Here is a 576,716-nt window from a genome sequence, read left to right as displayed (position 1 = left end):
TTAGTGAGATTACTACAGGAGAAAAAATCTTAATCTACATCTAGAAGGCAATATAAAGTTACTGTGTACAGGTAGGCGGGTTTTTAAATTAAAAGCATGTGTGTTTATCCAGATTTAAAGGATCATGCCAACTCTTACCATGCTTTAGCCTATTAACTATATATGTTTTACATGACTGCTAACATTTTACCAAAATTAAGATTGAATTCAATCATTAGACTCAGTTTGTTCTTGTATAAAACTTCTTTCTTAATGTTTTTTTTCTATTAACTCCTTTTCCATTGAGGCATGTTGTATCCCCTGCACAGGTGTTTCAGTGTTATCCAGCTCTGCTCTGATTGGTCCAGCCTGAGGGCAGATTGACTCTTAATCAGGCCATCAATGAGCTTGTTCTGCTCTGTGATGGTTGTTTGCCAGATCAAACCTAAAAATACAAAACAAACCTGGATGACTGAGAAAGGTGATGAAAATCTGGTTGCTTCTTGGATGAAAAATACAGCCATGTGTGAAAACTATGAGATTGGCGTGTCCATCATAACAGCAACAGGGTTAATGCAGATTTGAAATTGATGAACTTTACATAAAAAGCTTGATCAAATAATTCATTTTCAGGCCTGTCAAATTGTGGACAGTGGTCTGTCCTCTACTGCTAGACACACACACACATAACCACTGTTATGAGAGCAGCAGTGCTCTGATGCTCAGGCTCTTTGACCTATCTCAAGTGGATGCTGTGTCAGTCCTGGGAACCCTAAACAAAGATAAAGCTGCCGTTCCTCATGACTGGAGAACTGCTGTAGCACTAGAGACTGCTGGGACAGGGAGAGGGGCCATCAGATAGACAAGAAGTGGAGGGGGGGGCTACACAAAGCACGGGATATGAGGTAAAGGCAGGCTGCGGCTCAGTATCTCTGCACGAGGATTAACTGATATCGTAGGGCAATAAAACCTCCTTCACTCCAGCTCGCTCTGGTCCCAGATAGTTCAGGGACAGTACAAATGTGCTCTATCTGGATGTTATTTCCAACAGATAACTTTTTATAGCCAGACTGTAGTATGCTCAGGTGTGTATTTCAACAGTCAGTTGATGTACAGTACAAGCCCCACACTACTTCCTTAACACAGAGAAAGTCCTCTTCCTGGAAATGGACTCCTGACGATTAGAATGAATCAACTGGAAATTTTTGGTTTTGAGTCAAGTCAAGTATTTTCTTCACTTGTCTGAGTGCCTGTCTCAGTCACACAATAAAATATCTTTACCATTGCTCAATTAGTAAACACAGTGCTGCTGAAATCTGATAATATATTCGAGATAACTTTAATTAGATGTCTTAATATTCCATTACTCACTCTAGTACTACCTCTACCTTTAGTATCCAGGTGTGAACATAATCTTAGAACATTACCATTAAAATAAAACAATTTGATTTGGACATTTAATCTACAATGCCACATATTCAGTTCTGTGGAGAAAAAAATCTAAATATTCCAGTTGTGTGATTTTCCTCCATTCCAAATAAAATCTATTTTATACACTACACAAAAAAGTACATATAATGTACACTTGGGTTCACTCTGTCAGTGAATACAGTAAATAACATCCTGGCAGTGGATACATGTATATCTATATTTAAAAATTGTGAATACATTAATTTAAAACGTTTCTCGGACTAAGCTCATATTAAAAATCCATTATAGTGACACTATAATTATATTTAACTATGTATACATGACAATACATATATACAACATAAACAGGAACTATAGTTCATTAGTTCATTGTAGAACATTTTTGCTCTCCATGTGTGCTGATATATATTTGTATTTAGTGTTGTTTATAGTATATACAATAGTATATACATTTCTTAATTTGTACACATTTTTGCGATATGTAGCTTTACTTTTCTGTATACATGAGTTATACACAATGAAAAACATCCTAATTATTAGTAGAAAAGGAGCAAAGAACTATCCAAATGTATAAATAATAAGCTATGTGTATACTTTGTGGATCTGGTTAAATAAATATTAGGAGTATTGATACAGTTCTGGCTTTTATTGAACTGCTAAGTAAACTGAAACTTTATTTGTTTTACCCCATAGATAGACTAGCCAGTGTGTTTTATGAATGGATGTTATTTGGAAGATCCCCCCCTCTATGACAGATGACAGTGCTCTGGTTTGTGTCCCGTGACAGTCGCCATGGTGACGCTGCTGTGTTTGGACCAAATACATTACCCACCTACCACCCATTTTCTTCCATCTTTAGCAGCATTCACACAGACGACTAGAAGCCACAAATCTTCACAGGGGCGAGCCTCGACCCACAAGTAACTGCGGCTACGAATAACCTATGATAGCCTGCACGCATATCATCAAAAAACAGTCAGCAATGTAACCACATCCAGATGAACCGAGCCACTTGTCTCTCTCACCCTCGGCGGTGTAGTGCTGCTCTTTTCCTCTGAGTCTGCTGTGCATGTGGTCATGTTTTGCACCTTCTCAGCAGCTGAGGAAATAAGAGAGTTCTCTTTTGCCAGATGATCGACTGCTGTATCTTCTGCAGGAAATAAATTACATGATCATTTGACATGTAGCCAGAGAAAGCAGTTGAATGTGATGCTTCTCAGATGTGAGACAACCGGCCCATTATTGATGACAGAGAAACTCAAATCTAATATGATACTGGCAATGCATATACCAAATCCCAAGATTATCATTTATAAGAAAGTTAAACAATACCATTATACAGTATACATCAGTGAATGTTGAATAAATATCACATCATCTGTTCAGTTTAATTTGGTAAAAATTTTAACACAAGGTCCTGATATGAACAAACTTTACTTAAAATACAGTGTATTAATTTACTGAGTGATTATCAGATGTCAAAGGTAAAATACAAAATATAAAGCTGAGTGTTCATTATAAAATCTACTAAGTCATGTAACCTTACACATGAATCATAAAGCTTAACTAATACATAAGATTCTTCCTAGACACTCTTGTTTAACACCCTCTTCAATTCTAATATTTAAGAGATAGTTTAAGACAGTTCTCCAGTCCAGACAGTAAGTATTTCAACAGTTGCACATTTTGTTCTTCAGGCTCTGTGATTCATCACATTTAGTCTGATTACTTGTTGTGGGGTCTTCAGCAGGTGGAATGCAGCCCAACTGGACTGAGATCAGGTCAAGATAATTCCTCTTTTTCACCCTGAAAAGCTCTTTGGCTGCTACGGCCATATGTTTAGGATTGTTGTCCTACTGAATGATAAAATGTCCTCCAATGCGTTTTGATGCATTTGGCTGAATCTGAGCACACACAGAGTGCTCTGGAACATGCATTGGTTCATGAGCTGCATCTTTTTTTTTCCCTCCACACTTTCCTTTCTGTCATTTTTGATAGAGGCTGGTTTTTGTTTCACCATTCTATAGAACTTTGTTCTTGTGGTGAATCCTCCGAGGTTATAGCCATTGAGTTTTCTCATGATTGTCGGTAAGAAAATATGTGCGCCTGCATCCTGGAGAGCTTTCTTGACTTGCTGTGCAGTCACAAGAGTTTTTCTTTTAGCCATTTATCTGGTCATCAATAAAACTTGTGCTCCTCAGTCTACCAGGCCATTTGCTAATTCCTAGTTTTCCTGTGAGCACCTGCTTTCTTTAGGATGTACCCAACTGCTTATGATCTTCTATGCTAAGTGACCTACAATTGGTGGTGCTGAGTAAAAGGTGGAACACAGGCAGTCCTGAAAACTTCTGGAACACCTGATGATACACTCGCAGTAATACTTTTCCACCAGACGAGTGCAGCATTGTACCTTTTCCAGATTAAGTTTACATGACGATTTCAAAATTGTAACTATAATTGATGGATAGTATAAAATCTTTGACCTATATTTCACAGAACCAGTGGTTTTGACATTAACTTAAAGGAAAGTAACATTTTTACTGAGGAGATGAGTAATGACTGGCTGAACATCTTGGAGCCTGTAGTGAACTCAGTTTTGTGGAGCACAAACTGCAATCCAGACTTCATGCCAGCAGGAATAAACAGCATATAAACAAACATGAAGGCCTTAGACAGCACATTAAGTCACATTCAAAATTACTATTGCAACAAAATGTACAAAAGAATATCTGATAATATGTAGCTGGAGGTTGTCTGCTGGATCAACAGGTAACTGACTGCAAATGAAGACGTGACACAGAGTACTAAGTTATTAACATTTGTATTTTGCATCAGTTAATAGTGTGTATAGACATATTTCAGTACTCAAATTCATTTAAGCAGATTATTCTGATGAACACACTTAAAAGAAAAAATCCAGTTCATTGGATCACTCATCTTCTTACTCTGTGACAAATATAGAGTTCAGTAAGCAATGAAGGGGAAGAAGATGAGGTGCATCTCTAGAAATGCATTCTTCAGCTTTTCTTCTCCATCAGTCCACAATCATATGAGGCACCGTGAAAACTCTTGAGGTGGACTGGGACCCAACTGGTACTCATCATTTGGCCCGTCGTGGTGTCCTCGATCTCCAGTCTCTCACAGAATCATCCCTCTGCTATCGCTCCCCCTCACAGTCTCTTCTTCATCTTGCCTTTCTTCTGCCCGCCCCGTCCAAACCCTGACTTCTTAACTTCTCCGAGCCACTGTCTGTTCTTGGTGCGGAGCTTCTTCAGCCCTCCGCTCTGCAGGAACTGGTGCTTCTGCTTTTTCTTGCGCTGCTTCAGGATCTGCTCCCTCGTCTTCAGCTCTGAGTGCACTCTGCGGCCACCGGGCGTCTGCTTTAGCGGTCTCGTGGGGCTCTGGAAGTTAGGACCGCGACGGCCACGGCCGCGACCTGACAGACAGATGACACAGAGAGGAGGATTGCAAAAATAAAATATTTGGTGCTACATGTAGAACTGAAAAATAGAATTCACAGAAAAGATTTCTAATGTAGAAAGGGACTTTCTGCTCGGAAATTAAAGCCCATGTGTGTATGTTAGCTTAGCTTAGCACAAATACCAGAAACAACAAACAAGATACAAGATGCTAATTAATGAGCTTTAGAGCTAGTAGATGGATTTTGTTAACATTGGACAGGGCTAGGCATTTCCCCATGTTTCCAGGCCTTGTGCTAAGATAAGCTAACTGGCAGCTGGCCGTGGTCTTATATTTAACAGACCAACATGAGTGTGGTATCAATACTCTCATCTCTCAACTCTCAAAACAGCCTATCAGCTGTGATTTATGAGTTCTGAAGTGTTGAAGTTGTAACTGAAGCTTCTCTTCTACCTCCTCCAGGCCTCCTCCCTCCTCCTCCTGTTTCTCCATCTGAGCCAGACCCTCCGTCATCCACCCTGTATTTTTTCTTCCACTCCTCGTAACTGTCATGCCGTTAAGGTCAGACAAACTGTCAACAACACAGCTAAATATTGTCAAGAGTGGGAGAGAGTAGCAGTCGTAACAGTAAATAAGCACACAAAGAGACATTTTGTTGGAAGGATACAAGTTCTTCTTGTTCTTCTTGTTACTGATGACCTGGCCGCCATCTATTCTGATCTTCTTCTTCTGGTCTTCCTTTCCTGTGTCCCTCACGAAGCGCTTTCTCTTGCGGTCCCTGAAAACGATAGCGAGACAATAAATTATGGTATGGAATGGTAAAATTAGGAGCATGATATATCAGAAGGAGGAAGAGCCACATTTAGAATGGGTGAATTAATTGAAATTTTTCACCATTTCATTATTTTTTTGTGCTGGTTTAACTGGTCTCCTTCATCTCCCATAAGGTCCAGGACAGCTGAGGAGGCCTGCTGCTCAAAAGCAGTGCCCTCTCCGCCAAGACTTAATCTAGCATCAGATACAACATGGGTCACAGGTTAGAACACACATATATTAAATCATGTCAGAATTTACACACAATAATAAAAAGAGTACGTTTCCTGCCTCACCCTTTCTCAGAGTTGAAGTCTTTGGGTCTGTAGGGGATGTAATACTCCTCATCTTTACCAGTCTGTTTGCTTTTCTTGTTCTTTGGCCGTTCTCCCTCATCTTCCCGCGGGCCTCTTCTCTTTCCACCTACCACTGCAGAGAACACCCCCTGGTGGAAAAATGAAGAATTACACTTACACCCCAAAAAAAGGTTATCTAGGCTGGCACGGAGATGCTGCACCGTCTTATTACAGTTTCTTACCTTCAGAGTGTCTTCCTCGTTGCCTGTGCTATGTGTGAAATCATCATTGTCGCTGTCTGCATCAGCAGTGGTGGGGTTGACGGGCCGATGCAGGTGGCTCTCTGCAGCCAGGTCCTCTCTCCGTTTGCTGAATTTGTCCACCAGCCGTGTGTCCTTGGAGCGCTTGGTCCGCATCACCTCGCTGGCCTGTGTCTTACTGTTGGAGTTGATTTCAAAGATAGTCTAGAAGAATATGGAGGAAGACTTTTTATGGTTTTATCACAGGTTAGTCGGAACTGCAGCACTCAATCATTACCTACTGTAACTCACCGATTTGGATTTGTAGCCCTTGATGGCATCAACTATTTGAAGGCGCTCCAGTTCCATTTTCTCCAAACCTGACCCTGAAACAAGATCAAATAAATTTTGTCATCAGCTACTGTCTGAGCATCTTCATCACTGTTCTCTTTATCATTCATCCTCCTCCAAACTGACCTAGTAATGGATGGACAGCCATGTTGGACAGATCTGTGTTTTTGACCCGCCTGATGGACTCCGGCGAGGGGTTTGGTCTGGACTTGAGGTACTGCTTGTAGGCGTTCTCTGACACACGACGATGGTTCTGCAGGTCCAGCGAGTTTTCATGAGCGGTGATGAGATGAGAGCCTTCGTCATCGAGGATACTTTGAGGGACCCGACCGAACACACCATCTGAATCTGAAAAAAACAAGACAAGAGACTTTTACGATTCTACTTGCAGCCACAGATGTGTAGTGCGTCAATCCAAGAGTTAATTTCTAACTGGCAGGCTTTCTGCGAAGCCTACCTTGTGTGTGTTCAGGTGTGGCAAGCTGAACAGGCCTTCCAAGGAAGAGGTGAAGGTCATAGACAAAAGGCATCTCATCTGGACAGACCAAGCTGTAGGCCGTGCCACTGCGCCCCGCACGTCCCACACGGCCTGATGGGTAAAGACAGGTGAACAATTATAATGTATCATATCAGCCTAATCATTTCTATCACTAAATTATCTTCAAGTAGGGACAAATCAGGATGTGAACACTGGGTATAAGCCACTCACCAACTCTGTGCAAGAAGAGCTTGGCCTTAGAGGGGAAGTTGTAGTTGATGACGTTGTCCAGCAGGGGGATGTCTATACCACGAGCAGCAACATCTGTCACAAGTAGCACCATGGCTTTCCGATGCACAAACTTCCCTATGTTGATCTTTCTGGCAGTCTGATCGAGGGCGCTGTAGATGTAGGCACACTCCAAACCTTCTGAAGAAAGCAACTAGAGAGATGAAAAAGTTTTTTTATTTAAAAATTCTGAGGATGACTATCACAACTGGATTTATTGACAATAGGTGAGGGTTCCCAGAGGGGAAATACACACAAAGAGAGATGCAACTGTGTATCTCACCTCCTTCAGGTACTCTACATGGTGTTTGGTGGCTGCAAAGACCACCGTCTGCTCCTGAGGCTTCACGATATTCCTTAGGAGATGAAGCAGCATTGCCGGCTTGTCGTCCACACGCAGATGGAAAAATGACAGCTGATGAAAGACAAGAGAAATTCAAACATTTTGGAAGGGTTGAACAGATACAAAGTGAGAATTAACATCTCAGCTTTAGATGCACATTAACAGAGTTATTTCTGGGTATAAAACATGCAGAGGGTTTTGTTTACTTTTATCTCACTCATCACATACAAAAAGAGATTACACCTGAAGGCATCACCATAGGTCTAGAGAGTCAGTCCCCTGCCAAATCAGCTGCTTTGAAATATGCTAACAAATAAATGCCCATGGAGACATCTCGAATGGAAGTTGCTCACAGCACAATTGTATAATGTACATTTGACATTTATCATAATGAGACTATTTCATACGTTTTTTTAAAAATAAATAGATAAAAGCATACTTTCCCTCTCATTAAACTTAGTGTCTATAGGTAGAACAATCCACAATGATGATGAGCACTTTATTGCCAGTTCTGTCATGTTTAATAAGCCAAGTCCTGTCTTTACCTTAATCTGATCACTGAGCTTAGAATCCACATCCAAACGAATCAGCACTGGTTCTGTCAGTCCTGGAAAAAAGGTTAATTTAGTTAGCCTGGGCCTTGGGCATCAATATGAAGATGAACCAAACAAAAACCTCTTCAATCATGATGGAAGCATGTAAAACAGAACTGACGATAAATAGGATGAAATATATCAAGTTGATCTTACCGGCTCTGGCGAACTCCACCAGCAGTTTGGGCAGAGTGGCAGAGAACAGCAGAGTCTGTCTGGTGTCTGGAAGCCTCCGGATGATCTCCTGAAGCTGCTCAGCGAAACCCATTTCAAACAACCTGAGTGGAGGGAGAAACACGGACACATTGACACATACATGCAAGTGAATTTGAGCGGTGTTATGGAAATATGACAAATTTTAAACGCACAGGTTCCATTTCTCACCTGTCAGCCTCGTCAAACACCACATACTCCACGCTCTGCAGCTTCAGGTTCATCTCCTTGATGACGTGCATGAGACGACCGGGGGTACCGATGATTCTGGGGGGGACAGAGATCAGGGTTTCAGGATACTACGTGGAGGAGAGACAATGCTCAGAGCACTGTGACAAAACACTCACATGTCAGGGTTTTCATGAAGAGCAGCAAACTGATCATCCATTCTGGAAAAGAGCAGAGGCATTTACTGTTGAGTTATTCCCGATACAAAGGAAAAATGTACAACAAGGACAATGAGGAGTTTTATACCTATCTCCACCAAGGATCAAGGCAGTCTTGAGGCCGGTGAATCTTCCCAACTGTAACACCACAACAAAGACAGAGCATATTAATTCAACTATAAAGATTTAACAAGCACAATAAGCACTCATCAGGCTGCCCACTCTGACCTCCTTTGTGAACTTCATGGTCTGCAGGGCTAACTCTCTGGTGGGGGTCAGGATGAGGGCCCTGGCTCCTGTTTGGGCTTGAGGGGCCTTCAGCTTCTCGAACATAGGAACCAGGAAGGCAGCTGTCTTACCACTGCCAGTCCTGGCCATGGCTACTATATCCTTGCCATCCAAAATCACTGGGATAGTCTGCAGTGGAGGAGACAAGGATTGAGCATGAAATATTGTCCATCTAGTAGTGCAAATGTTTGATTATAAAATCCTGAAGTGGCACTGACGTACCTTTCTTTGGATTGGAGTTGGGACTTTATAACCCTTCTTCATGACCCCTTTGTATACAGGGTAACTGAGACCTAAAAACATACATAATGTAGTCATATAATGATGCTCCTGGGGAAATAGTATATCAGGCTTTACTTATTCAAGTAGATTTTCCAATACTGTGAGTGAACATGCATGAGTGAACATGCAGCCCTATCTGTACACTCTTCACCAGCTCTTACCCATGGACTGAAAACCTCCAGATTTCTTTTTCTTCTTGTTTTGGGCTCTGACCAGCTCCCTGGTGTCGGGCTCCACATCGGACAGGCACTCTGATGAGGCAGGGAACCGCGGCAGTTTCCTCCCGGGCTGTGAGACCAATGAGAAAAAACAACCACAACTTGTAAACAAGTGCCACACAGCACCTTAAAAAATTCATGTAGAATCTTCATCGCTACTGAAGTTTAAAAATCAGGTTCCTTTTGGTAAGGAAGAGGGTTGAATATTTGCTGGATGAAAATGTTAAGCAGTGTGCAAGATTTTGAGAATTACTTGGGGAATATATGTATTTTCTCCAGGGAAAAAAAAAAGGTTAAACAAGGTGGTGAGCCACCTTCATCTTGATGTATCTGGTCTCATGATCAATTTAATTGGTAGATGATGGCTAAAGAAGGAGTAACACTCATTGTACAATGTACTCTTTTTTAATGAAAGTATATCCATTACTGTTATGTTAGTCAAGGAGATCTTTGCCCGTTACTTTCCCAATAAATTGTGTGACCAATAAAATGTCAGATATTAGTGAAAACTTTTCAACAGCGTATTTGGCATATACTGTAGATTATAAGATGACATATTCAGGTTATTATTAATACAATTATTACGGATTGCTGATTATTCTCAAATATCCCAATTGTTTCAATTCTAAATTACTAACAGATTGAAGTAAATTTTAAACTCAAAATAATATACAAGACATGTGAGATGGAGGTATGGATGTATATGGACACAGCATCACAACATCTGTCATTAAGAAACTCATAATGTTCAGTTTTAGGTGACACTGTCAGAATTGTGTAAATTCAATAATAATTTTATTATTGAGGTTATAGGTAAAAGAGGTGTTGTACTGGACTCCACTGTATTAAGAATGTTTCTAATTTTCTATCCATCCTGTTTAATACATGAAGCAGGCAAAGTATTGGAAACATCGATAATAAGAACAACTGTGGAAGTAGAGCAGCTTATAACCCTTTATAATAGTCATGTTCCACTTGTAAAGATTGTATAAATATGTTCAGGGGGCATCCGGATTTGAACCGGAGACCTCTTGATCTGCAGTCAAATGCTCTACCACTGAGCTATACCCCCACATGCACTCCCAGGGTTAAAAAGTGGGTCTGTAACATAGCGGATACAACCACAAGCCTACAAACAGATTCGCTAAACGCTAATAAATCAAATATGATAATAAGGACAAGCAGCTGGCTGAGTTAGTTGTTTTAAAGAGTTGTTCCTTACAGAATCATCGTCTTTAATTTCAGCAGCCAGTTCAAAGTCTCCGCTGTCAGAGTCAGCCTCCGGCTCTCTGTTGGCCGTGTGTCTCTTCTTCTTCGTCAGTTTCTTCTTTCTCTGGGCCATGCTGAAGCTTAAAGGCTCTTTTAAGCTGCGCTACGATTAACTTTACTGAGCAGACGATTAAATAAAACGGCTCGTGAAATATCAACACACAACAACACGGTGGGCAGACATGTTGGACACACGTGTGAGCTTCTTCTTGCTCGTCTTCTGCTTCCGTTCTGTGTTGCTGCTGGTCGGTCGCTTAAAGCTCAACGTCGCCATCTACTGCTACGGAGCGGGAGTAAGACCAATTTATAGGTTGTTAAATGTCTATTATCTTAAACTCCTTACAACCCAGTTTCTGATGTAACAATATCTCATTTACTGACAGAGGATTTACTGATGATGAACTGTACATCAAAGCCATTAATGCAGCAGCTAAATCCAACCATGTCACAGAATTACACGGCTCTCGCCTCTTCCACCCCCTTCACAACCTAATCATTAATCCAGTCAGAGAAGACTCATATTTTGTTGGAAATCTATATACCTTGGTGAACAGGAAGCAGAGCAGGACTATTCTGAATCTTGATCAGCAGATTTCAGGCACTTGGTTCATCTTTAAAAATCTGCACATAAGGTCTCATGTTCTTTTTTCTACTTTGTCAAACTACCTAACTTCAGTTGATAGTAATAAATCCTCACCCTGTTGTTTTCTGTACTGTGTTAGCATTTCTGTGGGTACATTTGAAAAGCTGGCGCAGATGTCGCATAGCTAAATCTAAATGAGTCTTAATTACTCCCCAATTTCCGCAGCAGTGTCTCTGATGCCGAGATGTCACACAGCCACACAGGTCCAGTGCTCATTTAATCACAGCAGGTGCTTTATTTCTCTTCACCAGGGAACATAAATTCAAAACTTTTGTTCTGTGCCATGATCATTTTCTCTTTGTCTCCTTTGAACCACGCATCAGACTGAACTCTTTGAAACTGCGCACCTGCAGAAAACAGGGACAAGTCAAGTCATCTGCAAGCAAACAACATAATAAGGATTATTTGTTTTACCTATTAAATGAACTGAGCTACTTGAATTTTCTTTCTTTATTAACGTTTATCAATGTTTATTCATAATTTCCATTTCTGTGGCGCAATATGTGGCAATAGGACAGAAGGACTGCATGTTCATATCCAGACCTGACAGTTCTAGTAGTCAGTCCTGCTCATACAAAGGCTTATAGGTTGCACATTTTGCAGAAATAATCTCAGTTATCTGTCTACCTTGGCTTCTGGAAACCCTTGAGGTGTTAAATATATTCCTTAGGCACGTAGTAATAAGAAAGGTAAGAGCATTGCCCCATATGCCTTTACTTCAGTGACTATATTGTGATGACTATATATTTATATAACTCGAAACTCATGAGGCCAAGGAAGGTAATCAGTGCTTTTCTTTCCATTGCATAACTTCTCGTGAAGTGAGTGCATAGGACATTTTGGCAGGCAAAGCCTACCCATCCATGCAACAACTGTCACACTTATGCTGCTGGAATCCCAAAATATGCTACAAGATTTCTTCCCCTCCAAAAAAAAAGGAAAATAAAAAAAACTGATTTTAGTCCACTGCACAAACATAAGCTCAGAGACAGAATCTCTAAGTTTCAGCAGGCAATGTGAACTGTGCTAAATTTAGGAATCTGTCCTGAAATGCCATATTTATTACACATGCACTTAACTATCACAAGTAATTGTTTAAAATAGTGTTAGTATTTAACACAAAGTCATTTTTTGTCATTCTTTGTAAAATAATATCATGCTGTCGCCGATGACATAACAAAACAGAGCTTTCCATCCATTCATAAATATCGCTCTCCAAAAGCTTATATGGAATATCCTCACAGCCTTGAATTAAAATTAGTCTTACACAACCAGTTGAATCTGTAAGGGGATCAAATATGAGTTTTTGAATTCTCATTGAGATTTGGCCAAAAACGGTTTAGGATAAGTACTTTTGTCAAACGTTATCCCTGAAAGTCTCCAGTAATCCATGCTTTTACTTCTGCACATCGATTGTTGGGTAAATGTAATGGTCAACAACACAGCGTACACATGGTTTCATTGAAATGTGAGGGCAGCTGCTCCTCAAGAAAACAGCTGCCAGGACATCAAAAACCCTACTGAAGTCTGAGCATGTTTTTCATTAGGAGCCAGTACTGGGAAAAGATCTCAGTCATGTTTTTATATAAACATATTTTCTGTTTTGAGCTCATGGAAATGCAGTTATTTTATTATTTGTAACAGCAATGAAAACCAGTATATAAAAGTGTGAAAAGGTGGGTAATAATGATAATAATGTACGTTGTCTATTGGTCAGTATGTCTGCCGCTTACAAGACTTTTTGTATTTGGTCACAACTTTCAGTTGGTTCTAACCAGCCACAGTTTAATTTTTTAAATCACCCAGTGGAAATGTGTCCTTTGGATGATAACACTGACACTAATATGGCAGCCAAAACGTGCACAGCGCATGTTTGAAGTCAGTGGGCTGATGTACAGTAAATAAGTCAACACCATGGCAACAGCATGGAGCTAATGCCATTCATATTCCCTCACAAAGCCTGGCTGCTGGTGGCCAGGAGCCAAATCTGTTCAGGGAGCTGAGAGAGATGCAGGGGTTTTACACACAGGCGGTAGGTGCAGCGAGCCACCTATAGGATCTGCTTTTGTTCTTAAAGGTGATTTAAGTGATAAAGCCTGGGGGGATTAAGATATGGAGCTTGGCAGGAGGGTTGCGGTGGTTTCGAATTGGCATCCAAATAAACAGGGTGCTGGCATCAGTGCGCATCAGGTCAGCCTCCAAAGCTCCTGGCAGTGTCTTAACTCTCAATTTCCCCCACTACAGTACTGTGTGTCAAGCCCCCATGTTGATTTGAAAACATGCTCCTGAATCACAGCATTCATCTCCACATGCTGTGGTTCAGCCAATAAGTATTCTGACATTATGTATTATTCATGAGGCAGAGCTTTTAATGTTTCTGTCAATGTGTATCCTGACTACATATGAAAGAAAATAAAGCACCGTGTTTTGATTTTCCTGTTGGGACCTGTTGGCTAAATAATACCCCACCTCTTACAAATCTCCTGAGAGCCCTGTCATTGATTTCACAAACGATAAGATCTATGAATGACAAATATAAATAGATTTATGTGAACTGAATGTAGGCTCTGCTAAGCTGCATCCTGAGCTATATTGAACTTAAAACATTTCATGTTGCAACTTGTGTTGGTAAAGACATGGTTTTAGTTAGCACACAAATGCGCTGGTTCTCCTCACAGTCAGAGACTAAATGGACACTAACTGAAAGTCATTAGAGAAACAGATGTCAGCATGTCTCAGGTTTGAGTTTTATAAAGATTTTGTGTGTGTGTGTAGCAGATGCTGCCTCTAAGCCTCAGAGATTGAAGGGAATGTTTAAATTAAGAGATTATTGAGCTGATGGTTTGTAAAGCTAAGCCTTTAAATGGGGGGGTAGCAGTTAAATATTCTTCCACCCTATCTGTGTCGATTTAATTATTTATCAACCACTCTTTAAAAGGCTGGCCGTGGGTTCAGTGGACCTTTTAAAAATAGTCCAAACATCCAATTAGTGCTGCCAGTGATGTGCTGCAGCATATCAGGCAGGCATGTCCCTCCAGCGAGCCTTCAAATGCTGGTTTGATTTTCCATGCCAGATGCTGTACATCCAAGGGGCAAATTAATCTGGGAGATCTGATAACAGCTCCTCAAAAATTTTGAAATAGCCGCATGTGAGAGGAACTATCAGCATTGGAGTTGCATCTCATGAAATGATTACATCCTAATTGTGAAATGTGAGATTTACTGTGAATGTTGAAACTGAAAACTGCTGTTCTTGTGCTATAAAACACATTCCAACACAATTCATCCATCCACAGTCTAAACTAAGGTATGTGTATTGACTTAAAAATATAAGACACATCAATTTCTTTTTTGCCAAGTTGTGCATAGGACCTTCTAATTAGTTCTTACCAATAAATCCTGCAGAAGATGCTTCTGGATCAGCAACCAGTGTGCATCATGCAGCCGCAAATAACCTGGTGAGGAAGACAGTACGTGGGTCTTGGGGCGGTTGCAGAGAGGGTCACAGCCTGGTATTGGTGCTCTCTGGGCTGGCGTGGCACTGTGAATGAGATAGTGCCACCCCTAGTGACAGCAGCAGATGGTGAGAGGGCCCCGGGCTTTGCCCCTCAGGCTCCTGGGCACAGAGACAGAGCAGCCATGCACAAAATACCCGGCCACTGATTGGACTATGCCTCTTAAGATGCCATGGGCTGATAAGACGTTGAGAGGAGCAGCGCTTACATGCTTGAGAAGACTTATAATTATGTTAACCCGGTAGTTACTTTGGACCCCTCCATTCGTTCATCATGGTGGACATTGCAAGCTTATTAGGTCAGTAAATGGTAAATCTCACCAGGGCAGTGGCTGGATTGCTTTAAAAAAAAGAAAAAATTTAAAACAAGCAGGAGGTGTCTACAAGACTAATTTTGTGGCTCATCATATCAGAGGATCATCATATGCACAAAGCATACTGGAATAATCTGTGCTCTTATATCGCAAAAATGATTGTACACATGCAAGGAAGCAAGCCAGCATTTAAAAATATTTTTAATCAATACAAAGCAAGATAATATGTGTAGGTGGTGTATTTTAAATAAAGTCCCAAGTAATTTTTTAAAAGTAAATATACTCTTTCCTCAAATATAAAGAGTGTAATTTTGTGAATTAAAGTACACAAACCTGACTGCATGTGATTCATATAAAAATGCTGGGAGCCATAATTTAAAGGGTAATAAAGCAAAATTCTGAAGTGCTTACATTTCCACAACTGAAGCTAAGCCTTTTGCTGAGACGTCTCCTTTGCTGTATAAGGAGAATCCGGCTTTGCACTCCCTTCAGTGTAAAAACTGCAGAGGCACATACATTCGGTCAAACTTTCAATTACTTGATATTCTGGGTGCTAAAAGGCAGTTTCCCTTCAAGGCTTCAGCAGTTAATCTTGCAGCTTGTGCCAGCATTAAGGCGATAATCATGGGACATGTGACAAAAGCACAAAAACTGCCCCTTAAGGGAAGAAGGAAAAGAGACCCCTGAGGATTTCTCCAACCAGCCAAATTAGTGGTGGGTAATATATATCAAAGTCTCAAACCTTGTTGCTCTACATGTAGTCTCCAGACTTTTGATTTAACTGCACTACAGCCTGCAGAATATCTCTCCATGATGTTGTAGAGTATTGTGGTCAAACACTGCTGGATTACTGCTCATTAACACTGCAGAGAACCCGCTGGGCTGTGGTTAATGCACGAGACTTAATGGCCATTTTCAGTTTCATCTCCTCTATACTTTTAGGCGAGGGTTATATGCAGTGACAGATGCCCTGATTTAAAGCCCACAGAGCAGAATTAACTTTTCATGTATTTCCTCCTCACATCCTTGTTTTTCTTTTTGGTCGTTGCTTGCACGGCCTCGGGCTCGCTTCTTCTACTGGTGTCTTAATTGCAATTTCATCAAGAATTTAAAGCCGTGTAACCCTCCCCATTCTTGTCACTGTCACTCCAAACTAGCCACCGCGGGGGGACTTCAAGAGTATTTAAGCAGCTATTGTGTGTCATAAGATAAGTCCAGGAGCAGCTCGGGGAAGACTTACTTTCATCATTGTAGTACCGCCGGACTTCCTCTTCCTCTCCCCACCCCCAACCCCCACCTCAACACTTTGAATTCACCCCTTCTCTCACTCTCTCTTTCATGGCTTTATCACTCAAAGGCTCAAGCAGCTCAGCAGAATATAAATGAATAAGGGATGTAAGATGTGAAGAGAGGGAAAAGGTCGAGACAAAAATTGCATGTGCGCATCAGTGCCGGGACTGTTACAGGGACTGCTCTTTCATGCTTCGCACCACTTAGCTCGGTCGTGTTGATGCAATGTGAAAAATTCACATTACAGATTCATCACCGGGGTCCATGACAAATGGAAATCTCTAGATGTTGTTTTGTTTGTGGGAAGTGTGTGTGAGAAGGCACTTGCAATGCAATGTTACTTTTCAAATTAGCATAACACACTGTTTTCCAGTGGAGAGTTAGATGAGATGATTGATGCCACTCTCATATCTGTATGGTAAATAAGAGGCTGTGGCTAGCAGATGATTATCTTACTTGAATTTTGTTGCTGCTGAACAGAGCCACCTGTTTGTTTCCCTCCGAGCACCAATCTCAACCATCTCCTGGCTGTAGCCTAATGGACAGACATGAGAGTGGTATTAATCTTCTCATTCAACTCTTGGCGAGGAAGCAAACAAGCCAATTGCCCAAAATGTCAAACTATTCCTTTAAGCTTGCAGTTTACTCACACACATACATACACAGGAACACTGATTAAAGCGCACCTCTTCCTGCACACACCACACACACATACACACACACACAACTGTCCACATGACCCTCTCCACCTACCATATGCTTCACACAGATAGTACACACTGCTGGCATTTCTTTTCTCTCGCCCTGTTTTTCTCTCACACACAAGCAGTGACTCATGAATAAAAGCACAGAGAGGAGACAGAACTCACACACAGCTGCACACACTTACAAATAAAAAGAGGCACATGTAAGCGTGTGTGCAGGGGACGTAACAAAAAAGATGAACTGCGGGACACGGTTAGGCATCACTTGCTTTGTAAATGGGCGTTAATGAATAAATAGCTTATCCGCATCCCACCGTAATCAAAACATATGTGGAAAAATCTGCACTTGCCCCCTGTAAATATGTCTTAATATGAATGACAGTGATCATTGGCAGCCATCTATCAGGCCGGACCATATGTTGCTTTGGGTGGGGAGGGAATGAGGGCTTACTGCAAAGCCTGCCTTATCCTCTGGCATTACAGTCTCTAAGAAAGGATTTACGCTTTAATTCTTGATTAGATAGAATTTTCTCCCCAGTGTGCGAGCGCAGTGATACACCGAGCACAGATAACCTGCCCTGTTGGGGAAGAGTGTGTGTGTGTTTGTGTGTCCCTTGGCATTGCTCCCTCTCTGAGACACACACATGCACACACTCACATACACACACCAACACACCCACCCCACCCCAACCCCCAGTGTGCCATCACATTTAGTGCCCGGGCTTTTAACACATTGTGATAGGGCTATTATTAGAAGCAATGGATTATCAATCAGGAATTAATCCTGATTGATGTATTTGCCCCAACTGAAAAAAAGACTATACTCATTGCTACACTGTTTGTTTTCATCTGTGTAATGAGAGAAAGTGGTTCTGTCCTTTCTCTCTCTCTCTCTCTCTCTTTCTCTTTCTCTCTTTCTCTTTCTCTCTCTCTCTCCAGGAGGTGACATGAGAGATCTTTTTTTTTTCTTTCTGTGATCAAACCACTACTTCCACCAGCTTCTCCTTCTCAGGACGTGAGGAGACCGCTGAGGAAGACATTCATTTATTTAGTTCCTTCACTCATTTATCTTGCCCCCCCCCCCCCGCCTTGTCTCTTTGCCTGACTGGCTGGCTGCTGAGCTGACTGACTGTGTGGATGGTTGGCTCCCTCTCTCCCTGGACTCTCGCTAGGCAGTTCACTCACACACTGCGCGAGCTTCACTGAGGCTGGGGTGGAGAGACACACTCGGGCTTGCGCAGGCTTTGGAAAGTGGGATCTCTGCTGGGTTTCTCTCCCTGTCTGTTTTGGTGGACTATTAGATGAGAGCAGAGGAAAGCTTTAGCTCTGTCTCCTCCAGCACTGACCACTGACCACCACTACTGTGCTGCATCCATGACTTTACATACCTGGCTGGTGTATGGGCTTGGATTTATCTTGGTTTGGGCACTCTGCTTGGCACAGGGTAAGTGGGATGTGTTGTGGTAGTAAAATATATGGAGAATTTTGTAGTGCACAGAGGCATATGAACAGGCTGTGCATGTGTTTGTGTGTGTGCACATGCATGTGCATGTGTAGATTTGTATGTGACAGACAAGAAAAAGTGCACTGAGCACTAATGGCATCACAAGTACAATAGTCTTTGCCTTTTGCAGGCAAAGTAATCAATAATAAATGTACACTCATATGTATTATATACACTGCAGTGTATAATCACAATAAAAGATAATAAAGTATTGTAAAAAATCAACATTACAAAATGTTAAATAACACAGCAGTAGTGTTGTAAATGTTCCAGACCAAAAGCAACAGAACAGATAACATTAATATAATGAACAACTGTGCTGAAATGTGACTCCAATAAATATGCCATTGTTCTGCATGTAATTGACCTGGGAGTTCAAATCTATGTCTCCAAACAATAGATAATATCCATAGGTGGCAAACTAAATTTCCCTATAGAGCAATAACGATTGACCTGACTCGGCTTGGCTGCAACCTTTGTTTCACTGGGGGCCAAACATGAGGAAAACTGGGGCAATGTTGTGTGCTGAGACGTTGCTTTGCTTGATTCGCATCTCAGTGTTTGGTCTGAGTCAGATCACCTCTGATCTCCAACTCCAAACAAAGAGGGTAAAGCGAGGCTCCGGGGCAGATTAATGATACGGCCCATATCAATAGGGCAAAATCCACAAAAGGGCAGTAGATGAGGCAACAAATAGCTGGCCATAAACATATGGCAGTGCATTATAAACAGTAGCAGATTTCCAGATTAATGTCATTTCTGTTAAACATTGTTATATTTCTGAAATATCATGATAAGGATAAAACATATTATAGTCATGTGATGTAATCTATCTGTGTGTAATCCAACAACTGTGATCTAAAATATACAATATTCGACAGGAATCTGAAAAAGGGTGATGGTGACAGTGTTATGGGTTTGTCAAAAAAAAATCACCAGAGGACACTGAGCTCAACACTGTGATTACATAATATTTATTAGCTATTAAGTATTATATAATTATTGATTATAGTAATCATATTGCATTCAGTTTTAAGTGCTACTGAAAAGCATAACAACCTATAATGAGAAAGGCCAGCAATATAGCTTTTACTAAATTAAATAAAAATGTTACAATGATAATTTTTATTTTTTTTAAACGTTCCTCAAAAAAAATCTATAATGCATAATGTAGTATTATGACTAGAATTGTGTTGAAATGCAGATGAATTAAACATGAGCTTACTTGAGCAATACTTGATACTAAATACTGAATTAGATTTAGGTCACAGTATATTTTGATATATTCAGAGCTAATCAACATTTGCAATGCATAAGAGGAGAGGATCTGCTGTACACTCATAATAAATTGCATTGTGCCATGGGAGCTGAATGTCTTTCCAATATGTCCTCATTATGTTGACAAATGCTCATACCGGGCAGCTTTTCAATGTTTCATGAGTGCGGTGTGTAACAGCATGGCATCACAGTGAATTGTTAAATCAGGTTGTTCGCCCGATGTAAATGACCATTCCGCTACTTTTCATTTCCACTACCATTACCAACCTCTAATGAAATACTACAGTATTTATGAGTGCTTTCATTGCATAGTGTATCACCAACAGGGGGACCATGGGGGGGGACTGTGACACATCCCCTAAAGGCTGGCATGTGCTCTCTGTCCCCTGTGAGGCTTTACATTGATTCCAGCAGATTTCTAAAGTGATTTTTGTAAGAGCATTTGCCCGGGATTAGTTTGCTCCTGAAAGCTCCATCAGAGCTTTTGGTGGGCTATTTAACAGAGCAGTGGCGGCGAGAGGCTCGCGTCCGCTCTCTGCCCTCGCACTGAGTCCACAGGGCTGCACAGATAAAGAGAGAGGATTGGTTTCAGCCAAAGCTGATCTTCTATCTTGTGTGTGTGGGATTTTGGAGGTCAGGCACAGGTGTGTGAGGGGTCTGAATTTACAGACAATCCCTTTAAGCTCCAGTGGATTTGTTCTGTTTAGGCTTAGCCTTACTTTCTTGAGAGACTTAGACATTTGGAAAGTGAGAGAGTGGCATGGGAGAAGAGGGAGCTAAAGATGAAAGAAGTCTTTGGAGTATTTTATTTCTGTAAAGATATGCTTTAAAATCCCATTGTGTTGTGATCCAGTGTGTGCCAACTCTTTCAGCAGCACAGGGACCAAACCTATTTTGGCAAATGATCATGTTAACTGCATCTATCTTTTTTTTTTTTTAGACAGCAGTGAGGGAAAAGTAAACAGCATTATCTGGCTGCATGTTGATTTAGTCCCTCTCGAGTCCTACCCTGGGCTGTAGCTTCTACCACTTATAGGGTGCTGAGTGGTAGAGACATGGCTTTGAGATCACAAGCTGGAGCTGGCAGGCAGACAGCTTGGGGTGTACTACTGAAGGTGAGTCACCCTTAAGCACAAGCTTGAGAAGAGATGAGGAAGAGAAGAGAAGCTAAAAATCAAACTCCAAAACAATGTTCTTCTTTGGATCTGTGAAATGTTAAGAGAGAGTCTTTGAGATGTACCTCTCTTGAAATACCATGCAAGATACTGCCTTCATTTGAAGCCACTATCTTGCTTTAATATTAGCTCATTTTCACCATTTAAGTGCTGCATAGCTAACTATGAAGTTGCATTTTAAATATAATGCTCAACTTCATTCAAATTTGAATCAGAGTCAGTGCAACTGCTTCTGATGTAGATTTTAGACATATCAAAAAGTCAAGTGGCTGTTTGGCTGCAGTTCAGTACTTGTAAAACTCTGTAGTAACAATATCACCATTACCAACACCATCACTACAAAGGGTAGTTTTAGGCTGGATATGTACCAGCAGCAAGAGTTTTTAAAAAGTCTGGCAGATTGACACTTTGTGATATTTCAAACCAACACAGCACCACCACCACCACACACAGGAATTAACACAAATCCAAAAAGGCCAAATTATGTGCAGCCAAAAATTCAGATGCAACAGTCCAAAAAAAAAGAGGGTGCAGAGGGAAAATAGTCTTGAAAACGAAAAACAGCAAATTAGTTGCTGTAGTATACAGTATAGTGGTATTTTTTGCTAAAGATAAGGTTGAAAACAAAGGCAACCTGCATTAATAAAGCAATTATGAATTGAAACTGAGATATGATACAGAAAGGGTTTATATGTGCTGGTCATTAGCATGCGACCTAATACAGCCTACACTCAACAATATTTATTATAATAAGCTCCTAGTGGTCACCATAGGTTCTGTCTGGGTCTCATGCCTGCAGTGGCAGGTACGGTATATGTGCTGATAAGGCTCACACCTGATGTTGCTGTGTTTCTCATTTAAGCATCATGCATCTCTTGGCATTATCAGTGATTCTGCAGAGTTGATCTGCATATGTTACTCCTTCCAGAGCCCAAAAGTAGCAGGGGACATAAACAGACACACCACATTAAATTGGACCCTAACAAGTAATACTGTTCTGTTCTGTTCTGTTCTGTTCTGTTCTGTTGTGTGTGTACCCCTGCAGTCCAGGGGCTGCAGTGCTATGGCTGCAACATCATCCAGGGCCAGAGGTACGTTGATGTGGGCTGCTCCAACCCTGAGGTCATCACCTGCACCCACTCACACAAGGGCTTCAAACACCGATTCTGCATTAAGACAGAGAGCAGTGAGTTAACCTTTATGCACAATAATTAATGACTAATGAACTGAAGTCCTCTTCTCTTCTCTTCTCTTCTCTTCTCTTCCTCTTCTCTTCTCTTCTCTTCTCTTCTCTTCTCTTCAACCCCCCTAACTCCCTGAGCTTATGCATCTTTGTATGATACTTATTTGGAGAATATTTATGGGGTAGCAGATTAATAAATGATGAATTCACTCTGGCATGCCACTGGACACTGGCATAATCATTTTTAATCATACTTTCATGTAAATGTTCTTTGTCCGCTAATGTGAATATTCTGTTTCCCCCGTGCACTGAGGATAGTTACATAACCCTACTTTGGTGTGCTTTGCTGAGTAAATTATAAGTCACTCATTGTTTGATGTTAAGTCAAATGGAGGATGTGGACATCCACGACAGGATGGTGATGTCCAGATGAGTAGTTCTGCTGATAACCACGGAAGCGTGGACAATCCAGCTGTTCCTTTGCTCGACGTCTCAGGGATCTGCTCGTGTTGAAAGGGCTGATGAAGCACCTTTTTTCACTTGCAGAGAAACAGCAAGCTCAGACAAGGACTGACAACAGCCCATCTGACACAGTATAACAAGCACTTTGTCAAAAATCTTGAAGCAGTGTCTTGGTAGTAATCTGCGGTCAGTCAGCTTGTTAATCTTCATGTGACCCTGCAAAACCTAAATCAAACAGATGCTGGTGAAGTTCCATAAGAGTCTTAGAGTTCTAGTCTCCTTTGTCCTCAGATACAAAACATCTGTCCTTAACTCAGAACCACTCCCGTGTCCATCTCTCCTGAACAATGTCCACTTTATAATTTATAAGATAATAAGATAAAAGATAATCTTTTAATAATCCTTTATTAGTCCCACAATGGGGAAATTTACATAACAAGATAAGAAGACTAAGAATCATCATATCATCATCATAATCTAAATAAAGAAGCTGGACTCATGTTTTCATGTTGGCCCTCCTGGCACTCAGCTTGAGGACCTAATCACTCTTTGTGAGACCTTATCAGTCTTTTCAGCTTGGATTTGAAACAACAACCAGTTTCTCTGTGTCTGTGGATGTCAGGTTGAAATGTTGTCAGGTGCAAGGAGGTGATTAGTGACGACTGTGTCGACTGTTGCTGTTCTCAGATTCAAATTATGCACTTTCATTTTCTTAGTTCTTAGTTGTCGGGATGCAGTACACTCAAAACATCACACAAACTGCATTACAGTAATTACTGGACACCAGTTATCAGTCCAATGCTTTTCTTTAAGACTACATGACAACCACAAGTGAGAGAGAAACTCCACTGGATTTGCAGCTCTAACATAAGTGTGGATTTAGGTTTAGGTTTGACATGCTTCACTGAAATGCTAAAATATCTTTGTAATTTTTTTCTGCAGTATTTTCTCTGTTAAATAAGTATACTACAGATTTTAAATAGACTTTACAAGATTTTCAGAATTTTGAGGTAATGTTTTTACAATATTTTCTTGTCTCCATTTAAGAGAACAAAAAGCACTATTTGTCAAAGGCTTGGTCTCTCAGCTGTATAGACATATCCAGTGGAGTGTGCCTTTAAGATCTCTAAATGGCTTCCTCATTACACACTTGCAGTATTTGGTGCTTACTTGTGCTTTTTTTCTTGCTGAGCCAAACACCAGCTCGTCACTCTTCTCTCTGACTGACTGTCTCCCCCCTTTCTGTCCCGTCCAGCGGCCCTGGGTATTGTCCTGACCAGTGGTTGTGCCACATCCAGACACTGCCAACAACAAGAGCTGCCAGGGGTGCGCATCCACTGCTGTGACTCAGACCTATGTAACAGCGCCCCCTCCTGGCACCCGAGCACACTCCACTATATCTGCGCACTGTTCAGCCTCTTGCTGCTGAGGATGTGGTTGTGATGTAGAGTCGGTTTCGGAGTGGAACGTAACACCACTTCAGTGGACTATGGGAGAAACATTTTGTATGAGAAATCTCATCTGTTCTCTTAGCTGCTCCTGTTTAGAGCCAAATGAGAGTTTTACTCAGTATGGTGTTACTGGTGAGCACCTTGAAATAGTAGCTTTTGTCACATTGTTAGCTTGGACTTATAATCAGAGAAATGGCAAAACAATCCTGTGAATATGTTTGATCAAAAATAATGACAAAGCAGCTTGCAGCCATCAGTGAATTCATTGTGCACATCCACTTACTCAAATGTAGCTTGAAGTACATGGGGTATTATGGGGCATTTTGTTGCCATGAAAGGAAAATCTTCAATAGAGTCATATGTTCGTTCATAAAAAGCTCTCAGAAAAGCCAAGACACACAGACTTCATTTTTATAAAGGCTTAGATCCACTTGTACTGTAAGACACAAATCCCTTTTCACTGTCAAGGAGTTCATTATCTTTCCCAACATCAAGTGTTTGAGTGCGCTATGTTCTTTTAAAGTCACAGGCTATTTACTTTGCTAAATGAAAAGATATTTTTTTAGTTTGCCATCCAGTTCTCCAGGCTGAGCTTGGGAAAGCACACTGCATGTGGTTCTATGTATAATTGTACGAAATATTGTACAGTGAAAGCATGTAATGTTGTGAACTGCTGTATTAAAATATTTCATATTTTTCAAAAGAAAAATGCTTTGAACTCTTGTAATTTCTTCTTTCTTCCAAGAAACACCATGAATGTCACATACCACACATGATCAGAGAAAACTAAATATACTTGTGATTCACGTAATTTCATTTGAGTTAATTCAACTGTGTTAAATAGTAGGAGTTTTTTCATGCACATATGAAAATATGTAAAGCTGACATGGAATGAATTGAAAAATAACATTTTTAAAATTATTATTTTTTACACTAAATTGAATAAAACAGACCTACAACATTCACAGTAGGCTGATATATCATGGTCATATAAGATAGCAGCAGACATTTGAAATGTTAAAAAGGCTATTGCACAGAGGCTCTTTACTAATTTAGTACCATTTGCTAAGTACCATGTACTTACACTATTTGTTCTGTATATAACAAATCCTCATATAGAAAACATACTGTATATTATACCCATACCTGTCACACTGTGTACCTACATCCACTTATGCCTCTGAACACGTCATCAGTGATGTTCCTTGAATCATCAAGTGTTTTGGTTCTTTCAACATCACACACCCTCCTCCAGGTGACCCAGCTGGGACTGATCAGACCCCAGATGGAGTCCACATGGCTCTCCTCTTTTTGATCAAGGCCATCTTGAAGCTCTCTCTGATCACACCGATGGTACTGTGGTGGTACTCTCCTCCCCCTCCCTCCCCCTCAATGCCCAAGTTTCTGAATGCTCAAGCCAAAGAATGGGATGCAAATCTCAAGCATCCAACTTCCACTTGGAAACACCTTCGTTCTCCATCCGGCCTGCAGAGAGGTGCTGACCAGTCCTGTGTACTTGGAGAGCTTCCCTTCAAAGGCGTATTTCAAGTGATCTCCTGATGAGACTGGGAAGACTACAAAAACCTACAAAAAGGTTTTCAGAAACAGCTAAAGATGTTATTGCTGAAGACAGGACTGCAATATAAATAAGAAAATATAATTAGCTAAATTGGTTTCCCGTGTCAACTCATTGAAATTATTTTATTGATGGTTAATATATATATATATATATAAATATATATATATATATATATTATATATATATATATATATATATATATATTTGATGCAGTTTTGTTGAATGTGAAGGTGATGGTGTAACAGTATTGCATGTAGTCTGACAAAGGTCTTTCAAGGTATGTATAAGTAGCCTAGGGTGCTCAGTCAGGTCAAACAGGCACCCCTTAACACTTAGTCTTGTATCTCATGATTTCCCCTATGTGATGATTTCATTATCTGACATGACACTTAATCAGTATTAAATACTATATAGCAGTACAGTATGCATGAATACACCTGCGCAGGTGAGGTTGCCTTCCTTGAAAGGGTGCACACCGCAAACCGCCGCATACGATGCTCTTTGTCCCAGAAGCCCATTGTACACGGTGGAGGAAACCCTGTGCCGCGACCAGCCATCTTGGATAGACTGATCATACTTGAGCCAGGATAACCTGCAAACCTCCTCTGAGCAGCTCAAGAACTCACAGCTCAAAAGACTTCATTTTCTGGTAAGGACAGAAAATGGACAATACTTAAACGCACTCATACACACAGGTACATAGTGTGTAATAAACGTTGGGACATTGATATTTTAAGTGTGAAACAGCTGAAACAGTTTAGCCAGCCTGGGTTTGTCAGGAGTCAGCTAATTGGAAAGCTAACAAAGCTAGCCAACAGATGGCTAATACTAGGTTGGTATTTATCGTTAGCTTGTAAGAACAGGGGATATTACTTGTTGAAGTGTTATAGATTAGTATTGTTGGCGAAAAGGGGACTTCTTCAGCAATGACTAAACATAGGTTGACAAGCTAACGAAGCTACGTTTCTACCATAATCCAACCATCGCAGCTAGCTGGCGAACTAGCATGCTATCGCTAGCTGTCGTTAGTTTGGTATATGGTGTTTTTTGTAAAATTATGCCGAAGCGAAATTGGTTTTCTTACCTGGTTAAACTAATCACACGACATTTAATCGATTGGCTGTATGCTGACAGTGGTATCCGACTTACGTGTTGCGATTTATGTGATTTGTTGTCAAGATACAACCATTGCTGTCAGCAAGCAGGTAAGCAGCTAACGCAAACTTAGCTGTCAAAACAGCTAATATAGGGCCGTGGTATTTATCAGGCACGATCATCTTGCTGATCAGCCAAGTAAATGTCAGGTTCTATTTCCTTCCCTGCTTAGTCACGTTACTAGCCTTTTGTATGCTAACTCAACAGCAGAAAATTAACCAAACCGACGCTGTCATTATGCCGGTTGTTAAGATAAGCTAGCCACCGTCGTCGGGCAGCAGGCGTGACGTTACAGTGTCAAATTAAAGAGTTAACGTGAGACACTCCAGTACGGTTTGTTTGGATTTTGGTACGTGTGCTGACCGCCTCTTTTAATTCTGCTTTCTTGTTTGCAAGTGCTGTTAATATCATGATCATCTGTAGTGCAGCGCTGAACATAACGTCCACTGCTAATTTCTTAGCCAACAGTATGTTAGCCTCCTCTTTAGCTCTATTTTTTTCCTAACAGCAGATGTGTACAATTTCAGAACGTGATTTGGCTACCAAGTAGACCATTGATGTCTGAAGGTGTTCCACATTTGGACAGTTCTACAATTATCCACCATAAAATGCTGCATCATTTGTGTTCCTTGTGCCAGTACTCTGTGTATTTGCAGGCTTGATCTGAAGCACACCAACGTTACTTGTTGTTCTTTTGTACTGATTTCCATCATATAAATGTTGTAAATCACCATAAATCCAATTTGTACGCACTGTGATGCTGTGCTCTGGCTTGCCTGTTAGCGGTAGTGATGATCTCATTATATTGTTTTTAGGGCTTGAAAGGAGTCACATGATTTGAATAGTGGGCCTGAACATCATGGAGGCACTGTGACTATATATGTGTCATGGTTTTCGGAGAGCCCAGATTTGAGATACACATAAGTCATGCATCCTCCCCTCTACAGGAAGTAACTGTTGAGCAGAGGAAAGGCTTTGACAGCGTGTCTCTGGAGAAAGATTCAGTTAGATGAGGAGTAAGTAAGGGAGAAGTGCTGATGCTGCAGTCTGGTCACATGGGCTTGACTTGCCTTCTCCTTGATAGATACTCATTGGGTTTATTTCTACGTAATGAGCACAAAAAGAGGTTGAGTTTCACAACTGAATCACATTTTGTGTCTGACTGTGAATACTTTCTGTAACAGCTTACCCTCTGAATTACTTAAAACTGTCACACTTGGGATAGAGATGCCACATGATGGTCATGTGACAGGAGGCAGTGTAGAAAAAAGCCCTGAAAAGTTATTTCAGGATTTTGAAGGACATTGATGGTATAATTGCAAATGATTTGTTTATAGACTGTGTTTCACTTTGGGCACCTGATCAGTGCATGGGACCTTTTCAGTGGAATTTCAGGGACTTCCTTCAGTCATATCAATCAGACCAAGTGGAACGAGAATGAATGCATTGGGCGATAGGAAAAATAAAATGTATACCACTGTCATCCTCGAAATCAACACAAGTAGCTTTGTAGTGTAAACAAGCTTGTGATAGCAAGTTTGCTGTCGTCATTATTACTTTGTACAGGCTGCTTTTAGCTAGTTTGTGTTAGCCTGAGTACTTTCCAAATGTCAGGTCAAGTTGCAGTTTATGGAGGACTGCAAGTGTGAGCCAAGTCTTTTCTGAGGCCACCAACAAAAACACAGTTACAGCCTGCTCTGGTAGCCCCGCAAGTCATTTACATAGTTTCAAGACATTCAGCAGCTTCTGCTGTTTTAAGTCATATTTGTGCCCAGAAATTTGAAATTTTTAAACATACTTTGAACTCTTTAATTTTATCATCTGATTTATTTTTATTTAATCTATTTTAGCACATAAGTAGGCTCTTTTGTCATGATATTTAAGGCATCAGATTTTCAGTGTTTTCTTCAGAGGGTTGTAGCTGGAGTCAGTGTGAGTGTAGGCATGTGCCACCATGAGGGTACCTGACCCAAGGTTTCTATTAATGTAAAGGTTTAGATGACATCGACCTGAATTAACCTCAGCTACGTAGCCTTGCAGGCCCCCTTCGTTTCCTGTCTAATGAATTAGTATCTATTATCCTCTTTATTTCACTCCCTATTTCCTTGTGCTGCTTGAAGTCTACTCATTTTATCAGTTGGTTTCATCCTTTTTTCTAAAGTTTTTTTTTTTCTTTTTACCAGTTTGCTCTATTTCTTTTGGGTCTCTCTTAGTTTCTCTTATCACACGACATCCACATTTATTCTGGCTGTGTCAGCATTAATCTGGCTGTCAAGCATGGTCATTGAACTGCAGATGCAGAAGTATGAGTATAACACTAGCACTGGGCTCTGATGTCGCACGGTGATTTTAGTTTCCAGGAACTGCTTTAACTGTAGCACAGTTTTCACAGAGCTTCAGATCAGAGAAGAGCACTGGTTTAAGGCAGACTATCTTTTCCAGGTACATAGAAACCATCAGGCTGCTGAATGGTTATGCTTCTGATTGTTATGCCTGAATTATTTACTTCTCTACAGCGATTACCCTGTAGAGCAGCACCTCGATACAGAATTTTGAAGCAGCATTTACGCAGCACAACTAAATAGCCCTGATGTCAGGAAATGTAAATCATAAGGAAAAATGGCAGCTTTCTCAAGTAGCTTCATTGATGTCATACATGGAGCAGGTCATTTATTTATGAACAAATCTGAGCAAGTTCTCCCCTGGCTGTTTAGCCAGTAAATTTGTATGAATCAGCACTCTTGTGATTTACTAGTAGTGGTGATGTGTGGTAAATTCCACGGCTTTTCCTTTGCGTATGTGTTGTGAGTTGAGTGTGAGCAATGGAGCATCAGTGGATATCAGATAGGTGTCAGTACTATTTTTAGCTCTGAGCCTATGATGCTGGAGGTGTTCTTGTGTATATGTAAGTGCCACGCTGTTTGCGCGTGGACAGGCTGTGTCCAGTGCCATCAGAATTAGCCAGAGTCACCGTATTGCGGTGGAGACAGCAGGGTGACGTGGTTAGTGCTGTTGAGTCCACCTCACTTGTCTACATGCCTACCTCTGGTTGTTGTAACTAGGATACCGCTAATAGTTCTTCATTAGCGTCAAAAGTGAGGATATAGCAGGCAAATACACTGCAGACAGTATATTTACTGAACGTGTGTCACATTATTAATGGACCTGGATTTTTTTATTTTTTTAAATTCAGATGCAGACCAATGGTGGTTTGGTTTTTAGATTATTATGAGCTGAAGAAAAACAAACCCTGTAATTAAGACGTAGTTAGACAGACATTATAAGCAGTATTGTTGGAAATTGTCACAGCATGTAAAAGGTGGCGTGAGCTTTGGACTCATAATCATAATCATTGAATGTGTAGCCAGCTGTGGCTTTAATGATAGCTCATACATTGTGGCTCTGCATCCCCTGAGTCAGTTTGGGCTAGGTGTAGGGGTGGACGCTTCAGAGTGTCAAATCAAGTGATGTTGGATAGAAATGTACATTTTGGAGTATTGTTTCTGTCGTGCTACAGCAGTTAACTAATGGATGGTATTCCTCAAATTGAGAAGTGTAATATCAACATAGAATTTGTCACTACAAAGAGACAAGTGTGATCACTTAGAACAAATCTGTGCATATGTTTATGTTTGCTGATGAGTATGATAAGTTTGTAGGTGTCAGATTGACAGTGTTAAGGATATGTTCACATTTTGGAGACTTACTGTCAGCCAGGTTGTCACTCGTCACCAAACTCTTAAAACTATATGACTAAGCCTGTTGTTTTCTGCATTTATTTATGCCAGCAGAAATTTTGGATCTAGAGGAAGTGTAGTCATAGCACCTCATAGTTTCCTAAGAAGCTGAAAAAGTATTTGTCTTCAGTTTCATTTTTGGTTATTTGTACAGTCTCGGCTGTTGCAGTATAGGACTTCAGGAGGAATGATCTTGATGATCTGTTGATGAACCCTGCATTTATAGTCAGGTCATTTATGATTGCAAACTATAATGTGGTAGTTACTTAAATGATGTAACTGGATTGTTTGCATAATGCATGTGATTTGATACGTTCATTCACAAGCCTATGGACATGTACTGTTTTTATTGCTGTACTTTCGTGTTCAGTGATCTGGCCCTCTCTGTCCTCACATTGTTATGGTCCCTATGGTCTGATAGGATTACGGCTTCAGAGACTAACAGTGACCCTTACATGACCAGTTTAAAAACAAGTGTGTACTTGTGTTTTTATTTGTTTATTATCTGTATCCTCTAGTATATGTTTTTGTCTTGATAAGACATTTGTCGCTATGCATAAGATTTTGTGTACTTTATTCATGCAGAGAAAACTTTAATTAGGAGGAAGTAGCCCAGCATGCAGAATAAATGTGGTCAGCAATGAGTTCTAGTGCTACTCACTGATTGCAAGAAAAAGAATAAACTTTTTTTAAAAGCATTGTAATTCACATTAAATTATTGCGCTCACTTGCATTACTTTAAAGTTGAAAAACTGCAGATTGTCTTCCCTGACAGTTTAAATGCCTAAACTTTGCTCAACTTTTCTCTTTTACAGAGCCACAATGGCCACTGCACCGTACAACTACTCCTACATTTTCAAATACATCATTATCGGTAAGTGATTAATGCCAGCCTCTGTAGCAACCTTGATGAACTTGTGGGAGCCAGAGACAGCCAGAGACCATCCAAAGACAGACAGTCCAAAGAATGATCACCTGAATCTTATTGTTTTTTATATACGGTATGCATTAGTCAAAGAAATCCTATGACTCTTAGTCCACTGATATTTTGTAATACATAATCTCATATAATCTCATTATATATATTTTAGCTCCCTGTTTTCAAAATCAACTGCTAATACTTTAATGCCGTACTAAACAATGAACAGTTTAGCAGACATTGCTAATGTGTAATGAATTTTTAATGCCTCACGCCTTTTAGAATTATGCTTCACTTTTGCCAAAATGTTTCTTAACGATAGGCCCTGTAGTAAATGCGTAGCTGCTATTACTTGTGCATACATTTACACATATACATGTACATACGCCTACATCTCTGGGCTATTTATCATCCTCCTCAGTCTAATCTGTTACACCCCTGTCTCAAAGGTTAAGCGGATGTGTGTAAGAGCAGCCCAGAGGGATGGCTCGCTACTTTACTTTATGCTGATGCCCCCCCCCCCCAGAACAGAGAAGGAAACTTTAACTGTTTGTTTGGAACAGTGAAAGTTTTTAAGATCTCATGATTGTGTATGTCAGAGCTGCATACAATTTTCTAAGCTTCTTTTGATTGTTTTGATGAGTAAAATAAACAGTGAATGCCTCTACCTTGTTGCTATATGGTGTTTCTCAGCAATTTCTTGTGCGAAACACTGAAAACACCTAATGTCACATCCAAAATATTTGCTCATTTTAAATATCAAGATATTCAGTCAAAAATACTTTGTCAGTATTACCCAGCCCTAAAACAGATGAATTTGATTGATTTCATTTGCTCGCAGCATTGTTTTTGTTAAGCTGCAAATGAAGGATTCATCTCAGATCATAGATGATTGCTCAAACAGAACCAAGGCACACAACAAACATACTGCTGGTGTCAAAATGCTTATAAACATATCATAGTCTTTTCTGTCAGCCTCCCACTGCTCCACATTAAATTTTAAACATTGTCTCCGACTGTCACAGAGGGGCTGCTCCATCATGCATGGGGGCAACACTGCAGGCTTGAATAGAGAATTGTTCTTCTGTTATTTCCTTGGTTGACCTGAGTTTCTCTCCCTCTCTCTCTCTTCACAGGGGACATGGGGGTAGGGAAGTCATGTTTGCTTCACCAGTTCACAGAAAAGAAATGTAAGTGCTGCCCTGATTTTGACTCCTTTTCATCTTTGTGTGTGTGTTTGTGCCTCAGTGTATGCAAGGTTGCCAGGTTCAACTGCGGTGCCTAAATCACTTTAGATTTCTTTGTATGCCAGCGGAAGTCAGTGCATAGAAGTCAAGTGTGAGCTCAGCAGTGAGACTCTTCTTCTGTGCGTGAGTCAGCTGCAGCCTCCCATCACCATTCAGCTCTGTTTTGTTCGGCGCTACTATTAACAAGCCAGATGCTGTGTTCCTCATTGAGTCGCCCGTGATCACATCCTGCATGCATGCGCGCATGCACACACAAACACAAACACACACAAACGGGTTTAGAAAAGGTTTTCAGTGTCAGTTTAAAGGCATTTGCTGCTTTCTGGGCATTGATACTTTCTATTTACTGTGAGTATAATGACTGATTAATTATTGATGCACCTGCTGCTGGCCTACAATGGAGATGAGGTGTGTGTGTGTGTGTGAGTGAGAGAGTGAGAGAGAGACTAACTTGACTTGATTTTCTGTTAAAATCTCTGGTAATTATAACAAAAAATGGTAACAATACTAAAAGAATTTAAATTGAAATATAAGGTGATTACAAAAGATTGCCACAGAAATAGATGGAACATTTTCGACATAATGAAATTTGAGCAAAGATGGATGAACATTGAGGGTGTGCAAAAGAAGTAACAGTAAATCACAACTGACGCAAGAATTGAATTCACAGTAGTCTCACTTCTGCCCCACAGTCATGGCAGACTGCCCCCATACGATTGGTGTGGAGTTTGGTACAAGAATCATCGAGGTGAGCGGGCAGAAGATCAAGCTGCAGATCTGGGACACAGCGGGACAAGAGCGCTTTAGGGCTGTCACCCGCTCCTACTACCGCGGAGCCGCAGGAGCGCTCATGGTCTACGACATCACCAGGTACAGGATGCTTGCTTTGCGTTAATGTGTATGGGAGATACACATTTACTACACAACCTCCACTTCACACCAAAGCTTTCACACAAAGAGTATGCAATAACTAACTCTACTTTAAAAAAAAAAAACACGTATGTAAGAGGAAGCTGACTGCAGCTCACCCCCACAGACTCACTCCTGAACAAACACGAACAGGTTTACAGCTTGTGTCCAACCTTCTTGCCCAGACTGTTAGATGGTATCAGTGGTATGACAAATAAACACATCCCAATCATGTGGAATGTCTGTCCACACCCCACCCAAATCCAGTAAGGGTCCCTAGGGTCCCAGAAACAGCACTTAGCTGGAAAAATTCATATGAATTGCTTACATTTCTGTTAATTTGGCTGCCCACATTTGTGCTAATGGACAAAAAATGGGAGACAAAGATGAATGTTGGTTGTGTCATGCGTGTTTGCTTTGAACACATATCTGATAATATCTTATCCATATCCTGTAATTAAAGGGTGGGTTTTTTTGGTATTATGTAGATCAAGTTTTAAATGGTCCAGTCCACTTTTGTGGGTACACCGTGTCCAGTAACACTTTAGAATAGATAGAATTCATTTGCACATCTGGACCAGATCCTCTGTTACTTTTTATGGTGGTTGTCGTTAGGATCTAACTGTAATGTTGAAAATGGTGCATTCATTGGAAAATAGAAATTAAAGTTGGGGCTGTAACTTGCAACAAAAAACAGAAATGACCTGTTACAGTGTTGTCAGTTAGACAGAGGAAGCTGTAATGATGTTGTCCCACTCTCGTTGTTAAACTGTCCCTGTTCTGCGGCAGCTGCCGACTCTTTTCTGACCCCTCCTTGGGGATGGCACGATGTTAAGTCTTTGCTTGTCGCCATAGTAACCTCTGTCACTCTGTTGATGTCACGCAGGAGAAGCACGTACAACCACCTCAGCAGCTGGCTGACTGACGCTAGAAACCTCACCAACCCCAATACTGTAAGAACACACATTAACATCTTTATATTTTTCACTCTGGAATTATTCTGATATACCCTCTGCTCTCTGTATATTGTCTTCTGCTGTACAGTTTTCTTTTCTCCTGCATCATCCTTCTTATTTCTTTCAAGTACACCACTTCTGCTGCTTTATTTCCTCTCCCCCTGTGTTGTTCTCCCTCTCCTCTGAGGCTGTTTGAGGCCCTGTCCATTTCTTAAATTGGATTTCTTTGTAAATATGATTAGCTCTAAATCATACCATTCTCGTTTACTGAGCACTGTGTTCCTTCAGAGAAGTGGGTTTCTGCAACATGTCGCTTCCATTTCAAATTAAAAAAAAAAAAAAAAAAATCTTAGAGTTAAAACAACATGTTTATTTCTATATCACTATTTGTTATGAAAATGAATAAGTTTCTTGTGGAACTATATTTTCTTTTGCTCATTTTATGGACGCATAAACCCACAAGGCAAACTGTACAGTGTTATGAATATTGTTTTAATGATGAGTTTTTATTTCAATCTCTCTGTTATCTGCTCTCTACAATTTCGGAGTAGTGTTTATGTAAACATTTTCTTCCAGTGACGGTAAAACCAACCGCTAAAGCTTTTCTCTTGATCATTGCTGTTTTTGCTGAAGTATCTTATAGCGACCACGTGGTGGCACTGCTGCAGGCCAGTCATGGCTTGAGCCGTAGTTGTCAACATTTGCAAGTGATTTTTATTTTTGCTGCTTTTGCCTGAGATGGGAACATAATGAGCATTTTATGTGACTCTCTGACTGACACAGTAGTTGTCAACTGAATGAAAAGTGTTATGCAAGACTGTTGTTATGTAGCAAAAGCTTCTAAAAACCTGTTAGAAATGTAAACATCAGTCTCAAGTCAGCAGTATTTGAGTGATTTTAGGTTGAGCATTCAGCAGTTCCAGTGGAGAGGAGTCTGTCGCTCTGCTGTAAGAAAGCCCATTACATTACACCAGTATATTACAGGTCTAATTACATCACAGTTGCTAGGGGCACTGGATACTGTGCTCGTGTGGGGGAGTCAGTTCCTCAGTGTATCTCTCTATCGATTTCTTAACAGACAAGTCAATGGTGTAATAGTTGATTTAGGTCTTCCTATGCTGTCTTTGGCTCTCTTATTTCTAGTAGGTTTATAAAGCAGATTTCTCCCTGTAGAGGCCACACTGTCTCACTCTTCCTCTTCCTGTGTCTCTCCTCTCAGGTGATCATTCTCATAGGAAACAAAGCAGACCTGGAGGCCCAGAGGGACGTCACGTACGAGGAGGCGAAGCAGTTTGCCGAGGAGAACGGTGAGACACAGACCCGTGCTTGTTGGGGAGACAGGAAGGAAAGAGGGTTTTACATGGAGGAAATGCTTTCTTTTTACGTTTCACCACGCTGTTCATCTGTCTTCCTTCAACTCTTGAAGATGTTAATAATCATCCAAAAGTCGCTGACTGTTCCATCCTCAGTTTCAACAAAACACCAATCACAGGAATACCAACAAAATGTCCAAATATTTAGAATTAAAATGAGATTTAGGCTCTGTGTTTTTTTTGGAGTGTTTATAATGAAAGCCCTTGTAGCTGATTTCAACAGACAAAAGTGAAGATTAACATTGTTTTATATTTATATTGCTGAGACAGAAACTAGGAGAGGGTGACTTGGGGAAAGATTAAGTGAGCAGATGTTAATTGAAAGATGGGGTAAATGAGGGTTTGGTATTTGAGGTATGTGAGTTTGGAACAATGTTTTACTGACTCCGTCATCGTGTCTGTTTTATGTTTCTCAGGTCTGTTGTTTCTCGAAGCTAGTGCAAAAACGTAAGTCTGTGTCAGTCACTGCAGAACATGAAACATCCCTTTGCTGAATTTCTTAAGCTCCCATTTACCTGCTTTCTCACGTTTGTGTTTATGTTCTGTTCTCAGAGGTGAAAACGTTGAGGACGCCTTCCTGGAAGCTGCTAAGAAGATCTACCAGAACATCCAAGATGGTAGCCTGGACCTGAACGCCGCCGAGTCGGGGGTCCAGCACAAGCCCTCAGCCCCCCAGGGCGGCCGGCTAACCAGCGAACCACAGCCCCAGAGGGAAGGCTGCGGCTGCTAATGACCAAGCAAACACCCCCCCCCTCCACCCTCCCTTTCTCTGTCTGTCTCTCTCTCTCCCTCCATCTGTCCTGCCTGCCCTCCCTCAACCAGCACCCCCCACCCCCTCCACCCCTCCACCTTTCCATCCATTCCTTCACCTCCGTACGTTCATTCACCCTCACTGCACCAGGAGTTGCATGAGAGCAGGGCTGCGGAGGGAAGGAACCGGGGGACGGATATTGACTTGGGCCAGACTGAGCTGGGCTGTGTGTGGGCTACATCTCTCCCCTCCTCCTCTTCCTCCTCTTCCTCCTCTCTGCCCGTCTGTCTCCCTCTGTCACTGTCTCACTCCTCCTCTTTAAATTCTGTCAAGTGTGTCGTCGTCCCATAACGCTCCTCTCTCACTCCCCTCCGCTCCTCTTGCACCATTCAGTCTAGTCCCTTCTCCCCCGTATAGTATTGTAGACACCATCAACGCATCACACGGGTTACTGACACTTTAGATAGATGTAATGTTCATATGATAATGATAAACCGAGACTGTTTTTTATGTTTGGTTTTATAGCTATATATGACATGTAAACACTGCATTAAGTTTCATCCACCACTGATTGATTCTGTATGAATCAGATCTAAATTATATTCCCAGTCTCCTTACGCCTCTCCTGCATGGTTTTACCAATCCAGCATTTTATCGGGACAGGCAGGTGCGATATCTCATTTCATTCTCGTGGGATCGGGCAGCGAAGGCAACAAAGTAGTAATAACACGCAGTCACACAGGTAGAAGCTCTCAAGTGCGTTGTCAGAGAATGTGTAGCCGAGTGAGCTTTTCCAGCAGGATTTCAACCTCCTGCTCCACGGCTTTTAATTCTGCTCGGCGTTAAAGCGAACTCTTTCGCCCCAGATGTTCTCAGGAGAGAGATAGGAAAACATTTAGGAAACCAGCAATCACCCACAAATTCCTTGTGGGTGATTTCCTCAGTTGCTCCTGTGAGATATCATAGGAAAGAATATTGGGTGTTTTCCAGTTTGTCTGTGTGTGTTTGTGAGTGTCTGTGTGTTAAGAAGTTGGATGGGGGTTTCTGTTTGACACTTTAAACAAAAACAAGAAAAAAAAATCTACAAAAAAACAAACATGGCTTTTCTGTTTTTGATGGAAAGATTCATTCACATCAGTTTATTTGCACCAGCTCTCCTTCTCCTCACCCGTCTTGACCCCCAGAACTCCCCCCCACCTCCCCCTCCGGGTCATATCAACAGATTCTGTCTTTACCAGCATTTTCTTTGTCATTGTTTGTTGCCTTATTATAATTAATATGTTATTACTCTTTAATCTTTATAGTTTTGCTGCACTTGCTCTTCACACTGCAGTTGGACTCACCCCCTGACTCAATAAATCAACTCTTTTTAGAATAATTATTGCATTTTACTGGAGAATAACGTAAAACTCGCGAGTGGTGGCTCACATGGTCAGAAAATCAAATAGTCGAGCATCAGCAGCATGGTCTGAAGCCCACACCTTGACTATTCAGATGTGAAAACTAACACTTCTTTATTTCAAGTGTAGCTGCACTGAAGAGCTGATCTGTTCATTTGGACAGTTGTTACTCTTATATAATACATCAAGCAGCATGCCCCCACCCAAAAAACAAGATGAAATCCAATTATGTTTTTTTAGTACAATTTTTCTGTATCATAGTGATTCCCTGATTGGACAGCTGTATATATTGCTTCCTAACTATTGGTGATGACCTTGCTACTTGGGATTTAGAAGTTTATTTGCTGGCTCTGCCAAGATCTGTACAGTTGATGTGCTAGTGGGTTGCCTGTAATTCATGCTTGGGAAATTCTGTAACATAGTTTCTATTAATAAATGTATGTAAAGGACAGACACCTAAACACACCCCCCCCAACCACCCCCTCTGCACACTACTAAACCGATTGGTTGAGGGGAGAGGAAGTGGATTGAGATGATGTGCAAACTAGTATTTATGTCTGCAAAGTTTTGATTCCTCTCATTTCTGTATGGAGTGGAGTATGGGGCACTTTTATGTTTATATTCTCTTTTTTTTTTTTTTTTTTCCCCCCTCCCACCCACCCCATCATTAGCTCCTCCGCGTGGGAAGGGCCTGCATCGCTGTCTTAACTTTTTTTGGGGAGTGGGGATTGGTTTGTTATTGTGGGAAGTTGGTGGGCTGGGTCTTCCTTTTTCCTGTGTCCCACCTCTTTGCAGTCTGAGTGACCACTTCCTGCTTTTGTCTGTCCACAAGTAAAAAAAAAAAACAAAAAAAACGTACATATGTATAAATTTTTAAGGAGCTGTGCTAACATTTAAATGCGTTCTTGCGTGTATATGATTTTAAAATGTTGACATTTTGATTTTAATGACAAAATACTCTAGACAGAAAAAATAAATTATTCATAACCTGTTGCTGTGAGTCTGTTGTGTTTTTTTTGTTTGTTTGTTGATGTCTGGGCTGGAAATGTGGGGAAAAAAAAGACATATGTAGGATCAAGTAGAAAAAGGCACCAAAGTCAGTAATGTATTTCAAGTAGCACGACTGCTTTGTATTTTATTGCAACAAAAATTGCACCAAGGCTAGAGGGAGAAACAAATAGGAAAAAGAAAACTTATTTACAAAGGAAAGCAAAGTTTTGTCTACAAAAATTGGTGAGGAGGCTTAGTCACAAAGAGTAGTGGTATGGTTGGTAAAGGGAAAAAAAAAAGCCAACACTGACAGTACCACATTGAAGTCAAGGCAGCTTGCGGTTGACTTGTGTCCTCAGGCATCGCAGTCAGACAGGGCACATAGGGTGAGACAACTACAGCACAAATACTGAAAAATGTCCAAGAGACGCAGACAAGAATAAAGGAACGTATGATGTTACAGTGGAATTCCATGGGTCCTTTTAGTCTATAATGGTCAGCTTCTCACTTATACATTATTTTGTAAGACAGCAAGTGACAGATCCATAAACATTTCAGTCCAGTGTTTCCCCCAGGATATATATAATATATATTTTTTGCTGGGGTGGAAAGGCCTCTGAAACAGCATTTAGACCATGTGACATAAACTCTCCATCAAAACTAATTCTCTCTCAGGCAAAGAGGCCCTTCAGTGGTCAGAGAAACACTGTTTCAGTCCATGATCCCTCTTTACAGACCAAACAGCATGCTGCTGCAAGGCCAAGCTGCTACTGATGGCTTTGTGACTGGCATCTAGAGAAAGTTGAATTAAACTTATTAAAAAAAAGGTCCAGTCTAAGAACAACATAAAACAACAGTCAGATCCACTGAGTTGCAGATCACCCTGGTCCCTCTCCAGTACAGACTGGAGACAAAGGTTTTTTTTTTTGGTATGGCAAACATTTAAATCCAATAAACAAATCAACACAGCTATTCTTGGCCACTTGGCGCAATTCAGCCAAAGCCACATTTCTGCACTTGTTAAGTGAGAAGTCTTAAACAGCTCTGCCAATAGTGTTTAAGGCACTATTTGTTACCAAAGTGTGCAGTGAAGCAAAAAAGGAGGGGGGTGGGGGGTGGGGTAGCCAGAGGCTCACTCTCCCTCATTTATTTGCTCCCATTATTATTTTATGGCACATGGTTGCAAATACTGCAAAAAGCATTCATACGGTAACAAACATCAACACGTTTTCATCACTCGGCACACAACCAATCACTGATGACGCAGTACAAAGCGATAGAAGATGTTGGGATGCGTAGCACAGAGTCATCAGGTTATAAACACTGTGATTCCAGAAACTCCCTAATTCTTACAGGTGTAAAATGGAAACTACGACATCAGTTGTTTAAAGTGTTAGAAGGCATCCAAGATGAAGAACAAGATGAGGTTAAGTGTTTTGTTTTTGCTCATTGTCATTGGCACCAATGAAAAAAAATCAAACACACAAACAGTGATGGAAACAAATATCACAGGCCTTTTTTTCTACTAGTGTCATTGATAAAGGGGGGAAAATACAACTCGAATACATAAGACATGATCATTTCAAGAATGATTGGTGAAAAGTCACGTTAATCAAATATTGGCCCCTAGCCTCTCATTAAGGCCAAAAGACACTGTTCATTCATAGTTAAGGCTTTTCAATATTGCAAACTCTGTCAGACAACGTCTACAGACAGATTCCTTTGATTCCATCCACAATAACCACAGGCTTTAGTGTTTCAGAGTGTACTGTAGTGTGAACCTACACTCTGCTGCTGCTCTTCAGCAAGCTTTACCCTCAGCTCTCCAACATGAGCTTGGCGTGAACCACAGTTCATGCCTGTGCTCAGAAAAAAAGGGGTAGTGTAAGATACAGTATCAGTTTTCTGTCTTGGTGTTATAGACTTTTATGGCGCTACCTTTGAACAATGTCACTTATTTCTTTGACGGAGGACAGCAGCTTGCTGAAGTCCTGCTGTGCGTTGGCGCCCCCTGTGGCGGTGGGGCAGATCTGCAGCTCGCGCAGGCTGTTCTCAAGCTTGTTGATGGCCTCGCGGAAGGCGAACTTGTTCCTCATCTGCTGGATAGAGTCGACGAAGCTCATGCAGTATTTCGACAGGTTCTTGCCGGCCTCCAGCACGGCGCTGTGGCTGCCCGTCTGCTCCGAGTTGCGGCAAATGGCTGCGCGGAGCAGCTCGGTGCCCTCTAGCACCATCTCGCGCGTCACGGCCGAGTTGGGGGTGCGCTCGGAGCCCTGGCGGGGTGCAGTCTTGCGGAGGGAGCGCCGGGTGTTCACTAGGGGGATGAAAGCGGTGGGCGAGCTCTGTTCGCCAGGGGAGGTGAGGGAGGAAGAGAAGCCCCCTAGGCTCTGGCTGGAGAGGGAGGTGGTCACTGAAGTGGAGGAGGTGGAGGTCTTCAACGGTTGAGGTTTGGAGGTGGAGCCCAGGGGCAGCTTCTTGGAGCCCTCACTGAGTGGTGAGCGGGCTTGGTCACTGGCAGTGGTTGTGTGGTGGGGCTCTGAGACGGAGGGGAGGCCCTTAGCTTTGACGTCTGAGGTGGCGGATGACAGGGAGGGGTTTTCTTGAGTGGGGCTACGGGAGATCTTGCCCGTTTTGGCATTGGTGGGTGGTGGAGGTGGGGCTGGCTTGGGTTTCTGTAACTTTCCTCTTTCCCTGACAGATGAGGAGTCCACAGGGTGCTTGTGTCTGCGGGCTCTGCACTCTTCTCCAGCCGCTCCCAAAGCGGGGAACACGTTGGGTTTGAGGAGCTCAGCGTGGAGAGCGCTGGTTTTGGAGTTCTCTAGCCCTGGCACACCTGGTCTCCTGACCGCCTTGGGTGTCAAAGCCTGGGGACTGGAACCGGGGCTGGGATCAGTGTCTTTGCCTAGGAGGGCAGAGGAAACATCTGATGAGGTGTTCAGACGTGGCGGGGGAGTCAGGGTGCCCATCCGAGGGGCGCTCTCCCCCCCTTTCTGCTCACTGGTTCTCTTGCGTGGCAGAGCTGGCTTGCCGCCGAAGGTACCTGAGTCAAAGTGGCGCTGGCCCAAGTCTCGCGGCAGTGTCACAGACTTCCACTCGTTGCCATCTGAGCCAGTGGGCATGCTGGAGGACCAGAGAAAACGCTTCGAGTTGGACATGGATTCCTCCTCGCTGGGCGGTGTGGTAGCTGCCTTGCCTCCTGGGCCAGGCACTGCAGGAGCTCCCTTCTTCCTGGGGAACAGCGGTCCTGGGTAGGTAGGAGCCCCATTGGTGATGCCTCCTCCGCCATTATTGTTAGTACCCAGGAACTTGGAGTCAAGACCATGTGTGGTGTCATTAATGGCCAAAGATGCGCCGTTATTGAAGCTGTCACTGTCTCGAGGATCCGGAGTCACGACCCTTCTGTCAGGGTGGACGTCCATCTCTCTGAAGGACGAGCTGCGTTTGGGTGGAGCTGGTGCATTCTTTTTCTTTTTCTTGATGAGGCTGAGAAAACCACGTGCCTTGTCCTTGTCTTTGGGTAGCAGGCGGTCATCCTCGTTCAGGTTGCTGTCCAGAAGGGGCCGCTCTTTCCTGGGGAGCATGGGCGACGACACAGCTGCCTCTGGCTCCGTTGGGTCTGAGGAGGAGTACAGAAGAACCAGGGAACCATCAGTGATTAAGAAAAGTGAAATACTTCAAATGGTTTGAACAAAAACAATGGAAACTATTGTTGAAGAAAGGTGAGTGAATGTTTAAAAGGAGACTGAGCTGGCATGCAGTTGTTCCCAGAGCCAAAGAAAGTTGAGGGAGTGAACTCCACAAGCCTTAGCGTGTTCTGTGGTTACAGCCAAAGATCTCAGACTGCTTTTGATCTTACAGGGTTTAAAAAGGCCTTAACTCAAAGGGAAGCTAAAGGAAGTAAGTCATAAGGCAGCATTAAGGTGGTAACTTTAGCAAAGAACTATCTGCATAAACTGAAAAGCATTTCATTTTGCTCTTAACTTTTTATAGTACAGAGTTTAAAGTCTCTACAGTACATTTTATCAAGTGTTTTTTATTTGAGTAACAATTATCCCCATGCATTCACTGTTCATTTCACATATTCTTTTTCAGTTTAATAACAACTGTGAGGGACAACTTTACAACAAGGGCAGGAGGCACAGTGGGTGTGAGCGCGTCTCACCTGGACTATCTCCATCCCTGTTGTCCATGTTTTTGCGGAGGGTTCTGGTCTTGGTGGGCAGCTCTGGAGCCTGCTGGATGGAGCCTAAAGTCGCCTTCTTCCCTTTCTTGCCCAGCTCCTTTTCCACCTCTAAAAATACCCATACAGTTAGTTAACCAGTTACCAAACATCACCAACAAGAAAAGGTGCCTTTAACAAAAAAGAAAACAGAACTGACCGTCAGAGATGCTGGACTCCTGGAACATGGTTTCGAAGGCTTGGTGTGTTTCAGCAAAAGAGGGGCGTTCTGAAGGGTTCCACCTCCAACCTGACAGGATGGCAAAAAAACAAGAATTACAAAATTGCCTCCAAGTGCCTTTAACCACATTCTGGATAGATTTTTGGTACTCACAGGCCCTCATGAGCTCATAGACTTTCTCGGGGCAGCCCTCCGGTCGGTCCATGCGGTAGTCTTTCTCTAGCAGCTCGTAGACCTGGGACAGGTCAATGCCGGGGTAAGGAGACATGCCGTAGGTAGCGATTTCCCACAGCAGCACACCAAATGCTGAAGATGTAGGCACAAATTAGAAAGATGCCCAGAAGTAAATGACTGGAATGTAAAGTCATGGTAGGAATATTATAATGAGTAAAACCTTTTCCCTTTGTTGAATAAGAAATCAGCACTGGCTAAACAAGATCAGACTTACCCCAGACGTCAGATTTAATAGAGAACTTGTTGTAGGCCAGACTCTCTGGAGCGGTCCACTTGATGGGGAACTTGGCTCCGGCGTGAGCTGTGTAGGTGTCTCCTGTCATTAGCCTGCTCAGACCAAAGTCTGCAACCTTCACCAGGTGGTTCTCCCCCACCAGACAGTTACGGGCAGCCAAGTCCCTGCAGGAGCGATTACAGAGAGGAGAATGAGACATGAACAGGAGGCAAAAGAGGAATCCTGACTTCCTACAACCAAAAATAGACAGTAAAATAGTCCAAAAAATGCATTAGCTGATTTGAACACACATCCATTTGTAAGAAAAAAAAGAACATTAGAAGAATGATGAAGAGAAAGTAAGAAAAAAATATCTGTAGTGTGTCTTGTTACAACATTCACTGTTGAATTGGATTTCTACAGATGTTTTGTGTGGAGCGGAGTCACAAGCTGAGTCTTGTCAGGTTTAAAAATTAAAATGCAGTTTGGCAAATATGAAAGACATAAATCATCTCGTTGCTTCTAAAGGACCTTGTTAAACGTGCCAGAACAAACTAGCAACATTACAACATCGACTTCTCTGTGATACAAGCCTGTCCTCCTGTGAGAACAGATGGGAGAGTGAGAGGAAAGTTGCTCAGAAGAATGTGTTTTCTCTGGTATTCACGCAGCTCTGGCTGAGAGCTCAGTGGAGATCTGTAGTCAGGCTGCTGACACCAACAACTACTTAAGACTAAAATGAATTCTAGGTGAGGGCTCGGATTTAGTCCAAAACAGGATTTATTTTTTACACCCACCTGTGTATAAAGTTTTTTTTCTCCAGGTACTCCATGGCAGAGGAGATCTGCGTGGCCATGTGAAGCAGCACCACGGCGTTGACCTCTTCTCTGTTGCACTCTCTCAGGTAGTCTAGTAGGTTACCGTGGGTCATGAACTCTGTGATGATGTAGAACGGTGGCTCCCGTGTGCACACACCTGCCGAGGAAAGCAAGCCATCAATATTATCCGGAAATATTTTCTGTACTTTAGTTTGCTGCTTTTTTTTATCGTCCTATTCCTGTGAGACAGATTTTAGTGCATTCACACAGCACAAAGCGAGGGCTTTTTAATTTTACATACCTAACAGTTGTACCAGGTTGGGGTGTTTGATCTCTTTCATAACAGCAGCCTCCTTGAGAAACTCCTCCACCTCCATTGTATCCTCCTGGACAGAGTTGTTGGCAAAAAAGTGAGCCAAAGCCATAGGCTGGTTGCAGTTACATTCATATAACACCAGATGGTAGCATTATTCAGCCAAATTCAAGATTTGTAGCTGATACAATGTTGATTTGTGACAAGGGTGGGTGTCAAAATGTCACTGAAATTAATCCTCTCTGCATAAAGTCAACTGGGCGTGCAGGAATACATCCAAGCTTTTTTCTCGCACAGGCTTTTTTTCAACCCGCCTTCTTACCTTTAGTGTTTTGACCGCCACGGTGAGGTTGTACTTCTTCCAAACACCCTCATACACCTCCCCGTACTGGCCCCCTCCCAGCTTGTGCTTCATGGTAATGTCAGTGCGCTCCATCTCCCACTTGTCGTAGTTGGGGGAGACTCCGTAGATGGTGGGCTTGTTGCGCTTCGGCGCCGGGTAGTGCAGCGTGGTGATGAGGCCGTCGGCCACCGTGGAGTGGTGGTGCACTAGCTCCGCCAGTGTGTTGAAACGGCTTTCTGACGAGACGTACAGCTGGAGGGAAAAAAATATATATATATTTGAGTGGAACTACAGGAGGAGTCAGAATGTATAACAACTGTGATAATACAAATTTCTGAAATTCATTAAAATATCATAATATATATATTGATAATATATATCAACTCAACTACCATCTATACTTAATTTCCCAAATAAGACACAGGTTTACAGTAACCTTTCATTACATTATATCTGCTTGTGTTAATATGCGTTTAAATGATCATGGTCATAAAGAGAGGTCTCAGGCAACTCAAAAAAACTCACAAGGCATTTGTCAAGAAGCTGGTGGAGAGGCGGATATTGGTCAGGGCTCAGTGGACACAGTCTTTTTCATTGTCCAAGTCTTACATAACCTTAAAAATGATTTGCTCTACAATCTGCACTTTGCATTGCTTTACTTATGAACAGGCTCTTTGCGCAAGCCAAAGGCATGTGGAGGGAAAAGTGAAAAAGAACAACCTTGACTGTAGTGAAAAGACCTTTGAGATCTAAAGAGGATTTAATGGTCACTTGTCTGCAATCCTGGCTTAAACCAGGACCGTTTACTAAGAAAAAAAAGCAGTTTTCTTACAAACAAACTATAGTTATTCAGAGCAGTGTTAATCACAGAGTCAGCCTGAAACAAAGCTGCAGCTTGGGGGAGTGCTGAGGTAATCTCAAATTATTGGAGAAGTCTATCATACCAGACTCTTGAGTTGTAGCTCAGTGGGAGAATGGAAAACAATATGAGATGGGGAACTGAGTGTGTGTGCGCGCTGTCGCTCTCTGTATCTGTGTTCGTCCATTTGTTCTGTGTGTGTGTGTGTGCATACTTGGCTGCAACTGTCTGCACTAATGCATGTCTTAGCATGGGCGTCAGTGTCTGGCCGGCCTCACGTCTGCTGGCCATTATGAGCAGCACAGTGGTGGTTAGAGGCATTCTTGTCATAGCTGGAGTTCCTCGAGCTAGCTCACCTCGCTTCATCACAGACAGGAGGGTGACCCAGCCAAAATGGCAGCGGCTTCTTGACTGACATAGCAATTTGGGGGAATCCCGCACCAAGAAATTCAGCTATATGTACAGTGGTATTTTGGGGACAATAAAATAAAAATCGAATTGCAAGTTCTGTTAGTTCTGTGTTAGAAGCTTATGAATGATAGAAATCTGTGCCCTAGAATCCAACACTGCACTAAGCTGTTCTTGCAAGTACCTATGCCACTTTCTGAGTGTGTGATATACTCATCTCTTGCTATTCTCAAGTGTTGCACCAACTGAAAGGTTGATTATTGTACCTGACAAATTACTTTAAACCAATCAACTACAGCAGGTACAGAACAATGTGGAAGATTTTGCCATGCGCTGTAAGTAACTTCCTGCCTTTAGTCTAGCCATTAGTTTCATTTAGACCCCAACACATGTAAAGCAGCGCATCTGCAAGTCTTGAATTTTTTTACATTAGTTAGCAAGCATGTGTATTTTTGTTTCTGGTTGCACATTAACACATTTATAAACTACAAGTGAGACTGTTGCAGTAGATTTCACATGCAGAAGGCTGCTAGCCACAGGAGCTACTTATCAAACTCATGGTGGATAAGTGTCAATTTTAGAAAAACTAAAAGGAACTTGAATTATTGGTTCATTTATCTGTTAATTTTCTGCCACTTAGCTGCGTCTCGGTCATATTAAATGGTTAATTATATTACTAGGATTTATTGTCATATACCGTTGGAAAGTACTGATGAAAATGTGATATAAATGCCAAATAAATTCATGTACTAAAATAACTGTGGGGCCTTATTGTCCCTACAGGTTTTCAGCCATTCTTGGACTGGTATGACCATGGCAGCCATATAAATACCATACAAACTGTCGTAAGATAATATGCGTGATGGGATTATTTTGACAAAAACTCACCACTATTGTTTCAGCTGTCTTTACCATTTCATTGGTAGAAACCTTTGTATGTGTCTGCGTTTCCACTGATGCCTACCTTGCCGTCAGATGCAGTGTTAATCCTGTAATGGTAGACTCTCCCCTCGTACCGCAGAGAGATGGACCTCTGGCCGGGGCTGCTCTCGCTCTCGCGGACCAGAAAGCTTCCGTTGATGCCCGAGCTGAGCAGGTACTCTGCAGCGTTGCGTGACACAGGTCCATGGTACCAGCTGTGCTTCTCCAGGCTGTTGACCGGTGTGATGTAGTTGGACGGCACCCAACCCTGGCCATTCTTGGTCTGTGCCTCGCACCACTCGCCGTTGTGGTTGTAACCCAGCACACGCAGCTTCTCTCCTGGTCAACATGTGAGATTGAAATGAAAAAAATATCCAGGCTAATTGTGGCTGAGGTACCTCGTTGGCTGCATACACATACTTTAATATTATTTTAATGGTCAGAGAACATTCCTGTGATTTTGAAAAGAATATTTCCACAGCTGGGACTGTTGTAAAGCTTCCATATTCTTTGAATTGAGTAACAGGCTACCATAACATGGACACTGTGCGAGAGCTGAACTCAGCATGTTTTGAGTCAGACATGAAGGAATCCACTGTATCTAATGTCATCTTTCCTTAGGTCAGGAACTCAGGGGCTTTCTTTTTCCACTGGGCATTTAGTGACTAAACTCGGGAAATTTATTTCTTTACTTCAGACTGGAAAGAAGAAAAAAAATAGATTTAAATGATACATGTTAAATTATAAAAGTAGCCAATTTTGTTGGCCAAACGTGAAATTTAAATAGTTGCATATTCCAAATTATTTGGCAATATTGACCAAAAGTAAAATTAACCTTTTTCGTGCAATGGATCATCTTAGATTGAAACTGAAAATTAATGTTGCATGGGACATTTTCCTGTTTATTCCGGTGCATATGTTCTCTCCTTCCTTCCTCTGTTTGTCTGTGTGATCCATCTGTGGTATTGTTTTACAGTTGGTTCAATGGGAAAAAAAAAAAAAAAACACACGGGTGAGACCATCGTCAGGAAGTGGGAGTCAGACGGGGATGAAGACAGAGAGGGAAAGATACGGGATAATGGGAAGAAAATAAACAGATTCCCAGGATGATTCATAACCTTATCAAGATTTAACGGTTCTCTAGAAGTGCAGGTCATTTTCTGTGTCATTTCTAACATCCACCAATATAAACAGCTGTCAAAAATGTAAAAATGAATTGGGATTACTGCCATATTGATTCAACCATCCCCCAAAACCCTGTTGCAAAATGGTTTGAATGACTGCATTATTTTCCCTCTTTTCCTCACCTTTGGTAATGCTGAGTGTGTTGTCACCACTGGCCACAAAATCATAGAGTGCCACAAACAGGTTGGGGTCATTCTCGCTGGGTCCAGCCAACAGGTTCTCTTTGGAGTTCCAACGGGCTGCCTCTGTCAGACCCTGACCCTCAAAGTCTGGTCTTTGGAGAGCTTCTGTGAAAATATACAAATAAAAGGAGAATCAGAAAATCAGAACACATGTAGGTGACTAAAATATGAGGGAAAACATCAAACAATGCATTTCTGAAAGGGAGACTGAGGGAGTTCTGTAGGCGTTTGTTTGGTATGCGGCGGCTTTGTGAAGCAGTTTTTTCCCATAGAGCTGATGGATGATTCAGCAACAATGTCAACTCTCAGCCTCTCCATTTATCATTTCAACTCTTCCTTCAACTGCGCCTTGCCCCGACAAGCAGGTCATCAGCTGTGATCCCACCGTGGGATTAGAGCAATAAACGTGATCATGTGACCTGCCGTGTCCCTGCTGTCCCTGCAACTTTTCATTTCCTGGATTATCCCCTGCTTAGTTTTCATTTTCTTAAATACCTAGACAACTACCACACATCAGACCATGAGAATGTGTCTCAGCAAGAATCCTCACTGTAACTGTAAAATGGATGGGCTTGCACCCACAGGTAATGACCTCAGAATGCTTTAACTTACAGTTATGTTAATTACAGTTAAACTGAAGGCTAAATTATAAAATGTGAGTAATGGAAAGAATGAGGATAAAATCTGAAGATAGTGTTTAAGGCGAACAGAGAAAAGGAGAGAGTGAAGTGAAAAGAGAACTTTTAACAGTTCAGTTTGGCCTAAACATGAGCTTGACTGTGTGGCTTGCTCAGCTTTTGTCACACATTTCATCCCCCCAGGTGTAAGAAAATAGCAAAAGAGTCAAAAAAAAAAGAAAAAAAAAAGTGATGAAGCAATCTTCCAACTCTCCACAATTATAGTATGACTGGAACAGTTAGGGGCTAGCTACTAGCACAAGACAAACTTGAGTATTATTCTCCAGACTTAGCAATGCATATGCTTTGCATTGTGTCAAAATTACAGTATAGTGTATGTATTAGTGTATGTAATAGTTTTGGGAAATGAGGAAATGCCTGGTTTGAAAGTTGCTTTAACAGCAAAGCACAGTGCGACAGACAAATAACAATGGGACATCCTGTGACCTGTGGAGTCTGGGGATTTGGTAACACTGGACAATAAATACTGACTGATTCCCATCAACAACTGTAAAGGTATTGAGGAAAAACTAAATTCAACTCAACCAGGAACAACAGTCTGAGGGAAGATTTTAGCTTTAGACAAAGGTACTGTGATTTATACAGTAGGAGTCTGTGGCATGTCCTAAAGGCTAAGTAAGATAAAAAGAAGCAGCCGATAATGTGTTTGATTATTGCCAACTGGGAATTACAGTGGAAAGTTTTGTTATCAAGGGACGCCACATAAACAAGACTGGCTGTGATCTTTGTAGGTGTATGTGCATAATTTTAAAGTCCAAAAAAGTCCCCAGTAACACTGAAGACCCCAGTGAGAGATGGTTTCAATCCCAGCACCGTCCTGCAGTCATAAACCTTGAGTTTCAGCTTTCACCAAAGGTATTTAAACCGGAACACATATTTGGACCTAAGAAGTCCCAGTGATGTGTTGAGTTTCACAGACCATTATATTAACAATATTTTTCTCAGGATAGCTCAGTAGCACACAGACGCAGACCTCTGCCAACATTTCTGAAATGCAGGTCACAGTCTGATAAAACCTAAAACCAGCTGTTTTTAATGTATGCATCATATCATCTCAGTGTACCTCAGGCAGGAAAACTCACCTACATGCAAGCCAGATGTACAAGTTATCCATTGTATCATCTCTGTCAACAGAAAACTGTATATCTCTAAGTTCTGATGCTTTGGTGTTTTCTTCTACCGCTTAAACTCATAAAACCCTTCCAAAACATACTGGATTCACTTGATTATGTCTAAAACACAACACTGTCAAGGCTGCTTTTCTGAAAAGGTTATATTTTGGATTTCAAAGCTTTTCAACCCACATTATGTAAGCGGATGATAGTTGAGACAAATTCCACAGATCTACAATGTGATCATCAATGTGAAATCTCCTGATGTATCTTTGCAGACATATTTGCTTGTGGAAGAAGTTTTATGGTGTGTCTAAAGGAGGCTGAAGTGTAAAAGCAGCCAGAAATATCAGGAACCTTAACTTGGGGAAAAGGACAGTATGTACTGAGTGATAAAGGCACAGCTGGACTTGGTGGAAACAGCGCAGAGAATTTACAGCAGAGTCACATGCACCCTCTCATGATAATTTTGACTGTTGTCGAATACAGAGCAGCAAGCGACTGCCAATAACTTCAGTCTAACCCCAAGCTTTAAATGTGTTTGAGTCCACCCCAGTCGGAGGAGCTTTAGCGTTCCAGCCACACATTACAAAAACTAGTATAACCCTGAGGAAGTAAAGAGAACATATGTGGCCAAGAGCCAGTCACATGACATTGTTGACAACTTGCAGGCATCACTGTGCTGGGAGGCTGGTGAAAGACTTTCGCACAGCCTCTCCTGCCAAGCTAGGCTCGCCAGCCTTAACACAGTCAGACAATCAAAGCCAAATGTGGTGCTTCTTTTAGGTCACAAACCTGCCATTTTGCCTGCGAGAACATGCCAGATTTGATTTTGTCTGGAGCATACTGCCCAACTCAGACTCTCATATTTATGTGGGTTCCATGGTTAAGAAACAGAAAAACCAAAAGGCCCTTTAGCAAAGCACCACTCTGAAGCACAACACGCCAGTTTTCATTAAGCATTAGATCTAAGCCTGAGAATACAGTCATGCAACAAGATCACCATTATGATATATGTTCAACATCTGAAAGACCTGAAAACGATCACTCAGTTCACTGGCATCTTGAAAATGTGTGACAAGGTTTTGTGTCATCTTGTTTTGCTAAATTAGCCAGTTTCACAAAAAAAGAAACTTGCCTTTAACTTGTTTGGATCCTGTCTTGGAGTCACAGTTTAGATTTATTAAAAATATGATGGTAAAATCCATGGTTCAATACAAATACTGGTGAGAAACTCATTGTACCTTATGCTAAAAAAAAAAAAATCTTAAGTATCTCTTTAAACACAGTTTCAACAAAGTTAGTACTGGCTTACACTGGATAAGGGCTTAGGATATGTTGTCACTCGCATTTGTGAATCAATGGCGAATAAAAAAATTATAATAATAACAGCCAGATTTCCACTTTATTTTATCCCTTGGTTACATAAACAAGAGAAGTGTGTTCCCAATAAATACTGTAGATGTGCAAAAAATTACAAATCAACAAGTCGAACACACAGCTGTGTTTTGTCAGATTTGGGCTGAAGCTGAGAAAAGAGATTGAGCAAGATATAAAAGAAAACCGATAAGCAGGAACCAGAGAGCGAGCAAGACGATAGACCATATGTCCAGAGTTTGGCCCGGTCATAAAGTGTGTGGGAAGCGCATGTGAGCAGCCCATGCCACACATGTCCACTTTACGGGCCACAAATACCACAGCTCTTTGTGAGAGGGTGACAGCACACTGACACATGGGCCAAAAAACACACACTCAGAGGGAGGAGAAGAGAAAAGTCGTATGAAAAAGGAGACTTGGGAGGTAAGAATGAGAAAGACCCTTTATCAGACTGCAGCTCTCCTGAGTTGCGCGGTGGGAGAAATTACACCATGTCCTGGCTGCGTTATTGAGATGACACTCGAAATGATTAAATATGTGTGGAACGTGTAAAGAACTCATAGCTATGACGGCACAGAAACTCACACACTGACGCAAGACAGAAATTTCTTCAAAAACCAGACTATTACTAAATTACTATTACTAAAAAAAATATACAAATTTAAAACTTCAGGTCTGGTTTCACTTGCTCCTGACTTTTGAGGGCCCTGCTAGTTTTGATTCCAGTCATCTTAAAATGAGCTGATTTACACTTTGGACGAAAAGGCAAAGGCAGTTAACTACCTGGCACAACAGAAACCAGCTGCAGCCTGGGACCAAAACCGTGAATCTATATAGCAGTGTGGTCCACCTCCATGAAGTCGGCCCTTGTCCCAAACTGCATATTTCTGAGGGCTGAGAAATGGAAAACCTCGCGCTTACATATTTCTCTTGCATCACCTGTCATCACCTGAGCGGGAGGTAGTAGAGAACAAGGCATGCTGATTCAGATCATGTGATATGGGGGAGATATTATGTGATGTAGGATGTTCAGACCAGAGCAGTGCAAACAAGGCAACTACCATCATATAGAATAACTTTCAGGCATCATTAAATAAAACTCAAATAGCATTTTCCTGCTATTATGCTGAGAGATCTTTATTCTAAAATCTTACTACTTGGAGCCAGTGGCGAATAAGGCCTCCAGCTCTGTTGAAGTATGTCAGGACAGAAAGTTAAATGTGGAGTGGATCATCATCTCAGCATGAGATTTGCTGTGCCTTCTACCATATGGTCTGAAAATTAGAGACTCTTTATCACTGTCATCCACTTCAGTGGAGAGCGTACCAGGACTATTAACTCTATTAAATCATTTCGTTGGCACACATAAGACTTGACTGAGTCTTCCATTACAATTCAATTGCCATGCTGATTATGTACAGACTCAGCGTGCCCTAGATTTCTTCAAATTCCCCTCGTGTTTTGGACATCATGGGCAAATCAATTACCTCCTTTATCTGTGACCAGGACAGTCTAATTAGAGGCAATGGAAAATAAGCTCTCATAGTCCAAAGAAATGTGGAATAAGTACATCTACACTATCTGTGTATCTAAATTCTTTATGGAAGCAGTACACAACAGCCAAGCACTAGAACATGGCAGAGGACTGAAAAGGCGAGCGCAGACTGAGATTAGATCCCCTCTCCTCATAAACAAGAGTTAAGTGGGACACAGCCAGGAGTCAGATTTCCTTGTATTCTCTTCTCCGTCTCTTTTTCCACTTCTTTCCTCTGCAGCTAGCCAGTGTGTCTGGCCTCCCTCACCCTCCCCTGTGCTTGCTCTCCACTTTCTCCTCCCCATTCTTCAGTTTCCACAGTCCAGAAATCATTGTTCAGACTTACTTTACTTGATACTTCATATTTTATCCTTCTCCCTTCTCCTAAGCCCCTGCTCCCCACCCCAACCCCCCGACATCTCTACTTTGATTTTTGTTTACATTTCCTCAATGTTAACTTTAAAATCACAGCCCAAGCTAAGAGGCAACCCCATAACGGTCGCTAAATATTCTTACCTTCCAAGTAACAGCTGGAGGAGGACGAGAGGCCTTTCTTAGATTTACACCCCACCAATTTCAGGCATATCTCCAACATTTTCATTTGTTTTCTTTCCTTTCCCGCTTGAAAGTTTTGTTGCTTGTTCAAATCAGACGTCCCTCGAACGTTTCCCCTCTACATGTGTCCAACAGAAGTAAAATTCAAACACAGGGAAAAAACTGAAAGGAAAGAAGAAACAGCACCGAGCCAAAATAGGTGATGAAATATACTAGCTTTCTTTTCCTCAGTCCTTCCAGCAGCTGTAAATCCTCTTTTTCTCCTTGCTCCTTTCTGAAACAAAAAAGCGGAGTCCGCTGTCCGGCAAAGTCTACCAACTTTCTCTTCTGAGCGTCTCCATGTTTTTTTTCCCCCCTCTTTGGCTTTTGGGCTTTTGGTTAGCTCCACTTTTGTAAGACACAACAACTATCCAAAAAGCGTGGGTTTGGTCCAAAAGCTTGCTAGGCTTACAGATGTGTCAGTTGAGTGGGCAGTAGGGCAGTCTGAGCGGTGCCATTCCTCTCTCCTGTCCCCTGTGTGAGTGTGTATCTGAGGCACAGGGACTACTCATGCTACAGCTGCCAACAAAGGGCCTCTTTCAGGCTCAGCCTGCTGCACTCGGTGACATCAGCTGAGCCGTCCCACCTCCAGCAGCAAACACACAATGAGAGGGAGAGAGGGCTACCACACACACATACACGGCCATTCACCGAGAGGAATACAAACAACAGCACACCAGCACCCAAACTTCAACCCAACATATGAGATAGAAGATCCAGAGGTCTCATTTAAAACTTTGACTGAAGTTTAGATTCTGTATGGACCTTAAATAGTTTTCCTCTCTTTCTGTTGAAGTCATGAGATGATTACAAGAAGCTCCTCCTCCAACTTGTTAACCCCCCTTCCCCCTCTCACACTGTCTCTCTGCCTCTCTCTCTTCCTCTCAGCCATGCTTTTTCCCTCTCTCCAGTCTGAAATGTTTACAGGTTAAAGAATCGCTTCTGGAAACAGGCCTGTGTTGTTAAAGACATAGCTGAAACTCCCAATCATTGGCAGCTAACAGGGAGCAAAGTATAACCTTTACCAGTCTCCTCTGGACTTCACACAAGGCTCATTTGCCACGAGCTATTCCAAATGGGAATGAAGTAAGCAATGTGTTTAAATGCATCAAAATGAGAGTATTTTATTTTCTGATCGTTACAGAAACATGTCTGACCATGTGATTTTAGACAGCAGCAGTGGTTTGGCCATATCTGGAGGGAACAAATAATCCTTGGCAGGAGGAAAGCACTCTTGCGACACATTATAACTTTATATCTCTCTCTTTTCTATCTTTTCTTAGCTGTCTCTAAGTGTAGTAATATACTTTTTCAGTTTAGTCATATCTCTGTACTAAATCTACTGAAAGTAAAACCAATAAAAAATTTGTAACTATAAATGTGATTGTAAATGTCTCTCTATCTAAATAAACAATGAAAAATCTAAGCAAAATCCAGGCATTAGAAAACCTATTTTTTTTCAAATACTGGCACTTAATTCTGAAATCCTTTCCTCTTTTGCTCCAGCAGACTTTTGTGAATATTTCTGCTCAACATTAAATTCTGCTAGAATGTTTTTTCTCCCATTCTTTATTACAGACCACCACAATTGTGTATTTCTTTAACTTAATTAAATTATAGTAGGCCATCTACTGGGGGCGAAGAAAACTTCATGAACACCCATATAACCTAATGCAATTCAAAACATCACCCACCAAACAAATAACTGTATTTGTGAACCTCATGCTTTTGTTGTCAGAGATTATTCCACTCTTCAACAATTTAAAAGATGGTGTAGTTTATTCTTTATTGCAGGATACTGTTATGCCTTTCTGTTATTTTGTCCACTCATGTTAGATGGGCTGAAAGGATTATTGATCGTCATTACACTCAAGACTGAAACCACAAAGGAAACAAAAGCAGCTGTAATCTGCTGACTCTGTCTGGCAAATATTTTTTCCTTTTAAATGACAAACATCCTCGTCTGTGTGTACATGTTTGACTTCAGAGATAAGAGGTCCAGTCAAGTGGGCAATTACCCACTGGCAGGAGGCTAGCCTGATGACACCATGCAAACAGCATGGGTGCCAAGCCAGTTTACTGGTTGACCAGGTCACTGGAATTTCCAATCAGAGGGCAACAGCACTGACTAAAATATGCCCATACAGAGAAGTATATGAGGCACAAAGGCTTGTAAGCCCTTTAGTTTTGGCAAAATGAAGTCTTTATCTATGATGGCAGTTGACTGGCAGAAACTTAATGTCAACCAAAAGCCCTAGTGTACAATATAAATAAATTCTGAAAGTGAAAACATTTTCTCCATTCCATTTCAATGAAGGTAAAGTAAATATTATAAACACCCTCAGTAAAAGAATATACAAGCTCTAAAATGAGCATAGAGTTGAATCAACACCTCGACTGGACATTCGAACATGTAGGAAAGATTTACTGAAGGTCTGGTGCGTTATACTGCAGTAGTTTTAGCTGACTATACTGACAGTCAGAAATCTTTGTTGGTTTGAAAACAAAATAGGATACAAGACAAGTAGGGAGACAAACCTCTCAAATCTAAGTACATCTTAAGGTTGGACCATCACTGGACTGGATTTCAAACTGCACCAACATTTTTAAACAACTTCATCTGGTACTAAAAACTGTTAAGTCTCGACAAATGATTCATTGCTATGCGTACAACAAGGAGAACTCTGACAAGAACAAAGGGAAAAGAGAAGAAGAATAAATAAATCCAAAAGATAAGGCAATGCTTGTCTGAGCAATGGGCTGGTTACAAAACATTTTGTTATGCATGGTATTATTGCCTGAGTATATGCGCAAGTCTGAAAATGACTGAACTTGTAAATTTAATTAAGAGATCTTATGATGTATAGATTACATGTTATTTATTCAAGAGCAAAATATGAGAATGCACAGGCATTTTTAAACATTCATGCTTAAAAACACACTGTAAAATGCAGCGAATTCAAGGATTGATTGATGAAGGAAGAGAGCTCATTAAACTGACACTCAGGCAGATCTCTAGAGTATGCTAGCCTGAAGCATTATGCGCAGCTACAACAGTGACATTTGGAAAAGTCCTACTCCATGTGAGTCTGGAAAAGGTGCTCTCTAAATCAGACCTTGTCAATATGCAACCCACCTCTGCAGCAAGAGGCTAGATGGTATGATGTATAAAAGGAGCGAGAACACGGGGAGCAACTCATACACAAATTCTCCTCAAAAATTCTTTACACAACAACTTTTGGCAAGCTGCTTCATTCCTGCTTGACTGCCTAACTTTAATACCTCATAGTTGTGAAAAACTGAGACAAGACAATTGATTCAAGGCGACAGGTTTGGAGGTCACTACAGATGGTGTATAATGGATCACTTAGCCTGGTCAGATTGAGCCAGATCATTCCAAATAGTGATGGCCAGAGATGTGCGTCAGGTTTACTGACTCAAAGCTGGTGCAGTCAAGACAAAGATTTTTATTTGAACTGGGAAAAATCCAAACAACTCCAACTCACCAGTGACTCTAGGAGTCAGAGGAAAACAAATACATCAATATTATGGGTCAGACACGGACTGACCTAACACTACACATCCACATTTACTTGTCCTGAAACCTCAACCTATTATATGCTAGTTTGGTGTGGGCATTCTTCAACATGGCTCAGTCTCAGTGGCTTCCTAAGTAATGACCTCAGTACCCTGAACATCCAGTCACATGGCACCAAGGCCGCCCTACATCATCGCTGCAGTGCTGGTATGGCAAACATTTGTGTTCCTCTCATGCGCCACCCCAAACACCAATTAAGAAGAAATGCAGGCTTCCTCGAACTCTGAGAAAGGCCCATTAACTTACCGCAGTCGCAAAGTGTTGGGGAGATGAGAGGATGAAGGGAAGAGGAGAGGGGCTATAAAAAATGGAGGAGGAAAAGAGGAAAAAAGGTTGCAGATGGAGAAACATGAAGCACATTGTTTGGAAGTGAGCTCATAGGAGAATCACTCGCTCGCGTTTTAAAATCCGGGCCTAGTATGTTAACAGTTAGCTGACGTACACCCACCCACGGGATGATTTTTGGCCCTTTTCCTCTCATATACCCACCCCACCCCCTCCTGCTTTCCTGATTCCGTTCTCCAAACCTTTGAGCAGAGAACAGGTTGTATCCCCAGCTCTAAATTGTGGCAGCAACTGTGTTACAATTCAACCTATACTGCTGCAACAGATAATTCTGACACAAATCCATATATCATACCTCATATCCTAACTATCAATTATGAATTGGCATTACTTTTACACTTAATACTTTTTACCACTGTGCACTGAGCAAGAATGCACCTCAATAATTCATACCATTACATGATTAACTGCTACTGACATCTGCTATGAACATTTTGACTTGTGGCAAGGCAGTGAAGGCAGAAGTAGGCCATTAACTTGTATGATAAATTAATACTTGGTCATGCTGAAGTGCAAATAATAGAGAAATGAAGGAGATGGTAAGAGGATATTGTCATTGAGTGTGTCTGAGGACTGCTTGATTTCTGTGCTACTCACTCTACGCATGAAGACACACACACAAACATAATCACACTGTCTAACAATGTTAGAAATGTGAGCCAGCCAACACTTGGCATAAATCCTGTCAATCTCAGTAATGAAACAAGAGTTATTACACTTTTAAATCAAGTAAACTTTCTAATTACAGAGGAGGAAAAGGGTGGGAGACGGGGAGAGAGACAAAGTTGTGTAGGTTCCTAATTGAGATTCTGCACTGCACATGGTTCATTCTCTGATTGCCGTGCCTTAACTCTGTAGTCATAGCAGTCTGCGACAGCCAAGTGTACTTAAATATCAGACACTCAAGAACCAGGTACCATGTATGTTGGGTGTATGGATGTGTGCGTGTGCATGTGGCTGTTTACTCAGGGCCCTCTGGAGAATGCAGCCAGAGTGTCTGAGGCGTGCAGACCAGCAGATGAGGTTAAGGGGTTTAGGGTTCCACATAATTCTCCACTCAGTGTTGTCCACAGGGAGAAGAGACACTTAAGAACAAAACAGTGGCTGATCTGGTGCAAGGTTAAAGACTCTTAACTGTGGGGGTTAGTTACCAATGTGGACAACAGCAAAACAGAACATTCAGAGGTACATAGATAAATTTGCAAATAGATTAAAAATATTTTCCAAAGCTTCTGATGTGCAGTAATCAGTAAATACACACAGAGAACATCCATTATGTTGACTGTCTGTGCTTTTTAGAAGCCATTTTCCCGCTGTATTTTACATGGAAATAGTGAAACTGACACAGAGGTCATTAAACACATTTTGCGATGAAATCCATTTCATATGCATGCGCTTGTGTATTTGCTCACACACAATCGCTCGCTCTCTCTCTCTCTCCGTTTCTAGCCAAATCCCCCTCATTTGAGGTGACCCGTTAACAGTCCACCGTCAGCTCAGTTTTACAACAATATTCAACGCAGACAGGCTCGGCAGAACTGCTGGCACGCAGAGCTGAGACAGAGGGAGTTAAACCCAGCCGACCTATTGGAACGGGACTGGAGGAACCATTTTACCACGATGACAGACACAAAATAGGGCAACACAAACCAGGTGACTAAGCAGAACCTTTGCTCATTTCTCCACATGATAGACCGCTGTAGGCCCAGACAGAACTATGTAGCGCCAAAAATATGCAAACCTGCAGAGAATTGAAATGTATGGATGTTAGCCCAGAGTTACAATTTCATACTTTGAGCAAACAGACAGGCGGGTCAGACGCACGCAGCTATTCATCACTTGTCAGGGATGAAATGCTGCGCTAATCATCTGTGTTAAAAAGGTCTAAGAAAATTAAGAGGGCAAAGGAGAGGGCAGACAAATGAGCACTACTCAGAGATAGCAACCCGTGTGTATGGAGAAGAGAAGGTGCTAATCCTGTCATTTTCAGAATTTAGCTAAACTACTCAATTTGACCCAGAGTGCTGGCATAAGAGCACAACTTTTTATATTCCATTGTTTTATGAGTGTGCAGACTAGGAGAGCCAAACTCTTTCAGGAGTGAAAGGGAAAGAAGCAAAGAAAAGTATGCGTGTATATGTATGACTGGGAGGTTTGCAATTCTACAGTAACTGAAAGAGAAAGCTAGAACTAAAGCTTCTACTATTACCTTAGGTCTACTTTATTATTATTAATTCAACAGCATAAAAAGACAAAACTGTGATAAGCACAGACAGAGTAAACAGGGCAGAAATGCCAGTAAATGCATCGTCTGCTTTTACAAACTATCAGCTTTAAGTGTCTGAGACGTTATCTAGATGCTGGGAGAAAGACCCCATTTGTCTGTATGCCCATTGGGGTAAAAACAGAAACAGATACACTGAGGAGCAACTCTGGCTATGAGGCTCTCAAGCTGCAGCAGTGGAGCTGCTCGGGCTCTTCTTTGTGTCTAAGTGGATCCAGATGCAGCAAGCATAGCAGGCACCCTCTTATAGCGCTATGAAGAGGAGCTTAACACAACACAAAGGGACAGGACAGCATACCAGCACTGTATGGACTGGACTGGTGGGGGGGAGACAAAAACAAACCAGACAATAATGTAAAAGGCCAGACGAAGCCTAGGTGGACAGGATTTTGCTTATTCCTGTTAAATAAAAATTACATTTTTATAAAGAGGGAAAGCGTAAAAGAAAATAGTCCAAGAGCAGCAGGGGCAAGTAAAAGGAACATCAACTAAATACCCCCATGTCAAATCATGCCCTCTCTGACTTTTATCCTATAATCCGCAAGGGGACAGAGGCTTTCTGAACAAAGGCTGAAATTGTTACAAAAAGACAGAGCTGGCATCCTAGGTAACAGGTTGTCCATAGAGAAAGCAACAGCTGTGTCTGGAGCTAAGGCTGCCTGCTCAGGCATGGAGTGGGGAACAGGGGGTGTTTTTTTTTTCTTGTCCGTGCATGTGTGTGTATATGTGTGTGTGTGTGTGCATGCATGTGGACCTGGGTGGCAAAGAGCTCCCACGCTGCATTCCTAACCCAACTTGGAGGTTCCCGGCATGCATGTGAACGCTGTATGTAGTGTATGTTTATGCATGTGTACAATGGTGGGATAACCAGCAACAGCAAGAGAAGGAAGTGGTTATGCTGGTGGCCTCTTACTGCTTGGACTCTGACATTGACAATTACATGAAACATAACAAATACCTGCCCTGTGACAGGAAAGAATAGGAGGATGCCCACATAGTTTACATTAAAACGAAGTGATGACATTTTGAGCGATGTATCAGTATAGAAAATCGAAATCACAAACTGATACACAAGCTTTGAAACTGGGCGATCACAAGCCCAGATTTCATAACATATACAGTTGCAGATGGTGAAATGATTCTGAGTAACAAAAACCAGGGTGAGAGTCAATGACTCAACAGGACTGTTTGTCCTAAACAGTCATGCTTACACTTTCAATTGTTCTGAGCAAAACACTGTGTACCTTATGTATATGGAAAAAGCTTTGGTTTAAGCTTTGGTTTGTGCCTTTGTGATTTTTTTTCTTCCTTTGTTTGCAGCTGAGATTTTTCCCTTCAAATTAACTTCATTATGAGGCGCTGATCATTTCTCAGTTTTAGCAGTTTAATTGTTTTTTGGGAAGACACAATATGTACTGCAGCTTAAGAGCAAAAACATACCAATGTACTGTCAAATTCCATAATCTGAATGCTGATATGCTGTTGTTGCTGCCTGTTGTGTATGTTGTTTATTTTAAACCATGACCTTTTTGAGTCTGCTGATTTTCATTAATTTAGCCTCTTGCTTGTTTTTGCTATTGTTCCCCATGCCTATAAAAATGTTCTATGCGATGTAAAATCCACTTATTAAAAACTTAGAGTGAGAGCAAGACAAAGAGACAGGCAGAGACAATGACAAAGAGAAAGACAAAAAGAGGAAGGGAGGAAAAGAAAAGAAAGGAGGTAGAGAGGGAGGGGGATTGCACCAGTTATTTGAGAGGAATGCACAAGAGGTCACATTCTTCACTCCACTGCTGTGGCTTGCCCTATGTTCAACTCTCTCTCTTTTTTTTTCTCTGTGCAAAATAGGCAATATTACTCAATACACTTCTAGTGCAACAGATGACATACAAACATATGAGGTTCACTAGAAAGTATGAAGAGGCCTTAGGACAAGAATCTGGTAATGATACAGTCATACTGATCACATAACATAACACTACAACAGGCCTTTCTCACAGACGGCATTTTGACACCTAACAGTAGAAAGAGCACAAGTGTAAATAATATTTTGCACTAGTTGAACTACATGTAATGACCTCGATCCTGGTATTGTACACTCTGGCTCACTATCATGGTGCAGAGGGACACTTTAATATAACAGAACCATTCTTAATACTTTTAGTAACACCATGCTTCTCTTACTAAGACATGATAAAATGACTGTGGTGAACAGGGTTTACAGCAGGAAAGAAAATCATTGCATATCAATACTGCCATTAGAAAAGGACATCTTGTGTGCAGAGCATCTGCCCATCCCTGTCTTATCCTAAAATGTCCTCAGACCTAACAATTAACCTAACTAATATCACAAAGACACATTAGCTCAGGTCTAAAACCATGATAACTGTGCCTCCCCGGTGTAAACTACTCCTGTGCAGATAGGATTATAAATGGACAGATGGATCGGATTCAGATCATACGTTTTCCAAACACTGATTTCTTCAAATTCTTCACAACAAATACAGCTTGAAATGACATAAGGTCTGTATTTGTAGGAAATGTGGTTACACATTTATTTGTCAAGGACAGCTTTGATTTCATCATTCAGACTTTTTGCCCACTTCCTGTACCATTTCAGCTCTAGACATGATCAAATACTGTACACATTTGTCATCCTTTTCAGACTGCCATTAGTGTCTTGTATTCAGGTCTTTGTGGACCTTGATTAAGAGAGTTAAAAAGAGGGAACTTGTGAGGCACAGACTACCTTGACTACCTTGATTTATAAACACAGCTGTTTTGGCTAGTCATCAGCTAGCGTGGTAATAAAGCGGACTCTTTTCCAGGTGGTCAAGACAAGATGAGAGGGGAAAACACTCTCAGCGACTCACACTAATCAGCGAGGTGTCATCCGGCAGGGGACAAATGTGTCTCACACTCACATTCACAATCTCGCACACAAACAAACACAGACACAAACCCACATGCTTTTTGACACTGTATTAAGGCATTAACACAAAATTTTGCAGGTTAACTTGTCAAAATCGCAAAAGGCCATCCGGTCGCTATCAAGATTAAGTAGTTCACAGATTAGATAAGAGAAAAGTCCTTTCAGTGGAGAGTTGCACAGGGTGTGCATGTGTGCGTGTATCCATTAGTGTGGACACATAGCCAGGCATGGTGAGGGACAAGCCACCAGGGGCCTAACAGCTGGCCTGAATGAGCATTACTATGAGGCGCCTGCTGCGTGGGTATGTACGTGGGTGTGCATGCACGTACACACACAACTACACACACACACACACGCACATACACACACAGAGACCCCCTCCTCTCATCTTCAGGACCCACAGGGATCATGGGAGGAGATTTGGTGTCTAGACTGTATAGATTCCTCAAGTTCCAGCCAAGAAAGAGCCAGTTACAGGCTAAAAGAGAGATGGATTCACTTACTGCATACGCACTGAACACATGCTGCAGGACAGACAGACAAACACACACACACACACACACACACACACAGAGAAATCAAATGATGTCACTGAAAGGCTATATTAGAGGAGGGGTCAGACTGTCTACCCTCTGCTTCGAGTACAACTTCATCAAGTCAAAGTACATTAACCACCATCACTCAAATATTAAAGCCCTTTTATATGCACTTTCATAGATCATATCATCATAGATAGTGCATCAAGGAACATCAACCTACCACAGATTAATGAGCAAGATGTTCAGTTGACATCTGATACCTCTATTGTCATTACGAGTCTGGCTTCAAATTAAGATGTTATGTGGATATTCATGCAGATTTTCACACATTTATGAGCTAGGCTGCTGTTTATTCTAGTTTCACATATCACCATAACATCATTGCGTCAAGATCCGGAGAACATACACATTTTTCAAGAGAGATACACAGAAATAGAAGTGAAGTGTAGTTCTTACACTCAGTCCTGGCTTATCTCTGTCAAGTCATGTTCAAATATTTACTAGTTTTCCTTTAACATCCTCCATAGGCATGTGAAGCAAATGGTTTATTAATCTACCCATTGATGAGTGTGACTTTCTATTTGTCTTAACCAATATGTGTTTTCCTGTTTTCTGGTCTGTGGATGCTGCCCCAGCACCCCATGACCTTGAGCAGAAATCAGCAAATAAAGACAATGAATAGGTGGGGTGCCATCTTCCTTCATATCATAGTATGCCTTGAACATACTTGGAAGATTTGCCAGGCTAGCCTGCAGGCGTCAACCATGGAAAAAATGTGGGGTGAAGCTTATGAGTAAGAAGAAAAGCCCTGTTGTGCCCATACTGAAATCTATCCAAGCAAGAAGCAACATGCCAGAGGTTCCTACATTTACTGCAACCCACCTCGTCTGGCTGATGACCATAGGTTTACACTGTTCTCTTTTTGTTGTCAATAAGTAAAAAGCTGGCTGCAGTTAAAATTCGAGACGAGGACAATCAGTAGCCAATCACATGCCAAGACCGCCATCTGTTAAACTCTTACACTGTTTCCAGCTGTCATTGTTTTCCAGTAGTACAGTAGTTTCAGGGGGATTTACAACTAATAGGTTAAGCTTCATACAAAGGCATATTTTCATGAACAAAAATGACTGAATAAACAGAAAACTACAAACTACTCTCTTAAGACCTTTAACGATGTGTCAGAGTTCAGACCTTTGCTGTATAGTCTGCATTAGATGTTATACTTATGAAACTTACTAGGAATGCATATGCTTTGGGGTAATATAGTATAATTGCGTTAGAATGCAGCCCCTGTAAGTCAAATTTCTATTTGGTTGGGACACCAGCGATATGAAAGCCATGAGCAGAGCCTATGATGGAGTCTTCCACAAAACGGGAGTGGTGCAGTAAAAGATGCAGCTTATCTTTATTATATGTTAGATGTTTGATGTTTGCCCTGTGGTGCGCAGCTTTTAATCTAACCACTGATGTATTGAACAACAGGATGAGGAATTCCAACATGGTAGCCTTTTCATTCCAAAGAAAGATGCTCACCAGTACATAAAACAAAAACAAAAAAAAAGCTTCTACTGTTTACCGCCATGAGTACAATTCACACAGGCCCATGAGCCGTTCTCTTGCAGAATTATTCCGTACAAAACAACATAATGACATAACATATAACATTTTTAAATGAAAATGATATCTAGATCACAGCTGTACCATAATAAAAACACATTTACCCCATAAATAAATGCAACCACCAGGGGGCAAATTTTCCTTTACATGCCGTCCAGATGTAGGCACAGCAATTACTAACTTACCTACAAATCAGATGTTGCTATGAGCCTTAAAAAAACGTAGATCCGCTTTCCTTTAAACCCTACTACCTCCAGATTCCACTCAGCTTTTCTATTTCCGCTTAAGCAGAAAAACAAATGAAAGGCATCCTTCTTTCACTGGGCACAGCAGTTCCTCTTCCTGCAGCTAACCAAACTTGCCAGTGGTCACATATTGTTGTCGTACGTAGTTAACACAAAAATCAAGGGAGGAAGGAAGGAAGCACATATCTGAAGGAAGTGTAAAAAACTTTGCTTCACTGAGCGAAGTAAAGTTTATGCTAACACAAGTCACAAGTACGCCACTTTGGGTGTCATTTTTAAAATTTAGTTAAATTACTTTTGAACTTTCATATCCAAAATAGCACTGCACAGGCTGCAACCACACAGATATAGCAATAATTAATGGTTACTAAACTATAAAACAGATATAAATTTGTCATGGATATTAATGACAGTTGAACACACATTTTGTCAATCCAGGATGTACTGTTTTAACTACAAATAAACAGTATACACGAGACAAAGAAAATGTGCAAGTACATTCATCTGGTGTGCCCGGACCGGTTTCTTAATCAGGCCTGATAACCTACTGTAGCTTCTAATCTATTATCCATCGAGTTTCATGCTCAAGTTGAGAGCATACTCAGATATCTGAGCCACACACACAGAGAAAACAGGTGAAAATACAATGAGTGAGTACTGTTCCCAGATATTCTCAACCCTGCTCACTCCTTACAATCTGTGCTAGCCAGCCAGTGAGATCATACCTCCCCACTGTACAGTACACAGGGGTGCCAAGAGCAGAGACAGGTCTTTGCTTGCCCTTCGCTGCCTCTGTCTCTCTCCCAGGCAGCTGCATGCAGAGGTCTGAACCTGCCTGCTGAGAAGCAGCATGGCGCTGGCTTAGCAGAGTGTTAACTAGCTGGGGCTCACCAGGAAGAAAAAAAAAACATAGATGTAAAATCCTGTGTTGATGTTGCCCTTCTCTTGCTCTATGACTCACATCCCCTTTCATGGTCTAACCTGCTCATCACATGAGGAAAGGGGCAGAGAGAGAAAACAAATACAACCCATGTCACTGACCCTTTGCCAAATTCGATCCATTTACCGGCAAAGGCTTTCATTCTGTTTTTCTGACCTTCCCTGTCCTGTCCCCCCTCTGTGTTATGCAAGACTGAGACTCAGTGGAAAGTAGTCCTGCCAAGGCAATCACAACCTTACAGACACATTTGGTAAACTTATCAGTTTAGCTGGATGCATGGCATGCATCTGTTTCAATGGCAAGGGATCATTTTAGAAGGCTAAAACAGTTCAGCTTTGTCTCTCCACTGATCAAATGATTTTTTTTAACTGAAGCAATTTTAACTGAAATTGTGTTCTGCATTGATAAATATACCTTGTGTTACCACACCAATTCTTTCCAGTGATGTCCTGAAGCAGAAATGTTACAATCTAGTTTTTCATTTCCATTGTCCTAACCTCCAACTGAGTATTAATTACAATATTAAGTATCTGAGAGTTAACAGACAAAGTTTATAGTTATAAATGCATTAAAAACATTTATTAGCTAACTTTTTTACTGTAATTTATGGAACCATAGAGAACAATCGTCCCTGTACCTTGATTATAACATGCGTTGTGCTATTCTAGGCCATAAATTAAGAGACCACCACGAAGGCATTGTCATAAGCCAAAACTAGTAAATAACAAACCACTGACTATAAAAACAGAAGTGAAGTACATGATGATGTCATTGCTGGTTTCTAAAGGTTATGTTTAAAGCTACAAAAGTCTGCTTTCAGTGTGCTGCTGTGCTTTAAAAAATGTCATCTGAAGGGGGACTAGAAGGAACAAAAGGTTCTAACCAGGGAACAGACACACTGCTCAGTATGGTCACAGTCTAAATGATACACAAGCCTGGGAGGAACATCACCAGGTATGACATCTATCTCCAACCTGATACACTGGATATTGGGTCACTGTTTTGCAAAGTATGGGGAGGCTCTGTGCCAGCAGCATGCCAGCCTTACCCAGAGGGAATAGAGGCTCCCTGAGGAGAGCAAGGGGGATGGAGTGAGGATATTATGACTTTGTCTGAAATCATCTACTCATTTACTATTAAGCTCAGACTTCCTTTCATCTTGGAGCTGTCGTAACTTGCCCCTTTTCATCCACCTCATTTGAAAAATGACATACCAAAATTTAAAAAAAAAAAAACATACAAAGAGTCATCAGTGGTGATGTACTATAGTAAACAAGCTCAACAAATTCATATCATCATTAAATCTTCTTGGGACAGAGTGACCCCATGCTTAGGAAAATATCCTAGGTGTGCCGCTACCATCAGACACAAGGAAAGATTCCTTAAAGACAGGCAGAACATACAAAAACAGACATTTCATTAACTGCAACACTGCACAATGTAGTGTATGCATGAAGAGTAGTTACTGAACAATCCATCAGAGGGGGTGACTCGGTGGGAAGATTCAGTGCCCTAATATATCCAGGTTGGAGTGTGAAAATACATTATTCTTTTATATTTTGTTTAGATGTTACTGTGATGATTATTTCATTATGTTTTGCAACATAGCTATTTCTTGTGTGTTGTCTATAAAGAGTTGCCAGACAACAAGAAATCTGTTTTCAGTGCCCTGATCAAAATCCTGTGAGGTCAAAAATTGGTCTGCATTTTAACCAATAAACCCAACTAAATAAATATCTAATATTTATTTAATACATCTCCTTGCTCTCCCTAAGAGTGCTTGAAGAACTTTTTCTTCTCTTCCATGTGAACAGTTGGCCTCTTCTTTTGTCTTTGCATTGTGGGATTATTTGAATCAGCAGGGTATAATAATTGTCAGTAGACAATCAGACAACTCTACAAAATGCTGAACACTCTATATAATGGCCTGTACAGTCTATGGTGAATGATTGTGGACATAACCTCTATGTTATCTGCCAAGTCCAGGATCTCTTCCAGCAGTCTGCAGCACCACACTGCACACCATCCTGTACAAACACAGGAGGAGGCACTGTTGAGCTCTGCCACACACTATAGAAGGTCCTTTACAACATAGATGTGGAGGCGTTCTTCAGTGAATGTTTCTGGCTTCTTCTCCATCTGTTCTTAAGTCAAGGAAGGCTTTGTAAGAGTAGGCGTAAGGACTGGAAAAGACTTATCTTTTGCTCCGTGCCCTTTGCTGAAACCTGTCTCTGATCTTTCCTTGTCCAGACTGTCAGTCATATTGGCCCCATGGTCCAGAGCCTCACAGTCTCAAAGAAGCATCAAAGCTCAAAAATAAACTTAGGATGTTGCACTGGATTTATCAATAATGTTTTAATGTGGCGTTCAGAGCTCTAATGTATATTATGTGTCACTGTTGCTGCTGTTCATTTCTATGCGATAAACGTACAGCTAGGAAATCTCAGCCACAGGCTAATATGCATGAATTTATATCAACATCAGCAAATAACTCAAAGCACCTTGTATTAATAAAAGTCCCTTTACAATGTAAACTAATTTCCAGATAAAAACAGGAATTAAGCTACTTCTGTTAATTGCACTGTCAGAAAATATCTTTCATAAGCAGTTGGTAATTTCATTTACAGGAATTTAAGGTACTTTTAGATGGTATCAGACAGTAGAAACTCACTTTGTCAGGGTGTTCAAAATATTTCAAACAACATTACAGTGGATGTACCAGTAAGGAGCACGGCTACAAAGTTTGAATGAACCTCACTATTGCATCACATTGAGTGTAACTGTTGTTAATCAGTTTGCTACATCAAAGATGCCAAGTTAACCAATATATCACCACAGTAGTTACAGTTTATCTTACATTATATGCTTGATTAAAGACTTCCTTGCTAGCAAGATTAAGTCATGAGTTGTTGTGAAGTATTACAAAAGGACCCACACTGTATTAGTCAAGTGACAGACAACCAGTCATTACAAAGACCAAGCATGTGACCAATCAAAGCTACAGATTTAGCAAACCATCGCTAGGGTCACCCTATGTCAAGTTTACAGCAAATAATGGCTTTGTAAAATGCTTGCATTATTAACACGTGGCAGATTGAGTTATTAACTGTTAAAATGTAGTACTGCATGTTTTGAAGTTAACACTTTCTCTCCTCCAGTTTATGCAATCAGAATTGTGTTATTCAGCCAGCAAGCTGTATGCAACTACACTTGTGCTGTGTTGAGAGTCTGGAGACTATTATGATTTCTATGCATGCACATTGTAACAACATCCTTGTTTTTACCCAACTTTGAGCACAAGCGAATTTTCCCTATCAATTCAATGGTCAGCCCAGTCTACTCATCTTCATTATATGATTTACTGTTAAAAAGTGGTGAACAGATTTCAGGAAGAAGCCATAAAGGTGTTGTATTATTTGATCCTAGGCCAGCAGGGGCACCTGATGCTTGATGGTGATGTGCTAAAAAAGCGGTCAATGAAAAATAACCTTACAAAGGTCTTATTTGAAACACTTGTTCTTACCATGCACAGCAAAAACATTGCAGGGCTGGGTCCCATGGCGTGAGGACTCTCTCTTCGCACTCTTAATGAAGGCTGGCAGACTGGGTCTCCTCTGGTCCCCTACAAACTTCCCCGGCTGCTGCCCCATAAGGGCAGGGTGCCAGGCCGCAGCCGGGACTCTCCAAGCTGGACTCAGTTGCTCACCGTCCAATATTTGGCCCCCCAGGCAGGGAGGGGAGCCCCTTTCCCTGACTCAGTCTGTCCTCCCCTGGAGTATGTGTGATGCGGGTCACCTATGCAGATCCGTATTACTCCAGTACGTCTCTGTTTATCATGCATTAATGGAGATGGAGTGCTTCATAGGTCAAAGAAAGGCTTTTCACAGGAATCTAGGGGAAAAAAACAATTACGATTCACTGATGATTTCATCAAAAACAATGTGATACAAACAGAAGAACTGGATTTAAATAAACAATGCAAAAGTGATTCCATGGTACACAAACAACACGACAAATTAAGAGCTGAATTAAATAGGTGCTTGTTGAAATAAACACAAATAATTCAAGCAAATCTGTCAGGTAAGCTTCCATGCCAAATAACTCACTATATGCTAAACTTGCAAAAAACATGATCTTATTTGATTTTGAATTGTCCTACTTCAACTATGTTGACAGCACACCTGTATTATACACCAATACACGTGCCTCCCCTTGTTCACAACCCCATCTCTCTCTGTTACATCTATCTGGGATGCATACCCACTGATTGTCCTCTTTATAATACCAACCAAGCTCATCAATGACAAGCTAACGCTACTGAACCTCAGTATACTGCACGTTACACACACAACTATCAAGAAATATTATGCTGATGGGTAACAACAACAATGTGCTCGATGCCAAACCCATTTACATCGAGGACATACAAAAGAAGGTCACTGAGAGGCTGCAGAGCGTTGACTATTGTTATCCTTAACCCTGTTGTCCCTGGGCAGCTTATTTTATTTCAAAAGCAATGTTGCAAACATTCAATCATGAGTAATAAACACTTGAGAGGGAAAAGCAGCGTTTTAACCACTTCTCCAAAACTTGTACAGTAGTTACAAACTTGTGGAGTAAGGATGAGTGTGAACAGAAACTTACACGTCCAAGGGAACATTTATATTGTTGGTTAGCTGGCGACCTCAAGCTAGTGTTGAAGGTAGCCATGGAGGCTAACTACCGTTAGCTGGTGGTAAGCAGCGCCAGACCCTTAAATGCACATCGAGCAGTCAACAGTTGGCTCTCGCTGGGTCGCTGTGAACACGCTGGTGATAAAAGTCGGGCAGCTGCACTTTAATGCCTCACAAAAAGATTTTTGGCCACCGCAGTTTAATACTTCTGCAACTGGGCTTTCCAAAGCCACATAAATCAGTTTGTTTCAAACTTCCGTGTCCACTCTTCCCGTCTTGCGGAGCTTCTTCCCCTGTGGTACCCGGACCAGAGGCACTTTAATCAAGGAGGCGAAGAGAAATCGAGGAAACTCAGCCGGCGAGAGGCCGACGACTCTTCCTGCAAGTCCTTTCCTCTGTTTACAGTCGCCGAGCTCTTCGTTACCGACTCCTCCGTCCGCGTACTTATTCATCGCTCTCACGTGAAAATCTCAGCAATAAACTTTGGTCGAGTAGTAGTTGTGTGGCTGGGGCCGCCATACTTCATACGCAAGGTGGTTTACAGAAATATGTGGGTGGGGCGACGTGTGACGTCACGTGCGTGCGTGGGCTAGTACATGGGACCAGAGCTAAAGTTTTTATTGTGCTGGAAGAGCAAGAGGACAGAGCAGCAGTACTGCTACCCCAGAGACAGTACTCAAAGATTAGATTAGGGTACACTTACCAAAACCTGCCTTTTCTTTTCTCTTTAAGACAGAAATTTACTTCTATATTAGAGTGGATTTTGTTGAACAGTTTCTGTGCAACTTACAGGATAATGTGATCTTATAAAGGATTAAAAGCTTAAAATTTTGATTTCTGCTCTGTCAAAGACACTATATGTATTTGTAGTTTTTCCCCATAATTGTGTACACTGATACCAATACAAGCCTATAATTAAAAAACGATCAGTGCTCTGGTTGTTGGCTTAGTTTATCTAGTTTATGCACATAAATGTATGCCTCTGCTTAATTGTTATTGCTGATGGAAAACGTTTGCATAAAATATATTAACTAAAACCCCTTGTAAAGATTGAATTATTCTGATGTGCCTTTCCTTTCTGTTTTTTGCTATTCAACAAAACAGACCACACTGAGAAGTACTGAAAATTATAGAAAATTTATTGCAAACACTGTTTTTATATAACATCACACATTATAATAAGTGTTCCCCTATACCTCTATAAAACTTAAGAACAGCTGCTCAAGTGATTAGCAGTTTTGTTTCATATAAACAAATTAAAAAACACCAAGAACTGTTGAGCTGCCCATCAGGCTGGTAAAATAGGGTGGATTCTATGAAAAAAGGCCAGTTCAGTCTTCAGGTAGGTGGTCAGTCCTTGATATAGATGCTTGATGTGGTCTTGACTTTTTGACACAGTTAGGATTGGTGCCATCTAACCTTCCTGTTCCAACAGCTTCTGTTGCGTCAACATTACAATCTCCTCCATCACTTCTGGTTTCAAGATATCCTTGACCTGCAGAGAGCATAAAGTAGAGGATTGTAGATCAGCTGCACTGAAAGAAATCGGCAATGTAGACACCACAAAATCTTATGGATTCTGATAAACAATAGTTACGTACCAAGGGATTTATTAACAAAACACAAACACAAAAAAAACACTAAAAGCAAACAAGTAGAACGATGCATAATGCACATTTAGTCTCACATTTGTATTAACAGTAAATATATTTTTGTCTTACTAAGACAAACAAGGAACAAGAAACAAAGCAGTAATGTCTATTTCATCTTGCAGCTTAAGAGGGGGCTGCTCAGTAACAAATAAAACTCTGCAAATCAATCATTAATTGCTAACCAAAACTAAGTATAATCTATGTAGTGTGTACAAAGTAATTGTGTTGACAACAACATGGTAATAGCAATGAGCTGATACGTGGATTTATATTACATAAGTGCAACATTTATGAGAAGCATTAGCGATTAAGTCATCATTTCCCCACCCCAAAGAACAATTAAATCAGCCACGTCTGTTCCACAGTTAGAACAGCAGAGTCAAAGCTGAGAACTGCAATCAATTGTTTACCACAAGTGCTGCCCAGGAGCTGTGGTTTTCCAATGTGGCCACCAGATGGCACAATACAAAATAGAAAAGTCAACTTTTTTATCAGGGTATCTTTCCGTGGCTGTTGTTTTACATTTGTGAGACAGTGGGTGTAATTCAAAAGTGCTTCCTACCTGGTGCTGAAGTGAAGATTCATAGCAGTAGAGAACACTGGTGTCATACATAAGGACCTTGTGTGCAGCCAACGCTAGCAGGCAGTTTCTCAACCGTGAAATCACCTCTCGATCTGACAGGCTAACAGGCTGAAAGAACAGAGACGAGAGATGCATGAAAAATGATCAAAATGTAAAAACTGGATACAGTAAGTTCAAATTAACACAAACCAAATGATGCATCTTAGCAGTTTACTTGCATATAGTGCGGTAAAGGGATTCAAACAAGATAAGTTGGTGCATTATTAGCTTCATAGTTTATAGATAAAATGACTAGTGTTCTTAATAGCTTTTTGTGCATCCTGTACCCACCTCCAAACTGGTGTAAAAGCCCCCGGCCTCCTCCTCCTGTTGCCCCGGTGTAGGGTACAACCACACAAAGCCATTATTCCCGAGGATGATGGATGCACCACATGGCAGGTTGTGAAAATGTGTTTTCTGTCTCTTGATCAGTGAAGGAGAAAGCTGAACCAGCACTCCTTGACCCAACTAATGGTCAGAGAAAACAGAGACAGGATATTAGGTCAAATGAGGACTGTTGCAGGTCGCTGAGTGAATCATTTCTTGTTCTTGTTTATAATAGTATAGCTTTTTGTGTTTTTTATGTGTTCTCAATTATGTATTAGGTGATTACTGAACCAAAAACTGTACGTCTTGGGTGTATAACTTACTTTTCCATACTTTAAACTACGGGTGTGAAGTGATAGGGCTCCATCTGAGAAGACAGACTGCACCTCTGCCTAAAAGCACAGGACAATAGCAACAAAGACATTATGGATACAAAAAAATAGATGGATCAGCTAACTGAATATTGTGATACATTATTAGTTACACTGATGAGATCGCCCTCCTGAAGGTATTGTCTCATGGTGAGCTCATCTTCTGCTGATCTTCTCCTCTAAAAGAGAAAATGAAATAAAATGTCTGAACAATAAATAAAGTTGCCTTTTAATATTGTCCTTTCCCAAACCCATTCCCCTGTTTTCTAGCATCTCACCAGCTCTCCCCCAGGCAGATTGACAGACGACAACAAGAGGACAGAGTCCAGTCGCGAGTTGGTCTCCACCTTCCACCGTTTCTGCTGTACCTACAGATATCACAAAAAACAAACATATTAAAAAAAACAGAGTGTTACTGATAAAAATTACATGTCAGAAACGTCAGACATCACACAGCAGAGGAGACATGGAGGAAGGGCCATACCTCTGTAATTCTTCCAACCACCACGTCTCCAACCTCACCATTGAACCTGCAATTTAAGATTCAAAAACCAAGATTCTTTATTTGTCACATGCAATCTGTGACATAGCACAGGTGCAGTGCAGTGTTTTCCCTGATAGTCTTCAACTGTGCCAACTTAAAATACACCACAAAAACAATTACAATGAACCACTTCAAAAGCAGCAGTACATAAACCAATTAAAATCTGTGCACACATCAGTTCACTTCCTCTATGGCCAACTTGACTTTTTGTCCTCAGTTTAATCACTCACCTGGTCTTAAGTGGTCTGACGCAGATCAGCTTGTCTACTCTCTGGACCTCTCCAGCGACTGAGGCCGTCAGCTTGTCTTCATCAACATAGGTACCATGACCCCTGAGGATAAATGGTATGTGACAATGGCAATGAATAATACAGCCAGAGAAAAAGCTGTTTGCTTGTAAACAGCACAGCACCTAATTTAAAGAATTAAATTATTGTTTTGTTCTTATTAAATTCCCATATCACCATTTAACTTAGACCAGTTATTATATATCATATTATGTTTCATAAACTGATCACCAGCTAAACCAGTAAGGTAAAACAGCTTTTCTCTTTATGACATAAGGTAAAGATTTTTTTTAAGAGATCGAGCTGGTGAAGCCTGTAGGTATTAGCTACGTATAGATACTTTTCTAGACTTTTTCTTTACAATACCAGTGCCAGAGCCAGTACAGATATATCAGTAAGCTATGCAGTTTGCTTTCCCTCCATGACAATATCGTGTAGCAAACACAGACAACAGCAGGAAAGCTCACACCTCACCGGTACACCAACCGGTACCTACCTCATAAAGCCAGTGTCTGAAGTGATAACATCGCCGGGGACGACCAAGTCTTTACGGTCGAAAGCAGAAACTGACAATGGTTTTCGAATAGTTGGTAATCTCATGTCAGCAGCCATGCTTCTCAGTTTGGCTCGGCTTCCTCTTCTTCTTCTTCTTCCTCCCTCTGTGGCAGTTGGTGAATAACTGTAGCCTACGTGTTTTACCGCCACCTATTGAAACATGAGTCTGAATGTTTTTTCTTCTTGACGTTACCAAGACTTTCAACACTTCCTAATAAGTCCAGCACCATGTAAAAATGCTAAATTCACTAAAGCATTAAACAGTCAGACGCCAAGCTAAGAAAATTCATCTTCTTCTTCTCCTCCTCCCTCTTCTTCTTCTTCTTCGTGTACAGTATACACGTAACAATTCCCATTAGTGAATACCGTACATAAACTCTAATGTCAGCTCTTAGACTGCCTTTGATTTCTCATTAAACACAAACACCTCCTCTCCCTGACAGTGTAAACAAAAGCCTGTTGGATGCTTCATCATAGTCCTAATCCTAGTCTGCTTCTTATAATAATGATCACATATTCAAGATGTCTGCCATTTAATTTTAATCGCATTTCGTGTGGAACAATTAAAAAGTCTAGAAAATGCACAGTCGCATAGTTTGCTGTTTGTGAGTTTTATGTAATATGATGGTTAGAATGTGTTTTTCTTGCGCGTTTTGAAAACATTATATTTTTACACCACCAGATGTCAGCGTCGAGCCACGTTGGCCTCAGCGCAACCGTGGTTTCACATAACTGGGGTGATGACGTCGGATGTCAACACGACGCAAACTTCTACGCTGTAGCCAATCAGCATTGTGTCTCACAGACTCTTGTAAAGATGGCGACGGTGAGGCACAGAGGAGTGAAAACTGGACGCTTTGCCGTTATTAAACACCACTGGTCAAGACACCGTAAGGACTAATACGGCAGCGGGAGCGAAAGTCAATCGACCCATTTATCAGCCTTAGCACACCGATTGGTGCTGTGTGGTGTCGCCGCGGGCCTGGTCGCTTTTGTTTTCGGTTCCACTGCTGTTGTCTTGGACAGCTCAATAAGCTCCCAAGTTGGAAAGCCAGCGCTAGCCCGGGGCTAGCTGTGTAGCTCCGTTGCTTGGATCTTTCTGCACGGCATTCATGGATTTATAGCCTAACCAGGGTAAACGCTGGACTGCATATACCTATTCAAAGTTTTTTGTTTTCACGGAAAGATCCGTCCATGAGTCACTCGGATTAAAAAGACTTCAGGAGGAATAAGGGGCACCCGACGACCTGGCATTGCGACACTGTTTGCGGTGTCAAGGCGCAGAGAGTTTGCCGTCATGTATTTTCTAACCGGCTGGCCCCGGAGGCTGCTTTGTCCGCTGAAGAGCGAAGAGGAGCCCTTCCACATCCAGCCCAGCTCCCAGAGGTTTTACTTCGCCGTGTTGTCAGAGACACAGCTCAGCATCTGGTTTAGTCGGGTAAGTCAACCAGCTGCTGCGGCTTCGTCTTCCTCAGTCATGCTCGTGAACTCAGCTGTCCGGACAAAAACAACGCGTGCAGCGCTACTTTCATTTTAGCGAAGAAAGACGGGCATAGTTCATTTTTAACCCGCTCCCAAAACTACAACCGCCATCATTTTATTTTCAGACGCTTAACATTACTGCGTGGCAATCTGGCTGACTGCCCTTCATATTTATTAACAAGATAGTCAATAAACACGACGAGCAACATTTAGCGTCGCTAGTGAGTGATGTGTTGGCAAACGTTGCCACCTACACACCTATTCCATTGATGACAGGTGACACTTAGGCATCACAATAGGTTGAGTACATCCGTATACGTGTGCCTTTCACAAAGACATAGCAGAACAGCTTATCACTTCATTATATCTGAACGGCGTTCCTCACATTTACTCCCTCATTCATGACAAAAGGGTTGGTGGCTTTTCATCCTCGCGGCCACAGGAACTGAAGTTCACCTGATGAATGCTTTATGACAGGCAGAGAGCAGTTTACACTTCCCCACCAGGTCGCATTTCTTGGGTACATTCAGTACTTTTGGTGAATTTTTTCTGTTTCTGTATCACATTGTCTCAAAACGGCTCCTCAAGTTCCAAGTTTAGGTTATTATCAGCACGAGATTTCCACTGGTGTTTAAAACAAGTACTCCAAACAAAATGTCCTGTCAGGTAGCAGCTCTACATCAATGAAACATTTTTAAGGTTGCTAGAGTTAAATGATTAATGTAAACAGGCAAGTTCTTTTTTTTTCTTCTCCGCAGCAGCATTAACACACGCAGAAGGAGAGTTTCATAGTAACTCAAAACACAGTTGCTTTTCTCTGAAATGCGTCTGTGTAGTTGAAGGTCAGTGTTGTCTCGCTCTATCTTTCTGTCCTTTCAACAGCAGTGATTTTTATCTGAGCCTTTTACAGGAATTTTTGAGCTAAGGCCTTTAATAGTGGGATGTAAGTCAAGAATTAATTGATATGACTTTTTCACAAAAAAAGGATTCTGTGTTGAAACTAGTTACCAGACTAAATCATGAGCACTTTCAAGCACCATCACATCCCGAACAACTGGCTGAATTGATTCCATTACAATCTCTGCAGTTGCTGGTCGAGAGCCAAGGGACGTCCTGTGATAAGTCATGATGCCATAAACCTGTTGTTTGTACCATCCAACCAGAATCATTGTGTGACCAGTGATGTGACATTTAAGGTGCAATATGGGAGGTAACCCACAGGAATTAATGGCAGCACTGCACACCCATGGTTTGTCAAAGGGATGAATGCATTATTGCAATATTTTCCTTGAGAGTGATGCAGATATAAAAGAAAATAATCATGGGAGGAGATGTTGACATAAACTTGAAGAAGTAGCCTGTAGTGACTACAAACACAAACACTGTAAAAAGTGATGCTGAACAATTACAGAATGTGATATGTAAATTTTCACTTGTTTAAGCTCACACTAGGTTATGGACTGTCAACTAATGTGAGCTTTGATGCGGCGTGTGAGATGGTGGCAGCTACCACAGATGACTGTCTGTATTTACTTATTTTAACTTCCAAAGAATGTTGTCTGTTAGTGTGGCTGTCGTACCATTTGTTATCAGGGAACTCCTGCACAAAGTCATGTAACTGCTTAGCTCACAGCTTTGAGGAAATGCAGAATGGCTCATGAAATCTTTGCTTTATTTTCCACTCAGCACTGTTTCCAGTGCCAGCAAACACATCTGATGTAATAAGAAAATCCCATGGCATTTCAAACACAGCACTGTCCTGTGCATATTTCTGCATATTTCTTTCCTCATTTGTTTGAATGCATCAAATGTTGACATGCTGATATGGAATGGCCATTTTATTTGATAAGCTGCAGTTGAGTGCATTGTTTAATGCAACCTGCGCTCCACACTGTTTGTATATTGTTGGGTTGCAGCAACAATGGAACAGGGTCACTGTTGGTTTCCTGAGGCCTACACAGGATGTGACCATGTTTTGTTTCCCTCTCTTTTAAGAAGTTTGCCTGCCTGTGAGTATCAATAAGGCGTCCAGGAAAAGGGTCATGTCGGGAATGTCGATTGGAGCGGCTCCTTCCTCTTGACATGCACCTTTTCACATCTGTTGTATCCATTTTATCATTTCAGTTCACTCTCTACCCCAACTCCAGACACACACAGGGATGGCATAGAGGGGTTTGTTTAATCAATTTTCACAAGCTCTATATTTCCTAAATAAGTTTAGATACACTCTGAAAGCACACTTATATGGCGAACTTAACAAAGATATTAAATTGGGCATAGTGTAGGTAATGGGTTATTGCAGTATCATGAAATACAATTAATATTTTTCTCTACAGTGCTGTAGCTGAGCAAAGCGGTCAAAAAATCTATATCATAAAAGACTCATGACTTTGTAGACATATATAGATAGTATTCAGTGCTGCTTGTTTTCCTTCATAAAGACTTGGTCAGGCTATGTGGTAAATGAGGGTGGTTGTAAATCTGCCATTTCTCCTCCCAGCTTTCTTGCCCATGTTGTCCTCAGCAATCATTTTGCCACCAGGTCTATTCTCTTTAATCCCATCTATCCTCGACCTTGGCTGGTGAAGCGTGAGCCCGGCTAGTTCAGTCAAGGCATTATTACTAATCCATGTAGCACAGTAGCTTAGCCTTGTAGCTGTTCTGTTCTGTCACCCTGCCACAGCTGTATGGGAGGTGGGGTTACTGCTCAGCATGTCTAGGAATAGAGGGATAGAGTGTGTTGGTGTGGCTCTACCATAATGCAGTAGTTGCACCGTAGTTGGCTCTAGGTGTCTGTGATAATTATCAGCATCATCTGTGCATGTGCACATATGGTTGCATGTAGCAGTTTGTGTGTAATCCTTTACGCTCCCCTGGGATTTCTTCAGTTACACCAACTGACTGCATGTAATTGTGGTAGTGGTGCGTGGGAAATGGCAATGCAGCGGAAATATGGGCTCAAATCACTTCTACCCTACAAACCATTTCAGTTTTAGCTCATTTCAGTTAGAATAATGTATTTTGGTTCTTGATTCATGTTGTCATGCAAACCCGGGTCATTCAACATTATTGACGGATAATTTGACAGAATTCTGTCATTAAAAACTAACTGCGCTACATTCCAGCTCCACTGAGCTTCCACCAAACATGGAAAATATGTGTGATTATTCCTCTAACTTTAGTAATTCCCAGTGGGTTTCGCGATTATAAGTGAAGGGAGAGGTTTCTCTTTCTGTATTCCAATGAGCAAGCTTCATCACTGCAGGGATCACTGGCGTTATTAAGTTTTAATTCCAGGAAAGGGAGACTGTAGGGCAGAAATACTTAAAACCTGCTCTCTCATTACAGTGACTGGGTACAAGGTCTAATGTTGCATTACACAAGATAATTCACTGCTTGTGTTACCTGACTAAAGTTATGCAGTTAACAGTATCTTGGGTTTCTGTTTAATGTCAAGGACTATTACATGTCTCACTGAAAACAGAATTAGCTGTTAGGTTTTTTAAAAGATAGGAGGCCACCATATACTTATAATAATTTGGCTTTGAAATGATTATGCTGCAGTTTCTTACTTCCTACTTTTGTCTCTGGAAGGATAGAGGGTCAACTGAATAAAAAGAGATCACCAGAACAGTAGCACCACAAGCTAAACAACATGTTTGCCAGTCTCATTGGCAATGCTATGAGTCAGGTAACTGAAGTGATTTAGTATGAATTAAGCTGCAGTATTAAAATTGCATTGCGTGATAAAACTTTACAGCTTCATAACATGAATGAACTGTAAGTTATTTGCAGGGAGTTTCCACTGGTTGTTGAACAATGGCAGTGACTGAGTGAATTAGGCTTTGCCAGGTGTTGAGGTTTCTGGTGTTCATTACCACCGCACCTCTTCTACAGCTGTTCTAACACATTTTAACACCTGCTGATCTCGCAGTTTGCCAGTTAAAGTTTCACATTTATAAAGCATGCTTGCTGCTTCTTATTCTACTGCAGATAAAGATATTGTTTGTGGTGAACAAGAGCAGACAGTGTGAGACGTAGGCCTGGAAGAGTTTAAATTCAGCTGTTAGGGGATTGAATAAACTAGTAATGATGATTGTTCTGTGATCCAGACAAATATCTGCCTTAGTGATTCAGGAGTGGAGGCAAATTAAGGGCAGCAGCCTCAGGCAAAGTGTGTGTGTACGCCTGTTCATCTGTCTGTCTGTGTTGCGTGGTATAAACTGTAGCCTAAATATGCTTTTGAAAGATATTTTTCAGACTAAGTGAGCCTCACAGGGAAAAAACGAGCAGTTCAACGGCAGCCAGGTATCGAAACCACCCCACTATTTTAGGACAGAATTTTATCAGTGGCATTTCTTTGCCAGTGAACTAACATTTAAGCATTTAAATGAGCAGCAACAAACCCCCCATCAGCACTCTAGTGCTAAATATCACTGTCAATCATCACTGGAAATGTTACCATGCCTTCAAGAGCTACTCTTTAAAAAGTGATTCAGCTGAAAAGATGTTGGGTTAGAATTTCTGTTTAGATACTCCACACTCTCACAGCAGTCTTGTTATTAAAGGAACATTGCACCAAAACTGTAGTGTTGTTTTCTGTCTAAGAATAATTATTTTCATTTTATTTTATTGGTTTTTAGCTAAAATTACAGTGAAGGAAAGATAATAAATTAGCAAGAAAGATGTAGCCACAACTTTTAATGTAAATGATAAACTATAGCATTATGAAAATCATAATAAGATTTTGTTTTCAGTGCTGTTAGTTTGTGCAAGCGCTATGCCTTTTTTTTTTTTTTAGCTCTAATGTAAGCTTTAATAAAACTGAAAACTTCCATGCTTCATTTCTCATGTGATAATATACAATAAATTGCCATTGTTGTCATATAAGGCAGAGAGATGTCTGTCATCAGCAGGATGTTTAAAGTATTCATTTTCTTTCCCATATCCCTGTTCCCCTCCCACAGCCCAGTGTTTTGATAGTCAGCTATATCGAGTCTGCAAAGGCGGCGGCCCAGTTTGGCTTCTACCAGAAGGCAGAATGGAAACCAGACGACTCCATGATAGCTGTGGCGGTGAGTACACCACTCTACCATCCCATCTTATATTTGATCGATGTCATCCTCCGGGAGTCTGAATGAGTGTGGCTTATTGTATCATTGTTCACCCCACATCAACCTCTGACAATTTCCTCAAATGTTACATTAAATTAAGTTTTATCAAACACCCCACTTATTAATTTCCATGCTATTTAGGGTCGACTTCAGCAGCACATCACAATCATACAGTCAAAATCATCGGTTGATAAAATCATTACCTACTACAGGGAGTTTGTGTTCATATCTGGCTCAAGTGGAAAATGCTATTGTCTTTGTAATCCACACACAGTATGATGTTGTTAATGGAAAAAGGTTAAATGACCTACGCACGTCCATGCAGCCCTCAAACCAGTCTCTGCACTGAAATGAAAATTGAAATGAAAGCACCTGAATAATGAGCTGCCTTGTAGAACAGGTGTTGGGGCTTATCTAAGGGCTTTGACACTCCAAGCTAACAATCATGTGTCTCACCTCTTACTCACTTCTTCTCTCATTCTCCCCTTCCATCTGTTACCTGTTTGGTTTCCACTCTCTGTAATTGTAACCATCCCTCTTACCATTTTGTTACCTCTTTGATTCATTGCATGTATAGTTTCTGTCAGTGGGTGGAAGGTGCTTCAGCAATCAATCACTGACAACAGGATCTGAGCTCACAGGCGGCTTGCTTGTAGCTGCAGAATGAGCATGACAAATGCTAGGGGGAGAAAAATGAAAGTGTGGCTGCGCTTCTCTAAACAGTAGAGTTTGCCCTATTTTTTTTTTTTTTTTACCGCTATGCTGAGCTCCAGATACAAGGACGCTATTCCCGTGGAAGTGAGAGCAGAACTGAAACACAGTCCCTGAGCTCTCTACATTGTGTTACAGCCTCACTTTCAGTCACATACAGGTCACATTGTGCACAGTGGTGGTGCAGTATGCAAGTTAGCAGTTTTTAGCTGCTACAAAGTAACGGTGAAGATGTGGAAATGGAAATAAAAGAAAAATCGAAATGTATAATCTAGTCAGTTCCTATTCTTACTGTCACATGGACAACGTGAAGTAAATGTTGAACCATAGGTACACTGACTGGACATCTATTTAAGCAGGAACTCTTGACATACTGCCCTTTTTAATGTGTGTAAGAAAAGGAATGCGATACCTGAAGGTAGACAGGCTTCGGCATGCATCGCCATCACTTCAGGTGTGGATCCTGCAAAAGGCCACAAGTATCCTCAGGGTTACTACTGCCAGAGTCAGTGGCCACTTAGAAGTCAATTTAAGCTCTAAATGTGGTGATTTAGGCACAAACTGCAGTATCTGAGCATGCACACTTGCCTCTTAAAGTTACAGCCATTTAGAACCAAGAGTAACATCCTGAAATTGGCAAATGGCAGTAATTTGTCTGTAGTAGTTAAATCAGTAAGTCACTGAACAGACTGATGTGTCACATTTTGAGATAATAATATACAAATGCTTCAGTTACAGTTTGCTTCTGCTGATCTCAGTACTCTGTTTAACCGTGACTCAATCAACTCAAAGTGAAACAGTAGTTCTCTCTCTAAACAGGTTGCTGTTGTTGTTCTGCGGTTTATCGATTAATGTATTCACTGCACCATGAAAGTAGCCAGACAATCTCTTTTGTGTACAAATTGTTGATAAGGTGGGCTTCAGTCACCTTTGCCCATGAACCCTGACCTCGTTCTTAACAGGGTCAGGTCAGATTATAGCTGTCTAAAAGGATCTAGCTAGGTCAGCTCTTTTGGAAGATGAAAAGGGCCTCACTTTTTGTGTGTTTTGTCAATACAAATCTACCCGAACGCTGAACCTGTTTCGCCTGGGTTACACAGCCTGTTTTTTTTTTTTTTTTTTCCCAACCCCACCCCCCACCCGTTTAAATGATCATGAAAAATCTCCCCCACGATCTTCCTTCCCATCATTATAAACCCTGCCTTAGGAAAACTCTGCAGATGAACCCACAGCCAAAATAATATGCAAATCATCAGCCCACAAAGCTTAAAAGATGCGATTTAAAAAATTCATGCTCATTTCCATGGAGATGAAACGACTCTGTTCTCGCTAGCATGTCTCTGCATGTAAGCCCACACAGGCTTATTGATGTTTAGTTTAGCCAGATCTTTCCTCCGCTGTCACGCCTCCAGTTGGATCATCATATCTGTTGCAGTTCCGTTCCATTACCGTATCTATCTCCATGAAAATCTATAACATGAAACTTAGATAGTAATGGTTATGATCAGGCTTGTGCATGCAAAATAACAACTATTATCATTTTAAATCAGTGCAGGCAGAAAATCAACATACCTGTATAGCTTTGAAGAGTGAAGTCAAGAGTAAATTCTGTACTATTTCCACATAATCTTGGTGAGTAAATAGTGGTAATGTTCATAGAGAGACAGCAGGTTTTGATACCCACAGGCAGCAGAATGTCCCTTAAGGCAGCAGAGTACATCATGGCCGGATTTACTGAGATGCCATTATTTATTTTCAGGATGGCATGTTAATTATTTTCAGGGTGGAATGTAAATTACTCTTATCTCCTGTAATCCCTGTTAATGAGTCCTGTCTGACTTGAGCTAACGTCTTGATACATACTGGGGGTTCAGGGGAGGAACAGACGGATGCTGCATCTGCTGTGTCAAACATGTTGATGCAGACAAAGGAGCCTGAGCAGTGGCAGCAGAATCAGGCTGTTTATCTCAGGATCTTTCACGTAAATAAACAGACAGCTTACGAGGATAAGTGTGTAATCGAAAAATAATTCAGCGATGGTTGGCGTTGCTTGTGGTTGAATGCCTTTGTTTGACAGAGAATGTTTTTGTAATGATTATCATCTAGTTCTGGTGTTCACCCAAAACAAAAGCAGCACAGTGTTGACGTTATTCTCCAGTGTTACAGCCTTGATAAAGAATGTCTCAGAGCACTTTGACACGGACAGGCACCGATAATGAGAACCAGATGTGTAGTGATGTAATAGATCGAAAAGCTTCACACTCCACCTTTTGCAAAACTGGGGACTGCTGAACTTCATAACACTTCAGCCTCTGACATTTTCTGCTCTCGCTGCCATTACTCATGATTGTTAGCTGGGCACCCTGCAGCAGCTGAGATAACTGTGTGAAGGAAGTGTCTCGTTGAGTAATCTCACACAAGGCAAGTGCCCGAGTCAGCAGATGACTCAATCAGCTTCCAAAGGCCATGTGATCAGCATCGCACAGGACGCCCGCCAAGACTCAGAACAGAAGCAGACAGCATCAAAACAAACCGCACGCAGAGAATTGATTCATTAGAATCATTAGCGTCTACTGGAATAATCTACTGCTGTGTGTTTGCTTGCATCCAAGTTTTCAAGTAGGGGGCGGGCTGTGACTGTAAAAGTGTTTGCAGTTCAACATGAGAAAGTTTGTCAACTTAATTTTTTCTTTTGAATGCATTTCAACCAAACTGCATTTACAGTAGGTCTCCAAAGAGACCACAAGTTTAAATACAGCTCTACTAGGCAAGTGTTATCTGTGTCCATGTGATGTTAATTCTGCAATCGGGGGTCTGCACGAGGCTCTGTGCAGACGTTCAGGTGTCTACCAATTTGTTGTGTCTGGGCATACTTGTCCATGTAGGGTCAGCCCACCAACTGCGCATGCCTCCTCTAAGCGGACTAGAAAGAGTATAGTAGCGAACAACTACATCTTGCTGCTGTCCACAGCTGTCCACGTGCGCATCCACACACTAGTATAATTGAGGTTTTAGTCTCTACATTCCTGTAAAACCTGCTTGATCATGTATAAAAATAGAACTCAGGCAGTGTGTCCCAGAATAAGAAATGAGCCATGATCGATACCGCAACTAATCAGAGTCAGAGTTTCTTATACATGCACTTGGAGATTTAGCTCATGACTGTTAAGTCCATGCAGTTCAGTGAAACGTAGCTTAGTTCTGCTTCTTTTATTTCTCATCAACAACCTCAACCCAGATAATCTTTTCGTGAACGCTGCCAGAAAACAACAATACCATCAAGGACAGGGATGCAGTTTTAGAAGTCAGCGTGGCAGACGGCAGCATGTTTGTCCCCAAACACCATCACTTATCCTTGAGGCTGTTTTGTTGAAAAATACTGTGTGCAGGTGTTAAAGGGGCTACAACACATGTAGTCTTGTATGTGCATGAAGTAACTTTTTCCATTACAGTAGTATGAAATAGTAGTGTAAATATATTTCTTCCTCAGTCAGAAATGTTTTCAAGTTACAAATGCCCTAGAAATTAAGGCTGCTGCAAAAACAATGGACGGAAATTTTCAGCAGGCAACGCAGTTCCCAGAGGTCTCTAATGGTGTCGTGTAAATGCTTTGACTGCCGGTACATGTCAACAAAGAACTGGCAGATTGATTTAAAGTAGCGAGGAAATAGCATCATTCATTAGAAAATATTAACCTCTCAGCCTCTTAGTGTCTGTCTCTGCCTCTCTCTTTCAGTCCTCCCTCTCCCCAGCCCTCCCTCTGGCACAGATGCCAAAGTACACACGAGTGAATGCTGTGAATGTGTCTGGGAAAGCAGTAAGTCAGGCTCTGTCCCAAGCCCACCCAGCCAAACACAACAGGGAGCAGGTGCAGGAGTTACCAAAAATACCAGGGCATACTTGTTCACGCACTTTTCCGGGCACCACAAACGCAGACTTTGGTTCTGACTCTCGATCGGTGGTGGGGGCTAAAAGTTTATGTGGGGAGGAGTGGCTTCAGTCTGTGTTTGTGTGCGTGGGTGAAGTGTGTTCAAACAGTTCATCCGTGTGGCAAAAATGCATTGCAGGCTACATGTGAGCTGCAGCTCTGACTGTTCACTCGCTGTTCTTTCATGCTGTCATGATTATTGGTCCCTGACGATTATCAGCTCAATGATCAACTTCAATCATTTCATCTAACCAAATCTGATTTTCCCTTTTGGAGGATGTTCTCTTTTTGCGAGGTGTTTTTTTCCCCCTTCTTTGGGTTTATTTCTTCTGCCACTTGCACTTCCTTTCAAACAGGAAATGTTTTGGCCAAGAGGTTTGTTAATTTTGAAACAACGGTTTATGTGTTGAGTACCTACATTGGATTCAATCTCACAACGCTCAGAGGAAGTCTAGTTAATTTGAGATCTACTACTGACTAGAAACTGCTCTTCTTACTCCGGTGACGTAAAGTTTTTAAAATTTGTGTTGCATTTTGCCCGTAACTTCTCTTGAAGTATGAATAAAAGCAGCTAAAGCTGAAAACAGTGTTGTGTCGATACACTTTGCCGCTTACCCAACTATGACCCCAATGTTACCGCAACCCCACCCATTTATCTCTACTACGCCTTGCCATTGGTGGTGGGCAGTACCACAGAATTGGGTTTCAGTCCGTTACCATATATGTAACAGCTAATGTAACATCATGTGAAGGCGAGAGATATGTCATGATTTCTTAAGTGAAGCAGCAGAGATGCAAATAAGACCATAAGAAATACATGATAGGGTAAGTGTATACTTTAAGTAAAGGAGGTGTCATCAGATTTGTGGACTAGACAAGTCATCCTGTCACAAATGTCTGTTTTACACGTGCAATTGACTCCTGAAATTCTCTGGCAATTCCACATGTCAAAACAAACCTGAGTTGTTTTTCTGTCCGAGCACGCACAAGGTCATGATGACATATAAAATACATGTCTGAATGTTTGAAGTCTACTGTATACCCACAGGATACATGGTGACAAGAACCCATAACTTTTCTCACTCTCATTAGTATTGTAGTTTAATTATAGGGTGAGCAGACTTGTCGAAGCCGGGGACTGCACAACAATCAAGACGAACGTTGCCCAGGCAGTAGTCCCTACCAGCTGTTTCCCAGATGTTTGGCCACTCACCCACCCCGCAGACCTTGAGGCTAACGTAATCACCCTCTTTAACGATGGCTAGGACTATCTTTAGCTATGTGTGTGTGTGTGTGTGTGTGTTAGACAGAGAGTATTAGAGAAACAGTAAAAGCAACTGACAGAGTGAGAGGGACAGACTTTTTTGTGTGTGGCAGGAGTCAAGACAGGACGAAGTTCCTCAAACAGGGGAAATAGTTTTTAGCATTTAGCTCCTCTTGTGTGTGTTTTGGGATCTGTCCGAGGCCAAAATGTTCCCTTTCTGTTTTTAGACTCTCACTCAACTGTTCTCAGAAAAGTGTTTTCACAAAGACTTTTTTCTGGTGACAAAGACTTTGGTGCAATAGTAGGAGCATTCATTTTGTAGAGACTGCATCAGAGAAGTGTTTCATCTCTGGGAATTATTAAGGCTTTACTGTTCTCCTGTAGCTCTACTGGATTAGGTGTCCACTCCTTGATCATGCAAAGCTGGTATATTCTGTCGTCTTCAGGTCTAAACCAATTCTTATTTATGCATTACTCCTTTTGGCTTTGCACTTTCACTTCTCTGCTCCCAGTAACACACCAGTTTACCCAAGAGGGATGAACAAGATTTAGCCACCTAATGCACATAATTCCTCTCCTTGTTAGGAAAGAAGAGGCATCAGTTGAAAAGTAACAGCATACAACGGGGTGGTTTTTCAGTTGCTGTCTTACCCCAGTCCTGTAATTTAAAAAAAAAAAAAAGTAAATTAATGGCGATGAGATGGATCAGCTGTCTTCTCACTTTAAATAAAGCTGCAGTTACACATGCTGCAGTAACAGATACACATGACAACATCTGTGCTCTGCCACTGCATGCTCGCGCACTGTTTATACTTGTTTGCAGTCCAGGCCGGTAGCTACTGTCGCTCAGCAGAACACAAGTGATTTTTGTTCACTCAGGAATGTTGCATGCATTTCTGTCCAATGTGTTTTTCAATAACAGCCAGCGGTATCCATTGTGTGAGTGGTGACAGTTTTGTAAAAGTGCACTTAGCTTCAGGGACACAAGCCTGTGTGTGTGTGTGTGTGTGTGTGTGTGTGTGTGTGTGTGTCTGTGGACCTCTGGAGCCTGTTTAAACATGCAGAAGGAAGGCTTCAGTACACTATTACACTACGTATAGTTTTCTGCTGACTCGCCTCTTTCTCTGCAAAAACTTTCAAAGTCTGTCTTTCCACTTGCAAGCCCGAACTAGAGTAGTTTCCAGTCAGCTATTTCCTCTTCATTTCTATTTGTTTGTGTTTTACAGCAGTGTAAAATCAGTCCTTTGATGCCCCCCACCCCCACCTTGCAGCATCAAGTCATGATAGCTGGTTTAAATGGTGTCAACTGAAGAGGAGGAAGTCTTACTTGACAAGGACTAAAACCCTGTCTTGAGTCTTACAATTACAGCATCATCATCTACTTTGTACCTCTCATATTCTAATTACTCAGTGTGGATATGTGCCCACAAGTTATTAGTTATTATGAAAAAACACATTTTCATCTACTGCAGTAATCTGAAACCCACATGTACATTTGCTCTATGTCCTTTACCACATTTTAAGCGATTAAGTGAGTAAATCTGATAAAGGGAAGCAATGTTTATTGATTACATGACCTTTAAAGAATTAGGTTACCACAAATCACATGACGTTAATGTATGGTTCTAGCTGTTTTCTGATGTTTCCAGTACGAGGGAGAGAGACAGAGTGGCCTGTAATATGGTTTACTGGCCTTTGACAAATCGGTGAATTAGCCACTTGTTTTTTTGTTATATGAAGGAGAACCTGTGATTGGCATTGCAGTCCTGTATCTGCAGTAGAAACTGAGATGGTTTTGGCACTTGTAGACAAATCCAATTTTGCAGACTCACGAAAGACTCCTGAGTGTATTAGCGACCGGTCCAGGAGCTGCTGGGGGGGGGGGGCTTTTTGTATCTCAGTTGCCTGCATGTTGTTTGGAGCTTCAGCTGACAACGACCAATATCCTGGCTTTTCTTGCATCATTGATCTCTGCATGTGGGAACGCAGCAGGATCGCCCAAGAGTCCCGGAGACAGGGGATGCATCTCAAATGTGGCTTTCTCCTCTTTATCTCCTGTCCCTTTCATCCACAGTTTTACACTTATCTGACAAGACGAGTCGAAGTAAATCTAATCAAAGTCCCATGAAAAGATGAACGGGTGTGCGAAAGCTTTCATGTATATGGTGTGATCAAACTGCAGATGAAAGGCAGGAGATGTTGAGAGTGGGAGACACTACAGAAGTTTTTCCTAGGTTGCCAAATAGTTTTCCTACCCCTCCCCCTCCCATCTTTGATACTTCACTGAGATTCCCTGCCTCCTGTAATTGACATGCTTTTGAAGTGCAGTAGCTCGCTAGTCACACTCACATTTCCTCCCTGAGCCCACACGGCCCTTTCCTCTGGGAAGGAAGCCTTGTCGGGGTTTGTGAGTATATGGGTAGTTCAGTGGGGAGGCTCCTGTGATCTAAGACTTCACGTTGACCCAACTTCCAGTTCATGTCATTTTCCTCCAAACTTTTAACCGGATATATGCAAAATAGAGTATTTCAGCTGGCCTGTGCAGTTGCTTTAACAGCTTAACACCCCCCACCCCCCACGGTGATTATAATTGTTGGCAATCAAGCCGTGGAGAAAAAAAAGTATTTATATGTGAGAGCTGTTTATAAACGCTTCATTGTCTATTCTGTGCAGATCTGGAAACAGATGCAGCTTAAAAATGTCTAAACATTTCCTGTTGTTAAAAAAACAAATACAGAGCATTGTGCAGCCTTGGTGCAAGTATGTACTCCTTGAGTGCTTACTCGTATTCGTATGTGGACTATATGAGTAGATTAAGCTATAATAGCCAACTAGGTCAGTTTAATGAGACTGTGTCCTGTGTCATCATCTTGACTATATATAGTGCTAACTTGAAAACGATGAAGTAGTTACATGTGCAATCTCGGTGCACAGTGACTTTTCTCAGCAGACCAAAGTCAGTATAACAGTGACCTCTCCAAGTTCACTAATTTCACTTTGATTCATTTACATAGAAAATCAGTTGAGTTTGGGTAGTTTAATTTGAGTTTTTTGTAGGCCCTGATGGATGTGAAATCAAGCACAGACAGTTTATAATCAGCAGCACCTTGTTTGCGATATTATTGTTTGTCACACCAAACTACTTTGCACATGGTATATCAGTTCATTACCACTTGATAAACCACAACCCTGTGTTTTTCAGTATATTGCCCTTTGACTTTCCAAAACTACTAACTACTGCTACTACTAATACTACTTGACTTTCCTGAGTCAAGCAAAAGAACCAGTGTATCACAAGTGTTGACACAGAGAAGTGTAATGCAGGCAGCTAATGTGAGGTACACCATAAAATGTGTTTTTAAACCATGTTATGTGCCCGCTTAGGCAAACAACTAGCGGGTCTTTTCTTTACCAGCGTGAGAAATGGTGAGGGAGGTTGGGGGCTGTGAGTGTTTTATGATTCAAGTAAATAATGCCTTTCCAGGGTGGGGATTTTTATGCGCACATGTGCAGTTTGTCACCGCTGTCGTGTTTCGCAGTCAAGCAATAACATGGAAATCTTTTTCACTTGAGTGCCCCTACTGTAAAGTGTGGAAACTTCTTACAGTGTGAAGTTGATGTAAGGATTCAGCTCATCAAATCTGGGTCTGCGTGGCTGATGTTTGATTTATATGTTGACCCTGTCATGGCTCTTTGCCTCAACAAATATTTGAACAGTAACGTTTGCATAGAAGTTTTCTGTCGGAGACAAAGCTTTGAACATTTTGCCACAATTATTACACGATTCATGGAAATGACCACAATGCCAGTTAATGCTATTGTTTTGGTATTTTTTGTATTATCAGTCCTCAAATTAGCCAATAAAGGATCTTTTTGTAGATTTAAAGCTTTTCCTTCATATTTTGTCCTAAGAAGTAGAAGTATATAAAGCAAACTTTGTAGTTATTGGCTATTTCTTGTCTCTCTGAAGTCGTTTTTATGTCTGTTAAAGTGTTGTTGTTTAGCCGTTTTCTCCTTTGAGTCCATCAGCAGCTTTGTGGAGCTCCCAAGGCTGCTGATGGGTTTAGCAGGCCTCAGTCTGGCTCCATGTCCTGTCTCTGGCTGTGGGTTGCTCTTTTCAAGTCGAGCTTCATGTTGCTGCTGGCTTTATCCTCTCTCTCTGATTTGGGTATTTCTTATTGCTGTGGTGACGTTTTGGCCCGCTACCAACAGCGCTGTCACCACACTAGAAAAGTCAAGGGTTACTTCAGTGCGCCGCCACAAAATATGAGCAAAACAATGGAATAATAGTGAAACACAAGTGAATAAAACATTGTCAATAGCAGAATTATGGTTCGTGTGTTGAACTCACTCTGGTTCTGGGTGGTTCTGTTGCATGACAGAGGTCTTTTATTTGATTTTTTTATGCACAGGCGTTGCAAAACCATGCCACATTATCGCTGACAGTGGAGTCTAGATCAGGTTTCGTGTCATGTTTCAGTCTACAGGCTCAATTTCAGCAGTTTCCCTGGCAGCATTGTGTGCGTCTGCATATGTGTGCATAGTTGTGGAAAAAGCCCTATTGCAGCATTGTACTTTACTATTATTTTGACATCATAGATAGTGTGAGCGTCTCCACAGAATGGAGCCTGGAGCGTGTGCGTGTTTCAGCTGTTTTTAAATGCTGACAAATTTGTTTTTGAGCATCATTATCAGTAAAAGCAGCAGTTTAGACTTGCGCACACAGTTAGGGAGATGATACAGTACATAATAATAAGCTAAAACTGCATTTAAATAAGTCTATTTAATTTTAAATTCAGGTTTCAGAATTAATGAACAGGCAGCTCAGCCGGCTCGGGACAGCAGTGCAGGGAAATGTCAAGCAACATTCCCTGTGAATACAAATGTTTAATTTACTGTGGTCGGTTGTGTTGCAAATATTATCCTTTATTGCCCTCACTTAGGAGATATAGAAAACAATTTGAATGTGAATGTGACAATTTGAATGTGAAATACTATACTTTACTTTGGCAAGTAATATAATCAATGGACTCAGATGAACTTGGCCAAGACAAATACATTTACATCAACTAATACAGGTGTGGGATTTTGTTTTCTTGAAATAACCAGCATGATTGAAAGGTCTAGATCTAACAGGACACACTGTAATTGATAGGAGGCAGCCAAAGCTGGACCCAGCCGTCATCCAGTTACAGAGCGGCAGTTCTGCTATTTTCAGTCTGAATGCAGCCATAAACACACTCTCTGTCTCCCTCACTCCTCTGTGATGGTAACATTAGATTATGTTTTTATTTACTGATAAACTCTCTTTTCTCCCCCCCCAAGTCCTCTCATTACTTCTCTCCTTGACTGCCTGAAAAGGCATCGAATGACTTTGCAGTTCTGTGATGACATTCAAGTGATAAAATTTAATTTTACTTTTAAACTCTCATTCTCATCCCTATTCATTTTTACAGCTTCTCTGTGTCTGACATTTCTCTTTCCATCTCCCTTGTCTGATAGTAAAATAGCCGGAGAGAAAAATTCATGTGAATTTTTTATTTTATTTTATTTTTTTATAAATGAAAGTCCTTTTTCTCTGTTTGCAGACTGCCAAAGGCTACATCCTCCTGTTTGATGTGCTGGGTGGAGGGGATGACAAGTACCTCTATGAGCCTGTCTATCCAAAGTGAGTGCAGCACACATGCAAACTCTCTCTCTCTCTCACACACACACACACACACACCACAGTGATACACACCTGCTGCTTACTTAAAAAAAGAAAAAGGCCAAGCTGTAGCTTTCAAGGACGATACACCATCAGCAAATCATTCAGCCCTTAAAGAGCCATTAACCAACTGCTAATGACAGTTCTAATGGCATTGCTGGTTAGAGCCATAGGATTAATTCATATGCACACTAAGCCTCAACTGCTTTTTTTTTTGCCCTTTGGGTATTTTTTGCTTGCTGTGGTTTTTCTTTGGTGAAAATGTCAAGTTCCTCATAACACCCAGTGTGTGAAACCAGCAGAGTCTGGCAGCTGTCAGTCAGCGCAGCTGGAAAACAATGGAATACAAGAGCACTTTACTCCTCAATCCTCTGATGTAGTATTATGTGTGCTCACGACCAAATGGGTAATTTGCTGTAGTTAATAAAAGCAGGTAGTGAATGATTTAGAAGGTAAGTGCTGCAGCTATCACAGCATTATTAATGTGACAAATACACAACATGGCCAAAAGTATGTGGACAGTATCAGAAAGCCATTTATTTATGGACGTCACTTTGTATATGGATGCACAAATTAGGATGGACACTGTTATCTAAAATACAGTTGTACATTGTAGTTTCAGTTAAAGGAAAACTTGACAGGGTCCAAACCAAGAACAGTCTCTGCTCTGCTCTCTCCTTTTACTAAACCTTCAGTTCCTCTGCTTTGTATCATTCACGAATCCATGTCCTTGGCGTGTGTGTGGTGTTTGTATGCCTTTGTGTCTGCAGTGTGTGTGGATGTGTGTGTCTTCTACATTCCAAGACAACATACCAGCAGAGATCAGGCGAGTCGGGGCAAATCAAGTGATCTTTTTTCAGCCCCACGAGTTGAAAATTAGTTGCATTTTGGGGAATTTTCAGTCCTTTTCTTCACATCTGTAAAACTAATATGTGTATTTTTTTCATTAATGCCTTTGCACAGGGGAAGTCCTCGTGTGAAGGTGACCCCAGGTTATAAGGAGGAGCAATGTGCCCCCGCCTTGTCTTTAGAGATGAAGAAGCCTGTGGATCTGGAAGCCCCCATCACCAGGTAGATACTATCTTATCGTCCTTCTCTCTGGTTCAGTGTGTTTCTTCCTGTTGTGTCTGCCCCACACACCCTTATTCTTGGAAGCTGCACATTCACACAAACTGAAACCTCCAATCCTGTGTATCTTAATGCAAGTGCTTCCTGTAAACTAAGAGAGAGTGTTTGTTTTTGACCATCCCCCTCTGCATAGCTTAACAACTGTTTATATTTTCCCATACACACATTTTCCTCTAATTTCATATCATTATTAGGAAGTCCTCTGTTAAAGGCACTACAGAAGTCAAAATGTTTGGTTACCAGGGTAACGCCGGTTCTCTGAAAACTGGGTGAGGTGTGAGATACCGAGTGACGTTTGAAAGAGAACAAAATATTTTCTAGCGTGTGTTATTTTAGCTCAGGGTATTTTTATTTTGGGTATTTAAAGAAATTCCACCATTAGTTGTAGCTGCCAAAAGTGACCCCGCTCCTTTGTGCATCTGTGAAGGGCATTTGACTCAGAGCAACAGTTTGAAAAATTCTCTTCTGCCTCTCACGGAAAAGTCCTCATCGGCAGCGAGAGATGGCCGTCATTTGTAAACAGAGAGGCCCGCAGTGAACAGTGCATAAAGCTTCAGAAATGGAAGGGTGCTGAGAGAGAGAGAGAGAGGAGGAGGAGTGATGGACAGATGAGCAGAGGTGGGAGGACGGGTTTAGAGACTGACGAGAGGCAAGAATGACAGAAGAAACAATTTGTGCTACCTGCAGCATCAATAATTCAAATCAGCCTCAAACATGAATTTTGCACTCAGTATCAGTCAAAGTCATCAATTTAATGACACTGATGAGCAATCAATCTCATTAAATATAATGTAGTTATGACCACACTTGCTTGCTACAGCAAATGAAGTGTTTCTGTTTTGTCTTATACATTTCAGTCCCCTACGTAAAATTTCTAACCAAATCATCCAGTCTTCATATAGGCCTATAATAAGCTTAATGTGCACTGTGAAAAAACAACCAAGAGGTCCCTTGTTTATTGTTACCATAGAAGCTTGTGGTGCTTTAAATGAGGGTTTCTGAAACCTAGTCTGATGAAAGAGAAGAAATAACTGAGGCCAAGAAACAACACTCAAGTCTATTAGATAAGTTCAGTTCTTTTTTGTTCCAGTTCTTTTTTAGTTTCTGTCTTCTTGTTTCTCACCTCCGCTGTTATCACCCCCACATCCCACAACTTGATGTCTTTGTTTGCCGAGTGACAGGAACTGTCACTCCACCAGTTTTCCCGCGCAACTTTCTTTTTGTTCGCATTTTTGTTTATCTTGCGTTCTTATTGTCCGCGTCTCTCGTGCCCCCGTGTTCATCTGTCACATCTCCTCCACTGTCTGCACCAGACAAGAGATTACAGGGTAGTCATCTGAGCCAGAGCGCGCTTGTCGGCATTTCACAGGCACAGCTTGATTGTGCAGGAGATGAGTGGGTGTCTCCCGCTGTGAAACTACCGTACAAGTCCTTGCCTCCTCCACAGTAAAAGTCCACAGTGCTTCACACCCTTTGTCTCTATTTATCTCTCTGCTTTCTGACTCCTGCTTTCCTCTCTTGGTTGTCCCTTTGTGTCATCTTCAGTCCTAGGCCTCTCATGCTAAAGACAATGAAGCGCTACATTCACACACACACACACACAGTTCCCTAGTGTGTTAGGAGACTTGGCAGTGGCAGCTCTGTGGCCTCATCACAGCTGGCCAGGCTTCACTCAGAGGGCACAGCTGGATGACAACTAGTCCACTGTTTTCTGACACTTTGCTGTTTGTTATCTCACTCCCATCCATTCCTACCTACTGTCCCTGCCTTTTTTCTTTTACTACCTATTCTACTTTTTTTTCTCTGTTTTGAATCAAAATGCCCATCTGTGTGTTTCCTCTTCTTCCCTACCAGTCTGCAGTCCCTCCAGGAGGATTTACTGGTGTGCACCGCAGACGGCTACCTCCACGTGCTCCACTGGGACGGGCTTGGCAGCAACGGACGCAAGGCCATCTGCCTCACCACGATCCCCTTCTCGCTAGACCTGCAGTCTGCTCGAGGTTAGCGACAAGACCTAAACACAGGAGAAGACAGCAGACCTGGTTCTAGTTGCCAGCATGAACAGAAGCTGCAAACCACTTGCTCTTGTATTAATAACTGCAGCTCCTGATTCTGTATCTTTGTTGCATTGAATACTTCATATCTTCATATCTGTATTTGTGTGTGTGTGTGTGTGTGTGTGTGTGTGTGTGTGTGTGTGTGTGTGTGGGGTTATGTGTAGGTGGCCCCTCTCTGGACCTGGAAGGAGTGTATATCCGTTGTATGGAGTATTGCGTGACCCTGGACGGCTTCGCTGTGGTTCTGAGTGACGGACGCCTGGGCTTTATCACGCCGCTCAGCAACACTATCACTGCAGACGTAAGAACTCCCATAGACACATACACACACACACACACACACACACACACACACTCATACACTCCCTATTAATGTGAAAATGTCTTTATAAAACTTGCAGATAGCCTGCAGTCTGTACAGGTTATGTCTTCTCTGTGCAAATCAGCATATGACATGTTGAGCCCATGTTTCTGAGTAGGTCATGGAATCCATTACCTGCCATGTTCCAGGGTATTTGTGTATGAAAAACTCTATTTGGGCATCACTTAAGGAACAGATGTTAAAGCTAGTAGTAGAAGCAAAGTGAACATGCTGTGTTTAAGAGTGTTTAAACAAGTTTTAAGATCAGAGAGAGAGAGAGATGCTCTTTACGGTTCAATTAAGTTTGATTTAATGACAGCAGCAAATGGAGATATACACAGAGCCATTTACCAAAATCCAAACTGGTGATACAACCTGTTCAGGTCAACAGCTTTTCATATTTTAGAAATAGGGCAGCACAATATATTCTTTATTAATGTCATGATAATATGATTCAGCACATCGCCCGCAGCTATTACTTTATCTTGGCTTGATTTGCGCAGTGATGACTGTGTCTGTAGGATGTTTTTTTTTTTTTTTTTTTTAATTTTTTGGCTCAAAATGACACTCTTGAAATTGAAAAAGTGGGTGTCGAGGTCAGCATCGAGATATAAATGTGTTCAGACACAGATTTTTGATTAGAGTTGTGGCTAAGCAGTGTGCTGATAATATGTGCTTAGAGTTTCATTTAGACTGACTGTTGCTGGTCAACAACTGACACAATCAGTTAGTTGTTATTGATTAAGGTTTCATATATATATATATGTGTGTGTGTGTGTGTGTGTATGTATCTCCAGCAGCTGCAGGGCGTCTGGGCAGCAGACGTCACTGATGGCACCTGTGTGGCTGTCAACAACAAGTACAGACTGATGGCCTTCGGCTGCGCCAGGTACGCCTCCTCTGTTTGCATCTTTACGATACGGCATTGGGAAGTAAACTGGGGTGCGTTTGTTTGCGTCTACGTGTTACAGAGATCGATTATTGTCCGTGTGGTGTTTGTCCACTGTGAGAATCTGTCAGTTTGTGTTTGCAGAGGCTACCTAGTGTGTGCTCGTCAGAAACTCCTCATAGATTGTGCAATCTGCCAGCTTGGCAGGAATTTCTCTTCCTCATTGCTCCGTACTTCTCCTTCTTCATTTTTTGCTACAGTTCTTCTGTGTTTTGTGCCTTATTGGAACAACATGTGCACTCACACGGTGATAATTCAAGCAGTCCTTTGCAGACAGCAAGAGAATTGAAGCCTAGAATGTTGCAGTACAGGGAGAATACACAGCTCTTTGTGGTCAAGCTAAACATCTTTGTCTATTGAGTGCTGTGATCATTATTCCTACACCTTTGAAACCACACTTCCAGATAAAAATGCTGGTTCCTCTGATGTAGATAAGTGTGATTTTTAGTGATGAACACAAAAACAAATAAATTCCTTGACCTTATGTTGTGTTTTTTTTAGAGGTGTGTGCATGCTGGGAAACCACAGAAGTGTAGCTTTGAGATATTGCTCCGTATTACAGTCATAGGTCACTTGGACTGGCAGCAGCGTTGTGAGCCATAAGCCGGCAACAATTTATGGCTGTTAAAGTGTCGTTGTTCTCATTACAGCGGCTCAGTGCTGGTGTACATGATAGACACCACAACAGGATCCATGCAGCTGTCCCACAAACTGGAGCTCACCCCAAAACACTACCCAGGTATCACCCATCCCACTTCCCAGCTTCTTTGTTTTGTCTTTGCCCTCCTCACTTTTGTCTGTCTCCCTGTGTCATCCCCCTACGCAAATTCCTCTTTAAGATAACTTGCATTCCTTCAGCTGTCTCCCTCCTGGGTGTGCATGTCTGTGTTTCCCCTCAGTTCACATCTGTTTCAGCCGGGCTTCTATAATTGGGATTTAAAGCCATAGCTCCACCTAGTGGGTGAGCTGCCGTGTAGGACCATCAGTGAATCTTGTCTGTTTCCAGGATATCTGCAAGTCATGAAAAGCCTTGGGAAAGCACTGAATGTAGCTGTGGCTGTTAAATCTTTTTTTTTTTTTTCAAAGTTAAATAAACTTGAATAAATTAGTTTTAATTGGTTATTTCATCCATTCATTTTCTGCTGCTTATCGAGGTTGCAATGCTTTAATTAAGTGTTTTATTATGAAATGTTGTTTTAAACTGCTGAGAAATAATGACAAAAAATTAATGTAGTAATAAATAATACCAGGGTACATTGTCTCTGCTACTACTTTCCTAGTATTTATTAGCATTATCATGAAATGGGTACTAAAATCAATTATAAAAGTTCTTACATTCAACTTGGTGAACCATGCAAAAACCTTGGTCTTTCTGCTGTTTGACACTGAAGACTTAGCATTAAGACACACACAGCGTTCTCCTTCAGTGCTTAATAGCTCCATAGAGATGGTCTCCGGTTACAGTTTTTTTTCTGCTTATTTCATAGTCTAAATCAAATTCTGTGTGAATTAAATTATGTTTTATCAGAAAGTCATGCTCAATGAAGCCATGAATCATGCTCAGTTACTGCCATTCAGAGCTTCTGCTTCTGATAACATTTGACAACAAAAGACCAAACGTTAATGAGCTCAGTTGATCAATGAAAAATGACAATATATAAAAATAGTCCTGGTCACTAACTGGAACATGTTGGAGAAGACAATGAGACGTACAGGAGACAAGACAGTTCTTCAAATGCACCTTTTGCAAAATCATTCAATTAGTATTTTGAACAATGCAACAATAACTGAAGTGCTCTGATCTCTTACAACTGCTCTGAATCCTTTGCCTCTTCAGACATCTATAACAAGACGGGCCCAGTCAAGCTCATCTGCTGGTCACCTGACTACAGCGTTGCCATGGTTACATGGGAGTGTGGCGGCCTATCTCTGTGGAGTGTCTTTGGGGCTCACCTCATTTGCACTCTGGGAGAGGATTTCGCGTGGGTGGACACACATACTCACACACACACATTCGTGCACACCTTTTAGTGTAATTTCATATTCATCATTGTTTCTTGTTTTTGTTTCTTGTGATTTAAAAAAACATCAACATTTTTGTTTTTGAATTTTTGTTTCTTCCCCCTCAGGTATCGTTCTGATGGTACCAAGAAGGACCCCATTAAAATCAGCTCTATGGTTAGTGCAGTTTTAATACTGTCCCACTGTCTATGTTATAACAAAGTCTGTATTTGAAAAGCGTATTGAGGAGATTTAAAGCTGCAAATAATCATATATATAATGACAGCAAATCAGTTAAAACACAGGTGCTTGGGTTGTGGTTATGTTTTGTGGCTAGAATTCAGCCCCCACTCAATCCTGTTATTTACAAGCAAATTGCTGTTCATTGAAGTGGAACAGATGTAACACACAGGCTGAACACCATTAATTAATTGCATCTGCTCCAATTAGAATAATGAGTCTTTCTTAATTACGTGTTTTACTTTGTGCATATTAAAATGATTTCTCTACAAATTGTTGAGAAATGTTTTTGATTTGTTTTCACCAATTTGTAACGAAACTTGCACTCTTGCCATTTCCAGAGCTGGGGAGCAGAGGGGTACCACCTATGGGTGCTCCCTAACAAACAAGAGAGCAGGAGGCAGGAAGAGCAGCAGGAGGTGGAGATGGTAGAACCTCCTCAGTCCTTCCTGCAGGCCGGCATACTGCAGTTCCACTTCATCAAGAGTGCCCTCACAGTCAACCCCTGCACGGTGAGAGGAAGGATGGAAACATATTATCAGTTTTGTGTACACACACACACACACACACACACACACACACACACACACACACATTAAACATTAATGCTCTGTTTGCTGCTCTCTCATCTTTCCAGAGTAACCAGGAGCAGGTGTTACTCCACGGCGAAGACCGCCTCTATCTGACCTGCGGTGACCCCACGCAGGCCCACAGCACCTCCGACTCGCACCCGCACACACACTTACACCCACGAGACGGCAGCCCGCTGCATCACCCCCCCAACCCCGACTCCTCTCTCTCTCAGGGACTCAGCACTTTACTGGGACACAAGCACTGGCACGTGGTCCAGGTGAGGACGCACAGTCATCACACCGATGATATACAGTGATATAAAAAAAGCTGAATGTTTGGCACGTTTGCTTGGAAAAACAACTTATTAACCATTAACTAACCAATAATCCATTATCAAAATAGATACCAGTAAATGCAAAACAGCTCAATCAATTAATTGTCAAATTACTCGAGCTCTAAAGAAAAGCAACAAATACCTGTGAGCTTTATTCAACAAGTGCCTTGATCTTGCTTGTGTGATACTGTAATTCAGTAGATATGAAGTAAAGTTCATGCTCATGTATTCTTTTTTTTTCCCTCCAGATTCACAGCACATACCTAGAGAGCAACTGGCCTATACGGGTAAGTTTGGGAACGTGTGTTTGTGATTCAGCTTCCTGGAGCATCAGGTCAAGTGTCAGCAAAGTTGTTAGTCACAGAAACGTGCATTAAATCATCTTTGAAATTCTTTCCCTTGGATGCGGCACTGCTGAACTTTCTGGCTTTGACTTTGATGTTTTGTGAACATCTGGTACCACAAATGGGTTAAAACAAATGGTTAATTACAGTTACCATTTCACCCAGGCTACATGTGTGCTCAGACTCTAAGAACAGCAATATTTTTGAGTTTACAAAGCAGTAATGTTTACGAAGCAAACTAATTACGCTGTGATGTGAAGTGTGTGTACATAAGGAGAACTATGGTCATATAAGGTGTGCAAGCTAGAGAAAAAGATGTATGTAAAGTTATAGTCTTTTTGCTCTTGGAGAGCCTGAGGGACCAGGTGCTGTCACAAGCCTATAAACAAAATATGTCCGTACACCAATGGTCAAAACTTTCAACCCCTATGTTTAGTTTGCTTTGTGTATTTGTATTCTGTGTCAACACTTATACTTTTATTGTTTGCGTTTTGTGTGTGTGTGTGTGTGTGTGTGTGTGTGTGTGTTTGTTTGCGTGCATGTGTGTACAGTTTGCAGCCATAGACACAGCAGGCCAGTGCATGGCTGTAGCAGGGAGGCGGGGCTTTGCACACTACTCATTATTCACAAGGAAATGGAAGCTGTTTGGGAATATCACTCAGGTATGTGACACTGTAAGACTGGAGGAGGAAAATTCAAACGTAACCCTCTCTGAATAGCAATTACCAGTGAACGACTGATGCCTGGAACATCAGGATGAGAGTGATTATGTTAACGTGTGTGTGTGTGTGTATTCCTCTGTAGGAGCAGAACATGACGGTGACGGGAGGTCTGGCTTGGTGGAATGACTTTGTGGTGGTGGCCTGCTACAATTTTATAGACCAGCAAGAGCAGGTGAGACTGAAGCACCACTCACGTCACCATTGTTCCTCACACATCCCGATTATTTCTTGACTAGCCTCCTTACGATGTCTCCCTCTGTTGTCCCTAGTTGAGGCTCTATCAACGCTCATCCAACCTGGACAACGCCTTCGCCTCGGTCACTAAGCTGCACTCAGACACTCTGCTGCTTAATGTCTTCAGAGACATGGTCATCCTGTTTAGAGCTGACTGCTCCATCTGCCTATATAGCATAGAGAGGAGGAATGACAGGTGGGTCTTAACTTCAGAACTCCATAGCATTCAGTATTAAATATCTGACATTGATCTTTCCCCCCCAAGGATAATCTTATTTGTTTGTATTCTGCCAGGCATTTTTCCAGCCTTGTAACATTAGACATGATGCACCTGTTGTCTTCTACAATTTATCCACAGTAAAGGCAGATTTCCAAAGTTAGGATTGACCAAAATTCTTCACATCTAAGATCCCAAACTTTTGAGCTCTCAAAACAAAAAAAAAAGTGCTAGTACTATTTAGAGCTGACTCTTTTTTCTAAACTGGATGCTGTTCTGCACATTCAGCATAGTTTCTTCTTTTCACACACTCCAGCACCTGGGAAATCCCTGGCACCAGTAGTCATAATAGTGTTGGGTAACAGTGTTACTCAGTGATATTTTCCCTTGGGAAAAGAGGCTTTTAGTTAAAGCTACTGTCACATGACAGAATTGGGTCTCAGCTTTATGTCTGACACTGTTTGCAATGAGCAGTGTTTGCCCAGCCTCCCAACTTTAAAACATGGTCTCAACTCGAATTTAATTAGAGGATTTAAAGTAAAGTCATTTAAATCAGGAAAAAAGTTCTTTTTCCAGCATTTCAGAACATAGATGGTCAAAGAAAATGAGATTCTCTGTAGCAGTCAAATGCTCATGCGTTACTGTTTTTTACCTTTAAGTCATGTTTCTGACTCGCCGTGTGTGTACCTGTACTTGACGTTCCAGTCCAAACCCGTCAGCCAGCGTGGAGTTGCTGCAGGAGGTGTCAATGTCTCGCTACATCCCTCACCCGGGCCTCGTGGTCTCTGTCACGCTCACATCCGTGCGAACAGAGACTGGAATCACATTGAAAGCCCCGCAGCAGGTAACACAGGAGCAGTTACACACACTCACACACACCAAGTCTCTGTAGGTGCATGTCTATACATATTTTATGTGTTTGTGTCTGTTTGAGGCCTGCATGGCAGAAAGCATCATGTTGAATCTGGCTGGCCAGCTGATCATGCTGCAGAGGGACCGCTCTGGACCACAGGTACGAGAGAAGGAGACTCCTGTTAATAACAAGAAGCTGGTGAGTTTGAAACACACACACCTGTATTATGTAGTTTTTGTGTGTCATGCCCTCATCTCGCCACAGATTCCCCGTAACAGTTTTTCTTTCTCCCCTAGCTACCATTTTGTCCACCTGTGGTGCTGGCCCAGTGTGTGGAGAACGTGTGGACCACCTGTCGCTCCAACAGGAAGAAGCGCCACCTGCTGGAGGCCCTGTGGCTGTCGTGCGGGGAGGCGGGCATGAAAGTGTGGCTGCCGCTCTTCCCCCGAGACCACCGCAAGCCCCACTCCTTCCTCTCCAGACGCATCATGCTGCCCTTCCACATCAACATCTACCCTCTGGCCGTGCTGTTTGAGGATGCCCTGGTACTGGGAGCAACCAACGAGACCGTGCTCTACGACGGGCTGCAGGGATCCTCGGAGCCCCTGGAGGCGCTGTTCCCCTACTGCACCGTAGAGAGGACATCCCAGATCTACCTCCACCACATCCTGAGGCAGCTGCTGGTTCGCAACCTGGGTGAACAGGTACGTGGAGCCTCAAATACACACACTCATACACCAAAGTCCACTCTTTCCACTCCCTAACGTTCCCTCTTCCGCAGGCTCTGATGCTGGCTCAGTCATGTGCCTCCCTCCCCTACTTCCCCCATGTCATGGAGCTGATGGTGCACGTAGTTCTGGAGGAAGAGGCGACGTCGCGGGAGCCCATCCCCGACCCTCTGCTGCCCACCGTGGCCAAGTTCATCACGGAGTTCCCCCTCTTCCTTCAGACCATCGTCCACTGTGCCAGGAAGACAGAGTACGCCCTGTGGAACTACCTGTTTGCCGCTGTGGGAAACCCCAAAGATCTGTTTGAGGAGTGTCTCATGGCTCAAGACCTGGACACAGCAGCCTCTTATTTGATTATACTGCAGGTAGTGACTTTTGCTTTTCGCAACATGAGACTAAGTCCACAAAACCAAGTCTTACTTATAGTCCCATCACAAATACAACCTCACTAAAGTTGTTTACAGTGTCACGTTAACATAAAAAGCTCCAGTCTCCATCTTTCTCTGTTCCCTTCTCGTGTTCCCTCCCTGTATAGAACATGGAGGTTCCAGCAGTGAGCAGACAGCATGCCACTCTGCTCTTCAACACGGCGTTGGAGCAGGGCAAGTGGGACCTCTGCCGGCACATGATCCGATTCCTCAAAGCCATCGGCTCGGGGGAGATGGAGACTCCGCCCCCGACACCCACCACTCAGGTAGGGCAGTTCAAATCATGTCAATACAATGTTTTATTTTTTTCCCCTGACTATAGAACTCACTCATGATTGGAATTCTTTTCCAGAAATTTCAAGAAACTTCTGCTGTTGCAACTTAGGCCACGTTGACTTACAGGAAAATGAATCTGAAATTCCTATTTAAGAGAAAGAGCCTATTCTGCAATGTAGTTTTCAGCCTGAAGGCCTAAAATGGATTTTGACAAGTCTTGAGATAATGTGGTACAAAATTAATGTTTAATTTGTTTGTGTGAGACCGGTACAAATATATTCATTCATTATATTCACATTAGAACAACACTTGAGCACACAAGTGTTTTGACATTTACTAACAATTCAGCACAAACACATGACTCATGGAAACACAGCACAAGTGGCTGCCAACATATTTTGTTGTGAATAATAAGCTGTACTCGGTACTGAACTATAAACCTGAAATAATTGAACCTAATGATGTTTATCTGTGTGTTAGGAACCCAGCTCAACTGGGGGTTTTGAGTTCTTCAGAAATCGCAGCATTAGCTTGTCTCAGTCAGCAGACTCCATCGCTACAGGCAAGTTCAACCTGCAGAAGACCTTCAGTATGCCCGCTGGACCCTCTGCTAAAGGGTATGGACACACACACACACACACAATGGAAGATTTCGAGTGACTACTGTCCTCCTTTGCTCACCATGTTCTCACTGTAACCACATTTCGCTCTCTCTGTTTTTGATTCCCGACAGTCGGGATGTGGAGTGTGCGGAGAACATGTACATCGACATGATGCTCTGGCGCCACGCCCGCCACCTCCTGGAGCAGGTACGCCTCCGCGACCTGGGATGCTTCTCAGCACAGCTGGGCTTCGAGCTCATCGGCTGGCTGTGCCGCGAACGGAACCGCGTGGCCCGCGTCGACGACTTTGTCTCGGCGTTGAAGAGACTCCACAAGGATTTTCTCTGGCCGTTTCCCGTTATTCCCGTGGGAAGCCTCAGTTCCCCTCTGAAGAACGGACGGTGTCGCACAGGTGACATAGAGTTCCTGCTGCCCCAGTTCAAGCATTGGTTAAATTTTAAGTTACGTTTTAGAACACTTTCGACCAATATTTCATGTTTGTTTTTTTTTTTTTGTTTTTCATAGTGCTGAGCACGCGGCTGTTGAAGTCGCAGTCAGCTGACAGCCTCTTGAACAGCGACATGGACACAGCGCCTACTCAGGCAGCTTCCACCAACCACATCTGGCAGGACGGGCTGGGGCAGAGGGCCAAAGACATGGACACGGCCTCGTCTGCTCACTCCAACCAGCATTCACCACAGACACACGACGCCTTCCTGTCACTGCTCACCAACAAAGGTAAGCATACCTGAAGAGGTAAACTCTGCAATGGGACTCAATCATCTTAATTGTCTTGTGCCAGCTGTTTTTTTTGTTTGTTTGTTTGTTTGTTTTTTTAAGATTTTGTCTCACTTCTCGTCCCCCTAGTGGAGGAGTACAGCATCGGCTCGGCCACAGACCTGACAGAGACCAGCTCGGTGGTGGACGGGGACTGGACGATGGTCGACGAGAACTCCTCCACCCTGAGCCTGAGCCAGGCCGAGCTGGAGCACATCTCCATGGAGCTGGCCAACAAGGGCCCGCACAAGTCCCAGGTGCAGCTCAGGTGAGTCCACTGTGGTCTTGTTTTTTTTTTTTTTTTTTCATTTGATTTAATTCAACATGAAACCAAAGCCGGCAATTTGACGGCTGTGTCTCTTCTGCGTCTGTCCAGGTACCTCCTCCACGTGTTCATGGAGGCGGGCTGTCTGGAGTGGTGTGTAGTGATCGGTTTGATCTTGCGGGACGCAAACGTGATCAAGCAGGTGATTGGCTTCCTAGACAGCCCAGAGGTTCCACAAGAAACTGTGCAGAGTGTCCGGAACGGCTTGTTGGCTGTCGATACGTGGGCCTCCACTGACTGGTGGGTATAATGTGTGGCCTGTCCAGTTACAGCTTAAAAGTAAAGGTGGAGAATTTATCTAACAGTCATGTCATGCTGACTTTTTTTCTCTCTACCAACTCTCATCTTTATCCAGCCTGGGATACAAACCGTTTCTCAACCTGATCCAGCCGCAGCTGCAGCAGCTGATGGACTCAGCGTCGGAGCAGGTGCAGCCCGAAGCCTTCCAGCCCACCAGCCAGAGCTCCAAGCTCGGCGGCCCCGAAGGGCTGGGGGGCGCCGCCGTGCCCCGACCCGAAGACAGCAGGGGAGTGGCGGCCCCTCTTGGCCTGGCCCTGCCTTCCCTGGAACCCGCGGGAGGTTTTCCCCGGCCCCCCTCCGAGGACTGTCCCCCCGAACAGACTGAGGAGCAGGGAGAGGAGGAGGGAGCGTATGACTGCACCTTGTCCTGAAGCCAGGGGTGGGGGGGCGGGGACTCTTAACCTGTGAACTCTGGAGGGGAAAGAGAGGAGGAAGCGGCGACAAGCAGCGGCTGACTGGAAATAGACTTTATTTTTGTGTGTGCCTGAGCGTGCGTGTGTGCGTGTGTGTGTATGTGTGTGCACAGAAAGTACCTCTCCTGCAGGTTCTTACAGTCAGTATTATCAGCTCCTCAGATTTGCCCTTTGTGTCGACTAGAGCCCCTGTGGATACTGAGCTACCAAGAGAGCGACAGGCACAAAGACATCACAGCACAACCAGAGACAGAGTTCAGTCTAACAGGCCTCACTTTACCAAAACGTTAGAAAAAGGGGGTCGCCTGTGTCGGATTGTCGCGGTGTTCGGAAGCTGTATAGCAGCACAGGAAGGCTTTCCATTCCAATACAGATATTTTGAGTGTTCATTTTTCTTTGGCACTCATTCAAGTGCGATTGGAGACTTTAGATTGTTTTTTTCTTGTTTTTTTTTTCCCCCACAGTCCAGGTAAATAGCTCCATTGTTTCCTTTGATTAATGCGAGAACCAGTTCAAAGACAAAAGAACCTGAGCGTATTGGATCACAGCATCATGCTACATCGCTAAGTATCGTGTAGAACAATGCTCTCGTCATGAACCATTTACAAGATGCACTGAAGTGTGTCGGAGCCTACGGTTAAGCATGCAGTTCTGTTTGTGTGCACAAGAGGTGTTTCATACTTTCATACCTCATATGATTTTAAATATTTTGTGATACCTTTTTCAATAATGTAACAGTGTACAAGAGAACATTATTTTTCTACCAATTAACACCTTGTCCCTCCTGTAAGGAAAGAAAATGGTATGAATTCTGTGTAATTCTTGACCTTAAGATTTCTAAGAAAATGATCTCGTGAGAAGAATCCGCAGTTGCGAGCGCAGGGCTAGTTTCTTAACACTGATCCCCCTGAAGTCTAGGCCCCAAAGGTGTCTGCGCGTGGTCCAGGTTTTTAGACACAACAAGCAAAGCAGATCAGTGTTCCCGGGGTGAGCGGCAGTTTTAAAGCTGTGGAGGGATGAAGGAAAAAACAAAAAACAAACACATGCTAAAAAAACCAAACTAAACGATACTTTATCCAGCTTTTAAACACACATTCGGCTTCGAGAGATTCGAAATGTGTTTCCTGCCGAGGCAGATCGTTGATATTGTGTTATTTAAGCCATCCTGCTCTGTAGATTTCGTACCTATCCCTTGCTGCAGGAGCGCCACTCGTCAGTAGCGTTAACAGTGACGTGTCGGCATCACTCTGAAAGAGAGGATGAAATCTGTCAGTAGAGGAGCTGTTTAAATTTAAACCTTAAACATTTCGTCCAGTCCATCATACATATCACATCCCCTGGACCGTCTGAGACAATGATTATCCATTTTGCCGCATGCGTTTTGTATGTGTGTGTGTGCTTCTTTGCGTGGATTTCTGGATACATGTGTACCAAGTATTGATAACGCGTCAACATGTTTGGTGACCTTTATCACATGGTGTTGATTTTGTCGTATTAGTCATCATTATTACTATTATTTATTGGCATCATAGCTGAATGATCACCGCTTAAACTTGGAGACGTGCTCGGTGTGTTTTTATGACTGATAACAAACTTTCCCCCCCTTTTAGTTGTAATCAAAGTTGTGTATTGGCTCTCTACCATAAGCACTAAAAGGTTGTTCACTGATATGTCAGTATTATATTGTGCAATGTATTGAAATGTTACTCAGCTTTATTTTTTGTGTTCTTTTCTGTTTGTCCCCCCACCCCACCCCCCACATCTGTTTGCTTTTACTTTTCATGATAGACCAAATTATATTTTATAGATACTTTTTTTTTTTGGCTGTCTTGTCAGTGTGTACAAGATGAGTTGGGTGTGGTATCTGTTTAAATTTAGATTTTTAAATCGTTTTCTGAACTGCCTCTATTGTTTAGGACGCTCTCTATTTACAAAGGGCAAAACGACTTTGCGGCATGCAGTGCTGCTGTCGCCATTGTACTGTTGTCACTCGATGTAAAAAAAAAAAAAAAAAAAAAAAACCCTGTCGCACCCTCGTCTCCACTCTGAACAGGCCTACAGCCACACTACGCTGCTCCGCTGTAAGCTTTTACTTGACTTGAAAAAACGGTAACTTGATGAACCAAAGACTTTACGTCCAGAGGCCTTCTGTTTTGCTTCGATTGAGCGCTTGAGTCATTATGCAGAGGGAACAAAACCTCAAACACACACACACACACACACACCAACACACACACACCTATCATTAGAAACCTAACCATCAATGCTCAAAACTAATGCTGACAGCATATGAGACAATTTCCTACGGAAATGAATATTGCAGATCTTTTATGGTTTCCTTCTCCGCGGGCGAGGAGCGGTCAGTCAGGTCAGGTGTGTCTTGTGGTACTCGGGTGTCACGTTCACTCGGAGGTGGACGGCGCTCCCTCCCTCCTGTGTACAGTTTAAAAGTATTGCCTGTTTCCTGCCTCAGGGTAAAGTTTTTTATTTCTGGGTCGGGAGCAGCAGACATCCTCAATGCAGTGTAAAGATACTCTCTTGTACATTTGCCTTTTCTACTCATGTTTGGTTTTCTACTTCATTTTTTTTCCTTGTACATAAAGATCAATAAATTATTTTTAAAAATGGTTCTTTTGCCTCACTGAGAACAAATATAATCTGACCTGCTGTCTGTTTGTAGATACGTCCAATCAGGTGATAGGTGTTTTAAGCAGAGGGCAGTACAATAAGGGTTAATGTAATAAGCATTTTAATTGCTGTACAGGTGCTAATTTAAATTCAAGCTTTTTGCATAATGTAAAATCATCCCAACCATTCAGTAGATGGATACCCTGTTAACCAGATCAATCCCAATAATCCCAGTTACAACAGTCATATCGATCACATAATTCCTACTAACGGACAAATATGCATTTAAAAAAAGAAAAACAGCAGTTCAAAGAAGAAACTTTTTAACTGTTACAGTTATTTAAAGTATCACATCAATCACAATCAAATGAACAAAATGATCAGTCTCATTTAAAAAACTCATCTTAATTTAACTTTGAGAACAAAAGACAAACTTTTAGAGAAAAAGGCAAAGGTGAAAAGTCAACATGTTGGAAAGAAAACAGCTCAAGTAATGATAACAAACTGTTAACAAATTTAACTTAAAAACAAAAAAACATCCTTGAACAGGTTTTAAGACATTTTAACATGTTTGCCAGAATAAACTTAAGTTAACTGTTTAGTTCTCAAGCTGATATGAACATCTGTGTGAATGATTGTTAGATTTTTTTTTTTTTTTTTTTCAATCTCGACTGACTTAAACGTGATGAAGTTAAAGCTGCGTCCGAGTGTGAGTTTACACTGAACAACAAAAATGCACACTGTGCAGCGCTCAGTCAGCCTCTCAGTCTAAAATAGAGTTACATTAATACATTAGATTCTGGCACAAAAGGAACAATTTCAGTTAACTTGATACTAAAAGCAGAGCTCAGTGTTAAGCTTTAGTCTTTAATGGTGGGAGCACCGACGGTGCGGGATGAGCCGTTTCACAGCGTCAAACATCTTCCTGCTCCGTCCCACAGTTCCTCCTATGTTCTCAATGTTAGAACTACAACCAACAAACTGTTCTGCCACAACTTGAAATGGTCAGTAACTCTGTTTGCTTTTGAAGCCTCTAACAAAACTCAAACACACACCACTTAGCAACAGATTTTTTTTTTAGAAAAATATTCATTTACATTTGTTAATAAAGCTTTTTCTCCCATAGACTCTCTGCATATCAATGGAAATATTTTCTATATAACAGAATAGATCCATCTTCTGTCACTTAAAATCAGTTTTCTGATCCACTGCACTGTACAGCCAGACATGCGCACACACACACACATACACAATGAATGTAGTGTGGGTGTGTGTTCGCTGCATGTCCTTTTCATGGCTTACTCCAGCTGTAAAGACTTAACTCTAATATCAGCTTGTTGTTTTCAAGTGCCTCTTCGTTAGACGTCAAATCAAAGGACGAAGGATAAAAGACCAACTGTAAAAGTCTGATTCGTTTGAAAAACACATCAGTTCCTGCTCCATCATCCGCCCTGTCAGTTGATTAACTGTCACTTACTGACAGACCATGCAGCTTTAAAATAAAAATGCACTTTCAAACCTCAGAGAGCGAGCTGGATGATCTCGATCACAGTGCAGGACACACCTGGCCAGCCGTGCAGTGTGATTAGTCTGTTTGTGTTCCTGCTCCATTACAAACAGCTGTGGAGCAGCACATCTGGTACAGGGGGCAGAAATCATTAAAAATATTAAAGGACCATACTGGTGGGTTTTTTTTTTAACTTCACGTTTTAGCACATTTACAAGTTGGTTTCTGCTCATTTCCATAAGATATAAAAATCAAACTATGTAAAATGCTTGACTTTAGTAAAGTGAACAGCATGTCTGCTTTTATACAGAAGTGTTGTGTCAATGGTAGAAAAAATACAAAAAACACAATTGTGGTCCTTTAAAATGAACTTAAAAAAAACATCTTAATGAGAAGTAGAAAATCTCTATATCAAATCTCAACATTGTTGACTAACAGTTTCTGATTCATAACAGCAGATATCTGATATATTTGATATTTTGCTTTTTAAAGGACATGTGTTTACACTGCAGTCAGCTGATAAGATCATCTGGCTTTTGACCTCAACAGTCTCACCGTGTTGTCCACTCAGAGGCTTTTTGCTGAGTTTTCAATCATATGACATGACACTCCTCGGCAGATGGTGTTTGCCAAGTTGTCATGGGATTGTAGATGTTCTCCCTGAGCTCTTTAAGGAACGCTCATCTCCCATGTAAACAGCTAGAAGCATTAACTTTCATGCCTGAGTTTCAACTTGTAAGCCAACATGGAGAAGAAGTCTTAAAAGAGCCCAGAAAATGGAGGATGTGACTGAAAGCTCCAGCATTGCTACTGAGTGAACCTTGTGATGAGACTGTGTCCACAGCTGCTAAAAGAAAAAGCATGATAGGGCAGTCTGCTTTCAAATCTCCCAGCGCTATTGAAAGCTGTGATGGATTCTAGATTGAACCTTTCCGACAGACAAACAACTCACGTACATAAAAATGCTGTACGGTGCGGCACTTGATAGCTTTTTAAGACCACTGAGACGTTTTGTGTCCACAACAGTAAACATTTTGTGTCTTTGGAAGCAAAACTTTAAGGCCTCCATCATGTCAGCATTTCTTATTTTGTGTGACCGAAGCCAAACGGAACAGCATGGATCACAAGGACGCGTCACTGGGTGTAACAACAAAGTGGACAAAAGGCGATAACTGTTTCTCAGTTGATCTCCCCAAGTGCAAATAATCTCCCAAAGTTTTTACAACCTGATCCCACATTTGATTACATACAGAGGGAGCCAAAACGCCTGGACGAACAACAAGCAGCTTTGTTGCTTTCTTTGTGTGTTTTAACGGATTTCATCAGTGTGTAGGACTGAAGGCAGGGAGGCGACGGTCATCCTGATTCTCTGACCGAATTCATCCATCAAAAAACACTATAAATGAATCTATTAATCTCCGCTTTGTTTACATAAAACAGCCCATAGACAAACAATATTAATTCCTCTGTCTCTATAACATTAGTCAACCTCAGTTAGCCAAATGTTGTCTACATCTTTCCCATGTTAACATTCAAACCAGCCTTTACAAGAGCATTCATAACTGTTCATCATCTTCATGTCAGATACTAAGTTTTGATCATTATGGAGGTAGTGGTGACACTGACTGTAACATGTTCTATAGGGTCCACTATGTGAAGTGGACAAATTTAAAACAGGTCATACTAACAGGGCTGCAGCTGTGATACTTGGATTATGGACGATAAAGACACAACTCCACTTGAGATGAGAGGAAAAAAACCACAAAAATACAGTTAATACTATAAGCTGGCTCCAGAGGCACCAATGAATAAATTTCACACTCTTAGACACATTTCAGCACAACTGGGAGAAGAAAGAAATTAAATGAGTGGGTTGAAGAACTATGTGGATCCTGGCAGAGTCAGCCTCAGTCTAAAATCTCCTTATTACTTTTTCAGCAGCAACAGCAGAGTTTATTTATGGTAAGACGGATCATTATCTGTGTATAACTGGTTTTGATATAGCTTTATTTTACAGGTCTGTTATTTCCTAATAACTTCTAATAAAGGAAGTTTGATGAGAAAGTAGCAAAAAATACAGATCCTAGTTACCTAGATTCAAAATCTGCTTTCTTCAGGTGTCTTGTTTTGTCCAAGCAACAGTACAAAATCCCAAATATACTTCTTTTGCTATCATATATGACAAAGACAAGCAGTAAGTCCTCCAGTTTAAGAAACTAGATCCATCTTAGAACCATGTTTATGTTTTCTTGAAAAATGACTGAAACAATTATCAAGATAGCAGCAGATTACTTTTCCATCTTTTAACTGACTGAACCGTTGCGGCTCAACTTTCTTTAATTTCTAAAAGATATTCATTGGTGCTGCTGGAGACAGCTCGTAGCAAGCCTGAAAATAATTACAAATACTATTACAGTAACAGAAAATGTAAATAATCAACTCTTCCATGTGAGACGGAACAAACTGACACTGATGCAGTTAATGAGTGTGGAGTTATGTTGCTTGTTTCCCATCTGGTCACCTTTGAGGTTCAGGGAATCATTTCAAATCATGCGTCTGAGGTTCTGGTCTCATTGAGTCCAAAATCCAAATTACACGTTTGCCTGAACACACCAGTCCAAACCCTTTAAGACCTCATTAAGGATCTTAATGTCGCCCTCTGCACAAAATCTTCGGGAAAGCTACGCCTTTTAAAGGACACCTTGACATTTTGATTTCAGCCAGCTGTTTTCATTTAACAGGCACAGTCTTCTGCATTTGCACGCTGATAGTTAAAGCAGATTGACGGCATGCCCCACTGAAACACATACTGTAGGTGCAACTTGCTGCCAATCAGTGGTCATTAGTGAGGAGTGATAATGAGCAATTTCACAGTTTACATAGCTAATACGAAAACTATCTGCGCATAATACGACGAGTGCATGTTGATGAAAAGTGACTTTTCAAAGTGTCAAAGTTTCCAGTTAAAGTCAGAGGAGGGGTCAAACAAAAACAGGTATTTGTTTCCCTTTCCTAAACAGATCCATCAGTATGTCACTATACCTACAGTGCAGATAGTGGTAGTGGTGTTATTTTTGCAAAGGAAGCCAGAGACACATCTAGTCTGAGGATGGCCCGAGTGGTTTGCTGATAAAGAGAGAGCAGGGGAGGGGAGGTAGACATGCGACATTATTCATTTGGGAAGTGTTAGCGCGAGACAGGAAAACAGAGGGGAGGAAGTGAGCGAGAGGGAAAGTGAGGAGGTAAGTGATATGGAGTGAGCAAAGCAAAGGCACAACAGATTGAGTAGAAAAAGAAAATCTTAACCCCTTTGTTTCACTAACCCAGGAGTGAGCACGAGGCCCGTGGAGGTCCCCCGGGTGCTGGTCGGTGAGTTATTCAGTCTGTAAGCTTTCTGGTCAGCTTACCTGTGGCATGCCTCAACGCATCTTCCCGTTCGGTTAGCTACTAAGCCTACGGACACAGTGATGTGGGGTCTCACAGGCAGGCTGGGAGGGAGCGTGAGTGTGTCTGTGTCTGTGTGTGTGTGTGTGTGTGTGTGTGTGTGTGTGTGTGTGTGTGTGTGTGTTAAAGAGTGTGTATTTGCGTCAGAGTGAAAAGGTGGCAGGGCCTCGGTCCTCAGCATTGTTCCTTGATATCACTTTTCTCTTATCTGTCTCTTGGTGGTGATGGGGGGGGCCCTGCAGCCCTCAGCTCTCCTCGGCATCAGCCTCCGTGACGTGCATAGTCCTCAGTATCGGTACATGTCGTAGGTACTGACCCAAGACGAAGGGAAAGCCCACGTGGGAAACCTGTGGAGGATTTCCTCCAGCTGAGAAGTCCTCCGGTCTTCCCCAAAGAAATAGTGGGAGGAGATGGCGACGGAGATCATCCCCTCAGGGCCTGATGGGTCCGGGTCCCTGGGAGGCTGACAGAGAAAAAGAAAGAAAACCATGACTATCAGCATCGGTAAATATGTAAGAGGACCAAAACCTGACCCACAGTTTTTCAAGGCCCTTGGGGAAAAAAATCATGATTCTGCATGTTTTTTGGCTGATGCAATGGATTTGGGAGATTCAGGAGATTCTTTAAAGGGTCTTGGAGTTTATTTCATGCAGTCTTCAATGCAAAAAAAATTTAAATCTCCAAAACTGAAGATTAAAAGATTTCCACGTGACTGTAAACAGGCAAGTGTGCATTCAAATGCATGCAACTGTGTCCTCGCACGAGCCAATCTCCAGTAGACATCACGGACTGACGCCCTCAGGTGATGTTTGGCAGGGATTCAGAAATGTGAGGAACGAAAGGAATGATACTGAAAAAACTGCTGTTGCCTCTGTCTCAATACCAAGATGTCAGAGGTGCAGCAGTACCTGATGATCTATATAGTCCTGTGGCAAGAGTAAGAGTCTTAAAGAAATAGTTGGACTTTTTGGGAAGTACACATATTCACTTTACTGCCAATCTCACATCTGCATGCTGACTCTTTCCAGAGGTAAATAAATCTGCCTCCCAGTACAGCTTAAGGTCACTAATTAACATGTTAATAGAAAGTGTATTTCACAAAGTGTAGTACCATTTCAAATAACTACCTGTATTTCAAACCAGAAGGTCCATGTGGGGGCATCAAGGCCATGGGAATAGAAGACAAAATATTCTCCACTCAGGTCAAACTGAGGCGTCCCGTTGCCAAAGGACCAGGTGGAGAGGCTGGCTCCTCGGTGAGGCATCAGATACAGAGACATGTGGCTGGGGCCTGCGTGAGATGGGACATAAGTACAAATGCGTATACAAGTCAGCATGTACATAATATGCATACATACACATCCATATCAGGCGGTTGATGCTTAAAAAGAAAAACATGAAAATCAATGTCTTGAGTCAATGTTGGTCAAAGTGGCTGTACAGACATTGTTATGGACATGTGGGAATCCAAAAATAACTGATGTCTTAAACCCTCACATAGATTCAATGCAGTACAGTAATAAATGGCTTGATGAGAAACACACTTGTGTGTGTAGGCACCAGCAGGCGAGGTGAGACTTATTGTCTTGTAATAAGTCTTGATATTAAAGTCTCAAATCAAGGAAGGCAACATACTGTCAAGTCCTCCATACTGAATACTGGGTTTTAAATGTTTAATGTGTTTTTCACCCTATTTAATTCTGTTTCAAAATGGCAGCATCCTTTTCCTTTTCCAAACAAATTTGATGTGCCACGGGTCACATCTGCTTTGGACTGGAGTTTTTGTCAATCATATGGCTCAAGGCCAACTTAAGTTTCAAAGTCAAAGGTAGTTTGGAAGTCTGTTTAGATTTGGAGAGTCTAAAACCAGCAGCTCCTTGAAGGACAACTTCTGAATCTAATTTGGTTACATAAAGTGCTCCTGACCTTTTGCACTAAAAGTCATCTTGACTGTCCCCCAGCTGGTCTCCTCTTTGGACAGAAGGCTGAACTCCACAGGTGAGCTGGGAGACACCTCAGGGGCAGGAAGGTACCAGTTCTTCCTGAAAATACACCACAAGGAAGAAAACAAAAGAGTGAAAAGTTTGTACGTGAAGACACTTAAATGAAACGGATAAAAACACAGAGCATGGAAACAGCGTTGTCAGCTGTGCTACTGACTTGCTAAGGAACTTCACTGGCAAGAACCAGGGGTAACCACAGAAGGGTCGGTCCTCTCGGCAGCGGGTGCGAACGCTGTCGTTGAGCTCGGGGATGCTGGGTGTGATGTGCTGTATGGCTGTGTAGTCAAAACTATTAATCCACAGGCCCGAGTCCTGGCTCTCCACCTGGCCCTGGAGATTGTGGAAGGTCCTCGTCGTATGCTGCAGGGAGGAGGATGACTTAGTGAGAAACAGAATAAATGCATAGGTTTACGTGTACATGTTTGTGCTTCTATGTGCGTGTGTTGAACCTGCAGGAAGACTCGTTTAGGCCGAGGGCTGTCTGGATTGCCCGAATAAGGGAAGAAGACGCCGCATGACACCAACAGGAACATGATGATGAAGACTGAGCCCAGACCAGCCAGGATCCACTTAGTGCTCCGTACCAAGTAAATGAAATGCAGCTGAGACAGACAAGAAAGTACCATATGTTACTGGGGGAGCAATAGACACTGCAGTCCAAAAAATAAAACCAGTGATTTCAGGGTGATTGTCAAGGGAAAAACAAACAATCACAAAATGTGAGAATACTCACAAAAAAAGAGGAGAGGAAGATGGTCGCAAGGGTGACCAAGGAGGCCAGCACCACCTCAGGGGGTATCTCTGTGCCACTGCGACCCATGATGGGGGTGAAAATCTCAAACACCACCCAGATGAGGAACATGAAGTGGACATATGGCAACGCCAGGCCCAACAGGTAGAGCACGCTGTACTTCACTGATGCTCCTGTAGAAACAAAGAAAGGTTAGTGTTTGTCAGACAAAACCAAAGATGAGACCATCCTGCTGTAATCTTCTGGTTATAATCAAAAAATCTGTTTGACATTTTGGGAAATAAGAAAATAAGTGAGCTTGTTTCCTAAAATGTTGAACTAGTCCTTTAAATTAAAAACATTCTGATCAAGAACTAAAGCTGACTTGAGTGTTTACCTCTGTGTTTAAATTCCTTAGATAGCAGCAGTCTGGTAGCCAGGGGAAAGGCCACCATAAGCATGGGCACGTAGGCTGAACACAGGCCCTGCTGGGTGAGCCACACCAGGCTGCAGCCCCACAGGAGCAAGCTCACGTCAAAGAAGAGATCGCCCAGCTCCACCAGTCGGACACCCTGCGTGGAAAACACACACAAGATCAACATACAGTTTTGCTGTTTGTGCTTAATGTGTTTTGACTGGCTTAACCTGGGATCATTTAACAACAGACTTTAGTGGAATACTAATTCTTATTTCAGATCTAAGTTGCTTTGATGAGTGGGGAATCAGCAGATGTGCAGCATCAGCTGAAGAGAAATCTGTGTGTTGCTTTGCCAAAAAATGCTTTGTAGAGGAAAAGCATGTCAACAAGGTTCACTGACAGACTGGCAACTTTACTGACAGTGATTCTGATGATGCAAAGCAACATATTAATCATCTGTTTGTTATAATAGTGAGCTGTACTCAATTTTGTAGACTGATCCATGAGAAATCATGCTTCTTTGTGTTGATTTTGAATGTCAGTACAAAGAAAATGTTGCTAAAATATACTTTTGAACAATAGTTTCCATTAACATTTTCTTTTCTCAGCTTCTATAAAGACATAAAAAGAACGTCCAGATGTAGACAAAATAAAAAGACTATTGACCTGTGTGTGTTCTGACAAACTTAAGAAAGAAAGATCATATGCTACTTTTAACAAGTCAACTGAATATCATTAGACTAAAAGAGCTTGTTTTTATTCATATCATCGACTTTATCAGTATAGATCAGTTTAAACTATTTTAAAATTTGTTGACAGAGAAGAATGCTAAATGTGAAGTGTGTGTGGTGGAAAGTCTTACTCCTCACTCATCAGATAAGTGGCCTCTGAAAAGCATCACTGTAATAAAGGAATGACACAAAGACGTTTTATAAGCTACTCATATGAGGAGATCAGGACAAGTACGAGCTGTTTATTAGAAGACTGTACCCCATGTACATTCATCACAAATAATATTACTGACTTTTATTGGATTATCTCAGCAAATTAGAATGTAATGTAGTGATTTACTAACTGATGTGGATAAAAAGTAAACACACATACAGACTTGGTACTTTCCAGTTGCAACAATGGAAACTTTTCACCATGTTGTATCCTGAAACCAAAACCAGTGAAAAGTATTTGGGGAAAAAACCTCTGCTATGGCACAAAAATTCTGACCTTTCCTATGTAGTGTAGGTTGATTAAGAGGCTTGTTACAGTATTTTATTACAAAGCACAACATCCCAGCTGTACACAAGAGAGAGTATTGTTCATTTAAATGAACATCAGATTTCTGTTTCTCCAAGGCACTCACCCACCTCTTTTCTCACGTTGCCTTTTGGTTGAGCGATTTCTCAAAAAACAGCACCTATATGGAAACCCCCTATACACATATGCACACACACACACAGATTCCCAAAACAAATCCATACAGCAGTGTATGGTCTGACGTAACTGTCATACAAATAAATCTCCAGTGTCTGGCGCGGGAGCAAATTCTGGTCTTGAGACTACAACCACACAGAGATCATCGCTTGTGATGAAATGGTTAGAAATGCCAATTTCTAAAATCTTGTCTCTGCTCTGTTTAACAGAATGTGCGAGTCATATCTGGACCCCTTTCTCATGGAAAATATCATTTACAATGAGGCCAAAGATATAGTATATTTTGTTTCGTTGGAGATGAAGCCTTATGTGGTTTGGGACAAAGGTTGGTCTGTGTGCTTTCTGGAAAATGACCATGATAAGATGGAGCTCATAATGTGGTTATCTGCAGCTCCAGATGAAAAAACAACATTTTGTAATGTTTTCAACCTCAAACAAATGCTAATATTTAGTAAATGTAAACCATACAATATGTCTGTTGAACTGCAACTAGCTGCTCTTAAAATGTAAAGAAGAGTTTTCCAAAAAAAAAAAAAAAAAAAAAAAAAAAAAAAAAAAGGTACCAGTCTCTCCTGTACTACCAAAAACCACAGTGAGATAGGTCAATTGGGTCTCAGTGGTCAATGATTATTTGCTGAATGAGCATGCACATGTGACAGATGACCGCATGCCTGACACCGCTACAGTTTTATACTCTTGCATACACACAAGCATACACAAAGAGCTGCTGTTCTGTAATCACCCATGGAGGAAGAGAAACTGGCTGGCCTTCACTTCTCTGCACTTTAGACCCCATTTAATGCGAGCCGAGCGAGACATCATGAGATATTAGGCTCAGAGAAACAAGTTGACCTTGTTTTTTATCTCAAACAATATACAAAAAAGCAACCATCATATGAACAAAACAAACTCTGCACTAAAATGCAAACATGTTTCATGGAACAGTAAGTATTGTTCAAGATATTAATCTAAGTCAAGCTGGTCAACATTCTTTCAGCTTCAACACAGTGACTTTTTCTCAAACACTCACCTGTGGCCAAGACTTATGATTACACATGTTGTTTTCTCATTGCAGTACAGTTATCATGATACACCTCATATTCAGTTTTTCTGATTTGTGTATTAAACTAATTTGACTTTAGAGTGCAAAAATTTATAGGAAACTATCTAGTTAAAATTCTGCCATGAACACAAAGGTCTACCCTTAAAAGTTACTGTCCAAAGTTAAAAGAAAAACTCCATCACTCACCCCGTAGTAAAGGTTCTTGGCGAGGGTGTGGACGAGGATCATTTTGCCGGTGGCTGCAGCACCGTACAGGCAGATGGAGGCGTAGAAATGGTTGTACCAAAACATGGAGCGGCCCAGGAGAGTGACAAGCAGAGCCACGATCAGCACAGACAGCAGGGTGACAAACCAGCTCAGCACCGCTACACCTGTGGCACAAGCCAGACGACGAACGTAGCGACCGCCTGAGGGAGATGGAGATGAATGTTAAATGAAGACTTAACATGTAAGAACAGCTCATGACACTCCTGTACAGAAAACTGAAATGAGTTTAATTATTAGGGTTGGGCCCCACAAACTGGGATAGGCCACAAAGCACACAAATCCACCACAGGAAATGATGAGCATATATCCAGCAAAGGAAATGGTAGCCTTACCCCCATTGCCAGGCAGTGAAGCTTTCTTGGCCAGATAGAAGAAGGTGGCTGTGGCTACCATGTAGTTGAGGATGGTGCCAACGCGAGCGGGGTATGCCACCACCACCACCCCTAACAGGTCGAAAAATACCATGTTGCCATGACGATACTCGGAGGAGTCGGCCAGCTTCTCTGACATTACCAGGTACTTCAGGACTGCCAGGATGTTGTCGCCTGGACAGAGGAAGTGAGTTTAAGAGGTGAAGTGGATCAGAGCTGGCATGTAACACAGTACTGCTGTTGCATTTAGCTGCATTGATTTCAGCTTTGTAGTATAGGAGTGGATCAGCTGGTTAGCCAGAGGGTACAGAAAGAGTGATCCTGACAAGTAAACAGGTCTGGCTGAGAGACAGTAAGAATTCATGGAAATGGACAAAACAGGGAGTAAATACTGATTTTACTCTATTGTGGTTTTGGTTTCCGCAGTTTGCATTTCCACCCCCACAATCAGAGGAAGGAAATGGGCAATATGACAAAAAAGGATCATCCTTTATGGAGCTGACACATCATGTGCAGTAGACAGTTTATTGATGACTCAGTATAACTCGCTGACCAGCAGGACAGGCTACAGTAAGGTAGTGGCCTTCCCGAGCAGCCACCATGATGATAGTAACAAAACCATGTGCAAATGAACATCACATTGATAGTTAAGCAAACAAGATAGGGCACATACTTGTAAATGAGGGTCTGTTGCTGTGAGCCTTACAATCTCACCTTTAATTTGTAAATTACATAAAATCTTATCTTATTGATAAAAAAAATTATGGAAGATGTAGGGAAGACAAGTCAGGCCATAAATCATACTTGTTCTATCAAACAGAATCATGATCTTGCACATACGTCATATATTTACCATCATCTACAATCTTCTTTAAAGCACAACTATACTCTATAACTCACTTAATAGCATTTCCCATGACAGTATATGTAAGAGAAGATGCACAAGCTCACTTACACACACAATTATTCTATTATAAGTATGATGAGGTGTGTGGGTGAGAATGATAGCAGTAAAAAGAGATTACAGCGGTGTGAACATGATTCATGGTAAAATGGTAATATGTGTAAAAGAGCACAATGGTGAAAGAGTGTGTGAGAACGAGTCTGCTTTACAGCCTGAATGGCCTCTCATAGTTACGCAACAGTTGTACACCAGAGTATGGGACCCCATAGAGGACTTGCCGTGAAATTGGCTACAATCGTGATGTTGAATGTAGATGGGGAATCTGGCTAAATGAAAGATCAGCAAGAGGTCGCTGCATTGGTTACTGCAGCCTGAGGCCAAGTTTCTTTTATCTGTGCAGCTCTATGTGCCGTTGCCTCCATGTCTGCACAGTTAACAGCGCACATACACATACACACACACAAACACACAGGCGAGACAAAGCTCCATTGTTCTTCCGCCTGGTAGGCTCACTGGGGCCTTAAAGTGTAAACAACTGAGTGTACAACATCTACTTGTTCGTGAAGGGTCTGCTGCTCATGATTTACCCACAACTTTACTTTCTCAGTTTCACTATGACAAGATTCATTTTAAAAGGTCATGTGTAGTCATTTTAGTCACAGCAACATTTATAACATGGTTATACTGCCATGCTCTTTTTCAAATATCTGTATCATCGTTATAAAAAAGCCCAGGATATTTTCAGTTTTAAAAAGGTAAATCTACATTAGAACCATGCTAATCTTGCCCCTTGCCCCCACTTCATCTAAAGGCAGAGTTGTAAAGCAGGAGATTTTAAAGATGCAGGTTGTGTCAGAAACCTGCTGTGATCAACAGAGCAGAGCTACTGGTCTATCTTCCTCCTCCACCATCCATATACTGTGTCTACTCTCTAACTTACAAAACTGCCTCCTTCTTCACAGACTAAAAATACCTTCTACCTCCCTCTGAAACCTCACTTTCTCTCTCTAATAATTCATGCCTTTCACTGTGACTAGCTATGTACAGAAGAAGAGGAGGGAGATGTCCAGTAGCTGCTGAGGAAGATAGGATAGATGCCAGCTGTCCCAGGTTTTTAGTGCTGACTGACTGGATTCTCTGCTAAGTAAAGCAAAATAATTCTGCAACACTGGAGAACAAGGTAAATGGGGGCAAGTGCAATGGTAAAAGCGGCTTTGGCAGGTACATATGCATGTATGCATTTCTCAGTTCTCAGGGAAAATGAGATAAGCAGAGTGCTGACCAGTCTGAAAAGAACAAATGCACAGCATGTGTTTGTGCCTGTCCAAAAAAATGGTGTTGGCAGTTATTTCTGCCACACCAATCTTCTGCTGCAGTGAACATTCTCTCCTTAACAGACACACCCACCAGCTAACTATCTGCCAACTATGAATGCTAAATAATAGCACAACATAACATCTACTTCAAGTATGGATGCACACATGCTAATTTGCATACCAGCTCTCTGTATTGAGTCTGTCAGGATCCTGTCAGCAGTGTCATACTTGGTATGGTAGATGAAACCATTTTCAATGAAAGCCAGATCAATGCCTGTAAATGAAACACATACATACACATAAAGAGATTTTTAAAAAATAGAAAAAGTTGGGAGAAAGAGACAAAATAAAAGCATATTTGCTTTGTGGATCTATCAGCTACTGTATTCTTGTTTTGGACTTAGGACACAGAGAGGCTCTAAACTTTCATATTAGTTTTGATACTGTACTGTACTGTATCGTGGAGTCTTACCTGGGATGTTACCAAAGTCCCTATAGATACGGAAGTCAGTGTCAGAGGGGATGATACCACTCTGAAAGACCTCCTGGCCGACCACAGAGGCGAAGGGGTGTTTGGCTGCGTGGACGTAGGCCTGAACCAGCCATGGGTTCTCTGGACCTTTGAGGGGGAAAGGGAGGACAAGCTGCTTGGACATTTTATATATTGGACATCCTCACCTCTGCAGTCTTTATCACTTGCTGCTTGTTGTTTAGTGATGTAGATATTTAAGCTTATTTAATGTATTGCATGCATCAGTTGTGCAAAGTAAGCCCATCAGATAAGGGTGTCTAAAATATAGATGCAATGTTACAGGCATCTCGGGAAGCATAATCAGGCTGTTAGTAATCCATATAGATCCTGTCAGCCATCCAGAAAGTTAATGGTTGGAATAAGGGCTGCACTGTAGGTATATAATGCAACACTTGATACTCAGGACTGCAAAGGTGTTTCAGCTTCAAATAAGACACATCAGTAACAGAAAAAAACTCCACTGAATTTTTTTAAGCTTTCCTGATAACAGGAACACACACGCATATGCAAAACAAACAGGCAGAGAAAATAAGAGGGAACACGTGCTATCAAACAAACCAGACCAGTTCATCAAACACAAGTGGTGCATTACCTGTCTGGAAAACAACCTCCTTTCCCCCAACACCTGCAGCCTCCAAGTTAATGAAGGCTCGCACCTGCTTGGCCCACGGATGCTGAGTAATGAAACCATGACTGGCCTGAGGAATGGATAGAGAAAACAGAGAAACAAAAGAGAGAAAGTGAGAATATAAAAAAGAAAATAAGAAAGACAGAAATGGAAAGACAATTCAATGTGGCGTGGACAAGCTTGTCTAACACCCAAAGTGTAAGATATGTGTCCTTGTTGCTTCATTTTACCTGCAGGATATTTTCCTCTGCCCCATTAAAGAGGAAGATAACTCCATGGTGTAGAGGAGTGGACTGGTTGGCCAGAGAATGGAGGACTTCGAGCATCACTGCACAGCTCACTGCATCATCACTGGCACCTGAGACAAGCAAACCAGAGTATGTGTGTAAAGAATCTGCAAAATATGGGCAATATGAGCTCATAGTTGCTTTTCACATTTGTAATTGGGAAAACAGCTGGGCCTGGCATTTACATACAGCAACATGCAACTGTGCACCCACATCACCCTAACACAGTGGATCAATGTCAGATAAAAACACAGATGATAGAGCAGATAACTCTGAAGTATACCAGAATAACACAAATTCACGCTGAATGAAGGGAGTAGGCTCTGTGTGCAAACATGTGAAGAATGTGACGAGACCCAGCTCCCACTGCGTGTACAATGGTGAGAGTACAAAGGAAAAGGGGTTATAGCGGGCAAGAAGAAGAAAAGAGCATGTGAATAGGGCATGTGATGCGAAAAGATTAGACAGGTTTGTGGCAAGGCGCACAATTTACTGAGAAAAAAATGCAAAGAAAAAAAATGACCCTAAAGATCAGAGAGCCAAACTGAGACATCATGTGCTCCGGCTTTCTGGATTGCATGTGTTCATGAGGTGTGGGGTGGGTGCCCGTTCCCCTGTCTGCCTGAGCACCATTAATGCTGCTGTCGCTGCCACTTATGTCAGCGACATATTAATACTCGTCGCTAAAAATCTCTGTGAGAGTTCACAAGACGCCACGTACAAATCAAAAGCCTGAAAAGTACTTATAGGTACTTTGAATTGCATTATTTGTTTGTTGTGATGACCATGCTTGCCTGTACATATATTCAACCTATTTCCACAAAAATATGTGCAAAACAATGTACTGCTCCTTTATTCTTTCTTTTTTCCATTGTTATTTTTCATATGAACAGATGTTTAGAATTCCAAGAAATCAAAGGCCTGCAGGCAGCGGTGGATATGAAAATGTATGTGTATCTTCCCGGTCCACGCCTCTTGGATCAATTTCCTTTTGCCGGTGAAGCTGTGTGTGCATGTGTGTGTATATGTGTGCGTGTGTGTGTAGGAAACATGTCTCTCCAACAGGCTCTACAGTGTGGAGCTAAACAGCGAAAAATTCCTGAATTAAAGCAACAGCAACCAGCACTGTTTATACTGTGCAGTCTAGATATGATCCTCTGATTGCTTTAAGCTGCTTCCTGTTAATAGCACACTGTGGCTGTTTGTAGTAGTTTACAACAAGCATTTTCTGGGTAGGCTTTCTATGACAGCTTCAATTTCATTCTGCGCTGCCCTCATGACTACAGTTTCTAACAAGGCGCACAAATGAGGGTTTTATCATGATCACAAAACATCTGCACACTGGAAACCATCTGCATGGTCCAACAGCTGTAAGGTTTGTGAGGGTGTGATGGTTAGAAAATGCAAATAGCAATACAAATAAATAAAGAGAATGGCTGTAAAATGTTCTTCAAATCAGTCATAACCTCCCCCACTGCTCCACCATGAACATCTTTGTACCTGGGCTGTTGGCCACTGTGTCAAAGTGGCAGTTGGCAAGCATGAGATGCTGCGCACCACCTTTGGGCTCCAGCCTGACAGCGATGTTGGTGACACGGTCATAGAAGCTGGTGAAGCCTCCTAGAAAGTCAATGGAGAAGGAGCCGGTGGGGCGCTGCACGTCCACCGTGAGCTGATGGGGGCCCGCCGCAGTCTCGACCCGGATGTTCTCAATCTGCTCCAGCAAGTAGCCCACTGTCAGGACCTCATTCTCCGGACTGCCCACCGGCCGCGGGCCAACGCTGGTGATCTGTTCCAAGTGCCGTCTAGATCGTGATGTAAGGCAGGAGGGAAGGGAGAGGAAGAAAGCAGTGTTTTGTTGTGAAACTGTGGAGAGGCAGTAAACCAAGCCTACTCATTCCATCACAACATCACAGCATATCTCATCAGTTTCCTGCAGTTCAATGTTATTGTTTAAGACAATGAATCACTGTATGAGTTTCTCTACATATATACAGCATGTGTGGTCACAGTTCATTTATTTCCTTTTAAAAACACCTTGAGGTTTCAAAACTTAAACTAGAACAAATACATTTCCTGAAGATGTGGTTGAGCTTGCTAATGTAGTTACACACACACAGTTTGTACATGTGCACATACGTGTGTGTACTAAAAACATACAGATGCACCAGATACAGGAGAGGGCTACAACTGTTAGTACTTGCTCGCACTTAAATAATGACCTGAAGAGAAACCAGGTTTAAGTTAAAATATTTCCACACACTCACTTGTGTCAGTAACATGAAGCTTATTTCTAAGCAGATAATTTACCTATTACAGCTCAGATAAACAGTTATGCACCTCTCTTAATCTTGTCTAGTTAATTTCATCATTTAGAACTTAAACAGTCAGTTGATTAATCAATTACGTGACTGACATAATTAATGAGAAACACCTTCATTTTTCATGCAAAAATGCCAAAAATGTTACACCTCTCATTTCTGTGGCTTTTCTTTTTTTTCTGTAATTGGTAACTTAACATCTGTGGTTTGGACTGTTTGGCCAAATAAAACAAGCTATTTGAATATAAGAATGGGGGATGCATCATGTTTGTTGCGGGCCTGCACATATTAACAAAAGCTGAATACTGGAGGTCTTGGGGTTGAGGAGCATGTTAGTTAGGAAAATTGTTGACATCCCATATATCCAGTCAGATGATGATGGTCCACAAAAGACAGGCTCAGGGCTTATTTTTCATTCATTTCACAGGAATTAATTTTTAAAAACAAACTGGGCGTAAGCATCCTGAGTTACAACCGCAGCCCTGACTCAGTCAGGTGATATTGAGTCATGCTTCTGTATTACGTTTACCTTATCTTGCTTGTCACTGCATAGGCTCCCTTCAGAGAAGCAGAACAGGAAATAAAGCTAAGAAGCCCATATGGCAAAGAAAATAAGAGACAGATGCTTTTCCTTATCTTATCTTTAAAAAAAAAAAAAAGCAGCTGCTGATGGTGTTTGCTGCAGCTGTTCAAGAGAGCCCAATGCTGGCTCCACTGGCAACACCAGCAGAACTGCTGCTGTGCTAAATGATGCTCACAGCCACCAGCAAGTAAACTTTAGAGGTGGTGAGAGAGTAATAATATCCATCATTAAATTATTGTGGCTGAGGCCATGTGTTGTATTCCAGCTTTTACAAGCTTGGATTAAAAAAGCTAAAAAAAAAAAAAAAAATTCCTTTGCTTTTGCTCTAGACCCCAAATTCATGATGTCCACTGCTGCATGTATTTTTTAGTAGTGAAACAGTGTTACCAAATGACAATAAAGATGTCACCTTAGCTGCTACTTTCACTTCATCTTTACAGCATCTTTCAGGTCACAGTTTCACAGTCATAAATCAAATCTGGATTTGCAGGGCATGGATTCATGAAAGCCATGATTGTGACCAAAGAAGCCCAGAGCCTAATCACTTCAAATGCAGCATGCCTGACTCATTTATGGAGCGACCAGCCAAATGATGGCAAATCCCACTGCCCAGCACTTCCAAGAGCTCAACTATACCCCTGCTGACCTCAGATTCAGTGCTGTAATCCCTGCCTCTCCTTCTCACACAGGGACTGAAAGAAACAGTTGCACTGTGAAGCTATATCGTTGTTTTAGCTGAAATTTTTAAGCTTCTTTTAAAGAACAGGATGTTGTCGATGATGTTCTCTGTAGACAAACAGGCTGCATTTTATGTTTTTCACTCATGTTCATGCTTTATAAATAGAAAATAAATGATATATATCAATACATATTGTAGAATTATTTACATATGTATTTATTAATTTTAACCGTTTGCAGCTTTTTGTGAATAGTGTAGTTATGCTATAACAGTGTACAAGAGTTTTTTTTTTTTCCTTTTTACATATCTGTTCTCAGCAACCTTGACCTTGAACTTGCCCACTCTTTAAGAAACTGTAAATTAACTATTACACAAAATTGTTACAATAGAGCTGCACCTAATGATCGTTTTAATTATCAATTAATCTGTTGTTTACATTTTTAAACGCTTTAATCTATAAATGTTCATCATACGTTTCTTAAGCATATGGACGTCTTCCACGACACAAATGTATTTAAATCTCAATATCAAAGAAAATGCTCACCTATCATCTATTTATTTCTCTGCTTTTTATCTTGGGTCCTGTTCTTTTGATTTAAGTCTATTCTGTATTTCCTGCTTTAATGAATCATATAGGGCAGTTTAGGGCAACATCATTGACTGATCACTCCCAGAGGCTAATGTACCTCCTCTCCCCTGGGCCAAACGCTTCTAATCGTTACGCAACGTATAAACACCTGTGCGTCCTGCAGGTTACCTTGGAGTCAAAGGTGGAGGTGGAGGGGACACCCGGTAGTGGTTTCTAGGCGGGTCTGTTGCCAAACTAGAGGAAAGGTTAGCCGGGGCTCTGTCGCTGCGAGACTGTTAGCCAACATATAAAGCCAAAGAATTACACAAAACAGAGACTAAATCTCACCTGGCTCTCACTGCGCTGAACTCGCCGGTCGGCTTCCCAATGACGAGCTGCTGTAACGACAAATGAACCAGTCCCCACAGCACCAAAATAAATACAGACACCAGGGAAGCTGCCAGCCCTTCCCGCAGCAGGTACAGGCTCACTTCGGGCTTCCTCTTCGGGTCACCGCTGTAGCCGTTATTCCCGCACCGGTCTCCGGAACCGTCGTGATCTTGCGCTACATAATTCTGCGTCCCGAAGGCTTTTATTCGCCTGACAGTGGTGTCGCTCTCCATTTTTGAGCCAGCGGTACATCAGCTGCAAGCGTCGCTCTCAGGCGTCGCTTTCGTTTTTTTTCACCGTTGCTGGAAGACCGACGGATCGCGCAGAGGGACAAACTACTATAAGTGGGCGGGCGTACGGCAGAGCCGCTTGAAAAATGAAATATCACACCTACAGAGGAGGAGGGATGACGGCTGGCTTTGGACTCCAGTGCTCGAGAGTAAATTCTTCCCCGTTTATATATTTTCCCCTTATCCTTAACCTCACCCCCACCCCCACCTCAATCATTCAACCCCAAGACCCGACCATGGGCTGTATTTGGAGTCTCTTTACCCAGAGAGGACACTCGGTAATCACTCTCATGTGAGCACAATACAAATGATATGCAAAGAATGTTACTTTTATATCTGTAAGGTATATGTCGCTGCACACTTGCAGAAAGTTAGTTTAGCTTAGCACAAACACTGTAAGCAGGGGGAAACTGTTAGCCTGGCTCTGGCTCAACAGTAACAATCCACCTACGACACACTTCTAACCAAGAAATAGTCTGGCACATAATCCCCCTGAAACCACTTCCTGCCCCATTTACTCTTTTTCTTTTGTACGAATTAAACAAATAAGATATAAATTGTTGATCAGTGAGCTCTATATCTGGCCCGAGGTGGATGAGTGTATTTCCCAAAATGTGGTACTATCCCTTTAACATGAACTCAATGAACTCTGTGCAACGTAATGCAGTCCAACAGAAAACCCATGCATCACCATAATGAAAAGATACTTCATTACAAGTACAAATCCTGCATTAAGACTTCTACTTCCGGTATAAATTTGAAAGTATGTCAGCAAAATGCAATGAAAATATATTTAAAAAGATAGGGCAAGGCATAATAGTATTTAGGTTGTTTTGGTTTTTTTGCAACAAGAAGCCCTTATGCAGACTGAATATCTCATTTAAGTGTTATTACATTATATATTGCTAGGTCATTTTCCTAACAGATTACCATACAAGTAGCATTTTAATGTTACAGCTGGTCAAGTTGAAGCTCATTTAACAATTTAACCAACATGCAACATGAAAGATGTTGAAAGACTTTATATGTGGAGGCGTTTTTTTTCCTCACAGATTTTGTCCATCCATTTATGGTTTCTGGAATATGATCTCATCTGTAGTGTCTACAGTCTATGGTACAAAGTAGCACAAGGTGTTGCAGAAAGATTTATTTATGAAAGTATATAGTTCAAGTGCAAAATGCAAAATTTTCAGTGGGTAAACATTCAGGTTTTGGGACTCATCCTGCACAGTCATGTGAGCAATATGAGGTCGTAAGGTCAGTTATGTGATAACAGCTCACATGGACAGCTTTTATTTCCTTTTATAATATCATATGTTTATATCTGATTGTGTTAAGCTTGTTATCTTAACATTGCTACTCGAGAAAGCAAATAGTAGATTTACAAATAGAGATGTGTTTTTCCCTCTTAAATATTAAATGTCATCATACTAACCATAACATCTAACAGCTGTAACCACCAGTCGAATCATTTACGTGTACAAACAGCTGTAATGTATTTCATTTAGAAACACCACAATGTCAACCAGTTAGTTGTTTCCAAAAACTATATTATTTCACACTAGCTATGGCAATTTGCATTAAAAATGCTTTATCATTATCAGGATGTGATCTGTCTGTGTAAGGTTGTGGCCCATACTGCTGCTATGTCGCCATCAAGTGGACAATAAGTCACTGCACACTGAATCTTCTATCACCATCCTTCTTAAAGTCTTGCAGTAAAATAAATTGTTTGAATTAGCATGTTTGAAGCTCATCATACCTATTGGAGCCCCAAGTCACCTTTATTGTCTTCACCAATAAAGTGATGAATTTGGTTAGACCTCTACAAACAACGAATACAACTGTGAGCACAGAGTACAGTCTATGCTAAAAAGCAAACTTACAAGCAATATATTAAGGTGTTAAACCTGTAATTTAGGTGATACACACCAGGGGAGGAATAAGTATCCCCATCATTTATATAAGTAAAAATAGCAGTATCCAACTATAAATATTCTATTACAAGTATTTAAAATGTTACTTAATTAAAAGCAGCTGTGCTGCACTGTAAATACTACTTTATAAAAGTCCTGCCTTCAAAATGTTACTTGAGTAAAAGCACAGAGGTACCACCAACAGAGTGTACTCACAATATAAAAAATAGAGGAACTCAAAATGCAATGGCACCTGTCTGTGTTATATAATCATTGCATTATTTTTATTGCTGCAATAACATGCAAGCAGTACTCTGACGATGTAGTTGGTCAAGATGAAGGTGTGTGGAAATGTTTTATATACTGGGGGTAGTTTAAACTATAATATGGCATCGTGCCAATATCAAAAAGTACAGCATTGGAGTAAATATATTTACATAGCACCCAAACACACACACCAATTAACTGATTAACTTTATTACTGACAAAGTATCAACATGGGATTAAATCTGACAACAATGAGAGTTCTGTAATCATAAATAACTAGTAAGTCTTTTGTGTCTTTGTTATAAGTTTTCCTCTGTCCTTGGTACTTTTCCATTAGACGCCCCCTTGTAAACACTCAGTCGCTAGCCTAACAGCAGCTAACATAACGTAAGCTATTTGTTTTCTAGGCTCGCCGTTGACTTGCTAAAGGGAATAAATGACAAGGGCACCTAGTTTGTTTTGACATTAAAAATTAACTGTAACTTAAATATAATGACCATCTTTAAGTGACGGTACTCGAGATATTAGTCGACGTTTTTATTGCTTTTTGACTGTGGTCAGAGGTCAGGGCTAGTCAATTTCCCTGGGTGAAGTTACGGTCATGTTCTTTAGCATCTTTAGCATTCCTGGTTAGCGTTAGCTTGTTAGCATAAGCATGAAGCTACAGATTAGCTCATTTTGAGGCGTAGCTATAACGTTTTCCGCTTTCAAAATAAAACTCAGTTTTCACCATTAAAGGAGAAATGGGGACTTGTAGGGAAATCAAACAGAGGATGATTGTTTTGGATATACTCTGCGCAAGGGATTTGTTTTGCATGGGCAAGGAGCCTTGGACTCATGACCTCAGCTGTTTTAGTATCCCAGCTAAGGGCCCACTGTAGTGGTTTTTGGGAAAAAAAATATGTAAAACTCAGTATATTTCTCACATAGACATTTTGTTATGATAGGATGGTTCCATTGTTTTATAGCTAGGGGTGTTAATGTAGTCACACATGCTGAAAAAAAACTAATATGAAATTCCACTATGTATAAAAACTTTCAAATCTAGTTGACATTTATTTTGAAATGACAGAGGAAGCGTGTAAGTGTCACTGTAGGCAACTTAACTGCTTCCTTTTCTACCAGCTCCAAGTAGCCAACCGATCACTTCCCAGCCGAGCATAGCAGAGAGCAGTCAGCCCGTCGTGTCTCTACCCGAGGCCGGATGGTAAAATCCAACCTCCAGCGGATCCTAAACAGTCATTGCTTTGCTCGCGAGAAAGAAGGAAAACAGCAGTCTTTTACTACCATGGCGGATTTAAGTAGCGGTATCTGTGACATGATTGGGAAGTAAGTAAAATATGAAAAACATCTCACCTAGCTAACAGCTAACCGTGATGTGGGGGAGGGGTGGCTAAGCTAACCCAGCTAGCAGCCCCAGAAAAGCGGAAGTAAATCGCATTTAAAGGTCCACTTTATGTGTGATACATTGGATCACAGATCCACCAGCGTTACATATTGAGACGTCCGTGGGTTTAACGTTATTTCTTAAACTGTCACGTTAAAGGTGCGGACGTTGAGAAGTAACATGACCAGCGTTAAATTGGCTAATGATAGTTACGCACGTCGTCGAACTTGTTACGTCACTGTAGCTAACTCGAGCTAACTACCGCAGGTTAGCGTCAACGTTTCAGTTTAATTAAGGTTGATTAACCTAGTTTGTTAAGGGGATGCAAATAAATAGCTGGTTTAGTTTAATACGCAAGGCAGTGAAAAACATCAGCTGTCAGCAGAGGAGGGATTTATATTTGATTTTGTCTGATCTTCTCGCGTTCAGCTCCCATTTAAATACGAAAGAGATCTCCATATTCGAGAAAAATACTATTTATTGTTAGAAATTCGTAAAAACGTAGCCACAAATGTTTGGATTAGTTGTCTTAAAAAACAAAACCTGTAGTTCATCAGGAGATGACTTAACATTGACTTAGTTCAGTGCTTGTAACATTTGGTGACTCCAGGAAAGGTAAGAGGAAAAAACGACACGAGGTTAAAACACCTGTCCTTTAAGTCGCTAGGTGCGCACGTTTCTGGCCACGTAGGTCTCGTGAGCTGACAAATGGGTCAGGTTGTCTATTACGCAACTGGCAATTCATCGCAGCAGGCCTCGCGACCAGACGCTCTCTTTGTACACGGCGATGTAGTGGCACATGTAAACAGATTAAATTACATAGATCGTCAGAGGAAGAACAGACCGTTGAATTAATTATATTGTCATTGTTTTGATGTATATAGGCCTAGGTAGACGTCGCATAACAAAGGAAGGAAATAGGGGATGGTCTTGGGTGTTGAATGGATTCATAGAAGGCCTTCAAATCTTATTTGAGGGGTTAACCAGGGTAGCCTGTAGAGGCAGCGAGTCATGGAAAATATTTATTTTTAACCCAGCAGTTTCGGTCTTAATGCAAAGAAACATAACTATACCCTGAAGGGAAAGCCTTCGAAACCACAATACTTGGACAATATTAGCAATAGCTGAAGCAATTAATCCATTGATAAATTTGTTGATCGACAGAGAGTTAATCTCCCTAATTAAAGTCAATCAGAAACTCTTGATAATTACTTGGTTTAGTTCAAGGCTGCACCTATAATTGTTTTCATTGTTGTTGAATCTACCAATATTTTTTCAGGTGACTGTTTTTGTCTATAAAATATCATGAAATAGAGAGAAATGCCAGTCACAAGTTTAAGTGCTCAAGGTGATTTCTTCATATGTTTTGTTTTGCTTGACCAAAAGTAAAAAAAACCCAAAGGTGTTCAGTTTACTGAGATATAAAACAGAGAAAACCAGACAGTTTAAAACATCATCTGCTGCCGGAAATTATAATAGGCGTTTTTCACTACTTTCAGACATATGATAAACAAAACAAAGGATGGAAAATAATTAAATAAGCATACCTCTTACAATGTGTATTATAGTACAATAACAGCTTGGTAAATTTCAGCACAACAAATTTAGATTTTTGAAGAGTGGCTCTGAAGACAGCGCAGTGTACACTCGCAGGTTCTGCTAACCACACTGAAATTTGAGTTTAAGAATCTGAGTCTGGCTTTGTGCTTTGAGCAGCAAATACTTTAGGCTGGTTGCCTCCCACCGCATCCTGCTGCACTGGTGCACCACTCTTTTAAAAGTTCTGTTAACAGCTTTGTAAACACAGCGCCATTGTTTTGGAGAACATAAACTGTAAGCGGTCTGAACGAGCACCCAGGCCTGCTGGGGTAACACATGTTGTGGATCAAGCACTTAAAATGTTACTAGCTGGAGCATTTGTGAAGTTTACTGCTTGGAAAAAAATGATTTGATAAGCAGTAAAAAATAAATGTGAATTTTATCACAAACAAAGGGAATAAAAGTGAGTGTATTTCTTTAGTACAAATGCTTAGGCTTTTGCAGTGATGAGGTGTGAGTCAGTGGTAGCATGAGCTGTTCAGATCTAGTCTGAAAAGGTGTCACCACAGTTAACAGTTATTTGGATTTTGGGTACTATAATAATAATTCCGAGAATTAGACTGTGCTCCCTGATTTTGTTACAACCCCAGAATCCAAAGAAAAGTGGTTGTGCTTTTATGTTTGTGTGGATTAGGAGTTAGAGGCTGCAGTTAGTTTCCAGTGGTGCATGAGCATATTTTGACCAACTACACAGACAATTCAAGGTCAGAAATATAATCTTGGAAGAGTAAGAATATGTGCAGTGTGTTGCAGCGTGTGAAATTCCTACAGTTCTTTCTGGCACACAATGACAACATCCATATTTGTCTGTGGAAAGTCCCATGACATTTCTTTGAAACTGTAGTTATATAAAATATTATGTAAGATTTATGAAAATGCATTTTGACACTTGTACACATAGCGAGGTGTTCTGACTATGTCTATTCTCTGCCCCTCTCCCCTCCAGCCTGTCCCTGCACTGTAGTAGTACCCGCGGCCCGGGGCCTCTGTGGTGCTCCTGATGCCCCTCTCCCACCCCTGAAGATCCCAGGTGGGCGAGGGAATGGCACACGGGATCACACTCCTTCAGCTCGGCCGGTCTACTCAGTAAGTCCAGACACACACACACACACACACACACACACACACAGTTATTGCTGAAATGTAGTCAGAGGAGCTATAATGCAGATTTAGAAATGAGGCTAAACTGTCGCTTTCAGAGGAAGAGATGTGTTAAGAGTAGCAGCTCCTCCTGTTTCACTGCAGCCATTTCCTGTCATGTGATCATGTGTTTGTTTACACACCATGAGAAGTCACACCCCAGGGTTTTACTCAATTTAGTCACCCAAGCTAAGCCGTGAAACACAAACCAGTGTCTTTGTCCTGTAGATTTATTCACAGGCTCATTTGCTTTGCTGTTTCAAATTTCCAAGGCTCATGCATGCGTGTTATTATTTTGGCCACATTTCCATCTTAGGTGAATTGTAATCAGACACCAAAGAGAAATGTACAATCCACACAACAACATTTAACATCACCCGTTGCCCTTTTCCCGCATCGTTTGCATTTCTTTCCCAGGACCGAAAGTTGACTGTAACGGAGGAACCAGCAGGGAATGGTCGCCCTGGGATACTCCACTTCCAAAGTCGTCCCACTGTCACCAAGACGATACAGTGGGATGCTGTCCTAAGCAGCAGCGCACTCTATGTGGAGATACCTCTTGACCCTCTTCCTGAAGGCAGCAAGGAGAGGTGAGGACAAGAAAAAGATTTAGGTCTTTATAGTGCCACACTAGAGTTTCAGTTTGGCTCACTTTGAAACATACCAGGGGAAGCCAAAGGCTGTACAATAATCAAGTAAAAACATGTCTAATTGCTAAGCATAAACTAGAGATTTATCAGATTCTTGTTTGTGCCTTTATGTTTAAATTATCAATTTTCTAGTCTAAGCTGCCATCTCTTCTCCCTCCAGTTTTGCGGCTCTCCTGGAGTATGCTGAAGAACATCTGAAAGTCGTTAGCGTGTTTGTCTGCTTTTACAAGAACAGAGATGATCGTGGTAGGTGCAAACAGCCCTGTTTTCCCAGCACACCTTTCTGTCTGTCATAATGCAAAATTATTTTGGTTTCTTTGCCCAGCCTCGCTCTGCATCCTGACATCTTTTCTCCCTGCCTTATTCTTCCAGCTAAACTGGTGCGTACCTTCAGTTTCCTGGGCTTTGAGATTGTGAAACCGGGCCATGCCCTCGTCCCACCTCGACCCGACGTTTTCTTCATGGCCTACAATTTCGACAGGGACTCCTCGGACGAGGAGTAGCCCCACCGGACAGCCCCTCCACCCCATTCTCACTTCCCCTTTTCTTCCCATTGTGTGTTTGCCCACCCCATCCCAGCTTACCCACATACACCACCGTCTGTGTGAAACCGTCGTTAGCTCTCTGTATGCAAGTATTCACCCTCCCACCCCAACACTCTTTGTGTTCAAGGGAATATGTAAGTTGTGCATTTCCTGTTTCCATCATCTATCTTTGTGTTTTAATATACTGATTTCATTGAAGATTAATTGGTGTTGTCACCTAAAAAGGAGGGAACCATTGTTTTTTGAACTTATAATCATATTGCAGTTGTCATAGCTATAAGTTAAGTTCTTATACAGTATACATTTCTTGTCAGGTCTTTGTTTTGGTTATTTCCTTCAACGATAGAATAAGGTGGAGGATTCTTCATTTCTTGAATGTACAACAAAAGGTCATCAGGTTTACACTCGGGTACTCCAGCTTTCTTTTGATTGGCTAAATAATCACTTTAAAAATTTGTCCCATATCTTTGTTGTCTCTGGACTGAATTACAAATCCATTTCAGTGGGACCACTTTCATTTTGTAGCACTAACATCTTCTTAAAAGTATTAGGATTTTTGAAACGCTAATTTGAGCGACAGCCCCAATAATTGGTACTTCATAGCTGAATAGTGAATCCATTTAGACTAGAGGTGGAGTGTAAAGATGAATGCTGTTGCATGTGTCAGTTTCAGGTTCAAGATCCTACGATGAGTGTTTTGGTACAAAGCGAAAGGAAAGTGAATAATCCAAAGTGCTTTTGCTTCTTTTTGCCATGTATATCTGACAATATTGTAGTATTTTGTTTTTGGAGGTTGAAAAATATTGCTGTGATTGGATTTTATTTTTATTTTTATTTTTTTGGATTAGCATTCCTTTCAACTCTTTTTCATGATAGTAATGAGTTTGTTGTTCACCTGCATAGTGGTACCTGTTGTGCTTCTGTGATAATAAAACAAACAAAACAACTATCCGGTGTATGTACTCACTTAACCTCGTTTGCACATTTTAACTAAATTTATAAGCATCTTTGCTTCTTTTTCCCCTATATTCGTTTGAAATAAAATACGCTGACTGTAAATTACTTTGCTGCACAGGTATAAAGCCTGAGTTATCATGTTACTGCTCTAAGGGGGTGGATCCAGAACAAACATTCACCAACCCCATAACCACCTGTGTTGTGATTACATGTAAAGATACAAACACACCCACAGAGTACACCATAAAACACATTGAACAGTCCTTTGTAATAATAATAATAATGTAACTAGCACCCAGCATAATGTAATGTGTGTGGCTCAGTTAAGAAAATCAGGTCAGTTATAAAAGAGCAGCAGGGCATACATCCAAGCATGTTGTGTGTCTTCATACCACCAGGAGGCTCCACAGGACACTGAAGTACAACACATGATCATTGTAAAGCTGATTTTGAATCTGTAAGATGTGCAGCTATGCAAACAAATATGTTTTTCAACCCTATTTTGTAAGTTATATCCCTTGTGGCTCAATTGTTTTTTAAAATTCAAGACAAAAGGAAGAGAAGCCTTTTTCTCTGGAATCCAAATATTTAATAGGTACATATCAAGTATTATTATGACATGTATAAAATTTCAGATCACAATATGAAGCGATGAAACTCCTCAGACTGGCGTATGCTGCAAATGTTTGAGGTTGCCACATAAAAATGACTAATGATTAAAATAGAGGAGAAAGCAACTAAAATGGTAGAAAAATGGCGTACGGACATAGATAACAGTAAGCATTCTAGGAAAATTAAATGTGACTTTTCAAACTTTTTTCTTCAATAGAGTGCAATAGAAATTTAAAAAAAAAACAAAAAAACAACACAGCACTGAAGCCAAGCGTCCACAAGACGTCTAAAAATTGTTAGTACTGTAGGTTCACAGAGAGCAGGAGACAGCGGGAGGGGGGCGAAGGTCACAGCAGAGAAAGAAAGGAGGGGCTATTAGCTTTGCCAGTCAATGCAGGAAGAAAAATAATCTTTGAACAAGATTGAACAGTGGAAGTAATGCACATCACAGTTAGGCTTTGAAGACCATAGTAGCATTTGTACTTGCATGTTGTTGAGAAAAAGGAAATAAAAATCCTGAATGATTGAACAGAAACAAGGACATCACCACAAACAAACAGCCCGCCAATGAAAGGGGGAGGAAGTGTCAGTAACACCGCGGGGAGTGGTGGTGGTGGTGGATGTGATGGTGTTAGTGAACAAGAGGGCTACATTTTCCCATAAAAATCAGCCCGAGTGTTGAAACTATTTTGGATGCCGTATCTGAAACTTCAGCGCGCCGGGTGACCTCTGTCCAGATCTCAGGATCGGTGCAGAGGCTTCTGCTGCCGGCTATGTGCTCTCTACGGGATGAGTTTTTTTTTCTTTTTCTTTTTCTTTGTTTTAGTTCCTATCAGACCTGCCAACCCTGAACATTTTAAAGTACCATATCAGCACTGGAAAAGATGCAAATCTTTTAGCTGCTCAAGATAGAAGAAAACTTCAGGAAAACAGAGTGGAGCACAAGTATAACACGTGCCTCTGTATTCAGCAATGTATGGAAATGATCCTTCGAGTCACAAAATAATGTGAAAAGTACAAAGGGGAAGGTAAAAATGAAAAGTAGGAATATTATGTAAGGTCCTCTTTGTTGAGGACATATTCTTACATAGTGATTAAAAAAGGTAATCGTTTATATAAAGCTTCCAAGTGCATTTCAAAGATACGGAGGGGGCAGTTTTCACTTGTCGGGCTGAATCCACTAGACAATAACCTATAAGAGAGGGTAAACAATAAACACATAAAAACATGTCTTGCTCAGGATTCTGGCCCAAACAAAAGTAGTTTAAAAAGAGTCAAGAATTAGTCTCGAGCTCTGTTCAGACTTGCTGTGAGATAATTAAAGTTGTGTGTCTTTTGGTCTGCTGCGTCTGAGGAAAGCACACACCCAACAGACCACGGTATGTCAGTCATGATGATCTGGGAGACGTTTCTGATGTTTCTTATTTGTCTTTAGGTTACGCACTGAAGCCATACGGACACTGCTGCAGAAAACTGGTTGACTGATGATTGACATTTGTTTAAACATTCAACTATAATGTAGCCAGAAAACTCATGGAAACATCCTAAGTATCCCAGGCGTAGACCCTCTGCGGTGTAAGATCTTACTCCTTTATATGTCACACATGCTCTATCATATAAACATGTGCTGTATATCCAAATCATATCCAGTTGCTCACACTGATCATCTAACAGCCTATTCATTGGTGCATTAAATGATTAAACCAGGCTTACTATTTATTTCACTCCTCTTCTTTTCAGTGCTAAAATTTCTGACTATGGGGTGCTGTGTAGGACACAATTCAAACTTTAGCTTGCACATAAGCACAATTTTCTGTTATATATATATTATATATATATTCAATGTTTTACTGTATCCAAGTGTAATGAACCACACTACCAACTGAAACATTCAACTGTGCATTAATGAAACTGTGTCATTCTCATATGCACCAGTGAACTCTCACATAAGCACTGTTGAAAACCTCTCACAATGTTAACAAGCTCTCACTTGTGCCATGTACAGATATGTATCGCTTCATTTAAAAAAAAAAAAAAAAAACTAGAGTGAATACGATACCTGGTTTTCAGTACCAGCACTAAAACAGCACCATGAGAAGTCATCCCTACAAAGCAGTTGTAGGAAAGACAGTGCATTTCTGTTTAGCTTATATGCTGTATATTGGTGAGCAATGCACATACTGGCGGCATCATGTTCATTAGAAAACTCAGGGAAACAGAAATCAGTGGCCTTGTTTTCAGGTCCAACCATGACAATCTGAGACAAACCATTTTCTGGATGTAATTTGACCAAAAAATTAACTCACAACATCCTTGTTGCACAGTCAACCATCAGGTTACTGAAAAAAAACAAAGCAAATCAGATCGTGCTGAATATAAATACTCTGAGCTCTCCGGTGGACATTATACAGAGTCTTACAGGAAGAACAATGGCGGATAAGTATCTGCTGAGCACAATATATGCTAACCGTCCTTGTGTGAAGTCCTGCTTGATTGTGGTTGCTTGGTAACACCAGGGACGACCACAGTGTGCCCTCTCAGGCATCACTGAAATGAATGTGCGAGCGGCACACCTTGCGCTTTTCAGCCATTTCAGAGAACTAAATCTTTGTGTGATCTCATGTAAAGCTTTAATTTCCATTACATCATTAGGGTATTTCTCTGTTAGACAAAGAAAATACTCATCTAATGTGTAAAGAATTGTTTATAGTCAATATCATCTGACTGAGGAAGTGAAATCATGAGTGGGAGTATATGTGAAAACACATATTAATGTGAGAACTTCATTCACGGATAATTAAATGTCTTAACACTAATGTTTAATAAATTATTTCAACAGTGTTGGAGGTTTCAATAGTGCTTATGAGAGAGATTCAGTAGTACGTGATTGTTTATCTTATACAATTATTTTTAGCTACTTGGAAATGGAAACATTGCTAAAGAAAGATCATAATTTGGTACGATCTTGTTTGATACTTCACAAGCATAGTGTCTATTGGATCTTATGTTTAGCTGTGATTACTCAACAGTAATGACCTTTTAAAAAGCACATCTCTGAAGATTTTTTGCCCCTGATCTGTTTTACAGCCTCACGTCTTTGGTATGTTTATGAAATCCATGTCAATTTCTTTTTTTTTTCTTTCTTTCTTTTTTTTTTTGAGTCCACACAAAATCTAAGAAGAGAGAGTTACACCTGTTGATCATTGTTGCATTCACCAAGTAAAGTTGTGGCTCTTGCTGGAGCCAGAAATCCTCCAGCACTCCAAACAAACTGGACACAGCTGCCAATTTCTGTTCTCTGAACACGCTCTGAAAGTTACCCCCGGTGAGACGTTTTACTATTCATATTAGCTCAAGGCATGGCAATGGCGTTTTTCCAAGTGACACGAGTAGCGAGCGGGATGCTATCAAGTGCTCCCGATTAACCTACAAAATGAGTCTGCTGCGCGTATCAGTAATAAAGTGCTTCAAGGTCACAAAAGATTGTGTGCTTCATTTCATATACAAATACATGTCCATTCTTGACTTTTCAAATTTAACTTGGTTTAACAGGCCGACCCGTGGGTGTCTCTGCTCTGCTCGGCTCATTGTGACTGTCGTACAGGGGGGTGTTACCTCATCTGTGAGTCCTCAGTAACCTTGTGAAACCGCCACTCCCACTGTGCCTAAATCACTGTATTAACCTAGCACCTTTATTTGCCAGCAGAGCGAAAACACTCAGCTCAGCATTTTGGTGTAAAACTGCGTACATGGTACACAAAATGCGTACAGGTTGGCAGGTATCTAACGGCTGATTTCATGATATTGCTGGGGGAGGAATATGCACTCAAAACGATGTACTGTGTGTCGATTAATGGAGCCAGTGGACAACACAGTGGAGGGGAAAACTAATAAAATGAGCTATGATCTCGAGATGGCGAGTGGGTGCGAGAGTAGCGGCTCTTTTTGTGCGTTTTTGTGGCAGGAGTAGGGAGGTTAAAAAATGTCCTTGGTTGAATTTCAGGCTGGTGATGTTAATGGAGACAGTCCAAGTTCAACAGATGAGGTCAGTCCCTACTGAGGTTGTTTGTGTATGAATGATTGTATACATAAATGGCTGTATATGCAATATACATTTGCCCGTGGGTAAGTACAGTATGTGTGTGCAATGCATTTTAAAGTGGAGCTCTCGGTACTTGACGGTATACGCGGGTGCACAGAATGGATGCTTATGTGCGTGTATGTACGTATTCTACTTAGAAATGTGATTTCGACCTCATCGGCCCTTGCTGTAGCCGGGAAAGAACTGGTCGAGCAGCATCTGGAGCATCTTGTTTTGGGTCATGACGTAGTCCTTGCCCAGGTCGTGACGGCAGGCGGGGCAGGTGTACACCTTTGCTCGGAACGACCGCTGGAGACAAGTCTGCGAGAGAGAGAAAGAGAAATTCACACACGAAACGCGAAGAACGAGGGATTCTAAAGCTTACGGATACATCCGCTCTGTACGCACCTTGCAAACGTTGTGTGAGCAGATGGTGGTGATGGGTTGGAAGGCCAGCTCCTGGCAGCACACGCACATGAAGATCTGCTCCATCTTGCGCAGGAAATTCTTCATATGTGAACAAGGGAGAAACACATTCAAGGACAAATTTATCTCTACAGTCTTATCCTGTCAGAAGTGTGTCAGTGATACTGCCACTTTAACTAGCGCAAGCCTACATCCACCTCTGCCAAACCAAACTGTGACTGACTGGAAATCAGGAAATCAAGAGGAAGCTGACTCAGGCTAAGATTTGAAGAGGAAGGGGGATCGTTTTCATGGATCAGTGAAGTTCAGAGAATTCCACTGCTGTGTGAGATGCTTTGTGAACACAGTGTCGAGAAGATGCGTTAGCGCGTCAGGATTCGTACCGGTCCCTCTTTAAGGTGTTCCATGGCTTCATCCCAGAGCTTCTTGTTGGCTGTGTCCTCTCGGATCAACTGCCGCTGCTGCTCTGACAGCTGGAAGGTCTCCTCTATCTTCACCCGTTTAGAGGGAGGCTCTTCTGCTGGTGGCGTTTCTGGCGAGCACACAGAGATAGAGACTGAAAAAAAAAAAGCAGCTACAGCTGAAGTGTGAGAGATAATAACGTTTACAGTGGTGCGTGCCTGATGGGAGCAAAATCCTGGTGGAGTTTTTAGCTGATAAATATCAAATATTTAGAAACTATCTTAAAAGAAGTTTCACTGCTCACGCCGTTCTCACCTGTCCTCTTCTCACAACACCTTGTCTGACCTGCTTTGAGCTTCAACTGTGAAAGCACCCACCACTATCTCTGGTTGTCTTCTGCTCTCCATTACTTTGAGGCTCCTGCTCTTCTTCCATACTGGCCATCGGCTGCATGTCCTCCTCCTCCTCATCGTTTTCCTCTTTCTCCTTGATCTTGCGTTGTCTTCGTGGCCTCCCCCTCCCGGGATAGTGCTTGCTCCGGCCGCCGCGACCGGGTCTGGCGCAGGCCTCCTTCTTCGTCTTGTTAGCCATGGCCGCCAAATAGCCCGGCGGGTACTGCGGACACACGGGGGGAAAAAAAGGCATGAGAATCAAGCAGACTGCTCTCTTATTTCCATGGAGACAGATGTCCCCTGATGCAAGAATTACTGCATTAGGGGATATCTGTAGGTCACACACATGCAGGCACACAGGTGGGCTAACCTGAACAGCAAGGCCCAGTTTCTTGATCCTCTCCAGTCCTTCAGGTGTCCACGGTGCTGGTTCCAGATCGTCCCGTCTCAGCAGGTACCGCCACACCAGGTAACCACACTTTCCAATCTCTGGCCAGTACTTTACCACCTAAAATTCACAACACGCAACCAGAGCAGCATTAAATGCATCAAATTCAGAGCTGATTTTGAGTGTTGAGTGTTAGACTTATTCCAGCTACTCTCTAAAGTGGGTTTTGGGGAGCCCCAGATTAGTTACAGCTGTAGGATTCTGGGATTGATTGCCTCTCTCACACTGGCTTTTGACAGTCTTCACTTGATATAGGGAGATTCTGGTTTACAGCCTCCAGCGAAAATGTGTCCGTACCTTGTAAATACCATCGTAGCGGTTTCCCTCCTCAGGAGCGTATTTGCTGATACGTCGACCTTTGGAACTGCGCACGACCCTCACCGGCTTTCCTGCCCGCCAGTTCCTGGACTCTGCCCCATCTTTGTCATTCAGGGGTGCATCGCAATTTAAGGCCAATGCCCTGGAAGGAGTCAGGATACATGGGAAAGAGATTTGTGTTTACCAAGTCTGACTAAGGATTAGGGATGTTAATGAATAAGTTATCACTTGCTATTAAAAAGTTAATCCCTTAAGCTTATTTATTTGGAAAAACAAACAAAAAACCTGTAGTAAAATCTGTGAGCTTTACCTTTGCAAAACTACTTCTTCAGAGGAACCGCAATAAGATTCAATTAGAGCAGTGAGGCTTATTTGATTTCCTGTCCTGGGATATGATGGTTTAACTCAAATACCTTTCAGATAATGCATCACATGAGTATCTTAAAAAATAGTGAAGGTTTAACTATCTAAGCATGACTAAACACACAAAGAAATTCAGCCTCAACTGAGACAGAGTTCAGTAGAAGACATTGTATGTTTTCAAGACAATTCTATAGTCCTTTAAGTAACGAATCATACCCATAGGATCAAACGCATGTAGCAGAAAGGCCCTCTTCAAGTGTCCTACCTGTTCATGTGTGTCAGAGTCTGGTCAAAAGAGTGCTCTCCGATCCGTTTGTTTCCTGAGAGGTCACGACCCCCACTGCCCGTGTAGGTGAACTCGTCTCCCCGGTCCTTCAACAGATCACATAAAGTGGTAGCCAAGTGAACATCCGAATTCACGAGGCTGCGAGAGTAAAATATCCTTGAAAACAAAATACAAATGACCCACCACTTCATCCTCAAACCCCCCTGCCAACACCAGTGAGTAGGAGCCATCGTTACTGCGCCCGTGGATACCGCCCACATGTGGCCTGTGGACACCTGCCTCACTCACCTGCGGGGGGTAAAAGGATTTTAGATTATGCTGATAACATTTAACATATAGTCCACAATGATACTATATTGACAGTACATAAAGTATAGGATGGGAAACTACTTGATTTCTTGGTTTTATCTGTAAAGACAGCTAACCTGTACTCTGAATTTCCAGGTGGTTCCAACAGGAATACCAGGTATGGGTCCATAGTGGTTTGAAGGAACAATTGTGCATTCTTTAGTACGCCCCACACAAGCCATACCCTGCAATTACATCAAGACAGCAGACTCTAAGATATGTGCACAAAAATATCATTAAAGGTCCGCAGGCATGTAAATGCCTTTAGATCATAGCTATGTAGTGCTAACAGCAGGGTGATCATGTGTATGTCAAATCTTGCAAGGTATTAAAGTGGAATTTTGAGGACGAAGGATGTTTTACTCTCAGAAATGATAAGTGTTCCATTTTGGAGGCGTACAGGACATCAAAAGGGAGGATACAAAAAGCTTATAGCAGAGACAAGAATTTTATTTTAAGGGTTATACAATTGCGATAATGTGAAAGTCGAGTATAAATGCTGTGTGACTCACAGCACTTAAATGTGCCCAAACACACAAGCCAGGCTGTTTTCAATTAGTCCACAGAGAAAGGGAGCATTCTGGTAAAGAAAGGAGTTATTTTCCATTGGCAGTTCCAGGAAAGTGGCTAAGTCATGCCTAATGGCATTGTTCACATTACACCATGGAGCAGAGCATCAGGGAGACAGCCAGGCCAGGATGGAAACGAGCCACACAATATCTCAAAGTGTTGCCATGAGAAGACTCTGAGGAGATTTTGAGGAAAATATTTAACAGTATGCTTAAAACAGATGCTTTTTTAAACCAAATTTAAACACATGTCAGCTGTCTCATTTTCTGCCTCAGCAACTAGAATAAGGTAATTTTGCTTTTTGCCAACTAAAAGTAAAATGTCTGAGCGTACAAAATTTCTGACCCTGGAATCGTGAAAACGGAAATGAGGAGGTGTACAAAGTGTTCTTCGGTCACGTTATGATTATATGACAAGATAATAGTCAATAATACATTAATATCTAGGCATTTGCAACCGAATGTTATGACTCACGCCGACATCACTAAAATCCAGGAGCCTGATCTAAAGTTAAGTAAATATTGAGTAATGTTGACTGAATCAGAAACTTCTGATCTGATCACCTGATCTGAGAGAATGAGCTGCGGTGTGCCCTGGCTCTATGTGAAGGAATTTCAGAGTAGCACACACAAAACGTCTAACATGAAACAAACCATTTATCTCTGATCAAGCACCACACGAGACAGAGCAGGCGGCAACTTAGAGTAAATATTAAACACATTAATACTCAAGAACAAACCAGCTTGCAGGGGTGAACGTAATAAAATGCACGCGCCTGTATACAAACCTTGAAGAGGAAGTCTACAGCTGCTTCTTCTTTTTTTTGAAATTAAGTATTCTCAGTAATCTGGTTGTGATCTGATGTTTTTTTTTTTCAGTTCATTGCTCACTGCAGCAAGTGTCACAGCGTAAAGCCGACTGGTGAGAAATGAAAATAGTTTTTCTATCTCTTGCACTGAGCAGGCAACTTGAGCCTACATGTGCCCAGTATAAGAAATAGAGGCATTTTTCTATTATTTTGGCATTTCACCGATGGCAGACTTTTGGAAAACAATCTGGAAAAAGTTAATGTTGCTGAAAAGCTTTTGACACAAACTTCTTTCTCATATTTATCCACGTAGCCTTTGCTCCTTCTAAGAACCGCAGGCTTTCTCTCAGGGTTGCTGTTCTAATTTACTCTCAGTCTTACAGAGCAGCTGCCAGTCCACCTGGTGAGCAGGTGTGCCTTAGGCTGCCCCTGGGTCTCACCTTTCCCCAGTCCCTTTGACTCTCAGTTGTTGCCGAGGGCATCTTGGCTTTCTTCTTGCTGGCTTTGAGCTTCTCTCCCGCCTTCACCACCTCACTGGTGTCGTTTTTACAGGTGGGGCAGTACCTGGCAGAGTGAGAGGAAATGCTTTTTGTAGATGTAGGCAGGTGTGTGTGTGTGAGTGTGGTGACAACTAAGCCCTGGATAATGAGGTGAAGATGCTGTTTTAACATCTAAAAAACCAGCAGTTACCTATCTGTGTGGTTGCATTCAATACAATCGAAGATCTGTGCTTTTGATGTACGATGTGGAAATTCAACAAAAACAAATGGGCATATTACATCAGACCTCTCAAATGTTTCATTTGAAGGATATCAGCTTTTCCCATCAAACAAAAGATTCAAAGTCCCAAAGGCAAGATTGAGCAGATTAAAGAACTTATCTGTTCCTCAGTCTGTAAATAGGCTTCAGTGTACCTGTGTAGACACTGAATATAGAAGTGAGCAATTAAAGCGACTGCACTGCACCTACTTATTGGCGAGGTCTGATGTGTGTTTATCTTTCATTGTATTTTTTAAATCTGAATTTAAGGCATCTATGTATGAGCATGATTATTTTGGAAGCCAATCATTCTGCAATATGCAACTTACCAAAGTGTGACGTGGAGATTTAAAGCCTCCAGCGTACACACAATAGATATCTGGTAATGAACCTTTAACATGAAAAATATCATCATGTTCATTGATTATAGATTTTTCAATGAGGTAAGTGTGGATATAATGTTAAGAATTCTTAACAAGGTAACTTTTTTTTTTTTTTAGAAAAACCACCAATCTGTTATCTATGTAAAGCAACACATGATGCAGGAAACAGAAATGGAGGGTGTGGATCTTCCTCTCAGCAACTGTAGCAGCTGCCAAAAAAACCAATTACTTACACCCTCATTTCTGTTTGGCATAGACATTGAAAGCTGCTGCATTAGATAAACGCACACCTGTGACTGCATTATGTCATTATTTTATATTGACTTTAACCTCAATTACCACTTAATTACTGCTTAAATGCGCTCCAGCTCACACCAAACACCATTAATCAGCCTTTTCAAATGTACTGCGTATCACAGGATCTTGTGGCTAATTGCTCAGCTACGCTCTTCCCTCACCAGTCCTCGTCGTCTGGGATGGTGGCTAGCGGCGGGTTGAGGCAGTAGATGTGAAACGCCATGTTGCACTCATCACACAGCAGCTGCATGTGAGCGTCCTGCTTCCCGCCGCACACGCAGCAGGAGCAGAAGCGACACTCGGCGTCAGGGTCGGCCTTGCAGTGCTTGCACTCCGGCCCGCTCTTCCCTGGAGCCGAGAAGAATGAGGGAAACATTCATGCGCGTGTGAACAGAAAGCTGATGATGATATGGTATGGCCCTCTGATACATACGCTTAAACTGTCCATCTGCAGCTGAGAGTGCACGAGCCCCTGGTTTCTCCACCTGGTAGATTTCATCCAGAAACTGAACCTTGCAATCTCCGATCACATCTCCAGGACCCCTGGACCGAGGGCGAGAGACACAGACATAGGCAGGCAGAGAGACAAAGAGAGAGAGAGAGAGAGAGAGAGAGAGAAAGAGATGAAAGCACAGGAACAGAAAACCAAAGAGATGTAAAGATATGTTATTGAGAGTGTTACAGACGGATGTAAAGGAGACACACATCACACATTTTGGTAAGCAACAAAAACTACGACTGGCAAGGCAGATGTTTTAACAAAGAAAATAACAACAGCGTTCGTCCAACGCGTCACCCTCCCACCTAGGAGTAAGATCCTCACCCGAGGAGGATCTTGACTCGGAGCTCCTTGTTGGTGCGAGAGGTTTGGTTGAGGGCTTGAACCTCGGCGTCGAACCAGAAGCCCCTCTCATCTGGTGTCTCCATATTGTAGTTGACCATCACATGCATGCCCACCTGGAGCTGGTCCCACCGCAGCAGGGTCCTCGCACGCGGTCGCACATCCACCGGTCGCATCTCCACCACGCCGTTCTCTGGGTAGCTGGGGAGGAAAGAAACAGAGAAAGTGGGAATGGGGTGGGGTGTGGCGGGTTTAGGTGTGTGAAATATTTATGACTGCTGTCATCACCCTGGTTTTCACACAGCTGTCTTATCTACTGTGAATACAGTCCTCGAGAGAATAACTGTTACAGACACCTGCAGCATTTCTTGTCTGTAAAAAGATGGTTTTTGAATATTTCACCATGAGGTCCATAAAATAAATTTGCATCTCATGACAGCTACACTTCTCACCCAGCCAATGTGTTTTTTGGGAATTCAATAGTGCTCACTACGCATTAGCTACATGCACCATCAGATTGTTTGAGCTGCCTGTTTGAGCGCTTGACGTCAAATGTATCCTAATGAACAATGTAAAAATCCTCAGGAAAACCTTGCAAATTTAAAGCCAGTAAAAAGCAGCTATTCAGAACAACGGTGTTCTGTGAAAACAGATGTGAATAGAAGCTATTTAAACAGCTCAATGCATGAACCCACTGGCTGCTCTACCGCAACATAGATCTTCCTGTGCAGGAACGTGCAAGTCCATGCACGTCGACTGAAGTCCACACAGAGGGGAAAAACTCTGCAGTACAAGTGGATTTTATACAGAAAGCAAATTCAGATAATAAGACTCAGAAAGCAACTGAAACCTGTTGAAATTCTGTCCAGAAGCGTGTGATGGTGGGATGACTTGTTGCCCACATTAATTATCAGTTTATTCAAATGTGATTTCAGCCACATGATCTGTCTTCTTCTATCAAATTAAATATGATTATCATCAAAGCAGAGCACAAAATGATGTTGTTGTTTTTTTTCCCTAGCTTAATTTGCTACAATGTTTAAGCACAAGTCTATTTAAAAAGACAAGCCAGGCTTTTAGCTTGAAACTCCACTAGAAGAAGTGAAACAAGGCCAAACATTCTTTTACCAATAAAAATTTAAATTTAGATTGGACCAGTTTTACACATCAAGTCTTCAGGGCAAATTCCACAGATACAATGAGAATTTTTTTTAAATTCTACACAGAAAAACATACATGACTTTGCTCCATTTCCTAAACGTTTTGTAGATTTTCAAGGACTTGCCTCTATGTAGCATGAGACATTTGCACACAGCAGCTGTCTGACGGGGTTTTTGAAGCCAAGTATTATGATGGATTTTCACCGCCGTGGCCTCCTTCCAAAGTTAATTTAATACAGCAACCTTACAGCCATTGGCAAAACAATTTTCTTGCTGGTTTAGTAAAAGTCAGACCAGTATTTTCCAAGTTATCATGTACGTATAGACGGGAAATCAGTCCACAGCCCTCTCCAAATTCTTTTACTAAATTACACATTTTCACTGGACCCCCCGCCCCCCCGGAGTTGTTGTTTTATAAGGGAGCCAGACAGAGCGGAAAATGATCATCATCCTCCACAGTGGCAACGTTATATTAACTGTATAATGCTGTTCGTCAGACATTTAAGAAAGCAAGAAAATCCCAGTCTGGTTTGATCAAGCTTGAGTCATCTACATCCTGAGTGCAATTTCTGGGAACCGCTGCACCCTCTGCCCCAGTCAACAGTAGCACAGTTAGGTGACTAAAGATGACCAACAGCCAAGATAAACACAGAAGTACATGACAGAGTAAGGTTGAATAAACGTTCCATACAATCTAAAAATGTTCGTCCTTTCCCAAGTGTGAAATGGCTGGCAAACCTGGAGTGGATGTAAAGAGGTTAATTGCACAGGCTTCCTGCCCGCCAATCATAATTAAGCTGTGAGGATCAGGCCGGACTCAGAGATGAATTGACAGCTCGCCTGCTTGCCAATAGCTGGAATTATGCTTACGGATGAACAATGTGTTAGCACTGAAGTTTAACTGCACAACGGCCCGCAAGCCCAGGTCTCCTCACACAGTGAGAGGTGAAGGGGGAACTAGAGAATTGTGTGCATGAGCGAGCAGCATGTGTTTGCATTTTCTTTTGGGGGCTGAGCCTAAACCGGGTACTTTCTGCACGGTCTGCACTGACGCAGAAACAGTGACTGACTGCCTGTTGAGCTCGGGCTACAGTTGGCTAACGTTAACTGCAATGCCCGACATTTTAAGGTTTTATCCCATCAGAATATGCACCTATGCTTTGCCTTGTTCCTGACAAGACTGTGCTGCATATTTTAAGCTGTTGTAAATTAGCTGGAGAGGGCCCGCAGAGACAGACTGTTAAAGAGTTGTAGCACACAGCTAGCATACTCCCAGTAAGAAGAGGCCGGGGCACAGTGCAGGGATTTCCTTTTTTAGGCCCAAGGGATTACTGCGGTTTTTGGGTAGGGAAGGGTGGGAGGGGTGGGGGGTTTGAATACAAGCAATACAAACACATGCAGACACACACCAACATGCACATGTGTGTACACACACGCACACACAGTAGAGGAATATCAACCCTGGGAGCACAATGGGACTCAGCATGAACAGAAGGGGAACACGGAGCAACACAAGGGGAACAGAAGTACCAGAGTTTAAGACCACACAGGCTCGGACTGTCTGCGCTGCTACACACTTGTGAAGATCAAGCTACATATGCCCCAGTAAAAATAAATAATAGCATAAAATGACAATGTTATAAAACTATTGTAAGCTGGAACAAGTTAAAAGGCCTGACGTTATGTAAAAATGATGACTACATTTCATTTTGTCAGAGGGGACGTTTAAGGACAGACGCTACAGTGCAATGACTGCGAGAGTAAAGTATGATTTAATTCCATTCATAAACATGCAAAAGGCAAAGGAAATACATAATGGCTACACTACAATCACCCCAGTGTGGAAACATGACTGTCCACTGTATTGAGTCATTTCAACCTCTGCAATGTGAAATATGCGTTTTAAAACCCTTGCTACTTTTGTCTTCGTTATTTTACCCACACTGAACAATTACTAACTGATTCAAACTCCCAGTCAGATCTGGCCGGAGCACAGATGTCAACAAAATGCCTTCTGGTAACTATAATCTAATTTATAAAGACTAAAAAGAGAAAACATGTTCAACCGTTCAAACCTGAGATAATACAATGACCAGAAGAATAGAAAATGCTGTGGTCTGTGTTGAGTTGGATCATTTTGGCCCTGAAAACAACTGCCAAAGATTTTGGAAGTGATTCAACGAGAGACATCAGTACTTCATGCAACTGCCCATGGCCGATGGGTGGAGGCTACTCTCTATGGACGTTGCTTTCAAGTTCATTCCAAAAATGTGCTGTGTGGCGGCCACTCCATTTATCTTATTTGCCCTGAATGTCCCTTAAACCATTTATGAACAATTCTAAAATGTTAAGATATTAAAGCAACACTATGTAACATTTTGTTGTTACATAAAACAACATGATTTTTTAGTATATATTGTGATGAAGCTATGTACTGAGAAGGACATTTAAAGCAGATGTATACACCAGTACCTGTACCTGTAAACAGCTAATAATGCTCAATACATTGGCCTGAACACTGTATCAGTTTAGCTGTGGTGAAACACCTGAACACTTGTACAATGAAATGTTTTATCTGCTGTAAAATGTCTTGGCATCCAAACAAAATGATTTGCTTTCTATATTTTCTCATAAATTTCAACATTACATTCATAAACAAATGTGTTTTACTTGTTCTTAGATAATTCTCAAACATGTCCATCTCCTCCTTCAGGCTTGCTGCTACACATAAACATGTGCTGTTTCCTCTGGTAACAAATACACATTGTTTTCCACTGAAACTGTTTTTCCACCTGCAGATATCACACACCCTAAATAAACAAATCTGAGCTGCAAAGCCTGAAGGTCTGAAATCTAACATTTGCAGCATCAGTGCTAAATCTCCACACAGAGTTAACTTGACTATCCGCCTACGCTGTCACAGTGGCTAGACCCAAAGTCTCGTATTACAAAGTAAAGTGTAACTTTCCCTGGAGTTGTGGGAAGAAGGGAGAAAGACTCTCAGGCACCGAAGAGGTAAACAAGACACTGAAATCATGTCAACACTCCTATGAATGCATAGTGTACCTAAATGAAATTTAGAAACATATTTAATCAGCTGTGAAACTGAAACAACATGACTTATCGAAAGAAGAGCTCTCAGAGCCTCCTCTGTTATGAAACCATCATTAACGTTGTGTGTGCTCAGTTGAAGTCCCTGTAAAGAAGGAGAAATGGAACAGAGAAAATGAGAAATCCTCAATTTACTGATAAGCAGCTGAGTTAAAAATACTCTGACACTAAACAAGCTATCTGAATATAATTGCTTTCTCAGTAGCAAGGGAAAGTGACTGCAGTCTCTCTTAACCTCGGCTTTGTGCGTAATTGAGGCCAAAATGAGAAGCTTTAACTTTTTAAAAATGTGTATCTAAATTACTTTAATTTTAAGATGAGACAAAATTTAACTTCAGTCACAAGAAGCACACTAGAGAAAAACTTCAGGTATTATTAAAAGGCTAGTTTGCTGATGTTCAACCAGAATGTGATCTGCTGTGTGCACACACACATATATGTCTGTGTGTGTGTGTGTGTGTGTGTATGTACAGGGCCACCAACATCAGGGGAACACTGGTTTAGCTGCAGGAATAATTTGTTAAAAAGACATATTTATGAAACATTTATATGTCACATAAAAGCTGCTTTTTTAATCCTCCTAATTTTCCTTGACATAATGGTTGAAAATAATCTTATTTCTCTCCCTATAATGCAGAAAATGGTTCGGTCTGTCATGCTTTACATACAGTATATAATTTTTTTACAGAAGCACTAGCAAGCAATTTTAGTTGTATTTTTTAAAATATTTTTTAAATGTAATGGTTCCTCTGATTTGGTTATTAAGGATGTGAAAATTTCTAACTCTAACTCGACTAAATGGAATTCAGTGATAATTAATTTTACAATTTTCAACAGTGCGTTTCCTACTGTGACATGTAAAAAAAAACCCTATAAACTACACTGTCAAAAATTGTATTCCTTATAAATATGAGCCCAAATTTAGCATACTAAACTGTATATCTGCCAACATATATACACTCATACCAGTATAACTGTAATAAGTCACCTAGTGCTTTGCCTGGGAACAATCAATGACTGCTCTGTGCGGAAAAGGAGACAGAGAGTGGGCGAGTGAGAAAGAGAAACTAAACTGAACCCAAACTTCATTTCATCCTTATTTCATTGTCCTTTGGTAAATTAGAAACTGCAGCAGATAAAGCTGTCAGCGGCACTCAGGTGGCAGCCGTGCTCAGATAATGGCAAGCCAACTGCCACAGCTTTAGATCCTGGTGAGATCTCTTCCACTGCATATGTGGATCCTCGCTAATTAGAAGACGGAGCCCATTTAAGACACGCTTATGCTTCTCTTTTGAGCAAATCCTTCCCAAAACGCCAATTTCCCTTTAAATAGCTACATATCAAGAATGGTATAAAATAATAATAATAATAATAATAATAATCTGGGTTCACAGAGGACATTTTGACATTGTAGAAAAAGCCTGGGTGTTACTGAAACACTTGAATATAATGAAGCCATTGTTAGTCTTACAAGTCATGACACTGTGACAGTGAGCCAGCATGCACAACAACAGAGCCCTGAGACTGAAGCATTATTAATTATACTATTTACACCTGTCCACCCTGACATGTAAAATGCCTTTCACTGGGCAAAGATTTCGCTAGCAGGGGGTGAAAATGCTCCTCTTAGCCCCGCCAACATGTGGATTCTGAGAACTTGTCTGGGATTTGTCTGGGGCTAATCATGTTGTCTAGCAGTCGCACTGGAGTTGAGCGATAGGGACAAATGTTATGTTTTTTTGGAGACTTAATTAAGACCAAGTCTATTCCTCATCCTAGCACATCGTACAAAGGAAGAAATCATTTCATTTTAGCCAGATTATGTCACAGGAAACCGATTTTTTAATCAGTCTGTAACTCTGAAAGAAGATGTCAATATTCCATTTGCAAATAACAAGTATATAAGTCTACTCAAAGGCCACATGGGCATAAATTATATATGCCCATTTTATGTCTATATTTGTTACTCTCTCCACTGAGAATCTTAAACATATGCTGAGCTCAGCCAAGATTTAACCATGAAACCATATCTGAGTCTTGTTATGGAGCAATGCACACACATTGTACACACACACACACACACACACACGCCACCTCAGTTCCTGGGAGCAGCACAGAGGAGGTTCTCTCAACATATCGCTCCCTTTGATTTTGTGGCTCATTACATTCTGCAGAAATGCCATCCAGAGCGGCTTCATGCAAAAACATGGCGGTTCCTTTCGTAGGGCTAGTTTTCTCTGTCTCAACACTATGCAGGCAGGTGTTTACGGGGGCGCGGGGGGTGGGGTGGGGGGAAGTATGCGTGTGTGCGTGGGAAGGCAAAGCAATCTTACCCACCCTCCACTTTTCTCTGCCAAACAAAATGATGGGAGAAACCTGGAATGGCGTGCTCAGGACAGAGAGGGGGATAGTATGCATCTAGTGGAAGGCAAAAGAATAAATTAGACGAGTCGCCAATAAAACAAAAAGCTGAATATTTAGATCTTTGTAGTTTGTGACTGTTGCTTCTCAGCGGCACAAACGCTGGGCTTGTTTTCGTGGCTCAGTTGGTGAAGACACAAGTCACATATTACTGTGGCGTCCTGGGTTTAAAACTAGCGTGGGACCTTTGTTGTCATTCACGTCTCCCTCTTGACTGTCAGTTATCAAATAAAGCAAATGAGGAACATGAGGCAAAAACAATAATCTGAATAAACCAAAAAGAGGATAAAAAATTAAAACGATTAAATTTAAATAAGAAGTGGTGTGTGTTTTTGGATAGTCCCTGCAGGAACGCTCCTGTCCTGTTGCAAATGAAGAAACAACAAATAAAATCAGAATACCGGGGATTTGGAAGATTGAGTCAACGTCAACTGGGAATGATGGCTGCATAAAAGAAAACACACATTTACTGCTCAACAACCCTTGATTCAGTTTCTCTGGTGCAACATCCCATGACAGACACACACACACGCGCACACACACAACACGATAGACGCAGTGAGGAGGCTATGTCTCACCAGTGGCATGTTCACAGCAATTACAGACAAAGCTGAAGGAGGCAAGCAAAAGAAGTAATGCTCCTGAGAACTCGTGAGTTACCATGGAAACGTCGGCTTCTGAATGAATTTGCTGGAAACGGGGAGCGCGAGAGATAGAGTCCAAATTGTAGCATCCACTACACAAACCCCCTCTCTCCATACCCTGGACTGCCAGGAGAAAGCAGAGGCTGCTATTCCCAGTGCCTCACTGTTACTGATGCTTGCAACCACTAGTATGTATTTATGTTTGGTGGACATTTTTATCTAGAATGTCACACAACAGCAGCATGAGCGAATACATTTTTAACATGGGCACAACTAGCAAACCCTATTTTCTGTTGTGCCATAAGCCACGGTGTATGCAGTGAATAAGGCGCACAATCAAACTTTCCTATTTGAGGTGCAGCACTGTAAATTCCAATCCTGAACAGCAATTTACCATCTAGGATGACTTTAATTCATCTGAGCAAAACGCTGCCATAGTGACACTCATCTCCACTGTGCACTTTTATTGAAACCCAGTATAACTCGATTGTTGTCACTGCAACTGAGGCGAGTTCAGTCGCAGCAGAAACGTCCCCCAGCATAATGAGCCATCACTTACTCGTCGTATTTAATGTGGTAAATTACATCCTCTTCTCGCTCCTTGCTCTCCGTAGCTGCTGTAGAGTCTGTCTGAGAGGTGGAGGCTCCGTTACTCTCCGAGTTTAACACAACATTATTCCTGTTACTGTCTATGGTTTGGCCCTGGCCATGGGCCTGTCCCTGCTCGGCCTCCAGCTTTCCATTAGTCCTTTTTGGGGGCCGGCCCACCTTGCCCTTGGTGGGCGTTATCTGTCCTTTGGGAGCGCGTGTCACATTTTCGATGCAGGCCTCAAACCAGGCGCCAATGCTGACGTCTCTGCAGTCCACCAGCTCGTTAATCTGAGGAGACACAAAGACAAAAATAACACCTGGTCTCATCTGATCCCATCTGTCCGTTGTTTAAGGAAACACACCAGTGTCTTCATATGTTTTGGCCCGTTTGCTTCACAGTTTAGCTTGGCATGAAAATCAACTTTCAGAGACAAATAGAAAATCAATCAGAAGCATTCTGTTGCCTATATGTTTTGTCAAAGTTGTGTTATTTCTGCACGGTAAAGCTACTCTGAAAGCTTTTGTGTGTTGATTATATACTGTAGCATTTCACATTTCACAGGTGGATGTCTTATCTCGATCAAGGTGAAAGCCTCTGCAAATGTATTTGTCAGACTACATACAAGAACTATTACCAACAGTATCCTGGAAGAGAAACGTGCACGAGTAATGTGATGAGTTATATCTTATGCTTAATTAATTCTCTGCATGACATGTTTTAAATGAGTTTCATGATGTTAATCTTCAAATGCCCCTGTGCACAAATGTTTGAGATGTGCTCTTGAAATGAATTCCATCCATGGCACCGGTTGTGTCTGGTTGTGAATACTGAGTGTGTAGTGAATGCTTAAAGCCTGTAAAGGCATGTGACCTTCATATCCAGTGAAGTTGCACAGTTTCCAACTCATCTACTTAGTTACAGTATTGATCTTCCTGCACGCTGGATTGGACTTTTGGCAACAATAAGATCCCAGTCCCACACATATAATTCTCAGACATGTTGGTCAGCCAGCCGGCAAAGCTCAGTAGAACACAGTAGAGCGCGGTAGCACTCGCACATTTATTAGTTTTGACTGTAGTCTATTTATAATCTGTAAGTTGGTTAGAGACAGGGTTTTAAAGACCTGTTTCTTATGTGCGGTTTGGCATGTGCCCTCCTGACAAGATGAGCCACATGCTTGTGTGTGCATGTCATTAGCCCTTATAAATTAAAGCCATTCAGGGCACCAGATCTATAGACGGAGAACTTAAATTGTGAGAACAGAAGGGTAAATTTGGCACCAACACACGTACTCTCACACAAGGACACATAAATACGAGTAGGCTCCAGTTATTTTGGCTGGAACACAATATCTAAGCAGTGTGAGGCGCTACAGCAGAATAAAAGTGGAGAGGAATGGAGGACTGCTGATGAGTAGAAGAAAAAAAAAATCACCACATGCACGAAGGAAGCCAAAATCATATTCATGTTTGTGCTTTCTCTATTGGCACTGCAATGACAACAGCTGTATAGTATCAAATACAATTCTAGAGAGGCACATTACGGTTTTCAACATGAAATTCTGACATTACACAGACTTCATATTTACAAGGTGGTTTGGAGTTTTCAACAGCAGTCACGCATTAGATACATTTATTTGGTAATTTGAATAGACATCCCAACAAATAAGAGTGCCCTGCCCAAAAATATCTGGCAGTGACTTTGTTGTAGGCCATTAAATTTTCTGAGATGTAACTGAGAGTCTGAGCAAACAGTTTCATGCAAAATCTTGCAAATAGCTCCCATCCTCACCTTGTACACACCAATGCCTGGGTCGACTAGTGTGTTTCTGCTGGATGTGGGGGGCTGGGTGTCCCGTACCGGACTGGAGGACTTGAACCCATTTTTGGTACTGGTTGAGTTACTTGGTGGTGCTGGCGTCCGGCTTGGTTTCGTTAACGGTCCTGGTAGTGATGCTGCTGCTATCATTGTCTATATTGGTGTTGGTTTCCATAGCAGCGGGGGAGACGGGAGCTGGGGAGTTGTGGCTCTCAGACCTGGAGTCAGTGGGGGGAGCTGAACTACAGGAAACGCCCGAGGAGTCCTTGGTGGCGGGGCTGTCTGGAGGGTCGGTCTGAGAGCGAATCAGCAGCTGGATGATGTCGTTGAGACCCACGTTGTAGTCAAACAGTGTCTGTCCATCCTCCATCTAAAAAAATTACGTAAAAAATTAAAAAGGCCCTGAAGCATATGAACAGACACACATGTATGGATGCAAAAAGCTCTACTTATCAATTATTTTCATTATGTACTAATCAACGAGTTATTTGTTCATTTGTATATCAGTCATCTAGTCCACAAGATATAAAATATAATGACAAGAACCAAATATTGTCAAATTGGTAATTTACTAATAACATATAAAAACACATAAAACACATAAAACATGTGTATATATATATATATATATATATATATATATATATATATATATATACAGGTTAGAAGAAGCTAGTTTAGCAGTTTACAAAAATATAAAAAACCACAAAAATTGCTTTAATAAATAGTTAAATTTTTGCTCAAAGTTGCTTCAAAAATTTTCTGTCAGCTAGTCCTTACAGCAATGACCGCGTCTTATCTTACCAGACCCAAACACTGTGTATTTGAACAACAACACACATACAGATACAGATTTCCCTTCTTAAATTTTCTCCCAAATTCCTCTCCTAATAGATGTCCATGTGGTATGAAATGAACACCACTGCGCCACGGAGTGCCCTCGGACAATTACACGAGGCTGCTTGTCAAGGACAAACAAAGAACACGTTAGACAGAGACAACATTGAGCACAGTGAGATGAAAACAACTGTGTATTGTTTGTGCACTCAACAGAGAGGATGTTAAAAATACACACACACAGACACACAGACACACAGACACACACACACACACACACACACACACACACACACACACACACAGAGTACTTCAATAAATTTACATGCCTTTAAATACACAAGCGGTGGTTAAAGATGTTGCTTGGGGGTCCACAGCAACAACATCTGTTGTCTACTCTTAAATGAGCCAATGTTCAGCTGCTGATTAAACACACTGAACTACACACCAAGGTGAACTGTTCGGCTGATTTTGCCTTTTTTTCGAGCCAAGAAAAACATCACACCTATGGACTGGTATGCTGTTGGCACTACTGATTTACCGCGCCGTGATTTCCTTTACATATCCAAGCACAGCTCTCCACTCGCATATATCCCACACCGGTTTTCTACACAAAATAAAAAGAAAAATAAATAAAAGAAAATGAATGCATGAATTAAAGTGATAGGAGATGTAGCTGGGGGGAAAAGAAATGACTGGGTTGCTATGACAACCAAAAGAGAGCACCCCCCTCCTACCTACCCCCCCACCGCCCTCACCCCCATGAACCTGAATCATGTATACAATCTCTGTCGACTCCAACCCACAACTACCACCACCACCATCATCATCATCAGCGTGATCCTGTCAGGCAGCGCAGCGTATGGGCATCAGAAAATGGTTCTCTCTCTCTCTCTTTCTCTCTCTCTCTCAAAAAAAAAGAAAAGAAAACAAGCGCTTGAAAAACACGATAAGGGCCCATTAGAAAACCCATATCTACGCCTCTACCACAACCAGTCTTCTGTTAAGTATACAGTACAGCCACTGCCTCAGGAATGGAGCTTATGGCGGACACGCCAACTCATTACAGACATCAGCTATTCACTTCAGCCCTCAACCCCATAAGCCCATTGTGCTGGAGAAACGAGCATGGCCGCCACTCTCGCACATGCTCCCCTTCTCCTCTTCGTTATTTGAAAGCGAGGAGAGGAGAGCGGTTTGAGGCGTAGCAGGAAAGCAGTAGAGGGAGCAAGCGCAATTTCCCCATCTCTCCCTGTTTTTAATAGTCTCATGAAATTTAGATCAGAGGAGCAGTGGTGCAAACACAGCCATACAGTGATTGCTATACTCACCTGGCTGTCTGTCTGTCTTTCTGTGGTAGTCTATCTCAGCATTTCTTTGTCTATCTCCCTGCCTAAAGCTCAGTCGAATTAGTCTCAGTAATTGTCTATACGCCACTCTCTATCTGCCTCTTGCTACTTGATACTGCATTAACAAAAGAAGCGTCCTAAACAGACAATAATATTGCTGGCAGGACCCGCAGAAGGCAGCCACACGGTTGAGAAGTGCAGGTTAGATTCGGGTATCGGAACAATATACATACAGCAGGATTTCTTGCACCGCACCAAACCTCATAAATGATATCTATGCTGATTGTACCCCGCTTTCCTCATTACCATCAGTGTGATCAGCCTCTCGCTGCGAGGTGTTACAGTTCTGACTTCAGTCGTAACCAGCTGATCCTCAAAACAAAGAACCACCATCTATACAGGCAATGTTAAAGAAACGCTTCATGCATTCATAAATATTGACATGTTGACTATCTCTGGTGTGTAGGACGAATACCATCATCAAAGACATGAACATAAATAATGCAGCATAATTTAAAAAAACGCACACACACACACACACAAAAAAAAAAAAACACATTGCTTCTGGTATCTTCATTATGTGACTCGGTGAAATGTCGTTCAGTGTTCCAGAGGGAGACTTAAGTCCTGAGCACACATCATAACAAAGCTTTAGACAAACTGGAGACACTTGACTTGAAGATTTCTCGAATGGCTTGAACAAATCAGAGTCAAAAATCTTTGGCATGGCAACAGTGAGTGCGTGTGTGTGTGTGTGTGTGTGTGTATAGGAGTATCACATTGTTGAGAGGAATAAAATTAACACCTCTCCGCCAGGCTAATTTCTCTGTTGCATTTCGACAGGCGGTCTTTCAAGAACTAATTTCTTATTGTAACAGACACCAAAGTACAATGTCAGACAGAACATCAAACAAAGACAAGAGAAAGACCTGTGGCTGCTGCAAAAACATGCTGAACATCCAGACTGAGACCAATCTTGTCAGATTTCAAAAACCATACTGCCATTTCTGCATCAGATCATTTCTGTCATGGAACAAATCTGTTTATATTGCTTTGTTATCTAAGGCCAATAATGGCTTTTAAAAAGCGGAAACTGGGGGTGGAGAGATATTTGGTAATAATATTGCATTACATTTCATTATTGTGCCATCATTCTATCACAGTTTCTTGTTTTAAGGCTTTAAAAGCTCTTAATGCAGAAATCATTCTGAAATTTAAGTAACTCAGCAACACCTACTTAGTATCTGTGCCTGCATAATAATGATAGAATACATTAAGCTATTGCGTAAAGGTGGACCCAAAGCAATAGACCAAGAAATCACAGTGGCCCATTTAATATCAGCACCTAGTTCTAAAAAGAGGTTTAAAAGGTGTGAAACACAAGCCGGATCCGCATGGCTGGTAGAGAGGAGATTTCATGGCAGGGTAGAAAATTAGCCTCTTTTGCTCAGACAGGCCATCCAAACCCCTTACTCCTACACGATTTCTTCTTCACCCTTTTCTCCGCCCACAGCCAGTCTTAGCAAATGGCTGAGCAAAATAGGTCATATTTCCAAAAACAATGACATGGGATGTGTCTGTGTGCCTGCCATCTACCAAGCCTCCATCTTTGGTCTTTTATCCCTCATTCTGCCCACAGTCATTCAATCTTTTGCCAAAAATTTCCACTGCTACGTAAACACAAATAACTTGAATGGTGACGGATTGATTTTTGATTTTATATGCAGCTCTTCATAACTTCATGTATGGTAGGTTTTAACCATGGTGCACACCTGTAACTGTGACAAGGAAGCACAGTTCAGTTTTGTCAATTTCCTGATTTGTTGCCATGAAAAATGACAAACATTTCAACTACTTTGGACAAAATTCCATAATTACATCAAACAGTGGTTTCAAAATACCACTATGTCACTCTAGGAAAGTGCTATAGAAGGAGCCTATACAATATCTACAAGGTTTACTGCATTTCTACCTGTTTTATGTATGTATGTATAAATAGCCATTTACACGATTGCATGTGTATTTGCAATAATAGTGTAAATGCGACCATGATACTAAATGATTCAAGTTAAAGGCCTGGTCGTTTCTGAACATAAACAATTACGTTAAAGTTAAATTTAAGTTAAATTATTGAGGCAGGCAGTAGATGACTTTGTGTTTGCCTGTTTGTTTTCCTTTGAGCATGACTGTAAATAGCTTTACTCCTCTGTTCACAATGTTACTAATTTTTATAAAGCATTAATACCACACATTTAACTGTTGTGCAGAATGTCTTTCAAATAAGCAGACAGCCAATTTGGAAGTGATAGCAGGTTGCATTTTAAATTTGGTTACGACATGGCCCTTTGTTTACATTTCAATCACAGACTGTGCTTTTAATTTTCATACATGACCATGTGCCATAACTGACCCAGAAACATGAGACAATAAGTAGGTATAATAGCATGGGACCTCCTCTGGTAATCTGAGCCAAAAAATAAATAAATAAACAGTAGGGGAAACCCTACTATTTACAATGCAGGTGTAAGAGCTGATAGTTAAGACATAGAACATTTGACCACTGGAACACTAAGCATGAGAAGGAGTGGCAGAACTATGAAAACACGTGGGAGTGTTAGAAAGGCTGCATTTGTAGACTAGGTTTTAGTGCCTCTCTTTGTCTTTGCTCTTTGTCCAGTCTATCTGTCGAAGAAGGGTGTGACTGTGTACATGCATGGCTGCAGCCAACTCCGCTTCCCCTGAAATTGTCTATGAAATTCTACAGCTTAGCAATACACAAAGAAAACCCATCAATCGAGCAGCCACAACATCAATGCACGTATAATCAAATTCTAACAATATCTAGGTCACAGCAACTATCTGTGTGAAAGGGGGCGAGCCAGTAAGGCTTTCCTACGGCCCAACAATAGGCAACAGCTAACAGTAGGAGACAGCCCAACTATTTAAACGTGAAACATGCTGCTGCCTCGATAGAAAAGAAAAAACAAAAACCAAATGAACTACAGCCTCATATTTGAAGCACACTGATGCATTACACACTGAGCTTTAAACCACTTAAACAGGCCAAACCTTTTTTTAAAATTACTAAATGAGAAGCCTACAGTACAACTGAGTGTGGGCGTTGAGCAGCAAGGCCGCATGGACAGTGGAAGGTGTGTGTGAGCCTGCTCGTGAATGTGAGTGACATGAGACGTTGTTCAAAGTGAAACAGAGACACAACGAGGGGAGCACAGGCAAATTGAAAAACCCATTTCAAAAAAACAAAAAAACAAAAAAAACAAAACACTGAGGCAAAGTTGTGTGGCTGCTGGCTCGAGACCCTTCCGACTCAAGGGCAAGCATGACTTTGAAATGGTGAGGCAGCGTGCGCAGTGAAGCTGGAGGGAAAAACAAGACGCCATTTTGAAAAGGAATTAGACCGAGTTATTCTGCTACAAGTCTAAATCCTAACAGAGCGCAGGCACCACTGCGTGCATGTAAGGGCACTAGCTAGTGTACGCTGCGTGTCACTGGCTCATTCCTTGCATTACTTAACACATGGAAATCCCCTAATCAACCCTCCCCACTTATTTTCCGGTGAAATGAAGGAAACACAGGATTTACTACATGGGCCTAGCCTTTGCAACCACAGCTCCGACAGTCCAGGATAATTCCAGCATAACAGCTAATTAGTTGTTAATAAAGCAAATGTAAATGCACTATGTGGTATCTACTCCTGTTGATTACATTCTTGAATTTCAGGAGAGGCAGCCCTGTTTTGTGCTTTGACACCATGGTGTTTTGAAGTTACACGGGGGTATCTCCCAACTCCTTTATTCATAATGGTTTGCCATTATGATGTTTGCCAACTAAAAGCAAGATTTTTCTAACGAAAAACACACGCTGTAGAACCATTCAATCACCTTTATTTTCGTCTTTTCTTTTCCTCTGTCCTGCGGTGTATACAGCACACAAACAGAGAAGAAAATGAACCCGTCGTAGCCTGCGTGACTCAGAATCTAACAGCTACAAGACTTCATTATCATTTAATAACACAACAGGAAGAAGGTTCGACAACTTGAAAATGCAGAGAACCAGTTATAAAGGAATCTCTTGGTCGATATAACACTGCATGACACATGTGAATGAAGGAAGAGCGTGACAAAGTGTAAACAATGTGAGATCAACACATCATGTAGGCCGTTCGCTTCCTGCCTGGCTGAGTCATACTGTGTTAATATCAGCTATGGAACGTCATGCTAAAATACTAAATAAATCATGGCACTGGCATTCTGTCGGGAGCAACAATCCTCTGCTTATTACTGACAGAAGAACGACTGGTGGGTTTCAGTAACCTTTCACACATCAGACTGTTAGAGATACTGTGAGTCAGTCTTTGTCTTTTATATTTTGATTCTTTCATGTACTGTATGTTCATATATTTGAACAAACTGAAGATAAATCGTGAATGATACAGACTTCATCTAAGGGTTCAGGGTATACATTTTCCAAATATTGACTGAATGTACTATTTTAAAAGTTGCTGTTACAGTAGGAGTCTGTGTGTGTGTGTGTGTGTGTGTGTGTGTGTGTGGTAGATCGTAAAATATGCCTGTGTGTGTTTAAAAGGTAAACCACAGGATTTAATCGCTGCACGCCACATGCAACCATCCGCCATGACGCGCACACAAACACGTGTCCATCTCAGGGCAGCAGCTCACAGTTTTCTCACCACTGTCCTCCCTAACTGCTGGCATCTAATGACACTGAACGTTTTTCAATCACTATGTAGGAGAGAGAAAAGGTACACTAACATCTGGTCACAATAAGAATCATCACATTTTTAACACTACATGATTTAACAATTAACCATCCTGCCAGGACAGCAACTTAACATTCCAGCCTCATTGTAACCTCAAGACAAAAGTCATATTGTTTTAGTCTCAATTTAGCCTTGAATAATTATTGTGGTTTTTTTTGCACTAGTTTGTATGATTCATATCATAAAAAGTTAGGGTGGGAAATATGGATAAAATTAGTACTGCAGTGATTATCAAAAGATTACCATGATATCAATATCACAATATTTACAGCAGCACTGAAAACCACGATTGCAAGTTAAACTTATGTTTGACACATTAAATCAACACTCTTTGAGTATTTTGAAATATATAATACCAGTATTTGTTTTCAAACATTTGATGTTTCATGCTGTGAAAGAAACTCTTAACTCGTCATTCATGTAGACAAGACAACTGCAAATCGCAGTGTCTTAATATGAGAGCTTTGTCATGATACTATTATGTGGAGAGATAAAGCGCTTATAAGAGCTTAGGCATAAACTGCAGGCTGTAGTGTTGATGTAATCAGACAGGTAGGTAGGTATAAGGTGTAGTAAATCCAAACAACAAATAAGTATTGCTAGCATGAATCCCAGAAGATATCTATCTACTATGTACCTAAATTACATTGAATGTGAACTGAAATAGGAATATAAACATATGTTTGCTGGATATATCATGTTGGTTATGTATTACTAGTGTAAATATTAAAGTGTGTAGTTAAATTATAACTAATGCTAAATATTGAATTGTAACCTTGCAAATCAAAATCTAATCTAAACCTATAGTACTGAAGTAAGACTTAGTGTGTGGAAGCAGCCCTAGATTAAATACAAAAACCTGTGTGCTGCATGTGCTCTACTGAATTGTCAGGCCATGCACGAGAGGACAGGTGTGCATCTTCAGAGCAGGCAGCCCTGTCCGTCCTCACTGTAAATAACATGTGCATACCATAGTGACACCAGGGTGTAAACACAACTACACTTACTTTTAGATGTCAGGGCACGTGGAGCCACGAGTCCCCTCCTCCAGCAAATTATCATTAAGATCATCATATCACACCACATGCACAAGCCTGATGGCTCCCTTAATGGGCTCTGCACGGTTCAGAGCTCCTGGTGCCACATGTTACAAATACATAATAAGATATTTAAAAGGCAACTGGCTGTCGCATGTGCAAATCAGGTTGCCGTTAATTCGGTTAAACAAGTTCACATCTGTGAGCGATGCAGGGTTGTTTTGTGTGCACTGCACTACTTTGAGACTACATGTGGAAACAGAGGGCGATGTTCTCTTTTCTCTCTCGCGGCAATGTAAACAAACATGTCTACGGCGGTGAGACATTTGTTGCACGCAGGTCTCCTTAGCACCAGCCCAAACAACGTGAAACGTGTCCATAACTTGACCATACATCCACGGTCAACATCGCCGATTTTTTCCCGGGGGCTGGCACACCGCGTACCCCGGGCTCTTGCGCAAGAACTATTGGGCGAATTCCCATCAAAACAGGAAGCTCGCATGGGTCCGAAACGGCTACAACACCAGAGGACCACTCACTCTCCGCCAGTACCAAACCCTGCCAAAAGCACCAAAACCCGACTGGTGCATGACGGGGTGACACAAAAAATGGGTTTACCTGCTTCCCTCGGTAGAAGAGGCGCTGCTGTTGTGGGCTTACATTGAAGATGTCCTGTATTTTCAACCGTAAAGACTCAATTTTGGTCAATCTAGAAAGATCCTCAACGGTTCGCGTCTCCTTCCCGTCTATGGTACGAACCTGGATCCACATCGTTGCACCGCCCTGTTACGCCTCAAATAAATAGCGAATAAAGCAGTATTTGGACGCGAGTATTGTTTTCCAGGTTTCAAAGGAGATGGAAATAAAAAATGCTCAGGGCTCCATTGCGTTTTCCTCTGCAGAGGTAACGTCGGACTGGCTCGCGCAGGAGGTGTCTCACATGAGGTCGCGGCGCCAAGCAAATCTCGCGAAATAACGTTTAAGCGAGCACAGTTTGTAGTTAAAGGCACAGCTCTCTATTTAATGTTAAACAAAAATAAAACACACTGGACCATGTCTGAAGGCCTTTATAGTACAGTAGTATACTTGTATTGTTGTGTGTCTGGCGACAAGACAAGACCAGTAGTTTTTATATGTAATTTCTATTCTTCCTGTCAGTAGAGTAACTGCCCCCATCCCAATATGACTGCATGGATGGGTAAGTTATGAACGCAACTATTTATTCTAATACATTACCTAAGTACAACTTTGAGATACCTATAGTGCTACTTTGTACTTCTTCATTCTATATTTCTGAAGTAATTATTGAACTTTTTACACCACTACATTTCTGTGACAGCTGTTAACCACTTTAACTTTGTATTGGAGTATTACATTTTGCAACATTTATTTAACCAAAACATCTAAATACTCCATTACTGGGTCAGCCCCAGGACAAAATCATCTGCTGGGACCTTATTAACCTTCCCCTCTCCCTTCCCCTGTGTATCCTATGTTAGAACATTGCGCTGGAATCAAAGATTTGCTGTGTGGTAACTTGATCAAACACAATTTCATCTCATAATTTGTATCGATATCATCTGATGGTCTTAAAACTAGATTTTGACACAAGACAGGGCCTCAGGATCAACTTATGAAACAGAGCTCACCTTAAGGACATGTCAGCTGATATTGCTCTTTAGTTGTGCACATTCCTATTTTCCCCACTTTGTCCGGTTGGTTATCCAGTTTTGTTTAAATTTGCATAGTAGTACATTATGGTTTTAACCTACTTAAGTCTAAAGACTAAGTCTCTTGTCTTCACAATTACAAAAATGCAGCACATTCAGAAAGCTGCTACCATAGTGTAAACACAAAACAGTAAAGCTGAGCCATTTACTCTGGCTCTTGAATCTTTACTCTGGCTTACAGTTAGTTACAGAATTGATTTTAAAGTGCCGTTGTCTGTTTAGAAATCACTTAATGGCCTATGGTCAAATACATCCCTGATATGCATGAGAAATTAACCTCCTAGGGCCCTTAGATCTTTACAGGAAGCAGTCAGGACTAGTGCCTTGAGTCAGAGCCAAAATGGGTGAAGCTGATTTTAGCTGCTAAGCTGCACACAGACAGATCCAACTTCATGACTACATTCACTATGCCTGAACTTTAGTCATTTTAAAATAAAAATGTAAACACTTCCTGAACCTTTGATTGATTCATTTCTGCAGGGCATTTTATTTCTGTATTGGTGCAACATATTTTTGCTGTTGACACTGTTTATTTTTTTTGTTTTTTTGTTTTTTTTTGGTCTATTTGTACTGTTCAGTTCAAAATTATTTTGTAGTTTTAAATGTTGTTATGTATTCCATTCGCCTTATGTAAAGCCCTTTGAACTGCATTTTCCTTAATACAAAATGACTTTTAGTACAGGTTAACTGAATGGAAGAGTATCATTAATGAAATATAGTGTATATGCATTTGTCATGGACAGTCCATAATATATTGTTACCACAGGAACATAATGGTGATTTGTAGGCTATATATATGTACATTTCAAATAGCAAATCTTCCTCCTTTTCCTCACTCCTTTTTTAAATTGTACACTGTTTCAAAAATATAATCCAAAACAACGAATACTTAAACCCTTCCCTAAGGACATGGCTGTGTCTTTGTCCCTCAAAGTATTTGTGCATCAACAAGGAGGCCTACCACATTGGAATGAAAACCCCCTTGCCTGACAATACCTTCTAGCAGAACTAAAATCACTGTAAAGCACAGGCCTCTCGTGGCATAACTGCTTAATTAACCATTGTCCCAGCTGGAGACATCCTCGATGCGCCACCGGCAAGTCTATAGATGTCACTATAAGAGAATAATACATCTGCTCGGTTCCCTGATGCTGTGAGTCCTGTACTTTGCTAATAGACATGACAGATATAATAAGACAACGACTGGTGCTGAATATGGGGGAATAGGGACACTGTTTAACACACAACTCTGGTGGTAAACATCTCTAAATCTGCACATCCTCACCTCAACCTGCAGTAGTGTAGGCTTACACAGTGGCCAAAGCACAACATTTTGGCACTCTCTGCCCTGATACTGGTCTGTCAGGCATTCAGCTCTCCGAGGTAGTTTACAAATTCTTGACTTCTGCACTAGGATTGACATAAACTTACCCCCAAATATAATTATCACCAGAATAGCCATGCAGTGGAGCCTTTTGGGTGCGATAAACAGACTGTGGTTAGGAGCTACCTGAGAAATAAAGTAACGGGCAAAGCTTTGTCTCCATAACACCCGCGCATCCATTATGTAAAGACCTCAGACGCTCGTCTGTCTGTCGTTCATTGGTGAATAGTGACATCTAGCGGTTACAAGTGAGACATGTGTGCGGCTTTACTGTGTATAGAGCAGTACCTGCTGTGTTTCCTGAGCCTCAATGAAAGACACTTGGGCTCTTAAGTTATGAATGAATGTTTAAACTCTATGATGGTGTTGAATCGTTGTTGTAATCTTATCAATCATGTGCATTTTTTTCATTTTTTTTAAAAAATGACAGCTGTCTCGAGATGCTCTTGTTTCAGTGACAATGGGTGGCATAATCCTAAAAAAGTACTATACTTTACTATAGTACATAGTAAAGTGGGTGTGTATCAAAATTATCCCCAGAACAAAAAAAAAATAAAATAAAAAAATAAAAAATAAAAAAAAATTGGTGTGACAGACGACCAGCTGGCTACGTCAGGCTGCGCACATTTGCATCGGGCGCACGCAGTGGAAGTGAAGTGGACGGTTCAGTAGTCTTGAAGCAAAGCCAGAGCACTCGATTACTAGCTTTTTGTAACCTTACAAGGTTCAGAAGATATTTGACATATGACACAAATTTGTCTCTGAAGTGAACCTAGCATATTTTAAGTGTCATAAAGTAGCTGTCAACTTGCAAACCTAGCTGGTTAGCTGGATGGCTAGTGATAATGAACAGTTACGCATTGTCGGACAATCAGCTAGTGTTACTCCGGCTAACGCTCCTTTAGCCATCTTGCTGTCTCTGACATCACTCCGTGCGCTGACGACATGTGATGTCTGCATAACTTTTTATATGCCGGACATTCAGTTGCTACAAAATTTTCACTATGGACAGCGAACGCAGCAATTGCAGGCCGCAGATTGGAGACAATAGCAAGCTAACCCAGCTAGCAAGCTGTCGTGGCTGCTAAGCTTGCTAGAAGCGGTCTTGCCTGGTGCGTGTCTGGAGCCGCACTGAAAACGTCGAGGTTTGTTGTTTAAGCAACCAAGCTCTGCCTCTGGTCAGTGTGTTTTGGTCTTATTTTGCACGTGATCAGGAATCAGACGTGATAAGGGAGTGCACTGTAGCTCTCTCTATGAGCAAGCAGACAGAAACTTTGTTTACTCGTTGTTTTAACTACCGTTAGTTGCTAGCTCGATGTTAGCTAGTTAACTTTAAGCTAGCTAGTCATTGATCCTGGGGAAAGGAAAAGTTTGCGAAGATCAGGCAAGCAGTTAAAGTAATTTCAGCTGCTGGTAGTTTGGACACAGTCACACGAGGTAAACACCTTGGCGTTTCATCATGTGGCTGTAATAATGTGAGCACCTGCCATGACAGAAATTACAAGGAATTCCACCGATCTTAGGTTTGTTAGGTATGAACACCTCATTTCTCAACTCTAATCTCTTTTTGACCTGGCAATACACACACTTAGTTTGTGTTGTTTAATTTTATAGCTTTATGCTACTCTGTTTGTGTTGTTCTAGGTTTCCATTACATCGAAACTATGTCGGAGTGGTATTTACAACATCAAAGTTCACCATAGGTGACACCTGTTACCCAGTTCAGGTGGCTGCACCATGGATCAGAAGGATATGACAAACCAAATCACAGTAGCTTGTAGCCAACCAGTGTTCCTCAATCACGATTTGGGTGTGTCTGACCAAGCCTCAGCACCACAGCAGCCAAGATCAAACATCATGTCTTCACAATCCAAAGTGATGAGCAGCAGCCCTGAAGACACAGACCTGGTAATAACTGAGGATGGGCTTAGTAATGGCGCCTGTGAAGTTGAGACTATGGTAGCCTTGCACTGTCCTGGTGACAGTGGAGATGTTACTGCTGAGGGTGACCACCTTGCTCTAAGCAATGATGGCATGTCAGAGTTTTCTAACAGTGACCTCTCTCTGCCTGAGGTCTGCATTTCCACCAACAGCAATAGCTTCGAGGAGGATATGAACTATGAGGTCCAGCAAGCTTATAGGATATTCACTGGCTTTCTCTTGGACAAGCACAAAGGGATCACCACCCCATTCCTCCATCCCATCGGCCACCAGGAGGCCCAGCATGGTATTGGAGGTGTACGGGGGCGTGGTCAGGCACAGCTCAGGCAGTCGATGTGCTTGCGGAGGATGGAGGAAAAGTTCATTAACCAAGAGTATGAGACCATAACAGAGTTTGTCGCAGACTTCAGGCTGATGTTGGAGAATTGTTATCGCTACCATGGGGTGGACCACTGGATCTCCAAACAAGCTCAAAAGCTGGAAATCATGTTGGAGCAGAAGCTTACTTTGCTATCCAGGTAAACATAATGTAAATTGAGTAGCGGGCAATTTTTCAAGACAAGGTTATTAGATTACATGTAATTAGTAGATGCTGTTTTTTAAAACTGACCATTAGACGTTATTGCTAGGCAGTATTTCTATACTGCACAATTGTAAAGTGTACCTAGTATATCTGTTACATGATTGTTATCATACTGACACATCTGGTTTTCCTCTCCTTCTATCCAACAAGGACACTGCGAGAGAAGACAACCTTGGCAGTGACTTCTAAAGGACGTTTTGGTGCAGAGGAGGAGCGGGGATCAGGGGGCACCTCCACCAGGAGGAGACTGGCGCCTCGAAGCCTGGCTACAATCACTGTTGGCGGGCACGAGTCTATCATGGTCCAGACCTTACGGCTAGAAGAGCAGCAGCGGGCCAAGGAAGAGAAAAGGTGAGAGAATTTTTTGCAGAGAAGATTAAAAGTTGCTGTCATAAGTAGATTTTTTTTATAGAGTATAAAAGAAGTTTGTTTTGCATGTGGTGCAAAAGTGTACCAGCCAGCAATCTACATATGTTTTCTGACTTTTCAGGCAACGTGAGCTTGAGAAGAAAGAGGCAGAGGAGATGTCAGCCAAAGAGGTGGAAGAGTGGGAGCAGACTCTGCTGTCACAGGCTTCCCCCCACACTGTGGATACACTTTGGGAACTCCCTGCCATTGGGCATTTCCTCTGTCTGGCTCAGACTGCCCTTAACCTCCCAGAGATTGTATTTTTTGAGCTGGAGCGTTGTTTACTCATGCCCCGCTGCAGCCTCCTGCTCTCTAAAATCATGTCTTCCCTACTGTCCCCACCTCAGCGGAGGGCCACTCTACACCGCCGGCCCACACTGCCTTACCGCCGCTGGGAGTCAGAGCTCAGGCAGCGGGTCATGGGCTGGTATCGAGTTGTCGGTGCCTCCCACGATCAGCCAGGTCGGGCCGAGCAGCTGGGTCTCTGCCACCAATTTTTCAGCATCCTTGGGGAGGTTAGTCCTTTGGAGGAGAAACCTTTTCACTTGCTGTCCTTCTACCAGCGAGTATGGCTTCTGAAAGGGCTGTGTGATCATGTGTATGAGACACAGAAGGCTGTGCAGGATGCTGTGCTTGCCCAGCCTATCCATGAGTGTAGGGAGTCTATTTTGGGCTACGACAGCAAGGAGAATGCCTATATACATTTCCCACATTTCTGCGGGGCAGACTTGAGGATCTACTGCCAGAGCCCCAGCACACCCCCAGCTTTCCCTTTCCCCTCTGAATGGGTAAAAAGGGTTGAAATTGAGCCAGGGACAGAGGGCGATGAGTCGGATGGAATGAAGGCCGAAGGGAATAAAAGCGACATGGATTGTTATGGAGGCTCCATGGACACAGGGGAGTCTGATGATTTTGGAAAGGGGAGAGCAGAGACACTTGGGGTTTTCAAAAGGGAAAATGGGGATGGAAAGGAAGATAAAAAAAGGTTTAAATCATGGTCACCAAAGGAGGAGGAGGGATCTGAATCATGGTCCTCTGATGGAGACTCCTGTGAAGACTCTAAATTGGACTTAAAAATACACACTAACTCCTTATCCCTTTCACACACTAGTCCCACAGGAAGAAGTGGTGTGAAAATGATCTTTAAGGAAGAGACTGTAGAAATGGAGCATCAATCCAAGAGACTAAAACAGGAGCAGGGGTTCTCATTGTCCTCAATGCGCACCATTGAAGCAGAGACCCAGGAGCCCTGTCTGAGTGTAGGGGAGCACAGCTACACAGGCAGGTCCCCAGCTCGCTCAGTGAGTCTGGCCTCCCCAACCAAATCGGCAGGGCTCAAAATGGAGGGAGAAAGTCCCAGTCGGGGAAGCCAAAGATCCTCCTGTTTGGACTGTTGTAAAAGCAAAACTAGTAACATTAAATCTGAGGAGTGCGACTGCTGCTGTGGCACATCAGGGCTAGCAACACAGCTGTCTTCTGAGAGCACTCAAAACTCAAGTGAAGAGAGGGTGAATGACAAAATCTGGACTAAAAAAAAAAAGCGGAAGAAAAAGCGAGGGAGGGAACAGCTGCTGAGGGTGAAAGGAGAGCACAAGCAGCTGCAGCACGTGGACAGGATGAGGCTGTTCCCAGCTGATGCTGCCAAGTCTGCAGTGCGGAGAGTTGACACAACCATCAAGAGGAAGGACAAGAAGAAAAAACATAAAGCAGGTGAGAAAAAGCTCAATGTTGATGTCAGTCCACTGGTTTCATTTGGTATTGCATCATCTTTATTTGTCAGTGTGCATTCATTACTACACTACCATATGGCTTAGTTTCTAAATTTACTTTATTATTCAGTTTATTTGTTTGAGTAGTAATTTGTTGGCTCAGTGACTGTATTTGTATTCTTGTTGACAGGAAAAAAACTCGAAACCTCAAAGAAAATTAAAGATGAACCTCCAGTTGAACCATCATTTAAGGTAGTCCCACTCATGCTAAAATATACAATCACTTCTATAGCAGTGTATTTTTAATGCTATATTAATTCTGTAACCATTTTTGAGGTCATGATTTAACCCTCACCAACTGTTCTGCCCTTATGTTTTCTTTTCTCTTGTAATTAAGATACTCTTACTCAGTTTGTTATCTGTCCTCTGTAGTTGGTATGCACTAGTCTTGAGGAGTTGCGAGAGCTGATCAGTAAGACAGAGGATGAGCTTGATGACTTGGAGAGCACCAAAAAGAGACTGGTAGGTAACAGTCAGATAATTTACTCACATGCCCCAGTGCCCTCTGTATTTAGTGGAGAATATAATATGTACATACATTTTCTCACATTAATGTTGGTGACTGGACTAAGGTTTCTTTTACATGTTTGAACTGACAGGGCCGGTGGTATTATAGGAGAGAAGCAGTGAAAGACCTCCACAGCACTCTAATCAGACTACTGAATGAGCTTTCACCCTGGGAACCCAAACTTGTTAAAGCCTACCAAAGGAACAGGTCTAACTTATTTGACATTTAAATAACAACTCTATTAAATCAAGTTTTGTCCTGATTATAATGCTTAGTTTGCTAGCTTGTTCCATTTGAGCATAAAGCATAATAACCACAACTTTGATCAAACTGCTCTTGGTATCATATCATCGTTGTTGCACTAGAAAGAAATCCCCTCTCTGTTATTCCGTCTCTTGTGTCTGTATCAGGCTTCGTTTGAAGAAGGAATTTGATGATTTCAAGAAGCACCCTGAGTACAGTAACTTTGTGCGTGAGGAGTGTATTTCGTCATCATCATCGGATGAAGATGAAGATGAAGAGAGGAGTCTGGGGAAGGAGGTGTTTTCACTCACAGATCATTACAGAAGATCAGAAGAGGAAGATCTGGAACATATGGTACCCAGAGGTCTTTGGAGTGGAGGTAAAATAATTCAACTAGAATCTAACATTTGCATTTTGGTCAGTGAAATGTAATGATAAAGATTCAAAATGTGTTTTCCTTGTTCTCTTTTTGTTGGCTGCTGTGTAGTTAAGAGACACAGCTCTGATTTTATTTAATTGTCCCAGAAGAATTAAAATAAATGTCACAGCTTGTCTGTTGAACCAGTCTAATTAATCCATGCAACCCTAATAGATTTCTCTATTATGTTCTCAGCAAGCACCAGGGAGTTTGCAGCAGACTCTGCTGGAGAGAGAACGGTGACCTACGTACCTCCCATCCACCTGAAACACCCTCAGGCCAGCACAGAGAAAGGGGTCGGTCTGCTGCCAAGACTTCAGACTGGAAGCGGTAACATTCCTTCTACCGCTGACTCTGGGCCACAGTCCAGATCTGAAGTGATCCCATCAAATCAGTCCAGGGATTCAAACTCAGCATGGGCATCAGGGTTGCCGGCCCAGACTTCACTGTCACCCAGACCCACCATCCTCCACCCTACCACTGGACTACCTAAGGGCTACACGCCCATCCCCACCCTGCTGGCTAAGAGTGTGGGAAACAAAGTGACCTTAATGAAACGGCCTGCTGATTGCCTAGGGGTCAACAATGTTGATAGACAGAGCAAAGGGTCTTTGGTCTCCCTGCCTACCTCTGCAGCAACTACCACAAAACTTTCAAAAGCACAAACTTCTCCATCCAGTTCTCAGCAGAACTCACAACAAACGCAGGTACAAGGACACCAACAGACAGAAGTACACAAACAGCCAGGAATGGCCACAGTGACGGCAGCTCTTGTTAAATCACCACAGGCCAATCCAACCCAGACTATACCAAAAAGTCCTGTCCAAGTGGTGTACAAGGTACCTGAGGGGCTGGGTCACCTTGTAAGGAAAGACAGCAGCAGCAGCAGCAGCCCAGTCAAGATCTCTGTTCATCCTGTCATGAAGCAGAACACTGGGGAGAAAGTCATGCAGCAAGTGGTGATTCTTCCCTCTAACCTTCTTATTCATAAGACTGAAGAAAAGACATCTTCTCTACATCAACAACAATCAAAGGGCATTCAGGTCCCAGTTTCTAAAGTGGCCAGCTCCTTATGTATGTCTACCAATGTGCCTGGATTCACCATTCCTGAAAACAGAATCCCAGTTCAGCAAGTGGCTCCTCTAAAAGATGCCAGGACAGTGAGAACCCCCTCTCCTTCTGTTTCCCCTCGTCAGCAACAGGGGACCCTAAACTCAGCAGGCTTTAAGGGGGCACAAGCCTGCAGTCCCCAAGCTAGCGCACCACAAGGTGTCACACCAAACCCCTCACCCATCACAACTCCTTCCAGTGCAGTTTCTACTGAGCCTATTAAATCTGCTGATCCTAAGCAGGAGCTTAAGACTGTGTGTATCCGTGACTCACAGTCCATCCTGGTAACAACTAGAGGAGGAAACACAGGCATCGTCAAAGTTCAGGCATCCACAGACCAGAGTGCACTTGGCTCCTTGCCCACCAGTCCAGTCATCACCATCTCACCTCAGTTTAAAGCCTTCCTCGTATCCAAAACTTCGCCGACATTTTCTCCTTCTGCTCCCTCTCAGACTTCCCCTTGCACCATCCCAGCAGTGACAAGTATCTCAGTAGCGCAACCCCAGAAGCAGACCCTTTCAGTATTAAAGTCCCCTTCCACTGTCACAACTACCATGCACACTGCAGTCACTGGTAGCATTCCAGTCACAGGCCCAGGAGGCCAGACTGCAGGCGCGACTGTTGCTTTAAGTCAAGGCTCCAACACCTCTGCTTGTTCTGCGGTTGCAACAAAGATCGGCCAGCTAGCGCAGACGGCTGGGGCTGGTTCTCATTTTCAAGCCTCGTTAGTTAAAAACACTGTCGTCGTCCCATCACTGAGCAGTTCCAGTGTTCCCCAGGGGCTCACACAGGCAGAGGTTATCGGCAAGACCGGTGTGAAACGGGTCAGCACAGATGAGAGATCCCAAGTTACTAAATTCATCCTGGTTACTCCCTCTTCCTCCTCCAGCTCAAACGTGGCCTTATCAAAAGGCACACCCTCTTCCACAAAATCACTTCCTAGCTCACGGGTCATGTTCATCAGCCAACCCGCTGCAACATCTTCCACCACATTCATGGGAAGCATTCCAAAGCAGGCGATGGCAACAGGGGCTAGTGCACAGCTGCTGACCACTTCATTGTCAAGTCAGACTCTAAAGATGGGATTGAGTCCAGGTCAGCCTATTGTCAGTGGTAACTCAGAGGCATTATGCACAGTCAAGAACATCAGTCTGCCCTCAGGTGGGTTTGTATGATGTGATCTTTTACTGGAATTCTCATAAAGTCTGCTGTATCTTGTCTTTGATTCAGTCTGTAAATTTTGCCACGATGAGATGTAATTAATTTGTACACATAGACATAGACTTCGGCACTGCAGTATCCAGTGTTGGCATAAAAGTAAGAAATATATTGAGTATTATATTCAAGCTATAAATCATAAGCCAGGGTCTGTGCCAATCTTCAAGCTCATGAATAAATCAGTGTTTGTTTGGTGTACATAGGGCGTAAAAACAAAATTAAGATTTGGTTAGAAACTAGATGACTATTAGCTCACAGCTTGTGCCAGTTTTACAAATGATGCTTTGATAAAGTGGATAGTTTGTCAACATGGAGGACAAGTAAGAAGTGCAAACAATATAGTTGCCACAGATAAACTACTGTTACTTTTAATAGACCAAGAAACCCATCCTACATTTAAATTGTTTATTATAGTAGCAATACATATACCCCAAATACAACCCAAATGATCAATACTGAGATATTGACTAAAATGTTTTTCTTATGTGTCTCCAGGGGCTCAAATCCAGTTGTCAGGGAAGACAACAACCATTGGACAGACCATTGGTGCCCTGTCCCGCTCCCCTTCTAAGAGCACACCAATGTCTGTCTCAGATGCAGGCTGTCCAGCATCCACCGCCTCTGGACTGGTCCCGGTCACAAGTTCAAATACCATCACAGCATGTTCTCCCCAGCTTGCTTCTCACGCTCCTCTGACCACCAGCTCTCAACTCCAGAGTACCCCTTCCTTCACCATGATCTCCCAAACAGGCTCATCCGCATCCACATCTTTTACTGCCACTCTGCCAGCAGGAAACATGACCAAGACGGACCTCGATATGCGCGCAGGTGGACCGTCCGGCAGCTCTCCTGCTCAGGTAACCACTACCGTGCAGAGTAGCCCAGCCCAAATCCCAACGCCTGCTCTCATCCGTCAACACTCTAATATCCAAAGCAGCATCTGTGAGGAAGCCACTTCCTTCTTATCTTCCTCTCAAGTGGCTCTCAATAAAACCCACACACCCATCTCCTCATTTACAACCAACAGTACCCCACCCACCACTTCTGCTACTGGCACAATCCAGCAGAGGATAGTCATCAACACCTCCACGCCCCTTGCTGCTGGCACACAGATCCTTCTTAACAGCGCTCGTTTTGTAGTCCCTCCCCAGGGTTTGGGTCCAGGCAGTCATGTCCTTATCATCTCTAGCCCTGCACCACAACAAGTGCCTACTGCCAGCGCTACCGGCCCTGGACCATCAGTACCTCCACAAGGGGCAAGCTATGCCACTGTAGCCCCTCGAGCACCAGTTTTACCCCAGACCCCAGCCAGGCTGTCTGGTGTACCAGCCGCAAGTTCTCCTTTTGTAGCATGCACACCTGCCGTTGGTCCACCATTGCTAGCAACCACGCCCAATGTCGCGCCAGTCCGACTAACAGGAACACCTGGCCTAGGCTCAACGTTGTTACCCAGTAAAACAAATGTGGTGTCTGCTCTGCCGAGATTTCCAGCTGTGCAGGTTGGTAACTTTGCATCAGCTCCTGTAGGTACACCCACTCTGGTCTCATCCCCACCAAGGTTAGGCAGTGTACCATCCCTAGTTTCCCCAGTTGTAACCAGCACCCCTGCTTTTGGTTCAGCACTGGCTGCAATCAGGTTAGGTGCAGGTACACCCACGCAAGCTGAATGTTCATCCACCATTTTGCCTGGAGTAGCGCACCCCTTGCCCAGATTGTCAGCACCTCTATCATCCTTACCTGTTTTACCCAGCCCATCAGCTGTGTCCCTGCCCAGTCCTGTCATACCAGTTCCAACTCCCCTCTCCTCAGCCGCAGCGCCTCTGGTAGCAGGCGCACCTTTGCATCCTTCTCCTTCTGCCCAGCAGGTGGTTTCAGTGACAACCCCGGGCCCAGGCATACAGCCCCAGCAGACAGCAGTTAGGATCGCAGCACCCTCCACTGCTCTATCACAAGCTTTACTGCATACGGGACTAGGCAGCACATCAATAAAAAAACAGGTGCCTGCAGTCATGCAGCCAGTGCTTGCTGGCACACGAACACAAGTATTGCCAACAGTGGCTGTCCCACCCATCGTAAGCGCGGTGTCAAGGATGCAGACGCTGCCCATTGCTACAGTTCCGCCAATCGGAAGCACTGTCAACACCTTTGAAACTGCACCTGTGGTGACCTCTCCTCCATCCAGCAGCACTGTAATAATCACTCCAGCTCAACCAATCCCATCACTGAAGACAAACAGCACCATCCACCCACCTGTTATTCTGACTAGTCAAGCATTTGGAAAGCACTCTCTGCAGACTTCAGCCTTAGGTATTCATACCAATGTAGCATCCAAGCTACTAATTAGTCCTGATGGTGCCGTTTTGAGCACAGCTCAGTGCCAGGTCAATACAGCAGAGCTGACTGCCCGCCCCAAACCACTGGATGCGTTGGTGGGGTCCCCCAACAGTTCCACTGGAGCACTACACACACATGATTCCTCTTTACCGCCTTCGCAGGCAGACACAAAGTGAACCAATTTACTGAGACTGCTAGCTAAGTGAGGACTCTGACACCACTTTTCAGCTGCTTAGTTTCAGCAGGGCTCATATCCCATCGCTTGTAGTAGTACTGGGACTATTTAAAGAACTGTTTTCCAGCTGTAGTTTGACTCGTAACTTGCATTTAGGATGCAGTAGGTTTTACCCTCTGGTTAGATAATCTTATAGGCAAACTGTATGCTCAATCAGACATACTGGAAATGTATACTGTGATGGTTTTCTCGTGTGAAAACTATTGAGGTTGCCCTCATATGAATGTTATGGACTCTTGATTTTCCTTTTTTTAACCTCATGGCCAGTAATGACAACTGTCGTAACAAATCAGTAGAAAATGGGAGGATGGATAAAATGAATTTCAACTCGAGCTTTTGTAATACTTTTCAATGCCATTAGATACTGCTTCAATAAGTAATAATTGGGATACTACTCATTAGTACAACTTGCTCTACTTTATCTGTCAGTTTGAACAATACAACTGTCTGTATCCAGATTTTGTCACATTGTCCTTTTTTCAACTAGTAACTGTTTGAGAACTACATTTTACTTTTTAGAAATATAAACAAACTAATAGATGAATTTGTACTACATGTTTGAGCCCATATAAAATGTTTTGAAGTCACATTTATTTATTTTTACCATATAGATTTTTCAAAAAATATTTACTAGGTACATTTTCATTGAAGAAATGTGGACATTACTGCATGGAAATAAACAGTGCGACTGTCCCCAACCACTGCGTTTGAACTGCTTTCCTACACAGGCTCCTAGTGAAATCATTTTTTATTGTTTATTGAAAGAACCCAGAGTATATACATTGTGCTCATACATATGAATAATTTTTACAAAGTGAGAAATTATGTTGTTTCACCTATAGGTATATTTAGCTATGAAGCTTTAGTAACTATATTGACAGAGACATCAGATTACACTTAACATCAGGCAACAGATGAAGTTTAGAGTTTGTTCTCCATTATTTTCCTTTCTTCCTCAGACATCTGTACATCATCTACGGACGTCCCTCAGGGGGAATAGGGGGGAGGCAGGGGCCCTGAGGCAATCTTTTCGTAGGCTGGAGGAGCATTAGGAACCTGGAGAGGAGTGGGACAAATGCATTTAAATGAAACAGCTTAAAATTACAATCCTATTTTTTCACTGAACCTCTACTATGTTTATACAGCACTGAAAATTCAGACCAGTGTTACTTGACCTTGTTTTTTTATGGCTGATCATTATATCAAATGCAAAATTTTAATTTCACGCACATGAAATTCAGCATCTTATCTGGAAACTTTAGACACTGTGTTTAAACAATCTCAGACTTTTCTATCAATAAACTCCCATAACTCCTGTAAATGCTGCAGTAGAATAGTAGAAAGGGACTGAAAGGAATGATCAGCACCACCTCATATGATCTGAAACCAACTCATACCCCGCACCCCAACCCCTTCTCTTTTCTGGCACACGTGAATACACACCTCCCCTGGGAATGCAACATTTTTAATACCCCAAGTCTGGTGACATAATAATCTCTCCCTCAGGCATCCATTGCATTAACTTCACATGCTCGACACTGCGTTCAGAGCCCTGGGGCTTTGTACTGAACAAGTGCCCTCTGTTACGGACTTTTGGTTGCACAGAATTTGAGTTTGCTCACCAGCTAATTGTTGATTGGTCATGTATTAAAATGATACAAATCATTACTTTTTGTCTATCCAGCTATCCCTGGCATTATAAACACATGTCAGGATGTACTGCAGGGAGTGTTAAGTCACTCACAACAGGTCGGAAGCTGCCGAAGTCAGTGAGTGCCATCTTGTTATCTGCTGAAGGTCCTGCCTCTGAGTACTGGCCTCCTGTGAAACCTGGTGACCCTGACCTAGGACTCTGCAGGGGAGAGAGAGATGTGTGAGGAGGGGTGGGGAAAGAGTGAGAAATTAGTACAGAGTGATCCAGTTTGGGGGGGAGGGGGGCACAATAGAACAAAGATCTTGTAAGATCATTATGAGTTGAAGTGTGGAAATCACTTTATAGCATGCATGGAATCTTGCAGACCCATGTAATATCTGCTTTTATTTGTTAAAATAACAGATAATCATCAATTTAAGTGGAAAATATGAAGACTGATGCTTTCTTTCTTTGTGTGATGGTCCCACCCTGATTATTTTGTAGCCACTTCTCTTTTTGAAGTACCAGCAGCCCAGGATGAGCAGAGCTGCCAGGATGACCACCAGAAGAGCTATGCCCACTGCCCTGCATTACCACAGACATACAGAACATTTTAGCATTATTTATGATTATACACAATGCATTCATATAACAACAATTTATATCAGAATGCAAAACACGGTATGGTACAACCAAGGCGTTGACCCCTGACCCTGATTTTAAAAGAAAACAGATACACATACTCCTCAGCTCTGACAAATCCTCGTCTGCTGCTGGCAAAATAAATGTTGAAGTCTCCACGAGGCATTCCGTCTGTTCGATTACACCGCATCAAGCTAAAAGTCAGCAGAGAAGCATTTTACAGTACAGTGTAGTGACAGGGTGATATTTAAAAATTGTCATTATGTAAATGAAGTTTAAGAATGGCCTACATAATCTATCATGTCAAGTATACAATAAGTTTCCTACATTGAACATTAAATATGATTTTGTTAAGAGTAACACTCAACATTATTCCCACAGCAGGATGCATATACAGTACATGGATATATACATCTAAATGCAGGTCAAATAATTAACACACTTAACCATGAAGCTGTGCACTGTTCAAGTGATTTCTGAATATTCTTTTCTATTGTATATTATCTCCCATTAAGATAAAGGGTTAGGAAAGCTCAAATATTGTAAAAATGTATAATATTTACTATATATATTTTTGTTACAGCTAGAATTAGGGTTGAAAAGGCATTTAAAAAGTGACATCTGGGCAGGGTAAGTATAAATGAACAGGTTGTGAAACAGACAGCAAACTAGATCATCCATCCATAAATCAGTATTTTAAAGTGGATCTCCTCTAATGAAGTCATCCTAACTGTAACAGCATCACCTGTTGCAGCACCACAGAATCAGTTCATGCTAATGGCTGCAACTGAAGCATCTATTTGTCTTGTCTGATCAGGTAGCAACAGGCTATCGTAGCTCAGGTGACAATAATATTATGCAAAAGTAGTCTAAGTCTTTACACTGTACAAAATATTCTACAGTATATCTAACAGGACTACCTCTGCTGAAAGAAAAAAAAAAGCAGAATCTTACCAAATTGGATAATTAGATTGCAGAGAACAGTTCCTCTGGCTGGGATGGCGTCTCAAAAACCGACTGCCTCTTCGAAGCTCGGTGTTATTTCACTCTTCAAATATCTTGCCTCGGTGTGCCGGAGAGCAGAGAGGGGCAGAATACCCTCATGACCGTCACGGGTTAGAGGCTCATGGTTAAACCCATTGAAGCGGAGTAATTACCGTGAAGCCCCGCGGTCTTGAACGCAACAGCATTATCCACTCGTGAAACTACAGGCGTCAGCTGCTGGCTGTTCATGACAAAGCGTGTGTGTGTGTGTGTGTGTGTGTGGTGTGTGTGTGTGGTAGTTATTAGTGTTATTCACGAATATCCTAATGTAAGACCTACAGTAAATGTTTAGGAGGGGTTAACACCTTCAACCCAGTTGATAAAATAAAGTCATAAAGTTCTGATTCAATACTATAGCACGCTAAAAGTGCCATGAGATATATATGGATGTATGTAAAATACAGAAAAATGTCATGTCAGATAAGCTTCTTGTCAAGTACAGTGCAGTTAGACAACCAATAAATTTACTCTCCTCTGATTGCACAGTAAAATATTCCAAAACAAATGCCAGTCATGAGGCTGATCATTGGCTGGAGACTCACTGCCAAGCCTTCACTCTATTGCTATAATTTCTTTTTAATTATAAGATTTTGCTATTATGTGTAATTTGTGGAGTTAATTATTCAACAAGATTGAGTTTTTGTGTCAAATCAGGGCTACCTCATTCAGAAACAAATCAGAGAGCAAAATGTCTCCCAGACATTATAGCTGTTCATGGCTGTTCTAATTTTACTCAGTGTATTTGCAGGGATTTTTTCTCGAATCAAGAGCCTATACATCTGTGATGTGTCACCAGTCAACAAACTACATAGCAAAGTGAAATCAACATTTTAGGGGATTGAGAGTCTTGGACTCCTTTTATTCTCATTTAGTCTTCAAAGTTTTAACTTTGAGGTAAAGATCTGTGACTGGCATGGAAGAATGAAGTTGGTCACTTCATTTCAGTGGAGGAAAGGTTATTCAGATGACTTTTTATTTCCTTAGTAAACCATGTGGCTGCACTGAGGAAGTGCTGAAGGCATCATCTCAGATGGGATTCACAGGGCCCCACTGTGCCTTTGTTTCTAAACAAAGTGAAATTCATCTCTGGACTCGTGCTGAATTAACCATCCAGTTGATCTGTGATGAAGGTACTAACTAAGAATAAATGTCATAAAGTGTATAAATTTATATTTTCTCACAGCAACTCATTCTCAATTCTACATATTGGTTCTTATTGTTTGTGGTGTGATTTCTTCATGCCAGCCTTTTGCCCCTGACCTTGAACTGTTGTGCTGTGCAGACATTTTCCTCAGATGATCCAAATGGAAATGTCACGGTCTGCAAAGGTTAACCTGGACGAGAAGGACAAGAAACAGAAAAAGAAGCAAGATACAGCAGTCTGCAAAAACATTAAATTTTTAGCCACAAGGGGGAGACTAAACTCTGTTGATGAAAATGAGCCAGTCTCATGCGTCTCCAGCTGATTCGGTTCAGTGCCTTTAGAGGCTTTAAGATACTATGAATTACTGAATGTTTGTAATACCCCCTACATGTATATACAGTCCAACATTCCTAGTGCATGTGAGAAAACCTGAGAGTAAGGTGACTTTTGCAGCTTTGGGAAAGTTTTCAGTGGGAAACATCAGCTGATTGGCTGATGTGTTCGATGTGTGAAACAGAATCACATCATTTTTTTCTGTAAAAACAGAGAAAATAAAATCAATAATAAAAAATAAAAAATAGATTTAAGTACTTTCAGGTTGAAATCTTTGGAAAAACAAACCATCACTAGCAGCAGGGATGCAGGAGTTCCTCACTAGACTGTGGTTTGGGACTTGGTAGGGTCATCAACTGTAGTTAGCTTGGCTCCTCACCAGTTGAGGGAGTTATACATTTGAATGAATCTTCCGGTCGTCATTTTTGAAAGAAAGAAAGGGGCAACCCGTTTTTCTCTGTTCCCCTACAGTTTGCTGGTACTCGCTATCATAAACCCCACGTCTGATGAAATCGTTTGATGAGGGCCGGTCTGAGGGGATGCTGCTCTCCCCTTGCCGGCAGATAATGTTCGCTGTGAGGAGGAAGAACCGCCCCCTCCGCTCCTGTCCTCCCGACGGGGATTACTGCCGTTGTGTTAGCTATTACTCGGAGGAGCTGTTTGAACAGTGGGACGGAGAGGGAGCTAGAGACTCTTCCCCAGCTCCAGCTGCCATCCTACTCCTGCTCCTCCCCCTCCCCCTCCCCCTCCTCCTCCTCCTCTTCCACCAGAACCACTTCTCTTTCTCATCACATCCAGAGGTAAATAAGCCAGATTCTACAATAACGACCTCTTTTCGGATAAATTGTTTACCTTCCAGAGTGTCTCCGCTCTGTCGGAGTCTCCCGGCGGCCGTTGGGAAACGTTAACGTGATCAGACGGGGGGAGATAATTCTGATTTGTGATGGGGTCTTTGCTTTGTACCCCTGCCTCCCTGGCGTCGGGTCGGGGTTACGCTTCCTTAGGCAAGTCCGAGGTCCACTTTGTGAGCTAGGGATGCGTCGGCGAAGGCCATAGGAAGTGTTAGGTGAAAACCGAAACCCATACGCGACCTGCACGATAAGAAAAGAGCGACACAGAGTCGGCAACCCACGGCTAACTGGGTTTGATGCACTCCCGGTGATGCTAGCTTAAGCAAGTTACAGATATACCTAGCCAGTTAGCATACGTTAGCCGCATCTCCAGTTGTTGCTAGCCGGCTAACCTCGAGTTGATTTTAGTCACTTTCACAAACGTCGCTGTCTCGCTCGTCCACATAGCAAGTGTTTACATCGTTAAAATGATAATAACTGAGTAATAATACAGTCACTTCTGGTGTCAAGATGAGCTAATGTCGTTGTTATGGTTTGGGCAGCCCCGGAAACCTTAACTGACACTGTAACAATAGAAAGAATTTGGGATATAACTAGCTACGAGGGTTTGAATATTGCCTTTTGTCCTTGTTTAGTATGTCACAACTGCTAACATAAATATAAAAAGGCCAGAGAAGCTAATGTTAGAGATTCAGGTACTCACACAGAGACACAATCGTAACTTTTTTTTTTTAAATCATTAATTACATCACATTTGTCATCACTCGAGAGTATTTGAAATGCACGACACACTGCATCTGTATTAGAGCTAAAATGCTAAAAGTGTTTCTCTTATGCTTCTGCAGCCATTGCATGTTCCACTTGAGCAGGTTGAGGTATCACAGTTAAACCAAGTGCGCACAGTGAAAGTGTGTATTTATAGAGGAAAAAAATGGCCCAGGGAACAAGATGGTTTGGACACCAGAACCTTCTGAAGCTGCTACAGATCGATAACTTGTAAAGGCATGCCCAGGCTTGCTATAAGGCCGGTATAATCCTTCTACGTCAGAGGTGCTGTTATGTTGGCACTGTAATAATGCACACTCATGAGCTGACATAGTTTTGAATCCCCATCCCAGAGGAAGCACACCCCAGTTACATGGAAAATATTTGGACATTTTTAAATACCAACCCTCCTGATAAGAACAGTGTTGCATGCAATGGCATCCAGCATTGTTGACAGTGAACATCCTTAAAGATTGTTTGTTGCAATTGATTTTTTTTTTTGGTCTCTGCAGCATTTTGGAGATGTGAGGATAAGGAAGAGATCGGTGACATTGAGCAGCCTGTGCATTGACACGACCTCTTGACCTCATCTTCAGCATGAATGGTGATATGCTTCATGTCCCCATCACTACTCTTGCTGGAATTGCTAGCCTGACAGACCGTAAGTGCAACATCATCTCTCTTAATGTTGTTCACACAGTCTAAACACTTACAAACCAATAGGTGGCAAAGCTAAGGAATACTTGACTGGCTGTGTAGTTATACCAGAGGATGGTAATTGTGATGCTTCTCAGTCCCGGTCATTTCAGGGCAGACAGAGGTTTTAAAAGTGTACTTAATAAAGTGGTGACCTGATGAAAGTAGAGACTGATGGACCTCTCTTGACCTCTCTTGTATTTAAGGTCTCTTGATAAGAGGGTAGACTGTTATAACATTTTTCTTTATCATATGTGAGTTCAGCACTTATTCTGAAGCCTTCAAATTGTTAGTCAAAAGTCAAATAAATCAAGCATAAGCTTTATCCAAAAGTTTTATTTTATGAATTGTTCCTATCCTCCTTCTTTTCATTTTCCACTCAACGTAACTTGTCTTTCAATGAACCTTTCAGTGTTGAACCAGCTGCCCTTGCCTTCTCCTCTCCCTGCCACCACTGCTAAAAGTCTTCTCTACAATGGAAGGATCTCTGAAGAGGTCAGCAGCCTGCTGGTGTGTCCGGACGAGAATCTGGTGACTCAGCTGGCACATAGCCTTAACCAGGTCTCCACAGAACACATGTAAGTACCACTTGCAGATGTATCGCACCTTGCTGTACTACCAACTTAAGGGAGAAAAGCCTGCCAGCAGGTAGTTGCAGAAATCACATTTACATCAATATGGTTGTCAGCAGTGTAATTGGAAATGCATTACAAAGTGTGATAGCATCACTGTTTACTTTAACAGCAGAGTTGAGCATCGCTTATTCAATTTCAACGATGGCGTTACAGTCACGGTTTTACCAGATAGGTCAGCTCATGCCCTGGGTTGTCAGAATCATGAAGGGCTAGTCTAAACTGCAGTGATGCATCAGCTTGCAATAGTCAAAACTGCATTTAGGAAAGTGTACAGCTATTTCCCACCGTATGATTGTGGTCTGTTCTTTCATTTGCTTTCCAGAGAGTTGAAGGACAACTTGGGGAATGATGAACCCGAGGGTGACATGCCAGTGCTTCTACAAACTTTGCTGTCCAGGAACCCAAAGATCTTCAGGGACAAAAGTATGCCAACCCTGTACAAGGTTTGGGGGTGGTAAGGAGGAGGCAATGAGTCATTGCTGCTGACTCTACAGTTGAAATCAGTGCATTCTCCCTGCCTGTCTGTGCTTTTGGTTTCTACTGTAACCAATTATTCACCTGAGCATTTCCTGGGTCAGATGGCCAACTTGTGCCTAATTTCACTACACTAGTGGTTCCCAAATTTGGGGGCAGCATTATTACAACAGTAAAGTAAACACAGAGTTACACTGAGACCCTTTCGCAGCAGATAATTTGACCTGTCAAACTCAGGTGTGACTAATACGGTTATCAGTGGAACTGTCATCATTAATGTTATTAGTTCCACATGTGCTTTTTCTGCTATAACCAGGGGACCAGACTCAGAGGGTTGTTAAGTGTAATATATGGTGATAATTTCAAAGCTGTGTATCTGTGAATGTTGGTCTGCTCTTAATTGATTAGTATAAGTAGTTAGTTGATTTCATCACAAGAGGGAAGGAGCAATGCAACACAAAACACTGGTAAATGAGTAGTCTGTATGTATTTAGCCTAGCTTAGCTCAAAGATTACAAACAGGCAGAAACAATTAGCCTAACTGCATACAACGACTGTGACATTTCAAATTTCCAGTCTTTGTATTGGAGTTGCCAGGCTTGTGCAGTATTGTGTTGTGGTTTTTCAGAACAAGACCATGTTGATTCTTGTGATGTATTGTTGACTAGCTTGCTAGCTAACAACAAACAGCATGTCATTAAGTTTTTTCAAGGTATATTCTTCACTTTTAACAGATGCTCTTTTACTGCTGCGTCCAGTCATCGGGTTAAGCTAGGTTAAAGTGTCAGTTCACGCACACTATACATTATTATAAGATATAATTATATGAATGATGACAAGAGACCATTTTGACACTAAAGCAGCCAGTATCACATAAAAAAAATACAAGCCTACTTTCACTCTAATGTGGTACTAGTTGCCAGCATTAATTATGTACTTTCTGTGACACTGTATTTAGATGGATATATTTTTAAACAAAGAGTTTGTTTATATGAACCACACAAACAAACACAGACTTCATAGCTTTTGTTTTGTCACCAAAAATTCTATCTTTAATTGCCATAAACAGTTTCATATTTGTCCATTAATCTTTGTTCTGGAAAGGCTTCTCGTTTTATAAGCCACTGCACTAGTTTGCAATTACAGGTAATTCTAAGCATGAACACACACTTTCATACTGACTCATTATTTGTGCCAAAGAGAATAAAGAGAGAAAAGCTCTGCACACAGTATGTACTGCAGAGACAGAGATGCTGGCAACTACAAGATGGATATTAGTCAGAAAAAATACATCACATGTCTGTGGTAGTGACCACACACTCAGCCCATAGAAATAATCAAGGATCTTCTACTAACACTGATGCATGAGCCTGATGAAGCGGTGAGTGAGTAAGAAGTCAGAACTTAGTGCTTCTGATCCAGTGAAATGCTATTCTAAAGATGTGCTCAATGTGGACTTGAAACCAGACAGGATGTACCTTGCACCCTGGTAAACTCTCATTATTCTCCTGAAGCTGTCACCTCCTCCTCCATCACTCTGAACTCAAAATCATTTTTGTGCTGATATATAGATTTATTTTTTCAGTGATTTAAAAGTACACATCATTATATCATACTAGCGACTTTTCACACAGAGTTAGAGGCTCATTATGTATACATGCTATAGATAATGTAAAGCTTTTAGTGTTGAGTTTTGTTGCCACTGATGTTGATTTAATCATACATATTGTCATTTTTGTGGCCACATGTGGTGGCGGTGCTGTGTTGGATGGCATTATATTGAAAAGTGTTTCTAAGGTTTCATCCACCTACATTTACAGTTTAGAATCCAGGGGAAATGATTGTAGAAACGCTTTTTACTATAATACAGTCCAGTACAACAGCGCTAACTATCGCCTCAAAAATGACCATAGATTTGAAGCAACACCTGTCTGGCACACTATTAATTGAAAAAAAGGCGATATTCATAAAATTGTATTAGGTGTACCCAACAAACTGGTAGGCATATTTTGTGTTGTAATAGTAGAACATGCCAGCCATTAATGCATTAGATGGTGTTTGGTTTTGCTGGAGACTGTTGATACACTGGAGGTGTTATTCTGTTTCACTTATGAGTATTTTGTTGAATCTGAGCTGCCTTATTTAAAGAGGTGCAAATGGTACCAGATATGAAAAGCTATTTGACTGAGTTGCCATTGCCTAGATACATAGAGGAGTTTTGGTGCTGCAGAATTGCTTATATTAAATTCCCTGTTTGTATAACCTTCATTACAGATGTATTTTATCCTTATCTTTTAGGTGTAATGCAGCAGCCAATGATGCAACAATATAAGATATCTCAGAATCAGGTGCATGGGAGTCCAGCAACAAATTATCAGCAAACCACTGTCCCTCAAAGTCCCTCTGGGTAAGGCGGTGCCAGCATACTGTCAGATGATGAAAAGGGAGAAGCGTCTGTACTTCTACTAAGATGACCTCATATCTTCCTCCTTTTACAGATGTTTTACATCCGCACAGTCTGGGTCAGCTACTCGGTTCGTACCCCAGCAGAACAGCCCTATACCTAGTCCCTATACTCCTCAGAGTCCTGCAGATTACATGCAGTTCAATCCACCCAGTTATTCCCAACACCAACAGCAAGGTGAGTTGATAAGCTGACGCTCTCTTACTGTGTAAAGCTGCAGCTATCTGCTCGTCACAAAAAATGTGTCTTGAGGTTTTCTTTTGCTCTCTGTTTTAGTTGCTGGTGGTGTGAGAAATAGCCATGACAACAAGGTCTCTGGACAGCTGTCAAGTAATTCATCTAATCATAATGCAAGACTAGGCTCAGATGAAGAATATATGAACATTGCCCACAGACTGGGAAATGAGGTAATGCAGCAATACAAGATAATCCAAACTGGACATCGGCAGATGCTGACAGTTAAAAGTGATGAGATATGTCTTATGTTCCAGCAGCAGAATGACCCCTCCATGAGGGCGGCCGCATTTCCAGTTAAATCACCACAGTCTGTGTGTTCCCCTGCTGGGAATGAAGAGACTGCAAAAAGTATGCTTCTTCAGCAACAAGTTGATTCTTCATTTTGTAGAATGAGAAATAATACATTATTTTCCAGTTCATTATTTGCCAAAACTTATTCTTGTGCTCACTTTAAAAAAAAAAAAAAATTGTGTTTCAGCAGGGCCCAGACCTCCTCTTATCAGGCATTCACTTCCACCTGACGTGCCACCAGGTGCAGCACCTGACCTGCTCCTCACTTCCGCTGACCGCAAAAAGAAGCAGAGGGAAAGGGGCGAAGAGGAAAATGAACAGATGGACAAAAATGCCTTGTACGACATTGTCAGCTCTCCATCAAAAGACTCTGCCAGGCTGACTTTAAAACTGTCCCGAGTGAAGATTCCAGACATGGATCAGTCTGGAGATCAACTTCCTCCCAGGGCACATATGGACTCAAACCACGAAACTGATTTGATGAATAATAATCAGCTGTCAAGAGATGCCCACGACTTGTCACACAGGTTTGGTGCTGAGGAGCAGGTAAACTGTCAGCAGGTTCCCCTTCGGCCAAATACCAAGGAGATCGGAGTCAGTGTGGCTGGGTACGACGACGCCGAGATAGATGCTCTTGCAGAGATTGACAGAATAGAACGCGAGTCAGCTGGTGAGAGAGAACGATGGTCTAAAGAAGTCCAGGATAAAGGTGAATTTCTGCTTTTGCCCTGTGCCATCTTTTTCTTTCCTGCCCCAAGTTTGTTTGTGTTTGTAGAGAGGCTAAGATACAGTCTTCTTTTTTGCAGACAAACCGCTGAAGAAACGGAAAGCAAGACTCGTATCCTCAGGAATCTGGAGCCGAGGCGAGTGATGGGCCTGCCGTACAAGGGGGCAACACCAGCAGCAAAGTGACACCCAAGAAGACAAGCGCCGCAAGTAACGGTGCCAGTCGGCCTGCTTTGATGGTCAGTATCGATCTGCAGCAAGCTGGCAGAGTGATAGGACAGCCCGTAGTGGTATTGGAAGCACGGCAGTTGTGTGAGGACCACCTACAGCATCTGAAGTCAAAGGCTGATACAAAGGCAGACAAAGTGGTTGAAAACAAACCTGGGATCAATAAGCAGCATGCCGACTATCCCAGAAAGTCCAGCTCAGATGGGCAACCAGAAATCCCAAAACAGAAGCAGGAAAGCCGGCGGGAATCCAAACACAGACACGATGGCAAGATGGACAGTGGCAAGGGACACTCGGATGACAGACGACCAGACACACCACGGCAGAAACACGACAGGCATTCAGACACACGCCACAAAGAGGAAAAGAACCACAACAGTCACCGGTCCCACGTCAGCCAACCCGAGACTCCAAAAACCATGAGCAAGGCCGAGCGGAACTCCAAACATGGAGAAGACAAAGGCAGGGATAGGGAAAAGGATAAGGACAGAGACAGAGATAGAGACAAAGATAGAGATAGAAATAGAGATAAAGAGAGAGATAAAGATAAAGATAGAGACAGAGACAGAGACAGAGATAGAGATAAAGATAAAGAGAGAGACAGAGATAAAGATAAAGAAAGAGACAGAGACAGAGATAAAGAGAGAGACAGAGATAGAGATAAAGAGAGAGACAGAGATAGAGAGAGAGACAGAGATAAAGAGAGAGACAGAGATAAAGAGAGAGACAGGGACAGAGAAAGAAAACACAAGACACTGTCAAGGGAAAACTGCAATAGACACTCTCCCGACCGTCATTCTAAATCCGACAGCCCGAGAGTGAAGCATGACGGGAACAAAAAACCCACTGACCTCAATGGTCGTCAGAGGACAGACAGTTCCACCCTCCAAAACCCCCAACATAAAAAAGAAAAGAAAAATGTAGGATGGTAACATTAGATGCCAAGCTGGAAACAAACAGCAGTCTGCTGAGACGAAACCCAGCGAGTTTCCTTCGTACCTGTTGGGTGGCAAGACTGGGAGTCTGAAGAACTTTGTGATTCCTAAATTGAAACGAGACGGGAGAGCCAAAGAGCCGCAACTTTCAGGCAAGCTGATAGAGGGCTGGAGTGAACCCCTTATCAGACTGGAGAGAGTGTCACTGGTCGAGAACTTAAACAAAGGAGCCAAACCTGTCGTCGTGCTTCAGAAACTCAGCGTCGATGAGGTAAAGAGGATCATCAGGGAAAGCAGGAATGCACACAGCTCCAGACCGGGGAACTGGTCCTCCTTTGATAAATCAGGGAGAGGTATGAGTTACTTTGTTTATTAAATGCGTACACAAAGCTGTGACTGAGGTGCAATGTGACGTTGCCCAGTTTACTTTAAACCACTTTCTCAGGAATCGTTCTTATCACAGTCCTTATTCCATATAAATAGCTGCTGATTAATTAGTTAGTGATTGTGCTTTCTTTTGATTTATAGATTTTTTTTTTGCTGAAAGCTCACTCACCTCTTGTGCTTACAGAGATGTCATTTGGTGAGAAGGCAAACAAGCGAAGGCACAGCATGATCAGTAAGAAATCCAAGTACGCAGAGGTGGACTCTGATGAAGATGATGATGATGACTCTGACAATAAGTGTGAGCATTAAACCTAAGAAATTCAGTGACATACTAATGTTTTACCTCGCAGTTATCCTTAAGATGGAAACATTTCATTTTTTTTGTTACATTTTATTAACTGTCATAATTGGTGCTTAAAGTTCTTTGAAAACTTTTTCTTTTTGTTTCAGCTGCGAGGAAAAGGTCCAAGAAAGACCATGACAAGACATGGAAGCACGAAGAGAGGAAAGGTTCTGGAGAGCACCGTCGAAGCCAGGGTTCTGGTAGCCGGCATCGTGAATGGGGCGCGGATGAATCTGATGAAGGCACTCCACCTCCAAGCCTCAGTGATGGTGAGTCTTTTTATGCCAGTGATCATAGGCAACATGATGTGTTGTGGACAGTGTAGATTTTTACCTCAATTACAACCTCAGACAACAGTCAAAAATAATGCAAATGATGTCAGACAATTCAAATTGTGATTCTTCTTTTACGTGGCTGTCATTCAAATTACTGCCATTTAAAACAATGAGTCAGGCCATTTCCCTGGTTAGCTGGGTTACTGCACCCTAGTGTTTCTCTATTAAACACTGTGCAATTGAGGGTTTGTTGCTGCTGTCAAGGATTTGACTAATGTTTTTATGGTGTTTTCTTTTTGTTCAGTTGCCAGAAAATTGAAGAAAAAGGAGAAACAGAAAAACAGGAAGTCATACGATCCCAAGTTGGCACCAGAGGGTATTATTTTACCACAATTTGAGCTTTTGTACCAATACCCATGAATTTTAAATGTACGTATTTTTAAGAATCAATTTGTTTATATACTACAGAAAAGATGGACTCCTCCACATTTAAGAGATTCACAGCCAGCGTGGATAACATTCTTGAGAACCTTGAGGATGTGGACTTCACTGCGGCAGGTAAACATGGAACGCTGCACAGTTTCCAGAGTTCTTGACATTTCTGAAAGTGGCGAGTTGGAAAATGTCAATGTTATAACTTTGTACCGTCGCACAGATGATGATGAGATACCTCAAGAGCTCTTGCTTGGAAAGCACCAGTTGAGCGAACTAGGCAGTGATTCTGCGAAGATTAAAGCTATGGGCATTTTTAACAAGGTAACAGAAGAGTGTTTGTGCACTGTCACATGGTTACACTCAGGCTCACAGCTCCATTGTTGTGAAAGTAATCATCAATCAACCTCTGTTTTGATCTGCAGTTTTCATCTAGTAAACTGGTGAAAATATTGAATATCCTTGAGAAGAACATTCAGGACAGCGTCAAACTTTCCACACTGATGAGTCATGTAAGTTAGCTGCAGATTTTCTTACCTAATTTTGCTGAATTTTAGAGCTTTTTCATCGCTGTTTTTGTTTACTGATTGTTTTTGGAAATTTGTAGATTAACGATTCCATGGATGAGGAACGGTTGTGGCGCGACCTTATCATGGAACGGGTGACCAAGTCTGCCAGATGCCTGTCTGACTGCACTCAACATCATGACATCTCCGCACATGCCCAAGGCTGTGTACATAGAGGATGTGATTGAGAGGGTGTTGCAATACACCAAGTTCCATCTGCAGAACACTTTGTATCCCCAGTATGACCCGGTCTACAGAGTTGATCCCCATGGAGGTCAGCACAAATTTCTTCCGTTCTTCGAAATAGCTTTACAAATATCGCAATAATCTTGAAGAGATTGAACTGATAGCATCTTAAATGATCTTTGCACTGGTTTAAAAATAGCTCAAAATGTGGGAACTTCGTTTTTAAAAATCCAGCGGTGAGCCAAAACTGGAAGCAGCTGCAAAACCTTCAGGGATATTTACTTCTAAAAAAAACAGCAAAACAGCTCTTACCAGCTTATTTCACTTTTAGATAGAAGTTGGAAACAGAATATTCTTGTATTCCTGAAGTGAAACTCTGTACTTGCATATAGAAATGTCTGGCTAGTGCCTGGCCCATTCAAACACTAATTTGATAATTAAATACATGGCATGCATCACATGTCCTTAGTATTTTGCTGCTGATGTATAAAGTTATTTTATTCAAGCCTTGTTTTCCCCTATATCTTCCTCACTTAAGGCGGTGTGCATACTTCAAAGTCCAAGAGAGCAAAGTCTTCCACCCACAAACAGAAAGTGGTAGTTATGCTCTACAACAAAGTGTGCGATATCGTCAGCGGCATCTCAGAGCTCCTGGAGATCCAGCTGCTAACTGACACCACAATCCTCCAGGTGACACTCTTAATCTGGTCTGATGTGTCTCAAGTTCATGACCCAATTTAACCTTTGAGTCTCTCAGTCTAAGACACCAGATTGTTTCTGTGCCTGACTTTTAGGTGTCCACCCTGGGTATTACACCGTTTTTTGTGGAGAGTGTCAGCGAACTGCAGTTATGTGCCATCACACTAGTGACAGCGGTAAGTCGTATTTTAGTGTTGCTTTAGCAGTTAATTTTGCTGTTCATTCCGAATGGGTTTTTTGATGACATCGTCTATTGTATTGTTTTTGTTATATATTTTTATTATATTTCGATTTAGTGCTTTGCATTTTACTCCTCCGCAGGTCTTCTCTCGGTACGAGAAGCACAGGCAGCTCATTCTCGAGGAGATCTTCACCTCCCTTGCTAGACTGCCTACTAGTAAACGCAGCCTCAGGAACTTCAGGTAACTACATCTAGAGTGAATATTTGTTCAGTGAAATGACATTAATAAGGACAACTGATCACCTGAAGTCCCCCAGTGCTACACAGACTGCTCAAACTTAAGGATACAAATGTCTCTTTCTCCCCCAGGCTAAACAGCAGTGATTCGGATGGAGAGCCCATGCATATCCAGATGGTCACAGCCCTGGTTCTTCAGCTCATCCAGTGTGTGGTACACCTTCCCTCTGAGAGAGACGCAGAGGATGAACATAATAAGAAGGTAGAGGATTTAACTGATATGTTAACAGTATTTACCAGAAAACATGTTTTGATTCAGAAATTGTTTTACATACTGTGCACTTTTTCTCAGGTGGATAAAGATGTCTTTATCACAAACTCTTATGAAACTGCCATGAGGACAGCTCAGAACTTCCTGTCAGTGTTTCTCAAGAAGTGAGTCGACGCATTCCTGATCTCATCCACTTCTTAACTCAAAGCTATAATCTATAGCTCTATTAGCTCTGCCTTTAAGTTGTTAAAGGGGAATTTTTATACAGATGGTCTTTGGAATAAACTAAAATATTACCTGGCTCAATGCTGGACAATATATTATAGTAAAAGATTGTATTCTGTATGTGTCAGGTGTGGCAGTAAGCAGGGAGAGGAGGACTACAGGCCTCTGTTTGAGAACTTTGTTCACGACCTCCTGTCCACGGTCAACAAGCCTGAGTGGCCTGCAGCTGAACTCCTGCTCAGTTTACTGGGTCGGCTTTTGGTGAGTAGCATTACTGATATCTGTTGAGCAGAAACAGCTGCTGATCTTTATTTTTGTTCTGACCCCTTCTCCTCCACCTTTTGCGCTCCAGGTGCATCAGTTCAGTAACAAGCAGACAGAAATGGCACTCAGGGTGGCATCACTGGACTACCTCGGCACCGTTGCTTCTCGCCTGCGCAAAGATGCCGTCACTAGCAAGATGGACCAAAAGGCTATCGACCGCATCCTCAAAGAGGTAGACAGGATAATTACAGAACTGTTTAAACACCTACACATTTCCAGTTGTTATTAATAGTGCTGTCGAACTGCTTTTGAGGTGCTCCTTGCTCATTGATCTCCTTACAGACTCCAGGCAGTGATGAGATCCAGCAACTGCAGAAGGACTTACTAGACTACCTGGATGAGAACATCGAGACAGCTCCATCACTAGTGGTGAGTGTTTAATTTCCATTTTTTACACAGGTATATTACAGGTTGTCAGGGTTAGTGTAAAAGAGACACAGGTTAAGTGTTCCTAATCAGCTTTTTTTTCACCACGTGTATGCATTTGCTTCATTCAGTTTGCCAGGAAATTTTACATCGCCCAGTGGTACAGGGACACAACAAGTGAGGCGGAGAAAGCGCTGAAGTGTCAAAATGAGAATGATGAGAACTTGAAAGGTCGCTGTCATTCCAAGGATGTCGACTTTACCGGAGAGATTATGCAGAGAGCCGAGGCACGAAAGAAATTCCTTCGCAAGGTCATCAAGACTCCACCATTGCATTTCAGTTCTCTGAGGTAAATACTACTTCACTCTGCATCATTGCACTAATCTGCTCCGCTGTTTGACTTGTTCACCCATCCTGGTAATAAACTGTCCTCTTGACTTTTCTTTCAGGATAAACACTATAGACTATGAGGACTCCTGTCTGATAGTCAGATATTTGGCCTCTATGAGGCCGTTTGCACAGAGCTTTGATATTTATTTATCACAGGTAAGAGAGTTAACATAAACATGAGTGAGAGATTACATTATGTTGCCTGTCATTCACTTTTTTTCTATCTTATGTATAGATTCTGAGAGTATTGGGTGAGAGTGCGATTGCAGTCAGAACTAAAGCCATGAAGTGTCTGTCTGAAGTAGTGGCTGTGGATCCAAGTATTCTGGCACGGGTAAGTCATCCTGTATTAGCTACTACACAACTTTTAGACCACTGGACTGATGGCAGTAACACTTAGTGTCTTATGTGTTTTGTAGCAGGAGATTCTGTCACAGATTGTTAGGGTTGTGTTGTGGCATTATCAGGCAGTTTTACAAGTTTACCACTGTCACATTCCCAGCCATCACATTTAGAAATGTTTATCCGTTCTTGACTTCTAATGCTACACTTTTTGTTTTTTCCAGTTGGATATGCAGCGAGGAGTTCATTGTCGCCTCATGGACAACTCCACCAGTGTGCGAGAGGCAGCTGTGGAGCTGCTGGGCCGTTTCGTACTAAGTCGACCTGAGCTCATTGAGCAGTACTATGACATGCTCATTGAAAGGATATTGGTAATTTCTTAAGTTTTCTTTTTCATTCTTTTAACTCTTGAGTGTGAGGTTCTGTATTATACACAGATGTAACTATTTGTTACTGGTGGCAAAAATTTAAATTGATTTGGTCACTTCATGTGTCCTCATCAGAGTTTGTGGAAAGCAATATGCAGTGGAACTTTGCCCCTGAGTTTAGCAAACTGTGTCCAAAAAGTTCATTTAAAGTGCAAAAGTTCAACTGAGGTTAAATCATCTTTTTCCCACACTTCCACCTAAAGGTCAACTGAAGAACTGCAATCATTTGGCACTTTCCCCTATCGATCAGACAATTATTTTATATCTTTCATTTTCACATTCCCACAGGATATTCAACACAAATGTCGCAATAATCAAAAGAGGTACTTAATATGAAATGTATATTGATGGGTCCTACTCATTTTGTCTTCACATAGGACACAGGCATCAGTGTAAGGAAGAGAGTCATTAAGATCCTGCGGGATATTTGCCTGGAGCAACCAGACTTCCACAAGATCACTGAGATGTGTGTCAAGATGATCCGAAGGGTCAACGATGAGGAGGGGATCAAGGTTTGTATTTATCTCCCTGTGAAAGCCTTGTACAAGTGGCAGTTTTTATTTTTTAATGTACACTTAAATGTGTCTGTCCTCGCAGAAATTGGTGAATGAGACGTTCCAGAAACTTTGGTTCACCCCCACACCCAGCCATGACAAAGATGCCATGACCAGAAAGATCCTGAACATAACAGATGTGGTGCGTACTATCCAGGCCTAAAAAGTCTGTCCAGTCTTTCACATAAGAAACATTCTAGTGTTTGACATTGACATAATCTGAATCATGTCTTGTTTTGATTTCGTCACAGGTGTCGGCATGTAAAGATTCAGGCTATGACTGGTTTGAGCAGCTCCTCCAAAATGTGAGTTGTCTAACTTGTTGAACAGCAGCTTGTGTGACTCTATGATAGTTGTGTGATCTTATTTAACCTCTGACTTTTTTTAGCTGCTGAAGTCAGAGGAGGACGCTTCTTACAAACCTGCCAAGAAGGCCTGTGTTCAGCTCGTGGACAATCTCGTGGAACACATTCTGAAATATGAGGAGTCACTTGCAGGTAATAAAAAGAAATTTAATAATATGTTTGCTTACAAAATTCACATTGCCTTTTTGTTGTGCTGAACATTAATGTGTTGTGGCACGACTTTGTTTTCTGTGTTTGTGTTTCAGACTGTGAGGACAAAGGGGTCAACTCAGGTCGTCTGGTAGCATGCATCACCACTCTCTACCTGTTCAGCAAGATCAGAGCACAGTTAATGGTTAAACATGCCATGACTATGCAGCCCTACCTGACCACTAAGTGCAATGTAAGTACAACTTCATTTTGTTAATGTATTTTAATATATATATTCCACATTGTTATATTATTAATTACTTACCTGAGAGTATGAGAAATCATTGTTTATAATCGTGCCCCCAAGACCGAAATGAACATCACTAACTTTTATGCTGTGCTATAGGGCCATCTAGTGGCAGCCAACTGTAAACACAAGTGTTAAAATCAATCACTCACAAATTTGTTTTCCATCTCAGCTTTGGACTGTACAGCTGTCATGTATCTTTGCTGCTGTTATTTCAGACTCAGAATGACTTCATGGTGATATGCAACGTGGCCAAGATCTTGGAGCTGGTCGTGCCTCTGATGGAGCACCCAAGTGAGACTTTCCTCACTACCATCGAAGAAGACCTGATGAAGCTAATCATCAAATACGGCATGACAGTGAGTCACATTTACTGTTTACACAATGTTTCACAAATAGCTCTCTAAAAACATGACCGGCATGGATGTGAAAGAAGATGTGTGTCATTCTGAGCAAACAGCGTTGTAATATTAATTGTTGTGTTTGCGTCTCAGGTTGTACAACACTGTGTGAGCTGTCTTGGTGCTATTGTGAACAAGGTCACACACAACTACAAGTTTGTTTGGGCTTGTTTCAATCGTTACTATGGTAAGAATTATGCTTTTGAACATTAATTTACCACAATTCTCATGTACCTTGGAATGGAAAGAGGAAAATTTGATAATATGTGGACTGGTTTGGAATTGTCAACCTGTTCAGTGCCCTTCAGATTAAAGGGTGCATTTTAAGCTCTTACTCATCACCTCATCCACCTAATTAAGAGCATTGAACACTCACCATATAGTGTCAGATTCCTCGTTAAAAGTCATTATTTGAGGAACAAAATCAGCAATTGTTTTTCCTGAGTTTTCACCGTCTGTATGATTTTATAGGAGCTCTGGCAAAACTGAAGACACAGCACCAAGAGGACCCCAGCAGCTCCACTCTGGTGGCTAACAAACCCACTCTCCTGCGCTCACTGTTCACCGTGGGGGCTCTCTGTCGACACTTTGATTTTGACCAAGAGGAGTTCAAGGGTACTACCAAGGTAAACACCAGCACTGCTTGAATATTGTGCACAGAACTGCTGAAGAGCCTGTTTGACTCTTGCCATCTCACCCTGTGTCTCTTAGATTGTCATCAAGGACAAAGTGTTGGAGCTTCTGCTGTACTTCACCACTCATGAAGATGAAGAGGTCCAGATTAAGGCCATCATAGGTCTAGGTATAGTGCACTTCATCTCATTTTAACAGAGGATGTATTCACTGTATTTACACTGCGATTCATTGTTGACAGCTCTACACTTTTGCTTGCCTTTGACATCAGTTTCTTCAGTAATGACATCTGTATTTAAATTTCCATTGTCTCAAGGCTTCCAGTTCATCATGCACCCAGAGCTCATGTTTGTGCAGGATGTGAAGGTTCTGTACAACAGTATCCTCTCTGATGAGAGCAGCTTGGTCAATCTGAAGATCCAGGTGCTAAAAAACCTGCAGACGTACCTGCAGGAGGAGGACTCTCGGATGCAGGAGGCTGATCGGGAATGTGAGTTACAAATCCATATCATGTGTCCACTTACTCCATTTGCTCAACCTTATCATTTAACGTTCAATAGGTTTAATCTACGTTGACCAAGTCGGTTATGTACCGCGTCCACAGACTCATCAGGCTGATACTTTTGTGTATTTAGGGAAGAAGCAAGCCAAGCAGGAGGATCTGAAGGAAATGGGCGACATCTCATCAGGCATGAGCAGCTCCATCATGCAGATTTACCTGAAGCAGGTGCTGGAGTCCTTCTTCCACTCACAGTCCACTGTTCGGCACTTTGCCCTGAGTGTCATCACACTGACTCTCAGCCAGGGCCTCATCCATCCTGTACAGGTATGTCCACAGTCTCACTCCAGCATACATTCAGTAGGATCACCTTAAATATGCATTATGTTTTACATGAAAGATCTTTTGTCACGGAGTGACACTTGAATGCATCACGAGCTGTTCACAGATTGGGTACAATTGTTTTTTGTTTTTTTTTAGTGTGTGCCCTACTTGATTGCCATGGGAACAGATCCTGAGCCAACCATGAAGAACAAGGCCGATCAACAGCTGGTGGAGATCGACAAGAAATATTCAGGGTTCATCCACGTGAGTGGCTCGCTGGTTTATAATCACCAGAAAAAGTGTGAAAGTGCATTTTATCTACGTTCGAGCTGAGCGGTATCTCTCTGCAAATTCACAGATGAAGGCAGTCGCGGGGTTGAAGATGTCTTACCAGGTTCAACAGGCCATAAATGGAGCCAAAGGCGCAGCAGTCCGAGGTTTTCGTCATGACGACTCAGACTCTGCTCTCTGCTCTCACCTCTACACCATGGTCCGTGGCAACCGACAGCACAGAAGGGCTTTCCTCATTTCCCTGCTCAACCTGTTTGACGACAGCTCTGTAAGTTCACCTCTCCAATCACCCATCCACGCATTTGCAAGTTTTACATGCAGCCACATCTTTGCACACCCTCAGAGCTCTGGCCTAACAGTGGACTCTTCATACTTTGTCTCCTGCAGAAAACAGAGGTGAACATGCTGCTGTTCATAGCAGACAACTTGGCCTGCTTCCCTTACCAGACACAAGAGGAGCCTCTCTTCATCATGCACCATATAGATATCACTCTGTCTGTCTCTGGTAGTAACCTTCTTCAGTCATTCAAGGAGGTGGGAAACTTTGTTGAATTTTGTTGATGACTTATAGGTCTTTGTTGCTCTGTTTATCACGATACAAAAATCCAAATGTGTGTACTATCTATCTGGTTTGTGTTTGAATGATTTTGTTTTCTTTGCAGTCTTTACGGAAAGAGCCTGTACAGAAGGAGAAGAAGATGAAGATGAAAAAGAAGAAAAAGAAGAAGAAGCAGTCTCGGAGGAAGAAATATAGCTCTGATGACGACAATGACGATGAGGATGAAGAGCAGAGCCGCAGCAGCTCTAGCAGCAGCAGCAGCAGCAGCAGCAGCAGCAGCAGCGACGAGGATGATGAGGTGGTGCGCAGGAAAAAGAAATCTGCAGTTTCCGATTCCGACTCTGACATGGAAGACGAGGACGCGGTGATGGACCGTCTACCTGGAAACCCCAACCCTCTGCTGGACTTTGCCAGCGCTTCACAGGGTATTTTGCTGCTGCTGGTACTCAAACAACATCTGAAGAATCTGTATGGCTTCTCCGACAGGTAGGCCACACCAAAGACAAATCTTTCATTAACTCTTTGTAGTAGTGTAGTTGTTTACAAGTCAGAAGCTCACCTGAAGATTTTGTTTGCGTTACAGCAAAATCCAGAAGTATTCTCCTACGGAGTCTGCAAAAGTGTACGACAAAACAGTGAACAGGAAAGCTAAGGTGCACTTCAACCCACGTCAAACACTGGACTACCTGAAGAGTGATCTAGCCAACACGGAGCTCAGCTATGAGACCAAGAGGAACATTGTGAAACAGTATTTGGATGTAAGTGTCATCTTAATCTCAGGAATATGTAGCAGACAAAAGATAACTAAATAGACAGTCTCTCTATTTGTCCACACTAACTGTACGAAAAGTGATAAGTTTTGTGTCTTAGTTCAAGGTACTGATGGAGCACTTGGATCGTGACGAGGAGGACGAAGAAGGCGAAGCAAGTGCCAATGCCAGAAACAAAGCCATTACTTCACTTTTGAGGGGCCCAAAGCTCCAGAACCACAATCACAATAATCACTCCGCTCCGGTGGAGACAGATGAGGAGGACAGTGAGGATGACGATCCACCTGCAGTAAGAATTTAAAACTCCTTAAATAAGGGGTTTAAGATTACCTATAGTTATTAGTGAGGTCATGCTGATACCACATTTAAGGTACACAAGAGAAGTCACTTTTTATTGCCAGGAGAAAATATGGGTTGCTTGGAGTTTTGCCACGTTACAGAAGAATAAGAAAGAGGAGAAAATGTTTTATCCTGTTTGAATATATATATACTATATTCCCATAGAGAATGGTATAGGTTAGTATGACATGACAAAGCCTTTTAATGCCTCTCACCTCCAGCGTATGCAACTTTTTATGGTTTTTATAATGTTTTTTTTAAGTTTCTCTTAATTGTTGCAGAGAGCAGATCAACTTGGTGGACATCTCTACTGCAGCTCCTGTTCACATATTAATTCAGTCTAGAAAACATCTGTGCAAAAGTCCTGTGTACATAAAAAAAATCATGTTGGACACACTAACATTCTGCTACTTTTATCCACAGCGGAAACCAAGGAAAGGCAGGGAGTCCGCAGAGGATTCGGGTCGCATGAATGACACCGTGGAGGCCATGGACGTCGTTGCCATCTGCTGTCCCAAATACAAAGACAGACCGCAGATTGCCAGGGTCATCCAGAAGACCAAATCTGGCTACAGTATACACTGGATGACTGGGTCTTACTCTGGGCCCTGGGCTGTGGCAAAGAAACGGGACGGTCGCAAAAAGGTGCCTTGGGTTGACAATATCAAGGAGTCAGACATTATTTATAAGAAAATCTCCTTGACAAGCGGACAAAAGCTCACGAACAAAGTGGCACACACGTTACGGGCGCTATATGCTGCCAAGGAGGGGACTAAGAGTTAATCAACTGAAATTACTCAGACAGAAATCCCTCACAGCCCAAATCTTTGTGGATCCAATATGTTACAAACAGAGAGAAGACAAAACCTCTTTAGATTTCTGGACCTGCGAAAACAAGTATTGTGAACACTGATCTGTTTGAATACGGACATGTTTAAGTTAACCACAGGAAAAATACAAGAAGGAAATGTTTGGGAAAACATTGTGTGGGAGTTCCTTCGCTGTTGTGCAGCAACTTGGTTGTTTGATTTTTACTCCCACTGTACCATAGTTTAACTAAACACATGTTTATATCTGAACATAATTCTGTAAAAAAAAATAAAGTGAATGTTGGAAATTAGTGTATTGATGATGTTCTTAATAAAGTGTTTTTGGAGTTTAAACTAGCACCAGATGGATTTATTCACTTGACCTGAGCTCCAACAACTTTTAACTGCTTTCTTTTTTCTTGTTTAAACATTTTATTGTTTACCCACACTGTGTATATCTTTGATATAATTTATTTATGTTAAAAGCAGTGCAGTATCTGTGCCTATATGCAGGGGAAGTTATGTTGTTTTTAATATAGATTTTGATGTTATAGAACAAAGATTTTGAAAAAAAGTGAGCCCCCGCTCTTCTGGTGGAACAAATACTGCAATAAAATTTTCTTATGTCCTTGGTACTTGTTTGGGTTTGTTTTTGTGAACAGTCTCAATCAGACTCCAATTCTTTTTAAAATACAGCAACAGTTTTTAATAGGAGCCAAACAAAGAGTAGGGGTCTCAAAACAGTAACATGTGTAATAAAATACCATGGGTTTCATATATACTATGTCTTCCTAGGGGAAATGCATTTTGAAATGATAAAGACTTGACAAACATTTATTCAAGTATATTGTTTAATTGAAAATATATTATTTCTGTCCTATAATGTCAGTAAAAAATATATTGAAACGTACTTTTTTAATTAATACTTTTCCACTACAAGCTAGGGAAAGTGGTTCAGTCAAATTCGGCCTTTTTTTATTTATTTAAATGATCGTTTTTTAAACGTGTGTGTGTACATCTGCATTCCTGCCTGGCGACTGTTACGCACAAACTTACATTGACCAGTGGGTGGCAGCACGACGCTTTACTTCGGCCGGTCTGCGAAAATTAAGGGCACGAAGAAGAAGATGATCCACCGGAAAAAAACCTTTCGCCTCTGCCGCTGTGCATGAGGTTGGCGGGCTGCTGGTTGTATGTGTGTGTGTTGGATGTATTTGTTTAAATTTTACAGCTGGGCCGGTGAACAAAACTTCCTTGCCGAATAAGTCAGTGTCACGCGGAGTATTTTCAGTCGGGTAAAGCATCGAATTCACTTTAAAACACTTTATTTCACACTTAGCTAGCATTTAGCTTGTAGCTAAATAGTAAGGTTGTACTGCTAGCAGTTAGCTAACTCACCGGTATCCCTCTACTAGCTTGCAAACATTAGCTAACTTATAGTACAGTGGATTTGGCAGTATATTCCTCTGCTATTCAGGTATGACACCTCGGCTAACTTTACTAACGCTCTTGACCTTTATCTCTAAAGATTCGTAAACAGTGGTAGCCCAGCCATGCCGTCCAGCGCTGGACCCAGCAGCCCCGCCGCTGCACTCGCAGAAGCGCTGGAAAACTCTGCCCGGCTGATTGACAGACACCTACAGGATGACCGCTGCTTTCCTGACCTGTCGGAGTTGCTCAGCGTCCCCTCACACAGTAAGTCATGAGGAGGGATAGAGCACAAGAGGAAGAAAAGATCTCATAGTTGCTACCAGGCTGTGTGTTTCTGTTAACTCCAGGGCTGCCATGTTATACAATGACTAAAACCAAATGTCTCAATAGGTTATAACTAAAGGTTACATAGGGAAAACACATTTCAACAGATAGAAAATATAAGATGACAAAATACATCTGGTCGTCAAATTTCACACGGTTCTATACTAGAATATGTTTATTTAAATGGGACATTACGATTTGACCACAGAATTTGGTGCTAAAATGCTGAGTCTGTGGATAGTGCATAATCAGACTTATTGTTTTTGTTGATTGTGTTGATAGATATGCCATCCCTCTCTGGAGGGTCAGACATGGACTACCCTCTCCAAGGACCAGGTTTACTGACTGTGCCAAACCTCCCTGAGCTCAGTGCAGTCCGCCGAGTCCCTCTGCCACCTGAGCTGGTGGAGCAGTTCAGCCGTATCCTTTTGGTCATTTAAGAGAAACTGTTCGAGTGCTTTCAGTTGGACACGCAGAGTTTTCATCCATCACATTTACGGTGAAAACTGTAAAGATGAATGGTCTTGTTTTTGTTACCCAAGAAATTTGACTTTCAGCTTAACCATTTCATAGATATGCAATGTAACTGCATGATGGGAGTTTTCCCCGAGATCTGTCGAGCGTGGCTTACTATTGACAATGACATCTTCATGTGGAATTATGAAGATGGGTGAGTATATTTATAGTTTAGGAGATTGGGTGATGAGATCCATGATAAAAATAACATGTAACAAGCTGCACACAGTGAAATTAGATGTGCCACTAAGTCCACTGAGAATTAATTAACAAACCTGGAGTGACGATAGTTATTTATTTTTGTCTGTTGTGTTCCTTGCAGAGGAGATGTGGCCTATTTTGATGGCCTTATTGAAACCATTCTTGCAGTGGGTCTAGTAAAACCAAAACAAGGTATGTATAGACATTTAAACTCACCATTGGTTTTCATTTACTTTTTTTAAAATCTCAGTGATGTTTATGATTTGTGTTTCCTTCTCAGGGATTTTACAGCCACACATTCACTACCTCTTAGTACTGGCCACTTCAGTGGATGTAGTGATCCTCGGGCTGAGCTTTCCTAAGAGCCAGGCTGGTGAGTCCTTCATACAACTCAGTCACAGTAACACTGCATTTTAATTGTTCCCCTTAAGTATACAAGTTTGTAGATGCCAGAGAAGAACATTCTTCTCTAGATTCTTTGTTCTCAAATTAGTTGAAACTTTAGCCTTAAGGGTTTAACCTCTTATCCTGAATCCTTGTGGAAATCCTGTAATGATATGATCACACGTTGCTACAGTACAGTAAAACATGTCCAACTGTTTTAAAGCCACAGGGAGCATTCAAAATGTTGGCAGCTTGCAGGCATAAGTTAAATATAATGCCACTTACATACTCAGATATACAAAGAAGTGGTAAACATTCATTAGCTAGGCAAATGTGCAAGATTAGGACATCTGCTGTGTTAAAACAGTGTCACATTGTAACTGTGATATGCACACTGTTCAGAACCAGTACATAGATAAATGTGTTTTTTTTCTTGATATGTTCCTTGAATAGACATCAGGCTGAAGTATGAAGGGGACTGATATCCAACATTTTTCTATTTTTGTGCAACAGTGCTATTAATACCCACATGTACCTGTGATGGTTTATCTGGGTCACCTTTGTATCTCTCTTTTTTGGTCTAGGATTGAACGACAGTATGTCTGGTGGGATGCAACTGCTACCAGACCCCCTCTTTTCAATCCCCACGGACAATACATACATCCTGTCCATCACCTCCACAGACCTGGGGCGTATATTTATGGCAGGAAAGGACGGCTGCCTCTATGAGATAGCCTACCAGGCCGAGGCTGGCTGGCTAAGCCAGCGCTGCAGAAAAATCAACCACTCCAAAAGCTCTCTGTCCTTCCTCATCCCCTCTGTGCTCCAGTTCTCCTTCTCTGAAGACGGTAAGGAAAGAGATGCATTCCCATGTGGGGCAAATGATGTCTGTGATCCAAATAAACTCTACTTTAACTTTTTGTTGTCCTGTTGCTCCACAGATCCCATTGTGCAGATTGCTGTTGACAACTCCCGCAACACTCTGTTCACACGCTCTGAGAAAGGTGTCCTGCAGGTATGACATTGGCTATCAGCTGTGAGGCTGTTTCTGATCATCATGGAAACTGGTGATTGTCAGTGGGCTGCAATAATGAACAATTTGGCTTTTGCAGGTGTATGACCTTGGTGCTGATGGGCAGGGGATGAGTCGTGTGGCAACCATGTCACAAAGCTCCATTGTTGCAGCTGCTGGAAACATAGCCAGGTATGTCTGGGTTTCTCAAATGTTTCTGTCACATCTGTCATTAACTCTACTCCTGGGGAAGTAACAATTTCTTTCTGTCTCTGTGAAACTCTCCTTCCTTTGCAGGACAATTGATCGTTCTGTCTTCAAACCCATTGTCCAGATCTCTGTGATTGATAGATCTGAGTCCTCAGACTGTCACCTCCTCGCTGTCACTCATGCAGGTGAAGATTACTGAACAGTAGTGAAAATAAACTGAAATTGCGACTTACGTGTAGGGGTTATGTGAAGTATGCTTGTTCTTTACATGTGCCCGCACAAATTGTGTTTCTGTAGGTGTGCGTCTCTACTTCAGCACCACACCTTTTGCCCCTCCACACCAGAAGCACGTGGCAGCTCGACCAAGCCTGCTAGCTTTGGTTCATGTTCGTTTGCCACCAGGATTTTCTGCATCTTCTACCCTGCAGAAACCGTCAAAGGTCCATAAGGCACTACACAGCAAAGGTCTGCTACTTCTCAGTTTACCAGAAAAAAACTCAAACATGTTTTTGTTATAGTGTTCTAAGTTCAGCTCACTGGCATACAGGACAAGTGTTTGCAAGAATCCAGATTTGCTTGTAATGCTTTTTTTTTTTTTTTGTCTTATAGGCGTTCTACTAATGGCTGCTTCTGAGACGGAGGACAATGACATTCTGTGGTGCATCAATCATGACTCCTTTCCCTTTAAGAAACCCTTGATGGAGACACAGGTTGGTACCCAGGAAGCCTACAGTACAGGATTATACACATTGCTTTTACTTTACACACCTTAAAAACACAGTAGCTGATTTACTCATTTTATTAGCTTATTGATTGATTGATTTATTTGTCATTTTTCGCTTGACATCTTGGATGACATTACTTTTGTCAGCAAAGAGCTTGTTTAACCAGCTAAAAGCCATCAAATACTGGCTAATAAAAAACATTCATTATACTTCTCTTTCTCCTGTTCTGTTACAGATGATGTGTAACGTTGATGGACACTCTTGGGCTCTTTGTGCCCTTAATGAGGAGAGGCCAACCAAGATTTTTACTCCTCTAAACAAGGAACAGATCCCCATCACTGATTCGCCAGTGGTTGTCCAGCAGCACAATATCCCTCCACAGAAGTTTGTCCTTCTTTCTGCAAAGGTTAAAACTGCTTCTTTGACTCATCATGCTGTACGCATAGTGCTCAGTCTTTTCTTAAAGTGATAAAACTATGTCTGAATTTTGTAGGGGAGTCACATCTTCCAAAAACTGCGGCCAGTAGATCAGCTCCGTCATCTGCTGGTGAGCTGCGCTGGAGGAGAAAGTGAAGAGATTGAGCGCTTCTTCAAGCTGCACAGGGTACAAACACTGATGTTCACCGTTTAATTAATTTGTAATCCCCTTATCTAGAGGTAATCCTTAAAACCGTGCATGACACACACATGGTCTGCTTGCAGGATTAAGGCACACAGCCTTAGACCAGTGTGCAGGTGTGTTTCACTCACACACACAAAAAATTTACCTATCTGAGTTGTTACTTTGTTCTGTACAGGAGGAACAGTCTTGTGCCACAGCACTGATCCTGGCTTGCTCCAGCGCTGCTTGTGACAGAGAGGTTTCACAATGGGCCACCCGAGCTTTCTTCAGGTCACTTAACACTTTCAATACACAGATGATACTTTACATTTTCTCACACTAAACACAGATTAAAAGCAGCTTTTCTGTTGTTGTCATGATCAGATATGGAGGAGAAGCACAGATGAGATTCCCTGCAGCCATGACGTCTCCCAGTACTGTTGGACCTGTGATGAGCTCTCCAGCTCCTGGTAAATGATAAGTAAATACTGTCCACTGGACTGGTACAAATAAAGACCAAACTCAAACTCAATCATTTCCATCAAATCATGACACGTTTAATTTCTGTTACTTTCCTCTCAGGCATCGTACCCCCAGCTCTGGCCACACCTTTCGCACCGATGCCCTCTGGGTCTGCCCCCATCACGCCCATGTCAGCTGGCCCAGAGGTGATTTTCTCAGGGAAACACAATGGCATCTGCATCTACTTTGCTCGCATTCTTGGGTGAGTACCTCCTGTTTTTGGGTAAACATGTATGCTTCTCTTCAGTCAGAAGTGTGAGTGCTGATGTGCAATGATGGTGTCTATCATTACTGAACAACATGTCCTTCTCTCCTGGTCCTGCTTACCTCTCAGAAATATTTGGGATGGGAGCCTTGCTGTTGAGAAAGCTGTGAGCAAAGGAAATCAGACTGTTAGTATTGTAAGTAGCATAAGCATCAGTGTACATTTTTGGAATGATAATATTAATAGTGGTACTTCAAAGCTGACTGTTTCCTCTTGTCTCCCCAGTTGGAAAGTAGCGTTGGGTCATTTGATCTGGAGTTGGTCCTTCTGGAGCTCTGTGGTTTAAGGGAGTTTCTTGATAAAAACTCTCAGTTCAGTCCGTCCTCTCTTGGTGCTGCAAGGTAAGAGCTCCTTCTCTGCTTGCTTAGTCTTATGTATAACTTATCAGTGTGTTGAAGTTCATTCATTCATTTTCTGTCCTGTGATTCAGTGTTAATTTCTTCTTAAGGCTCACTTGAAATTTGTGACCACATTTGTCAAGTTGACTGGTGAAACGTGTGTAATTCTGTCTGTTATTAAGCTGCAATGAGGAATAAATCAAAGTTGTGTTTAAATGAAGAAGACCTCAAATTGAAACTAAACATTGACTGTGTAGCTAATATGAAAAATGACTTGTAAAAATAGAATTTGCAAAGAATCTGTTTTAACTGAGTTTTGTCTCTCATCTCTTTGAAATAACATGTGTTCTTCTCCCTGTTAGTTTCAGCTCCCCTGCCAACCTGCAGCAAAGGCTGCTGGGATTTATGCGCCCTGATGGAGCCAGCTCTCAGCAGGTCCAGCAGGAGCTCCAGAGGAAATATCACAGTGAGTTATGAGTGCAGCTTTTCTGAATATTGTCAAGGGCCTTTTATTATTTTATCAATAATATTAATAGTATTCTGAATCTTATTTAACATTAATTGAGCGCACAGAAATATATATATATTTGATGTATTAACAATGTAGAAAAATGGGACAGACTTTGTGTTCATCCTTTCTATGTTCCACCTTATGGCTTTACACCATCTAATTCCTGTGTTTGTCTCTTTGTGCTTCCATCTCCGTATCAAGCCAAGGCTCAGGTCTATGAGAAAGTGTCCCTGCAGGGCATCCAGCAGTTAGTGCATCGCTCCCATCAGACTCTTGCCCTCTGGAAACTTCTCTGCGATCATCAGTTCAGCCTCATTATGTCTGAACTGCCAAAGGTAAACGTGTGCACAAACGCTTCCACCTGCATTACAAACAGATGCTCATGCATCATCACTGCATATTCATCCACATGCCTCCCTGAATATAATACCCTTTGATTTTCAGCCAGAAACCTTGTGCACAATGTGAGCTCTTCAATGTTCCCAGCGGTGCTCATTTCTCACTGCCATTTTTTGTTTCTTCTGCATTTGTAGGAGTTTCAAGAACAGATGAAGGGAGCAAGTTTTAAGGATGTAGTAATCCGAGGCAAGGAGCTGTCTGGAGCACTCATCACAGCGCTCATTAATGTCTACATCAAAGACAATGCCCCTGTGGATGCCATCAGCAATCACCTGCGGGACCTCTGTCCCCTGCTGTACAGCAGTGATGACAGTGTTTGCTCTAAGGTACATATACACACAAACAGAGTGTTTTTGGCTTCTTGAAAGTTCTTAAAATATTCTAAACTGAATTGTTTTAAACAGTAAATATGGTTAAATATGTCTTTATTACAGATGGCCTGAGGTTTTTATGTTTTATCGATGTCTTTGTGTCTTGCTTTTGTATCTCTTGCAATCTTGAGGATACTTGTGAGAGCATCAAGGTCATTAAAAGGTATTGATTCACCAACACCGATTCACTGTCTTGGTATTTAGATTGTTGCTCTTGTCTCCCACTCAGGCTAATGAGTTGCTGCAGAGCTCTAAGCAGATCCAGAATAAAGGAGATAAAGAGAGGACACTGAGAGAGTCTCTACGTCTCTATCAGCAGATCAGCCAACACACAGACCTGCCGCTCGTCTGCTCCCAGTACAGACAAGGTAGGGACACACATGAGCCTCCCCTGCTTCCTGTGTTTGTGTAATTGATATGTTCACTAATGCTGTTATTTTTTTATTTTGTTAGATGTCCTCTTTTTTTTTTTTTTTTTTTTTTTTAAGTCCTCCAATACTAATTCTGTTAAACTGTCTCAGTGCGTTTCTACGAGGGAGTCCTTGAGCTGTGTCTCACAGCAGCAGACAAGAAGGATCCACAGAGACTGGGGCCCCACTTCTACAAGAATGGAGAGCCTGAGGAGGACAGAGTGGGACAGCAGGCCTTCCAGGAAAGGTAATACAGGAAAGAAGCAATACACAAATCAGTGTCATTGTAGCTGATTGTTACCAACCTTTTTTTTAACCCCTCCTCTCTCCACTCCAGACTCTCCTGTTATAAGTGTATCACGGACACCATGCAGGAGCTGGTGAACCAGAGCAAAGCTGCCCCTCAGTCCCCCAGCGTCCCGAAGCAGCCCGGGCCGCCTGTCATGACCTCTGACCCCAACATGCTCAGTAATGAAGAAGCTACAGCCCACGTGAGTCATAAGGGGGACAGTTGATGCTTATTTCTTGCCACAACTTTGCACGAGGTCTGCATTATTAATGAAAATCTGTCATTCCTTTGTAGTTTGAGCAGATGCTCGGTCTGGCCCAGAGGTCGCAGGACGAGCTATTTCACATAGCGCTGTACAACTGGCTGATTCAGGCCGACCTAACTGACAAGCTGCTAGAGGTAGTGAGTTCGCACATGTACAGTGTAATCATCTGTTTACACTTGAAATGTAAATGCAAAAATCACTCAAAAGTAGCGTTTGCACATTCTTATAATCCCTGTTTTATTTGGATTCTTTCATATATCCCTATAGCCCTCTGTATATCCAAAGTAAGCAACAATGTCAGTGTGATTGCATGCTGTCTGTCTGATAGCTGCCCTTTCATTTTTCCCCTGTTGTCCAGGTGAATTCTCCTTACCTGGAGGAACACCTGATGCATATGATCAAGCAGGACCAGAGCAAGGTGCACAATATGGACCTGTTGTGGCGCTACTACGAGAAGAACCGTAACTTTGGCAAGGCAGCTCATGTACTGGCCCGCCTCGCTGACATGCACAGGTTTGGATACTCAACAATAATAAGTCTGATTATAGTAGAACATTTTCACTTAACAAGTCTCTAGCATTTATCAACAAAGCTCAACACTGGCTCCTTCACTGTACCCTTGTTACCTTATATATCATATACCACACATTCCTTTTTTATTTTTTAAATGACATTATTAAGAAAAGTACCTTGTTGTTCATTCTCTGATCATTCAGCACTGAGATCTCTCTGAAGCAGCGTTTGGAGTACATCGCCAGAGCCATCCTGTCTGCTAAGAGTTCCTCCTGCATCTCAGCTCAGGCTTCTGATGGAGAGTTCCTTCACGAGCTGGAGGAAAAGATGGAGGTATGTGTGTGGTGGTAGAAATAAACATGATCCGTCTGTGAAAATGAGCATTGTCATCACTCTGTCTCTCTGGTTCCTCTTCCTAGCTGGTGCGTATCCAAGTACAGATTCAGGAGACCCTGATCAGACAGTACTCCCATCATCCCTCAGTGAAAAATGTCATCTCTCAGTTGGATTCTGAGCTCATGGACATCACAAAGGTAACATGGAGCATCAGAACAATGATAATCAGGAGTGAGTCATTTTAAATCGCTATTTATGGATGATGGAAAAATGTTTTTTTCTTTTTCCTTGTGTAGCTTTACGGGGAGTTCGCCGACCATTTCAAATTGTCTGAGTGCAAACTGGCCATCATCCACTGTGCGGGGCACTCTGACCCAATCCTGGTGCACTCACTGTGGCAGGAGATCATGGAGAAAGGCAAGTGTAACCTCAGTAACCTGATTTTACTTGCCGTAATGTGCATTAAATATCACTTCTGATTGTTCTGAATCTTGTCTTTCAGAACTGGCAGACACCGTGGCCATGAGTCCAGCAGACAGGATGAGGTCTCTTAGTTTGAAACTGGTGTCACTGGGAAAGATTTATGCTGGAACACCAAGATATTTCCCACTGGGTAAGCGTTCATACCTTCCTGCAATTATGTGCAGTTTTCCTCTAATTAGAATTTTCCAGCTTGCTGTTCACCATTTTGTTAACAGTAATATAATTAGACTTCCCCTTTGCATCATTTATGTCAGCATGTCTCTGTGGTACAGCTCTGTAGGGTCATGCAGGTGCTCTAGGTGATTGCTTAATTATCCTCCCATTACAACTGGCCTGTTCAAACTTGTCTTCTCTGTGGAGACAATGATTCATTTTTAAACATCACTGGTGCTTGCATGCATGCACAGAATCGGTTGTGTTAGAGGCAGTGAACATGCTGCTGAGTATGTAGTGCTGATTATGTGTTGATGTGTCCTGCGATTGTAGAGTTCCTTGTTAAGTTTCTGGAGCAGGAGGTGTGTCGACTCAACTGGGACGTGGGATTTGTCACCTCCACCATGCAGGAGATCGGAGTACAGTTGCCACGTCTTTTGGAGGTCTATGACCAACTCTTCAAAACACGGGTACATGCTTCAGATCAAATATCACATTTCAGTGCATCTGACGTTAGTTAAAGATGTAAAATATTCTGTTCTTGTGATGAGGACCAAATCGTCTCTCGCTTAATCCAGTATCCTGCTTCATTGCCTTTTCACCTGTAGGATCCCTGCTGGCAGCGGCTGAGGAAACCTCTTCACTTGGTGGAGTGTATCCATGTGCTTCTCTCAGGATATGTGGATGATCCCAGCAGAGTACCAACCTATGACAGGTAATCATCTCTGAGTAGATATTCAGCTGCTGGCCTGTAGTGGGCGCTCCAGTGATGGCCTGGTTTTTACAAAGACATTAGCATAAGCCTGTAGCATCTTGATAAAATTCAAGTAATGCAGAATCCTGCCAAAGAGTTCCCACTTGCTCACTTTATTGTAAGCTGCTCTAGATAAAATCCTGTAACTGTACATAGTGGTGTTGGATAACACCAAGAAACAAAATGCTTTAATAAAAAGCATGCTTAGTTCGAACATTTCTGTTTAGCCATACAATAACCGGGACAGAGGCGGAAACTGCATTAGGGAGATAATTTTCTTCTGAAATACTTCAGTTTGTAGCTCCTTCAGTGCAGTTGTTTTGAATGACTGGCCTGATGATAAATATTACTGACTTACATTCAAAGTGCATTATAGCACCTGGAGATTTTAATCTGCAATAAGAGCAGCCAGTTTACTACAATTGAAATACAACTCTGATCTTGATTTTTTTTCTATATATATATTTTTCCCTCAGTTAGAGGCATTTTTGCTGTTTCCAGGCAACAGATCACGTCTGTCAGTTGCTTGTGTGCTACCAACACCAGCTACTTTTAGGCATTCAAAAACACAGTACCACAGTATCCTTAAACTCCAAATGCCCACTGATGTTTGGTCATGCTTGATGTTTTGTTTGTATCATGATAATTTCTCTCCGTGAGGTTAGATTGCTTTAGATCAGAACTGCTTGTTGTACTTGTTCAAAGAATAGGATCACACTTTTCAAGTCTGTCTCAAAACAATACTCATGCTGAAATATTAGTTGCTGTAATTGTTCCTCCTGTCTATACTGGCTGAATGAAATTCCTTCATGGAATTTTATGGGATTTAAATTGAAGTAATGGGTGACAAAATGCATGAAAATGCTGAGCTGAGGATAATATGACGCTTCTACAGTCTGAGTGAGTCAAATCAAGAGGATATATGCCTACGTTATGGCCTTTTTAGTACAAATTACCCTCTTTGTGTCTCTCTACCTCAGCTTAGCACAGAATCACTGTCTTGGGAAACACAAAGAGGGAGTTTTCACTAAAACAACTAACTTTGGAACATCCCCACTTTGGCTTACCCAGTCTTGTTTCAACCTCGTATTAGCTTGAGCCGGGCTCTGGAACACAAGGGATGTATTTATAGCCAGTATAGACAGAGGGAACAGCTACAGCACCTAATACAGTTTTTCATGGAAAAAAAAATTGAATGCAGTAAAACCAGTGAGCCCAGTAGTGCCTGGCGTGTGACTGAAAACCTGTAATTAACCTGCAGTAAACAGTTTGTTCTCCACTTATTTTCAGACGCCGATTCACTAATGTGTGTCTTGACAACATCTGTGGATACCTCGTGGAGCTGCAGTCTCTCAGCCCGAACTCGGCCCTTCAGCAAACCATCGGCAACTTCAAGTCGCTGCAGGCGAAGCTGGAGAAGCTCCACTGACGTCACTAATGACGGTCTCCATCAGGACAAGGGACAGGTGACCTCTGGATCTCACACTGATGGCCTTAATTCAGCAGCTGATTTAAAAAGTGTGATAACGTTATCAGCACACACAACATGATGATGTTTGTATTCCACAGTAGAGTTTGCCTCTTTCTCCTCAGCCCAAGTGCTCGTTTTTTAGGGACAGTGTGAGCAGGAGAATGTTTTCTGGTTAAAAAAAAAAAAAAAAAAAAAAAAAAAAATGAGGGAGACACATTTTATAACTTATTTAATGCGTTTTGTTAGAAGTCAAAACATTATGCAGGAATGCTACAAGACGCTGGTGGTTGTTCGCATTGTAAGCAAATAGCTGTGTCAGATAACGAAATATGACAAGATATGAGTTACCCGTGTTTATAAAGAAATCACTCTGAATTTTACAGGTTATTTTTCGTATATTGAAGATGCACTTATTGACGATCGATCGGGGATATTTTCATATGCTTTACCTGACTAAAGCCTTTTCACCACAGGGGAAAAAATTTGTTCTACTTTGCCTCCAAACAAACAGTTCAGTGTTGGATGTTGTAATTATGTAAATAACTTGGCCATAATGTCGACCCTTCTGCCAAAGGTTATTCACACAAACATTATTTCCATGTGTATCATTTACAGTGAGCAGTTTGTCTACTTGGCTGATACATTTAACAGTGCCGTCGTGTATGAGTGCTTTTGTGATTGTTTTGAATGTAGAACTTTTTTTTTTTTTTTTTTTTAACAAAGTGCAGTTCACCGTGCTGCACTGACAACTTTGGCCTGGCCTTGAGGAAAAAAAAATTGATAAAACATTTTTATAAAGAAATAAAACTTGTCATCGCTTCTGTGCATGAGGATGTTTTGAAAACACTACACAGCAGCTACTTGTTACCTATGAACCAACAAACTCATGTTCTTAGAGTTTTGCGTTAGGTTTTTCTAAATAATTACAGGATTCAGCCACTGAGTTTTGATGATGTGACACTGCAGAGGGAGTCCAATAACAGACCCAACGTCGTCACTGTTTGTGTTTACGTAATTATCTTTAATTTGATAACAGCACTCAGGGTTTCTTACAGTCATCACCAACAGGGCAGTAATTGCCAAAGGTCTTTTTCTCCAATTAGCTGTGCACTCTAGTATACAATTATGTTTAATTTTTAGCCTCATGAAAAATAAAATGACTTGACTTGATGCTGGGCTGATTTCTCTCTTAATTTCGTAGCGAATCACTAAACCTCCACAAATGCAAATAACATGAATATCAACTAATAACAGAATCAGTGTTTACAGTCCCACCACTTCCATCTAATCAAGAATTATTCCTATACGCATCATGATCCTGCTCACCTTATTGTTTTAACAAGAAATAATGTTCAAATTCATGATGCAAGGCACTTAAAGCATCTTTGTAGACAAAATATAAGTAGAGTAAATTTAGGTTTGTGCTGTCAGAATCCACAGTGTGACAACATCATCATATTAAATGTACCTTTTTTGCTTTCTAAACATCATAATCTTTATTTTACATTGCTCTTTTCAAAGTAAAGGTGCTTCATAGTTGAAAAATAATACTGAACAAATGATAAAGCATTTAAATAATGTGAAAAGCAACACCGAATATTACATTTATGTATCATATGTACGATGAAGGATAGTAAGATTTACATACAGGGACTAGATAAGGATAGGTAAGGACTAAGTAAGGATCACAATGTTGTCTCACACTTAAAAGATGATAGACTCTTGAGATCATCAGACTGCTCATATCAAAACTGTGGAACCCTGATAATATGCAGGTTTCTTTTAGGGGTTTGGGGCTTCCTGAGTGGATTTGAGAGGCAAACATTAGAAGTTGAAGACCTCTTGAATAAAACACTAACAGTGAGTACAGCAGTATGAATGCAATGTGCACATTTCTACCTTTTACACGAGCAAGAAAGCTTTTTCACTCCGTACAGGTATATGTAGGGGATGATGCAGGTGTAGGAGGCTGCGATATAGCTGGCCACCTCCACCACTATCGACGAGGTGTGGACGCTGTTGGTGATGCGCAGGAGCAGGTGTGTCAGCCAGCAGACCAGGAACACGCTGGCCACAGCCACCACGCTCTTGGCCGCCCTCACCTGAGTGCTCGAGCTCATGCTGGCCTTAGTTGGCACCTGTCCGGGCCTTGAAGGATTTGGTTGAGCTCCAGCTCTGCTGTCGGCGTTTGCTTCCTTTTTGGAGGGAAAGCTTTGGGAACTGCGACCGGACTGTTCATTTGGACAGGAAGAGCCAGGTACGCCTGTATAAACGGTGTTCAGGGATTGGGAATCTTTGAGATCTTTTGAGGCGCCTGATGCAGAATCGGCACTGGCAGAACTCTGGTCGTTTTTGTTTTTGATGCTCTTGTTTTCATCTTTAACGATTTCCTTGCCATGGTCAGTGTTGTGACCCCGTATGCGTCGCTGGTTTTGAAGCAGAGTGATGACAATTTGGATGCTGGCAAATACAATCCCTGCAACAGGCAGAGCATTAGCCAGGGTTAAGTAAAAGATCTCGTAGGTTTGCTGGGCAATTGCATTAGGGAAGACATCAACACAGTCTTCGTGGCTCTCATTTGCTCCCTCAATCGTGACAAAGAAAAAATGCGGGATGCTGAAGACCACGGCCACCGTCCAGCTCCCGGCCAGCAGGCAGCCCACCAGGCAGAGGTTGTCCAGCTGCACGGGCGCTCCCCCGCGTTTCAGGGAGCCCACCAGCTTCTGGTACCAGAAAGCGCTGATGAAGAAGGTCGTGTAGATGCTGCTGGTTTCGGAGAGGTCGGCACAAAAGCGAAACACACCGCAGAAGGTCTGCCCCAGGAACCACCGGCCGGCAAAATCTGCCATGGTGTCGGGCAGGTCCACCAGGTAGTTGGTGATGAGGTTGGAGACGGCCAGGTTGATGAAAAAAACCTCGTTGGTGCGGATGCCTGACTTCTGTCTGGGCAGGGAGCGTATAGCCAGCCAGTTGTTTCCCAGGATCCCTGCTAGAAACATGAGAGCTCTGATGATGGACTCAACCAGCTCTTCTACAGCCATCGTTTTAAAGATCAGGCGACAATTTTGCTTTGTCTTCGCTCTCAGATGACAGAAGCCTGACTGGTCTCACAGCTCAGTATGTGGGATGCTTCGGTCTTTTAACATTTATAGAGGATAGTAAGAAGCCCAACCCAGTCACATCTGATGTCTTATCATTTTGTTTTCCCTCATGGAGCCTTAATCATGTAGTCCCACTGAGATGGAGGTGTTTTTTTTTTTTTCTTATGACAGGCCCTCCCAAGTAGCTTCCCCTGACTAAAATCTGAGCATTCACTGTGGGAGTGCAGCGATCAAAGCCCCTGGAGAGCCACCACTCAATCCTCTGATAAATAATATACAAAATGTTACTTCAGGTGTATTTCATCATTGTTATTCCTGTGCTTTAGAGCAGTTTAGTTAATGCCTCATAGCAAAATCTGACAAAACAGACTCTGTTATGTTGACCCATTAGATTTTTGGGTTGAGTTCCCGCATGCAAATGAGATCTTAACTTCAGTTCAACTCTCCTTTTAGGTTTGCGAGAAATCAACACGGCTGCTTACAGCTGCCACAGAGCGAGAGCCTCATTTATTCTCCACGCCAGCAACACTTGATTTTTACACCCCAGTGGCAACACAAATTTTGTGAATTTCTCTTTAGAAGTTCACAAACACTGCAGCTCACTGTCTGATAGCAATTTCTTAAAGTGGTTGCACCCCCCCCACCCCACCCCATTTCTTTTTTGAAGTATAAGAGGTTGTTGTTTAATCCCGGCAGAACTTTTTGCCACTTCTTTCTAGTCAGGCATCCTTAAGGGTAAAGCACATGGATTTCTCACTTTCTAAAAAGCCACCCAGTCTGCAGTTGTTGACGTTAATAAGTCGTTAATAAATGGATTTTGGCCCAGATGCTCTGCAAACCTCTTGCAGTTGGTAAGTGGACTAACAATCCATTTGTTTTCCCGATGAAGTTAAAGTTCCATAAAAGGACAAAGTGAGTGATGCTGGAGGAGGATTTTCCACAACCTGGCAACCCAAAAGCTGTTCTTATTTAAGTCATAACTATACTATAAAGCACTAATAAATGATTTATTTACCACTGACAAAGCTTTTAGTTGCACTTTCGTAAAGGATGCTTCAAGTACAATTGTGAGGTACTTGGTATGGTTTCATTTCAATAAATGTTAATTGTACATGACCTAGTTCTAATTAGCTCCATCTCCAGCAGCTGCAACAGTAACGTGCTACTTGCACACTGATGCTTCAGTATTAATCACCTAATGGTGTCCCCCACTGCTCCCCTGACCCACATCAGATCATATTTTGGTTATAACTCTTATATATTAGAACTGTTTATTAACATGAACAGTGGTCGTGGTTGACTAATTTCATGGGGTGGTGAGAAATAACGGCAAAGCTTACATCTCATTCTATTTTTTCTAAGTGTTCATCAGGTCACAGCGGGGGGTCTCAGTCAGTGTGTAGTAGTGCCTCGCGTCATTCAGGAGTAAAAAGCTCCACCTTTGGGATAAACCGGAGGCGGCATCTGTGCGCCGCTGCCTGCCGGGACAGACAGGACAAGACCGGCTGCTGGACCGCTGCTGCTGCTGCTGCGGGGTGGTGGTGGTGTTTCTTTCTTTCTTTCTTTTTTCTTTCTTTTTTTGGAGAGCTTTAAATTCTTTTTTTATCCCCATTTGACTATGATTTTCGTTTTCCATCGCTCTGTGATTGATGAAGGGCTTTATCCGAAATACACACAGACGAACAACGACACTTAATCCCGGTGCGTTCACGGTCGTTTTTTTTTTTTTTTTTTTGTCGTTAGTATGAGAGTACGCTGGTGGTGAGTGTGGAGAGGACAGGACAGGACAGGATGCCCGCCAGCGGCGCCGACTCGCTGAAACCCAGCGCCTTCATCCCGGTGTGCACGGCCGCTTGCCTCCTGGTCGGCTCTACCTCCCTGTTCTTCGTCTTCACGTAAGTGCGACCCCAAGAAAATGAAAAGTTGGTGACATGCACTGTTGGTTTTTGGCTCCACGGAGAACTCATACCCATCCATGTGTTTCAAACAGACACCCATCACTATTCAACCATCATGCCTCAGGTACCTGTCATTCAAACATGTCTGTATATGTTGCATGTGGGGTTTAACTGAGACTGTAAAATGCTGTCCTTATCTTCCTCTCTGGCGTCTTTAAACACTTAGTATCAACTCTACAAATTTATTTTCAGTTTATCTCCTGCATTCATTAAAAAAGAGGCTTAAAAGGCACCATCTTCCCCTTCAGTCTGAAGGCAGAGCCATCGGGGGCGGCTAACATCTGACCCGGTTGGCTCAGGGTGTGTGGCTGTAGTCTGGGTGCCTGCCCGGTGCACCCTGAGGACTCAGAGTGAGCACAGTTCAGGGGGGATAATCAGCATGTATCAGTGTGTCATTTTGACCCACATGTGTCATAAATTTAGCTGGAGGAAATCGCATACACGCTCTGCAAAAGCTTTTTAAAAACCTGTTTGTATGAGGGTCTGATTGAAATTTAAGTTTCAATACAACACTTGGTGGAAATGTCTCCTTATGTTGGCCCATTTGTGAGACTCCAATCATGGCAACACTGGCACGCAGGGAGAAAAAATAAATACAATATCCTGTAATACCCTAGAATCCAATTCAAATGATGGCTGCAGGTTTGTCTGATTTCTTTATATGGAGCATTTTAAAGCCTTTACTTATATAGGCCTCCAGTAAGAACTATAAAAGAAGAGGGAAAGCACCCTAATTTCTATATGGAAAAACCCTCAGATATCCGCTATCGACTTGCTGCCACCTCATCAGCTCTATTCCAGTCTACTGACCCTTGACCTCCGTAACCATATCTGTCCTAGTTTCTCCTGTATTCTCCATCCGTGCACCGTTTCCACTGGAATCTGACACCAGATTGGGAGTACGGGGATTAGGATCCTCTGGCTGATGCCATGTGATCCCCCATCCACCCCCACCCCCCCATCTGGAAAAATGCAGGAGTGTGTGATCTTTGAATTTACCATCGGCAGATATTTGACAGCCGTCTTAATTGCCGCAGTCATGAGACTTTTGGCGCTCAGAATCGTGGGCCAGGAAAAAGGTTGAGAAATCCAGACTGACTCCATCTATACTCTTTAAGAGGAAGGGGGGAAAAAAAATCAATGGCCTGCTGACGTGATGGATTGAAAAGAGATCACTTAATTGGGACTGCAGTGCTAAACCAGCAAAAACCGGGACACTGCAAATGACTGAACGAACGAGTGATGAATCTGCGTCTTATGGGACGAGAGATGCATTTGGGCTGAAATGACCTTATTATAACCTGGAAATGTTTTTTTAATTAACAGTCCAGTAGGATAGAGCTTCAGATTTTCTGACCTCATGGGCTCTAAATGCACCTGGACTAGTGTGTATTGACCTCTAAATAACCTCACCATCTAACTGGCTCTGCAGGTTCAACTTGTGTGTGAGTGTCAGGCAAGAGTCAGAACAGTAGACTTACATGCTGTTCATATCAGTGCTAAGCAGGAAGTTAGAGACACTGTCTTTCAGGAGAAAATTGGCAGAAACTCAGTGTCTCGTCGGCTGCCAGCGAATATCACAGTTCTCTGATATGAGCAATAACTTGTTTGATATCCTGCGTATCTGCCAAGTCAGCAGCTGCAGCTGGAGCGACTCCCTTCCTCCAAAAAGCAGAGATGGACAGGTGCCACGCTCCGTTCCGCCCCGCGTCAGTAACACTGAGTGAAAAGGACATCACCCTGGCCTTTACCCTGGTTACTCTGAATCATGGGAACATTATAGTAATTGTGGAACGCCAGCCAATCAGCCCCTGTGTTCACACCTCAGTCTCATGAACACTTTATTTTAACAAAGTCTCCACTGCAGAAGAAATCATGTTTCATCTGGTAACGCAATTATCAGTGTTTGCGTAAGTAGTGCGAGCATGCATGTTCCCATTTCTGTTCCTACTGCAGGTTTTGGTGGACTCAAAAGAACGACCTTTAGAACTGTAGAGGCCCTTTTGTCTTCCTTTGCCTGATAAAAATTCATCAGTTGCCGGTTTCCTGCTTTTGTTCCTCTGACCGTGAACTTTTGTTTGGGTTAGCGTTTAAGGTTTTGTGCATTGTTAAACTCAGGCAGGTCACCACGCCCCAACAAAGACCACAGACATCAGAGGGACTCTGAAAAATGTCCCTCGCTAATTAAGTTTCATTCTGGCCAGACTCAGAAATTCTTGCTTATCTACTGAGTAAACCTTGTCTTGTAGAATTCTGAAATATATTGCAACTAGAAAAACCTAGATTTCCTCACAATAAAATGTGCTCACTTATGCTGAAAATTGCTACAGTTTACAATGTCATAAAATAAGCACAAGCATAAGCAGTGAAAGCAGTTAAGCTGAACAAACTGTGTGTTCAGAACACTGAATTATATTAAAATGGCTTTGCTTGTATGTAGTAGTTTTATACAGCCACACTAAGTGCTGTCACCTCTTTTCGATGGTGCACAGTGAGCAAAGACGAAATGTGGACTACACAGAGGTCACAGATCACAGATCAGTTTTGAGTATTTATTTGCAACCAGTGTTTTCTGGAAGAAGCCCCCCCCCACCCCCAGCCACCGCTACCACGCACCCACCCACCCACTCATGGTTGCCAGCCTGTAGCGAACTCGCCGCTTGACCGACACTGCGCAGTGTCTGCTGTGCCACTGACCCACTGCGGGGATGAGGGCAGTGTGCAGATTGCAGAGCAGCTTACTGTTCTGTGTGATTTAATACAGCTCTGCCCAGGCTGTTTCATTAGGTGGGGCTTGTCTTGCCATGCTGCAGTGTAATGAACTGTCTCTCCCCTGCGGTCCAGATGGTCTCAGACCAATGATGTAGGGTTCACTGTCCATGCAGAGGCATCTATCTATCTATCTATCTATCTATCTATCTATCTATCTATCTATCTATCTATCTATCTATCTATCTCTATCCATCTATCCATCCAGAGTAATCATTTTACAGTAGATTAGAATTAACAATGAAAATCATATTAGTTTTGTGGGTTTCACTTAAGCAGACTATGATGAGAAGAGCATTAAATTAACTAACCAGCTCCACTTACCCAGCTTAATGTAACCGATCAGCTATGACAGTTTAAGCACATGTCAAACACAAGCATATTTAGTGGGAGAAACTCGCACACAAATCCTGAATAGCAGCCTTGGGGTGGGGGGTGGGGGATCATATTAGGCTCCTTAATCTTTTTGTCACACAGTCACTGCTTCACAAGGTTCTGATAATTTCTTTATGCTAAATGTGTTGAAGTCTACAGTTGAAATTCTTGTTGTATTTCCTCATCATCCTCTGAGCAAATGCAGTGAATGTTGTGGCATCATCTGAGTCCTCTGCAGTTATAGACTATCAGAAGTGAATTGATTGGATTTATCTCATGGCGTACAGTATATGTTATAGCGTGCTGTGATATGTATATGTATATGGTGGGCCTTGACTTGCATGCTCTGTGTGCTTAGCATCTAGCGGAGGAGTGAATCCACAATGCACTGGACTGGCAGAAATGGTCTGTAATCCAGAGTTTATAATCCAGGGATTACTGGGTTTGCAGCTGGCACGGCATCAGCAGGCGTTCCTCCTGGGACGGGAAGGGGTGGTGGAAAGACCCCTCCCCCACAGACTAAAGCCAGCCGGAGGAAAAGTGGGGTGGGGTGAGGGCGTGGGGTTTGAGGATTGTAGATGCACTGGGATGAAGCACATAATTGAGACAGATGACGTTTAATTTTGTCAGTTTTCACTTTTCATCAGACTTTGTGTTTAATCACTCATATGTGTTTATGGTTTACCTGAAAAAATATGTATGGGAACTGTAACCTGACACTGTACGTTATTTTATTATGTATCGCTCCCTATACTGATAACATACCAAAAACGTAAAGATTTTATTCTTCAAATACAAAAATTCCTGTACAGTATATACTGTATGTAGGTTAAACATGTGATGTTCAATCAAACACTGTTAATATAATCCAGTGAATATTTGTTCCTCTCTGTCTACCACTGTAACCTGATTACACTGCCCCTCCCTCTAATCTCACACAGTGGAGATATAATCATACTCCCTTTCAGTATAACTCAGCTCATCCGCGCACACACATAGACTCACACACTAAGTCCTGGTTCTCTAAGATTTAACATTAGTTTATCAGTCCAGAATCACTACAGCATTCTTTCAAAACTCAATTTATATCATTGAAAATACTTAAAATTTTATTTAACATCAGCTCCAGTGGTCAGTGGAGCTATAAATGTGATCTTCCAAAGGATTTTGGGCGACGGTAATGTGACAGCCTGACAAGTTTTTATTATTATTGTTGTTGTTCGCAGTACTTTTATGCCTTTATTTGATATCTATTATATTATATTGAGATCTGATGACATCATGTTGGGCTAAGGGAACACATGATGGCTTTTTTTCATCATTTTCTGACCAAATGATTAATCAAATAATATTTAACAGATTCATCAGTATCAAAAATAATCCTTACTTGCTGGCCTTTGTGTGTAAAGAGACCTGCATCCCTATGTAACACAGATGCAGTGAACGTCTTACCACTGCTGCAGGGTGCAGAAACATTCAGGAAGATCAGGAGAGACCCAGTCATTTAATCCCTTGTTGTGGGCACTGATGAACACACACTAATACATGCTTATCTTTTACTGTAAACAATTACTTTGGGGATCCACTGCTCCCATCAGAATAAATGGGATGAAGATTATCCCTCAAAATCTTTGTTGTAGCCCTGATTTGTGTTAACCTTAACCTCTAAGGGATGGATACTTGCTGGGCTCAGAAACACTCTCAAACCCTTGATTTATGTCACAAATTCTGCTTCGACTGAGCACTCACTGACAAGAGCAGGAAACTGTTTTCCTCATTTTTTTTCCTGTGTGTGTGTGTGTGTATATTCAGATGCCCGTGGCTGGCTGTGACCATCTGCCCTGCTGTGCCACCATGCTGTGCCATCCTCTTCCTTTTTGTGCTGGCCAACTTCACCATGGCAACCTTTATGGATGCTGGTGTCCTCCCAGTCGGTTAGTAATCAAAGTGACGTTATGCTTACAGTGGGGGGAAATAACTTTCTTTTTGATTTGTGGAAGTGTAATTTTGCACTTTCATGTACTGTGTCCCAGCTAATGAGGATGAGGACAAAGACGACGAGTTCCGCGCTCCGCTGTACAAGAACGTGGACGTGAAGGGCGTCCAGGTGCGGATGAAGTGGTGCGCTTCGTGTCATTTCTACAGACCGCCACGCTGCTCGCACTGCAGCGTCTGCGATCACTGTGTGGAGGTTAGTGCATGGAGAAGAGAAATGGTGTTGATAGTGCTAGTTTTTTCCCACTAAGGAATACTACAAACATGGAGAATTTAAATGAGGGAAATTAGTGGTAAGAGTGAGAAAATATGAGGCATGAGTGGACGGATCAGGGAGAAAAGTGTTTAGGAGCGAGTGTATCAGCGTGTGTGTGAGGAAAGTCAATAAAGGGGGATTTCTGCAGTGAGTGATGGACAGAGTGTGATGGAGGGGGAGAGAGTTCTCATTAATCAGGTTAATCCTTTTCTCAGATCCTTTGTAGTCTTAGTAGAAATGCGATTTGAAAAACAGTTCAGGCAGAATCTATTAAACAAAGTGTATTTAGAAAGCACAGTGGATGTTAGAGTGAGTTATATATGTTTTTTTTTTTTTGTTTTCTGACTCTGGTTAATTTCTTTTATCCACAATCTCCTCCCAGGACTTTGACCATCACTGTCCCTGGGTGAACAACTGCATCGGGAGGCGCAACTACCGCTACTTCTTCCTGTTTCTGTCGTCGCTGACAGTTCATATGATCTGCGTCTTCACCTTTGGCCTCATATACATCCTGCACCACATGGACGAATTATGGAAGCTGCACTGCACTGTCACGTATCCTTATTCACACCGTGTATGTGTGTGTGTGTGTGTGTGTGTGTGTTTGTTCTTTTATATGTGTAAATGTTTATCTAAAGCAGTTTTCCTTATCAGCATTTCCAGTTTGGTAGTGATCAGTATATCAGGGCTGTTTCTTATCCCGGTCCTTGGTCTCACTGGATTCCACTTGTACCTTGTGTCCAGAGGGCGCACCACAAATGAACAAGTCAGTGTTATTTTCAAAATATTCAACTACTGTCTCATTAAATTAGTGAATTATATCAATAAAATCAGTGTTCAGGTCTTCACAGTGGTGTTATTCTGATGCATTTATCTAAAATAAGTGAAAAATATGTAATAAATAAAGACTTTTTGTATTTTCATGGACTAATACGTTTAACAGGTGCACTTTTATCACTTAATGATTCCACAGGTAACTGGGAAGTTTCAAGGTGGAGTAAATCCTTTCACACGAGGTTGTTGTAACAACCTGGAGTATCTGGTTTGCAGTCCTATCTCTCCAAAGTGAGAGCCATTTTTTTCTCCTCCTAATTCATCTTTGCCAGTTTAGGAAGCTGTACACCACACTGACCGACCTGCTGTCTCTGTCTGTCCTGTGACACCAGGTACACAGCAAGGCCCTATAAGAAAACGCTCATCCACGTTCAACCTCCGTTCCTGAGACCAGAGATCAGCAGGCAGATGCCGGTGAAAGTCAGGGACAACGGGATACAGAGTCAAGACCTCCAAACTAAAGTATGCATGAACAGTTAAATATTTCCTCACACAACGTCTGAGGATTGTGAGCTCACTTGTCAAGGGACACGATTAGATCCCTCATGTCTCTCTGTTTTTTTTTTTAAATATCCTGCCAGCAAACCTCAGCCGGAGCTGTCGAGCTGTCAGACATCAAGCAGCTGAAAACTCCACCACCACTGCCACCAAAACCAGACCATGGCCTGTTGAAAAGCCATCTAGCTGCCATGGATGGTACTGTAGAATGACAAATATACAGTGTGATAACCAGACACAGCACTATTTCCTCAGCATACATATTTGTATTAGCACGAACAATTATTCTCTTTATAATGTCTGTGTGTTCACTGCAATGTACATGGGCACTTCCTGTCAACCCCACACACATACTGTGCCATAAATACTGGCTAGTGCACCAAATGTGTATTCATCCGCGACTGAAAAAAGTCCCAGACAAATACACTGTTTATCCCTGTTTGTGTAATGTTTACCAAAAACTACAGTGCCCTGCTGCTTTAACAAATTGTGTAAGATTTTTTAAAAGATGTAAAGTATATATTAAAGTATATATTTGTGATCCATTTTTTAAGATTCAGACATTCAGTAGAGCTGGGGACTGAGTGGCTTTAGCTTCAGAAGATTATTGTCAGCCTTTTCCTTTAAAACTGTCCTTCATGGTGTCATTGCTGGATTGTATTTGTGGATTTTTCTATACTGTTACCTGTAATTAATCCTAAGGTGACTTCTTTTTCAGAGATGGGACATCATACCAAATCCATCATTCCTGTATCCATTCCCACTGTGCCACAGCTACGGCCAGTCCTGGAGGCCATATCCAGAGGATCATCACCCATCCCCCCGGAGCAGGTGCTTTTCAGTCTGGTATTAAATTGTTAGATTGTAGGAGCATGATCCATAACATGTAATTCTTGGTTTGGATCCATGTCTGACAGATACTGATGTCTGGGGTTTTATTGTGTTGTTTAGTTGCTGAAGACATCAGAGCAGCAAGGGAACAGCAAAAGTCCTGACCTCCGCTCTGAGTCCAGAGAAAGCCCTGCGAGAGGCAGACAGCAGGCGGGCCTACCTGTCCAGCCTCCCCTCCAGACCAGCACCGCCTCCTGGCTCGCTGCAGCTCAACTCTCTGACTCTCAACTCCCGCTCCCTCACCCTCAAACACAGCAACCGGCACGCCATGCACGCTGACGGTTTGGGATCCAATCCCCCGCTGGGCATCGTCTCTTCCTCCAGCCTGCTGGCCAACCACAGCAGCAGCAGCAGCAGCAGCCTCTCCTATGATAACCTCATCAGCCCTGCAGACCCTCAGTTTCTGAGAGGGGCCCCTCCAGTCAGCTACCACACTCACTTCATGACCCTGGGCACGGATGGGACTGTGTTGCAGCGGACCCCTCCTCACGCCTACAGTCCTGTGTTTATGGGCATGACCAGACAGTCTCCCCAGCCTCGAGAACCCTCGCCCTCTTTGAAGGGTCTCACCTCAAGGGATCCCTCGCCCTCCTTCCAAGGTTTCATTCAAAGAGACCCTTCTCCAGCTTTTCAAGGGCTGATGCCGAGAGACCTTGCATCCCAAAGTGTAGCAACGCGAGACGTTCCACCTCCAGGTCTGGCCATGCGAGACATGACCTCTCAAAGTCTTCGAGACAGCCTCCGTGATCTTGGTCCGCAGAGCTTGACACCTCCGAAGTCTGCTGCTGCGCGCTACGACAACTTTTCAAAAAGCATCATGGCATCCATCCACGAGAGACAGGAGATGGAGGAGAGGGAGAGGATGCTGCGTCTCCAAGCCAGATCCCAGGCGCTCTATGGCCCGGACATGGGGATCTACGACATCCCCAGCAGGCGGAGTCTACCACCGGACAACATCCGACCCCCAGGCTCCCGTGGACTGACGCCTCCGGCCTATGGCTCCAGGGAGTTTCTGATGAGCACGGGTATCCTCGGTTACGGCATGAGGACCTCGCCCCTGTCGAGCTCCTCCACGTCGTCCCTGACGCGAGGCCCGAAAACCTCCAGCTCCCCTCTGCAGAGCAGCAGCAGCAGCAGCCTGCAAAGCAAAGGCAGGTCTTCCTCTCCGGCCTACTGCCCCACCGACAGACAGACGCAACCTCTCCCTTCCTCTACGTCCACCCTGCCCCGTTTGCCTTCCTCCTCCACCTCCTCTGCCCCGTCCTACGCCTCGTACGCTGCCGCGAAGCGATCCTCGCTCACATACTCCTCTGAGGGGAAGGACTCAATCACCCTGGGAGCCCTGAAATAATAATAAAGAAAACATTCCTCTTCCTGATGGTGTGAATGAATCATCTATGCAGTGTTAGTCTCAGTTTTCACAGCTCCAAAATACTTTGTAAATAAGAGGCCATTTGGGACTGTCCTGTGTGGGAAGGTGTGTGAGAAACAAATCCACAGAGAAGGATTAACTTTAGATGTTTTCTTGCAGAGTCATATGAGTTTGACCAAATCTGAAAAAAGGTGAATCTCAGGACAGTTGTGCCTCCTCTTACAACAGAGCGAGTTCTATAAACTCAGTCAAAGCAGAAGAGCTATGTGAAGAATACAGATACATAACTTATTATCTGTTTGTTTGTGTTTTGATATTGCTTTTGTGAAACAGTGTAATACCATATGATCTAAATTGTCTCCTGCTGGGAAAAAACAACCCTTATTTAATAGAATTTTGTAGTTGTTTATATGAATAAACTTATTTTGTAATTTTCATTTCTGTTTTTATGTTATTTTCTGGCGTGAATGGTGGTCAATGACGGCATCTACACAGGACTACAACTCCAGAAATATAAATAATGTATAAACTGAAACAGTGAATGGGGCTTTACATATTTAAACCACCACACAAGAATTGTTTTGTTTTTTTTTAACAATTGATAATCAATCTTGTTTCAAAGATATTACACATGCACTAGATTATTATGTTTCCAAATGGCATGATAATTTAATATCATTCAACAGTAAGGCATGCTTTATGGAGATTGTATTCTTAACATGTTCATTATTTGCGTTCATTTGTATAAAAATAAATTGTGCCATATAGTAGAGGGTTTACTGAAATGCAACTTTGTGGTGGGATGATTTACCCACTCTGCATGAACAGTCTCTGTATTGAACTTGTATATGGCACCCCCTAGTGAACAGTTTTAGAAGGTGGTGTGGTGTCAGTGAAGCAGTCTGCTCCAGTAGATGATGCTATTGTGTGTGAAATGCTAGAATGCCAGGACGTCAGGGGCCACAAGTAATGGAAAAGACCAGAGGAGGCTCTATAGTGTGCCCTAAATTTGTCTTTTCCAGACAGCCTCAGAGGTCCACCTGGCCTTCAGTCTCAGGACAGGATCATGAATCTTTGTGTCAAAAATATTTCTAAACACAGGTACTTCCCCTTTACTTTGAGCAGTGATCTGACAATCACAGATTTTTGTTTAGACAGTAAATGACAAGAATTGACACTCCGAGGTCAGAGCTTTTCATGTGACTTATATCGTTGTGCTTGACCTCCTAACAGGTGGAAGTGCAGATATGACAAACAGGAGGACTTGAAAGGTCTGACTGATTGAAAGCGTTGGCAGGAATTTACAACACAGCCGACTAACTGACAAATCTCTCGCGGGCTGACTCGCACAAGCTTAGTTAAAGACCTGACAGCAGCAAAAGATGCGGAGCATGAAAGGGGGTGAAAAACAGCATCTCAGTTAGAGTGCCAGAGAGCAACAAGCTAAATGTAAACAACATTGTTCAGTCATCAGAGCAGCGGTTCTTGCCAAAAATGTCTAACAAGATTGCAGATTGTATTACACAGTCTTTTCACTGAGGGGACTTTGAGGATGACAGTGAGGGATTCGGAGGAGAAAGACGAGGACAATTCAGGGCTTTCAAAGCATTATTAGAACCCGGGAGGGACGTGAACAAGCTGCAATTTATATGAGCCATTGACATCCTGTCCTCAAGTGTCTGTGAATCAAAGCGCAACAAACTTTTTAGAGCTTTGCCTTATTTTTAATCCTTTATTTTCTTTTTGCAGGGAAAAATAAGTAGCATCGAGTAGTGCCACAAACCACAGCAAGTGTAGTCTATGCTACAATAGCTGTTGTAAAAAAAACCACACACAGTTCAACAAGAAAACCACACAGAAGACCTAGTGAGAAACATCTGATTATCCATGACTAAGTGAAATATATATATGAATTTAAAATGATCACAGCTAGATTCACAACTCTTACAGGCCACATGTGCTGGAACAATTTTTTGGTCCCTGCAAATGTGTCTCCTGCCTATACTGGCCGTAAAGCAATTCAGTGCTACTACAATACTACTGTAAAAGATGAAGTGCAAAACCTACAGTGCTCTCTCATTATTAGACCATGTCAACATTGAGCTAATTCAATTTAAAAACCCATCTTTTTTCTCTCTGTTTCAGCCTCCAATCCACTCTAAAACAGCCAAAACTTAGGTTTTCCAAATGGATTTTCAGAGTGGATAAACCTTAAAATGCTGGCTTAGTGTTTTTTTCTGTGTACAGGACCAAAGAAGCTGCATTGCCGCTGATTTTGTGAGACAATGTTGTGATTGCAAAGTAATGATTTTATCACAGCGGTGCAGCAGCTTGGGGAAGGACTGCTGGTTATTTTAAACGGCACAATTCAATCACTGGCTGGTACACCCTGGAAAGGTCACAAAACAAAACAAAGAAATCAATTACACAAAAAAAGCCTCTCCATAATTACCCATATATCTCCCACTTCCACAATTTTCACACTGTCAGTTTCAGTTAGAAAAGTACTGATGAGTTTCCTTTTGGTCACAATGTTCATCATTAAAAAGAGAGAAGCACATCACAAAGAAACAAACATATCACATTCCCATTATAACAGACAATAACACAACATGGCAACAGAAAAGAACACATTACGAACATCATTACTGTCCTTTTTCTTCATAATTTTAGTAATTTTAATCTAAAAATATATTTTCTAACACATGCCTGTTTACTTCCTGGTCCCGTAAACTCTGCCATTCTTGTAATGTTTAAATTGTTGTTTGTCTGTGGGAGATGTCAGTGTCATCTCGTCCTGTTGTAGAAATTACTCTCCTGTTTCAAATCAAAAGCAATCAAACCAAGCCAATTCAGGCAACAAACAAACAAACTGACACAAGCTAACATAGAAAATACTCAGTGACAGGATAGGGATTTGGATAATCCTATGTTTTACCCCCCCCCACCCCTGTTGTTTTCTTGCTGTTGTGCACCCCTCTTTTCCTCTCTCCCTCTCATCCATCCTAGTTTCTGTAGCTGGGGGTAAAATGGTAATGATGGTAATGACAAGGCTGCTGTGCGAAGAGGGATTGCAGGTTGTTGAGTTACAGGAGCAGATCAAAAGTATTCTGTGCAGATTGTGGTGTCTGAGAAGCCCCTCCATCTTACATCATGCTATTTTTACAATGTGTCCTCATAACAAGTATGTCTTAGAAGTGACTGCTGTCCCCATACTTTCACATACATGTCTCAATTATGTCCCAAGCTGCAAGTACGATACTGTATAGGCCTCAAGATCACCATCTCTCAGATTTCTGCCTCCACCCCCAGTGTATTGCTGTTGTGTTATGTTGCTTACAGGACTGAAAAATGACACACAGGATTCAACATCAACATCTTTTTCAAGATTCTGTGTCTCTCTTACTCTGGATAATCTTTGTAAAGGCTATTTCTTTGATAAGGAGTAATTTCGGTGAAAACTCTCCACAGCCAGTTCTTTGGATCGACTGACACAAATCTCAAAGGACAGCTTCATATTTTCAGTAAAACAATACTGACATACCTGTATAAACACTACAGGAGTCATTGGTTACTGTAGTTGTTCATCGTGTCCACACACTAACAGGGAAATATACACAACCTTTGCTAAAGCTAAACATTTAATGTTCAACCAGAGCTAATATAACTTGCTTTAGCAGTCTGAGTAAGACAAATCATGCGCGTATCGTCTGACTGTATCTTATAATACAAATATCCACGACTAGACACAGATTAAGGACTGTGGATTTGGATTTTGTTCTAACATGGACAGGGGGTGTAATTACTCTTTAATTGTATTTAAGCATGTGACTTTTGCAGCAAGACGGACTTGAATAATGAAGTGAATCTAAACACTGAGAAACTTCAGCAGCAGTCAGATATCTTAAAACCTGAGCAAATAAAACTAAAACTATCAGCACAATTTGGGTGAACTGCTCCTTTAAATCCACTTGTTACATTACACAGAAGAAGAATTTCTACACTTTGTGTGTATTCACTGATAGATAATCAGTGATAACAATGTTCTGATCTCCTTTAGTTCCTTCAGTCAAGACACTGAGACTGCCAACAGGACTGTGACTCCACAAATTAAATCTGATAATATTACCTAAAAAAAAACTAATGATTGCTGCTCAATAGCTCAGTCATATTCAGTGTTTTCTGCCTCTGGATCACATGCTCCCCTGTGTTGCCATGGTTCTCACATCTAGAAGCATGTGAGGCTTCATGTGAGGAATATGGACTCATGATAACCTCTTGACATGAGCTGATTTCATTCTAATCAGCCTCTAAGTCACCTAAATCTTTTATGATACTTCTTCAGATATTGCAGACTGACCTACATTTGTGCCACTGACTCTCTCTCTCTCTATCTCTCTCTCTCTCTCTCTCTCCCTCTCTGGCAGTGGGTGTATCTCTCTCTCCCTCTCAGTCTCTTTCTCCCAGCTCATTGATATGCCTGATCATCAGAGGCATCGCTGAACTGGCTGATTGTCATTTTCAGCTGCAGTGCCACTGATGCATTTCATTTCCTCTCAGGGCTCTCTGTTAGTGTGATTAAGCACTTGCTGCAGTGACACTTGACAAGGAGGAGTTGGATTAATAGCAACCCTGGCTTGTTTCTTCTTCAGAGGGGGGCGGGGGCACATATTTTATAATATTTACATTATTTATCAAATCAGTGTGAAGGGATTTATTGTAGTGCTGCTTCAGGAGGGGTTGTTTCTATATAGGTGATCCAAAGTGGCAGCTATTGCTGTTCCTATAGCTCGCCGAGGGGGTGCAGCAGTTAGTCGACAGGACGTCAGGTGTTGCTTTGTCATTTATAGTCTGTGGGCAAACTCTCAATCTGACAGGATCCTTTCCAGAAAACAGCAGCATTTACGCAGATTTCAAGCTCACTTTATGCAAGTAGAACCGTTAGTCAGCACTTAAATGTGTCGACCCTCTTTGAATATTTTTGAATGTGAAAATGAAAGGTGACCTTTCTCTTTCTGAAGCCAATTTGGTGACCTTTTCTGGTATTTCCAGTGCTGCTATGCGCTCTGTGTGGCAGCGCCATCTGAAATACAAGCAGCATTCAACGCACTGCTGGCACCAGTTTCTGATTTTGTTTTTTGTAAACTCCTCATAGATGTTTTGTCTCTGCGTTAAATTGAATTAGCCTCAGCTGCACATGCCAGCCTAAACAGAGCAGAGGTGGGCAGTGCGGGGGTTTAATTAGGACAAAAATCTGCACTGACTGTGCCTCTGTGTGGCAGAGTCCACAGGAAAAGGATGTGAAATGCCCTGCTGAGCACCAAAGACTGTGTGGGCATTTCATAGCAATTAATACAGCGCCGTACACACTGTAATGCAATGTGTCTTTTTCTCTGTGGGTGTTTGTCGACAGATCCTGTGTATTACACTGTACTGTGCAAACCTCTGTTCATCCCCGTGTGTGCGGATAATAGGCAGCAATAATTACATTCATCTCTTTCACATGGTAGAGGCGATTTACTATCCAGTTACTGTGGTGATGACAAAAAGCTTCATCATCTGTACGGCGGCGACAAAACAGCCTTATTTACAAATATAGCCTGAGCGTGTGGATGCAGAAATGCCTGTTTTTGCACTTTCATATTCATCAATACTCCCAGTAGAGCAGGAATTATTCTTACTGTTTACATAGAGAAAATTGGTACATGCCCCTGTGTGTGTGTGTGTGAATGGTTTTAGGTCAGGCGACTGGAGAAGAGAATAAATCACAGCCTGCAGAAAAGCAACAAAATGAAAGCATTTTCTTGTACAACAGGAGTCCTGGTGGATAGTAGAGGAACATGAGGTCCTTAAGTAAAGACATTTATCTGACCTGGACACACAGAATGTGAACTGGGAGCAACACAAAGACTACACCAGCACTAACCACCAAAAACCCTTTCCTGACTCATGACCTCCAGCAGGACTCTAAACCTGTCTGAAAGTCTTGATTTCTGCAGTCTTTACGACCACCTGAGCTAAAGAACACAAACGTGAACATGTTCTAGTGAGTGTTGGTGAATGCCTCATGACCATGTGAGTCACAGTTCAGTGAATAAAAAAGGACACTTGATGCGCAGCAAACCTTCAAACCTTCTGTGCTCTTTGTTGTATATCTTCAGTAAGGAACATTCTCTTTGTACGTTTAGCCCCGTGGAGACAAAAAGGACAATAACCTACAGTCTCTCTGGGAATGTCAGTGCAGTTGTTTTTGAACTACACAGCGAGATAAAGGGTTGAAAGGAACAAGAAGCCAATACAATAAATGCTGGGTAAAATTCAACGTATACAAACATATTTCAGTAGTCTGAGACACGTCCAGCATTCATTAAAAAATCCACTTGAATTGGAGGGACGAATAAGCAGCCATATGGAAATGGTAGAATTATAAATTAACCAGAAGTCAAATGAACACAACAGAAAATTATACTGTGGTCCCCAAGGACAAAACACAAACCGCTGCTGATGTTAAATAGGAAGCTTTAACATCAGAGTTGGAAATCTACATGTACTGGCTTTAAAGTAAGGGATAGATTTTTGAAGCAGATCTGCTAAGTGCTGAAGTGAAACACAAAACCAAACCAGACGAGCATTGATGTTGGATGATTGTGCAAAAATACCAGATAATTTTCAATGCCAGTGTTTTAAAAATAGCTTCTTTCTACAATATCTGCACATGGCAGCCACAGTTAATGCTTTTGGTTAAAGCTGGGGAGAGATTATGGTTACAGTTAGAAAAAAAACCTGAGGGAAATGGTTGAAGTTTACATGTGGTGCATGCACGACCTGTGTGTATAATGGTGGACCCAGCGGAGACAGGCTCCCTGAGAAGGCGCTGAACATTCAGGCTGGGTATCCGTGAAGACACTTGGTGTGTCAGGGCGCGTACTGGTGATAGAGGGTAAATGATCATTTGGGGTTTCATTTCAAAAGGGCCACTCAACTGGATGGACTCAATAATGAGTTCACTGTTGGAAGGTTACTGCAAACCCATGCTAATGCCCAGAAGTTAAAATCTGTTTGGTGAGGATGAAGGAGCCTGCACGCTGGAGGATATTGGTGTATCAGGTGGATACAGACTCTTTGTGTCACAGAGAAGACACAAAGAAGTGAAGCAGTTTCTCTATTAAGCCGATGCAGAAGGAAGTCCTTGAAGAAAAAATGGTGGTTTGGACACACAACAGAGGAAGCATGTGTGTGAGGTGGTCTGAAGTACCAGCTCAAAAGTGAAAAGAGGCTCTCAGATCTATATGGCTGACATTTTGTAATATTAAGTGTAATAAATAAGTAATTTCTGTAAATTATACCCTTAGAAAATGTCAATAAATCCAGTATAATTCATTTTAAGTATAAAAAGGCCTCATCCATCATAAGTGACATTTTCAGCTCTCGTGCTGAGGTGCTATTCCCTGGCATCTTGCACTGACTCTCAATCACCCGTGCAGATTTCTGTTTTTTCTATGTGACTTCTTGTTTGTTTTTAATGCAACCAGGACTTAACATAGTCTCTTCTCATCAATGCAATTTTGCAATCTGCAATGCAATCTTACATCCAGTTCTCACAATGACTGGAGAGAGAATCTAAAATAACTTTAGTAAAAAGACAAAAAAAAAAGAAGTGTCATCAGAATATTAAATAGTTAAAAAGTACCTAGAGTGATGAAAATGCTCTGGCGTCTGTCAGTGACCTAAAACCATTAAGACACTTAATGCTGGTATTTTCCATTTGATGGAACTTGTATTATTCGAGTGTGGAGATGGAGCAGTGGGAGAGCGGTGAACGGCAGTAATCTTTTCTGGAACAAATGGATCCGTTATAAAGTGAAAACGTGTCGTTTCATGCATGTTGCTTTGATTTCACTATGGAAGGATCAAAGATTTTTTTCTAAATTAAAAAGGATATCTCAAATGTTAGCTTTTCGCTGTGAGGGAGCTTGAACGGCTACTCAGTTTTTAACTGATTTCCTGATGAAACAGATCACTTATCTTTTGATGTCTTTAAAAAAAAGAAAATCAAGGTTCTTTTTTAAGTGTTGCTTGAACTAATCCTGAATTATATTATCAAGGAGATACCTACAAAGGATTACAGAGTGAAAATGAGAAAAGACCAAGGACCAAGGGGTTTAATAAAACAACCCTTTAAAAATGCAGATTTGTTGGCTTAAAAAATGACAAACTGCAGAGTATTAGCAAGACAAACAGACCAGAAAGAAATACTGCAGAGGCCATCAAAGATCAATGATATTAAAGGCTACCCCTAAATCAATAAGAAAGACAGCTGATAGAGAGCACTGTTCTGTGGATGATAGCAGATCTTTGTTTTTTTTACTTGCTTTATCATCTCAATGCAAGCGGCCTGGTGGAAAATCTGAAGATAGTCCTATATTGTTCTGTTCTCTTTTTTAAAATTGAGAAAGTAAATAAGATACTGGACTTCATCATGATCTAGTTTTTGTTCAGTTTTTTTTTTTTTTTTTAAATCAAGTGGAGCAGCAACTGGGACTATTTCACTTCCACTTCAACAAATCCCAGATGCCTTTAAAATGATGTAATCAAATGAGCCAGGAGCTCACAAAAGACATCTACAGTGAGTTATTCAAAATTTTATGGTGACGACATTGGAAAAAAAAACCCCAAAACAATCAGGAGGAGCACTTACCTAACCTGCTTGCAGGATATTTATGCCCTGTTTACATTTATCTTCTGTTTATTTTTGCACTCATAAGAAATGACAATGAACTGAGCAGGTGCTGTATAAAGAGGATTTGTGGGGAGACTGATGGAGTGTGTGTGTGTGTGTGTGTGTGTGTGTGTGTAAAAAGGGGGTTTGGTTTGTTTGGTACAGTTTGCAGAGAGGAAAGCTGTTGGTTCAGCATGGAGTGTTCTCCTCTCCCCCGGTGCTGCATACAGTGTTTATGGCACCTTTCCCCATCCCTCGCCCCTTATTATGCTGCACATGGGTGACACAGGACTGAACTAGTGCGGGCTGCTCTGTGCTCCAGCTGCATCTGCTTGTGCGCCCACGGGGAATGGTGTGTGTGTATGTGTGTGTGTGCGTGTGTGTGCACTCTGTATGTGTGCATGTGTGTCCTCTGCCTGCGCACCAAGGCTGCCAGAAAATATGGGCATAGAGAGCAGGGATTGCAGGGCTTTGCACTTACCTAAGCCATTCACAGGGCTCAGCATCACCACAGTTGATTCAGCACCTTGCTAATAGCGCACACATTAACTGCAGCGCAGATCAGAGGAGGAGTGCAGTAATGAGAGAGAGCCCGGCATTTGCTCCTGCTCTGTGTGTGTGTGTGTGTGTGTGTGTGTGTGTGTGTGTGTGTGTGGATGTATGTGAGAGAACGTCTGTGTTGAGCAAATGTGTGCATGGTGCGTCTAGTGTGTGTTTGTGAGAGAGGCAGAGAGAGTGAGAGAGAGAGGGAGAGAGTGAGAGAGGGAGAGGGAGAGAGAGAGAGAGAGAGAGGGAGAGAGCGGACGTGTGTTAGTGGGAGCTGGGAGGAAGGATGGCTGCTCATGTTTGAACTGCCTCAGATGCTCAAAGGGGGAGTCAAGGCAAAAATTCAGCAGAGGCAGAGAAACAGACGTCTTGTTGGGGGACGCATCTTGTTCATCATTTGTGGGGAAGCAGAAAAGATTTGGCAATGCCTGCTGAAGTGAAAGAGGTAAGTGTGTGGTGGAATGGCTCTATTTGCTCTGTACCCTCCCTCTTTTTTCTTTTTTTTTTTTTGCCTATCAGTTTTTTTTACCTTCCTGCAGAGAACTGTAAACCCTCCACAGCTTTGCATTCTGCCTCTGTCATGATGAATGAAGGAGGCATCAATCGCTTTACCTCCTTGCCTCTCACTGCTGTTTCGATGCAGTCTCCTTGTGTGTGCATGGGGACATGATGTTAACATCTTCATCAAGTGTGTGTGTGCGCGTTTGCTGTGCATGTGTGCAAGTGCCTAGGCAAGCTTATATGGGGTGGGGGGTAATCTTTGATTGCATTATGAGGAGAGGTTGTCCCTCTGGGGGAAAATGCTACACATACTCTGGTAAGTATATTGCCATGATGTATCAGAGAGACATTAAATCTGATCATGCAGTGTTTAACTATTTGAGGATCAGAGCATAATCAGGAGTGAAAGGAGGCTCCAAATGCAAACTTTGAGAATGAATATCCATCCTTGTTTTTTTCTGGGCTGTCGTTTTGAGTCAGTATTTACTCTAAAATACACCGGCTTGGTTGCATTACAGGGTAAACAAGATACATTGCATAATGGACAATGGTGGTTTTCTGCAGGAAACAAGCCTTAAGTAAGAAGAGCCTTTTGATGCATCCGTCATTTTCGGTGCCTTTTTCGATTCACAAAGCACAGCCGCAAATTTACAGTGACCAACATGAGCATCACTGATTCAACAGATAGTGGAGGGCAGATGAGTTGTGACAAAGTTGTGACTAATGTCTTCTGACATCAGTGGGCTGATGTCATGTTTTATTATCCCGTGGAAGCGTTACTCTTTCAGTCCCACAGTCTGTGATGAAGACAAACTCATTTATACTCAAGTTTGATCACCACAAAATGACTTTGCCCCCTGCTGATTTAATTGCGATTGAAAGGGCCCATTTTTCAAATCATCTTCTCCCTCCCTGGAATGGATTTATGACAAGTTTGAATCATGGCTTGTGCCTGTTGTGCCCTTGAGCTGGTCACCAAAAAATTTGAACTCACTCAGCATTAGATAGTCTCCCAAAATAATACCCTGGCTGCAGCTGGCCTCAATACTGAGAGTTGACGGGAACAAGATGCTAATCATGTCATTCTGTCTCTTGCATCGCTGCACCTAACATCTCTATACCATACCTCCTCTCTCTTCTTCTTCTTCTTTCTTTTTGAAGCAAAGTCAGATTCAGAATCATCATCTTGACCTATATGGCTCTGTGAGCACACTTAGTTAGTGATGGTGCAGTGAGTTATTTAAATGAGCTTTGACTCACAGTGGCCTGGCCTTCCCTGGAGCTTGAATCAGACGGGGGCAGCACGCAGGCCCCTGTCCAGCCTATTATCGTCCTCCAAATCCTTAATCAAGCTGTCTGTAGAGGACAGTAGTATACCCGGTCTGTCTTTTGGCTGGGCATTCATTCACTGCTGCCTAACAATATCCAATCAACCTCCCCCAGAGGTGTTCAAGCCGGGATCATCTCCCTGCTGCCAATTTCTCCTGGGTGACACTTTCATCTCCTCTCTCCCCGTGACACGTTTTGTGTGCGGATATAAGGGGGGCTCTTGTGTTTGGTGGGGTGTTTGAAAAGCGAATCAAGCTCTGCTCTCTCTCTCTCTCTCTTTCTCCCTCCACATTCAGTCAGCTGTTCACTGCAGCCTGATTTAATGCAGTGGAGTTGAGTTCTCAGCACTTGTTCGGTTTAATGCCGCAGCCTCAGACTGGAGAGAGTTTGGGGGAGATTTTTTACAGTTTATTTGATTTTTATCTCACACTTTTATCTCGGCACGTCGTTCAGCATATCTGTCTGCGCTATTGAATGATAAAAATCCTGGCGAGATTATGTACGTTTATGTCATATTTCTTAAAATGAAAATTGATTTTACAGTGTGGATAAGCAATTCAAATAGTAAAACCAGTCGTAAATGATGCAGTCGAATTGATCTGCTCCGTAACAGAACCTTTTTAACTATACTCTCTAATGTTTGGAAGGGTTGTTTGCGTCATTGTTTGTCCTAGATCTTGGTTAAATCCACCTGCTGCGACCGGAAGGCCTTTAAGACTAAACGAGGTTTATCAGATGATCAGATATCGATTGAAACCATTAGTGTGACATTTTTTTTGCAGGTATGCTGAAATGAATGTGAAGTTTGTAAGAAAATCTGTGTGAAATGTGTTTACAGTCAAATACTGCCTCCAGTTCTTTCTCAGACCAAGATGCTGAATAATTAATCCACTCTGGTTAATGAAACCCGTTTCGTAGAGGAGAAAAGTGAATTTAAGCTCTTCTCGAAATAAACAAGTGGAAATTGCAGAAATATCCACATGTTGAACCAGAGTAGCAGCTGGATTATTGATTTTAGAGTCAGCGCTGGTAATAACTTGTATAACTTGACGACTAACAACTGACTGCTCGCATCCAATATCATTACAGCTTTTGCTGTATTTTGACAAGGCGTCCTTTTATACATGCTTACATAACACAGTAAGGAACATCAACGTCTGTTTAAAGGGACTAAAGCATGAAGTCAGTTTTAGAATATAACAAACCAAAGGTCTGCACTTGTGTGTATATTAAAAAATACTTATGTCTGTTCACTTCAAAAATATAGACAGTGATTTCATCTGAAATGTAGAAAACATGTAGTATTTTTGTTTCTTTTTCCTCTTCATCTTTTTTTTCCTGATCTGTGAAAGCCTCCCTGCGAGATGTTGTCTGTCACTTTTTGTAAATATCAAAAGGAAGGAAATGTGCTTTCCTGAAATCATTATAAAAGTTTTAACAAGTCTGCAGAAAATTGGGAAATAACTTTATCCACTTTAAATAGACTGAGGAATTTTCTATTACAGCTAAAATAAATGAATGCACGCTCCAGTGCACATGTAATTAACAAACCAATCATGCAAGTATCAAATGGATTCTGATTCATCAGAAATAATTTCTACTTGTTTTTATACTAATAACACACTTGATAGAGATAACTGCACTGATAAATTATGCACCCTAGTCTGCACACAAGGATGTGATAAAGGATAAAACATGCAACCACTTAATTAAATAAGTGGTAAATGTCACCTCTCATCCCTCATAATGTTCCTCCGGTTACTGGCAGAATTACTTTGCACCAGCTTGAGATATTATTTTCCTATGGACAGATTGCCCAATAACAGATTACAGTTCAACAAAAAGTTCAAACACAGAGAAAATGGCTCTGATTTTCCAAACATATATTAGTCTAATTTAAAAATAAATGTGTACATTGGCATTATTCAGCGTGAATTCAACAGCTCATGTTTCAAATTATATAAAATATATGGTAATGGAATGGAACAGAGCTGAGCTCTCAGCGCTGAATCTGCTCACAACATCAAGTGCATCTCCTTTATCAAGTGCAGACAGCCTTAATGACATGGTATCTACAGTGCTGTCTACCCCTTCATCATTTCCCTATTTGTGTGTAACATAAACATGATGTAAACAATATGCACAAATGATGCTGGAATCATGCTGCTCAGCAAGAGTGTCTTTTCTCATTTCTCTCTCTCTCTTTCTTTCTCTCTCTCTCTCTGTGTGTGTGTGTGGTTTTTAGGAGCAAAGTTCAGAGGGTCCTCCTCCACTATCTTTGCCCCAGGAGGCTAAAGAGGCCACTCTTGACAACCCATCCACCAATGACGAACTGGACACGCCCACCTCCATCGCCTCTGTGATGACCTCGACCAATGAGAGCTCCACGGAAACCGACACCCCACAGCAGACAGACACTGAGGTTCTTTACTTATTGTGTTTGGTCAAATCTCAGTCAACATCTACTGACTTATATTTTATAAAATATAGTCAAATTGAGCATGGTGAGATTGATTCAATGTGTCCTAAGAAGGAGAAAATATGAAAAGTGAGGAGCTAAAGTAAAGTTAAAGAGTAAATAAAAAATACATTCAAACTTTTTAGAATCAAATTAAGAAACTGTGCCTCAGTGATTTGTACTTATGATTTATTTATGTATAGAACTATACTTTTAAATCATCAGCCTGTTGTTGGCATTATTTGTCACATATGTAACTCCAAAGATCCTGATGAAATCACTCCTGTAAATTTTTATTTCTTACTGTTTTATGCATTATCAATTATTATTATTCTATGAGTGTGATCTTCTGAAGTATGAAACATCCATTAAGGATACTGTATAGTTCTCTTCAACAGACCAGGCTGTAACAGTGAGTTTCAGTTCCAATGACAGACGAAGCCAATTGCCCTCTGGAGCAACGATACCATGAAATTTAATGCAATTAGGTTTTATCATCGAGCTGCTACACATTTGCATGCTTTGTGCTTACTGTGCTTTCTGCTCACTCCCTGCGATGTAAGAGTTAAAATCAAAATCAACTGACTAAACCAGACAATTAAATTTCCTGCAGTTTACTTTGTTTCTAAACAGTGGCTGGACCTCAAGTTGTTTCATCAGAGTCCAATCTAAACTCATTTTCAACAAGGGGAATTCATTATTCTTTGGCTGGAAAGGAGAATTCATTATTTACTGGTGGCTCGCAAAGCAGGGAAGTGCTGAAATGATGATGATGATTGATCGTTGCTATGAAAAATGAGCCGGGGTGGGCTGTACAGTTTAAATGAGAAACAAACACACACTGAAGGTAACAGAAACATGTTTGGTCTATTCCAACTAGATTAAGACCAAATAGTTCCTGCTCTGACTATAAACACACCAATTTGGGGGGGTCTAATGGGAAACCTGCAGACCCAACAGACAAATGGGATTTTTAAAGACTAACAGGGATTCTGATTAGGCTTCTGTGGAGATAATAGTTGTGGTGCATCAATCTTTGCAGGAGTCCAAGGCTGTCGAACACGAGGGTGAACAGGCCCTGAGTGAGACCCAAGAATCCTCAGACACACAACTGGAGAACTTCCAGGCATCAGATGCACCTGCTCTCACATCGACTCCAGTGGTTCCAGATAACACTGCCAGGGAGCAACCTATTGCTGAGGCAAACACTGAACCCTCTGAATCTGTTGCACTGACCACAACGACCAGCAGTGCAACCACAGCACCCCCACATCCCCAGGTGGTACTGCAGCCCGGGGAGCCACAGCCAGTGAATCCAGACAGCCAGAGCAGAGTGTATGCCTTGCCTGACAGCTACAGAGGCGTAGGGGGAGACTTATGCGCTGCCGGGTATGGAAGCCTGTCCCGAGCCACCCTCCACGGCTACTGGCCTGCCAAAAACTTCCAGCCTGGGGCTCACTACACCTTACCCTTCCTCAGGGACAGCTACGCTCCTGCAGGACTCAGCAGCCAGACAGAGGAAGATGGCCTCAGCGAACGGGGAGAAAACCCTCTGGACATGAAGACTGACCACCCAACTGCTGGTTATGCGACACTGGGAGGGATCCACCAGTTCAGGCCAATTACCACTATGGAGCTCCTCAGAGAGCCCTCGAGAACCAGGTAAGGGGACGGTACATTAGATCAAACTTTATTGATTCCACAGGGAGAGACTGTGTAAACGGGTTTCAAGCACTCTTGTCATTTCCATGGTTCCTAGATGTACGGTGTGAATCTGTAATGTTTGTGTGTTGCTTTGTCATTTACTACACCATAAAATGATGATGATGATGATTGCGCTAACCTTTTCTCATTTGAAGATTTAGGATGGAGTCTATTAATTTAGGGTTAATCTTTGATCCCATTATATTTTTTTTCTGGTGAAAAACAGATAGGGAGGGTAAACAATACTCAGTCTGTGTCACTCATCAATATGGTCATGATAATGAGTTCACCTATAACAAAGGCCAATTCACCTTTGACATCAATGGCATCACAGATGACCTACTGTGATAATAATACTTTTGAACCATGTAGCTGCACAGACACCCAGTAGTCAACCTGCATCCTGTTCCTGCCAAGCAGCCCGGACAACAGAAAGACAGATGGACAACAGTTAAGTAGCAGCTGGTATCAATCAGGAATAGCAGCCTGGTGCAAAGTCAATAAATAAGGAGGTTTCACCTGTTATTGCCTGCCAGAAGCTTTTCCTTAGCCCATATAAAGTGACAGAGCTGTTTACAAAAGATACAAGCAACTCACTCACGCTGTTAAACTCACTGACGCTCAGTCTATTAGACTCAGAAATGCCATTCAATCTCTTTCATTTAACTAGTTGAATACTGAAGGAGTGGTGTAACATTTTGGGAATATGCTTACTCTCTTGCTGAGAATTGGATGAGAAGCTCGATACCATATGTCGCTTAAATATAAGGCTACTGCCAGGAGATGGTTAGCATCGCTTAGCTTAAAGACTGGAAGCAGAGATGAACAGCTCGTCTGGCTCTATTCAAAGGTAACATTTTGTCACATGAGGTTGCTAGACAACCAGAGGAGACTTCAGGAAGTCACTGCGCCAAGATATAGTCCTGTATGTATCCCACTTAAAACCACACCTTGACGTCTTTACCCTTTGGCTCTTGTACACAAACAAAATCTAACATGTTAATTAGCTAGCTTAAGCGATGCTAGTCGGCTGTTTTTTTTAAATCTTCGAATTGAGCCAGGCTAGCTGCTTCCCCTTGTTTCCAGTGTTTATGCTAAGCTAAGATAAACATATCAACTTCATATTTATTGCACAGCTAATGGTATCGATTTTCTCCTCTAACCCTCAGCAAGAAAGTAAATGATCCAACTCTTAAAATTCAAGCTTGATGATTGTGTATTTTTGTGCTGATATGAATAAACTTGCATGCATGACTTTCTCTGTCCCCTCAGAGGAGGCTATGATGATGCCTTCATGGCCCAGCTGGAGGGGAACCTGAATCCCTTTTTCCAGGCCATGTGCCGAGCGCAGACCCTGCAGTTCCCTCACAAACGCAGCAGCATGGTCAGCCTGGACAGTATCCGCAGAGACCCGCGTTGGAGAGACCCCAACCTGCATGAGGTGATCTCAATGCTCAGCCACCCAATGGACCCAGTCAAGTCCAACGCAGCTGCTTATTTGCAGCACCTATGTTATGAGAACGATCGCATCAAGCAGGAAGTTCGTCAGCTGAATGGGGTGCCGATTCTGGTGGAATTACTGGACCATCCTAAAGCCGAAGTCCACCGCAAGGCCTGTGGTGCCTTGCGCAACATATCCTTTGGAAAAGACCACAATAACAAAATGGCCATCAAGAACTGTGATGGCATACAAGCTTTAGTCAGACTGCTGAGGAAGTCCAGCAGCATGGAGGTCAAAGAGTTAGTCACAGGTACAGTGAAATTCCTGAGCCTTTTGGGAGTACCTGCAATTCTTCATTTTTTTACTACAACCTTTGTATTTCTTCTCTTGCAGGCACTTTGTGGAACCTCTCTTCACATGAGCCACTGAAGATGATGGTTATCAACCATGGGCTTCAAACGCTGACTGATGAAATCATCATCCCACACTCAGGCTGGAGGAGAGACTCGGCCGACCCCTCCAAACTGCAGTGTGCTGAGTGGACCACAGTCTTCAAAAATACCTCGGGATGTCTGAGGTGAGCTCAGCTGCTGTCAAGGAACGAGTGACAACGGCTCCTATGAGCCGAGGTGTAATAGAATGAGTTTTTGCGGGTCTGCTAACAGAGTTGTTTCTGCAGGAACGTCAGCTCAGATGGGGCAGAGGCTCGACAGAGGTTGAGGGAGTGTCAGGGGCTGGTGGACGCGCTTCTTCATGCCCTTCAGTCAGCCGTTGTCAACAAGGATACTGACAATAAGGTTGCTGAACTCATCATACTGACTTAAGTTTTTAGAGTTGAGAAAAATATTCAACCCAAGATGTGTTTTTCCTTTTTGTTATTTGTTCATTTATGAGCCCCTATGTGTAGCATTTGGAAAACAAATCCCAAACTATGATAGTGTAACATTTTGTTTGTAGAAACATAGAAATACTATGAAAATGTATGTGTTGGCCCTGGGTTCATGGGTGGGGCCACAGTATTGTTTTTTTGACCGGGGTTAACATCCTCACTGAGCTCAGCAGTGAAGTAAATTAAATCTTGATTAGTGAAACCATCAAATTGATTAAGATTAAACCAAACCTGGCAACCCAGTTCATTTAGGCAAAACAAGCAAAAGTGTAGTTTAATGAGACTATTAGTCAACACCATGTTGTAATTGAGGGTCTGGGTTGTTTTTTTTTCTCTTCGTCAAGTGAGTTCTGAGGTAATCCATTATTTATCCTCTATGTCTAACTGAAATAAATCCCCTGACACTTGTTTCTGATGCTACACCGACTTAGCATCAAACTACATTCAATCCAATCATCAAAGTTGGAGGGCTCTCTAAAGTCTCTGATGTTCCCTCAGAATTTATACTTGGTTAGGGAAAAAAACATCAATGCATCAGTCAGCGTGAACACCTGTATAAGTCTTATTGTGTTATATAACTTTTTGCATGGTGTCTGATTGAAATCCACTGTCACTGTTCGCCATTTAGTCGGTGGAGAACTGCGTCTGCATTCTACGCAACCTGTCCTACCACGTTCATAAAGAAATACCGGGAGCCGAGCGATTTCAGGAGCCCCATGTCAATCATCTGATGAGGTCAGTGGGGCACCCGAAGAAGAAGAATGAGCCTGACTGTTTTGGCGGGAAAAGATCCAAAGGTTGGTGGGACATATTGAGCGATAGCATTAAGATAATCCATTTGCTTACTGACAAAACAGGACCCATGTGTGGGGACATACTACTGTAGCTTGGTGCTTCTTGACTTACAGAAGATGCTTGTAACAATCAACAGCTCAAATTGAGACTTTAACATGTTCTATATGGGCTACATGTCTGAAAGGGGCTTTGCAGATTATGAATGCCACCTTATTCTGTTCTTTGTTTGTCTTCATTCTTCCTCTCCTTACATAACACTCAACATACTGTGCATTTTTCGGTTTTCAAATAGATCTATTTTCTTAATTTCCCTTTAACAGTTGTATAATCTAGTGTCTCTGTAAACCAACCATTTTTTCTCTTTAAAAAATTTCATTTACTTTCAGCGTGTCCTGCCTTCAAGCATTCATTTCACATTTCTTTTCCCCTTTTATGCCAATGAGAGCCTGAATATTTCATAACCCTATGCAGGAGCTGATGATAGATTTTGCTCAGCAGGAGGAGTGCCAGGTTCCAAAATTGAAAAAGCTCCTTATACTTTGTTTCATCAGTTATGTGATTTTTACACCATGCAACTGATGTAACAAGCAGGATTTTTTTTTAAAACTGTGAAAAACTTTTGTTAGCGATGTGTAACCGATGTAAGAAACCATTTCAATTATAGCTGATGTGCAGTAATTAATAGACTGTAGCTGTTTGTGCTGGAGGGAACAACTTAATGGAGAAACAACAGGGTCAGAGTTAATTGTGATTTAAAGTTTTATAGCTTTTCATTGATGCTAACCTTTCAGCTAAGTGAACACAATTGAGAAGTGCCACGCTGAGCCAAACATCAACCAGAATCTGTCCCCACCACATAGAGGAACTCTCTGTTTTCTACTGCTTTGTCCTCCACCAGCATGATCTAATCTTTGACTTTGTTCTTTCCTTTCAAATCTTCATTCACCAGAGGAGTGGTTCAACCAAGGTCAGTCTGCTCGTTTGTCCTGAATATTTTCATGGCAGTAATATTATATTGGAATTTGCTGACATTATTTGTCTTTGTACTGATATATTGAAAACTGGTGTTTGTGTGCATGTGTGTGTGTGTGTCTGTGATGTACAGGTTGGAAAAATGGATTTATGGACAGGAAATACGGTACATTGGATTTACCAAAACGTACAGAACAAATGAAAGGTATATGATATCTGAAAACAGTTATATTATACGAGGCTGTACATTAGGCCTATTACTAATAGATTAAAGGCAGATATATTATAAAGCGTTTTCATCACATAGCATCATCATACTTTTATAAAGCATCAGTGCCTGCTTTCTGTGTTTTGTTGTTTGTTTTGTATGCATGACGCTGGCATGGCCTGAAAGAGAATTCATTTAAATGCAAAGCCACACACCAGCACCTGCACCACTTGAGGAGAGTTTCATTACTAAAACAAAATGACCCACAAACTGAAAGACTGATAACATTTTAATCTGGCAAAATCTAGAGGAGAAACATTTCCTCTGGCAATATAAGACGGACACTTGAATTTGCTCAAGCTTCTGCATGACCTATGTACACGACACCCGATAGTGGTACTTTATTGGGCACTGCTTAGCTATCTATACGTTTTGTGTAGCCTCATTGCTGTTTTTAGCCCTGACTCTTTTCTGTCTATAGAAATTGTGGAGGGGGAAAAAATATAATAGCACAGTTGTACTATGGGGCTGAATACTGTATATGTGAATCTGGCTGCCGTTACAACAGAGATCAGAGCTAAGCTCATGCCTCCCACGCTGCAGCCAGTGAATGCAAATCACAATGACAGGCATGTTACGGTCCTGGGTCAGCTTTATAGCACTTGTCAGTGGTCCAGCAGCTTCTGCTGGCACAGAACAAAAAAACCTGTGCAAGAGTCTGCTAGAGTTGTAATTTTCTTCCATTAAATTAATCTATATTTTGATCAGCTGACATGCTTGCCTCCTGACCTAAACAAATATAGCTAGAAGAAATTCTGGAACAATGTTATATTTGATGATATGTTATATATACATATGTTATCTTGGTGACTTAAAGCAAATTTTTAATTATACTCATCATAACACTACCATTCTTAAAAATACATCCATGGCAAGTCTTAAGCCACTGATGTAGGTAATTTCCCCCTGATTGAATGCCAACCCTGACTTTCTCTGCCTTTCTGTTAAAGGGTTGGAGCTGCTGTACCAGCCAGAGGTGGTGAGGCTCTACCTCTCTCTTCTCACCTGCAGTCACAACCACAACACCTTGGAGGCAGCCGCGGGAGCTTTACAGAACCTTGCTGCGGGACACTGGGCTGTGAGTTGTTGAAATAGTGACACTTGGTTTACCCATTCATCACGTGCTAGTAGCTGATTATTTTCTTATATGCTTTAACATTCACCCCCCTACAAAAAAAAAAAAAAAAATCAAATATATATCAAAGGAAGATTGCCATGGCTGCTGTCATAGTGTCCTTGTACATTGTCCATGGAGCAGATCCAGGATTTGTCTCTGAGGCTGCATCAATATTTAAGTGTGCAGATATGGGGTTGATCATCTTAATATAACTGGACTTTCTAGATTGACTTTCTCACCAGTCTACATGATCAAAAATCACTTTCACCACTATGTACCCCAGGTGGATCCATAGGCTCATCAAATAATGTGCTTTGTCAAGATATACTGTGCCATGAATGTCACTATAATTTACCATCAACACTAAAGCAGGGCTCAGATTAAAAGACTTCTTAATAAATTCTTAGATTTTGAAATGGAGTTACATCATACACAAGAGAGCAATTGAGAAAGCAGACTACTTAATTGTGGTATAGTTAGCAGTTTTTTTGTAGTGTACATGTGGTAATATGAGTAGTTTTGAAAAAGGTTGAGAAATGATTTGCTCCTTAGGATATGAAAGGGAATACCCAAAACAAACTCTCATAGATAATCCCAAAAATGCTGAGGCGAACATCACTCAGCTGTTTGTGTTTGTGCTTGTAGTGGTCCAGCTACATCCGGGCCACAGTGAGAAAAGAGAAAGGCCTGCCTATTCTGGTGGAGCTGCTGCGCTCAGATGTGGACAAAGTGGTGCGAGCTGTGGCTATTGCCCTACGCAACCTGGCCATGGACAGAAGGAATAAAGACCTAATAGGTTCAGGCTTGTAATTGTCATTTACATACACACAACAGCTCTACGCTGGCACACGAAAGCTAAGTTCACTATGCTTGTCTGTCATCACAGGGAATTATGCATTGAGGGACCTTGTCAGTAATCTGCCATGTGGGCAACAGCACCCAGCGAAGAATCTTGAGGGAGATACGGTGGTGTCTATCCTGAATACTATCCATGAGATCATCACAGACAGCCCAGAGAACGCCAGAGCCCTCATACAGGGTCATGCTGTGCAGAAACTGGTGGCCATCAACAAGTCCAGGTATGTGATGTCTTTCAAACTACACAATAAAGAGCTAAAGTAATCAAATAATAATGGTGCAGCTTGCTAAACAGTCGAACAGCTGAATCCAAAGTAAAAGTCTCAAATGTTGTCCTTTTGTCAAAATAGGATGGAAGAAACATAAAGCATATGCACTGGTGTTACAGTATCATTTGACGTAACTGTGTAATATCTGTTCATACTTATGACACACCCTTGATATAATAGCTCATGATATTATGAGCATCATATCCCTGGGCAATCAGAAATAGATTTTAATCATTGAGACAGCATTGTCTCAGAGCTGTCCTCTGTTGTTTACCACAACGTCTGATGATTTGTTGTCAGCCAATCAGCACGGGAGACCAAGGCAGCTTCCCATGTGCTCCAGACAATATGGACCTACAAGGACCTGAGAAATAATCTGAACAAGGCAGGATGGAACAAGACCCACTTTAAGGTATTTGCTACTATTTCCTGGCCATTTAAAACTGCAAGTATGTAAACACGGTCACCATGCATAATGGAATACATAAAAGTTTAAAGAGTGGCACATCTTTTATTTTGATGCGGCATGGCTACAAAAACAACTACACCTGGTAGTAGTAATATGTGTTGAGAAATAACATCACTATCAAACATGGAGAAGGAAAAAACGACATACCATTAACAAATATACATATGGGGAGGAGACTCTGACATTTGAACTTTATTTAAAGCAATCAGTAAGCAATCAGCTGTTAGTATATTCTGTACACGTTATTCTAATCAAAACCAATGTAATGCCATTTTATGTTGAAATAAGAAGAACAGGAAAGCATAAAATTCTGGTTGCCCTGTCATAACATAATCTCTTATCTTTCTAAGCCAACAACCACAGGAGTGACTAAGAAGACCAAGAGTGGAAAGCAAGGCAGCGATGACATCACCTTGCCCCTCATGGACAAAAACCAAGGTCAGTAAATCATTGCATGCATTCCTTTAGCAAAATGTTATTAAACCATCATCTAAATGAGAAGAGTGTCCTCTGGCTCAGGGAACAACAACCAACCCCCCCCATCATTTTTAAACATACTGTGGTTCTTGTCATGTCAGGGACAAAGAAATGGGCATTTTCAGTCCCAGACCATATTCTTCTCAAACATAGCCTTAAACCAGTAATGTGCTGCCAAGGTTATCAGTGCACAGACTTGGCTTATTAGCCTGAGCAGTCTCTCCCAGAGGCACAGCAAGGCTCACGCATCACCAGTCACATTTCATTTGAGTGTTATTTCAAAAGGGCACCCATTTTCCCACGTCGAGAGCGACCTCTAGCTTCCCGCTAGAGAGTTTCTTTTAAGGCTGCATTATGAATTATGAAACAAACTCAAACACCCTTTGAAATATGAATTTGGGGGAAATAGATACACTGCTTTCAATGAATTATTTCATAGCACTCGCCTGTTTCTCTATCTGGTGTTTCAGTATAAATCAATAGATGTGCCTTTTGGGAAATTTGTATTTCTTACAAGGATAATAGGTGCACAGCCTTTGTATACATCAGGTTAGGTCTGCAGTATGAACTTTTAATACAAGGGGTTCTATATCAAACCTAAAGTTTTATATCTTAGCACATGCAAGGGCATAATTTCCACTAGGGATGGGGAGACATGTCCCCCACAGATTTCAAAACCCTACTATTTTTATTTATAATTAACATTGTTGTAGAAAAAAAAAGTAGTAAATAATGGTGTGGTTTATATCAAATTGCTACATTTTAATTTTTATGGATAACAGAATGACCAATGTTTCCCTAATTTGCTATTGAGTGATTATTATTATTTTTTTTTTTGAGAAGCTTTTTATGAGAAAAGCTTTACACTTGCATAGTTTTACTTGTAAGTGACTGAACTCTCTATCTACAAAAGTGGGATCTGTATTACAGGTGATCAGTTTGTCAAAAGGTCTCCCTACAGGTTGATCCGCATCTGTTTTTTTCCTCTGTATTTACTTCCTGCTTGTTGCGTCTTTGCCATATTCTCTACTGCTAACATAATAATATTTTTTTCTTGCAGATGTATATGCCACCTTGGAGCCAAATGATAGAGTTGGAGATGGAAAAGGGCCTGTTGTGGAAAGAGATACTCTCCAGGTAATCTGCCATTTGAATGAATGGAATGCATGCACAATTTCTGAAGCTCTACAAGATTAACCAGAACATATGAACTGTTTTGAATATAACTTCATTTACTTATAATAGACTCTTTTTATGGAGAATATGCAGATAGGAGTTTTGTCGCTCTCCTGTGACTTGTGTTTGTAACTGACAGGGATTTTCATGCAAATTGACTAACACTAGCTGTTTGCATATTCCCTGACCAAGGCGATAAGTGAAAGAAAACACTTCATCAGAGCTGGCAGGCCTGCAGTGGGCCTCATGGATAACAAACCTCCACCACTGGACTCCTGGGTGTGAACATGACAACACGGCCACTCAATCTCAAGTTAAATCCAGCAGAGACACTTTCCATTGGTGAAATACGGATTTGTGCTATTTGATCATTCTTGTACAGACAGAGAAACACATTTAGTTCAAAAATAATTTCCTTTGTTTACAGGAAATAATGTGCCAAACATTTACATGTATTTATTATGGAGGTAGACTGGATGGATTTTGTCATTTAGGATGATATACACTATGTCTGAAACTCATGATGGATTATGTATGACATCTGAAATAGCCTAAATATGCAAACAGTGGTGAATCAAGACTCCAAAGAATATATGACATGTACAATTCAAATTTTACTGATACACAAGTACGAGATAATTTGTAATACTTCTAGTTTGTCATGCTATTAAGACTTAAACTGACACGTGAATCTATTGTTGTCCATCCCCATGGGTTCTGGGCTGAAGGAGATTCTGATATAAAATCATTTTCAAAATATTTTTGGTCAGTGTTTGAGATCATTAGGATTAGGGTTCTTGTCGGCCTAGTTGTCAAAAACATGCAAATTATTTGGAATTCAGTTCATTCTCGACAAACCTATCATCAGACTAGACTGTGCAGCCATTAGCCAATTGTCTCTATTCCATTTGTTTCATGATAGGCAAAATGGGATTGTAAATGTGTAACAAAGGACTGTTAATATTCTAAATGAAGGCATTTATATTGTAATATTTATTGTAATACCCATGTTATTAATTAAAGGTTATTGATGTGTATTAGCTAATACCAGTAAGTGATCCTACATTCACTACAACTCTGCTTTGCAGTGGTCCTTTTTGCATTGCGATGTTGAATGAAAAATGCAAATAAATGATGTGCATAATTTCTCATTTATATTTGTATTCTCTCTTTGTATTATAGACTGAATTTTAGGTCATTTTCATTTTAACAGCACCCCCTCAAAAGTAACACTCTTATGTTGTTCTGGGCAGACTTAAAATAACATAAAAATTTCAGTTGAGTTTTCTTTCATAGGCAGTAACTTTCTTCTTGTTTGTGTTCACAGCCAGGGCTATGTTCCAATACTACTCAGTCTACAAAGGGGTACAAAATGATAAACATCCTCTGTATACGAAGAGCAGTTTAATCACAATTAAACACAGTTACAAAGGTGGGATGTATTAGGCTGTATGCCAGTTAGCAGCGTTTGTTAGTACAATGATGTGCAGGTTTTCAATCCACTAGCCTAACAGAGCTCCAAAGGGGCCAAATCTGTGCCAAACTGCAGGTGCACTGGCCAAAAAACACTGACAAAATGATTTAATTATTCAAGGGGAAACAGTCTGGAAAATACACTCAACTCCCAGCAGACAAAAGTTGAAGCTAACAAACAGGGATATGTTGGGCATCCTTTATACAGTAAGAAATGTTTAACAAATATTATGTAATTATTTAGTATGCAACCCACTATTATATGACCTAACTATATGGCAGTTGTTGCAATAGTAGAGCTAAACTTTTTTTCATGAATGGTTTAGATTACTCAATATACCCTTAATATATGCTCAGAATCTTACAATACTGCAATATACTGAAATAAAATGTAGACTCACACAAACACAGAAAAAACTATTTCAAAGAGGAAGCTCATTCTAACTTTGATTTACTAACGAATAATCACAGTCTGCAAAAAGTGTTTCAATCAATTCATACTATAACTCAATAACATAATCATGAATTAACTTTTATAGCTAGCTGCACACAACACACAGAGTCATTTGGTCTTTATGACTAAATAAATATGTTTAGTGCATTTATTACCACATGTGCAACTAACATTTGTTTGTTTATGTGGATGTACACTGAAATGATTGCAATGATTGCATATGTGAGCTGCCAAACAGCCATTATTGGAAAACAAAACCAGTAATTAGCTGAAAACATATGTGAATGAGACAAAATGCACCTTTTCGCCACCTAATGAAAATGTTAAAGGCATTTTTTTTTCAGGAAGCGGAAGTACAGATATTAAGACTACACTGGCCTCTTGTGGAGATTGCATAGCATAAAATAACAATATTGTTAATTAGTAACTGATTTCCTGCATTAAACAGGAAAATAGCACTCACAGCATAAGTTCTGTGTTTAATCTGTTCCACAGTTTGGGGGGAACTGAATTGTGATCATTTCCATATTCCTACATTTGTCTGTGTTTTTAAATAATGATTTATCAAGACACTATCATTATTTTGATTATAGCATGGGACAGCATATAGCAGTTCATGAACCAGCTGTCATGTTAATTTAAAGTCACTGTAAGGCAAGTTTTGTCATTGGTTTATCAAGAGAAAGGCATACATCGAAAAGAGACAGAACATCAGTAGAAATTAGGGATAGTCATAAGTTCCTGGCGGGGAGAGAGAGAGGAGGGCCGAGCACGGCCTTAGTGACATCTCCACACATGTCAGCACAGCACATTGGACAGCACAGCCCTGCCCTCAGAACCAAACCACAAGATCAACAAGGGCAAAGCTGTTTTCTCTTTGCCCCCAACAGCGACCTGTTGTCCTTTAACAAAGGACAGTCCTCCCTCAAAAACATTGAACTGTTTGCAAGTATCTTCTCCAAAAGGATCTATCACATCTTCTCATCTGATACTCAGCCTTTTGGACCTACTCAACTATGACCGCGTCAGTCTTCTCCAGCCTTGGCTTTATCCGCTCTCTGAATGTCCTGCTTCTGGTGTTGACTGGTTTGAGCTTGAGCAGTCCCATCAGGTCTCCTGAGAACCATCACAGGGCATCAGGCAGTAGGGATGTGGGTGATAATCCGCTTCTTGATGCACAGGACTTTCTGAACCAGTTTCTGTCCACACTGAACCTCACAGAGCTGAGGCCCCAGCCCAGGCCCCCCGCTGCCAATAAGGACCCACCAGAGTACATGTTGGAGCTGTACAACCGATTTGCCAATGACCGCACTGCAGTGCCCTCAGCCAACATTGTGCGCAGTTTCAAGAATGAAGGTACAAATTTGTTTTGCTTCACACTACACAAATCTTGTAAAATATTGCATGGAGAATGACCGAGATCATATTTGACATTCTAATGATTTAATAATTTAAAAAAATATATTCCTTCGATTTATGGAAATCAAAGTAATGCAAATGTGAAAGTGTAAACAAGCTGTTTTAAGCAATTAATGAATAACTTGATTCAAACAAAATAAATGCATATATTTATTGTGGTAACTGTGTATTTGATACATGGGTACATTTATATTTAACGTAGTTTAACTTGAGTTTTGACCACTGGAATGCATACAAAGCACACTGAGATACACTTATTGATATTTTAATTTCAGATTCCTCCCCCTACAGTTTAACGGCCAGGGGTGTAAGGATACATCCTCTGTTGTTCAACATCTCCATACCCCATCATGAGCACATAACAATAGCTGAGCTTCGCCTTTTCACTCTGGTCCGGAAGGCCCAGACACCATACTCTGGCCTTGACTGCAAGGTGACCATTTACAAAATACATGAGGGCGTTGTTTGGACAAAAGAGGTGGGGAAAGAAGGGAGAAGGAGGGATAAAGAGGAGGTGGTGGAGATGAAGGATTTGGAGGAACTGGTGACAAAGCACATTCATGCCAAAGATAACAGCTGGGTGTCGTTTGACCTGACTCATGTGGTTGCGCTCTGGCGGAAATCGGGGTGTGCAACTCACAGACTGGAGGTTCATATTGCGAGTCTGGGGTCAGAGGAAGAAGGGGCTGCACAAGAGGTCACAGAAGAGGGAGAAAGTTTGGTTGAGATTGATATCGACAGGAGCTTGGAGGGAAAACACAACGCAGTGATCATTGTGTTCTCAGATGATCAGAGCAGAGACCACAAAGAGGATAAACAAGAGCTGAATCAGATGATTGAACATGAGAATGATCTTCCTGAAAACATGGACCGGAGCCAGCAGGGTTTCTGGGGGCACGTTAATCGCAATGGCAATGGTAACCAGGAAGTACGGGACAAACAGTCTCTCATGCAACTGCAGTCCAACGTTATCTATGACACACCTCCCCGAATCCGTCGCAATGTTAAGAGCGAGCCGTGCAGGAGGACCCCGCTCTTTGTGGATTTTAAAGACATTGGCTGGGATACGTGGATCATCCAGCCTCTGGGCTACGAGGCGTATGAGTGTAACGGCGTGTGTAACCCACCCATGACCTCCGAGGTCTCACCTACCAAACATGCCATAGTGCAGACTCTCCTGAGTGTTAAGAGTCCGGAGAGAGCATCGCGTGCCTGCTGTGTACCCACTAAGCTGGAGCCGATCTCACTCCTTTATCACGATAACGGGGTGATCACTTTCAACCACAAGTATGAGGGGATGGTGGTGGCAGAGTGTGGATGCAGATAGTCCTGAAAGTGATGCTAGTACACAGAGATAGAGACTGCACATTGCACACATCTTCTCATGTGCTTGTTTCCACAATATCTAAGATCTCATACAGTGGTGTGTGAAAAACACAAGTCTGGACTTAGTTGTATATTAGTGATGGACACAAATTTGTGCTACATGATGTAAATTTGCTATTGTATAAAAGTAAATCAGTTATTATATTGATGTAGGATATAAAGCTTTCAAAGTAATGCTGCATATATTTTTGAAGTCTGTCATGATTTATGATAGTTATTAGAGGATTTTTGTATATTGAGTGGTTGTGGATCCATAATTCATTGTAAATCACAGTAACAGGCATACATCAGACACCATGAAGAAATAATGAAGAAGCAAATGTTTGAACATCCTGGTTAAAATATCAGTTTTAGATGAAGTGAGCTCCATGTTATTAGGAGTGAGCCAAATGTTAAATATTCCAGTATCCATATCTGTTACAATAACAATGACCCTAAATGATTTGGAATTGTGTATTTGAGATTTGTAGGAATACAAAAGATGTGCCCTGAGTGCAGAGTTTGGAGGTGCAGAATCCGACACAAGTTTCTGTTATCATTTTTTGCTGAATTTTTATCACAGATCTTTAGCAAAAGACTCAGCTACATTTTGTTAATGGAGAAATTGAGAGACTCCACCTTACCCAAACTGAACTGTTCTGTCGAGAAAGGTCTACATTTTTGGATAACCACCATACAACAACGATTTGCACTAACGTTAGTATTCAGTATGTTTTTTTAAAATATGAAAAGTCTCTTAAATCCAATTGTAGTTGACACACAGTCTTGCCAAAATGCTTATATGCTACAGACTTGTACACGGCATCATTTCTTTCTCTTCCCTATGGCATGTTGGAGCCACAGAAATGATTTAAAGACTGTGACATTTTCCTCTTATTTGCTTGCCAAACATGCAGAAAATATATTTTTGATGGCTTTTGACCAGGAGAGGATTTTCCATGGTGTCTTGGAGCTCTTCAGGGCTTCTTGTCTGAAAAATGTACAATTTCTCTTACCTAACATTTCTGTCAACTGCTGTGAAATCTTTCTTTATACCAGCCATTCATATCCTGCTTTTGGTTCTCACACCAACATTAATGTTATTATGGTTGTTAAAATAAAATATCTGAAAACAAATACATTCACTGAGCAATTTTTGACCCCCCCCCCCCGTTTCACTGTCAGGTGTTCGCAGCACTCCCCACCTAACAACCTTAATCCCCATCCCTCTGGCGTCACATGCCTGGCGGGCCTCTCTCCACCCAGCTTCCATGCCATAGTGATAAGGAGGTGTCAGAGCCTGGAGTCTTGTAGACCGTCACTCAGGATGAGACGCCGCTCAAGTGGCAGCATTTGTTAGAAGGTGGTGTCAGATTCCTGGTCTCCAACACCAACATGCTCTATTGACAAACCTGCCATCAGGTTGCTTGGTGCCCTCTCAAGTCTCCCACTTCCTTATTCTGACACGGGCATGCTGATGCCCTTATCAAGGCCACGGCAACAGTACAAATGTTAAAAATACATGTCACATCATCACCTAGCTTCTGCTGTTAACAGTCGGAAGCAGATAACAATAGTGGAATAACACTGTGGAACTTTCTAGCTTAATAGGATCCTCACTCTGTATCCAGATCTACATAGGCCAAGTGCGCAGGGCAGAGATATCGACTGGCAGTGACCAAACTAATCTTCCGGTGTCAAACTGAAATAAAACCTCGATATGTGAATCTGCAACCATACAGCAGTGTCTATTTTGACAACTGGACTTGACAATGGCTTGTTGTTATTTTAGTTTAAGGCAGGGTTCCTTACTATTGCAAATCCTTGACACTTTGAACATCCTGTTGATCAGAATGTCCAGGTCCAGGTCTGAGATTATAAACAACCATCACTTTAGTTTATTAGGTGGTTAATACAGCAGTACAACCAGACATTGAGACTGCCACAAAGACCTGCTTGTGTCTGTATAATAGCAAAGATGATTTGACTTAGAACAACAACGGAAAACACCAGAGCCACGCTCAGTGCAGCAGTGGCTAAATGACCTATCGAGTGCCCTCCAAATGGAAATAATCAGGTTTGCTCTGAAGGACAAATTGCTTTTCTGGAACTCCACAAAAATTTGAATAACAACTCTCATTCTTCATTAGACAGCTATTAGAGGATTGGTCTAAAGTAGCTATTAGGTCAGTTTCCCCCCCTGAATTCATAACATTTATTAACCTTTTTTTTGATTCTCTGTTTGCTCTGTCAGCTCAAATGCTGCTCACTACATTCACTGTGTGTTCTTGTGAGTTGCTTATATTTCTTGCTGTAAAACATTCAATTGCTCAGTTTACTCAGTGTACTATGTATACATAAACAAAATTTGATTTGGCCTAAACTGAAAGTTCATGTGTGAACGTTTCACATCTGCTAATGAAACTGTGCTTAATATGTAAGTGCACAAATGGTACAGTCATGGGATCTGATCAACATAAATGTGTACCAGCATTGTATAGTACATACTGTGTGAGTTAATATTTCTCCAAAGGGAGAGAAATTTGTGTCATAATGGACAACATTTTACAAGGTGAGGAAAAGATTAGGAATAAATTGACAATGTGTGTGTGTGAGTGTAAGAGAGGTCTGGACAGGGGACTATTGTCAGTACTGTAATGTCACACTATTTTACAGTGTAACCACAAGGGGGAGACTTTTTATTACTGTGTACTGTACACTATTTAATTATCAGTGTTTATTTTTATCAGTGGAGGTTAGTAGGAGATATCACTGTGACTATATGTCATTGGACGTGTTGTCAGGTGTATATATTTGTTTTACAGCCATTTGGAATTAAAACATAAGGTATATGTTTTTACACTCCTGTTAAAAGCAATGGAAATTGACTGAAATTCTCAGTCAAACAACCAGAAAATGGAACATATTGAACATGTCAGAAAATGAATAATGGCTGAATACCAAATAACTACTTCATTTTCAGGGTGCTGGTATTGTGCATGCTGTCATTGATTACTGGTACACTTACTTACTGTCGATGTTATTAGTAACACATGTTCTTTTACCATCTACTGTGGAAAAAGCCTATTGTCATGGATATAATGATGTGTTACTAAACATGGCCCTGGGGCAGAGATGAGCCTTTACCTCCATAGTTTGTCCTAGGCTGTCAGCTTTAAGCAGCCAGCCAGAGCTGGCAATAAAACCAAGTTTTGATTCTGGCTCCTCTACAAAACAGGGTCTTAAGATGGGGTTTTGAGTATAGAACCAGCCTTTAAGGGCCTTATCACTTCAGTTGATAATAGAATTTAGAGGTAGCCAATCCTTCAAACCATTTAATACTCAGTCAATCTGGGTATGGGGCCACAGTAATTGACTTTGCCCAGTCAGTAAAATCCCAGTCCAATCAACCATTATTTATTGCAATGCAGACACTGTGATTGACTCAACTGTTGACTACTGAAATGAAAAAAACTGTTTTCAGGAATAATGGAACATCTGGTGCAGTGCTCCCTCAAATTAACCTACAAGCACGGTAGCCCAGGATACAGTGAGACACATGCTCAAAATAAATCAACTGGTTTATCATAGTAACATAGCTAGCACCGTATAATGCCTCTCTGGTATGTGATATATTAGCATGTGCTCGCAAGCAGTAGATGCTTTTGAGATTTTTAACAAACAGGACAACAAACTGCAGCGCCACGCCTGTCACATTTTACGCGTGCATGCGCAGTTGGAGCGTGGTGGGTGGAGAGGAATTTTTTGTTTATTTTCGTGGCCAGCTAACCAGCAAACGTGTTATTGTTAGCGTACATTAGCAACAAAAGACGAGTGCGCGTTCAGTTGATATGATATTGTAACATTTCGTGAGGTAGAGGATCTGGGCCATCAAACAAGAAGGTTAGCCACAGAGCTAGCGTGGAGTTGATGAGTGTCTCTTTGCGTTAGCTGTTAGCGTATGTGCTAGCTAGCAAGCTAGTTTACGCTGGATAGCGTGTTAAAATTTAGATAGCTAAAGCCACTCACTTATCATCTTCTGTCACTTGGACTAACGCTACTGCGTGGAGAAATCACAGTAAGCCTACAAATCAGTTTGTGTTTGGTGCTGATAAATTATGAGAGGCGAATGTTTTCTTAACTAGTGTTAGCCAAATAACGCTACGGTAAGCTTAGTGATAGCGAACGCCGACATTAGCTTGGCAATGGTAGTTAGCTTCATGCTCTTCAACGATTGTACTTTTACGTAACATATGTATTAATTTGAGTGAATAATTGTTAATAATTACTTAGCAGAATACTATAGGTCTGTTTCGATTGCATACTATTGAGGCATTGTTGAGGAGGATGCCTCTTCCTGTGTTTATTAGCTCTGGTATCAGGTACCCATCAGGGCTAAAGTTAGCTACAAAATGCTCTTGAAAACCTAACGCTTACTTAATATGCGTTTACTCCTATTTTAAATATAGTAAATGTACTACAGGAAGGATGAAAACGCAATTTTACGTTTTGTTTTGCATTTTAGACAAGGCCATAGTAGCAGATGACTATCTGTGAGGGTTTCTGCATACTTAAATGGGAGCTTTTAGTGTGGTGGTTATATACCTGAATCAGAAGTTGTAAACATATGTATTAGTAATCTATGTATGCTCAGACAGTATCGAATTGAAGGTTCCCATGCAACCTAGAATATTTATTCTTGGAGTCTTGAAACTGGTCCTTAAACCCACTAGTGCCTCAAGTGTCCTCTCTACAAACCAGTAAGTGGCTATAATAGTACATTAGATTGACTTCAAAGAGGGCTGAACTTGCAAATCAGTTCTCTTGATGAGTCACAGGTTGTACTAAAATGCTGCTTTATGTAATGCAATGTGACATGTTTTGAATACCCATCTGAACTCTGTCATAAGACTCTGCTCTCTCTGTCTTAGATTACCAAACGTGGGCAGCATTTGATCAACATTCATTTTACCCCATCACTTCTACTGGGAAAAGCATAGAGGATACAACTGGAAAGCCTCCCCAAGGTTGAAACCTAAGGAGCAAGATGTCAATCACGAATACTCCCACAAGTAATGATGCCTGCCTGAGCATCGTGCATAGCCTGATGTGCCACCGACAAGGAGGAGAGAGTGAGAGCTTTGCTAAACGAGCCATTGAGAGTCTTGTCAAGAAGCTCAAGGAGAAAAAAGATGAGCTGGATTCCCTTATCACAGCCATCACCACAAATGGAGCGCATCCTAGCAAGTGTGTAACCATACAGCGGACTTTGGATGGACGCCTACAGGTACAGATATGCAGCACTGAGTTGGTTTAATGTTGCGCTAAGTGAAAAGTTGTGCAAGATGCAACAGAAACACTACACATCTCATTAAATGCTCTTCTCTGTGCCTTAGGTTGCAGGGCGTAAAGGTTTTCCCCATGTCGTCTATGCCAGACTATGGCGATGGCCTGATCTACACAAGAATGAATTGAAACACGTGAAATATTGCCAATACGCCTTTGACCTGAAATGTGACAATGTTTGTGTCAACCCATACCACTACGAGAGGGTTGTCTCCCCAGGGATTGGTAAGTGAAAATCCAAGGTTTGTTAGCCTTGACTACATCTCATTGTTTTAGGTTATAGCTGCATAATGAATGATATTGCAAGTGCGCTGACAGATTGTGAAAATTTATACAAATTGGTGCATATTTAAGATAATTTATCCCCTTAATTTTTAATCAATAGTTGAACTCATTAAATAATGATACATTTCAGTCATTGGCTAGTTATTCTGTTTATTCATTTCCTTATTTATTTTTCTTTTTATCAGACTCCTCATTCCACATCACTTCAAGTTATTATTATAACACATATTCTCTCCTCGTACTTGATATTCTTAGTATAAATTAAGTAATTGGATGCAGTGATCTAGTTGCAAAAAAGTACAACCCATGATCTAATTCTTACTCTGAATGTTGACCTTCTTAAACTGATTGTTGCTGTTTTTGCAGACCTATCAGGACTGACCCTTTCAAGTTCAGGTAAGGAGGTGCTGGGTTTTTTCTGTTTGCTTGTCAAAGATTTTGTGAATGTCCATCAGTCTTAACTGTGTTTATCATCTTCTGCTAGGTCCACTCTTGGTAAAGGATGAATATGACTATGACAACCAGCAATCTCACTCCAGCTCTGAAAGCCATCTGCAGACTATCCAGCATCCGCCGTCAAGGCCCGGTCCACAAGAGACCTTCAGCAGCCCCGCTCTACTTCCCCCATCAGAGGGCAGCAGTTCAGCTTCAACCTCTGCTTTCTCTACAATCAGTGCTGGACCCTCAAGTGAGACACTACACATGAAAAAAATATGGAAGAATCACACTGTGTTCTTTTTTGCCAGTCAGACTTTAATTAATGCATTCAAGTTAAAAGTTAAAATAAGTTTTAGTTTGAGTCAGTGAACAATACGTTTTTATGAGAGGTTACATGCCCCCAACAAAATAGTTAGAATTTCAGTTGGTCAAACTTATTGTTTCTGCTACTACAAAGTTGGCTACACAACTCTTTTGAATTTACATTTACAGATCCTCCCTCTAACTGGAGCAGGAGCAGCAGCTTCACCCCCGCCGTGCCTCAACACCAGAATGGGCATCTACAGCATCATCCACCCATGCCTCACACAGGGCATTACTGTGAGTGGATGGAAAACATGGATACATTCTGCAAAACTCTCACATCAATCGCAAAAGTAGTCTGTATTATTTCATTATTTCAGACGGCTGACAGATGTGAACATCTGTTTAATTCATGAGTAAAGATTCCCTTTTAAGTCAAGGTAGATAATGTGCTATGTGTAAAAGATGATCTGAAAAAAGCGTAAAAGTGGTGGTGTAGAAAAGAATAGATTTTTCCAGCAGACTTTGTTATGTTTACCTTTATTACTGAATTATATGTTTCTGAATATGTGACAAGTTAACGCAAAATTTGTTACTGTGGTTGAAATGAAGACTAGCTATAGCTCTTAAACATTATTGTCCACCACTGACACTCAGTGAAAGCTTATTGTTTTCAGCACCACATGATCTGTGCTAATTTTGCAATAAGATATTACATCTAAAGAACTGGTGTGGTTCCAGTGATGCTTTCTCACAATTAAAATTGACATTATCTTTCAGGGCCTGTTACCAATGAAATTGCGTTCCAGCCCCCCATATCCAATCACCCTGGTGAGTATCGAGCTATAGATAGAAGACATTCTTTAATAACTTTAATCAGTGCAGCCTGTTTGACCTGAGGTCACTTATTGGTTTCTTTTTTCAGCTCCAGAGTACTGGTGCTCCATTGCTTACTTTGAGATGGATGTCCAGGTTGGGGAGACGTTTAAGGTGCCCTCCACATGTCCGATAGTGACTGTGGATGGCTACGTTGATCCATCAGGAGGGGATCGCTTCTGCTTGGGCCAACTGAGCAATGTTCACAGGACAGAGAACATAGAAAGAGCCAGGTACTTTTGCCTCATATTTGGAAGTTCTTTATGTGATATAATTCATTCAAACAGACATTTAATGTATTTCTATAGGTATGATAAGCGAATGACAGTAATACAAAGTGTGTGTAATGTCTCACTTCTCCGACTGTGTTTGCAATGCCTCCTCCCCTCTTTTCTGACCTCAGACTCCACATTGGTAAAGGTGTGCAGCTGGAGTGCAAAGGTGAAGGAGACGTGTGGGTGCGCTGTTTGAGCGATCATGCAGTGTTTGTGCAGAGTTATTACCTGGATCGAGAGGCTGGACGCGCTCCTGGAGATGCAGTTCACAAAATCTATCCCAGCGCTTACATCAAGGTGAGATTGCAGTACTATGCTCATACAGTGAAAAGCAGAAACATTCCAAGTGGTGTTTTTAAGAAGAATGCTTGGGTAGAGTTAATGTAACCACGATAGAATACACTGAGCATCCTCTTTGCCGAAACTATGAACCTGACCTGGTCAAGATAACGTCAAACATCACAATGTTAGTAGACAGTCAAATGCTTGGGTGTTCGTTCAGTATCTTGGCTTGTCATCAGATTTTACAGTTTGTCTCATCTCCCGCCAGGTGTTTGACTTGCGTCAGTGCCACAGGCAGATGCAGCAGCAGGCGGCGACAGCTCAGGCAGCAGCTGCGGCTCAGGCGGCAGCAGTGGCCGGAAACATTCCTGGACCCGGCTCTGTGGGAGGCATCGCCCCTGCCATCAGTGAGTGTTCTAACTGCTGCACAACCATCGGCCAATGTATTATTATGATTGCTTCTCAGCATCTTCCTGTTCAGGCATTTGGGCTCCAGACTAGTGAAGAGAAGAATCATATAGCAGCATGAACAGAAGAAAAGAAACCAGCAGTGTCAGTCAACAATAAAGAAAGAAAATTTTACTTCATCGTTAACTATTTATTCATCATATCTTCACTAAATTGGAGCTTTTCGTTAGGGAAACTGTGGCTTGTACAGATGTATTATGTAGGAATATATATATATATATATATATATATATATATATATATATATATATATATATATATATATATATATATGTCAGTATTTTGAACATATATTCAGTATAAAGTGACTAGGCATATTTTATACTGCAAGATGTGGCTAATGGGCTGGACATGGTCCAATATGGACCCAGACCCAGATGCGGAAAGTATAAATTGGCCATTACACAGTACTTCTCTTTGGTGTTGGATTGTTAATGTTTCTTGGCATTGTGATAATAGAATTTGAATAATAAACCAACAAAATTAACTGAATAAATTTTGTATAATAATTTAGATTCAACATCCAGAAGGAAAGTTTGGTTAATGTAAAGCTTGGAGCACTGCAGTGGGCCTGCTTTTAAAGTTTCAGATCATTACAGCATTAAAGTTGGCTAATCTTAAAAAGTCAAAAACCCAGAACATTGAAAGGTCTTGAAGATTTCTGTCAGGTTTCATAACGTGTTGATATTAATATTTTGTCATGTCAGTACAGTTACACAGCTAAGGTGGAAGAATTATAACAATACTATGCAGCTTCCTCTTTTCTTCCTCTCAATTAATCCGAAGGTTGTAGTTAAGGTCTTGCTTTAAAACAAACTTGAATTACCACATCTACATACCAAACACTTTGCTTCATCTGTCATTGTATGGTAACATTTACAGTTAGTATGCTCTATGAAATGTAGTTCAAATACAGTAAAACACATGTGTCCTAATCTGAGTGGGAGATGTGCACACAACAGTAGTACTTTTTTTTTTCTACTTAGCCATGTCGCTCTCTGGTATATGTTCCAACTTTTACTACTACATTGACTTAGGTGACTTATCTTTCTCTTTGCTTTGGCCTATAGTGCCACATTGATCTAAAAGTTGCTGCCTGTGCTTCCCCTGCAGGTTTGTCTGCTGCTGCAGGCATTGGGGTTGATGACCTGCGCAGGCTGTGCATCCTGCGAATGAGCTTCGTGAAAGGCTGGGGACCCGACTACCCACGGCAAAGCATTAAAGAGACACCCTGCTGGATTGAAATCCATTTACACCGAGCTCTGCAGCTGCTGGATGAAGTTCTGCACACCATGCCCATAGCTGATCCTCAACCTCTTGACTGAGTTGAAAGACATTAACTGTACAAAACAAAACAAAAACAAAATGAACAGACAAAAAAAAAAAAAAAAAAAAAAAATCAGACTGTACTTTTAACGGACCACTCCACCTATAGGCCTGGAGTGCCGAAGGAGGACTGCAACTACAGGGATGATGAGTAGGTTGTAGGAGTGGGAGCAAGGACACAAAGGCTGGCAGTATACTCCAAAGTCAAGGCTATCAAATCCAGGCACAGCGAGCAGTTGTCAGTGTGCTGAATGAGATTCCAGGTCTGTAAGTTCAGTGACTTCCAAACAACAGCTGGAGGAACATGTGAGTCACTGGGAGGAGTTGTAGCACAGTGGAAACATGCAGCCAAGAGGATGCGCATATTAAAGGAAGCCAGTATTCGGACATTATTCACCAAATGCAACAGGGTGAAGTGAACAAGGCTGCATGATACAAAAATAATCTCACACTGATAGGAGGTAAAGAATATGTCCACACTGAGATTAAAAGGTGCCAAAAGCTTATCAATCACTAAAGAAGCCTCAGTGCTGAACGAAACCAATGCAGAGAGAGTTTAGGGTGTCAAACAGGAAATAATTCATACGCTACCTTTGTGTTTTCTTTTTCAGTGTGGATATTTCTGTATTTAAGATTTTAAGATGTTTGGAGCCCCCTGTATGTAACTAAGTCACAAAATTCCTCTTTGATCTATTAAGCAAGAGAACCAACTATTTGGCTTAAGAACAGTTCAGCCGACTGAACACAATCTGGCGCCTTGTGTTGGATGCAAACCTGTTATTTACCCTGTCTGAACATATTAAATGTGGTTTCAGTCGGAGTATACTGCTGATCCAGTCCTCCTTCAGTGGCTCCCTGGCGCTGATACGGCTTCATGTAAGTGGAGTCCCCACCCCACCCCACCCGCCCTCCACCCTCACACACAGATCAGGACATTTATGTGAAATCATGTTATTCATTACTCATTTTCTTGTAAGACGTAATCTTAAATATTTTTCAGAGCTGACAGTCCTTGTTGATGTTTTTTGATTCATATTCCCCTTTTGAATAGTTTTTAATGACGTAAAGAGCATTTAAACAAGCCCATTTTAGCTGAGCTCAGCTTCTCTTTATAAAACGGTTCCATTATTCTACCACCAGTCAAGGCTGTAAGGACACTGAAGAGTGATGTTTTCTACTGACGTTTTTCAAACCCCAAATGTAATTGAAATTATGAAATATTTTCAAAAGAAAATGTTATTATAACACATCTGCATAATATTATTTGTAACAGTCATTTTTTTTAATTAGATGCCCTCAATAGCGTCCATTAGCACTTTATTAATTTGCTTAAGTATTTTGTCTTGTTTCATAGTCTCCTGTGTGGTTACTTGTTGTATCCATATAATATCTTAGTCTAGTTGAAAAGTTTTTCTTGCTAATAACCTTGGTAAGACCCATGAAAAGTGTAGTTCAAAGTGCTCTCTGCCCAAAAATATGTTTTCAGCATCAAATACTCCACAGCAGGTTTGAAAGGTGTATTTAACTTTAATCTAGGGCATATTGAGTTGTGGTGTAAGAGTAGTGTATGAAATATGAAACCATGTCAATGTAAGATGAAGCTACACACCTCTCAAACCTACAGGCGGTGAATCTTTGATACTCAAAAGATACATTTTTGTGGCGCACCACTTAAAGTTAGCTCACCTCCACCCGTTTTAATTTGAGTTTTACTCGGATGACACCTAATGTAGACAACAGCTGAGGAAAAGGAAGCGAGGCTTGAACTGTGAGAGGAAGCGTAAGCCATATTGATGCCAAAAATACCCTCTGAGAAGTGGAAAGGTTATCAAGACTGCAGTCATTTCAGTGTTAATGTTGCTTGTAAAAGCTTGGTTTTAATCATCAACTGAACTGATTTTAGTTTTTGCTCAGCACTATTCAAACAATATTTTGGTATTTGGAGCTCTGTTTACCTACAGCTGTTGCAGTATTTTATACTCTTTTTGCTACCTTTACAGTGATGAACCACTCTGGTTAAAATTGAAAATGAGAAAAAAAAAAAGAAAAGGAGGAGGAATGCTGTACAATTTTCAGGAAATGCAAGTCTGTTCTCATCGTAATCTTTACAATTATGTCATACATCCTGAAAACATAATTGAGTTTGAATGATATTGGTGTTTATATGTATGAATATGGTTGAATAAAATGTAATGGGCTAACACTATCAGTTAGTCATTTGATTGGTGTGAGAGCCAAAATTGAAGAGAGAGAGAGAGGACACTGGCTTTGAACAAGAGAACGTTTATTACTGCAAAGACATGTCACAAATTTTAAGAAAACAACACTAAGAAGCTAGCCTGAGCTGAGATCTGAAATATTCAGAGAACCAAACTACATGTGTCTTTAATAGTTTCTATATTCATCAATACGACACACTAAATGATAATGTCTTTATAAATATAAAAGTTCCCCAATTGTCCTCGTTTTTTTATGTAAAATACACAATACAAATCACCCTACACGCATTGGTCTGCTCGCCAATTTGAGAAGATATGAAGAAAACTTAACGGCACACGAAAAGAAAGTCACATGAAAGTTGTGTGTATATATTATATCAGATACTATACATTATCCCAAAAAGAAGGAAAAATAAATCACAAAAGCACTTTAGCCAACATATCTGATAAAATGTTCACCAAAAAGAACAAATCAAATAATTAGGACACAAATAAATATACCTTTTCAGTTTTTGATATATACATATTTTTGTCTAGGGTGAATCAAAATAAAAACCTTCCCCAAATGCCACTGCCAAATGCTTGTGCTTGCATTAGAGCGTGCTACAGATGGCCACGACTCACTAGACTGTCAAATGGCACTTGAAAACATCCAAATACAAATCTCAAACAGGTCACAGCATTCAGAAAATATCATTTGACAAAAGAAATCACGATCATGAGAAAAACAAGTCATAAGAGAGCATTTTTACTTACAGTAACTCTCCTTGTTCATTAACCAGTTCTATACAATAAAAAGCCGTTTGCAGGTAATCTACCACGTGTAAACTACTCAGTGTGTGTGTATGTATGTGTGTGTGTCTGTGGTGTCACATCCAGTAAATAATAAATAGTCCAGTCTGAGGACAGGTCTTTTATGCATCCTCAGCCCTGGTGTCTTCTCAGTGGCAGCACCTGTGCAATGAAATGTCTGCTCTGATCGCCTCTTATCTGTAGCCCACCAGAGACCCAATAGTCACCCAGGCCATCTGCTCTGGCCGGGGCGAAATTAAAAGGCACTGGAGTCTGCTATGGGTCAGTGAAGCTGCCATGTTGTCCAGCTGAAGAGGCATTTTTCCAAGCTTTTGCTCCTATGACAAGTTAAAGAATAGCTTATGTCTTTTTTTTCTTCTTTTTTCTTAAAGTTTTCTGGTTGGAAACGGGCTCATTTGCAAACAGCTGTTACAAAAACAAAACAAAAAACAAAAAAACAAAAAAATATTTAAAAGACACTGAGAAATAAAGTACAGTTGTGTTGGCAGCATTGACATCAGTCCAGTGTAAACCAGGCAGGCTTTGAGATGCAGAAAGCTAAAAATTGTGGCATGTCAGTCTACGTGTGTGTGTGTGGGGGGGGGGGGGGTAAGACTGACAATAACAGTTTCTAGCAGCACATGGTAGGCGTGCAAGACCAGAAAGCACTTAATGATCCTAAAGCACACAATTAAGATTTTAAGAAAACATTTTTTAAGCCATTTCCAATTCAGGCACAAAATAATACATGTTAACACATCTACAGTATTGTAGTTAATGTATATGATGAGGGAGCAAAGATTCATGTAAAAAAAAAAAAAAAAAAAAAAAAAAAAAATTCAGTGAGAGGCAAGAGAATAAATCTTGCAGAACCTTCATTCCTAAACAACACACACTACCAAGATTTACTACATATTTTTAAATTCTCAGAAATTCAGTGAGAGTCAAGTGAGCTCCTGGGGAGCGGGTTAGTTCATTTTTTGCAACAGTGTGACACAGATTTGTGTGACGCTTTGGAGAAAGTCTAAGAGATAATATAGGGCTTAAGTTTGTGTATTCATTCATCTTTTATTTTTAACATTTTTCATTACTGTTTATGTGCTCTCCCAACTTGTATTTCACAGTTAAATACCACGAGTCAGGGAGCAATCTGTCTCATGCGAGTTCATTATGGTCACAGCCTGATGTAAACAAAATGCCCCGGGCCTTCAACTTCCAGCTACATACAAGTTTAATGACCTTTTCTTGCAGACTTTTCAAACTGACCTTGAGGAATATACTAAGAAAACCAGATTTGTTTGAGAGTGTGTGTGTGTGTGTTCAGTTCCTAGATCTGGCATGCCAGACATTTCAAGCCAGTAGGATCAGGGTAAGGCTACAGTAAGACATGTGTACCGCAGGTTTAAATAAATAAGGAATGTGTCTTTGGGGGGCTGCCAGAATTTACTTTTCATATTCCCCAAAAGTGTTGTGGAAATGATTTAACAAAACATCTGTGAGAGTCCCACTGACCCAGTAACCTATATGTTATGCAGTCTTTGCACTTTTCCACCCTCCTTTACTGTTAAGCATGTTTTTACACAGGCACACAATCTAGACTGAGACAAAAAAATGGCAAAGATCCTGTGTACTGCTAGGATCTAATGGAATTTTTGGACTAGTAATAGGAGCTAAAGGACTGATTACAGCAAATACAGAGCCAACCCTTCTTTAAAAACTTTATCAACCTACAGATATGACTTGCAAAGAATAAAAAACAAACAAACCAAACAACAAAAAAAAACTCTTGGTCCTTCTGTACAGTAGTTCCGCTCTTTGCAGTGGTATAATTCATGATTCATTATCAGTTCCCATAATAACATATGCATCTAAACCAAACCCAAAAACACAATAACACAATAAATATTAATAAATAAACATTTCTGCAGAGAAACGGTGCAGACCGTTTCTACAGGTGTGAGAAACAAAAACAAGAAATTATTTTAGTAGCAAAACGTTCCTATTTAGAGGATTAATCTCAATATTCTCCACAACATAGAAGGCTATAACAGTTCAAGTATAGATGTAGTCTAATGAACCAAAAGTTAGTCCTCATGCCTTTCCCATTTCACAGTCTATAAACTAATTACAGAGGAGCTACCAAAAGAAACAATCACATATAAACAATCAGATCAACCACATAAAAAGCAACAAATATATGTAGTGTATCATCATTATATATACTATACATATATATCTATATATCTCTTTGAATATCAGAAAATATCTACTTTTGGTCCACTGTACAAAGATGATCTTTAAACAGGGAACAAAGGATGAAGCATTTTATGGGCTCATAACTGAAATCACAATGTATCAGAGGTGAGAGAAAAGCAATGCAGATTTTCTCTATCGCGTTGAGATTTGTGCAGTACAGTGGTGAGTGTGCAATAAGTGTTTGGTGACTGTTCTGCACGCGTCAAAGGGCTGGCACCACTGGTTTGAGGTAGGGTGACTGATGGATGTGTTCCAACACATACACACACAAGCACGCAAGACACACAGGCATATATACAAACACAGTGCAGACCTACGCATCCATGTTCACACGCACACACGCACAGTCGCACACACTTCACCCAATAACGAAGGCTAATGCAAGAATAGGCCTCAAGAGGGCAGAGTTAGGGCAGGAGCAAGGCTAAAGACCATGATTCAGATAAGTAATAAGCTTAGTAGAGCTGATCCAGAGAAAAACAACAGGTGTGTCTGTGCCTGCATTCCTTGGTCTCAACACTGATGAGCCAGCCCAAATCCAGCCACAAGTCACCAGAAAGCCAAATCTGTGGCTGGGACAATGCAGAGGGGCTGTGGGCTCTCTACAGCACACAGTCAGGACTACAAGGACAGCTGCATTTAAGGATAAGGCACTATGATAAAGCCGAGGTACATTTAATCCCTGACATTCCTTCTGCTCTGCAACATGGCACTGTGGGACAGGAAAACAGCTCTCGGGTGGCCCCAGATGGCTCACTCTCAGCTTCCTCTTGTTGGGTCTGTTTTTTTAAAATTTTTTTTATTTGGTCCATTTTGAACTTAAATTACTTTTAAGACAGAAACTGCAAAACCAGGGGAACGTGTCCAGTAAGTTGTTTTCAAGATTACAGCTCATCTCGTAAACCACACTACAGAGCATCTAAAATGAACAAAGGCAAGCGTTATGCACAGAGTGCATAGAAAAGCTAGCATTGAGCAAGTGGTTTTGTACAGCTGGTCTTCTCAGTCTCTATGTACACATGAGTAGCAGCACAGATATTTCTTTAGGGGTTTCATTTTCTGTGGCTAAAAGCTATAAGTGGATGTTGGCGGGGTAGCTACCAAGTAACTGTCAAACCAAACAGACAAAACTGCCCCATGATCCTTTTTTCAATGTCATACATACAAAGAAAGTCATCCCTTTGTTTTTTAGCTACATACAATACTCCAAAATATTTTGTTCAGCCGAAAGTCAATCAACAGTTGGAATGCATGTTGACATAAATCATACTAAAATTAGGAGGGATAACTAGAAACTAAAACAAAACACAATGATAGCACCATGAGTTTTGAGTAATACCAATTGAAAGTACAACAAAACTATGTACAACAGGTGAAAGTCTTGAGTCAATCAATGACTTTGCTCCACTGGGACTAGTGACGTGGATTTGAGCTCTGAGACATCAGTAGTATGAAGGAGTTTTAATTTTCCTTCAAGGTAAAACTTCTGTCTGTCTATATACACAGACAGGTTTCCTGTTGAGTTGCGACTAACCGGGAAATGTTTAATGGATCAAATTAGTCCTTTTCCTCCAGGTCCCTTCCACCAGCTGCCACATTTGTGATAAAGCACAGACTTATGGGATGACACCACATCCAGATTCTAAGCAGTCAGACACGGACAGCACATCGTGGCCAGAGTATCAGCTTTTCAGCGCTCCTCCACTGATCAGGCTGGATAGGGAGAGGAGAGAGTGTCCACACAAGTGCAGACAGAGACAATGCATCAAACAGACGGAAACAAACTAGACTTACAGAGAGAAAGATATGTGGAGAGTGAAACGGCAAAAAAAAGGCCAGGTGCGGTCGGCTGTGCCCTCTGACCCTCAGACGGAGGCGTAGGTGTTGCCTGTGGTGCTGCAGTGGCGGATGGTGGGAGTACCGGCTGAGGGGGTGAGGATGTGCTCGGTGTGATCCTGCGGGGGCTGGGGCAGCGAGTGGAGGACGCCTGGCTGGACAACCCCCACCACGGGGTGGGACCCGTCCTCTAGTGCCCCGACCTGGATCACCTGGATCACCTCATGCTCCGACTTCTCCCGCTTGGCGAGAGGTTCGCCGGTCTCCTCCGTGTCCTCTTCCAAGTCACTGTCCATCCCACTCGTTTCATCTAGACAGGAGAAAGCAACGCATATATAAAACTATGGTTTTCTAGAGAGCTTACCTAAAGGAAGATTCACACGTGTGGAGAAGTGCACAAGTTTGTCTTTTAGTTTATTTATCATTAACAATTTTCTCCTTCCTCTCCCTCATCACCCGCTTTATTAGACTACCAAAAAACTTTACAACAGGTTCAGTAGATCTTTTGCCACTGTCTGCTGTCTCACATTTAATTATCAAAAAAAAAAAAAAGAAAAAGAAAAAAAAAAAGAATTTATCAGTCTCAGCTCATTAACCACACACTCAACTGCCTGTCACTGACCTAAATGACTACTGAATTCAAGTGATTATACACACACACAAAGTCCTTTGAATTACAACATGTAATCGTTGCTCCAAAGTAACGCAACAGTAGACAACAACAAAATCTCTTCTCTAGCGTGCAGATTGTGCCACATACCTTTATCAATGTTAGTGAGGGACAGGGTGTTGAGGCTGTCGAACTGAAAACAGAGAAAAACAACATTATTAGAGGTTTCATAGGATTTTGACTTTGTCCTAATCTAAATAACAGACTAGATTGTAATTTTATAAAAACTATCCTCTTCTCCTCTCCTAATTTCATTAATTTCAGTGACAGATATAAAATGCTCATAGGTCATTTTACAGCTGACATACAGTACATCTATTATATACCCTATACAGTGGTACTGTAAAATACTATGAAACAAAAAAGGAAATGCATCAAGATACTTAAAAACAAAAAACAAACAACAACAACAACAAAAAAAAAATGCCACAGTTGTACCTCCCCCATGACACCAATGGGTGTCTCTCCAGTAGCTTGGGCCACACGATGCTCCACTAGGTAAAACATGTACTCATCATACAGCAGGCGAATCAGATGGAAGGAACCAAAGCTGGCAGCGCTGCGCAGGGTCAGGTCCCTGATCACCATTGAACTGCAGACATTACAACAAACAAACAAACTAAGTGTTCGGTCACAACGCTGCACACTCTCTCAGACGTGTATCAGGGTGGTTACTTTTTTGCAGACCTGTAGAAGGACCATTTGAGCAGAAATTGTCGAGCCGCCCTGGGGAAGCTGGGCCGGTGCTCGTAGGGCTTGAGCACCTGAGTGACCACGTTGTCCAGCCAGGCCGCCCACTGCTCCAAAGAGCTTTGCTGCTGTAGTGTGGCCTTGAAGTCCTGCTCCAAGTGCTGAACCACTCCCTCCTCACACTGGCACACCCATGATGCCTGCTCCTATACAGCAGCATATAGACAGAACTGGAGGTTCACACTTTTACATAATGGATAATGGAGAGAGGATATTAGAGTACACACGACAAAAGCGCCACCGCTGAATATTCAAACAGAGAGAGCTGTTCTGACCTGTACGTTGGCAAAGTCAACACGGTTGAGATCACTCAGCATTTGGTTGATCTGGGATGTGTTTTGCAAGACAGCACGTGCTGCCTGAGCCAGGTGGTTCAAAGATGTGTATCTGCGCAGTGTTTGCGCAAAGGCACTAACAGCGGCAATCTGTGAAACCAATGCATACATAGGCTTGTGTTACCTACTGTAAGTATATCAAACATACCTTTTAAAACTACATTACTCTAATCTAACAGTAAGAGCTGACTTTTTGTGTAGCATTTTCACAGAGGTAGACTGTATACATGCTGCAGTCGAGTACCTTGGTCTGGATCATTCTCTGTGGAATGGCATTCATGGCATTATTGAGCCAACCTTCCAGGCTTTTGGCAAAGTTGCGAATGGCTTGAGTCAAGGCACCTGAAAAACAACACAACAAAGAAAAGATAAAGACAAAAACAACAACAGCAAGTTAATCGTGACATTACAAGCATTAGCAAAGCAAACATGTAAACATGAGAGGTGTCTATGACTGGGACTGTGACTCACTGGGAATAGGTCTCAGGACATCAGGAATGAGGATCTCCACAAGGGCCTGGTACATTAGATGATCACAGGTGCTCATCCATTTGAGTACAGCCTCATTTCTGCACAGCACCAGTAGCTGTGAACGAGGGAGCCGTGCTTCGATCTCACTAATGCTGCTGCGGAGTGAACAAACCAGACTTAGCAAGATGACTTTTGAAATCAGATTATCCCAAAATAGTTCAAATTTATACTATTTAAATATGCTCTGGTATCCAATATTTCTCTTAATCAAACATGACAAATTTCATCTCAGGAAAAGAAAAAAATGACATAACTGACATTATAAATCATCAGCTTGATCTCACCTGTTTTCTGTTACAGTGGCACCCTCTACTGAGTCAGGGGGAGAGTAACGCCAGAATGTCTGCCACAGTTTCTCAATTAGACTGAACTGGAGGTTGACAACCACATCCAAGATAGCCTGCAAGAAAAGCAAAAAATAAACAAAAATGGGCACTAGTTTTCACTGACACTACTTTCTAAAAGAAGAAAAATTAGGCCCTTTTGAAAACGGTTGACATCAAGGTCTGTGGAAAAAACAACACATTGTCTAGTGTCTCATTGTCTCATTGTCAGTGCTCTTGAATGTACAAATAACATTCCGTTCACCTCTGTCGTGCTGACGTGGAAGCAGAAAACTCAGGCAAGGACATCTAAAAACCTCAGCACATCAACCTAACTATTTGCACGGTTAGAAAGCACTAGATGTGTGAGAGGAAATGTGGGTTTTTCTTTGTAATTTGGGTAAACTGACCCTGAAATCATGAGGATGTGGACATCTGTCTGTTAGACCATAAAGCCTTTGGTCATCACCTGTGAATGACCTGATCCCTTGTTTTTCAGACATTAGGAGGGCTGTGATCGAAAACCTCACAAGATGAAGAGAAAATTCTGTTCTAAAATGCCAGTAGATGGCATTTACGAATCTCTGTCACTATAAACACACATGACCTTTCCCAAAGTTTCCACACTCTGAATCCAGCCAATGTGTATTTTTCAAAACTTAACTTCAGAATTTTCAGTCTTACCAGCCTTTTCTTATTAAAGATAACTTAAATAAGATTAAACTACTAAATTACTGTGATAATAAGATACTGGCAGATTAAGGCACGTACACTTAATGGGGAAAAACATGGACTTGATTCTAGGAGAGAATGAGAATCTTAATAGAAGTGGTGGTGAAATACAGATAGTTCAGGCAGACCAATGAGAAAATATGCTGTCACAATGCCTGCATAGTGGGTGATGGCCTTATGTCAATGAATGTTACAATATTGAAGGAATTACAGGACTTAGAAGCCCGGGGAGGAATCTGACCCAATGTTCCCACTGTGAATAACACTTATGTGCCTGAGTGTGCTGTAGTGACATTGCGCTGAAATTGAAAAGAATGCAAGTTATCTAACCTCACAGTGCTCTCTGTAAAGGGACTGGAGAGCTTTCACATCCTCTGGACTGATGTTCTCTGTATTGCTCTGTCCCAGGTCCAGCTCTACAAAGTCAGGGAGTGCCCGCGATGCATCTGTTGGGGTAATTAATAACACTAAATTCACCATTGTGGAATAATCTGACCAATGGAAGTCAGGAGTCGTTGCATTTCAGTGCATTTCATATGTTTCTGGTGTTATAGACATTCAGATAAAGAGAAAAGCCACTGACCTAGGAACTGCTGGTGGTGCTGGCTCTGCGCAATGACTGTCTGCTCTGCTGCACCGGGATGGTGCTGGCCTCCACCTGAGTAATTTTCCCCAGAGCCGCCATCAAACTTCTGCACTGGCTTGAACCTGAAATCACATGGCTCAACTCAGTATCGATACAATTGTGACAATTACTGAATGCTGCATACTGCATGCCCGTATGCATGTATAGCTGCCATTGTACCTCTGTTTCTGCTGAACTGGTTGCTGTCTGAGAGCCATATACTGCATGTCCTCTTGGAGTCTATTGAGTGGGGAATCTGGTTTTACACGTATACCATAGTAATGATATTTGGAGTTCCCTCTGCAAGACAAAACAAAAAGTGAGCACATATTGACAAAGTCTTGAGTTGAGGTGAATGGATGGATACATGGATGGAAAAATTGTTCGAAAAGGAGAGGAACTAAGGAGAAGCAAAAAAAGCTAACCTTGTCCCAAGGCGCCTTGTACGGAGTCCCATGAAGATGGAGCGGATGAGTTTGCCAAAAGAGGCTGCATTTACAGGGTCCAGTTTCTGCTCCTGACAGTGGCGCAGATAATGATTGTAGAGGGTGGATCGTGGTAGACTTACGCCCTCTGCTGTCTCGTAATTGTCCAACAGCCACTGGAGCTACAAGGGAACATGTGCGGTTTTACTCAAAGAGATTCACACTGGGCCACCAGAACTGGAAAGACCTCACGGCAACGGTCAGTAAACTGCCACAGCTCTGCGAAAGCATTTCTATAGCAGCCAGTGAATTTAAAGCAACAGTAACAATTAAAAGGAGCAACAAAAATGGCAAGCCCCACACCACAACTCAAATGTACAGAGTTGAGAGAGGCAGAACAGCAAAAGAGTGATTTTAGCAAAAGTCAAGGTAAGGCGAGGGCAAGCGTTCGTAAAAGCAACTTACATGGCTGTTGAGCAGCGAGCTTCTCTGACTGGATAAACCCTCAGATTTTTGGAGCGTCTCAATCGCCATTTCAATCTGATAAACCACGAAGCACAGGACAACAAAATGTAAGAGGGAGGAAATAAAAAACGAAAGCAAGAAAAATAAAGAATTGATGTAGACACGTTTGTGGCCACTAGCAAAAATAAAAAGAATCTAGAAGAGATCCCAAAGCAAGCGCTACTAAAACCCAAGCAGAGCAGGACTACCTGCCATTTCAGGAAAATCTCTGGCTAGTTGAGAGACATGTGATGAGGCTCAGCAGCATCTACTAAGTACATCAGTCATGGACAACTGGCAGACATGCAACTCTTACAGATTCCACTAGACTAAACAATACCAATGCTTGTCAAAACTCTACTAAAATGGGTGTGTCTGTTTGGTAGCAATTCTGTGAAATGGTTATGTGTCATTATGGTCATTATAATACAAGAACATTTACTAACAAAGTGAGATATGCAGTATTAGGAAAATGCAAAAATCACTCTTATGAAAGGATTGTTAGCTTAAAATAAATTATTAGGGTTCCATAGCTTAGTGTATTTCCTGTTGGCAGCACTTTTTTTTTAGCACTGGCACTTCACTTTTACCGATTATTGGTTTCAATCAAGTCACCACCTTAGTATTTTATTATTCTGGGGGAAAAAAAATCATAATGTTGGACCCATTTATCTTGTCATCACTTAGACTAGACAAGGATGAGCTGGTATTTTAGTGAAGCAGTTAAAATGCACTTGCAACCTTGCACAGTTTTTTTTTACATTAAAAAATGTCACCTTTGAATTGTCATTATTAGATATTTTAAACTCAGTGCAGTGATTGACATGCACGTAAGGTAATGTCAGTTAGCACATTGCTACATTTCTGCCAGAAAGCACCATTAAGGTGGACTATGTGAAAATGCCTAATGGGGCGTTCAGAATATAGCTTAAGTGCAAGGCTCTTGTGCTGTGTGTCTGTCCAATACACAATTCCTATGAGGAGTGGGTGAGTCTGTGGTGCTGTGATTCTCCAGAAGCACATTCCCTGATCATTCTCCCCACCCTAACACAAGTTCAAGTCCCTACTCTGTTCTTCCCCAAAGAGCAGGAAAACAGAGAGCTGAAATTAGGGATGGAAACGAAGGCCTGCATTACTTGAACACTCAATATTAAGGGTTACAATGTGAACATGGCTGGCAGTAGTTAGATCACTGCAGAGACTCCGGTCCAGCCTACACAGAGTATTGCATACATAAGCTGAGGATCACTGCCAGTGATAAAAACACACTATTCAAAATCATGGAGGTTGTTGCGTACACAGAAGTTGTTTCTGTATAATATAACATTATGTGTACTATGTGTACACACTGAAATTCTGCAAACACAAATATTGAGTTTAAATATGGACCTCTACTTAGAAAACCGGCATCCTACATTTTGTATCAAACTAGTGCATAGATCAATAAAGTTTGACAGAAACGGATCATCTATTCTAACTGGAAGAGTGTAGCCAAGCTAATAGCTGTGTTGATCTGAACATGGAAGATTTAGAAGTGACTACAAAGTCCCTACAAATAGTTGTCAGATGGTCCATCAACAAACACACAAAAGCAGGCAGGCAAAGGCAGATGAGGGACCCAATTAGCAGGTGCTTTGAACTTACAGTAGCTGGGGAAGCTCGTGCCGTCTGGGTGGCAGGGTGGGGTCCAGTGTTGTCCATAAGGTAAGCCCCAGAACTGCTGCTGATTACCTGACCCCCTGCCAGACCCATGCTCATTCCTCCACTGCCCCCTCCTCCATTGTTGGTCATGCCATGAGATGTCACCACAGTGGACACTTGTGATGAGCTGCCCTGCGTGTCAAAGTAGCTCCCTCCACTGTTCTGGCTATACAGCTGCGGCTCTGAGTACGAGTAGGTTCTTCTGTTCAGATGAGAGGTTAGAAGTCAGTCAGTGTGTCCAAACTGAAAATAAAATAGTCTAAATGATGAATAATTTTTTTTAGACCAAGTATGGTTTCTTTATTATATAAGACACCAATTATAAAGCACATGTGTTTATTATTGTTTGTGTAGGCACAGTTAAATACTGTCAGCAACAATTATCATACTGAGAACAACAAAAAATAAATTAATTTAAAATGTCACCATATTTAATGGTTAATGGCATTTTTCTGAGTAATATCAAATATTTCATAATTCAAAAACATGTCTTTGTATGGGATTTGTGGGAGCCTTTAAATAAATAAAATACTTTCACTTTATGTTTTTACAAGCCTGGTACTCAACCAGCTGTTTGGTGTATGCATGAATTTGTATTTCTAAGTATAGTCTGGTGGTCCACCAGTAGCTGAGGTCACACAGCTACTGTGTTTGTGTCTTTACATACACTGCTGTGTGTTTATGTGTCAGAGTAGGACAAACACAGCTTGGGCTTGTTAGAGGAGTGTGTGTATGCAACCCCATTCCTCAGACCCAGGGGACCCTTGTTTAGTGCCAGCACTTAGAAGACAGGCCTACTTCTGGTCATGTTCAGGTGACTGGGCACAATCAAACACACGACTGCACACCCCTCAGAAAAGAAAACAAACACAAAAAAACCAATGCACTCCCACCAACATCATGTGCTTGTGACATGAATGATGGTGTGAAGAGACTTAAGAGGAGAAAGAACAGGCTGCAGAGACGCAGCGCTAATATTTGTGGAGTGGTATGAGAGCAGAGCTGGGTAGCAGAGTGACTCACATGTTGCCATTGGTGTAGACGCCACTGTTTTCCTCCACATACTGCACCTGTGCTGGGTAAACATGCTGAACCTGTTGAACAGTCTGGGCCTGGCAAAACAAATCGCAAGATCTGCAAATTAATTATTAAATTGACTGAAATCACATGTTGCGTTAAGAAATATGGGCATGCATGAATGCAGGTACAGTGTGCACACTTACACAGGAACATTCAGACACAAACAGACACACAGACAGGATGGCTGTACCTGTTGCTGAACAGGCACCTGCTGGGTGGAGCCGGTAGGCTGGACAGGCACGGTGGTCTGAAGAGGGACAGTGGAGGTGGAGTCAGCGCCTGCTTCAGGGGTCTGCATGGCGCCTAAATAAGACAGAGAAAGAAGCAGTCTTACTGTAGATAGATAATGGCCACAACTGCTGAAAGCCAAGAGCACCTACCTACCTACCTACCGGTCTGACTGGCAAAGCAACTTTACAACTGTATGACAACAAATTGTTGCCTTAATGCATCATTGAGCCAACACTCACATAGCATCAGAGATTAATAGCTCATTTAAACAGAGTAAAATTACCAATGTATGTTTGTATTCTTCTGATTGTTCTTGAGAAACAGACCACACATAGATTACTTTTTGACCCTCTCTAAAATAACTCAACAAGTATACACTTTATCTTTAACGTGTCCAAAACATACTGCATGAAATACCAAAAAAAAACAAACAAACCCCAAAACAAATCCATTAGAGTACATGGCAAAAGCTTTGTGTAGAGGGAAAATACATCCAATAATCATTATCATGATTTGGTCCCAGGGCATAAAATATGCCTAAATGAGATAGATGAGATTGAGTCATAATAGAAAACATGAGGTTTCATCACAGACCCTTGTCTGTTTTGCCTAAATCAATGCTGCTAAAGAGCAATTCCACCGAGCACCTGTTTCTGCCTTGTAGTACTCAATGTACTGAGAGCCTCATGCATCAGTGGCACATGGTCTTGTCTCCATGTTCACAGCCATAAAACTAGTTAATATTTAACAAACTCCAAATAGATGCTGCTTCTCGTTGCTCTGTCAGTCCTCACATTTACAGGTTTGATGTTACTTGAGATTGGCAGTCCTGGATCACTTCTATGAAAAGACACTAACAACTGGAAAGTTATCTAATGTTAGTGACTTTACCAGATACCATCATTACTACTAATAAAAGAGCTATATTGTACATCTGAGGCTGTGTCTACAGTACTTACTAACCTAGGGTAAAGTGACCTACTTTGAAGATAAGGATAAAATGAGAGGAGACACGGCTGGTGAACCTGTGTTTGTGAGTTAATAATAGTAGGGCTAACATCACCCATTCCTTCCAGGGGAAGGCCACCTCCTCCCCATCACAGTTTCCATGAACAAGCCTCTCTTGGTTAATTAAGCTGAGTCTCTTAACAGCTTCGAATCTCTCCAGGGACAGCCTGCCCCTTCCCTTTATCTTCAATATCATACTTGGGATGAAGGCTATCACTGTATGCATGCTGAGGTGACTAACCTAAAAGTTGGATTACAAAGCTGAGTCTTTCCTGGTGTTGCTGAGGCTGTGAGGAAAAGTGAGACAGGAGAGAAAATCAGCAATTTTTAAAAAACTGAGATTTATTAATGCAAAGCCGTCAGCTTTCAGCATGACTATTTAAAACACCTTGAGGAGGGGGGTATGTGCATATACTATCACTGACAGGCATGTCACCAGGCTGTTGATAGGCTCGTGGAAAAATACACTACCCTCCAGAGAGGCACATATGTATATTCAGTGATTTTATAAATACACTGTAAATTATGAAATTAGCAAAAACTGAGAAGCTTATTAAACATATGATTAACATACTATGACACACAAGCCACTAATTTATCCTGTGGTGTGAAAGCTGCTGAATGCAGGCGACCAAGAGTGATAAAAAATGTCATTCTGCACAGTCAAACTGTAGCTTTCAGCTTACTATATCCCAATGCTAAAAAAAGGACTTTAGGAGAGAGAAGAATGTAGACTTATGTTCTATAGTGCAGTTTGAAAGCTGAAGTACACGGCCCAACTGAGCCCACCTAATCGAGGAAAAGAGCCCCTGCATCACAACACACACTCTTGTTGCCTCACCCCAACCCCCTCCACAAACACACACACACACATACACACTATAACACACCTCCTGCCTCACCATTCAGGCACTCCCTTGTGGCCCACTTAAATGCTGTGCTCCACTGAGCAAGTGCAAGCCCTACAAAGACACAGAGGAACAAAAGCCACCAAGGAGGGCAACATTTTGCCCTGCGTTTTCTCCCCTCAATTTCTCTCGCTAACATTACAAGCAACAAATAGTAAAGACTGCAAGGTTCACAGTCTGGCAACTACTGGAGAATTCACAGAATGATCATTTGCCTCTCCAGTGATTGTGTATGATAAAAGGTGGAGTCTGATGCACCAAGTAAAGAAATACGAGCTGGTGAACAAGGCTGAAAAGTACACCATACACAAAATCTCTCCCTTTCACACATATTCAACCCAAGGCAAGACAGAAGCATGATCAGGCACTGGATCAGCAGGAAAACAGGTGGGGGGAGATGTAACTGGGAGCTGAAGTGGGGGGTGGGTGGGGGGGGATGCAAAGTACTGTTTGTTTAGCTGGGTTTTCAGATGATAAAGTCAACTGGGAATGACTTACTTTTTTTTTTTGGCTGATGTTGATTTTGAATTTTGAGGACACTGCATTGATATATGGGATACTGTTACTGAAAGCCAAAGAAAGTCAGAGTAACAAAGCTGATGTCCAATGTCCAACTAATCTGATTTAATGTCTAGACAGGAAACTGGGAAGCAGTTAAATGTGCCAAAATTTCCAGAAGTATCATGATGCAGGTTATTCAAGTGAGACTAAATTTACACAGTTCAGCCAGTTGACTGATTTAGGGTTTAGGAAGGAAAAAAACAAGGACCTTTAAGTCCCCTCCTTCATCAACAACATACACTATTTCTTGGCAGGCCAGGGCAAAAACAAACCAAACTGCTGCATTCTGCTAAGCCATGAAAATGAATGACTGAATAATTGAATTAATCAGCCCCTCTTTAAGTGATTGGAAATGCAACAGGATCCAGGCAGCAGGTGGCATGGTACTATTTCTGCCCTACTGGACTACAGGTAAGTGGTAACATGATCTGATAACTAGCAGTTCCCAACATCCTGTTTTGTGTGTGTGCATGTTTTCGGAGGGGTGTCTGTGCATGACCTATTTTGGGTAGTTTATGCCCATAGATTAATATACTTACATTATTTTGGGCTTTGCCTTCCACATGCGTAAAAATGCTACCATTAGTATTTTGACATTACTAGTTTGAGCTGCTCTAGTGCTGTCAGGTCCACCTGCTTATCAATGACGGGTCTTTCTTATAGAAAGGACTACCCACATGAGTAGTTACAGACAGATAATTGACAACTACCATACAATTTAAAATTCTAAGGATGGTGATCAACAACTTAAGTTTATTTACTGATGAATACCTTTTCTGGAGTCGTACCACTGTTATAATTGCACCTGTCCCCTACTAACCTCTCCACCCTAACACACACACACACACACACACACACACACACACACCTATTCTCAGGAATCAGAGGTCGCAGCTGTACAGGAGACCCAGTGGACCCAAGAATAATTGTGATGCAATATTGGGAAACCAAGTCTACTTATGTGAACCACATATAGCATTACAGAATCCTAAAATACAAGTTTGCAAATCTAAAATGAGGGAAATGATTATAGTATATTTGATTGAAATAGATATGACAGTATTTTTTAACCCAATTTAAGTAAGCTATAAGAAATCTGGTTCAATAATAAGCTGTTCACTCACGACTGAGCATCTTCCCCCCTGCACAGCGTCATGCTGGACTGAATACACTCTCCTCCTCCCTGTGCACTCAGGGAAATACATGCGTACATAAAGTACATGTGTATTGCAAAAATATAAATTGTAATCTTTGAAATGTTAGCAATTAATTCTGGAGTATACCTGTATTTCAGAAGGAGCGGAAAAACCCTGACGTTTACAAGCCTAATGTTACAGAATGTGAAACGCAGAATATGAAATGATTCGGGATAAAAATGGGAACTAACATCAAGGTATTTTAATCTTAACTAAAAACAGGTGTTTTTTTTCCCTCAAAGCCAACCACCGCAAAACTCAACCGTGTGTTATCAGATAGCTTATCACAGCCATCTGATGCCACAAAGAGGGCAGATGGAAAGCTAGCGAAGCTATCTTGCTCCCTAAGACAAAAGGGAAAGTAATGGCTTAGCTATTGTCAATAGCACTTAGTGTGTGGAACGTTAGCTCACAGCACTTTCAACTGCTGATCGACGTTGTTGATTTTGTATGACCAACAAGATTTGAACCACCCGAAACACAAACTTGCAATATCACCGTAACATTAGCTTAAAAATGGGATACCAGCAGGCATTGTCAGAAGGCAACGCTGGCGTTAGCAACCTAGCAACAACAGACACCTGCTCCTGCTCCAGCTGACCAGCTAGCATCAGTGACTAGCCCAGACCTATGCTACTACTCAGCAAGGTAAGTTTAAACAAATACGTTACACGGGAAAGCCGTTTTCTGTCAGACTGACAACATTTAGATGAATCCTAGCCACAAATCACCCCGTGAGAGGACGCTGCTAGCTCCTGCTAGCGAATTGGACCTCTCACATCTGTGGGTATCTACAGGCAACGCTAGCAAGCAGGCTAACACGTTACAAAGAAACACCCTCGCTAGCAAACTACCCCAGCTATTCACCGAGCCTTCATTCAGCAGCAGACAAAACATAAAGCAGAACATTAAAATCTTCTTCATAAAATGATCCTTTGTAGCGAGGGAGGACTTGAAATCGGGCTTAAAAAAAGTAAAGAATTTATTCAAACCTGAGCTGTGGACTGGTTGATGAAGATGAGGATGGTGGAGGAGGTGGTAATGATGGAGCGAGAGGTTGTTGTTGGTGGGTTACAGTCGCCAGGACTACGGTGACTATGGCGCTGCCTCACTGGGCAACAGTTGCTATAAAACTCACCGGGAGCGCGCAACCTTATCAGGCAGGTGGGAGGAGATTAAAGCGAACTAAATACAGTCTTAACGGAAATAAAATCACGCCCAAATACATATGTATTTGGATATAATGAGAGTATCTCAGAGGACTGGCATTTACACCCGAGAGATTGCGTTTAATCGGATTTATTTTAATACATCAATTGAGGGAACAGATCAACATGTACGATGTTTAAACAAAGTCAGAAATTTGTTTCAGTGCTTCCTATATGTGCAAAGACGACACCTGTACTCTAAACAATAGAAGTCTGTAGGCTTTTGTTTCCCCTTAGATAATGTTTTAAAAACCCCTGATCCACGACCATCGTAACGTTGTAATTGATTATATTTTCATAATATAATATTTCATAATTATCATTAAGGGGATGATTCATGCTGATGCTTTTGCCTCTTCTAAAAGTTAATTAATCTTCTACTACAATGGTGTAATATACTGGCATTGGAAGATTCTGAAGGTGACGAGTTTATTTAATATTTTGACCAAATCTAGAGTGAGAGGTTTTGACATGGTTTAATTAGTCTGTTATAAGCACATTACAGATTACAGACTTGTCATCAACTCCTACTGTGAAAGGCAAAATATTCCCCTAAAACTACTCTGATAACCCATTCTGGGGTTTGCCTTTTCATTGCCTTTCTCATGCTTAATAACAGTTCAGTTTGCTGTGGATATAGCCTATACTGCACATTTCTCTTGACATAAACGAGATTTTCACAAAAGCAGGCACAAGAGAACCACTCATACCCACCTCCAAAGTATGGTTTAAGAAACAGTAGCCAGCCATAATCACTTTGCATTTATTCAGACATGTTCCTCTTTAAAAGTAATGGAAATCACAGAGTTAAAAGATCTAAAAAGAGTTCACTTTTTAAGCATGTTCCGGGCATTTCTTTAAGATTATTGCACTGCATTTTGTCCGACTTCTTTTACTGTTTTCCCACCTTGTGTGCACAAGCAGTGCCCAGTACGTATTATATTATTGTCCTTCTTAGTTAACCTTCCTAATGAATGCACTCTACCTGACTAGTTAACTATTGGCACTGCAGATGTTTATTACTTGTCCATGTTAACATCTCGCCTCAGGGCTTTAGAATCAAAGTTAATGCTCCTTGTTTGATTCTTAACTTGGGCCTCGTCTTTCTGACATTATTTGGGAAAACAGTTGGTTGTTTTAGTTAAAACTGGATGTTTACGAGCAATTATTCCCAATAATTAGATTGTTGTCACTTTTGTACATTGTGCAAAATGGACTATATTGCCAGAAAAAACACTGGTTGTATATATATCTATGAAATTACTGAATATAAACCATGCTACTTGTTTGCCGCAAGTTAAAGTATTTGACCACACAGCAGCAGCAGGGCTAAAAACATGCAGAACATTTAAACTGGGAACAGTGACCAAACAAAGCCAGCATTGTTAAGAAGCTTCCTACTGGATACAAAGCTTAACCAACCACCTGTGTCCACTGCGCAGCACTTTTTTTTTTTTTTTTTTTTGGTTAGCAGTGCAAGACAGATGCTTTTTGGAAAAGCTGTTGTTGTTGCTAAGCAACTACTGAAACCCCCATCTGAAGCATGACACTCTTTTGCTAAAAGAATTATTTTCAAGTAAAACAGTTTGTCCTTTCAATATAAAAAAAAAAGAAAAAAAAAAGACACTGCTGTGAAGACTGGTGCCTTCTGTACTAGCTTTTCATACTGTTAAGTTACATAGCAGTGGTTGCTAATTATTTCTGTGATTTACATTAGCTTATTGCCTTCAGAATTTCAGTGTGGTATTGTGTTGCCTCCACAAAGTAGTTACTCTGCTTTATCTTTTAACTTTCTCTGGTTCTGTTGAATGCAAATAGAGAGAGAGAGATACTGGCTTTGTAGAGAGATACTGACTTGAACAATTACATATTTTTATTTTTGCTTGCGAAGATACACTTTACAGTGTAAGAAACCGCTGCTTTTGAAAATATCAGCTAAACATTTTTAGAAATGCACTATCTACTTAATGTTTCTTACCTTCCTCTTTTATTTAGTAGTGGAATAAGATAATTTGCTGTGTCATAGCTCTCTCAGTATGCAAAAGCAAAGTGTGTGCCTTTTTTTATCAGTTGCAGTGTACTTTGGGGTATTGAAATTGTAAGCACACAGGTAAGCTTTGAAAAACCTAATTTGCCTAACTGAACTGATCCATAAAAGAGTTTGTAGTATCCTCATATTACTGAGAAACAAGATATGACTGATGACAAACAACAGTACAACTGATTTACTCCTTTTTCCTTAGCCATTACAAATATATTCAAGTTAAGGCATGATAGCAGTGTTTTTGCTTAACTTAGCCCACTTACTACAAATCATGTATACTTCACATTGCTGTTGATCACTCAAAGCATTCTTCTGACTTCTGAATAATGTTTTTATCCCAGTGGTCATTTCACAACCCTATAAAAAAATTGCAGACATCATTATCATGTATGGTTTTTTTTATATACTTGTGGTTGTATTATGGTTGCATTGTAATGCAGCTACATTGAAATAAAATAACATGCAAAAATAGAAGCACCTATAATCACAATGACAGTTTCCTTATTACCGGTTAGTTTTGCAGTCTCCATTATGTTCATTTTCATAACATATGGAAATAAATGATTGCAGGAAAATGGCTTGAAAAATGTACAGCACTATGCTGCTTTAATAAAGGGTAAGCTGTAATGTGAAGTGTAAGCAATTTGCAGTAAATAAACTAGAACATGCAAAATCACTGATATGGTCAAGGACATAAACCCACCTCATGCTCTAGGCACAGGAGCACTCATAGCACATTACTATATTGAAACAGGTTATATCGATGAACATTACAGTGAAATGGTAAGGCTGTCTTGTTACTATAGTTACAAAGCCATGGTTCTAAGAAAAACCCTAAGAAATGATCCTTTGCATACTTTGCTTTGATTGCAGTGTTGAATATTGTGCAAAATGTCACCAGAAACTACTTGAAGTACTTACTAGATGTCATACACAAGCTTTATAAAAACTGACGAGGTAAACATTAAAATCCTGTAGGCTCAGTCATTACTACACATTGATTGTGGAATGTCGAGAAAGATAGATAATTTACAAAGATAAAGTCAAAGAGAGAGCAAGAGAGAGGGAGAAAAAAAACCCAGGAAGCAGCATCTTAGATTGTTTGATCATCAAATATTCTTTCATTCCGCTAAAAGAAGCTGTCGCCGGGTTGCAGTGCTATCTGAAGTGTTCTTCCTATTGACCATTTGACTTAAATGGAACGGGGACACAAAATAGTGCAAAAGAGCAAAACCCACAGTTGAATATTATCCTTCTGTATAGACACAGGAGACCTGGCTTGTGTGGTGGTCCACCACAGTGAAGAAATCTCCTCCATGTAATTCTTGATTTGGACCCACATTGTGTGTTTGGTTGTGGACATTAAATCCTGTAGATGCACCCATGCACACGCACACACACACACACACACACACACACACACACACACACACACACACACACACACACACACAAAGACACAAACACAGAAGTATACAGATGCATGTATGAACAGCAAGAGTTGTGAAATTCAATGGCAATAAGGGAGCTCATCCTAAACCTATTTTGTTGACTGTATTTTCATTACCTGTGATGCAGGAAATAGCTGTTTGTGAGGTGGCCACCCCATTGGGATTATTGACTGCTGGAGCGAGGCTGTCACCAAAGGCATCAACTTGCATCATGTGACTCGAACTGGTCTGTGCTGTGATCCCACCATATTGTGGAGGAGAATACAGCATCTTCATCTGCCCTGAGAGCTCCACTACACGGTAAAAAAAAAAAAAAAAAAAAACTCACTCTTTAATCCCTATTGTTTATGGCTGTTTCAATTAAAGCATAAGTAAAGTGGATTTACTCCTTAAATTATACATCCCAGGATAAAAGCAGTATCAGACCTCATAAATGAAACAAATGGTGCATTTCGGATCCTTTTCAGACCCTGTCTTTATCTCAGCAGTTAAAACTGAGCTGTGTGTTTCTGAAAACCGCGTCAACATCACTGTGGCTGTCAAGTCTAGGGGGAAAAAGAGGTGATATCTATTTAAAGGAACATAGAGTGGAGCTGTGTAATTCTGTCAAACTAGAAAATCAACAGCCACCTGCTACACATCATAAAGATATACTGCACGATTAATGTGCATGTGAGAAAATCTGTTCAAACAGATTGTCAAACCGCCCACGCATTTGCTAATAGGCTCAGATGTGAAACTTGCGCTATAAACCATTTTCAGATGAAACCTCCACCACCCGCCCTTTCAGCACAACTGTATTTACATGTACGGAGCGAGTATTTTGACAAAACCTCAAAAATATACACTGGCAATAAAGATCTGAGTACCTGCATTGTGATCTGCTAGATCAGGCGGCTGGCTGGGCTGCTTCAAATCTCGGTTGTTCCGCAGGGATGTCCCATTGGGAGGATGCGGGAGGCAGGTGGAAGAGCAAGGCCTGCACTGGTCCCCAGGGAAGAGCTGGTGAGGGGAAGGATCAACAAACCTGAAATATTTCAGACTCAATTAAATACTCTGCTCATGGAATTAAGAAAAAGAACAATAGATATTATTATAAAAAAATCAATTATTTCTTCTCTCTATTCTATAGAATATACGCAAACATCCTAGTACAAAAATAACTTCTAAACCTGTAGCCTCGCACTTAAAAATGTTGAGAATTTTGTTTTGGTGTTTCATGATCCAGTTTTATGGTATTTTTGAGGCTGGATTACATTAATCTATGAGGTATACCTATTATTTTGAATATTCAAGATTTCTAAATATTTATCCAGCATTTAAAATTATTACTCACTGAACTGAATCATGAATAGGGCCGGCATGCTGCAGCTTTAAAGACTTTTGTGGGGCTGCCATACTGAAGTAAAACATTCTACAGGTGTTACTTTTATTGCATCCATCCTCTTTGAATATAACTCAATGTACAATATTTTCTTCTGAAAATAAATAATACCCAATATTACACAGCTTGTAAACTGTATTTAATGACATCAACCCATATAAAAACATCACCATCACAGGCGATCATACTCATTTTAAACCACTCACCATAGATGTCAAATCATAACTAGACGACTGATTCACTGTGCTTGAAAACTGATATAAGTAGCAAGAGGGACACTATTGTGGCACTTGATGATGTATTACAGTCTGTACTCTATACACCTTGGCCTATTAAACACAAGCTCATTCATAGCATTTTCCAACACATTAGTCCAAGTCTATGCCTGCTATTTATTCCTGCATGACTCTTTTATGCAGATAATGGCTCTAGACTGCTCCTCCAGTCTTAAATGTACTCAGCTTATATGACAAAGCACTCTGAACATATTACTTAATTGAACATATATGTTCTCTTAGTCTTCCTATAATATTTTAAATCACATCTTTATCACCTGTTACAAATGAAAAAAACAAACAAAACAAAAACACAAGGACACTACTTATGTAACTCATTGTTAGATACAGAGGATTAAACTAGTAAATTTACATATTGTTCAGTGGCCATGGCAGCTGACACCCCTGCTGTTAGGTTTGGCTAAGTAACACATTTGCATGTCTGCTTGCCAATAAGAAGAATATTAAAGGAGCCAAAGTTTGCCATCAATATACTGAAGGACTGAATGGGAGCCCAAAGGAATCCCTAGAAAAAGTGTACAGAAAATGGCAACAAGGATTTTACAATCGATTTAACATCTAAAAAAGTAATTACAGCGTCTCTCTTCTCCCACCGGACCTTAAATGGTATTTTTTAGATTTTATGATTCACTTATTGAATTCCTTAGCCACTCTTGTTGGTGGCTATAGCATCCATTAATGCCAGCGGTCAAGACCAATGAGGCAAGGCGAGGTCTGCTTTCACAGCCCAATTGTCTACCCAGAATCCTGCAGTGAATACTTTGGCCTACCACTGATATGAGAACAATCAGAGCCAGTGAGGAACCGCTGAGCATCTGGCTGCCCAGAATGACAGAAATCCTTTATCACATGCTTAGAAGTGTATAGATGAAGGGATGTTTTCCTATGGGTTGACCAGGGAAATGTGTTGCTGGCCATCCCCAACCTCTAATGCCTCTTCCCAGCCGAAGCACCCACCCACACACACTCACACCAAAAAACACAAAAAACCCCAACCCTTTAGACTGTTGTTTTTATCAGGGTACAAAATAGAGCTTTCTTTTAAACTGATTATTCTAATTATGAGCTTATAGCTTTGAAACCATGGCAACCAATGTTTAAGTTGATTGTTTCAGTTCATCAAAGAGAGGGGGAAAAAAAAGATTTGTGAAGCATTTAAATCAGTCACGGTTAAAGTTGCAACTGTGCCAAAATGAATACGAAATGAAAAGAAAATACTAGTTGGCTTGCTGAGTAAAGCTAACTGCTCCGACTGTTGACTCTCACATTGCTGCACAGGTTCGGTTCCAAAAAGCAATAACATGAAAACCTTTTTAAAACTAATGACTCTAATGACTGAGTATATGAACCCTAACACAGTATGGTTTTACATTACCATTAACAGGGTTAGAATTAATGGTTTAAAAAACTGTAGTTGGAATTCTGTCACATAACGTACAGCATGCATGCATAATTTGAATAAGCTAAAGAATATAAATCCCTCAGACTTAATAACATGAAAATCCTCAGTACCTGTAATTATCTTGTAAGGAGCACAACAGAGCCAGATGAGAATTGCTGGAGGAGTCTTGTCCCTGTGGAGCAGCTGAGGAACAGTGATGACAGACACTTCAGGGTTGTCCACCACAGCCTAAATCTAATGGATAGACCTATTATGTGCACATGGTTGCAGGGTACTGGATGGATACTGTGTTTTTATTTATCTAGTTTATATATATATATAATAAAACATATTCATGCAAAGAGCCAGAGCTCAGACATACCGGAGTATGACTCATAGGATGCGCCAGGGGATGGGTTCAAGTTGTTGTCTATCCTTGCCAGAGGAGAAAGGCTTGGTTGTAGAGGGTGAATGGTTAAACAGTCCGTCAGCGTGTCCTGGGTCACATCAGCTGTAGATTTCATCTAGAGAGATGGCACATAGAACAGTTATGAGATTCTGGCAGAATTTTCTTATAATCATTGTATATGATACCAACATTAGTAATATTGCAGTAATAAAATATATTATTTAAAATATTAAAAATATAATTGTAAATATTGTTAATTGTTATTAATAATAATAAATATAAATAATAGTCATGGTTCACTATTGAGATCAGAACATGGACATAAAAGTCTCTTCTATGTCTTTATCTCTTTAGGTATAAGCAAAAGTTTAATTCTTTTAAAATTAAACAAAATTATAATAAAATTAAATCTAAATAGATCTGGAAACTAACATAATCTGGCAGGAAAACGCTCCTGCTTTTGTCTCTGTCTATCACATTAAGACAGCAATTAACAAAAAATACAACAGCTATAGCATGCTTACAGGGGGTTGCTGCACAGTATATACTGTAACCTAGGATCCTGGGGTGGTCCCAGTAAGAAACAAATATAACATGCACTCCATTTTGAGAATCATTAGTGAAATCACAGTTACAACAAACATGTGTTATTTGAGTTTTTGATGAAAGAAGTTGTGCATGTGGGAAAATGTCACTTTTTTTAGTAACTGCCCACCTTCTTTGTCTGTATCTATGGTGACATAACCCTCAGTAAGAGCTAAAGAGCATGAATCTCACACACACATGCAAACATGCGAACTGCAACACAACAGCGCCTTAATGTGAAAATCTGTAATGGAGTCACTCTAGGTGGAAAATAAAGGCGGTTAAAACAGGACAAAGATTCACAAACAAGATAATTATGTGTAGGTTATTTCTGCGTGACCTAGTTGTGTGAGTTAACAGAAGTTTGAAAGTACAATATAAACTGACATGCCAGCTTGGTGAGTATTTTCATCTGACTGCATGCACACCTAGATGTAACTTAATTAAAATAAATAGCATTTTACTCTATACTTAAGTTGCAGAGGTTAGCAGGGAATGGGGACCACATTATAGAGAATATATGCTCAGTACCATAAGCTAATTAGGACATATGAAAGCACAATGAAATGAAAATCCTATATTTCAACATATTTATTATAAATCTAATAAGCAATGTGACGTCCAGCGTAAGCAGTGGTCCACAAATTCAACATTTTACATATTCACTGAGTTGTCCACTTGGTGTGAGGTTTCTAAGTAAAATCGCAAATAGGAAAAATTGTTGACTGTGTTACAGCATGCAGCACAGTGCCCTACCTTCTTCCGTAACTGTCGCTCTTTAGTAGAGTGGGATTTCACGTGTTTCCTCAAGGAGCTGGGGTCAGTGTAACGCTTTGCACAGCCAGGCACCTGGCACGCGTACGGCTTCTGTGCAACCACACATATATGAAAACTTGAGTGAGTGCATGCAGAGGCAAAGACACACACATACACAAGCCTTGACATATCATCCATAAGTATGTATGTGTGTCTGCGTTGACCTGTCACTCACTGTGTCTAGGTGTGTACGCTGGTGTTTAGCTCTGTCACTTGAGTTGCTGAAGGCCTTGTGGCATCCTGGGTGCTGACACAGATAGGGTTTCTCCCCCGTATGGCTACGCAGGTGGATCTTCAGGTTTTCTAGCCGAGAGAAAGCCTTCTTGCAGCCCTCAAACTGTAACCACATATAGACACAGTCACAGCAGTCTATTGCCGTCAGACTGCATGCATTTAAAACAAAACCTTTATGTTTTTGGCTGTTAGCTAATCAGTGCAACGTTCAATATGAGCACTACAAGCATCTCTAACTTGATGTTGCGCACATACTTGGAGCTGTGAGCTTATTAGCTGGAATCACCGCAGACAAAAGGCTGCTGACCTCAGTGTGTGGGAGGGAGTTTAAGAGGAAATATGGAAAACCTTTGAATAGAATAATGAGTCTCAACTAACACTCAAGTGTGCCCTAAATGCTCACTGCTACTGTAGTTTTATGGTTGACAGATGAGCAGCTATAAAACAGTGAAGACCTGAGAAGGACAAATGTTTAGAAGAGACATGTGCATCTTTGCTTTATGGCAAGTTTATATTTCTTGTCTCTTTCGTTTTGTATGCACCCTTGCTACAAAATAAGGAACTGTGTCGCTGCAGTTCTTGGATTTTTAACTGGTTTATATCGATAGAATAATGACGCTCTGTGCTTTCAAACAATGTATACTCTGTCAAAACTGAGTTTGGATTCCATTGCAGGCTATCTCAAAAGACAACATCCCCCCATTGCCTGTTTTCTGGCACACTCTGATTTATTTTTTTACTATTGCACAACTTCAAATATAAATTTAAATTTAAATTTTTATACTAAATGTCACATTTTAAGTAATACATCTCTGATGGTGAGTGAGTCTCACCAGCAGGGGTCAGTGTTTATACACACATCAATATACTTTCATTTTGTGTTTTCAGTCCTTACTCTTGCATCACCTTGACAGCAGTTGATAGCTATCAGTTGCAAAAAAGTAATAGTTACTTTTCGTGGCTTTTTAAAAATATATTTACAGCAAAACTCAGACGGAGGAGTGACTACATTCAATATGGTGTGTCTATATTTATATACAGAACAGCATCACACAGAAGTCCTGGCACTTGCACAATGTGTTGGGCTTCAGGGAAATACTGATATGACAGTAATCGAAACAAACAAAACAGACCCTTTTTGTCATGTCATGCACCCGCAGTGACTTCACTGCAAAAATATGTGAGTCATCAAAGCTTTGCTTTTCTAAGTCCAGGATTTCACTCTCCCTCTTCCTGCTCACAGGGGGGTTTGGAATGTCCTTACTAAACCTTACGGTGAAAACACACAGACCATGTCCCATTTTGTTATTTTTCCTCCAAGACTGGATTCTTCACATACTGATACCTCTAGGTCACCACTGCCAAAACCACAAAACCAAAAAAAAAAAAAAAAAAAAACTGTTTTTTTTCTTCCCATTAATAGTTCACTAATAACATTCCTCTGCATTCAACACAGAAATGCTTGACATTCTCAGTCATCACGACACAGCTATTTCGTGTCAACATCTATTCTCAAGCCCACCCTGTTTCTGAAACTGACCTAAAAAAAATGAAGGTTTTTCACATCATTTTTAACTAAACCTTATCGGCAGCAAAGCCACTGTTACAGGTCAATGTTATGGCAACCTTTTTTTGAATGTGGGTGGTGGTTTTATTCTGAAAGATTTATAAATGCATAAGGATCTAGGTTGACCGGCACTACACATGAAGAATAAATGGACTAAATTGGAAACTGAACAAAACTGTAGAGTAGCACAAAGTAAGAAATACTTCTCTTAACCTCTTAACCTTTTCCCAAGCATGAAAGCAAATCATCACTTCAGAAGTCTTTCCAGTTCTGTTCTATTACACTAAATGCTCTTTCATAAGGGCGATGCATTAGAAAAGTAGACCGATCGTAAATACAGTTTAAACAGAAGAATTAACAACAAACCCCTCAGCTAGAGTACCACAAGAAAAACAACATGGACCGAGATAAATAGTCTCTCAGAACCAAAGTGGACAGACAAACCAGCATAAAGCTAAAATACTGCCAAGACTCCAGGGCTAGCCAGGAGTAGGTAACTGTGTAACTCTTTCTCTCTGTCTCATGAAGCTCTCATAAAGCACGCTGGGCTTTTTAGTTTGTCGCAAGGGACGTTTGGGCTGAAAAGAAAGCAGCATGGCTCCTCGGTGTAGATCAGTGTTACAGCCAGCTTCTGACAGGTCCTGGCAGGTACTCATGCCCTGGCTGAACAATGACAGCTGGAGTCTGTGCCAGCAGCGTCTGTCCAGTGCCCAGTCTTGCTCTGAGGTCAATTCACTCTGGACTCAGTTCTTTTCTGTTTCACCAGTGATATTTCTACCCTCTTTGCTCTTTTTGTTTCACCTGTTTCCTTATACTGTGTATTTTTAGCTTTTTTGTCCCTGTTCCTATTGATTTGTAAATTCCTGGGGTAGATGAGATATAATAGTTTTGCAAGATCCCAGGACTACTACTAAAATGTGGGATGAAATGCTTCATTGTTACCAAAAAACCAAAAAAAGTTATATGAACCTGTAAATATTTTTAAACAATAATGAAACAATTTGTCAAGACCTTACAGCATGTGTGACTTTTCATGATACTGAATGGGGCTTGAATCCTGTATCATTTATCATCAATCATTTATCATCAGTCAATGAAAACTAACTTGAATGGAACACAATGATTTGTTTACTGCAGCAGAATAATGATAGGGCCTGTGATGAGAAAATGAATTCTGGGTACTGAAACATCATTTCCTGGTGCAAAAACCAAGTTAGCTCCCGCCAAACAATTGTAAGGATGGCGCTTAAAACGTTGTCAAACCTGAAACCTCATTCGGCCTGCCTTCAGCAGAATTGGCAAGGATTGAATTACAAGATGCTCTTGTAGGGAACGTTTGTGGATTAGGAAGCAACTTCGGTTTCATTTTCACTCCGTGCAAACACTGATTGATCACAACATAATCTGTGCATACTGAAAATGCAGATGATGTAAATTTTGGTTATAGTGCTAATTATTTTTTTCCTTATATACTTTGAATTCTGTAAAAAAAAAAAACCAAAAATAAAACACAATTTACTTGGTTACTGCAACTTAAATTAATTGAGGGAAAATCTCTGGCATTTTCAGTGTCGGTGCGGTGTGCAAACATGGCAGCCACAATGTACGAGCTAATTACTCCAGAGAACAAGCCATATTTCCACCACCTGAGGAGACAGTCATGCAATTACCAGAATGGTAATAGCACAGAATGATATTATAAATCGTCCAAAAACCATAATTAACATGCTGGCTCACAGTGACTGCTGAAATCTGTTTTGTGTGGGGTTTAAGCTCAGATGATGCTTTTAAAACCTCATATGTTTAAGTCACAGTGACAGAGGCAAATAGACTGGTGAGTCAAGGATATATTAACAAACCGTTCAATCAGCACTAAACAGATTGTGAAATGACAGGTACAAGTCTGGGCCTGCCCTATATGTTCACTGTGTAACAAGAGCTATCTCATTGTTCTGTTGCTGGCTCGCACCTCATTTATCATGCATCAGTTTATTCACCTGCCAATCATTTCTTAAGGAAAACTGGGCTCTACAGCTTAGATAGTCGTATACAATAAGGTGGGCTTAGGTGTCTCTAAATATTCACTTCACTTTAGCTAACCCTTCTGTGAAATTTAGAGTTTTCATAGCCTGCATTTCCTTCATATAAGCACAACTTTTCAACCTTCACACAGACAGAATCATGCTAAGGTTTATGAAAATGTTAAGAGAGAAAAAGCCTGCACGCTTGACATTGTTCTCAGCCTTGACCTGGAGAAAATCCACTCAATACCACAGTGTCTCATTAGAGTACAGGAATGAAGGGAGTCTAATGTGCTGGCATTTTTCTCCCTTTACTGAGAATACCCCTGTACTATAATTACTGTACCACAGACGCAAATGGCACTTTGTATCAATTCTGTTTTTGGCAATGGGTTGTGACCATGAATACTTTCTTCATTACAGAATGATTACACAGAACACAGACCCATCCACAGTTTCAGCCCCATAGCAACAGAGAAGGCTTCAACTAATAAGTGAGTATTTTGGTGCAAAAGGTCGACTGCAGGTATGCATGGTATTAATAATTGACTTGTTGAAAGCAGCGACATGAAACGTGTTTGGCAAGTGGTTTGTCAATTACTCATCTAAGTCTCAAGTGTTTTCCCATTGGGAATGAGGAAAAGACAAAAAAGTACAGTGTATGCAATCCCTGTATGTTATTCTTAGCCATGCTAGGGGCATGGTTCTTGGTATGGCAATGTCAGTCAGTCTGTCTGTCTGTTGTTTGGTTGGTGAGCCCACTGTTTTTGTCCAGGCTGAAATATTGCGACAGCTATTCAACAGATTTTCATGAAAATTCGGTGCAGACATTCTTGGTTCCAGACAATGTATCCTGATGACTTTGGTAATGCTCTCACTTTTTATCTAGCACTGCAAGGGAGTTGATATTTTTGGCTTTACTGAAATATCTCAATAACAATATGATGGATTGCCATGAAATTTGTTATAGACAGCCATGTTGCCCAGACAATGAATCCTTGGGACTTTGGTGATATCCTGATTTTTCCTCTACTACCAACAGAAGAGTCAGAGTTCTTACTTCCTGTGAGATATCTCAGACATTCATGGTCCCCTCAGGATGAACTGTAATTACTCTGGCCACTATTTGGTGAACGCTATTATTGTCCAATATCTTGGTCAGCCTCAGGTGTAATTTACATTTGGTGCTAAATAGCAAATGTCAGCAGGCTAACATGGTACATGATGAACATGGTAAACATTACACCTTCTAAATATCAGCGTGTTAGTGTTTTGAGCATGGTAACATTCTGACATAAGCATTTAGCTCAAAGTACGGCCTCACAGATTCATTATGGCTGCCTACATTCTAGGCTGAGATGGGAATTTCTACAATGTCAAATCTTTTTTTAACATGAAAAAATAACCAGACTAAAGAGTCACCATTAAGTTGCAACCCATCTGAAAGAACTAGATCATCCATCTTCGAGAAATAAAGCCAACAGTTCATTAATAATAAGGCCAATGGATAGATGCCAGCTCTTTGGCCACAGACGCAGACCTGTGGAGAGCCCGACTACGGGGCATCACCTTCCCAGAACAACAGCCAACTTCTTCAGACGATGGCCTGGCAAACCCCCTGCTGCTGACAGGCCCAGTAGCTACTAGAGAGCTATGGTGCCATGCCAGATCTAAAGTGCTAGGCCTCCTTTGTGCTGATTTAATAACTACATAATTGAGTTAACTCCCATGTCAGTTATCACAGAGCTCTGCTAATTACCCCATGGCTAAAGAGGAGAGAGAGGGGATAATTCTGATCTAAAACTTGGCCATAAACACAGAGCACATGAAGGCATTTAACTTTAAAAAGTTTTCTCTCTGCAGCCTTCAACTAGATAGTGTGGTTTTGAATAGAACACTGAGAAATGAACTCACTGAGCCCCTGATATTCTTCGTGTTCTTCCTGCTTTGACTGCATTCACTCACCCCTCTGACAAATGAGTAAAAAAAATATTTATCTGACTGAGAGGAAGCTGCGCAGTGTGTTGTTAGGAGGTTAGATAACACGTGGAATCTTTTTTGTAAGATGCAGAGAACTCGAGTATCAACTTCAGTTGCGTGAAAAGAGACACAGCTCTTATTTGCATGGTGTACCGTGCACTTGTTGGGTTTCTCTCCTGAATGGACCCTCATGTGGATAAGAAGCTTGTATCGGGCATTGAAGGGCTTGAAGTTGCGTGGGCAGCCCACCCAGTAGCACGTGAAATCCTCAGCCTTCCGCTGGTCCACATGTAGCTTCTCTATGTGCCTTACCAGCTCCTCCTTTTGGTCATAGACTGCACTGCATTCCAACCACCTGCAGCAGTGGGCCCCATAGTCCTCTAACTCGCCTTCTTCTTCCTCTAGCATCGGCACCTGGGGTAAAAAGCTCACCCCATGTCTTATAGGAACCATGGGAGCTTGCGCGTGAGGGTCCTGAGAGGGGGGCTTTATTTTGCAGTGACGTCTGGAGAGGTGAATGTGCTGGTGCGAGTGGTAGGGTGGTGGAGGCCCTTGTGGAGTAGCAGCTTCGTAGACTGTTGTCAACACAGCTGGCTGCAGCTGTAAAGGCGGGAGCAGGTTGTTGGTGGTTTGGCTGCAGCTCTCTGAGGTCTTCTCCATCGCCCCTCCTTCCTCTGGGAGGCACTGCTGCTCCACCACCATGTTAGCCATCTGGTTCTCCAGACCCCCTCCCTCTTCGAGCATCTGCATACGGCTGTACTCTGTCTGTGGGGCCATGGCCTTCAAAGAACTTGGCACACTGTAGGGGTGGACATGAGGGATACAGCAGCCTCTCACACCCAGGAAGTGACCATAACCCTCAGACTGGACAGGTGAGAGTGTGGGGTGGGAGGCCGGAGAGCTGAGGGAACCGTTGATGTAGGCCACAAGTGAGGTAGGCGAGGTGCGTATGATGGAGTTGAAGTCAGTACCCATGACGTCTGACAGAGGCGACATGGAGAGAGCTCTCTTCTTAGCGCGAGACGGTCTGGGGCTGCCAGCATCACACGCAAAGAGGTATGAAGGCAGGGAGGCAGAGGTGCTCGTGCCACCTGATACGGTCGTGCCGGACATGGCTGTGCCTGACGAAATGCTGAGCTGCTCGCCTCCCTCGCTGGCCTGGGTGGAGCACTGAGGTAGTCCCAGCGGAGGCAGCACACGGTAGCCATATGGCCAGTCATGTCTTCCACTAAACATTGACTGCGTTTCAAACAGACTGAGGGTGGTGGATGCCAGGGATTCTCTGGACAGTAAGGATCTGAAACACATTGTTATCCACTTTAGTAATACTCTTAAGATTTAGTGAGCTCATCAGCACATACTGCCATTGATATTGCCCACCTGGCGTCAGTGTGGGGAACCGTTACACTATGTGAATGTGATGGAGGATGAGGCGCTGTGGGCCCTGCAGTGTATGGCTGGCCTGTGACATCAGTTATGGGACTACTGGTCACTGTCAGGTTAGCAGCAGCTGGCTGACCTAATACTTCCATGGTGGGCCCTGACACAAGGCAACCTGCTGGATACAAGCCCAAAATTCAAAAAACAGAATATCCACATGAGAGATACCTTATTTAAATATGAAGGTTACAGTGACTTTTCTCCACATACAAAAAATCTCCACAGATCAATTCAGGGTTTACATAATATTATACAACTATCTGGAAAAGATATTAAACTCAAATTAAGATTAAAATGCATCACATTTAGTCTGCTTTAATAAAGGTTTATACAGTAGAGTGTGGAATTTCCCTCACCAGCCTGAGCAGGCTAGACACTTTCTGCTCTGTTAATCACTAATGAGCTTTTCACCTCATTCCACTTTTCCTCAGTAGAAAATTTAAGGACAAGCTTTATGCTTGGTTAATTATCAATAAATAAGAGAACATGAAAACTAGCAAAAAGACAGTCAGAGGTCTGTCCACAACATGACTCATTTTTATGGGATGTGTGTCCTGATTTCTCTGATAAAATGTAGACAGTGTGTGTGTTGAGCTGGGAGTTACATCCTGAATACTCAGCACTTGCATTTTGCTAACACACCCTGGGTTGATTAGATATTTTCAACATTTGATGACTTTTGTTTTTACCTTTGAAGCTGTTGTTAGAGGAGCAGAGTCCTGTCTGAATGGTAGTTGTCACTGTGGTCGGAGGGCGATGAGCAGGTACTTGCTGTTGCGGGGATGTTGTCGGCATGTTCAGATGCTTCCCGTTGGTCAACACCTGCCTGCGGAGGCTCAAGGGTAGGCAGAACAACGTGGCCTCCGCTCTGTTTCCCAGAAGCTATGGAGTGAACGGCTCCTTTTTTCACCCTCTCCATTCCAGAGGAGGGACTGAGATTGGCCCGTGGCGGGGGAGACATGGGAATCCTGATCATGCTCAGTGATGGGGACACATTGCATGGAGACACCAGGAGCTGACAACCTTTTCCACTCATGGCGGAAACAGATTCCTCAGAACTTCTCATGAGGAGTTTGATTCAAGTAGTTGCAGTTCATAAAATTTGCTTTACACAGGAACTGGTAGCACACAGCTCATACCTGATTCAGACACAACAAAGTATACAGTCCACAAATAGGGTGGCTGAATTAATATGTGGAATTAAAACAGCAAAAGTAATATTAAACCAACCACTCAACCACAAACAACTCAACTATGCATTGTACTTTAATAAGGTTATTTCAAGCCAACATAAATACTATTACCACAAGAAAATATATTTTGCTAATATATCTGATGAGTTACCATGTTCTGTAATACACAACATTGTAAACATAAGCATATGTTGGGGCTATAAAATATGTTTTCACTATTGTTCATAGAAGCAGGTATTAAATCTATATTTGGGATTTAATTCAAAAGTTCCTACACGAGTTCTATTAAAAAGTGAAAAAAAAAAAAAAAAATGTATGACCGTTGCAGTCAAGTTTTTCATCACGCTGCTGTTGTCGACGGCACGTTCACTCACCTCTTGTTGTTGTCGCAAACACTTTTCCCAAGGTGACATGTCAGAATGAATGGCTGCTTTAGTCCGCTGTGAGCTGTGAGTGTAATTTGGATAACACCGGCAGATCAGCTGTCGTGTTTTTCTCTCTGAGTTTGTGATGGGTGTTCACTGAGAAGAGAAGTCAAGCCTCAGAGTAATCAGTTCAGTTTGGAACAGCGGCCCCCCCCCACACACACACACTGTTTCCAGGAACTTCTTTTCTTTCCCTGATTACCCTTTTGCCCTTGACGCAGCTTCATGTGGACGACGTCATCTCAAACTGAGTGGACCTTAAGAGCTAGTAAAGTTTTTTTTGTGAGAAATTTGTAGGTTAGGTTAGTCATACTGTCGCGCGTGTTAGAGGCAGTCTTCAGGTAAGCGCGTGCTCCATAATATCACTAACAATCAGATAGATGAATATTACCTTAAACAAGTTGTCAATTTAGATTTCTTGGAAATTAAATATTTAAAACGCGGCTGTCTTTATTATATTTTACGCCCCTTCTACTTGAAATAACATTTCTCCTAAAAAGTTCTAATTAAAGCTATAATTAATTAATTAGACAAGTCACATTTTCAAGTTGCCCTCGGGCTATAATTACAGCATTGAAAAACAGCAGTTCTGTGCTGCTAGGTGACAGAGTTTTGAGCATAAAACAACTGATATTCAACACGTTGCATAGTGATACACTTCACAGTATAGCTACAGTAATTGGAGTGAGTGAACCATCTGTCAAACAGTGGCCTAGCTTGATCTAACATGACTACATGTTAAGTATTCATTATACTGATTACATGTTTTTCATCTCTGTAGAACAGATTTGATATTAAAAATTCTGCTCTGAAAGAGGAGAAAAATTCCATTAAAAAATTATCTTCAGTGCAGTTTTTGAAGCTTGTGTCATACTAGTCCAAATCCAAAATTGCAGACATTCTTTAATTCCTCTTTTGTGTTTTTGACAGCCCCCCCCCCCCCAAAAAAAAAAAACAAGTTGGTTTGATCAAGTTTTTTATTAGCATTCCAACCAAGTCATAATTTGAACTTTGCATATGACTTTGTGTTGCATGAATCTGCTACCTGCTCCTTTCCCCACTAACGCTTCCCTCCTCCTCCTCCTCTAACTCTCCACCTCAGCCTCAGACCCCATTGTTAGACACTTTTCTCCTGGCTGCTGGAGTGTTTGCTCTGTGGATCCTGCTCCAGGTTGGCATGGAAACCAGCATGTTTATAGGAGGAGGGAAGGTAGCTGTTCCTTGGGAACATACAAGGAGGAGGTGCTCTGTAATAATGATAAACTTATAGTTTGACAGACAGCATACTAATGAGATTCTGCAGCCAGCCTTCTCAATCTGTTATCTAAAATATGCATCAATTACAGTATTCTGCCTCATTTTTCAGTGTTATCAGTCATATTATTTGGTATATTAAAGCTTTGTTTTTGTAATAGCAAAACTGATTAAAATATTGAATATTAAGTAGTAGTGACCTCTGGTGGCTCTAGAGGGGTAACATTGAATTACCACACTCCCAGTCTGTGAAAGTAAGTTTATGGGCCTGCATTCAGGTATTATTTTCAGTCTTTTAAGTTCGTCACAATGTTAAGTTTTCACTCTCATATTCCTAATCTGATATTTTTGAAAAAAAAAAAAAATTGTCCTTTACAGCAATGCACTCCAGAACAGAGGACTTTTCTACACCCATCTGTTTTTGTGTGTGAAACGTACCCTCTTTTGCCAGCAGGGGATACTATTAGTACACCAATGGGGGGGGTTGCAGGCCAGCTAATATTTGCAGGTGCAGAAAAAGAATAAGAAAAACAGGGTTGTAAAGATGTAAGAAAGGACAAAGAACAATAATCAGGAGAGTGATTAAAAAATTTTTTAAAAACTCAACATCTTCCAGGGATCTTGTTTGCTTCAAGCAGCGATCCACCAGCCTCACTGTGATTTGGCCTCTCGTTCCCTCGACTAAGTGAGTCATGGTGTGTTTCCAAATGTCAGAGTGTAACAGGATGGTAAAAGCGTCTGAGCTAGAGGCAGAACAACAGCACAGATGCAGCCACTTGCTCCTCTCCCTCTCAATGGCAAACGCTGACGCTTGCAGCTGTGCATTGCAGCTGTGCATTCATGTATATGCTCATACCAGCTAACACTTAACACTTTGCGGACCTCTTAGTCTGAAACTGAAACAACACGTCACTTCGCTTTTTCCTCTGGCTCCTCTAAAGTGACGTGAAATAAGTTTTAAGAAGAGGATTTTAAAGTAAGTATAATAGATACTGCAGAATGGAAAAGAGGATCAGATGAGATGTAAGTGTTGACCATTTGTGTGAAGAGCTCCATTTGTAGCAGAATTAATGCACTAATAGACTCTCCACCACTTACAGAATCCACCCCCCTCTTGATGACAGCATCAGCACTCCTGGAAGTAGAAAAGCATTCATTCTGGTGTCAGGATGAGAAATCATGGGTGATTTCTCTTTAAGCTATATTACAATAGTCACTTAAAGTAATGCACACCCCAGTGAACCTGCGATTAATTAATCTACTTTTGATTCGCTAATGACAGTTCAAGTCAAATACAAGGTTAGTGAAAGCTGAGTCAATCCTTTTAACTGTGGCCATAGAGACGACTGTGGTTGAGTGTAGGAGATATCAATTTATTGGTATCATCCCTCATTATAATGGTTTCTATTAGCCCGCAGCACCTCACATACTTACACCCAGCATATTAATAGATAAATACAGTGTTATACACGCTCATATCTGAGATTGCATTAAAAGTTTCTCATAAACATTAAAATTACTTCTTGTTTTGCAGCCAGCAACAGTGTTAAATTGATGTTTTGTACATGTCTAAACTAAAAGGGCTATAAATAGTGTGCTCTTAGAGATGCAGCACTATCCACTGTACATGAAGTACGGTAGTGAGAAGAGACCCATCCATCCATCCATCTCCTCCTCTGCTCCTCTAATGTCAGTACCAAAACCCAGATGAAGATGAGTGTGAGAGAAATGGGCTTCTGAGCGTCTTCCATCTCCATCCATCAATCTTAGTCGACTTCTCTAATAACCTTTACAGAGAAGTGGTGTCTGATGGGGGGAAAAAAAAAGGACAGTAGGGAACACAGGCGCCCATGTCTTCTCCATCAGGCTCTACCACCACCCCCCCCTTTCCCGGCTGTGATTTCCAGCAGGATGACTCTAATAAAAGTTTGCTGACACAACAGCCCCCGTGTTTTAGAGCTGCTGCCATCGGGCCACAGGCTCGTTTTTTAATTTGAGCACACGTTTGGTGGTGGTGGTGGGGGTGGTAGTGCTGGTTGGTGGTGGGGGGTGAAGCCTAAGGGCGTGGGTGCTGTAAGCTCCCTCTTTCCTTTTTGGATGTTATTAACATTGCGGCTGTGGAAACACATCTAGGAGGATGGATGATGAGGCCTGAGCGCTGGAGCACAATCACAGGACTTACTCTTTGCGTCTGTCAAATCAACAGAAACATTTTCCCCAAGACTGCAATATAAACACAAAGAGTGAAAAGAAGCTTGGACAACAAAAGATGTGGATCAAGACTGAAAGTAAAATTTAATTTAAGTAACTGAAATCCAATTAAATCTGGGCTGCTCAACCAAAACATGATGTGGCTCAATGACAAAGCAGAAGGCGATAATAATAACCCAGCTTAATATAATGTTTGCAGAGTAGAGCATGTAAAACAGTTATGCACACGACCTGGAACCTCCTCACAAGACCATATATAAACTGACCTGCTGATAATTTCAAAAAGTGAAATTGCACAAGGTTTTAATACTATAGCTACTTGGCATTGCAGAATTAAGTTTTCTGAAGATAAAAATGTGGATGAACCCTTTTATTGTAGTGCATTTTGCACATGAATCCACTTTATGCCTCATTACAACAGGTTTTATATTTTGTTAAATAGTGTGCGAGTGTGGTCCTAGCTTAACTAGACTTTTGTAAAGCTCAGGGTGGATTTCTCCCACATTTGCGGTTATCATACTTAAGTAGTACAGCACATGCTTGGTGTGTGTGTGTGATTACTTTGATAGGAGTGGTACAGCTTCAGGAGGCCTGTTTGAATTTCCTGGTGCCAGTGTGGTGGTGAGGCCTGTCAGGGCGCGTAAAAACATCCTCTCAGGTCCAGACATAGGAGGGCGTGTCATTAGACCCCTGCCTGAAACCCCCCGGTCAGATCCTCCCAACATCCGTCTTCATTAAAAAGGTTGCTCTCTGAGCAGATGGTCATTAACAGCACCCCCCCCACCCTCCTTTAGTCCTGACACCCTCTATGCACTAGGACACTACCTAGAGGACACCCATCGTCCCACAGGAATCCCAGAAAGCCTCACCATGGAAGAAGGAGTGGTGCCCGACAAGGCCTCCTGGTAATGATCACTCTGGGGTCTTCATAAATCTCTGTTGGAAGTTTTTCAAAATAACAGCATGAAGTATGGAGATGGCTCGAGTAGCAGAATAATCAATATGTCAAACCCTGTGGCACAAGATGGAGGTGGTCAAAGTGACACAACCGATACAAATGGCCCCAGAAAGTGAGTAATATCTTCAGTGCTTTCCTGCTCTGTTTCCTTTCCCAGATAAGTGTTTTTGTCCCTGTGTCTTTTATGTGACTGGCATAGCAATGTTGTTTAAGACTGCACTGTTGCTCAGACAGGTGTGGCGGGGGATACACGAGGACAGGGTCAGGTTTTAGGGACAAGATGAAGTTGATAAACAGAAGGTGTCGCAGTCACTTAGGTCCTGTTGCTTCACATTACAGCAAGACTATGTGAGGGAAGAGCCAATCAAATGGGATGCTCCCCCAAAAAATCTCAACCCAGTATCTGAAAGCTTGTCTCTTCTTTGTCTGTTTGCTGAATTATAAAAACACAAATTTACAGTGAAACTCAGCTGAAACACACAATGAGGCCACAGGATTTGATTTTGAGGTTGTCAGAGGTGATTTGTGAAGTTGTAACTCTTGGGTCCAATATGAGTAATGTCAGTGTTATCTACATTTTAGTCGAGACGGCCTCATCATCAGTATCTCCAGCAGCAGCCACCATGGATCCCAATTACCGCAGTAATCACTCCCTAGCTGAGAGCACGGTTTCAGACAGGATAAAGTATTATCCATCTTCATCATATTCATTATCAGGCAGCAGACGCAGGTGTCCTGGCCTCCCACTGCTCCACACCATTAGTGACTGATAGACAGTGGGACTATGGCGCCTTTTGCTCCACACAGCACGCCCACATAGGGATTTTTGAAGAGAAAAACTCTTAATTTAAACAAGTTGTTGAAATATGCATCCAGTTTTCTGATTGCATGTCATCTACTTTTAATCTGTACAGCAGTTGCAGCATGTCACAGACCTCAGGTAGACAGGCTAGCGTGTCTACAGTATGGTCAAAGGTCACACAGCAGGGGATTTGCAGCACATCATTTGTTCTCCCCTGATTATCCTCTGCTGTCTCTCTAACAAGGAGGGTCAGTGTGACAGACATATAGTGTCTGTGTTTCAGGACAAAAAGGTGACATGGAGTGACGGCAGATAGTGGTGGCATGTTTGGCACCCATCCATTCACCTCATATTCACATGTGCATGGGTGAAAAGGGCAGCTTGCTCCCTGCTGGAGTTACCTACATACGGGCACCCTGTGCAGACGGAGTCCTGAATGTCTATTGTGTAGACTGTTGTGAGTGCTGTGCGGTACTCTCAGCGTAACTCAAATAAATCACCTCATTAGCCTGTTCTCTAATGGGTTACTGTAGCACCAGGCTGACACCCTGTCCCCGCAAAAGCTCATGAGATTTCAAAATTCAGAAATGCTTTTGGGTGGGATCGTTTTCCTATCCTCTGGCACCTGGTCGAGGTCATTCTATTAGGTGGATTGATTTACATATAAATTGAACATGCAGTATTACGCACCTCCTTAAACTCATCTGTTTCACTACTGTATCCCATTATCTGTCTTGCATACTTCAACAAGCATTTAATTTCGTCTTTCATATTGTCTTATGTTTCATTATGTTTCAGTGTTATTTATTAAAATTCATTTAGCTAATAACGCCCACATGCACTGCCCCTTTTCCTGCAATGCACCTATTCTAATGTGTTCTGAGCGATTGTGTGTCCTGAGGTAAAATGTAAAATGTTGAAAATTCACTGGAATATGAAAAGCAATCATATTTTCTGTATCAGTAAGCAGGTCTGTGGTAGCTGGGGGTCATTCTTGCTCTCTGCTGTTGCTTGGGGAGGCATTTTGTAAGAGCCCCCAAGGCTCACCTAGTTAATTAAGTTTTTCTGCTATTAGAACGATGTAACTTGTGTTTTTTACTTCTCCACAAAGCTAATTCTCTATTAGCACTGAGGGTTTGACAGACGTTACTTCCCCTCTGTGTGAAGCTTTATTTATATGGAATACATGACTAACAAAAATATATGATGTTGTGAGATGATACACATCAGTAACATTTATGATATGACTCTTACTGTAGCTGAAATGATGAGATGATTCGACATGAATTTTAAATAATCTCACTACCAGATATTAGTAGTCAGTAGTCAGTAAGAGTAAAAGAAAGAAAAGTCTCTAAAGGAAGTGAAAGAAACTTTGCTGAGCACACGAACTATGCAGTAGAGTCGTCTTGGTGATATGGAGTTTGAATGCTATGAAGAGGTGGAGGGGAAGATCCAGATTTAGCAACGTGTGGGTGTGTGTATGTGACTTTATCCACTGCGAAGAAATAAATTAAACAATAACACTGGCTAGGTGAGGCACTTATGAGGAGTGGAAAGACAAATTGATTCAAACCTATATGGAAAAATATAGCTGAACGTTTTTCTGCTGCAACAGTGCTAATACTGCACATTTTTTTGCACTCCCTGAGCAAAGCTATGTCTGAATTTTTTTTAAATTGCTCAATATTTAGACTCCACACTGTGAGAGGCATGGCCTTACAAACCAAGTGTTCTCAGGGCATGTAGAACTCATAAATGTGCAGTGGGTTGTGTTTTTCTTTGGTGAAATAGATTAATAGGAGGAGGAGGAGGAACAAGAAATATATTTTCTATCATTTCATGGAAGAAACCCTGCAAACTCAGAGATTTTTTTGTTGGCTTTCTGAAAACCTCCCTAAATGTGATGTTTGTCCAGATAAAACCACGCTGACATCAAACATATCAAAAATCGTATGGTGTGTACAGGCATGTGTGTGAAATGTGCATGTAAGAGTGGGCATACTTGTTTGAAACATTAACAGCATTAGCCCAACAAAAAGACAAAATGACATGGATGCATTTACATACAGAGTTATCACTAACCTCTGCAGAGCTATGGAGCTATTTAGCCTCTTTCCCCCCCTCATGACTGAATAGTTTTACTGCTCTCATCCACCCATTTTTCAGCAGCAGCAAGCAACCATTTTCTGAAAATAAGCCCTGATAAACCCTCTGTGCGCTACCTGCTTAGCAACTAATGACAGACAGACAAAGTGACTATCTGGTGAGGAAAGCTGAACATCTTGAGCAGGCTAAAGACCTCGATATTAACTCCACACAACTCAGATGACTGTATGTCAGGACTGTGTATCTGTCCCTTTGTTGTCATGAATCAATTAATGCAGGAACAGATAGTCACACTCAAGCATGGTGGGCATCATTGTAGACTTTGTCCATCTAAATCATAAACTGAATAGCTGACGAGGCATAACAGAGTCCAGACAGAGTCCAACATCCACTGAAGATGAGTTTCCCAGTACGGACACAGCTCTCATTACAGTCAGACAGAGGCCGAGAAAATACTCAACTATGCTTAAAAACTCAGTTAAAGTGAGAGTTATGTGGGTGCTTTTGGTTTGAAAGACACACAAATGTAAAACAGGACAATATAAGTGAGTGACCTTTATCATATCTAATGTCTAATAATTATATACTGTGCCTTGCAGTGAATATTTAGCAAAACTAGTACTTTGTGCTTTCTTATTTCCAAAGCCATGTATAAAATGACAAGTAACCTATAGAATGTATAATTAGATGTGGACCTTTGTTCATTAGAAAGGAAAGCCTCACTTATTGTTTACCCGCGTCAGCTCCATCCTTTTTCAGATCTGTCTTCTTTTCTATGTGGAAATTCACTGATGAGGCAGATGCTTGTCAAGGATACAGAGGTCAATTTCTCTTGACCTCCACAGGTTGCACCCATGCTTTGCCTTCTGGATATTGACTTGAACCATTTCTTCTTATGAATGACATACTGACATTTCAAATTTCAAGTCACCAAATAATTATATGACCCGGTTAGCCTTGACTTCTACAAATGCTTCAATTAAACACGCTATAGAGTTTTTTTTTCTGGTCTTGTTCTCCTTCTTACATTACAAATAAGTGTTTGACTACTGTATTTTTAAGCATATAAATTTTGGGTATTACAGTCAGCATTTATTTAGTATTTCAAATAAGGCTGCAAGTCCACCTAGGATTACTTACCTTATACAAAACAAGTAGGAGCTAGAGAGGACCACCCATCAGCCAGGCAGTACTCTAAGGAAGTGAATATACTCCAATCTGTTTCATTTTCTTGGCAGTGAAATGCTCTGACAGTAAGACTATACTAACAGTAACTTGATGTTATTCTTTGTAATTTTCTTCTGTCCCAGTTCAGTTGTCCCATTATGAATCACTGTGCCACTCTAGTTCAAGCCCTTGTCTTGTTGCATTTGGCAGATGCATAATGCAATTTTTCCTTTTTGCTGTTTAGTCTAACAGTAGGCTGAGGGAAAAATATTCCCTCCGTGCATGAATTGTGGAAATGAGACATGACATGTACTGTATTTATTAGAAAATCAGCCGTAGAACAATGATGATCATGTCATTCTTAAAAGATTTAGAGCACATTTGCATTGTAATGAAATAAGAAAAGTCTGATTTCAGACAGCTAACATTTTCTCATGTACTGGATGTTGTTAGTTATTAGTCATATGTGAGTCGCACATGGATTCTGACCCACAATAAATACTGCACAGATCCCAGAGGGGAACCTCAGACCTCAAGTTTCAAAGAGGACTACAAATTATGCACATACAATACAGTCTGTTACATAATATTACCTCTTTGATCTTGGTGGTGCACACCAGATCCTATGAACTGTGAATGTTAATGTAGGCTGTGATATATGTCAGAGGTGTTGACAGACTCCTCCACAGGAGGACATCTCTCATCATCCCATCTATCTCTCCTCAACAGAGGAAAGATCCACAAAGCTCTGTCAGCAGAATAATGAGGAGCCACAACTACAAGGTAGTTTCCTTCCCCTGCAGCAAAGCAGATTTAAACACCTCCGCAGCCCATCTCTTATGTTCAGCTCAAATGGAAGATGCAAGCTGAGGCCTATGACTGAGTGTCTAAGTGTCTGAAAACAAATATGATAATAGACAGACATCTCTTCCTACTATCATATTTTTTTCCCGCTAAAGCTAATAACGTGGGGTGCTATCAGGTCTCGGCAAGGCTTCACAAGGAGAAGCCTCCTCTGTGCTTTATGAAACTCATATATCAGAGATAATAGATTGCAAATCTTAGCTTGTGTTTTGTTTACATAATGAAATTAATAAACAAAAACAGTAGGAAATGCTAAATAACCCGAAAGTACTCGAGAAATGTACAATGCTGGACATTAGTTGCCAGCTTTCTTAATCTATAATCCACTTAATGGGTTGACAAATTTGCATGCTTAGGCTGGATAGGTGCAACCACACACACATTTATAGTGTTAGAGAAGTGGCAGGTAGAACTGTTGATCAGTACCATGGATGAGAGTAATAGATCCGTTTAGCGTTAATCAATGTCGCTCACAGGCTCATTGAGCAGTGCACTCAGCATCCTGCTTTTGTGTCAGAGAGCCTTTTAATCTAATTGGACATTAAACTCCTGTCATTATTCCTCATGCTCTGAGACTTATTTATGGCTCTCCTGCTTGCTTGTCTTTACCTTTTCATTACAGCATGCCAGTCTACATCAGCAAACTCATTAAAGGGAATGAATCAAAGGAGAAAGCTGATGTGTGGCTGAAAAGTGTAATTTAATAAATGTGTGTTAGGCTGCAGTGCTCAGCACATCATTCATGTTGTTTACGGGCTGTAATGTGCTAGCAGGTGAGGGCACTTTAATAATAAAGGCCTTTCACAAAGGCAAACAACAGCACTGCATTTTAATACATTGGACCTATAGGGAGTGACAGGATTATCAATGCTGAATGCAGTCAGCAGGAAGGTTGTGGTGAGAATCAGGAAGTTCTCTCTTAAGATTTCATATTTCACAGACTCAGACAACACACCAGTCAAATTTCATTTAGTCTTTATTACAGTGTGATATTATGTACATTTGGCTGTTGTTGGTATTTGTACTTGTATTTTTCTCTTAAAGTGGGTCTTTTCAGTTTTTTAAAGATAGATAATAAAGTTAAATACATAAACAATAAGACACATCCTTGCTCATATGATTGAACTTGTCAGTTTTAAATTGACAGCCTTACTTGGTCTGGTATGACCAGTGGTTTTTGATGACTAGCTAGTGTTGGCAAACTTTATAGTGATGTTGTTGTTTAACTGATACTGTCAGAGTCAGTTCAGTGACTTAATGACTCTTCTCTGCTGTATTTGTGCCACGACATTATGTTTTCACATTTGCCATTATCCCATAATTGTGGCTACAGCAGCCACTGTTCAGCAAGCACTGACTGTCTCATTTTAAAGCTGCACTAATGAAGAATTTATACGAACAATGGATCAAATTACTATGTGTAATGTGAAAGGGGTTGCTCATGAAGACAGCCCCACAGAGATTTGTCACCTGACTCTGCAGTTGTCTTCAGCGCTGTGGGGCGTTTTAGCATCTTTCAGCTCACTGTTTTGGTTTCATGGCCTGCAACTTTACTGTTTTTGTGCAGTTTCATTCTCAACAGCCCTGTTTTCACTGAGAAAAATCCTTTTCACTGAAAAAAATCACTACCTGCACAGCACCAACATCAGACAAACAAGGTTATTGTGCACATAGTAACTTTAAGGTGGCAATATGTCTAGGGAGCATCTGGTCCCTGGTTGTAGGTCTGTTACAGACACAATACATTGTTTTAAGACTGGGGCTGATGAGCCAATACACTGAGGAAGAAAGTGACAATTGCACGGCTTGAGGGTCTTAGGAGAGTCCCCAGTCATTACTGTGTGCATAGCAGCCAGAGAACACCTCTTCATGGGTGTTTAAGCAAGCACTTTAAATGGAAATGTACTTGACACGTTAAGAGATGTAATCATTGGGTATTTGAATTTGACTCAGTTCTCCCCTAAATGTCTCTCTGTAACTCCCTCTCTCCCACTCTTGTCATTCTTGGATGCTTTCTCACCTTTTTCTGTGTTTCTCCCCTGTTCACTTTATTTCTCTCTCTCTCTCTCCTCCCACTTGTTCCTGTTGTGAATTATTTGCCTTCTTTTGTCGCATCCTTGCATTTTATGATCTGTTAGTGTTGTTCTTGATCTGTGTTCATTTCTGAACTGTGGAATTGTCAGAGAATATGTGGGTGGCACCTTTTGTAGTTGGAGGGTTATTTATTGGAAATTACTAGACTGTAGCTTCTACTCACTAACTCTAGCTATTTTTCTGTTTTTATGAGGAGAAGTATGGAGTGTTTTGTGTTCAAAGCTTTCATAAAATACCTAGGGGTTGTTCACAAACTGTAGATGAATAGAAGTAAGAATAAAAAGTTGTTTTTTTTTTAAAGGCTGCATTCTTGTGATGAAACTAATTTGATGAGCTCAAAAATAGTGTAAAACAATAAGATGATATTCTTGAAATTTTCACCTCAGATCATAATTATCTTTTATAGTGTGTGTCCTCCATCTGATTTCTTCTCTGCAGTGCTTGATTGCTGCTTTATCCCTCCCGTCCTTCTTCATAGTCTATCCACTCATTACAACAATTACAGCCTGTGAACATTTCATTAGGCTAATATGTCTTGGCTGGGACATACGGTATTATTGTGCTGAGCTTACTGTTTTCATCACACTCTCATTGCACTAAACCCCCACCCCCCACCCCTTTACCCCCTCGTTGTCAACTGAAAAGCAGCAAAATTAATTGTGTGTTTGTCCTACAGCTTTCTTCACAAATTAACTTATGAGAGTTACCCTGATGTTGGTTTTTATCTTTGGATTTGTGTTTGCACAACTGAATGCATTTTGTGTTTAAATCATCTTAAGTTTCCTTTTCTGTTCATATTATTTGCATTTTATTTTTCTTAGATCTTGTCCATGAGGCAGTTGTCCTGTTTCCATTTTAATTTACAAGGAAGGGAGCAACAGAACAAGGAGGACATGGTTATAGGACAAGTGGTCTCTCTAATCAAAATGTGGATGGGAAACAAAGCTATGTGTAGTCTTGAGAACAGAGCACAGACCGGGACACGCTTCCTGTCTGAATCAGAAATAAGCTTTTGATGCTGGACATACACCTCCCTGCTCTGTGTCTGCTGCCTTTTATTCCCCCGCCTTCATAAAACATGGGCACGCGGTGACGAATGGTGTTCTTGCGAGAGCTGCTCCTTTGTTCTTTTCCTGTGATGTCCTGTCATTTGGACTTGGCTTGCCAGGAACAATCTGTTCCACATTAACTGCTTGAGAGGTCAAACCAGCTTGATCATTAGCCCTCTCAAGGAACCCAGTCTCCCTCCCACATCTTTTACTTTTGTTTTAAAGTGCTTTGCATATTTCTGTGCTTCTACCCCCTATTTTTTTCCTCCTTTGTTTTCTTTTTCATTTCAATTCTTTCCAAAATTCATGGCCGTTGTACTGCATGTGTTGAAAAAATTGTCACGCTGCTGTCCCTGCTATAATTGCCATTTCTATCTACAAGGAAAGTGCTTCCAGTCAAATTGCATTAAAATATACAGTATATGTCTTTGTTGCAGTGGAAAAGCCATTAAATGTAACATATATTATATACAATGCAATTAAAAGGATCATCATAAATATCATCTTAAATAATGCTATTATCATTATTTCCATTATGAATTCATAAATCTAACAATATGCCTCACCGCCTGCTATTTTCTCCTCTTCTTTGGAAATGGAGCCTGTTCCCTCTGTTCCCTGTGCATGGTCAATCATATACACTTTGCATGGGAAATTAATTCCATTATTAAACATGCCGCACTTCAGAAATTTCAATTACCGACGGCAGCATGAGGAGGAGAAAGAAGGTAATGCATGCCTACTCTAATGCATGAATATTGTATTAGGCCAAGAGAGTAATCACGGCCGATAGCTACAGAAGTCAAGTGTCTAGAGGTCCATTTATATACATGACTTCTGGCCAGATGGCCACGGCAGACAACAGGTTCATTTATGAAGTCTACTTATGCAGCTATCCAGAACCAAAATGTATTAAAGTGGTCAAGAGTGTGACAACTGAGAGCTCCAAAACAAAATGGCCACTCTAGTTAATAGGGTTAAGAGGTATAATGGTAGATGCTACATGAGTGGGCAGCTCTGTTGCACGTGAATTAACACTGCTGACCTGTCTGCTTGTTATAGCAAGAATTTGTGATACAGAGCAGCATTTTGTTTGAACAATCACACTTTCTGTTATCATGAAATAAATTCAATTTTCTTTCCGAACACGCAGTATTGAAATAAATGTGCAAGGTTTTTTAGATGTCTTTTGGGAAATTGGCAAAGCATAAACACAAGGGAACAAAGTGGTGTGTTTTGACCCCGTAGAGGACAAACACTTACCACTGTTAATTTCCTCACTTGCCATTTCCTCATGTTTTGCGGACTTGAGCACTCTTTCCAGTTGGGTAAAATGTCCCTTGTTGCCATCGAGCCATGAGTCTGAGAGGAAAAAAGGTCAAAGCAATTTATATGTGACACATAGAGTTTGATCGCTTTGTCATCGCCTCGGGGGCCAAACCTGCCTCTCTCAGAAGTACGCCCCATACACACACACACACACACACACTTGTGCACGCACACAGGCTCATAAGGACACACAGACTCATACAGATGCACACACACACACACATGCATACACACATACACACATGCACAGATCCGTGCATGCGTGCATGCACAAAACACACATAACAGTCTGCCATCTGCATGAAAATGTGAGAAAATGATTTCGGTTCAGCATGGTTGCATGCCTTTGGTGTGTCTTTGTGTTGTGTGTGAAAAAAGGCAAAAGCATCATGGTGCAGAGGTTAAAATCAAAGGCTGATTTAAGATTCAAAGTATCCATCAATTATGTACAAGTGATCAATTCATTCTAGGAAATTAACATAATACAGTTTAAAGATAGATGATCCTTCCAAATGTAATCAGGGCTACAGTGATTGATATGGCTTTTCTGATCAGGAACTGTGGTGTCCATACCAAGCCAGTCAGTGTACTTTTTAAGACACTGGGACACAAAAAGGTCAGACCGCTGGTATGTAATGAGCCACCGGAGAAAACAGATGTCACGGATGGGCAACCAGAAAATATGTTTTAGCAAAGGTGTTAAGGCTTAAGCAGTAGAAACTATAGCTTGTGGAGAACCATATAAATCTAGTGAGCATCTGGCATCAGTTATTATTATTATTATTATTAGTAGTAGTTCGACATTTCAAGATTTTGGGAAATGTGCTTATTTTTTAGAATTAGATAAGAAGACCAATACCACTCTCACGTCTGTCTGTTAAATATAAAGCTATAACCAGTTGTAGCTGCAGCTTAGCTTAGCAAAAAGACTGGAAACAGAGGGAAACAGATAGCCTGTTGAAAGCAGAGTTTCCTCTGGTTGCTTGGCAACTACTGGCAGCCAAGAAATACTCTGGCACATGACATCTGTAAATTTGGATCTAATTAGAAAATATATGTACAGTACATTGTGTTCTCATTATTTAAAATATATTTATTTATGTTTCAGTTTCTCAGGAGCATTTCATAGTGGTATAAACATTGTGCAAAATACTTATTTTTTGGAATACATTGCTTCAGTAAGAATCAAAAATGTCAATGTGTAAAATGTAAAATGTAAAATAATCTTATAAATGATATGAAAAAGAGCCCCATTGTACCAGCGACATAAAATAAATCTTTAGATGTGGGGGAAGGCAAGATGTTTTAATAAGAGGTAAGCATCAGCTTAAGAACTACATAGTGTCTCCTCTCTGTTAATAGGCCCATAGCACTTGTAAACATGCAATTTCTCTATTTCTAAACTATTTTGAAACCATTTCTGAATCAGCTGGTACTGTAAGTGCCGACTGCTATAACTTAATAAACTGAAATGTCAAGATACTGGAGGGCAGAGAAAAAATGAAGACCTCAGGTAGGATGTTGGCCATGATATGTCTGCTCCAAGTGTACTGTAATAGATGAAATTGTCCAGATGTGTCATTATTTATTGTACACATCTGTTTGGGTTACAGGCGACAAGGAGAAGATGGGGGAATGGGAAAAACCAGGAGGCAGTAGCTGCCACCATGAATACCCATCATGCCAATTCCACAGTGATTTATGTAGAGTCTTGCCAAAGCAGGGGACAAATGACCTTCACACATAGTTATCAGAGGAAGATATCAGTGGACAGGGATTTCCGTATCGCATTCCCTCCTCTCCCCCCCAGGACACCCCCAGTCCGGACTGTGTGTTTGTCTGTGTGCAGGTGCGTAAGTGTGTGTTGTTGAGTAAAACTGACATTGAGCTGATCCTCGGGGCAGAGGAGCACTGCTGGTTATGCTCCATGTGTGTGAGTCTGTCTTTGTTGGGTGCCCAAGTGTTTCTGTGGGGGCAGTCACAGATGAGAATCTTTATTTAGCGAGTACGATGGCTGTCTTTGAAAAATAGACATGATGCTCTCTGCAAAGAAAAATAATAACTTATTGAATCATTATTTCTCAGTCCCAAAGTGCCTGGACATAGAGCTAAGTGCTGATTTGATTGTGATGCCACTAAGACACAAACATTGCTGTGTCTCTGTAACACAGATTTCCATTTATTAAAGGATCAGTTCACCCAAATCACAAGCATTTGTTTTTTCACTTTGCCATGGTGGTGTCTAACCTTGTAGATAATTTTATCACCTAAAACATATTTATTACATATGGAGATTTATTGAAATACCATACTATATAGAGTATGTATCACTTAGATTCTTAATTAAAGTGGCAAAGACAAGTCATTCTCATTCTCAAGTTCTTTTTTTCATAACTTTTCTATAACTGAGTGAGCTGACCTTTTGTGTGCAGCCAGCTGTGTGTAGCTGGCTGCCTGTACAGACTGCTGGTGTCTTTTTCGCCAGCAGCTCTGGTTTGTGTGAGAATCTGCATCACAGTGGTCCTGCTGGTTCTGGGCGTAGGAGTACACGCTGTTTCCCTCATGACTCCAGATGTTGTGTGTCATCACGCCTCTGATTGTCCTCCTCCTAGCTAGTGCAGGCAGTCCGACTCTTTTAAAGATGTTTTAATTCCTCTTTATTTTCTTCTCTGCGAATGTCAGAGCACTTTCATACAAACCAACACATGGAGTTACTTTGTTTTTTCAAAAGGTGACAACTAGTGAACATTTTATAAATATAATCTATAGTATGCTTCTTTGTTAAATTCTATGAACATTTTATGTATTTTCAACAAGATAGAATACTCTGCTGCTGCTTTTATTGCTTACTTAACTGGGTTTTGACTTGCTGTTGAGATTGTCAGAGACTGTCTTTTTACCTGCATAAATTACATTGTGTGACACTATGCTAAAGACAGCACTTGTAGTATCTGCAAAAAGTCCTCTATAGATCAGTGTGTGTGCCAGTCTTCAGATTTCTTACCAACAACCAAAATTAATTGTTAAAAGTCAATAAAATATTCAAATGTACATTGTAATAAAAGGATGTAACATAGGAACTAAATATGTATCTTATTTGTTTTGTTTATAAGTAGCCAACCAAATCTTAATTGCATGGGCAGAGCAAGTTAGTTTGGCTACACTATACAGCAAAGTTTTCATGCTGTATGAATAAGGTCTTGGTCCACAGCTCTGTTACATAGACCACAGTGCTCACTGTAAGGCCTGCCTGGTGTTCCACCATCCAGGTGACACAAAGCCTGGCACCAACTCCGTCTCTCTCTGCAGACATCTCCAATATTTTCTCAATCTTTATAACAGCATTAAACAGTGCTTGAAAATCTGTGTGTCCCATTTGTCAGCCCTTTTTACTGGAGGCTCCTGACACTACAGTCCACAGATCACGAACCCAATTAAAGCAGGCAATTTGTGTTAAATTTATTATGCCAAGGCTGCGATGCCATTGGCTCAGAGCTCGTCAGGCCTCACCTTTATCACCCTTAGTACTTCAGTCTGGTCCCTGAGAGGTCTGTGGTCATTTTTGTTATTGTTCCTTTGATTTATTTCCCTCATAGCACAGAAACTGGCCAGAGACTGCCCCCACTGCCCACTGAGAGTAAAATAAACTACTGCTCCATTATGAGCTCTCTTATCCTCTGATGACAGTATTATGAAGGAGGAAAATATACCGACTCATTCAACTGTAGAAACTCGGTCCATGCTCATCTGATAGCAAAATTTACCAGTAAAAATGCCAGTGAATGAGGACACATGGTATACTGTAAATTTTTACCTCACTTTCTATAAAGTATAATATACTGTCATTAATACCTCAGCCATTAAATACACATTCCATCATAACTTTGCCATACATTTCCACAAAGTATACATTAATCATAGTACGTATTTATGTATTTATTTTACTCAAACCTTCACAAGTAATGGGCCAGTGCTTTGGCCTGAAATGAACACATTAGCAGTAATTTTTCACATTCCCTTTGATTGCCACAGGATCGCTTAAGAGGCTGTGCTTGAAAGCAGCCTCATGAATACAAGAGTTATTTAACAAATACTAAAACAGTCTGCAGTCCGGGAGGGGAGGAGACTATGTATTGTTCCATTTCAAGGCTGTCAGTCTGACTGATGACTTCTGGGCTTCACATCATTCCTCCCTTGCTTTTCATTGTATTTATGATTTGAAGTAGAGGAATTACAACACAGAAGGTCTGCAGAGTCCCCTGCATTTATTTAAAATCCTCCTTTGACTGACAGTGCAGGTGGTTACTTTTTTCCCTCAAGGACATATGCATCAGAACAATAAAATAACACATGAAAGGACTGTAGAAGTACACTAAATAAAAAATAAAATAATCAATTTGGTGTCTGTAAGGAGGATTTAAAATGATGATACAAATAGATACTAGATAATGAATAAGGACTCACACACAAATTTTGACATTAGTCTTTCATTTGCATTTCCCCACAACAAAAAAACATAACTTTGGCAACAATAAAACAACAAAACAACAAAACTGAGTACATTGTCTACTACCAGTGTACTTCTGCAAAGAAATTAAATGGGGCGGCCCACAAAGTTGTAACAATACATTATCAAAAAACATTGTGGTGTTCTATTGGAAACTGGATAATGCATTATTTATTATAAATGTGCTGGAACACTAGTATATTCTTTTCAGTCTTTTTGTATTATTAATATATTCACTCAGACTTTTGCTTATACTTGAAATAACATGGTCAAAATAATTTTATGTGTTTAATCTCTGGCTTGTATCATCTATCACACCTACACTCTCACCCAGTGTCAGTTGTCCCATGACAGAAACATGGCACATAATGCCCTGCTCTTTAATTTCTCCCCAGACAACAATAATGGGATGTGATGGTCCATCAGGTTCTTGTCCTTCTAATTGACACCTCTCTGGTTCCACCTCCTTCAAGACAAACTGAATGTCATTTATCCTGAGAAGGAAGCCTGGAGGAATTCATTCAAGAACTGGTCTATTATAAAGAACTGTATAGGCTGGGCTAATATAAATCAAGAGTATATAAAGAAAAGAAACAGAACCAAACAGCAAAAATATATCTGGCCCTCAGCAAATTTATATAAAAATACTGCAGGCCAGTGTTGGCAATTTTCGTTTTCCTTTTTTTTTTTTCCAAGTAAGAGTAGATAGAAACCTGAGTTTGCAACCTCAGAAATGTATTCACCAAGCAAATCAGAGCAATCCCCAAAGTCACAGGGGAAGCATGTATTCTATACAGACCTGTCAAATGAATGATCACACATGAGCACACACATTTACTTTTTTATTGGTGAAATAAATAGAAGATGTTAAGTCATTTTTACATACGCAAACACACACACACACACACACCACACACACACACACACACACACAGGTACATGCACACACCAACATGCGTGTGCACCCATTGATACACACGCACACACATGCACACACACACAGACTGAGGCGTTGCATTAACAGAGAGACCCATCTGGTAGCTTGTGCAAGTGTAGCACTCAGCGGACCCTGATTTCATTATCTCAGCGTGTTCTCCGTGACCCGGAGAAAAGTGACATCTGATTTACCTCAAGATCAATTTGTATGTAAATCAGTAAGAAACTGGAGGGCAATAGAGGGGTGGCATAACAAAAGCTGTTTTAGAGTCTGTGAGCAGGTTTGTGAGTTTGGTCGTTGCAGTGGTCCCCACAGAGACACTAATAGAGCTCATTTAAGTAATAGGACCCTTTGGTCCACAGGGCAGAGTCTCTAAAGAGAACCCCTGCATAAACCATACTGTCACATTACAGTCAAGGCCAGCATGTTAGTCGAAAATTTGTTATTTGCCATTTTAACGTCCACATAAGAGATCCTTTATAAAAATCTGTTCACATGCTGGCAAGTGGTTTTTCTTTGCAAGGACTCTGCATGTCGGTACATTACTAAATGCTACTGCAGTGCCTCTTGAAGAATATTGTGTCCATCTTGTAAAAATGGATGGTTTCGTGGAGAGGTTACATGCTAATGACTCCGATGACCTGCCGACCGGTTTTTGCAGCGGTGAGCCAGACTTTGTCGACACCTAAGCCCCTCTCTGTGCCTGTAAAATATTACAGCCATATTGAGCGAGCGCGTTTTTATCCTCGGATGATGAATGCCTCTGCCTCACAGATATTTTGGTCAGTTTCCTCCTCTTTGATTTGAGTCCAGAGCACGCTCTGCCGAACTTTAATGGATCACGTAGGAAGTGTCAGTCGTCGCTTGGAGGCTTCTGCTCTTCTCCAGCACTTGCAGAACAGAGTTGTATTAGCTTGAATCCTCATTACTGGCGATATCGCTCGGTGACATTCCAATACTTTGGCATGAAATTTGTGGCAGATATGAGCCTCTTGACTGAGTAGGTGTTTGCCTGCTTGTTTGTTTTCTCAGCACACAGTGGACCAGGTGCTGTTTTCCCTTTGTCTTCATTACTACTAAGACTAAAACTATTACTCTGAAATCTGTTACTTAAAACCTCAAGTAATGTTAAAAAATGGACATTGATTTAATTTGTAATCAGATAATGTGTTTTTTGGTGGGTGGCTGCAGGATCTGGATGTTGTGGAGGAGTCAGGGTCACTAATATGTGCGTGTAATTGATGTTTAACCTTGAGGAGTGATCTATGTTGACTGAGATGAGGAGCAGCTACTCAACAAGGGGAAGTAGTTTGACTATGTATAACCACCAGTATAATGGGAAAACATTGCAATAATCAGAAAGGTCATGTGAGGTTCAGCTTGCTCAGTTTGAAACAGTTTCTTACCAGTCAAGCAGACTTTTAGAAAATCATACAAATTACAGCCAGCTTAAAATTTAATCTCTGTATTTATTACGCTTGTCCGCGTGGACACGGGCACACATGCACACACACATACACATGCACCTTTGAATTGTCATATCAAATATGAGCTCAGGACTGTCCCGCAAAATTGCATCTATAAATTACATTGAAGGTAGTTTCATTTTATCTGCAAAGCGAAATGGTCTCGCTGGCCAATCAAAGTCTGCCAATCCCAGGGACACAGTCATATAAAAGCTCTTTCTAATATTAAATGGGTATATCATCTCTGGCTGACACTGTGACAGTTCAGATGACAATGGCCGCATTACTCACAAAACACCTTTAATTTCTAAGTGAGGAAGAGTTGACTTGGTGTCACTCCCAGTGACAGCGCTTTATGATGCTTTTAGAATGGACTGCGGTTTCCTTTTTGTAGTAGTCGTGACAGTAAATTTGTATTTGTTAGTCATAGTGTTAATTATTATTCATCATTAGGCAAATAAACCACTTTACTGTCTACTGTATGCTGCGGTGTGGAGACAAATTACAGCAGCTGTGAACTAGAAGAATGTAAAAGAGGAGAAAGAGGTTGTTAAGGGAGGGAAGTTAAGGTTGGCTGGTTTCTTTCAACATCTCATTTTGTTCATCTAAGAGCCTTTTGATGCACAGCTGTTTCATTTGAATATGACAATACCATATACTGTATATACTGCAGTACACCTCAGATGTCAGTGTCTGACTACACACGTTTTCAGGCTGCAGATGAAGTACACCCTTTCCTCTACCTATTGTATTAGGCTGTTCTATAGAGCTTTACAGAATACAGGCATGGTAGACCGTGTCCTCCTCAGGCCATTTAACTCCTCAGGTACCACTCACTCTCCCTGGCCCAGGGGATGTACCAGTGCTCCATGGCTGCCCTCAGCTGAAACGAGCACACACACACACACACACAGACACACACACACACACACACACACAGGCAATGAAAGGACTGAAGGCTGATGATGACCTATTTCACTTTATATCTTCTATAAATTACTCCATTAACATCTCCATAACTGCACCAGTAAAGGCAGAGGATTCAGCATCTGCTTCTCAGGACTTGACAGAGCGCACAGGTTTTGGCCCATCGCGCAGGAGCGACTGGGTCTACCCCTGCATGGGCCCGCTCCTCGGTTTATTATCTGCTTCTTGGTTGAAAGAATGGACTGTGTGCGGTAGCTGTGTGCGTGATGAACTAGGGAAAGTTGCTTCTGAGAGAAATGAAATGATTCTCTCTCTGAAATGGATGGGCATTATTACCACAAACCAAATAGAACGGAGCTCAGTGGAGACGGATTCTGTCTGGTTTGCGCCATAAAAGTCACACACTGTACTTTAAAAGTAATTTATGGAGAGACAGGTTCATAGCAAGATGAAACGGGTTTAAGAAGTGAAGAGAAATGTGATGATCTGTATCAATATATAAGAGAAAGAGTTAAGAGAGTCTGCTGTATAGAGTAAATGTTTGAGAATCATATATGGGATTTATGGGATTTGTTTGACTGAGAAAAAAACCCCATAAACATACTTCCAGAAATCATTTTAAATGAACCACTGTGGAAAAAGGAGCATTTCCAGAACTCTCCATCTCTCTGTCTCTTTGATCATTGTAATTCACAATAAAGGGAAAGCAATCTTCATTATTATTCATTATTTTGTCAGTCATATCCACAAGATAGTTAGTACACATCCAATATTTAAATTTCACTTTATGCCCACAAATGCCATTTTAAAATGTTATACCGTACTGTGTGTCTCATTTTGTTGGAAAACAGTAGGACAAAGAACAAAGGAGAGAAACAAAAAAGAGCCTGTCTATACATTTTTCTCCTTGACACTCCAAAGAATTAATCTCTCAAACAGTTTTGACAAGTGACCCTGTAGGGGGTTGCTAATGTTATGGCAAGGGACCCTATTTAAGTAGCCCACGTCGTCGCGTTTTTCTCTCCTCCAAACTGACTGATCTAATTATTGCATGTTAAATGGGCATCTGGTAAATGGTGCATATAATGATGCGCTTCCACAGAATTAAGTGCCTGCCTGTCCTGCTGCTGGGGCTAACACACAAATTGGCCTTCTTCTGTTCTCTCCTCCCTTTTTTCCCCTCTTCCCCATCCCTCATTTGAGTTCTGGGGGTAACCTCTTGCAGAGACATGCCTCAGGTTCTCCCTGGATTAATGATAGCAGACTGAGGTGAGGTTTGGTCTACAGTCCATGTCACTATGACCTAGAGGGGTTGGGGAAAGTGCAACCAAGTGCAAGAATTGAGTGAATTAAACCTGGTATAATTGTAAATTTCTATTTTGCAGCATTAACCATTATGTAATCCAAGTGAAACTGTTCTGTTTATTTGTATGGTACATTTTAAAAACACTTAGGATTCAGCTCCTCTTGATTGACATTTGAGGAGATAAATCTGTTTGTTTCTGGTATCAAACTCCAGCGCTGGACAAGAATTACTGTGAGAACCGACTTTGTCAGCAGGCCATGTCTTCCCCCATCCTTCAGACTCGGCTCTACTGTGTAAATATCAGCAGCAAGCATCATGTCTGCTCTATTTCAGTAAAGCCTCAGCAACGTTGCTGACATTTATCTATATCTGCTGCCAGAGAATAACCTTTCTGAGTTATGAGAGGCTGTCCAGGCCTGCCTGTTTAAATGTCGTAACACATAAGTTCATTATCAGAGCTCTAGGGATGAGGCTTAAAGGCCCAATCTGTGATCCAAATGTAAATAAAAGGGTAGCCCCCTAGCATCAACATTTAAAACAGAGGATTGAAAATCTACTGCCGCTACCAAATAGATTGACGACAACAACATTTATGTTGTTAAAGGATCAGTTCACCAGAATCACAGAAAACACATTTTCATACTCAGTCCTTGTGGTAATTCTGGTGTCAGATAAATGGGCACACAGCTGTTTGAGCTCATAACACTCAGTGAGTGGGTGTGCTGTACTGTGGCTTTGTGTGGGGACATGCTTTGTCTTTTTGATTTAGATTCACAATTCGTATTTGTGCCTTCAGGGGGTGCTATTTTACCCACCCACTCTGTAATACACCTAGAAAATTCTGCCCTACTGCCTCATCCTTCCAGCAGTATAGACTAAAAGTGTTATTTGTCACAGTGAAAATGTTCATTAATGTACAATAAGTTACTTTCAAACAAAAAGCCCTATCTGGGCTTCTCTGTTTTTCAGAATAAAACAAAATCACATGACCTTGGTCTTTGTGATTAATGATGGACACTGAGGGATACTGTGTATGCTTATTTTCCATTAATGGACATGTCCATTAGTCATAAGTCACATGCTCAAATTAGACATCATTATCTATGACAAGATTAGAGGATGAAGAGGTTTTTGTAATTGTGTTTAAGAGAATTTATTAGCATGTCACATATATGTTTTTGTCAGCCTGTGTGTGGTTTAGAGATCCTAAAATGTGCACAGATTACAGCTACAGTCAATGCCTATTTTTGAAATGTGCTGCATTTGATCTTCATGATGATTAAATGCAAAAGAGGAGCAAATAATTCAATTATCGTAAGGCGTGCAATTAATTCTAATGCAATCATATATTTCAATAAGAGTTTCACACATATCAGTAAATTCAAGCACTTACAACTATGCCCATGGCAGATGGGCAATAAAACTTCCCATAAAACACTAAGCATACTATAAATGCTTCACAGTTGTGTTTCTTAACTCCCAGTATGTGTAGTTCATAACTTGGTGGTCTCATTTCCATAGCAACTTCTAAACTGACCATTTTATTGGAATCATTTTGACCCCAGACGTTGTAAAACAAACTAATAATTTCATAACTCTTCATTGAAATATTTCAATTTCTGATACATAGAGGATATGTGGATGGAAGAAAATTATGATATCATCTACAGTAACTAGCTTAATTTTTGACCAAAAGCAAGAACAGGTTTAGTTTTTGAACAAAAGCAAGTACTGGGTGACCAAGCCTGAGTCGTGTGGTGCTCTTCTCCTGTCTTGTGCCATGTCTGGCCTGGTTGGCGGGCCCTGGAGCGACTGGGAAACAAGTGAGGCCGAGGAGCAAGCAGACTGGAGCTGTACACGCCAGTGCCTCTGCATGCTGAGGACAGCTGACACACGCTGGTATTAAGACAGGCACATCAACGGTCCAAAGTTACAGAGAGGTGAGGCTGTTCCAAAAACCTGCCTGTCCCCTCTACATGTCTCACCTGTCTCCCTCTGTGTGCGCAGCCAAGTCTCCTGGCACGCATAAGCGCACAAAGACAAAAGGATATACAGCTCTCAGACGTATGCACAAGGGCCTATAGCTGCAGACGAGTGGGCGGGAGAGGCAGACAAATGCACAGTCAAAGAAAGAGCGAGATACACACCAAAGAGCCGATCATTGAGTCTGTTAGTCATGGTCCAATGGCACTGTTGTCCTGACCACATGTTCTGACCACATGTATTGACCATATCTGTTGACCTGAAGTGCTGCTTGCATGGGGTTCACAGACTGTGCTGCCACACTGGAATGGATTAGCAGACAGCAGGCCTAACAGCTTGGTTTGGTGCTATCCTGCATGGCTGCCATCCTGCCTTGAGCACTGCAGATGCCACCTCACTAGTGGGTACTGAGAATGTGTTGTGAAAGGTGATACTTCAGCAATAGCAGACCCTGGTTTTAAAATAATTTTAACCATTCACAACAGACCTTTATGATGATAGCAAAGTTTTTATCCCATTTACAGACACTGTATAGTTATGGTTAAAAAGGCAGAAATCCTTCATAAAGTACAAACTGAACAATGCAAAGATTCAGTGATACATGTTTTATTATGTCACAGTTCAGATGCCGCAGACTATGTCCCATGCAAACGGGCAGTGAACTATGTTTTTATTGGTCTAATAGATGTTACACAGGTATTATAGCCCACTAGGGAATGTCTTGTGGAGGAATTTGCAGCTCAAGGTTGTTCAGGTTTACAGCATTACACAACAATATCCCACAACAAACAAACAAGTCTGACATAGAAACCAATGCTGCACTGTCTCCTTTGATACTTCCTCATGGGAGTCTGTATGTTTGCACGCACGACTGGTAAAGATGCCTTGGCTGTGAAGGTCACCTTCAGCGGCTTCCCCAGGTTTTTACCTGCACTCCACTAGTGAACATGAAATCCATCACCTGGCACCACCATGGTAATAGACTCATTTTTTTCTGGCGGTTGGTTGTCGGGAGTGGGGTGGGGTGGGGTGGTGGTGGGGAATCACGAGGGACACAGGTGTAGTTCCTGCGCAGTGAATAATTGACCCTGTGCCAAGAGGAGGGTGGGGGGTGGGGGGTGGGGGTGGATGTGGAGGTCAGCGCTGCCAATGACAAAGAGGACGCCCCTGAGCCTGGACCCTGCGACGGGTTTGTGAATGAGAGGTAGACACAAGAGGGCATGGGGCAATGAGACTGAAGGAGACAGAGGGATCGTTAAAATTAGTGAGGAGAGAGCAGAACAACAGGGATAACAGGACAAAGTAGTAGTTATTTGGAAGGAAACGAATGGAGGTGGGCAGATTTCATAAAACAGGCTGAGTAGGAGAGGAGAGAGAAGAGGCAGAAATGTTTGGCCAGTCATTATGGCCACCATGGGCCTTTATTTGATTGTTATTACAGTCATCTGAAGTTTCAAGTCTGTTGAATTTGTGGTTATTTTGGGTAGTTAAATTTGTGATGCCAGCATTTATAAAGACAGAAGGCAGATTTACTTTCCAAGCAGCATTACTTCATAACTGCCAACACTGAGAAAAAAAACAGAAGAGCTTCATCCATCACTTCTTTTATTTAGCACAATATACAACATTGCAAAAGTTATGTGTCTGGTTAGAATCTGCAAAATGAAAACTTTTATCAGTTCAACTACTATTTTTTGTCCATCATCAAGACCATGAACTCTATCTGCCATTTTGAGGTGGCATGTTCATTAACAGTATACAACACTTAAACTCATAGTGTAAAGAGAGAGAGAGAGAAAAAAGCACAGCCAGTTCAAAAGTGGAGAGTCAACAGTCATTTTATTTTCCCAGGGGTCCAGAGAGCAGACGTTACTCAATGCGTTGTGGATATTGACGTGCAGTCTGGTCTTGCGGTGTGTTTATCCACAGGGTGCGGGGTCCTCGCATCTACACATGTGATGTTTGAGCTCCAGGGCCAGGCAGAAATCTGTGCACGGCAGCAGAGCTGGCATGCCATCTGAAAATGATGTCAGAACCACGGTGCTGTCCTTCTGTTCACATACCATACAGCCATACCTTCTCCTTTCTTTTCCTCTCATTTCACTTTCTCCCTTTGTTTCTTTCTAATACTGAAGCCCTTATTTCCTTATTTTCCTTAGGATGATTTTAAAAAAGTACAACCCTATGACTTTTATACAGTTAAAATTATTCATATAGAGAGGATTCTCAGTTTATACAATAGCAATGCAAAGATGTTCAACTGTTGTAATGTTACTCCACTACAACAGCTGCAGATGCCAAGACCATTAGAAGGCATAAAATGCAATGATATAACACATTATAATTCTTTTGGACTTCCAGGTTTATTGTCTTGGAGGCTATGTGCTGAAGCATCGCCTTATCTAAGTCAGAACAGGCACCTTCTGCCCTTTCCCTAAATCCAACAACTGAGATGCTTAAATGTGCGCTCCAGCTGTAAGTAGATAACTGCCTTCTACAAAAGGGCTTTGGGGAAAAATAGGAACTGTTCAAAAATAATGATAGCAATATTCTAAAAATTACTTGAGCCCAGAATTGCCCCTCTTGATTTAAGACCCACACTATAAAACCTGTGATTAACTACACTCCTAAACCCATCTGGATTTTAAGTATTCTGTGACAATTAATCAGTGCAAGAGCCAAAAAAAGAGCTTCTCTTCTGTGTTGATCTACACCTTCTGCTGCTGTTCCCAGAGGTGTTATAAACTAATTTGTTGTCCTGTGTCTAAATTTTCCTCTGTGTATTTTCTAATGTGTTGTTTCTGGAGGGTTTTTATTTTGTTACCAAAGGGTCTCTCTTGATTAAAATCCCAGGTACATTCCTGCACTGGCTGATTCTCTCACAGTGTTACATAACACGTTGCCCTAGGTAACTGAAACATCCCAGGTACATAATTGCCTCTGATAAGAAACTTGTCTTGTCTGACAGTATTAAAAGAAGTCAGGTGTTAGACATGATAATGAAGTGTTGTTGGAGAAACACTGCTTAGCCTCCGAGGGAGACCAGGTTACTCATCTTGATGTCAAGAGAAAGCAGTGCCTGCTTTCTCCACCACTGGGGGGGCTGGAGCCTATCCCAACTGTCTTTGGGGTACAGATCACTAGTCCACCGCAGGGCCAACATTTTTGGAGTGGATCTGTGACTGAGTTCAAGGAAATATACATACAGGACTGGGATATAGTTAGGGTTAGGAGTAAACAGTTATAATAAGTCGAAGTCAAGCCTCATGTCCTTTTCTCTTTTTTTTTTTTAATATTAAGTTTGACTCAAGTCCAGGTTCCAAGTCTCATGTGTACAGGCACTGATTACCATACTCAAAACCACTAAACCAGCTCTGAGCACCTCACAGAAACCCACGAAAATAAATGTAGCCAAGAGTCTTACTCCCACAATAGGTAATGATAATTGTTGCTTTAAGTTTCCTGGTGCTTTCAGATTGATTATCAAAGGAAAAATAATGGGTCAAAGGATGCTCAACAGTTTTATGCTAATCTTTATTGCATATAATAGACCTTATCCAGTCCTGAGCTTTCTGAATGCTACCAGCCAACATCTGCACAGATGTGCTGTGACACACACAGTTGGCTCTACTTATGTGTGGTAGTGCTGGAAGGACCCCACACTGAGACAGTGTATGAAGCACCATCTTAGCTCTCCACTTCCACTGAGCCACCAGCTGTAGAATTGAGTGAGGCAGGCTTCACAATGGGGTTATTCCACAAGACTCTGCCAATCCAGGCCTGATAGTAATAAAAATCTTTTTTAAAAGGAGGATGCTGAGCTGCTGCTCTGTGGATATGCAGCTCACACAGGACAGACAGAACTGGCGCGGTGTAAATTGGCCTGATCCTCGCTGCAGCTTTATCACGTTTGGCCACAAAAGCCGATTAGTGGATTTCACCCCAGTATGGTAGAGCAGGGAGAGTGTGGCTGTCTTAGCCCTGCTCCCCAAAGAACTTTCTAGAGGAATCCGAAGTCTCAGCACTCGGCGAAGGAATGGAAACACGTGGGTAGTATCAGGGAGAAATGATGTGTGAGGGGGGGTGAATCATTCTAACCAAACGGATGAAAGTGCTCTTTAAAGAGTTCGCACTGAACGGCCACAACTGGCCATCAAAACAGAATTTAATTCAATAAAACTCTAATAATCTCAGGGTGTCTAAACTATTTGTGTATGCTTTTAATTTATGATTTTGTATCTCCTATCAGGTAACCATGGGCTTCTATTCATTCAAATTATTCTTTATGACTGGAAACATGCATATCCATTACAGTGGACATCATGATTTCTTCTATATCGTGAGTTACACTTCTGCAGTGCAATAATAGAGACTATTCTTTTTCAGATAAATCTTCTGCAACAACCTTGCAATGCACTGGTAATCAACAGTCGATAGAGTAAATGTAGCTGAGATATTCCCTGTGATGGATGGGTTCCCTGCCTTTACCACGTTTCATGTTTCTAGTAAACCAATGGAAATTCATCTAAACTAATGGTTGCCTGGAAGAAAGATGATACATTAAAAAAAACAGCTTTGAAAAATGATCAACAGTAATGTAAGAGTAAGCACAATATATGCACTTAAATAGTAAATAAGCTATATCATACACAACATTGGTATAGTCCTTTAAGATGCTGAGCCATTTCCTCATCATTAGCATGTAAACCACATACACTCTCACTCCGCACTGGCGCCTCAGCACTAGCTTAAAACCGTACTTAATGGAAAAGGAAATTATATGATTCATTAGTAAACTTTGTGAAATAGAGGTCATAAAACATTGTAATAAAATCACTATTGATTTGAATCTTAGTGGGATGATAACAGCTTGTGTCTATTTATACCCTCTCTTCAAATACTCCTGGCTGCTCCCTCGTTCCAAATTCATCTGTCTGACTGTTAAATGATCCTGTGTTTGCATGCAATTTTTGCCCATAACATTCTAATTCCACCCTATAATGAAATTGTGGGTTGTTTGTTTATGGTCTTTTTCCTTGCTCTAAATCTTAACTGAGCTGCATTTTTGCTTTTTTTTTTTTCTCCCTCGTGCTCAAACAAACGGAGCAAGTGGACATTCTGAAAAGTCTTTGAGTTGTCCCTCGGTAATGGAGCGAGCCTTATCTTGTGTGTGACTCAGACTGGCAGAGTGCGTCTCTCTGCATGAACATGACAGTCAAAACAACAGAAAAGACAACTCTAGTCAGTAGCCAGAAATGCATATCTGAAGAGAGAGTCATGTTCTTATTTCAGAGAAAGAACAGATGGAACTGGCCTATTGCTCTCTCATCACATATTCTGTGAAACACTGCATGCATTAGTTTCGGGTGGTCTTATGTGTTGTATACATCTCAAGACCTGTGTGTGCCCTCCAGATTATACTAATAATTAAAAAGATTATTTTCTGACTTTACACAGCTGTATTCCCATCTGCTTGGCCTCCCCAATGAGGAGCTTTAATTGATAAATGCAACACACACATTAGCTATTCAGACAGCAATTCCCTAGCTCATCTGCATAAAATGGCAGGATGGATATCTTTTACCTTTAGGGTTTTTTTTTTCTTTTTCTAAGATAATATACAGTATGTATTTATTTTACAATCTTTCATGAAGGACTGTCTAGACTGCTGTCAATATCACATTGACGTTACATTTTTAGTAACAAGTAAGTCAAAGAGAAAAGATAACTTTCATTGTCTTTCTTGACTCCTCTGTACAAAATCTCATGGATTAAAACTGCCATTTTCATGGTTGTTATATGACAGGAATTGCCACTTTTCAAGCACAGTATATAAGGATCTTAGCAATTATTCCATTGGTTTCAGAGAATGTCAGTGCAGGAAAGGTATACACCCATCTTTTCTACGTGAGTCATGCTGGAGGATCTTTACTGCCCACCAGTACACACCCTGTGTTATCTTTCAGCCAACATGTAGATCTTTTTGTAGGTTTTGTTGGCATCATTTGTGGTTTTTACTTATTTGTGTGTCATATCTCAGGCTCATAAGTTATATTGTACATTTTCCAACTCGACTATTCTTCATCACCGAAAAGATAGAGAGCATTCATGGTGAAATAGATGTTTTAAGTGTAACTAATTAGTCTTCACAGTCTCACCAAATTTTGCGAGATGAGCTCAGTCTCTGAAACTCAGAGAATGTGATGTGCACTTTAATACAAAGATTACCTCCCTCCACACTGATGTGATGGAAACATAATTTCTACATGTCCAGAATGTAATTTATTTATGGCAAATTAATGTTAGTGAGGTGTGAAAATAATGTTTGAGGCCAATGTACTGGCTTTTTCCAAAGCCTTCAACTTTGTTTTGTTATATTATGTAATATTTCTTTATCTTTACCAAGAAACTTTTCTTTTTGTTACAATAATAAATGTTCATATGCTGTTATAGTTATACATTATGTTACAGTCAAAGCCTAAAGTGTGAAGTGCTGAGTGTGTGTGTATGTGTTTGTATCTGGGTGCAAAGGGAACACATAATTATTACTGAAAAACTCCACACAGCATTTTATCATCAATATGTCCTCCATAAAGTTACAAACAGGCCTGTAGCTTTTAAAGCTTTTATCTGTTGATGAATTAAACTTTTGCTCAGTAAATAAACAGAGCTATGGACTATATATATAGTATGTGTGTGTGTGTGTCTGTTTGGGAGACACTCACTAATTTGTGTTTGTTTTAATATTGATTTTTTCCTACTTTTTCATCTATTAAAGAGATTTACTGAGCAGTAAATGCTTTTATAGAACCTTGGTGGGCAGCACATTACAATGCATCACATGATGGCCGCTCAGCATTTTGTCATCAAATGGAAATAGTTGCCCTTTTAAAATTCATATACGGTTTGAGGATTGAATTATTCCTAACGCTAATGCGCAGAGACTCACAGAGGTGACTGAATGTTTCCAGCGCTGGCATTTCCTTGAATTTGTGCACAACGTCATGGTTTGTTATCAGGTTGTAGAGTTATAACTGTTGAAGTTTTCCAGATCAAAAACTCTAGGACTGAATCCTCAGTGTAGAATAGCCATTGACAGCGCATACTCTAATCAAAGACTAAGGCATGTATCCAGTCAGATCACTCTGTGTCCTTCCAGCTGATCAATAAGAAATGATAGGCTGTTTCCTTTCCACTCCAATACATTTCAAAATTACAGTGTACCCTCCAAAAGTAGCTTAACAAGAGCAGGCTGTCCGATGAAATAAATCAAATTTGTTTACACAAGTCATGAGCATTTTTTGTTATATGCTACAGTGTCCCCTATTTAGTCACTGAATGGATGTTTTTCTCTTTATAACATCATAGAAAATGTATTTTAATAACAGCATTTAATTCATCAGAATGAGAAAGCTTCTTAATTTAAACAAGATAAGATAATATGTTGTTTTGACACAAAACATTTCTTAACATGGTATGTTTATGGTATGTTGGTACTTATCTGTATTTATCTTTCATATTTTCCACCCAAATTCTGTGGTTTTTACATTAAATTGATTAAAAAAAAAATAGCTTGAGGATTTTCTCTTAATTTTCTTTTATTGTGAATTCTGTTTGCTTTTATATAAAAACTGTGACACACTGTACATCCTTCATCTGCTGAACCTGAGCCCTTTTTTTTTTATATCATCAATAGCAACATAAAAATGGTATGCTGAAATAAGAAAACTGTCATTATAACATGAAAGCACCTTAGTATAACACATCATTGTCTTATCCTCAGTGCCATTCTGGTCCAAAGTCACATTGCAGCCAGTTTCTGCAGTGTCACCTCCACCAAATCATCTCATCACCAAACCATTAGCTTTCCTTGCAGAGTACAGCTACCTGTTGTATCTTAGAACACTGTGGCAGTGCACATGTGTATGTGTATGTGTGTGTATGTGTGTGCAGTGTGTGTGTAGTGTGCACGTGCTGCGAATTCTTGACACTGATTGGAGCAGAGATAAGAATCCATCTAATTGCCATTATTTTTGCTCCTCTGACAATTTCCAGAGAATATTCCAATCCTTGCTCTCCAAATCTACTCCATCCCTGCTGTCATTCAAACGTATGGGCCACTAATTGATTCTCTCTTGCTTGCCATTTCTCATATCAGGCCGACTGTCAGCATGGGAGATGGGAAGCATTGAGAGGTACGCTGCTGCTTCAGCAGATCTGATGGATAGCGCAAATTGTGTCGTCTTCTCCTGTGTAGATGCACAGGAAAGGAGAGAATCTTTTCTTTTTTTCCCAAGAACTTTTTCTTACACAGGGCAATATTGTGTTACTCGCAGGATGGATTATTGGATCTAATATTTCAATCTACATCATCTTGTGTTCATGCTGTCCCATCTGTAGTTTGCAGTTGAAGCCATCTTGCTATGCTGACACAGAACCACACAATGTTTGCTGTGGAGAGGAAAGAGCAGCTTTGTAATATTAATCACACAGCTTTAGAGATGTGCAGGAGGTTGGCTATGTGACATTTCTGACTGAACTACTGAGCAGAGAAATAGAATCAGCAACATCAAAGTAGTAACTTGTTTTGATTGTGATTGATTTTTAACTTTAACTTCAAATTTAGTTACATTAACCTTTGAGGGGGTTTTGTATTTATTTTCAACATGGTGTGAATAGCATCAGTACATTATGCAAAATCTGTCGAAATAAATGAGGGATGCGGTTTTCTGAAGGTCCACTGATGTGCACTGGAGATGGCAAATTTGCATCCCTGTCATGTATATAAGGCCTTTAAATTATTAAGTTTTGCATATGCACTTTTTCTGGCATGTGCATTGCAAGGACTTACATGGGTACATTTACGATTTTTTTTAATTTGTTGATTTATTAAGACAGCTATTTGAATTAAAGTAATTATGCTTAAACATGTCAACATGGAAAAAGAACTGCCATAATTCTGAAACTGCATACTGCTTTCCTCTTGATAATGACATCCGAATTTCAAGACCCCTCCAATTTCTACTTTGCTAAAATACCAAACTAAATATGAAATATACTAAAATAAATGAGAAAATTGGCAGAAATAAATACACAGAAATGGCACAGTGACTGATAGGAGGGATATTTGCTGCAGGACAGTTCTAGAAAGACTTTCCCCACCCTGAACTTATTGTGCAGTGTCACATGTTATGTTTCATTCTATATCTCTTTACATTTTTCTGTAGACATGTGATCCACAACAACTCACCAGCTCCTCATTGTCCTACACTTCCAGAGCCTTCACACTGCAGCTGATGCACTGCAGACTTCATCAAAGTCTGCAGATATAAAACTACAGCAGCAACAATACGACAAAGTTTCTACGCAATGAGCCAAATGTATTCTCATCCTCTCTGTGAGCTATAGAGCAATAAGCATCTTCAGAAGGCTTTACTGTACAGCCCTGGTGGCAGTACATAAATTAGCAATAGAAATGCAGTGCTCACTTTAGGATATTATGCAGAGAAGGCGTCATGGGCTGTCTCTACCGCCACTGCAGCAACATTACTGTGATTAATGCTGCGTTTCACCCATCCCAAAGAAGGAAAGTCCTGAAACTGCCTCTTGTCCTTCTGCTAATGCACCAGCCAGTTTGACCTAATTGTGGCTCATCTCAAGCTAGAAAGCTGCTCACCGAGACAGTTATTAACTGTCCCATTTCCCTGTCATGAAATCGCAATTGCATCAGAGCATTTAATGTTTAATACTTCTATAAATTTGCCAGCGTGTGTCCTATTCAGTCGGAGGAGGCTGAGCCGTCGGCACATTCCCACTGCCTCTAACTGTGACATACAACCAGCCCTTTCCCCGTCAGCCCTCACTGTGTCTGGTTCAGAGGAGGGTGCAGTACATCTATAGTGCATGACGCAGTGGGTGCTCTCTGTCTTCTTCTCATAGCCAAGAATCATAACAAGCAAAGACACTGAGTTATTAAAAGTGAGAGCCCTTCTGTGGGATTTGGTCTTTAAAGGTTCCTCTCATTCATGCCCATTTTAAACAAGCTAATTCTGATGTTTACTATCATACCCCTACTCCAAATGTGAGCAGAATATGTAGTGCTAAACAACTGTTTCCTTTGGTTATAATGTGAAGTTTATAATGAATATGTTTCAAACATTTAGTCTTCTCAACATTTTCTGATGTTTCACAGTTCATCAGATATGACAAAATAAAGTTAAGTACATCTGTAAACCTCAAGGTGGCAGCCCAGCCACTGCCTCACTTCCCACTGAGAACATCTCATAAACAGTCAAATCTGCCATCTGCCAGCACACACTGAATCACCGCCCTTAACAAGACAGTTTGGTCGAGTACATGTCTATTTCCTGACCAAATCTGTTTTTCTTTCCGCTCTGGAACAACAGTGGCGTGTCCTGAAGCATCAGCAAGATTAGCTGTTGAATAGAGCATTCCTCCAGCGCTCTATGCTGAGAATCAGTGGTCAAGTTAAGTGGTGAGAGTTTTTTTTGGGTTTTTTTTGTTTTTTTGGGACACTTCCCTTCTCCACATCCGAGTTCTCCTCGACGCCGCACTCCCGGGCCAAACACATGGCTGGTCCCAATCTGTCCCCAAATGCAGTCCAGCTGCCTGTTGTCTCCTACACTGTTGGAGGAGGTTAATGAAAGGGTCCAGGGCCCATGATGAAAAGATACAACCTGTGCTGAGGCTTATTAGCTTGCATGAAACCTTAAGCAGCCCTCCGAGCCATATGTAGAGAGGAATTGTCGTGCTGGCGATACATCTGTTTCGATAGAGGAACTGGAAATTGTCCCTTTAAACTCAGGGTTTAATGATGATTTTAAAAGTTTGATTGATGCTTGTGTGGCCACTAAACAAAGTGGATGAATGTTTGACCCAAATCTCTTTAGTCTTCAGCAAATCATATTTAAATAGATATAAAGCACAGGGGCACATACATGTCACCAGCTCTTTCAAATGAGTACCTGATTGATTTGATTCATGATCGATTCGCCATTATTTCTCACTGACCAAATAGCAGCCCTGCAATAACAATGCAGTATCTGTCATCAGCGACTGCACATCTCATCCAATACAGAAGATGACAGATAGGCAATACAGTCAGTCCAAGAAATTTCACACTTTTTTTCCCCCCAGAAAATCCAAGCTGGTCTCTCATCTCAATATTCAGTAGGGTCAGACTGCCAAGAAACAAGAACACACAATGTGCCATCTGGTAAATCGTAGTCTTCTCATCAACTCTGTCCAATCTGGAGTCTCTCAAAAAAATGACATCAATAAGCTACTTTGACCAGAGGGTAAGATCTCAAAGTGATATTGAACAGAATGTAAAATAAATAAATGAATAAAATACAAGGATGGCACAATATTTTTCAGAATTATTAATTCCATGTTTTCTGTTTTTTTTTTTTTTTTTTTGGGGGGGGGGGGGGGGTTGTCATTTTAATGTGAAAATATAAGGAAAACACTCACATTAAATACTCTTAAGAAACAAAAATGTATTATATGTTTGAAAGTAGCTGCAGAACATGAAGTCAATATTCATGCAGGAGAAATGGTGTTTGCTGATGTGTGAAAAGGGGCGATCACAGCTATGCTTGGCTTCACTCCAACGCTCAGATATCCAAACAGGGGGTGTGTGTGTGAGTGTGTCTGTCTATCTGTCTGCATTAGCTGGCCACCATCCTGGATTTCTCTGTTCTTATTTTAGGGTTGGGAGATTTAAACATGACCCATAATTGAATGCAAAGGCTGCAGGAACCACGTTTTTTTTTTTTTCCCCTCCCCTCTGTCTCTCTCTCTCTCCAGCCAGTCCCTTGTGGCTGAGCAGGAGGACCGGACAAACAAGGGGAGGGGGTCTCCTCAGTTCACCAGCACCCACGGGGCGGAAAAAGTGGGAGTGCTGCGTGTGCTGCAGATTTACATTTAGAGCTTTTAATTGCCTACTTTTTAGTCCTGTTACTGGAGTTTTGTACCTGTTTATGTTGCCAGCCCCTTATGTTCCTCTACGATTTGAAATTCATGTACTGTCTCAATCGTCAATCATACTGACAGCTCGAGAGAGGGCGCCAGCTGCCATGGAGGCCAAATGCTTTATAGTTATAACTCTAAATATTGCTTAAATCATAATTGATTGTAAGCCTACAAAGAGAAGTTAATAATCAAAGTGAATATCAGAAAATAAACAGAGGAAGGAAAATGCTGTATTGTGTATAAATACATACTTTGTGCTGTTATTTACAGCATCAGGACAGGGTAGGATTTACAGTATTCTTCCTATGCTTCTTCAACACAGAAGAAAAGTCACTTTCTTTCTCTATGGAAAGCATTCAGCCTGTGATGGAAGCAAAGGCGAATGGCAGTTATTAACTCTGTGGGACACAGAACTTTCTGAATGCTCCTGTGGATATTTTCATACTTTTGATCAAAGGACTAAATATTTAACATGAATGTAATATTCTCAATTTTTGTGAGTCAGACATAATCTAATTTTGGACAGGAAGCTGAGAAGATTGCACCATTTCCATATTATTAAGGAATTTAATGCATTCAGTTTTGATCATTTCATTAAATTTGCTAATGTTAAACTCATCCATAAATGCTTTGAAAAAACAGGCTCCTAAGGTGCTCGGTGACATGGGGTATCTCTCAGAGTTTCTGGCTCAGTAACGCAGGGTGTGGCTGTGGCTAACTATGAGGTGCCCTTTTGTATACCCTCTGATGGACACGTGTTTCATAATGGAACTCCTTACTCACATAGCTCAAACTGGAACATGACTGGGATAATTTTAAACTCAAGTTGAAGCAGCTTTTAAAGCGGAACGCTACCAATTTTACACATCTGAGCCTGTTTACATGTATTGGTACATACTAGTGCATATGGGGGAAAAAAAAGTTGTATGAAGCTGTTTGTGGCTCCAGAAGAAGCTGTGAGACGTCTGAAAAACAGCCTTAAGTGATGTCACTTGAGGAGGCATAGGTTGAGTCTCAGGACTACAAGTTAGAGAGTTAAAAACATCTCCAGGTATGAGGTAAGAAAGTAAATGAGCTTAGCAGACCTCTGTAGCCTGCTATTCGTCTCTGCTTGAGGCTCGCTTGAGGCCTGGTTCATTGTGGGTAACGTAGGCGTCAGGTTTTGATAAGGAAGAGGAATAAAAAAGGACATGTTTTGTTCTGCTGCACTGATTTTGAGCCTGTTTTCTTTTATTGCCCATTGTGAGTTTGACAATTTTACTGGCATACAATGCTAAAACAGTGGAATATTCTTTTAAAGGGGGATCAGTCATATAGTCCTGAATGATCTGGTGCTTGTCACTGAGTTTATGGTAATTATACTTTTGCATGTACTGTATTTTCTTGTTGAGTTTTGAATACTTGATTGCAAAGCCCATTTAGGGGTCTAGCTGGTCCATGTTATATAATTGTCCCTAAAATAAACATTAAATAAATAATTCATCAACAGAATATCAACTTACTCTGTCATATGGAGCAAGGTCATGAGATCAATTCTGAATTCTGTTTATCAGTGGTATATTATTACAGTGTACCAGCGAGGCAGGTCTGCAGATATTCTTTACACTGATTTCATCCACAGTTCCTGTATTTCTTTTTTCAGTAAAGCTCCTCTCTCACCTCAAACAAAACAGTAAAAAAAAAAAAAAAAAAAAAAAAAAAAAAGCTTTTCCGCCAAGTTGAGGTCAAACTTATGGGCTGCTCTTACAACATGACTGATGTCTCTAAATGCAGGCAGCTAACAGCATGAAGGGCTTGGTGACTTTGGAGGTGTTTGTACACGCTGAATGACATGCAGCAGATGAAGGGAAAATGTGACTGAACAGCGTTTCCCCCAGGACTTAACATCAAAGCCTTTCCAACAGGAAACATAGTTAATCTCCCTCGTCTTCCTCCCCAGTGGGGTACTCGCAGCACAATGAGGAAAAATGGGCCAAGTGCACCAGGCCTATAGAAAGATAAACACATATGTGCACAAACAAAAGTGCAAACGTGTACCTCCACGTAGTCGTGCACAAACCACTATACAGCTTAGTCTCAAATACAAGGATTGCGTTTATAATGACCACAAACTGCAGGTCAAACCTTTTTCTCATTTTCAAGTCATTGCTTACTTTTTTGTTTTCTTAAATTCTACTTAAAAATGCGTGTCTCAGTCCTTGGGGATTGTGGCTCTCAGACCAACCCTTGTGGACTGTTTAAAGGAAGAATATAAATTCCACCTTTCCATATATCAGAGCTGTATCCAGCCATGACACAGTGCTCAACACTGCCCTGAGAGGAGAGAGAGTGTGAAGGACCCACCCCAGCTTAATAGCTTCCCTCCTCTGAAAGGAAGCCATAATTAAAGTTAAGTGAGCAGATGCTGAAAGAAAAGCATTTTGGGTGATAATAAATGTGGTTTTGAATTTAACACCTCGGGGTAGAGGAACCCTATCTAAATGACCCTGAGGCCCCCCTGCCACTTCTACAGTATGCCGTTGCGCTGTAAAGTGCGGTGACAACACCCTCCTCCACTTCCACTCAGCTCTGCTCCCCTCCCAGCCCGCTGGCTAAGGTTGAAACCCTTCTGTTTCAGAAGGGATTAGGTTACTGCACTTAAGTGTAGCAACAATGTCGATGAAATTGAGACCAGTAGTGTTTGCATTGTACCTACAAGGTAGCTAACCCCAACAGTTGAAAGACGTGTGGGAAGAAAAATGAGGGTTAATGCTGCAGTATTGTCACGACTGAAAAAGTGCCAGACTGTCAAAATGCTAATTATTTATTTGAAATACTTGCAAGCAAGCATATATTTGCATTTTATTTTTTTTTGTTTGTTTGTTTTTTGCAAAGAAATGGCACAACTTCAGAGTTTATGCTTTGGAATGGAAATACCAAATTTCTACTTACAGTTGAAAAGTGGTTGTAAGATTATTTCCACCATTATTATTTATTATTCAGCTGCCACTGATTTTGTTTTAATCAAACCATATGATGCAGAAAATGAGATGATACATTACACAAAACAGTGCAAACTGTGTGATTCAGGTATATTGCATTTACTGTAATCTGATCTCCCCTGAAGACTCAGTTTTCACATGATTTGGACAAAATTTAGACTCCTTTCTTGTGGTTAATTTTTCCTATCTTGTACAGGGCTGGTTGATGATTTTAAGTGCTCTGCATTTGACTTTTTTAATTGAGGTTCAGCTAGAGGGTATGGAGATCCTCAAGGGGCTGGAGGGGGAGGACCCCCTGCTGTAGCTGGTGTAACCTGGAGCAGATACAGAGCAGGGGTCCTTAGATATCATCCTCTCCCTGCCGAAGAGGGAGCCCCACCAGATCCCCTCTCTCCTGTTTTCTGAGCCCGAAGTGAAGTCTGCCAGAAAGCCCGAGCTCTACCGCCACAGCTCATCTCAGCGGGGGTCCGACGTAAAGCTCTTCAGGCTCCAATCTGGTGCAGAGTAGAAAAAATAATGGAATTAAAGCCCTCCTTTGTTTTTTTCATCAACGCCCACTTGAATGTCTTATTTTTACAGCGAGGCAAGAGGATCAATAACACGATCCTCTGCAGTAGCTGTTCACTTTAATACTGGTTCTTGTTGCTGATATCTCTCAGTATACAAACCAGGGATTATCCAGGTGCATTTATTCTGCAGACTTTTTTTGCAGCTGTTCTAAAATGTTCTGCCTAATTGTTTGTGCAAATGGGATTTAAGAACATTTGTTTTTTACTTTTCATGGTTTTTTTTTTCATTTGTTCATTACCCTAGTGAATAAGCATAGAGTTTACTCATTGCTGTGCATTAAAGCTTAGTAATAAAACAGATTCATGGAACAATACACCATATGTGTAAGGAAATGAAAATATGAAAATAAATCCAGCCTAATATACCAAATTTTTCCAATTAACAGTTACTTACTCTTAACATGAATGAAGCGGCACAAACAGTTTACAGTACATGCCAAAGAAACGTGATTAAGTGCGGCTTGTCTTTCCGTTGGTAGCAAATGTTTATTTACAAATTAATATCCTTACCTATCAGGACTGTAAGTGTTTTTTGAGCTGAATAATTTAATGCACTGTGACTGTGAGCGTGTGTGTTTATGTGTGTTGTGTCAGTGTGTGTGTGTGTGTGTGTGTGTGTGTGACCATGAAGGTGGGAAGAGTAGGGGGGAGCACATTTTGATTTCCATTTTTCCTGCTTGGTTTGCATATTGTTCCCCTCCGGCAACAACCTAGTAATGAGACAAGCGGGTCATTCCCAGCAAAAGGATGCTTACCACGCGACTACACATGAAAAGACACTTGCTTTTTTTGGTTGTAAGCACATACACAGATGTGCGACTGTTCAAAGACACCTCAAGTGCATGCAGAGACACTTTTCAACTTCCTGTCCATGCTCCTTTTTGCTCATCCATGATGACCTCTAGAGAGTCCAGAGTAAATCAGCTGTTACTCGATTGATTTGACCTTGTGCTGACAGTTTTGCGTCCATGCCTACGTTGCAACAGTGAGAGCAGATGCACGTTATGCAACGAGGATGTAAAACCCAGCTCTCCATGTCCACTGCAGTCTCCCTCTATGAGTTTCTCGCTCCTTGTGTTTACATGCCCCCACCCCGCTGCAGCTGTGCAGATCAGATGGCTGATACATTAATGGGACCTGTGCTGAGTAATGGGGCAGGATTGGAGTTTGACACACTGACCCCACCCATCAGTGCTGCTTGCCACCAGGAGCCCCACAGGATGCTCTCTGGGAAATGTCTCTACTGCTTATTGGAATTTCTTTGATGAGCCCCAGTCTCAGGTTACAGAAGAACATGATCTGCTCTCTCCACCGGTCTTTAGATGACACTATCATGTTGGTCTGAGCCTCATAAGGGTAGAGATTTTATAGATAATGATGGCTACATTTTTCTTGATCATCTTCTCTTGGATTTTCTTTTCTACAGCTACTAATGCAACCAGGGAGTCGTTCGTCAGTGGAGCAATGTCTCTCTAAGATGTTTAAATGAAAAACTCTGGCCCTTTGTTGCCCTACAGTGAGACAGTTTCTCATGCAGTATCATAAGAGTGGAATGTGAAAGGGTGTAATGGATTCCTGTGTGAGCCTTCATTAGATGTCACACACTGTGTTTACAGTAGCGTTCTCAGTCTGGCTGCATTACCATAACCTGGCATTGCTCCCCCCTCAAGCGTTCATAAATCATTGTTAACAGACAGATCTGACATCCTGCTCATACATCATCACGCAGGCCTTTACTCCTGCGTAATTCAAACGCTGGATGTACAAACATCCCTGGCTGTGTCATGTCAGTTCAAAACATAGCTGAAACTCACACCCTAACAAAGAACAACAGGCCCGACTCTCAGACGAGTGAGATGAAAGCAATCTTAGGGTAAGTGGAGAGCTCTTATGCCTTAGAACATTATGCTGCCCTTTCTTCTCTCATCTACCAGGAATTTGGATTTTTGCATGATCCTGCCAAACTGAGACGGCCAAATGAGAATGATTCAGACTTCTGTGTAACTATTAATTAGATGGTTGTTGAATGGGACGGGGCAACAGAAAAATTATTACTTATTGTTTTCTTCTTACTTTTTGTGAAAGTGGTGATGAAAATGAACCCAAACCAATTTTTTATGGGCTATTGAATACTGTAATTATATACAAGCATATTATTGTGTGCTCTGCTTTGGCTTTCTACCGATATGGCTTTTGTTCTGAATAAACATTAGAGACATTTGAAAAATCTGAAACATAAAATGTTCAAAATGTTTGACAGCTTTATGGAGCTTTGGGTTATTAAAGACATGAAAGATAAATTTTAAGTATGAAGTCTGTTTTTCCCCTCCTTCACAATTACATCCCAACATTTCTTGGCAGCCATCTGGCTGATTGTAATCAGAATGTTGCTCCTGCTTTGCCAAGACTGCAATTGTTACCCAACTGTCATTTCACCTAAAGTGAGGGACCTTTAAAGCTGCTTACTTCCATAATGATTTCTATGGCAAAACATATTACTGGGGTATGGCATCTAATGACATATACTAGTTTATAATCACATCTATATAAAGCAACAGTGGTAACGTGCAGTATAAGGCTGGATCATTTGAATCGGTTTGAATTGTGTGTAATCATTCTGATACTTTTCTTTAAGAGTTTCCATTTGTCTGGGAGATCACTGTCCACCATACTGTCATCACAATGAAACAAATAGAGAATCTCCTCATTGATCACTTACTAGCTGCTTTTAAACCATCAATACCTTTTAAAGCACCACTTAGGGTGGACAACATATGTCTCCCTGCTGCCTGTGTGCTACTACTGTAACGAGCTGGAGCCCAGCAGAAGTTATAACAGCTTTAAGACATGCAAGACATGTTAACAAAACTTAACAAACCACAAATGATACACACTGTGAATAATATTTTTAACGGATAAGTCCATCTAAAAACAATACCTCTACATGAACGATAAAAAAAGGGGTGTTTTTTTGGCCCAAACTGGACAAGAAGAGATTCTTTCCTAATTGCTATTCTAATGGAGGAGATGGGGGACAAAGTCTGTAGTCTTCATTCAGTGCTAAAGCTGATGTGAGACTTCAGCAGTCTGAGTTAGACAATAAAGTTGGTACCTTCCAAAATCACAGTCTTTGTAGTACAAATTTCCCAGTTTGTCTGACAATGCCTCTGCTGCAGCTCAGCATGGAAGCACTGTATAATTATCATTTGTTTATATCAGTTTGCTGACGCCACACGTGAGCCTCAGCTGAACTTTTGAATGCATTTTTTCACCGAACAGGGACTGTGGATTTTGTCCCTCATCAATCACACTTGAATCCCATTAAGAAGGAACATTTCACGGAGGAACATTTAAGTGTTGTTTTAACATACAGATGAAAAAATGTGAACCTATCCTTCACAAGAAGGGTTTTGAATTTTGAAAACCAATCCAGCCAATACCATATATTAAACCATCTATTAAATCTTCTAATATTTCTTTATGTTTAAGATCACCAAAGTTATTTATCCTGAAAGGGATATGAATAAGAGAATAGGATAAGTGAAAACTCTGAAAAGTCGCATCACCAAAGTCAATAGAGTTGATCCTCTGGGGACCATGAATGTCTACACAAAATTTAATGGCAACCCATCTTATAATTGTTATGATACTTCAGTCTTACTTACATAAAGGGAACCTTTTGATTTGGAAAACATGGGACAAGGTAATGGCTCCACTTCTACATGTTTATAAAGCTCAGGAAATTAGATCATTTGTTGAGCTAGAGAATGGATATAGTTTGCAAAGAGCCACTTGTGGGCAGTCTCTAGCCTTACGTTTAAGAGAATTTAAGTGCATAAACATCCTCTCAGGTCATTTTGATCAGAGTTTATGAAGCAGGACAATTTTTCATCATATAAAATGTTTTCCTCAGAATTCTCTGTAAATGTTAATATCAATGTTAACAAGAAATTGAAAGAAAGAAAGAAAATTGCTGTGGTATTTTTGCACTCCCAAGAATCACTGAAAAATCAACCACCGTCATCTGTAATGAGATATATTATTCTCTGGATTTCCTGTTGATTAAGCTTGAATTTCTGTTGACAAAAGTCGATTCTTTGCCAGCAAAAATGGCACTCTCTAGGCCTTCATGAATAATTCTCACTAAGCTGTTATTGGACTGAATAATACTGGATTGCATACAGTACATCTTGGTTGGCAAACACTGATGATTCTAATTAAATAGCAGATGATAATAATGGATGACAGTGGTCTGTGGTCAGCGAGCGACATCTTTATGCCACAGTGTACCATAAAACATGTCTCAAGTACACTTGGACTAATTAGCTAAGATTGTTAATGTCAGTGATAGCTGGTTGGTGTCAGAACATACTTGACTTTATTAACCCTAACCCATATTTTGGGTTCCCACAGAGGAATAATGACATGAGTAAAATGCTACACTATTGACTGAGAAGCCATTAGATATATAGGAATAATACAGTGGTATATTTTACATGGCTGGTCCACATATGTAATGAGTTAACATATTGGCTTTTAGGCTCATATAATAGTCTGTAAAAATTTGTAACACAAAACATAACTTGAAATATCATATTTTACAATATTCATAAAGCACTATAAAAAGGTTCTTTTAATGTGGTCACCCAAGAAGAACAAGTAATTATGATTCAAATGGCAATTGTACTTGCCATTCATGGTTCATAAACTGTGTTAGATTTTGTTTTTCATCTGTCCCAGAGCTAATGATGAAAGCAATACATCAAAAAATTGAGAAATCATAAATATTTGTCCTCATTTTCTCGACGGAGGTTTACATTGTTTTGAAGCTCTATCCATAAACTTTCTGCTAAAAGTAGATTTTGCTGTATAATATCAAAGACTTGAAATGTCAAAGAATACAAAATAATACCACATGCACATCTTAATTTTGTAGGGTGAGTGAAAGTACACGGTGGATCTTTTTCTGACATTTACCCGTGAAAGCGTCTGATGTTTTTTTCCCCTACTCTCTCATATTCATGACAGATCACTCATTAATTTATGCTTATCCACAAGTGTGAACTCCTTTTATTCCTGTAAAAAACAAAACACACACACACACACACACACACACACACACACACACACACACACAAATGCAAAGGGGTAGAAAAAAAGAGAAACTGATGAAGAAACAAAGAATTTTCTGTCAGCCCACTGCTCCAGTTTACAGCAATGTATTTCACCCAGAGCCAAAGTCCCACCTCCTCCTCTCACTGTCCTTGACACACTTACCCAAGGTGGACACACTGACCCCATCAGCTGGTGCTGTACATGTCCCATAGGGGGCCATAACACCCCGCACCCCTACAGCATCTATCTCCTGCTCCCATGTGCCTCTGTGTGGCCCCCTTCAAATGCCGTGGGCTGTCCCTCAGACAATTCCCTCTCAAGGAGTGATTAATGCCTGTTTACTTCAGAAAGGCCAAACCATTTCCCCGGGATGGGAGGTGGGGACTGTAGAGAAGGGAAAAAAGAATGGGAAGGAAAGAGGAAATGAAGGGGGGATGAAACAGATGTATGGATGGGAGACTGCAAGATGTTGCAGTGATGTATATACGGTGTGAGTCTGGCCTCTGAGCTGGGGGTGAGTGAGAGATAATCAGAAGCTTTTATATAGTTAGCAGAGGCCATACAGGAACCTCAGTGGGTCTGAGTCACAGTGTTCAGTGGGACGAGAGCAAATACTCCTCTTCAAGGATGCACTCAGTGTTTATTAAACAATGAATCACAGGCATTCTGTAACTGCCTTGTGGGTATTGTAGCACTGCTTTCCTGTTGAAATGCCACCAATCTACGCTGCTATTTAAGTGTTGTCTTTTCGAGTGGCTGCAATCTAAGGCACCTTGATGAGCTTCAGTTTCCAAGTAAAAAATGACTGGGAAACGAAATGCAGGCAGAGGAGCAAACATGACTGCAACCCATTTAGATGACAAACAACTGATTTATTTTAATTTCTCTAAAAACATTCATTTTGAATTGGACTTTTTTTTTTTTTTTTTAAAAGCATGATATATAGGATGGTATTTAGAATCAGGAAATTGTCTGTACATATGTATGAGCTGTTGGCTCGTGTGTGACCTGCTTATGTTTGGCGCTATGTTTGCTTTGCATTGCTTTTGATGTTTCTGTGATAAAGAAATTTGCCCGAGAGGCATTAATGATGTACTTCTACCACCACGACAACAAGTAAGCTTCCCGCTGCAGCATCAGTAGCTGTGAGTCTTTCGGCCATATTTCTGCCCAGACTGTGGATATCTTGCTTGGCTCAGATCTGATCTAGGAAGGTCTGGACTGATACTTAACAGAGTGGAGCTGGAAGCTTTGATCCGGGGTCCTCTACACAGCATAGCTGAAGCTGAGCAGTGGAGAAGATATGAGATGTGTTGAGGGGCGTATCTGTGTCTGTGGCACAGCGGGGCTCTCACCTTCCTCCGGGCTGAGTGTTCAAATGAGAAGTCTGAACTATCAGTGGCTGGTGCACAGGGTCAAGGTCTGGCTTGTGTCAGCAGTCACAGCAGAGCAACCCTGGTGGTCTAAGGAGCTGCAACACGTCACATAATCAACCCCAGCACTGTTAGTCATGATTTGTACAAACAGCATTAATGAATCCTCATCAAGCTGCTCTCATGGAAGCCCAACAGATATTATGAATCGAGTAAGACCTGTTTTTAGACGGCCATTCAGGTGTTTTAATGTACTATATTAAGTATTGTAGCCATTGAACCATTCTCTCAGTAAAATATGCCCCATATAAAATATTTAAAACCCCATGCTTCACTCTGAGCACTATCTGAGAGAAAAAAACAACGAATAAATGAAACATTCCCCTTGTTGACATGTTCAGTGGTTGTGTAAAGTTCATTAATTTTATAAGGCCAGAAAATGGTAGATTTTGTGAACAGAGTCTACGATAAACAGTGAAGTTTTGTGTCTGCATGCCCCGCAACCCCTCACTACCAGCCCCCCACTCCCCCACCCACCCTCCATCACTTGCAGAAAATGGACGTCATAATTAAATAATAATCAATACATGATGCTTTTATTGCAAACATCTTATTTTAATTGCAGCAATTGCAGAAACAAAAACAAAAAACAACAACAACCAAAAATCTTATGTACTGATTGTGTAACTGTCATGTTCAAACACACCCCTGGTGGCAGCAGTGTCTTTTGCTTGGTGTGTTTTACAGGATGACTCACGGGCCGTGATGGACAGGCAAATCGATATTTTGACTTTGGCCACTGGTTTTTCTCTTACAGGAGGAGCAAATGGTAATGGAAGAGGACTGTAAATAAGCGGAAGGTCCTTGACAAATGAATCCATTAACATTTGCCTGTGTCGCCTGGCGAGCAGATTTGCTGTTTTATGGAGCAGGAAAAAAGAGCTAGTAAATCTGAGGGCGCTGTAAGGGTGAGGAGCTGAGAGCAGGCTGGGGAACACATCTCCCATGATGCAGCACTTTATCTCCCTCCCAAATGGCATCTTTATCTGCCTAAATTAAGTTTTGATTCCTTGCCACATACGGAGCTGCAAATCACTTTTAATACTGATATCAAGAGCAGCAGTAAAATGTGCCCAAAGCGATGGAAAGCAGCTTTATTGTGTGGCACATACTGCCATCACCACCATTCACTGTCTCGCTGTGGCGCACAGTTGTAAAAAAAAAAAAAAAAAAAATCAGCCCCAAACCACTGCTTTGTGTGCAAATCATATTATGCCATTTGTCGTCATTCTGACTCCTCTCCATCCTGCAGCTCTGCACATGGAGTAACTTCAACTATCTACCTGTAACTCTGCGGATGAGGAAGAAGGATACCCCTAAAGGTGACTTAATTTATAGCTGTGATTAATTTCCAATTCCATTTTCACTCAGTGATGTTTATCTCTAAAATTAGAAAGAAGCTGGGGCGTATTTGTGTGTATGTGTGTGGTGATGGGAAGGGGGATGGGTTTTGAATTGGGGAGTGGGTGCCACATAGAAACTGCATTACATTGCCTCTGCATTACCATCAGTCTGCCTGCATATCTCTGTGTTTGTTTGTCTGCCTATCAATCTGTCTGACTGCCTGTCGCTCTGTCTAATTGATCAACAGCCTGACGGGAGAGACGGAGGTCCTGTGAGCACTCAGCAGGAATATGGGATGTCTGACATGTGCTGTGCTGAGAAACATATCCCTCGACAAAGGAATAAGTGTATATGTGGTAACAAGACAGAGAGTCTACAGACATGCTGGCGGCTCTGGGAGACTGTACTTAGGCATAGTGGTGTTTTGAGCTCAGAGCTAACATCAGCATGTTAACATGTACACTGTAGATTTTTAGCAGGGATAATATTTACCATGACCACCATCCAAGGGTAGCATGTTAGCATTCTAACATTTGCTAGGTAGCGCAAAAAGTTTTGCAGATATTTTGGTCACAAACCAAAGGAATCAATAGTTTAGAATTTAGGCTTGATAATGGAAGTGAAGGAAAAGACAGGGAATCAACAGAGTTATTATAATTCATCCTGTGCAGGATATGAGGGTTTATACCAAATGTCATGCCAATCCATCCAATGCTTGTTGAGACATGCCACTAAAACCAGAGATGTCAGCCTCCTTTTCCACCAATCTATCAAGTTGGTATTTCACGAGGTAAGTGACATCTCTGACCTGCCTGTGGCCCTGGATGAAAAAATAAGGGGGTCACTAAAGTCAGTAGGGTTTATCCTCTAAGGAGCATGAATATCTGTAGAAAATGTTATGGCAATCTTTTTGTTCTGGTATTTCAGTCTGTGATGACTCCTGTGGCTAAAAGCAGAGAAGCTAAATTAGAGAAGATTCACACAGAGAAGCACTTTCACTAATGTCTCCCACTTGAACCACTCTGATGAAAGTCAGTAAATGTTAGTAGGAGTATGTCAGTAAGATATGAGCTATCTCCCTAGCCTCTGACTGGGACCTAGCTATTTTGATCCCTGCAGATCATCTCATTGGCTACCACAATACATCTTCCCACCCTCCACCCCAAAGTCCACATTTTTACCTGTTCTTAAACAAGTCTTGCACAAATGTGACATGGAACATTGAGCTTTTTCACACATGATATAAGCCCAATCTGAACTGGGGGTTTTCACACTTTTTACATTTTCTGAAAAATAAATAAATAAATAAAATAAATTTGAAATACGTACACTTTGTATCTATCTTCCATGGTTCCTTTCCATTTAAGCAAGCAACTAAGTGACTCAGACACTGAGTCATGCGTAAATAAAACATAGTTATAAAGCATGCAGATAAAGTTCAGAGGTTCAGTTGCTCTTAAACTGAAAGCTAAAATGGGTATGACGTTTGATTTTAAGTGACTTTTAGCTTGCTGAGGTTGTTTGCTCCAGACACTCCACTTCCAGCATCTCAGACATGCCTACCCTCCTGGGGTTGTTGTGCACTACCGTGTCAAGTTTCCAGTGAGACTAAAACATCCATCTGGCAGCAGTCTTGTGGGCAAAAAAAATGCTTCTTCCCTGACAAAGGTGTGCATGTGAGGAGAGTTATTTGCTCAAAGGGGCATGTTAACAATCTGAGGGGCATTTACACCTCAATATTTCTGTGGTGTCTGGCCTTTTCACTCTTGGCCAACACGCCATATCTCTTCTCAAAAGCTTACACAGGTCAGCAATGAATGTTTAAGGTTATGTGAATGTTTTCCTCTTGTCCATAAAAACTGGGGACATCTTCCTTCTTTTTCTTATTCATTCTGTGCAGAAAAAACATCTCTCCCTCCTCCAGACTAGCACACAGTGAACTGCAAAGTGATGTGCTGCTTAATTGCATTAATAGGAAACCATTTCAAACCTTGACCTAACAGCTTTAGAGTGAGCAAGAGACAACACAGAAATATGATTGATTTAGTGTAATTCTCATTTAAGCAACAGGAACTGTAAACAGTTCTAGCTAAATAAAGTAAATTGACTGATTTCTATGTGATTACATTTTTACATTTAACATTGCATACAAATGTAACTGCTTTTAAATATCTAATGTCATAATATGAACTAAAAGAAGAGGTGCCAGTGTCCATAATTATCTGAAATTAGTTCAAATAAAAAATGATTTCTCTGTGTTATTGCTTCACAAAATGAGACAGAAACTGCTGAAAAGATTATGATGCTTTTGAGTGCCCACGATGCTTGGTCTGTTTCCAGAATCCACACGTCGGGGACCTGATGAAAGACGTCAGAGGAGAATGGCAAAACTTGTTCAAGTTAACAGGCCACAAACAAATGACAGCTCGGTACAACAGCAGTGTGCGGAAGGACATTTCATGAAGCACACATCATTTAACCTTGAATTGGATGGGCTGCAGCAGCAGCAGCAGCAGCAGCAGCGGGCCATGCCACTTTCCACTCCAGTCAGCAAAGCACAAGAAAATGAGGCTATGTGAGCCATCGCCAGAACTGGATGATCGAGGAGTGGAAAAATAAAAGCACAATCAGAGGAATCCTGGTTTGAGATGTGACAGACTGGTGACAGTGTCAGGATGTGGCCTTCACGGTCGCACTCTTTATTTTCAAATGAGCACACGCAGCAAGATCAGATGCCACTTTCACTTGCCCACGATGGTTCAAGATTGTTTCAAGAACACGACAGTGACCTCAGATTTCCTCCCGCAGCTCGTGCACTCTGCATATCTTGACCAAACAGAGCACCTTTGGGATGATGTGGAATGTGTTGATAGTGGCGTGAGTGCGTCACTATGGAGTCACTGTGGATCAGCCCTCGCTAAGGCCCGTCTACTAGCACCTTGTTGTATCCAATGAAAAGGCAAAAGTAGCCTCCTCCTCATCAAACACATACTGCTCATGTAATAGGTAGTATATTTGGAGACCCAAACCACAGCTTTTCTTCCCATCCTGGAGGAGTTTGAATAAAAGAATAAAAGCAATTTTCCTGCATATCCTACCTGAAATTGAAATGCCAGCCAGATGACAGCTGCCCGATGACACTCACTGTGCTATTAAAAAAAACGGTGATGGAGGGGAGGAGAAAACCATACTTCTTAAATTAGATTCATATTTTAAGTTATCTCGTTTCATTTTGGTGCAGAGATAGTGTCAAGCTCATATTTCACATTAATCATGTAGTGTCGGGGGCATTGCCTAGACATCTGTCATGCATATGTAATTGCTCATCAGCCTTTTATCTGAATCAGTGAAACAAATTTCCCCCTGCAAAGCAAAAGTCATCTGTGCGTGTGTGTGTGTGTGTGTGTGTGTCTGTTAGGTTGAGCTCATTATTGATCAGGTTTTGTGACATGCTATTACCACTTCTAAATAACAATTAGATTGGCTGAAACAAGGGCGAGTGCAGGGCCCAGTCAGATAAATTATGCCTTCCTGTTGCAGTGCCTGCACTAAATTAATGACGATTTATGTTCTCAAAACACACAGAGTGACCGGGAAACGGAAGCACCTGTTTGCAATACACAAGGGTGGAATATAACACACATTTGCCTCAGTACAGTACTGGACAAAATGTACAGTACTGGACAGAGCATATTTCCAATTTCTGCTATTTTACACTTCTACTCCACAACATTTCAAAAGAATATATTTACTTTCTGCCTCATTACATTTATTTGGCAGTTACTGGCTACTTTGTCTTATGAAAAAACCATTGCATCCTGCCCCCGTGTTGTGTTTTAGACTCCTATGAGATATTAGTCCCCCCTGCACTTGGTGAAACAGATGGTTACATAGAAACAACACTTAAAGAAGACGACTTACCAAATATTTGAGAGAAGTAAAAAAAAGAAAAACAAAACAAAACAAAGGAAAGAATTAATATTTATGTATCGGAACATAGTTTTTTCATCTTTTCATCATTCCTCTCTCATTTATCACCTGATGACCCCTCAGATTAATCATGTGACCCTTTGGGAGGACTCTGAAGGGTGAGGGTCACTGACCTACACTCCTTAATTGTATCTAAAATACCAGTAACCAGGTACAACAGTAACATGTTGCATTCGTTTGCACTGATTCAGTTTAAAACTGTCACATATAATAATGTATTAGTCACAGTAGACATTTTATTGCAGAGCAACTAGATACTCCTTTCACTCTCTTGTGCTGTTAAGGATTGTGTTATTGGTACTTTTACTTTAGTAGTACCAGTATTTCTTCCAACACTGACGATCAGTGAACCCTGCGATAAATCCACCTTAGCCTATTTAAAATATTTATTTCTTTTTGTTGAGACTCTGTTTAATATTTGATTCAGGACATAGACCAAAAGAAATAAAAATCAGTTTTTGTATTTGTGTAGTTGTTGCCCCCCCCCCTTCAGGCTACTTCAGAAGCCTCACTGACTTCAATGATTGTCATGTGCATCGAAGCTTCCATTAGTCATGCACGTGATAAACGCCATCCATTCCTCGCCGCTGTCCGGGCCAGGTTTTGATACAGCGCCGCCACTTGCCGGAGCACTTGGATTGGCTGAAGGAGCAAGGTGGCCCGCAGAGACGTCTCCTTCCACCCCCACCCCCCTCCTCCTCCTCCCTTCAGTTCAGTCCCGTCAGTGGAGCGGGAGGCGCGGCGCACGCACAACAACGACTCAGACACACACTCATACACACGCTCGCCCCGCACGCGTGGAAGGTGCGACTCACCGGAGGACTTTTTCATTTTTGGCGTGGGACCGACCGGAGCATGAATTTGCCATCAAGACATCGATCCGCACTTCTAGACAAACCAAGTGATCCTTCCAAGGGAAAAACAGACGGGGACAGATTTTAATGCAACATCTTCCCTCACGGAGGGTAATGCACCCGCCTCTCATTCCATAAACTGTCACAGTTCGCGTGTTTGCAAATAATAAAAAAAGCACAGCGCTGGATACATTTGCTGCGAAGCTGTTTTTTTGCGCTCAGGGTTGTGAGGGGTGACATTTTTGGCTGCGACGCGCAACAACGAGCGTGTTTGAGCGCAATTTCTCAGTGACTCGGACTTGCCTCAGAGCGGAGTTTGACTCCTCATCATGGGGTACGGTGCACAGACTGACAGAGAAGGAGGAAGAGTGCCGAGATCGTCTCTTGAGATGCTGACCGTCTCCTGGTGGCTTTTGCTTTTTCTCCTGGTGGATATCGGCGTGGCTCAAGGTAAAACTTTGACTCAGATTCTTTGACCTGTGAACTTGGCCTCACTCAAAAAAAAAAAAAAAAGTTCTGTAAACTCCTTTTAAGCCGCAGCAGGGGTGTAGAGGACAGGAAGAACCACCTGAGCTCAGTTTAATCACAATCTTAAAAGAAATAGAGTTTACTCACCTTTTGGCCTTGGGTTTTATTGAAGATGAAAGGATGAATCCAGCATGTAGCCTGTATCAAAGCACATAGGCCTCCAGCAGGCTAATACACTCCCTGAGTCATGTGGGTCAAATTGGTCTATATGAACATAGGCTTGTGTGAAAACCTAAGTTAACAGTCCCCTGAAAAACAGATAATTTGTAGTGACCATAATGTGTACTAATAAGAGGTCAGATGTCATGTTTAGGAACAACTATCCTGGCACTCACTTAAAATTAGGCTGATGGGTGAACCTATTTAAATACCCAGGAAATAGCTGGCAACAAACTCACCACTGCTTCATTCATGAAATTGATCATTGCTCATTTCAGCTGTGCAAACCGCAACTGGCTTTTGTAAACAGAAACCCTATCACATCTGTTTCTCCAAGGAAAGGAACCAAGAAGTGCTGCTATGCTCCAAACAGAGCTTCTGAGATAGCATCAAAATGAAATTGAACCCATACTCTGGCTGCTGTGTTTTTTTTTTTTTTTTTTGGTTGTTTTTTTCCCCCTAAAATTGATCCTTGTGAGATTGTGGTGCACTGACATCACAGCAAAACTATAGGAGATAAAATATAACGCTTAGACCAGTATTTGCTGTAATTATGATTAAATCTAAGTTCAGATTAACTGTGGGAAACCCTTTAAAATGACAGGCTGAATTTTCATTCATTTACTTGCCCGACCACTGAGCTGTTCAGTTATCATGTTTAAACAATACCTCACAAAATTATAAATCTAATGATCTAATTCCAGTTAAGCCATGTAAGATCTTGACCTTTGCTCATTATTAGGTCTGAATAACCTGTATGTTTGAAAGACACGGTGGTGAAGTTTAGCAGTTGGCAGTTTTTATTTTCAACAGAGCACCTCTCATATAATCAGTCTGAGTTAGTCATTTCTATTTAACTTCAATCAGTGAGCGTATTTTAAACGGTCTCAGCTTTTTTTTTTTTCCCCTTCAGAGCCAAGTCGTCTGTTGAAAGATGTTTTCTGTAAACCACGGTAGCCGTCAGTTATGGAAAAGCATAGAGATAATGCCACAGCACCTGAAGCCATTTACTTAATCTGCTCTCTCCTGAGTGGGATTGTCTGTCAAACAAAGGGAGCAAGGAGGAACCCATCTGTGTAAAGGGTGGATGTTCACTATGTGTTTGTGCATGTGTGTTGGATGCTGTGTGCGTGTGCTTGTGGAGTTTAGATAGGTGGTCTGTCTGCTCTCTCAGGAATGAGCTGTGGCTGAATAACATGAGAGATAGGGTGGTGGTGGCGGCGGTGATGGTGGGGGAGGGATGAGCAGGTTTTTGGGCTGCAGGACAGGTTTCTACACAGAAAGACCTAAGGTAGATTTTTCAATGAGCCTAATATGTATTTTTTTTTTTTTGAAGGTTAAGGCTTTGCTGCTCATGCAAGAGCAACACAAGCTTAAATTGGCGGTCTGAGCACATAGCCTAGACAGGGATGAGGGTCTGCGAGCAACCTTATCTAGCTGCTCCAGACCTTCATCTCACTCCTACATAGTTAATGAGCAAAAAGAGGGAGAGGAAGACTGAAAAACAGCACAGGTCCGGTTTCTGAAGGGCTGGGTGAGATGACATAATACCCATTCTGAAACCCCAGAGAGCCCTGTGTCATTGACTGGGTGGGAATACGAACAAGGTCTTTCTCTGTCCATTAAGAAGTCGATACACCAGGAGAACATTGTTTGAGACTAATTAATGGGCCCCCGCTATTTTTGGGCACTGATGAGCTCGTCACATTTCCAAATCGCTGGAGAGTCACTTCTTTAGTGTAAAACTACTGGTGATTAAAGTGGCTCACTTACCCAGGCGCTCGTCCTAACACCATTCTCCCTTCCTGCATATTTTGTTTTGGAGTCGTTTGAACATATATACATTTCACCTGGCCGCTTTCGTCTATTTTTACTTTTTGACTTTTTTGCCTTTGAGAGGGCTTGCTCTCATCCCATTGTACACACACACACACACACATACTGAAGTGAGCGCTGGGAAATGAGAGTGCTCATTAACCTGCTGAACTCTTGACAAAGGAGACAGGTTGAGACAGATATAAGCTGGGAGCTGCCAGAAAGGTAGCTGAGAGAGCTCCGTGACAGTAGCTTGATTGGAAACCCTTGGTGCAAGAACAGATGTACTTCTGGTATTTCCAGCACAGTGGCGGAGCTGCGCAGTTATGTGCAGTGTCCGTGTCTGTGTGCATGTTGTTTTAAGAGTTGATGGGAGGATGTCAAGGTGTTATGGGAATACATGGATAATATGTGGTGGGGGGGGGAAACTGCAAGAGATATTTGCAACAATTTTTCTTTCTGGAGGAAAGAAGAGGAAGAATGTAAAATGTTTTTATTTCTAATGGTTGGATTTGAAATACTAGGATTTGTTAGCCATGAAAAAGACTGACCAGTGAATCAAGGAGGAAGCTACACTTTCTTTATTGATTTCACATATTAAATCTGCTTCAGGGGAAAGTAGAGATGGGTTTAAGGAGGATTTCCAAACCTTGAGCAAATTGAGACAAGGATTATACCTCAGAGATACTCTTCAGTATTAGGAAAATCATTCAGAAGTTTTGTATGTTAAATGCATGAAGAGAGGAAGAGGAAGTTGTTTCCTGTATTGATTTCTTTTTCATTTTCATGGCCGACCTATAATATACGTGAACATTAATGTTGTATTCATAAAGTCCAGCCCATGGGTGCTGGCCTTCCTGGGATTAGTTCATTTTTTCCACAATGCTGCTCTTATGTCTCCGTCTTTCTCTCTTACTCTCGCAACATGTTCCTGTCTCTGCTGCCTCTCCACTTTCTGTTGATGTGTCCGCTGAGGATTGTTTATGGAGGGAAAAGTTGAAGGATCTTTAATATATGCAGTTTCTGAAATATTGCGACTCAGTGCACAGTAAGACATTGCTGGTTTGCCCGCACACGCAGGTAAACGCGAATATTATTTCTGTCATTATTATTCTAACAGGCTTCCCTGTAGCCTGACAACCGGCTCCTCTGGGGCCGCTAATTTTACAGCCACTGCGGTCATTCTATAAATGGGGCCTATATGCACAATGAGCACATTGTGTGTAAAGAGCAGTGCTTATAAATTACCTCCTACGATAGCCTTTTGCCTATGTGCTGGCAATGTGACACGCTTAGTCAAAGCAATTTTATATAATTGAAGGAAATTGAGATTCAGAATCGCACTCCCCCTTGTACAGGTGAAGGAAGAGGGCAAAGTAAACAGTGTGTACAGTATGGTCTGACAGTACTGAGCAGGGTCAGGGGTGCATGCTGGTTTCTAGCTGAGCCACAGACGGAGCATAGTAGTGAGTGATAATTACTGTGAAAAGTGGCTGCTGAGTTTGCTTCCCAGCTCCACTTGATGTCATATACTATTGTTATGGAAGCAAAAAATATACACTGCGCTATTTTTGGGGCTTGGGAACAGTTCTGCAGGCATCTGTTGGGTGAGGATGTCGTCTGCTGTGCTGGGTGGAAGCAAATACTGTTACTGTCATCGTAGCCAGGATTTTAGATATGCTGAAGTCATGGGTCCAAATTCCTCGAGTGCAACCACCTTTATTTCTTTTTATTTTTCCTCCCTGAATTTTATGAATTTATTTAACTGTTCATGCTATTTCAGGATGTAACTCTGGTGGAGAAATTCTAAATCCTTGTATTTTATCTGAGTCTAATTCAATACATTTAGCCTGAATCAGACAAATTTAAAGATATTCAGTTTAACTGGCCCCCAGCACACACCCATTATTTTCAATGTGTGTATAATATATAATGTAAACTCTTCCTGTGTAGGTTGTTAAACCCCCAGATTCCCCGTAACAATACAGACAAAATGAACTTGCCGTCAGCAGTGCTCCTGATGTTTAGGTGTCCTGCTGTACCCGATATGAGTCATTCACCCAAACAATTTTAGTGTTTATTCTGAGTATTTATGCTCTCCGACCAGCGCAGTGGAAGGATGACTGTTCCAGTAATGTAAACCGAAATGTTTTTGTTGGAGGTTTCCTTTTCATTTTTATTTGTTGTTCTCGCATTGCAGGCGTGACTTTTGCAAGTTAAACTCGACCTTTGGGGGAGTATAAAAGTGATTTGAGATTCCCGCGCGCTATCATCTCTCTTCCTCCCAGAGAGCGAGATGAAAAGACAGGGAAAGAGGTGCAACAGTAATAGTTAGAAGAGGGTGATCACAAGGACACAAAAGAAGCAAATGGGACAGAAAGATTAGTGGTGAGGAGTGGAGAGGAGAGGGAGCTGAGGTTAGAAGTGGAGAGACGGAGAGAGAGAGAAAGAGAGAGAAGAGGATGAAAGCGAGATATGGAGCGAGGACAGGGACGGACAGGGGAGGAAAGGAGAGTGTGTCATTAATCACCCTGTGTGACACTCTCAACTACAGGGGAGCTTCACAGTGCAACATTCACTTCTATTAGCAGTCCATTAGCAGAGCTCAGCACAAGTAGCAACACTTGACAGACAAGCCTGTGCCAGAATGGCTGACCTGTGTGTCTGCACGACGTATACTGCAGCACCTAGATAGTGTGTGTGTGTGTGTGTGTGTTTGCTTAGGTTTTTGTGAGAGTAGGGTGAGTCAAAGTGCACCACTGGGCTTAAATTACTATGACATATTGTGTCAAGTTTTTCTTTTTGGGCTATGGACAGCAAATGAAAATAATTGTATAAAATGTCCCACGTTCAATTATGCTGCTGGCAGAGATAGAACATAATGATCGTAAAGATGATGATACTGATGGTAGTGACCTGGTTTCCTACCTGTGATATCCCCTCTGCCAGAAAATGGCTCTTCAAAGTTGAGATGGTTGATGCATTAGAGGTAGAGTCATTTGTCATTCAAAGGCTTGTTGGCCTCTTACTAGCCAAGAGCCCTGTGATTATGGGATCCCAGCCAAGGGGGGGATAGAGGGGTAAGGGGGGTGTGGACCACTGTCCCTGCTCTTGATCTACAGTTCATTTATGATTAGAGATCAGAGCTGACAGTCAGAAATTCTGGGGGGGGGGGGCAGAGGGGAGGACAGAGCCAGGGGGGTGGGAGGAGTGGTGGGGTGATTATGAGTTAAGTGGCCCTTCTCATGCCATTATAAGCAGCAAGGCTGACAGAGCACATCACAAGTGAGTATAAGTACACACTCCATTCCTGCCCTTTAATTTGGCATCATGGCCTCCCCCCCGGTGCTCAACCACTAATGTCCTCGTGCATTTTTGTGTTCCTAACACGGCATCGCCCAAGGACGTGTCATTACAAACACAGGTAAACAAGAGTAACCAACAAGTAGTAGGGGACAGGTAGTTTAATCTTGACAGTTGCTGCTGTATTTTTGTTTTGCATTTCTGATTACTCCTCTTGATAATTTAATAATGTAGTCCATATCTCTTTCCTGCTTTTCTTCATGTTTTTTATATAAATGTGTGATGAACATCACCATTTTGTCATAATTTAGCTGATGTAACCATCTGTGGACAGGAGAAATGAATGTCTTGTACTGTTGCCATACATGCTATTCTACCTAGTAAAGAGGATTAGGGTGTAAAATAGACAGAGTTGGGGAGCGGGGGGGTGGGGGGATTTGAGATGCCGCCGGAATGCTGGTACTCTTATGTATGCACACAGACACTATAAAAAGCTCAAAGTGCTGATGAACAGTAAATGGCCGAGTCAGTGGGAATGCTGTTATTTCCCCAATGTCCTTTAACAGTGTTCCCAGCAGTCTCGGTTCCCCGGCCCAGCGTGCAGCGTTGAACAGCCTCGGTAACTATGACATAGCAAGCACAGACCTAGTGTGGCATGGCAAGATGAAAGTAACTCCAACAGTATACCCTGAAAATTTAGGCAGTCTGAAGGTGTGCGATAATCCTAGCTTAACTCAGTTGTTGGATTTCAATGGGACCAACTAGCAGCACTGGTCAAAGTTAGGGAGATCCACCTTCAAATTCCTTCCAAATGGATGACTTGTCCTAACAAAATGACACCATATAATTTACAGTTTATTTGAAGTTCCTCAGTGCGCTGTTTACAATTTAGAATTTAAATTACTATACATCAAACATCTGAACCACGTCCTGTTTTGTGCCTACAGCTGGTGTTGTAAACTGTATTTTAGCTCCTGTGGATCCCATAAACATCCACTAATTCAGTGAAACTAAGCTAATCTCACCTACATACCGTACATACCTTCAAACTGCACACAGAGCCATGGAAACCACATCTGCAATTTATTGGTTTAAAGCAAGGAATTCCTTTAAATTAAGACATTGTAGCTTTAATAGATGATTGGATCAATTCAAAGACGGGAGTTCTAAAAACAGTCTTGAGCATGAATATCGTCATGTCAGAGTGCTCGTTCGATGCTCTGCTCTGTCGCCGCCGGGGCACCTTTGATGTTAAAGCCAGGCTATATGTTCAGGTCCAATGAGAAAGGCCAGCGTACCACTGAGGCTGTAATGAGTGAGATGATATCAGTGGTGACTCATAACACCTGAGTCACACACACACACACACACACACACACACACACGCAGCGCAGAGGCTTTGGCAATCACCTGAATTTTCACATCTCTATGGGAATCCAGCATTGTCTCCCGAATGGAAATACAGCTGCTGTCTTTCCCTCGGTTCTGACTCTGATTGACACAGCTAAACCCTTAATCCTGGCTTTGCCCTGTCTTGTGCTCAGAGCTTGAGCTTCACTAGTGGAATGGGACTAAAGCAAATCTATGAAAGCCCTCCTGAAGAATAGGAGCAATATTCATCTGTAATAAGTCATTTGCCAAGCTGGCGTGTATTTTTGTTAAGCCCTCAAGTGGATACATCCACACATTTTATATACCTGCGGACTGAAACGTCGGCTTCGTTTCATTGGCGTAATGTGTCACATCTCTGCATTGTGAAGAGGGATGGTGGTTTCCAGACGCTGCACTAATGTCTGGCTAAGGAGGGTTGTGGTCTATGTATGTCAGCAGAACAGAGAGAGAGAGAGGGATAAGGGAGGGAAGGGTAGTGTGGTGGGGTGGGGTGGGGGTTTTGGGACCACTGGTCTCGGCTGAAACATGAGAGCAGGAGACCCACGCTCCCCATTTCCTGTCTCCACTTTATCAGCATCTTGCTCTCTGTTATTTCTGTGCTCTTAAAGCATCCGATGAAAGCCTTGCCACAGATAAATGTTTGTGCCTCCTTGTTTTTTATGGGGCTCAAATGAGGGACTTTATCCGCCTCCCTCCTCCTCCTTCATCCCCCCACCTTTTTTTTTTTTTCTTTGCTCCATTCCTGTGTCTGCTTTGAGATGCCACAAGAGAAGTTATAGCCTCTGGTTTACATTAAGGTTTTCTTAAAGATGGGCTTGGGACGCCTAAAAGGACAATGCTTGTTCTTGTTCTTCTAAGGGAATAAATTTTTACTAGACTGCAGGGAAAGGGCACGAGAAAAGGCAGGTTATTCAACTCTGCTGCATTTGTGCTTACTTTGTAAGAAATAATTATTTCAACCCTAAAGACTCGATCAGCCAGATCTGGGAAATGAGAGGTTATATTCTTTTGAAAAGAAACTCAATGTTGTGTCCTTAACGCTCCACACTCTTTCTCCTCTTATCACCTCATATAATGTTTTCATACTGACTCACATAATTCAGCGTGCTTCTGTTTTCTTAGCTTTCTGTGTGAGCATAATGTTGTGTATGTGTGTGTCCTTTGTGTGCACACATTCTTGTTTGTCTGCGTATGGTGGCAGAGTGAAATGTGTGTGTGAGTGTGTGTGTGTTTATTCAATAATAACAGAGTCTGAGAAAGTCTGTTTCAGATAAATCTGTGTGAATACCAGACCATTCATCCCCAGGATATCAATCTTTCTCATAATTCCCTTCATTTTTCTTCCATCTGTTATCTACAGAGCTGCCAAACAGACTTTTAAACAGAGCAGGCCATTACCAGAGGGCAGAATTAAATGTGTGTCAGAATGCCAGCCTGTAAAGTTGTTGTTTTTACTGAGTTAAATGAGGTGCTAAATTAAAGCTTCACAATTGGTATGCACTGTTGTATGATTAATCCCCCCCTAACCCTCCATGTACTCCTGTCGACAAGAGCAGAGTGGAGTCAAAAAGTGTGTTAAGAGTCAGGGATGTTTAAAAAAATGATGCTATTGAAATCATGCTTGACTGTTGCAGGCATGTGATGAATGGGTGTTTTTGTCCTCTTTTTTTGTGTAATTACTCCGTGCAAGTCTCAGCAAACACTGTGGAATTCATCACCAACATCGTGGAAAGCATTTCGTTTCCAAAGTCTGAGTTAACAACCCAACGCCTCCGCTGTCGCTACCACCAAACACCCACCGAACACCCCTACTGCGCTGACCTCTTTTCTTCATTTTGGGCTTTGTTACTGTGAGTCCAGTAATAGTTTGCAACTCGAGATTGCTGTTGGGTGTCAGCACTTTCCTGTGTTTGTACAGCGTGTGTTTGAGAGCCTGCGTGTGTGTGCTATATCTCCATGATCAGTCCCCGGTGACCTAAGTACTGGCAGACAGTGTTTAACTGGGGCAAGCTCAATGGGTCTCATTTAAATGGGGCCCAGACAGAAGCCCCACGGTGAAGGGTTACTTTATGACTCCTAACATGTAAAGCACACTGTCGAAGCTGCTACAATTTGTGTGCTTGCCAGAGAAGACAAACTGTACTGTATTCTTCTCCTTCCATCTTCAGGAATCTTGACAGGGAACCAAAAAGCACTGCTAATGTTTAAAATCTGCCAAATTAGGGGGTTCCACGCAGAGAATAAGTGACTGTGTTGTCTTTGATTTCGTATGCATTCTTCATTTAATGAACAGTATGGAGATGAGGTTGATCATGGCAGACAGCAGTCTGTGCAGCTCAGAAAGTTCACTGCCGTAAATGTCAGAATTATTAATGAGCTCAAAGTGTCAATCCCTGCTTGTCTTACATGATGTTCTAACACAAAAGCATTGAAAAAAATAAGGCAAATATAGTTGCCCTCGCATTCACAATATTTTTTGTGTCACAATGCATGTGTGTCTTCATTGACTGAAAGTGTTCTTACATTAGGAAAAGATGTATAGCACAATAAATGTAAATCCTTCAAGTTGCGTAAGAGATTGGCAGTAGAGGAAGCTTCCAGCTGTGTGTTTGCCCCTTTCAAGGAGTTAACCAAACAGTAGGCAGAAGGTGAATAATGGATGTTGTTGTGATGATTGCTCTGAAATGCAGAAGAGAGGGAGAAAAAAATGCAGGAGTTTTTCCCCTAAACCAGGTCAAATGTCTGAATTGGCCCTATTTTGTTTACAGACGAGCATTCTTGCTGGAAATTCCTACAGTAAACACAACTCCTGTTTGCTTTTTAACCTCCACAGGCTCCCAATCCGTTCAGGCATGGAACCCACAATATTGGTACAGACACTTACTGCGGCACGTATGCCACTATCAGTCCTCGCCGAGCTGCCTACAGATTAGAACAAGCCCTTGGTGCTATAACAACAGGAAAGATCAATTTCTGCATTTCCAAATACTTTTTCAAGCTACGAGTGACTCGCATTACTACTCCCATTATTAATAGGGATCATGATAAATGCTAAGAATTTGTTCATATAATATCAGGTATAGTAACAGTATTGGTGGGTAGTATTGCTTGTAACACAGTGGAAGATTTCAGAGAACTGCTCTCCCGCAAGTCAAGTTGATGGAGAAATGAGATCTCAGTTTGGAAAAAATGACAGAGCTTAGTAAGATGACAGGCTTGTTTCTCTAATTCCAGACCTCTATAAACTATGACCCCATACAATACACCAGCTGCACTGGAGTCAGCACACTAACTGTAAACTGATACGCCATAATGGCTTGCTGCAGATATGCCGGAGCATGTGCAGCGGAAACCGATAATTCAGTGGTGACACACCATGCATAGGGGTTCCCATGGTTTTTAGGCTGACGTGAGGTAAGCTGATCTGTCAGGTAAAAAGCAGAAGGGAGGGTGGGTTGGGCTGGGGGGGGTGTTACACTGGAGAGATGGGGATGGGTAGGGGGTGGGCGACATGGGCTAACCTCCGCTGTGTAAAAGGAAGGAGCAGTGCACTGGTAAATCATACCTCCTGAGGAGTTTCCTTCAGTAGCTGCTTGTTTAAAATCTGACTGCACGCATTCCTCGCTCACATGCATTTAGAAAGCTGCGCGTTACTAAATCATGGCAGTTTTTTTTTTGTTTGTTTGTTTTGTTTTTACAAGTCTGCAAAGACCTTACTAGCTCTCTGCTAGCCACATTTTTGTGTTATCGCTATTTTACCATGCCAAATGTTTTATTTAGCAGCCTGCTCTAGCACAGGACCTCGCCAACAAAAGCAATGATACCGGCCAAAGGAAGAGTAGGAGAATGGGGAGAGAAGGCTGAGACAAGGAATGAAATGAGACAGAGATAGTAGAGCCACTCCTAAGCTGCGTGGTTTTTACCCACAGGATGAACAGGCTCAGAGTATCCACAATCGAGGCACATTAACCCACAGCTATTCTCGGCTGCTTTGTGTGGCTTTTTGTTCACGGAAAAGAGGCAAGAATCTGGTAAACAAATACAACAATGTTGAACACACCAGTGTGCTGTATGGATTGGCCAGCTTTTGAGCATTACCAACTGACATGCGTATTTCCATCTCCCTGCAATTTTTTGGGAAATTTGGCGGGGTAATCTGAACCTTATTGTGTTGCTTTTCTGTGGAACACCAGATACCAACGCAACCTGGTTTTGGTTTTGACTGCCATTTTTCTTTTTGGCAGTTGTTTCCACACTGATTGAATTTGAGGGCAAGGGCATGAGAAACTGCAGGCTGGGATATTTACACTGCAGCTTCCATTTTGGTTCTGTTGCCATAGTTTGTTTTAATAAGAACTTGACAGAATGCAGTATACTGTCTTACGGAATTTCAGCAGGGCATGTCAAATCCAAGGAGTGTCAGCGGTCACTCCTCTAACATGCTGTTCTGCTTGAAGTCAGTGGTCATGGAGAGTCAAATGGATTGGTCAAAGCAGTCCTGACACACACACACGCGGGTGTGTAACAAGGGCCGGACAAGTGGGAGGACAAAAGTGATCAGCGCTTTGATGGATGTGTCACAATGAGGGGATGTAGCTGTCTAACATCTATTGGTGGTTAAAGGTTTCCTTGGCGCAGCATGTCACATCCAACTTTCCTCTTCATTTCTATTCTTTCTTTCCCTTTGGCCCTCCTTTCTCGCTCTCTTCGAAGAAGCTGGGTGTCAGACGGAAGAGCAAAAAAAAAAAAAAAAAATACTGTCAGAGCCTACAAAGAGTTTTTGTAAAGGCTTACAAGATTATTTGTTACTGCGTGGCCCCCAGTTACACGCAGACATCTACGTCCTTTGTATCGGGGTGGTCTCGCGGGAGCGAAGCAGACGTTTTAATTCAATCAGCTTCAAACAGCAATAATGCTCTCCCCCTCCTAAAACTCACTCATCTCACTTCAGTGATACAATTACAAGCTGAGCCGCTCTGGCCATCTTGTTGTGATTATATGTGTTTACATGGGAGGGAGGTGTTTACTGTGGAAACTGCAGCCCCCTCCCGCTGCTCATTTAGCTACTGGAGAAAAAGAGCTGCTGTGAGATTTAATTTATTTATCATCTCTTGAAGAGAGTTATAATGATTCTCTAACAAGCATTACAACTGTGTCATCCAGAGTCCGGTTGCTGGCTCCAGCTTTAGTGAAAAACAGCCATAATGGCTCTACATAGACACAAGGACACATGGATGAATGAGTATTTTTGTAAGGAGCGATATATAGCATCTACTCTGGGTTTTACATTTTCTTATTTGTAAAATTTCCTTTTTATGTAGCACAATGCAATCCATGAAGAGCAAAAGGGGTATGTAGTTATGAGTGATTGCATCCACAATCGGTCTCTTAAACTGCACGAGACTTTTAAAAAGGGCAAATCGAATCATTTGTTTTCCATTTCATATTTTTAAGTACCCATCTACCACTGGCCCTGTACCGTCCCATTACTGCAGCATCCATGTGATAACACTGCCTCACTAATCTTACTGATGGTCACATAGCTTTTTTCAGGCCCCTGCACTCTGCTTTATTGGTGTAGCATTACGCACAGTGTTTTGACCATTGTTTACTCCACAACATGCCACTTGTTATCTTCTGCAGCAAATGGCCATGTCTTTACCAATTTCGTCTGGCTTTTGTCTACTTGTCTTTTTTTCCCCGGGATGAGCAGCCATTTAGTGCAAGGGTCAGGGTTGTAATTGACAGCCACCACTAAACAAATCTGCCTGGCTCGGCGGTAGACCAACCCCACCTCCCGTCCCCTCCCGCCACTCTAATCTAACTAATGCACCCATGTGTGTGCTGGAAAGTGAATTAAGCATAGAAAACTCAATACCTGATCCATCTGACAGAGCTGCCTGCGTGCACATTAGCAGTTTCTCTGCAGCCTCTGTAATTGTATTACACAAGTTGGCCGCTCTAACGATCAGGCCTTACACACACTTACACACTTATACACACTTTCCCCGTTGTCGTTAATCGCTGCCTTCGCTGGCCCCGGAGGCGTGCAGCAGGCCAAGAACAGAGCGATCGAGAAGGACGACGACGAGGTGAGTGGTTCAGCTCTCCCTCAAGGCTGAGATGAAACAAAGTCGCAGCCTGTGTCTCTCCGTGTGTGTGCTCTGAAATTGGTATATTGCGCTGCATCTCCTTTTGTTTTTAAAGCTCTGTGTTGTCGAACTGTTTGTATCTGCCTCTTTGCCTTCTAATCAGCGCCTTTCTTGGCACTCCTGCTGTGTGGCCCTGTTTTCTGCTTCTGCTTTTCCCATATCCCCACTTCCTGCTATCTGTGTACTGTCAGCAGTCCTGCCCCTTGCCAGAGACCACAGCGTGATTCGATGAGCTTTCGCTCTCCGCCTCTCTTCCCCAATAATCTCCCTTGACCTGTGCCGACCTTTGCAAGGTTAGAAAAATATATATCTGTGAAGTATTTTCACGTTATGAAGCTGATACGAGTTGAAAACTCTGAAAATGTAATGTGTAATGAACAGTATTTTTGATAACATGGATGCAGTGAACACATACCTGTGACAGTTCTCTTCCTTAAAGACTTTGCTGGACTTTATCAGAGAGCCCAGGGAGGGAGAGGAAGATAGGAGAGGAGAACAAAAGGACCGAGAGGGTGATTAAAGGGGTTGTTGTGTTGATTTGCTGTGTGTTGCCATGCAGGCAACCATTTGCTCAGGCCTCACTAATGGAGACTTCAGTTTGAATCCAGGGAGAAGCTCTTTAAATTTTTATTCCTTCTAACAGGCTGATTTATAATGATGAGCCCCAGACTCTTTCCACCACAGCAGGACATCACAAAGAATCCAGGGAAGCGAGGGAACTATATATAGCGAGACCACGAGGGTACTTGCTACAGGCATGGGAGAATCCAGCAGATAGATGGTGAAAGATGACCTCCTCTGCATGTATAGATGCACTGTGTTGTCCGAGAGACCTCTGTGACCTCTATACAACCACAAAGGTCAGAACCTCCACCCCCCCACCCCCCACCCTCAATATTCCCAGCTCCCAAGGTCCACAGATACCCTACCTGCCAGATGACACCCCATGATCCTATGCCTGAGAAGAGGTCTAGTTTGTGTGTGTGTATGTGTGTGTGTGTGTGTGTGTGTGCGTGTGTGCGTGCATGTGTAAAAATCCCTTGGGGAGGACTTGTCAGAGAGTAGGTCATCAGATACATTCGTACGTGCACGTACCTCTGTGTCTGTGCACGCTCGCATTTATTTGAGTGTGTCTATTTGTGTGTGTGTGTAGTGCACATAACAGGGAAGGAACAGGGAAGAGCTGGGATGGGCAGTTTTATCATGCTTATCTGAAAGGTCACTCCGTCATTGTCGGGCTGCACTTTACAGAACCTCCCTGTGGTGACCGCAAGGCAAACTGATCTCGGAGAGACAGACGGAGGATAGGGGTTGAAAGACATTAGGTTACGCCTTGACATACTGCAGCATTTTTGAGCGCATTTCCAAAAGTTGGCATAAGAAAACGTATATAGATGTTGCATTTCCACCAACTGAATGCAACAAGATTAAAGCACCTATAAACCATCTATACCTCTTCTGTAATTCTTGGTCTATGGTATTTTATAGCTTTTTCCTCATCCTGTATGGCATTTATGAAACTTTGATTACTGAGTTATTTTCCTCTCTACATCCAGCAGCTTTGTTTTTCCTTTTCTTTTTTTAACTTTTAGTTGGAATGCTGGCATGTAATGGTGGGACCCCTGAAATATAACAATGTGCATCCACAATCTTTCAAATTAAACAAGAAAAAGACATTTTCAGTTGTAGAAATCGTAAAAATCCATTCCCATTCCCTTTTGTGCATGTTCTCTTCATTTTCCATATCAATACCTCCCTGTCAAGTTTAAAAGCTTTTATTTAAATTTTTTTTCACATTGTAATAAGAAATAGGTTAGTGGAAATCCACCTACTGACTGAAAATGAAGAAAGGCAAAAGAATTTAGGGGAAGATGTCAAAAATACATGAGAGTCTGTGAAGAGATTAATTAGCTTTGGAAAAGGTGTGGATGTAGGGACTTGTCGTCCTGTACCTACTGTGCACAAGCCAAATCTCTGAGTGACACTAATCCTACTGGTTCTGCTGGTTATCCCCTCCTGCCTCCCTCCTCATCATCATCCCTCAGTAGGTATTCCCCCACTGCCAAGGGTCCTTCTCTCACCCCCCCCCCCCCCAAACTCTCACACACACCCTCCTCATTTCTCCCATTCATCCCACCTCATCCCCTCCTCGCCCTCCTCTCCTCCATCGTTCTGTTTGTTTTCACTCTTGTGTCTCAGTGACATTAGCCCCAGTAATCCAATTGAAACTTCCTCAGACCCGGAGCCGGGGTTCTGTGGGGTTGAGGCGTTTCCATGGGGATCGCATGGATTCCTAATTAAGCTCATTAAAGCTCGTTATTAAAGCTCGTTAAATCTCATCCTGACACAGTGGCACAGCTCCTGGTGTCTAACTTTACTAATTCATACACTGATACCCCCGTATGTGCACATGCACGCTCACAAACGCGCACGCTCGCACGCAGGAGTCACCAGTATAATGCGCTTTGGCGGGTGTAATTAAAGCTCCCAATAAGCCCCGTGGTTTTCCCTGCTCCTTGCTTTGAACGGAAATGGAAAAGTGACGCATAAGGATTTTGTGAACAATATCGTTTACATACCCAAACACAACCATTTGCACTCATGCAGAGTTGATGTGAGGTTTGTGTGAGTGGGAATTTGGGGAATGGGAAAAAAAAATAGTTACCTTGAAATAAACAACATATATGAATGACATGTTTGAGCCATTGGGAGGTATTTCAGTGAAGTGCAAGTCTAGGGAATAGGTGGTACCTCACTTTATTTTTCACTCACTCACACTGAACCTATGTTACTGTGTGCCCCCTGACCTCACTTTGAGTTTACACATCAATTCAAAATATTGTTCTTCGGCTGCGAGGAGGAACAGTAAACCATGATGTTTTTTGGGGTCTTCAGGGGCCTGAGTGGAACAGTGTGCAAGTGTGTGTACGTAGAGAGAGAGAGAGAAAGAGAGTGAGTGAGAGAGTCTCCTCTCAAAACCTGAATCAGCCCTTTGATGCTGACTGGCCTTGACATCAACAATGTGGCCTTTCACAGCCCTCACCCACCTCCGAGGAGCTTACCAAGAACACACACGTATGCAGTCTTTCTCTCTCTGTCACTCTCTTTAGTTTTTGCAGTTTATTATTATTTTTTTTTAGGTAGCTTTTTTCCTGCCCATTCACAAAGAAATGGCACTTAAGCTGGAAAGAAAAGAGAGCGTAGAAGAGGAAGAGGAGGAGTGTGTTGTCGCACGGATTGAGTGAAAAATAGAGAGCATCAGGTTCAGTGAGAGATGTTCATTCTGCATTTTCCCAGCAGAGTCAATGAAGCTCAAAGATCTTGTTAAGTCCTCTGCAGAAATTACATTGTAAACACCAGAGAAATGAAAGGATATTGAGCTGAGCACAGTGAAGAGTTGAATCGGTCAGGGCCAGAGGGACACATAAGACAGTGGATTTCATAAATGCCCACTCAAATGTTTTTTTGGTGTTTTTTTATTCCTTCCCATAAAATAGTTCCTTCTTCTTTCTCTACCACTAATTTCATTGCTTTGACATGAAAGGGATTTCAGCCCCTAGAATCTCTTAGATGTATCCTGTGTCACAATGACTGCACTTAAAAAGTCGCTCTATAAATGAAGTCCATTCCAGATGAATGTTAAAAACTCCTCTGAAGGGAGGTTCTGAAGCACGGTCCTGCCGGGGGACATCCATCATTGACATCACTGCTAATTTTGGTGACATAGTCGGCAAAACATGCCCAGCTGTGTGTGAAAGAAATACATGAACTCAGTGTTTCCATGTGACTGTTGTTTTTTTTTCTCTCTCTATTCCATACTTTTCAACAGCTTACAAAAGCAGTCGGTTATATCAAACATGTGTTTCTTTAACGCTCTATGTGTGAAAAGAATCGACTGTGATTTGCACTGACAAATGATGTTTCCAGATGTGTGTCAGGCTAGTGGAACATAAATTTTCTGAACTTAATCTTTGTTTACTCTGGTGCACGCTGTGATGGACCTGTTAGCATTAATTAGCATCGGCTCTCTGGTAATGTGGTCACATTATACCGCTTTGGGCTGAGAGACATTTATAGGGGTTGACTTAACTTGACAGAGGTGAAGAGCCGTCCTCAAGGCTGTGGCCTTCTGTGCGCTATAATGAGATAATATGAAGGTGCAGTGATGACACTGACCTGGGGTTTGTGCTTCTCAATCATACACCACTTCACTAACTTTGAGATCCTCACTAAGAAGTAGATGCATGCTTCGAATTCAAAGAGAAACTCTTTCCATTTTTTTTTTTTTTTTTTTTTTTTGTTTCCACTGACTTCTCTTCAAAACCAACAAGAAGCTCGTGGTTAGGACATTACCCCTGTCTCCCCTGACACGCTCAACTTAAACACATCTCACAGAGCATGCTATTTCCTGAAGATGAATAGTACTCTGTGATGAGGAGAGCTAAATGCATCCAGTCATTTCCCCCTGGAGCACGAGTCTGTGTTTAGGTGATGGGTCGAGCTAAGGATGTGGGCAGTTGCAGTATGGCCGCTTTGGTGCCTTCCTGCCTGCTTCCTCGGTCCCACTGCCACGTGGACGTTGAGCCGTTAAATCCGTTGTTTTCTTTGTTGTCTTTCTTTTCCTCGGCAAGTGACTTGTGTGGCCGAGCCTCAACCAAATGACTAACCTGAAGATGACTGGAGCCAGATGAGAGAGTTGCATCCTAGTGGACTGAAGTTTGGAGAAAAAGCTCTTCTCCTGATAAAGAACTTTTACTTCTCCTTGAGCCATCCAGGATTTTAATAACCATGATGTTTCACCCCACCTGCCGTTCAAGATACCCATCTCTTGCCGGTTGCTTTGATTTTTGTGTAGCTGTGCAGGTTGAAACTCCTACTAAAATGTGAGGGTTTTTTGGTTGAAAAATTTGAAGATGGGAAGAGTGTGAGAGAGAGATATTCTGGCTCTATCACCTCTTAGATATGGTGCAAGGCTTCATAGAGAGTGTGGGAGGTCAATGCTCATGTTGTTACATTTTTGAGAATTTTGCAATATGTGCAAGAGTGAATCTGAGCAGGTTTTGGACACGTCAAAACATTTCGAGAATGTGATTAAATGCAGTTGGTACTGCTTTTCATGAACATCAGTTCAAATAGCTTGTCAGAATTTATGGGGGAAAAACAACTATTTGAATTTTACAGTGTATAATCAATTAGATCCTGGGTGATTGTTAAGTTAGTTAAGGCCATTTCCCACTTAGAGCACAGTGATTACAGTAATGGCTACAGTGGACATACAATCCTTCTGCTGCCCGCTGATGATGTAGGGAATCTTGTTTTCTCAGCCTGTAAGCACTAGGTCAAGTCAGCTGCTGTCAGGGAGCCTTTGAGCTCTGCCCAGCCGCAGCCTACCCATGTGCCTGCATCCGCAGCTTCAGTGGTGAGAGGCTCATATTCCAGTCTTTCTGACTGGGGTGGTTTGCTTTGATAGTCAGGTCTGTTTACCGCTCCATGTCCTGGGGGCTAACTGAGCTCAGATCACCCTCAAATGAACTGAGGAGTGAGGGAAATATTCAACACAGCTGTGCTTACTCCAAGGGCTGGGGCCAGGAGAGACACGCTGCTGCGCTTTCAGGTACAGGGGCAGGGTCTCGCCTCTGAAGCTGTCTTCAGAGAGTGTGTTTGCATTTATAAAAATGTTTGCTTGGATACGAAAATAAAGATTTCCCCAACGGTGCAGGATGGGAATGTAAAGAGAGACAGTTAGCTGGATGGAGATAAAAGATTTTTTTAACAGGTAGGAAAGCAGCTAACCCAGTGGCTGCTTGGGAATATAGCAGGAACACCACAGCAAATCAAAGGCAGTGGTAGTGTGAAGACTCTAGCGGGCAAACTATCCTTGAGTAAATCTAGCCCGTTTCTCCCTAGAAGCTTAGATTAAGAAAAATGATGTTGTGAATGTCATTTACTGTACTTTTTTTGCCTCCTCCATATGTCTTATGAAGGCTTGATGCACATTCCCAGTTGACAAACATTTCCTCATCCTGGATGCCTTTCTGTTTCACTTGAAGATTCATGCACACTGGGGAAACAATCAGCTTCTGCTTTTTTCACACTGTCAAGATTTGTCTTCACCAGCTTTGCTTCGCTTTGACCAATGCGTACCATCACTGTGTGTGTGTGACACAGCGCTGGCAGCGGCTATACGAGCGGTACAGGGAGACCGCCGTGTAATGAATAGAGGGCATGGCCAGCTATTTGGCAGGAGCTGATGGGAGGGGATCACATATGCCGCTAAAGTGGGGAGAGTTGAGAGTTATGACAGGTAGTATGGAAACAGTTTTGGCCTGCCAATAATCAACGCTCATCATGTTTTCTGCACAGTTCTGGTTCAGTATTAAATAGCCAGCTGTGGAGCAGTTGTCACTCTTATGTGTTTATGCTGTATGACTATGTGTAGCCTGTTCTAATTACCAACCTACTCTTAATTCATGAGTGAGGCCTTGGAGATTAATGCAAGCCCAGTGCCACGACTCATGCGGCTTCATAATGTACCTCCTTTTCCCTGGTTCTGTCTCACACACACACATGCACGAACCTAAATGTGCAAAAATATACCATAAACAATGTAATACTACAATAGAGGTGTATATAAGCTTTGGTGTACAGCATGCTACTGAGTTACCATCATGATACAAGATTTACATTTTTTTCTAATTAATTCAAAACATGTTTAGTGTCAGATGCAAATGTGCTGAATTGGATTTTGGTCATTTTTTCCGGTCTTTCAGAATGTTACCAAGTGAATGTGCTGCCTGGTAAAATATGGAACAACTGTTGTCAAGAGAAGTGGAAAGTCATGAGCAAGCAGCGAGCGAAAAAACATGCTGTGAGTGCATCCACGCTGCCCACTGTGTTGCTGGCGCCCGGTCCGGCCCCCTGTTTGCGTGTGCATCCTGTACCCCTCTGCTTCACCGGCCCTCCCTATGTTTCTCCATATTTCCACTAGTTCTCTCCGTCCAAGCTTTGCCTGGTGTGAGTTCTGGCATGCCGGCCCTGCCCTGCCCCTCTCCGCTCTGCTCCACTTCCTCCCCCTGGCTCAGTGGCCTGGCTGCCCGGCGGGGGCAGCCTGCTCACCTCCGGGGCAGCTGGCATGCCTGATGGCCCCATTCATCAGACCTGAGGGTGAGGGTTGGGGGGGCCCATGGTGGAAAAGAGGGGTTGGCGGGGGAGGGGTTGCATCATGGGCCTTGGTGTTGACTTTATTGGGATAGTTATTAAATAAGCCTTGATGACAGGGGAGACAGAGGAATGCTTTCAACTCCCTCTGCAGGAGATGTCCTACACAAACCCTGGGACTGGATGGATTTCGGCAAGGACGGAAAGAGGGAGGGACGGAGCAAGGCAAACAGTAATTTTGTCAGCCTAAAACACAGAAGGGGGGAGAAAAACAGGCTGAAAGATATATTTACCAAGACAGTGACTTTCAGAAAATAAATTGAGGACTTTCAGAAAAATGGAGCATTAGGGAAATAAGTTGGACTGTTAAGGGTGGAGGGAAAGATTGCAGTTTGTTGTCTTTTAAAGACAGATGACTTGCCCTAGGCGAGGGGCTGGCGGCCTGCAATGTTGAGGCTGGTGGCTGAATGGCTGATGACTGAATGACAGAACCCCTCCTGAGATTGGCCATTAACACTCACAACACACACTCACACAGAGTCCATTGAGTGTCCCAGCAGGGGAGAGAAGACACAGCCTCTGGGCCAGGGGCCAGGGGCCAGGGGAGGGATCCAGAGGGCAGTGGAGGTCTCCTCACAGTTTCAAATACAGCCAGCAGTTAACCATTGGCATGGGAAAATCCAGCCCTGTGCTTCCACACCCTCAGCTGCATTCAAGCCTAACAGTAGCACATCCTCGTGTGTGTGTGTGTGTGTGTGTGTGTGTGTGTGTGTGTGAGATTCCCTTGACCCTAACCCTGCTCCACAGCTGTTGAACAAGGGAGGAAGAAAGCCGTAGCACCAGAAAGAAAGAGAGGGACACAGAGAGAATGGACTCCAGAGATGAGAAAGCTTGAATGTAGTCCCTGGGGGCAAAATGAATGACTCACTGACAACCTCTTGGCTAGACTCAGAAGTCTGGTTGTTCGGAACAATGCTTGAAAAAAAGTTTAATTCCACTACATTTATTGCCACATTTATCTTTCACTTCTTTGTACTCGACTTTTATGCTAATACTCAGCAGACCTTCTTGTGTACAACATTACCTGAGCTTTACAGTAATATCTCAGGGTATTTTTAGGGACCATTGAGTGTGTGTTTTGCAGAAGATAAACACCACTTATCTTTGAAATGCAGAACAGGGCCACACACTTCTTTTAAAGACTGCGCCTAGCATAAAAACCTTGTTAGAATTTGTGAAATATGGCCGGCTTAAGGGAACATCTCAATCTCAAGTGTTGCCATGGAAAAATATTCAGTATAGCTCAACCTCCCATCGCCATCCCTATTATTTACTTGTCGGCTCGGAAGCACCTGTCGACCAATCACAGGGCCCAGAACTGTCAGTAACTCAATTTGCAGCAATTACACAGCAAGAAATGACACTACCTGTCAGGTGTCAAGAATTTTGAAAAACACAGGATGCACAAACTCTAATTAAAAGTTTATATAATGTTATTGTGCGAAAATTTGTTCATATTAGTTAGTTTTTTTTTGTCATCTTACAAAAAGAGTTTGATTGTTTTCCTGTGACAAGCAGCATCACTTTCAGGCCTGTTTTGAGCCTAGTCTGTCTGGTGAAATGTTCTCATTGCAAAATGCATGACTATGGCTGATCAACAGTAAAAGATGAAGCCACTTTTCTGCACCAATTTATGATCCCTCATTGAAATAATTTGTAATTAATTAAATAATTTAAGTATGTGTCAATTTTACTTTTCTGCTTGGTTCCTTGTCGTGTCAATTGATTATCTTTTCGCAACGTTTTGGCTACAGCCAGGCCACTCTGTCAGAGAGTGCTGGCATGTTTGTGAGGGGAAAATAACAAAAGTAGCTCAGTTAGAGCCAAGTTTCCCATGAAAAAAATTACCCATGTAGTTGCTCATTACAAATAAACAAATACAGCTGGCAGCCTAATGAATTGCACTTGAAAACATGTGCACATGTTCGAGAACCCATCTACCCCTGTGTCCTAAAAATGCACTTCCAGGCATGTGTGTTGCCCCCCCCCCAACTGCTGGTTTTTCATCCTTCGCCTCAGTCTTGTAATTATCTTGTCAATTAACCTGGAGGTGGAAGGATAAATGACACACTTGTCTCCTTCACTGTTTCCACAGATGCCTCCTGTTTTCCCCTGGTTTCAAATCAATGCACAGTGGAGTGAGAAGGGAGAGAGACTGATGTATGTTTCTTTTTTTGAAAATGGGGAGGTATTTAAATGTGACTTTGCTGATAATTTCAAGGTTGCTCTTCCCCCTCTGAGCCGTCTGATTTTCTTTTGACTCCTCCAGGATGTGCAGATTGGCACACTTACCAGTACACAGAAAGAAAAGCAATAAAGGCATGCTGTTGTTCTTTTTGCTTGATTCCAAACCTCACATCTCAGTGGGAAGCGCCGTATTTCACTTTGTATGATATTTTTTCCAGTCAAATCGTACTGTTAGTTTTTGAAAAACAGAGCTGTTATATGTCATAAACCAAAAATAAAACATTTTTTATACTGTCAGATTTTCATCTCTCAAACATCCTTCCCCTCTCTAGTCTACCTCACTTCATGTTTCACACCTTGATGAAAGCAGACGCTAAAGTGCTTGTTTCATCCACTTCAGTGAATCAGCCAAATGAATATAGACTTTTCACCCCTCATTTACTGTATGTTATGTATGCTTTGTGCTAGATCTGCAACAGTCCCTGTCACATCTGCATAGGCTCAGCAGTGTAGACTAAGTAAATTAGTCCGTCTGTGCATCACTGTATTCATGGGAACAGGGACAATATGCAGTCACATCTGAACAAGCAAACCATAGTGATTGTTGGACCCGTGTAGGATCCAGCTCTTTGTTTAGTTTTACTCTGAAGGATTCCTTACCCGAGCAACAATGACAACTTCCTTATTGAAAACCTAAAAACAGTGTGACGAGAGATGAATAACCAAACCATCTTATTTATTTTTAACAACACATATATGACATGAGATGGCATATGGTTTGGGGAATTGGAAAAGAAAAGCTCACATAGTGTTTGAATGATGAATGCCACGTTTTATCCATCTGTGTCCAACATGTCAAGAGAATCTTAAATTGGAAAATTTTCCACGAGTACCCCAAGGACATCTTGAATACACCATAACTAAAACTTGAAATTGAATGTTTTAAGTGCGGATGCATTTTTTTCTTGTACTTCTGAAATCACAAAGACATTCTCTGAGATTCTGTATGGATAATTTTGTGTTTACTAACTGTTCCTAAGAGAAGTATGTGAATAGAGATGGACAAAAATGCTTGTACAGTCAGTGGAGGCAGGTAGTCAATAAGGGAAGATGGGCTTGGCAGCTTGCTTTTTTTCCCCTGTTAACTGACTCATTATTCTGTATCAACTCATTGGATCTCTCCTGTCAAAACATGTTTGTTTACAGACAGGCCATTGCTGACAGATGTGAGAGGCATTTAATAAGCAATCTAGCAGTCAAAGATATTTCATCAAGGATAAAGCAACAAGGAAATGTTGGTTCAAATTTATATAACCTGTAGTTTATATTGTTGAATGAGACAGTATTTGGATGTTCTTAGCAAATTTAGGTTGGCTTGTCAGGACACCAATTTGCCCATGGGCATACTTTTCACTTAAGGATTAAAGACATTTTAAAAATATTATATTTGCCAAACACATCATTAGGAGCACCTTACTAATACAGGGTAGATCTTCCCTCTGCTCTCAAAACAGCCTTGATTCTTTGTGGCATGGATTTCACAAGATGTTGGACACATTCCTTTGAGATTCTGGTCCATGTTGACATGACTGCATCACATGATTTCTGCAAATTTGTGAGGTGCACATTCATGCTGCCAATCTCCTGTTCTACCACATCCCAAATGTTCTACTGGATTCAGATCTGGCCACTGAGGCACACTAAACTCATTGTCGTGTTCATGAAACCAGTTTGAAATGACTTTTGTAACATGATGCATTGTCATGCTGGTAGTAGTCATTAGAAGATTGTAAATTGTGGACATAAAGGGATATATGTGTTCAGCAACAATACTCGAATAGGTTGTAGCATTGAAATGACAATTGATTCGTATTAAGGGGCCCAAACTGTTCCAAGAAAACATTCCCCATACCATTACACCACCACCAACAGTCTGTGCTGTTGACACAAGACAGTTAAGGTCCATGGATTCATGCTGTCGATGCCCATCCATGGTGAAGCCCATCCACCTCAAGGTTTAACATGTTTTATATTCTAAGATGCTTTTCTGCTCACCACAGTTGTAAGGAGTGGTCATCTTCTCTGTCAGCTTGATGCCTTCTGGCCATTCTCCTCTAACTTCTCTCATCAAGAGGGTGTTTCCAGGAGATTTCAAACCAGGAAATATTCAAACAAGCTGTCTGGCACTAACAATCATGCCATGGTCAAAGTCACTGAGATTACACTTTCATTGTGTGATGTGAAAATTAACTAAAGCTAATGACCTGTATGCATGACTTAATGCATTGTAATGTTGCCACATGATTGGCTGGATAATTGCATTAATAAGCAGGTGATTACATTAAGTGCTCGGTGAGTGTGTTAATGTGTGTATATGTGTATTATTTGCCATTAATTAAAAAAAATACATATGCAGGAAATATCTCACATAATAAGTCACATAAGGAGTTTTTTGTAGAGGAACCTCTGATTTAATTGTGCCCATTCTTTCCATTCTGTGAAACCAAGCCTTCGGACTTTGCTCTGGCAGTGATGCACACTGAGACTCTTGGTAATTGGCATTCTAACACTTCATAATTGGCATTCTAACACTTCAGAGATGAAGTACCGACACCCTGCCCCCCTGACCCTGCATAACAACGCTTATACCTCACACTTCACTAAGCACAACCACCGCTGGACATGCGCACAGTGTGTGTGTGTTTGTGTGTGCATGCTAAGATGGAGAGAAAAAGACAGAAAAACAGAGAGAGAGATATGATCTGTCCATCAGGAGTGTTGTCAGTGCATCTGTCTTGTTGGTGTGTATCTGCAGGTGCTCACTCCACTGAGCACTCAATCACTGGGAATGGTCTGTGTGAATTTTTGTGTCTGACTTTGAGCAAGAGGAATGAGGGTGTGTGTCAATATGTGTGTTGTAGGGTTACCCATGTGGAAGCTGATCAACACACTGAGTGCATTAACACCAGTGCTCTCTGTGCGTGTGCCTGCACGTCTGTCTACACTGTGCTCTTTTCACAACTCCTCCAAGTCATGCCACTTGTGCTTCGGAGTGCAGCTTTCGTGAGCTCGAGCTTTTAATTTTTCAGGAGCTCATATGCCCGTTAACTTAACCTCTCGAGTGACCTCGCTGATGTCAGTCTCCCCGGGCGTGCCAAGCCCCGCCCCTTATTTTCCTCTTCTTCCCAACCAGCCCCATAAAATGCGTCAGTGATGAATTCGACGATAGGAATGGCACTTAATTACAGAACCAACATGAAAGGCTTCAGCCTTTGCATCTCGCTATAGTCCCAGTAGGGCAGATAAATGTGATTGGGATTGTATGGATAATGTCTTGTGCTGCACTTGCTATCCTAATCTGTAGGGACACAAGACAATAACAAGGTAGTAAATTTTTTTTTTGTAATTTTGAACAATATTCCTTTTAAAGTGAACAATGATTAGGGTGACATTTGTTGAAAATACAGTGGTAACATTTGAAGGTCCGCAGCATCACTACCCTCTCTTCCATTGTCCCTTTTGTTGGATTTTGCAAATGCATAGATGGATGCAGAGCGACAGGGGAGGAGAGGGTAAGAACAGCAGGAGCTGCTAATGTAAATGCAGATGAAAAGTATCATATAGTCCTCTAAACACAGAACACATGCTGGCACTGTGGCCTCTGGATCCTGTCTCTGTGGAAAGCCAACAACAGCATCCCCCTGAACTCTTCATGTCGCACCAGATCAGAGCAAAAAAAAAAAAAAAAAAAAAAAAAAAGAAAAGAAGAGAAGAAGGGAGAGGAAGGCAAAGTGGTGGGATTGCATTTGACATTCAGCCCCCCCCCTCCACCACAGTCATCCATTTAACCCTGCCACCGCGGCTGGTGCAATATTTATGCCCTTAAACGCAGATGAGGTGAAAATGTGTCTGAAGGAGCGGATCCCTGTAGGGAGGGCAGCTGCATGCATGCATGCACGGGGTTATGAACACACATGTGCGCACACACACATACACACACACACACACACACACAGATATTTTACATGTAGAGCTCTTGATAGTCAAATACACTGCCCACATGCACAAGTAATACTAATTCATTTGGGGGCATTTAAATTCAGATGGTCTTTTCAGCCAGATGTATGGATGTGTAAAGTCTCTGTACTGTACATGATCTATCCAGCAGCCCACCTGCCTAAGTGTTTGAGCAGGCTCTTTTCCTGCTGTTTGAAACTGAAACAGGCTTAGCAGAGATTTAGGGATCAAGGTGTGTTTATGTGAAATCCTAAACCGGCTCAAATACGGGGCTATTCCGCCAAATACCCCTGAATACTCGCTCGTGTGGCCGGGCCCTTTGCACTGTGTGGAATGTTGATCTGAGAGGAAGAGGAGGCAGGTGAGAGGTGAGGGGTGAGGGCAGGAAATCGATTTAGTCCTCTGTTACCTGAATAATGAATAAGGGACTGTGTCCAGAGATTAGAGAGCTATAGCTGGACGGTGTACAGGGAATTGTGTGTGTTTTGGGTCTGCCTCTCTTTGAGGCTGCCATGCTCAAGTGTTAAAAGTGAAACCTTAGTCATAGGGTATTTGGGCATGAAAAATCTGAGTGGAAATGCCAGAAATTAAAAAACAAAAACAAGCCTCCGCAGCTATGCTAGTGGCTCGGTGATGCTGCACTTAGGCAAAGCGGCGCTCTGATTCCTTCAATTATTTGTGTAATCTTGTTACGTCCTTGTGAATATATTCACATAATGATGGACACAGCAGCAGTTTGCTTAAAATTTGAGCAGCATTTCAATGTAAACAGCTATAATCAGGATTACGTGACCTCTCTAGCACAGTACATCTGGGAGCAGCACATGACAGAGCCGGGCCACGCCTTTTAGCCGAATGCCAAACCCCTCCAACCTTTACCTCATTCTGCCTTGTGCAGAGTGAGTAAGAGTCCCACGTTGCTTTTGATGCTGGACAAAGTGGCCACAAACTGCCCACTAGATGAGCTTTCTGTGTTCTCTCAACCCCAATTCAGCCACTCCAATAACAGCTAGTGCTCCCAGCAATTTTCTATTCTGTTTTATTCTGTGAAAAAGCTTGTTTGAGGTGTCTCTGGGGCTGATGGAAGTAGTCGCAGTGGTGGTGGTGGTGGTGCTGGTGGTGAGGGGAGAGAGGGGAAGTGCCAAACAAGAGAAAAGAGGGCTTTGGGAAGAGTGAGCTCAAGACAACTCCGCAACGCTCTGCAACCTTAACTGTCGCTGCAGAAACAGCAAGAAGTTATTCTGTAGCCCAAATACTTACCATTAAGTCCCTCTGAACCTCAGGGAGCATTCTGCTGGTTCCACTGCCCTTGGCTGGCTTTTAGGGGCTGTTTTACTTGGATGTTTTATTGACATGTGGGTTTAAAAAAAAAAAAAAAAAAAAAAAGCACATTCAGTCATGCGAATGTAATGTAACAGATTTGAACTTCTGACACTCTGGAGTGTGAAGGAGGAGTGTGGAAAGATGTTCAGATGGGTGGGGTCACCAGTATTGGTCATTGCCACTGTACTGGATGAGGTCAGCTCCTTAAGCCTGGTACTGCCCACACCACCTCTCCCCACTCTGAGGGCTGAAACCGCGTAGCACAAATATTCACTTTCAAAAAAACTCCTTTCAACGTCAGCCCCGTGTTTTTTTCTTTGAGCAGTGCCCTGTGAGTGACCTCTCCCTTTTCACAGCTACTATACACACACACACACACACACACACACACACGTTTCTGCCTCAATTACTTTCACATCAGAACACACACAAAAACACATGCATGTACACACATACGCGCTCTCATGCGGATGTTTCCTGCACCGGCAATGATGATGGTGTGGTGACAAAAACGGGGCTAATATTGGCTCTTAATATTTGATTGCAGAGAGGACAGCTTGGTTTGTGTTTTTTATCAGGATGTTCCTCGCCGTCTCTCTTTCACTGCCTCTCTCGCTGTGTCTCAGGTCAGAGATTGTAAAGAGACTTAAGATTCCTCAAAGAAATAGATGGTGCTGTGTAACCTACTTATATCATTGATTTATCTTTTCATCCAATTGTATTTCCTTTTGTAACCTTACTCCAGGCTATATCTCTTCATAGACGGAAGCGGCAGCCTCTTTTTAAAAATGTTTATCGACAGATTCCCTACACATTGAATTAACAGTAGGTATTGTAGGACAGGTATCTCAATGAAATTTATAGGTTGCTATGTTTGAATTTGCAGCTAGGGCTCCTGCTTTTCATGGAAAGCTGTCAGAAATCTAGAGATTGTTTTTTTTCCCTTCAAAGATCCCAGAAGACACAGTGTTTGATGTCATTGTTTGTAGCAGTAAGGAAAGCAGTGTGTGCTATAGCCCAAATAATTGGTGGAGGATTCTCAGCAGGGGAAGGTAAACTGAAAGTGACACCAGGGTGTAAAGCTCGGCATGATGCCGTCTTCCTTTCAGCACTTCAGCTAAAACTACAGACCCTCTACAGTTCCATGGGAGCAGGAGCGAGAGCTCCCTGACTGGAGGAGCGGGGAGCTTTCGGCAGACCTGAACGCTGATTTCACCCCCCTTCTCCTCCCATTAATCTTTCATATCCAGGGCTAAATATGAGCCGAGTTGATGTGACGCTGTGTCTGTGTCGGGGGCAGACTGAGTGCGGAGGGGAGGGGGGGTTGCCTGTTGAGGTTAAGTGCTCTGGTGTCTGCAACTCAGGGGACACGAGGAGAAGAAAGAGGAAAGGGGTGTGTTATGGGGGGAAATTGAGGGTGGTTGAAGAGAAGACGGTGAGGACAACTGAAAGACCATCCCATGAGGGGAGACCTCAAAGCCGGGGTGAGGTTTTATGAGTTTGGCCTCTGTGCCACACGTGTGCATGCTCACACAGATGAACATGCATAGGCACGCACATATACAGGTGGTGAGCCTCAAACAAAAGCTTGCCTAATCCTGACAGCTCTCATGTTTCTGTCTTTAAAGATCCCCAGGCTCCTCTCAGAAGGGGGTACAGGCATAATATTCTGGCTATTGTAACCCAAGAGAAGTTTGTACATTTTTTAAAATTCTCACAGCAGAGGTTTTGATATTTGGGCTACTGCAGATCTTCACGGGGTGCTTCTACGGCGCCGTAGCTTTTTCAAAGCGCTGTATGAATCTGTTGTTGGTGAAATTTAAAGGGAGTGCTGGGGGATGCAGTGGAGCGTACAGTAACTCTTGCTGTCTCTCACTTTGTCTCTCGCGCTGCATCTCTGCGCAAAAACAAACACACAAACACACACACACACACAGAAGATGTAGCAAACGTCCCCGCTGTTAAGCTAGATTGTACGTTGCTAAAGGCTAGATTGAAGCCCTCGTGTGTATGGGTGTGTGCGCATGAAGGAGAGCACAGTGCGGCAGTACACACCCCTGATCATCATATCAAAACAATAATGAGAAGAAAAGTCAACATTGTTCTCTGCCACGCTCCATTAACAACAGCAGAATCCATAATCATATTCATTTTCAGGCAGCTTTATTTAATAAAGTGGATATAGGCCTGGTACCTCCATTACCATAATGCTACTTAACATTAATCTTGGTCATTAAAGAAGACTGATATACAATCCCCAGGCATCCGAGTTGTTGGAATTAGGGATGAACTGAGGGAAAAGAAGTGCTTATAACTGTGATAATGTGTTTGCCCCTGTTTTTCAAATAGGGAGTCGCTGCGAAAATCCAAAGATTCTTAATGTATTTGGAAGTATTGACGCTGCCAACCATGACTTGGAGGTGAGGTTTTGATCTGCTGCTGTGGATGTAAACAACTCATTAGGAAGAGAGCAGGATGCTTGCTGACTGGCAGGGACAGCAGGGGTGCTTGGGATAGCTGGGAACATGTTAACTATCTCGCTATCACTATCTCTCTCGCTTGCTCCTCTACTCCACTTTCATCCACTCATCAGCCACCAGAGGCTTACTTTGGAGACGCGGGGTTATAATTGTGTCTTACTCGCAGTACCCACTCTTTTCTTCCTCTCTCTTTCTCTCTCTCCCCTTTACCTGCTGATGGAGTCTGAACCTGCTTTCAACTCCCCTTGTTGCTCTTCCTCTTACCGTTTTAGTCATCCTTTTCATCCCACCTTCTTACCTCTACCTTTTTCTCCCTTGCTGGGCTGTCTCCTCTCACACTTTTTTGCTCTCTTAATCAATAACCTCCACCCCCCACCCCCCCCAGCCCAAATCCTTCTCAGCATTCTGCATTTCCTCCTGCTCTCTGTGTGTCTTGCTACTCCTTTGAAGAGGATGTCAGACAGTCTTTTCCTCATACGGAGCCGTTTTTGTTCAACTCCATCGCTCTAGAGATGTGACCCTCTGCGTACTCCCCCCCCCCCCTCCGCCTATAATATCTCTTCATCGCTCTGGCAACTCTCTGTCTTATGGGCTTAATAACAGAGAAATTGCATGGTCATCTGATTCTCTTGTCTCAGCCAGGGATCAGCAAACAACTGTTGTTTGAAGACTTTGATTACTGTCGTGTCTTTAACTAGAAAGAATGAATGCAAGATGAATTTTGCATTGTGGTTTTAGTGCAGTGTACAGTACATAACATCCCAGGCAGGCCTCAAGCAAATGAGTTTAACCTTAAACGTCTGAGAAACGTGGTCCTTTTTATGATTTATTCCTGCAGTTCTCACACTTAAGATCACTAAAAGCATAGTTTTGAGTAACACAGTGCTTCGGCTGAGGAGCTGACTTACAAATCCATTTTTATTTTCACTGTGATCAATAATTAGTGCTCTCACTGAGCAGAAAGAGTTGCCATTGGTGATATATTGATTGGAAGTAATAGTTCATGCATGCTAATGAGTCCTCTGATCCATAAAAAAGGAGCTTTACAATCTTAGTTTTACAATGATGATGTCAATATTGATGTCCTGGGCTGCCTGGGGAGAACATGAGGCAGGACTCAGAAATGGATTTTAAGGTTACTGTACTTTTTGTGTTTTCCAGGAGGCATGATTTCTCTGTTTTTCTGCCCTCTAGCTCCTCTCCTCATTCAACAGTAATTTTAGTTGAGTTGTCTCCTGTCCTCACTACCTCCAGCCAGTCAGTTGAGCTGGGATTAGTGTCTTCTTTGTCCCCCTGACTGGCAGCGCACAGTCTGTGACAGACCTCAGAGGCACCAGAGTCCCATCAGATCAACCACACTAATTAACTTGTTTAAACAAACTGGGAGTGGGAGTCGGGAGAAAAGCTTTCAGTCCCCTTCAAAAAAGCCATTAAAAGGGAACAGGGAGGGGGAACTGAGTGACACAAGAGGGGGCGGTGTGCAGTTTTATCAATGGCCTGGAACCTGAGTCTTTTTTTTCTTTGTATATATGTATGTGTGTTTATGTGGCAAGCAGAGAAGATTATGGGGCTCTGTGTTTACGGCGCAGGTCAGTCAGGAATGAGGAGCTTTCTGAGGAATCCCAGACGCCAGCAACTTAGCCTTTGACCTCTGCGTGCTGAGCTCAATCAGAGATTGCAAACACAGATTCTAGAAAGAAAAGATACAGAGAATACAAAGAGGAGCAAACAGACAACTAAAAATACCAAGGGGAAAGTCCTAGACCACAGCTCCATTGTTAACTCCACTTAGCTTGGTGATTCACCTTCACTCATACCCAATGAATCAGCCGTTTTGTCTCTGCTCCCAGACCAGTGAATGTGTTTACTTCTTTAGGCTGTGCACACAGTGATATAATGTGATTGTCACATACCAAACTGTTGCTGATGCACTCGCTGGTTTTGCAATAGTGATTAGCTCCTGTGGTATCTGATTGAAGCTTCCTTATAAAGTGCCATTCACATTGTCACAGCCCGCGCTAATGAGCTCAACTTAACCACCGCTGTAACAAACTCTAGTGTTTTGTATATGGCGCTCATCACCTTTTCCTCCCTCCTCATTCTCTGTAGCGTGCATGTGTGTGTCCGCGTGTGTTTGTGATTGCTTGCATTGCAATTAGACGAAGGGCTATTATCTAGTAAAGATGTTTTCCCCCACAGACCGGCAGAGCACTTGCCTTGAGGATTTTGTGCAGTGCTGAGAGTTAATAATAGAAACGTTCAGGTTGAGTAGAAGCACCATTTCCACAGGGCTTCGTTTAGTAATAAAAAGCCCCTGTCAGAAATACAGTGGACAGTCTCTCTCTCACACACACACACACACACACACACACACAAAAACACATACTGGCACACACAGAGAGAACAGTGCATGCCCTGTCAGAAAGCGGCACAGAGTTGTGTCTTAGGCTTTGACATCCACATCTCCATGAAAAAAACTGACTCCCTTAAAAAAAAAAAATCTATTTATTCACAAAATCTCTGCACCAAATTATATCCTACACTATATACTATAAATGGCTACATGGTATTACTGCAGAACAGCAAATACACATAAGCAGATGCACAGACACAGAGCAGAGACAAAGCCATGTTAGAGTCGCAGGGATGCCTCAGTGTGATGTATGATCTTCATTTCCCCCCCATGGGCCATCTCCAGCTCAGCATCAGCCGCAAGACAGACAGAGGAAATGAACGCTGGGGAATTTATCTCCCATGCTGGCATTGTTTCTGCCTGGTGAGCTCTGAATTAACACATTTATTAAAGTGCCGGGTTGAGACCTCCACTTATTACAGGGCAGAACTGCTGAGCAGGGTTTGTGCGTTACGTATTTTGTAAAGGCACAAATTGAAATGAAAGCCTGTAGATTAGCGAATTAAAAGGTTGGAAAATTAAAAGGGGGCTATCATCACTCGCATCATCCACGTAGTTATACTAAGGGCCAGAGAGACTGCTGAAACAGAGACACACTAACAGAAGTAGTGTGTGAATTTGTTTATGTGTGAAAATGTCTGCACATAATAGTCTTGAAATACGCACACATATATATACTTTTCTTCCTGTGATCTGGAGAAGAGTTTACCATTTCTCTGTACATATATTTTCTCTGTCTTTGCAAAGTCACACAGGAAGTCACTGCTGTCAACATTTGTCACTTCAAAGAAAGTTGCACTAAAAGACACACACTGGAGGGGATAGCAAAGGTCTTCGCCTATAGGATTGTGTATGCATGGAGTATTTTATGTCATTTTGTGTCTTTTTTGCACAGCATTTTGTTTCCCAGCTACATGATGGTTTAGTCAAGCTCCATTTGAAGCTGACACATCCCTGCATGTTTTAGCTGGAATTTGGCACAAAGAGGAAATAATAAATTAAGAGTCAGTCCGGTTTGGGGCAGATTTGAATGTGTGCATTAGATAATCTCTTAGCAGATTAGTATGGATTTGATAGAATTAAATAGTGCTAGCCATTGTACAGAAAGGCTTTTGAAAAAGGCAGGGTGAACATGGCTTAACTCGTGGACACAGGTTTAAACCCTCAGGGGCCCCGGCCAATCACAATCACTCTCTCACAGAGGCAAGTAATTAAGAACCCCCGGACAGAGCATTAAGTAAGTGGCAACGGTCATCTTTATAAACATTCGTTCTTTAACTGGATTGGAGAATCCCTCAGCTGCTCCCTACCAAGCATCCAGTCAAAGTTTAGAGAGGGAGCAGAGCAGGAAATAGTCCTGATTAATGATTGGATCAGCTCATAAACTCACAGAGCAGATTTGCCAGCAGTTGAATACCAACTGCACTGAGTCTTGATCAGACTCAGATGTGCAGACTGTGGAGCTGTACAGGTCCACTGCTATGAAACCCCTTCTCATTTCCTGTGGTGTTTCCTGCTCTTTTCCTAGCCTCTGTCTTCACGCTTGAAGGTAAAGCAGAAGCATGGATTTGATGCCCGAGCAGCAGCCTTTCACTTTGCCCTCCAGGCCCTCTTTTCTCCTCCGTCCTGGACTGATGTCTCAGGGGCACCTCACCCCCCCAACCTCCACCCCTTCACTTCTTCATCCACCCTGCCTCTACCTCTACCCCTACGGCTGCTGCAGTCAGACAGGCTAATGGAGCCACTTACTGCCCCTTTAAATCTTAACGGCGCTGGTTAACCCTTTATTGATGTTCCTAGACCCCTCAGCTGCCTACAGGCTGCCCAGACTGTAAATCTACTACCTGGGCTTGATCAGCTGCTCGCAGGGAGGCTTTGACTGAAGGCAGGCTTGGTCATTAGACAAAAAGAAAGAAAAAAGTAACTATAACCATTTGTCAAAAACGGAACAGTGATGTTTTTTTTTTTTCTTCAAGCCCTTTGTTCTGTTGTACGCCTCCTGCCTTCTGGTGCTGCCACTTGAGATGGAGGACATACTGAGCATTTTGAGGTTTGCCAATTTACACAATGGCATGAAAGTTACTGGTGTGCCTATCTGAATCTAATTTGTATTAGCTTGAGGCCTCTTTTGTTTCTTTTTCACAAACATGCCTTCCGTGACAAGCTGGCGGTGATACGTTACAGCCGAGCTCAACCCCTGAGTGTCTGCATCAAATGGGTAATCTGATCACAAAGCTAAGAGATATACACATTAGCTGTAATCTTATGAGGCCCATTCGCTGCAATATGAGTGAGAGTTAAATGGGAAAAAATGAGAAAAGAGGGAGAAAAGTGTGTAAGAGCAGCAGTTGCGTGTGAACAATGACAGGCATCTAGATCATACGTCTCGGATCATTTCCCCTTCCATATTGGAGTTTATGGTTTGTAGATTCTACTGCAGTAAAGAACGTATTTTCTGAGGCAGATGTTAGCTTTTGATTGATTTCTTCTTTGCTATAGAGCATCTCACAGATGCTCACAGATGCTTGCTCTGTGTTCCTCGACTGTTTGTAATACAGAGACAGACCAAAGCCTTAAAACCATCAGCAGATCTCCCCGGGGGCATATAGAGCTTTATGTAGTCTGGAGTGCTTGTCCAAATATCTAATAACCCATCTTCGGACTTTAGGCTACATCCCACCCTCATCCTACTCATATCTTCTTTCCCCCTGAGGCCTTGAATGAAAGGAAATGTGTTTACCCAAAGGAAAATATGCTGGGTCACATCCAATATTGCAGCTGAACCACCTCCATTGGTATTCATGTACCCTGCAAGTATATCTACACGACAGGTGGCCTCAACTGTGGCCCAATAAACTCTGCAAGACTGCTTGTCTTCCCTTTTTCTCCCACTCTGAAGTCCACCCTCCACTCCAGAAGGGCCAGCCGTATCCTTTTACCTCAGGCGAAGTTGGTCTGATGGTCTGGGACATGTTAGCCAGCTGCCAAATGAAAGGGGATAAATCACGCAAATGAAAACAAATAGAGCCAGGTCTGCTTGACTCTAATTAAAGCCGGTTCCTCCGCTCTGTAAACTCTGCTGTGTTCTACATACTTGATGGTGCTCCCGGAAACATGTGTTCCTCCTGAATTCCTCCATCTCTGAAACAGAGCCATGTGTGGCTGCACAGGGGGCAGGGATGTGGGCACTAACGCTCTCTTTCTCTTCCTTTTTTAAATTTTTTGTTCTGTATAAATATCCATTCATGTACAACCTAGATCCTGTATATAAAAATAATATGTATTATAATTTTGTGTTGTTTTTCATGCACTGCAATTAATTTAGAAAAGATATACTTACACTAATTTATGTTTCTCCCTCTCTTTTTCTCCTCCACACTCTGTTTCACATTTTCCTGTGCCTGGTGTGACTCCACTGCATATAGGTAAGCATATTCTAAAATATGTATTTCTGCCATATTGTTACTCATCTGTATAGTTAAAATAATCTGGAGCAATTCGCAAAGTTCATCGGTTTGAATTATGCATGCAAGCACCGAAAAGCCATTGCTTTGGTGGCTGAACTTACATAACCGGAAAGCCAGACTAATGAGCATTGGCTGTCTACAAACATAATGGGCTGTAGGGATGGGCAAACATGAACCAGCCCCTGCATGGCATGTGTCACTCTGCATCACTCAGGCTTTCCCATTTATATTACAATGTCTGTGTCAGGGACAATTCCATTTGTAATGGGGTTTATTCAGGGAGATGGGAATGTTAGCTGTGTGGGTGAGTGTGTGTGTGTGTGCGCGCCTGTGTGCACGCGCTTCATCATAAATCAAAAGCTACATTTTGAGGAGGAATATATCAAGGATTTTTTCGATTTCCTTATTCACCCAGTTTGAATGTGACATAAATGAACCTATATGAATGATGCGATATGAGATTGAGATAGTGGTGCTGAGTCCTTCAGGATCTGATAAGTAGATGTCTGTTCACCAGCACATCGTTACCTGTATCCCACTGGTTAGCCCAAAAGAAAATAACAAAGCACCGCTCTCCCTAATCCTCACCATCGCAGGGCTCAGGGGTTCCTCCCCAGTTTACTGTAAGGCCTGAGAGTAGCTTGGTTGTCATACAGTGGGAGGCAGAAGTGCCCTCCAGCAACGGCGGGTTCTGCTCTGCCAGAATGTATCTGTGCATTGCTGCTCAGGGAAAACAGGAAGGCTCACTGACCCATGGACCAGTTCAATTAGCATTCGCCACCGACACCTGCTCTCACCAGCAACACACAATTCTAGTGTCAGCGTGCGCGTGTGTGTGTACGTGTGTTTTGCTGGTATTACTGCACATCTCCATTAAATATTAAAACATAAGGCTGGGAGTGCACTGGGGTAGACCTCCTGTTCCCCTCTCTCATCAAAAATAAAAGGACAGCAACTGTAAAGTATTTGGAAGATGGAAAAAGGAGAGGGGAGCTGAGAGAAAGGATTTTACAATAGCTAGAGGAAAACAGCAGGGGGAATATGGGCAAAACACTAGCAGAGCAAGTGAATTATTAAAATAAAAGATTAAAGTAATTAGTGAAGTAAAAACATGGTGGACAAATTATGAAAATAAGGCTTTATGCTTCAGGTCACACTGTGTTTTTGAGCTTTAACATAAGAGCTGTAGACTTCACAACACCTGCTGCCATATCAATTCAGTTTTAACTTGAGGCTGCTGAGAAGAAAAGATAGATAGAGTGTAGTGAAATGAGGTTAAAGGTCAGAAAGTGGAGCCACCCAGCTCGTAATGGTTTTAACCTCTGACTCCCAGCCTTGTCCTGAGTCATCTCTTAATGCAGTATGAGTGACAGCTCAGCAGCGCCTCACATTCTCTTGTCTGTGTCTCCAGTGGACAGAGGAGAAATTCAGATTTATGTAAATTTAAACACAGATTACAACAATGAATGTTTGAATGAGTGGCTGTATAATCCATCAAAATCCTTGTTTTATTATTACCATTGTACTTGTGCCTTTTCCCCCAATATCATGATTTAAAATGCATCGTCACCATGATGCAAAATGCTGAAAGTTTATTTCCAGGAAGCCCCCCCTACTGTAGCGTGGCATTTGTGCTTCCTTGGAGCCAACAGTCCCAGCTTCCTCTCTAATGGAACGGAGGACTTCAAACGTGACTAATTGTTATCTATTTGTTTGTTAATGTGCCTCTTGTTTGGTGCTGTTGGGAACAGATGTGCCTGATGAGCTTTGTGAAGTGGCGGAGATATGCAGTGGGACGAGCCTAATCAGTAGCGCAATTATAAGTTGCGGAGTACATCATCTGCATGTACTGAGGAGGAAAATAAAGTTGTTGTTGTTGTTTTTCATTTGCTGTACATGCCGCATCTTGAGCGTGCCTTTTTTTCACAATTAGAGATCTGCCAAGTTTTTGATAAAAGAAGAAGAAGGAGGAGACATGTGCCTGGTTCAGCAGTGGCAACGCAAGAATAACAGATACGGGCATGCTAAAGAACATCTGGCTTAGAGCCCTAACAGCCTGTAAAAAAGCTGACAGGGGAGGAAGAAGGGGAGGTGCGTAGTGAGATGTGGGATTGAAATGAGGATGGATCTGTTGTTGAGGAATGAAGGGCGGTGACATATCCCCCGACCTCTTACCTGACCCTTTGTGGTGATGCCTGAAGACTTATCAAGGCCACAACCTCAGAACTCATGCAGTGATTGATGCCTCAGGCTTCACCAGGATGATCTTGAATACCTACTGGCACTGTGTGTAGTGTGGTGCTGGAGAGAGTCTAATCATAGGGTTTAGTTATTCTTTTAGAAAGACTTGTTTTGTAGATACACTGTACCATACACAAAATCAAATTTGGAATTTAAAATTTTATCTGAAAAATCTGTTAAATTAGGTAGAGTGTAGGTGACTGAGTTAACTAATTACAAACAGATTTCATACCATAAACCCTCAAATTATTCTCACAGAAAAACTTCTCTTTAACTGTGTTTCCCGGGTGACCTCACATTAGCCCTCCGGCTAATTATTTTACTATGAATATGTTATGAACGAATACAGTCTTCCTCAAAAAAAGATGGTTTTCGTGTTTACAAGCAGATGTGACCATGCAATTTTATGTGTGTGGGCTTAGACTCCTTTTGAGCAGATCACGCCGGTTTTTCTCTCTGAGTTTGTGGCCTTTGGCACACTGCGGTGTAGTGTTGGCTCCTGGGTGGCACCTGAAATGTGTAGGGTCTTGAGGTTATGTTAGAGGGGCACACAGCTTGGCAGCAAAGGACACAAACTCCTTTGTCACTGCTGCAGCAGCAACACATTAAACTGTGTGATCTCAAAGACAAGCCTTATATCAGGCCTCATAGCATCCAGATTAACACAATCAAAAATATTGAACACATAAAAACATCACCCCAGAAGCTTTTTTTTGTGTGGAGTTCTACTATTAACATAATATGAGATGCATTTTCTTTGCTCAGCTCATTCAGCAGTGAATTTATGATGCTTGTATCTGTTCATGAAAAGAGTAAACTATGTTATACTTCAGCTTCTGTGTGGTTAAAGTGCTGATTTGCTTTTCAAAGTTGCTCTCCTTACAAATGTAATACCATAAGGAAAAACAGCCTGGATTTATGTGGATTTGTTTGGCACTGTGTCTTTTACTGAGAATCCTTTTTTATTCTCCAAATCTTGCCTCCTCCTCCTCCACCACCTTCCCTCTCTTTAGCTTGTTTTGTCACACCAACCTTCCATTCATACTTCCTTATCCCCTGTTAAGCTTTGAGAATGAGAGAATCTTTAGTGCTTATAAAAGGGTGATTTACACTCATATTCAGATGTGCACCTTCACCATAGGTGTGTGCATCCATTGTCTGTCATTAAATTATACATAGGGGCTTTGCATGCTATGTTAGAAATTTTAATTGGTCTGCCTGGTCTTCATTATATTTCCTCACTATATGCATGAGGTCATAAATGTTCCCCTTTCAGGATTTGTAGCATGACTTCCTCTTTTTTTTCGTCTACAAAGTCATTTCCAGTGAAAACTTTTTCTTTTCATTCTTACCGCTCTGTATCACAAAGGGAATAAGTGAGAACGTACAATGCACAACACTTCCATTAAGGTTTAGTTTAGAATTGTGACGATAAAAAGGTGAAGGCTACCCAGAACTATGAATCATTTGCTATTCTTTTGGCACTGGCAGCACAGTGACACCTCAATACCGAGGTAGAATTCAGGCTTAAAAATGAGGTTTTCCATATGTAAGGACAAGGTCTATGTTCTTCCTCTCAGTTTCCTTATTAGAGTAACCCAAACTGAACCTCAGCAAAGACTAAATCCAGATTCCACAAATCTCCGCAGGCTGTCTGGAAAGGCCACACATCCAAATTGCATTTTGACCGCACAACACATCGGAGCTCAACACACTTCACACCACTTTCGTGCTCTGAATGCAGAGAGGACCCTCTGCTATATGTGATGAGATTTTGATGTGTGTGCCTGTATCATGCATTCTTTTCTACCTCTGCAGATGCGTGTACATTGCGTGTACATTGCGTTTGTTTGCATGTTTGCAGAGTGCAAAAAGCACTCTTTGTGTAGTGTTATGTGCTGAGTCTGTTCCCAGCAATGTGTAGGAGATAATGTCAGCAGACAGAGGCTAATGTACAGTCCTATAAACAGTAATGGATCCTGTGGGGATACAGAGCTGATATGAAACTTGTAGGCCACTCTCATGGTATATTGCCTTTAATATGGCGCTGTTGACACACTGCACAGCACATGATAGGCAAGAATGTTTAGTGGAACAGCAGGAATACGACATGACTATATTAAAAAGACATTAGGAAAATATGACCCAGGCACTGGGAGAGGCTCGGTGCTGTAATACAGTCCCCTTGTCAGTACATGGAGGATCATATTTGGATTTTAATAGTTTTAGATTATTCCAGTGTGGAGGAGATAGGATGTGATATGATGCCGATTGTATCAGTCTTCCCACCAGTACTGTGTCATTAATCCGAGCGTACATTCTTTATTCCTCCTATTATTAACACAATGACAGACAAATAGATGAAATAAAGTGCCTCTGGTAAGTGTATTCTCTTTCTGTGTTTCATCAAGAATGCTGGGCTTCTCACAGTCTCAGTGATTATACCAAAAAAAGTTATGATAATGTTTAGTGTTGTCGGGGACAGTGGGGCTCGCATGACCAGAAACACCATTAATCATTCTGTCGAGAAGGGAGGGAGGCGGGGCTGGAGGGTGGGGCGGGGGGGTTGGCGTAGGGGGCAGTGACAGTTTGGCAAGGTGATGTGAGCTGAACTATTGGCCTGTGGAGAAGCCCCATTCCCCCTCCACCCCACCTCCCGGCCCCCCATATCACACCATCCCCCCCCCAGTACCTACCAGTCTCTTTTTTCTCTGTCACCTTCTTCCCTCTTGCCAGTCGTGTTTTCATCCCCTCTATTAAGGCACTGTGTTTACCCCCTGGTGTGTATCTCCTGGGTCTGACTGTCACTCACACTACTCAGTGTTAGGCCCGTACATGTCGTTCGGGAGATAGGATATATTGAATTTTAAAGTGGTTGTGTGTGTGTAACAGTTTGTATGTAGACACAGTTCTTACACACAACACAGTCAGTGGACTTATATATTCCATTAGAAATCCCTTATCCCTGTTATAAATGTTTTTAAAGTAACAATTGAAGCCAGCAGCTCAGTATCTTTGAGTCATCATAATGTAATTAAATAAGCATGTGATGCTATACTTAGGCATAGCTGTGCTTTACGCTAAATGCTAATGTCAGCATGTTCACGATGACAGTATTAATATGCTGATGTATAGCAGGTCATTTTGTGTGTTAGCATGCTAACATTTGCTCATTAGCAGTTAACACAAAGTACAGTTGAGGCTGATGGGATTAGATGGTCATTAGTTCCAGATGGATTTGGTCATAACCAATATTTTGACCTGCTGATGGTGGTAGATGAAAAGTCAAAACTCTTATAGAGTCTTATAGAGCCATATTACAAAAAAATAATTTCTGTCATGTCTATAATTGCTTAGGTAACAGTGATCACAATACTGATTTGAGGTCATATCATCCAGAAATATATTTGTCTTTATTTTAATCTCTGTGTGCATGCGGCAATCCTGCACAGGCATCGCTGATAATTTAATAGCAACAATTTCACTGTGTATTCAATCTTTCTGTGATTACTGACTAATTAGATCTGACAGTAAATGTCACTGTAGCAGCTCTTCTTCATAGCTGTCAAGCGAAAACCTTTCATGTTTTAAATTCAGTTCAAGGATTACATGCTCTTTAATGGGATGAGAAATATGTCCATACCCTTGATTCATGAAACCATTTCAAAACCAATTAGATAAACGTAAAAACACATGGTCATTAAACTGAAAATTACTTAAAATAAAACTCTGAAGTGCAACTCATGTCGTACATGACAGGGTGTCATGTAATCACGTATAACTTCTGACAGCTAAAAACAATATATAATTTATTTTTGAAATTATTTCTTTCTTTGGAAAAGCTGTTTTGAATGTCAAGTACACTGCATGTAGCCCACATAGAAAAAAAGTATGATCTGTAGATTCCTGATATGAACTGGGAACAGCAGTGGTCATTCCTTTAACACAACCGCAGGGATAATTGGTTTTTAGGAAAAACATCCTTTGGTAGATTTTCAAACGTTCTGAAAGGTTCATCCCTGTGTGTGTACTCTTTGATCTGTCAGCTTGATTTCCCTGTGAAGTTTCTTCCCTATATATTGTGTGTCTGCATTGGTGTGTGCTGCTGAATACATGCTCCTGGGTGGGCATCCATGTGCAGAATGCATGTGTGTTAGCGTGTGTATTATTTCATGACTGATGGTCATGTGTGCAGGAGTGTGTAACAGTGACATCAAGGGCTGGCCGTAGACAGGAACCCCAGGGAGTTACATCAGCTTGGCAGCCAGACACGCCACTGTCTGATGTGATTGTCATGTTTGATCTAACCTTTGAGCTTCACCTGATTTATAAAGTCAAAAAATCCAAAACTCCCAGTATGTAATATGGTAGTCATATAGCACTTTAAAAATATATATTTTATTGTCTTCACTTCTTTTTCTCTCTTCATTTCTCCCTCCGTCTTTGTCTTTTTCTTGCTCTGGTTTACTGGTGAGGCTTCTGTGTCAGTCGTGTTTTAAACACCTGCTTTGAAAACAGAGATCAGTCGCGTGGAAAAGCCCAACAGAAGCCTTCAAGGGCTGCAGATCACAGGCAAAGTCAAATATTTGGCTGTGGAGCGGTGGGGAGGTGCACCGAAGAAATCTTTTCACCCCCACCCCCACCAGATGAGGATTTCTGCAGCTGTCAGAATGCATCTTAGGGTTTAGGGGAATGAGTCCTGGCAGGTGACAGGGTGAGATACACACACCAAAGAGGCTGATTACAATATCCCTCTGTAAGGCCAAGCAGCTCACCATTGTTGCCATAAAGGGAAATATCACTGAATTTAAGCTTCAGATATGATATTCTTTCTGTATATCCTAGTGTAAGAATGTATTTGCAAACATCTCTCTCCTCTCTGTTGGCTCTATAGATTTGACAACAAACTACTGTATAGTCTGGTAGAAAACAAATGGGATTAAAATACCTAACTGGAAACAAACCAAAAAAGTGAATGGAATAGGCCACCCAGGATGCCTGGGAAACAATCCAGTTACTTGCTCTCTATTCATACAGTACTTACATTTTTATGTCGGCCTCAGTTTTATATTAGTGACAATAATACCATTCCATTATGGAGAACAGATCCACTTTCAAGTGTTCCAGAGATTAGATGTGAGCTATTATTGCCCTGTTTTGTAATCTAAAGATGTTGGGGCACCACTGTCTTGATGTCTCACCTTTTTACCGTCTTTGCATTTTTCTGTGAAACCACAAACCTGTCGCTGTCAAGTGTTGCCCTATGTATTTGAGTTCACTGATAAGCCTAAGCACTGGATTATTCCGGAGAAAGTGAGGAGGAGTGTGTTGAAATGTTCACCTGAGGGCTCGGTAGCTGATTATTTTTGTCAAGAAACAACATGAGTATCTTCAGCGTAAGTAAGCACTTTAAACTGTACTTTAATCAAATGCTAGGGCCTGAAGTGGAGGAAGTCAGAAATCTTGAAGTCCTCTCGACTGGTGAGACTGAGAAACCTTGTGAGGTTGGCATATTGGTAGCCATATCAGATTTTTGGGGTGAAGGGAAAGCTAAAGCTCTAGGTAGTGACTCAAAAAAACTGATCGCAGATACAAGAAGCCAAGATGTTCATATGATCTCTTGCATCAGGCTCACTGATGTCCTGAGTACAGATTTGGCACAGAAAGGGTGGAAACACAAAACGCTTTTGTAACCAATAAAATTAAATTAGGAAGAACTTGAGGACTAATCACTGGAACTATTTTCAAATGTACAGCCAAGTGAATGGGTGGCATCAGGATTTACAAGACCACTTTATCTTACAAGATCCCTTTTCTCTTTATCTTCTTAGACCTCCCCAAACTTGACAAGACTGAGGCTTTGCCAAAAGTGCACTTTGGGGATCTTTCAGGAAGAGCTGCACAGATATGCTGGGAAAAGGGCATCGGGGCAGCTTGACAAAGGGTTGATGGGTACATTTTAGCTCTTATTATCATAGCGTACGTTAAATGCTGACAAATAGAGGGTATGAAAGAGAACAATCTGCATTGCTACCTCACTGGAGGAACCTCATTTCAGCTGCTTGTATCTGCAGTGAGGTTCAGTATGAAACCAGGATAATTGGCTGAGTTTCTTTATGTCTGTTGCCTACTGTCATCTCTCTGCTCTAGTATTTTAGATATCTGCCACTGGGGAGTGTCAAAGAGATGTATGCCGTGTAGATGAGAGGAGGCAGCCTCCACTTTTTAGTCTGTGGAGCTATCGCTATCCGTGGCTATTTATCTGCATTTCCCTGTGGGTGACAGGGAATGTGGCTGAGCTCGGCTCTGGCTGAGCTCCGTCCTTGGAAGTGGGTGAGCAGCGGACAGGCTGGGAGTCAGACAGATGCCCTCAGCTTACCACAGATCATTAATGCATGAGGGAGATGGAGATGGGCAGTATCCTGTTCCACTGGAGAAAAGGTCACAGCCAGTGGAGACTGCAGAGGAAAGACAACATGAGTTGAGAATGCAGGAAGATGCAAAGGATACAAGTAGGATAAGTAGAAGAGAGGGAGGATAGAAAACTGGACTATGAGGAAGAATTGTGGAGTGGGTTGATGATAAGTCTTTGCACACTCACGTGTGTGTTTGTGCATGCATGTGTTAGCATTTCACGTGAATGTAGGAGATAAGAGACAGCAGCGTATCTGATTTACCCTTTCAATCAATAACTACATTTACATGGACTGCAGGAACCAACCTATTGATATACTTAACAAGACAGTTTTTAATATAGCTGTTTACCAGGGTTTTTCATAGAGCTCCTCCATTTATATTGCCATCTACATGCTAGGGAATAGATCCAAATCAGTGACAGCAGATGCAGATTCAACCTCATCACCTTCTTTTTTTGTTATGTTGTTGCACGTTTGGTTTATCCTTGTAGCTCTCTTCATGCTAATTTTGCATGTTGCTTTGAGCAGTTCTTTTTATGGTTATACAGTACATGAGAGTAAATTCTGGCGAGACATGCACAAAGGTGATTTCTCTGGGAAAAACAACATGACCACACAGGGAGCTTGTACTTGAAAGCACACTTAAATGATAAAACAACTGAAGAGACACAGAGTTGCATCTCTTCCCAGATGATAAAGGATATATATGTATACATGTGTTAAATATCATTAATGCTTAGGTTTAAAAGAAGTAGTCTAGTGTTTTAGTTCAGTATTACACTTCCATAAAGATCAATTTAAAAAGGAAGGTCAAAATTGATGTAGCAGGGGCCAAGATGTCCTTAATTCGCTCCAAAAACACTGAAAAAGTGTCTTTCATTAAACCCTACCTGTGAATTTATGGTCTGTAACTACAAGTTGAGATATCTGAATGATGCCACCTGAGTAATTTCCTCAAACTCAACAGAGGACATTATGTAACTGTTTTCTTGGCTGTGCTGTACTCCCTGCCCCTTTTAAATTGACTGTGACATGCAAAATTGGTGAAGCGCACCTTTAATGTTGGAACATTGTAGTCCTTGTAAACCGGTTTCTTCGCTATCCTCTACCTCTGTCTTCCTCCATCTCATGCTCCCTAGGAGAGTGACAGTGATGAACCATTTTGTGATTGCAAACAGTTCCACACAATACACACAATATCCATTATTAAATTTTTCCAATTTACCCCTTCTCGTTTAATTTTGCGGGGATGAACATTTCAAGCCAATGGTACAAATTTGTCTTGTAAGTGTGCACATTCTGTATGAGATACTGGATTCCACTCTGTTCATGCGTGGCTGTGTAAATGGCTGTTGTGGCTGGGAGGTCGTTGTGTTGTGGCTGGTTGTGTCTGTCTCTTCTCAGCCAGCCTCTGTGAGTCCGCGGGGGGCCATAGCTTGTTTTCTACCACTGGACGGCAGAGGTAACGGGTGTGAGAGTGTAGAGGGACAGGGGTTTGGGGTGTGGGTGGGGGGAGCATACTTGCTGCTCATTGCCCCTCCATTATATGTGGTTGACCTATTTCAGCAGTGAGCAGCAGAGGAGGGGAGAAAAAGTGGGAGGGGTACAGGGCAAAATCACAGGCTGACAGAGGTCCCCTGGTGAGTGGAGCTGGGTGTGTGATTCCCTAATGCAGTCCCCCCCCTGCACGCACACTAAACAAACACACACACACACACACACACACACACACACACACACACACACACACTATCTGCCCTCCATCCCATCAAGTATCTTTTCCTCTTAACACATCCATTAACAGGTGTGAGGTCTGTGCACGCTGGTGTATGTGTGCATGCACGTAGGTGAAACATGTGTGAGTGGGCGTGAGTGTTTCTTTGTGTCTCTTAGGTGTCAGACTACTAATCAATATGGCAATATTGTGTATATACTGTATATTTTTGTGATATATTCTCTTGTGATACACTGGCACCATTAGCGTCATACTCTCTCAAACTGTATTGTATTGTATTATAAATTAAAATTACCCTTGTCTCCTATAACCACCTTGTGCACACAGATAGATGACAATGTAAGGTGTTACAGTAGTAAAGTGTAATCAGCACAGTTTCTGAACAGCCTTCTTACAAAAAATATCCACTTTTCAGGGTCTAGTAGTGGAGAGTGCTGTCTTCACATTTCATACTCATTAGACACTTCAGTGAGCCCATGTGCTTTTTATAGAATCATTTTCACTCTTATTTTTCTCATTTTTTTCTCATGTTTTTCTGTGTCTATGGCCTGGGTCACATGGAGTATTAAAATACAACTTGCATGATCCAATCACAAGTGTATAACTCTAAGTATGAATGCATTTAGAGCATGTCAGGACACATGATCACTCAGTCCTTGTTAGGACATGGTTTGGGATGCATGGGACCACATATGAGGAATGGCCTCGTCTTTGTAGTGTTTGTGTGGCAAGACAAAGCTCCCAAACACAAAAACAAAAGTCTGCACCGGAGGCAAGTTTCCATCATGTTCCTTGTTTTTATCCCTCTCTCTGTTGCACTGATTTGCGAGAGCTGCTATTGTTTCCAACTGTTCTTTTGGTTTTCAAGTGCTTTTGTGAGTAGTTTAAAGCAGTATACAAATTTTCTTCCCACAGAATACTTAAATAACTGTAAAAAATGGGCAGCGAAATCTGATCGAAAGTGGTCACTCAAGATGTATTTAAGATGCAGTCTGGTTGCAGCTGTGATTTGCCATCTATCTCAGCCGCTTACAGACAAGCAGTCCGGATATATCTGATGCTCCGATAGTAGGTCTGAACGAGGTCACAGCGACAACATCTGTGTTTATGTGTGTGTAGACATGCCTTCGTATGTCTACTTTCATCATTGTTTATTACACAATAAAGAAGCAGCTCAATTACTGCACATACAACAATACCACTCTGTTGTGAACCCCCAACACCACCACCACCCACATCTGTCAACCATGCTCATAAGCCGAAGCCAGAAAAGGCAGTGATATCAGTGAGCATTGGCTATTTGGCTCTGTAAGGATGCAATCGATCATCTGAGCCAATGTAAATATGATACCCTATTCAATCTGTAATAGAAGCTATGTTGTCATTTCTCAGCAAGCCGATATTACATTGGAAAGGAACTGTGTGAAATAGGCTGAGACAACAGCTTTCTCGTTGTTCCTGTTGAAACCACTGTAACAGGCCTGATACATTGATTTGCTAAATCTGTTGAACATAACAATAAGGGGTACTGAACTTGTTGTTTGACAGGTATCTATTCTATGAAAAGAAAAAGGGTAGATCCCCAAATAAACCATCCAGTCCTGACTTTGCAGGTAGAGAACTGATACACCTCAAAACAACGAAGCCAAGATCCTGCTACATTTGTACATGTACCTATTGTACCCTGTGTTTGGCAACCAACATGTTGCAGTTCCCCTTGAATGCTTACAAAGCCCATTTCATTTTATGCATGAGCCCAGCAAGTATCCCTGTCTACCCTTGAATAAACATGCGGGAAGAAACAGTAGAGGTATCTAAATACAAGGGGAAAATTCTACACCACAAAACTATTGTGAGGCAGCCAAACATGTTACAATTCCTGCTGAATTCCTGTGCACCTCAGCAAATGTGCCTTATATGGAAAAACAAGTAATAAGTATGTATAAGTATTTCACAGTTGCAAGGATGAAGGGCCAGTGAGATGAATGTTTATGATTGTGAGTGTGAGCTGAATATCAAGTGTTCTCAGAAATGCAGATACACTGTGAGGAGCTGCATTAATTATTGTTTTAATTCACTGGAAAATATGTCTGCGGCTAAACTGGCTCAGCCTGATGCATGTGTACAAGTATGATAACTCTTGCTCTCCACTGAACAGCATAAATGCCTCATAATGTGTGTACCAAAATCCATAGCAACCCATAAATATATCTTGATATGAAAATGAAGGTCCCTGTAGAAAAAAAAAAGAAGAATAGAATTAGATCAGCTTTGGTAATATGATAATAACAATCACAATTAAAGCACAATAAAATACAAAAGTGCAGTATAGTGCAGTAGTAGTACATTAACAGTAAAAGACCATCTGATTCGATAGTGATGGCTGTCAGCATTTGCTGAGCAGTCTGTTGAGAAGCAGTCTAATCACTGATCAGCTGGTCAGAGTGGTTTTGACAACAGGCCTTGTTAGAACTTACAGTAACACTGCCTAGCTTCGTCTGTGTTTTTGCTATAGTGAATTGCCACAGTATTCTCAACAGAAATGCTGTCATGTTTCTTTTTCCCAGAACCCCATCCAATGCTCCCTGCAGTAAGTAAAGAATTAGCATGTTGTACAACAGAGAGCTTGTGTAACAGTATTAAGATTTTAACAGCATTACAGCCATATCTAACACTTGAGCTGCTGGGCTTAAAGCAGCATAATAAATTGCTGGAAAAGTGGATAGAGTTTGTGTTTTGTGTGGATTTGTATGTCTGCGGTGCCATGTGCCATTTGTGTATGCGTGTGTCTGTGTGTGTACGTGTGCATGTTATAACCCTTAGGGCCAGATATCGAGTCATGTCTATTAGCTGGCTATTGCGGCTGGGGTCTTGTTTTTATTATCAGCATCATAGTGGCTGTGTGTGTGTGTGTGTGTGTGTGTGTGTGTGTGTGTGCCCTTTATAATATCACCTCCTGCTCTCCCTCTACTGATCCTGGGGCTAAGATTTATGATTCTGCATTACATCTGCCTTGTCACATTAATGCAGCCATCACACACAGAAACACGTACACACACGCAAACACATACCTAACACCCCCCCACCCCCCACCCCCCACCCACACACACACACACACACACACACAAACTCACTTACCCACAGTAACACCATCAAAGCCTGCATTAGGGTATACACCCATGTTTGGTGTATTACAGGCATACAGTAAATCCTGATCTTCTCATTTTCCATTCATATCTGCGGTTTTTAATAGATGGCTGCAGATGCCTTTATTCAGCTCAGCAGTAGGGCTGGACGCACGAGAGAGGATTCAGTTTTAGAGAGAGGAGGGAGGAAAAAGAGAACTTCTTAAAGCACTGTACGCCCTCTCATGGTTTCTCACCTTGCAATTTGATTGACGAGATGGTGAGAATGAGATTTAGGAGCCTGATGTGTGTTTGTGGACTGTATATGTTTGTGTGTGTGTGTGTGTGTGTGTGTGTGTGTGTGTGTGTGCGCGTGTCTCAGGGGAATAAGCAGGCAGCCAGATTCAGTGACAGACATGGAGAATAGACCGTGCTCTGGGGACTGTGTCTCACACATCCTGACACACTTCCAGTCTGTAGTGTCCTTCAGATAAAGTGCTGCCAGGGATTTTGTGTGAGGAGGGTTGGACATCTCAGTGCTTCGGGAGATATGTGCGAGGTGTGCATGTGTGAAGTGTGTGTACATGCGTAGGGGTGGGTAGGTGGGTGGTACACCTATTCTGCACAATGTCCTTCTTCTATTGAGAACACACTACGAATGAAAACTGCCTTTTCCTGCTCTCATCTGCACTGACAATTAAAATCGTTATCATCCATTTATGCAGTCATGTTTATGTGTTTATGTCTCCTCAAGCACTGCATTTGTTCATGAAAATTGGTAATTTAAAAATATGGGTTTCTGGCACTGCTGGTGTCACAGCAATGTGCATTAGGAAAAAAAAGGTTTTCACTTGAAACAGCTGCCTGCTGTGGATGAAAACAATGCTATTAGAAGGAGAGTGATCCAAAACAGTGAAGTTTTGGGCCATACAGCTAAACAATGATTTAAAACTTGCTATAAAGCTCTGTAAAGCTCAAGGGAGCTGCTGAGTCAGGTCATAATGTAGGTTCATCACTGTGGACAACTCCTTCCACATTATCATATTGTTTTTACATTGTCATTTGATACCTTGTTCTTATAAATTATTGATTGATTGAAAGTCCTGTGTTCACAGACACGCATATGTTTATATTACCTATTTCAAGGCCAACACATAGCACACCGTAAACATAAAGCTGTTGAAATGTTGAACTTATCCTTTAACTTTTGAGATTCATTTTAATGTTGCATTGAAGGCTCTTGAGTTTTTAGTGTGTTTTGCATGCAGACTTTTGCTAGAGCAATGTAGCAGAGTGTAAGGAATGATATATACTTGAATATACTTAATGGAAATGCTCAAGGAAAGCCCCAGCACTTGTTACACCTCTGCAGTCTTGTGTAAGGCTGATAAGCAGATTGGCAGCTTTTATTTAGTGACTCTCATGTCTTCTGCAGAAAACGAATTAGTTATCATTAATTTTCTTTGATATTTAGCCCTCCTCCAGTTTGCAAAGTGCTTGTAATGGTGGTGAAAGGACTGGTGAGAGACTTATCCCGCTGTCTCTTTGAATCTGCTTCTTTCAGTGTTAGCTCATTTCAGACACTAACTAAATAAAAAGGTTTTTTCAGTGCAGATGTTATGCTAGACGCAGGTGTGCTGGCAAATCCTCTTGAGCTTTTGTCTCACAGTGAAGTGCTTCCTCATGCAACAATTTGTAATTATAATGCAGGCACTTTTTTACATTCATAATTCATTTTCTAGAGTTTATTCTGTTTTGTGATGTAACTTACTGTGATTGTAGATTTTTTGGCGAGATGATCCCTCTCCTATTGTCATATTTTTCTGTATGTATGTTTTGCACTCTGGTCCTTTGGCCTTTCTCTGTTAGCAGAATGGAGCTGCCCGCTGCTCTGGGCCAATTAGCCAAAGTAGAGGCGTCGCATCAAGCTAGTGGGCACAGTGAGGGGTCAGGGAGTGCGACACGTCTCCACTGACAAGAACCGCTCCACTCCACGGCTCACCAGTTGGTATTGGTGTAGGGGGTGATGGCCCTGTCTGGCTTCGGGCACCCAGGGGTGTGACATGTGACAAGTGAGCGGGCATGCCAGTTTGTTTTAAAAGGACTAGTCGTTATGATGGCAAGTGAAGTCAAGCAAAGGGCTTATGTATGCACTGGCTGCCATAAAACTGTATTAAAGTGTTTGTGCATCAATGAATGTGTGTGTTCAGCAGGCAGTGGGTGGGCGTGGAGGCACAGGAGCATGACATATACTCATATTGACACCTGTCATTGAGGCTATGAAGCATAAAGGCAGCAAACATTAAACCTGCATGAGGTTAATTGGGATTTGTATTGTACTGTCCATGTTTGAAGCACTGTTGTACCTCTTTGGAAGGTGTTAGGTTGCCCCCCCCCCCCCATGCATACACTCCTCCTTTACACCCTTTTCCTCTCTTGTCTCTCCCGCGGACTCCACTCAGAGAGTGATGTCTGCGCCGTCCCGCACTGCACCGTAAATTAGTCCCGGGTGGTGACATGGTGCTTGCTGGGTAATTTGGACAATGGGGCGTTTGACAGCTCACCCATCACAGCTACAGCGCCCCAGGGAGCCACTACTCCTCCTGAGCTTTTCTCTCTCTCCTCGCGCTCTCCTCTCCCTCTCTTGGTGCTGATGGAGTGACTCTCTAAGTAGCAGCATCATTCTCCAATCAACCACCAAAATGGCTTTTCATCCTGGAGGGAGCAAATCGTGGGGTGGGGTGGGGGGTTGGGCTGGAGGGGATTGGAGGGTACAAGGTGGGAATATACAGCACAGAGAGAATGTTGGAAAACCATAACTGCCAGAAAGTGAGCAGAAAAACATTTAGAGAGGCAGTAGAAAAACATAGCGTGTGAGTAAGAGAGATAACATGGTAAAATCCCAAAGTGAGAAAAAAACAGATGAAAGATTTCCCTTGGTCATGCATTAAAAAGCTTTCAATTAATTGCTACTTTAAGGTTGTACAGCTAACAAGAATGCACATGAACACAGTATAAAAATGTAAAACAGCTAAATGCTTTGTAAGTGCCAGTGATAAATACTTGTTTGTGCATCAGAGCAGTGTGACCTTTGCTCAGAGGTGAAAGGTTTACATTTGTCTTTAAACAGACGTTCAGTATATATTGACCTTTACTCTTCAGTGTTGCTGTTTCCATGGCAAATAAGACTATTTTTCTACAGTGTTTATGTTAACACCTGTAATCTGCAAAAGGAGTAAAACACTTTCTCTCTGTTAGTCATGGATTTAAGAAGGTGACTGCTCACCTCTGGTGATTCCATTATCACTTTTCTTTTAATTACAGAAATGATAATGATCCAGTGCTCTGAAGATCACAGATCATTTGAAAATTGGATTTTAAAAGAAAATCTGTTAAAAATGTGATTTTAAAAATACCTTTTCTAAGGCAAACAATAGTAGCCTATAATTTATTGATTTTTTTATTTAGGCAGTATTTGGCACATTTTTTGCAGGTCCTTTACATTTCTCTCCTTTTTTCTATTACCAGAAACATTGTCTGTTCAGTTTTTAATTGCAAAAGACCTTTATTGCTGGGGTGAACGTGCATTCTTGTGGCAGGAAGCACAGGAACTTTTAGATATGCAGTGACATAAAATCTATTTAAACTTCTACTTTGGGAAACTGAGTGTTTTTGAGAGTGAAAATTAGTAAGAAATTAAAATGATGAGCCTTAATTATCATGATGCTTTGACCTTGCCTTTCCTGGCACTGTGATGTGGCTGGACAGACAGTGGCCAAGGCCTAGCATGACCCTGGCAACCACCAGCTGCCTCCTGCCAGAGTGCAGCCAGAGAGGGCCGAGTGAAGGTCAGCGATACGGACCAGAGAGAACATGTAAATACCCCCAGTGAGAAAGATATGACTGGCTGTGCAATGACAGGAAGAGAGAAACAGGACTGGGCTCTGAAATTGATTACACAACTTAATGACTGGTTTTACTAAGTATGTTTCTCTTATATTGGATTCTCCTCTTTTCTGTGCATTTAATAAGCTAAGAGAGAGATAGGTGAAATGGGAAGAGGAAAACACAGGGTACTTGCAGATTTTAAATCCTTATCTCCAAATCCACCCCTCAGTGCTATAACTGCTTTCTTTTCAGCTCCCTGTTTTGCACTTAACTGCAGTGGGCTAAATCAATTTGTGCAGATTCATTTTTCCAATTACATCACATTCTCTAGTAAAGATAAGACCCGTGAGTTGGACTTTTCTATAATGCCCCGATTGAATTATTCATTTGGTTTATTTGGTGGCTTTAGTGTGCATGAGCTCTCTCCAGGTCATTGCGATTCTGGCCTGCAATGGAATGACTAGAAGCTGCAAAGTGATTGGGAGGTAAATGTTGGAGCCACTTGACTCTTAACTTTAGGGAATGTCTGCTTGTTTTTCTTGACTTCTCCTCCCCTGCTAGGTTGTGTGATGGCAGGATTCCCTAGAGATGAAATATGAGTGTGCTTAGCACGCCCCAGCAGAGAAGCTCAGATAGGACAGGGGCAACGAGAGGGGTCACCAGCCCCCAACAGTAATCAATAAATACCTGCTGCAGCCAAGCGTTAGATGGGGCCCTGCAGACAATGTGTGTAGACACATTAGTGTATATAAAGCACTCGGCTGGAAAGAGACATTAGAGTGGAAGGAAGCCTGGGCTCATTTTGCCTGTTTCTCATAGAGCTTCTCAAGGATTTTGCTTTTAAAACAACAGCCATACATATTGATTTAAGCCACTGGGATGTATGGGTCTTTACTTAATCCAATACTAACAAGTATTGACTGGAGAAAGTCGTTACCATTGATTTATGTTCACTCAATATAATGGGTAGGTGTGCTCAGAGCTCATTTATAGGTAGATCTGATTGACAGTCTATTTATCCTGCTTCAATTGACATGACAGCTGAGTGGTTTATTATTCTGCTTGACCACTCAGCTGCAAACCACCTCTTGTCCTTCCTCACAGCAGCATAGCATAGCAAAGCAAAGGAACAACATTCCCTGTTGTCTAGCTATCTAACCAAGCACTTACTAGTCTTTGTCTCTATTTGGAGCTGGAACATGTACGTGAATGATGCAAAGGACAAGTGGAAAGAAAAGTGAAAGGGAGAAACAGAAAGAAGAGGGTGAAGAGGACAAATAGGAATAAAACAGGAATGAAGAGGGGGAAGATTTATGCCAGTGTTCATTCTTGTTCATGCTTGACTCTCCCCTGATGGAAGGGAAACATTGGTCCCAGTGATACAGTGCTTTCCGTGGGACAATAAATCTGCTTGAGAACAGATAGAATAGAGAGAGCTTATCTTGCACAGTGGTGTCAGTGGGCAGCATTCAAAAGCTGTTATCGCAGACACTCATACAATATATGAAATAAGAAATACAGTCTTAGAAATATTCAGCAGAGGCTTATAGTACAGGAAGACAGGTGACAGATACTTTATATACGGCTTACATGGAGTGTATGTACTATGGGAATGCATTTTTCTTATGTGTATCAATATCACATCTATTCATCTCTATCTGTTTGTATCTATATTTGTTTTTTGTGATGTAGATGGCCACATACTTTTATAAACCCACTTATCAACAACCCAAGAACTGATGAGAAAAAGGAACAATAAGAAGAAAGAAAACTATTTACAAATTCAAATTTGACCCTCACTGTTATTCTGGTTTTGTCATGTAAGTACTTGAAGTCTTTAGATTTGGAGGTTTGTGCCTAAGAAGATGACCAGGTCCTGAGTGACTGTGGTTTCCACCGTCTGATCGTAGCTATGTCATGACGAATTGTGCCGTTATGAAAGGTTTTCAACATACCTTACAGTATCTTTTACTGTAATCTTTTAATCTTTTAACAGTGTCTTTTAATAGTGTCAGCATATTAAACACTGTAGAGAAAGCTTCCTAAGTAAGACATAATGCTTTGAATGACTTGTTGGACTTTTCCCCTGTGATCCACTAGAGATGGATTCACAATGCTGGCAGCTAAGCGTGTAAAAATCTTGTCTCATGTGCTTTGCCTTTAAATGTTTCTCCTCCTTCACTCAGAAGCCATGTAGGACAATTTACAATCAACTTTGGCTTCTAGTGACACATGATGTCAACGTGTAAAATCACAGGGCATTTACAGTACGAAGGAATTTGTGAAAAGGCGATAGAGAAGAGCTGCAGTTGCCCAGGAAAAAGAAATCGCAGGCTGGACATTGACTCAATGTCTAATGCATTGTGGATGTCCTGTCGTCAGTTTTCACTGTCCTCAGCACAATAGACCTCATTAATGTGACTAATGAAATGATGATCCAGTAATGGTGGTATACTGATTGCAGAGTTGAAGAGTAATAATGCTTTAGGAGGTATTACTGTAGCTCCTTTCAAGGTATACTTGAACTGTATTTGCTGGATGATTCTTTATATAGCCAGCTAGTGCTTATTTCCAATGGAAACTATTGATGTAAGCCAGTCATTATGCCCCTGTTGTGTCTAAGATTCAGTGAGGTGATGGTTACCCAGACAACGTTAAAGGAAAATAGTGTCAATACAAACTTGTATAAAAATGAGGAGCACAGGAAACTTGAACTTTGGCTAACTGGCCAGCTCATTTTGGTCTTGGTGAACTGCTACTGAATAGACTGAAGTACTGCAGGGTGCACACTCTAACCTCACACATTGATTTGAATTTCTGTGTGTCTGGTGTAGGATTTCCACACTTTTCTATGCATCAGTATGTATTTATATAACACATATTCTTTTTTTAAGCTCAAGATGGGCTCCTTTGTGTACATCTTTCAGGCGCATGTCTTATCTCTGAAACTGTGCTTTAATATGTAGCTGTGCCAGGGTTATGAGCCTGGTTTGACTTTGATTTGCTCATGTCCAAAATGTAATCATCCCTTAATATTGTTCCACTCCCACAGCTACTGGAGTCGACTCAAGCCAAGGAGGGGCTGATTGCCAAGACCCTCTCATACCTCTCTTCACTCCCACTCGCTAAGCTTGGATTAATTTGATTAATTCTGATCCTTCTTTAAATTGCCTTTTTCAGACCATTTTGTCCTCTACCTGATGAATTCATTGACAATGCGAGAAGGCAAATTTCATTCATTCATTAACTTCATTTTGGGGGCAATATGCAGCTCATTTATCTTTAAAACTTTTTGTAGTTGGGATGTGGAACTGATATAAAATTCAACTAATATTCAATTTGAGTCTTAAAATATTCACTAATAAGAGTTACAATATGAATTAGGAAAACTCACCCCAATTACAGAGCAAAATACAATTTGAATAAAAGTGCTGCAAGGACATATTTCATTAAATTTTAAATACTTAATATGGAGGCAATTCAGAATTTTTCTGATTAAAATCAAGCTACAGAATTACAAATGCTTGGAAAAATCCATATTGCTCATCAAACAATGGAGGCATGCCATATTAATATTCCTTTTAAAGCAATATGACACTGTAAAGGGGTGGGTGGGTGGTGGGGTGTTGTTATTACACGCACTGTAGCTGTGTGTATCCACAAAGATTGCATCATGTCGAACATGGCAAACCCTAAACTTCTAAACTATTTTATCATGAACCGTCTTCTCATTGCATATGAACGGAGGCAGTGCAAGGGGGAGCTAGAAAAAACATAATGTTTCTCTTTGAGCTTTTTGTTGCTCTCAGTATTCTGTTCACCAGGGAGGGAGGGAGGAGGTGCTGGGATGCTGGGTGTTGAGGGGAGGGAGCGGCGTGATTGGTAAGAGACGGGATCTTTCATTTTGTCATGTGGCTTGTTTTTTCATTTCTGGGCTGATTTTTCACTGGAGGGCTAGTTCCATTCACTTGAATGTATTATTTCTCGCGCTGAGGAAGTTGATGAATTCGAATATCTGTGAGCGAGTTTGTATGTGTGTGTGTGTATGTGTGTGTGTGTGTGTGTGTGTGTGTGTGTGTGCCTCTGTGCGCTTTAATGCCTGCGCGGGTGTATATGTGTGTGTGTGAGCATATGAGGCGTGCGTTTCTCTGTGTGTAAGGCAGCCACGCTTTCATGGCTGTTTCAGATCTCTCTGCCTCACAGTTCGACAGAGCGAGGGAGCCAGGAGGGAGAGAGAGATGGAGAGATAATGGGAATGGAGGGTGAAAGAAGGCTAACACAATCTTTAATGAGTTTCCTTGGCTCTCTTTGCCTGTTTCTGGGTCAGGGTCCCCTGGCTGAGGATGTGGGTGGACTGAGGACTATGGAGCAGAAAAGAACAGACTAAACCAAGGTCTGCTGATATAGACTTCCACATTAAAGAGTCATCACCTACATAAAGACATAGAGGATGAAAAGCTTGACACTGTTTCAAAGTTTTTTCTTCTTTAGACAGCAAAAGATGAAAGTTGATCAGCTAATGATCTTGTTCCAGCTCTTCATTGCGCCCACACAAACACAAACTGTGTAAAGAGGTGGTTTCTTTTAAAGGTCAGAGGTCATTTGAGGCCTTACTGCCTCCACTCAATTAGCAGCAGATTAGGAGCCAAGGAAAGAAAGAAGCAAGTTTGAACTTTTTTTTTTCCCTGATGAAAAACAAACACAACACTTTCATAACAGAACATAGACAAACCTCTCCTCCCCCCGCAGTGAGGATGGCTTTGGTCATTTTCTGATTGGCTCCCCCTGCCCTTTCATTTCCTAGCAATCAACTTCAATCTGTGGCAGGTATGGAGGGAGAGATAACATTAGAGAGACATCGTGGGGAGATATCTGCTCAGCCGAGACATTATTTAGTGCTCCCAAAGCATCCAGGAGGCAACCTCTGTCAGACAACAAGGCTCCAGCATGTCCACACAGGACAGGGAGGCGGGTAGATAGAAGGACATGGAAGAATTACTGATGGGCTGATAAACTCTTTTGTTATCCGAACAGTCTACCTTCCCGCTTCTGTCCTCTTGTGCTATGTTTCTGTCTGTCTGCCCAACTCCATTTCAATGTCTCAATCTACGTCTGCCTGGCTGAGTTACTTTCATCGTCTCTCTCTGTTTTTCCTCCTTCTCTCTCTCTCTCTCTCTCTCTCACTCTCAATCGCTCACTTTCTTTCCCTCGCTCTCACCTTCTGTTTCCCACTGTATCTCTGTCTCTATTACTCTGCCTTCTTTCTTTCGCACTTGTGAATAATTGATGTCTACCGGTTCGATGGTAAGAATAGAACAGTTCTGGAGGTGACAAATGGGGTGGCGAATAGGCCTCATCCTCCCCTCTTCAAAGAGTTAGAAAGTTAGCCGTGCTCGCTCGTGGGCGTGTATGCCCATATATTTGCGTGCGCTTGTGATGCCTTGTGCCACTGCGAGCGTTTGTTCGTGTTTGTGAGGGAGCGGGCGCGCGTACATATACAGTTGTGTGTATGTGATTTAAGACAGGGAGATGAAAGGGAGTTGTAATTACAGGGATGCGTATCTGTCTACTGCAGAAGTATCCGAGGAATGGCACAAACTGGGCCAAAAGCCTGAGGTCATTAGATGTGCTGCATGTGTGTGTGCATGCCTGTGTATGTCTGTGAGCCTGGTGTGTGTGTGTGTGTGTGTGTGTGTGTGTGTGTGTGTGAGAGAGAGAGAGAGAGAGGGGGAGACAAAAGTAAAGAGACAGAGAGAAAGCGAGAGAGAAAATGGGAGACACAGAGAGATCAGCTTATAACTTCAGTTCCTCAGAGTCAACCTCTGAACTCTGCTTCTCATTATTGGCTCTGCCTTGCTCTCGTTTCTCAGCAGTAGCTGGTTGTGGTTAGACCAAGCAAGGCCCAGTTTCTGTAAATCCATGCAGCCTTATTGCCTGAGAGGAATCCCAGAATTTCCTGCTCTCCAAAATACACTTGTGTAAACATTCCAAAATATCAAATGATAGGGATTTCACTGTGTTCAGTGCGAATGGATAATCCCATGCAAAGACTGTGGTTATAATACACTGTCCCACTGTCTCTTGTCTGCTTTCCTTTCTCTCCCAACCCTATCTTTTCCTTCTCCTTCTCTTTCTTTCTGGGCCCTTCTGCCTCTTCTCCCTTCTCCCTTCATCTGTCCTTTTTCTCTGACCCTCCCATCTCTCTCTTCTCCAACACAGTTGAGGATGACTTCATTGGTCTCGGTGAGCTGCCGGAAACCTTTCCTTCAGACCCCCCAGAGCCGCTGCCTGTGTTTTTGATGGAACCAGAGGAAGCCTACATTGTCAAGAACAAGCCGGTCAACTTATACTGCAAAGCCACGCCCGCTACCCAGATCTACTTCAAGTGCAACAGCGAGTGGGTTCACCAGAAGGAGCACACTGTGGAGGAGCGGGTTGACGAGAACTCTGGTCAGTGAACAGATCGGCTACATACATATTAAAGTGCGCATCTAAAGAAACTGTATCATAAAAAATATTCATATACAACAAATTTGCATTCACAAATGCATCCTGTATGCTGCTATTTGTTTTAATCAATTTAACAAGGAAACGTCTTGGAAAATATTCACTTTTCAATTTTCAGTATACTCGATGGATATTATTTGTTTCCCCCACAATATCTTGTTTTATGGTTATGTTTAGAAAACTCAGCAGTTGGCTAAGCTTAGTTGAAAATTAGTAAAAAGTACTGAAAAGACGATTCTAACTTGCAAATGTCCCGGTCACAGGTGTCAAAGTATGGCACCCAAACTTTCCCCCATCCTCTGCCCGATGACTTCTATGCTGTGCAGGGACATCACACTTCATTGATTGGCAAAAATCTTGTTGTAAATTAGTAGCATGTAATCAAAATTTGTAGGAGGAAGGGTTGATCAAAGCATACACACATACTATATGCTCACAAAAATGTGTGTACAATACACAGCTTGTCTGCTTACCAGTTTTACAGGGCAGTATATTTGATCATCTAGTAGCGTCCCCTTATTTTCAGAAATGGCCTGACTAAGAGGGTCCTAGTGAGGACATCTTTCCTTTCTTTTGGCACTCAAGCACCGCCACTTCTGTGGTGTTTGTGTGCCTTTGAATGTATATATGTGTGTGTTTATATACATGTTTGTGAGCATCCAGAGGAAGTGAGGGTAGTGAATCTCCAGCAGGGTTGTTTTCGACAGAATTCAGCCCCTGAAGGCACCCGAGCCATTACACACAACAGCCCAGCACTGATTGGCTGCATTCAGCTGCTGTATTGGAAATTGAGTTCTTTCTGTCGCCCACAGGTACCAATCACATCGCATTTACCCTTTTCATCCCACTGTTTTGCCACACAAGTCTGCATGGTCACACACAGATACACCGACAGCTGCTCCTTCACTTAAATGCGAATGCTTTGGCGTGTAAGATCATACTTATGTACACTTTAAGGATCGGCAAGCATTCTGTTACATGTTGTATCTGAGGTATTTAATAAAGAATACCTCTCAAGTGTTGTTGACTGAGCTGTATGAAAAACACAGTTTAAAGGCAGCAGCCAACACATACACTAAAGGAGTGTTGCAGCACAGTAGGTACAAGATACAAAAGCAGATACACAGATAGAAAAAAAAGTGTTGCAGCCAGCACAAATATAAATGGAGTATTGAGAAAAACAACCTGAATCCAACCTGAAATCCTTTCATTTCGACCTAGTGTACTTTAGAAAGAATGCACAGATCTGAGGATGTGTTTCATGGTTATGATTATGACAAAGAAGAGGGTTAAGGTAGCAGTGGCTCTTAGCCTCTGTGTCGGAAGGTTTTGTGCTAAAAGCATCAACATGGAAAACAGCCCACACATCATACACGCACCCACTCTACACAGCCATATCCACAGGCTATTTACTGCACAGATATTCATTCATTTATGCTCTTGCACCCCTCACACAGACACACATAGCACGACTAGAGCCCAAAAGATGTGTGTAGCCTCTCTCAGCCCACTCCATTGCTCTCTGATTCCCCCAGATTGACAGAAAAGGAACACCGATAGAAACTGGCCAGCCTGGTCAATACCACTGATAGTGTAGCCTGAAGAAATTTGATCTCTCCCTCTCTACCCTCCTCTCTCCCACCTTCTTTGTTTCTCTCTCTCTCCCGTCCTCTCTCTAAGTCTCACTTTCATGTTGGCAAGGACTTATGATCTTATGAAAATAAGACAAAATGATGGATAATGAGATTAAGAGAGTGCAGGAGACTGAGGGAGAGGGAGAGAGTGAGGACAGAAACTGCAGATGTTGGTGCCCATTTAGGCTAGAGGCATCCATTTCATCCTTATCCAGATGTTTGACTGCTGTCCACTTCATATACTGTACACACACACAGGAACAACATTGTAGAGCTGTATGTGGGAGTGTGTTTTGTATGTTTTTAGCACTTGAAGCTAAAAGCTTGGCAAGAGTTGGCAATCCAGTTTAAATCACACAAAAAATGTTTTAATAGCATTTTTGTCTCATCGAGGGTGAAATAGAGTGCCAATAAAATGTATTTAAGTATTTATTGTCTTACAACACTGTATCAAAATCCAATGTCAGAAAATACTTGAAGTGAACAGAGATCACTTCAAAGTCATCTCAAGCAATAACAAATACAAAATGCACTTTATTTTGCCTTTTTGCGTTAATAAATTACCACAGGTGAAATTACACATTAAAATAGGGTAGCGCGTTCTGTCAGGTAGAAAATATATATCACAATAGGGTAGCAAAATCTTGACAGGTAGAGCAGGTAGAGAATATTTATCACAATAGGGTAGTGTATTCTGTCAGGTAGAAAATATATATCACAGGTCAGTGAGTTTGACCTCTTCAAGACTCTAAAGGTCACTAATGAACTTCCTGTACTGATCGCTCCAACTCTGAGGTCACATAAATAACATTGTTAAACTGCTACTAGGGTAGCACATTCTGTCAGGTATCACAATAGGGTAGTGCATTCTGTCAGGTAGAAAATATCTATTAATTAACTGGGAATCACTGCATATTTTCAAGGGGGTGATTGTAGAGTAAATGCACCTGTACTCTAGATTCTAAGCATTCCTCAGAGTATGGTTAAATCAGAGTATGACACAGCTGTAATTCTGCCTACCGCAAGATGTCCTTAAAAACTGAGTTGGCGTTTAAGAAGAAGACTCACACTTGCCTGACATCTTGGCTACAGTTTGCTGGGAGATATGTGGGAGATTCAAGTCAGCTGTAAGAGGGTTGTATGATGTGATGAGACCAAACCTGAGCTTTTTGGTCATCAGACAAACTCCAGTCCAATTATTTGGTATTTGATGTAATTAATTCAGATCACTCTGTAGTGATTTGTCACCTTGACATTCAAGGCTCTTTTTTGTTGATTGGTGTCACATTAAATCTAATCTGATTCAGTGCTTTAACATAATGAACCATGAAAACTTTCAGTAGACTTCAGTAAACTTTTGAAGACACAAATAACAATAATTTTGAAGATGTTTGCATCATGGAAACAATTACCTGCTAAAAACAAAATTTGTGCACCATCAATAGATGCAGTGTAATCAAGAAAATGGGACTTGATTCACTGATAGCCTTTCTCTACACAGTGTTCTTCACAGCATGAAACAACTCACCTGCACCTGTTTTCTCACTGTGCCTTGTACCGTCCAAAGGCTTTTCTAATCCAATGGATGTGACACACAAGCACTTGATACAAATAACCCAAAAAAGTACATATTGTACATAAAACTGATTACTATCTCAAGTGGTGTAACTGAACATTATCATTTTCTAAGGAGCAGGTGATTACATTTAGAAAATAATAGACCATTTGATTGCAGGTGATTATCCTTTGAGCAGCAGCCAGTTAACACAATAAAAGATCAGAAAACATGTGTGCTTGTCCCAGAAAAGTAGATGAAATAACAAATCAAAGGACAAGGGGAAAAAGTTTATAGAATGGACTGTTTTTGCACCTGTTTAAAAGAGTTGTTGTTACACTTGAGCTGTTTTGCATGAAATACTGGGGATACACAGGAAAAGAAGCCACTGATTCATATCATGGGTAGAGAAAGTGTCACTTATCAAGAAGCAGGAATGAAAAAGTGGTGAGAAAGAGCAGAGCGTGATGGCAGTTTTGACAAATAGCCTTCTCCACAGTTAGGATTTAGCTTTAGATGCTTGTCCTGCTGTCACCTGAACACGGCACCGTTTACCTCTCGGTGTTGAGGGCAGGCTATAGTCTCCTGTGAGCAAAAGGAGCATTGATCTGAGCAAATGAGCAGCAAATTAATTATGAGTAGGCACAGCTAGTGTAATATACACTGGAGACAGCTTGTCACTCTCTCTGAGATATGAGTTAGAAGATCAAACAGGAGTACTCTCCATCTGGCCCTGATAATCAGAGCACTTACTCTCTTTCTCCTCCTCCTGCTCTCCTTCAGTGACCAATGCCTCCTCCTCTGCCTGACTGGTCTGATCAATAATATTAGCCAGTGCTAACGCTAAGGAGCCAGGCTAGCTCACTTTAATGACCACATTAATAATGAATCATCTCCAATGAGGCGCCCTACTTCAGCCAGCTATTAATGGGACATATTGTAGAATCATTTCTGCAGCTAATGGCCACATTGACGGGTGTGAAGCAGCCCGTCATTGCCGTCCCTGACATGGTCACACTCTCACACTCTTGATTGCAAACTGAGTGGATTTCTGTGCTTGGTTGTTATCATAGTTATGCTATACACTGTACTAAGAGCTGCTAGCTGAGCAAACATATGAAGTCACAGGATGAGGTCAGCAGGCTCAGCTCAGAGCCCCACTCCTCTGCAAGAGTGATCCCTCTGAAGCGTTTCAAGTACAACACGTCAGAAAGAGTTTAATCCAGGTTTAGTAATCGCTATGAAGTCACGAGTGACTCTCAAAGTGGACATACAGCTTGCCGTCATCGTCACTTTAGGCTATCCTACAGTACACACGGCCTATTCTAACAGCATCAGACAGCTAATTCACCACTGCAGGACCTTCCTCAGAAACAATCAGGAGCACAGACAGAAAAAAAATTAACTGATTCTGGCGTGTGTTTTACACCCTCAGAGAATTCATATCTACTTATTGTTTCCACTATTGATTTTCCCTCTGCCTCTTTGTGTTAGATGTTCTCCCAACATCACATCCATCCTTGACATTCTCAAACTAACAATACACAGCCTCTCAGACAAACACTTTGGCATACAGAACAGACAACCACAGACGCACACCGTTGGGCTCACGCATACAGGCAGAGGCAAACGCTCGCACAACAGACGCGGCTGTTCCTCTGCCTGTCGGCACACTGTGTAAATTTTACATGAGAGCTAAGCTGGTGTGTGGGATGTCGCTGTGCCTGGTGTGTGTGCCAGAACAAGGAGGCTGTGTGAATGCACTGAACCTGAAGTAAAATGGCATGTTCATTTTTTATACCATCCATTCTCTTTGCATTTTTCATTCAGACACCCAGTGTATAAGCCTACTCAGACTGCACAATATGTTCTGAGCCTTTGTATAATTTGTGGTAATTCAAAGGAAGAGGCTGAAAGGTAATGGTTATAAACATACACATAAACAGGGTGAGAAAAATATATTGATACTGTCAGTCTCATGTGGATAGAAATTACAGTTAGGTTTCTATTCAATTTTAACTATAACAAGTCATAAACAGCAATTATAATCAATGTGATTTGTGTGACAAGGTGTCTGTCATGGTGTCTTTGCCACAGAGATAGTCACAAAACAAAGATGATATTGTATTCGTAGAGAGTGCTGTGTTTGAGAAATGAAAGGAACATGACAGCAACAGTTGTTTGGTAGTCTTACACCATTTGAGACTGGTCCATCTTGTCTCTGGTTGAGTAGGTAGTGAATCACTATGTAATGAATTAGATTTCAGGCAAAGATAAGGTTACCGACTGACGGAACATTGGGTGATGATGAGTCAATGATCTGTGACACAATTTCAAGGCATTTCAAAGTGATGTCACATCAGTCAATGCATGGCATCTCTTAGGTAAGCTCAGTCAACAAGAACTAAATAGAATAAGAGTAATTTGTGCAAATTGCTGAATATATAGTTTGTACAATAACAGTAGTAACAATGGTTTGATTTCTGTGTCAGAGATGTCATTTTACTGAATGTAGACACACCCCTGCATTGTCAAGAGACATTTTGAAAACATTTTTATTTAGCCATTACAATGTGCAAGAACAGAGTAGAGTATCTTCAAGAATAATGAGATGTACACATCCCTTTTTCATGCTAGTGAGTCTCGTGCCAGTGGCTTGTTGACACATTCAGACAGTAGCAGTCTTGTGGGAAGACATGTCAAAAATGGCAAGATTTGGTCAATACTGCAGGCAGGCTGGGACTATGCACATAACCACCAAGTACAAGAATTGTGTGCACAACTCATTAAACTTTGAATTGGATGTGTTACAACTGCAATGGACTCCCAGTTTCTGTCAGTCTGTCAGCTAACAACAAATATGGCTACAGAGCAAGTCATTACCAAGTGAGTGAATAAAGAGCTGTAGAAAAAAAAGAAGAAAAAAAGTTGCCAGGTCTGACATAGTGGTTTGTAAAACTGATGACAGAGTCTGAATTTGATATACAAACAACATGATCTTAATGGTTAGGGCCGGTGGTGGTGGTGGTGTAATGGCGTAGGGAATGTTTCCTAGGCACACAAAAGCCCCTTAATACCATATAAGAATGATTTGAATGTCATAGTCCACTTTCACATTATTGCTGACCAGGTACATGAGTGTGACAGTTCCCAAAAAAATGACGTCAACTTGACTTTTTTTTTCCATTGGGCTGCACAGCCCCCATATCTAAACCTAATAGAGCAGCACTTTGGGGATGAGGTGGCATGGAATATTCACCACATGTTCTTCTGAAAACCTGAAGAAGCTGCTGCAACACTATTGAGTCAATGCATCCTGTAAAATGTTTCCAGCATGAATCCATGCGTATTGAAATTCAAATTGTTCTGGAGGCCAGCACCATCCACGTGGAACTATAGGGACAATCTAAGCATCTAAGCGCATATGGAATAATTCACTTCTGTTAGTTGCCATTCTGCTCACTTTGGGTTCAGATACTCAAGAGTGTTTCATAATGTCTGCAATATGGAATCTGTCGTGCTGCAGTAAATTTCTCTTTTTCATAAGGACTTCATGATTCTACAGTTGATCTCTTGCAAATATCCTACTCAGACAAAAAAGATGATGGATTGAGAGCTGAAATAAGGCATGATATTGCATGGGAAGCATTCATATCTTGCACCGCGCAATACATATGCATGCGCTCAATTCGTATGCTCTCGCACATAACGCGTATACGGACGTGCATAGGCATACACACACTGTAGCTGCAGCATAATCTGCTCTAGAGGGGCAGCTGTGGGTAGAGGCATTTGTTTTGGGGATGATTTGTTTGTTTGGGTCCTGGCACCCAGATGAGCAGTAATCAGAGGAGTTAGCAAACAGGATTGTGTTAGCCATGATGCAGAGAATCCTCCCCCACAGGGCCCGGGCCCAAACAGCTCAACACTCTGGCTCTAGAATTGGGGCCAGACTGACACAAATGCAGACAAACACACACACATGCACACACCAGTGTTGAGGCATGAGATGTGACTGGTGTAAATTACACTGATTTGTGTGATAGGATCTACATTATCCATTTGTGTGTTGATTGCTAGAGTATATGATATCAACTGGTTTGTTTTTGTCTGTTTTAGGTACTCATTTTCATTCAGTTGATAAGTAACAATGTGAACTTTCTGTGATTCCCCCTCATTTCTCCTTATTAAACCTCCTTTTATCCTCTTTTCCATATCTCTCATTACCATCCTCATCCTCTCTCTCTGCACGCTTTCTCCGTCTCCCCCCCTTTCCGTCTTCCCTCACACACAGGCCTGGTGGTGAGGGAGGCCAGCATAGAGATCACCCGGCAGCAGGTGGAGGAGCTATTTGGACCGGAGGACTTCTGGTGTCAGTGTGTGGCCTGGAGCTCCGCGGGGACCACCAAGAGCCGCAAAGCCCACGTCCGCATCGCTTGTGAGTAATTCTCCCCTCCCTTCATCCCTTTTCTTTATTCCCATTCCCTCTCCATTATTCAGCCTTTATCTGCGCTCTCATCTTTGTATTCCTCTCCAAACAAAATCTCTCAGCTGCCAAGGAAACGTGTCTCGCAGGCTGACTTGTGTATCATGACAGATTTATAGATTCTGGAGATAGAGGCAATGAAAAAGGTTTTTTACTAACTTGGGACTGAAGTGTCCCTTTGTACTTGAGTTGGTAAAAAGCCTGTAAAATCTGAATAAGTCTTCCTGTGTAAAGTATAAACCTGGAGAAACGGTGCGGGGGAAGGGGAGAGCTGTGGCAGTGTATACACAGTAGAGACGATACGGCACATGTTTATGCCAGCGTTCCCTCTTTTTCTTGTAGGTGGTCCTCATTTGTTCTCTACTTGTGTGTTTGTCCTTCTATTTAAAAAAACATAACACAATTGCTTCCAAGTAATAAGGCATATTTTGTTGTCACTAATGTTCGGGCTCATTTCTAAACCCCCCCCCCCACCCCCCCATCAAAAAAAAAGATCTGCCAATCTAAATCTGAAAAGTTTAAAAAAAAAAAAGAAAAAGAGAAGTCCCTGGAGGGACATAGTGAGGAAAGCAGAGTTGTTAAGAGTATAGCTTGACATCAAGGCAGTGCCTCTGCAACACAACACATATTACGTAACCCAAGAGCTCACACGTTGTTGTCAAACTTCCACCTGAAGGAAGTTCTTTTATAGTATCAGCTAGATCAACGCACTTTCAAATCCTGTCAAAGTCATTTCAAGACATTGTGACTGACGTCCCGCCCAGATTTGCTGTTCATGTTTTGACTTGTGGCAAGTAGGAAAAAAAAAGAGCAACACCCACTTGCAGTGTGTTTTGTAGTCTGTGTAGTCAGAGTGTCAAATATATTGTTATCACTGCTGGATAGGGCTGGATAAGGATATCACTCGAGCCTGATGTTTGGTTGGCAACTCAGTGCCACTGTCGAAATGATTTAATCTCCACTGTACAGTACAGCAGAGTAGCACAGCACGGAGTCAATATCCATGGATTTCACCTGATCTACTCCATTTAGAGGCACTTAGCAAGCATTTTTATGTCCCTCTGAATTTTCACCTAATTCTCTTTCTCTGCATTTTCTTTATATCGCTCTCTGTCTCTAATGCTCTCTCTTACGGTTTCACCTCATTTTCTGTGGTTTCTCTCTAAAGTCAGTGTATTCCCTCCATTTCAAACACCAGTAGCTCCTCTCATTACTGCTACTGTTATACTATCCTGGTGAATCAGAATCATGCCTCTCCAGTCTCCCACTGAGCCCACTCCCGCTGCTCCACCTCCTATAATCACCCGTGATGAGCAGCCTGCCAGCACTAACCTATCCCTCAAATCACAATGGACCCCTCTTCCCCTCCCATTAGCTTCTGCTGAATGGATTAGCTCCTCTACTGGGCTCTCTCTCTCTCTCTCTCTCTCTCTCTCTCTCTCTCTCTCTCTCTCTCTCTCTCCAAGCAGGCTTCTTGTCAGAGCCAGACTCTACCCCGTTAGGCTAATGGAAATTGGGCTTGTTTTTCTCCCCTGTCCCATCATCTAAACATATACAGTTTAATCAGACGGTGAGTCAGAGCCAGCGCTGGTGAGTTAAGAGGTTGTTGTGTTTGAAGAACTGGCTTTCAGACTTGGAAAAAAAAATGCTGGTCTGGCTAAAGGTATTGTCAGAGGCTCTGTGCGCTTGTCGGAGGAAGAGAGAATATGTGAATTCCTTGTTATTGCCTTTCCTCGCATGACCTCCGCAGATCCGTTTTGATTGGCCTCCGTTTTTGGGGTGCGGTGATTGCTTGCCAAAGAGAAACAATAAAAGTATGTGCACAGAAGCAAATTAAATAAATGAATCAACGGAAATGCCTTTCAAAAGATTGGTGGAGGGTAATGTTTACTGAAAAAGCTGGAAATTGATTTTCTTGTTTGTTTGGGGCCTTATAATTTTTTGAGAACGCATACACATAGCATGATAAGTAAAACCTTCAGCTTTATTACTAGTGACTTTACTAATGATTAAAACCCAAACTTGACAAGTCCTCATTGTCATGCCTAATCTAGGTTTCCAGAAGCACCTAATGATTTAGCAAGAGAGGAAGAAACTGTTTCTGAGGTGTGAGGCTGGAGTAATTTAGCACGACAGTGAGCCAAACACGTCCACTTAAGGTAATGGTTGTCATATGTGTATCTTTCTTGGGGGTTTGCGCGGAGCTGGAAGTGTTTGCGCGCCGAGGAGGGAACTGGTGTGACTCCCACAGGAATGTCGACTCAGCTGGTCCCACACCCTTTCAGTGTCCCGTGGTGCCGTTCAGGGTTATGAGAAGTGAGGAGAGGAGAGAGAGAGAGAGAGACTCCAGAGGGGAAGCATAATTTAAACCCACATCCAATAAAAATATACAGTGCAAAATAATCACTTACATGCTACTTAACTGGGTTCCATCAAGAGTAACGCCAAAGGTTTGAAAATACATGATGAAAAAAACAGTACAGGCAGTGGGTGTTTAATTTTAGTTTAACAAGCTGCAGTTGATGTGCTACAAGAAGTATCAGTAATAAAAGCATGAATATTTCAAATTAACTCACAAACACTGGCCCATACTATCAAGACTAAGAATGTAATTCAGCCTATTTGATGTTTTCTATATTCAGAATAATAATGCATACCCGTGGTGGTAATAACAGGCTCTGGTTTAACACTAAAAGAATTGATTCTTTTATTGACAAAAGACAACATAAACAGAAATGTAACTATATGTTAAAAAAAAATCTTTTGCATTTTTTGATCATGTACAGGAACTTTTTTTGTTGATTGGCTTTAAGGAAATTATGCAGCTCTTAAGTCAGAGTTTCCACTTTTCCCATTGTTAAACATGTTTGGGGCAAACCAGAACCTGCTGTGGATGTTACCACCAGTAAGTAGCTGCTAGGCATTATGGTCCGTTCTAAACCACCAAATGGCATGCTGAAAAGCTGCACGCTGAGCAGCCCCAGGCCAGTGGTTTCCTCCCCAGTGACAACTTGCATTCTCTCCCAAAGGCTTTATGCAGAGAAACTAGATTAGATTTGTTGGATTTGATTGTAGTTCATATACAGTACAGAGTGTAGGAGAAGGTGTACCTGATTCTCCTCCTCCCCTGTCATACTGTGCCTACATCTTCTTTTATCTTTTGGAGGCAGTTTGATCCATTTTTTGCATTGTAGATGTGACAGCAGAGCAACAGTAGAATGACTCTTATAATTTAAAAACAACAGAATCATTCTGAGACTTAATTTTGCTGCTTCCTTTCCTTTCCTGTCCTTTCCTTTTTTTTTTCCTTTTTTCCCTTTTCTGTCTGTCTTAAGAAAAACAATCAGTTTGTCCTTGGACCCAAAATCCATGAAGCTATGTCCCAGAATGTACCCCTCCAGTCATTCCGTCTTTTAATTTCATACCAGACATTTACGGAAATTGCTTTCAATTCAGCAGTCACCCTTTCAGCTTTTATAATACATTGAAATGTGTGAAGTCATGGCATATTCCCCTGAAGACACGCATACTCTCAGGTTGCATTGGGACAAACTCTCATTGAATTTGTTATTTTAAGGTTCATTTTTCCAAATAAAAAATGGACCTTAAAACGATGATAGGTAGTCTTTAGGGCTTCCGGGTGTAGCCCGATCATGTATTCTGTAATAAGAACATGATCTAGTTTCTCCTGTAGGGGATTTGGAACAGTTAGCTGAACAATGAAATGTCTCTATTTCAGTATAATGTCTCCCCTTGCCGTAGCTATTGAACAAAAAGAAAGTAAGTGATGAGATCTGTAAATTGAACCTCTATCTTGATCAGTTTTTAGGGATGTCTCTCTCTATTACAGGTGATAATGCCTATGAGAGAATACATTAATGTGTGCTCTGTCCACACTCCTGTGTCCTATTACACTTCTACAACCACTGTACCCAAGAGTATTGACTCATTATGTGCAGTCTACTTTGTCTTCTGACTTAGAAATTCTGCCATGCAATCTGTGTCACTGCACATGAAACTTGAATTCAAAACCAATAGTTAATACAATAAATCTCTTTTTTTATGTTATCACACAATGTCAATAGCAATCCATTACTGTATTAATAGCAGTCTGTGAGGAAGAATTTCCATATCCTTTCCAAAGATTGAATCGTTGAACCGGGGTCATTTCTGGGTTTGTTTCCATGGACACACTTTTAGGTGTAGGTAGAAAGAGAAACGGATGTGTTGGTATGCTAACAGAAACTTAGAGATTAGAAGTTAAATAGAGGCAGAGTCTCAAAACGTCTCTTACTGTTGCAGCATGTTTGCACCTTTCTTTTAGAGCTGAATGACTGAAAATAATAGTTCTTTATCTCACACAGTCTCTCAGCTCAGTTTGTCTCCGTCTTTCCTGCCTTTGTGAAGGACTGCTTTGATTAAATTGATTCCTTTTTTACAGTTACAGACTATTTCAGAAAGTTGATGCATGTTGTGCATGTGTCCCTATACCCAGTAATGTATTAATGTATTAATGTACTACGTATTGAAACATTTGAAAAATAAAGTCAAACGAATATACAATTGTTATATAGGAAAAAATATTATATGCTGTGGTGGATGTGGTTAATCGCTTTTGATTAAATGTGTCAGTGAAAGGGCTATGGAGTATGTGTGCCAGGGATATTACAAAGGCCTCGGAAATGGTATCAGTGGAGTTTGGAGGTTTGATTATAGATTTGATGCTCCAGTGAGTCCAGAGTTCCCAAGTAGCGCTGTAATTCCCCATTAATTCATTTTATCTCCTCTCCTCTCCTCTCCTCTCCTCTCCTCTCCTCTCCTCTCCTCTCATCTCCTCGCCCTGTTGTGTATGATGCCTGCTGCTCCTGTCGTCTGTCTGTGCAGCAGGTGATGATTTATGTCTAATGGGCTTCGGGTTCCAGTGTAGCATGACACCCCCAGTAATCCTGCCCTGTCAGCTCCACTATCCCTGGCCCTGCACTACTCCATCAGGGCTCTCACACCACAAAAATATTGGTTTTTCATTGGAGGGCAAGTGATCCTCTTCTCCCCATCTTCCTTCCATCTACTTCAGACAATTTATCTGAGTGCTGAAGGTGAGGGACATAGAAATAGAAAGCATAAATCTCAGTCAGTGTTTCTTCTATTTAAATACACACCATTGTGTATTGCTTTTGCACAAGCGGAATAATTATTGAGTTATTTCTTTAGATGATTTATTGTTAGTATAGCAATACTATTATTGATTAACTCTGCATTTAATATTAAATATAGCTCCCAACACAGCCCTCATGTCAACCTGTCAGTGACGCATAGATAAATATTGATGCACTGTGTGTTTTATTTTGTATTCATTGTAGACTTGAGGAAAACGTTTGACCAGGAACCACTTGGGAAGGAAGTGTCACTTGAACAAGAAGTGTTACTCCAATGTCGCCCACCTGAAGGCATCCCAGCTGCTGAGGTAAGGTTCAAATGTAACTTCACTGAGCCACTACTCTGTAGCTGTTAATAGAATAGAATAGAATGCCCTTTATTGTCATTAAACTAAAAGTACAATGAAGAAGAAAATAGAAGAAAATTAGATTATTTGTTTGAAAAGGTACATTCTAATACGCACTTATACGTGTTTCCTGTAGAAATGCAGGCATTTGTGATTATCCATAGTAAGCTCAGCCAGAAGCTCTTGCCCCAAATCCAATAAACTGGCTGTTCTGAAAAGAGGTTTATGTGGAGAGCTTCGCTGACTTTTTTGGTGTTGGTTTCTGCTGAAATGTCACCATCATGCTTAATTATTTTTTTTGAAGTATATAACGGGTAGCTAAAATATCTGTAATTGTATGTTTATCATAGTATTTATTAGCACAAAGTCGAGGCTCTGTTCTTTCATGACACAGTAGAGGGTGAACACTGTGTGTTGATTACGGAATTTGCCTCAGTTGTGAACTCTGCCCATTTCAGAAGTTGCAATGAAATAACACTGAATAAATCTGACACAGTCCAACGCACAGATAAGGGCATTTTTCCACTACTGCCTAGGCTATTTAAGCTGTTTGGGTATTTCCTGAACATCGGCCAGTCACTGCAATTTGGTCAGAGGAGAGAAAATTGTAATTATCTGCAGAGGGGCGAAAAAAAAAATAAAACCAGTTGTGTCCCCGTGTTACCTTAGCTCAGCCAATATCTCCTCCCTGCTCTACTTCCTCCCTGCCCGACAGTAGAACACTGTTACAGCTGCATTTGAAAAGGCTCAGTTGAGATTGCAGGAACATAAATAGAGGATGAAAGGGTGGTTTGATGGGTGGTGGGGGGGGGGGCGGCTTTGGGTGTATTTTTTTTCAGCTGGGGGTGTGGGGACTGAACTCCGTAAAGGCTTGTGATTGACCTGGAAAAGCTGAGTTAAGTGAGTGGAACTGCACAGCATTTATCCCTGCTGAAAAGTGCTGACAGGCTAAATGGACGAAAGTTTGAGACTGGCACTCGGCAGACTCTCCTTATACAATCCAGGCTTCAGTGTTGATAGTGTTGCTGCAACAGCCATATAGTAATGGTGATTCTGCCGCCTGTCTGAGGTCTCTGTCAATCCTGGATTGGCTCGGTGCAGCGTTTAAAGACTCAGCTGGAGTCCAATCACGGCACATCTATGCTTTGTGAGACATGGAGTTGCTGTGGCAACCCAGGTGAAGACTTGTCAACACTAATAGGGTTTTCAGTCTGGGTAAAGGTGTGCATTAGTGTTTGGTGAAGTAGAATCAGTGCAGTTTTCCTATAGTTACCTGTCACCAAACTGACCATCTATGCAACATATGAGAAAACCAGTAATGTTTGGTTAGGTTCTACGAGGAACAATGAAGTATTATTATATCAAGTCAGAATTCAGGTTATGATTTCCTCAAAAAAGAAAAGAAAAAAAAAAACACTGAACAGATTGTTTACAGTTCTCCCTGCATGTGCCATTTTCTGTGTTCTGACTACAGTGATTGTTTTCTGTTTACTTTTCCTTGTCTGATGGAGTTGACTCTTATGTGTGTACAGAGGCACACTTTCAACTTCTTTAATTACTCACACTTACCTCATGGCTATGAAAAAAAGACAACAGTTCCTTTCCACAAGTTATTTCTCCTCTTTTTTTTCCTGAACTCAAACACAGCTGCCTCAGTGGGAAAGAGGACAAAACTGAATGCTGCTTTTTTCAACTGTGTTAGTCAGTTTTTTCTCACACAAGCCCGCCAGAGAAAAAGCCTTCGGAAAAAAGCAGATGGGCTAAGTCTGTGGTTACATATGAAACGGCAGAAATATGTAGCAGCCGTTGTGAAGGAAAGATCTGTCATATTTCACCCACTCTAAGACAAAAAAAATACAGAAAGGATGAGAAAGGCTGAAGGCAGAAGGAGAAGAGCTGTTGAGGTTTGTCGGGGTTGGAGCGAGTAGGTTGTTGTCAGGCCTCCAGAGGGCTGTCAGTTCGCTCTGTGGTTCCTTTACAGGCCTTTGCCCAGCGAGGGAGAGGCTGGCAGGATGGAAGGCTGTGGCTGAGCCATAAAACCCATACTCTTACAGCACTTTTGTTAAATCATGTGGACTGTATGTGATGGACATTGTGCCTTTGCGGCAGGGTTCCAAAGCTGTTCTTTCTCAAAAAAACGACAAGCAGGACACACACACACATACACATACACATTCTGTGCTGAATGTGCATGCACTGCATTGTCCAGCTGTACTTCCACATGCATGTTCACATGTCACAGTACCAGCGAGGGCATTAACATGCCTGCATGCACAGACACATGATAACAGGCTGCCAGCAGCTCAAATAAGCAGTGAAAGTCCATTCATCTATTCTATAGAGTGAACACTGTGATTGTGGCTGACCAGCTGGCAGGAAAAGATTCACTGCGGATGACCTGGAAGAAGAAATCAGACTTTTGTGCTTCCTCTTTTCAAAGAAGGATAAAAGACTTTTATGATTAAAATCTGTCATGTAGGTTTTTGACAGTTATCCAAACTTCACACACACATACTGTCATTTTTGATAGTACTAAAATAATGGTTTACTGTTTGAATAGCTTCCCAGGAGACATCATAATAGTTAAATGTTTGCAAGCATTGACAGTTTGCGATATTTCAAGGTGGTTTATATTTTTTACCTCAGTTTTCAGAAAGGAATTCTGTAGAGATGAGCTGTTGCCATATTTTTGCAGCTGTTTTAGATGCTCACCCCAACACGCACGTACATTTTCAAAACCAGGAAGCCCACGTTCTGCAGAATCAAAGTAAGTCAATCACAATTAGTTTTGATCTCAGATTACAAAGTGGCGCTGTGCTATTTGTGCTCCTTCTTTGTCTTTCCACTCCTCAGATGATTTACATTATAGGTTGTCAAGATGGTTTACCACAGTAATGACATCCTGTGATTCCATTCAAGTGGTTTTGAGTCTTTGTTGGCTTTCTGCAGGGGCTGTTACCCCGAAAACCAAACATTATGCTGAATAATCAGGATTTGCTCCCGTGATGATGCAGCAAGTTTTCATAACAGAACATAAGAAACTGTTCCCTCCCGTCAGATGTCTCAGAGGTTTTCATATTTGGAGGTTCACTCTGAGGTTTCCTAGCCCTTATTTTTTGACAAGTTATTCTCAGTTGATACATTTATTTCCTGAAGTACAGATAGTCCCTGAGTTGCGCGCACACACACACACACACACACACACACACACACACACACACACACACGTTCACACACAGACGCGCACAAAGAAAACAAGCAGCAGGCATTTATTTTGGCTCTGCCTGCGACCATTACCAATGGAACTTTGGCCTTGGAGGACTGAAATGCTGCGGGTGAGGTTTCTGAAATAGCACAAGGATTCAGTCATCTGAACGTCTTGTATGGTCTGAATACATCAGACAATCACCAGGCTTCCTTAAAGTCATTGTTACACATTTCCATAGCCATGAATATTTGATATATACGTAATCAAGAGCAGATGAGAAATGTAACTGTTGAGGCTATTCTAGGAAGAAGGGAAAAGAAGCGATTTGGCAAGAAAGGCTCTCTGCACTCTTTCTGCGTTATGGGGGCTTCCTTGGTGAGTGCCGTTCATAGATAGAGTAATGAATGTAAAGATAGGGATTGAGGACTTTCCATCAGCTCAACGTAGATCCTTCCCTTTGAATAACCCCATGAAGCTCTTTCAGCAACATCTAAAGGGCCTCTACAGAGGTAACAGTGGCCTCTTTTCATACTCAAGAATATGTGGCAGGCTCATAAAATGGACTTAAATCTCCTTTGTGAAAGATTGCAGCTTTATTGTTCCTTTCTCTTTTCTTATGCCCTGCACTCCATCCCCAGCTCCACTTCAGAGCACTTGTCACAGCCCTGAGAGAAATACAAGAGTTCAGAGGTGATGCAGCGCCGTGAGCTGCTGAGCCTGTTTCCATGGAAGCGGGATTTTAATTCAGGCATCTCCTCAGTCAGCCAGGGTCCTGCCGTGTTATCATGGGTAACGAGTCATTGATGCTCTGTGGGGAAGGGGGCCCTGCTGCCACGATTAAGTCCATTGGCTTTACTGAGAAGAAAGCCAGGAAACAAAAAAAGATCTTTACTTCACACTCCCTCATCCAGAGAAGTGAGAAAACCAAGTCAGATTAATTCAGACAGCCAGGGCAGCAGCAAGGGCTAAATTCAAGAGTTTCATGCTCAGTTCTAAAAGTCCAGCAGGGACAGTAGATTTAGTTATTAAGTTCAAATTATGTTTCCGACATTTATGTTATTGGCTAAATATAGCGATAATGACTCTCAACATTGAGTGCTGTGGCATAAAATGTAATACAGCTCAAATATCTTGACCGTGGCGCTTTATGGAGATCCAGCATCCGCCTTTTTCCACACATCACACCATGTAAATGTCAGTGATTGCTGTTGATTTTAGGCCCAGTTCCACTTAATAGGCGAAGTGAAGGCGAAGCGCGAAACAGCAGCTCGTCAGGTCACCTTGTCAAGAAATAGCTGAGTGCTTCCTCCCAGTCAAAATGTTGCGCAGGGTATTTATGAGCGGGGGCCAGGAATGTCAAGAGTAACAACACTTCAGTGCCCAGCGAAACAGGAAGTGCGTTTTCATTAAGGTTACCCATGGGAAAGGAGGTGTCAGGAGGCCAGACCAAATCTCTCTGGCAACCAACCAAAGATTGCCCTTCAGGCACTCACCTGTCAATCACTGCAGGTTTCCTGCGCATAGGCTGTGATTTACTCTAATAGCCCAACATTTATGAGCTCTGCTGTCCTCTGTACTAAGTCACTGCCCTTTCCACTGTTACCTCAAATGAGTCGGGCATCAATAAACATTTTAGACATGCAAACTAAAAAGTAAATAAAAGATTACAAACTGATACTGATACTAGGAAACAAAACCAAGCAACTTCTACAACATGAACTACAACTTATTTATTGATATCTTTGAAACCTTATGCCATTCTTTGTGTTTTTAACCTCTGGTTCACCTGCCATCTCAGTTTTCTCCGAAGTTTTCTCCAGAGCCTCTGGTAAACATATCTTGTTTGTTCCAGAGAAAGTTCCAAAAAGGACATGAAATGATAAAAATCACATATCTCTCTAAGCAACCTGGAACCGCAGGGAAGGTGAATTGCTGTGTACCGGATGGCAGTTTCGTTTAACATGGGAATGAGACATAAATGAGAGAGTTCTCATTTTGGGGTAAACTGTTTCTTTATCACTTTAAAATGGTTTTTGAGCTGTTTGCGCTGAGCTTGTGAATCGGTTCCAGCATTTTTATCCTTTCTGCTGGATTGTATACCGAGAGTTCTGACCTCTATCACAGTACAAAAACCCTCCCACTTGGTGGAGTTATCATCTAAGCCTTTTTAAAGGCCAGGGGAGACTCGGGGAGACTAAGCAATGCGTGCACAGTGTATCACACACTTCTCCCATCTTGCAAAGTCTCAACAATGGGTTATACTGTTCGACTGGTTTATACTGGTTTATTATTTCATTTTTCACATAAAATAGCATGCGAGTGCCATTCCTCTCTGCAGTCAAGTTGTAAATTCAGACTTGTCCACCCACACATGAATAAATCAAACCATTCTGGCTTAAAAACAAAATGTACAGTATAATGGCACAATTCCCATAGTCACATCATCGCCATGGAAATATAATCACCTATTTGTTGGACCAAAGATGGTTTATACACCAATTTTTAAACACATCATTTTTTATGTATCTCCCCAACAAACAGACAAAAAGACAGTAGGGAAAACATAACCTCCCCCAAGCATTATGTCACTTGTAATCATGATGAGTGATTGTAGGAATCATATTTTAAGAGGCATGTGAAGTGTGCAAGGGAAAACAGAAAGAGCTGTGTTACAGAGGTGAAGTGTCTTGCTGTCCTTGGAGCTAGTTTAAGAAATGGCTGTTCTCCTTCAGCAGACTGTGCAGAGCTTTAGGCAGGACTGAGTTGGAGGAGGTCATTACTCCTGGCTCGAGTCTCGGTCATCCGTCTTCTATGCGAACACCTACTGTAGTAACCGCTCCAACTCCACCTCTCTGTTACCTAACCTCCTCCTCCCTAACCCTTCCCATTCCACCTCCTGCTCATACACCCTCACACAAACACACACACACAGCGTAGTACCGGCATATGCACACGTACAAACATTTTTCAAATCACATCTCAAGATATCACACCTTTGTGCATTTCAGCTTGTTAATATTTATACAGCTCACATTTCCATACTTGTCATGCAGGCAGATGCAGAGCATATGGCTTGTTGTCTCGTAGTGAATGATTGAATAATCAGTTTGTAACCTTTTGTGGCTCATTCTCCAGGTGTGCCATTCAAGCCTAGAGCGGATATATAGGCAAATGAATAAATTACGCTGGATAGATATTCAGACTTCACGTGGAGAAGCAGGAGAGCTCATAATGACTTCTCTGTAGAGGAGTCTCGCACATTGCTGTGGAACATTTTTTTCCTCCCCGTTCTTGCTTTTCACACCCCTTTCCACCCCCATACTCTGCTGTACCTTCTATTTTTGACACAACAGCGATGAGTAATGAATGGTTTTGCCTTGCACTGGTTCTTAACAAGTGAGAGGATTGTATACAGTGTGTTCTGTATATTGAGCTAATTAGTGTTGTGCTGGCACACCCTGGCAGTGCGCAGAAACATCCCACTCAGTGGTTACTCCTACATTGCTGCTGTAGCCAGGTCTGCAGTCGGCTATGTGTTCTAGTGGGAGAACGAGTGACAGTGGAAGGACACTGAAGCTGCATCTTTATTCTGGATTCTTTAAAAGAACACAGACAATCATGGTGGGTCCGTCAAAAGACCCGAGGGCTAAATGTGTGGGGGCAGTTGCCCTGACCCTGTTTACAGTTCAAAATGTGATGTTAGATGTATATACATGTGAAAAATAGCTTGGAAAATAATAAAAAGGAAATAGGCTCAGGCATCTGTAGTCAGTATTTTTAATAATAACCATGGATCACATGGCTTAACTCACAGAGAATTAACACCAGACTTTGCAGTTCTCCTGTGTGTTACTGAGCTGTCAGCTCATTATTTTGGTGAAACATACTGTTTTAGTTCACACTCATCACTTTCATCAGCATCATTTTACAGCTGAATCAAGCAGCTGTTTTCAGCAAAGTTCTAAAAACCCAATGTATGCTACCTGCCCAGCACCAAACAGCAGCTAGACTAAGTTAGCAAACACCTGGTGAACATAGTGGAACATATAGTGGCTAAAGAGACAGATATATTCTCAGGAGTTGGTGGTAAAGTAAAGTAAATATTGGACTTACATTAGTGAGTTGGATACAAATAAATGCTAATGGCTGATCCATATCTGCTTGATGTGTAGATAAGTGGCTGTTTGCTAACAGGTTTATCAATATGAACTTTATAGTATATGAAATATGTCAGTCTGCTGTTATTTTATTTTAAAGATAACAGAAAATTGGAAAACTGTTACTTCCTGGAAAACAGGAAGACTTCAGTAAAATGTCTGGATGACAAAATCATCTTCAATTCTCAAGTCAATGAAAAATCACACTTTTCTGATATGTTCAATGATATGTTTATTCTTGACTCATCCCTCAACATGTAATGTTTCATTTCAACAGGAAATGTCTGTAATAATAGAAACAAACTGGAATTAATGCCTGCTTTACTATATCTACACCTTGCTATGGCTTTTGTTGATACATTGTGGTCATGTGGTATTTCCCAAATTTCAACTTTCAGCCTAAAATGCATTAAATCCATTAAAAACTAAATGCAATAAAATGCAATAAAACGCTTAACAAAAATGGGATCCAGGTTCAGACTGTGAGAATGGCAGTGCCATTGCATCTAGAGTCAAGATTACTTCTGAACTCCTCTGTCTGCTTGACCATGGCACATATTTCTTCACTTCACATACACACATATGTCACTGATTTGTCTCTAAAATTGATTTCCTCCTCCATGCTGTATAGCTCGTCCATTGACATATCTCTTTCTCTAACCTGTCTTCTCAGTGCCATCCTATATATCCTGCTCTGTGAACTTTCCAGAGCTCAAAAGATGAAAAAATCGTCTCCTCTCGGTTGGATGTCTTTCTTCTTTGTTTACCTTTCACTTTAGTCATTCCCTTTCCCTTCTCCCTCATTCAAAGTCTTCACCTCCTCAATACAAATTCATCTCTTTGCAACCTTTTTCCTCCATTTCCCACATCTTTATTCTTTCTTGTCCATCTTTTTCTGTCAGTGGTGATGTTTTATATATATTTTGGTACCCCAGTGACTGCCCCCCCCGCATGTGCACCTACTTTCCTTCTCTGTCATCTGTCTTCTCTCTGTCTCGTGTCTACCTGTCTCTCTTTTTGTCCATCTCCTTCTCTTCCTCCCCAGGTTTATGTGTCTGTCTTCCTGTCTGTCTCTCTGTCACTCTGTTGTTTCCAACCAGACAGGAAGACTCCCTCTCTTTATGACAGCTGACATGTGGCAATTTCCCTTCGTTAATGACAAGAAATGTGCCAATTACCTCTCCGGATGTTTCGCTGCCAATCAGACACTAACGAGCTGTGAGTGAATGTGTGTGCGTGCGTGTGTGTTTGCATGTGTGTGCAAGCTTGTGCATCTTTGTGTGCATGTGTAAGTCTGTTGGCACGAGAGAAAGTTGGACAAGTGCTGTATTAGATGTAGTCTTGTGCTGAATTTTAATCATTTGAAATCTTTTCACGAGCATAGTGTAGAGATTGGCTTACCTTTTCATCTCTGGTTTTATTAATGAGTCCTAATTATAGTCTGTACAGAATAAATGATGGGTTAACTGTTGCTCACTTTTGCTCTCTCTCTCTCTCTCTCTCTCTCTCTCTCTCTCTCACACACACACACACACACACACACACACACACACACACACACACACACACACACGCGTTCCCACTTCTGACATGAGTTTCTACCACTTTCTATCCCTCGTCACTCTGTCTCCCTCCCACCCTTCCATCTGCACTGAAAAGCTCTTTTGTTCAATTTTTAATTACCTTCTCATTTAAAAGTGCTCTTGACATCTGAACGCTGTACGTTTGGAGAGGCTGCCTCTGTGATTGGTGCAAAATTGGATAACCACCTTTTTGTATCAACTGTCAATCTCTATTCTAAGATCAGACCTTTCACTTCACAGTGCCCTGTGCTCTCTCTCTACACACACACATACACACACACCCAATGTGAGCACTAAAAGACAAAATATTTATCGTGTCAACAAAACCATTGTTTCTCTCGTTTGCATCATCTTCATTTGTTTTATTGGAGTTATGTTCCCTCACTTTTCATCATGACAAAGTGAACAAAGAGCACACAAAATGGTGGTCATATCACTGTCAAATCTGTTCTCTGAACAGAGTGGTCCTGCTTTCTGGTGATGTTGTCATATTTGTTAGTTTAATTCAGCATTAAAGATTGATGGTAACACAAAAACACACACATACGCAAACCTATGTAACCCTTATTCAATAGATACTGTGTACACTGATGCATGCTGCATGATCACTGTAGCCTGCAGGAGTTCTTACCATATCTGTATGTGTACAGTATGGTAACTTAATAAAAGACATTTTTAGAGTTGAAACCTCAGGGAGAAAATGTCTTTGCTATCACCAGGAGCTACAGGTTAGTAAATTCCTCTGGTGCTCCAGTCCTTAAAGTCATGGCAGATGTCTAACTGTCACCTCAGCAGATGTCAAAACAGATGTGTTGGAATACAATTAAAACAAAAGCCAGTTCATTGGACTGCACTGAAATACCTAATTACATACACCTATTAAATATAAACATGCTTTGTTATGAATTCCTGGAGTAATCATCAAAAAAATTGAAAAGACTTTATTCTGAAACTGAGATTGAATCATTATTTGTTCTGCCTGTGAATATGTTTTTACCTGTGTAAGTTTTAGTTCACAAAAAGCAGAAAGACTGACACCTGAGAACTAACATTACCAATGAAATGACAAAGAAAATTGTCAATTTTGTCACACAGTGATTTCCCTCACTGCCTAAATATCAGTAATTCTAACACATCTGCTGCAAACACAGATTAGATATTTGGTTTCTTGTGTCTTCAGGCTGGAGTTTTCATTGACTTGTATAATAATAAAGCTGCTTTCACTATGCATCTAGTTATATATTAAATATGATATAAAGACATTCTTTTCTTTTTGCGGCGGAATGAAGACGGATTCTAAAAACAGTCTCAGAATGACTGACAGATGCAATGCGTTTCCTATACATTGAAACCTGTGTCATGCTGCACTTTATTGCACCGCGCACATGTGAGAGAGAGGTTTAATTTCAACTGGTAGATGGCTGGCGAGGGAATCCTAGCCTTCCTGGCTCCATGAGATTGATTCAGCTGATACATGTTTATGGAGGAAAACGCTCCCAAGCACCAAATCAGCAGAGAATATACATCACGCTCGCAGAGAGTGTGCTGTGAATGCCGATATTAGGTTTGCATCCAGTGTTTGTTCAGATGCAAGTTCATCATGGGGATTGGTGTCTTATGAGGTGCAATGGAAAGTGTTGCGAGCATAAGATTTGAAGTCGGGCCGGGTTGGAAGAGGTTAAGTGTGAGATAACTGTGGAGTCAAGTTTTGAAAATATTTTCTTCTCAGCCTCCTCTGAGTGTTCCCACTGGATAAGGGAGCAGGCAGCCGTGCAGAGGTGTGACGCTGATGGCATCTTTGATAAGTGCCATGTCAAGCTAACACAGATACTAGAGAAGCTGGTGATGCGTGTAACCCAGAGAATGTCACAATTGGCACATCATCTCTTTTGAGAAAGTTCTAACAATGCTGGTCTTACAACAATGGCCGATGTGTCATACATCTCTGCATCTCTGCACCACTACATGCTGCTTCTGTGTTGTTTCTTAAGAAATCCAACAACAACAGTGAGCCCTCAGACTGTTTTGTCTCAGCAGGTCTCATATCAGGTTATTGCCCCACTTTTTTTTTCTTTTGCTTTATCTCTCATGAGAAAGACCCTTTATAAACATCCCGCTTATCTTTGCCTTTACTGCTCCTTGGTGTCTTATCTCTTATCAGGCCTTTCTCCTCATGGGATATCACAATACACAGGAAGTTAGCTGTTTGCCAGGCCTCCTCATGACTGGACAGCTTCTTTGAAGAAAACCAGAGAACCAGGAAATATTTTGAATCAAAGTGGCTTCAGAGGTGCGAGGCAGCACGCGCTATTCCTTTTGTAACGCCAAACCTTTACACCGCTTGAAGAGAAAAAGGATCTTGGTGATTTACAGACAAATAAAGGCTCTAAACGGTCCCCTGTTCTGCGATAGTGCCTGGAGTTCAATATCAGTATCATTTAGGGATATGAAACTCATAAGGAAAGGTCAGAGAGCCTCTCAGCTTCAGGAATCTTGGAGAGTTATCTGTCTCTGCTGTCTGACGACGCTGCTGTGACTGTTGTGCTTTGTTCTAGGGGGAGAATAAAAAGCGCATGATAGCTATTGACTTTTTGTAGCAGGACCTCAGAGACTTAAACAATTGTGCTCTAATCCTGGCACTCTGTTGTTTCAGAAGTTAGGCAGAGACGAGAAAAACTATAGCTGTTAAAACGCTGTGATTTTTCTCCAATTTAATGAGGTCAACCTGTTTTATATCAACTCTTACATCTTGTGTTTAAAACGCTTCTGTTGTGTCTGAGCTGTCTGTTCTTCATGTTTTGCTCCCTTCTTCTTCTTCTTCCTCTTAGGTGGAGTGGTTAAAGAATGAGGAGGTTATTGATCCTGCAGATGACAGAAACTTCTATATCACCATCGACCACAACCTGATCATCAAACAGGCCCGCCTCTCTGACACTGCCAACTACACCTGCGTGGCTAAGAACATTGTGGCCAAGAGACGCAGCACCACCGCCACAGTTATCGTCTATGGTAAATTATCACCGTACACCGAACAGTTAGATCCAACATAAATCTCACATTTCCTGACCTGCAAACACTCATCCTCCTTACTGGCCACATGAGAGATAAGTAAAGTCAGTCTCTCCTGCAGTGGAAAAGTGCTGAATTCCTATAAGAAGTCAGTTTGAGCTCAAAATAAAACAAATTTCAAAGTTACTCTGTATAAAGCAAATCCCTCTCTCTCCCGTGGCGTGTAACACACGCTCATTTTGTTCCTGCCGGAAGGTGTGCGAGGAATGGAAGATTTGTGATTTTTCTGAATTGCGAGCAAGGTGCTGATGTGGCTGAGCCGTACTTAAAGAGACCCCCGCTGTGGTTTCACACAGACTCATCCACTGTCTCCCTAACATCAACTAACGCGACTGTTATTGCGCAGCATGGCTGTGAAGTTAAACTTCAAGACCTGCTGGGGGCCTGCTCAAGACAGAGGAAATGACACATGAAACAGATGCTCTTTTGAACCCGAGATATTGTTTTTCTGTATGGAGGGACTACCGGCTTGATATCTCAGTTAACTGAGGCCAGCAGAGTTCATCCTGTGCTTGATAGAACTCCTCATGATACTGCGGATTTACCTTCGGGAATTCAGTAACTTCAAAACCACAACTCTTTCACAAGAAACTGAATTCATCCACATAGGTTGTATGTACAGTGCAGTCAGAGTGAAAGAAGAGGAAATGCCTTGTTGTTTGTTGAGCACTGAGAATAATGTGGCCGATGGGGGGATCAATGTAAGTGTGATGTAGAAACACAAATTGTAAATCCAAGAGAGCAGTTTTCAGGGACAAGGGTCGCTGTCTCCGCAAGGCTTTCCTGTCAATAACGCAGTCTATTAGGACTTAGTGTTGAAAAACCGCTTTGATGTCGACTCATCCTTGAGAGAAAGTAACACAAGCCACTGCATCTGTTTGTGCTGTCTTTGCTTCTTTATCCCCCTTTTCAAAAATGGGATGCTAGTGCATTTATGCACAGCTGTGCTGTATGCGAAAGCGCACATCCTCGCAAAGCAGCATGACAAACCCAGAGGATAAGGGGGAGAGTTGTGTCTGATACCAGTGATGAAAAAGTGAAAAGGATAGGCAGTGTGTTTTTAGCCCAGTGCTTTCCAGCCCAGCCCAATACAAGGACACTGGAAACAGGAACACAAGCTGGCAACAAAAAGAAAAAAAAAAGACAGGCAGAGAGATGCAGAGAAAGAGGGAGAGAAAAGATAGAGCTGTAATCCATGGAGGAAAGAGAGCAGACAGTAAAGAAATGTGGGGTTTTGGCGGTCTTCCCCTAGAGTCCAATATTTTGGGCTTCACTCATAAGTCACATTTGAAAGTCGGGAGGCTCCGAGGGGCCCCAGCTCCGCCATCTCAAATGCCACAGACTTGTTCTCAGCCACAAGCCCTGGTGTCACTCTCCACTGGATTTAGTCGCTGACAGAGATGGATGAGAGAGGAAGAGAGGCATTAGGAGGAATCAGTGAATGGAAAATGCAGCAATCTGACCAGAATTTACTGTCTGGCTGCGTGGCAAAGTAATGACCTGAGATTTCAGGGTCAAATCACAAAAACGCTACACATTTTATAACGAGCAAATGACTATAAATTGATAAATTGATGTCCAAGACTTAGGAGATTTCAGTTAATCATGTACTGATAATGCTCACTGAAGAAAAATCCAATCAAATCCACATGTGTTTTAATTCTGTGTCTGTCTGTGGTTTTACTGCATTTCTGTTATTGTCATTATCATTTGTTAAATGCCATCTTATTTTTAAGTATTTTATTTCTCCCCGATTTATGTTTTATTGGCTTTATACCCTTTTATAAAGCACTTTGTAATTTGTTTTTGAAAAATGCAATATAAATTGCAGTTAAGCTAAATAAGAGCTGAGAAAACAAACAGGAATCATATCTATTTTAACATGTTTTATCACCGTATATTCCAGTGAATGGTGGATGGTCGACATGGACAGAGTGGTCAGTGTGTAACAGCCGCTGTGGCCGTGGTTACCAGAAACGCACGCGCAGCTGTACCAACCCAGCACCACTCAACGGCGGCGCCATCTGTGAAGGGCAAGGCATCCAGAAGCTGGCGTGTAGTCCTCTCTGCCCAGGTACACCATAAAATTACAATCCACCCACTTATAAGTGGGTAGAAAGGGTTTAGGTGCACAAAAACTGAATACAAAAAATATGATGCAACTCTGTGTTTGCATATTTCGCTCTGTTTGTGCCTCCACCCTTACGTGTGTCTCTCTCCCACATATCTCTCGTTGTCTCGATCATCTGCTCACCCACTCGTGCACTCGTTTGTCTCCATCCCCTCATTCGCCATTTCACTCACTGTGCCCTCGTCCTGTCCTGCCTGTTGTGCGGTAGTGGATGGCCTGTGGACAGAGTGGAGTAAGTGGTCCACCTGTGGGACAGAGTGCACCCACTGGAGGAGGAGAGAATGCAGCGCCCCAGCACCTAAAAACGGGGGAAAGGACTGTGAGGGCATGGTACTCCAGTCCAAGAACTGCACCGATGGGCTGTGCATGCAGAGTGAGTACCCGACTAATCCTCTGCTACTCTCTCTGACCTGCCAACCAAAGAAATTTCTTTACCCTTTGACCATGAGTTTCACTCTGCTCTTTCATCATCACGCTGTGTTTCACATCCCCACATAACACTCTCGCCCTGTCTCTCACTCACTCTGTTTCGCTTTGCTCATACATAAACAATAAGACTTGCTAAAGCGCCTTTCTCTCTGTCTTTCTGCACTCGATCTGGTTCTCTTTATTTGCACATGCATAATACACAAAAACTGTTGGATAAAAGTGACATAAAAGCAGAAACCACCACACATCTTTTCCTGTGTCAGCTCTCCTGAAAATATAAGTACATGTTTTAAAAAAAAGGCCTGGCCACATGGGGAAGCACTCTAAGTAATTATCCTTGTCACAAGCTAAGCATTTAGGAGTTAAATTTAAAATAATAATAAGTGATTATATTGTAATTACATAAGGGGGGTCACAGCTACCAGGCTGCTGTGATTACTACCTTAATTTAAAAACTTAGTCCCTTACGTCAAATGAGAGGAAACATGAAGCCACATAGTGGCACCACTGTAGACTTACTCCTTTTCCTGAGCTGCCAATTACATATGTTGGAAAGTGAGCAAGTATTGTACATAATCATTTACTCTTTCCACGATTTCAAAGTCTCCAGGACACACCAGCATTTCCTTCTCATAAATCACAATTTTTCAGTTTTATTGTTTTGTTGCTAACAAAAAAAAGGACCAAAGCCAGTTTGTGGTGCAGCCAGATATTTTTCTGCAGGCGGTGAATTGTTTTCTGCTTCTCTTTCTTCCATCGAGTTAAAAACAGCCACGCAGTTCAGTTGGGCCAACAGTCCTGCTCCCTCTCCCTTATAATACATTCACAGATTGGAATCATGCCGCAGTTGCTCCAATGCACGCGTGTGTGCACGTGTGTTGTTCACTGCAGTATTAAGAAGTTACAGGGTAAAGTATTTGATATACTGAACTTCATCTACTTGCTCAAACAGTCTTTGTTTTCTTGCTATTACAGGCTCAGTGCCTGAGATAGCTGGAAAGACTACACAGTAACTGAGTTAAACTCCTGTGTCTAGTTTAATAAAATTCCTCTCCAATAAACATCTTTGAAGGTGTTAGGCCCTCTCATTGTCACAGATGCCTCCATCGTATGCATAATCCACTACAGATGGTGATTGTGACACTAATAACATAACAGAGGCTCGGCTGCTGGATGTCTAGAATTTGACACAGCTGGCCGTCAGTGTCTGCAGCTGATCTGAGCTTTTGCTGCACTGTGGGGAGTTGTAAACTGCTACCTGCAGTATGATGCTGACATGATGAACCGTAGGTTATGTTTGACATCAGATTTCAGCAGTCAGTATGCAGGTTTAGATACAGATGGCTGAAGGATCTGCATGTCTCTGCCCAAAGTAAATACATACTGTACTGTGTGTCCATATGTGAGAGTGAGGATTGACAGGAAACTATGAACTTCAGTGTGATTACGTTTGACGTTAGCATCAGAGGAATGCATAAACTGATATGATAGCCAAGGTCATATGTCTATAGTGTATAGAAACATCAGGGAGCAATGTACAAGAGGACCTATCATTATTTGTCTTATTCATCTTATTTTATTTCCCTCTGCGGCACAACATATGTTCACCCCACACTTCCCCGCCCCACTGCATGCCCTTTGCAACTCAGCCTATCACATTAGTTCTTGGTAGATTGATGGTCAGTTTGTAGAGAATATAAAGCCGTAATGATATAGATTTAGGATCATCTCAGGGATTGATTTTTTTTGGAAGCTAAGAGGGTGAAGCCACTTATGTCAATGCTAATGACCATTTCCACTAGCGTTTAGGAGAACGGCCCATTATCTAAAAGCTCACATTATGGCAAATATGATTGGGAATGGAAGTTGTGTGCAATCTGAACTCACCTTGGACCGTTGATCTGCTCCCTCCAGTGCAGTGCTGGGATCTGAGCAAACACGTGTCTGTGGATTCCGTTGCAGCTTGATCTTATTTTCTGTTGTTTGAATTTATTTAAATCATTTCAATTGCAGTCCATCGCAGAAATCTTGCAAAGGAATTTGATACGACCAGAGCTGGAAATAGAACTCTCAGTGCTCAACCTCCACTGCTGTGCACTGTAAAAACTCAACTGACTGGAGTCAAAAAGAAAAGAGTTGTGTTATAATTTACTTTGTCTCTTGTTTATCACATTTAGACAGTCAGGGAGTTTGGGGGTTGGACTTAACAGAGTTAAGTATCTACAGATTGATCGAGAGAGGTTGCACTTTGCCTGTTCAGACAGAACTTCCCAACTTTAACACGCAAGTATAGTTCTCATAGTTCACTGAGGCTCACCTGTCTAAATCTCTGTCTTGCACTCCCTTTGTGGTCTGTCTTCCTTGATTCTGATGTTGTTTTCCAAGCCTTTGGTAAGCCTGCTCACAGACATGACATTTTCTTGACATATTGATCTAGAGAAAGGGGAGCGCACACACTCCAGCAAGGGCAAATGCTTTATTGCTATCAAACGACAGAGACTTGAAAATCACAATGGAACACTTCAGGCTTCCAAGAACATTAAGTTATTTGGTCTGTATTTACAAGTGGTTTCAAAGATTTGATTAAATGTAAAGAAGCAGAATCATCAATTTCAGCTTATATAGATTCACCACTAAGAGGGAGTAGATGCAAAAATGAACCTTAAGCTACTCACATGATGACATCAGTTTTGCCAGACGACAGTATATTTCCCGAAGGTTGGACGTCTGCCATATTCAAAGAAGTAATGACTGAAACACAGACAATGATTTCCTGTATGTCTCCCCTTTTCCTGCTCAGCTCTGTGCTGTCAGTGAGGAATAATCTTTGTCTGTCGAGGTTTCCCTCAGAGCCCACCCACTGAAGCGTGCTTTTACCCTGCAATACTGTAGACTCAGTCAGGATGAACAGAAACTCTATGGGATGGGTTCAAATGGGCCATCAGTTAGACTGACCCTGACAGTCACCTCCCCCTGCTCCAGCCCGGCCTCCCTACTGCCTGATTACATGTACACACCAGCCCCATCTATCAAGCCATTGATTTTCCTGTCGGTCCACTTGTCTGCCTGTGGCTCTCTCTCTCTCCAATAAGGACTTCATTGTTTGTATAGTTGTTTATGGATGTCCCAGGGAGAGTGAATATTATGTGTACTTGTGCGCTATCCCCAGCTGCCATTGATGCCTGCCTTTTCCACTTCACTTCAACATATTACCTGGCCACAACAAAGCCAACCGCAGACCCAGTGGAGGCCAGAAACCTTCTTTGCTGAAGATTTTTCTCCAAATCTCTGTCCTTCAACCTTTTTTTTCCATTCCCTGCTCTTGTAATGTAACCGTTCCTTTTATCCCGTGCGCCGCCCTCTCCATCCACCTACCGGTGACAGATGCAAGGCTGTAGGTTCTATTGACTCTGCTGGAGCCCACACTTTATCAGCACTTCCACCCCCACCCCACCCCACCTGCCAGCATCCGTCCTGCTGCTGCTGTTGAGGCACTAAGCCCAGTTGATGGATCACGATGCTCCCTCACAGAACCTCCATGCCCCCCACTCCTGCCCCCCCCCTCCAACGCTCCCCACGCTCTTCTCATCCATCTCTATACTCTATATACACAGATCTGGAGAGGAGGGGCCAAATCAAGAAAGATCGCTTCCCAGTGTCATCACTCCTACTCATGAGTTTGTTGCTGTCTCATTTGTTGAGTTTGTTTTTCTGTTGGCTTAAATTTGATTTTCATCATCCCTCTCCCTCCGTCTTCCCCACTCCACCCCCTCCCCCCTACTCCTTACCTCCTCCTGCTCTCTCTACCCATCCACAATCCCTCTCCTCTCTTCAAGGTTCCTTATATCAGAAGTCCTCTGAGGCAAAAGACAAGGGTGATGTGGGAAATTCATGTGAGTTATTGTTTTTTTTTATCATTTATTTATTTTTTTTACATGATTTCTACATTCTCTCTCTCATTCTTTGTCTCTGATCTGTTTTTTGCAAGGACTTCATTGCCAGGTTGTACACAATGAGTCTCATAGTCTCAGATAAATCACTAGAAAACGTTTCTTCTTTGCAAACAGTAACATTTCTTATTTTATGCACTAAAAACATAAAACAAAACAAGAAGAAATCTTGTTCATAACAGAATGAGAATATGTGTTTGCCATTGTTCTTTCTTGTCCATCTTCTATTCTGTTCTGCTTTTTTTGTTTTGTTTTTTTCTAACTTAATGATAACCACCACAGGGCATTTCCTTTTTTCATTTCTGCTCTGTCTTTTCTCATAATGCGTCTCTGCTAGCTTGCTGCCTGTTCACAGCCATGTTACTATTCAGTAACTCAGAGCTGACACTGCCCTTTACCCCGTTGTTCCTTATGAACCTCATCTTGACACTTTGCCTCACTGCCAGCTCAGGCACAGAGTCTGGTCTCTCTGTAGCTCACCCACCCTCTGTAAATCTCTACGTCCTCACAGAGAATGGAGTGTTCAATAATCCCTTTCATTTCCATTTCTTGTACTTTCCCCTTTCCGACAATGGCTCATGTTCAAAGGGATGTATTAATCTAAGTGATACATTTTAATGCGTACACTTAGCAGGTTGCTGCCTTTATCATCAAAGCGTGGATGGAAGATTGTTCGACTGAGGGGATATATGTTAAATAACTGCAGGGAAGCTTGGCAGAGGGAGCACAGCGAAATTACATTTTCAGACTTTCATCATTGGGTCCCTGCTCTGTTTTCTGTTCGTGTCTGTGCTGGAAGAAGGATTAGAGCCCTAACATATATGAGGAGGTATCTTGACACTCCTCCATAATGTGATGTCTCTGTTAAGGCTGAATAGAGAGGGCCTGGCCACACATGTCCTTCCTGGGGACCGAGGGGAAAAAAAAGCCTTTGAAATGACTGCAGTATTAAATCCCCGACCTCTTTAACTGTGGCCATTCAGTACATCTTAAACTGAAGAAACCAGCTATTTTTTTTTTTACAATCACCATGTTTATCCTGTCGTTCTAAGGAATGTCATACCCAATTTCAGTTCAGAGGAGATTCTCTCTCTAAAAGCATGAAATATGATGGATTTGAAGAACTAAGCACTGAATAATGTACTAGTTTAATCACATTAAAAACCTATTTATATGGAAAAATCAAGTCATAACTAGAGAAAAAGAAATTATGCACTTACTCACTATGTCAAATATGTGATAAAAAATTATACAACTTGTGTCTTTCAGTTGTCACAAAAGCCCCTCTGCTCTTGCTTTTCTTCCCCTACTCCTTTATCCTCCTCCGTGCAAGAGAACGCAGGAGACAGATTGAGTGCCATCTGTATCTCTGAGACACACAAGGCTAATTTACACAAATACTCTGCCATCATGCATGTCCTTAAAATGCTGTGTATGGATTTATGTCTGATGCTGCCATCTACTGGTGTAGATTCTGTGCCATTTGCCTACTCAAATTATCTAAGAAACAGACATATTCCCTTATCAAAAAATATATTTCTTCTCTCTTGCATGCATTTATGTGCAGTGTTTGACTTTTTGTACAACCCTCTGTACAATGTGTATTCTTACCTTAAACAATGCACACATACAGGCTCACACATGCCCTCTAAAGAGGAGTTTCTCCCCATTTGTCAACTTGGTGACAGTGAAGGACATTTTTCACTAAGCACCACAGAGAGTTCAGGCTGTCAGTAGGCATCCATTATAAGGTCTGATCTGTAATGAGTGCCTGTCTGAGTCTGCGTTTCTAACAGCCACTATATCCATGCCAGGCCTAGTAATCACAGAGGTTTCTCCAACTGGAAGGTGGACAGAAAGACTCTGGGAGGGAGACAGAGATGAAAGACAATTTGAGAAATGCAAGCTATGTCTAGATCTTATCTTCAGTGTGTAAGAACAAAGACAGAGACAGACTCTGAACTCCAACACAGAGCACGGTAATTTGAAGATGAAAACATCTATATCTCCGTCTTCAGGACTTTTGATCTCACTTCTGAGCCTGCTTGTTAGGACAGTGTGTCATTGGGTTGCATGGAGCAGCCGTCCTTATTAATTGCATGTTTGTGCACAGATTTATCATCATTATATTTATTTTCTTGTTTAATGTTATCTTTGTGATGCATGGTATACAACCGCACTTCCACGCAAGTGAGCAACACAGTATGGCCACTTACAAGAAGTGCTAATCTGTCAGCGCTAACATGTACACACAAGTTAAGACTCTTGTATTTGTCTCTTGCAGATTTCTTTGTGAGTAAGAGGTGTTTCTGTCTCCTTTACTAAATAAAAAATAGTGAAAATTGAATGTGAGGAGGTAAAGCTGGAAGGTGAAAAAGACTCACTATTGTGTGTCAAACTAAGTGTGTGCGTCATTACTCCTTTTCACTTTTGACAATTAAGAATGTTCCATGTCAGTCCATTGACACCCAGACTGATGCCACAGCATTTAATACAGTGGAAAAAAAAAGACAGGAGATATACTGTGTGCATTTATTTCCCGGTAGATGGTTATTAATATCCGGCTCAATCTTAAACCAGGATATTAGTCCTCTGATAATGGCTTCATCACAACTCCTGCATATTGAGAAAAAAAGCTTAACGCCATTGATATGAACTTATGAGATCTTAAAAGACTATTTTTCTCTCTGTGTTTTTGTCTCTTCTCCCTGAATCCCCCCGTCCCCCACCCTCCAGTGGCCCCCAGTACAGACGACGTAGCTCTGTACGTAGGTATTGTCATAGCGGTGATCATGTGCCTGGTTATCTCTGTCGTCGTGGCGCTCTTCATCTACAGGAAGAACCACCGGGACTTTGACTCTGACATCATCGATTCCTCTGCTCTCAACGGAGGCTTCCAGCCAGTCAGCATCAAGACTGCCCGCAAAGGTGTGGCATGGGAGAGATGTGTGTGTGTATTTGTGCTTTTGTGTGTATGCGTTTGATACTTGTAATGATACAAAACTTTTAAGTGGCTACAGATACTAATATGATTCTTTTTTCTATATAAAAAATTGTAAAATTAACAACAAAAGCAAAAAACTTGCATTAGCAGAATTAATCTGGTGAGATATGTTTGACTCAGCTAGTCTGGCAGCACACACGTGTTAGTGATGATGTGAATGTGCCCTTTTAACTGTAGATGAGCTGGGAGTTTGTGAGAGAAACGCAGACAGCGTGTTTGTGTAGTTGAGGTGATGAAACTATTAAAATGCTTGACATTGTGATGGGGAGGCCAAACTATGCCCCTTCATTAAGGCATAATAAGGCCAGTCTGTATGTCGCATATTAAACTGTAATTGGATTTGGGCTGGTGACGCAGAACTTGAAAGTAAGACCGCAGGGCATGGGGACAGGTGGCAGCGAGCTGGACAAATAGACAGCAGGGAAACAGACAGATCACAGTAATTGTGTTGTAAATAGTCTGGGGTTTGGGAAACAGGAAAAAAAAAAAGACAGCAGAGACTAGAAAGTAAAAATTTAAAATAAGTAAAATTCAGAGGGATGGTTTCCACAAATAATTGCTTGGGTGGCTCAATTGGTATTTAGAACCAAACTCTTTTATAAAATAATTAGGCTATCTTTATGAATATATTAATAATTATATTGATGTTAGCCCCCTGCTGTCCAAATTATTAGATGACAGAACCAGATGACTGAAGACAGGGTCTGAAAACACATCAAATCCCATTTTGTGTAAAGGACGTGGTCATGGTCATTGATGGAAAAAGTACATCTTCTCACATCTTTGAATACATAACAGTACTAGTTGGAATTTATAATTTATACAGCATTTATGATATTACCACTACCAATACTTACTACTACTAACAGTGGTGGTACAGACAGTAACTCATTATTCTGGCAATCTCTTATTTTTGAACAACTTTTATGACTTTCATTGACATCTGCATCATTTAGAAACTTGGTGCTGTTAGTAAATAGAGAGGGCTGGAAGGTAGTGGAGAAGCTGGAGGACAGAGAGCTCCCACTGCCCTCGCTCCACCCACTCAGCCCAACTATTGAACATTCATCCTTGTACCTACTGGGTAAACTGAGTGTTAGTGATGCCATCTGTTGCTGATGAATCACAGCTGCGCCTATAACTTCTCCAACTGAGTAATGTTTCTTGGTGGTGAAGTGGACTTCCCTAATGAGTTAAAAACAAATGAGTAAAGCCAGGCAGCAGTCTTGATGATTGCTGCCAATGCTTCATTTCTTCATGGTTATTTCGGTTTCAAGTTACCAGTTCTCCACATTCACTGTCAGAAAGAGTATATGCTGACCACAATTCTTCTCTTTAGAGATTTACTCTCTCTTTCTTTTCTTTTCCAGCTGATCTCCTAACAGCTCCCCCTGACCTGACCTCAGCAGCCGCCATGTACCGTGGCCCTGTCTACGCCCTCCACGATGTGGCTGACAAAATCCCCATGACCAATTCCCCTCTGCTGGACCCTCTTCCCAACCTGAAGATTAAGGTGTACAACTCCTCAGGCTTAGTGACTCCACAGGACGACCTGGGAGGGGAATTTTCCTCCAAATTGTCACCTAAGCTGCCGCACTGCCTGCTGGACAACAGCGACAGCACGATGGGTCGACGCACGCAGACCCAGACATTGCTCCGCACCAGGGATCCATCCTGCACCGCCCTGGGCTCCTTTAGCTCCCAGGGGGGGCACCTCATTGTGCCAAACTCAGGTACTGTACTAGAAAATGAGAAGAAGAGTTTTCACAATTTCCTGTTTTGGTCTGTGATTCAGTACATATTCATATTTTTAACCAGGCAACCGGGTTGTATATTTCAAAATAAGCTGAGATAACATAGTATAACAAAGAAAAAAATCTGTTTCATAAAAGAGAGATCAGCTAGTTCCAGCAAATTCTGTCTTAGTTCATCTTAATGCTCACTAACTGCCTTTTTATTTCAGACTCTTCCTCACAGTATTTAGCAATATTACCACTATGTACCATATAAGAACATGTGACTGTGTGTCTGTGAGTGTGTGTCTGTGTGTGTGTGTGTCTGTGTATGTGCGCGCATGCACATGTGCATACTGAAAAGATAAAATCCTAGTTTGACATGGAGAGGAGATCATTCATCACCTCTTCCCATGAGCTCCAAAGCAGGCCACTCTTCATTCATTCATAATAGGCTGGTGATGATCTTCCTAACCCAAAATGTTATGCTTAGAGATCCCATGAAACGGGCACTTGAAACTCCTTTCTTGGCTGGGTGCAATAACTTCCTGATGTCTCTGCTCGTTGCCTGGCAACCTCATGGTAACAACACGAAGCAGTCAATCCAAGAAGTCAGTGCACTCAGACAAGAAATTGTCTGGCACCCAACTTGTCATTTTTATACTTTGGTTTATGCAGATTAAACAAACAAGATATAACGTGTTAATTAGGACACAGCAAAGCTAGCTGGCTGGAGCTTTATATTTAGCTGACAGACTTGAGAGTGGTATTGATCTTGTCATCGACTCTCTGCAAGAAAGCAAGTAATCATATTTCCCAAAATGTTGATGCATTGATTTTAAGATTGACCCTACACTGACCTGTTTCAACAGGAAATACATCTCATTAAGGATGATATGATTTCACGGAACCTTTAAAGTGAAAATCCACCTTAAAACAGATCATCTATAAGGTGATTTCTGTGCCTTTATTGTCAGATTTTTGACATGGAAAGAAAGTTAATTTAAACTGGGAAAGTTACTTTTTAAAACAACTTGTTCCATCTACCAGTAAATAATGGAGATATGGGCATATTACAGCTCAGTTATTGAGAGATTTATATAGAAAAAAACGCCTTTTAGGTCTCAAATGTCATTCATGCATTTATAGCAGCATTAACAGCATCATATTGATCAATACACATGGTCCAAACTAATGTTTGTTTCTATTTTATCTTTATAAATGCTCCAGCATTACCCAATGCTGCCTCTCTAATAGTTCACCATCTCTACCAAGGTAACCTTTACACACACACAGACATGACTTTGAAATAATACGCTAAACCATATGTAACCTATCAGCGTATTGACCGCACACAGTATGACAAGAGCTGATGGATACCTAAGGTGTGTGAGTACTGAAGCAGAGGTGTACTGTTTCAGTCAGCTTATGTTAGCCATGCTGTCCTCACTTCAAAACCATGCGGGCTGCTTGTAACATGCCACAGATGCATGTTGACAGGCTCAGACAAACTAGCAGCGACATTAAAGGATACGCCGACTTCTTAAGTTTCTTAAGTTTTTCTTTTTTCGTTATGATTCCTGTAAAAATGTTCTCAGCTGCTGGTTGCGCTCAGCCACCTCATCATGTTACATAGGCAGAGGGAGAGGAAAGAGCACATTTGATATTTGATCTGTTCATGTGTCTGGGTAATGAAATATTTTGTGGCAGTGTCGGGGTGGCTGTTTGGTATTTTGCATCTTAAAATGCATTTCTGATCTCTTTGAAGCTTTTGCTGTGAGGGAGAGTGGCAGAATGTGAGACGTCCCCGTGGCAGAGTTGTGATTGCCTTGCTAGCTGGAAAGAGAAGCTGTCTGTCACCTTTTGAAAACTTCAGTACAAGGACATGGGAAATCAATGAGCTATCTGAGAAACCCCCCTCCAGACAGAGAAACAGTGTGTGTTTGTGTGTGTATGCATGAGGGAGTGTGGGTGGTAGGGTACTAAGAAAAAACACACACACGCACACACATCGGACAGGACATCATATCAAATCAATCTGAGATGGAAAAATGTAAATCATGCCGGCTGCAGCAATATGAGAATGCTATGACGAGTAGAGAGACCATTGATTTTAGAAATGAAATGTCACATCATTTCCTGATGCCGTAGAAAAAGGCAGTAAAGGGCCATAGTTTTTATATGTGGGACTGGGGGGAGTTGGGATTATTACTGTACTTTTCCAAGAAAAATAATTATCACTTTTCACTGGGGCTTTAACTGCTCTTTACCTCTGCAGTACTACATTAAGATATACCTATTACAAGTAAAACCATTAAACAGTAAACCATTAAGGACGTTCTATTACATTTAGACTTGATTGCTTAGTGAGTTTGTAGCTCATACACCATGTAGACATATAGTATATCATACAAATATTAAGAGTTTTTAGTTTTTATCCCAGCCTGATGTGTCTCTTTATGTTCTCAGTGATTCAGCTATTGGCAGTACAAATAGCTAAAAAAGACTCCTCTGGTCTACCTGACAACTTCACAATTCTTATATATGCCTGTTTGTTTGTGTGTCTTTCTGTTTTTGTGCTCCCCAGGGGTGAGTCTGCTAATTCCAGCGGGGGCCATTCCTCAGGGCAGAGTGTATGAGATGTACGTGACGGTTCAGAGGAAGGACAACATGAGGTACGCAGCGCCGCCTGCCACATCAACGCCCCAGAGCCGTGTTTACCCCTGTCAGAGCTCTGCCATGTCACGCATAACACAGAGAGTGCTGTCACATCATCACCCAAATGGCATTTGTGTGTTTTGTGTTTATGCGTAAGTGTGTTATTCTCTGTGCCACCTGCAGGCCCTCAGTGGAAGACGGCCAAACGGTCCTGAGCCCCGTGGTGAGCTGTGGGCCCCCCGGGGCCCTGTTGACTCGGCCTGTCATCATCACCATGCACCACTGCGCCGTGTGTGACGGCCAGCAGGACTGGCTGATCCAGCTCAAGAGCCAGTCACAGCAGAGCCAGTGGGAGGTGAGATGTCAGATGCCCGATGAAAACTGTGCGGTCAACTTTGAAAATGTGCTTTTGACGGTCATGTGAAGTATTTAAATGATGTGACCTAAAATAAGATTCACAGATGTAATTTATCTGTTGAATAATCCACTCTGCATTTGAGCTGCAATTCTACTCAGCATTCAGCAACGGGAGAAGGTATTATGGAAAACAAAATGATAAAATGGCATGAGACAAAAGATAGCGTGAGGTGAAGGAGATCAACTTCCCCTGCTTTGTTTGTGCAGCTCAGCACTCAGAGGAAACCCCTGTTGCAACCAGGTACTGAAATAGTAGATCTCTGATAGCAGGGAGAGGACTGGGACTGTTTTTTCCCAGATTGTTTTCTTGTACCTTTATGAATACCTGTTTTTGTTTGTGTGTATGTGCGTGTGCGCTGTGCTTGTGTTTTTGGAAACCCTGTGCCTGCAGGCCCCATCATTAATAGAGCAGATGATGATAAGTTGGGTTGCTGAGGGCAGCACCACACACACACACACACACACACACACAGTCCAATTACCGAGAGGTGATCATTTGTAGAGAAACAATACATCCACCTTCATCACAAAAACAGCCAAGAGAGTATTTCTGGGTCAGTTTTCCCTCCATGTGATTTTTAATGAATTCTTATAGACAGGACTTTGCTGAGACCTTTTTAAAGGGTAAGGTGCTCACAATTGAACCATAAGCATTTGTGTGGCGGCGGGACCTCGTAAAGCAAGCAGAATGAAAAGCAGCAGAAAGACAATACAGAGCACAAAAGAACTTGGATTTTATTTTATATAGGTTCGTGGTTTAAATTAACAAGTTATAAATTCAAAGAGGGCACTACCAGGAAATCTGGAAAAATGCACTAGTTGGACTCTATGCAGGAATATTGACCGATCACATACTGGGAAAATCCAAGTACTTAGGAACATCCTATATCCAATATATAGACTTCTCTCCACTCGTCACTGAATAGGGGCTTGAATAACATCATTTCCAGGAAGTCACTGTCTCGACTCCTCCTCCTCGATATGACTTGGTGCAGGAAAAAAACCTACCAGGCTGGTCCCACATGCCTTACTGACATTGATGAATTACTTGGGGGCAGCCAATAAAGCTCAGTGTAAACTAACTATTTTAAAGGAAGAAATAACTATTGATTACATCTCTGACCTGTCAGAAATGCAGATGGTAATATCCAAGGTGACGCAGAGCTTCCTTTATAAGAGCTTCTCTTCCCTCTGAGGCCAGCCTTCATGCTGCATGTGTGAAATATTGCATTATATGACATGCTCTGTCAGAATGTGTATTCATCACTGCAGCAGAAACGGGAGAGAGGAGCTCCTCTGAAGTAATTCATAGATACTATATATATATAAAATACATATACAGTCATCACCACCCAGTGAGAATAATCAGTTTCATCCATGACACAACACTCATCCCCCGTTGAAACGTGCGTGCACACACACACAAAATCCACACAGTGTCATTGAGGAAACATGGTGTTGTGATGATGATGAAGACAGGAGGTCATATAATGAGGAACATGTGGGACTTTCTGCTTCAGTAACCCTACAAAGATTTATCCTCCTGTGCCTCAAAAAGAAAAAAAAAATCTCTGCTGATGAATGCAGTCAGAAATTTGTGAATAAATTATGCTGTGAGTGCATGTGAAAATGTGTGTATTTGCATGTTTGATTGTTTGCACACATATGTATGAAACAAAAGCCTACTTTTCCACCGTGTGTTCTAATTATCCCCCAATAAGGAGCCCCAGCACCATCCCTCAGGAGCAGTTAAAGAGTCTAATGATCAGCCATAATACTGCTGTTAAACGGCCTAGCTCACAATAAAATACTGTAATTCCTCTTCTGTCTCTCATAATAAGCTGAATTAATGCCAATGTGCTGCTCACAGGAGTGTTTGGATTAGAGAGAGAAAGACGCAGAGCAAGAGAGGAAGAGAAAGCAAGATCGAGAGAGATCGAAAGAGGGTGAAAGATAGAGAGAGAGAGAGAGAGAGAGAGAGAGAGAGAGAGAGAGAGAGGAGAGAGAGAGAGAGAGAGAGGGAGAGTGGGCTACATTAGCTCCCACAGACCAGACAGGCTTAATGAAAGAGAAATATGTCCTGGCATTAGTGCTTTTACAGGGGTCAACTACAAATGGTCTTCTTGGTACTCACTCTTCCATTACCTCACATACACAATGGCAGAGTGTCAGACATTACTAATACACACATACTAAGTGTAATTTCTAAAGGACACAGCTTATGTGAAAAGGCCATGACCCCTGATTGTACTTTCCCTTGTTAAAATGAAATTTGAATTCTGTTCGCTTTCAATTAAACTGAAAGAACTAAACATGAAACTGGATAAACTGGTATCACTGCATACATGCTACCATATTTGCTATCAGTTTCCTATGTAACAACATGTTTGGTCATATATGTGACTTGTGACTAATTATTCTATCCAATTTAATGATTACAACTCTGACAAGTTAAGGTTTTATTGTTTTTACACTCACAAAGTCACTAGATCTATTCTGTCAACAAAACAAAAATGGAATAAACTTAACATTCTGCTCAGTTTCATATAACATTATATATATATATATATATATATATATATATATATATATATATATATATATTATAGCTATTATAGTGCTTTAGATTGAATAGGCCTGTTTCTTGGAATGAAAAAGCATTAAATCAGATGTAGAAGAGCATAAGTTTGGATAAGTTTGGCCTTGTAGACACAAAAAGTAACAGTGAAGTCAGACTCATTTTAACTCTGTATGATTAATACTTTGGCCTTACTTGCCAACAAATGAAAAAAATACATGGAAACTTAGGTGGGAGAGAGCTGGATCAACAGATTTGGTCTATTTTGAAATGCTATTAATCATTCCTCTTTTGTTTTCATCTTTTTCCACTTCATAATGGTGTTTTTTCCAACCACACAGTGCAACAAAATTATGACAGAACCCTTGACTATTTCTGGCTCTTTTAGCTTATTATCTCCCACACTCTCTCTCTTTTTCTGTCCACACTGTAGGATGTAGTGGTGGTAGGGGAGGAAAATTTCACCACGCCGTGCTACATCCAAATGGATGATGAGGCCTGCCACATCCTGACAGAGACGCTGGGCACCTACTGCCTCGTGGGCCAATCTCTCAGCGCTGCCACCATCAAGCGCCTCAAACTAGCCATCTTCGGTCCTGTCACCTGCCCTGCCATGGAGTATCACATTAGAGTCTACTGCCTGGATGACACACAGGATGCGCTCAAGGTAAATGCATAGCATGTTACATGTGTGTGTCCTTTTTTCCCCCATCTCTCTGTGTTGGCTAAAGGTTATGCAGGAGTTAAATGTGTTTGTAAGCGTTAATGATGTTTGTGAGTTTGTCATTTTGACTGAATTGTCAACGTGTGTGTGTAGGCACAGCTAGCAGATGAGGTGTGGGAGGCAGAATGAGAAATCTTTGTGTTGGTGTGTCACAATAAGGGGAGACAAGCGCTTGCATTTGAATAGCTTCACTGCTCCTGGTAGAAAGATGCAGTTGCTCCGCCAACACAAAATAAGCCAAATTTATCCACGTACCTGTGTTGTCTCCCCACCTCAATTCTGTTTAATACCTCCATCTACCTACATGGAGGAAAGATAAGGAGGGATTATTATACCGAGTAGGGATATTGAACATGGTTATTAAGTTTGGAAATGGGTAATGAGAAGTGATAGTGATCCTGCTGCAAGGACATTGAAGCCGGTTTCTGATAGCAGGTCCAGATTCAGTTTCATAAAGCCCTGAGGAAAAGTGTTGAATATGCTATTTAAAAAAAACATTTCATCTGTATATTTCCATTAGAACATTTGCAAGAAACCGCTGTAACAAACAAGGCGCAACAACAGTTTACAGCAGCACAAAAGTAGAAAAGTAAAAATTGCTTTGAGGTCAGTGTGTGTGGTTTTGTATACTGATCAAGTGTGTGTTTATGCATTCAGGAAGTCCTGCAGATGGAGAAGCAGATGGGTGGGAAGTTGCTGGATGAACCAAAGACTCTCAACTTTAAAGACAGCACCCACAACCTGAGACTTTCCATCCACGATGTCCCCCACACGTTGTGGAAGAGCAAACTACTAGCCAAGTACCAGGTAAACCTGCCATGTACTCTTTCAGTGAGAAGGCCTTAAACGGTGTCACGTGCTCTCCGGCAGATAATTAACCTCTTCTGCCTTTCTCCGCATGATTGCAGGAGCTTTCCTTCCAGCAAGTGTGGAGCGGCCCACAGAGGAACCTCCACTGTTGCTTTACCCTGGAGCGGTTCTCTGCCAGCACAGTGGACCTGGCCTGTAAGATATGCGTGCGCCAAGTGGAAGGAGAAGGACAGATTTTTCAGCTGGACACTACACTGTCAGAGGTAGAGTCTGATACCTAAGTCTTCCACTTAATTTGTAACAGCTCAAAACAATGATTTTCCTTGTCTAGATATGAGCAATGCATCACAAAAATCTTAAAAGATCGTTGCAACTCTTGTCACCTCAGTTTTTGCATTTCCTCCACCACTTGGTGCTCATTGTTTCTCAGTTGTGAGAGTGAATCTACCCTCTCTCCCATGTCCTCTTCCCTCTTTTTGCAATGTTCGCAAAGACCGGCAGGGTGGGAGACAAGGGAGTCTTGCCTCTGTGGCCCTCATACAGTCCTGCCTATGACAGACCAGTGCAAAGCAGAGAGGAGCAGGGGTGGGGTGGTGATCACCCTCCAGCCGTGCTGGTCTTGCTTCACAAAGGCCATCTGGCCGGGAGAATAGAGCTTGAGGGATGGAGGAGCACTCAGGCTTTGTGCTCTGTAATGAGATGAATTACAGTACATGCAGTGCAGAGCTGTGTCCCCGCCTGGCCTTGGTTCATTTGTCTCTGGGTCTTGCTCTCGTTTCTGTAGCCAGACCTCCAGCACTTAATCCTCCAGATGCAATATATTTGAAAATCACTCAGCTTGCATCAATAAATGGATGGCAATGAAATGAATGATTTTCACTTTTTATAGAACCCAGCACCAGAAATTTTCTGTGCTACAAATCCATTTGAGCTACATTATGTTTCGTTTTGTGAGATGGTGTTAAATTATGTTCATGCCGCCTGCAGCCACTGGCTAGATTCTCTGTCTCTCCTTCAAACTATCTCTCCCTCTCTCTTCCTGCAGGATTCCCAGAGCATTGACACCTCTCTGCTGGACCCCGCCAGCAACATCACCACACTGGTCGGGCCCAATGCCTTCCGCATCCCTGTCTCCATTCGACAGAAGCTGTGTGGCAGCCTGGACGCACCACAGACCAGGGGCAATGACTGGAGGATGTTGGCCCACAAACTTAACCTTGACAGGTGGGTGGAGGAACAGGGCAGCCCAAGAGAGAAAAGGAGTGAGACGGTGACTCAGACTGAGGCCCTTGGTGGTCACAGTCTGGCCACAGGAACAGGCTGTTATCTGGAAATAAGAGTGACTTGCTGTAGAAAAAGCTAAATACACAATTGACCTCATCTTCAAAAAGTTGTTAATGTGCAATTTAAAGTGCCAAATCACTGTCTTCATTAGAGGGAGGCAACAAGATCGCATGGGAAATAAAACTATAGATAACTAATTTCTTTTCATTTGAATGTAATTGTTCTTTGGGAATGTGACTCATATTGATAAGCATCTGCTGAATTGAGATGAATTGAGCCGGACCGAACTGAGACAGAGAGAGAGTGAGAGATGAAGATAGAACGTCGCTCCTCCTTTCAAAACGTCACTCACATGTCTATGATAGTCTTGTGTGTGCGATGAAGGTGCAGTGTGTGTCCATTTATAAGGTCCCAGCTCAGCAGGGCAGCCTTATCACAGGCAGCAGCTGCAGATTGACGAGACCACTGACAGAGTGTGATGCGAATGAAGGGAGAGTGTAAGAGGAGAAACTTGAACCAGCCTCATTCACCCATGATTCCTACAGAACAGTGGTTTAGTAGCATATAGGGCTCATTATTTTTCATTTAAGGGGAGAGTCTTTATTTTGAATATAATAAACTAGGTGACAGATGATAAAAAACATCTGTGGGGAAAAATAGGATTTTGAAAATATCATTTGCAGCAGAAACACTTTTTCTAAATTACTTAAAGGGATTTTGGTGCATAATCAGCAGCTCATTTGCATTTTCTACCACTTTTCTCTGAACTGTCTATAAATTAGGTATTTTCTCTGTTGTGCTTGTCATAACAGAACTTGATTTTCTTTAAACTACAGAAATCAGCACCTTCTCGCCCCAGGAACAATGAAATCCAGATGAAAGTCAGGGGTTTATAGGGAGAAATCAGAGGAAAAATTACCATTGATTCTCCCACTACAAATACATTTAAGGATATATTGTTCAACCGTGCACATAAGCACTCACTTTCTTGTTGTGACATGGTTATGTACTTATTGAGGAGAAAGGTGACCACAGAAAGAAATGGAAAAAGATTGAAATGTTTCTCTCTGTTAATAATTTACCAGATTTTCCTAACATACCCTCTCTGTTTTGTCACAATCTTTCATTCAGGTATCTTAACTACTTTGCCACCAAATCCAGTCCCACAGGAGTGATTCTAGATTTGTGGGAAGCCCAGCATTTCCCCGACGGCAATCTCAGTCGCCTTGCCCAGGTACTGGAGGAGATGGGACGCCATGACAGCCTTGTTCCTTCAGTGACTGAGCACTGACATCTGCCCACCAGGGAGTGTGACATTCCAGGGAGGAAGAAGACATAAAAAGAAAATAAGAAGAGGGGGGATGCCCAAAAGCAGGAGTCATTTGGCATCACAGTGACAAATGCACGTATGCACTCACAGACGCTGCTTGTGTGTACACTCAAAGAAGTAAGAAGATAGAAACACAGCTAGGCCTACACAGCCATGACCCAGTTAAACATTGGCAACAAAGGGTGTAAAAACTTGGAGGGTAAACAAGAATCTCTGCCAGTCATTTCTCTCTGGCTGTTCCTCTCTCTAGTAGAGCAACTTGATATTTTTGGCTCTAGTTTCCTTGGAAACAGCTGTCCGGTTATTTGGATGGACTGTGCGGATATGAAGATGATGCCCTTGCTGTAGACAACAGTCCAAGTGGTGACACCCTATCAGAGGTCAAAGGATTCAAGGAAGCACGGCTTGGATCAGTGGAAGCATCTCTCACTCTCCAGAAATCAGTCTCCATAGCAACTCCACAGATGAGAATTTGTTCTGTGATAACATTGTATTTAATAATATGCCTATTTATACATATCTTTTTTTGTATTTTATGCTGCCTGTAAGGAAATACTTTGTTGTGTCCTCCCATTTTTGGTTCTTCTTTCATTATGTTTGACTGTGTCATAGCACCTCCTGGTGGACTCTTGCAGTAATGACTCATCCTGTCAGCCACATTTACATGTACAGAAGGAAATCAATGATGTAACCATTTTACTGTTTTAGTGTTGCTGTCGTAACTAATATTAATACTTTTTATTCATTTTAAGTATAATTATTGTTTTTTTGAAGTATGTGTGCTTCTTTAGTTGCAAGTCTTTGAAATATTTTTTGATAAGTTGAATTGTTTTTGCATGTTTTGTTTTTGTTTTTGTTTTTTTGTTTGAGTCAGGCCAGTTGGCCAGTTCCACCAGTCTATTACCCCTAAACAGAAGGCGATCAACATTACTTTCCCAAAGTGACTAATGTTCATGACTGATGCTGATGATTGGTATGTTGTTCAATATATCATCTACATGAAAGAGAATAGGCAGAGATGAGAGGTAGATACTGAAGAGAAGGGAATCAAATAAGTATATTTTTGTAGGACCAATGCAACTGAGTATGACTGCTTTTTACCAAATAATTGACATACAGTGTATGAGGTTAAATTTAATACACAAGGTGATCATCTAAATGTCAAATGTCATTTCACAAAGTGTCATTTCTTGTGTTCAGAAGTGAATGACATCCATCTGTAATTTTGGAGGAGAATGGAGATTCTAACTCGGACTTCTGTGGTTGTACATTAATGACAGAAGCCATCAATATTATAATGAAACTGACTCTGTGCATAAAAAAAATAATAGTTGTAAATGCAACATTCCTTTGATGCAGCAGCACTTGTGACTGTTCAAGTGTTCTTGGTTCTTTTTTTTTTTTTAATGGCAGTTGTCCCAGTTTTCGTAAAGCCGTCTATGCAAACTTTGCATCTTTTTGAAACAATCTTTACATTCTCAGTGGGCTAGCCTTTGCATTCCCTGGTTGTTCTTCAGCTTCATGATTATTATTGTGTATAGTGAGAATGTAGCCTGTCTGTTTTTGGCACTCATGATGTTTCCTTGCAACTGCTTGCATTTCATCTGTCAAGTTATTGTACAAAGTGTAAGAAAGAATTTTTAAGACTAATAATAAATTATATTTATATGCAACATTGGAAAGGGAGCATGAGAAGGTTTTTGTTTGGCTTGTGAGATTAAGTAACACAAATCTTACAGCAGTGTGTGACATAAGCAGACAAGCCCTCAAGACAAATGGTTGTTTTATTGGGGAATGTTATCCAGATCCACTCGTACACTATCATAATCACATATGTACAGATTAAATAAGGCACAAGCCATAGTGGTAGAATGGAGGGGATGTATTCTGTACACAGAAATCGTCAAAAGGCATATTTTAACACAAATCAACCAATGATAACAGTTTTACCCAGATGTCTGAAATATGTTAAAGCACATATTGATATGCGTCATAATTTACACTAATGCACCATGATCCAGACTTTATCGGTATCCTACCCTCCTCGTGGATGTATTATAAGAGCAATCAGAGGCGGTCGCTAGGTGGAACAGAGGCAGCTGGGCAATTGCCGTTTTTTCTGCCGTCGTTGGCTTGCGTGTGTTCTCATTGGCTACGACCTTCTGAGGAGCGCAGAGAGGCGGAGAAACGTCGGAAAACAGATTTAAACCAACAGTTAGACCGTTGCCTCCGTTTGTCAGTACTGTGAGAACACTTAAGTACCGAAGAAGCCTGGGTGGTAAAACAAGCTTTGGAGATGCTTTTTTGTTGAATACAAGTGAGGCTGGACGGTGAACACACCTGAGACGCCAAGGTAAGGCTAAGGAGCTAACTAGCTAGCTAGCGTTAGCGGCGAGCATTAGCATTAGCCCTATCGCCTGACGTTTTTATTGTGTGGGTAAGAGTGTGTTTGTGTTTCCGTGACTGAGGCGTGTCTGACATGAGTTGTGGACCCCCAGCTCTTGATAATCTGTTTAAATCCTTATTGTAATTGTTTGCAGTCACTTTACCGACATCTTGCATCTCTTTGTAATTTTGTGTTCTATCCTGGTCATTTTAACTTAAACGTGTATAGCGGTCTACCATGTCCTTCTCATCTTTTTGTGTCTATTTGTGGTCATTTTGTGTTATATTGCGTCTGTACCTGGCTGCTTTATACCTAGATGTTAGTTAACAACAGCAAATCAAATCTGAGGTGCCGCCACGGCCATGCGCTTTGATGAAAACGCAAGCTTTTGGTAACTTTTAATTACAAGGCGTTAACATTATGCTGATCGAGTTTGAAGTCAATATGATTACATCTGTAGGAGGAGTTCGTTCAAATACAATGTCCCCAAATGGTGAAAAAATAGCAGTATTTGTGTATAAAAGTCAAAATGGCTGACTTCCTGTTGGTTAGAGATCATGACATCACTAGATTTTTTGTAAGCTACATCTGGGCATGTTATATATGTGGTGACACGACAAAGTAAGCCCAATGGTGGATCAGTGTTGAATATTGCCTTCGCAGGCTTCGTTCTCAGGGCCTAATAATCCGAGCAATTCCAGTAAGGGCTTTGGACGCTTTCACACTCGGGCCCTGGTAAGAGAAGTAATATGTAATGGTAAAAGTAATCTGTAATATGAAAGTAATGCAGAAGTAATGGTAATCAAAAATAGAAGGAAAATATCACAGTGTAGTATGTGGTCAAAATGTCAAAGATAACGCCACAGTATAGTAAAGCATCAAAAATGTCATAGTAGAGTAAGGCATAAAAATATCAGAAAATGTTATAGTATAGTTAGACATAAAAAAGTCAATAAAAGTCATAGCATAGTAAAGTATAAAAATGTTTTGTTAGATGTTCTGTTTCAGCTGTAATGTTGAATATTTTCCTGTGTTTTCATTAGACATTAGACTACACTGTACAAAACAATATCAAGTCTACAAATTAAATATTGGAGTGAGTTGTTCATTAGCGTGTTCATTTTAATTACTGCTCAGAGGGTAATTTGAAAAAATATCTTTTCAGTTTATAATGACCAGTTCTACACTTTTGTTGCTTAAAGGTTTTCACATAAGCTGCTGTTAAGACCTTTGTAAATTTGGTTGTTATTCATTAAATGAAAACAACACAAAACAAAAATATTTTAAATATGTGTTCATAAGAAGAATGTTGAAATAATGATTCTGTATGTGACCATCTGTGGTGGAAGAAATACTCTTGACTTTTTACTGAAGTATAATAAACAACACAAGTTAAAATCCTGCATTCTAAAATTGGCTTAACTGGTAGTGTTTATTATTGTTGTACAGTTCACAGTAACATACAGCTGCTTCAGTGATTAGTTGATAAACACACAATTAATTAATCATTTTACTTTTTCTTAAATATTTGTTGTTGGTTCTTCAGGAGATGATGACAGTCAACTGTTCATTTTCTGAAACAGCCTCTAATGTTTGTTACATGTGGTTCAATTGCAATGTTGAATATTTCTGTTTTCATGGTGAAACTGTTGATGAGGAATAGGTAGTAGTGTATTGATCATTTTTCCTTTGAATGTTTCTCTGTGATTTCCTCCAGGTGGCACCACTTCATCCACGACATCGTCCACGATCGCAGAGACATGGTCCACGATCGCAGAGACCTTGTCAAAGATGAGAGAGACGTTGTCCATGATCTGAGACATTGTCCCATGCTTCGTAGAGACCTTGCGATAGAATCGGCGGAGACGGGGGTCACCGATTTGACGGCATTGCCCGCGATCATGGAGACATTGTTGATGGTCACAGAGACAGCGTCTATGATCTCAGAGACATCGTCCACGATCGCAAAGACGTTGGCCACGATCACAGAGACTTTGTCCATAATCTCAGAGACATTGTCCTCGATCACAGGGACGTAGTCCACGATCACAGAGTCTTCGCACAATGAAGTTCTTTGAGACCAGGACAGAGGCCTCCAGGTAATTCACAAACCCCTTTACATCAACTGTCCAACACAGACCAACACAGAGCACTGACATTAAACTGTTTATGTTCAGTATTCAGTGTATCTGAAAAGTGTAATAATAGAAGTAATCTGTAGTATAAAGATAATGTAGAAATAATTTGTATTAATAGAAGTAATGTAAAAGTAATTAGAAATATTAGAAGTAAGATGGACTAGTTAAAGTAAGCTGTTCCTACACGTAGCAATAAATGTTACCGGTAAATGTAGAAGTAATATGTAATAAGAAATGTAATATGTAATGGTAAAAGTACTCTAATATTAGAGGTAACAGTAAAAGCAATCTGTATGTAAAAATGTCAACTGTTATTGTTAAGGATCAGTCAAAGTGGGATTGAAAAATATCTTCACTTCAGTTTGATTGTACATGATCAGAAATTCTTAATTATGTGTAGGTGCTAGGCACATTAGACTACACTGTACAAAGCAATATCAAGTCTACAAATTAAGTATTGGAGTGAATTATTCATTAGTGTGTTCATTTTAATTGCTGGTCAGAGGGTAATTTGAAAAAATATCTACAGTTTATAATGACCAGTTCTACACTTAGTTGCTTAAAAGTTTTCACATAAGCTGCTGTTAAGACCTTTGTAAATTTGGTTGTTATTCATTAAATGAAAACAACACAAAACAAAAATATTTTAAATATGTGTTCATAAGAAGAATGTTGAAATAATGATTCTGTATGTGACCATCTGTGGTGGAAGAAATACTCAGACTATTTACTGAAGTATAATAAACAACACAAGTTAAAATCCTGCATCCAAAGATTTACTTAACAGGTAGTGTTTATTATTGTTGTACAGTTCACAGTAACATACAGCTGCTTCAGTGATTAGTTGATAAACACACAATTAATTAATCATTTTACTTTTTCTTAAATATTTGTTGTTGTTGGTTCTTCAGGAGATGATGACAGTCAACTGTTCATTTTCTGAAACAGCCTCTAATGTTTGTTACATTTGGTTCAATTGCAATGTTGAATATTTCTGTTTTCATGGTGAAACTGTTGATGAGGAATAGGTAGTAGTATATTGATCATTTTTCCTTTGAATGTTTCTCTGTGATTTCCTCCAGGTGTCACCACTTCGTCCACGACATCGTCCACGATCGCAGACACATGGTCCATGATCGGAGAGACATTGTTGAGGATGAGGGAGACATCGTCCTCGATCAGAGACATTGTCCACGATCGCAGAGACCTTGTCAAAGATGAGAGAGATGTTGTCCATGATCTGAGACATTGTCCCATGCTTCGTAGAGACCTTGCGATAGAATCGGCGGAGACGGGGGTCACCGATTTGACGGCACTGCCCGCGATCATGGAGACATTGTTGATGGTCACAGAGACAGCGTCTATGATCTCAGAGACATCGTCCACGATCGCAAAGACATTGGCCACGATCACAGAGACTTTGTCCATAATCTCAGAGACATTGTCCGCGATCACAGGGACGTAGTCCACGATCACAGAGTCTTCGCACAATGAAGTTCTTTGAGACCAGGACAGAGGCCTCCAGGTAATTCACAAACCCCTTTACATCAACTGTCCAACACAGACCAACACAGAGCACTGACATTAAACTGTTTATGTTCAGTATTCAGTGTATCTGAAAAGTGTAATAATTGAAGTAATCTGTAGTATAAAGATAATGTAGAAATAATTTGTATTAATAGAAGTAATGTAAAAGTAATTAGAAATATTAGAAGTAAGATGGACTAGTTAAAGTAAGCTGTTCCTACACGTAGCAATAAAAGTTACCGGTAAATGTAGAAGTAATATGTAATAAGAAATGTAATATGTAATGGTAAAAGTACTCTAATATTAGAGGTAACAGTAAAAGTAATCTGTATGTAAAAATATCAACTGTTATTGTTAAGGATCAGTCAAAGTGGGATTGAAAAATATCTTCACTTCAGTTTGATTGAACATGATCAGAAATTCTTAATTATGTGTAGGTGCTAGGCACATTAGACTACACTGTACAAAGCAATATCAAGTCTACAAATTAAGTATTGGAGTGAATTATTCATTAGTGTGTTCATTTTAATTGCTGGTCAGAGGGTAATTTGAAAAAATATCTACAGTTTATAATGACCAGTTCTACACTTAGTTGCTTAAAAGTTTTCACATAAGCTGCTGTTAAGACCTTTGTAAATTTGGTTGTTATTCATTAAATGAAAACAACACAAAACAAAAATATTTTAAATATGTGTTCATAAGAAGAATGTTGAAATAATGATTCTGTATGTGACCATCTGTGGTGGAAGAAATACTCAGACTATTTACTGAAGTATAATAAACAACACAAGTTAAAATCCTGCATCCAAAAATTTACTTAACTGGTAGTGTTTATTATTGTTGTACAGTTCACAGTAACATACAGCTGCTTCAGTGATTAGTTGATAAACACACAATTAATTAATCATTTTACTTTTTCTTAAATATTTGTTGTTGTTGGTTCTTCAGGAGATGATGACAGTCAACTGTTCATTTTCTGAAACACCCTTTAATGTTTGTTACATTTGGTTCAGTTGCAATGTTGAATATTTCTGTTTTCATGGTGAAACTGTTGATGAGGAATAGGTAGTAGTGTATTGATCATTTTTCCTTTGAATGTTTCTCTGTGATTTCCTCCAGGTGTCACCACTTCGTCCACGACATCGTCCACGATCGCAGACACATGGTCCATGATCGGAGAGACATTGTTGAGGATGAGGGAGACATCGTCCTCGATCAGAGACATTGTCCACGATCGCAGAGACCTTGTCAAAGATGAGAGAGACGTTGTCCATGATCTGAGACATTGTCCCATGCTTCGTAGAGACCTTGCGATAGAATCGGCGGAGACGGGGGTCACCGATTTGACGGCACTGCCCGCGATCATGGAGACATTGTTGATGGTCACAGAGACAGCGTCTATGATCTCAGAGACATCGTCCACGATCGCAAAGACATTGGCCACGATCACAGAGACTTTGTCCATAATCTCAGAGACATTGTCCGCGATCACAGGGACGTAGTCCACGATCACAGAGTCTTCGCACAGTGAAGTTCTTTGAGACCAGGACAGAGGCCTCCAGGTAATTCACAAACCCCTTTACATCAACTGTCCAACACAGACCAACACAGAGCACTGACATTAAACTGTTTATGTTCAGTATTCAGTATATCAGAAAAGTGTAATATTAGAATTAATTTGCTATATAAAAATAATGCATAAGTAATCTGTATTAATAGTAATGTGAAAGTAATTAGCCATAGCAGAAGTACAATGTAATAGTCAAAGTAATCTGTTACTAGATGTAGTTTACAGCAGTAAAAGTTAACTGTGAATTTAGAAGTAATACGTAATAAGAAAAGTAACATGTAATGATAAAAGTAATCTGTAATATGAAAGCAATGCGTAAGTAATTGTAATCCAAAACAGAAGCAAAAATGTCACATTATAGTAAGACATAATGTTGAATATTTCTCTGTGTTTTCATGGTTAAACTGTTGATGAGGAATAGATAGTAGTGTATTAATCATTTTCCTTTGTATGTTTCTCTGTGATTTCCTTCAGGTGTCACCGCTTTGTCCACGATCGCAGAGACGTAGTCCACGATCACAGAGTGTCTTTGCACAATGAAGATGTTCTTTGCAACCAGGACAGAGGCCTCCAGGTAATTCACTAACAGCTTTGCATCAACTGTCCAACACAGAGTACTGACACTGACTTCAGTGATCAATTCAATTTTATTTATTTAGAGCCAAATCGTGGCAGAAGTTATCTTAAGGCACTCTTCATATAGAGCAGGTCTAGACCGAACTCTATATGTTGTAATATTTTCAGAGAGAGACCCAACAAATCCCACCATAGGCAAGCACTAGGTGACAGTGAAGAGGAAAAACTCCTCTTTCAATGCTGAAACCTCAAGCAGAACCAGACTCAACCTGGGCAGCCATCTGCCTCGACTGGTTGGGTTGAATTAGTTGATAGACTCTTCATTTTCTGAAACAGCCCTCTAATGTTCTGGTTCAGCTGTAATATTGAATATTTCTGTGTTTTCATAGTTAAACTGTCAATGAGGAATAGGTAGTAGCGTATTGATCATTTTCCTTTGTATGTTTCTCTTTATTTTCCACCAGGTGTCACCACTTCGTCTGCAATCACAGAGACATGGTCCATGATTGGAGAGACATTGTTGAGGATGGGGGAGACATTGTCCATGATTGCCGAGACGTGCAACAATTGCAGTGACAGAGTTCCTCATACAATGAAGGAATTCAGGACTGAGGCCTCCAGGTAACAGAAACAGCTTTACATCAACTCCAATACAGAGCACTGGCATCAAATTGTTTATGTTTAGTGTTTCTTCAGACTGAATAGCTCATACTTTGTCAAAACATAACCCATTAATGAAGTTTATTTACATAAAGTGACTGTTACTGTTTAAGTATCAGAAAGATAATGACTAGTTATGCCTCATTAGTAGTAGTGTTTGGAAAAACCTGGTTTTAAACAAATGTTCCATGTATTTCAGATGAATCCACAGAAACAACAGGATCCACCAAAATGGTGATGGTAAGAAAATATTTTTATTTGATATATTTGTTTAGAAACAGATCAATAATATATTTCTGAAACTTCACATCAACAAACAATTTATTCAGTTATTAAAATATGATTAGGAAATACAGACACTTGAACTGTCTCTCAAATGTCACTGAAATAAACAAAAACAATGTAACAGAAGTAATTTGTAACAATGTAATCTGCCATATAAAAATTTGGTATAAGGTATTAACAATGTGTCTTATCAGGTGTAATGTAATTTAAAAGTCATTTGTAATAACAGAAAAAAGATGAAACAATCAAATGTATCTTTAGTATAAAAGTAATTTCCATTAATAAGGGTCTATCTGTAAATTTAGAAGTAGTTTAGGTGTCACAAACGGTCAAAAAATGTTGTAGTATAGTATGCCGTTAAAAGTGATCAAAAATGTTCAAAAAATGTCATAGTATTGCAAGGCGTTAAAAATGATCAAAAACCATCAAAAACCGTCAAAAAATGTCACAGCATAGTAAGGTGTCAAAAATGCCATAGTAAAGGAAGGCATGGAAAATGGTCAAAAAATGTCATAGTATAGTATGCCGTTAAAAGTAATCAAAAATCTTCAAGAAAAATGGTCAAAAAATGTCATAGTATACCGTCAAAAAACATCACAGTATAGTAAGGTGTTCAAAACCATCAAAAAATGTCATAGTATAGTAAGGTGTCAAAAATGCCATAGTATAGTATGCCGTTAAAAGTAATCAAAAATGTTCAAGAAAAATGGTCAAAAAATGTCATAGTATTGCAAGGCGTTAAAAATGATGAAAAACCTTCAAAAAACATCATAGTATAGTAAGGTGTCAAAAATGCCATAGTAAAGGAAGGCATGAAAAATGGTCAGAAAATGTCATAGTATACCGTCAAAAACTGTCAAAAAATGTCATAGTATAGTAAGGTGTCAAAAATGCCATAGTAAAGGAAGGCATGAAAAATGGTCAAACATTATCAAAACCGTCAAAAAATGTCACAGCATAGTATTGCAAGGCATGAAAAGTGATCAAAAAATATCTCAGTATAGTAAGGCATGATAAATGGTCAAAAAATGTCACAGTATAGTAAGGTGTCCAAAACCATCAAAAAATGCCATAGTAAAGAAAGGCATGAAAAATGTTCAAAAAAAAAAAATGTCATAGTATTGCAAGGCATGAAAAGTGATCAAAAAATGTCATAGTATAGTAAGGTGTCAAAAATGCCATAGTAAAGGAAGGCATGAAAAATGGTCAAAAAATGTCATAGTATAGTATGGGGTCAAAAACCATGAAAAAATGTCATAGTATAGTAAGGTGTCAAAAATGGTCCAAAAATGTCATAGTATAGTAAGGTATGAAAATTGGTCAAAAAATGTCATAGTATAGTAAGGTGTCAAAAATGGTCAAAAAATGTCATAGGATAGTAAGGTGTCAAAAATGCCATAGTATAGTATGCCGTTAAAAGTAATCAAAAAATGTCATAGTATTGCAAGGCATGAAAAGTGATCAAAAAATGTCACAGTATAGTAAGGTGTCCAAAATGTTCAAAAAATGTCATAGTATAGTAAGGTGTCAAAAATGCCATAGTAAAGGAAGGCATGAAAAATGGTCAAACATTATCAAAACCGTCAAAAAATGTCACAGCATAGTATTGCAAGGCATGAAAAGTGATCAAAAAATATCTCAGTATAGTAAGGCATGATAAATGGTCAAAAAATGTCACAGTATAGTAAGGTGTCCAAAACCATCAAAAAATGCCATAGTAAAGAAAGGCATGAAAAATGTTCAAAAAAAAAAAATGTCATAGTATTGCAAGGCATGAAAAGTGATCAAAAAATGTCATAGTATAGTAAGGTGTCAAAAATGCCATAGTAAAGGAAGGCATGAAAAATGGTCAAAAAATGTCATAGTATAGTAAGGTGTCAAAAATGGTCAAAAAATGTCATAGTATAGTAAGGTATGAAAATTGGTCAAAAAATGTCATAGTATAGTATGGGGTCAAAAAACCATGAAAAAATGTCATAGTATAGTAAGGTATGAAAATTGGTCAAAAAATGTCATAGTATAGTATGGGGTCAAAAACCATGAAAAAATGTCATAGTATAGTAAGGTATGAAAATTGGTCAAAAAATGTCATAGTATAGTAAGGTGTCAAAAATGGTCAAAATTGTCATAGTATAGTAAGGTATGAAAATTGGTCAAAAAATGTCATAGTATAGTAAGGTGTCAAAAATGGTCAAAAAATGTCATAGTATAGTATGGGGTCAAAAACCATGAAAAAATGTCATAGTATAGTAAGGTGTCAAAAATGGTCAAAAATGCCATAGTATAGTATGCCGTTTAAAAGTAATCAAAAATGTTCCAAGAAAAATGGTCAAAAAATGTCATAGTATACCGTCAAAAAATGTCATAGTATAGTAAGGTGTTCAAAAATGGTCCAAAAAATGTCATAGTATAGTAAGGTAATGAAAATTAGGTCAAAAAATGTCATAGTATAGTAAGGTATGGAAAATTGGTCAAAAAATGTCATAGTATAGTAAGGTGTCAAAATGGTCAAAAAATGGTAAAAAATGTCATAGTATAGTAAGGTGTCAAAAATGGTCAAAAAATGTCATAGTATAGTAAGGGTGTCAAAAATGGTCAAAAAATGTCATAGTATAGTAAGGTGTCAAAAATGGTCAAAAAATGTCATAGTATAGTAGGGGTCAAAAACCATGAAAAAATGTCATAGTATAGTAAGGTATGAAAATTGGTCAAAAAATGTCATAGTATAGTAAGGTGTCAAAAATGGTCAAAAAATGTCATAGTATAGTATGGGTGTCAAAAACCATGAAAAAATGTCATAGTATAGTAAGGTGTCAAAAATGGTCAAAAAATGTCATAGTATAGTAAGGTGTCAAAAATGGTCAAAAAATGTCATAGTATAGTAGGGGGTCAAAAACCATGAAAAAATGTCATAGTATAGTAAGGTATGAAAATTGGTCAAAAAATGTCATAGTATAGTAAGGTGTCAAAAATGGTCAAAAAATGTCATAGTATAGTAAGGTGTCAAAAATGGTCAAAAAATGTCATAGTATAGTAGGGGGTCAAAAACCATGAAAAAATGTCATAGTATAGTAAGGTATGAAAATTGGTCAAAAAATGTCATAGTATAGTAAGGTATGAAAATTGGTCAAAAAATGTCATAGTATAGTAAGGTGTCAAAAATGGTCAAAAAATGTCATAGTATAGTATGGGGTCAAAAACCATGAAAAAAATGTCATAGTATAGTAAGGTGTCAAAAATGGTCAAAAAATGTCATAGTATAGTAAGGTGTCAAAAATGGTCAAAAAATGTCATAGTATAGTAGGGGGTCAAAAACCATGAAAAAATGTCATAGTATAGTAAGGTATGAAAATTGGTCAAAAAATGTCATAGTATAGTAAGGTGTCAAAAATGGTCAAAAAATGTCATAGTATAGTAAGGTATGAAAATTGGTCAAAAAATGTCATAGTATAGTAAGGTGTCAAAAATGTTCAAAAAATGTCATAGTATAGTAAGGTGTCAAAAATGCCATAGTATACCGTCAAAAATGCCATAGTATAGTATGCCGTTAAAAGTAATCAAAAATGTTCAAGAAAAATGGTCAAAAAATGTCATAGTATACCGTCAAAAAATGTCATAGTATAGTAAGGTGTTCAAAACCATCAAAAAATGTCATAGGATAGTAAGGTGTCAAAAATGCCATAGTATAGTATGCCGTTAAAAGTAATCAAAAATGTTCAAAAAAACTGTCATAGTATTGCAAGGCGTTAAAAATGATGAAAAACCTTCAAAAAACATCATAGTATAGTAAGGTGTCAAAAATGCCATAGTAAAGGAAGGCATGAAAAATGGTCAGAAAATGTCATAGTATACCGTCAAAAACTGTCAAAAAATGTCATAGTATAGTAAGGTGTCAAAAATGCCATAGTAAAGGAAGGCATGAAAAATGGTCAAACATTATCAAAACCGTCAAAAAATGTCACAGCATAGTATTGCAAGGCATGAAAAGTGATCAAAAAATATCTCAGTATAGTAAGGCATGATAAATGGTCAAAAAATGTCACAGTAGAGTATGCCGTTAAAAGTAATCAAAAATGTTCAGAAAAATGTCATAGTATACCGTCAAAAACCGTCAAAAAATGCCATAGTATAGTATGCCGTTAAAAGTAATCAAAAATGTTCAAAAAAACTGTCATAGTATTGCAAGGCATGAAAAGTGATCAAAAACTGTCATAGTATTGCAAGGCATGAAAAATGGTCAGAAAATGTCATAGTATACCGTCAAAAACCGTCAAAAAATGCCATAGTATTGCAAGGCATGAAAAGTGATCAAAAAATGTCATAGTATTGCAAGGCGTTAAAAATGATGAAAAACCTTCAAAAAACGTCATAGTATAGTAAGGTGTCAAAAATGCCATAGTAAAGGAAGGCATGAAAAATGGTCAAAAAATGTCATAGTATAGTAAGGTGTCAAAAATGCCATAGTAAAGGAAGGCATGAAAAATGGTCAAACATTATCAAAACCGTCAAAAAATGTCACAGCATAGTATTGCAAGGCATGAAAAGTGATCAAAAAATATCTCAGTATAGTAAGGCATGAAAAGTAATCAAAAAATGTCATAGTATTGCAAGGCATGAAAAATGGTCAGAAAATGTCATAGTATACCGTCAAAAATCGTCAAAAAATGCCATAGTATAGTATGCCGTTAAAAGTAATCAAAAAATGTCATAGTATTGCAAGGCATGAAAAGTGATCAAAAAATGTCACAGTATAGTAAGGTGTCCAAAATGTTCAAAAAATGCCATAGTAAAGGAAGGCATGAAAAATGGTCAAAAAAGGTCATAGTATAGTGAGGTGTCAAAAATGCCATAGTATAGTATGCCGTTAAAAGTAATCAAAAATGTTCAAGAAAAATGGTCAAAAAATGTCATAGTATTGCAAGGCGTTAAAAATGATGAAAAACCTTCAAAAAACATCATAGTATAGTAAGGTGTCAAAAATGCCATAGTAAAGGAAGGCATGAAAAATGGTCAAACATTATCAAAACCGTCAAAAAATGTCACAGCATAGTATTGCAAGGCATGAAAAGTGATCAAAAAATGTCATAGGATAGTAAGGTGTCAAAAATGCCATAGTAAAGGAAGACATGAAAAATGGTCAAAAAATGTCATAGTATTGCAAGGCATTAAAAATGGTCAAACATTATCAAAACCGTCAAAAAATGTCATAGTATTGCAAGGCGTTAAAAATTATCAAAAACCGTCAAAAATGCCATAGTAAAGGAAGGCATGAAAAATGGTCAAACATTATCAAAACCGCCAAAAAATGTCATAGTATTGCAAGGCGTTAAAAATTATCAAAAAGCATCAAAAACAAAAACAAGTAAATTGTATAATTGTGGCTAAAAGTCTTAACCCTAACCTCTGGCTAAAAATATTCAGTGTTCAGAAGTATTTATTTGCGTAAGATAATCCATCAGTCCCACAATGGGGAAATTCAGTGTTGCAATAGCAAAAATAGAAAAGGACATTATACACACAAGGTGATATATAAGAGTTATACAAAATATGAACAGTCAAACAGGATTAAGTACAAAGTAATAGATTAGAGTTGAGTACTAATATTGCACTGTTTGAAATAACAACATGGAAATCTAACCTAACCCACAAACACTGTAGAGGTGTGAATGTGTGTGTCTGTGGAAAACAAAGATGGCTACTTTATGATACTTCCTTTGTCTTAAGCCGCCCACATATCACAGTATATAGTAGGAAAACTGTCAAAAACCATTTTGACTTACTGATCAGTTTCTGTGATTAACACGTGTTCTTGTCTCTGCAGGGGGAGAAGACGACAGCAGCTGAAGACCTGAAGTGGATGAAAGAAAACACTTGTTTTTCTCTAGACTTTATTTGCACATTCAACTATTTAATAATTGTATCACAAGTATTTAAGTGATGACAAAGGTGCTTCGCAGACATGTTAATCTTTGGAAAAAACTACATTAACCCTAACCAACTCTAACAAGTGTCATTGTCAAATGTCTGTCATTATCTTTGCTGTTTGCTTGTTAAATGTTGTCTGGAATAAAATCATTAAGTGTCTTTCTAAACTTTTGAGTTGCATTTCTCTATTTTGTAACTGAAGTTATACAAATCATTTTATTGCATTTTAATTTTTAGACCTGTTTTTATACTTACTGTTTTTATACTACTCTCTCTGCTGAGATGCTAGGGGCGTGTCTGCTCGATGCAGCACAGTGACAGTTCTATTCCATACATGTTTGAGCATGCTCTCTCTCTATGTATATATATATATAGATATATAATTTTCCATAGTTTTTCAACTTTTGCAGCTACATTGTTAAAAATTACTAATTACAACTGATAAGTTACAGCAGCTTTAGTTTGTTGCTATTTGTTCCAGACAAAAGGTTTGTGTCAAAATGTAGCTGAGATAATGACAGTCAGACTGAAAAGAATAAACTGACCTTCTGGAAACATCTTCATGTCTGTCTCTTCTCTCTGTGCTTTAATGGTTTAAGTTTGAATCCTGTGGAGAAAAACACAACAAACATTAATATAGAGATGTGAATTTTAGCACATCAAAATAAAAGCACAGTGTTTCTGTGTATTGAACTTGAAACTGTCAAAAGATAAGTAAGTAAAAGACAAAATCTACAAAGAAACCAGAGTGTGGACTACCTGGTTTTGGACAAATCAGAACTAGTCCAAGAGTTAAATTTGCTTTATACACAAAGACAGAAGAAGCTGCTCTGACTGGAGAACTGACTATCAAAATTAAACAAAATCACAGTGTTACTGAACTGAACTGAATACGTTTAACATTTTTATGATTTACTGTACTTATGAGAAAGACAGGGGAGACAGAGAGAGAGAGAAAGCATGAGAGTGAGTGAGAGAACAAGGAAGAGAAAAAGAGACAAGGAGAGGCAGAGAAAAACAAAATTAGAGTAGAGCGAGCTACACACCAAACAATAATCAAGCCGATTATCAGCCCAAATCCCCCCACCCAATCAAAGTCAGCAAAGGCCCGATTATCTGATGATTCTAACGATTATTTTGCCAGATTCTCCTGTTGTGCGAGGTGTCTTCAGGGTGATTTTGTCTCGTGGAACAATCCACGTTAGCCAATCAGGAAGCAAGCTGACTGAAGACAGAAGCATAACAAAAAAGTCTCTTATCGTCTGCCATGTTTGATAAGTCTAGACTCGTTGGTGGTGAGTCTGTTGTGCTGTGTTGGTCTTCACATTGCACATCACACACTATAAGAACAAAACTGAAATCTGCCATTATTTGTTGTCATGTGTGTGGTCTCTCACATTTTCTAAAGCAGACTAAGATTTTCTTTCAGTGTGGGCTGGGCTTAAGAGAGCAAGGGAGAGGGAGAGAGAGACCTGATGTTTAAATTATTCATTTTTTTTAACTGTACATTCATAAACTATGTAAATACAATTTAATAATGAGTTAAGTCTTTTGAGACAAACAATTCAGACTTCAGACTAAAGATATATAATTTAATGTCAGTGCTCTGTGTTGGACAGTTGATGTAATGTTTGTGAATTACCTGGAGGCCTCAGTCCTGGTTTCAAAGAACCATTTCATTGTATGAAGACGCTCTGTGATCATGGACGGAGTGGTGACACCTGGAGGAAATAAAAAGAGAAACATACAAAGGAAAATGATCAATACATTATGATCTATTCCTCATCAACAGTCTAACATTTTCCAAATGTTGCAGGACTGTCTCAGAAAATGGGCTGTATACTGTCACATATTTCTCTTACCCCACCCCCCTCTCTCTGTCTAAACCCAATCGGTCGAAGCAGATGGCCACCCACCCTGAGTCCGGTTCTGCTCAAGGTTTCTGCCTCTTAAAAGGAAGTTTTTCCTTGCCAGTCGCCTAGTGCTTGCTCATGGTGGAATCTGTTGGGTTTCTCTCTCTAAATTTTCTAAGATAAAGAGCACGGTCTAGACCTGCTCTATATGTACAGTGCCTCGAGATAACTTGTGTTTGACTTGACTTGACAAGAAAAAGCATCAGATCTTTAAGAATCAATAACAATAAATATTTGGGAAAAAAATAAGTAAAACTATTATCTTAAATCTTAAATTTCTATATTAATTGTCTGTCAATCACTGGAGAAATCATGTTTATTACTTGGAACTGCATAATAAAAACTTTCACTTAAGTGCATTTTCAAAAGCAGGGTTTTAACTTTTGACTTTCTTAAATATATAATTATATAAATATATAATATATTTTTTTTAAATTATTATAACTAGTAGTAATTTTCTGACTATTTATTATTAATTTATAGACATGATTAATCAGTTATTATTATATTCAATACTAAACTCATTTAATACCAAGGATTTAAACAATAACATTGTTACTAACATTAATAATTCAGCTCATCAACACATTTTTTCAGACTGGGTAAATCTTCAGAACACACACCTGTTTGGTTTATAAGGTGAGAACTGGTGTTTCTGTCCAGGCTGCAGCAGCTGAACAAGTAAATCTGGAAAACACAAGTACAACCCTTGAAAAACAAATAACCTCATTAATAAAGGATAGTTCACCTCCAAAACTTGAACGGTGTAGGAGAATACAACACTGAAAACTAAACAATATAACCATGACAATCACACTTTGTGTTTTGAGGTGAATAAATTAATTATGCTACTAGAATATGACTTTATTGATCTCAGAGAGAAAAGCAATTTTTAAAATAATTTTCAATAATAATTTCTAACAGTAATTTCAGCTCAGACACTGTGACCTACTCTTGAGGCTTAAAACCTGTGGAGGACCACAGAGTTAAAATCTAGTTTTCAAGCTTGTATTTAACTCAAAACTGAGCTCACTAACGTTTCAAGTCACCACAAACAAATTTCTGATCAATAAGACACACATCAGGGGATCAATGGATGGCTATGGACAGATTACTACCACAAAGCTACTAAGACCCATAAACGACAAAGAGGCAAAAAACTGAGTTGCAAAACGATCACAATAAGATGCTTAATTACCACACTGAAACACAAAATGGCCACAAAGAAACGTTAAATGGCCAGGAATAGACACAAAACTACAAAGACACAACAAGATGCAAAACAACCCCAAAAAAGCTGACCATAAGTATGATACACCTGTAACAAGCTAACAGTAAAAGGAACAACAGCCAAAGGATAAGGAGTAATGAAATTTATTACAATCGATCAAGGTTACAATTCCTATTTACCCCAACATTAACAAAACAACTACTAATGAGACTCTCATTCAAACTTTAACAACAAAGACAACACGCTAAGGCCTACCTATTGTTCCTACACGCCAGCATGGAATGAGGTGTGCACTTGCCTAATTCCCCCGACTTGAACCACAGTCATTACCTGTGTTCCCCCTAGAGACAGCCCTTTACCTACTACACCCCATACTTAATACACTTCCGGTTTTCTTGCTTGGTGCTGCCTACCACAAGTAGATGTACAACGGCAAGCTAGAGACGCAAACGATGCAATACCACTACAGAAAAGCACAGGATGATCACATCGACATGATAATCCGCCATAAACTGACTTAAATGACCACGCTGGAACACAAAAACACTTTAACCCACGCAAATAAAGACGACAACGAGGGGGGCAACTACTAACGCTCGACTCTAATGCTAATGCTAACACCCAGGTATAAAACAGTCAGGGGTAAATATAAAATGACCACAAATGGCCACAAGCCAATGACGATGACACAAGAAACACAAACACACTCTTACACACGCAATATAAACGACTGATAATATCATTAAATGATATCATTAAAGGTAATGCTAATGCTAACGCTCTCCGATAACATTAATGCTGACGCTAGCCGCTAACTGTTGGCCTTACCTTCATGCCGCAGGTGTGCACAGCATCCAGTCTCACTCGTGTTTGACAAAAAGGCAGCTCCAGAGTTTGTTTGAGCATCCAGACCTCTTCCATAATGGCGTTTTCTCATAGTACTAGCAAACAGAGGCAACGCTTCAAACTTGGTTGAAATCTGTTTCTGAGTTCGTTTCTCCGCCTCTCTGCGCTCCTCCCACAAGATTGTGGCCAATTAGGAGACACGTCGTGGCCAATGACGACATACGTCATACGTCAACTTCAGGTAGAGGTACTGCAGGTCCCGCTTCATCACCACGACCAGCCTCATCCGCGATCTTCTACATAATGAGGATTTACCACACTGAGACAGTTAAAACCTTGAATGAATAAATAAATGTAAACGGACAGATTTAATGACCTTAAGTCACCATAAGACTGTATATAAAAAGATAAAACACTGCACAGATCACATAAACTATACTTACTAATATTTACGGAAAAAAATTATACTTACGAGGCTAATATATTAATAAAAAATACCTTCGATAACAAAGGCTGACAAGTGACTGATGCAGCGCTAAACCATGAAATTAATATATACTGTGTGAAAATGAAGGCTCGGCTTTGAGTCATTTATTCAGTTTTACCTTTAATTTTACACATCACACAGCGTTCACTATAAGTTAGCAAGGATCCTCGTTCCCGAGGCACAACATGACTGCACGTAAAGTGTCAGATTTCATTGAGCAGGAGGAAGCACAACACAGTTAACAGTAATACCTGGAGGAAACGGCGAAGCACCGTCAAATTCGTCATAGCGAGTTGAACCTGCATCCTCTGTACTACTGAGCATGAGACTACTGGTCTGATGCTAAAATAGCCATTTCTTCCTGAAGTATGTTTTGGTTATTGTTTCAGTAATAAAATTGTACATTTTCAGTTTCAAATCCGTGTTTCTCCCCCCTCTTTTTTCATGGCTCATGATCCAGGTCATGACAATACTAACTGAATAAAAGCACTGTAACAATACATTGTGTTTTTAGTGACTTTCATATATAGCTTACGAATTTAATCAAAGGTTCTGCAAAATCCCATAAAGTCAATTCAATCAGTCAATTAGATTAGATGATGCTGATCTAGCCATTCACAATTCCAAATTTAGCCCTAAGTCTGAGAAGTTTGGACTTTCATGAAATTGAATCCAGTTTATGGTTTAGTTTTTATAAATAAGAAAACACAAACACCTTTGTTGTATTGTTTTATCTTCTCAATAAACATCTGATTGCCACAAAAGATACATTTATGTTCATCCATTTGCAAAATATGACTGAATCTATTGCCTGAGCTGAAGTGAGCCTTTGTCATTTCATGTTTTCTGCAATGTTGTGTTTTTTGAAATGTCGCTGTGTTTTGTGAAATGTAATTTTGATTTGACCTTCAGGGCCACCACAGTTTACAGTCTGCTATGATATTACAGCATGCAGTGACTGAGTCAAAAAAACAAAACAAAACAAACAAAGAAAAACATGAAGGCAGCTGTGACGGTACAAAAGACTGCACATGGAATACTGCTATATGGCTTTAGAAGAGCAGAGGAGGAGCTTCCTCTGAATTGAAGCGAGCAGAGGGATTTCAGTCCTCCTCTCCTGCAAAGGGCCCCTGTCCAACTCCCCACCTGGACAGTCTGGACCCAACAACCACTCAAGCTTTCACAGAAAGCACAACCTGAAAACTTTGTCTGAGGCAGAGGTGACTCAAGACAATGGGAGGTTAGATCTCCCCTGACATAATAAATCTTTCCCCTCTCATTTTTCGGGCTCCCAGTCAACCATTATGTCCATCTCTCATCCTCCCTGTCAGTTTCCTTTGTCCTATCATTCACAGTCTTTTTTTTCCCTTTTCTTCTATTGGCCAGTGTAAGTGGCGCTGTGCCAGTGGCAGTGACAAGTCTCTGGGTGATGAGAGCATCTCTCTTGACTCTCTGTCACATTTTGATGTCCTGGGTCTCTAACATCTTCGCCAGGGTCTTCTTCACCCTCAGGGCTGTGAGGCGAGAGGCCGGGTTGTGAGCCCAGCACTCCGACATCAGTTTTCCCATCTGTCGTAGACACTGAACAACCACACGTACATATACATAAGTATATAGCAATATTATAACAATCTTTTAATTTTAGTGTTTAATATGTGCTATTCAAAAAGAATACAGGGTTTGCAAGTAGTGATAAATTATTTAATTAATTAATTAATTAATTATGATTAACAATAAAAAATAAATAAATACATAAAAAAAAAAGTAATAGCCATTTTTAAGATCAGCTTTTGAAGTTTGCATTTTCTTTGGTTGGTATTTAACTTCAAAAGATAAATAGATTGTCTTTTTTTATCTTTTTCAATCAGGAGGACCCTTCTCATGGATGTCCAACCACTTAAAAAATTCAATAACAATTTATTAACATTAGGGTTTTTTTTTGTTGTTTTTTTCACGTGAGAAACCTGTGACCCATGGCTCACTCACTTACAACCCCATGTGTTACACCTCTATAGTACTATTAATGAAACAACATTTAAAGTCTTGAAAATATGCATTGTCAATGAGTGGGATCGAAAAACATTTAGAATACCTCATCACTGCTCCAACGATTTGCAAATGAAGGCCTTTGTTTCTTAATGCAGACAACCTCTCTCATGTCCTCATAGGAAGGATCGGTGGGCACCAGGTCGTGATAGGGCAGCTGATACTCCTCCACAATTCCTGTCAGAAAAACGTGTGGGAATCAGTAGACTCGTTGGGAAAACAAGCAGCCAAAAACTTTTAAAAGATAAGACTTTTAAAAGTTTTTCCCTGACCTCCAGAGATGCAACGTCGGGCCATCTCCCAAATGATGAGGCCGAAACTATACATGTCGGCCATTATAAAAGACTGGAAGTAGCTCCTGTTCAGGGTTTCATCCAACACTTCAGGTGGCATGTAGCGCTTTGTACCAACGCGTAGGTTGGGAGGGATATCCACTTCATTGGTGTCACTGAGACAAGAAAGAGGAACAGAAGTAAGCTAAACCTGTTTGGTAAATGTCCTCACTCTTAAAGTGTATTAAAATGAGATGAGAAAATTAACATTGTACCTGTTAAACTTGACAGCCAGCCCGAGGTCTGCTATACAGCAGGATCCGTTCTTTTTAACCAGGATGTTTTTACTCTTCAGGTCTCTGTGTGCAATGGCCGGTTTGCCCTGTGTGCCATAGATCTCAGTGTGAAGGTGACAGAGACCTGATATGGAGGAGTAGGCCAGTTTGAGCAGAGACTTGACGTCTAAGGTGTTGGACTTGAGGTAGTCATACAAGGATCCGTTCTCGTGGTAGTCTGTGATCAGGTAGAGCTGAGTCCATGAGCCGGTTCCTTTAATGTCGGCTGCTATGAATCCTGGGGGTTGGAAAGTGGCAATGATAGGACTGAGAAATGCACAAGCCGATAGATAATAACACACATGATTCTATTCACATATAGGAACATTTCATTGACTTGCGCTCAGTCCTAAACTAACCCAGAGAGAGAAAACATTTTAGCTTGCTGAATGAAATCAGTGTTCAGTTTGTTTATACAGTGCACTTACTCTTAAAGAACCAGTGTGTAGGATTTAGTGGCATCTAGTGGTCAGAATGCAGATCGCAACCAACTGAATACCTGTCCCCTGAAATGTTACACACTGGTCCTTGAAGTCCTACACACACAGATCAACACTGATTTTCCCTTACCAAGTATGTTGTCATGTCTCATCAGGAAGGTCTGATAAATTTCAGTCTCTCTGAACCAGCTCTCTTCCTCTGTAGTGAAGAAGACTTTGACGGCCACTCTCTCTCCTCTCCATTTGCCCATCCAGACCTCTCCATATCGCCCTTTTCCAATCTGCTTAACCATGTGAATCTGCTTGGCAATAGTTCGCTGCACCTAGCAACAAATTATTGTAAAACAAATGTTTTATTATACCAGTTATCCTCAAAAACACATTAAAAAATTTGTCACGTGTGCCTTGTCTCTCATTGAACTAAAGTAAGGTGACAATTAAGTATTACTGTATATTTCAGGAGGAGTGGAGGTATATGGTCATGTTTTGGTATTGCTTTGCAAAATCCTAAAACGATTCTAAACTTTTCTTTGTTGCATTCAAAATCAAGTGAATTATTTTCACGGTCATTATTAATATTTGGTTTGAAGAAATAGACTGTATATTTATATTCAAAACATGCATAACAATAAGATTAAACTAATCTCATCAATATCACCCATCCCTGGATGAAATATGAGACAACACACTAATTTATTACAGTTATGTAGATAGTGCTTTAAGTGTAGAGGCAAATGTGCACTGCTCCTTTCTTACCAGTAGAGGGAGTCCTGACCCAGAGCCAGATCCGATGCTCCGGGAGTGCTCTATCAGGTCCTTCAGAGACTCCCCAGGGGGGATGTAGGTCTCATCCTGCTCTAGATCGATACTGTAGCGGGGCTGTGACTCCTGGCGCTTGTATCTGGCACAGAAAGGTGATGCAATGCTCAGTTCACACCAGGAAGTGTGAATTTGGTTATAGGTACGTGCAATCTTCAAGTTTCTCACCTGAAGTAGCAAAAGACTAGGATGAGACCAAGGATGATGCTGCAGACTGTGATTGAAATGAACAGAGCCATGTACTGGATACTGCTGTCCACATAATCTGGAAAAATGGTAAGATGTGAAAATATCCATAACATGTCATTTTGATTATTTTACCACTCCTAAAACATGAGTAATCCTGCTTTGAACGAGAAGGAAAATCAGTAAAATTAGGACCGATGAATAGACGGTGACAGTCATTTGTTCAGTTATCAACTCCAGCATCTTTCTAATTTTCATTGGCAGGGACAAGCTCCTTTTCCCCTTCCTCCCTCTAACCCGGCCCTGCACCACCACCCAACCACCCCCCTCTCCCAGCGTGTGATCGATCACATCCCCTTCCTGAATCCCACATATCAGGTGTCACACTGACATTGCTACAGAACCCCCCGAGGCCCAAAGCAGCTCTGGGGCTCTAGCCTTTCTGCCGTGCTCCTGTCAATCAGACACACACAAACACAGACACATGAACACAGGCGATACTTCATGGTGTGCACAGAGCCACACATACACACAGTATGGAAGACTAGCGGACAAAGAAAAACTGCCTGAACAGCAAAGAGAACACCCTGCAGGGTCATTGACTTAAAGGGTAATTCCAAGTTTAGCTAAACTTATAGGATAGAACAATACAATTACCTACATGTCAGATGCACTCACTTTAGCAAGCGATGCTACCATATTATGAAATCTCAGTGATTACATTGGTGAGTACAGTGGTATCATAACTAATAGAAATGATGGCTCAAACTATGAAAATAAGACCCAAGTTGCAGAAAAATGGAATCATCCTTTGTTTCTCTCAATCTGACTTGTCAAATTCATGTATCACTGTTTACTTGAAGGTCACAATGAAGTATGTGAGGCTGTGTGAAAGCGCAATCATGAGTGTGTATGACAGATAGAGACCGGGAGCGAGGGAGAGAGAGAAAGAATGTGTGTGTTGGTATTTTGCAGAGTGACAGATGGACAGATATCTCACATCCATACTGAGGCAAGAAACTCAAGCAGGCCCTGGGGAGAGGCTGTCCTTTTCATTAGAGGGTGAGAGAACAAGCCAAGCCTGCAGGCTCTGTTTCACCTGCCTCCCTCTCTCTCTCTCCTCCTCTCTCCGTCTTCCCCCACCCCAAGAGCAGCATGTGCCACTTCACTCCAGCACCACACTGTGGTTTGTAACAGTTTAAATTGTCACTACCCATCACCACCCAGCATGGCCTGAATGAGCCCGTCCTAAAAGCCACTCATGCTTTAAAGTGGGGCAGGATTTCAGTGTGTGAACAAATGTGTGTATGTGTGTGCGTGCGTGCGTATGTCTTACCTGACGTCATTAGCGGAGGAAGAGTGGGATGCAAGTCTCTGTTGCAATAGTCCTGATCTGTGCAACACTCGAGAGCTCTCCTGGAACGTACATTGTCCTGTCACACACACACACACACACACACACACACACACACATATATATATATAAACATAAACCTAATGCATTTCTAAACACTAATGAAGACACGAGAGTAACAAATATTTACAGCCACACTTATTCCCAATGAGAACATTTTCCAATACACCAAAGGTTTTTTCCACTGTGTGTAAAGATAGCAGGCTGGACAAGTCTGATTTAAACAGATCTCATAAAGAGCTGCAGTTAGTCAAGGAAAGCTCATAAAGACTTAACAATGGCTCATGAAGGAGGGAGGGCACACAAACACCGGCATGTGTACGCTTTCATCCAGAAAGAAATAGACAAACAAGTACACACAGTAACAAACACACATACAGCGGACTTACTCTGCACTGGAACTCAGAGCCAACCAGTCCTAAGCAACCAGCAGTGAGGACAGCCACACCGCCCTCCTCCTCCTCCACCATGGTGAAGCAGTAACCATCAGTCCTAACCAAAACACACACATGGTATTCATCACTAGAGTTGTTCCCAATCAGATAATTAGGGGTCTCTGCACATGTGTATCTGTATGTCAGCACATGAGTGCATCGCCATACATGCAAGTGTTGTTGACTGAGTCTTCGGGGCAGTGGTGGTAGCAGTGGCACCAGAGCATGTTCTGAGCTGAAACTGTGGCTGCGCTGTTGCTCTCCTCTGCCTTTCGCTCTGATCCCCCCTTCCGTCCGTTCTTCAGCAGCATGGTATCCAACATGTTGGCTGCGCAGAGAGGGAGAGAGCGAGAGAGGGAGGGAGGGAGAGAGAGAGAGAGAGGGAGAGAGAGAGAGAGAGAGTTTAGCACCAGGGTAAACCAAAACATCTGGCCACTCCTCCAGTTCCAGCAAGGCCAGAGGAGTAAAACTTAAGTACACATACCTCAGGAAAATTAAAGATGGAATAAATCAAAAGACCCAAACAACATTTCTGCTCATTTCGAATGGGTCTTTTGAATTGTATATATAAAAAAAATGCATCAGTTCTGCCTGCCTTGGCACTGTTACCATGGCAATTCAGTCCACAAAAAGTGTGAATATGTGGTGCTGAAAGCAACCCTGCTGTCCTGGACTGGACTCAATGTACCTGCATGAAGTCTGGAACCAGAATAACACTACTCACCAGAAAGAAGTCTTTGTGCTATGTGTGTTTGTGAGTGTGTGCGTGTCTGCCTGCCTGCAAGTGCCACTGTACTTAGAGGGAGTGTGCATAGTGTTTTCTGAGGTGTGTGTATGTGAGTGAATGTGCAGCACATTGCTACAATATTCAAAAGAATCTATTACCACATTTGGCACAGAGCCGGAGGTTTACAATATCATTAATTTGTTTATCATAGATGTACAATAAATTCTAAACTCCAAGCCAACAGTAAAATGTATTTTCCACAGCTCTGACAGTCAACTTAAAAGTGTTTAAATAAATCTGTTAAATGTTTAAATGAGTCTATGATTACATTGTATATTGTGTATAATGTCTCTCTTTAAAAACATGTACTGACATATCTATACAGAAATATGAAAAATAGAGGGCTACTGTAACTTGATAATAATCCTTGTTTACCTTCTACCCCTTATCCAGTCTGCCCTCATTCACAATGATTTCCATCCCTAGTGTTTCAAAATTTCACGACAGTTGACAGACATCAGGTATTTTGTTGTCAGAACTGCCAAAAAACAAAATAATGAGTATACAAGTTACTGCTCACTGGATATACACGAGTCTTTGGTATTTATCCGCCTGACAGGAGAATAACATTTCCAGCAGGCAATAGCTGCTGTGAGCTAGTGTACCAAAACATACACAGCTGAGCCAGGCCAAGTGCAGTGATATGGTACAGGAGTATTCATATAAACCAGGAGTAGGGTAAATATTATTACTCTGGACGTGCTCATCCTTGAAAGTGTTAACTTTTGCAGCTGCTCCTGAATGCTGAAGAAATTCAAGGTTGTTTTTTGAACACAAAGGTAATTCTATTGAGTTATGTAGTAGTTTAAATGGCAGTCAAGTAGGAATAATGTGGTGTGTGTCAATGTAACTACTGAATAAAATGGTGTTTATGAGGGGAAAACTAAGGAGGCAGTGTAGGTTGAAAATAACCAACATTATCCTTTAAGTATCATAATTAGTTTCTCATATACAGTACCACTCAATTGTTCAATTTACAACAGTAAAATAAACAGGCAATTAAACCAACCAACCAACAAAGTCATAGGGGAAAATATGCAGTATTCACTCTTATTTATAAATAGGTTTTATATGATTGTTAAAATCAGCTGCAGCTTTGATCTAGTTTAAAGTTTATCTTCCAAAGATTACTGAATAATAAAAATAAAGTGGAGTGAAGTGGATTCAGAAGCCACTGACTAAGCATAAAAAAAATCCACTGTTCATTTGTAGTGCATTAATAGCACGCAATATCGCAATCAAGTAAATAGGAAATGTTAATTATTTGACTGATAACAGTAAAAATGCTTAATGTTAGGTTGTATTACTCTTTAAAAGTGATGGGTATGCGGTGCTACCAAGGTGCACACTTTCTATCAGTGAAGAATAAAACCAGTTCTGACAGGAGCTTGTCCCTGAAGACCTCTGTGGTCAGAGAGCTGAACAGTGTTGTGCCACATGAGATGGACATCTTCCTCTTACTCTCTGTCTAACCCCCCCCCCCCTCCTTCTTCCTCTGCTCTCTTTATTACAATATCAGCTGTAGACATTAAAGAACAGCAAGATCAATGACCTTGGTCATTCATTAACTCTGAAAATTCTAAGTTTGTTAGCATGACAGTAAACGCTCCAAGCAACTCTAAAGAAGACTTTAAAGACATTAAGGATGCACATTCATGCATTAAGTCAATCCATCAATCAAATCCAAGAAAAGCTTCCTTCCTCTGTGGATGGGTTTAGGTTTCATTATAACAGGTATAAGCAGATCTAAGCAGTATGCACAAAGCACAAAAGGGACATGAGTAATCCTCAAGTATATGATAATAAGGCTGAATCAGAGTGTGGTACATGTGGTATATATATAACATAATGACTTGTTTTTACGTGGTACTCTGTGTCCTTCCAGCCTAATCTGGGACTGTTTCTGTCACAGGGGAAGTTTGTGGAGGTGTTCTGATTCTCCCTCAGAATGACCTTGGCTTGTCTATCACATCTCTGCGAGCGTGAATTAAAAATAAAAAAACACAAGACAGGAATGCTTTATGAATTTGTCAGTCTTTCGGATACACTCCGTCCATATCAGCTCTGTTTTATTTAATTTTTTTACGAAGGCAATAAGTGAGTAAAGACAGCTGCAGGTCACCTCAGAGGGAAGTGTAACAGAAAAGCTGATGTCAGAGACGGAGAATCCTGCGTTGGGGTAGACAGTGGGAGAGGAAAGTGTGAATAATCTATGGCCTTGAAGAGACATCACACTAAAAACTTTGATGTTCAAGAGCTAGACTATGAAACTTAAATCACTCACAAGTACTGCTTTAGAAGTTCACAGAAGGGAGCAGCATTTCATATTGTTGTCGTCCTATTTGAATTAATTTCAATACAACAATAAAATAAAGAAATAAAAAAATCACTACATAAAAATTGCACAGTGGCAAATTCAGTATGCAAAGTGGCACATAAACATAAACAAACAAAAACTGCAAAAGAGAAAAAATGTTTTTATCTGTTCTAAACTTAACATTCTAAACAATTTAGTTATTTATGTCCAAAATTAGATATTTATAGAGAAGATGAATAGTATGCTTTCTACAACAGGCCATTAAAAATGGTTTAGAGATGAACTGCGTTCTGAATGTACAGCTTGTGGTGGTTTCAAGCAAGGTGCTGTTGTCAAAGAGGGGATTGTGTGCGTGGAGAGTTTGTCATGCTTGCTATATAAGAGTAGGTTTACTACAGAGTGGCTGTGTGTTCAGCAGACTATTAAAGAGGCTATAGGATGTAAAGTCAGCGGGAGTCTTGAGGAAGAGGCCATCTTTGTTACACTGAGAACAAGTTCTACTAACAGAGAGCTGCTTTTCCTTCATTAAACACCACACTGATAAGAAAATAATCATCACAGTATAAAATCACCTAATTTAATAAGTTTCTAATACTATTAAAGTGCTCCTGAAACACATAACTTCATAGATTTGGGCAAATAAGGTAAAATATCAGCTTATTATTATCAATAATACACTGCACTAGTCAACTGTTTGTCACACGTATACGCATAATTGCACACACTTTGTTTCCCCCTCTTCTTAGTCTTTGTGTGTGTGTCTGTGTGTGTCTCTCTCTCTTGCTTTCTCTCTGTCTCTCTCTCTTTCTCTCTCTCTCTCTCTCACACACACACACACACACACACACACACACACACACACACAAACACCAAACAGACTTGCTGTGTCAGCTACGGGGCACACTCAAGGTCACCCCGAAATCTGATCTGCATCCCCCACACATTCCACAGGCTGCTCCTCAACCTAGACACACACATACGTGCACACTGAGAATCAGTGTATTATACACAATATTACACGCGTGCACACACACACAAACACACACAAAGCAATTATAAGTTAGTGAATTCCTCCAGCTGGAGAACTTTCAGTCACAGCTCGTCACCATCACTGGTACTGCAGCCTTGGGTACTTCCACGCTGGCTTCAGCTTTTCCAAACTTAGCTGCATTAGTGATGGCTCTTCATCTGCTGGCTTTGCGACTGTGTTTCTCATCTCTTTTCATGTCTGAGGGCTGCAGCTGAACACTATCCACCTGGTTTGTGACATTTCCTCCCTCCTTACTTCCAGTGGAAGCTTTTTCCATGGAGTGTATCAATTATATTCTGATATTAAGAACAAATGGGAACTAAACTGATATGAAATTCCCACATCATTCTATCATTTAGTACATTCTTAATGCTGCATTTTCTAACATCTTTTTTCCTTTGTTTTCCTCGTCTCAGATCCTCATTCTTTTGCTGACTGTCCAGGTAGAAGTATCCCACTCTGTGAGACCAGTTTTATTGGCGCTTTTCCCTGAGGATCTAATGTTGAGGTTGTCTGTCAATTTCCTACTGATTATAAAAGACTAGTTTTTACATATACTTGTTTAATAAAATACCATGTTTTAAATGTGACATGCAAGACACATTTTTATAACTTAGACTATCGCACACCACCAGATAAAGTAAGCTGAAACCACAAAATGTATATAATTGACATTGGCTTCACTGTGGTTTTCACAGTGAAGAGGCTGACAGATGGTTATTACCACAAAAAGTCTTTCTTGCATTAAGTGTATTAAATGTTTCAAAAAGGAAGGATCTTTGAGTATGGCTTGTTATAACACAAGAATCAGTGATGAGGCAGTTGTTGGTCATTTCAGAGCATAAGTGACCTTGACATTTTTGAAACTGAAAAGTAAAGCCAAATTGTTCCTTTCATTTGCAGCCTAATATCTGTTCTGTATTGTTGTGCGTGGAAGCATTTATCTGAAATTGTGACCCATGAAACAATAATTCACCTGACTGTTGATATGAAAGTGAGATTGTCTTCTCTTTAATTCCTAATTAATATTCATATGGTCCACAGCTACTCTGAATTTGTTCTGTGTGCTAGAAATAAAGGTGTATGATGTCACCCTTACATGCAACTAACAGTTGTATTTCACTGGAGAGACGCAGGCGATCAATAAAAATATTATTATAATGGTGGATTTTATTTTTCCATCAGGAGATAACTGGAAATCAATGCAAGATAGAATTACTGGTGTTACCAGTAATGAGATTAGTGAGAAATGTTGACAGGGGAATTTCATTTCTATGAAACTGGAAAAAAAGACAAGGTTTAAAGTGCGCCAATTAACACTGTTGTTTCACAAGAGCACTACAGCCATTTAATCTGTGAGCTGAGACCTTCACACAGACAATTCATCACAGGCAGAGAGGAGGACATGAGAGAAAAGGGAGATAAGTTACTCCAGGTGGCCATGATAAATCACCCCCTCAAAAGGAGAAATCTTCCCCTAGTGTCTCCAGAGTGCACTCTGACCCTGAGGGGGTCACAACCAACCTGCAAAAGGGCCGTACATCCTCCTCCACCCTCCCACCCCATCCTCATCCCTCTTAACCCCCTACAGGCTTCAAAGGCCTCTGCCACACGAGCCACTCATGCATGTGCACGTATTGTACATGCCTGCACACACACACACACACATACAAACACACACAAGAGCGTGTCTGTGGAGTGCATTCCTCACTCTCTCTCCTCCATCTCTGCTGCTACACCCACATCAGGTCATCTGTTTCCACCGCGCAGCTTCCAGCAACCTGTTCTGTGTTTACCGCCCCGTGACCACATGGCCTTCACGGAGGAATGAGATGGTCATTCTGAGGCTCCCACCACCCGCAGCAATGATGCCACAGCAAAGAGGGTGACCTGCCTGCCATAGCATTGTTCTCCAGTTCCGCCCCCAGAACTGTCAGACCGGTTGCACAGAGAAAACTTTACACGTGGGTGTGAATACAGCAGAGAGCTGCTATATCCACAACAAAATACTCAAACACAGACAGATGGAGACAACCTTACTTTTGCTATATATAAATAAATGTCAAGAACAGATAGACACAGACACACACTGTATCATGAGGAAAGGTAGTGCAGAGATTTATCAAACATACTGATCTGATAAATCACAGAAAAACTTTGTATGAATGATCTTGAATATTTGAATAGTTAAGAAAAACAGTGATTCTGAACCATTATGGAGAACGTACATCAAAAAACGCACATTATTTAAAAACAGCATGCATTACTCAGAGAAATGAAAGCCTGTGAGTGCATGAGATTTAACCCTGTATAAGTGTCCACTGAATACTTAACAAAATATAACTAACATGGCAAATGTTACACTACACACCAGCCATAGAGAAAGCAAGCAGAGCTGGACATTTTTTGTACCTTTCATTTCTGTAGACACACATAAACTCCCATACACACCCTCTGATAGACGCATAACAGGTGTAGAGGCAGGCAAGTTGTGAAACCAAGGCTTTGTATTGACCACAGTGTGTGCATATATTTGCCTCTCATTCCATTAAACTTGAACTTTGAGATATTGTCTTTAACATTGTCTGTCCACAACACCCATCAATGCATCTCACTGCTCGCCTGTCTATCCATGTGGTCTGGACTTACTGGAAAAAGCCACAAGCCACTAAGTAATGTTGGGCTCCATTACAGACATATTGAGAGACTAAAGCCATAATGCCACCACAATGTGTCACTTTACCCCCACAATACCTCTGCCAAAAAAGTGAGTAGAAGCTTTTGTTTTTACTCAAGGTTATTCAAGGTCTCTATGTACAATGTGCAAACAGACATGCTTAAGTTTGAAGAATCACCTGCACTTCAATATTACTCTCATATCTGTACACTAAATATGAGCAGCAGCTGGCTAATTTCAATAACAAAATATACCCAGCACCACCTCTTAGGTTCACTAATTATCGTTAGATGCTGGTAAGCAGATTTTGCCCAAAAGAAGGCTAGATGTTTCCACTCTTTAGGTTAAGCTAAGTTAGCTGACTGTTGGTTGTAGCTTCATATTTACCATACAAACATGAGGGTGTATCAGTTTTATCATTTACAGTATCTCTTGGCAGAGAAGTGGGTAAATGTATTTCCAAAAAGTGTTGAACTTTTCCTTTAAACTTCACTATTGATAATCTTGGATTTCCAGCACTACTCGCTGAAGCTGCAGTTCAGAGCTGGAACTCTAGTAGTCTCTTTAGTACTCTCTCAAAAAGTAGTCCTAAGCTTCCAAATCTCTCAAGGCAGATATATTAATGTGGTGCAACTATTACACAAACACACATAAACACACATGCACACACAGAGTCTATGCTCCCATGCCTGACCGCTGGAGCAGCACATCTGCCTGGGGATCAAATTCTGTGTGGGGGAACCGTATCCACATCCTGACAGGAAGCGGTGCACAGAAGGCTGGAAGAGCCGGGTCCTGTCGAGGACCAACTGCTGCTGTTTTGTACTGGCTGGACCACTAAAGCACACCAGACTCTGACCTTATTCCACGACACTCAGCCCCACACAGATGTCTTTCAAACAGCGTAGTAAAGCATAACTGGAAAACTGCAAACTGAAAATGTTTGTATAAGTAGTCATATATTTGGTATCACACAGTTCAACTTTGTCTGTGTCAGTCATATCAACTAACTACGAGGACACCAAAGTGGTCCCATCTCCTTTTAAAGCAATTAGGGCTAAGCAATGTGAAGCTCATCTTAAATTTGAATTAAATTCCTATAATTCTGATAAAGAACAAGTTCTCAATAAAATCACACACTTACTATTTAAAGCACAAATATAACAACCACTACAGAAATTATTCCAAGTAGAGAATTGCAATTAGAAGTAGTCAGTTTCTAACGAACTTTACTAAGTAACTTAAACTTCTCAACATTCAGGGAACTAAGGTGCAGCTACGGAAAAGACATGGCTGTTGATAAAGACAAAACTAATACGCCCCTCTGAATGCTCCTACAGAGACACATTGACATTTACAGGTATTTGAAGATTGCTGTGAATGAAAATACCACACACTAGACTAGGAAAAACTGCTCTTGCCCCGAGAGTTCTGTTGATTATATATGTCTGTCCAGAAGACCAGAGGATGGCTTTAGGGGTGTAAAGTGAACTTGTTGTTGGTCTTCTGAACTTTTCAGCAGATCGAACAGAACTATTTTATACTGCTCATTAATGGATATCAGTGTTGTAAGTGATGAGTCGCTATGGATGAGTGTTTCTCCTTGACTGTTTTACATTGGGTTTTCAGGGTCATTCAGCGATTTTGTGTGACAAACAAGAGAAATGGCGAAAATTTTGATAGGGGAAATAAGTCAAAACAAATATAATTTGTAAAAATGTACCCATCATAACAGAAATATTTGTCATAACCACACTGAATTCTTTGTATTTCTGCTGAGTTGCAACCAGAAGAATAGGGCTAGGGTTCATTCTATTCTCTGTGAACCTCACCAGCCTATAGAAACAGGTGGCAAATTGGCCGTGCTACTTAGATTTATGGGCAACCTCCCACATGTTTTACTCATTTGGGCAACCTTTAAAAGATCAGATCACAGGGGAAGCAGAAAAAGCAACTGGTAGTTGGAAGTATTAGTGAAAAAAAGGAGTGAAACTGAGGAAGTCCAACAATGCAGAAAGAGCTTTAGTATGAAATCTTTCCAAGAGGGCTCACAGCTCTATTTCACCTCCTATTTATCAGTCTGCAGTGACAGGAACAAGCAGAAACTTTGCTTTTTGTCAGTTAATAGTCAGGCTGTTGGAAAAATGAGAATCAATGCAACTCTTCAGAGACAATCCTGTCTGAATTTCACTCCATCTTCCCACATCCCCTTAAACCTGTGTGGCTGCTGACCCGCAAACTCACTGGACTAATATTGGATGAGAAATGAAACACCTAGCTCAGCCTGCACAGATAAGAGTAAGAGGAAATTCTCTGAAGAAACATTCATCAGCAGCTGAGGTATTTCATGACCAACTGTGAAAGTTACAGCTAGCTCTGAACCACTCAGTCAGTAAGGGATTTTACAGCTGGTCTTCATTTTTGACACAATTTCAGCAAAGAATTTCTTTGTACCAGGATTAAAACCAAAATAAATTTGTCTTTTAATGTGAAGTTTATTATATTTACCTGGCTTTTTTATAATCTCATCATCTTTTTATTCGGCCTGATGCTGATTTAGAGATGAGATGTTTGTACATTTTCAATATATGAGGGGAAAAAACACAACACACTAACATCTTGACAACTCCACATCCAACGAGCACTATAATCATACACATGACATACATGTATACACTATGTATCATACACAATGAGTACATTCTATCAAAAGAATACCAAGAAGAGGCTGTGGCAGCATTAGGAGAGCATAAATAGCTTGCTAAATTAAAGAACTGGCAGACCATCAATCATTTAAGGGAAATTCAGTCTCTGTTAAGAGTCATATGCTGAGATTTTCCAGACCATCTCTTAATGGCAATATTTATAAACACACACTCACTGTTTGCGAGTGTGTGTGCACCCAGATGCTGGTTTTACAGCGTGACACCAAACTGCGGTCTTAATAAGTGCTTGTCAACCGAGCAGTTCTTGCTCAAGCCAAGCCTGCACACATAAATGATTAAAGGCAGGGCTGCAACAAATCTTATTTTAATTATTGAGTATTTTTATTTTGTTAGTTGATTGGTCTATAAAATGACAATTTCTTTTGAAAAATGCCAAAAGTGACGTCTTCAAATTGCTTTTTTCATCCAATCAACACCCCATTACCCAAAGATATTCTGTTTGGTATCATATAATAAAAAGAAAATATTCTGAAAATAGTTGCACAGAGGTTTTTACTGTCAATCAACTTATCAATTAATCGACTTATTGTTTCAGCTTTAATAAAAAGTCATACTGATCACAGACTTTGTGTGTGACTGGTCAACAACAAATGGTCAGTGCTTTAATATGTGTGCATACAAAAAAATAAAAATACAGAAATGCCTAAACTACAGTTATACCAACATTCCTACTGACCAACTATCTCTCTCCACTTTTTCTGATCAGAAACAGAACAAATGCACAAGTGTCATCTCCTTGAGGTGGGGGAGCTCGTCGACCCCTCCCCGCCTGTCACAACCTTACAGGGCACCGCGACACTGTTGGCATTCATCGTAAAAAGACAACTGGCTGTCCATCTTCAAACAATTCAAAACACGAACAGAGGGGGGTTTTGGGGGAGGTGGGACGTTGGGAAGGGAGAGGATGAGGAGGGGGGCAGCAGATAAATGCGCACCCGTTCTCATGGTAGCCCCTGTGGAGATCATAATAGCTTTTGCTCATCATAAATACCATCGGGCAAAAAATAGACAGACAACTTCACAGCTAGCACGGTCAACCTGTCACCTCATAATACTGACAATAAAATGTGAAAAAACATGCTTCTGACCTCAGAAAAATAAAGAATAAAAAAATAAAGAACTATAGCTACATAACAAGCAAATATGCATGTTTAAAAAACAAATTCAATGTTCTAATTTCCTTCTTGCAGCTTTGTATTACACTGTTAAGCCAATAAATGACAAAGTAAAAACAGTCACGAGAAGGCCTCAGTCTCAACAGCCTCAGAGTGAGTTGAAACACATTTTCAGTGGGACAGTGGAAGCATCAAAACACACAGTAGTAAGAGCTGTTGTCCAGCACAGTACTCACCATCAGACCCACGGCTCAGTGATGCCAGTCCAGTCACCAGGAGAAAAGCCTGCCAGGCCCACTCCTGAGTTGACCACACCGCCACCATCGCGCCAGCACCGACCCGCCTCCTTCGAAATCCCTGAGGTGCTGCCACAAGGAGCGACGCCTGCGCAAAGAGGGCAGAGGTGCGAGGCTGCGTTTTTATATCCTTCCGTGAAAGAGCGCCAGTCTCCCCACCACCACCACCACGCTCTGTGTACAAGTGTCTCTCTGTGACTGACTGCCACTCTGACTCTCTCTGCACTCCCAGGGAACTTCACAGCGCAGCACACAGCCGCCCCGCAGCCTCCAGCACTACTCCACACTGACAGCCTGGGAGAGACAGACATGGAGAGAGAAGAAGAGGGGGTGGGGTGGGGGGTAGTGGGTGGGGGGAGAAGCGGGGTGGGGGAGGAGGGTGTTACTTAGTTGCTCTCTCACTGTGCTATTTGTCCAGCCCTTCCTATGACCGGTTCACTACAGAGGGAACAGCTGAGTATATCTGAATCCACACACAGCCTCTCTCTCTCTCTCTCTCTCTCTCTGTCTCTCTTTCACACCACACACACATAGATTCTCACATCACTCATACACAGAAAGGAGAACAGAATAGAAAGGGGGCAACAGGGGGTAAACCAAGGCCATGGATGTGAGAAGAGGTTGAATGAGGTGTGAAAGGCGGCAGGGAAAGCATTATGAACTATTGCCACAGGCACACAAACACACAGCATGCCAAGAGGGACACAGAAACTACAGTAAGAACTACAGAGAATAAACTCAACTGAGGACATGTACATATACTCGGGTTAAACCAGGCAGTATCGAATCCTGCAAGGCAGAGCAAGTCCCAGCTCAGAATTGTCTGATGCACGGAAGAAACAACTACCTGTGTTTGTGGTTGGTATGAGTGGGTCAAAGCAGGTTAATTTATCAGAAATTCTGTCGCATTAGTGTTATTCCAGATGTTGCCGGTTAGTCTCTGCACATCTCCTATTTCTTAATTTCAGTATTTTCTTCATTAATTATAAAGAATGTTAATAATTTTTCATAACAATATATAACTAAGAACAATAATTAAGTAAACTGGAAACAAGTACGTGTCAATGTTCAACAGTACAACTCTTTTAAAAGGGGTACATACACAACATACAACAACATACATTCACCAAAAAAGTACAAAAAGTGAAAAAGACATAAGAATAAAAGTCCTTGACTTGCACCCATCATCTGTCACAGTCCAAAATAACCCCTAAAATGTATGCAGTCTAGTTTGAACACAGAAAATGCAACCAAATTCTCTCAAAAATATCAATCCCCGTCTCGATGTAATGTGTATGGAGCTCCAGCTGCAAACACAGGTGTTGTGTGAATGGCAAATACTGGGCATTAATCTGAAACCAAGAGTCTGGTATTATAATTCAGACGTAGGTCCAGTCCCATTCAGTTCCTCATGCGAGCACTGTGTGTGTGTGTATGTGTGTGTGTGTGTGAAAGGGGTAAAAACATAAGCGCTTGTAGACCTACAACAGGGGATCAGGCCATCACACGTCAGGTGATTAGAGGCGATTAGGGCTCACACCTCCAGGCACCGCCACAACTTTGCAACTTCACACTAATCCAACACACGCAGACACACATGCAAACATGCAATACCACAAGGAAAAAAAAAAAGATAACAATAAGGACAAATTCCGATGGTGAAAGATTTATGTGGGTTACAAGATAAGAGGATTAAGTGAGCTATTAGACAGATTACATCAAGTCTACTGCAGCACCTACACAAATCATAAACACCTCAGATGGCTGAATTACCACAATCACACATGTAAGATCCTTGTAAGAGAGAGAAATTGTTCCCTTGATGAAAAAGATGTTTATCCATTCCAAATGGTTGGAAGGAAGCAAAGAAAAGCAAAAAAAAAAAAGTCCCAGTGGTGTTAAAGCAGTGACGGAGGAGGGCAAAACAACGACAATACCCAAATGGGCTTCTCCACCCAACACCTGTCCCCTCTTAAAGTCTGACTGGGTGGGAACAGCAGCTCCCAGAAGCCACTTCTCCGTTAGTGCAAGTGCTCCACTAGCCCTATAGCTGTCACTCCTGATTTGTGCAGCGCTGTGTATTACATGTGATAAGTCAGCCCTATTCTGGAGCACGAGTGCATGGGGAGTAATGTGAATGGGTCAGTGCACCTCACACACCCTTCTGCGCTCCATCAAACACCCAGCGTGGAGCCTCCCCGTGTTCTCAGACAGCCTACTCAGCCCACAGGGATGGGGGGTCCAGGGGAGCGAGCAGCTCTGTAGGTGGGGGTCACTCCACCACATAAAGGGGTTGAGAGTGGGGCTGACCGGTTGGAAGACTTGCTTTCAGTGGAATTAACTCTTCACTTCCCTTCACATCCCTTTTTTCTTCCCCTCCCTCTCTTATTTAAAATTTAAACTGTAGAACCCATCTGTCATCGCACACATAGTTACAAGATGATTAATGCAGCAGGAAAAATCATTCTGTCAGCACCTCAATAGTTCTGTAAAACCACAATGTTTGTTGCAACTGGAGTGAGAAATAGTCATATGACAATGCAAGTGCCAGAACACAAATCAAAACTTGTGTTAAAGGGGCACTCCACCAATTTTATACATCAAAGCATGGAGTTTACTCATTATGGGGAGGACTACTTCACTTGTGAAAAAAGAGGTTTCATTTCTCCTGTGGCTCAGGAGGGAACTTTGCTTAGTCTAAGAAAATAACCCTTTTTGATTCTTTTTTTTATTTGACTGCTGCAAGGCTCCCAGGACTGTTAGTCACAAGGCTCAGCTACAGAGGGACCTGAATGAGAATGCTCTATGGGCCACAAAAAAAAAAGGAAGCCTGAAGAAGACTGGCATTTTTTTCAGCAATGTGATAAACTCATCAGAATGAATGGAGGACCATCTTGTAACATGGTATCCAGTTTTTTTCATACATCCACCTTTTTTGAAAACTTGTAGTGCTTTGAATAAAATGCGTATCCTACATTTTACTCCCCATAACAATGAGAAATTACTGTGCACAATTTACTTTGAAAACCTGGTATCTCTTCACTTGTCATGGTGAAGCATGTAATGGCAAACTTTCTGCTGGTACAGTACGTACATTTTATTTTCATCCATGGTGCTCCAATTCTGGCTTTAACCTCTTGGCACAGTGGGCGTTAAGTTTTGATTTGGTAGAGACTGGGAGGGCAGGAGTTGTTTAGCTGTGAGATTATTTTCAATTTGTTTTGCGGAATCTGTATCCCTCGCATTCTGCCCTCCAGCAGTCAGAGAACAATTAATGCAGCTTGGTTGTTTGTAATAATCTGTCTCCGTTTCATAAGGCAAACATTTTCTTATGAAATAGAGACTTTACATTAATACTAGCAATAGCGTTACAATGCACCATGAAAATGAGCCACGTTTTTTATTTCAGAAAAGACTTTAAAGAAGCAAATACACCTTTCATCACACAGCAAAAGGAATGGGATGGATGTCTGTGAAAAATCACTGCTAACCTGTGAAACAAAAAGCCATGGCAGAACACAGATGATGAAATTACTGCAGGCAGAGATGGAATGCGTATCATGAGCGATGTTCCAGCCGGGGCCAAGCTGACCCTCAGCTCTGTGAAATTAGGAGGATTTTCAGTAGATCAGGGTTAAAACTGCTGTCATAGAATACTGGAAAGCAGTTTATTACCGTGGCAACACAGCTGTCTGGCCCAAACGGTCCAACTGGGGCACAAGAGTCAAGAAAAGAGTGACACTGTCTTCATCATAACAGGAGGCAGAACTACTGCAACTTTTATGCTGATGTTTTTAGGAGTTTGTCAGATTAATGGATTAATAATTTAGTCTTACCAGATGTCAAAAAATAAATGCTCATCCAAATTTCCAAAAGCCTGAGATGACATCTTCAGATTGTCAACCAACTGCCCAAACCCCAAAGATAATTAAATCTAATTTAATTTAGAGATACAAAATGGAAAAGGAGGAAATCGTCACATTTGAGGAGCTAAAGCAGCAAATGTTTCACACTTTTGCTTAAAAAAACTTAAACAACCAGTCATAAAAATTGTTCAAATATCCTATTGATAGAGTAATCAGTTATTTGACTGATTTATTCAGAAATAAGCTGAATAATAGCCTTTATGTATTTAAAAGTTCCTAGTTATAAACTGCATGGGGAAACAATCCTTGTCTAATAACAAGCTAGTCATTATGCTATGGTAATTTTTATAATAGGAACATATTGGAAGAGGAGTATGAAGAAGCTGAGTCATCAGTTAAGCATGAGACTTACTTGCTGGAGAGTATGTATCCAGCTATATCTATATTCACACAAGACATCAGACAATATCTACCACTGTTATATATAAGGGCAATATATCGTGAGATCCCTGCAGATCCCCAGCAGAGTGTCAGCCCTCAAGGAAAAGAAAGACCCTGCTGAATATTCAAGATTCACACAATAGTAGGGCCAAATCGCTCTGCTGAGATTGACGCTTTGAAGTCCAGAAGAATGCTGAGGGGGAAGAAAAACGTCATTCATAAGGAGTGAAAAGGCTGTCACAGCAAGATTCTCCCTTCTTCCCCTCCCTCCGTCTGTCATGCTGTCTCATTCTCTCACTCCATCCGTCTCACTGTCTGTTTCTTTCATGATGTGACGACGTAGTGAGATATTGAAAAGCACTGAAACATGATTAGTTTTCTCTTCTTCTATGCCAGTTATACAAACAACACGAAACAAGTGGAAAAATGCAGGAAACAAGGAGTGCTATCGGTTTTGGAGAATTATCTTATGTTTGCATCCAAAAACTCAGAGGGGTTTAAACTCCTCGTTTTAAGTTTCAAACAGAAAATGAAGTGCTCCTGTAAGAACATATCATGTTTCACTCTCGATTCAGGATCTGACCTGCCTGATGGAAGAAAGCATTGCTTGTAAACTCATAACTCTGTGTTCCGAGACAACAAGGCTAGAACATGATGTATCCGCACGCTTGAATTTATAGCATTCAGACATGCATAAAGATGCACAGTGCGCAGGTGATAATTAAATTTGCGGAAATCTCACAGCTTCTGTTAGGTGATCATCTGAGTCAGGTCGTAAATGTCAAAACTTTTGTGATACTCATAAACATTTCACCTAACGCTGCCCCTGGCTAGTCAAGTTTCATCATAACTAAACTAAACCAGAGATGGCACGTAAAACTGTGATTTGACATTATATTTCACATATAGCATGTACATTTTCATAGCTACAGTGAGTACATAAAAAAGATATGAATAAAATCTGTAATCATGATGTGATTCTATAGAACTATATCAATATCATAAAATATGTTTTATAAAAACACAATTTAGAACCGTAAAATGACTAAAGATCGCTCTTTTTGGTTAATGCACTGAATTAAGTTCAAGGTACTTCATCACATTAATACAAAACTCCTTAATGCACTAATACCTAAAAGTAGTCCAGCTCACTGATTCGCAGGAAGGCCCACAGTCTGATATTAAAAAGGGACTCTCAGTATAAATAGTATAACAAATCTCTACCAAGAAAAAAATATCTATCCTCTACAGAGCAATAAAAGACACAGGGAAAAAGCATAAATTAGTCAAGCAAGTATAACGGGGAAATTTGTATTTTAAAAATGATAAAATCAATAAAACAAACAGACAAACCAAGAATTAAAGCATCAGTCAGGAATTTAAAGTGTATGTTTTGAGTTGAGGTTCAGTGGCAGTAAGGTGTGTCAGTAAATACACTGCAGAGTAATAGAACTGTCAGGTTGATATGGCCATACTGTACACCTCAATATGATTTGGACACACACACAAACACACACACACACACACACTCCTGATCACATATACACCACCATCCTGCTATCTAACCAGTTGAACAAGTGCTATGAAGCTACCTAGGAGACTAGGAGACTGGTAAAACTTTCTGGGAAAAAACGGTGTGGGCTTACAACAGTCCACAGTGGCAATGCTGTAATTTAGCAAACTCTGCCATTGTAAATTGTCAAAAGAAACTTTGGTGCAGCTCAGACTTAAAATTCTAAAATTTTTGAGAGCATTTAACTTCACAGGCTTTGTTTCCTTTTACTTGCTCACAACAGTGTCTCTAGCCATGATGGTTATTTTTCAGAAGAAGATCATACAGACTCATTGTCTGAGACAACATGGTGTTAAATTTTAGACTGTAATTACACAGTGGTTGTGTAGACTGCTTTCAAAAAGATATGGAGTCTGCTTCTCATTTGATTTTTGTTCTACTTGTAATACAAAAACTAGTTCTAACAAGTGTGCAAATGAAATGTATACAGAACGTTCCACTACAAATATATTTTTTTATATTATCATACTCTGTTGTTACAAGTTCTGTGAGTAACCCTATTCTGCACAGTCTTGTATTGGACAGTCACAGCTGTGGTACATCATAACACTATGTTTAAGCTAAAAATATCAGGTTAGCTGCAAAGAACCTGATCAGATTTCCTCATAAATGATCTACTTTTCTTTTCACCCAATGATGTAGCTTCTTCACAAGGACCTTATCAAATCACTCGGTGGGACAAAAATGTTGTAATCTCTTTATATTAGTCTACTAACACTGAAGCTAACTGAAAGGCTGTGATTACAACAATGCACAAGGCCCTTTCTGTGGACCAACTGGTGACTGCACCTAAAAACACACCTGTGGCTCAGATTTCACCCATGGGCACAGTGGTTACAAAACAGCCACACAACCTTACAGTAAAGAAGTGTCTGCTTGGCTGTGAAGGTGTCGTTAAGAAAGTGCTCTGTGATTTTCCATGGCCTGGGTCAATGACATGGACTGGCCAAGAGCAGTGGAATGAAATCCTTCCCTTCTCTTTCTCTCTCTCCCTCTCTCTCCTCTCTCTCTCTCTCTCTCTCTCTCTCTCTTTACCAGTGAAGGTCACTGGGCCAGGTCTTGCTGAATCTCTACAGAGTAAGCCTCCTTGTTTTTGTCAGCAGGCCTGGCTGCCAGTGAGCCATACTTCAGTTAATTCCCTCACAGCTCTGTTCCCACTCATTTTCTGGCCACTTGATGACTCTACTCTGGCATCTTACATAATAGTGCGTACTCACATTGCAGACGTGCACCAACCAAAGGCAACATGAAATAACACTGTGCAGCAGTGTGTAAACCGATAATTAATCATTCTGACCTGTTAGGAATGACAAAATGTTTTGGAGTAGAACAAGCATTGTACAGATTTGGCATAACCTAGGCTAATGTACAGCTCACTGGTCTACAAAAATGTATTTACACCTATTGCCATACACCTATTCTACAGTTCAGACACACTTGCATAAAACCAGTTGATTGCATTGATTTACATTTAGAGAGAGGGAGCGAGACACAGAAAATCAAAACAGATGTAGGCAAAGTGCTCATTCACAAAGGACAAAGATAAAACAGTTTATAATTTAGACAAGTTGTTGTCTGAGTTTTCAACCAGCCATAGCAACTTGGTGAATCAGAATATTCTGCAAAAAAAGGGCTACACGTAGTAATTTCTCAGTAAAGGGGAAAAAAAGAAACAGGTGCTGTCAATTCAAAGTGAAAAATTAGAGGAGATTTTTATAACTTGGCCTTTGTGCAGCAGGAATTGGGAAACTGAGGCTCTTCTTGCCAAGTCAACCAGGAGCATTTAATGAAGGGATTGTTACTGAGTGTCTGCTGGGCTGCGTCGGGCGGACGCTGCAAAACCAAAGGGTCTAATTAAGGGGTTCCTCTGACGGTCAGACAAAGCAGACAGCAGGGGTCAAGACGCTGGCCTACAAACTGGCTGTGACCCTCACACCTGCCTGGTTGCATTATACTGCAACATGTCTGCGCGCAGTGGACATGCTCACACACCCGACACATCATTACTGAAGCAGCGCTTTACCACACACACTGACACAGAAATAGGGATGGAGAATGACAGAGGAAAGCGGACCTATAGACGTGTGATTGCACCAGGATGTGTCGTGACACCTATTTGAATAAATGCAGCGATGGAAATTAAAATCTACATCATCATCATACATCAGTGCAGAGCAGTATCATCCTATATCTTTAAATCTTGGTGAACATGCACACTCACTGAAAAATAAAAGATGAATCTGATGCACCACAAGAGCGTAAATGAGAGAGATGTTTTTAACAGCGTTACACAGACAACCTTGACATTAACCATGATAACTGAGGCCTAGCAGGCTGCAAAGGGGCCCCATATGTGAGTATGTCAAAATTTCATGCCCTCCTTCCACTGTTCACACTGCAAAAAGATTGCAGTGTGAGCTATAGCTACGCTACTAACAAGACTGATTTCTACAGAGTGGCTTCATCCTTCTCTTGCTCCAATTAGTCCTGCTAGCCACTGAAGTGCTAAATAACCAGCAGAGGGGGACTACAACAGGGTCAAAGAAATGGAAACATGCAAGAAAAGCATGGAATTGTCAAAAACAAAGCATTATGTAGGTTTATACTTTTCAGACGGACATGAAGCAAGTCACCCAGAGCACTTGCTTTCTCTAAGGTTCACAGGCTGTAATTATGGGAAAACGGTGGTGTATTTACCATATCACATGCTCTTTAACAAGCACTAATTGTGTGTGTGCACTGAGCGCGTGCAGGAATGTCGCACCAAAGCTGCAGGAAATGTTTAATGAAGAGAGCAGCTCAGACGACATGGTTTTTGTCAAATCTGTCAAAAACAATATAAACTGGGAAGCATGAGTCTGGGACACACTGAGACATGAGCGAGGCTGTAGCCACACTGAGTGGTCAACTTTTTAATTCTTGTCTTTGTGACAAAAGCTATAGAGATTGAAAAAGAAAAGTCAACTACATATGTAGATTATTTTACTATTAAATGGTTTACCAAGTTGTTCCAGGACACTGTTAACTGCAATTTATTGTAAACAAGTTTGTCTTGTGGTTCTGCAATACTTATGGGAAAATGAAGACATGAGAAAATGTGGGAAAATATTGTGGAGCTGTTGATTATATGGAAGAAAGACTTAAATTAAAAATAAAGTTTTTCACAAGGCTGTTGGCATTGCTGCCACAACCAATGAATTTCTGTTTTGTCCTCACTTTTTTTGCACCTAATTTACTGAGCCAACCACCACACAATATGTTACAAAGGCAACCAGGTGAAGATTTTAAAATAAAATCAGCCTATCTATATAACCGATTGCACAAAAACAAATTTTCAATATCACATTAAGAAAAAGTCTAAAATTTCTAAGCTTTGGTTCAAATGTTAATACTGTCATTTATGCTTTTTCAGCTACCTCCACTATCTGGTATGTTTAAACCTCATACTCATTAGCTCAAATCCACAAGTGAAACAAAATGCACAAGGAAAATGCACATTATTCATTACAGCACTGCACACTGCACATTCATTTTTCACACTGGAGCCTTTTTACCATGCTCCCTGTCCCTGGCTGTAGTAATGCATGAAGGAATGGATACAACCCAACCCTTGGAACAGCCATCGGACTCCCATTTATGCACCTCTCTACGGGCTAGTTGACACAGACAGGTGGGGTTTACACGGCAAATTAAGTGGCCATAGATGCCCCCAGAAAGAATCTGTTCATTAAAATAGACGCTCCTAGCCATTGTGATTAATGGTGTTTGGATAAATTTAGTTTTACTGCTTTATAATTCAGAGGGAATTAATAGAAGGGGCCGGCCCACTGCCTCTGGTCAAACTACCTGCTCTATGTTGTTGCAAGTGTGATTGAGAGGGAGTGCAGGGCATGAGCAGGAGGGAGGGAGTCTTCTGTGCATATTTTCCGTGTGCACCCACACCCCTCCCCTTGGCTGTAGTGCTGAAAGCTCTTTTGTGTGTTTGTGAGTGGTGTGAAGGCTACAGTGATACAGCATACACCTCAGTTCCTTTACTGCATGGTCAGTAGAAAAACACTTTAATGGCAAATTTGTCCTTACTTGGTAGCTGCTTAGTCCATCTGACAGAGGGTTTCAGAAAGAGAGGGGATTACACACTACTTACAAAGCCATAAAATAGTTTGTAATTCCAGAAGTTCACCAGCATTAACCTGCACATGATGATAGAGATCAGCCTCAATTAAAGTGAAGATGCACTGAGAGGCTAGGCACTCCAGCAGCAATTGAAGACAAAGGATCAGAGAGCGAGAGATGAAAAGACACAGTTACCATAATTGCTCCTTTAGCACATGACTGCCACTTATGAAATTAGGCAAATGCCTAAATGACTAAATGAAATGAGGTGGTGGTTTTCTAGACAGATAAGGACACACAATAGTTGTAATGTGTATGTGTATGTGAGTGTGTGTGTGTGTGTGTGTGTGTGTGTGTGTGTGTGTGTGTGTGTGTGTTTGTGTGTGAATCTCACAGCTGTTGATACTTAAGGTCCTATTTCCATGCTGGAGCAAATCAAGCACATTGACCTTTTGCTGAAGTGGATTTTTTTTCCATCTGTGACTGGGCGGGAAGCACACTAGAGGTGCAAATTGGGTGTTACGCAGCAATTTTAGCATACTGAAATATGCTTAAACCTGTGCTTGCACAAGCAAGGACACAGTTAATTGTTTTGTGTGACTTGTGAAGTAAGAAAGTATCTGCAGTGAGCTACGTTAATGGGTGATTCTTATCTGTCAAACAAAACTGCTTGTAAGATGTGTGAGATATTTCCCCTTTGGTTGATAAAATCCCCACAGCAGCTAAAACAATATGTAGACTACACCTCATTTGCGGCTGCTGAGGCATGTGCAGCACATTTTCAAAGCAAAACTGATTTTAAGGTGCATACTGATTGAATCTTGAATCTTGCACAGCCGATGCAATGGGAAGATATAATTAAATATACTATAATTCTCCACACATATTTAATGTTTTTACAGTGTAAATCATGAGTATTGAATGAACATGGATGGTTATATGGCATCTTGAATATGAACTGGATGAGGTTCACACAAGCTTCAGTTTTGTCATTTGCATTATAAAAACCCTCGGTCAGGCAGCAGATAAATGTGCTCATTACAGTTACTGAACATACGGAAACAGACACTCTGCTGAATGAGACCAAACCTCACAAACTCCTACACCGTCACAGTTCTTGTATCATCTCCATCCACATCTTCTTTAAGAACCCTTACTGCTGAGCTGCTCCGTCTCTAAAAATCCATCTGATGATAAATACAGACAGCTTAAAGCTAAACTGCCTCTGTTGTTCCTGTCAACACAAATACACACACACTCACACAAACATCCATCACAACAATATAAGCCTCTACGTTAAAAGGATTTCCCCTAACGGAAAGCTCAACAGAGTGAATCCTGTCCAGGAGAGATGGAATTGCAGACGCCAACAAAGATATCTACTGTGCTTAACATCCCACGTTCAGCTGTTACTCTGGTCATCTTAGAGAGAAACACTGTTGATGATAATCACCATAAACGCATACTAAATTCTTTCTGTTGTCCATGTCCATCCAATAGTCGATAAGCTTAGATAGGCAAGAGCAGATGTGGATGCTTGAATTCTCTGCATTGTGACTGAACACTGTAATCATCATATAGTCGAGACGCTGTTACATAAATCCGAGATTTTATTTTCTGAGCATCAATGACAGTTTCAGCTGCAGTCTTTTTACTGGCTTCAATAGGCCTTAATGTGAAGTGCAGATGTGTTATAGTTACATATTGAGAAAAAATAAACATTAGTATGTGCAACAGTGCAACAGTGTGATTCAGTTATACAGTACAGAGATGCTCATAAAAGTCAGTAATCAATAGTCAATTCAGAAGTCACTGGAGGTCAACTGAAGGTCAAGTCTAAAGGGCAACTCAAGTGCATAATCAAATCCCCACCCCATGCACTTTGTCTGAAATCTCTGAAATCTGAAATTAGAGAATGACTCAACTCCACGAGGTAACCAATTAATAAAACAATCCCCAAACAACCATTACAGTTTATTTCTTTCTGTACAGTAATCCCACTTGTTGTCTTTACCTCCTTACACCCAAGAGGCTGCCCATGTTAATCCCTCAGCTTTAACAAAAGCAGATGAGACTTCCCCCATTTTCCTCCAGGAAGGTTCAAGCGAGTGTTAAAACCATCTGCTCCTGTTGCTGATGGGAAACCCAGAGGCCTCACAGCCTTGGCAGGGACACCTCATCTCTGGTTGGTTGGCTGACCCAGAGCTCATTTGTCAATCAGGCACCTTTTCCCTTAATTAGGAGAAACAGTCCAACAGCTTGGTTTGAGCCACAACAGAAACATTTAATTCAGTGGGAAAAGCCAGTTGGTTTACAGTTCTCTTGCTGTAGTCCCTCTCATTTATCTAGCCTCACACAATACACACATACTGGAAATACTGACACCTGTTTTTGGCTCTATAATGAAATGGCCTCGGCAGCTTTGAAACAAATGTTTGACAAAAACTACGCAGGACCTTTTGATATTGTATTACATATTTAAACTGCACAAAAACAGACTTCACAGTCCTGTTCAGCAGATGAAAATAAATTTGTCTGTGGCTGAATATTTATTGTTTTAGGCATCACATTTGTTTTTGAGGTGCAAGAATGTAGTCATAAAAAATCCTTTAATATGAGTCTGACATAATTTGAATTATTCATATCCTCAGTGTGGGAATAACAAAAGACGTGCTTGATGTTTGCGGACTGTCTGTGAGGGAGTCGAGTGCCACATGAGACAATAGTTTGTGTTAATAGTTCACATCTGTGTAAAGTTATGGAGCACTTTGGACATAATTCATACGCAGTGGTGTAGAAATTACCAGAAGAGTCATGGCGTCCACGCACATGTTGTTCTTTAGTCTCAGACAAGCAGAGTGTCATACGGCAGCCTATCCTCTTGTTAGCTTTAACTAATGATTAACAGTCTATGGGATTAACAAATTATTTTGTTTTTCCACTGTGTGAAGTGTACAATAAGACTTTACTTTAATATGCACATATCACACACAAGCACTACAAATCCTTCCTGTGATCACAAGCATGCCATCCTACTGAAAACATAAGGTTAGCCCAACTTCCAAAATGTATAACTGGGACAAAATTGGATTTAAAAACAATAAATAAATTGGAAGATTGGAACCCATAATCACTCCCAAAAGGTTTGGGAAACAAGACAGTGACTAATTTGAGAAGCAGCTTCTGGATAATCTGGACAGCTTTGCTCAGTAAAGCTGAAAACAACAGCTCTTTTTTTTTTTTTTTACCTCAGTCCATGTTCCAGGTTTGATCCAGGACCACGTCCAATTCTTTCAAAGCACAATGCTTATTTTTCATTTAAAAGCCAAACTACAGATTAAGCTTTTCAGAATTGTCTCAAAATGACATTCACTGCAGTGTTCCTAAAAATAAAATGACTGATTTAAATGTGAGTGTGTGTGTGTGCACACAATATAATTGTGTTGTGAGAAAGTTTATTGTAAGTATTACTACTCTCATTCCATCACTATTCAGTGGCATCCAGACATACATTATTAGGCATTCTAGTGCATGTAAATGTCCCTCCCTGGAGGTCCGAGCACATTAGATACGGAGCTATCAGCAGCCTTTCCCCCTGACGTTGTTGTTTGCTCTCTTCCAATGATAGCACAATGAAAACACAGGAAGCAGCTCGGAGAGCGAAGGGGCTGCGATCGATGCCTCCGCGTCCGACCATAAGCTAGGTGATGTCTTAACGTCTGCCCTCCTCACTTCTCAACCCCCCCCCACCCCCCCCTTCCTCTGACAGACCGTCAAGACTCGGTCCACCGCTAATGTATCTGAATGCAGTGTCATCCAGGGCCGCCTCGCATCAGTCGATAAATACTGGAAATGCTATCCATCTCTGAAACATCACTCCTTCACTTACTGTAAGTGCACATCACTGTGGGCACCATCCCCACGCTGCTGACAGGGAGGAAGACAACACCAGGCGGCCAGAGCCATGACCGAGCATCTTCAAATACAACCACAGACATAGTTTTCACTACTAAAATTGCAGAGTACAGACAGCGTGTCTGAATTTGGCTCGCGTTTGTAAAATATGAGCCAGTGTTTCACATCACTCCAGGAGTAAGGAATAACCTATAAAGAAACAGTCCTTAAGGATGCAGTACGATAATGTGCAATTTTTTCCTGATATCCTCTGAAATTGCACCATCTCTTGGCTTTAGTGTTGGTATTTACTACCTCTGGGTGACTCACTAATCCGTCAGAGCTATCCACTGGCAAGGTGAACTAATTTTAGTTTTCCAAATTTAAATGAGTTCTGCTGGAGTATGTGGATAAACACCAAATGACGGAGAATTTGAGTCACGTATGAAGTCAGGAGGAAGACTTCCAAATCTATTAAAATTTTATTTGAAGAAAGTTTACTTGATTAGTTTAGTCTTCTGTGATTGTGGCTAGATGTCTTTGACCTTTTAACTATATAATGTAATAGAATATAATATTGATTTTCTCATTCAATACAAAAACTATTGTTGGAGATGGATGAGTCTTAATCAACTGATCGGAGATAGAGAGAGAGTCAGCTTGGCCAATATTAGAGATTATCTTATTGCATCTATATTGATAGGTGTATGTAGCAGCCCTATTTTATTCTATCTGGCCCAAACTTTAGCAAAGCACTGAACTAACACCAACTATAATAACATTTCAGCCTCAATGTGGTGCAAGTTTCTTCACACTCTGTTTCTACATGTCTTAGTTCTGCCCCATTTAGGTTGAATATAACTTTATGTGCATAAAAGTTTCCTGCACTATAGTTCAAGCATAGCATAAACTGTGCAACCATGATCACAGTACCTGAGATTTGTAATTGCTAGTATATTCCAAAAGTGCGCGGATGTCTCATAACCTCGTGAAAAGTACGGCAAGAGCAGAAGATTTTAAGGTGGAAACAGTCTAATGAGATGCCTCTGCCAAGTTTCCAGACTTCACAGCCAAAAGCTCGAGTCAAGAGAGCAGAAAACAACCGAATACAATTATTTACTGAAAATCGACACTTTTCCATGGAATCATAGAGGTAATCCACATAGAGTGGATTTTACTAGTGACTGGAGGCATTTTCTTGTTGTGAGAGAAGTGGCGGTTCTTGGCCTATCGTGTTGATCATACATAAAAGGAAGAGGTGTTTAATGGAGAGTTGCAAGGCTTAGATGGGACAGAGTCAGTCTTTTGTAAAATCAGGTGCAGGAATTGACATCTCACCAGTTTTATGGTCTTTGAACAAGACTAAAGTGGTGAATCATGATGTGTGAGTCATAGATTAATTGACCCAAGCTACTTTCTCTACAGCGTTACCAAGCAATATTATGAGTCATGTCGGTTTCTCACACCAAATGTTTTTCAATGTGTTGCATATGTCCCACAGACTTACTGAAAAATGTACATAAGCTCAGTCTCTCAGTAAAATCTCAAAGCAGTGAATGCCAAAACTGTTGCAGATGCTCTTCCTTCTGTCAGAAGCAACAAAAGTGAGACAGTTGTTTTTATACAAAGTCCCAGTTAAAAAACAGAAAGTAAGTATGAATTTCCTATTGTTTTGTTTGCTATTTAATCTGCTTTCTTGTGTCCATAGAATTGGAAAGTATAGCCAGACTGATACTAGATTTTTATATGTTAGAGTTGAAGAAAATCTCAAAAACTCAAAAATACTCCATTTACTACAATGTAAGAAACTGATGAGATTTTCTACAATAAGCTGACACCATTAAATGTTTGGGATTTGTGCCTTTAACATGACTTACATGATTATAAAATCAATCACTGATTAATTCCCTTTCAATCTACTAATCACTTAATCGACTTATCGTTCCAGCTCTAATAGTAATGAAGTTGTACTTTGTTAATATCAGTTCTACAGGTTCAAATACTGTTCACAAAATCTCAGAGCTCAAAAACAAATAATAAATAGAACTTACAAGAACAGTCCCATTTATTGATGATCATGACACACAGCACATTGTTAATTGTGCTTGCTGTAAAATATTAAAAAGATCACAGCATTTGGTGCGCTGCATACACACAAATAAGCCAATACTGCAGTGGAGTAAAGTATAAAATGTACATACTGAAACTGTTTCTTTTGAGAACTTCATGTGAATAAGTCAGGAAGCTGGGAGCACTGTGCTTAAATTCTCATTAGAGCTTTCAGTTTTTCCTTTTCTTTGCAGTTAAATGAGGTCTTGTCATACCATATGTTCCAGTTTGCACTGGAAGTGCAGCTTCTCAACACGTCTTAATTCTTGCAAATTCCCACAAATTTTACACCCTCGTCAATTATCTTATTTGATCCGACGTCCACTGTCAAGAACAATAAATTAGAGCATTTTTCCAATGATATTGTGAGTTTACTGTGGCCTCCACAGTCAGTGTAATTAATGGCGCCATGGGTCCTGTGAGAGCTGGACCAGCTGCGTGTTATGTCTTGTCACCAGTCCCATTCTGTTTAACACCTTCGGCCACATCCCTCTCTTCCGATGCCAAGAGTACTGGCGGAGTGCTGCGGGGTCTGAGGACTCTTTGTGCCCACCCTCAGAGAACAAACACTATTAAGACTCGACAACGTGCCCCTCTGCCCATCCCCAGAGTGCAGGCAGTGCCAGCGTCTGTAACTGGAGAACAGAGAGCAAAACAGCTGCTCCCAGTCTATCCTGCATCTGCCACAACTGTGATCTCATGGAACAAAGCGAGAATGCAACCACACGTTTTCGGCTGGCTGTTCAGTCACACTCCAGCCATTGTCCTCTCTCTCTCCCTGTCTCTCTCTTTCTCTCTCTACCTTTTCTTCTTCTGTCATGCTGATACGCTCTAAGACGCATAGCTTGGATATATATTTTCAATCCATCATCAGTTATTGTTCTGTTTTATTTTTTTTCTTTTTCCACATTTGTTGCTCTATATATTTAACTTTACTGTGTTGAGAGGCCTGCAGTCCTTCTTGCCCCACCTCATGCATTTATCCTATAAAGCAGTGGTGCACCCCAGTTGGTCTCCAAGGCCACTGCCTGAGTTCTTCCAACTGATTGATGGGGATTTTTTGGGTAACTGCTGTCCCGTAGACAGGTGCTTCAAACAAGCTGACTGAATCTACTATTTAAACTGTGACCGCCTGTTTACTTGTATACTTTTACTGTTACCACACTTAATAAAAGGAGGACTCCAGTGATTTGCTAATGCACTTTCATAAAGTTAGGGGTCTTGCAACACACTGACTGAAACTCACACAGCAGAGGCAGAGATATCCTGACTTTATGTCCCATTATGGGTCGGGCTCCAAAAGTCACACACTTCCCATAATGCAACAATAGACAGTATTGAGCTGACTCCACACCCTAAGTTTTTATGTAGACTTTCTGTTAAAGATTTGCAGTTTCTCATCCCAACCTGTCATTACTCCAAGTGTGTCCCTTGACCTTTCTCAAATTTGACAAAGCTCATCCAGACACACAGTGAGACATTATGCAACTGTTTTCACAGGCAGTGTAGAACTCTGCAGGAGAACATTTCTGGATCACTTTCGAGGCTTACATTTTTTCTTTACTTTACGACTGCTGTTGCAGTTTTTATCTCCTAAACAGAAATTGAGCTAAGTTTAATGAGAACAAAAATTCTTGATGGATATAGTCACATTTTACCATCTTTTGTTGAATATTTCAGAAGCTCAAAAATGTATAGCACATATAATAAGCTAATATACACAGCGTAATATATAAAATGTGACAATGCAAATGCACAGTATTGGACAGTGTTGTGACAAAATGAACCATCAGTAATATTGGAACAAACAAATCTGAGATGTACAGGAAATATAAAAGACTGATTGCTTTAAACCAGCGTCTGGCCACAATATCAGAACATCATTTCTTAAAGCTCCAGGGTCTTTAAGTCAGCTAATTACCAGTGTTTTCCTTTTAACATCCAATGTCCAATCAATTCTTTTTGGATAGAGTCCATTTGTTCAGAAAGCATGCAGTAAAAGGGCGACATTCATAGCCATATACAGATCATTAGCAGCATGTCTGCATTTTTACTAAAGTTGATCCACAGCCAAATACAGTTTGATTCCTTTCATTCCTACTCAGAGTTAAAGCTTGCACAGTCTGGGTCTAAATTACAACCAAAGATTTCTCCTTCAGTCTGACTCACTCTTAATTCCCATTCGCAGGTCCTTCAATGCTCTTTGACACCTTCTCAATGAGGCGCTGACAGCTGCTTTTGACAGCACACCTGAACACCACTCCCTACATGGCTGCATCTTTTTATTCCGCAGGAGAGTGAAAGGTATTTGGGAAACCACTCAGTATCCTGGCACACATCAGCGGATCAGCACTTATTTGTATCTCACAAAAAGAAATAACACTTCAACACCCACCTGCAGTAAAAACAGCCGGTGCATGCGTGAGTGGAGGGCCTCCCATGATCATCACAAGAGTTTTATCAGTCCTTATACTGTTTCTTGAACTGTAAACTAGCAGCTTTATGAGGCTGTGCTGAGAGACAGAGGTGTCAGCATGCGAACATGCTCACAGTGACAATGCTACCAGCTAATGTTTAGCATTTCTAATGTTTACAGTCCTTACTGAGCTGACTTTAGCATGTTAGCAAACTGACATTTGCTAATTACAACTAATGCTAATACTAAATTACATTAGTTTAGCAGGAATTTGGTAGTTAAGTTGGACAAATGGCAATCCATGCAATAGTTGTTGAGACAATTCACTAAAACTTTAAAATGTCAACTTGCTGGTGGTGCAAAAATCTAAACATTTCTACACTACTTCAAACCCCAATGTGTGAATTATAGCCAATTAAATGAATTTGATGCAGTCAAAGAAGTTGCGCTGACAGTTTAGAAACTTGACAACCAGTGAAAAACTTTGTCATGTGATAAATGTAACTTGTGCTTTAAAGTCCTTAACCACACTGTTGGATATCTTAGCAACATAACAATTAAAATCATTACAGATGCCAGCTTACTTAATATTTACTTTCTACCTTAATTTGCCTACTAACAGCAAGACAAACCAAACACAAGTTTCTTAATGATTCACAGACATACAGGATGAATTTGTGTTTATCTAGACTCCACCCAACTCTGAACCTTGGCTGGCAACTTTTTCTAATGTAGCTGACTCCCTCTGGTACAGTTTAGTTTAATCTGGTACAGTTTAAATGGATGCTACGCGTTAGTCAGCAGCAGTGAAAATATCTGAAATGCACAGCCTTTATGTACAACAAGCTAATAATGCATAGACTTCTGGGATTGACATTTAAACTGGAAAACAAAATGGGCAATTCTGACTTTCTCAGCCCAACATAATGACTCCACTATGAGCCATTAAATCGTCCACAAATTGGTCTCGGCTTGTATTTGCTTCTATAGTTAGATGTGGTGAGGCATGCAGCCAGGGTGGCTATGTGCCTGTAGGTATGGCAGATTGTCAGTCCACCAGACAGCCTGTCTAGGAAGGATCAATACAGGATTACAGACAAATCCCTCCCTTCAGACCTTGTTTTTAAGTGTGTACAATCCTCAAGTGTTAAAAGTTTTCCCTCATGAAGCCAGGTGATTCCGAAACTTTCCAGCTTGGCTGTCAGACAAGTGCAAATACACTAACCTTCTGCTTCCATCCATCACATTTTAAGTTAAAACTACTAGGCAGAAACAAGAAAAGTGAACAAAGTTTTGTAATTCACTGCTTCCCTGTAGGTGCCTCAGTTTTTTGGACGCATGTGTGTGTATATGTTCTGAGCCAGTCTAGAGATTGCCATCCGCAGGTGTGTCCATGCAGGGAGTGGAAAAATAAAACAGAGGAACAGAGGAAAGCTGGCCCACGCTGCTTATTTGACGTCACGGAGGAAGAGGTTGACTCTACAGGCTCTGGTAATTCTAAAATAACTAAAACAGATGATTGACAGAATGACTGACGTTTGCCGGGGTGAACTGGGAGAGCATGCTCTGTGCTGCCTGGGAAAAAAAACAAAAAACCATAAGACCAAAGAATTCCTGCTTCACTGCTTTGGTGGTTTTTAAATGGTCACAAAACAAATGTGGGCACTGTCCTTGGCTGCTGAGTTTTGTTCTGAATCACTGTGTTCTGTAGAGATAAAATGATTTTTAAACATCCTGGCCAGAGAGCCCTGCGTGGCGTTTAATGTGGCTCAGATAATTACTTTTTTCTTTTTTTTTTTGCCAAATCACATAGAAAATTCAAACCATACATACAGTAATGCATCTGTCTCCCAGAGAGAACTACTAGGTCACATACATATGGAAATATATATGTGAGCAGCTACACACACTATAAATGCCCCCTCCATCCCCCCACCCAATAACACACACACATGACAAAATCATAGACAAAACAGTACCTCTTAATTTACAATACTGATTTTTTTAAGCATTCCAAACCATCTAACCAGACTGCCATGAAGTCCAAATTATTGCCTTTACTCAGCTAATTCCACAGCTTTTCAACTTTTAAAACAACACCGACAAACTATCTACAAGAGGGGAACACACATCTGCCTCATCTGTCAACACATCATAACTGAGCCAATAACAAACTCAGCTTAGAGAGAGGTGGCAGAGAGGTCAGTCGACTGTGTGTGTGTGTCTGAGCAGTAGAGAAAGGAGAGAGAATGTCTATTCACAGCGTGGATCTGCTCTCCAGGTCTACGCTCAGGCTCCCCCAGACTCCCCCCCTGGGAACGCGAAGCCACAGCAGGCAATCTGAAACCCATGATGTCATCCACAGAGAACACGGGCTACCGGCAGTCAGTGAGAAAGTGTACAAAACCCAAAGTCAACATCACACAATTACTGGGGTTAATTGTATTTACAGTTGAGCAGCTGCGGTGGATTAAGGGTATTCGCCGATAAAGTACGGTACATGTGTAAGGAAGCAGGTTTGAGAGAGGAAAAACGCTTTAGACAGATATTCTATATTTCACTTAATGATTCCACACAGGCTCTTTGAAATGTTTTTGTTTTGAGTGATTGACAAGTATCAAATGATTCAGGTGCCATACAGCGCTGAAAGCCTGCAGGTTTCATTTCCATCCTACAATAAGACTCGGCTGTGTTTTCACTGATAAACTCAACTTCAGCCTCATAGGAGGAACTCATCAGTGATCTCACTGATGAGTCAGGTGTTTTCCTGGAATGAAAACCTGCACATTCTTGGCTTTCTATGGTAGGCCTAGGAAGGCTTGTTGTTCTTAATGCCTATTGTATCTATATCTTTTACAGTTCCTGTGATACATCACTGATTGCAAAGGGAAATTTTCTCCTTACGTTGTTCTTTTCAAAGGGAGATCAAGGTTTTTGCCAGGCTGTGGAGGAGTGAACGTGGAGATGAGGACAGGAGACTGACTGTCCTCTCAAGGACATACTGAGTAGCCATCGTACATTTTTTTTAAATAAAAGTTTCTTGTACAAAAGACAAAGCCTTGCAGGAACTATTGCCATATCAAATCAGATCAAGATGATTACACTGATTTGTATGAGTCTGGCCAATGTTTTTTTTTTCAACACAGACACAGGGCTGGCCTTCAACTGTGCTCCTCTTTCAGCAAGTGGTCAATGTATTTATTATTACATTATGTCACTAAGCAATATTTAAAATAATTGAGAGATCTCTCAAGCTGGAGAAAAATCTATGTCAAATACAGAATAAGTCTTTTTTTCCTCTGAGATGAGAGAGAGAGAGAGAGAGAGTGAAAGGACACAGGGTCAGAGATGTCATCATGTGCAATCCATGATGGATGGCCATTTCCTCCCACTCCACAGGTTCTTATAAAAGACTTCTGTCCCCTGTTCAGCTTTTTCTTAGGGCTGGTGTGTACGGCTGATACGAGGCTGAGAGATCACACTTCACCTGCAGTTCTCACCCAACACACAGTATAAACCCTGCCTCCTTAAAGCATCTACACAAGAGTATATGCAGTATGTTTTTGTTCAGCTGTTGCATCACTTAAAATTATTGTTTAAACTGAAAGTGTAAAAGTGAAATATCAAAGAGTGACCTACTACAATCTTGACAAGACAACCTAAAATGATCTTTGATATATAACCATGTAACATATGTTCATCATTAGTGTAAGGATTCCACAACAGGAACGTTTTGACTACTTCCTGAAATGTTCTTGGCTGAATGAGAACTGGGTAAAATGTTGCTGAAATGTCAGGATGATCGTCTACAGAATGTTTATCATTGCAGTTTTGGCTTTCTTAAGTCCTGCAGAGCTTCTATCTGAAGGCTCTGTGAGCAGGAATGTAAACAGCCATGGCAAGCAATTATAGTCTCATTACGGGTTGTTTATGACAGTCATCTGTGGTTCTTGGCCTTGAAGATGAAGTCACAACTGTTAATTCATTCGTTGTATTTCAAAGCAGGAAATAGCTCGTGATTGACAATTTACCACTGGATTTTTACATTTGTCTGCCTTATGAAGCACATTCCCAGTCAAGGGTCTAGATGATAAGTTTTGTGCGTTTGCATCGCACAAAAGCCATTCTTCACTACAAGATGAATGTGTCATGCTTCCCTCTTCACAGAGTACATTAACCCTGCACCCTCACTGGACAGCCCTGTGATCAAAGTCAGCCAAATTCCTTGGTGATGATTCCCCTTTTGGGTCCAATGTCAGGATCAGAGACTGAAGCAAGGGAGACGGCATACTCAGTCAAACAAGCCATGTAAGATTAATTTGTGATGCCAGATCTATTGCAAAGGCGCACATGAATCCCTAGTGTACGCACACATCGACCAAGACGAGGCACAGAGACAGCTGTCCTGTCACCCTGTGTCTAATACAGATAGACAGCGGGTGGAGAAACGATTGGATGCAGTGAGACATCCATTCAACTGAGAACATCAAGATGATGGTGAACTCCGTTTGTGCTGCGTTAGCGGTAGAAACTCGTGTCTGTGGATGAGAGAAATACAGCCTGCTTGGGTTTCTGCAGTAACATATCAAGCGATGAAGGGCGGTTCAAGAACAGTATCTTCAAAATCTGCCCATAAATCTAATCCATGATTTTAAAGACAGACAGTGGCTGCACTTTCATGCACACCAATAAATTAAACTACAACGTGATTTAAGAAATACTTTGATAGGTTGGATAAATGGTATTCACTTTCTTGTTGAGAGTTAGATGAAATGAGATCAATACAACCTTCATGTCTTTAAGCTAAAAATGAACCTAAAGCCAGGAAAGGATTAGCTTATTTTAGCATGGAATAAAGACTGGAAGCCAAAGAGAAACAGCTAGAAACTCACCCACAGGGCAGTTCAATTATAATGTCTGCACAGAGGATAGTCTTTCATTCTCTCATACATACATTATCTAAGTCTAGAAACTTGTTCTTATTACCAAAATGTCAAAGGAGGCTGAAAATATTCATAATGTCTTTTTAAAAAAGTAGAAAACATGAGAAAAGTCAGAGAAATCTCAAAACCAAACTCATAACCCCCTGAGAGGTCTCGACCACCAGGTTGAGAAGCACTAAAGAAAATGAACAACATTCTTGTCTCAAATGTTCTTTCCTCCTCCCTTTCTCAGACACATACAATCAATAGGCTTCACATGTAGCTCATCTGACACACACACACACACACACACACACACACACACACACACACAGTGTGTCGCTCCAGACATGTTTACACAGACAAAGTTAGATCTCATAGTAGAAACCCTCGGGGCTTTGTCTTTGCCAGAGGATCCCCCTGACCCTCGCTTCTTACATCCCTATATCCTTACATCTCTCGATTCCCCCCTCACCCCCACCACCCTTGTCCTTCTGAACCCTGGAGAAGGTTCAATTTTAGGGACTAAACTCCAGCCTGGCCCCTCAGGACTGTCTGTCTCCCTTTGCTCTGTTTTGCTTGGTTTAGGCCAATTTACTGCCTGCAGTTATACTGTTACCAGTAGACTGTCAAGCCACCATGAGAATATTCCCACAACACACTCACATAGATGGTTTTCATGATCCGCAGCTTACACCGACACTGAAACCTATTAAAACAACACTGAGGAGGACCTATACAAACGCTGCCAACCGGGCCTTACTGACAACTGAAGACCATTAGCTTTACTCTGTTGTTGACGTTGGTTTGATGTGATGCCTCATCATTGGTTATACTCTAACGCCCTGGATGAGCCCCAGCAGCCAAACCTAACTCAGGAAGCTGGGAACACTGCTGCCATCGGGCCTGTCCAAAAAAAGTCTGCCTCCTCTCCGCCCGAGCCTGTCAGCGTGACTGAGACCCTCCTGTCTGTGATTGATGACCGGACCTCTGAAGCCGACACGTGCATGGCTTCGTTTGGCCAGGCAGTCGTCTCTGCTCTATTTAGTTTACATTTATTCGTATTATTCCTCTGACCAACCCCGCTGCTGAGAGCGCGTATGTGCTGCGCGTGCATGCAAGTGTGCGCACACAGGGAGGGGTTTTTCCATGCCCTCAGTTGTCCAGGTATGTGTAATGAAATCTTGAGTTCTGTTTTGAAAACCATGGGAGTTCCAGTCATTTTTACATTTGAGGTTTTTCTCTCTCAGCTGCCCCCCCCCCCCCCCCCTTTCCCTCTTACCCACTTGTGCTCCCATGGAACGGTCCACCCAAGGTTACTTACTGCTTCATTTGCAGCACTTTCAAAAAACTAAAATAAACACGGCTTTTAAAAGATGGGGAACACCCAGCATCTTGACCATTTCGTGTCCCGAAACAGAAAACAGTTCTTAATTGTAGAAAAGCTTCTGCGTCTGTCTGTCTGTATGTGTGTTTCCAATCAAACATTTTCGGCTCAAAACATGAATCAGGAAACCAATAAAGCCGCAAGATGTTGGCACATGAGACAAAAGTCACTTATCTTCCAATTTCTTGCCAGCTCAAAGCATGTGTAATCATTAATCAAACCTGATCTTTAAGAAAGTTACAGTGCACAGATGGAGAAAAGAAGGAACAGCTGTTCACTGACACAAATGCAAGCACAATCATGCAAACACAGACACACACACACCTCATAAAATGTAAGGGAGTTGGCACAAACTATAAAACAGAGATATGCTTGTGATAAAAGGCTGTTTAAACCAACAAACTACTGCACTTGACTTAAGATGCAGATTAAATATTTTTACAAACATATTCCTCAAATATGGACACAAACCTATCAAACATATTACTTTGAGGCTAGTCAGTCAAGCTAACAGCCTCTCATTTCACCCTTTTCCTCTAATTTAAGCAGTGACAGTGAATATTTATCACCCTCTCTGTACATTTCAGCACATAATGATGTGATTGATGTGTGCTGACAAGGAGAGGATGCAGCTGCAACAGCACTCACTCAGACAGACAGACAGAGATGAGATCCACTCCAGTCTTTGTCTAGTATATTAGTCTGACACTTATCTGATACTGATTAAATGGACATTGTACGGAATTTAACATGTCCATCTAGCTGCAAGCTGATTTACCACAACTACAGGCCTCAAACAAGCAACTGTGTCACTGATTGTAAATACTTCTGAAAAAATCCAATAAATAACCTGAACTATGCACATAAACTGTTGTGTTATGCTACTTTAGAGCTTCTTGGCAGGAGCTGAGAATCCGCTCAGTTGTAGGCAGCTGACCGCTTATTTCAGCAACAAATGATACATACATAAATTTGATACACACACATACAGCTACAAACAGTGGATTATATAACCCGTGAGAGCATCTCATCCACTGAAACTTTGTCCTGATGCTTCAGTCCTAACTTGCGTATTCTGGCATGCCAGCGTGCACTTGCCATTCATGTGTGACTGCAGCTCCGCATGTTGCAGCTACGTCGAGGTAATTAACAGCTGTGCCTGCTCTTGAGCACCTGCAATAACAATCCAGGCCACAGCAGGTTAGCTAACTGCTACTCTCTCTCCCTCTCTCTCTTTTTATTGTAATCTGATCCAGCCTCTCTTCTACGTAAAGCTCTTCGGGGGGGGGGGGGGGCTTGGAAAGACAAAGAGAGGAGCCGATCTCTTCTCAGGCCGGACCAGACCGTAACTAAAGATGAAGGAGGAATAAGTGACAGACTCATTTTTCTCCTGAAAGTTGATTTGAAAAGCAGAACAATGTTCCGCATGTCTGAATCAAGTCACTATGAGCTGTAATGTCACACATCTATTTCCAGAGTTGCCAATATGGCTGAAATCAATATCATGATAGTCACTTATAAAATAAACAGCACTGCAGCACTGATCAAAGCTTTCATAAGCAGTCAGTCAAGCTACTGGAAAAGTGTTTTTCCCACATGGTCAATTGAGGGACAGACCCTACACAAGCTTGGCTAATTTATTCAAGAAAGTCTGTAACTTTTCTTTCACTGATATCATCAGGCTTCTGCCCCTCAAACAAAGCACATAATTAAAGAAACTTAATCACAATCACAAACACGGCTACCAGTGTACGGTCATATTAGGCTGCATGGCAGTTACTATAGCAGTATATGTAGATTTAAAAGAGGTTTAACCAGTCAATTGATATTTTCAAAGTAACATCAGATACCTCACAGAGCTCAAATAATCTCTGCCCAAACTGCAGGAGAACTGGTCAAAAATAAACAGAAAAAAAAAAATCATTTGAAATGTCACTGGGGGAAAGTCTGGAAAATTATGACGTCTTGGGCCAAAACACAAACCACTTCTATGAAGAACAACAGCTGTCACAAGTTGGAACTACCCACCAGGGGATATGACAGGCGCATGCAGCAAAACAGGGATTGAAAACTACTGCAAACTGACATGCAAGTCTACAGTAACATGACTCACCTTTTGTTTGCAATAGTAATTTAGTTAAGCCAAAGTTATAGTCCTTTTTGTGAAGTGTTGACATGAGTATGTCACCTGTCACCTGTTTTGGCTGGCTCCCTAATCCTGCAACCAATGCCAAAACCTAACAGGGGGTTGCAATGTGATGCAGTAGTGTGTGTGTGTAGCTTGTTTCCAGATAAAGCAGTGTGCCATTGGGAGCCAAACATCACAAGAGATGTTGATAATACACTCTCACTTGAACATGTGATTTCTCAAAAACCCTGTATAGACAGCTGACAAATATTTAATATCTCAGTATGAGTGTTCCTGTTATTACTCACTATTATGAGGTTTAAGGTTTCATTGTTTTTAATACTCCACACACAGTGTACTCCATTCTGTCCTGCTTGTTCCAGGATGTGACTGAGTCTGTAATTAACGGATTACTGTTGCACTGATAAGAGATGTCCCTCTGAGGGCGGACTCACCTGATACGATCTATGCAAACCCCGTCTTCTTCTCGCCGTCACTGCCACATCCTCCTCATCCTCCTCGATTCCCAGCGGGTTTGAAATGCAAAGCGCTGATGTCAGTGCATTTCCACAAGGGTGTTTTACTCACAGGTACGACTCTAAATGCCCTCTGCCCTCTCCCGAATCTAAAGGGGAAAAAAAAAACATATGAAACCTATTTCACAATCTGTCATCAGAATTGCAGGGCCAGGCAACAGGAAAAACACGAACAAGGCAGGAATTGATTTCATCTGTTTCTCCGTCTCCTCTCACAGTCCGAGTGGCACTCGCTGTCACTTGCTATTTAGCCGACACGCATGGAGTTCAACTGCAGAATCAGATATGGTGCGGAATAAGGTCTACAGTAGGACAGACGCACTGAAGAACTCAGAACAAAGCTTTTCAGATTAGTCTGCTGAAAGATCAAACTGTCAAAGGGGATCACGCTGATATGTTTTGAGCGAGGTGAAACACAGAGCCCCTTCTTTATACGGATATAAAGAATTTTAAACTTCCTGAAATCCCTGAAAAGAAAGAAAAAGTCATAAAACATATTCCACTAACTTTGAGCCAATATTGTATCAGCAAAAAAACACTGAGTCACAGCTGGGTTCGGTGCTGAACACAGCGAGGAGTGTTGAATCTTGGACTTTCCCTTCTGATGAAACAGGTGACTTATGCAGTGATTCTGGGTGGTCTGGCTGACCTGTCTTTTCTTAATAAACCACTAAGTTGGAACATAATTATGGGTTGCCATCCTGCCTACTACCTGCCTGTCAGATGTGAGTGTGTGACAGTGCGCACTATAATATTGGATGCAACCACAATTCTCAAAACATATGCATTCAAAATTGAACCAATGATCTTCCCTTGCAGTAATAATATTTGCATAACTGTACTCTTTGATTTTCTGCAAATCGTCTCTTTTTCACACACAAAGATACACATGCTCACATGCGTGCGCGTGCACACACACACACACTGACTTGCACACACAGCTGTCTTTTATTTGCCAGGATCCAGCCGCAGATACAGTGTGAACTTTAACACACAGATTCTTGACATTCTTTACGGGTGTGAGTTACTCTCCAACTCAAACTGGTGCTTGGCTTCGGCCCACTTTGCTTTCCTGCCAGCAGGGTCACTGTCACAGAAGGAGTTCGGGCAAGCCTCTCCCACACATATAGGCTACTATTGTCCTCTCTAGGTACAGTAACTCACACTTTTTCACAGCCCTGCTTGGTTTTGGCTCCCAACTGTACACCACCGGCACCGCGTTGGAGCTGTGTCAGCATATTTTGCTGTTTATGATAGGTCCTGTAGTGGCAAGTTCATTGCTTAATGTAAAAGGAATGCTAATTAAAAGATGCAGTACGTCTGCTCACTGCTGAAATCAAGGGGCAAAAATATACAGTACACCCATGGCCTCATCAGAGACTAACAATGACTCTTTGTGCTCCACTGTACTTAATGCATGAGCTTATATTTTAAAATGTTTCTATTTTTTGACAATAATAAAGGGCTGAAATAATATTTCTATCAGGGATGGCCAATATAGCCAAAAGTTTTATCGTGATAAATTCTTTTATATCAGCTGATATCAATAATTATCAATATAAATGTCAAATCATTATTTCTTTCAAGTTTCGAGTTTAAAGGCTGATTTTTGCTCCTGATTGAAAGTTGGAGAAGCCAGATGGTTAATTGTGCTTTCAAAATATTCTCTATGGTCACAACAAATTTCCAAACAGTGGAACATTCCACAAATCTGAGCTAGAAAAGCAATCATAATGATAAAAATCTAACCTAACTATTAATAAAACCTAATTTGTACAATGCATATCTCTATTTCTGTGATGTGATTGGCAGTTTGTGATTCATTTCTGTGCATGCTATCTAAACATGGAAAGTAATCAATTCTAACATTTATCATTCATTTGTTGTATTTCTATATATCTATCATTGTGATATTATCTTGTATCGCGATGCAATATTATTTCGCAATAATTATCATTATTGTTTTATCGGCCAGCCCTGATTTCTGTGAAGGTAAATGTCAAGAATATGTGACATAAGTAAGAAAAATTGTTTTGATTAGAAGATTAAAATGACATTGTTAGATAAAAATGCTTCATCTTCCATACACATGACCAGACACTCGTGAGCCTTGCACTGCCATGGTAAATCCGTCAGGTGAAATTAAAGCTTCTGAGGGTTTCTAGAATTTACTACACTCTATCAGATGTTGATCTCATTCATTTCCGGCACTCCAGTCAGTAGACGGAGCCTGCGTCTAGCCTGATACTTTAGTGGAGAAAACAGCATTCTATTATAGTCAGTGTGGTTTATTTTACATAGCCATTGACATGCTCAGCAGAAAGTCAATTAGCTTGCCACTTTGGAGGCAAATTGCTGCCGAGACGGCATTACGATCTCAAAACACACAAACAATCACACACACACACACACACACAAACACACACACACACACACGATCAGCCCTGCCAAATACTACATCTACAGCAGGAAAATCAACACTCAGTCTATCCTAATCAATACAGCTTTTAGCTTTGGATTTCACTTTCTTCACAATATTATCAGTTTGGAGAATCAAGTAAAACCACTCAAAATTACATTTGAGAGTTTACATTTATCAATATATCTCAGTTTTACAACCAAGAAAGTGCAGATAAATGTGTGTTATGTCAATCAATTTCGAGGAATTGATCTACAGTTTAAAAAAGAACAGATTCACTCATACAGATAGAGAGTGCCTGAGTGTCTGACTCACCATCGAAGCACAGGAGATCAGAAAGCATCCTGTCACTGTACCCAGCCAGAGCTCCAGCACTTGTCTTTCTCTGGAAGAAAAAAGTAGAGTTATTAGGAGAAGCTCGTATGTCTGCAATGTATAACTGAAAGGACTGAGACTAAATTTCAAGCTCTGGTCATTTCCCCACTTCGACTTTCATGCAGTCATGCAAAGTACCCCTTATCCTCTTCTGTTCTTCGATCTTCAATCACCCCAGCACTCATCCTGTACCTCTTTCTCCCTCTTTTTTTCTGCCCCTCTCTTTCTCTAATAACAGGATGTCGGCTCTCTCTCACATGGTTGCTGACCTTCCACGCGAAGAGCAGAGCAGTTTGCAGCTTTAAGTAATTCCTGTTGCCTGAATTTGTCTCTTATCAGTGACTATTGTTGAAACAGTGAATGGGGGCATCAGCACTTTTCTCTGGGTGCTGAATTAATTATCAAAGAGCCAGTGGACCATACAGGTAAGAAGATGACTCCTAAACTGGAACAAGATCAGCAACCTGTACTTCCTAGCTGTTGGGAGCCATGAATCATGAATCATGATGGCAATTTATCGCAAAGCTGAAATTCAAACTTAGTAAAACTGAAGAATTCTGGGGTATGAGCCACAAAATAATCATCTTTATCTATCCTCCAGAGAGGGATGAGGCTGTCTGGAACAAATGCAAGCACAGGCCTGCATCCCAGGAAGCATCTGTGATGACAGTGTTGTTGATACAAAGAAAATAACGCCATGTGACTGTGTCTTTCCTTTGGTATGTATCGGCACGCATGGGAGACACAGCACAGACTGTCAGTGTGTGGGAGGAGCAGCAGCCACTGGCAGAAATCACTGTGAATGACAGATGGAAAAGCCATACCTGTGGAACGCCTTGATATGAGAAGCTCTTCAATCTCTCTCTCTCTCTCTCTCTCTCTGTGTGTGTGTGTGTGCAGGAGAAAAGAAACTAAAGGACATCATGAAAAAATACAAGTTCCTGGCAGCTGGAAAAGACATCAAGCAAAGTCTGACTGCATCTGAATCTCTGACAGTTTGTCTCTTGATATACTGCAGTTGCTCTGTCTGACAGTCACCGTGCTCATATTACATGATAGACTGCTTATAGTAGAAGTGTGAGGTGATAAACTCAAAACTTCAGCGTTACTTTTCTTCCATTTTCAAACAGAAACCTTCTGTAGCCATCGCAAACCTGAGCGCTCCTCGATCTCGGACATCCTTCAAACTTTCTGACAAAAACCCCTCAACCCCCACATTCTCGGTCATTACCTGTCTAGTCCTAAAATACTGCTCTTATTGAGCTTGTTAATATGCACCAAATATCTCTGCTCTGATTGGCTGGACTTGCTTCCTGTAATTATAAGGGAGGAAACTGAGGTGAGGGGGTCACAGCTTGCTAAGTTTAGCTGCATGGACAAACGCAGACTCAGGCTGGTATCTACCTAGATACTGTGAGTGATTGTTCATGAGTTTATTGAGGAGCTGTTGTTCTCCTGCAAAGGATGCCTTCATTGCAATATATTTGGCTTCTGATTTGCATGATTTTTCTGCAGCCATATTTCCATCAAGCCTACATATTTTTGAAATGTGTGATGCCTCATCATCCTTCACTTTTCCATTTGTGGTGGTTTCATGGTTAGAAATCCATTATCCAGTCCACAAGTGAACACACAGAAATTCTGATTCATAGGCGGCCACTTTGAGTGCTGGTTAGTGTAAGATCTTAACCCTTCTGGATCACTATTAGTCAGCATCGCACTACACACAGAACTCTGTGAGGACTTTGTCTCACAGGCCTGCAATCATGCTGCTACCACAACCAGGCCTTACAAGATGAATGCTGGTACATTTCACACTCACACACACACACACACACATACTCTGGGTAAGCTATCAGTGCCAGAAAGCCCAACAAACTGAAACACTTGAAGCTTCAGTCTGTGGTAGACCACAAAGCGCTGGCTTGCCGTGCACCCTCGCTTGACATGCCATCCTCATCGTGTAAGCCTAATGACGGGCGGTTCCTCCTGCCCGGAGTGCAGCCAGGGCGAGGACTGGGCGGTGGGTGGTGGTTTGATCGCCCTCTGTGTGTGTTTAATATTACCCCAAAAAACGCTTGCTCAGCTCTGCCTCAATGAGCCTCTCTGTCCTGCAGAGAGTTAGAGGGTTGTTGGTGCATTCAAAGACAACACCACAGAGCAAGCATGAGGTGCAGCAGGTCGCGCACAGCCCCTGAGATGCTGATGTAAACGTCAGGACCCCAGTGATGTGACAGACATCAGCTACGGTTCACAGATGCTCGGTGATCAACTGCAGAGCACAGAGAGGTTTTGTGTCATGCATTCAACAGTCAAATATTACCATTGACCCAGTGCCACTGTACACTGACTGGCAATGGTGTCTTTAACGCACTGCCAGACATTAACACACACACAGAGAGGGTGTAAAAATTGTACACCTAATTACATGTTTTTTCCCCCTGCAGTGTATGTATTTAACTCCCTGTACACTAAATAACAAGTGAACAATCATATTGTAAATCTGAGGTTCAACGTTTGTTCTTATTATTTGAAACAAAAGTAGCAAAAACAAATCTCACTACAAGGTCCATTTAGTAGCTTTCACACACATCACATGATCTTCATCTGTTGATGGAATTTAGCCATTTTGTCATGGGTTTCACAATTCAACTTTCAAATCAACATGGAAATTTGAACAACTTCAATTCAATAAAAAATGCCATAGATCATGCCATATAACTGAAAGGTCCAGAACAACAGCTAAAGGGATTGTGTTGTGAATGTTTCAGAGTCATAACAAGTAACAGTGAAATGACTGTAAAATTAAAATAAAATAAACTAGGCACCAAGAATTCAGCAACATATTTTGGATTTACCTTGACAGAGCTTCATTACTTTAACCATCACCGTCAGCAGCTCAACAATCAAATCACTGCCAATTCATTAAAGCGTCTATAAACTCGACTGCGTCTTATCATAGTGCAATTCAGGAGCCATATTCTCCCCCTGATCAGGCATTAAGATGCACTGAGCGGCGATCACGGCACCAATTACTGATAAGCATCACCATCACCATCATCACTGACTCCACCAATAACACCACCGGTAGGGAAGGGGGGGGATCGTACCCGCAGCTGCTGCCAGTATCAAAACTCAGCTCAGGCAGTTAAATAAACACCTCAGTTGAATTCTAATGAGCAGAAGCGCGGTGAACAGAGTTGTAGATTCCCCGTGGTTTCAGTGACGAGAGCTTGATAATCGCAACCCCAAGACTGCAGCCGCAGCTCAGACTGCGCTCCGACACAGAGCCGAGGTTTCTGTTTGTTAAGGCGAAGTAAACTTACCGTTTTCTTCTCGCTCTAATGCCTCACGAGCCCGGTCCGTCTTGATTTGAACACTACACCACGCTCTCTTTAATTTGCATCTGTGCCCCTGCGTCTCGTGGCAGAGTTTTCCAAAGTGTATCACGGTGTGTTTTTTTTTTTTTTTTTTTTTTTTTTTGACGCTGGTTAAATCTCGCGTCGTCCTGCGCACAGCTCCCACCTCCGACGTCTTGGAGAAGTGCACATCGATACGTTCAGCTCCATCCGTCAGTGTAGGTACACTTACCTTACAATAACACTCCCACAATAAACTCACGACAGCCAACAATGAATATCTGTTTCCTGTAGTCTGTCATTCTAAAATGATGTGACTGTATAGAACCAGAACAGAGGTGTCTGTGTGCCTGGTGGGTGTTGTTTCCCCCTGTCCCTATGGAGATGGGTACTTTTCCCTCTTAACTGCAGGTGAGGTCTATGAGGCGGCTCATGCTGGTGCCTGTCTGCCTGCCTGTTAAACCTCTCTGAATAATTACTGTCACAGCTACAGATTTATTATACACATAAGAGCCATGATGCATCATTTCTCTCTATGCATTGACGATCATGTAAAAACAAACAAACAAAAAAAAAAACATGCTCACAAACAAGAGGGAGGGAAATTTCCTTTTGCATGTTTCCATAGCCATGAATTAATTTAGTAAGTGTTAAAGAACTACAATATATGGCATACCCATTAGCTCGGTTGAACCATTTTATTTGAAATGAAAGTAAGAGGTGCAGATTTATGCACAGTGACCAATAAGAAATTATCCATTACACAAATACATTTTTTTTCTATACATAGAAAGGCCAAAGGAAAGCTGGCAGCAGCTTCTGGAAGTACATATTAAAATAGTTTTGTGTTAATTGACTGAACTCTACCAAACTTCACAACAACATGTGAGAGCAAATACAACATGGCAAAGTACTGATGGGTAGAGTCTGGCAAAATGTTAGCTTAGAAATTATTAATGTAGAATTCAAATTTATTGCATTTTGATGTTATGAAGGAGTTGAAAGAAGTACATTTTCATGTGGGTATTCACTACAAGCATGCTAACAGACCATAATATACATAAACAGCAGAACATCACTACTTGATCTGTCCTATCGCAGAGCCCTTTCAAAATACACGAAACTTTATCCTCATTGTTTTTATGAATTATGAAAACTACAAAGTAGGACCTATGCAGTGTTTACACACGTTACTAATTTCTGCTTTTATTTACTGGGAATCATTAAATAACATATTACTTTAAAACAACTTAAAAAATAAGAATAATAAAACTTCCCATTTTTATTCTGAGGGCAAGATGCCCAAGAGACATTGACTGAGTGGTCCCTGCTACAAATAAATATTTTTTTTCCCCATTAAATAATCCTAATTTCTAAACCTTGCACTTGCGTTACTAACACATGGCATAGCTTTTTTCATGGTCAAATATTTTTCAAATGAGTGACCCCCAAGGGGCTCAGTAGGTCATAGCAGTAAACTATGTGTATTCTGTGTTTAACAAGAAATGCCCATCAAGAGCTTTTAATGCACCACTCATACAAATAAAAAGCCCAGCACAAACACATAATAAAAATCTACTTGCACAGATATAGAACTGGCAGAGGGGCCTAACAGTGTATTCAAATGTACTCCTGCATATTAATCCAGAAGAAACTGAAATGAAATAACAAATGAGAATGGCAAATGAGAACAATACTAGAGCAAAAATGAAGCTTACAGTGGAACCTCTGACCCCATGTTATTCTAATAGAATACACAAACTGATAAATCAGATCAGTTTTAATTCTGAAAATATTTAACACCTGACTGAAATATATACTGCCGTAAACTGACACCATTGCCCTATCCCGTTCATATTCACAGAAGCAGGTCAGATGTTGACAGTGTGAGCATGTTTCTTGCACAAAGGCTTGTCTTTTTTGGAGAAGAATGGCTGACCTTCCAGGTTAGTGGAGCAAACCTGTGGAGAGAGCAGTGTTGTCATTTGTGAAACTTTCTCAACATTTTTTCATTTTTAAATCAAACCCTTGTAGTCGTTACTTGGGAGTGAAATAGCTGGCGTGACCTACCGCGCACACAAAGCAGGTGTCATGCCAGGTGAATCCTAGAGCCTCCAGGAACTTGTCCCCTGCTTCGATGGGGAAGTCACAGCCATGGCAGTTGGTCCCAAACAGGTTGTAGTAGTCTGTGTAAATAGCGCATTGGCAACATGTTAGTCTGTTTGGACACACACGCTTGTCTTTACAAGATCTTATTCTGGCCTCCTGCTGTACCTTTTTCACAGTACGGCCGACCATCCTCCATGTGAAACGTGTTGCCTCTGATTGGATGTTGGCAGGCAGTGCAGACGAAACAGGACACATGCCAGGTCTGTTTCAGGGCATTCATGACTTCCTGCAGAGAAAATAAGAAAAACAAATGAGGAACAGCTTGTTGAAGTTAATATCATATACTCCTAATATGATCAGAGTTCTTTTTTTTAATAATTTGAAGACAGTAAACATTGTTTTTTAGACTCTGAGGTTTCTATTAATTTCTGATAATTATCCTTTAGATATTCTTGGATTTTGTGTCACCTTTAGTATTAAACAAGCAATAGTTTCCGTGCATCTCAATGTGTTTTGAACTGAATTTCCCATTTATCACTCTGCATCAGTGACAGCCCCACACAATCCTAATTTCTTCTACTGTGACTGAAACAGCAACAATAAATAACTGAATGGCTGTATGAGTACATTTTACCTTTATGCAGGTAAAATATGGATGTTTTATGAGTTGTGTAAGTGTATAATCACATTCACTACAATAGATTAAGGAACCAGCCTCTGCTTTCTGTTTTCAAGTGATGACAGTGAATGATGCTTACAGTCCTGGTAAAGAATGTGTTTTCAGTACAAAACTATCCCCTCAGATTTTTTTTCAGCTCACCCCAAGAACCTTCTGGTTGCAGCGGGCGCAGGTGGGAGCGAAGAACTGCTCGTAGCAGCGTTCACAGTACACCTGGCCCCTCTCCTCCACAAATCCACGGTCTGCCAGGGAGGAGTGGCAATGAGCGCAGTTGAATTCCTCAGGGTGCCATGACATGCCCATGGCCACAAGGAACGGGCCCCTGGTGAGAAAAAGCAAGGGACAAAGGATTCCAGGAGAATTATTCAAATATGAAAATAAACATCCACCTACTGGGGTTCTCAAGTTTTAGAGAGAAATTCTGCACAGAGTTAGATAATAATTTTTCATTGTTTCATTGTTCCAAATTTACAAATTCTTACTGTAAATGCCGATTTTTTCCCAATAATATTTACCTGATGACATTGTTGCATTTGTTGCACATTGGGGTCCGTGTACCAGCCGGTATGTGCTCAGCCCGCTGCACCAGAGAGTTGAGGTCCTCTGGATGTGGCTGTGGGGTGGGGCGGTCTGGACCTTTGGGAGCAGGATTGGTAACTTTGCCAAATGAAGGAACTGCTCCACCCTTAGGAAAACCTAAACCAACAGGGAAAATAATGGGTCAATATTCAAACAGGGGGAAAAAACTGGCCCAGCATTTAGTGCACTAGATAGAGCATTAAACAAAATGTACTTTGTTGAATTTCTCCACTCGTTTCTTAGCGCTACTTGAACAGAACACATGTTCACAGTTTCTGTGTTTGTTGTCATATAATGAATGAGAATGATTTGATGATCTCTAACCTCCATGCCTGAAGCATGAGACAGCTGGGCTGGTCAGAGCCAACCCCACCCTCCATAGACAAGGGATTGATTTTTCCCACTGAGGGAAACAACACATTCCCAGAGTCAGAGGAGACACCTGGAAAAATAATGCCCCTCCTCTCATCTCAAAACATGTGGAGAGGATGCACAGTTTTTCCCTTCTTTTCCTCAGTGCAAAGACGCATCCAGGACGGAGGTCAGTGCTGGCCACCCTCAGAGGGAGTGCTCAGGGTGGATTGGGAAATAGGGGACAGAGACACTATTGAAAGAAAGCATCATTATCAAAGACTTGGGAGGTCAAAGGACAAGTGCTCCTGAAATTTCCTTGAAACAGTGAGCAAATAAAGTGAATAAACAGAACAGGGCGCTAGCATGGAAGTGAGAGGTGGTGGGAGTGGCTTTAATAAGAAGAGAGGGTAGGTTGGAGAGAGACATGGCCTCTAAACAGGGATAAAAAATGGCTAAAAAATGCTTCCGTCATTGTTCATTTGGCTGCTCTTGATGTAAATACCCTCTATAGCCACCTCCTGTGAAATCATCAGACATGACTATCTCTAAAATACACAGCGTCTCACACACCTAAACAGGACCACAGCTACAACTGAAGACAATGAGCTGATGTCCTTGGTATATTTGGGGGAATTAGAGACCTGGGTGCAGTTTACAACTGAGAACTCACAGTAAATAAAAATAGAGGATAACATATATCTTCACCAGAACTATTAGTGTCAGTGTGGACAAAGCAATGATACAGCATTTGGAACGGTCCCTTTCCCTTGTTGGGGAGTGACATTGTAAAGAAATAGATCTTTTAATTGAATCACCATTTAACATCAACTCTCAGTAAAGTTGGATAGATAACCAGGGACTGATCCAGTGAACTAAAAATATTTTTCAGCAGCATTATATGACAATATCTGTGTGAAAGCTGGTATAGTGGGGTGGATGGTGACAAGCTGTCAGCAGGGCTAGAACTGGAAAATGAATCCTTTGGCAGGAGCAAAGATTGAGGGCTGAGCCATATTAAATAGGACTGAAAATACATTTGTAAGTCTGTCATTGCTGTCTTACTGTGTAGGACCGATAAGGAAGAAAAAAGTCAGCATGAGAAGACATTCAAACTGGATCACAGCAGGGACTGCAAATCTCAGTTTTGTCTGCTCTGCCTCGCTATATCCAGAGAAAGAGGGATGGAGAAGTCACTGTGATAAACTGTACATGTATTTGATTAAAGCCCCTATGCATTGCATGCATATGCAATTTAAATGTGATTATAGCATCTTTAAAATGATTTTTCAATGACATGTACAGCCTAAACGTTATGGTAATTTCCTGGTTTAGAAGGAGCCAGCAGTAAAATTGCCAAAAATTATTCAGTAATATAAATAAATTTAAAGGTCACGTAGCACGTACCACAGACCCAGCTCCTTTCCACATGATCACTATGAGATACGTGCTTGTTTACTTAAACTCAAGTATGTGCTAATCTGATGAATAACACAGCTAACAGAGAACCAACTGTGGCCTCTCCTACTCTCTCCCTGTGGCACCTTTCAACAGCCATTTCTTAAAAAGGCCTCTGGAGATATACGTTAAAGCACATAGTGTATCTGTTCATGTATGAGTGCATACTTGTGTCGTAGTACTGCTAATAATGACCCTTGACTGATGCCTTTCAGCAAATATTTATCCTGAACACCTCAGGGTCTTGTGGCAGGGATCGCCTGTATTTAAAGAGCAGCCTTCACTCAAAATAAAATACATAATTCTCAGTTTCACAATCTATTTAACTGAGGCGATCTTGGGAAAAGCTAATAATCTGAGCTCATTAACGGAATACCTCTGGTTTTTATAGAGCTCATAATCTTAAATGGCTTAGTGTCAGGTATTAAACTTGCAATAAATATTATAGCTGAGCAGCAGTGATTTAGAAGAATGGGGCTGCCCTCTATAGGTAAAAAGAAGCAACTACGCATAATTTTAGCAGAACCACAACCATCCAAGTGGCAATAAATAACAGCGGTAGTGTAAGGATGTTTTGTGCAGCATATGTTACTCTACCTGATGGACCGCTAGGCTGGAAGGAGGGCTTGTTCTGGGCCGCAGGGCTCTTGAATGTGGAAGCAGGGACAACGTTGCCATTCCTGGGTGCTGGTGCAGACTTGGAAAATGTTTTTGCAGCGGGCGACGTGTGAACCACGGGAGCGGTTTTGTCAACCGGCTCACTATGAAACAGATACACATACTTCATATAAATCATAATTCACAACAACAGACACGCAAACATGTATTATATTTGAGGCAAATCCCTAAATTAGAAAGGAATCTTAGAGTGGGACTGTGCCACCAGTGGAATTGAGCTTCCAGTACAGACTGCAGCTTAGTGTGACCTGGTCCTTCCACTGCAGCTACAGAACATTACAATCAGTTGGGTGGAATCTCAATGACACATGCAAACAATTATGGGGCACTTTGAAATAAAGCTATACACTGCTGCCCACTGTCCATATGGTTTTTCACTCACATAAGGGAAGAATTATAGGTGGTGATGACATAGTATCTAATATACATGCGGCTCATCCTCCAATACTAACCCTTATTTCATCATTTAGCAGCAGGAGATAACCAGTGGTGTAATATTAGTGGTTACTGCTTTTATTCTCCTGCAGAGACAGAAGCACTTTGAGGCCGTGATGGTGTCTTTTCCTGTGGCAGCACAAAATGTTCAGAGCCACAATATATTTTAGGAGAAAATGAGAAGTGTTAGTCTTTCTGGTCACCACCCCTTATAAAATTTGACAGCTCAAGTTGAACCTTCTGTGGGTAGCAAAGTGTCCAAACAACATGAAGGCTAAAAACTGGTGTATTGTTGCATGTTTTTCTAGGCTAGTGACGATTTAACATTTTAACAATTCGGTATATTTAAGCTTCTTCTCAAATGATACTATATTCAATTGAATGTGCTTAATATATTTGACAATTAGAAACCTGCAATCACAGTAACAGCAGCTAGTTGGCTACAGGACAACTCGACAGAAAGAAATACACCAGGTCATATGGTTGAAATGGTTGAACATCCAGGCGCTTGAGAATTGTTGCTTAAAACAGAACTGATTGATACTTCATTGTACTTGGAACAATGTTTTTGTCTTATTGCACTAATCAGAACACTTGAAAATAGACATTTACTCTTTGTACACAACTAATTCCTTTACATCATAACCCTTCACCGAATGGAAATTTCTAAATAAGTTGACTGTTTTTTTTCTTTGCCAGGTAAGAAGAAAAGAAGGGATGAAGGAATGAAAGATTAAGAGATAGGCAACAGCAGTAAGGAAAAAAGTTTATTGAGGCAAAATCATTAAAAGCTGACAAATCAAACCACTTCTGTTAGTATAGAAAATAAATGAAAGATACAGACATGCACAGAAAGATTGCATAAAGTGTGCAGAGGAAAGTGGAGGCTCAGACACATGTACATGATGATATGATGTATGCATGCATTTAATTTACATTGTGAAATATAAGTACATATAGCTATAAGATTAGATAATATATACTTAGAACAATTTTTACAACAGGATTTGTTTCCTGGGTCATTCACTTTTCTCTCATTTTTCGTTATGTTTGGAGCTGGATTTAACAAGTAGTGTGCCAAGTGAAAGCTGTAACCATGTTGGATTGCAAAACGAGGCAATGTAAGTTTAATGATGGTCAAAATAAATAAAACATTACTCAAAACAAAGCAAACTCTTGTCTACTGCACATTTAGCACTCGTGCTGAAACGTCATGATGCCAATCTCTCAGCTTGTTGTACTTGTGTCCTATAACTTCTGGGTCCAACTTGTTTGCTCTGATTTTCCCCCATAAGACAAGATTAGAAGAGAAAAAAGGGGAAAAAGGAAAAGTTAGAAGATAAAGGTAGGAGGATACAAGTAAAAGATAACACTGGAATAAATTAAGGAAAAATAGAAAGTCACAGAAAACGCACAGTCGGGAATAAATATAAAACAAGAGACTTTCTTATTGCAGATGTGTGTTGAATCATAAACCAAAGCAGATGTCTAATATCGACTGTCTTTCTTTCGGAACGGCACGCTGAATAAAATCTCACTAACAGGAGGAGAACAGGAATCTCCTTCTGGCAGGACCGCTATTACCCACAATACCACTTAATTACCCACAGTTTCCAGTGAGTGACATACTGATTGGTTGGGGATCTGGTATGGAGGGCAAGACTGTGTTTACTGCAGAGTAAATCGACTTAAGACTAAGAGGAGTGGTGGCCATTACAGCCTATGCTGAGTCTATGGCTGTCTCCACTCCACCATCTTGCCTCTCAGTGCGGTCTCTCCAAACTTAAATTAAGTGTGATGCTGCAGGACCATAAGATAAGGAAATCAGGGCTTAACTCTGAATCACAGGCCTATAGACATGCTTACATGAGTACTTTGGGGGCCAAGTCTGAATCTGAAACCTCTATAATCAGGAAATTGTTTTACTCTTACAACACCATTACAAAAACAGATGCATTACATACAGCACTAAAAAAAGTACTCAGACAAAGGAGAAAGACAGACACACACCAAGTTTGATGTTAAGAACCACCAACCACTTACTTCTTTCCACTGTTCTCTGGAACTTGCTCTGTAATAAAGAAAAAAAAAACACCAATGAAAAGAAAGTTACATGCACAATAAACAAGTGAAAATATGAGTGGACACTGTAGTGTGCTACTACTGGTTGCAGCTCTATCTCTGCTCCAGCATATTTTACATTCATCTCATCATCGCAAAGAACTGAATGAGTGTAGTGTAATCCTTGCAAACTAGACCCTGATAGGACTTTGTGCACAGACTGTCCTCCAATTGTTCACAGCTGCAGAAACACCAGGCACGCTGGATATCCATCAAAATGTTCAAAGCTCATCACATATTCCACAAAGGTCTGGTAACATCATTTGTCAAAAAGAGAGAAGGAGACAGACAAATCTCTCATCTTACTTCATTTTAATAAGCGAATTACTGTAAATGTCACTTTGCATCAGTTGAATAGATCCACACACATGCACGCATACACACAGCCCAGAGGAATGGAGGGCGGCCCAAAGCCACAGCCTTCTCATGTAACCGTCAAAGTAACTTATAGTCAACACAGTGATATAAAAAAATAAATTAAATCAAACAGTGATGAAAGCTTTCTTCTATTATTTAAAGGAACTGTGAAATCCCTAGAGCCCTCAGTGGCGATTGGGTTAAGATAAAAGAAATCTGATTGTAAAACAGGGAAGTAATAAAACTCAGTTATAAAGCAAAATTGCTGCAGAAGAAGATTACCCTAAGATTGGTTGTCTTTGGATAAATATGTAAAGTGCTGCCTGAGCATGTGACCACTCAGCTGGTGTATACCATTTTCAGTGCCGGTGAGCTGGGCCAAGATACGGAAGGAGCGGGACTGGGAGGTGCCCGTTCGTGGGTGCCAGTCTTCGGTGTCCTCAATCAGACGCTTCTTGCTGGCATCACTCAGTGGGGACGCATGATTCTCAGCTTCTACAACAGGTTTCCTGCGCAATCAGATCAAGCAAGAGATGATATTATGGTAATGGAAAGAAACTGTGTTTTAAATAAAGTATATCAATGAGATAAAACAACAATCACAAACTCACAAACAATTGACATTCATAGCAATCAACCAATCAACACACAGGACACATAGTACACATGTGCAGTATACTACGTCACGAGTGCTCTACATTCAATCAAGGTGCAGCTTGTAAATACATGTTTGACACCATGACCTAACAGCTGTTAGGTTTCACAGTTACCTCCTAGGTCTAGGTGGAGGTGGAGTTCTGCAGGCGAGCAATGCGAAGGCAGAGAGGAAAAATGCACAAAGGCAGAAACAAATTTAAAGTCACATGAAGTGTGAAGTATACTGTATGCACTATTTATATTAAAGTTATGAGACTGTTCTGACCTATACTTACTTCAGACTTCTCTGAGGCTCACTATTCAGGGGGGAAACCACAGAATGTAAGTCAGCCAGATAATAAAACTATGCAGCAACGTTATAGGGTATTTATTAATAATAATAAGTAGTTGAAGAGTCGTTAGATTTACTATACTAAAATGGTGAAATTCTCATATCAACGCCAGTGACTGAGTGAGACATGAAGTGACAGTGACCATATCTCACCACAAGGTGGGAGTAATGTGCTTTAAAAATAGGAAGATCGCCTTTTCTTCCAGTTATAATTTGATGGTACTCTAGAATGCAATAATATTTATGTTAAGTGTCAACATGGGCAATTTAGTTTGAGTGCCGTTCCAAACTGTGAGTCAGTTCAATGTCAAAAGTCCAAGTATTAGCAATCTTTTTCAGTGTGTGTGTTTATGTGTGTGCATACTGTATGTGTCAGGTGAGTGGAGGTGAAAGATGATCAAAGACAGCACAGGTCAGGCTATTCTTAGCTAAAGCAGAATATGTTGGCAGTGATTTAAATGGCCTTGGGTAAACATACTGACAACTAGTAGCAGATAGAGCTGGACAGATGCAGAGCTGGATGACTTCAGCAGAGCGTGCTGACAGGGCCTGGCTGCTCTGGGCTGTAAATACATTAGCTAACAGAGCTTGATGCCACTGAGAAAATGAATGGACGATATGAGATGACCCCCCACTGGGTGTCCTGTGGTGTCACAGAGATGGATTACTTGTGCAGTCTTGCAGTTTGTTTGGACCTTGAAATGAGCATGTGCTGTAAGTAGGATGAGCATGAACGTGAGGTTTGTGAGGGTTAGCTCAAAGAGGTGCAGGCATGCCTTTGGTAATCATAAACCAGAGAGATGTTAAGGCTGTAATCACATTCCACATGGTTAGAGAGGCACTATATTATCATTCACAGCACTAACTTGATGTCTGTCTCTTCTTCCTCCTGTTGGCAAAGAAAAGGTAAATGGAAAAGAGTTGAAGCCAAGAAAGAGAGCATGAATAGACCAGTTGGAGAAAAAGAGCACAGTCCCAACACATGCCCTTTAACTGAAAGGCCCTTCTGAGAGAATGTGCATGGAGAAAACCACAGTAACCACAGAAACAAAGCACGCAGGTCAAGACACAAACACACACATGCAGCAATAAATAAACTCCACCTCGAAACCTGAGTTCAGTCTTTCTGTCACCTAAAAAGGTTTAAGGCAACAGAAAGACCTTACCTAAAAAGACCTTACCTAAAAAGACCTTACCTAAAAAGACAGAAAGACTGAAGAGATGACACAGTAATGTTATTCTCCAATAGACATTTCTCACTGCTGTTAACTGTAAAACATACACAGATATAGGTAGGTTTCGCAGATGTATTTAAGTGTGAAGAGGTCCAATAAGCTTTGCTCGTTTAAGCCAATAAAAACAGATCTCTGACCTATTTTTTCAGGTGATAGAGCAGCAAAGCACTTAAACCCTTAAAGTCTACTGTAACCCAACCTATGAGCCAAAACCCTGCTGCTGAAGCCAAGTCCAGCCAAACCTAGCTCTGTCCATGGTCCCTGGAAGCACAGAGCTGCCAGGATCCTGGCTAATTACAAACAAGTGTTACACCAGCAGTGCCTGTTGGGCAGACTGTCTGTTTGGCAGAGTTGCGAATCCCACTGTCAATTAATGATAGGCAGGCAGTAGCATCAGTTAGCATGTTGTCTAGACTCTGTTCCCTTTCCAGTTGCCCCGCGGAAGATTTAAACAAGATGTGCGGCATGCCTTGGATTTTCCTTGTATGCAGCTGTGTGAAACCTTAGGTGATGGACTGTGTCAGTGTTAGCTTTTTAAATGAGACACATATTTTGGGGGAAAATGGGGAATGAAGTAATATTGGAAAAGCAGAGTGGAGTATTTCTTTTTCTGTAATGCATGTACATTCCATCAGATAAAGCAAAAATGTCCACTAATCTGTGGTCTCTGTGGACCACAACTCCTTTTGGACCTGCTAACTAAAGCACTCAGTGTAGGGTCTATTACTAAATCACTTCATAATAAAACAGTATTTAATATTTAGACCCCTTCACTTTTTGCACACTTTATTTCTTTGTGGATTCAAAATTAAATGGATAAAATTGCCATTTCCCATCAATTTACACTCTATAGCCCATAATGACAAAGTGAAAACATTATTTTCGAAATTATTGTGGTGAAGCATAGCTCAAGGAAAGGGTATACAGCCTGAGTGTTCCCAGGAGCACAGTGGCCTCAGTAAGGTGAAGAAGTTTGGAACCAACAGGACTCTTCCTGGAGTTGACCTTCCTGCCAAACTGAGTAACTGGGCAAGAAAAGCCGTGGCCAGGGAGGTGACCGAGAGGCCAGTGGTCATTCTAACAGAGTTTCAGAAGTCATATGCAGAAATGGGTTGAACCTGCCAGAAAGACAACCAGCAGCACTCCATCAATCAGACCTTTATGGCAAGATGGATGGATGGATGCATCGAAGCCACTTTGAGTAAAGGGCATATGACAGCCTGTTTGAACTTTACCACATGGCATTTAAAGGAGTGAGAGCATGAAGTGGTCTCTGGTCTGATGAGACAAAAACTGAAGTCTCTGTGCCGAGCTTCAAGCGTTATGTCTGGCTAACACTGTGCACTGCTCGTCACCTGGCTAATACCATCCCCATGGAGAAGCATAGTGGTGGTAGGAGGGAGGTGCCTTTAAGAAAAGACGGGGAAACTGGTCAGAACTGAGGGGAGGACAAATGCAGCTAGAAACAGAGAGGTCGTTGAAGAGAACCTGAGATTTTGACCTCTCTTTGAGCAGCCCAACCAAAGTCCAGACTTAAACCCCACAGAACATCTGTGGTGAGACCTGAGGATGGCAGATGGCACAGATGCTTCCCATCCAGGAGCTTGAGATGATCTGCCAGGAAGAGAGGTATAAGCTCCCCAAATCCAGGTGTGCAACGTTCGCTCGAGACTTACCCCAGAGGACTCGAAGCTGTAATTGCTTCCAAAAGAGCTTAATGTACTGAATAAAGGGTCTGAATACTTTGGTAAATCAAAGATTTTAGTGATTTTTAAATTTGCAAAAATTTCTTAAATCATGTTTTCATTGGCATTATGGGTTATTGAGCGTACACAATAAAATGTGCAAAAAGTGAAGGGATCTTCTGGAGCCACTGTATATACCAGACTTTATTCTTGAGTTTAAAAAGAGGCAGTGTAGGAGAAAAAAATATTATTACTGCATTCGATGAATGATACATACCCATTGAGGTTCTCTGACAGACCCTGGCTTTCCAAAAGACCTCGTCTCTGTCCCATAGCCACCTCACAAGCATTGACATTAGAGTAGAGGTTGATAGGTGTGTTATAAACAGAGGGCTGCGGGACAGTGGGATTGGAAGAGGGGGCTGTCACTCTGGCTGGGGAGGAGGAGTTAGATGAGGAGGAAGAGGCAGATGGGGAGGTGAAGGTGGAGCGAGCAGGGCTGGGCCTGGGAACTGAGTTGGCCGGAGCTGAGTCTGAGGCAGGGAGGCTGGATCTCAGCGGAAACGGAGGTTGTGGTGGCTGAGAGGGGGCAGCTGGCGTGAAAGCAGATGATTCAGAGGGAATGGAGGCTACTTTGGGGGCAGCCGGGGAGGAGGAAGCACTGCTGTCCCCCCCAAACGGCCGAGGTGTCTTGTTGAAAGCAGGACTGGGATGACTTGATGGCTTGGTGTATGTGGTGCTTGGGGCAGAGTGAGTGATTGGGACAGGCTTAATGATTTCTTGAGGCTCGTCCTGGGTAAAGATGAAGAAACACAACATGCACAAACAGCAAATCCACAATAAACTCATGCATGTAAACCAGCATTCCCAAAAACCACTGCACAACAATCACATCAAAATCAACAGTGTTCTCACACAGCTGTACAAATGAAAGTCATGCCTGTGCCATACAAGTTTAAGAGGTGCCATAAAATGTGTCCTCTTAGGTCAGTTATACATGCCAAGCCAATTTGTGTTCTGACATTATCTCAGAAGGGCAAAATGAGCATGCTCACTTTTAAGTTCATTTGGTATTATACTCATTCTAAAAATAAAGTCAGATGAATTTCAACTAATAAACATTTCTTAGGTGAATATTTTACTTCATACCTTAGGCACTCCACCTTTAGGGGCATTGGAGGGTCTGTGAAGACAGATAGAGAATTATAAATTATAAATACACTGCTCACAAAACATGTCCTCAGCACACATTTAGAATTTTGCAGATTTGCAATAAAGTTACATTTTTGCATATAAATGACGGGACATACTAACTGCTGTGAGGATAAAACTGAAGTTTCTGTGAAAGAGCAAGTGAGTGTTTGTGGGCTAAAATTAGGGCCAGTAAGATATTGACTGGCTTGTGGGTTTTGGCTTGTAAAGTTTGTAGTTGTAAATCAAGTTTTGTAAACCTGTAAAATAAATCTGCATGAGAATTTCTAGTTTGTGCATGTGTAGGAAAGATACAACAAAGGTTGATTTACAACTACAAACTTGAAACGTGAAAATCACTTTACAAGCTCAAAATCTTAATGACCCCAATTTGAGCCCATAGAGAGGTAAATTATTTTGTGTACCATTTTGAGATGGTAATATTATGGGATATATGACCTATGACCTAGTATATGGCATCTTTCTTGGCTTACCAGGACTAGAAAGAATCACTAAAGGAAAACCACAAACAGTGTAAAGGCATAAATTAGCACCCTCTTACAAGAACACAAATGTATTTATATAATATTTTGTTACTGTACTTAATCGAAAAGACTTTTTAATCACAAAGTTCAGTTCATGTTTCATCTATTTTTGTCAGAGACACATTATTGTATCTTGGATGTCAGTGCATCCTTTCCATGCTCCAAAAAGTAGTTTTTTTGACACTATGGTGTAATAATAAAAATTAAACTGAATAAATGAAGGTACCTAAATGATTCCAGTGATGGATTATTGAATTACTGGAAACTGACTTTTATTGCACTTTGAAATAACAAAAAACAAATGGCAGTCTGGAAAGCAGGAAATGTTCAAAACTGTATGCTCCACAAAATGACTAACAATAATTTTATGTAATTTGTAGTTGAGGTGCTAAAACATGCAAAACCACTAGTATGTGTGAACACACTATACTTCAGAGTGCGTTTCCACATGCAGACTGGTGTTGAAATGTGGCGCATGTCTGATTTACACTTATGATTGAAGCAGCTGCCACAGTTTTATCACCTAGGGGAGAGGAGGGTGCTCTGTTAGTCTCTTTGCTTGAGATGTCCTTGATAGAAACCAGCAAATATCTATCAAACCTTTCCTCCCTTTTTTGTTTCACTGTCTTTCATGTCAAACAAAACACTTGTAAGTCCCTGTCAGCCTTTAATGTCTTAAAATTACTCTCTCAGTTAAGCATTGAAAGTGAAATGCAGACAGATGTCTTTGTTAACAATGTGTCCTATATTTGGCCCTAACATGCAGACAATGTGTCCCTCATTCCTCATAAAAATAAAATCCAAAAAAAAAAAAAAAAAAAAAAAACCCATCTGGTTCCGGACCATAAGCTACGGTATGTCCGCTGGCATCCTTCCTTTCTCTGCCATATTAGGAAAACAGTCAACAAACTCTCACCCATTTCCTTTCTGACTGAACTGAGGCGCAACAACTGGGACTGGCACTGAGTTATGACAGAGCCTCACCCTCCAACCAGATGTTGATGTCATCTATGCCCATACTTGCATTTACAGTTTCCACTTAGCAGCTAATATACAGCATACTTATTTTCCAGTGTACTTGTATTATTGGATTTGCGTATGGAGAAACACCACACCATGCCAAGGACAACAGTAAAAGGTCTAAAAGATCAAACTGCACATTCCATTACAAACGGGACCCGGTCGACAATGAGGCTGTGTGTATCTGCCATCAGTGGCCCAGAGTGGGACAAGCTGGGCGGATTCACTCTCTATCTGGCTTTTCCCAGAGCAAACTGAAAAAATACTTGCTAAGGTGGTCCGGCGAACATCTGCTCTCCTTGCTGTCCTGCTCCCTGCCCAGCTGGACCTGCTTTTGTTCAGCTTATTACAAAGAGACAAACACTGGATGAGTGTGTAGGCGCAAGTCCATGTATTTCATTTATGGCTCTCCTGATCTTGCCAGTGTTCGATATCTTCACACTTATTTCAACAGGTCAAAGCACCACAATTTGTGCTACTGTATGTGTACACAATACAGAGAAATCTTGCCCCTGTTGAAGACCTAGTCATGGCTTTGCTCAGCCTCAAACATGCTTCACTTGTTTTCTCCTAATCTAATCAGGATGCCTTGTTTTATTAGATTACAGATATCAGATACGCTAAGGTTTATTTATGAGCCAAGTTCAAACTATATACTGAAATACAAGCTAATATATAGATACAAGATACAAATAAACATCTGATTAGCTTGACAGTAGGAGACTACTGGGAAGGGGGAAAAAAGTTGTTGAGTGAGGTTTTCATCAACATAGACTTCTCTGTTTACCCACTCTGTCTCCCACACATGCATGCAGACACACACACACACACACACACAGCTGCAGAATAAGAGAATGAGGAGGTTAACCGGAGAAATACGCCTGAGGGCAAAGCAGACTGACGCATTTCCACCCTGCCTGTGTCTCTTTGAGGGCCAAGAGAAACAGTCTGGCATATGGCATTTGACTGAATGATGGAGTAGCTAATAGACACAGCTTTCTCACCACACACACACATGCCTTGCCAGCTTACAGCCTTTTTTTTTTTTTTTTTTTTTTTTTTTTTTTACATGGAGGGCAAATTGCTGGAAGTGTAGCCTTTCATTTTCCCTGCGCTGTTTTCACTTCACTTTCACACAGAGTTTCTGAAGATGAAAACTGCTGTCTTTAATGATCTCCTGCGATAACCGTCTCATCATATCAAAGCAGACTGGGAGTCAGACGTGGGTACAGATATTATATGACATGCGGGAGGATAGAGCTGAGTAGAATTCATACATGCACAAGTTACATTACTCCAAACCCTTGCTGAACAAGATCTGCCCTCCTATATTTAACTTGTGTGATAAATGTTAAAACTCTGTGGGAAACCTGGCAAACACAGTTTGTTTTGTCAGATTTACCGCTGCATGAAAATTTGAGAAAAAGCACAAAGAAGAGGGAAAACAAAGGGGAAAAAAACATAGGAAAGCAAAACAAAAACTCCAGCAGATGGATGTGGAATTAGAAGGCGTGGAAAATAACTTATTTTTTTCCTGTGCTTCTGTTTTTCTGTGAAGCCAGCCTATCCTACTCAGTGGCAAAACTCACAGCCAGTGTCTGGCACATGGCCTCTCCTCCTGTCTCTCCACATCCCTCGTCTTCACACTGCTCCCTCATGTTTACCGAGAAAGAGCATCTCAGAGGAGGGAATTTTGACATTTCATTGGAAAGAGTCGGAGCAGAGGTTTTTAAAAGAGCGACAGAAACGTGACTGCTATTTCCAGAGTTAAACCTCTACTAACGTGTAACTGGACAGCCTGTTGCTGCTGTCAGTTGCCTGGATACGTCACTAACACGGTTATGGTCCACGTCTGCGTGTCTGGTGTGTCTGCGCACGTGTTGAGTGAGAACCCTGTGCACTTTCCCATATCAGCAGTCACATGTATCGCAGTGACGGAGGGCATTCACACCATTCGTCTCCATGTGCCTCGTCATGCCCTTCTCTGTACAGTACTGCTCCTCACTGTGTGAGTGATAACTCTCTGCTCAAGTGCACTTGTCTTGGCAAATAAATTATAGAATAAAATGCGAACAACAGGACCAGACAAAATACATTCGGATTTGCATTTAATTGCACAGAGTAATAGATGCTGCATCAAGACATGCTCGATGAATAGAGCAAATGTGGGAACTTTCCATGAGGTCAGATCTCTGGACACTGCATCCACGACAGAATAAACTGCAATTCTAGTTAATGTATTTCTTTAAATGCAGGTCCAACCAATGTAATAATCCCCCATCCTTTCTTACTTTTCTTCCGACCGCCACACCACATCTGGCTAAGGCAGCCAGAAATCAGTGGGGGCTCTGGGCTGCATTGGATTGTCCTCTACTTCACCCTGTTATAACCATAGCATGAGACTCATTGGGTGTACATTGGCCATGTATGAGAATATCTGTAGATTGAACCCACAGCCCTCTTCCTGACTTGTGTTTAGCTACAGTAAGTGGCTTGTGGGCCAAAAACATCTGTATCATATACTGTAGTTACAGCACTGTGTATGTGTGGAATAGGTTAAAAAATACAATATTGCAGTTAAATCAAAAAAAGGAAGTTATTGATCAAAAAAGAAGAAATATGGCTAGAGTAAGAGTATATATGAAAGTTTATGTGCAATACATTGATGTGCAGGTGTGTAACTTCATGCTGTCCTGTTCCCCTTGAAACAGCATGTGTTCTGAGCCCACAAATACACACGCTTACGCACACAAAGTGGAAAATGCTCAAAATTTGAAACACTCTTGCTGCAGAGGCTGACATGAATTCTTGTGTAAGTCATCAGGATATGGTTGGATCGCCAGGCTAGCCACGTTGATCTGTATTATCTTTTGAGGTTTTGGAACCAGGTGCAGCCAACCACAACCTCTGGGGAGTGGTGTTTCATTGCGCCGTGCTGCATAGCTCAATGACAATAAATAAACATCAATTATCATACTTTCCTAAGGCTACTTCCCACAGCTGTGTGGTGACTGTTAGCTTCTCAGCAACATGATTTGCACAATGGCAGAGCAAGAAGTACCCATAAAATTCTCTGATAACTGCCAACCATATCAGCTCCAAGTATGCATTCAAAGGATGGAAGATCACAACACATGATTATCACAAGAAACTTCTGTATAACTACTCTGCTCTGCTCAGCAAAACTACTGGTACAAATGTGCATGATGGCGAAACTGAAGCTGTAAAGCCTCACCAAAATAAAAGGCTGGATCCACCAAACAAACAGCCTGACTAAACACAATTACTTTTAATTTTCCTGACCTAAAGACACAAACTTGAATACTAAATACTAAATACTACTTTGGCAGTGATATTCTTCCAACAAGCAAACAGACACTGTTTTGACATCTTTCCCTGTGACCACAATCTTGGAAAGGAAAACCTGGTTTCTCCCCCTGTCACAAAACACATAACAGCTCTCTGCTCATACAGACTCGTGTAGTCAGATCTGTTATGAGTTACTGTATTGTGGAACAACAGGATGAGGAGGGAGTCCATTGCCTCTCTGATGAAAACATGTTTGCCCTCACTTAGCAACAGGGAAATAACTTGAATACATTGGCAATAATCAGGAGTGTCTTTCTGGCAAGACAATACACAGAAAGACTGCATGGTAATACCTAAATGGCTTTAATTGGATGTTTTTGTATATAACATTTCTAGCTATTGAATAACTTATGTGTGACAGCAATTTTATAACCATGTCCACTTTAGGCTCACTAGTTAATGTACGGCTGCACTGTAGGTTTTTTTTTCAGTTAAACAGTGTTTTTGGTAAACACATTGCAATGAGATTTAGATATGAGGTACTCAAGTCTCAAATCCCTCATGAAAAGTGTCCAATTTTCAAAAGACAATTTTCATCTTTTTTGATAAAACCTTTATTTTGTACACAATATACACAGTTAAGTGTTTCTAAAACTCTTCTTTCTGTGTCACCTGGATAAGGACATACAATATCAACACCAACCAGCTTCAAGGAATAGCACCAGAGGTGAAGCAAACTACAGTCGTGTATCATTTTTAACGAGGAGACCTCTGTTGTTCAGGGGGTGATTTTAGTTGTAGTTTACATGTGCTATGAGACCAGAATGTTTGATGTTTCATTGTGCATCCATTACCCACAGTAGATTACATGCAGCTGCGGGACAGGGCTATTTTCGGACTATTTTCCCACGATTAAAGTGCAAAGGCTCCTTTCTTCTTTGATGTGGTGATGGAATGACAGGACGTGCAAACCAGGCTTTGAGTTTCTGTCAACATGTTTTACAGCTTGGAAAGAGTGCGTGCTTCGCCTCCATTTGTTTGTGTCTGACACCAAAGCTACTCTTCTTTACACTTGGCCACAGAAAATGCACTGCGTTTTGAGCAGAGTTTGGCTCAAATTCATTTTGAAGGGATCACTCTATAAGGTTTTTTTTTTTTAAATTAATCTTCTTCAAAACAAAATAAAACAGAACAGCCACATAACAACTTCTACGATGGGTGAACTGTCATAGGGAATTCAGTGCTGTTGTGAAAATTTGCGTTAAGTTTGAGCCAGTTCTTAGTATTTGTTCAAAATCTAGACACAGTCTGTATATATGAAACTGAGTCTTTTTTGTAGATAGATGAGGCGTTTGCCAACTGAAACCTTCCCCTAGTGGAGAAATATAATGACAACCTCAGTTGGATCACTGCTTTCTTTTCTTTGAAGCATATATTAAGGAAAAGAGGGCCTCCATTTAAAGTGCTCCTAATATTGCACTCGGACCTCAATACACTTGAGGGCCCCAGAATACCAGGGTCTTCCTTTCACTAATGGGAGGAACAGAGGAGCAGCTGATGAACTCAGCATGATCAGATACAAAGCTGAAGCCTGATCTGATGACTTCTACAGATTCGGTGCCTTATGCTACACAGCCAGGAAGAACATGTGCAAACCATTCATTAAGAACTTCTCTGTAATAACACAGACCTCAGATGGTTCTCTGTTTCTTCCATGTGTGCTATGTAGCACTAATATGTAATGTGGCCCCTTTTTAATGAGGTATTTAGGTTTACACTTTTGGATATGTTCTCACTGGAGATCCAGGGACAGGATTTCCAGTCTTGGGCCCACAGTGTATCAGATACTTAACCATCCCAGTCAAATGATCCGCATTAAATGTGTTGAATAAAGTCTGAAATGTGATGCTTTGTTTTAAAATGAACTTTTCAGACGACAAGAATCACTATAATTCCAACATCATGCTTCTGTAGCCAGTCAAACATAATTATAATGCTGATGACATGATATATAAACCCATGCTACCATGCAAGCAACAACAAGCACATCCTTTTAACATTTCCAAACTCCCTGCAGGACCTCAGAGCCATAGCATCTGTTGTGGCAGAACACAGAACTGTTTTAAATTAGTACAACAGGAGCTCATCTGTTTCAGATGAGGAAAAGGCAAATTGGATACAGCACAAATAAACTATATATGGCAGTCAAGCTTCCTATTGCTGCTTAAACATTGTTTTGTTTGTCAGGTTCCAGAAAATTCAAATTCAAATTCCTTGAGAAGGTTTAAATACATACAGGTACTGTAGTCAAATCATCAAAGTATGCACTCTATTATTGAGCAAGAAAACTCTATATTATAGTGTAGAAGTTGTACACTCGGGTGCATGTGTGAAGCTGTTACCTCTGTAGAGTGAGGTTGAGACTGTCTGTGCAGGCCTTAATCTTGTTCTGGGCCTCTAGGTGATTCATGCTGTCTGTGGAAATGCCATTAATGGAAAGAATAATGTCTCCGACACACATCTTGGCTTGGACTGCCTTGCCTCCATCAGTCAGCTGTAATTAGACATGCAAACAGATAAGAAAACAAGCTCATCATGCGCATATTAGCACCAAACAAAGACAAGAATTCACACAGCATTTAATTACACCACAAACTGGAAACTTTTGACACACACAGGTGTTTACTGATGTTTTTTCTGTGTTTACATCTGCAACCTCAGGGTTTCACAAAGTATAGTGCTTTCCTTTCTGTTTCCTGTCTTACGTAACTTTTGTCAGATAAGATAGGCATCTTATTCTCTTCACAACATCAACATCACAGTATCCAGTGGACAGGATTCTACATCCACCAAAACAACGTGCCCATTAAAAAAGCCAAAACATTCCCACAATGATGACTCACACTGACCACTGACCACAAATTAAAACCACATGATTTTCCAAAGTTGGAATAATAATACTGAAAGCTGAGTATGTGCATCGGGATAAGTGTAATTATAAAAGTTTAATAAATGGCATATGTATTAAAATATAAATGGAAATTTCTAATTTGCACGCATATGTATATTCTGTATTCAGCAAAATTATCAGCGTTAGCAGCTCAGTTGGGGTTTATTTTCACCTCTCTCAGCTTTGCACAACTGCATTTGAGAAATTTAAGTCTCTCTGATTCCTCATCGTTGACACACTTGAGCTCAGTCAGAGTAAATACCAGACTGAGAGTCTGTAAATTGTAATCTTCGGGTCTCCCTTCAGATTTTCACGGGCCACATCCATTGCTTTTGCAGGGTCTCCTAAGAACATTCAGAGACTTGAAGCCACTCCAGGTTTTCCTTTGCTTCATCTGTTATTGTGGTGCTGAAAGGTGCTGGTGCACAAGCTGTTTGCTCTGAAGTGTGTTTTCTCTTAAAGAGTTTTATGTACTGACCCGGCCATTCAGTCAGTAAAATGTTTGTCCAATCACATAAATGAGAGGTTTTTCTAAGGTTCTAAGCCTTTGTATGAGAGCATAGTAAAACTGGAATTTCTGTATTTCAAACTCCATACTGTATTTCAAACTCCATAATGTATTGTGGATTAAACCTAATTTAAAAATTGGAAAGAGTAAGGGATTTTGTAAATTTTCCAAAGTAAAAAAGTGGGGAGAAGCTTAATACATTTAATAAGGGAAATGTAAAAACTCAACCCATTTTTAGAGGGAGAACCATTTAATATTTGGTAGCTTTGACTCTAAGTGTAGTAGCAAGGGTTTAAAAGCTCTAATCTCTTCAACTGTCTGTCTACAAAGTAAGCAGCGTATAGTAGGGTTAAGGTTCATCAGGTCCTCCCCCACTTTCCACCACACCAAGACGAGCATTTAACACACAGGAAGTAACGTAATAAAACCATGACGATGGGATGACTCTCTACCAGGTGTGGTGATCGACCAGTGATTACACAAGGTTGTGCACACCTCATCAATCACTCAGTGCACACTTACGCACTTGGACCTGTACAGCCATGCTGCCTGTGATCATGCTGGAGCAAAAAAAGAACTCTGTGTACTCGCTGCACTGGCTTTGTTTCAAATTATACCTTTATGTCATCTCTCTGCTGTGTGAAAGAATGAACACGTGGTGCCTGAAGCCTGAGGACATGGGAAGCGCACACATGTATATTAAGGTGGCAGCTGAGGTGAGGTCTATGTATGTGATGAGAGAGAAGAATAATTAAGAGGACTCTGTTGAGTGTGGCACATAAAATTGGGGCTTAAATATCAGATAAAAACTACATGCTCCACCTCTGCCAGCTAAAAATCCATAATAAATTTCCATGAAACAATAAAATTTAAGTGTGTGCAAGAGACCTTTAATTTCATCCTCATTGACACAGACTGTTATTTTTAGCAGTTATTTAAATGAACCAGCCCTGATTTAGCTAACAAAAAACAAATATTCCCACTCCCCACTCCTAAAGAATGTGTTCAAGTTAGGTGACGCTAGAGGAGTTTTCCCTAGTTTTAAAAAGCTGCCAATAAGACATAAAGAATGTGCCATTGTGTTAACCCTCATACTGACAAAGTAGGGGAAAGGAGTGGGAGGGAGGGAGACAAAGAATGAGGAAGTGACGGCGGCAGTGGCAGTGACCAGCACATTTCTCTTTGCTTGCATTATTATCAAGGAGATCAGTGTATAGAATTGTAAAGAATGCTTGGCTGCGACTGATGTATGCATACCAACATCTAGGAAACCTATAGTGTAGCCACATGGTAAGTGCTACTCACAAAGCGCAGGGTACTCACTACACAGGCATGCACAAAGCTTAGACTTACTCACTTGCTCACTCACAGGCTCGGCACCTGTCAGCATTTACTGAGTCTGTTCTGACTCATTTTACTTTCAGTAAAATAAGTAATTTCTCTTCAGTGCAGACGCCAATAAAGAGAGTGTAAGCACTCTTCAGAGATCACTGACATCTGCTGACTCGGTTTTATTCTGCGATATGGCTCAACAGCAGGGAAAAGCTGGCACAGGACTGTCAAATGAACACGTCCCTGGGACATGTCTCTCCATCTCTCAGTGTCTCCTTCTCTGGATGTTTGTGTGTGTTTAAGAGACACAGAGAGAGTGGAAAGGAAACCTGAAGTTCTCTCCTTGTAGGGATGTGAGAAAAGACAGTACTACATAGCTCTACATATGGTAATTCCTCAAATGTGCAATATGTCTAGAGGTGAAGAAAGGAGAGGACTCTTGTAAAATTCTCAGAAAAATATGTTTTTATATGTGGTTAACAATGTTTAATGCTTTAGTCTGCAGCAGACAGAAAGTACTTTATGAATCCCAGCTTCTTTGACTCAAACACTGTCTTTCTCACATGGATACAAAACAAATAGATGTTACAGTAAGAATCCCTGGCATCCGCAGTCTATAAATATAAAATCAAGAGAGGTCTGAGGCACTCGTGACAGAGAGCAGATAAGTAATGAAGTAGAACTTTGGCAGTACTAGCTCTCTCAAGAGAGCTGGATGTTTTAGGAGTGTGTTTTTACCAAACACTGTCAACTACATTAGATAATATAATTTGTGCACTCAATCAAAATTCGCAAAGCAGAAGATATTATTTTGAACTTCTCAAGGCTGAATTTTTAAAAAAGTAATCAAAGGGAGTTTCTCTTAGCATGAATGAAAACAACTTTAATCCAAAGGGGGTAAAAAGATTGTGGGAGGGTTTTGTGTTCATTTGGTAGATGAGAAAGACGTTTTTCAAATGAATGAAGTGTCTTTCCAACTGTTTTTACATGAATGGGATTCCAGCCACATAATGGTGTGGCTGCTGTGCTGCTGTGGTCCTCCCCACACTGCTGATTTTACTGCTGTGCAGTTACTGGTAATGACCGGTTGTTCCAAACTGACACAAGCGTCTCTAACCCCTACGACTATAGGTTGAATTCAGCATACTGCACAATACTTGGCAGATTTATCTGAGGGCTTATGGCAAATCCTACAGTACACTGGAGATTATGACAGGAGTGGCTAAAAAGCTCCTTAATGTATCACTGGTATAAATGTCTTTGTGGAAAACTCCTCAAAAGAGACAAAGTGCAGAGGGGATGTTGTACCAAACTAAAAAAAAACACAAGAAGTGGAGCAGAAGCCTAGAAAAATTAACAGTCCATTGCTTCCATGTGTCTTCAATTCATCTGTTATACAGCTATAATCAAATACAGTCATAAAAGCAAATAGTAAAAAAAAATCAGGTTAATTCTAAATACTGTTCAGACGCAGATGTTTACTTGCTAATTAACTTATTCTTGAGTGGGCAAGAAATTAATGAAGGAAAATGACAGACTCTATGAGATTCATGAGAACAAAACACAAAGCATCTATTTGGAGAAAAAGCAGCTTTGTTAAGTAGTTGATATGACTAGATTTATGTGTCTCCAAAGAAAGTCTCTGTCCAATGGAGTAATCTGCTGCCAAAATTCTTCACTTAACAAATCAATGCTCTATTTTTAAACCACTGATTTACTGTACAGTGTGACATCAAACATTTTCAATTTCACACAACAGGCTTTCTGGGAGAGGGAGACAATACTTCTATTTACAGTACATCCTTCATCCTTCAGTACATCCTTCAAAACCGGACACATTTAAGGTAAGGTGACATATTTAAACTAACACACAGGCATTATTGGGATACTAATCATCTTCCCTGCTGGTACGTTTCTAACTTCCTGTCTTCCGTGAAATTATGGAGTAAGGAAGAGGGTTGTGGTCATCTCACATTTGAGAAGTCGTGTTACAGGAAGCGTCTTGTGGTGGGGGCTGAAGGCCTGTGAGATGCATGTCACGTCTGTGTAGGGTAGACTAAGATAAAGGACCTTATATGGAAAAGACTCAGGCCTAGCATTATGTCATCACAAACACACAACTTCAGCAGATTGACTCACTCTTGCCTTAGCTGGCCTGCTTACAAACTTCCCAGGTATTAATAAAAATGTGTATTTTACAAGACAAGGGGTTTGTTTTTGATCCAACAATTTCAATGTGTCTGAGAACCTGACTGGTGACTTTGACATTTTTGAAGCTCTAAACAAAGTATCACGTTCCTCTTTCAGGAGGCGGGACTGTGCGCATTCAACCTGTAAAGCTCATCAAAAAGAAACCATTTACCCTGAAGAATTTCTGGGATGAATCTGTCAAGAGAACATTAGACAGCACAGCGCAAAGCAACCTGCTAGGCTCGCACAATCAGAGGCCATAAAGTGCTGCTCACTGTCAAGAGACTAGAAATCTTCTCTTTTACGCTTACACACCTGCAACACATTGCACAAACTGTTTCAACAGGAAAGAGGAACAGAGATGAGAAGTACACATTAATGTAGGAGACAGCAGCGGGGGGGGGGGCGTCCAAATAGCAAGTATCCTTTTCCTCCAAGCCAAACATCCCAATTAAGCATACTTGAACAGAGGTAGACCAGTGGTTGTCATGGTTTGACCCCTGTCTTTTACTACATCAATCACGCTGCTGGAAAACACGAGATGCCAGGCAGACCTACATAGGAGCTCTTAGTCAAATCGCCATGACAACGCAAACAAAACAACACAAAGCGGTACCAAGCCCACGCTGAATAGTGAATGCGCTTTAGTCAGGTCAGAAACAAACCCGAGTGACTAGCGCTGCTGAGGCAGATGATATGAAAGAGCTTTTAGACATGGTGGGACCTGAGCCAAGTGCCAGAGCTGGTTTCTAACTCCATTCATGGTTGATTCAAATCTCCTGTCTACAGGTTGTAGCACAGCCTTTTTGGCTATCTACCAAGCGAAATGGCAAGATAATTGTTAAGTTTCACTCACTGTCTGGGTGGCATGTGTACTGGCTGTATAGTGTATTAATAACTACACGGACACAAACATATCAGCAGAATATAATGTTTCTCTGTTTTCCAGCAGCTAAGACAGGAAAACACAAGTTCATTCAATAACATGACTCAAAAGGCGCTTGAGCTCTAACAGATACTTGGCCTAGGAGATGATGATTTTCACTTTCAGTGACGTTATAGTAAATGGACTGCACTGACGTGCACCTGGAGATTTGTACAAAGCACTTTGCACTGCTTTATATCATGGGGTGCCTGTTGTCAAGTATGAGTGAATATCACTGTTATCACTGTCTCACAACAGTAATTATGGGTTGTAGTCCAAGCTGCAACCACGAAGACAAATCATGTACAGGGCCTTCTACGTCTCTGAATTTACTTATTCTGCTCTATGGAGAAAACAGAGACAAAGTGGATTGTTTCTTTAAATATCTTTCATCAGAAAGGAAAAAAGACTGAGTGATCTAAATCAACATCAAGTGATAGCTTAGTTATTCTTTATAGTTCTGCCATATAGCATTATGGAGATTGGAAGCAGATGCCTCAATACAACTCTAGACAGACACCAGGGAGATCATACTGGGATCAAACACATACTGCAGATAACATATTTCTACTAAACCCATATGTAACCTGAACACGTCTTTAAGACCCTGTAAAGATTCGCAGATTATTAAAAAGGGCCCTGTGAAGTGTGTATTCATGAAGCTAGTAAAAAACTGGATAGACTTAACTGGTTTCTACTAAATTTTAGTTCCCATGTAAAAATGCTCAAGAGATTTTAATACAAGAGACAGATAAAGAAATACAGACAAACTGCTTGGCAGCTCTGCAGAACAGACCACAAGCTATCTGTCTCACTGGTTTCCTGAAATGCCAGGGGAGTTTTTCACTGCTTGAGTTTATTTTTTCTGGATCTGAGCTGAACCATGCGTTAAAGCTCAGCGTCAGACAGAGCAACCCAGACAATTCTTTATCCAAAGAGTTTTGCAATATACAAACTTTGCTCTGTATTAATTGTTTATACATGACAAAAATGCAAGATAATCTGTTATTAGTCCCACACCTGGGAAATAAAAGTAATAAACAATAATAAATAGTTAGTAGTAGTATCAATTGTAATAAATGTTGCATGACAAGGTGTCAGAAACACTACAATATGTTCCACAAGGTTCCTTTACATTAATGCAATACCCATCAATAAGTGCATAGCTGCTTATATTTTAAAGGTGAAATTTTAATTCTTCATTCTGAATTTTTAGATCCTAAGTAGTTTAATGTCAGTGAAGGTTATCCTCATCTTGCTCTACAAAACTATTTTGCTAGCATTTCTCAAAAGCAGTATACAGAGAGGTAATTAAACTGCAGTTCTGGTCAGCTTTTTAAGTTTAGGATGGTCTGCATTTAAAGTGTTGTAAGATGTTTAGAAAAAGTGGCACGAAGAGGAATGGTTGGTCAGTAAAGGATATGTTTACAGTCAGATCAAAGAACACAGTGAAGGGTGTTACAAACCAAACTAAACTCACAATACTTGCAAAAAGAACAACTTTTTTCTCACTGGAAACCCAATGCAGCATGGCTCATGGAGGTTTTGGGTCCACTCATCTTTAATAATTAACTCCAAATTTTCATTTCATTAACACAATATTTATTGATTAATTTCTAAATTAGCATACTATCATTTTTTTCTTAATAAACATACAGATGACATCACTATTATTATTGTCATATAGAAAATAATATTTGCCAGCTGTGCAGCTCTACTGGATTTTCCTTTTTAGAAAATTCATACAAATGCACAAAGAATATCATTTACTCCTAATGTTGATGTGGGTTGCCCAGAGACACCACATCATCACATTCCTCTTCTATTAGAGTAGAAGTAGCTTCATCATATTAAAAAATAAAGGTGGTGCTGGAAAAAGAGCCAAATGCAAACACAGAGCTAAAATTAGCTGGTAAAATGTTAACTTTAAGTATCACATTGCACTATAACAACAAACAAAAGGATACGAAGAACAAGAGGGGGAAGTGAGGGGTCAATGGAAATAGAGAGGAAAATTTCTCTGTGCTGACCTCTTACTGACCTACAGGAACCAAACACTGATAGAAACAGACTTTCATAGTAGGGTTACTGTTTTTACAGATTTTACAAACTTTCATAATGCTATAATAGTACTCCCACTCAAATCAATATAATTTTGAGTGGGAGTCTTTCCATGCCTGTCAAGAACTTCCAAAAAAGGAGTTGGAATAACCACAAACAACAAAGATGGAAAGAGTCTGGAGGAGCAGGAATGTAGACATCCACACACATAATGTACATAAATGGGGCCTTTCTCTGCAAGTTATCCATACAGTATTGGGTGGTCTCACTTTCAACAATCAACTGCATTGTTCAAAGTTTAATCTTAAATGCAGAATTAACATATTGAATAAACAAATACACATCTCTCAGTCACTCACTGATCATACTAGTTTTCAGAACGTTTCATGCTAACCTTCCTAACATATAAGCACTTACAGTATACAGTTCAGTGCTCTCCAATTCAATATCCCCTCACACTGTTGTAGTGGTGTTTATTTTGGCCCTATTTTGATGCATTTTGGTGATATTGCTATATTGCTGTGACACCCAATTCAATACATATGGTTTATGGTACAGTATGTACTCTAACTCACATTTTGATTTAGTTTTAGTACAACAGCCAGAGACAAATATACCTTAAAAGGCATGAGGATAACAGGCTGTGGTCATCCTGTGAGTAACCAGCCTTATATTCTGTACATTATCTTTGGATCAGTTACATATGGGAAACATATGCAAAGTCATTACATCATTATTCCACAGCAATCGCATCTATCTAAGCAAAATAAATATAAGCTTTAATGTGATAGCAACAGATGCTCATTCTTTACTGCAAAGCCAGTCTATTTAACATTGTGGGTGTTTAATGAACCTTAAAATGAGCCTGTGGTCTACTCAGTTTTCTACTCATTCGTCTAATGACGGAATTGAAGCAATGGTTAAACTGTTGGCAGATGTTTCCATATATGTACCCTCTACTAAGTAACTCTTCTCTTTGTAAATACAGATAGTGTGACTTAAATAACAGACACAGTGATCACTACAGATTACTTAGATGGAGTAATGATATCTGACATATTTAGGAAAATGCATGCAGTTAGATGGATATATATAAATGTTTCAGATTTGCATTATGTTGGCTGTGCGGTAATTCTAAAATAAAAAGACAAAAAGGAAGACTTGTCCCTGGCGCCTGGACAATAACAAGAAATCTGAGCCATTGGTTGGACATGCACAGGGATGAAAATATGTCAGAGGAAGGACACTAACCAATAATGTGATGGAATGAAAATCTATGAGAGTCATGTTGCCTGGTTCTGCAGTGCTTGGAGCACGCTCCAGACCACTGATGACTCAACAAAGGACTACTGGTGGACACAGGAGTTATTCAACACTTTTATGGTCCAGAGCTACATGGCCACCATAAACCACAAAAAATGACTTGTCAAAACTACCGTATTACACACACTTGTGATTTTAATAGATGCAAAGTTTCTGTCAGTTTTCTTTTTACACCTTTTTCAACTCACCTGTCTCATTCTGTTTTAAACCCCATAAAAACATGATGTGGCACATCTCTACAAATATCACAGTTTGGGTTCTGTTTCTCATCTGGTTTTCATTTTTGCTGTGAGTTTTATATATTGGTGTGCACATATTGCACCATATGTATTCAAGTCTAAATAGTAAAAATTCTATGTGAAATTATGGTCAGTGCCTCTTGTATTTGTAGTGCCTTAAAAATGTGAAGTGAAACTGCATTTAGCTGATTTTGGGCCGATGATTTGTCAATGGTTGATGCCAAAGTTTAAAGGGCAGCAGAAGCATACAGCCAATTTGATGGTGGTTTTGTTTTCTTCTTCCTCTCTCGAGAGGCTTGGGGTTTTCTATTTTTATATATTTTTATATTTGAGGGTACTCCAATATCTAATCAGATGACCAGTGTGGAGGCCCTTCATTCACATACTTTTTGAGATAGCACGACAAGATGTCCACTAACAGTTACATGCCACTGTGACAACATAATGTCCTAGGTGCCATTATTATCATAGTGCCAAGACATAAAAATAGTAGTCTGAGCAGCCATACTGGCCCTCTCATACTCTTTAGAATAACTATGTCCTAACACAGATGGTCATATTTCCCCGAGAGAAAAGTTGCTTCTTCTCTCAACTCACAGCTTTCAAACTTTTGTAACTGATCCTGCCAACAACAAATAAACAGAGTCACTGACCTTAGTCATGACATTGAGATTAGAATTACATAACAGGAAGCAGCAGGAACTGAATGGACAGTTATTTTCAAAGCACAGCCCACACTGGTGGAAGACAAGCTGCCTACTTCTAATCCTGTTTGACAAGAAGCATGTTAGTATGATTGAGACACTTCAGATGTCCATGGGTTGAAACAGACAGCCTCTTGACAGACTAATGGTAAAATGCACTGCTCTTAAATTCATGCAGCAATCACAGTGTTTTACATGGAGTGCCCTTGCACCATGAACATAAACACCGTAGCTATGTATAGGCTGAGGCTGGACCTGTCTCATAAACAGGCCTGCTTTTCAAACAGTGGCCCTTCCAGCAGCCCTTCTCCCAGCTCAAGGCTCAACAGGACCTGGTCAGCCCACTCAGAATTTATGTGGCCCAAAGTCCCAAATAGTTATTACAGAACCGCAGTGGCTTTCTAGAGTTTCAACCTGATGGGCCATTTAAGGACAGGTTCGGATGCTTTCGCTGCAGACCCGGCACACAATTCCTCCTGTGTTTTGCATCAGGACTAAAGCCAGGGAGAAAGGCCAGGACACTTAGCACTATCCCTCATCTGAATGACCAAAATGACAGTAGCCGTTAACAGCTACCGGCTTAATCCTCCAAATAAATCCTGAATGGCGGGTCAGAGAAATTCAGGGGAGTTTTTTAAATTGACAGATGTTGTGGTTATGGCTTAGTTATGTAACATTATTATGACAATAGTCATAGCCTTGATGGGAGGGGGGTCAAGACCATGGGGGACTGAGTTACAGGGGCCATGAACTGTTAGAGGAGGTGTCTAAATCCAGCAATGAGTGTCCCACAGGAGATGAACGACACATGCACTTCATCACTGACTAGGCAAATGGCATAGTGAGCATGAATAGCATTCCTCGGAGGTGACTGTCATGAAGTGAAGGGTACACACACAGTGGTGTGTGTGTGTGTGTGTGTTCCACTCACCCGTGAGATGGTGAGGGGCAGACAGAAGTCCTTCCCTCCTTGCAGTCTGAAGCCCCAGGGGGCAGGACCAGCCAGGGAGACACTGTAGCTGCTGCTCATGATTCACCTAGAGACAGAACAACAGATAGTTCACACTTGATTGTGCATGAATCCACATTAATAGGGAACCAATTCAACAAGAGACAGATTCCACACTGACAGAACAAATATTTCAAACACAAGAGAGAATACAAAGGGAAGGAGGAGAAGGAAAAAGAGCACGTCAAGTTCTATACACCTGTACATAACTGGTGCACAGCCAAAAACTTACATTTAGAGATGATTACTATTTTCACAGCAGAGAACTGTAAACAGCATATTCTGCTGAACCTAAACCGAGGCATCCAACTGATGAATCTAAATTAAAAGGTAAGCATATGCCACTGCTTGCTTTCCATCACTGTGGCCTATAATAATCAACGATCTTCTGAAAGACTGTAAGTAATGTTCAGTCTTGCCTTTTTGTTATACAATAATATCTCACCAGATATGTTGGGGCTTTACTGTCAAGGTCTTATGGCTTGTTTAAATTTTATCATACTGAAGTTATCTAAATGTGTGTCTATTAATAGTCCTCTTCTGAAGCTGCTAGCTCCCTGCTGACAGCTTTAGAGCATGTCTAAAGTCCTTAGTAATACTATTGACAATGAGTATAATAGTGACACAGTAACATATTGTATACAGTAAATCCTCGAGTGCTGAACAGTTACTCTGGACTGGCAAACAAAACAGTAAGAAGTCATCTATAATGATGTGTGAATTGCAGGGTTTAATATGCAACAGGAAAACCACTCCATGACACAGTGTCCAAATCTTTTTTAATGCACTCCTCAGATTGGATTACCCTACAATACCATGAACATTCAACAAAAGATGTTTAATAAAAGTTTCCACCTATTTGCACTTCATGGAAAGTCTAAAAAACCCTTAGAGAGCAAATGAGTACTGTACTGTGTTGATGAACATCCTCCAGTGAATCAGAAACGCAATAACCCACAGTGGCTAAAAACAGAATGAAGGAGAAGTCAGAAATCTGCCTAACTCGTAAACACTGATAATGCTTTGTTTACCTAAAAGCAATCTCAGATCAGTGACTCTGGAGTTGCACTTTAGACCCATCATCTCAGTGTCCTTCCACTGAACCCACTGCTGAAAAGTGTGTTCTGACAACAGGTACCCAAACTGGGACAATCAATATTCTTGGGGGAGAAAAAAGAATATGGACCTATTGGAAGCAAGTGTAGTGATACAGCTTGTTTTTGTTTTTTTGCCTATGCAAAACAAACAACTTATAATGTACTGTCCTTACAACACATAGGGGTTAAACAAACAAATCAGAGGAGAGTGAATAGTTTATCAGTTTTAGTTTTCATCCTCATAGTAAGAACCGTCTAACAAAACCTTGATATAAAATGACCAGTATGTGTTCACATCTTGCTAAAACCTTTGTTGAATTCTAGCATATAACAGAGTGAGCTTTGGCCTTTCCTCAAGACAACTGTGGTGCTGCTGGGCCCGCATAGGGATAGAGTAAAAGGCAAGACACACCCAGGGATGGCTGGAGACTTGTTAGAGCTCAGCTTCACTTCACTGCCAGCTCAAAGTTTCATTGGAGGGCAGGTTTGCCTTGCACCACCGCAATTTTTTTTTACAACTCAATGGCTAAATGCTCCGTCACCTACATGACCTCATGGGTGGATACGAATGCCATATCCTGATTACGCACATGTGCATGCAAATTAAATGGACAGTTCCAAAAGTGAGACACAGCAAAGATTGTAAAAATTGTGCCGTAAAATATTTCATGCACTATTGAGTTTCACTGGTTTAAGCCCTGCCTGTCATGCATTCCTTTTCCCCTGAAAAATTGAAGCTGCAAGCTGTTTATTAGAAGCGAAACTGGGGTTAAGTGCAGTCACATGTTAAGATTTAGTGCATTATCAAATTTATTAGGTTGATGACTGGGGAAATTAGTCCACCTTATTTGCAAAATGCACTTTACTTTCTAGTCTGGTGTGTGCAAACAGCTAACATGCTGCAGTGAATCTGTCTGTGTGCCTTTGTCTCTGTGCACAGGTTCAGAAAGAAACCACAGATCATGTGGAAATATATCACCTTCACCCTGCCCAACAGGAAGGGTGGATGTTGACATGAAAACATGACATCAAAGGCTGGCCCACAAGCATTACATGTCACGTACTGTACATTGCAATTATAAAGAAAAGGGGGAAATGGAGAAGCAAAGCTGAGCCTGACTTTGCACAGATACATTGTTAGTGGTTATCACAACTTACTTTTAAGAGCAACTGAGAACTAGAGGAAGCTAAGACTTTCAGAGTTTTGTGTATTTAATGCTGATGACAGATTATCTGCTTCTTTTTTTCTGACCTTGGTGAACTTTTGCCAAGTACATAATCCCATAGCTGGGGGGACACGTGCGAATGTGACTTCTTAAAATAAGAAAGTGAGTGCAGAGAAAACATACTTTTCTGATGGGTATTTCATGAATAATAATGCCTTGTCATCCCAGAGGCATGTCATTTTGAGACTGTAAGTCATGCCACCATCACTAAAATCCCCTCAGGGACACAGCACCACCTGCTGTAGCCCGTCACCTGGTCAGTTGTATGACACACAAATCAAATCCGAGGGCCTGCCCACACACTGTCTCATCATCACGCCCCGAGGGGGCAGGCCCTTCAAAGTAGAGGAGCCATAAAAGGGTGTGGAGAGGAAATAAAATCACGAGTGAAAGTGATAGAGAGGAGCTGATTTGAACACCTGGAAAGCACAGGGTAGTATGAATAGCTCCACAATTTCTGCTATGCACTTTCACAATCAAACTAATACACCTAAACATAAATACACGCACGCACACATGCAGAATATGCCAGTCTATAATAAGGCGGCAACCAACTGAAGACAGCTGTCTTCAAGGTGACCTAGAGTTGAAGTGAGCCAAGAAGTTTATTTTTAGGGAAAATTACAAGACAGAAACCAATATATTTTCCATACATTGTCACCAAGAAAATCAACCCATGCACATACTGTGGCATTGTCTGTGAAACATCCTTGTTATAATAAGCTGTCATAACAGTGTTTAGGTCATATGAATGCATATATATACATATGTAAAATAAAGCTTTTCGATATTTACTGCAGCCCAATGCAGCTAAACTCAACAACTATGCTTTAAAAACAAAGTCATAAAAGCTGCTGATGTCCTAACCACAAAATAAGGAACTCAACCACATCTGTTACAAGCTTTGTTTACCATTTCATATAAGCCTACAGCTCTGATCTGCCAGTGCTGACAGACACTCAATCTTCTGGAGTGACATGAGACACAATGGAGAGAAATACTGTATGTTTTCTGCAACACTGTTTGATCCAGAAGTCGTGGCTGGAGGACACGCTCCCATTGTTTAAAAACCACCCTCGAGGAATACACAGCATTGAATTGCTCTGTTACAACTATGTTGGTTGTTCACAACAGATTCCTTCAGTATTAGATTTCATAGCCAACTGGGACATCTCAGTAACATGCTGGTAAAAGTAAAATTGCTGAAATTATTTGGATCACACTGACTCAAGTCATGCTACACCCACATATCAGCAAGCATTTCTTCTCCAAATATGGAGAGAACAAACATAAGGCTCATCTCATGTCACTGCTTGTTTTGCAATCCCTAATGATATCATGCATAGACATGAGCAGACACACCTTTCAGTGTTCCAAAACAAAGGCAAACAGTTGAGCTCTGCACAAAAAATTTTATCAGCAGCACCCACATCAACCCTTCTCCAGACTACAGTGCATAATCCTGGCTTTTTTTCCACTTGGCCCTTATCTCTCAAGTTCCTGTCATAGTGGCACTTACTATACTTTCACACCAAAAACAAGATTAAAACACAATCTTTTCAGCACAGCACCAATGAGACCTGCTCACCAAGTTACCCACTGGCTAAGCAATTATATATATATATATATATATATATATATATATATATATATATATATATATATATAACTTGCTTAGTAGGTAGACTATTCAAATAGTCTGACACTGAATTTAAATGTATCTGAAACATGTAGGATTTTGGCATAACTTCCTGACTGTGACTGAAAAAGAAAAACATTCTCTAAAAATGACACGTCCCCTCAAAGTAGAAAAGCTGGAACATGGAAATCAAACAAAGTTTGAATGTCCCTAGATAGTGGGAGGACAAAGATGTCTCATGAGCTTTGGTGAAGGCAGCGTGTCTGATTTTCCTCATCAACATTTCAGACGTCATCCACATTTCACAATGCTTCAGGAGACAATGTTGCCTGGTGACATCATTATGGGACATGTTGACAGAGCGGGGCACATTTTTGCAATGTCCTGTACCTACATAGTGTGTTGTCTATGAAAACAAAGTGAGGTCGGCATCATATTTAATACATATTATTTGCAATTACTAAAATAAATTCTATTTTGTATAAATAAATGACAACAGATTTGCCATTCTTGTCAAACTGCACAATCTTAAAACCTAAGAACAGTGTTTGAAACATAACCTTCAATATCCTTGTCTTACACAGCAACTTGTTCCAGTTTACTTTATGGGACATTTTCTGTACACATGCTAATTACATGTTTGCTCTAAAGCAACAGGTCTTGTTCTTACTTACTTTTAGCTGCCTAATTTTAATACCATATTATTAGTCCAAAATCCATTGAATGCAATATTAGATTCTCGAGGTAATGCTTTAACAAAACGTTTTATCTCCAGCTGTAGTCATGGGATAGAGTAATAATTCTCCAGGTCTTCCTCCTTCATGTTTACTTTGGAGAAGTTTCAGTAGCGTCTGTACAGTCCAACACGGCTAATTTTTCTCACGGAAACTGAACCTTAATTTGTCTTTGGTTGCCTAAGTGGGTGTGACATGAAACACATGTCTGACATTAATGGTGCATTTTTCTAAAACGCCCTTAGCCCACTTGTTACTGTGAAAAAGCCAAGTCAGTAAAAATAATATCGTGTGACTGTCAGCAGCAGCAGCATTTTTGGAAAAGTTACAGACAAGCAAGTTTCCATGGTGTGTTGTAAACTTCAACTTTGCAACAGGAGTGTAACCTAAAGCAATAAAACCATCAGGTAAAACAAGCGGTGACTTTCTTTGTGTCCTTATTTGAAAAACGGTGTCAGGTGCAGGACTCACCTTGCGTATGGAGCCGGGTCTGGGCGTTCAGAGAAAGAAGCGTGGCTTTAGTCCGTCGGTTGTCAGTTTCGAAGTGAACTGGACTGAACGGAACTGAAACTTCCGCATATAAGCCAACCCCAACTGGCTGCCGGTGGGAGGGTTCACAGCAGCGTGTGTGAGGTTGTTGACTGGAAGCGGCACCACTGCAGGCACGGGCTTGCCAAGCGCACGACAGTGCAGATACGTTGTGGTAGAGGAGCAACCTCAGGACTAACGCTGCCTTCAAAATGTAACTAAGGTCGTATTCAAATCAACCTGTGCACAATGTGCAAAAAGGACCAAAAGTCCCTTCCTGTCAGAAAGCTGATAAACCCTCCCAGCTGTTCACCAAAACGATTGTGGTACAATTATCTAACTTAGTCTTTGAAGCCTAAACTTGTGCTTGAAGGTTTCATACCCTTTCATTGATGGATTTTCTGCTGTTCAGCTATTTTCCAATGCTGAAAAACACAGGGTATTTGACCACATTATTACTGAAGGCCTTTTCTTTGAATAATGATACTCCAGCTGGTACACAGTGAATGCTGTTTTTAACAGTTCACCAAGTTGCCACGTTTTTGGCAAAGATGGCAGCCGGTAGTAAGATTTAGACTGTTACATTCAAGAAAAAGAAGTTTCCCCAGTCATAAGTAAAAATATAGAATATGGGGAAATGTATTGATTCAGATATAACTTGATAATAGTGCCTAATTTTTAATGATGGATGACTTTTTAGGGGGGATTATTGTGTTTTTTTAAAAACATAATTACTATTGGTAGCCTAAACCCAAAGCTATTAGCCATTCCTAATTCTTGGTATTTGTCTGTCACTAATCTAACAGCTGAATTTACCTCAATAACTATATACAGAAGCTCTTAAATCGGTAATTTCACTAATGATAGGCTCTGCTTGTTCCATCTGTCAATGAAAACCTTCCCACATGATTTGTTTAGACATCTCTCTTAAACTATATTTGATCTTAAAAAACTTTTAGCTTTGAGATAGCCACAATCCTGGATTGGATT

At 41.3% G+C, this 576,716-nt stretch overlaps 23 protein-coding genes, 4 long non-coding RNA genes and 1 other non-coding gene across 41 annotated transcripts; 14 read left to right on the top strand and 14 right to left on the bottom strand.

Annotated features, from left to right (window-relative positions):
* Positions 1-4,215: 4,215 nt before the first annotated feature.
* On the bottom strand, positions 4,216-11,123 carry ddx54 (DEAD (Asp-Glu-Ala-Asp) box polypeptide 54). Its single transcript, XM_018685228.2, has 20 exons — positions 10,841-11,123; positions 9,562-9,688; positions 9,341-9,411; positions 9,059-9,247; positions 8,919-8,968; positions 8,792-8,833; positions 8,616-8,711; positions 8,388-8,509; positions 8,184-8,245; positions 7,579-7,710; positions 7,239-7,449; positions 6,987-7,118; positions 6,656-6,877; positions 6,491-6,564; positions 6,182-6,403; positions 5,940-6,088; positions 5,725-5,838; positions 5,498-5,608; positions 5,284-5,375; positions 4,216-4,846 (listed from the first exon to the last, which is right to left on the bottom strand). Exons 1-20 carry the CDS (start codon positions 10,958-10,960, stop codon positions 4,581-4,583), a joined length of 2,604 nt encoding a protein of 867 aa, XP_018540744.1. The 5' UTR covers positions 10,961-11,123; the 3' UTR covers positions 4,216-4,580.
* On the bottom strand, positions 10,619-10,690 carry trnac-gca (transfer RNA cysteine (anticodon GCA)). The gene has a single exon. It is a non-coding gene; the product is annotated as a tRNA-Cys (tRNA).
* Positions 11,124-18,352: 7,229 nt separating the features above from the next.
* LOC127142807 (uncharacterized) lies at positions 18,353-24,658 on the top strand. Its single transcript, XM_051072910.1, has 3 exons — positions 18,353-18,796; positions 22,355-22,495; positions 24,210-24,658. Exons 1-3 carry the CDS (start codon positions 18,727-18,729, stop codon positions 24,395-24,397), a joined length of 399 nt encoding a protein of 132 aa, XP_050928867.1. The 5' UTR covers positions 18,353-18,726; the 3' UTR covers positions 24,398-24,658.
* Positions 24,659-25,297: 639 nt separating this feature from the next.
* On the bottom strand, positions 25,298-31,780 carry LOC127142808 (uncharacterized). Its single transcript, XR_007813875.1, has 3 exons — positions 31,690-31,780; positions 26,422-26,630; positions 25,298-25,989 (listed from the first exon to the last, which is right to left on the bottom strand). It is a non-coding gene; the product is annotated as an uncharacterized LOC127142808 (long non-coding RNA).
* On the top strand, positions 26,552-39,424 carry rab14l (RAB14, member RAS oncogene family, like). The gene is made up of 8 exons (XM_018685197.2): positions 26,552-26,633; positions 31,692-31,750; positions 32,932-32,985; positions 33,735-33,912; positions 34,838-34,904; positions 36,127-36,214; positions 36,697-36,727; positions 36,833-39,424. The coding sequence occupies exons 2-8, from the start codon at positions 31,699-31,701 to the stop codon at positions 37,008-37,010; spliced, it is 648 nt and encodes a 215-aa protein (XP_018540713.1). The 5' UTR covers positions 26,552-26,633; positions 31,692-31,698; the 3' UTR covers positions 37,011-39,424.
* A 111-nt stretch (positions 39,425-39,535) lies between these two features.
* abl1 (c-abl oncogene 1, non-receptor tyrosine kinase) lies at positions 39,536-72,336 on the bottom strand. Of its 2 annotated transcripts, XM_018685199.2 has the most exons (12): positions 71,758-72,336; positions 70,637-71,004; positions 49,239-49,403; positions 47,975-48,270; positions 45,723-45,995; positions 45,389-45,473; positions 45,067-45,244; positions 44,270-44,454; positions 43,975-44,127; positions 43,801-43,890; positions 43,584-43,712; positions 39,536-43,037 (listed from the first exon to the last, which is right to left on the bottom strand). In XM_018685199.2, exons 2-12 carry the CDS (start codon positions 70,761-70,763, stop codon positions 41,356-41,358), a joined length of 3,363 nt encoding a protein of 1,120 aa, XP_018540715.1. In that variant the 5' UTR covers positions 70,764-71,004; positions 71,758-72,336; the 3' UTR covers positions 39,536-41,355. The 2 variants fall into 2 exon arrangements, with proteins under 2 accessions (XP_018540715.1, XP_018540716.1); XM_018685200.2 differs by lacking the exons at positions 70,637-71,004; positions 71,758-72,336 and adding an exon at positions 54,536-55,368.
* Positions 72,337-72,904: 568 nt separating this feature from the next.
* On the bottom strand, positions 72,905-76,291 carry exosc2 (exosome component 2). Its single transcript, XM_018685204.2, has 9 exons — positions 76,086-76,291; positions 75,533-75,634; positions 75,243-75,288; positions 75,037-75,126; positions 74,872-74,937; positions 74,711-74,779; positions 74,352-74,528; positions 74,001-74,129; positions 72,905-73,281 (listed from the first exon to the last, which is right to left on the bottom strand). Exons 1-9 carry the CDS (start codon positions 76,199-76,201, stop codon positions 73,201-73,203), a joined length of 876 nt encoding a protein of 291 aa, XP_018540720.1. The 5' UTR covers positions 76,202-76,291; the 3' UTR covers positions 72,905-73,200.
* A 360-nt stretch (positions 76,292-76,651) lies between these two features.
* Positions 76,652-110,839, top strand: ric1 (RIC1 homolog, RAB6A GEF complex partner 1). 2 transcript variants are annotated; one of them, XM_051072909.1, is made up of 27 exons: positions 76,652-77,582; positions 82,594-82,701; positions 94,232-94,311; positions 95,314-95,421; positions 97,333-97,478; positions 97,700-97,836; positions 98,697-98,785; positions 99,496-99,584; positions 100,683-100,827; positions 100,975-101,023; positions 101,428-101,598; positions 101,724-101,936; positions 102,242-102,280; positions 102,889-102,999; positions 103,142-103,231; positions 103,329-103,489; positions 104,216-104,354; positions 104,445-104,561; positions 104,660-105,067; positions 105,145-105,456; positions 105,627-105,785; positions 106,276-106,412; positions 106,529-106,809; positions 106,923-107,135; positions 107,265-107,442; positions 107,551-107,739; positions 107,855-110,839. In XM_051072909.1, exons 1-27 carry the CDS (start codon positions 77,442-77,444, stop codon positions 108,168-108,170), a joined length of 4,326 nt encoding a protein of 1,441 aa, XP_050928866.1. In that variant the 5' UTR covers positions 76,652-77,441; the 3' UTR covers positions 108,171-110,839. The 2 variants fall into 2 exon arrangements, with proteins under 2 accessions (XP_050928866.1, XP_018540718.1); XM_018685202.2 differs by having other exon boundaries at positions 76,653-77,582; positions 98,694-98,785.
* A 105-nt stretch (positions 110,840-110,944) lies between these two features.
* LOC108888953 (endoplasmic reticulum metallopeptidase 1) lies at positions 110,945-130,610 on the bottom strand. Of its 2 annotated transcripts, XR_001961904.2 has the most exons (16): positions 130,238-130,610; positions 127,239-127,543; positions 125,682-125,809; positions 125,416-125,521; positions 124,764-124,910; positions 124,473-124,565; positions 122,033-122,245; positions 121,620-121,840; positions 118,922-119,096; positions 118,528-118,718; positions 118,244-118,396; positions 117,952-118,154; positions 117,718-117,833; positions 116,919-117,082; positions 115,671-116,254; positions 110,945-112,476 (listed from the first exon to the last, which is right to left on the bottom strand). XR_001961904.2 is itself a non-coding variant. In XM_018685203.2 (15 exons), the coding sequence occupies exons 1-15, from the start codon at positions 130,510-130,512 to the stop codon at positions 116,078-116,080; spliced, it is 2,667 nt and encodes an 888-aa protein (XP_018540719.1). In that variant the 5' UTR covers positions 130,513-130,610; the 3' UTR covers positions 110,945-116,077. The 2 variants fall into 2 exon arrangements, 1 of the variants encoding a protein (XP_018540719.1); XM_018685203.2 differs by having other exon boundaries at positions 110,945-116,254.
* A 3,270-nt stretch (positions 130,611-133,880) lies between these two features.
* oaz1b (ornithine decarboxylase antizyme 1b) lies at positions 133,881-139,022 on the top strand. The gene is given in 6 exon segments (XM_018685207.1): positions 133,881-134,081; positions 136,685-136,736; positions 136,738-136,824; positions 137,296-137,468; positions 137,689-137,774; positions 137,901-139,022. Coding segments are annotated over 6 exon segments (654 nt in total). The 5' UTR covers positions 133,881-133,956; the 3' UTR covers positions 138,032-139,022.
* LOC108888955 (E3 ubiquitin-protein ligase UHRF2) lies at positions 138,810-169,087 on the bottom strand. Its single transcript, XM_018685206.2, is given in 17 exon segments — positions 138,810-144,044; positions 144,132-144,230; positions 144,533-144,681; positions 144,929-145,166; positions 145,314-145,451; positions 145,689-145,851; positions 146,338-146,444; positions 146,542-146,646; positions 146,784-146,891; positions 148,525-148,648; positions 149,685-149,871; positions 149,957-150,066; positions 150,347-150,565; positions 158,260-158,579; positions 160,084-160,197; positions 160,199-160,480; positions 168,753-169,087. Coding segments are annotated over 17 exon segments (2,763 nt in total). The 5' UTR covers positions 168,906-169,087; the 3' UTR covers positions 138,810-143,897.
* A 2,778-nt stretch (positions 169,088-171,865) lies between these two features.
* LOC108888958 (uncharacterized protein KIAA2026) lies at positions 171,866-182,713 on the top strand. Of its 2 annotated transcripts, none has more exons than XM_018685210.1 (10): positions 171,866-172,393; positions 172,893-173,707; positions 173,923-174,123; positions 174,263-175,890; positions 176,080-176,141; positions 176,322-176,411; positions 176,549-176,664; positions 176,868-177,079; positions 177,314-179,389; positions 179,942-182,713. In XM_018685210.1, exons 2-10 carry the CDS (start codon positions 172,986-172,988, stop codon positions 181,954-181,956), a joined length of 7,122 nt encoding a protein of 2,373 aa, XP_018540726.1. In that variant the 5' UTR covers positions 171,866-172,393; positions 172,893-172,985; the 3' UTR covers positions 181,957-182,713. The 2 variants fall into 2 exon arrangements, with proteins under 2 accessions (XP_018540726.1, XP_018540725.1); XM_018685209.1 differs by having other exon boundaries at positions 171,866-172,780.
* Positions 182,714-182,756: 43 nt separating this feature from the next.
* On the bottom strand, positions 182,757-185,537 carry mlana (melan-A). Its single transcript, XM_018685211.2, has 5 exons — positions 185,245-185,537; positions 184,392-184,484; positions 184,137-184,233; positions 183,760-183,867; positions 182,757-183,071 (listed from the first exon to the last, which is right to left on the bottom strand). The coding sequence occupies exons 2-5, from the start codon at positions 184,478-184,480 to the stop codon at positions 183,003-183,005; spliced, it is 363 nt and encodes a 120-aa protein (XP_018540727.1). The 5' UTR covers positions 184,481-184,484; positions 185,245-185,537; the 3' UTR covers positions 182,757-183,002.
* A 1,581-nt stretch (positions 185,538-187,118) lies between these two features.
* LOC108888957 (nipped-B-like protein) lies at positions 187,119-207,380 on the top strand. The gene is given in 50 exon segments (XM_018685208.2): positions 187,119-187,611; positions 188,940-189,088; positions 189,536-189,701; positions 190,081-190,181; positions 192,531-192,639; positions 192,731-192,873; positions 192,973-193,103; positions 193,188-193,281; positions 193,412-193,933; positions 194,031-194,050; positions 194,052-195,104; positions 195,106-195,466; positions 195,685-195,798; positions 195,951-196,112; positions 196,423-196,494; positions 196,587-196,676; positions 196,774-196,874; positions 196,976-197,062; positions 197,158-197,226; positions 197,228-197,390; positions 197,841-197,992; positions 198,097-198,177; positions 198,323-198,423; positions 198,552-198,681; positions 198,772-198,854; positions 199,044-199,176; positions 199,268-199,411; positions 199,522-199,608; positions 199,737-199,954; positions 200,055-200,151; positions 200,231-200,329; positions 200,562-200,708; positions 201,143-201,277; positions 201,363-201,461; positions 201,571-201,624; positions 201,708-201,816; positions 201,930-202,066; positions 202,339-202,479; positions 202,615-202,708; positions 202,993-203,147; positions 203,233-203,323; positions 203,471-203,644; positions 203,790-203,980; positions 204,134-204,241; positions 204,336-204,536; positions 204,656-204,802; positions 204,931-205,313; positions 205,411-205,585; positions 205,698-205,886; positions 206,360-207,380. Coding segments are annotated over 49 exon segments (8,037 nt in total). The 5' UTR covers positions 187,119-187,611; positions 188,940-189,024; the 3' UTR covers positions 206,720-207,380.
* A 493-nt stretch (positions 207,381-207,873) lies between these two features.
* nup155 (nucleoporin 155) lies at positions 207,874-220,399 on the top strand. Of its 2 annotated transcripts, none has more exons than XM_018685213.2 (34): positions 207,874-208,040; positions 208,274-208,440; positions 208,783-208,920; positions 209,074-209,170; positions 209,339-209,409; positions 209,498-209,590; positions 210,186-210,449; positions 210,543-210,616; positions 210,714-210,805; positions 210,911-211,008; positions 211,121-211,288; positions 211,433-211,533; positions 211,784-211,954; positions 212,042-212,152; positions 212,346-212,440; positions 212,534-212,619; positions 212,732-212,873; positions 213,006-213,072; positions 213,162-213,277; positions 213,637-213,740; positions 213,987-214,120; positions 214,319-214,510; positions 214,785-214,923; positions 215,077-215,212; positions 215,303-215,456; positions 215,549-215,653; positions 215,878-216,032; positions 216,236-216,365; positions 216,452-216,565; positions 216,665-216,785; positions 216,871-216,981; positions 217,338-217,474; positions 217,613-217,719; positions 219,049-220,399. In XM_018685213.2, the coding sequence occupies exons 2-34, from the start codon at positions 208,299-208,301 to the stop codon at positions 219,185-219,187; spliced, it is 4,104 nt and encodes a 1,367-aa protein (XP_018540729.1). In that variant the 5' UTR covers positions 207,874-208,040; positions 208,274-208,298; the 3' UTR covers positions 219,188-220,399. The 2 variants fall into 2 exon arrangements, with proteins under 2 accessions (XP_018540729.1, XP_018540728.1); XM_018685212.2 differs by having other exon boundaries at positions 215,549-215,656.
* Positions 219,402-222,945, bottom strand: LOC108888963 (rhodopsin). The gene has a single exon (XM_018685215.2). It carries the CDS (start codon positions 222,268-222,270, stop codon positions 221,125-221,127), a length of 1,146 nt encoding a protein of 381 aa, XP_018540731.1. The 5' UTR covers positions 222,271-222,945; the 3' UTR covers positions 219,402-221,124.
* zdhhc8a (zinc finger DHHC-type palmitoyltransferase 8a) lies at positions 221,397-233,715 on the top strand. The gene is given in 12 exon segments (XM_018685214.2): positions 221,397-221,486; positions 224,074-224,225; positions 229,245-229,366; positions 229,466-229,623; positions 230,066-230,238; positions 230,347-230,449; positions 230,657-230,748; positions 230,850-230,979; positions 231,099-231,213; positions 231,734-231,846; positions 231,967-232,101; positions 232,103-233,715. Coding segments are annotated over 11 exon segments (2,400 nt in total). The 5' UTR covers positions 221,397-221,486; positions 224,074-224,121; the 3' UTR covers positions 233,258-233,715.
* Positions 233,716-242,517: 8,802 nt separating this feature from the next.
* Positions 242,518-258,417, top strand: arvcfa (ARVCF delta catenin family member a). Of its 2 annotated transcripts, XM_018685230.2 has the most exons (16): positions 242,518-242,988; positions 246,619-246,795; positions 247,874-248,493; positions 249,808-250,286; positions 250,370-250,553; positions 250,656-250,773; positions 251,494-251,662; positions 252,610-252,627; positions 252,766-252,837; positions 253,851-253,978; positions 254,663-254,813; positions 254,904-255,096; positions 255,445-255,556; positions 255,964-256,051; positions 257,151-257,227; positions 257,459-258,417. In XM_018685230.2, the coding sequence occupies exons 1-16, from the start codon at positions 242,968-242,970 to the stop codon at positions 257,549-257,551; spliced, it is 2,700 nt and encodes an 899-aa protein (XP_018540746.1). In that variant the 5' UTR covers positions 242,518-242,967; the 3' UTR covers positions 257,552-258,417. The 2 variants fall into 2 exon arrangements, with proteins under 2 accessions (XP_018540746.1, XP_018540747.1); XM_018685231.2 differs by lacking the exon at positions 252,766-252,837.
* A 1,792-nt stretch (positions 258,418-260,209) lies between these two features.
* LOC108888971 (bone morphogenetic protein 10) lies at positions 260,210-261,939 on the top strand. Its single transcript, XM_018685232.2, has 2 exons — positions 260,210-260,549; positions 260,888-261,939. Exons 1-2 carry the CDS (start codon positions 260,210-260,212, stop codon positions 261,937-261,939), a joined length of 1,392 nt encoding a protein of 463 aa, XP_018540748.1.
* A 3,754-nt stretch (positions 261,940-265,693) lies between these two features.
* On the top strand, positions 265,694-273,782 carry smad4a (SMAD family member 4a). Of its 3 annotated transcripts, none has more exons than XM_018685227.2 (11): positions 265,694-265,880; positions 266,909-267,264; positions 267,374-267,548; positions 267,975-268,004; positions 268,093-268,296; positions 268,539-268,646; positions 269,130-269,180; positions 269,275-269,458; positions 269,629-269,797; positions 270,051-270,189; positions 271,364-273,782. In XM_018685227.2, exons 2-11 carry the CDS (start codon positions 267,025-267,027, stop codon positions 271,573-271,575), a joined length of 1,512 nt encoding a protein of 503 aa, XP_018540743.1. In that variant the 5' UTR covers positions 265,694-265,880; positions 266,909-267,024; the 3' UTR covers positions 271,576-273,782. The 3 variants fall into 3 exon arrangements, with proteins under 3 accessions (XP_018540743.1, XP_018540740.1, XP_050928865.1); XM_018685224.2 differs by having other exon boundaries at positions 265,694-266,055; XM_051072908.1 differs by lacking the exon at positions 265,694-265,880 and adding an exon at positions 266,096-266,737.
* rfx3 (regulatory factor X, 3 (influences HLA class II expression)) lies at positions 271,661-291,399 on the bottom strand. Of its 3 annotated transcripts, none has more exons than XR_001961905.2 (18): positions 291,252-291,399; positions 286,546-286,658; positions 286,299-286,387; positions 285,219-285,477; positions 283,536-283,610; positions 283,071-283,252; positions 282,826-282,945; positions 282,604-282,728; positions 282,351-282,466; positions 281,250-281,365; positions 280,906-281,060; positions 280,679-280,776; positions 280,375-280,524; positions 280,037-280,245; positions 279,788-279,941; positions 279,440-279,482; positions 278,638-278,989; positions 271,661-278,556 (listed from the first exon to the last, which is right to left on the bottom strand). XR_001961905.2 is itself a non-coding variant. In XM_018685221.2 (18 exons), the coding sequence occupies exons 2-17, from the start codon at positions 286,651-286,653 to the stop codon at positions 278,709-278,711; spliced, it is 2,280 nt and encodes a 759-aa protein (XP_018540737.1). In that variant the 5' UTR covers positions 286,654-286,658; positions 291,252-291,399; the 3' UTR covers positions 271,661-278,556; positions 278,707-278,708. The 3 variants fall into 3 exon arrangements, 2 of the variants coding, with proteins under 2 accessions (XP_018540737.1, XP_018540739.1); XM_018685221.2 differs by having other exon boundaries at positions 278,707-278,989; XM_018685223.2 differs by lacking the exon at positions 283,536-283,610 and having other exon boundaries at positions 271,661-278,989.
* On the top strand, positions 289,439-358,543 carry LOC108888968 (uncharacterized). Its single transcript, XR_001961906.2, has 5 exons — positions 289,439-290,907; positions 295,090-295,262; positions 304,079-304,149; positions 357,001-357,070; positions 357,340-358,543. It is a non-coding gene; the product is annotated as an uncharacterized LOC108888968 (long non-coding RNA).
* Positions 292,215-308,798, bottom strand: glis3 (GLIS family zinc finger 3). The gene is given in 12 exon segments (XM_018685220.2): positions 292,215-294,880; positions 295,079-295,255; positions 295,832-295,989; positions 298,155-298,227; positions 298,406-298,547; positions 299,774-299,884; positions 300,009-300,170; positions 305,789-306,932; positions 307,016-307,190; positions 307,765-307,915; positions 307,917-308,214; positions 308,643-308,798. Coding segments are annotated over 11 exon segments (2,640 nt in total). The 5' UTR covers positions 308,142-308,214; positions 308,643-308,798; the 3' UTR covers positions 292,215-294,758.
* Positions 358,544-361,700: 3,157 nt separating the features above from the next.
* Positions 361,701-470,220, top strand: unc5cb (unc-5 netrin receptor Cb). Of its 3 annotated transcripts, XM_018685217.2 has the most exons (17): positions 361,701-362,386; positions 422,015-422,245; positions 429,786-429,929; positions 435,338-435,441; positions 447,257-447,437; positions 449,404-449,571; positions 449,837-450,001; positions 453,894-453,950; positions 456,744-456,935; positions 458,382-458,744; positions 461,332-461,419; positions 461,586-461,757; positions 464,831-465,064; positions 465,779-465,928; positions 466,030-466,194; positions 466,977-467,155; positions 468,347-470,220. In XM_018685217.2, the coding sequence occupies exons 1-17, from the start codon at positions 362,266-362,268 to the stop codon at positions 468,504-468,506; spliced, it is 2,874 nt and encodes a 957-aa protein (XP_018540733.1). In that variant the 5' UTR covers positions 361,701-362,265; the 3' UTR covers positions 468,507-470,220. The 3 variants fall into 3 exon arrangements, with proteins under 3 accessions (XP_018540733.1, XP_018540734.1, XP_018540735.1); XM_018685218.2 differs by lacking the exon at positions 453,894-453,950 and having other exon boundaries at positions 361,743-362,386; XM_018685219.2 differs by lacking the exons at positions 449,837-450,001; positions 453,894-453,950 and having other exon boundaries at positions 361,745-362,386.
* Positions 470,221-472,551: 2,331 nt separating this feature from the next.
* Positions 472,552-482,275, top strand: LOC108888949 (uncharacterized). The gene is made up of 11 exons (XR_007813873.1): positions 472,552-473,030; positions 474,152-474,594; positions 475,716-476,158; positions 476,641-476,740; positions 477,207-477,363; positions 477,602-478,147; positions 478,569-479,070; positions 479,677-479,941; positions 480,498-480,763; positions 480,917-481,353; positions 482,069-482,275. It is a non-coding gene; the product is annotated as an uncharacterized LOC108888949 (long non-coding RNA).
* A 586-nt stretch (positions 482,276-482,861) lies between these two features.
* LOC127142777 (uncharacterized) lies at positions 482,862-485,336 on the bottom strand. Its single transcript, XR_007813826.1, has 3 exons — positions 485,255-485,336; positions 484,158-484,219; positions 482,862-483,535 (listed from the first exon to the last, which is right to left on the bottom strand). It is a non-coding gene; the product is annotated as an uncharacterized LOC127142777 (long non-coding RNA).
* Positions 485,337-488,178: 2,842 nt separating this feature from the next.
* bmpr1bb (bone morphogenetic protein receptor, type IBb) lies at positions 488,179-538,623 on the bottom strand. The gene is made up of 14 exons (XM_018671313.2): positions 538,489-538,623; positions 535,103-535,172; positions 532,288-532,457; positions 504,924-505,277; positions 494,204-494,363; positions 493,991-494,093; positions 493,524-493,620; positions 492,170-492,266; positions 491,939-492,083; positions 491,313-491,505; positions 490,683-490,980; positions 490,408-490,583; positions 490,182-490,312; positions 488,179-489,670 (listed from the first exon to the last, which is right to left on the bottom strand). Exons 4-14 carry the CDS (start codon positions 505,009-505,011, stop codon positions 489,545-489,547), a joined length of 1,614 nt encoding a protein of 537 aa, XP_018526829.1. The 5' UTR covers positions 505,012-505,277; positions 532,288-532,457; positions 535,103-535,172; positions 538,489-538,623; the 3' UTR covers positions 488,179-489,544.
* Positions 538,624-539,207: 584 nt separating this feature from the next.
* Positions 539,208-575,824, bottom strand: pdlim5b (PDZ and LIM domain 5b). Of its 2 annotated transcripts, none has more exons than XM_018671292.2 (13): positions 575,670-575,824; positions 570,425-570,530; positions 559,664-559,815; positions 552,346-552,379; positions 551,474-551,988; positions 547,643-547,797; positions 546,854-546,881; positions 544,295-544,458; positions 541,825-542,005; positions 541,451-541,631; positions 540,796-540,916; positions 540,592-540,707; positions 539,208-540,482 (listed from the first exon to the last, which is right to left on the bottom strand). In XM_018671292.2, exons 2-13 carry the CDS (start codon positions 570,521-570,523, stop codon positions 540,393-540,395), a joined length of 1,836 nt encoding a protein of 611 aa, XP_018526808.1. In that variant the 5' UTR covers positions 570,524-570,530; positions 575,670-575,824; the 3' UTR covers positions 539,208-540,392. The 2 variants fall into 2 exon arrangements, with proteins under 2 accessions (XP_018526808.1, XP_050928863.1); XM_051072906.1 differs by lacking the exon at positions 551,474-551,988 and adding an exon at positions 549,143-549,165.
* Between the last annotated feature and the right edge of the window lie 892 nt (positions 575,825-576,716).

This window comes from Lates calcarifer, linkage group LG9 (genome assembly GCF_001640805.2).
Source record: "Lates calcarifer isolate ASB-BC8 linkage group LG9, TLL_Latcal_v3, whole genome shotgun sequence".
Classification (NCBI taxonomy): Eukaryota; Metazoa; Chordata; class Actinopteri; family Centropomidae; genus Lates; species Lates calcarifer.
This window is presented reverse-complemented; position numbering and strand designations above follow the sequence as displayed.

Coding starts and splice junctions, on each gene's coding strand:
- ddx54 (XM_018685228.2), bottom strand. CDS start 10,960: ATGGCCCAGAGAAAGAAGAAACTGACGAAGAAGAAGAGACACACGGCC. Junction 8,510..8,615: donor GTGTTTGACGAGGCTGACAG/GTGAGAAATGGA, acceptor CCCTCCACTCAG/GTTGTTTGAAATGGGTTTCG. Junction 6,878..6,986: donor CACACCTGAACACACACAAG/GTAGGCTTCGCA, acceptor TGTTTTTTTCAG/ATTCAGATGGTGTGTTCGGT.
- LOC127142807 (XM_051072910.1), top strand. CDS start 18,727: ATGACTTTACATACCTGGCTGGTGTATGGGCTTGGATTTATCTTGGTT. Junction 18,797..22,354: donor GGCACTCTGCTTGGCACAGG/GTAAGTGGGATG, acceptor GTACCCCTGCAG/TCCAGGGGCTGCAGTGCTAT. Junction 22,496..24,209: donor CTGCATTAAGACAGAGAGCA/GTGAGTTAACCT, acceptor TGTCCCGTCCAG/CGGCCCTGGGTATTGTCCTG.
- rab14l (XM_018685197.2), top strand. CDS start 31,699: ATGGCCACTGCACCGTACAACTACTCCTACATTTTCAAATACATCATT. Junction 31,751..32,931: donor TTTCAAATACATCATTATCG/GTAAGTGATTAA, acceptor CTCTCTTCACAG/GGGACATGGGGGTAGGGAAG. Junction 36,215..36,696: donor GCAGTTTGCCGAGGAGAACG/GTGAGACACAGA, acceptor TATGTTTCTCAG/GTCTGTTGTTTCTCGAAGCT.
- abl1 (XM_018685199.2), bottom strand. CDS start 70,763: ATGGGGCAGCAGCCGGGGAAGTTTGTAGGGGACCAGAGGAGACCCAGT. Junction 44,128..44,269: donor TATTAAATCTGACGTCTGGG/GTAAGTCTGATC, acceptor CTACATCTTCAG/CATTTGGTGTGCTGCTGTGG. Junction 43,891..43,974: donor CTATGAGCTCATGAGGGCCT/GTGAGTACCAAA, acceptor CCATCCTGTCAG/GTTGGAGGTGGAACCCTTCA.
- exosc2 (XM_018685204.2), bottom strand. CDS start 76,201: ATGGCTGCTGACATGAGATTACCAACTATTCGAAAACCATTGTCAGTT. Junction 75,635..76,085: donor TCAGACACTGGCTTTATGAG/GTAGGTACCGGT, acceptor ATTTATCCTCAG/GGGTCATGGTACCTATGTTG. Junction 75,127..75,242: donor TGGTTGGAAGAATTACAGAG/GTATGGCCCTTC, acceptor TGATATCTGTAG/GTACAGCAGAAACGGTGGAA.
- ric1 (XM_018685202.2), top strand. CDS start 77,442: ATGTATTTTCTAACCGGCTGGCCCCGGAGGCTGCTTTGTCCGCTGAAG. Junction 101,937..102,241: donor AGCACTGGCACGTGGTCCAG/GTGAGGACGCAC, acceptor TTTTCCCTCCAG/ATTCACAGCACATACCTAGA. Junction 103,232..103,328: donor TTATAGACCAGCAAGAGCAG/GTGAGACTGAAG, acceptor TGTTGTCCCTAG/TTGAGGCTCTATCAACGCTC.
- LOC108888953 (XM_018685203.2), bottom strand. CDS start 130,512: ATGGAGAGCGACACCACTGTCAGGCGAATAAAAGCCTTCGGGACGCAG. Junction 118,155..118,243: donor CTAAACGAGTCTTCCTGCAG/GTTCAACACACG, acceptor TCCTCCCTGCAG/CATACGACGAGGACCTTCCA. Junction 117,083..117,717: donor GATGACTTTTAGTGCAAAAG/GTCAGGAGCACT, acceptor CATCTCACGCAG/GCCCCAGCCACATGTCTCTG.
- LOC108888958 (XM_018685210.1), top strand. CDS start 172,986: ATGGATCAGAAGGATATGACAAACCAAATCACAGTAGCTTGTAGCCAA. Junction 175,891..176,079: donor GAAGAAAAAACATAAAGCAG/GTGAGAAAAAGC, acceptor TCTTGTTGACAG/GAAAAAAACTCGAAACCTCA. Junction 176,412..176,548: donor AGAGCACCAAAAAGAGACTG/GTAGGTAACAGT, acceptor TTGAACTGACAG/GGCCGGTGGTATTATAGGAG.
- mlana (XM_018685211.2), bottom strand. CDS start 184,480: ATGCGGTGTAATCGAACAGACGGAATGCCTCGTGGAGACTTCAACATT. Junction 184,234..184,391: donor GGATTTGTCAGAGCTGAGGA/GTATGTGTATCT, acceptor GTGGTAATGCAG/GGCAGTGGGCATAGCTCTTC. Junction 183,868..184,136: donor GTGGCTACAAAATAATCAGG/GTGGGACCATCA, acceptor TCTCCCCTGCAG/AGTCCTAGGTCAGGGTCACC.
- nup155 (XM_018685212.2), top strand. CDS start 208,299: ATGCCGTCCAGCGCTGGACCCAGCAGCCCCGCCGCTGCACTCGCAGAA. Junction 211,009..211,120: donor CCTCGCTGTCACTCATGCAG/GTGAAGATTACT, acceptor GTGTTTCTGTAG/GTGTGCGTCTCTACTTCAGC. Junction 213,741..213,986: donor GCTCCAGAGGAAATATCACA/GTGAGTTATGAG, acceptor CTCCGTATCAAG/CCAAGGCTCAGGTCTATGAG.
- LOC108888963 (XM_018685215.2), bottom strand. CDS start 222,270: ATGGCTGTAGAAGAGCTGGTTGAGTCCATCATCAGAGCTCTCATGTTT.
- arvcfa (XM_018685230.2), top strand. CDS start 242,968: ATGCCTGCTGAAGTGAAAGAG. Junction 242,989..246,618: donor TGCCTGCTGAAGTGAAAGAG/GTAAGTGTGTGG, acceptor TGTGGTTTTTAG/GAGCAAAGTTCAGAGGGTCC. Junction 253,979..254,662: donor TTGCTGCGGGACACTGGGCT/GTGAGTTGTTGA, acceptor TTGTGCTTGTAG/TGGTCCAGCTACATCCGGGC.
- LOC108888971 (XM_018685232.2), top strand. CDS start 260,210: ATGACCGCGTCAGTCTTCTCCAGCCTTGGCTTTATCCGCTCTCTGAAT. Junction 260,550..260,887: donor GCGCAGTTTCAAGAATGAAG/GTACAAATTTGT, acceptor TTTTAATTTCAG/ATTCCTCCCCCTACAGTTTA.
- smad4a (XM_018685227.2), top strand. CDS start 267,025: ATGTCAATCACGAATACTCCCACAAGTAATGATGCCTGCCTGAGCATC. Junction 268,297..268,538: donor AATCAGTGCTGGACCCTCAA/GTGAGACACTAC, acceptor TTACATTTACAG/ATCCTCCCTCTAACTGGAGC. Junction 269,798..270,050: donor ATCCCAGCGCTTACATCAAG/GTGAGATTGCAG, acceptor ATCTCCCGCCAG/GTGTTTGACTTGCGTCAGTG.
- rfx3 (XM_018685221.2), bottom strand. CDS start 286,653: ATGCAGACCCCTGAAGCAGGCGCTGACTCCACCTCCACTGTCCCTCTT. Junction 281,061..281,249: donor GCCACTGTAACAGAAAACAG/GTGAGATCAAGC, acceptor TTCACTCCGCAG/CAGCATTAGTGAGATCGAAG. Junction 280,777..280,905: donor TGTCCTGAGACCTATTCCCA/GTGAGTCACAGT, acceptor GTTGTTTTTCAG/GTGCCTTGACTCAAGCCATT.
- unc5cb (XM_018685217.2), top strand. CDS start 362,266: ATGGGGTACGGTGCACAGACTGACAGAGAAGGAGGAAGAGTGCCGAGA. Junction 435,442..447,256: donor AAGGCATCCCAGCTGCTGAG/GTAAGGTTCAAA, acceptor TCTTCCTCTTAG/GTGGAGTGGTTAAAGAATGA. Junction 466,195..466,976: donor TGGACACTACACTGTCAGAG/GTAGAGTCTGAT, acceptor CTCTTCCTGCAG/GATTCCCAGAGCATTGACAC.
- bmpr1bb (XM_018671313.2), bottom strand. CDS start 505,011: ATGGTGGCGGTGTGGTCAACTCAGGAGTGGGCCTGGCAGGCTTTTCTC. Junction 490,981..491,312: donor GAGACATGACAACATACTTG/GTAAGGGAAAAT, acceptor TCCAACCCCCAG/GATTCATAGCAGCCGACATT. Junction 490,584..490,682: donor CTGGCTGTCAAGTTTAACAG/GTACAATGTTAA, acceptor TTCTTGTCTCAG/TGACACCAATGAAGTGGATA.
- pdlim5b (XM_018671292.2), bottom strand. CDS start 570,523: ATGAGCAGCAGCTACAGTGTCTCCCTGGCTGGTCCTGCCCCCTGGGGC. Junction 541,632..541,824: donor AAATGCAACAATGTCATCAG/GTAAATATTATT, acceptor TTTTCTCACCAG/GGGCCCGTTCCTTGTGGCCA. Junction 540,917..541,450: donor GCAACCAGAAGGTTCTTGGG/GTGAGCTGAAAA, acceptor TTTTCTCTGCAG/GAAGTCATGAATGCCCTGAA.